Source organism: Arachis hypogaea, chromosome 6 (genome assembly GCF_003086295.3).
Source record: "Arachis hypogaea cultivar Tifrunner chromosome 6, arahy.Tifrunner.gnm2.J5K5, whole genome shotgun sequence".
NCBI lineage: Eukaryota > Viridiplantae > Streptophyta > Magnoliopsida > Fabales > Fabaceae > Arachis > Arachis hypogaea.
This window is the reverse complement of record NC_092041.1, coordinates 62,805,554-63,382,269: the sequence shown is the minus strand read 5'-3', so window position 1 is coordinate 63,382,269 and position 576,716 is coordinate 62,805,554. Positions and strand designations below refer to the sequence as shown.

At 38.1% G+C, this 576,716-nt stretch overlaps 3 protein-coding genes, 2 long non-coding RNA genes and 6 other non-coding genes across 26 annotated transcripts; 2 read left to right on the top strand and 9 right to left on the bottom strand.

Moving 5' to 3' along the window:
* Positions 1-82,307: 82,307 nt before the first annotated feature.
* On the bottom strand, positions 82,308-82,415 carry LOC112700496 (small nucleolar RNA R71). The gene has a single exon (XR_003153405.1). It is a non-coding gene; the product is annotated as a small nucleolar RNA R71 (small nucleolar RNA).
* Positions 82,416-124,772: 42,357 nt separating this feature from the next.
* On the bottom strand, positions 124,773-125,899 carry LOC112698184 (ethylene-responsive transcription factor ERF024). The gene has a single exon (XM_025751548.3). It carries the CDS (start codon positions 125,869-125,871, stop codon positions 125,269-125,271), a length of 603 nt encoding a protein of 200 aa, XP_025607333.1. The 5' UTR covers positions 125,872-125,899; the 3' UTR covers positions 124,773-125,268.
* Positions 125,900-130,322: 4,423 nt separating this feature from the next.
* Positions 130,323-134,673, bottom strand: LOC112698181 (uncharacterized). Of its 10 annotated transcripts, none has more exons than XM_072197029.1 (8): positions 134,314-134,655; positions 133,579-133,645; positions 133,417-133,459; positions 132,725-132,799; positions 131,718-131,873; positions 131,483-131,556; positions 130,977-131,059; positions 130,323-130,773 (listed from the first exon to the last, which is right to left on the bottom strand). In XM_072197029.1, exons 1-4 carry the CDS (start codon positions 134,647-134,649, stop codon positions 132,787-132,789), a joined length of 459 nt encoding a protein of 152 aa, XP_072053130.1. In that variant the 5' UTR covers positions 134,650-134,655; the 3' UTR covers positions 130,323-130,773; positions 130,977-131,059; positions 131,483-131,556; positions 131,718-131,873; positions 132,725-132,786. The 10 variants fall into 10 exon arrangements, 9 of the variants coding, with proteins under 9 accessions (XP_072053130.1, XP_072053129.1, XP_072053134.1 ...); XM_072197028.1 differs by having other exon boundaries at positions 130,977-131,066; positions 131,487-131,556; XM_072197033.1 differs by lacking the exon at positions 133,579-133,645 and adding an exon at positions 132,247-132,339 and having other exon boundaries at positions 130,977-131,066; positions 131,487-131,556.
* Positions 134,674-148,138: 13,465 nt separating this feature from the next.
* Positions 148,139-148,246, bottom strand: LOC112699851 (small nucleolar RNA R71). The gene has a single exon (XR_003152786.1). It is a non-coding gene; the product is annotated as a small nucleolar RNA R71 (small nucleolar RNA).
* A 7,744-nt stretch (positions 148,247-155,990) lies between these two features.
* On the top strand, positions 155,991-441,189 carry LOC112696655 (uncharacterized). Of its 7 annotated transcripts, XR_011862341.1 has the most exons (9): positions 156,086-156,327; positions 156,485-156,557; positions 157,260-157,307; positions 157,432-157,767; positions 158,074-158,165; positions 158,378-158,465; positions 159,366-159,510; positions 159,624-159,683; positions 160,087-160,762. It is a non-coding gene; the product is annotated as an uncharacterized lncRNA (long non-coding RNA). The 7 variants fall into 7 exon arrangements; XR_003150830.2 differs by having other exon boundaries at positions 155,991-156,557; XR_011862339.1 differs by having other exon boundaries at positions 156,084-156,327; positions 157,432-158,165.
* LOC112700028 (small nucleolar RNA R71) lies at positions 163,798-163,901 on the bottom strand. The gene has a single exon (XR_003152953.1). It is a non-coding gene; the product is annotated as a small nucleolar RNA R71 (small nucleolar RNA).
* Positions 236,010-237,510, top strand: LOC112696653 (uncharacterized). The gene has a single exon (XM_025749479.3). It carries the CDS (start codon positions 236,334-236,336, stop codon positions 237,261-237,263), a length of 930 nt encoding a protein of 309 aa, XP_025605264.1. The 5' UTR covers positions 236,010-236,333; the 3' UTR covers positions 237,264-237,510.
* Positions 253,010-253,433, bottom strand: LOC112698180 (uncharacterized). The gene is made up of 3 exons (XR_003151413.2): positions 253,388-253,433; positions 253,235-253,287; positions 253,010-253,121 (listed from the first exon to the last, which is right to left on the bottom strand). It is a non-coding gene; the product is annotated as an uncharacterized lncRNA (long non-coding RNA).
* Positions 435,971-436,074, bottom strand: LOC112700026 (small nucleolar RNA R71). The gene has a single exon (XR_003152951.1). It is a non-coding gene; the product is annotated as a small nucleolar RNA R71 (small nucleolar RNA).
* A 9,865-nt stretch (positions 441,190-451,054) lies between the features above and the next one.
* On the bottom strand, positions 451,055-451,161 carry LOC112700600 (small nucleolar RNA R71). Its single transcript, XR_003153504.1, has one exon. It is a non-coding gene; the product is annotated as a small nucleolar RNA R71 (small nucleolar RNA).
* A 74,066-nt stretch (positions 451,162-525,227) lies between these two features.
* LOC112699997 (small nucleolar RNA R71) lies at positions 525,228-525,331 on the bottom strand. The gene has a single exon (XR_003152925.1). It is a non-coding gene; the product is annotated as a small nucleolar RNA R71 (small nucleolar RNA).
* Between the last annotated feature and the right edge of the window lie 51,385 nt (positions 525,332-576,716).

The following is a 576,716-nucleotide window of genomic DNA, read 5'->3' as shown; positions in this document are numbered from 1 at the left end:
TTTTTGGGGAGATTAGGGTATCTGTGGTAGAGGCTAGAACCCAAAGAAGCAGCATTCTTTGGTCCGGAAGATTCGACCTTGTCTATGGCGTTTTGAGTCGGGTAGCTAAGAGAATGAACTGCTAGAGCTTCACCCTTGTTAAGATTAGATGATCACGGCCAATTGCGTTTGATTTGAAATAGAGGAGATTGATGACCATGGCCCACAGCATTGATCACATACATCCTGCCATAGAAGAAATTAGATCACAAGCAAAGAAGACAGTAATGCCAGAGTTATTTCAGAAAGACAAAGCAACTCCAATCCTTTACCTTATTCCTATTACTGATTTCATTTAATTTACAAAGTATTTTATATTACACCTTTTTCACTCTATAAATCCAACATCCTTTTGATTTCACCTGACTAAGACCTCCAGGATAACCATAGGTTGCTTCAAATCACAATCCTCGTGGGATCGACCCTAACTCACCCAAGTATTACTTGGATGACCTAGTGCACTTACTGGTATAGCTGCACAAAGAGTATGGGGATTCGTGCACCAGGTACATACTCATGCATTAGATGTTTAAACCATATGCATTGATGTTCTTGTATATACTTTAGTATGAAAAAAAAAATGAGAAAAAAGAGAAAAATAAAAAGGAAAAAATATACAAAAAAAAGAGAAAAAGAAAAGCAATAAAAAAGGGACAAAATGTCCCAAAGTAAAGTAATAATAACAATGCATATGTGTTGTGATTGAAAAGAATGTATGAGTGTGTGAAAAAGTGAAGAATGGGTAGTTAGGTTTACTTTGAATTGTATAGGTTATTGTATGTGTTAGGTGAGAGCTTAAGTTTATCAAAGATTCAAATTTCAAGCTCACTTGACCCTATGCATCCTTACCTTTACCCTAGCCCCATTACAACCTATGGAAAAGTCCTCATGATATTTGTATGCATGCATTGAATAATTATTGATTATTAGATAAAAAACAAATCTTAGAAAGCATGATTAGAAGGGAACTGAATGAATCAATCCTATACACTTGAGCGACTAGAGCAGATACACATCTGGTGAGGGTTTGATTGTTCAATTACATGTTTTAACTTATGATCATCTCTTATCTTGAAAGTTTATAATTCTTTTTAATAACTCAATTCAATTGTGGATTTAATTGGATTGTGATTGCTTTTGCCCTTATCTTTATACATGCTTTCTTGGGAATTGATTTATTTTGACCAAAGAGTTGTATTCATATAGATAGGTTGTATTTAGATAGTTTACATTGAATAAATGTTGATACACATTTCTTGTCTTTCTTGGTTTAGTATGAGGATATGCTATTGTTTAAGTATGGAGAGATTGATAAATTACAATTTTATGGTTTATCTTGTATTGAATTTGGTGGATTTTATCAACTTTTCCCACATTTATTCACTAAAACAGCATGGTTTTGTAATTCTCCCTAATTTGTGCTTAATGATTGAGAACATACTTTTTAAGCTTTTAAATTGATAAAATTAACTCACTTTTCTCCCATTCAATGCCTTGATATGTTTATTTGAGTGATTTAAGGCTTTGAAGACAACAATGGCTTGAAAGAAATGGAAGAAAAGCATGCAAAGTAGAGAATTCATGAAGAAATGAGGATTTGCAGAATTCAGGGCGACGCATATACGTGGCCCATGCGTACGCGTGGAGAGGAAATCTGCCAGGCGACGCGTATACGTGGTCTACATGTACGTGTGACAAGCAGCACATGACCTCATTAATGAAAGACGCTGGGAGCAATTGCTAGGGCTGCAAAAGCCCAATCCAACTCATTTCTGAAACTATTTAATGAAAAATTCAAGAGGGAACAAGGGAGAGCAATTAAGAATAGAGTAGGAACATGCTTTACATCATATTCTAGAGAGAGAAGCTCTCTCTTCTCTCTAGAATTAGGGTAGAATAGGTTAGATTTCTCTTAGGTTTATGCTTTAATTGTTGTTTTGATTTAGTTTCTTTGCATTTTATTGTTCCTACATCTTTGTTCTTCTAGCTTTACTTGCTATTTCATTTATTTTGCTTCCTTTATGTTCATGACTCTTGTTGATTTTAATTTCCTTTAATGTAATTTATGTTTTTCATGTTTATTGTTGCTTTCTTTAGTTTTTAGTTATTGATTCTTGCATTTGGTAGCTTTAGAATTTATTTTGCTTGCTATTTTACCATGCTTTCCTTTTTGTGCCTTTCAAGTGTTTGATAAAATGCTTGGTTGGTTTTTAGAATAGATTTTTGTATTCTTTGCTTGGGATGGTAACTTGGGTGACCTTGAGTTACTAATGTCAAAAAGATTGATAATTTATTTCTATTTGACTCTATTCTCTCACTAAATTAATTAGTGAGTTGGCTAGGACTTATGGACTAGGATTAAAGAAGCCCATTTGATTTTCCTCTAACATTGGGGATGATTAAGTGAGATTGATCTTTGTAATTATCATATTGTGGTTGGTGACAAGGATAGTGAACCTTAACCATCAATCCTTGCCAAGACCTTTTTATCATTTGAGTTTCCTTTATTTTCTTACAATTTATTTTCTTGTCTATCAAACCCAAAAACCCCAAAATATACCTTCATAGCCAATAATATGCACACTTCCCTACAATTTCTTTGAGAGACGACTCGAGGTTTAAATACTCCCAGTTTTTATTGGGTTTGACTTAAGTAACAAACAAATTAAACTTTGATTTAGGGTTGATTGTCGGTTTGAAACTATACTTCGATGGAATTATTTTTTATTGAGAAATTCCTAACTGACAATAATCCTCCATAAAAAAGATTTTAAGAAAAGAAAATAAGAAACACAAAAAAGAGAAACAGTAAAAAGTGCCTGATTTAAGCAGCAAGATAACCGTGAGTTTGTCAATCACAAAAACTCCCCGACAACAGCACCAAAAACTTGGTGCGCAAAAATGAAACTCACACAAATGAACTGGCAAGTATACCGGGTCATCAAAGTAATACCTCAAACGAGTGAGTGTAGAACCCCACGAGGATTGTTGGATTGAGCAAACTATGGTTATTCTGTAGATCTTAGTCAGGCGAATAGAAAGATAGTTGTTGTTTGGACACATAATCAGAACAATAACAAAAAGACATAGAAACAATTATAAGAAATCAGTTAAGGCCTTGGAGATATTTATTCTTCTGGATTATACTTCTTACTGACTACTTTAACAACAAAGGATTCATTCAATGGTAAGGCTGTAAGTGATTAAGCCAAGGGTCGTGGTCATTAATCTTCTTGGATCCAAACCAAACGCTTAAACAGGTCAGTCAATCTGGACAAGGGTGGAGCACACGTAATTCAGTCTCTGATGATCCTACTCAAAACGCCACAAACAAGGTCGGATCTTCCAAATCGGAGAATGACGCTCTATGATTATGGCCTTGGAGCCACAGGAACCTTAATTACCCCTGAGTAACGAGATTTCATGTCACGTATCCCAATTAGCCCAAGTAACTTGTTGGAACCTGTGATGTACTCTCAAGCTGTAGCTCAATACTATCCGAGTCATGACTCGTAAATAACTCATGTAGAATAAGGGGTCATACTGTCGTTCCACTCCAGATTCATAAAGATGAAGAATGAAAATACACCATAGAATGGAATCAAACATATATTAAAGTAGAAAGGTAATAATATTATTCCATAGTAATGAGTAGAGCTCCTATCCTTAACCTAGGAGGTTTAGCCACTCATAATTTATAGAAAAGATAGTTCTGAGAAGTTGAAGATAAAAAGGTTCCTAACAAAGGTGATCTTTCTTCTATAAATACTAATTTAATAATTAAAAATTACAAAAATGAGATAAACTATGCTAAAGGTGCGAAAATACACTTCTGGGCCCACATTGATGAGTGTTTTGGTTTGAGCTTGGTGTCCAACTTGGGGAATGGGCATTGAACACCCATTAGAGAGGTGTCCACACTGCCTTGTGCTCCCTTGGTGGTGTTGACTGCCAGTTTTGGGTGTTCAACGCTGGCCTTGGTCCTATTGGGGCGTTGAATGCCAGAAAGGGGATAGTTTGGGCGTTCAATGCCCGTTTTGGGCAGTCACTTCCAATGAAAAGTATAGATTAATATATATTTCTGGAAAGCCCTGAAAGGTAGCCTTCTAACGTCGTTGAGAACGTGTCTATTAGACCTTTGTAGCTCCAGAAATTCTCGTTCGAATACATGAAGGTCAGGATTTGACAACATCTACTATCCTTTCTTCGCTTCTGAATAAGACTTTGCCAAAACATGCCAAATTCACCCAAAATCACCTAAAATCATAAGAAAAACTCAAAAACTCAAAGTAGTATCCAAAATGTGAATTTTGCACTAAAACTTGATAAAATGTATTGAAAATACTAAGAAAATGAACCTAAAAGGAGTATAAAATATCCGCTCATCAACTCCAACCATCCTCTAGCTACTAGCTTGAGGTCATGCCTACCTAGTTTGTATGGCTTGTCTCTAGAATCCCTCCTCCATCGATCTCCGGGGAGCAAATATCAGCAAGAACTTGTTCCAGCCACTAGTCAATGTTGACCCTTTTGAGTGTATGAGTGAGGGTCCTCTCCGGATGGTGGTAACTGTAGCGCCACCCTCACACTCTCTGGGCTGAAATCCATGATGTGCCCTCGGACCATAGTGCGTCAATTCTTCGACTCTAGGTTCACGCCTCTTGCATGCTTGTATGTCACCTAAGCATTGGCATAGAACTCTCGCACCATCAATGCTCCAACCTCAGTCACGGGGTTGGTCAGAAATCCCCAACCCCTTCTCAGAATCTGATATAGGATCTCTGGGTATTAATCATCCTTCAGATCAAAAGGAACCTCAGGAATCATCTTCTTCCTGTGCACTGCGTCATAAATCGAATTTCTCCCAGCTTAACCGGCAAGTGCACTGGGTTATCCAAGTAATTCCTCAAGTGAGTGAAGGTTGATCCCAAAAGGATTGTCAGACTAAGCAAGCAATGGTTGTCTTGTTGGACTTAGTCAGGTGACTAAGAAAGGGTGTTGGTGAGTTTGCATAAAACAATAGGCAATAAAATAAAGAAAGCAATAAACAGTTTCCTGTGAAATCAATATGAGAAAACAGTTAAGGTCTTGGAGATGTTTATTTTTTCCAGATTAAAATGTCTTACCAACTATTTTAACAATGAATAATTCATTCTATGGCAAACCATAATTGTCTAAACCCTAATCTCTTTGTGATTTAGCCTCCACTAACCTTCATCAACCACCTCTCTAGTGGTCACTTAATTCCTATTAGAGGGTGAAGTTTAGAAAACTAGTTTAGCACCACAAACCCCTAATTACCTAAGACTAACAGGATTATATGTCACATATCCAAATTAGTTCATGCAATTAGTGGTTCAAGAGGAATTTGTTTTCAAGCTATAGTTCAAGCGAGATAACTCTCTCGAGAATCACAAGAACTCATGTAGAAAAAGTTCATACTCTCGTTCCACCCAGTTCATAAGATTAAGAACGAAAACAATCCTTAGAATTGAATCAAACATAAATTAAAATAGAAGAATAATAGTTTAATCCATAGAAATAGATAGAGCTCCTAACCTTAATCAAGGGAGGTTTAGTTGTCCATGCTTACAGAGAAAACACAATTGTCGTCTAATGATGCTTGATGCGAGCCCCCAGAAAGGGTGCATCTTATTCCTTATATACTAACCTAGTAATAAATGCTAGACCTAAAAAAAGATATTCTTTGTAAATAAAGATTACAAAAGGAAATTACTGAGAAGTGCTAAGTCTAATTGGAATCCCAAAGAAAAGGTGTCTTCAGCGTACTCTTGGCGTTTCATGCCAGTGATGGGCGTATAACGCCCCATGGGGAGTAGAGTTGTGCACGCCTGGGTCCCATGTTGTGCTAAATGCCAGCTGGGTGTTTTGCACCCAGGGAGGGTGCTACAGCATTTCTTCTTTTTGCTCCAAAAATCTACCAAATTGCTCCGAATTTTACCTAAAATCATAAAAACATCAAAACAACTCAAAGTAGTATCCAAAGTAGATTTTTGTACTAAAAACAAGTAAAACTAACTAAAATCTTACTAAAAACAACTAGAAAACGCTAGGAAAAAAGGTATAAGATGTTTACGCATCACAACACCAAACATAAACCATTGCTTGTCTTCAAGCAACCAAAACAATATAGGACTAAGAAGAGAAAATGCTTAAGAATTTAAGTTGTCAATGAAGCTCAAATCTAGTTAGTGAATGGAGCTTATGACACTCTATTTCTAAATAGTTTCGGCCTCTCACTATCCTTTGCAGCTCAGAAATGTTAGTATCCCTTGGAACTAGAACTCGGATGATATTATAGATTCTCTTCTTTTGGCTCTAATTGATTCTTAAGCACAACTTTTGTTTTTCCTTGGTGCTTTACACCTTGAGCCTAGACGTTTGTCTAAGTGTTTTGTTTTCAAGCTTAACTTGATACATAAACACCACAAGCACTTAATTAGAGAACTTCTTGAGTTCAAATTTTTCTTTTTGTTTTCCTCCCAGACAATCATGCTTAGAGCCTTAGGCATACTCTATAATAGCAATGGTTCACAACTTTAAGTGCTCAGTCTCAAGAGTTAATTGACACTTTCACGCCACAAGTATACAGTTAGGGAAAACCACTCTTTTGAGCTTTAGTTCAGTTTTGACCCTCCTAACCATTGACGTTCAAATCCTTGGACCTGTTCGTTTGATTTTTCTCTTCTTTTCAATTCTTTTTTGCTTCAAGAATCCATTTTTTTCTTGTTTTAATGAATCAATAATACTTCTCTAAGTTCTTGTTCCTCAAGAACCAATATACTCAACTCCAATATCAAATATGCACAATTAATTCATACATTCAAATTGGAGATACTGGCACCATATCAAAGTACTAGAATACGCAATATGTAACTCAAAATCTCATGCATTTTACTTCTTCTTTTTCTTTTTTTTTTAAGTTCAGAGCACAATATGTAAGACATCTTAAAATAAACATAAAATACTGAAAAAACAACTAAACTAGAAAGCAAGAAAATCCTAACAGTGATCATTCAAACTTTGAAAAGAAAACAGAGAATAAAATGAAATACTGAAAAATAGACATAAGATAAAAACAGGGAGAATAAAACTCAACCACCTCAGTGACGGTGGCTACTACTCCCTCTAGAAAATCCTCTGGAGCACTTAAGCTCCTCTATATCATGCCCCTACCTCCTCTGCTCTTCCATCATCTAATAGAGGAGTGCAGTGTGATCTTGATGCTCTAGCCTCGGCTAATCCACAGATGATGTCAACTCCCCTATAGATGTGGTCAACTGGTCCCAGTAGTCATAGGGAGGGAAGTAAACTCCCTGAGGCATCTCCAAAAGATCCTGTAGAGTCGGTGGAACTGGCTCCTGCTGTTGTCCATGCCCAAGCTCTCTATTCTGCTTCATACCCTTCTTTGTGATGAATGAGGGAAAGCCAGTCTTGCAGTGGTGGATGAGATGAGGGAAATCCAATCGCGCAGTGGTGGAAGACTTTTCAGCTATCTTGTAAAGCTCTTGAAGGATCACCTTGTGCACCTCCACTTCATTGCCGAGCATAATACAGTGAATCATCACCACTTACTTGACTGTAACCTCAGAACGATTACTAGTAGGGATGATAGAGCTTTAGATGAACTCCAACCATCCTCTAGCTACTAGCTTGAGGTCATGCCTACCTAGTGGGTATGACTTGCCTCTAGAATCCCTCCTCTACTGAGCTCTGGTGAGGCAAATATTAGCAAGAACTTGATCCAACCGCTGGTCAATGTTGACCCTTCGAGTGTATGAGAGAATGTCCTCTCCGGATGGTGTTAACTGTAGCGCCACCCTCATACTCTCTAGGCTGAAATCCATGATGTACCCTCTGACCATGGTGCACCAATTATTCAGCTTAGGGTTCACGCCACTTGCATGCTTGTATGTCATCCAAGCATTGGCATAGAACTCTCGCACAATCAATGCTCCAACCTTAGTCAGGGGATTAGCCTGAAATTCCCAACACCTTCTCAGAATCTAATATAGAAACTCCGGGTATTCATCATCCTTCAGATCGAAGGGGACCTCGGGAATCACCTTCTTCTTGTGAAAATAAAAAAACACTAAAACAACTCAAAGTAGCATCCAAAGAGGATTTTTTGCACTAAAAATAAATAAAATCTTACTAAAAGCAACTGAAAAATTCTAGGAAAAAAGGTATAAAATGATCACACATCCAAGAACAGGAGATATGAAAAACATCAAGCTGTAGAACAGAGAGTAGGACGCGATGATAGAAGAACTAGACACTTCTAATGAACTTTCTGAGGCTGAGATACAGGTAGTAGATGCTGAGATGTAGGTAGTTGACGTTGAGGTACCTCCATCTCCACAGCCTGAGGCAGCACCACCTAACCCTCCCATTGAGTTACACTTTCTGATAGCACGGAGGTCTGTGCTAAGTGTGGGTGGGACAATTTGCAACACTTTTGGGCCATAAATATCTACTTCCAAACACTTTGCATTATGTTTTGCTTTTAGTTATTAGAACTTTGTGGATATTTGCTAGTACTTTTGACTTTTACATTACACACTTTTATTTTGGTTGGTTATCTTAGTTTATCACTAGTTTCATTTCTAGTCTTGCATATTCTTTTATCTTAGTTGATATATATTACCTTTTTATTTTGGTTGGTATACATACTATGGATAGTGGTTGCCGTTGGATGTTGTGAATAGTTGATAGTACCTAGCTCGTGTTTACTTTCCTAAATATTCATGATTGATTTTTGGATAGTGAAAATTAGGAAAGAGCTAGGAATTTTGGATTGCCTCCAACACATCACATACACATACATAAGAAATAAATTTGGTAAAAATCTATGCAGTTGTGAATTTGCTGGATTATCCACTCCCACTTCTCGATCTGCAAAGGATGTCGTAGAAGGAGGGGACAAAGTTCACAATTTTTTCTTAGCAATATTTGTAGCTCCTCCATGCTCATTGCACTATGATAAAATATATTTGCAGCTGTAGATTTCTTGGCAAAAAATGGAGGTTCTACTATGCATGCTAAAAAAAGGAGAAATGTGAATATTGCATTAGTGAAAAATTACACTTTACAAATGTTGAAGGTGCAACCATATATAGCCAAAAAGAAAAAAAAGCATAACTAACTCTGTTACAAAATCTATACTAGCAAATATAATATATACACCATGTTGGATACCTCCTCATTATTCTTTCTTTCCCACTAACAACTTCAAGCATCACCTACTAAGGGCATGCAATACTCACAACCACCAGCCACCTTCATATAATTCATGCATTAATGACCACTATCAATCACCTGCCACTTTCATATATCATACATTAGTAATACTCATACATTAATACTTATCACCAATGACGAAGGTGTTGTTAGTGTTAATTTATTTTACCTACACCTCTGAGTTGTGGCTTGTATTTGTCAAAAACTACCAATGAAGATTTTTGCACTACAACAAATATGGGCTTTAGCAAGGCTAAAATCTGCAACGCCTTAAAACCGTTCTCTTAGATGGTTTTAGACAACGATTTTTCACATTGTTACTATTGAAGTTCAGTTTTTATTATTTTATGACAACAAAATAAAACCGTTCTCTTTGACTATTTTAAAGAATGGTTTTATAACCTTTACTAGAATTTATTTTTAAGCAACAATTTTTTAATGTTGTTTAAATAATTATATAAATGATACGCTTAAAAATCGTTGCCAAAGTTGCTACGTGATGTATGAAAACTTGTGTCTCAACAAATTTCCCTTCGGCAAGTATACCGAATTGTCGTCAAGTAATAACTCACAAAAGAGTGAGGTCGAATCCCACAGAGATTAACAGATTAAACAATCAATGGTTAATTGATTATTCTAATTAGACGAATCATATTGGAGTGATAAGTAACAAGAAAATGTAAATGGCATAAAAGTAAAGAAAGCAATAAAGTGCAGAAAAGTAAAATAGCAAGAAAAGTAAATATAAGAAATAAAAATAAAATGAACATTGGGATTAAGAGATATTGCAATCCTCCGGATCAAGTTCATTTTCATCTCTTCCTCAATCAATGCATTCATTGTTCTCCTTAACAGATTAAACAATCAATGGTTAATTGATTATTCTAGTTAGACGAATCATATTGGAGTGATAAGTAACAAGGAAATGTAAATGGCATAAAAGTAAAGAAAGTAATAAAGTGCAAAAAAGTAAAATGGCAAGAAAAGTAAATGTAAGAACTAAAAATAAAATGAACATTAGGATTAAGAGATATTGCAATCCTCCGGATCAAGTTCATTTTCATCTCTTCCTCAATCAATGCATTCATTGTTCTCCTTGGAAATCTTAAGTGATTGGATCCCAATTCCTTGGCAATCCAATCTCTCTAAGCTTGAACAATTTCCCAATTTCTTGATTTAATTGCTCATGGGAAGAGATAAAGTTTGGTCACTGATTATACCACACACATTCATAGATCAAAGTATTGGTAGGATTAAATGTCACAATATCCATCCAACCCTCAACCTAATCCAATGTGAGAGAGCATTTCTAGCATGATTTCCTCATTCCTCTTCCAAGGTTCCGAGGAAATCCAAGTATGAGCAATTTCTCTTCCAAGACAATTGGATGAAGATCGAAAGTTCTCTAGTAAAATCAAGAGAAAAGAAAGAAGAAGAAGAATAAGAACTACAATTGATCCATTGAATCACAATAGATCTCTCTAACCCAATGAAAGGAGTTAGTTGATCATTGCTCTACCAAAATAGAAAACAAAGAAAGTGCAGAAAAGTAAAGATGAAGATTAAAACTAACATTGAAACTTCCAAATTCATAAATGAAAAGTACAAAGAAAAGAAAGAGAAGGAAAAGTGTGTGGGGGGAGGGAGTCTGAATACCCCTCTTCAATCCCCATCTCCCAGCCTTTTTGAATGTACAAACTAAGGCATTTATATAGGCTCTCCTAAATTACAAAATGAAATTAAAAGCAAATTACAATTAAATGAAAATTCCTATTCTAGATGCTTCTTGTGGCCTTGATTGGTTGACACTTGTGGGCTTGCTTCCTTGAGGTTGGGTGGTCCTTGAAAGAGAAATGAATCAAGTTGAGGTCTAGGTGCTAAAGTTAGTGCTACCGTTAGCCACACTACCGCTACACGTGTGGCGTTAGTGCCAAAGTTATTGTGGCTAACGTTGCACTTGTTACCAATTGGTGTTTTTGGGGCTTAAAAGATGCCTCTTGTTTGTGCTCCAATTTCATGCCCACTATGGAGTATTATATATTTTTGGAATGCTCTGATTGTCAGCTTTCTAACGCAACTGGAATCATCTCAATTGGACTTCTGTAACTAAAGTTATGCTCCTTTGAAGTGGACATGGTCGCTGGCATAGTCACTAGCGTTAATGGAAAATATGAGTCACAATAATGCTAGCGATCAAGGGCTTAATATTGCCAGGTTCTAGAGCTCAAACTTAATTTCCACCCCATACTATTATATATTGTTGGAAAGCCCTGGATGTCTACTTTCCAACGCTTTTAGAAGCGCATCATTTAGAGCTCTACAGCTCGAGTTACATTTCTTGGAAGGTGAAGAGGTCAGCTGGCCTTACTACAGGTTGATACTATGTCCATCTTTGCACTTTCGGGGCAGGTTTTCTCCCTTAAATTCAGTGTCTACCATGTAGTGCCATATATTCTTGGAAAACTATGGAATTCAACTTTCCAATGCTATTGGAATCACCTCATTTGGAGCTTTATGGCTCACGTTATTCTTGTTTGAAGAAGGCATGGTCAAGCTGCCAGGTGAGACTTTTGCCCACGTTAACTACCACGTTAATGTAGTTAACGTGGCCGTTAACATGGGTCATTTTGCTTCGAAAACATTAGTGGAGATCACCTTTTCCACTAACGTTGGCATTTTCCTTTCCTTCCACATTAATTACCACGTTAATGTAGTTAACGTGGAAGCTAATGTAGGCCTTCTTTGCTTTGCAAACGTTAGTGGCGTTCACTTTTACCACTAATGTTCCATACTCTCCTTCTTCAAAGTTAATGCCACTAACTTTCTCACTAACGTTGGGGCTTCTCTTTTTCTTCCACGTTAATCGCCACGTTAGTGGCACTAACGTAACCACTAACGTGGCTCTTCTCTGCTTCTTGTTACCTGAAATCAATCAAACAAAGTGCATCAAAGTCTTGCTCTTAATCATGGGATCATGTATCATCCAATTTGTCATTCAATTCATGCATAATTCTCATGAAATCATTCAAAATTCACAATGTTTGCTTGAGTCATGGTATGATTGCATTTTCAACCAAATACTTGCTTATTTCCTAAGAAAATGCATGAAACCAACCTAAAGCATACAAAAAATGGCTACTAAAACTAGCCAAGATGCCCTGGCATCACAACACCAAACTTAAATCTTGCTTGTCCCCAAGCAAGAAAAGAATTATGCACAAAGAATTCTCTTAATTGGAATGCATTGAAGAATTGCCTATGATGCCTTAGTGGGTGAAGTGAATAAGTGACAGTGGGGTGAACTCTAATTTGTATGCTTATGCAAGGATTCCAGTGTTCATTAGTCCTTACATTTTGGAAGTCTTAGATCTTAGGACTTTCATTCAAATGATATTATGGAATCCTCTTTATAGATTGTCACCTTGAAGCAACACTTATTTTCTAACATTTTTCTTTTCTTTTTGGGATTTAGCCTCGACTCTAGGTGTCATGTATCAAAGCGGCTTTTTAAGATAAGCTTTCAATCAATACTCCCAAACCAGTTGGTCTAAGGTATTATGTATTGAAGCACCCCTTAGGATTTACTTGCTCAAGCCTCTTTCTTTGATACAAATCTACCACAAGCATTTAACTAGGATAATAACTCTTTGAGTTCTTGTTTCTTTCTTTTTCTTCCTAGTAATTAATGCTCAGAGCCTTGGGCTTGTTCTTTGTTTTTCTTTTTCTTTTGTTTTCTTTTGTTACTGCTTCTTGGATCAATAGATGTTTGAGAAATTCCATAATACTTCTCTAAACTTCATTTCCTGTCTATGAGCTCCCATGCAAGTTTTCACAAACATGCAACCTCAATACACAATCATACAATCAGAACATCCACTCCTCTTAATCTTTTGCTTGCCCCATGATTTATAAAATTCTTCAACATTTACCTTTCAAAAGAATGATTTCTTTGTTGCATTCTTAAAGATATTGGGTGCAAGTAAAATTCAAGATGATAATCATGATATCATAGCAACATGTTATAAATCAAATATCAAATTATGCTTATTCACACGGAGTAATCACACATGCATGCAAAGAAAATAGAAGATAATCATGCAATTTAAAGAGCTAGATAAGTAAGAGGAGAAAGGAACTTTACCACCTTGTAGTTTATCTTCATTGTTGTTGCCATTTTCCTCCTATTCTTTCCCTTCCCACACCAAACTTAGAATGCTTGCTTATACTCAAGCAACAATTAAAATAGTGGTGATAGGGTCTATGATGGATCATGAATGTCTTAGAATGAAGTGTGAGTATGCATGTGTTTCAGCAAGCCAGATTAAGGATACAATAAAGGCACAAGAGACATTTTGATTGCATTAATAAGTGGTGTGCTTGGTACCTTGCTTGAAAAATAAGTGGCAACACCAAACTTAGTATGACACTCTCAATTTAGAATGTTACAAGTACCCAATGAAGATTGAAAATGAAATTGTTGCATGGCAACACCAAACTTAGAATGCAATCATATGCCAAATTATTGAAAGTAAACTAAGCAAGAAAAGAAAATGTTACCTACGGTTGGGTTGCCTCCCAACAAGCGCTCTTTTAATGTCATTAGCTTGACATGTTGTTCATGACTTTCTTTCTCTTCTTCCAGTTTGTTAAGAGGAATGACCTCAAGACGAAAGAGGAGCCAGTTAATGCCCCTTGTTTAATGTGCCTCTCCCCAACAAGCTTTCTTTTGTTGTTAGCTTGAGTAAACTTGCTTGTTGGGGTAGGGGTGGGATGGCTTTTGGTTGACCTTTTCTTCTTCATGGATATTGTCCTTCTTTTCTTGGTTACCATCCTCTTTTTAGTGCTCGTGTTGATTGCCTTCACCACCTTGATTTCAGGACTTGGGTGTTGTATGATGGTTGGAGCATCTTCTTCATCAAGTGCTTCTTGAATTGGTGGTTCAATGAACTCACCATCTATGCAACTCTCTGTTTCATTGGAGTATGGGCTCCCTTGATTGATTTCCTCCCTTTCTTCTACATGATGTTGCATTAAGTCTTTTGGGATTGAGTTTGCATGTTCCTTTGTCACCACTAGTAACCTCTGTGGGTATGGAGCCTTAGGCTTATATATTCTCACAACCTCCTCCTTCATCATAGAAATTTCACTTGGTATGTATGCCTCCCTTTCTTGTTCTTCTGATTCCTCCCTTGGGTTTGCAATGGTACCACTGAGAGAATTATGGGTATGGATTTGCTTTGATAGATATCCTCGAGGGGAGGGTGTGCAGCTGGGTTGGAATTTGGAGGTTGAGGGTGGCTATTTTGTGAATAGAATTGGTTGTTTTGTGGTTGTATGTTCTGAGAGTGGTATGACTCTTGTGGGTAATAATGATTTTGTGGATTGTGAGATTGTGTGTAATAAAATGAATTGTGTGAGTGGTGAGATGAATTATATGGATGTGGGAAAGAATTTTGTGTTGAGACATATCCAAGTGGTGAAGGGTTTTGATGCGAAAAGCTAGGAGGTGAGGTTGAATAATTAAAGGATGATGGCTCTTGATGAATGGGCTGTGAATAAGTGAAATTTCTTTGGTTTTGATCTTCCCAGGCACAGCTTGAGTAGTGATCAAAGTCATCAAAATATGGACCATTTGTGACCCTGGGAAGCAACCCATTTCATGTTTTTGATACTTCCACCCACCATGAGCATAATAAAGTGGATCATTCTGTGGTGGTGGAGAGTTTCCCATGAAATTTGGTTGACTACCATATGATGGATGCTCTTTTCTTTCCTGCAGAAAGCTTTGTCTCAAACAATAATCACCAAAAGAAATTGGAATCTCCATTGCCACAGATGAGGAAATTACCAGTTAGGCAATATCACAAACAGTTAGTTAGCAAAAGAAAATAAAGAAACAAAAGAAAACAAAAACAAAAGAAAAGTGTCTAATCTATTAAATCAATCAACCGGTAGTTTGTTAATCACAATTAATCCCCGGCAATGGTGCCTGATGAGCGGATAATTTATACGCTTTCTGGCATTGTTTTTAGTATGTTTTTAGTATGTTTTTGTTAGTTTTTATTATATTTTTATTAGTTTTTAGTTAAAATTCACTTTTCTGGACTTTACTATGAGTTTGTGTGTTTTTCTGTGATTTCAGGTATTTTCTGGCTGAAATTGAGGGACCTGAGCAAAAATCTAATTCAGAGGCTAAAAAGGACTGCAGATGCTGTTGGATTCTGACCTCCCTGCACTCGAAGTGAATTTTTTGGAGCGCTCTCAATGGCGTTGGAAAGTAGACATCCTGGGCTTTACAGAAATATATAACAGTCCATACTTTTCCCGAGATTTGATGGCCCAAAGTGGCGTTCCAAATCAGCTCAAGAATGCCCGGCGTTAAACGCCGGAACTGGCACAAGAATGGGAGTTAAATGCCCAAACTGGCACAAAAGCTGGCGTTTAACTCCAAGAAAAGTCTCTACACATGAAAGCTTCAATGCTCAGCCCAAGCACACACCAAGTGGGCCCGGAAGTGGATTTTTATGTAATTTACTCATTTCTGTAAACCCTAAGCTACTAGTTCTCTACAAATAGGACCTTTTACTATTGTATTTTCATCTTTGGATCACTTTAGATCCTTTGATCATCTTTGGATGTCTAGTTCTTAGATCATGGGGGCTGGCCTCTCGGCCATGCCTAGACCTTGTTCTTATGTATTTTCAACGGTGGAGTTTCTACACACCAGAGATTAAGGTGTGGAGCTCTGCTGTACCTCGAGTATTAATGCAATTACTATTGTTCTTCTATTCAATTCAGCTTGTTCTTGTTCTAAGATATTCATTTGCACTCAAGAACATGATGAATGTGATGATTATGTGACACTCATCATCATTCTCACTTATGAACGAGTGCCTGACAACCACTTCTATTCTACTAGCAAACAAGGCTTGAATGTTTATCTCTTGGATCCCTTAATCGGAATCTTCGTGGTATAAGCTAGAATTGATGGCGGCATTCAAGAGAATCTGGAAGATCTAAACCTTGTCTGTGGTATTCTGAGTAGGATTCAAGGATTGAATGACTGTGACGAGCTTTAAACTCCTGAAGGCTGGGCGTTAGTGACAGATGCAAAAGAATCACTAGATTCTATTCCAACCTAATTGAGAACCGACAGATGATTAGCCGTGCCGTGACAGGGTGTGTTGAACATTTTCACTGAGAGGATGGGAGGTAGCCACTGACAACGGTGAAACCCTACATACAGCTTGCCATGGAAAGGAGTAAGAAGGATTGGATGAAGACAGTAGGAAAGCAGAGAGACGGAAGGGACAAAGCATCTCCATTCGCTTATCTGAAATTCTCACCAATGAATTACATAAGTATCTCTATCTTTATGTTTTATTCATAAATCATCTATAACCATTTGAATCTACCTGACTGAGATTTACAAGATGACCATAGCTTGCTTCATACCAACAATCTCCGTGGGATCGACCCTTACTCACGTAAGGTTTATTACTTGGACGACCCAGTGCACTTGCTGGTTAGTTGTGCGAAGTTGTGATAAAGAGTTGAGATTACAATTGTGCGTACCATGTTGATGGCGCCATTAATGATCACAATTTCGTGCACCAGTGCCATAAACTTGATGCATGGGAACTTGTCTCTCAACAAATTTTCCTTCGGTAAGTATACCGAATTGTCGTCAAGTAATAACTCACAAAAGAGTGAGGTCGAATCCCACAGAGATTAACGGATTAAGCAATCAATGGTTAATTGATTATTCTAGTTAGATGAATCATATTGGAGTGATAAGTAATAAGGAAATGTAAATGGCATAAAAGTAAAGAAAGCAATAAAGTGCAAAAAAGTAAAATGGCAAGAAAAGTAAATGTAAGAACTAAAAATAAAATGAACATTGGGATCAAGAGATATTGCAATCCTCCGGATCAAGTTCATTCTCATCTCTTCCTCAATCAATGAATTCATTGATCTCCTTGGCAATCTTAAGTGATTGGATCCCAATTCCTTGGCAATCCAATCTCTCTAAGCTTGAACAATTTCCCAATTCCTTGATTTAATTGCTCATGGGAAGAGATAAAGTTTGGTCACTGATTATACCACACACATTCATAGATCAAAGTATTGGTAGGTGATGAGCGGATAATTTATACACTTTTTGGCATTGTTTTTAGGTAGTTTTTAATATGATCTAGTTACTTTTAGGGATGTTTTCATTAGTTTTTATGCTAAATTCACATTTCTGTACTTTACTATGAGTTTGTGTGATTTTCTGTGATTTCAGGTATTTTATGGCTGAAATTGAGGGACCTGAGCAAAAATTTGATAGGAGGCTGACAAAGGACTGCTGATGCTGTTGGAATCTGACCTCCCTGCACTCGAAATGGATTTTCTGGAGCTATAGAAATCCAATGGTGTTGGAAAGTAGACATCCAGAGCTTTCCAGCAATATATAATAGTCCATACTTTATTCGTAATTAGACGACGTAAACTGGCGCTCAACGCCAGTTCCATGTTGCATTCTGGAGTCAAACGCTAGAAACATGTCACGAACCAGAGTTGAACGCCCAAAACATGTTACAACTTGGCGTTCAACTCCAAGAGAAGCCTCAACTCGTGGATAGATCAAGCTCAGCCCAACACATACCAAGTGGGCCCCGGAAGTGAATTTATGCATCAATTACTGACTTCTGTAAACCCTAGTAGCTAGTTTAGTATAAATAGAACTTTTTACTAGTTTATTAGATGTCTTGGACTATCTAGTTCTTTTTACCAAATCTTTGGATGTTTAGTTCTTAGATCTGGGGGCTGGCCATTCGGCCATGCCTGGACCTTTCACTTATGTATTTTCAACGGTGGTGTTTCTACACACCATAGATTAAGGGTGTGGAGCTCTACTGTACCTCAAGTTTTAATGCAATTACTACTATTTTCTATCCAATTTGATTTATTCCTGTTCTAAGATGTTTGTTGCACTTCAACTTGATGAATGTGATGATCCGTGACACTCATCATCATTCTCACCTTTGAACGCGCGTGACTGACAACCACTTCCGTTCTACCTTAGACCAGGCACATATCTCTTGGATTCCTTGATCAGAATCTTCGTGGTATGAGCTAGAATTGATGGCGGCATTTATGGGAATCCGGAAAGTCTAACCTTGTCTGTGGTATTCCGAGTAGGATTCCGGGATTGAATGATTGTGACGAGCTTCAAACTCCTGAAGGCTGGGCGTTAGTGACAGACGCAAACGAATCACGGATTCTATTCCAACCTGATTGAGAACCGACAGATGATTAGTCGTGCTGTGACAGAGCATTTAGACCATTTTCACTGAGAGGATGGGATGTAGCCATTGACAACGGTGATACCCTACATACAGCTTGCTAAAGAAAGGAGTGATAAAAAAATGGAAGGAAGAAGTAGAAAAGCAAAGACTCAGAAGGAACACAGCACCTCCATACACCTATCTGAAATTCCCACCATTGAATTACATGAGTAACTTTATCTTTATTTTCTATTTATTTTATTATCATTATTTAAACTACTAATCTCTTAATCCATTTAAATTCGCCTGAGTTGGATTTACAAGATGACCATAGCTTGCTTCATACCAACAATCTCGGTGGGATCGACCCTTACTCACGTAAGGTATTACTTGGACGACCCAGTATACTTGCTGGTTAGTTGTGCGGAGTTGTGACAAAGTGTAATACATGTTTAATAGCACCAAACCTTTGGAGCCATTGTTGATGATCACAATTTCATCCACCAAGTTTTTGGCACCGTTGCCGGGGATTGTTCGAGTATGGATAACTAACGGTTCATCTTGTTGCTCAGATTAGGTAATTTTCTTTTCAAAAAAAAAAGTTTTCAAAATTTTTTTTCAAAATTTTTCTTTGTTTTCATTTTTTCCCAAAAATTATTTTCGAAAAAAAATAAATAATAAAAATACAAAAAAATCATAAAATCATAAAAATCAAAAATATTTTTTGTTTCTTGTTTGAATTTTGAGTCAATTTTTAAGTTTGGTGTCAATTGCATGTTTTTAAAAATTTATGCATTTTTAAAAAATTCATGCATTCATGGTGTTTTTCATGATCTTCAAGTTGTTCTTGGTAAGTCTTCTTGTTTGATCCTGATTTTTTCTTGTTTTGTGTCTTTTGTTATTTTTCATGTGCATTTTTGCATTCATATTGTCTAAGCATTAAAGATCTCTAAGTTTGGTGTCTTGCATGTTTTCTTTGCATCAAAAATTTTTCAAAAATATGTTCTTGATGTTCATCATGATCTTCAAAGTGTTCTTGGTGTTCATCTTGACATTCATAGAGTTCTTGCATGCATCATATGTTTTGATTCATAATTTATATGTTTTGAGTCATTTTTATGTTTTTCTCTCTCATAATTAAAAGGTCAAAAATAAAAAAATATCTTTTCCTTAATTTTCTCATAATTTTCAAAAATTTGAGTTGACTTAGTCAAAAATTTTTAAAATTAGTTGTTTCTTACAAGTCAAGTCAAATTTTCAATTTTAAAATCCTATCTTTTCAAAACTTTTTCAAAAATCAAATCTTTTTCATTTTTATCTTATGATTTTTGAAAATTTAAAAATATTTTTCAAAAATCTTTTTCTTACTTTTATCTTTATTTTTGAAAATTATGCTAACAATTAATGTGATTGATTAAAAAATTTGAAGTTTGTTACTTTCTTGTTAAGAAAGGTTCAATCTTTAAATTCTAGAATCATATCTTTTAGTTTCTTGTTAGTCAAGTAATTAATTTTAATTTAAAAATTAAATCTATCTTATCTTATCTTTTATATCATATATTTTTCAAAATTTTATCTTTTTGAAAAATTTGATTTTAAAATATCTTATCTAACTTCTTATCTTCTTATCTTTTCAAATTTGATTTTAATATCTTTTTCAACTAACTATTTGACTTTTTGTTTGTTTCTTATGTTTTTCAAAACCACTTAACTACTTTTTCCTCTCTAATTTTCGAAAATATCTCACCCCTTTTTTTAAATTCTTTTTAAATTAACTAATTGTTTTAAATTTTAATTTTAATTCTATCTCATCTTTAATTTTCGAAAATCATTAACTCCTTTTCAAAATTAATTTTCAAATTCTCTCCCTCTTCTCTTCTTCTATTTATTTATTTACTAACACTTCTCTTCACCTCTCTTCATCTCTAATCACTGCCTCTATCCTCACCCTTGTGATTGGATTCTCCACTCTTATTCCTTTCTTCTTCTACTAATAATAAGGATCCTCTTTGTCCAGATATAGAGGATTCCTCTTCCTTTTTCTTTTTCTCTTATCTTTCATATGAGCAAGAATAAGGAAAAATGCATCTTTGTTGAAGCTGATCCAGAACCTGAAAGAACTTTAAAGAGGAAACTAAGAGAAGCTAAATTACAACAATCCAGAGGCAACCTTTCTGAAATTTTCGAACAAGAGAAGGAGATGGCAGCTGAACCAAACAACAATAATGCAAGGAGGATTCTTGGTGATTTCACTAAACCAACATCCAAGTTTGATGGAAGAAACATCTCAATTCCTGCCATTGGAGCAAACAATTTTGAGCTGAAACTTCAAATAGTTGCTTTGATGCAATAGAACTGCAAGTTTCATGGACTTCCATCTGAAGATCCTTATCAGTTTTTAACTGAGTTCTTACAGATTTATGAGACTGTTAAGACAAATGGAGTAGATCCTGAAGTCTACAGGCTCATGCTTTTCCCTTTTGCTGTAAGAGACAGAGCGAGAACATGGTTGGACTCACAACCTAAAGATAGCCTGGACTCCTGGGATAAGCTGGTCACGGCCTTCTTGGATAAATTCTTTCCTACTCAAAAGTTGAGCAAGCTTATAGTGGATGTTCAGACCTTCAAGCAAAAAGATGGTGAATCCCTCTATGAAGCTTGGGAAAGATACAAGCAGATGACCAAAAAGTGTCCTTCTGACATGTTTTCAGAATGGACCATATTAGATATATTCTATTATGGTCTATCTGAGTTTTCCAAAATGTCATTGGACCATTCTGCAGGTGGATCCATTCACTTAAAGAAAACGCCTGCAGAAGCTCAAGAACTTATTGATATGGTTACAAATAACCAATTGATGTACACTTCTGAGAGGAATTCCGTGAATAATGGGACGCCTCAGAGGGAGTTCTTGAAATTGATGCTTTGAATGCCATATTGGCTTAGAACAAAGTGTTGACTCAGCAAGTCAACATGATTTCTCAAAGTCTGAATGGATGGCAAAATGCATCCAACAGTACTAAAGAGGCAACTTCTGAAGAAGCTTATGATCCTGAGAACCCTACAATAGCAGAGGTAAATTACATTGGTGAACCTTATGGAAACATCTATAATTCATCATGGAGAAATCATCCAAATTTCTCATGGAAGGATCAACAAAAGCCTCAACAAGGCTTTAATAATGGTGGAAGAAACAGGCTAAGCAATAACAAGCCTTTTCCATCATCTTCTCAGCAACAGACAAAGAATTCTAAGCAGAGCCCCTCTAATTTAGTAAATTTAGTCTCTGATCTGTCTAAGGTCACTTTAATTTTCATGAGTGAAACAAGGTCCTCCATCAGAAATTTGGAGGCACAAGTGGGCCAGCTGAGTAAGAAAGTCACTGAAACTCCTTCCAGTATTCTCCCAAGCAATATAGAAGAAAATCCAAAAGGAGAGTGCAAGGCCATTGATGTAATCAATATGGCCGAATGCACAAGGGAGGAGAAGGATGAAAATCTTAGTGAGGAAGACCTCCTGGGATGTCTCTCAAACAAGAAGGAGTTCCCTATTGAGGACCTAAAGGAATCTGAGGCTCATATAGAGACCATAGAGATTCCACTAAATCTCCTTCTGCCATTCATGAGCTCTGAAGACTATTCTTCCTCAGAAGAGGATGTAGATGTGACTGGAGAGCAAGTTGCTCAATATCTAGGAGCCATCATGAAGCTGAATGCCAAGTTGTTTGGTAATGAGACTTGGGAAGGTGAACCTCCCTTGCTCATTAGTGAACTAGATACATGGGTTCAGAAAACTTTACCTCAAAAGAGACAAGATCCTGGTAAATTCTTAATACCCTGTACCATAGGCACCATGACCTTTAATAAGGCTCTATTTGACCTGGGGTCAGGTATAAATCTTATGCCACTCTCTGTAATGGAGAAACTAGGGATCATTGAGATACAGCCATCCTTATTCTCATTACAATTGGCAGACAAGTCAGTAAGACAAGCTTATGGATTAGTAGAGGACGTGTTAGTAAAGGTTGAAGGCCTTTACATCCCTACAGATTTCATAATCTTAGACACTAGGAAGGAAGAGGATGAATGCATCATCCTTGGAAGACCTTTTCTAGCCAGAGCAGAAGCTGTGACAGATGTTAACAGAGGAGAATTAGTCCTGCAATTGAATAAGAACTACCTTGTGTTAGGCACACGGCTATCCTTCTGTAACAAGGGAGAGTAAGCATGCAGAGTTTCTCTCAGTACAGAGTCAAACAGAGCCCCCACAGTCAAACTCTAAGTTTGGTGTTGGGAGGCCACAACCAAACTCTAAGTTTGGTGTTGAATCCCCACAACCAAACTCTAAGTTTGGTGTTGGGACTATACAACATTGACCTGATCACCTGTGTGGCTCCATGAGAGCCCACTGTTAAGCTATTGACATTAAAGAAGTGCTTGTTGGGAGGCAACCCAACTTTTATTTATCTAATTTTATTTTTATTTAATTGATATTTTGTGTTTTGGTAGGTTCATGATCATGTGGAGTCACGAAAAAAATATTAAAATTAAAAACAAAATCAAAAACAGCAAAAGAACAATCACACCCTGGAGGAAGGACTTACTGGCGTTTAAACGCGTAAGGAGCATCTGGCTGGCGTTCAACGCCAGAATAGAGCATGGATTTGGCGCTGAACGCCAGAAACAAGCAACATCCTGGTGTTTGAACGCCAGGAATATGCCCTGAGAAAAGCTGGCGCTGAACGCCAGTAACAAACATGGAACTGGCGTTCAACGCCAGAAACATGTTGCACACGGGCGTTGAACGCCCAGAACATGCATCACTTCGGCGTTTAAATGCCAGAATTACATGCAAAGGCATTTTACATGCCTAATTGGTGCAGGGGTGTAAATCCATGACACCTCAAGATCTGTGGACCCCACAGGATCCCCACCTAACATATTCCCACCTTACCTCCTAATAATCCTATAACACACTTTCCCAAAAACCCTTCACTAATCACTTCAATCTCTCTTCCCAATTACCCCCTTCACCACTCACATCCATCCACTCTTCCCCATAAACCCCACCTACCTTCAAAATTCAAAAATCTTTCCCACCCAAACCCACCCTAAATGGCAGAACCTACCCTCTCTCCCTTCCCTATATAAATCCCTCCATTCTACTTCATTTTCACACAACACAATCCCCTCTTCTATACCTTGGCCGAATACACCTCCCCCTCACTCTCCTCCATATTTTCTCTTCTTCTTCTTCTTCTTTTCTTTCTTCTCTTGCTCGAGGGCGAGCAATATTTTAAGTTTGGTGTGGTAAAAGCATAAGCTTTTTGTTTTTCCATTACCATTGATGGCACCTAAGGCCGGAGAAACCTCTAGAAAAGGAAAACGGAAGACAAAAGCTTCCACCTCCGAGTCATGGGAGATGGAAAGATTCATCTCCAAAGCCCATCAAGACCACTTCTATGATGTTGTGGTAAAGAAGAAGGTGATCCCCGAGGTCCCTTTCAAACTCAAGAAAAATGAGTATCCGGAGATACGACATGAGGTCCAAAGAAGAGGTTGGGAAGTTCTAACCAACCCCATTCAACAAGTCGGAATCTTAATGGTTCAAGAGTTCTATGCCAATGCATGGATCACTAGGAACCATGATCAAAGTAAGAACCTGAACCCAAAGAATTATCTTACAATGGTTCGGGGGAAATACTTAGATTTTAGTCCGGAAAATGTGAGGTTGGCATTCAACTTGCCCATGATGCAAGGAGATGCACGCCCCTACACTAGAAGGGTCAACTTTAATCAAAGGTTGGACCAAGTCTTTATGGACATATGTGTGGAAGGAGCTCAATGAAAAAGAGATTCCAAAGGCAAGCCGGTTCAACTAAGAAGGCTGGACCTCTAGCCACAGGAGTTCATCCAAGGCTCCCTCATCCCCACTAGCAACCGATATGAAGTTACTGTGGATCGGGCCATCATGATTCATAGCATCATGAATGGAGAGGAAGTAGAAGTTCATGAAGTCATCTCCCATGAATTTCTACAAAATAGCCGATAAGCCATCTACTTTGGCAAGGCTAGCTTTTCCTCATCTTATTTACAATCTATGTTACTTAGCTGGAGTTATCATAGAAGGAGACATCCTCATTGAGGAGGACAAGCCCATTACTAAGAAAAGGATGGAGCAAACAAGAGAGCCCACTCATGGAACCCAAGAAATGCATGAGGAAGCTCATCACCAAGAAATCCCAGAGATGCCTCAAGGGATGCACTTTCCTCCCAACAACTATTGGGAACAACTCAACACTTCCTTAGAAGATTTGAGTTACAATGTGAATCAATTAAGGGTGGAACATCAAGAGCACTCCATCATTCTCCATGAAATTAGAGAAGATCAAAGAGCAATGAGGGAGGAGCAACAAAGGCAAGGAAGGGACATAGAAGAGCTTAAAGACATCATTGGTCCTTCAAGAAGAAGACGCCACTAAGGTGGATTCATTCCTTGTTCTTAATTTTTCTGTTTTTCGTTTTTATCTATGTTTTGTGTCTCTACTTCATGATCATTAGTATGTAGTAACTATGTCTTAAAGCTATGAATAAATACCATAAATCCTTCACCTCTCTTAAATGAAAAATGTTTTTAATTCAAAAGAACAAGAAGTATATAAATTTTGAAAATTGTCCTTGAATTTGGTTTAATTATATTGATGTGGTGACAATACTTTTTGTTTTCTGAATGAATGCTTAAACATTGCATATTTTTGATCTTGTTGTTTATGAATGTTAAAATTGTTGGCTCTTAAAAGAATGATGAAAAAGAGAAATGCTATTGATGATCTAAAAATCATAAAATTGATTCTTGAAGCAAGAAAAAGCAGTGAATAGCAAAAGCTTGCGAAAAAAATTTTAAAAAGAAAAAGCAAGCAGAAAAAGCCAATAGCCCTTAAAACGAAAAGGCAAGGATAAAAAGGAGGCTTTGAGCATCAATGGATAGGAGGGCCCAAGGAAATAAAATCCAGGCCTAAGCGGCTAAATCAAGCTATCCCTAACCATGTGCTTGTGGCATGCAGGTCCAAGTGAAAAGCTTGAGACTGAGTGGTTAAAATTGTGATCCAAAGCAAAAATAGTGTGCTTAAGAGCTCTGGACACCTCTAACTGGGGACTCTAGCAAAGCTGAGTCACAATCTGAAAAGGTTCACCCAGTCATGTGTCTGTGGCATTTATGTATCCGGTGGTAATACTAGAAAACAAAATACTTAGGGCCACGGCCAAGACTCATAATAGTAGCTGTGTTCAAGAATCAACAAACTTAACTAGGAGAATCAATAACACTATCTGAAATTCTAAGTTCCTATAGATGCCAATCATTATAAACTTCAAAGGAGAAAGTGAGATGCCAAAACTGTTCAGAAGCAAAAAGCTACAAGTCCCGCTCATCTAATTAGAATTAATATTCATTGATATTTTAGAATTTATAATATATTCTCTTCTTTTTATCCTAATTGATTTTCAGTTGCTTGGGGACAAGCAACAATTTAAGTTTGGTGTTGTGATGAGCGGATAATTTATACGCTTTTTGGCATTGTTTTTAGCTAGTTTTTAGTATGATATAGTTACTTTTAGGGATGTTTTCATTAGTTTTTATGCTAAATTCACATTTCTGGACTTTACTATGAGTTTGTATGTTTTTCTATGATTTCAGGTATTTTCTGGCTGAAATTGAGGGACCTGAGCAAAACTCTTATAGGAGACTGACAAAGGACTGCTGATGCTGTTGGAATCTGACCTCCCTGCACTCGAAATGGATTTTCTGGAGCTACAGAACTCCAAATGGCGCGCTTTCAATGGCATTGGAAAGTAGACATCCGAGCTTTCCAGCAATATATAATAGTCTATACTTTATTCGTAATTAGACAATGTAAACTGGCGCTCAACGCCAGTTCCATGCTGCATTCTGGAGTCAAACGCCAGAAACATGTCACGAACCAGAGTTGAACGCCCAAAACACGTTACAACTTGGCGTTCAACTCCAAGAGAAGCCTCAGCTCGTGGATAGATCAAGCTCAGCCCAAGCACACACCAAGTGGGCCCCGGAAGTGAATTTATGCATCAATTACTTTCTTCTGTAAACCCTAGTAGCTAGTTTAGTATAAATAGAACTTTTTACTAGTTTATTAGATGTCTTGGACTATCTAGTTCTTTTGACCAAATCTTTAGACGTTTAGTTCGTAGATCTGGGGGCTGGCCATTCGGCCATGCCTGGACCTTTCACTTATGTATTTTCAACGGTGGAGTTTCTACACACTATAGATTAAGGGTGTGGAGCTCTGCTGTACCTCAAGTTTTAATGCAATTACTACTATTTTCTATCCAATTCGATTTATTCCTGTTCTAAGATATTCGTTGCACTTCAACTTGATGAATGTGATGATCCGTGATACTCATCATCATTCTCACCTATGAACGCGCGTGACTGACAACCACTTCCGTTCTACCTTAGACCGGGCGCATATCTCTTGGATTCCTTGATCAGAATCTTCGTGGTATAAGCTAGAATTGATGGCGGCATTCATGGAAATCCAGAAAGTCTAACCTTGTCTGTGGTATTCTGAGTAGGATTCCGGGATTGAATGACTGTGACGAGCTTTAAACTCCTGAAGGCTGGGCGTTAGTGACAGACACAAAAGAATCACGAGATTCTATTCCAACCTGATTGAGAACCGAAAAATGATTAGCCGTGCTGTGACAGAGCATTTGGACCATTTTCACTGAGAGGATGTGATGTAGCCATTGACAACGGTGATGCCTTACATACAGCTTGCCAAAGAAAGGAGTGATACAAAAACTGGAAGGAAGAAGTAGAAAAGTAAAGATTCAGAAGGAACACAGCACCTCCACACACCTATCTGAAATTCCCACTATTGAATTACATGAGTAAGTTTATCTTTATTTTCTATTTATTTTATTATCATTATTTAAACCAATAATCTCTTAATCCATTTAAATTTGCCTGACTGGGATTTACAAGATGACCATAGCTTGCTTCATACCAACAATCTCTGTGGGATCGACCATTACTCATGTAAGGTATTACTTGGACGACCCAATACACTTGCTGGTTAGTTGTGCGGAGTTGTGACAAAGTGTAATACATGTTTAAGAGCACCAAGTCTTTGGAGCCATTGTTGATGATCACAATTTCGTCCACCAGTAGGATTAAATGTCACAATATCCATCCAACCCCCAACCTAATCCAATGTGAGAGAGCATTTCTAGCATGATTTCCTCATTCCTCTTCCAAGGTTCCGAGGAAATCCAAGTATGAGCAATTTCTCTTCCAAGACAATTACCCAATTGGATGAAGATCGAAAGCTCTCTAGTAAAATCAAGAGAAAAGAAAGAAGAAGAAGAATAAGAACTACAATTGATCCAATGAATCACAATAGAGCTCTCTAACCCAATGAAAGGAGTTAGTTGATCATTGCTCTACCAAAATAGAAAAGAAAGAAAGTGCAGAAAAGTAAAGATGAAGATTAAAACTAACATTGAAACTTTCAAATTCATAAATGAAAAGTACAAAGAAAAGAAAGAGAAGGAAAAGTGTGTGAGGGGAGGGAGTCCGAAGACCCCTCTTCAATCCCCATCTCCCAGCCTTTTTGAATGTACAAACTAAGGCCTTTATATAGGCTCTCCTTTTTGACACTTGTGGGCTTGCTTCCTTGAGGTTGGGTGGTTCTTGAAAGAGAAGTGAATCAAGTTGAGGTCCAGGTGCTAAAGTTAGTGCTACCGTTAGCCACACTAACGCTACAAGTGTGGCGTTAGTGCCAAAGTTATTGTGGCTAACGTTGCACTTGTTACCAATTGGTGTTTTTGGGGCTTAAAAGATGCCTCTTGCTTATGCTCCAATTTCATGCCCACTATGGAGTATTATATATCTTTGGAAAGCTCTAAATGTTAGCTTCCTAACGTAACTAGAATCACCTCAATGGGACCTCTGTAACTAAAGTTATGCTCCTTTGAAGTGGACATGGTCGCTGGCATAGTCGCTAGCGTTACCTGAAAACGTGAGTCACAATAACGCTAGCGATTAGGGGATTAATATTGCCAGGTTCTGGAGCTCAAACTTAATGTCCACCCCGTACTATTATATATTGTTGGAAAGCCCTAGATGTCTACTTTCTAACGCTTTTAAAAGCGCATCATTTATAGCTCTACAACTCGATTTACACTTCTTGGAAGGTGAAGAGGTCAGCTGGCCTTACTATAGGTTGATACTATGTCCATCTTTGCACTTTCGGGGCAGGTTTTCTCCCTTAAATTCAGTGTCCACCATGTAGTGCCATATATGGTTGAATAGCTCAGGAATCCAACTTTCCAATACTATTGGAATCACCACATTTTGAGCTTTGTGGCTCAAGTTATTCTTGTTTGAAGAAGGCATGGTCAGGCTACCAAGTGAGACTTTTGCCCACGTTAACTACCACGTTAATGTAGTTAACGTGGCCGTTAACGTGGGTCTTTTTGCTTCGAAAACGTTAGTGGAGATCACCTTTTCCACTAACTCTGGCATTTCCCTTTCCTTCCACGTTAATTACCACGTTAATGTAGTTAACGTGGAAGCTAACGTAGGCCTTCTTTGCTTCGCAAACGTTAATGGCGTTCACTTTTACAACTAACGTTCCATGCTCTCCTTCTTCAAAGTTAATGCCACTATCTTTCTCACTAACGTTGGGGCTTCTCTTTTTCTTCCACGTTAATGGCCACGTTAGTGGCACTAACGTAACCACTAACGTGACTCTTCTCTGCTTCTTGTTACCTGAAATTAATCAAACAAAGTGCATCAAAGTCTTGCTATTAATCATGGGATCATGTATCATCCAATTATTCATTCAATTCATGCATAATTCTCATGAAATCATTCAAAATTCACAATGTTTGCTTGAATCATGGTATGATTGCATTTTCAACCAAATACTTGCTTATTTCCTAAGAAAATGCATGAAACCAACCTAAAGCATACAAAAAATGGCTAGTAAATCTAGCCAAGATGTCCTGGCATCACTACGCTTTAAAACCGTTCTCTTAGATGATCTTAAACAACAGTTTTTATAGTGTTACTGTTGAAGTTTAATTTTTCATTAAGTTATAGTAATAAAATAAAACTGTTCTCTTTAACTATTTTAAAGAGCAGTTTTATAACCATTACAATAATTTTTTATTATGCAATAATTTTCTAATACATAAATAATTATACAAATTAAAAAGATACATATAAAAATAGTTTTCTATAAATATTAAATTAGTAGAAGACTCAAAAATTATTATTATAAATAAATAACAAATATTATTTATAAAGAAGATAAATTTAAAATAAATTTATAAAAATATTATTTTTTATTTCATTCTCGTTTTAAAATTTAACATATTTTTTATTCTTGAACAAATTTTTGAGAAATTTCCTATAGAACAAAACACAGAGCTCTGGTATTTTCCCTCCTTTAGTAATTAAAAAATAAGAAAAGAGTTGTATATTTTAATTTAAGTGACTTTTATTATGAATAGGCTATAATTTATTATTAATTTGAACTCTCTATTTTATAAATTAATCTATTAAGAGTAATTAAATTAGTTTTATGAATATTAGGAGTTAAGTTAATTAATATTCTTGTGTAAATTTTTATAACTGGTAATTTGAAATTGAAATTCAGTAATAGAAGTATTATATAATTTAATTTAAGAAATTTGTATTATGATTGAATTATAGTTTATTTTATTAAATTGAGCTCTTAGAAATTAATTTGGTAGAAATGATTAAATTAATTTTTATAAATACTTTAAGTTTGAGACAATTAATATTTATGAACTATTTTTTTTATAATCGGTTATTTTATATAAATTAAAATTAAAGTATTGATGATAGAAAAATAATGAAAGGTCATGATTTAATTTAGATAATTAATATTTTGGGTTTAAATTGTATTTTATAGGATGTGATTAATATGTTCATTTTATAATTTAAATTAAAAATAATGATTTAAACTCATTGATAAATTGATAAATAAAATTATATGTGTGATGCACCACTATTTCGTGGTACATTTTGTGCTTAATTTAGGTGGATTCTATCCACTTTACCCACATTTATCCAATGAAATAGCATGATTTCATGATTTCTTCCTAAATTGTGCTTAAGTGTGAAAATATACTTCTTATGCCTTTAATTGATTAATTTTGATTCACCTTTGATTCTACTAGATGCCTTGATGTGTTTGTTAAGTGAATTCAGGTTGAAAAGGCTAGGCATGGATCAAAGGAATGAAGAGAAAAGCATGCAAAATAGAGAAATCATGGAAGAAACAAGGATTTGGGATGCTCAGATCGACGCGCAAGCGCAGCAGATGCGCACGCGTGAATTTGAAGTTGCATGGCGACGCGTATGCATACATGACGCGTATGCGTGGATGGAAAATTGCCAAGCGATGCGTACGCGTCGATGCTTGCAGGTGACTTCATTAAAGTGAAAATGCTGGGGCGAATTCTGGGCTTCCCAAGCCCAAATCCAACTCACTTCTAAGCCTACTTCAGGAAGAAATCAAGAGGAGTCAAGAGGGGAGAAAGTCATAATTGAATTTTGGAGGGAATGCTTTAGGATAGTTTCTAGAGAGAGAAGCTCTCTCTTCTCTTTAGAATTAGGTTAGAGGTAGATTCGGATTTCTTAGATCTAGGTTTAATTCTTTCTTTGATTTACTTTTCCTTTATCAATTCTTGTTCTTTTACCTTTCCTCTCTCTAGTTTTGTACTTTACTTCTTGTAATTCTCTACTTTGTTATTGATGCACTCTTGTTTCCCCTATCTTTCTTTAATGCAATTTGAGTTTGATTTCCTTTATTGTTGATTTGTTTTGTTCTTGTTAATTTCTTGCAATTAGTAGTTGTAGATCTATATTTCTTGCAATTTTATCTTGCTTTCCTTTTATGCCTTCCAAGTGTTTGATAGAATGCTTGGGAGGATGTTAGTGTAGATTTTTCTCCTCTTGTCTTTGGTTGAGTAATTGGAGACACTTGAGTTATCAAATCCTCTTTTATTGATTAATAATTGAAAGTTGCTAGTTGATTTGAATTCCACTAAAGCTAGTCTTTCCTTAGGAGTGACTAGGACTTGAGGAATCAAATTGATTATTTCCACTTGACTTTCCTTCATAGTTAGAGGTTGACTAAGTGGAGCAATGGACAATTCTTGTCACAATTGAGGAGGATAATGAGGATAGGACTTCTAATTCTCATTCCTTGCCAAGAGCTTTCTTAGCTACTAGTTTGATTCTTGCCATTTACTTTTCATGTCTCTTATTGATGAGCGGATAATTTATACGCTTTTTGGCATTATTTTTAGGTAGTTTTTAGCATGTTTTCGTTACTTTTTATTATATTTTTATTAGTTTTTATGCAAAAATCACAATTCTGGACTTTACTATGGGATCGACCCTTACTCGCGTAAGGTTTTATTACTTGGACGACCCAGTGCACTTGCTAATTATTTGTACCGGAGTTGTGAAAAGTGTGAATCACAATTCCGTGCACCAAGTATCCAAAGCCCCAAAATATGCATCACATAACCAATAACAAGAACACTTCCCTGCAATTCCTTTGAGAGACGACCCGCGGTTTGAATACTTCAGTTATTTTTATTGGGGTTTGTACTTTTGACAAACAATTTTTTGTATGAAAGGATTGTTTGTTGGTTTAGAAACTATACTTGCAACGAGATTTATTGTGAAATTCTAAACCATCAAAAATCCATTCATCAATGTGTTCCGAAATTAATTTTTATAGTATTATATTTGAATTCTAAAATATTATTCTATCATAAATATTTTATAAAATTATTATATTAGTCATATATTTTATCCTTCTACCCCAATAAAATCCTAATTTACCCTAATTCCCAATTTCATTCCTTTTTAAAACACACACATGCACGCTCATAGTAAAAAGAAAGGAAACATAATGGAAAAGGGGAAAACGGAGGAGAAGAGGAAGGAGAAGCGAGGGAGGAGGAAGGAACGACGTCAGCTGGGGGCCTTGCCACTGTCGCTGTCACCATCGAGCACATGGGGAAGATAGAGGTTCGCAGTTGAGTGAGAAAGAGAGAGAGACAGGCGTGACTGAGGGAAGCTCATGACAGAGATGAGAGGGACCGTCGCCATCGCAGCTGGAGTAGTCGGAGCCGCCGTCTCGATTCAAGGTGTTGTCTTCGTAGTGAAAGAAGCCCAAAGGGAGACATGAACGAGGCCCGAAGAGAATGAGCCTCACTCATTGATGAGCGGATAATTTATACGCTTTTTGGCATTGTTTTTAGTATGTTTTTGGTATGATCTAGTTAGTTTTTAGTATATTTTTATTAGTTTTTAGTTAAAATTCACTTTTCTGGACTTTACTATGAGTTTGTGTGTTTTTCTGTGATTTCAGGTATTTTCTGGCTGAAATTGAGGGTCCTGAGCAAAAATCTGATTCAGAGACTGAAAAGGACTGCAGATGCTGTTGGATTCTGACCTCCCTGCACTCGAAGTAAATTTTCTGGAGCTACAGAAGCTCAATTGGCGCGCTCTCAACGGCGTTGGAAAGTAGACATCCTGGGCTTTCCAGCAATATATGATAGTCCGTACTTTGCCCAAGATTTGATGGCCCAAATTGGCGTTCAAAGTCACCCTCAGAATTTCCAGCGTTAAACGCCGGAACTGGCATAAAACTTGGAGTTAAACGCCCAAACTAGCATAAAAGCTGGCGTTTAACTCCAGGAAAGGTCTCTACACGAAAATGCTTCATTGCTCAGCCCAAGCACACACTAAGTGGACCCAGAAGTGGATTTTTACGTCATTTACTCATTTCTGTATACCCTAGGCTACTAGTTCACTATTAATAGGATCTTTTGACATTGTATCTGTACCTCATGACATTTTTACACGTTTCTTTGTGTATCTTCCACGGCATGAGTCTCTAAACCCCATGGTTGGGGGTGAGGAGCTCTGCTGTGTCTTGATGGATTAATGCAATTACTACTGTTTCTTATTCAATCATGCTTGCTTCCATTCTAAGATATTACTTGTTCTTAAACCGGATGAATGTGATGATCCGTGACAATCATCATCATTCTCAACTATGAACGTGTGCCTGACAACCACCTCCGTTCTACCTTAGATTGAGTAGATATCTCTTGGATTCTTTAATCGGAATCTTCGTGGTATAAGCTAGAACTGATGGCGGCATTCAAGAGAATCCGGAAGGTCTAAACCTTGTCTGTGGTATTCTGAGTAGGATTCAATGATTGAATGACTGTGACGAGCTTCAAACTCCTGAAGGCCGGGCGTTAGTGATAGACGCAAAAGAATCACTGGATTCTATTCCAGCCTGATTGAGAACCGACAGATGGATAGTCGTGCCGTGACAGGGTGCGTTGAACATTTCCACTGAGAGGATGGGAGGTAGCCATTGACAACGGTGAAACCCTTGCATACAGCTTGCCATGGAAGGAGCCTTGTGTGCTTGAAGAAGAAGACAGTAGGAAAGCAGAGATTCAGAAGATGGAGCATCTCCAAAACCTCAACCTATTCTCTATCACTGCAAAACAAGTACTTATTTCATGTTCTTTTACTTTTCACAATCAATCCTGATAATTTCTGATATCCTGACTAAGATTTACAAGATAACCATAGCTTGCTTCAAGCCGACAATCTTCGTGGGATCGACCCTTACTCACGTAAGGTATTACTTGGACGACCCAGTGCACTTGCTGGTTAGTTGTGCGGGATTGCAAAAGTGTGATTGCAATTTCGTGCACCAAGTTTTTGGTGCCGTTGCCGGGGATTGTTCGAGTTTGGACAACTGACGGCTTATCTTGTTGCTTAGATTAGGACTGTTTATTTTTGTTGGTTTAGAGTCTTTTAGTTGAGTCTAGTTCATATTTTAAGTTTGGTGTCAATTGCATGCTTTTGTTTTCTTTTAGTTTTTTTTTTCGAATTTGCATGTCCTTAGTCTCTTTTTGATCTTTAAAAATTCTAAGTTTGGTGTCGTCTTTATGTTTTTCCCTTAAAAATTTTCGAAAATTTGTGTTTGATTTTCTAAAAATTTTAAGTTTGGTGTCATTTTGTTGTTTTTCTCTTTCCTCATTTCAAAAATCAAATCTTTTTCATAAAAATTTTTCAATCATATCTCTCTAATTGCTAGTCTCAAAATCCTTTTAATTAACTAATTGATTTAGTTCTCAATTTGCTTTGATCTTATTTTCTTTTTGATTTTCGAATTTTTTATTTTAATTTCCTTTTGTTTTATTTTATTTTTTTCGGTTATTCAAAAAAAAAAAAGAAAAAAATTATCTATTTGCAATCCATATCATTTCCCTTTATCCATTATGGACTTAAGTGGGATTGATCAGTCCAAAAGGACTCTGGGCTCATATGCTAACCCCATTACAGCTGCATATGGGAGTAGCATCTGTACACCTCCCATCAAAGCAAGCAGCTTTGAACTAAATCCTCAACTCATTATCATAGTGCAGCAAAATTGCCAGTATTCCGGTCTTCCACAAGAAGAGCCTACTGAGTTTCTGGCACAGTTCTTACAAATTGCTGACACAGTACATGATAAAGAGGTGGATCAGGATGTCTACAGACTATTACTGTTTCCATTTGCTGTAAAAGATCAAGCTAAAAGGTGGTTGAATAACCAACCTACAGCAAGCATAAAGACATGGAAATAGTTATCAGACAAATTCCTGAATCACTTTTACCCTCCAAAGAGGATGACACAGCTAAGGCTGGACATCCAAGGCTTTAAACAAGAGGATAATGAATCCCTTTATAATGCCTGGGAGAGGTATAGAGGTATGCTAAAAAAATGCCCCTCTGAAATGTTTTCAGAGTGGATACAGTTAGACATCTTCTACTATGGGCTTACAGAAAAAGCTCAGATGTCTTTAGACCACTCAGCTGGTGGATCTATCCACATGAGGAAGACAATTGATGAAGCTCAAGAACTTATAGACACTGTTGCTAGAAACCAATATTTGTACTCTAGCAATGAGTTCTCTCCAAAAGAGGAAGTCATGACAGTAGTCACTGATCCTAATCCTCAAGAACAGATGATTGAGCTTAATCAACAATTGCTCCTGATGACAGAACAGTTAGCAGAATTTAAAGAAATGCTCCATGAAACTAAAGTTGCTAACAAGAACATAGAACTGCAGTTGAATCAAGCAAAATAGCAAATATCTAAACAGATAACAGAGGAATGTCAAGCAGTTCAACTGAGGAGTGGGAAGACACTGAATAACACTGCTCAAAGTAGCAAAAAGCCAAACAAGGAACAATTAACAGGGGATAACCAAACCACTGTTCAAAATCCCTCTGAGGACAGTAAGAGCCCAGAGAGGAATGTTATTGGCGTTCAAACGCCAGAAAGGGAGGGAAAGCTGGCATTAAACGCCCATTCCCTGCCCAGTTCTGGCGTTCAAACGCCAGAAAAGGGGGAAAAGTTGGCGTTAAACGCCCATTTTCCACCCAATCCTGGCGTTCAGACGCCAAGGGAGGATCAGACACCTGAGAGTGCTGACAGTAATCCCTCTAACAAGGCTTCTTCAACCACTTCTGTAAGGAATAAACATGCAGCATCTAAGGTTGAAGAATATAAAGCCAAGATGCCTTATCCTCAAAAACTCCGCCAAGCGGAACAGGATAAGCAATTTGCCCGCTTTGCAGACTATCTAAGGACTCTTGAAATAAAGATTCCGTTTGCAGAGGCACTCGAGCAAATACCTTCTTATGCTAAATTCATGAAAGAAATCTTAAGTCATAAGAAGGATTGGAGAGAAACTGAAAAAGTGTTTCTCACTGAAGAATGCAGTGCAGTCATTCTAAAAAGCTTACCAGAAAAGCTTCAAGATCCAGGAAGCTTTATGATACCATGCACATTAGAAGGTGCTTGCACCAAGACAGCCCTATGTGATCTTGGAGCAAGCATCAATCTAATACCTGCATCCACTATCAGAAAGCTTGGGTTGACTGGAGAAGTCAAACCAACCCGGATATGCCTCCAACTTGCTGATGGCTCCATTAAATATCCATCAGGCATAATAGAGGATATGATTGTCAAGGTTGGGCCATTCGCCTTTCCAACTGACTTTGTAGTGCTGGAAATGGAGGAGCACAAGAGTGCAACTCTCATTCTAGGAAGACCTTTCCTAGCAACTGGACGAACTCTCATTGATGTACAAAAAGGGGAAGTGACCCTGAGAGTCAATGAGGATGAGTTCAAGTTGAATGCTGTAAAAGCTATGCAACATCCAGACACACCAAATGACTGCATGGGCGCTGACATTATTGACTTTCTGGTAGAAGAGGTCAATATGACTGAAAGCCTAGAATCAGAGCTTGAGGACATCTTCAAGGATGCTCAACCTGATCAAGAAGAATCAGTGGAAACAAAGGAATTTTCGAAAATTCCTCAGGAGGAGGATAAGCCCCCCAAACCTGAACTCAAACCACTACCACCATCCCTGAAGTATGCATTTCTGGGAGAAAGTGACACTTTTCCAGTGATTATAAGCTCTGCTTTAAATCCACAGGAAGAGGAAGCACTGATTCAAGTGCTAAGGACACACAAGACAGCTCTTGGGTGGTCCATAAGTGATCTTAAGGGCATTAGCCCAGCTAGATGCATGCACAAAATCCTGTTGGAGGATAATGCCAAACCAGTGGTCCAACCACAGAGGAGGCTAAATCCTGCCATGAAGGAGGTGGTGCAGAAAGAGGTCACTAAATTACTAGAGGCTGGGATTATTTATCCTATTTCTGATAGCCCCTGGGTGAGCCCTGTCCAAGTTGTCCCCAAAAAGGGAGGCATGACAGTGGTTCATAATGAAAAAAATGAACTGGTTCCTACAAGAATAGTCACAGGGTGGCGTATGTGTATTGACTACAGAAGGCTCAATACAGCCACCAGAAAGGATCATTTTCCTTTACCATTCATAGACCAAATGCTAGAAAGACTAGCTGGTCATGATTATTACTACTTTTTGGATGGCTATTCAGGTTACAACCAAATTGCAGTAGATCCTCAGGACCAAGAGAAAACAGCATTTACTTGCCCTTCTGGCGTGTTTGCCTACAGAAGGATGCCTTTTGGTCTGTGTAATGCTCCTACAACCTTTCAGAGATGCCTGCTATCCATCTTCTCTGATATGGTGGAGAAATTTCTTGAAGTCTTCATGGATGACTTCTCATTATATGGAGACTCATTCAGCTCCTGTCTTAACCACCTATCACTTGTCCTGAAAAGGTGCCAAGAGACTAACCTGGTTTTAAACTGGAAAAAATGTCACTTTATGGTGACTGAAGGAATTGTCCTTGGGCACAAAATTTCAAGCAGGGGAATAGAGGTGGATAAGGCGAAGGTAGAGTTAATTGAAAAATTACCACCAACTGCCAATGTTAAGGCAATCAGAAGCTTTCTGGGGCATGTAGGATTCTACAGAAGGTTTATAAAGGATTTTTCGAAAATTGCAAAACCTTTGAGTAACCTGCTAGCTGCTGACACACCATTTGTGTTTGACACACAGTGTCTGCAGGCATTTGAGACCCTGAAAGCTAAGCTGGTCACAGCACCAGTCATCTCTGCACCAGATTGGACATTACCATTTGAACTAATGTGTGATGCCAGTGGCCATGCCATTGGTGCAGTGTTGGGACAGAGGCATAACAAACTTCTGCACGTCATTTATTATGCCAGCCGTGTTCTAAATGACGCACAGAAGAATTACACAACCACAGAAAAAGAGTTACTTGCGGTGGTCTATGCCATTGACAAGTTTAGATCCTATCTAGTGGGATCCAAAGTGGTTGTGTACACTGACCATGCTGCTCTTAAATACTTACTCACAAAGCAGGATTCAAAACCCAGGCTTATAAGATGGGTGTTGCTTCTGCAAGAGTTTGATATAGAAATAAGAGACAGAAAAGGGACAGAGAACTAAGTAGCTGATCATCTGTCCCGAATAGAACCAGTAGCTGGGGCGTCCCTCCCTTCTACTGAGATCTCAGAGAGTTTCCCAGATGAGCAACTCTTTGCCATTCAGGAAGCTCCATGGTTTGCAGATATTGCAAATTATAAAGCTGTGAGGTTCATACCCCAGGAGTACAGCAGAATGCAAAGAAAGAAATTAATTTCAGATGCCAAGTACTACTGATGAGCAGATAATTTATACGCTTTTTGGCATTGTTTTTATATAGTTTTTAGTGAGTTTAAGCTACTTTTAGGGATGTTTTCATTAGTTTTTATGTTAAATTCAAATTTCTGGACTTTACTATGAGTTTGTGTGTTTTTCTGTGATTTCAGGTAAATTCTGACTGAAATTGAGGGATTTGAGCAAAACTCTGAAGAAGGCTGACAAAAGGACTGCTGATGCTGTTGGAATCTGACCTCCCTGCACTCGAAATGGATTTTCTGGAGCTACAGAACTCCAATTGGCGCGCTCTCAACGGCGTTAGAAAGTAGACATCCAGGGCTTTCCAGCAATATATAATAGTCCATACTTTATTCGAAGAATGAGGACGTAACTTGGCGTTAAACGCCAAGTTCATGCAGCTGTCTGGAGTTAAACGCCAGAAAAACGTCATTATCCGGAGTTGAACGCCCAAAACACGTCATAACCTGGAGTTTGACGCCAAGAAATGCCTTAGCTCGTGGAATGATCAAGCTCAGCCCAAGCATACACCAAGTGGGCCCCGGAAGTGGATTTATGCATCAATTACTTACTCATGTAAACCCTAGTAGCTAGTCTAGTATATATAGGACATTTATCTATTGTATTAGACATCCTGGAGTGTATTTTGAATCCTGTGATCACGTTAGAGAGGGCTGGCCATTCGGCCATGCCTGAACTCTTTGCTTATGTATTTTCAACGGTGGAGTTTCTGCACACCATAGATTAAGGGTGTGGAGCTCTGCTGTACCTCAAGTATCAATGCAATTCTATTATCTCTTATTCGGTTTCTATCTTATTCCTATTCCAAGATATTCATTCGTACCCAAGAACATGATGAATGTTATGAGTCAGATTACCCTCATTATCATTCTCACTTATGAATGCGTGTGATTGACAACCACTTCCGTTCTACATGCAACAGAGCTTGAATGCGTATCTCTTAGATTCCCCAACAGAATCTTCGTGGTATAAGCTAGATAGATGGCGGCATTTATGAGGATCCGGAAAGTCTCACCTTGTCTGTGGTATTCCGAGTAGGATCCTGGGAATCCGGAAAGTCTAACCTTGTCTGTGGTATTCCGAGTAGGATTCCGGTAATGAATGACTGTGACGTGCTTCAAACCTGTAACCTGTTGGGCGTTAGTGACAAACGCAAAAGAGGGATTCTATTCCAGTAGGGGAGGGAACCAACCGGTGATTAGCCGTACTGTGACAGAGTGCGTGAGCATTAGTTTTCACTGCGAGGATGGGATGTAGCCATCAGCCATGGGTGATGCCTCCAGACTGGTTAGCTGTGCGAGTGACAGCCGCACAGGATATTTCCCCGAGAGGAAGAAAGTAGCCACAGTTGATGGTGAACCCCTATACAAAGCTTGCCATGGAAGGAAGTAAGAAGGATTGAGTAGAAGCAGTAGGAAAGCAGGCGTCCCTGGGCTCTACAGCATCTCCATCCGCTTATCTGAAATTCCCACCAATGAATCTGCATAAGTGTTCTATCCCTTTTATCATTCCTTTTTATTATTAATTATTCTAAAAAATCATAAACCAATTTAATCTGCCTAACTGAGATTTGCAAGGTGACCATAGCTTGCTTCATACCAACAATCTCTGTGGATTCGACCCTTACTCACGTAAGGTTTATTACTTGGACGACCCAGTACACTTGCTGGTTAGTTGAACGGAGTTGTGAAAATAAACAGTGCCCTAAGAGTAAATATATGCTAAAGCTCAAAAGATAGAAATCACAATTTCGTCCACCAAGTTTTTGGCGCCGTTGCCGGGGATTGTTCGAGTATGGACAACTGACGGTTCATCTTGTTGCTCAGATTAGGTAATTTTCTTTTCAAAAACTTTTTCAAAATTTTTTTCTTTTCTTTTTCATTTTCTCCAACTTTATTTTCGAAAAAATTAATAAAAATACAAAAAAATTAGAAAATCATAAAAATCAAAAATACTTTGTGTTTCTTGTTTGAATCTTGTGTTAATTTTTAAGTTTGGTGTCAATTGCATGCTTTTAAAATTTTTCTTGCATTTTTTCAAAAATCCCATGCATTCATAGTGTTCTTCATGATCTTCAAGTTGTTCTTGACAAGTCTTCTTGTTTGATCTTGATGATTTCTTGTTTTGTGTCTTTTGTTGTTTTTCATGTGCATTTTTGCATTCATATTTTCCATGCATTAAAGATTTCTAAGTTTGGTGTCTTGCATGTTTTCTTTGCATCAAAAATTTTCAAAATTATGTTCTTGATGTTCATCATGATCTTCAAAGTGTTCTTGGTGTTCATCTTGACATTCATAGCATTCTTGCATGCATCTTGTGTCTTGATCCAAAATTTTCATGTTTTGGGTCATTTTTGTGTTTTTCTTTAAAAATTCAAAAATCAAAAAAATATTTTTTCCTTGCTTCCCTCTAAAATTTCGAAATTTTGGGTTGACTTGGTCAAAAATTTTCAAAATTAGTTATTTCTTACAAGTCAAGTCAAAATTTCAATTTTAAAAATCTTATCTTTTCAAAATCTTTTTCAAAAATCATATCTTTTTCATTTTTTTATAAATTTCGAAAATTTCAAAAATCTTTTTCAAAATATTTTCAAAATCTTTTTCTTATCTTTTTATCAAATTTTCGAAAATTAAGCTAACAATTAATGTGATTGGTTCAAAAATTTGAAGTTTGTTACTTTCTTGTTAAGAAAGGTTCAATCTTTAAATTCTAGAATCTTATCTTGTAGTTTCTTGTTAGTTAAGTAATTTTTTAAAATTAAATCTTTTTCAAAATATCTTTTTCAAATATATCTTTTTATCTTTTATCTTATCTTTTTCAAAAATTTTATCTTTTTCAAAATTTGATTTCAAAATATCTTGTCTAACCTCTTATCTTCTTATCTTTTTCAAAATTTGATTTCAAATCTTTTTCAATCAACTAACTAACTTGTTGTTTGTTCATTATCTTTTTCAAAACCACCTAACTACTTTTCCCTCTCTAATTTTCGAAAATTCTCCCTCTCTTTTTCAAAAATTCTTTTTGTTTTAAATTTTAATTTTAATTATATTTTGTCTTTAATTTTCGAAAATCACTAACCTGTTTTCAAAAATTATTTTCGAAAATCCTCTCCCTCTCCTCTCTTCTTCTATTTAATTATTTAATTACTAACACTTCTCTTCACCTCTCTTCATCTACGAATCCATCCTTCTTCTTTCTTATACCCCTATCTTCTTCTGCTAACAGAAAGGAATCTCTATACTGTGACATAGAGGATTCCTCTTTCTTTTCTTGTTTTCTTCTCTTTCATATGAGCAGGAACAAGGATAAAGGCACTCTTGTTGAAGCTGATCCAGAACCTGAAAGGACTCTGAAGAGAAAATTAAGAGAAGCTAAATTACAACAATCCAGAAATAACCTTTCAGAAATTTTCGAACAGGAGAAGGAGATGGCAGCCGAAAATAATAATAATAATAATGCAAGGAGAATGCTTGTTGACTTCACAAAGCCAACGTCCAAGTTTGATGGAAGAAGCATCTCCATTCCTGCCATTGGAGCCAATAACTTTGAGCTGAAACCTCAGCTAGTTGCTTTAATGCAACAAAACTGCAAGTTTTATGGACTTCCATCTGAAGATCCTTATCAGTTCTTAACTGAGTTCTTGCAGATCTGTGAGACTGTAAAGACGAATGGAGTTGATCCTGAAGTCTACAGACTCATGCTTTTCCCTTTTGCTGTAAGAGACAGAGCTAGAATATGGTTGGATTCACAACCTAAGGATAGCCTGGACTCCTGGGATAAGCTGGTCACTGCCTTCTTGGATAAATTCTTTCCTCCTCAAAAGCTGAGCAAGCTGAGAGTGGATGTTCAAACCTTCAAACAAAAAGATGGTGAATCCCTCTATGAAGCTTGGGAAAGATACAAGCAGCTGACCAAAAGATGTCCATCTGACATGTTTTCAGAATGGACCCTATTAGATATATTCTATTATGGTCTCTCTGAATTTTCGAAAATGTCACTAGACCATTCTGCAGGTGGATCTATTCACCTGAAGAAAACGCCTGAAGAGGCTCAAGAACTCATTGACATGGTTGCAAACAACCAGTTCATGTATACCTCTGAGAGGAATTCCGTGAACAATGGGATACCTCAGAAGAAAGGAGTTCTTGAAATTGATGCTCTGAATGCCATATTGGCTCAGAACAAAGTGTTGACTCAACAGGTCAACATGATCTCTCAAAATCTGAATGGATTGCAACATGCATCCAACAGTACTAGAGAGGCAGCTTCTGAAGAAGCTTATGATCCTGAGAACCCTGCCATGGCAGAGGTTAATTATATGGGTGAACCATATGGAAACACCTATAACCCATCATGGAGAAATCATCCAAATTTCTCCTGGAAGGATCAACAAAAGCCTCAACAAGGCTTTAACAATGGTGGACGCAATAGGCTGAATAATAGTAAGCCATATCCATCATCTTCTCAGCAACAGACAGAGAACTCTGATCAAAATAATTCTAATTTAGCCAATATAGTCTCTGATCTGTCAAAGGCCACTTTCAGTTTCATGAATGAAACCAGATCCTCCATTAGAAATTTGGAGGCACAAGTGGGCCAGCTGAGTAAGAAAGTTATTGAAACTCCTCCCAGTATTCTCCCAAGCAATACAGAAGAGAATCCAAAAGGAGAGTGCAAGGCCATTGATTTAATCAAAGTGGCCGAATGCACTAGGGAGGAGGAGGACGAAAATCCTAGTGAGGAAGACCTCCTGGGACGTCCATCAAGCAAGAAGGAGTTTCCTATTAAGGATCCAGAGGAATCTGAGGCTCATCTAGAGACCATAGAGATTCCATTAAATCTCCTTCTGCCATTCATGAGCTCTGAAGAGTATTCATCCTCTGAAGAGGATGAAGAAGTGACTGGAGAGCAAGTTGCTCAATATCTGGGAGCTATCATGAAGCTGAATGCCAAGCTATTTGGTAATGAGACTTGGGAAAGTGAACCTCCCTTGCTCATTAGTGACTTAGATACTTGGATTCAGGAAACTCTACCTCAAAAGAAACAAGATCCTGGCAAGTTCTTAATACCTTGCACCATTGGCACCATGAGCTTTGAAAAAGCTCTATGTGACCTTGGGTCAGGGATAAATCTGATGCCACTCTCTGTAATGGAGAAGCTGGGAATCATTGAGGTACAACCTGCCTTGTTCTCATTACAATTGGCAGACAAGTCAGTGAGGCAAGCCTATGGAACAGTAGAGGACGTGCTAGTGAAGGTTGAAGGCCTTTACATTCCTGCTGATTTCATAATCCTAGATACTAGGAAGGAAGATGATGAATGCATCATCCTAGGAAGACCTTTCCTAGCCACAGCAGAAGCTGTGATAGATGTCAACAGAGGAGAGTTAGTCCTTCAATTGAAAGGAGAATACCTTGTGTTTCAAGCACATGGCCATCCCTCTGTGACAAAAGAGAGTAAGCATGAAGAGCTTCTCTCAGTTCAAGGTCAAGAAGAGCCCACACAGTCAAACTCTAAGTTTGGTGTTGTGAGGCCACAACCAAACTCTAAGTTTGGTGTTCAAATTCCATATCCAAACTCTAAGTTTGGTGTGGAGACAACACACTAAATTGATCTGATCATCTTGTGGCCCCATGAGAGCCACTGTCAAGCTATTGACATTAAAGAAGCGCTTGTTGGGAGGCAACCCAATTTTATTTATCTAATTTTATTTTATTTTGTTTCTTTGTTATTTTTGTGTTTAATTAGGTACATGATCATGAGGAGTCACGAAAAAATCAAAAAAATTAAAAACAGAGTCAAAAACAGAAGAAAAAAATTTTTCACCCTGGAGGATGCATGGGCTGGCGTTCAACGCCCAGAAGGTGCATCTGGCCGGCGTTTAACGCCAGAACAGAGCACCATTCTGGCGCTGAACGCCCAAAACAAGCAACAACCTGGCGTTAAACGCCAGGATGGTGCACAGAGAGGACAAACTGGCGCTGAACGCCAGTAAAAAGCATGAAACTGGCGTTCAACGCCAGAAACATGCATTACATGGGCGTTGAACGCCCAGAACGTGCACCAATGGGCGTTTAAATGCCAGAATGATGCATGAAGGCAATTTACATGCCTATATGGTGAAGGAATGGTATTTCTTTTCACCTCAGGATCTGTGGACCTCACAGGATCCCCACCTACCATATTCCCACCTTACCTTCTAATCCTATTTTTGTGATTTGAATTCCCCATGTCACAATTCCCAATTTTCATTCACCACTCACTTCTATCCACTCTTCCCCACTCACCTTCAAAATTCAAAACTCTTTCCCACCCAAACCCACCCATATAGCCGAATACACACATCCCTCCCTATCTTCTTCTTCTTCATCATCTTTTCTTTCTTCTCTTGCTCGAGGGCGAGCAATATTTTAAGTTTGGTGTGGTAAAAGCATAGCTTTTTTTTTCCATTACCATTAATGGCACCTAAGGCCAGAGAAACCTCAAAGGGAAGACAAAAGCTTCCACCTCTGAGTCTTGGGAGATGAAAAAAAATATAAGCCGTCATAGCTCAGTGGTAGAACATGTGGCTGCAAATCAAGAGATCCCTGAGATACCTCAGGGGATAAGTTGTCCTCCACACAAATATTGGAAGCATTCAACAGAAGCAAGGAAGAGACATAGAGGAGCTCAAAAAGCACCATTGGACCTTCAAGAAGGCGCCACCCTCACTCAGGTGGATTCATTCCTTGTTCTTTATTTCTTTCTGTTTTCGGTTTTTAATTATTGTGTTTATCTATGTTTTGTGTCTCTACTTCATGATCATTAGTATGTAACCATGCCTTAAAGCTATGAATAAAATCCATTAATCCTTCACCTCTCTTAAATGAAAAATGTTTTAATTCAAAAGAACAAGAAGTACATGAATTTCGAATTTATCCTTGAATTTAATTTAATTATATTGATGTGGTGGCAATAATTTTTGTTTTCTGAATGAATGCTTGAACAGTGCATATTTTTGATCTTGTTGTTTATGAGTGTTAAAATTGTTGGCTCTTGAAAGAATGATGAACAAAGAGAAATGTTATTGATGATTTGAAAAATCATGAATTTGATTCTTGAAGCAAGAAAAAGCAGTGAAGAAGCAAAAGCTTGAAAAAAAAAATTGGCGAAAAAAAAATAGAAAGAAAAAGAAAAAGCAAGTAGAAAAAGCCAATAGCCCTTAAAACCAAAAGGCAAGGGTAAAAAGGATCTAAGGCTTTGACAATTAATGGATAGGAGGGCCCAAGGAAATTAAAATCCAGGCCTAAGCGGCTAAATCAAGCTGTCCCTAACCATGTGCTTGTGTCATGAAGGTCCAAGTGAAAAGCTTGAGACTGAATGGTTAAAGTCGTGATCCAAAGCTAAAGAGTGTGCTTAAGAGCTCTGGACACCACTAACTGGGGACTTTAGCAAAGCTAAGTCACAATCTGAAAAGGTTCACCCAGTTATGTGTCTGTGGCATTTGTGTATCCGGTGGTAATACTGGAAGACAAAGTGCTTAGGGCCACAGCCAAGACTCATAAAATAGCTGTGTTCAAGAATCAACATGCCTAACTAGGAAAGTCAATAACACTATCTGAAATTCTAAGTTCCTAGAGAAGCCAATCACTCTAAACTTCAAAGGAAAAAGTGGGATGCCAAAACTGTTCAGAAGCAAAAAGCTACAAGTCCCGCTCATCTAATTAAATTAATATTCATTGATATTTTGGACTTTATAGTATATTCTCTTCTTTTTATCCTATTTGATTTTCAGTTGCTTGGGGACAAGCAACAATTTAAGTTTGGTGTTGTGATGAGCGGATAATTTATACGCTTTTTGGCATTGTTTTTATATAGTTTTTAGTGAGTTTAAGCTACTTTTAGGGATGTTTTCATTAGTTTTTATGTTAAATTCACATTTCTGGACTTTACTATGAGTTTGTGTGTTTTTCTGTGATTTCAGGTAAATTCTGACTGAAATTGAGGGATTTGAGCAAAACTCTGAAGAAGGCTGACAAAAGGACTGCTGATGCTGTTGGAATCTGACCTCCCTGCACTCGAAAAGGATTTTCTGGAGCTACAGAACTCCAATTGGCGCGCTCTCAACGGAGTTGGAAAGTAGACATCCAGGGCTTTCCAGCAATATATAATAGTTCATACTTTATTCGAAGAATGACGACGTAACTTGGCGTTAAACGCCAAGTTCATGCAGCTGTCTGGAGTTAAACGCCAGAAAAACGTCATTATCCGGAGTTGAACGCCCAAAACACGTCATAACCTGGAGTTTGACGCCAAGAAATGCCTTAGCTCGTGGAATGATCAAGCTCAGCCCAAGCATACACCAAGTGGGCCCCGGAAGTGGATTTATGCATCAATTACTTACTCATGTAAACCCTAGTAGCTAGTCTAGTATATATAGGACATTTATCTATTGTATTAGACATCCTGGAGTGTATTTTGAATCCTGTGATCACGTTAGAGAGGGCTGGCCATTCGGCCATGCCTGAACTCTTTGCTTATGTATTTTCAACGGTGGAGTTTCTGCACACCATAGATTAAGGGTGTGGAGCTCTGCTGTACCTCAAGTATCAATGCAATTCTATTATCTCTTATTCGGTTTCTATCTTATTCCTATTCCAAGATATTCATTCGTACCCAAGAACATGATGAATGTTATGAGTCAGATTACCCTCATTATCATTCTCACTTATGAACGCGTGTGATTGACAACCACTTCCGTTCTACATGCAACAGAGCTTGAATGCGTATCTCTTAGATTCCCCAACAGAATCTTCGTGGTATAAGCTAGATAGATGGCGGCATTTATGAGGATCCGGAAAGTCTCACCTTGTCTGTGGTATTCCGAGTAGGATCCTGGGAATCCGGAAAGTCTAACCTTGTCTGTGGTATTCCGAGTAGGATTCCGGTAATGAATGACTGTGACGTGCTTCAAACCTGTAACCTGCTGGGCGTTAGTGACAGACGCAAAAGAGGGATTCTATTCCAGTAGGGGAGGGAACCAACCGGTGATTAGCCGTACTGTGACAGAGTGCGTGAGCATTAGTTTTCACTGCGAGGATGGGATGTAGCCATCAGCCATGGGTGATGCCTCCAGACTGGTTAGCTGTGCGAGTGACAGCCGCACAGGATATTTCCCCGAGAGGAAGAAAGTAGTCACAGTTGATGGTGAACCCCTATACAAAGCTTGCCATGGAAGGAAGTAAGAAGGATTGAGTAGAAGCAGTAGGAAAGCAGGCGTCCCTGGGCTCTACAGCATCTCCATCCGCTTATCTGAAATTCCCACCAATGAATCTGTATAAGTGTTCTATCCCTTTTATCATTCCTTTTTATTATTAATTATTCTAAAAAATCATAAACCAATTTAATCTGCCTAACTGAGATTTGCAAGGTGACCATAGCTTGCTTCATACCAACAATCTCTGTGGATTCGACCCTTACTCACGTAAGGTTTATTACTTGGACGACCCAGTACACTTGCTGGTTAGTTGAACGGAGTTGTGAAAATAAACAGTGCCCTAAGAGTAAATATATGCTAAAGCTCAAAAGATAGAAATCACAATTTCGTCCACCAACTACCTATGGGATGAACCATATCTCTTTAAGAGATGTGCAGACGGAATGATCCGCAGATGTATACCCAGAGAAGAAGCACAAAGGATCCTATGGCATTGCCATGGATCACAGTATGGAGGACATTTTGGAAGTGAGCGAACAGTCACTAAAGTCCTCCAATGTGGCTTCTACTGGCCTACTCTCTATAAAGATTCCCGAGAGTTTGTGCGTAACTGTGACAATTGCCAAAGAGCTGGTAACTTACCTCACGGATATGCCATGCCTCAACAAGGGATATTAGAGATAGAATTGTTTGATGTATGGGGAATTGACTTCATGGGTCCATTCCCACCATCATACTCAAACACTTACATTCTGGTGGCAGTGGACTATGTATCTAAGTGGGTAGAAGCAATTGCTACACCCACTAATGATACCAAGACCGTGCTGAAATTCCTCCAGAAATACATCTTCAGCAGATTTGGTGTTCCCAGAGTACTAATCAGTGACGGGGGCACTCATTTCTGCAATAGACAGCTATACTCTGCTATGGTTAGATATGGAATTAGCCACAAAGTGGCAACTCCGTATCATCCACAGACAAATGGGCAAGCTGAAGTCTCTAATAGAGAGCTAAAAAGAATCCTGGAACGGACTGTGATAGCCCGAAGAAAGGATTGGGCAAAGAGCTTGGATGATGCTCTGTGGGTATACAGAACAGCATTCAAGACTCCTATAGGAACCTCTCCATACCAACTGGTGTATGGGAAGGCCTGTCATCTGCCCGTGGAACTGGAACATAAAGCCTACTGGGCAACCAGATTCCTAAACATGGATGCTCAGTTAGCTGGTGAAAAAAGATTGCTCCAACTAAATGAGCTAGAAGAGTTCAGACTCAATGCCTTTGAAAATGCAAAAAATTATAAGGAAAAGGCAAAGAAGTGGCATGACAAGAAGTTGTCATCCAGAGTCTTTGAGCCGGGACAAAAAGTCCTGCTCTTCAACTCTAGGCTCAAATTGTTTCCAGGAAAACTCAAATCCCGGTGGAGGGGTCCGTATGTGATTACAGGAGTGTCACCATATGGATATGTTGAGCTTCACGATACTGATTCTGACAAAAAGTTCATTGTTAATGGATAGAGAGTCAAGCATTATCTTGAAGGCAATTTTGAGCAGGAATGCTCAAAACTGAGACTTGAGTGATTCTCAGTAAAAGTCCAGCTAAAGACAGTAAAGAAGCGCTTGCTGGGAGGCAACCCAGTCATTAGCAGGTTATATGTTTTGTTTTTACAAAGGCAAGTATCAAAAATGAAGGAATTCACAGAGTTACAGAAGGATTCAGCTCAAAAAGCAGAGAAAAAGAGCTTACTGGCGAAAAAATGCCAGTAAGGGGCATTTTGGGCGTTAAACGCCAGAATGGGCACCATTCTGGGCGTTTAACGCCAGTAAAGGTGCCATTTTGGGCGTTAAATGCCAGAATGGGCACCATTCTGGACGTTTAACGCCAGGTGTGCAGCATCCTGGGCGTTTTAGAGAAACGCCCAGTGATAAAGGAATTCTGGCGTTTAACGCCAGCCAGGGCACCTGGCTGGGCGTTAAACGCCCAAAAGGGGCAACAAATGGGCGTTAAACGCCAGAATGGGTGCCATTCTGGGCGTTTAACGCCAGAATGGGTGCCATTCTGGGCGTTTAACGCCAGAAAGGTGGGGGGACCAAGATTTTGTTTTCAAATCAAATTTTTTCAAACTTTCCTTTTCTTACCCATACTTTTCTACATAAATGCATCTCAACCTTTCATCATTCACTTTCAAATTTTCAAAAATCTAAAATCATTCTTCAAATCTCTCAAATCAATCCCAAATCTTGTTCAAAAACTCACCCTTCTCTCAAATTCTTTCCATATCTTCTCAAATCTTCTTTCAAATTTTTCTTTTTTTCGAAATCTCTCCTCCCCACTTTATAAATACACATTTGGCCCCCTAATTCCCCCACACCATTCGAATTTGCTCTTCTCTTCTCTCTCTTCTTTCCTTTCTTTTGCTTGAGGACAAGCAAACCTCTAAGTTTGGTGTGCTTTTCCGTGATCACTAAGCCAAGATTCATCAAGATCATGGCTCCTAAGGGAAAACAAACCAATTTAAGAGGAAAGAAAGAGAATAATCCAAAGAATCTTTGGAATCAAGAGAAGTTCTTAACCAAAGAACATGAAGACCATTATCACAAAATAATGGGTCTGAGGTCAGTGATCCCAGAAGTTAAATTTGATCTGAAAGAAGATGAATATCCGGAGATCCAAGAGCAAATTCAAAACAGAGGATGGGAAGTTCTAACCAACCCTGAGATAAAGGTTGGAAGGAATATGGTTCAGGAATTCTACTCAAATCTGTGGCTAACAGATAAGCAGAGAATGACTGGAACTGCTTACCATACCTACAGAACCATGGTCAGAGGGAAAGTTATGTACTTCCATCTGGACAAAATAAGAGAAATCTTCAAATTGCCTCAACTGCAAGATGATCCTGAATCCTTTAATAGGAGAATGGTGAGAGCAGATAAAGGGTTGGATCAAGTTCTAGAAGACATATGCCTCCCTGGAACTAAGTGGATAACCAATTCTAAGGGTGTCCCAAACCAACTCAAGAGGGGAGACCTCAAACTAATTGCAAGAGGTTGGCTAGACTTTATTGGGCGTTCCATATTGCCCACTAGCAACCGTTCTGAGGTCACTATCAAGAGAGCAGTGATGATTCATTGCATTATGCTTGGAAAAGAAGTGGAGGTTCATCATGTGATTGCTTGTGAGATCTACACAATTGCAAATAAAAATTCCACTGAAGCCAAATTGGCTGACCCAAGCTTGATTTTCTTGCTCTGTAAAGAGGCTGGGATAAAAATGGGAGTAGATGAATTCATACCCATTGAACATCCAATCACCAAGAAGTCAATGGAAGGACAAATGCAAGACAACTCTATCAAAAGGAGGGCACAGGAGTTCCTCCCTGAATTTCCTAAAATTGACTACTGGACCAGCCTAGAAGCATCTATCATCAAGTTACAAGAAACTATGGAGCAACTGAAGGAAGAACAGCAGAATCAAAACTGTATGCTCTGCAAATTGCTGAAGGAACAAGAGAAGCAGGGGCGTGAACTCCAAGAGTTGAAACGCCAAAAGCTCTCATCTCAAGTTAAGGGAGCATCAACTTCTCAAAATCAAGGTTGTTGAGTCCTAACTCTGTGAAAACCTCTATCATTAGGAGCCTATTTAAATTTTTTTTTTGTTTTCTATTTTTATTTTCTAGTCTAATCTTATATCTATTTTTGAGTCTTGTTCTTAATTCATAATTAATAAAATTCATGTCCTAAAGCTATGAATGTCCTATGAATCCATCACCTCTCTTAAATGAAAAATGCTTTAATCACAAAAGAACAAGAAGTACAGGATTTCGAAATTTATCCTTGAAACTAGTTGAATTAGTTTGATGTGGTGACAATACTTTTTGTTTTCTGAATGAATGCATGAACAGTGCATATGTCTCTTGAATTTGTTGTTTTGAGAATGTTAAAAAATTGTTGGCTCTTGAAAGGATAAGGAAAAAGAGAACTGTTATTGAGGATCTAAAAAAATCATTTAATTGATTCTTGAAGCAAGAAAAAGCAGTGGATACAAAAAATAAAATAAAATAAAATAAAATAAAATAAATTTTTCGAAAAAAAAGAGAGAGAAGAAAGAAAGAAAAAAGAAAAAGAAAGAAATAAAGTTGTGATCCAAGGCAAAAAGAGTGTGCTTAAGAACCCTGGACACCTCTAATTGGGGACTCTAGCAAAGCTGGGTCACAATCTGAAAAGGTTCACCCAATTATGTGTCTGTGGCATGTATGTATCCAGTGGTAATACTGGAAAACAGAGTGCTTTGGGCCACAACCAAGACTCATACACTAGCTATGTTCAAGAATCATTATACTTAACTAGGAGAATCAATAACACTATCTGAGTTCTGAGTTCCTATAGATGCTAATCATTCTGAACTTCAAAGGATAGAGTGAGATGCCAAAACTGTTCGGAGGCAAAAAGCTACTAGTCCCGCTCATCTAATTGGAGCTAAGTTTCCTTGATATTTTGGAGTCTATAGTATATTCTCTTCTTTTTATCCTATTTTGATTTTCAGTTGCTTGGGGACAAGCAACAATTTAAGTTTGGTGTTGTGATGAGCGGATAATTTATACGCTTTTTGGCATTGTTTTTAGTATGTTTTTGGTATGATCTAGTTAGTTTTTAGTATATTTTTATTAGTTTTTAGTTAAAATTCACTTTTCTGGACTTTACTATGAGTTTGTGTGTTTTTCTGTGATTTCAGGTATTTTCTGGCTGAAATTGAGGGTCCTGAGCAAAAATCTGATTCAGAGACTGAAAAGGACTGCAGATGCTGTTGGATTCTGACCTCCCTGCACTCGAAGTAAATTTTCTGGAGCTACAGAAGCCCAATTGGCGCGCTCTCAATGGCGTTGGAAAGTAGACATCCTGGGCTTTCCAGCAATATATGATAGTCCGTACTTTGCCCAAGATTTGATGGCCCAAATTGGCGTTCAAAGTCACCCTCAGAATTTCCAGCGTTAAACGCCGGAACTGGCATAAAACTTGGAGTTAAACGCCCAAACTAGCATAAAAGCTGGCGTTTAACTCCAGGAAAGGTCTCTACACGAAAATGCTTCATTGCTCAGCCCAAGCACACACTAAGTGGACCCAGAAGTGGATTTTTACGTCATTTACTCATTTCTGTATACCCTAGGCTACTAGTTCACTATTAATAGGATCTTTTGACATTGTATCTGTACCTCATGACATTTTTACACGTTTCTTTGTGTACCTTCCACGGCATGAGTCTCTAAACCCCATGGTTGGGGGTGAGGAGCTCTGCTGTGTCTTGATGGATTAATGCAATTACTACTGTTTCTTATTCAATCATGCTTGCTTCCATTCTAAGATATTACTTGTTCTTAAACCGGATGAATGTGATGATCCGTGACAATCATCATCATTCTCAACTATGAACGTGTGCCTGACAACCACCTCCATTCTACCTTAGATTGAGTAGATATCTCTTGGATTCTTTAATCGGAATCTTCGTGGTATAAGCTAGAACTGATGGCGGCATTCAAGAGAATCCGAAAGGTTTAAACCTTGTCTGTGGTATTCTGAGTAGGATTCAATGATTGAATGACTGTGACGAGCTTCAAACTCCTGAAGGCGGGGCGTTAGTGAATGACGCAAAAGAATCACTGGATTCTATTCCGGCCTGATTGAGAACCGACAGATGGATAGCTGTGCCGTGACAGGGTGCGTTGAACATTTCCACTGAGAGGATGGGAGGTAGCCATTGACAACGGTGAAACCCTTGCATACAGCTTGCCATGGAAGGAGCCTTGCGTGCTTGAAGAAGAAGACAGTAGGAAAGCAGAGATTCAGAAGATGGAGCATCTCCAAAACCTCAACCTATTCTCTATCACTGCAAAACAAGTACTTATTTCATGTTCTTTTACTTTTCACAATCAATCCTGATAATTTCTGATATCCTGACTAAGATTTACAAGATAACCATAGCTTGCTTCAAGCCGACAATCTCCGTGGGATCGACCCTTACTCACGTAAGGTATTACTTGGATGACCCAGTGCACTGGCTGGTTAGTTGTGCGGGATTGCAAAAGTGTGATTTCGGTATTGCCATCCTTGCTCAGAACTTCTGATGTTACTGTTATTCTAGTTAATGTTGCCGGCACTGTCCTCGTAGTGTTATTCATACGACATCGAGGAAGGGGTTCAATTTAAACGATTTCGATTTAAGAATGCCTATAAAGTTTATTGAATAGCTGCATATAGGTTTAATTATTGTGAGTAATTGATTGATTATATGGATGTTGAGTTGTGGCTGCAAATGTGATTTTGCTTGTTGATTTTGTGTAATTGGTTGGTTATGTTTGAATTATGAATTATTGATGAGTGATTGTTGAGAATGTCGAATCTTGATGGATTATATTGGTTGATTGCTGTTGAGCTAGTTATTAGATATATTGTAATGGTGGTGAACTTGGTGGGTGATTGTTTTGAAATTGATTTTGAGAGGTATTGAAGGTTGAATCTTGAAATATTAAACTTTTTGTTTAAAACCTGATTTTCTGCATTACTTTTAAACAAAGTTAGAAATTTGGAAAGTTATAACTAATTCTATAATGATCATAATTGCATGGGACTAAGTTTGGGTTAAACTAGGGAATAGATGGAGCTGGCTGGACTTGAAAATTTGTGTCTTTTTTGTTAAATATACAATTTATGGCGAATTTTTAAAGGCAGGTCGTTGAATTTGTCCTACTGTAGAAAAGTTCGAACAGGGCAGCAACTTGTTTGTCTAGCTGCATCTCCTACGAGTTGAGTTCTGGAGCAAAAATAATTTTTTTTAACATTTGATTAACTTGGTTTATTTCTCTAAAACTTTAGAATTTTAGGAGTTAAGGATTAGGGGTTGTGAGTTTTTGAAAATTGGTGATCAAAGTTGGAAAGAATCAGTTTTCAGTAAGTTATGCATCGATTTCCAATGCTTGTAACTCTTAGAATTGAATAGAAATTGGGTTGCACCCAAGACACACTTGTTGCTAGATAAGTTAGGAGTCTCCAAACAAAAATTTAGCTTAATTGAAGTTTTGTAGTAAAAGCTATGTAAGTTGAAAGATGTATATTATGTAACAGCAAACAATAACTTGGGTTGTCATTGTCTACATAAAAACTCCATAAATTAAGTTCTGCTACATGCCTAATAAGGATATAATTGCTTTTCTTGTTCATTTCATTTTCTCTTAGTTTTGATGCTTGCTTGGGGACAAGCAAGATTTAATTTTGGTGTTGTGATGACAAGTCATCATATACCCATTTTTTCAAGCTAATTTCACTTGTTTCACTAGTTTTTATGCACTTTCTTGCATCCTAAGTAAGTAATTTGGAATGAAAATGCATAACTTCTTTAAATCAAACAACCATTAAATTGATGCTAAATCATGAGGTTTGAGCTAAAATTAATTGATTTTTAATGATTTATAAACCTTATGAGTTTAGAGATACTTTGATTGGTTGTTTTGGTTTCTTGTAGGTGAAGAAAGGAAGAAAAGAAGAAAAACGTGGCTTAAGAAGTGTGACCATGGGAGGAGAAGTGTGGTGCAACATAGAAGGAGGAAGCAAACACTGCCCTCCAGGAGAGCAACATAATGAACCAAGCCTTGAAAAGCAACATTGCCCTGCCCACAACAAGGGTGGAGCACAATTTGATGCTAAGGATCAAAGAGAGCAAAAACTCTGCCCTGCCCTCCTCAAGAGCAATATCGGGCTTCACCAAAGAAAAATTCAAAAGGAATTGCTTCATAATGCTTCCTATGGGTTTCGAACCCAAGGACAAAGAAGAAGGGAGTAGCGCTCAAGCACAATAAAATCAAGCAAAAAGTGGCTTGCTTTCATTCTCCATGAATCGAACATGGCACCATGAGGAAGTAAGGAACTAGGCATGACTTTGGTGCCAAGAAAACCAAGGAAAAAGGAGCAACATATGCCTCCACCGAGTATTGAACATGGGACTTCACCTTTGGCACATTGCCCTGCCCTCCACAAGGGCAGGGCAGCATTTCTTGGTGCATGGCGCAGCATCTTGGCACGGCCAGGACTTGAACACTCGGCCAGCAGCAGCACGCACGGGCAGCAGGCTTGGTGCACCATGAAAACTCTGCCCTGCCCTCCACAAGGGCAGGGCAGCATCCTGCAGCACCACACGCACCAAACACGCACGCAACAAGGGCCGCACACACCATTTCCTGCCCTGCCCTCCACAAGGGCAGGGCAGCCTCATGGAAGCCACTTTCTCATGGGCTGAAAATTGGATTGAAAATCCAATTTAATTCATTTCTTCACCAAATCAAAAGCCCATCCAAATGCCAAAATCCAAGAATAGAAAGTGTATAAATAGGAGATAGTTTGATGTAATTAGGATCTTTGAGCTTTTCTTTACTTTTGACTTTTTAAACCTTCTTTTGATTTTGGAGATTTCATTGAGAGCTAGGAACTGAGATTTCAGAGAATTGGGGAGGAGAATTGATCTCTCTTCTTCCTCGTTCTTACTTGAGCATTTTCATTTTTCTTGTTTGAGTCTTGGGTGTGAAGAATTGAGGAATTTCTGTCTCAATCTCCATTCAAGATCTCTTTAATTTCTCTTCTACATAATTGAGTTCAATTACATTTCCTGTACTGCTTCTTCTTTAATTTCTTGTTGATTGCTTTGTGAACTTGGATCTGGGAAGGTAATTGAGATCTAGACTTTGCTCTCTAGTCTCTGGAGTCCTGAGATCCCATTTTCCTTTTTGGTTCTTCTGTGAACCCCTGCTGCAATTTAATTTCATTTCCTGTTTGAATTTTAGTTACTTCCAATTCATCTTTTGCTTTATTAATTGTTGCAATTTACTTTCCCTTGCTTAAATTCTGAATTCCCAGTCCTCAACTCCCTTTTTCCATTCAAGCAATTTATATTTCTTGCACTTTAAGTTACTGCAATTTACATTTCTTGCACTTTAAGTTTCAGTCATTTAATTTCTTGTTCTTTAAGATTCAGCACCTTTACTTTCCTGCTCTTTAATTTACTGCAATTCTCCCCTCTCTCTTTACATTCCAAGCAATTTAGTTTCTGTTAATGATAAACCACTCAACCAATACTTGATTCGCTTGACTAAATCAACCACTAAACTAAAATTGCTCAATCCTTCAATCCCTGTGGGATCGACCTCACTCCCGTGAGTTTTATTACTTGATGCGACCCGGTACACTTGCCGGTGAGTTTTGTGTTGGATCGTTTTCCACACATCAAGTTTTTGGCGCCGTTGGCGGGGATTGAAATAGATTGACAATGATTAAGTGAAGTGGTGGTCTAGATCAAGCACTTTTTCTTTATTTTTAACTAACACACTAACTGTTCGAGACTTTTCCTCTACTAACTCTAACTGCACTCAAGTTACAGAGTGCTTTGTTTTAGTTTCTGGCTCTGTTTGTGTTTCTGCTTGTGTGATAGGAGGAAAGAGCAATGAATCCACACCTTTTGATCCTGAAACACTTTGGAAGTTGAGCAAGAATAAGGAATGTCAAGCTAGTGACATTGGTGGACGAAATTGTGATCACTTGTATGTATTTATAAAAGATGTATACTCTGAGGGCATTGTTTATTTTCTTCACAATCTCGTTCAACTAACCAGCAAGTGTACTGGGTCGTCCAAGTAATAACCTTACGTGAGTAAGGGTCGAATCCACAGAGATTGTTGGTATGAAGCAAGCTATGGTCACCTTGTAAATCTCAGTCAGGCAAATTAAACATTATTTATGGGTTTGAGGATAGGAATAATAAAAAGAAATAAATAATAAAAGGGATAGAACACTTATGCAGATTCATTGGTGGGAATTTCAGATAAGCGGATGGAGATGCTGTAGAGCTCTTGGACGCCTGCTCTCCTACTCCTTCTACTCAATCCTTCTTACTCCTTTCCATGGCAAGCTTTGTATAGGGGTTCACCATCAACTGTGGCTACTTTCATTCCTCACGGGGAAATAACCTGTGCGGCTGTCACTCGCACAGCTAACCAGTCTGGAGGCATCACCCATGGCTGATAGCTACATCCCATCCTCGCAGTGAAAACTATGCTAACGCACTCTGTCACAGTACGGCTAATCACCGGTTGGTTCCCGCTCCTACTGGAATAGAATCCCTCTTTTGCGTCTGTCACCAACGCCCAGCAGGTTAAAGTTTGAAGCACGTCACGGTCATTCATGATCGGAATCCTACTCGGAACACCACAGACAAGGTTGGACTTTCCGGACTCCCAGGATCCTACTCGGAACACCATAGACAAGGTTGGACTTTCCGGATCCAGATGAATGCCGCCAACTATCTAACTTATACCACGAAGATTCTGTTGGGGAATCTAAGAGATACGCATTCAAGCTCTGTTGCATGTAGAACGGACATGGTTGTCAATCACGCACATTCATAATTGAGAATGATAATGAGGGTAATCTGACTCATCACATTCATCATGTTCTTGGGTACGAATGAATATCTTGGAATAAGAATAAAAGAGAATTGAATAAAAGATAATAGAATTGCATTAATACTTGAGGTATAGCAGAGCTCCACACCCTTAATCTATGTTGTGCAGAAACTCCACCGTTGAAAATACATAAGCAAAGAGTTCAGGCATGGCCGAATGGCCAGCCCTCTCTAACGTGATCAATGATCCCCTAAGATGAAGAATAAAACAAAACTGAGATCAAAGATGTCTAATACAATAGATAAATGTCCTATATATACTAGACTAGCTACTAGGGTTTACATGAGTAAGTAATTGATGCATAAATCCACTTCCGGGGCCCACTTGGTGTGTGCTTGGGCTGAGCTTGATGAATTCACGTGTAGAGGCATTTCTTAGCGTCAAACTTCAAGTTATGACGTGTTTTGGGCGTTTGACTCCGGATCATGACGTTTTTCTGGCGTTTAACTCCAGACAGCAGCTTGTACTTGGCGTTCAACGCCAAGTTACGTCGTCATTCTTCGAATAAAGTATGGACTATTATATATTGCTGGAAAGCCCTGGATGTCTACTTCCCAACGCCGTTGAGAGCGCGCCAATTGGAGTTCTGTAGCTCCAGAAAATCCATTTCGAGTGCAGGGAGGTCAGATTCCAACAGCATCAGCAGTCCTTTTGTTAGCCTTCTTCAGAGTTTTGCTCAAATCCCTCAATTTCAGTCAGAATTTACCTGAAATCACAGAAAAACACACAAACTCATAGTAAAGTCCAGAAATGTGAATTTAACATAAAAACTAATGAAAACATCCCTAAAAGTAGCTCAAACTTACTAAAAACTATATGAAAACAATGCCAAAAAGCGTATAAATTATCCGCTCATCACAACACCAAACTTAAATTGTTGCTTGTCCCCAAGCAACTGAAAATCAAATAGGATAAAAAGAAGAGAATATACTATAAAGTCCAAAATATCAATGAATATTAATTTAATTAGATGAGCGGGACTTGTAGCTTTTTGCTTCTGAACAGTTTTGGCATCTCACTTTTTCCTTTGAAGTTTAGAGTGATTGGCTTCTCTAGGAACTTAGAATTTCAGATAGTGTTATTGACTTTCCTAGTTAAGCATGTTGATTCTTGAACACAGCTACTTATGAGTCTTGGCCGTGGCCCTAAGCACTTTGTTTTCCAGTATTACCACCGGATACACAAATGCCACAGACACATAACTGGGTGAACCTTTTCAGATTGTGACTCAGCTTTGCTAAAGTCCCCAGTTAGTGGTGTCCAAAGCTCTTAAGCACACTCTTTTGCTTTGGATCACGACTTTAACCACTCAGTCTCAAGCTTTTCACTTGGACCTTCATGACACAAGCACATGGTTAGGGACAGCTTGATTTAGCCGCTTAGGCCTGGATTTTATTTCCTTGGGCCCTCCTATCCATTGATGCTCAAAGCCTTGGATCCTTGCTACCCTTGCCTTTTGGTTTTAAGGGCTATTGGCTTTTTCTGCTTGCTTTTTCTTTCTATTTTTTTTTTCGCCACTTTTTTTTTTCACTGCTTTTTCTTGCTTCAAGAATCAATTCATGAATTTTTCAGTTCATCAATAACATTTCTCTTTGTTCATCATTCTTTCAAGAGCCAACAATTTTAACACTCATAAACAACAAGATCAAAAATATGCACTGTTCAAGCATTCATTCAGAAAACAAAAATTATTGCCACCACATCAATATAATTAAATTAAATTCACTAATAATTTCGAAAATTATGTACTTCTTGTTCTTTTGAATTAAAACATTTTTCTTTTAAGAGAGGTGAAAGACTAATGGATTTTATTCATAGCTTTTAAGGCATGGTTACACACTAATGATCATGAAGTAGAAACACAAAAACATAGATAAACATAACACTTAAAAACAGAAAACAGAAAGAAAATAAAGAACAAGGAATGAATCCACCTCTTAGTGGCGTCTTCTTCTTGAAGGACCAATGATGTTCTTCAACTCTTCTATGTCCCTTCCTTGCCTTTGTTGCTCCTCCCTCATAGCTCTTTGATCTTCTCTTATTTCTTGGAGAGTGAGGGCGTGTTCATGGTGTTCCACCCTTAGTTGTTCCACATTATGGCTCAAGTCTTCTAAGGAGGTACTAAGTTGCTCCCAATAGTTGTTAGGAGGAAAGTGCATTCCATGAGGCATTTGTTGATGAACTTCCTCATGTTCTTCTTGAGGGCCGTGAGGAACTTCCCTTGTTTGCTCCATCCTTTTCTTGGTGATGGGCTTGTCTTCTTCAATGGAGACATCTCCATCTATTATAACTCCAGCTGAATAACATAGATGGCATATGAGGTGGGGGAAGGCTAGCCGTGCCATGTATGAAGGCTTGTCAGCTATTTTGTAGAGTTCATTGGCTATGACTTCATGAACCTCTACTTCCTCTCCAATCATGATGCTATGAATCATGATTGCCCGATCCACAGTAACTTCAGATCGGTTGCTTGTAGGGATGATGGATCTTTGGATGAACTCCAGCCATCCTCTAGCTACAGGCTTGAGGTCCAGTCTTCTTAGTTGGACTGGTTTGCCTTTGGAGTCTACTCTCCATTGGGCGCCTTCCACACAAATGTCCATTAGGACTTGGTCCAACCTTTGATTGAAGTTGACCCTCCTTATGTAGGGGCGTTCATCACCTTGCATCATGGGTAGATGAAACGCCAACGTCACATTTTCCGGACTGAAATCTAAGTATTTCCCCCGAACCATTGTGAGATAGTTCTTTGGATTCGGGTTCATACTTTGATCATGGTTCCTAGTGATCCATGCATTAGCATAGAACTCTTGAACCATCAGTAATCCGACTTGTTGCATGGGGTTGGTTATGACTTCCCACCCTCTTCTTTGGATCTCATGTCGGATTTCCGGATACTCATTCTTTTTGAGCTTGAAGGGGACCTCAGGGATCACCCTCTTCTTTGCCACAACATCATAGAAGTGGTCTTGGTGGCTCTTGGAGATGAATCTCTCCTTTTCCCATGATTCGGAAGTGGAAGCTTTTGCCTTCCCTTTTCCTTTTCTTGAGGAAACTCCGGTCTTGGGTGCCATTGATGGTGAATGAAAAATAAAAAGCTAGGCTTTTTACCACACCAAACTTAAATTTGCTCGTCCTCGAGCAAAAAGAAAAGAAGAGTAGAAGAAGAAGAAGAAAAAGAGAAAGTGGAAGAGAGGGAGAGAAGTGGTTTCGGCTAGATGAGAGAAGAATGGGTAGTGTTGTATGAAAATAAAGAAGAAAGGAGAGGTATTTATAGGAAGGGGGGGAGGGTTAGGTTTCGGCCATTTTGGGTGGGAATGGGTGGGAAATTGAATTTGAATGTAATGGGGGTAGGTGGGGTTTATGGGGAAAAGGAGGTTGATGTGAATGGTGCATGGGGTACTTGGGAAGAGAAATTGATGTGATTGGTGAAGGTTTTTTTTTTTGGGAAGGGTGACATTGAGAATGAGATTTGGATTAGGAGAGTGTGAATAGGATTAAAAGGAAAGGTGAGAATTGGGTAGGTGGGGATCCTGTGGGGTCCACAGGTCCTGAGGTGGGGATCCTGTGGGGTCCACAGGTCCTGAGGTGAAAAGAAATACCATTCCTTCACCCTATAGGCGTGTAAATTGCCTTCATGCACCATTCTGGCGTTCAAACGCCCATTGGTGCATGTTCTGGGCGTTAAACGCCCATGTGATGCTTGATTCTGGCGTTGAACGCCAGTTTCAAGCTTGTTTCTGGCGTTCAGCGCCAGATTGTCCTCTGCGTGCGCATCCTGGCGTTAAACGCCAGGATGTTGCTTGTTTTGGGCGTTCAGCGCCAGGAAGATGCTCTGTTCTGGCGTTGAACGCCCGCCAGATGCATCTTCTGGGCGCTGAACGCCGGCCCGTGCGTCCTCCAGGGTGAAAAATTTTTTTTTCTTCTGTTTTTGACTCTGTTTTTAATTTTTTTGATTTTTTCGTGACTCCTCATGATCATGTACCTAATTAAACACAAAAATAACAAAGAAACAAAATAAAATAAAATTAGATAAATAAAATTGGGTTGCCTCCCAACAAGCGCTTCTTTAATGTCAATAGCTTGACAGTGGCTCTCATGGAGCCACAGAGCAATCAAGTCAATGTTGTCTAGTCCCAACACCAAACTTAGAGTTTGGATATGGGGCTTGAACACCAAACTTAGAGTTTGGTTGTGGCTTCACAACACCAAACTTAGAGTTTGACTGTGTGGGTTCTTCTTGACCTTGAACTGAGAGAAGCTCTTCATGCTTACTCTCTTTTGTCACAGAGGGATGGCCATGTGCTTGAAACACAAGGTATTCCCCATTTAATTGAAGGACTAGCTCTCCTCTGTTGACATCTATCACAGCTTCTGCTGTGGCTAGGAAAGGTCTTCCTAGGATGATGCATTCATCATCTTTCTTCCTAGTATCTAGGACTATGAAATCAGTAGGGATGTAAAAGTTTTCAACTTTTATAAGCACGTCCTCTACTATCCCATGAGCTTGTCTCACTGACTTATCTGCCAATTGCAGTGAGAACAAAGCAGGTTGCACCTCAATGATCCCTAGCTTCTCCATTACAGAGAGTGGCATAAGGTTTATCCCTGACCCAAGATCACATAGAGCTTTCTCAAAGCTCATGGTGCCAATGGTGCAAGGTATCAAGAACTTGCCAGGATCTTGTCTCTTTTGAGGTAGAGTTGCCTGAATCCAAGTATCCAAATCACTAATGAGCAAGGGAGGTTCACTTTCCAAAGTCTCATTACCAAACAGCTTGGCATTCAGTTTCATGATAGCTCCTAGATATTGAGCAATTTGCTCACCAGTCACATCTTCATCCTCTTCAGAGGATGAATAATAGTCAGAGCTCATGAATGGCAGAAGGAGATTTAATGGAATCTCTAAGGTCTCTGTATGAGCCTCAGATTCCTCAGGATCCTTATTAGGAAGCTCCTTCTTGCTTGGAGGACGTCCCAGGAGGTCTTCCTCACTGGGATTTTCGTCCTCCTCCTCCTTGATGCATTCGGCCATGTTGACTAAGTCAATGGCTTTGCACTCTCCTTTTGGATTCTCTTCTGTATTACTTGGGAGAATACTGGGAGGGGTTTCAATAACTTTCTTACTCAGCTGGCCTACTTGTGCCTCCAAATTTCTAATGGAGGATCTTGTTTCATTCATGAAACTGAAGGTGGCCTTTGACAGATCAGAGACTATATTAGCTAAATTAGAATTATTTTGTTCAGAGTTCTCTGTCTGTTGCTGAGAAGATGATGGATATGGCTTACTATTATTCAGCCTATTGCGTCCACCATTGTTAAAACCTTGTTGAGGTTTTTGTTGATCCTTCCAGGAGAAATTTGGATGATTTCTCCATGATGGGTTATAGGTATTTCCATATGGTTCACCCAGATAATTAACCTCTGCCATGGCAGGGTTCTCAGGATCATAAGCTTCTTCAGAAGCTACCTCTCTAGTACTGTTGGATGCATGTTGCAATCCATTCAGATTTTGAGAGATCATGTTGACCTGTTGAGTCAACACTTTGTTCTGAGCCAGTATGGCATTCAGAGCATCAATTTCAAGAACTCCCTTCTTCTGAGGGACCCCATTATTCACGGAATTCCTCTCAGAGGTATACATGAACTGGTTGTTTGCAACCATGTCAATGAGTTCTTGAGCCTCTTCAGGCGTTTTCTTCAGGTGAATAGATCCACCTGCAAAATGGTCCAGTGACATTTTCGAAAATTCAGAGAGACCATAATAGAATATATCTAACATGGTCCATTCTGAAAACATGTCAGATGGACATCTTTTGGTCAACTGCTTGTATCTTTCCCAAGCTTCATAGAGGGATTCACCATCTTTTTGCTTGAAGGTTTGAACATCCACTCTTAGCTTGCTCAGCTTTTGAGGAGGAAAGAATTTATCCAAGAAGGCAGTGACCAGCTTATCCCAGGAGTCCAGGCTATCCTTAGGTTGTGAATCCAACCATATTCTAGCTCTGTCTCTTACAGCAAAAGGGAAAAGCATGAGCCTGTAGACTTCAGGATTAACTCCATTCGTCTTTACAGTATCACAGACTTGCAAGAATTCAGTTAAAAACTGATAAGGATCTTCAGATGGAAGTCCATAAAACTTGCAGTTTTGTTGCATCAAAGCAACTAGTTGAGGCTTAAGCTCAAAGTTATTGGCTCCAATGGCAGGAATGGAGATGCTTCTTCCATCAAATTTGGATGTTGGCTTTGTGAAGTCACCAAGCATTCTCCTTGCATTATTATTATTATTATTTTCGGCCATCTCCTTCTCTTGTTCGAAAATTTCTGAAAGGTTGCTTCTGGATTGTTGTAATTTAGCTTCTCTTAATTTTCTCTTCAGAGTCCTTTCAGGTTCTGGATCAACTTCAACAAGAGTGCCTTTATCCTTGTTCCTGCTCATAAGAGAGAGAAGAAAACAAGAAAAGAAAAAGGAATCTAGTATAGAGATTCCCTTATGTTAGTGGAAGAAGAAAGGGGTAGAAGAAGAGTATTAGTAATTAAATAATTAAATAGAATAAGAGAAGAGAAAGAAATTTTCGAAAGTAATTTTGAAAAAGAGGTTAGTAATTTTCGAAAATTAAAGATAAGATGAGATTAAAATTAAAATTTAAAACAAAAAGAATTTTTGAAAAAGAGAGGGAGAATTTTCGAAAATTAGAGAGGGAAGAGTAGTTAGGTGGTTTTGAAAAAGATAAGAAACAAACAAAAAGTTGGTTAGTTGATTGAAAAAGATTTTGAAATCAAATTTTGAAAAAGATAAGAAGATAAGAAGTTAGATAAGATATTTTGAAATCAAATTTTGAAAAAGATAAGATAAAAGATAAAAAGATATATTTGAAAAAGATATTTTGAAAAAGATTTAATTTTAAAATTGACTTAACTAACAAGAAACTACAAGATAAGATTCTAGAACTTAAAGATTGAACCTTTCTTAACAAGAAAGTAACAAACTTCAAATTTTTGAACCAATCACATTAATTGTTAGCTAATTTTTCGAAAATTGGATAAAAGGATAAGAAAAAGATTTTGAAAATATTTTGAAAAATATTTTTGAAATTTTCGAAAATGCTAAAAAAAATGAAAAAGATATGATTTTTGAAAAAGATTTTGAAAAGATAAGATTTTTAAAATTGAAATTTTGACTTGACTTGTAAGAAACAACTAATTTTTAAAAATTTTTGACCAAGTCAACCCAAAATTTCGAAATTTTGGAGGAAAATAAGGAAAAGATATTTTTGATTTTTAAATATTGAATGAAAAACACAAAAATGACCCAAAACATGAAAATTTTGGATCAAGACACAAGATGCATGCAAGAATGCTATGAATGTCAAGATGAACACCAAGAACACTTTGAAGATCATGATGAACATCAAGAACATAATTTTGAAAAATTTTGATGCAAAGAAAACATGCAAGACACCAAACTTAGAAATTTTTAATGCTTGGAAAATATGAATGCAAAAATGCACATGAAAAACAACAAACAACACAAAACAAGAAATCATCAAGATCAAACAAGAAGACTTATCAAGAACAACTTGAAGATCATGAAGAACACTATGAATGCATGGGATTTTCGAAAACAATGCAAGAAAAATTTTAAAAGCATGCAATTGACACCAAACTTAAAAATTAACACAAGACTCAAACAAGAAACACAAAATATTTTTGATTTTTATGATTTTCTAATTTTTTTTTTTGTATTTTTATTGATTTTTTTTTGAAAAACATTTTTGGAAAAACGAAAAATAAAAGAAAAATTTTGAAAAAGATTTTTGAAAAGAAAATTACCTAATCTGAGCAACAAGATGAACCGTCAGTTGTCCATACTCGAACAATCCCCGGCAACGGCGCCAAAAACTTGGTGGACGAAATTGTGATCACTTGTATGTATTTATAAAAGATGTATACTCTGAGGGCATTGTTTATTTTCTTCACAATCTCGTTCAACTAACCAGCAAGTGTACTGGGTCGTCCAAGTAATAACCTTACGTGAGTAAGGGTCGAATCCACAGAGATTGTTGGTATGAAGCAAGCTATGGTCACCTTGTAAATCTCAGTCAGGCAAATTAAACATTATTTATGGGTTTGAGGATAGGAATAATAAAAAGAAATAAATAATAAAAGGGATAGAACACTTATGCAGATTCATTGGTGGGAATTTCAGATAAGCGGATGGAGATGCTGTAGAGCTCTTGGACGCCTGCTCTCCTACTCCTTCTACTCAATCCTTCTTACTCCTTTCCATGGCAAGCTTTGTATAGGGGTTCACCATCAACTGTGGCTACTTTCATTCCTCACGGGGAAATAACCTGTGCGGCTGTCACTCGCACAGCTAACCAGTCTGGAGGCATCACCCATGGCTGATAGCTACATCCCATCCTCGCAGTGAAAACTATGCTAACGCACTCTGTCACAGTACGGCTAATCACCGGTTGGTTCCCGCTCCTACTGGAATAGAATCCCTCTTTTGCGTCTGTCACCAACGCCCAGCAGGTTAAAGTTTGAAGCACGTCACGGTCATTCATGATCGGAATCCTACTCGGAACACCACAGACAAGGTTGGACTTTCCGGACTCCCAGGATCCTACTCGGAACACCATAGACAAGGTTGGACTTTCCGGATCCAGATGAATGCCGCCAACTATCTAACTTATACCACGAAGATTCTGTTGGGGAATCTAAGAGATACGCATTCAAGCTCTGTTGCATGTAGAACGGACATGGTTGTCAATCACGCACATTCATAATTGAGAATGATAATGAGGGTAATCTGACTCATCACATTCATCATGTTCTTGGGTACGAATGAATATCTTGGAATAAGAATAAAAGAGAATTGAATAAAAGATAATAGAATTGCATTAATACTTGAGGTACAGCAGAGCTCCACACCCTTAATCTATGGTGTGCAGAAACTCCACCGTTGAAAATACATAAGCAAAGAGTTCAGGCATGGCCGAATGGCCAGCCCTCTCTAACGTGATCAATGATCCCCTAAGATGAAGAATAAAACAAAACTGAGATCAAAGATGTCTAATACAATAGATAAATGTCCTATATATACTAGACTAGCTACTAGGGTTTACATGAGTAAGTAATTGATGCATAAATCCACTTCCGGGGCCCACTTGGTGTGTGCTTGGGCTGAGCTTGATGAATTCACGTGTAGAGGCATTTCTTGGCGTCAAACTTCAGGTTATGACGTGTTTTGGGCGTTTGACTCCGGATCATGACGTTTTTCTGGCGTTTAACTCCAGACAGCAGCTTGTACTTGGCGTTCAACGCCAAGTTACGTCGTCATTCTTCGAATAAAGTATGGACTATTATATATTGCTGGAAAGCCCTGGATGTCTACTTTCCAACGCCGTTGAGAGCGCGCCAATTGGAGTTCTGTAGCTCCAGAAAATCCATTTCGAGTGCAGGGAGGTCAGATTCCAACAGCATCAGCAGTCCTTTTGTTAGCCTTCTTCAGAGTTTTGCTCAAATCCCTCAATTTCAGTCAGAATTTACCTGAAATCACAGAAAAATACACAAACTCATAGTAAAGTCCAGAAATGTGAATTTAACATAAAAACTAATGAAAACATCCCTAAAAGTAGCTCAAACTTACTAAAAACTATATGAAAACAATGCCAAAAAGCGTATAAATTATCCGCTCATCAGACATTAAAAGAGCGCTTGTTGGGAGGCAACCCAACCTGATGTAGTTTCTTTTCATAGCTATTTCAATAAAAAGGTTGAATAATTGGTCTGTATTGCAAGGAGCTAAGTTTGGTGTTGCACACCAAAACAATTTAAGGGAGAATGAAGGATTCTAAGTTTGGCGTTCCACCAAAATCTCATTTAAAAGAACATTCTTACTTCCTGCACAATGCTAGCTCCAAGCAATCAGACAAATTATTCAACTATTTAACTGCTTTTTAGCTTTAATTCCATAACCTTTAGCAAGGACACAAGGTTTCACGTATGGTTAATTTGTTGCATCAGAGGCGGTGGCAAACAATTAAGTTTGGTGTTCCCACACCAAAATAAATCCAAAAGACACACTCACTTTATGCATACTAACCATTCATCTAAGGGCTTGAGAAGCAAGCAACTTTTGAGAATTATGCAGGAAAGTAGTCAACCATTGAAGATATTGTGCATCTTAACTCAAAAGGGGTACAACAAGAGGAAGAATGAAAAGCTACAACCCAAAAGGTTGTATCTACACTTAATCCTTGTTGTTGTGAAATGTTTTAATTCAGGAATTCTTGTATGTCTTGCTAAAGTGTTTATTTAGTTGCAAGTGAAGTTGTTTGATTAAGTATGTTGATCTGCATAATGCTTGTCATTCATCACCTAGCTAAATTTTGTTTTGTTTCCCATTTGCTTGAATAAAAGAGAAATATTTGAATTAGAAAGTAAATATCCAATGTTGCATAAGTCAGAATGGAAGTTAATGGTGGTGTATGTGTTTGATTAAATGCATAACTCATGAAATAATTGCTGCATAGCATCATTTTCATTGAAGTGTGAGCTAGCTTGCTGTTATAAAGGTTCCTATCAATAAAGAAAAAAAAGCCCTTGAGAACAAAAGAAAATAAAACAGAAAGAAAAGGAAGAAGAAAAAGCCAATGTGGCAAGAAAAACAAAGAATAAAGGCTGGACACCAATAGCTTGGACCCTAGGACACATGCCTGTGGTGTTCTTGTACTAGGATATGCTTGGATAAGTAAATTCTGAGGGGTATTTCAAAACCCGGTCACTTAGATCAACTGATTTGGGATGGCCAATTGAAAGTCCACAATAAAGAGCAACTTAGATACAGAACATTTAGTTATCCAAAGAGATGCTGGGCATCAATGATCCTAGGAGGAAATAGTGAGCCATGTGTCTGTGGTGGAAAGATGTTGAGTAAAAATAAAGCCAAAGGCTACTACTGCAACATTAGACACCAAGCCTTCAAAGAATAATAAGCTTGTTAAGCAACATGAGAAAAGAAAAGTTAGCAAGGGAGCAAGTAAAGAGTAAACCTTATAACAGCAAGTTTAGTAAACCTTTGAGGAAAGATGTATATTATGTAACAGCAAACAATAACTTGGGTTGTCATTGTCTACATAAAAACTCCATAAATTAAGTTCTGCTACATGCCTAATAAGGATATAATTGCTTTTCTTGTTCATTTCATTTTCTCTTAGTTTTGATGCTTGCTTGGGGACAAGCAAGATTTAATTTTGGTGTTGTGATGACAAGTCATCATATACCCATTTTTTCAAGCTAATTTCACTTGTTTCACTAGTTTTTATGCACTTTCTTGCATCCTAAGTAAGTAATTTGGAATGAAAATGCATAACTTCTTTAAATCAAACAACCACCATTAAATTGATGCTAAATCATGAGGTTTTAGCTAAAATTAATTGATTTTTAATGATTTATAAACCTTATGAGTTTAGAGATACTTTGATTGGTTGTTTTGGTTTCTTGTAGGTGAAGAAAGGAAGAAAAGAAGAAAAACGTGGCTTAAGAAGTGTGACCATGGGAGGAGAAGTGTGGTGCAACATAGAAGGAGGAAGCAAACACTGCCCTCCAGGAGAGCAACATAATGAACCAAGCCTTGAAAAGCAACATTGCCCTGCCCACAACAAGGGCGGAGCACAATTTGATGCTAAGGATCAAAGAGAGCAAAAACTCTGCCCTACCCTCCTCAAGAGCAATATCGGGCTTCACCCAAGAAAAATCCAAAAGGAATTGCTTCATAATGCTTCCTATGGGTTTCGAACCCAAGGACAAAGAGGAAGGGAGTAGCGCTCAAGCACAATAAAATCAAGCAAAAAGTGGCTTACTTTCATTCTCCATGAATCGAACACAGCAACATGAGGAAGTAAGGAACTAGGCATGACTTTGGTGCCAAGAAAACCAAGGAAAAAGGAGCAACATGTGCCTCCACCGAGTATCGAACATGGGACTTCACCTTTGGCACATTGCCCTGCCCTCCACAAGGGCAGGGCAGCATTTCTTGGTGCATGGCGCAGCATCTTGGCACGGCCAGGACTTGTACACTCGGCCAGCAGCAGCACGCACGGGCAGCAGGCTTGGCGCACCATGAAAACTCTGCCCAGCCCTCCAAAAGGGTAGGGCAGCATTCTGTAGCACCACACGCACCAAACACGCACGCAACAAGGGCCGCACACACCATTTCCTGCCCCGCCCTCCACAAGGGCAGGGCAGCCTCCTGGAAGCCATTTTCTCATGGGCTGAAAACTGGATTAAAAATCCAATTTAATTCATTTCTTCACCAAATCAAAAGCCCATCCAAATGCCAAAATCCAAGAATAGAAAGTGTATAAATAGGAGATAGTTTGATGTAATTAGGATCTTTGAGCTTTTCTTTACTTTTGACTTTTTAAACCTTCTTTTGATTTTGGAGATTTCATTGAGAGCTAGGAACTGAGATTTCAGAGAATTGGGGAGGAGAATTGATCTCTCTTCTTCCTCGTTCTTGCTTGAGCATTTTGACTTTTCTTGTTTTGAGTCTTGGGTGTGAAGAATTGAGGAATTTCTGTCTCAATCTCCATTCAAGATCTTTTTAATTTCTCTTCTGCATAATTGAGTTCAATTACATTTCCTGTACTGCTTCTTCTTTAATTTCTTGTTGATTACTTTGTGAACTTGGATCTGGGAAGGTAATTGAGATCTAGACTTTGCTCTCTAGTCTCTGGAGTCCTGAGATCCCATTTTCATTTTTTGGTTCTTCTGTGAACCCCTGCTGCAATTTAATTTCATTTCCTGTTTGAATTTTAGTTACTTCCAATTCATCTTTTGCTTTATTAATTGTTGCAATTTACTTTCCCTTGCTTAAATTCTGAATTCCCAGTCCTCAACTTCCTTTTTCCATTCAAGCAATTTATATTTCTTGCACTTTAAGTTACTACAATTTACATTTCTTGCACTTTAAGTTTCAGTCATTTAATTTCTTGTTCTTTAAGATTCAGCACCTTTACTTTCCTGCTCTTTAATTTACTGCAATTCTCCCCTCTCTCTTTACATTCCAAGCAATTTAGTTTCTGTTAATGATAAACCACTCAACCAATACTTGATTCGCTTGACTAAATCAACCACTAAACTAAAATTGCTCAATCCTTCAATCCCTGTGGGATCGACTCACTCCCGTGAGTTTTATTACTTGATGCGACCCGGTACACTTGCCAGTGAGTTTTGTGTTGGATCGTTTTCCACACATCAACCTTGCATACAGGATTGATGCCAGGGCATCTTGGCCAGTTTCACTGACCTTTTCTTTACTATTTTAGGGTAGTCTCATGCATTTTCTTAGTAAATAAGCAAGTTTTGGGTAAAAATACACTTACATCTTGATTCAAGCAAACATTGTGAACTTTACATGATTTCATGAGAATTATGCAGGAATTGAATGATAAAATGGATGATGCATGATCTCATGACTTGGAACAGAGCTTTGATGCACCCTGTTTGTTTGATTTTAGGACAAAAAAAGCAAAGAAGAGCCACGTTAGCCTCACTAACGTGGAATGGGAGCAAGCTTGCAGCGTTAGTGGAAAAGTTATCATCAATAACACCTTTGAAAGCCATCATAACCCATGTTAGTTGCCGCGTTAGTTACATTAACGTGGAAACTAACATGGAAGAAAAGGGAAGCTCCAATGTTAGTGGTAAAAGTAAACACCACTAACGTTCCAAAAGGCCACACATAGCCATGTTAAGAGTCACGTTAATCCAATTAACGTGAACTCTAACGTAGAGTAAAGAAGAGATCACCAACATTAGTGACACTCACCTTTGTCACAAACGCTAGATCAGGCCAAGATTGCCTACGTTAGTGGTCACGTTAAGACCACTAACGTGAATGGTAACGTGGAGCAAGGGATGATAGGCCAAAGTTAATGGCACTCACCTTTGTCATTAACGTTGGAGATGGCAAGCACACCCACGTTAGTGGCCACGTTAATGCCATTAACGTGAAGCACTAACGTGGGAAGAAGGGGCATTTTGAAGCGTTAGTGACAAAGGTAAGTGTCACTAACGCTCTCGAACTTTGGCATGCCCACGTTAAGGACCACGTTATTTACACTAACGTGGATCATTAACGAGAGAAAGAGGGACAATGAGCAGCGTTATTGGTAAAAATGAGTGCCAATAACGTTTGCAAAGGGCCAAGAGGCTACGTTAGTGGTCACATTAGTACCACTAATGTTGAAGTTAACGTGGATCAATTGGTTTGGAACGTTAGTGACAAAGTTATCGTCGCTAACGCTTTCGAATCCAAGTTTACACCTAACGTTAATGGCACTAACGTCCTAACTAACGTCCTACCATGTGACGTGGGGGAAATTGGCAGATTAAGAATTATTAAGAAAAATGGCGTTGCAAGTACAGCTCTTAACCTACAAAAATCCACTTGTCAATTTAAAAAAGAGTTGTCACAAAATTAGAATTAAAATACTGGGAGTATGAGTCCCAGGTCGTCTCCCAACGAGTTGCAGAAAGATGTGCTATTTTATTAATTAGAGGTTTTCCAAAATGGTTTTGAGTTTGATAAACAGGAAATTAAATCAGAGAATTTATGTAATTTAGATAAAAATCTTGACCGGGAGAAGATTAATCGGAAGTTCTATCCTTGTTGGAATTTTCTCAAGATCAATTAATAATTAGTAGTTGTTTCTACTTAGTTAACCCTCAACGAATGAAGGAAAGTCAAGTTAAAAGTCAACTTCTATTCACAAGTCCTAATTAATCCTCTCCCTTGGGAAGGATTAAAGTTAGTGACTAACAAGCCAACTAACAACGAACCAATTACAATTGAACTCTTAAGTATTCCAACTCAAGGTTCTCCTTTTAATCAACTCCCAATCAAGTTGGAAAACTACTCCATTATCATAAATGTAAACTTCACAAAATTAAAAAGGGAAATAAAAAGAAACATGATAAACAATAATCAAAGAGATCAATTAAAAATGAAAATAGTCTTTGTATTAATAAACTCTAAAAATAATCCAATTGTAACTCTGGACAAATTAAGGATATGAACGAGTAAGTGAAAGGTAAGTAAACAAACTAGAATGACCAGTTCTGGAGGTAGACTCTTCTCAATAACCAAAGCAAAATCTTCAAATCCTAAAACTATGAATGTAAAGAAAAAACCTAGAGGAAGAGGTAGAATTCTCTCTCTAGATCCAAAAACTAAAAACTAGAAATTATGCAGAATGAGAGTTCCCCCAGTCTTTGCATGTTCCCTGGCTCTAATCTGCGTTTCTGGGCCGAAAGCTGGGTTAAAACGCGGCCCAGAATCCACGCCAGCGATTTTGTAAATTCTGTAGATCGCGCACGTCACGCGACCGCGTCGTGCACGTATTCGCATCACTCGTGCAGCTTCCAATCCACGTGTTCGCGTCAGGCACATGAGCACGTCGATGTGATTTTCTCCATTTTGCGCGGTCGCGTGAGCCATGCGCCCGCGTCACTTCTCGCTGGTCATCTCCTCAATTTCTTGTGTTCCTTTCATTTTTGCAAGCTTCCTCTCCATTCTCTAAGCCATTCCTGCCCTATGAAGCCTGAAACATTCAACACACAGATCACGGCATCGAATGGTATAAAGGAGAATAAAAATATACAATTAAAAAATCTTTAAGAAGCAAGTTTTTAATCATAGAACAATTTTGGGAAGGACTTGTAATATCATGCTAATCATATGAATAAGTGGGTGAAAGACTTGATAAAACCACTCAATTAAACACAATATAAATCATAAAATAATGGTTTATCAACCTCCCCACACTTAAACATTAGCATGTCCTCATGCTTAGTTGAAGGAGATAAATATGAATGAATAGGGACATGTAAGACTCATGAAATGTAATGTAACACACACATATGTATATATATATATATATATATATATATATATATATATATATATATATATGAATGCAACTATATGATTTTGTCTATCTGATTAAAAATAAATGAGTTCTCTAAGACAAAACATAGAGCAGATTCTACTAGTTTAAATCATACACTAAAAGCAAGTAGATTTGTAAGAAGACAGCTCGTGAAAGTAGGGGACATGGAATCAAGCATTGAACCCTCACTGATGGTGTGTGTGCACTCTAATCTTTCTAGTGTATAGAGTAATCACTCTATCTTTCTCTAATCATGCTTTCTAATTTTTGTTCTTCACCTAACCAATCAACAACATTTAATGTATTAATGCAAACATCATGAGGTATTTTCAAGGTCGTAATGGGGCTAAGGTAAGGGTAAGGGTGTATATATGGCCAAATGAGCTTATACATTGAATCTTTAATTAACCTAAGCTCTCACCTAACATATATATACTCTATATAACTTCAAATTTCATACCTAGCTATCCAGAATTTCCTTTTCAGATTCCATACTCATGCATCAACCCTATATTTTAATTTTATCACATGTGCATTGATTGTTGAACTTTAACTTATCATTGGGGTAATTTTGCCCCCTTATTTACTAAACTTTATTTTTCTCTCTTTTTATTTTTATTTTTTTCTAACATGAAAATAAACATAGCTTATCAATGCACATAGATTTTTAATTTTCTTTTATAGTTTCACAAGAGTAGGTACCCAAATTTCCATTATCTTATCATGACACATTCCTTTATTAACCTTTGTTCCCACAATCTTCCCATACTTAATTAACACACAATTTCTATCTTAAGCTAACCAAAGATTCAATTGGAATATTTAATTATTTTTCTGTTTAAGGCTAGTAATGTGGTAAAATTTAGAAAAAAAGGGATTAAAAAGCTCAAAGTGGCTAACAAAGGTAATTTAAAGGGTAGGGTTATTTGGGATAAGTGAGTTAAACAAATAATGACCTCAATCATATGCATGCATATAACACATTAACATTGGACATATAGGATAAAACAAAATTTAAATTACAATCATAGAGAAGTAAACACACAAGAATAAAATAGTTATGGTTAGATAATGTAACCATGTATTTAGGCTCAAAGTCTCACAGGTTGTGTGTTCTTTAGTTTGAAAACCATGTTCCAATTACAACTTCAAACAAATTTAACATAAAGGTTTTGATTTAAATTAGTGAAAACTTCAAGTCTTAGGAGAAACTTATTATCTTTTCAATCAAGTAGAACATGCATATAATTAACCTATTACTATGCAATCTATCCTATTCTAAAAAAAAAAGAAAAACTAACTATTTTATTGGTGTTAAGGGAGAGAAATTACTTCCGGAAATCAGGTACTGACCGACCTCCCCACACTTAAGGCTTTGCATCATCCTCGGTGCCATCTATCAGGAACAAAGGTGGGCTGGTAGCAGTATCTCCACAGTCGGGACCGTCATGGCTCCCTGTACTGGTAAATAAAGTGGAGTCTGGGGTGTCTGGGTCCTTGTCAGGTCTGCGGTTGCCTGTGAGTAGCTCCTTGAGGTATTTGAATCGGTGCTGGTTGTGGCGCTCTCGTAGCTTCGCTTTCTGGTCTTATCGGTCCAACCTCTCCAGTATTTGATGGAGCAGCTGACATGTTGAAAGTGCTTATGATGTTGAAGGAGGAATGTTTCCAGCTTGTTCTGCGGACTGGCTGGTAGTGGCTGTTGGTGGCCTGAGATATTTTCCGTTAGGGACGTACTGATCATCCCGTGGAAGCATGGCTTTGGTGTCCCCAGCTCTGTAGGAGACTCCGGCTGCAGAGACAAGATATGAGACCAAGGCGGGAAAAGGTAAGTTGCCCGCAATTTGTATGTGTCCCATGGCATTCCGGATGTGTCTTGGTAGGTTCAGAGGCTGGTCTATGAGGATGCGCCATAGTAGAACGGCCATGTCTGCAGTGAAGAAGGACCTATGAGTGCTCAGAAAGACGTAATGGGACATAATTTGGGCCCATATGCGAGCCTCCAAGGTAAGTGCGGAAGCCGATATTCCCTTAGGTCGGGAACGATGGTATCTGATGATTGGATTTTTGACGGTTTAGAATTTCACTAATGAATTCTCGTTGTAAAGTATAGTTTCTAAACCAAAAAATAATCCTTTCATACAAAAAGTTGTTTGTCACAAGTAACAAACCCCTAAAATTAATAACCGAAGTATTCAAACCTCGGGTCGTTCTCCCTAGGACTTACAATAAAGTGCTTTGTTATTGGTTGTGAGTTATTTTGGGGTTTTGATAAGAAATATGAAAGATAAATGGCAAGAAAGTAAACTAAGGCCTAAAAAGGTCTTGGCAAGGGTTGGTGGTCAAGGATCTCTATCCTAATCACTAACCACAATATGAGAATTGGCAAGAATTAATCTCATTAAATCATCCTCTAACTAGTAGTAAAGGAAAGTCAAATGAGCTATATGAATCCTAGTCCATAAGTCCTAACTCTCCACTAATTCAATTAGTGAGAACTAGAGTCAATGGATCCCAATCATCAATTACTTGGACATTAGTAACTCAAGAGTTCCTAAGTTACCTTTCCAAGCCAAGAACATAAAACTCTACTCTAAAATCCAACCAAGCATTTCATCAAACACATGGAAGGCATAAAAGAAAAGCATAGTAAATTGATAACAAGAATAGAATCTAACAACAATTATTGAAATGAACTAACAACAACAATCAAAAGAAACACATTTATTATGAATTACCTTGATTGAATTGAAAGAGAGTAGAAGAAACAAAAGTAGATCTACAACAAAACACAAGAACAACATAAGGAAATTACAACAAAAGAATAGAAGAAGGATGAATCTAACAACAAGGAATTGAAAGGTAGAAGTAGAAGAAGGCAAAGATTAAAACCTAGATCTAAGAACTAATCCTAATCCTAATTCTAGAGAGAAGAGAGAGCTTCTCTCTCGAGAAACTAACTAAAAGCTAAAATAAAACTAATTGGTAACTAACTTGTCCATCCCTCTTCAATCCTTGGCTTAAATAGGATCAGAAATGAGTTGGATTGGGCCCACAAGGCTTGTAAATTCGCTAGCCACGAGTTTGCATGAAGTGAATCACGTGCACCAACGGCACGTATGCGTATAGTGCGCGTACGCATCCTTATACGTATAGCAACTATGGCAAATCTTATATCGTTTCGAAGCCCCGGATGTTAGCTTTCCAACCCAACTGAAACCGCATCATTTGGACCTTTGCAGCTCATGTTATGGTCGATTAAGTGCGAAGAGGTCGGCTTGACAGCATTTGCGTTTCCTTTATTTCTTCATGAGTTCTCCATTTCTACATGCTTTTCCTTCATTCCCTTGGTCCAATCCTTGCCTCCTAAATCTGAAATCACTTAGCAAACATATCAAGGCATCTAATGGAATCAAGGAGAATTAGATTTAGCTATTTTAAGTCCTAAAAAGTATGTTTTCACTCTTAAGCACAATTAAAGGAGAAGTTATAAAACCATGCTATTTCAATGGATAAATGTGGGTAAAAGTTATAAAATTCCCTAAATCAAGCACAAGATAAATCCTACAAATGGGGTTTATCAACCTCCCCACACTTAAACCAAGCATGTCCTCATGATTAAACCAAGAATGAAGTAAAGGGTATGACATTTATTCAATGGAACTAACTAAATGCAATCTACCTATATGCAACTATCTAAATGAATGCAATTGCTTGGTCAAAATAAATCAATTCCCAAGAAGCATATATGCACAAGGGCTAAGGACTAGCAAGTCTAATCCATTTTTGAATTGAGTTATTAAATATTTTTACAAACTTGCATGAGAAGAGATGATCATAGGTGGAAACATGTAATTGAGTATCAAACCCTCACCGGATGGGTTTGCGCTCTATTCACTCAAGTGTTTAGGGTTGATTCTCTCAATTCTCCCCTAATCATGCTCTCCAAGATTTGTTCTTCTTCTAACAATCAACATATATTTTATGCATGCATACAAGTATCATGAGGTCTTTTCTTTGGTTGTAATGGGGCTAGGGTCAAGGTATGATGCATATATGGTTAAGTGATGAGCGGATAATTTGTACGCTTTTTGGCATTGTTTTTAGTATGTTTTTAGTATGATCTAGTTAGTTTTTAGTATATTTTTATTAGTTTTTAGTTAAAATTCACTTTTCTGGACTTTACTATGAGTTTGTGTGTTTTTCTGTGATTTCAGGTATTTTCTGGCTGAAATTGAGGGACCTGAGCAAAAATCTGATTCAGAGACTGAAAAGGACTGCAGATGCTGTTGGATTCTGACCTCCCTGCACTCGAAGTGGATTTTCTGGAGCTACAGAAGCCCAATTGGCGCGCTCTTAACGGCGTTGAAAAGTAGACATCCTGGGCTTTCCAGCAATATATGATAGTCTATACTTTGCCCAAGATTTGATGGCCCAAACCGGTGTTCAAAGTCACCTTCAGAAATCCCAGCGTTAAACGCCGGAACTGGCACCAAAATGGGAGTTAAACGCCCAAACTGGCATAAAAGCTAGCGTTTAACTCCAAGAAGAGTCTCTACACGAAAATGCTTCATTGCTCAGCCCAAGCACACACCAAGTGGGCCCGGAAGTGGAGTTTTATGTCTTTTACTCATCTCTGTACACCCTAGGCTACTAGTTTTCTATAAGTAGGACCTTTTACTATTGTATTGAGATATCTTGGTAGCTATCTTCATTTTTATGCTATCTTAGATCATTGGGAGGCTGGCCTCACGGCCATGCCTAGACCTTGTTCTTATGTATTTTCAACGGTGGAGTTTCTACACACCATAGATTAAGGTGTGGAGCTCTGCTGTACCTCGAGTATTAATGCAATTACTATTGTTCTTCTATTCAATTCCGCTTGTTCTTGTTCTAAGATATCACTTGTTCTTCAACTTGATGAATGTGATGATCCGTGACACTCGTCATCATTCTCACCTATGAACGTGTGACTGACAACCACCTCCGTTCTACCTTCGATTGGGTGAATATCTCTTGGATTCCTGATTGCACGATGCATGGTTGATCGCCTGACAATCGAGTGCTCGCCTGACAACCGAGCCAACCATTCCGTGAGATCAGAGTCTTCGTGGTATAGGCTAGAAATGATGGCGGCATTCAAGAGAATCCGGAAGGTCTAACCTTGTCTGTGGTATTCTGAGTAGGATTCAATGATTGAATGACTGTGACGTGCTTCAAACTCCTAGCAGGCGGGGCGTTAGTGACAGACGCAAAAGAATCACTGGATTCTATTCCGGCCTGACCGAGAACCGACAGATGATTAGCCATGCTGTGACAGAGCATAGGAACATTTTCACTGAGAGGATGGGAGGTAGCCACTGACAACGGTGAAAGCCTTGCATAAGCTTGCCATGGAAAAGAGTAAGAAGGATTGGATGAAGACAGTAGGAAAGCAGAGAGACGGAAGGGAAGGCATCTTCATACGCTTATCTGAAATTCCTACCAATGAATTACATAAGTATCTCTATCTTTATCTTTATGTTTTATGCGTTTATCACCATAGCCATTTGAGTTTGCCTGACTAAGATTTACAAGGTGACCATAGCTTGCTTCATACTAACAATCTCTGTGGGATCGACCCTTACTCGCGTAAGGTTTATTACTTGGACGACCCAGTACACTTGCTGGTTAGTTGTGCGAAGTTGTGTTTATGCCATGGTTTTGAACACCAAGTTTTTGGATTCATTACCGGGGATTATTTGATTTGTGAAAAGTATTGATCACAATTTCGTGCACCAAGTTTTTGGCGCCGTTGCCGGGGATTGTTGAGTTTGGACAACTGACGGTTCATCTTGTTGCTTAGATTAGGTATTTTTTTTTCTTCAGAGTTCTTAAGAATGAATTCTAGTGTTTCAAGGTGATGTTCTTATCATCACCAAAGCTGATTGATCTTCATCAATTTAGCTCTTGAATGCAATGTTCTACTGAAGCTTGGCTGACCATGTCTAATTCCTTTAGACTGAAGCTTTAGACTAACATTGCATGATTCCTGGAATTCTCATTAAGAATTTTGATACCTTTTTCCACTTTATTTTCGAAAATAGCACAAAAAAAATTACAAAATCATAAAACCCAAAAATTTCTTGTTTGAATCTAATGTGTCATTTTAAGTTTGGTGTCAATTGCATGCATTCATTCATGTGTCTTAAGGATCTTCAAGTAATTCTTGATGATTTCTTATTCTAACCTTTGAATTCTCTTGACTTGAGTGTTTTTGTGTGTCTCATATGCATTCTCATTAGTGTCAGTAGTATACAAACTGCTAAGTTTGGTGTCTTGCATGCATTGTTATTTGATTCTTGTTGCATTTTGATTTTTCCTTATTATTAAAAATCCAAAAATATTTTTTATTTGTGTCTTCTCAAGTCAATAATACAGAGAATTGAAGATTCAGAACATACAGCAGAGGAATTGCACAGAAAAAGCTGGGCGTTCAAAACGCCCAGTGACGAAGGACAGACTGGCGTTTAAACGCCAGCCAGGGTACCTGGTTTGGCGTTTAACGCCCAAAAAGGTATAGCTTTGGGCGTTAAATGCTAGAATGTGCACCATTCTGGGCGTTTAACGCCAGGATGGCACAAGGGGGAAGATTCTGTTTTCAATGCAATTTTTTTCAGGTTTTCAAAGTTTTTCAAAATCAAATCTTTTTCAAATCATATCTTTTCAATCATGTGTTTTCAAAATCAATTTCTTTCCTTTTTCAAAAATACTTGTTATCAATTAATGATTTGATTCAACATTTCAAGTATGTTGTCTTTTCTGTTGAGAGAGGTTTAATGTCTGAATCATATCTTTTCTTGATAGCCAAGTCATTAATTTTTAAGATCAAATCTTTTAAAATGTTTTTCAAATCATATCTTCTCAATCACATCTTTTTAAAACTAATCATATTTTCTTAACCACATCTTTTTCAAAATAATTTTCAATCAAATCCTTCTGATTTCTAATTTCAAAATCTTTTTCAAAAATCACTTGATCTCTTTCCCACTCTTGGTTTTCGAAAATTAATTAGTGTTTTTCAAAATGTTTTCAAAATTTGTTACTTAATTTTCGAAAACCACTTCCCTTCTTCTCACATCCTTCTATTTATGGACTAACACTATTCCTTAATGCAAAATTCGAACTCCATCTTCTTTGATAAGTTCGAATTTTCTATTTCTGTCTTCCATTTTTCTTCTCCTCTGACACCTAAAAGAATCTCTATACTGTGACATAGAGGATTCCATATTTTCTTGTTCTCTTCTCTCTCATATGAGCAGGAGCAAAGACAAAGGCATTCTTGTTGAGGCTGATCCTGAACCTGAAAGGACCTTGAAACGAAAACTAAGAGAAGCTAAGGCACAAATCTCTGTAGAGGACCTAACAGAAATCTTCAAAGAAGAAGAACATATGGCAGCCGAAAACAACAACAATGCCAACAATGCAAGGAAGGTGCTGGGTGACTTTACTGCACCTACTCCCGACTTCTATGGGAGAAGCATCTCTATCCCTGCCATTGGAGCAAACAACTTTGAGCTTAAGCCTCAATTAGTTTCTCTAATGCAACAGAATTGCAAGTTCCATGGACTTCCATTGGAAGATCCTCATCAGTTTTTAGCTGAATTCTTGCAAATCTGTGACACTGTCAAGACTAATGGGGTTGACCCTGAGGTCTACAGACTTATGCTATTCCCTTTTGCTGTAAGAGACAGAGCTAGGACATGGTTGGACTCACAACCTAAAGAAAGCCTGGACTCTTGGGAAAAGCTAGTCAATGCCTTCTTGGCAAAGTTCTTTCCACCTCAAAAATTGAGTAAGCTTAGAGTGGAAGTCCAAACCTTCAGACAGAAGGAAGGAGAATCCCTCTATGAAGCTTGGAAAAGATACAAACAATTAATCAGAAAGTGTCCTTCTGATATGCTTTCTAAATGGAGCATCATAGGTATTTTCTATGATGGTCTCTCTGAACTATCCAAGATGTCTTTGGATAGCTCTGCAGGAGGATCTCTTCATCTGAAAAAGAAGCCTACAGAAGCTCAAGAACTGATTGAAATGGTTGCAAATAACCAATTCATGTACACTTCTGAAAGAAATCCTGTGAACAATGGGAATGGTCAGAAGAAAGGAGTTCTTGAGATTGACACTCTGAATGCCATATTGGCTCAGAATAAAATATTGACTCAACAAGTCAATATGATTTCTCAAAGTCTGTCTGGAATGCAAAATGCACCAAGCAGTACTAAGGAGGCTTCATCTGAGGAAGAAGCCTATGATCCTGAGAACCCTTCAATGGAAGAGGTGAATTAAATGGGAGAATCCTATGGAAACACCTATAATCCTTCATGGAGAAATCATCCAAATTTCTCATGGAAGGATCAACAGAGACCTCAACAAGGTTTCAACAACAATAATGGTGGAAGAAACAGGTTTAGCAATAGCAAGCCTTTTCCATCATCTTCTCAGCAACAGACAGAGAGTTCTAAGCAGAATACCTCTGACTTAGCAACCATGGTCTCTGATCTAATCAAAACCACTCAAAGTTTCAAGACTGAAACAAGGTCCTCCATTAGAAATTTGGAAGGACAAGTGGGTCAGCTGAGCAAGAAAATTACTGAACTCCCTCCTAGTACTCTTCCAAGCAATACAGAAGAAAATCCAAAAGGAGAGTGCAAGGCCATCAACATGGCCGAATTTTGGGAGGAAGAAGAGGCAGTGAACGCCACTGAGGAAGGCCTCACTGGGCATCCACTGGCCTCCAATGAGTTCCCCAATGAGGAACCATGGGAATCTGAGGCTCAAACTGAGACCATAGAGATTCCATTGGACTTACTTCTGCCATTCATGAGCTCTGATGAGTATTCTTCTTCTGAAGAGGATGAGTATGTCACTGAAGAGCAAGTTGCTAAATACCTTAGAGCAATCATGAAGCTAAATGACAAGTTATTTGGAAATGAGACTTGGGAGGATGAACCCCCTTTGCTCACCAAAGAACTGGATGACTTGTCTAGGCAGAAATTACCTCAAAAGAGACAGGATCCTGGGAAGTTTTCAATACCTTGTACCATAGGCACCATGACCTTCAAGAAGGCCTTGTGTGACTTAGGGTCAAGTGTAAACCTCATGCCTCTCTCTGTAATGGAGAAGTTAGGGATCTCTGAGGTGCAAGCTGCAAAAATCTCACTAGAGATGGCAGACAATTCAAGAAAACAAGCCTATGGACTTGTAGAGGATGTTCTGGTTAAAGTTGAAGACCATTACATCCCTACTGATTTCATAGTCCTAGAGACTGGGAAGTGCATGGATGAATCCATCATCCTTGGCAGACCCTTCCTAGCCACAGCAAGGGCTGTGATTGATGTTGATAGAGGAGAGTTGATCATTCAAGTGAATGAAGAATCCTTGGTGTTTAAGGCTCAAGGATATCCCTCTGTCACCATGGAGAGGAAGCATGAAGAGCTTCTCTCAAAACAGAGCCAAACAGAGCCCCCACAGTCAAACTCTAAGTTTGGTGTTGGGAGGCCACAACCAAACTCTAAGTTTGGTGTTGAACCCCCACATTCAAACTCTAAGTTTGGTGTTGGGAGGTTCCAACATGGCTCTGAGCATTTCTGAGGCTCCATGAGAGTCCTCTGTCAAGCTAATGATATTAAAGAAGCGCTTGTTGGGAGGAACCCAATGTTTTATAATTAACTATTTTCCTTTGTTATTTTATGTCTTTTGTAGGTGGATGATCATAAGAAGTCACAAAATCAATGAAAAAAAGCAAAAACAGAATGAAAAACAGAAGGAAAAATAGCACACCCTGGAGGAAGAACCCACTGGCATTTAAACGCCAGTGAGGCTAGCTGTTGGGCGTTTAACGCCCAGTCTGGCACCATTCTGGGCGTTTAACGCCAGAAAGGGGCACCAGACTGGCGTTAAACGCCAGAAAAGGGCAAAGAGCTGGCGTTAAACGCCAGAAATGGGCACCAGCCCGGCGTTTAACGCCAGAATTGGCACAAAACGAGATTTTGCTTGCCATTTGGTGCAGAGATGACTTTTCCTTGACACCTCAGGATCTGTGGACCCCACAGGATCCCCACCTACCCCACCACTCTCTCTCTTCTTCTTCACCCATTCACCAATCACCTCAACACCTCTTCCCCAAAAACCCTTCACCTATCAAATCCCTTCTTTCTCTTCACCACTCACATCCATCCTTCATAAAACCCCACACATGACCGAACCCTCATCCCTTCCCCACTCCTATATATACCCTCCTTCACTCCTTCATCTTCACACAACATACACACCACTTCTCCCCTTCTTGGCCGAAAACAAAAGCCATTCCCTTTCCCCTCATTTCTTCTTCTTCTACTCTCTTCTTTCTTCTTTTGCTCGAGGACGAGCAAACCTTTTAAGTTTGGTGTGGTAAAAGCATTGCTTTTTGTTTTTCCATAACCATTTATGGCATCCAAGGCCGGAGAAACCTCTAGAAAGAGGAAAGGGAAGGCAAAAGCTTCCACCTCCGAGTCATGGGAGATGGAAAGATTCATCTCAAGGGTGCATCAAGACCACTTCTATGAAGTTGTGGCCTTGAAGAAGGTGATCCCCGAGGTCCCTTTTTCACTCAAAAAGAGTGAATATCCGGAGATCCGACATGAGATCCGAAGAAGAGGTTGGGAAGTTCTTACCAACCCCATTCAACAAGTTGGAATCTTGATGGTTCAAGAATTCTATGCCAATGCATGGATCACCAAGAACCATGATCAAAGTGTGAACCCGAATCCAAAGAATTATCTTACTATGGTTCGGGGGAAATACTTGGATTTTAGTCCGGAAAGTGTAAGGTTGGCATTCAATTTGCCCATGATGCAAGGAGATGAACATCCTTACACTAGAAGGGTCAACTTTGATCAAAGGTTGGACCAAGTCCTCACAGTTATTTGTGAAGAGGGCGCCCAATGGAAGAGAGATTCAAGAGGGAAGCCGGTTCAATTAAGAAGGCATGACCTCAAACCCGTGGCTAGAGGATGGTTGGAGTTTATCCAACGCTCAATCATTCCCACTAGCAACCGGTCCGAAGTCACCATAGACCGGGCTATCATGATTCATAGCATCATGATTGGAGAAGAAATAGAAGTTCATGAGGTTATAGCTCAAGAGCTTTATAAGTTGGAGTTGACATAGAGGGAGACATCCCCATTGATGAGGACAAGCCCATCACTAAGAAGAGGATGGAGCACACAAGAGATCCCACTCATCATGAGATCCCTGAGATGCCTCAAGGGATGCACTTTCCTCCACAAAACTATTGGGAGCAACTAAATACCTCCCTAGGAGAATTTAGTTCCAACATGGGACAACTAAGGGTGGAGCATCAAGAACACTCCATCATCCTCCATGAAATTAGAGAAGATCAAAGAATCATGAGGGAGGAGCAACAAAGACAAGGAAGAGACAATGAGGAGCTCAAGCACTCCATAGGGTCTTCAAGAGGAAGAAAGAGCCGCCATCACTAAGGTGGACCCGTTCCTTGATTTCCTTGTTCTTTATTCTTCTGTTTTTTTCGAATTTTAGTGTTTATGTTCATCCATGTTTGTGTCTTGTGATCATTAGTGTCTTAGTGTCTATGCCTTAAAGTTATGAATGTCCTATGAATCCATCACCTTTCTTGAATAAAAACGTGCTAAATTGAAAAAGGAAGAATTGCATGAATTTTGAATTTTATAACAGTTTAATTATTTTGATGTGGTGGCAATATTTTTGTTTTCTGAATGTATGCTTAAACAGTGCATATGTCTTTTGAATTTGTGGTTCATGAATGTTGGCTCTTGAAAGAATGATGAAAAAGGAGACATGTTACTGAGGATCTGAAAAATCATAAAAATGATTCTTGAAGCAAGAAAAAGCAATGAAAAAAAATTCGAAAAAAAAAGAGAAAGAAAAAGAAAGAAATAAAGTTAAAGTTGTGATCCAAGGCAAAAAGAGTGTGCTTAAGAACCTTGGATACCTCTAATTGGGGACTCTAGCAAAGCTGAGTCACAATCTGAAAAGGTTCACCCAATTATGTGTCTGTGGCATGTATGTATCCGGTGGTAATACTAGAAGACAGAGTGCTTTGGGCCACGGCCAAGACTCAATAAGTAGCTTTGTTCAAGAATCATCATACTTAACTAGGAGAATCAATAACACTATCTGAATTCTGAGTTCATAAAGAAGCCAATCATTCTGAATTTCAAAGGATAGAGTGAGATGCCAAAACTATTCAGAGGCAAAAAGCTAAAAGCCCCGCTCATCTAATTAATACTGATCTTTATGGATGTTTTTGGAATTCATTGCATATTCTCTTCTTTTTATCTTATTTGATTTTTAGTTACTTGAGGACAAGCAACAATTTAAGTTTGGTGTTGTGATGAGCGGATAATTTGTACGCTTTTTGGCATTGTTTTTAGTATGTTTTTAGTATGATCTAGTTAGTTTTTAGTATATTTTTATTAGTTTTTAGTTAAAATTCACTTTTCTGGACTTTACTATGAGTTTGTGTGTTTTTCTGTGATTTCAGGTATTTTCTGGCTGAAATTGAGGGACCTGAGCAAAAATCTGATTCAGAGACTGAAAAGGACTGCAGATGCTGTTGGATTCTGACCTCCTTGCACTCGAAGTGGATTTTCTGGAGCTACAGAAGCCCAATTGGCGCGCTCTTAATGGCGTTGAAAAGTAGACATCCTGGGCTTTCCAGCAATATATGATAGTCCATACTTTGCCCAAGATTTGATGGCCCAAACTGGCGTTCAAAGTCACCTTCAGAAATCCCAGCGTTAAACGCCGGAACTGGCACCAAAATGGGAGTTAAACGCCCAAACTGGCATAAAAGCTGGCGTTTAACTCCAAGAAGAGTCTCTACACGAAAATGCTTCATTGCTCAGCCCAAGCACACACCAAGTGGGCCCGGAAGTGGATTTTTATGTCTTTTACTCATCTCTGTACACCCTAGGCTACTAGTTTTCTATAAGTAGGACCTTTTACTATTGTATTGAGATATCTTGGTAGCTATCTTCATTTTTATGCTATCTTAGATCATTGGGAGGCTGGCCTCACGGCCATGCCTAGACCTTGTTCTTATGTATTTTCAACGGTGGAGTTTTTACACACCATAGATTAAGGTGTGGAGCTCTGCTGTACCTCGAGTATTAATGCAATTACTATTGTTCTTCTATTCAATTCTGCTTGTTCTTGTTCTAAGATATCACTTGTTCTTCAACTTGATGAATGTGATGATCCGTGACACTCATCATCATTCTCACCTATGAACGTGTGACTGACAACCACCTCCGTTCTACCTTCGATTGGGTGAATATCTCTTGGATTCCTGATTGCACGATGCATGGTTGATCGCCTGACAATCGAGTGCTCGCCTGACAACCGAGCCAACCATTCCGTGAGATCAGAGTCTTCGTGGTATAGGCTAGAAATGATGGCGGCATTCAAGAGAATCCGGAAGGTCTAACCTTGTCTGTGGTATTCTGAGTAGGATTCAATGATTGAATGACTGTGACGTGCTTCAAACTCCTAGCAGGCGGGGCGTTAGTGACAGACGCAAAAGAATCACTGGATTCTATTCCGGCCTGACCGAGAACCGACAGATGATTAGCCATGCTGTGACAGAGCATAGGAACATTTTCACTGAGAGGATGGGAGGTAGCCACTGACAACGGTGAAACCCTTGCATAAGCTTGCCATGGAAAAGAGTAAGAAGGATTGGATGAAGACAGTAGGAAAGCAGAGAGACGGAAGGGAAGGCATCTTCATACGCTTATCTGAAATTCCTACCAATGAATTACATAAGTATCTCTATCTTTATCTTTATGTTTTATGCGTTTATCACCATACCCATTTGAGTTTGCCTGACTAAGATTTACAAGGTGACCATAGCTTGCTTCATACTAACAATCTCTGTGGGATCGACCCTTACTCGCGTAAGGTTTATTACTTGGACGACCCAGTACACTTGCTGGTTAGTTGTGCGAAGTTGTGTTTATGCCATGGTTTTGAACACCAAGTTTTTGGATTCATTACCGGGGATTATTTGATTTGTGAAAAGTATTGATCACAATTTCGTGCACCATTAAGTGAGCTTGAAATTTGAATCTTTGATAAGCTTAAACTTCCCACCTAACCTATGACATCCTATACAATTTCAAAGCTAGCCTAACTACCCATTTTGCACTCTTCCACATACTCATGCAATTTCTTTTCATTTCACAACACATATGCATTGATTTTATTGGACCTTGCTTTGGGGCATTTTGTCCCCTTTTTATTACTTTCTTTTTCTTTTTTTTCTTTCTTTTTCTATTTTTTTCTTTTTCTTTTTCATATTATTTTTCTTTTTTTCTTTTTTTTTTCTTTTGTTTTTCTCATTTTTTTTTCTTTCTATATACAAGAGCATCAATGCATAAGGTCTATACATTTGATCAATACATGAGCATGTATCCAATTCCCAATATTTCTAATAAAAATACAAAATTACCCTTTTATTCACCCAATGTCCCAAGATTCCCACACTTGAATGATTCTCACACACACTTGCCTAAGCTAATCAAAGATCCAAATTAAGGACATTTATTATTTTCCACTTTAGGCTTGTAATGTGCTAAAATTAAGAACAAGTGGGTTAATCGTAGACTCAAAATTGGCTAACAAAGGTTGATAAAAGGTAAGGCTATTTGGGTAAGTGAGCTAAATGAAATGATGGCCTTAATCATATAAATGCATGAATACAAGAAATAAATGGACATATAGAATCAAGCAAATCAAGGATCACAATCATAGAAAGAGAACAATTGCACACAAGAATGGAAAATAAATGGTTATAAAATGTAACCACATCAATAGGCTCAAGTCTCACAAGCTTGTGTTCTTAGCTCAATACATGCTTCACAAAGTATGAATTCAAGCAAGTTAAATTTTTTTTCAATCAATTGGGTTGTGCTCTCTAGATGGGTTTCTTGAAAAATTCCATTATTTTGACTAAGCATTGTTCTGATTGAAAAATTCCAAAATTTCTTAGTTTTCCCTTTCTATTTCTAGTTAAAATAAATTTCATATGTAAAAGGGTTGACTACGTCTTAATATTTTCTAATCACAACTACAAGCTACTAAGAAGATAACTATATAGAGAAAAATCTACTAATATCTAACATCCAAAATAAAAGAGTATGCAACAACCAAAATGTGTCCAAAATATCTAACACAATGTTAGGAAAATATAACTAGGAAATGCGCCCAAAATGTGGTGCCAACGGCGACCTCCCCACACTTAAGATTAAGCATCGTCCCCGATGCTAATCCGGAAGGTCAGGGCGAGATCTAGAGGTTTGTGGAGCATATGCTTGAAGTGAGGCAAGAGTAGGTTCTGGTGTTCTCTTCCTCTTTCTTTTGTCCAACATCCTGAAAGTAGAATATGGTAGAAAATGAGCAATTAAACATGTAGTATGAAGCAAATAGGAGCATAGTCAGGATGCAAGATGAATGGCAAGTCATCATGATGTGAACTTGGAATCGAAAACTTGGTATGCAAGTAAGCCCAGAAAAATTGGAAACATAAACCAAGAATTCAGGATATCAATCAAAGTGTCACAATTCTCAGGGATTAGGCATATGCATCATCATACCTTAAGGGAATGGTTAAAGGATCAAGTGTAAGTAAAAGTGAAGTTAGCAGTTATAGAAATCAGTGAGTTAGAAAAGTGAAGTTGGTAATTAGTGGTATGATGGAGAATTTCCCAATGGGGAGAGGATTGCAAGTTATGCGCAACGGTCATGTTCACAAGCATGAATATATAGAAATGCCAAAATGGACTTCACAATAATTGGTGTTACAAACAATAAAATCTAATTGTGTAACTATGAGAAATTGAAAGTGATGTTAAGTTGTAACAAGTTACACAATCAAAGCGTACTAATTATTGCGAAAGAATGAACATCATGTAAGGAGGGTGCATATTATGGTTTAACAAGCATGTAGGCACTTCTTAGGGTTGTTCGGTTTTATTATTATTTTTTTGACGTGCGCACGCGCATGGTGCGCGTTCGCATGTAATGATGGATTTGGGGTTCGACGCGTACGTGCCTTAGGCGCTCACGTGTGGGTGGTGAAAGTCGGTAAGGATGCGTGCGCGTACGGTGCGCGTACGCGTGCAAGGAGTTGGGCTGGAGGTATGGTGCTGGCCCAGAGTAGGCGCTACTCTCTGGATTTGGCCTGAAAGTTGTGTCACTAGACCGGCGTGCACGCGGTATGTGTGCTAGCACACGCATTTTCTTATAAAAACATGTGGGCGCAAGCGCGCAGTGCGCGTCCGCGAGGTACGAGTTAGGCTAGAGGCACAACGTTTGCCCAAGATAGGCCTAACTCTCTGGAAGGTGTATGGTGGTGCATCCGCTCATGGACGCGTGCGTGTACAGCGTGCGCGCGCGCCCTCCCCCTTTCTTCTTTTTTTTTTTTGAGACGATGCCTAAAAGCTCTAAATTGCCCAAAGACTCCCCATGGTGCCTACAACTCCTTATTGAGTCAAAAACCACACACTTTATAAAATGCAAGCTGGTTTTGAGATTTATTCCATCACTACTAAGTACAACGTACATGTTAATATGCTAGCAACTAATGTACACAAACAAGCTAATTATGAGATGAAAACATACCTAAAATGGTAACTCAAATCACTTATTAAACAAAATTAAAAGAGAGTGGAAAGAGTTTACCATGGTGGGGTGTCTCCCACCTAGCACTTTTAGTTTAAGTCCTTAAGTTGGACATTTGGTGGAGTCCTTGCTTGGGTGGCTTATGCTTGAACTCTTCTTCGAATCCCCACCAGTGTTTGCTCTTCCAATAGCCTCCGGGATCCCAATTTAAACGTACAAGGCCTTCAAGGAGGCCTAAGCAAGTGACAAGGCCCCTAAGTTGATAGTGCTCTATGTATGTTCCGGGGTCCCATACTTTGTTTGTCAACCCCCTTTCTTCTTGATCTCCATGCTTCCATTTGGGTGACAAACTCATTGAATTCTCAATTAGGCCTCAAAAACATTCTCCTAGACCCATGCAATTTGGTTCTACACCACTCATTGCCGTTCAACCTTGAGCAAGCACCCATCATGAACTTAGAGTGATGTTTCCGACCACTACATGACTATCTCTTACCCCTCAATCCACAAAGTGCTCTAAGTTGCCCATCCGTCTCAAGCAAACCATATTCAAGTGGGAAAGTAAAGATTAGAGATAAGAATTTTACCCACTTGAATGTTATGTTGGATGGTGACTTAGGAAGGGGTGGTCCCAATGATCTTGCAAGCTCCACAACCTTGTACTCTTTCATTACCTTCACTTCTTCACAAGCTTCCTCAATTTCAACCTCATCCTCTTGGTATCTTCCTTCCAATTTATTCTCTTCTTCATTGCTTACCAACGGCATAGGAGGTTGTGCATCTTCCTCCTTGATCTCAATTTCAAGCCCAATGGGAGGGGATTCAATTGTAGATAAGAAATTCTCAATGATTGAATCCATCTCTTGATCAACCTCTTCCAATATTTCATTACTCATACTATGCTTTGGAGGTTGGGCATTATCCTCCCCAACATCATTTTCAAGTTTAATGGAAGAGACTTCAACAATTTCCACAAGATCATCAATAATATCACTTGGTGTGGAAGTGTTCTCAAGCTTGAAATCCACCTCTTGTTCAACTTCCTTTAACTCTTCAACCGTTTCTTCTTCTTCAATGATCTCTTCCTCCTCTACTTGTTACAAGACATATCCTGGCTCCTTGTCCTCATGTTGGGATCCTAAAATCTTCTTCATGCTCATTTCTTTGGTTGATTTCTCACATTCATCTGTGGAGATGCTTTGCTTGTTGTATGAATCCCAAGAGTCCATCTTTTAACGGATGGTTGCTTGAAGTCGATCCATTTCTTCCTTGAAACGATCCCTTGATTCTTGTTCCACCTTGCTAACATAAGTAGGATCGTATTGCTCTTGGATTGATGGATATTGATATGCTTCCATGGAGGTTTGTGGCGGAGAGGGGCAATCATGCATAGTTGGAAGGGAGGTTCATCAAAGCTTGGAGGTGGGAAGTTATCTTGGTTGTTGGTAGAAAGTGGAATTACACGGGACATAGATTCTTGGAGGGTAGAGGTGAAACTAGTGAGTGTGGTTTGGAGCTCTTCTTGCTCTTGAAGAATGACACCAAGTGTATCATCTATGGGGACTTGGTTTGGAGGGTAAGGATGTTGGAGTGGTGGTGATTCAAGGGTTGCTTGTTCATAATCTTCGCAAGGGTATGCATAGGGGAAATATAGATTTGGATCATATGTAGGCAATTGGTGGAAATAAGATGTGGGTTAAGAATATGGTGCATAGAATTATGGTGGTTGAGTGGTATAACCATGATAAGAATCATCATATCCATAGGAATGATATGCATTATACGAAGGATTACCATCATAGTAACTTAAAGGGGAAGGTTGCCATGATGATTGCTTATATGGATGTGGCTCCCTTCTTAAGAATTCATCTCTCCCATAATATGAGCCATCATTCAAGTTTTCATCGCCTACAACATAGTCATAGTCATATCCAAAACCACAAGGACGAGAGTTCATAGTGGCAAATAGGAACAAAACTAATGGAGGTCTAAAGCCAATGAAAACTAACAAACAAGAAAAAGACAAACATATTCACAATATTCACATATTTACATTAACCAAAAACATGGCAATCATGTGCATTCCCCGGCAATGGCGCCATTTTGATGACTTGATTTTTTAGCCGGTATAGAAATTATCAAGTAACCAATCGTAGTATAGTCTAAACCGACACAAAATTCATCATCAAACAATTCTACAATCTATGATCGAGAGTATTAATCCCGAGTCGTTCTTCCCTAGGAATGCTACAAGGATGCATGTTATTGGTTAAGTGGTCTTTTGTGGTTTAAAGAGTGTGGCATAAAAGTGCTAATAAAAGAAAACAACAATCAATCAATATTAAAAGCCTTGGCCAAGGTTGAACATTGGAAGTTCCATCACTATAGCTTCCTTCAATTGTGATAACAATGGAGTGTTGCTTCACTTAGTTAACCCCTAATCATAGAGGAAAGTCAAGCAAAAGTAACTAACTTGAGTCATAAGTCCTAGTCTTACCCTAGGGAAGTCTAGCTTTAGTGCACTCCAAGTCAATTAGCAATTCTCAATCCTCAATCAACAATTGACATCCATTATTCAAGTATCTCCAATGACTCAACCACTAGGCCAAGTGAGGAAATGCTACTCCATATCTAAAGTTGGCATTTTCTCAAACACTTGGGGAGCAAGAATAAAAGACATAGTAGAATTGAGAAGAATCAAAGTAATTCAATACAAGAGATTAACAACAATGAACAATGAATCAACAATGAAAATGAGATTTCCAATGCATTAATAGAATCCAAAACAACAAAGTTAAATCTAAGATCTATGAGAATTGAACAATTACAAGCACTAATTGAGATTAGAGAAGACGATCTACAACATGAACAAAGTAAATTGAGAGTTGCAATGGATCTCACCAAGGAATGGTTGAGAATTGAGAAGATGAAGATGAACCCTAGAGAGAGGTTGGAGTCTCTCCCTCTACAAATGTAACTAACTAAAATATCTAAGAAAACTTGTGGAATGAGTGTGTGGATGTGAATGTGTGTTAATCCCCTTCAATCCTTGGTTCTTATATGCAGTTTGGCGCCAAAGTTGGTTGCTGAAACCCTCCAAAATCACCAGGCACGTGTTGCAATAACAGAATCACGTGCAGACTACGACGCGTGCGTGCACGGTACGCATGCGCGTCCCTGGCTAATTCCGCAATGTGCGCACGAGCGCCTTGTGCGCGTTGGCGTGCCTGGCCGAGATCAATTCTTTGGCTTTTTGTGCTTCTCTCCATATGCATGCTTCCTTCCTTACTCCTTTGATCCATGCCTAGCCTATTTCAACCTGAGATTACTAGCAAACACATCAAGGCATCTTATGGAATCAAGGATGAATTAAAATTATCAAATTAAAGGCTTAAAAAAGCATGTTTTTACACTTAAGCACAAATACATGAGAGATAACAAAACCATGCTAATTCATAGGCTAAATGCGAGAAAAGGTCATCAAAATACTCTAAATTCAATACAAGATAAACCCTAAAAATGGGGTTTATCAACCTCCCCGGCAACGGCGCCATTTTGATGATTGGATTTTTTACAGTTTAGAATTTTACTAATGAATTCTCGTTGTAAAGTATAGTTTCTAAACCAAACAATAATCCTTTCATACAAAAAGTTGTTTGTCACAAGTAACAAACCCCTAAAATTAATAACTGAAGTATTCAAACCTCGGGTCGTTCTCCCTAGGACTTACAATAAAGTGTTTTGTTATTGGTTGTGAGTTATTTTGGGGTTTTGATAAGAAACATGAAAGATAAATGGCAAGAAAATAAACTAAGGCCTAAAAAGGTCTTGGCAAGGGTTGGTGGTCAAGGATCTCTATCCTAATTACTAACCACAATATGAGAATTGGCAAGGATTAATCTCATTAAATCATCCTCTAACTAATAGTAAATGAAAGTCAAGTGAGCTATATCAATCCTAGTCCATAAGTCCTAACTCTCCACTAATTCAATTAGTGAGAACTAGAGTCAATGGATCCCAATCATCAATTACTTGGACATTAGTAACTCAAGAGTTCCTAAGTTACCTTTCCAAGCCAAGAACATAAAACTCTACTCTAAAATCCAACCAAGCATTTCATCAAACACTTGGAAGGCATAAAAGGAAAGCATAGTAAATTGATAACAAGAATAGAATCTAACAACAATTATCGAAATGAACTAACAACAACAATCAAAAGAAACACATTTATTATGAATTACCTTGATTGAATTGAAAGAGAGTAGAAGAAATAAAAGTAGATCTACAACTAAACACAAGAACAACATAAAGGAAATTACAACAAAAGAATAGAAGAAGGATGAATCTAACAACAAGGAATTGAAAGGTAGAAGTAGAAGAAAGCAAAGATTAAAACCTAGATCTAAGAACTAATCCTAATCCTAATTCTAGAGAGAAGAGAGAGCTTCTCTCTCTAGAAACTAACTAAAAGCTAAACTAAAACTAATTGATAACTAACTTGTCCATCCCTCTTCAATCCTTGGCTTAAATAGGATCAGAAATGAGTTGGATTAGGCCCACAAGGCTTGTAAATTCGCTAGCCACGAGTTTGCATGAGGTGAATCACGTGCACCAACGGCGCGTACGCATATAGTGCGCGTACGCGTCCTTATACGTATAGCAACTATGGCAAATCTTATATCGTTTCGAAGCCCCAGATGTTACCTTTCCAACCCGACTAGAACCGCATCATTTGGATTTCTGTAGCTCAAGTTATGGTCGATTAAGTGCGAAGAGGTCGGCTTGATAGCTTTTGCGTTTCCTTTATTTCTTCATAAGTTCTCCATTTCTACATGCTTTTCCTTCATTCCCTTGGTCCAATCCTTGCCTCCTAAATCTAAAATCACTTAGCAAACATATCAAGGCATCTAATGGTATCAAGGAGAATTAGATTTAGCTATTTTAAGTCCTAAAAAGCATGTTTTCACTCTTAAGCACAATTAAAGGAGAAGTTATAAAACCATGCTATTTCAATGGATAAATGTGGGTAAAAGGTTATAAAATCCCCTAAATCAAGCACAAGATAAATCCTACAAATGGGGTTTATCAGTATCCATAAATCCATCTGCTGCCAGGTTGTGCGATAACTCTGAGAACAGTGTCCCAGTCAAAATGGTACGTCTGGCGCTTAAGATCTAAAGCTCGTTAAATGACCTCTTCTGTAATGAGGACATGCTACTAATGGACATAGATAGACTATAGGGTTGGCAAGTGGAAATTGGAGTAGAATTCAACTACCCATGAAAGATTAACCTGCCGTGGCTATCTCTGTAGGAATCCTCATTGTCGTCGCTCAATTCGCGGCTCTACAAATTCAGCAATACGGGTCGGGAGGATAAGAAGGTATTCATTCTTGTAACTCCTTTCTGCCAGGATGGGGAACATCTGCTCACAGTAGCGGTAAGGAAACCGCGCAGTGTCCTTTACTGTGAAGGCTTTCTCTTTTTCATCGACCTTTATAATCCTCTTAATTCTTTTTGTTGAGGGCTTAACTACAGTTGAAGATGGCTCTGCCACTAATGCTCTTTTTGTTCCTCTCCTTGCTGGTGGTTTGGGAGTAGCTTTCTCTTTTCCTTTCTTGGTGGCCATCCTGAAAGGGAAAGAGTAAGGACGTTAAAATTTCAAGGGTTAGAGCAAGGAAGAGAACGGGAAAGGTGGTAATCAATGCACATTAAAGAAGAATGATGTTAACACATGGTCATGAATACATGTGAAAAATCATCAATGGAAATATAGCAAGTGCATATGATGACCGTTAAATGCAAGGTGTTTATTGGCATGTCGGCAAAGGCATGAGTAGCATAGATCAAGCATTCAATGTCCATGTTAGATTACCAAGTCTGTCAAACTAACAATATGTTTGTAATAACAATTATATTTAATTAATAAAATATAAAAAGGGTTTTGTGAAAAGCAAGCATTTAGAGTAGTAGATTAAAAGAAATCTAAAAATAGTGCACAATGCCATATGGGCGTTTTCACAAACACATAGCATGCATGGTAAATAAGGTATTGAAAGTATTAAATTGAACATGCAAGAAACCCTATAAAAATAAAAATATAATTGTCAAACAATTCCTTAACAAATCCACAAGCAAAATATAAGAAATAATTACCCAAATAAATTTCCAACACCAATAAAAAGAAAAAAGAAAGAAAAAGAAAACATGGATAATGAAAGTAAAAAGAAAAAGAAGAAGAAAACATAAAAATAAGAAGAAGAATAGAAAAGTAAGGAGGGAAGAAGAAAAGGAAAGACCTTGATGATGGTGGTGAGAAAGAGGGAGTATAAAGTGAGAAAGAAGGAAGAAAGAAGAAGGAAGAAGGAGAGGGGAAGAAATAAGAAGGCAAAAGAAAAAGTAGGATTTGGGGAAGAAAAAGATAAGATATTTTGGCTGATCTGGATAAGTTGTCTGGCGCAGGCGACGCGGACGTGTGGGTCACGCGTTCGCGCGAACAGCCCTTATATGAAGCTACGCGGACGCATCGGTCACGTGGACGAGTGACATGATTTGTGCTAGTGGCGTGAGGGCAGCCTTGCATTTGCACAACTCTCTGTTCGAAACTCATTGTTGCCAAATTTCAGGGTGACGCGTTCATGTGGTAGACGCGATCGCGACAATGGCCATACTTTGAAAAACAACGCGGACCCATGGGGCACGCGTACGCGTGGTAGGGCTTGTGTGTCTACCACGAGTCCAGCCACGTTCCAGCCTAACATTCTGCCATACACCCTTTCTTACGTCAATTTTCAGGGCACGCGTTTGCGTGGTTGACGCGAACGCGTGGAAGACATTTTTCCCACATGACGCAGACGCGTTGGGGACGCCGTCGTGTGGATTAATTTGTGCCAAAGGCATGCCTCCAGCCGCGCTTGCGCGTGACTCTCTGTTCAATCGTATTTTCTTCCCAACGTACATACGACGCAGACGCGTCACCGACGCTAGCACGTCGCGTGCCTTTTTCTCATTTTTTTATGCAATATGCAAATGCAGATGCAAACTATAGGCACTAGTACTGAGAAGAGTTATTGAAAAAGGAAATTAAAGAGAAGGGAAAAAATGATCATACCATGGTGGGTTGTCTCCCACCCATCACTTTGCTTTAACGTCTTTAAGTTGGACACTCCACTAGCTCAGTCTTCTGCTGTGGGTGGATCTTCCAAGAGGAAGATCTCTAGCTCCATGTTTTTTTCCACCTTTTCGCCATGAAATAACTTCAAGCGATATCCATTGACCTTTATAAGCAGATCTTGAAGGATGGCTCAAGTGAAAGACTCCGTATGGCTCCGCCCTCTCTACTCGATAGGGACCGTCCCATCTGGATCTCAGCTTTTCTGGCATGAGCCGTATTTTGGAGTTGTAAAGGAGGACTAAGTTCCCAGGTTGGAACTCTCTTCTCTTGATGTTCTTATGATGCACAGCTTTCACCTTTTCTTTATACAGCCTGGAGTTTTCATAAGCTTCTAGGTGAAGGTTCTCTAATTCTTGCAGTTGCAACTTCCGTTCAGCTCTGGCTTTCTCATAGTCCATGTTGCATTCTTTTACCGCCCAGAAGGCTTTGTGTTCTAACTCAACTGGGAGATGACAGGCCTTTCCATAAACTAAGCGGAAAGGACTCATCCCGGTTGGTGTCTTGTATGCTGTCCGATATGCCCAAAGCGCATCTTAGAGCCTGGTGCTCAAGTCCTTCCTATAAGGCTTGACATCTTTTGCAGTATATGCTTTATGTCTCTGTTAGACACCTCGGTTTGCCCATTAGTCTAGGGGTGATAGGCTATTGATACTTTATGAATTATCATATGCCTCTTCAGTAATCCTTAGTCTCCTGTTACAAAAGTGAGTGCCTTGATCGATCACGATTGCTCGTGGTGATCCAAAGCGACAAATAATATGGTTTCTAACAAAGGAAACAACAGTGTTAGCATCATTAGTATGGGTTGGAATTGCTTCCACCCATTTAGAAACATAATCTACAGCTAACAGTATATAAAGGTGACCATTAGAGTTTAGAAATGGACACATGAAGTCAATGCCCCAAACATAAAAAATTTCACAGAAAATCATAAATTGTTGAGGAATTTCATCCCTCTTGGATATATTACCAAATCTTTGGCAAGGAGAACAAGATCTACAAAGGTTAGCAGCATCTTTAAAAAGAGTGGGCCACCAGAATCCACAGTCTAAAACTTTTCTAGCTGTTCGTTGAGGGCCAAAATGTCCTCCACTCTCAGATGAGTGGCAGGCCTCTAAAATGGATTGAAATTCTAATTGAGGTACACACCATCTAATAACCTGGTCAGCACCATACCTCCATAGATATGGATCATCCCATATATAATATTTGGACTCGCTTTTCAACTTGTCTCTCTGATGCTTAGTAAAATCGGGAGGAGAAGTGTGGCTAACTAGATAATTAGCTACAGGTGCATACCAAGGAACTACTTCAGATACTGCCTGTAGGCTATCAAATGGGAAAGTATCATTGATAGGAATGGAGTCATCTTTAATGTGCTCAAGGCGACTCAAGTGGTCTGCCACTAAATTTTGGTTACCACTCCTATCTTTAATTTCTAAATCAAATTCTTGTAGCAGTAGCATCCAACGTATTAGCCTTGGTTTAGATTTCTTTTTAGCTAATAAATATTTTAGAGCTGCATGGTCTGAGTACACTACTACCTTGGTACCAAGTAAATAGGCTCGAAATTTATCCAGAGCAAAAACAATAGCTAGAAGCTCTTTTTCAATAGTAGTGTAATTAGATTGAGCAGCATCTAAAGTCTTAGATGCATAAGCAATTACAAAATGATCGTTACCTTCATGCTGAGCTAGTGTTGCTCCTACTGCATGATTGGAGGCATCACACATGAGTTCAAATGGTTGACTCCAGTCTGGTCCCCTCACAATCGGAGCTTGAGTCAGGGCGGTCTTCAGCTTATCAAATGCTTGTTTGCAATCCTCACTGAACTTGAACTCAATATCTTTCTGCAATAGTCTGGATAAGGATAGTGCTACCTTACTGAAGTCCTTAATGAATCTCCTGTAAAAACCTGCATGGCCAAGGAATGAACAGACATCCCTCACAAAGGAGGGGTAAGGTAAACTAGAAATAACATCCAGCTTTGCTGGGTCTACAGAGATACCAGTATCAGACACAACATGTCCTAGAACAATTCCTTGTTTTACCATAAAATGACACTTTTCAAAATTTAAAACAAGGTTTGAACTAACACACCTATCCAATACTCTAGATAAACTATCCAAGCAAAGGCTAAATGAATCACCATATACAGTAATGTCATCCATAAAAACTTTCATACAGGTCTCAATGAGATCAGAGAAAAGACTCATCATACACCTTTGTAAAGTAGTTGGTGCATTGCATAAGCCAAAGGGCATTCTCTTATAAGCATAAGTCCCAAAAAGACATGTAAAAGTAGTCTTTTCCTGATCTTCAGGAGTTATATGGATTTGAAAATAACATGTATAACCATCTAAAACGCAGTAATGAGATTTACCGGATGATGAGCGGATAATTTATACGCTTTTTGGCATTGTTTTTATATAGTTTTTAGTAAGTTCAAGCTACTTTTAGGGATGTTTTCATTAGTTTTTATGTTAAATTCACATTTCTAGACTTTACTATGAGTTTGTGTGTTTTTCTGTGATTTCAGGTAAATTCTGACTGAAATTGAGGGACTTGAGCAAAACTCTGAAAAAGGCTGACAAAAGGACTGCTAATGCTGTTGGAATCTGACCTCCCTGCACTCGAAATGGATTTTCTGGAGCTACAGAACTCCAAATGGCGCGCTCTCAACGGCGTTGGAAAGTAGACATCCAGAGCTTTCCAGAAATATATAATAGTCCATACTTTATTCGGAGATTGATGACGTAACTTGGCGTTGAACGCCAAGTTCATGCTGCTGTCTGGAGTTAAACGCCAGAAAAACGTCATGATCCGGAGTTGAACGCCCAAAACACGTCATAACTCGGAGTTCAACTCCAAGAGAAGCCTCAGCTCGTGAATTTATCAAGCTCAGCCCAAACATACACCAAGTGGGCCCCGGAAGTGGATTTATGCATCAATTACTTACTCATGTAAACCCTAGGAGCTAGTTTATTATAAATAGAACATTTATCCATTGTATTAGAAATCTTTTTGATCACTTTGAATCTTTTGATCATTCGGTCACTTGATCATGGAGAGGGCTGGCCATTCGGCCATGCCTGAACCTTTTACTTATGTATTTTCAACGGTGGAGTTTCTGCACACCATAGATTAAGGGTGTGGAGCTCTGCTGTACCTCAAGTATTAATGCAATTCTATTGTCTTTTATTCAAATCCCTCTTATTCTTATTCCAAGATATTCATTCGTACCCAAGAACATGATGAATGTGATGATAAGTAACCCTTATTATCATTCTCACTTATGAACGCACGTGATTGACAACCACTTCCGTTCTACATGCAACAAGAGCTTGAATGTGTATCTCTTAGATTCCCCAACAGAATCTTCGTGGTATAAGTTAGATAGATGGCGGCATTCATGAGGATCCGGAAGGTCTAAACCTTGTCTGTGGTATTCCGAGTAGGACTCTATGATTGAATGACTGTGACGAGCTTCAAACTCCTGAAGGCTGGGCGTGATGACAAGCGCAAAAGAATCAAGGGATTCTATTCCAACCTGATTGAGAACCGACAGATGATTAGCCGTGCTGTGACAGAGCATAGGAACGTTTTCACTGAGAGGATGGGATGTAGCCATTGACAATGGTGATGCCCTACATACAGCTTGCCATGGAAAGGAGTAAGAAGGATTGAGTTGAAGCAGTGGGGAGAGCAGGCATCCTTGAGCCATACAGTATCTTCATTCGCTTATCTGAAATTCCCACCAATGAGGCTGCATGAGTACTCTATCCCTTTTATTATATATTTTCTTATTTCTATTTTCAAAAACCCATAAACCAATTTAATCTGCCTAACTGAGATTTACAAGGTGACCATAGCTTGCTTCATACCAACAATCTCTGTGGGATCGACCCTTACTCACGTAAGGTTTATTACTTGGACGACCCAGTACACTTGCTGGTTAGTTGAACGGAGTTGTGAGCTTCTCTAACAGTGCCTGAAATTCTTTTATCACAATTTCGTCCACCAAGTTTTTGGCGCCGTTGCCGGAGATTGTTCGAGTATGGACAACTGACGGTTCATCTTGTTGCTCAGATTAGGTAATTTTCTTTTCAAAAATCTTTTTCAAAAATTTTTCTTTTATTTTTCATTTTTCCAAAAATATTTTCGAAAAAAATAAAAATACAAAAAAATCATAAAATCATAAAAATCAAAAATATTTTGTGTTTCTTGTTTGAGTCTTGTGTTAATTTTTAAGTTTGGTGTCAATTGCATGCTTTTAAAATTTTTCTTGCATTTTTCCGAAAATCTCATGCATTCATAGTGTTCTTCATGATCTTCAAGTTGTTCTTGACAAGTCTTCTTGTTTGATCTTGATGATTTCTTGTTTTGTGTTGTTTGTTGTTTTTCATATGCATTTTTCGTTTGTTAGCGTCCATGCATTAAAGATTTCTAAGTTTGGTGTCTTGCATGTTTTCTTTGCATCAAAAATTTTTCAAAATTATGTTCTTGATGTTCATCATGATCTTCAAAGTGTTCTTGGTGTTCATCTTGACATTCATAGCATTCTTGCATGCATTCATTGTTTTGATCTAAAAATTTCATGCATTAAATATTTTTGTTGTTTTTCTCTCTCATAATTAAAAATTCAAAAAATCAAAAAAAATATCTTTTCCTTATTTTCTTCCTAATTTTCGAAATTTTGGGTTGACTTGGTCAAAAATTTTTAAAATTAGTTGTTTCTTACAAGTCAAGTCAAAATTTCAATTTTAAAAATCTTATCTTTTCAAAATATTTTTCAAAAATCATATCTTTTTCATTCTTTTTTATAAATTTCGAAAATTTCAAAAATCTTTTTCAAAATATTTTCAAAATCTTTTTCTTATCTTTATATCAAATTTTCAAAAATTAGCTAACAATTAATGTGATTGGTTCAAAAATTTGAAGTTTGTTACTTTCTTGTTAAGAAAGGTTCAATCTTTAAGTTCTAGAATCTTATCTTGTAGTTTCTTGTTAGTTGAGTCTTTTTAAAAATTAAATCTTTTTTAAAAAAATATCTTTTCATTAAAATTTTTATCTTATCTTTTTATCTTTTATCTTATCTTTTTCAAAAATTTTATCTTTTTCAAAATTTGATTTCAAAATATCTTATCTAACTTCTTATCCTCTTATCTTTTTCAAAATATGATTTCAAATCTTTTTCAATCAACTAACTAACTTTTTGTTTGTTTCTTATCTTTTTCAAAACCACCTAACTACTTTTCCCTCTCTAATTTTCGAAAATTCTCCCTCTCTTTTTCAAAAATTCTTTTTGTTTTAAATTTTAATTTTAATTATATTTTGTCTTTGATTTTTCGAAATTACTAACCTCTTCTTCAAAAATTATTTTCAAAATCTCCCTTCTCTTTTCTTCTTCTATTTAATTATTTAATTACTAACACTTCTTTTCACCTCTCTTCATCCAAAAATCCGAATCCCCATCTCCATTCTTCTAACCCCTTTCTTCTTCTACTAACATAAAGGAGTCTCTATACTGTGACATAGAGGATTCCTCTTTCTTTTCTTGTTTTCTTCTCTTTCATATGAGCAGGAACAGGAAAAAAGGCACTCTTGTTGAAGTTGATCCGGAACCTGAAAGGACTCTGAAGAGAAAATTAAGAGAAGCTAAATTACAACAATCTAGAAATAACCTTTCAGAAATTTTGGAACAAGAGAAGGAGATGGCAGCCGGAAATAATAATAATAATAATGCAAGGAGAATGCTTGGTGACTTCACAAAGCCAACGTCCAAGTTTGATGGAAGAAGCATCTCCATTCCTGCCATTGGAGCCAATAACTTTGAGCTTAAGCTTCAACTAGTTGCATTAATGCAACAAAACTGCAAGTTTTATGGACTTCCATCTGAAGATCCTTATCAGTTTTTAACTGAGTTCTTGCAGATCTGTGAGACTGTAAAGACGAATGGAGTTGATCCTGAAGTCTACAGACTCATGCTTTTTCCTTTTGCTGTAAGAGACAGAGCTAGAATATGGTTGGATTCACAACCTAAGGATAGCCTGGACTCCTGGGATAAGCTGGTCACTGCCTTCTTGGATAAATTCTTTCCTCCTCAAAAGCTGAGCAAGCTGAGAGTGGATGTTCAAACCTTCAAACAAAAAGATGGTGAATCCCTCTATGAAGCTTGGGAAAGATATAAGCAGCTGACCAAAAGATGTCCATCTGACATGTTTTCAGAATGGACCCTATTAGATATATTCTATTATGGTCTCTCTGAATTTTCGAAAATGTCATTGGACCATTCTGCAGCCGGATCTATTCACCTGAAGAAAACGCCTGAAGAGGCTCAAGAACTCATTGACATGGTTGCAAACAACCAGTTCATGTATACCTCTGAGAGGAATTCCGTTAATAATGGGATACCTCAGAAGAAAGGAGTTCTTGAAATTGATGCTCTGAATGCCATATTGGCACAAAACAGAGTGTTGACTCAACAGGTCAACATGATCTCTCAAAATCTGAATGGATTGCAACATGCATCCAACAGCACTAGAGAGGCTGCTTCTAAAGAAGAATATGATCTTGAGAACCCTGCCATGGCAGAGGTTAATTATATGGGTGAACCTTATGGAAACACCTATAACCCATCATGGAGAAATCATCCAAATTTCTCCTGGAAGGATCAACAAAAGCCTCAACAAGGCTTTAACAATGGTGGACGCAATAGGCTGAGCAATAGTAAGCCATATCCATCATCTTCTCAGCAACAGACAGAGAATTCAGAACAAAACACTTCTAATTTAGCCAATATTGTCTCTGATCTGTCAAAAGCCACTTTCAGTTTCATGAATGAAACAAGATCCTCCATTAGAAATTTGGAGGCACAAGTGGGCCAGCTGAGTAAGAAAGTCATTGAAACTCCTCCCAATATTCTCCCAAGCAATACAGAAGAGAATTCAAAAGGAGAGTGCAAGGCCATTGATTTGATCAAAGTGGCCGAATGCACTAGGGAGGAGGAGGACAAAAATCCTAGTGAGGAAGACCTCCTGGGACGTCCTTCAAGCAAGAAGGAGTTTCCTATTAAGGATCCAGAGGAATCTGAGGCTCATCTAGAGACCATAGAGATTCCATTAAATCTCCTTCTGCCATTCATGAGCTCTGAAGACTATTCTTCCTCTGAAGAGGATGAAGATGTGACTGGAGAGCAAGTTGCTCAATATTTAGGAGCTATCATGAAGCTGAATGCCAAGCTGTTTGGTAATGAGACTTGGGAAAGTGAACCTCCCTTGCTCATTAGTGAACTAGATACTTGGATTCAGAAAACTCTACCTCAAAAGAAACAAGATCCTGGCAAGTTCTTAATACCTTGTACCATTGGCACCATGAGCTTTGAAAAAGCTCTATGTGATCTGGGGTCAGGGATAAATCTTATGCCACTCTGCAATGGAGAAGTTGGGGATCATTGAGGTACAACCTGCCTTGTTCTCATTGCAATTGGCAGACAAGTCATTGAGACAAGCTTATGGAATAGTAGAAGACGTGTTAGTAAAGGTTGAAGGCCTTTACATCCCTGCTGATTTCATAATCCTAGACACTAGGAAGGAAGATGATGAATGCATCATCCTAGGAAGACCTTTCCTAGCCACAGCAGGAGCTGTGATAGATGTCAACAGAGGAGAATTAGTCCTTCAATTGAATGGGGACTACCTTGTGTTTAAGGCACATGGCCATCCCTCTGTGACAAAAGAGAGTAAGCAGGAAGAGCTTCTCTCAGTTCAGAGTCAAGAAGAGCCCACACAGTCAAACTCTAAGTTTGGTGTTGTGAGGCCACAACCAAACTCTAAGTTTGGTGTTCAGACCCCATATCCAAACTCTAAGTTTGGTGTTGGGACTACACTAACATTGACCTGATCACCTTGTGGCTCCATGAGAGCCACTGTCAAGCTATTGACATTAAAGAAGCGCTTGTTGGGAGGCAACCCAATTTTATTTATCTAATTTTTATTTTATTTTGTTCTATTGTTATTTTGTGTTTTATTAGGTACATGATCATGAGGAGTCACGAAAAAATCAAAATAATTAAAAACAGAGTCAAAAACAGAAGAAAAAATTTTTCACCCTGGAGGTAGCGCAGACTGGTGTTCAACGCTAGTAAGATGCATCTGGCTGGCGTTCAACGCCAGAATAGAGCACCATTCTGGCGCTGAACGCCAGAAACAAGCAACATCCTGGCGCTGAACGCCAGGAATGTGCCTGGAGGAGACAAGCTGGCGTTCAACGCCAGCAACAAGCATGAAACTGGCGTTCAACGCCAGAAACATGCATTACATGGGCGTTGAACGCCCAGAACATGCACCAATGGGCGTTTGAACGCCAGAATGATGCACGAAGGCATTTTACATGCCTATATGGTGAAGGAATGGTATTTCTTTTCACCTCAGGATCTGTGGTCCCCACAGGATCACCTCAGGATCTGTGGACCCCACAGGATCCCCACCTACCATATTCCCACCTTTTCTTTTAATCCTAATCACACTCTCCTAATCCTAATCTCATTTCACTCTTTCCCATGTCACACTTCCCAAAAACCTTCACCAATCACTTCAATTTCTCTTCCCCATACACCCCACCTACCTTCATAAAATTCAAATTCAATTTCCCACCCATTCCCACCCAATATGGCCGAACACCCACCCTCCCCTCTCCCTATAAATACCCTTCCATTCTACTTCATTTTCACACAACACAACCCTTCTTCTCCCCCATAGCCGAAACTACTTCTTTCCCTCTCTACCATATTCTCTTCTTCTTCTTCTTCTCTTCTTTTCTTTCTTGCTCGAGGGCGAGCAATATTTTAAGTTTGGTGTGGTAAAAGCATAAGCTTTTTGTTTTTCCATTACCATCAATGGCACCTAAGGCCGGAGCATCCTCTAAGAAAGGGAAAGGGAAGACAAAAGCTTCCACCTCCGAGTCATGGGAGATGGAAAGATTCATCTCCAAGAGCCATCAAGACCACTTCTATGATGTTGTGGCAAGGAAGAAGGTGATCCCCGAGGTCCCTTTCAAGCTCAAAAAGAATGAGTATCCGGAAATCCGACATGAAATCCAAAGAAGAGGTTGGGAAGTCATAACCAACCCCATGCAACAAGTTGGAATATTGATGGTTCAAGAGTTCTATGCCAATGCATGGATCACTAGGAACCATGATCAAAGTATGAACCCGAATCCAAAGAACTATCTTACAATGGTTCGGGGGAAATACTTAGATTTTAGTCCGGAAAATGTGAGGTTGGCGTTTCACTTGCCCATGATGCAAGAAGATGAACGCCCCTACACTAGAAGGGTCAACTTTAACCAAAGGTTGGACCAAGTCCTTATGGACATATGTGTGGAAGGAGCTCAGTGGAGAATAGACTCCAAAGGCAAGCCAGTCCAACTAAGAAGACTGGATCTCAAGCCTGTGGCTAGAGGATGGTTGGAGTTCATCCAAAGATCCATCATTCCTACTAGCAACCGATCTGAAGTTACTGTGGATCGGGCCATCATGATTCATAGCATCATGATTGGAGAGGAAGTAGAAATTCATGAGGTCATCTCCAATGAACTCTACAAAATAGCCGATAAGTCCTCTACCATGGCACGGCTAGCCTTCCCTCACCTTATTTGCCATCTATGTTACTCAGCTGGAGTTATCATAGAAGGAGATGTCTCCATTGAAGAAGACAAGCCCATCACCAAGAAAAGGATGGAGCAAGCAAGAGAAGCTCCTCACGGCCCTCAAGAAGTGCATGAGGAAGCTCATCATCAACAAATTCCTGAGATGCCTCAAGGAATGCACTTTCCTCCCAACAACTATTGGGAGCAACTCAATACCTCCTTAGAAGATTTGAGCCATAATGTGGAACAATTAAGGGTGGAACATCATGAGCGCTCCATCATTCTCCAAGAAATAAGAGAAGATCAAAGAGCAATGAGGGAGGAGCAACAAAGGCAAGGAAGGGACATAGAAGAGCTTAAGGACATTGTTGGACCTTCAAGAAGAAGACGCCACTAGAGGTGGATTCATTCCTTGTTCTTTATTTCTTTCTGTTTTCGGTTTTTAATGTTGTGTTTATCTATGTTTTGTGTCTCTACTTCATGATCATTAGTATGTAACCATGCCTTAAAGCTATGAATAAAATCCATTAATCCTTCACCTCTCTTAAATGAAAAATGTTTTAATTCAAAAGAACAAGAAGTACATGAATTTCGAATTTATCCTTGAATTTAATTTAATTATATTGATGTGGTGACAATACTTTTTGTTTTCTGAATGAATGATTGAACAGTGCATATGTCTTTTGATATTGTTGTTTATGAGTGTTAAAATTGTTGGCTCTTGAAAGAATGATGAACAAAGAGAAATGTTATTGATGATCTGAAAAATCATGAAATTGATTCTTGAAGCAAGAAAAAGCAGTGAAAAAGGAAGCTTGCGAAAAAAAAAAGTGGCGAAAAAAAAAAGAGAAAGAGCAGTAGAAAAAGCCAATAGCCCTTAAAACCAAAAGGCAAGGGTAAAAAAAGGATCCAAGGCTTTGAGCATCAATGGATAGGAGGGCACAAGGAAATTAAATCCAGGCCTAAGCGGCTGAATCAAGCTGTCCCTACTTGTGTCATGAAGGTCCAAGTGAAAAGCTTGAGACTGAGTGGTTAAAGTCGTGATCCAAGGCAAAAGAGTGTGCTTAAGAGCTCTGGACACCACTAACTGGGGACTCTAGCAAAGCTGAGTCACAATCTGAAAAGGTTCACCCAGTTATGTGTCTGTGGCATTTATGTATCCGGTGGTAATACTGGAAAACAAAGTGCTTAGGGCCACAGCCAAGACTCATAAGTAGCTGTGTTCAAGAATCAACATGCTTAACTAGGAAAGTCAATAACACTATCTGAAATTCTAAGTTCCTAGAGAAGCCAATCACTCTAAACTTCAAAGGAAAAAGTGAGATGCCAAAACTGTTCAGAAGCAAAAAGCTAAAAGACCCGCTCATCTAATTATAATTAATATTCATTGATATTCTGGAATTTATAGTATATTCTCTTCTTTTATCCTATTTGATTTTCAGTTGCTTGGGGACAAGCAACAATTTAAGTTTGGTGTTGTGATGAGCGGATAATTTATACGCTTTTTGGCATTGTTTTTATATAGTTTTTAGTAAGTTCAAGCTACTTTTAGGGATGTTTTCATTAGTTTTTATGTTAAATTCACATTTCTGGACTTTACTATGAGTTTGTGTGTTTTTCTGTAATTTCAGGTAAATTCTGACTGAAATTGAGGGACTTGAGCAAAACTCTGAAAAAGGCTGACAAAAGGACTGCTGATGCTGTTGGAATCTGACCTCCCTGCACTCGAAATGGATTTTCTGGAGCTACAGAACTCCAAATGGCGCGCTCTCAACGGCGTTGGAAAGTAGACATCCAGAGCTTTCCAGCAATATATAATAGTCCATACTTTATTCGGAGACTGATGACGTAACTTGGCGTTGAACGCCAAGTTCATGCTGCTGTCTGGAGTTAAACGCCAGAAAAACGTCATGATCCGGAGTTGAACGCCCAAAACACGTCATAACTCGGAGTTCAACTCCAAGAGAAGCCTCAGCTCGTGAATTGATCAAGCTCAGCCCAAACATACACCAAGTGGGCCCCGGAAGTGGATTTATGCATCAATTACTTACTCATGTAAACCCTAGGAGCTAGTTTATTATAAATAGAACATTTATCCATTGTATTAGAAATCTTTTTGATCACTTTGAATCTTTTGATCATTCGGTCACTTGATCATGGAGAGGGCTGGCCATTCGGCCATGCCTGAACCTTTTACTTATGTATTTTCAACGGTGGAGTTTCTGCACACCATAGATTAAGGGTGTGGAGCTCTGCTGTACCTCAAGTATTAATGCAATTCTATTGTCTTTTATTCAAATCCCTCTTATTCTTATTCCAAGATATTCATTCGTACCCAAGAACATGATGAATGTGATGATAAGTAACCCTCATTATCATTCTCACTTATGAACGCACGTGATTGACAACCACTTCCGTTCTACATGCAACAAGAGCTTGAATGTGTATCTCTTAGATTCCTCAACAGAATCTTCGTGGTATAAGTTAGATAGATGGCGGCATTCATGAGGATCCGGAAGGTCTAAACCTTGTCTGTGGTATTCCAAGTAGGACTCTATGATTGAATAACTGTGACGAGCTTCAAACTCCTGAAGGCTGGGCGTGATGACAAGCGCAAAAGAATCAAGGGATTCTATTCCAACCTGATTGAGAACCGACAGATGATTAGCCGTGCTGTGACAGAGCATAGGAACGTTTTCACTGAGAGGATGGGATGTAGCCATTGACAACGGTGATGCCCTACATACAGCTTGCCATGGAAAGGAGTAAGAAGGATTGAGTTGAAGCAGTGGGGAGAGCAGGCGTCCTTGAGCCATACAGTATCTTCATTCGCTTATCTGAAATTCCCACCAATGAGGCTGCATGAGTACTCTATCCCTTTTATTATATATTTTCTTATTTATATTTTCAAAAACCCATAAACCAATTTAATCTGCCTAACTGAGATTTACAAGGTGACCATAGCTTGCTTCATACCAACAATCTCTGTGGGATCGACCCTTACTCACGTAAGGTTTATTACTTGGACGACCCAGTACACTTGCTGGTTAGTTGAACAGAGTTGTGAGCTTCTCTAACAGTGCCTGAAATTCTTTTATCACAATTTCGTCCACCACCGGACAGGCTATCAAGCATATGATCAATGAATGGCAAGGGGTAATGATCCTTGCGAGTGACTTGGTTGAGACACCTGTAATCAATGCAAACTCTCCATGAGTTCTGTACTCTGTTGTCAGAAGTTCTCCCTGCTCATTTTTTATTATTGTTACTCCAGACTTCTTGGGCACCACTTGCACTGGACTGACCCATTCGCTATCTGAAATGGGGTAAATGATATCTGCTTCAAGTAGTCTGGTTACTTCCTTCTTGACAACTTCTAAGATGGTTGGATTCAATCTTGTCTGTGGTTGATGGACAGGCTTTGTTTCTTCTTCTAAAAATATTTTATGTTCACAAACTTGAGGGCTGATGCCTACTATATCTGCCAAGCTCCATCCAATTGCTTTCATATGTGTCCTCAATATACTAAGCAGTTGTTCTTCTTGTTGGGGAGTGAGCTCCCTCGCAATGATAACTGGAAACTTCTGTTTGTCCTCAAGGTAAGCATACTTGAGGTGTGGAGGAAGGGGATTTAATTCCATTTTCTGCTCATGGCTTGGCTCTGGATCATCTGGGGCTGGTGAAAATGGTAATGAATCTTCAGTATGTTCAGAGGGTGTCTCCACACTTGGATCTTGCTCCATGTGACTCTCTTCCATTTCTTCCTGGTGAGTTGCAGCTATAATTTCATCAATGATGTCACATTAGAATATGGAGTGATCTTCTGGGGGATGCTTCATAGCTTCATCCAGATTGAAGGTCACTGTTCTACCATCTACCTCAAAAGAATAGGTTCCCGAAAAGGCATCCAGCTTGAACTTCGAAGTCTTCAAAAATAGTCTTCCAAGCAGGATTGACGAAGGCTTTCCTGAGTCATTTTGGGGCATCTCCAAGATATAGAAGTCAATGGGAAACGTGAGCCCCTTAATGCTCACTAACACATCTTCAGCAATCCTAACCATTGTAATAATGCTTTTATCTGCTAACACAAAATGAGCTACCGACCTTTTTAAGGGAGGGAGCCTTAAAGCATTATATATAGACAAGGGCATAATACTCACGCACGCTCCTAAATCACACATATAGTCAGAAAATATCACACCTCCAATGGTACAGTTAACTATACATGGGCCTGGATCACTATATTTTTCAGGTATATTTCCCATTAAAGCAGATATAGAACTACCTAAATGAATAGTTTCTAATTCATTAATTTTATCTTTATGTATGCACAATTCTTTTAGAAACTTTGCGTATTTAGGTACTTGCTGAATAACATCAAAAAGGGGAATAGTTACCTCAACCTTTTTGAAGATCTCTACCATTTTGGGATCAAGTTCCATTTGCCTTCTGGCTTTCGTAGCAAGGTGTGGAAATGGGATAGGAGTGGCGTCTCTTATGGCTTTAGCCTGCTGGGGTTCTGCATTCCTTGGTTGGGTTGCTTCTGCTTTAGCCATGCCTTGTGCTTCATCTTCTTCTTCAACATCCTCTACCTCAACCATGTCCTCAGCTAGGGCGTGTTCTAGTGGGCTTGGCTCCTCAGGATTCCTCCCTTGTAACGTGGTTCCAGACCTCAAGGTAATGGCATTGATGCCACCCTTGGAGTTGGGTAATAGTTGAGAGGGGATTCCACTTGAGCTCAAAGGCTGGTTGTTGGAGTTATTTAGTAATCCAATCTGTGAGACAAGAGCTTGCAAGGTAGAGTTCAGACTATTTAGAGTATAAGTAAGGTTGTTTTTCATGGCCTGCTGTCTCCAATCAATAGATTGTAATAACTCATCATTAGAAGATGAAGAAGGATAAGTGATCTGAGGGGTTTGCTGAGATGCTTGAGGCTGCCTTAGATGAGGTGCTCTGTAGGCCTGATTCTGATTCTACTGTCTGATGTTGTTATTGTTATTCCACCTCTGATTTCCATTGTTATCTCTGCCTCCTCTGTTATGATTGTCCCTCTAACCCTGGTTAGAATTATCTCTCTATCCTTGGTTGGAATTTTCCTGCCATCCATGGTTGTAGCTGCCACCTTGATTGTATCCTTGATTGGGGCGGTCATAGAAGTTATGAGTGGCTGCCACAGTGTTATCTTCCTACTGGAACTACGAACATTCATCAGTATAATGACTATAATCAGCATAGATCCCACATACTCTTTGTGGAACCAACTATTGGCTTTGCTGTGGTAGAGAAGGCTGAGCTTGCTGAACTTATTGTTGACTCAATTGCATCTACTTCAGTAAGTTGGTCATTTCACATATACTCTGAGTTAGAACAGTAGTCTCCTTGCTAGAGGATACCTCTGCAATAGCTTTGGAGTTGCTTTGCCTTTACCTGTGATTCCTAGTAGATTCAGCTAAGTCGCTAATCAATTGCCATGCTTCATCAGTGGTCTTGTACTTTTTCATAGACCCATTGCTAGCACCTTCCAATGTGATCTCATATTGAGGTTTCATGCCCTGTTTGAAGTAGCCAAGCAATACTAACTTCTCAATCATGTGGTTGGGACATGCTTTTAGAAGATTGTTGAAGCGCTCCCAATATTCGTGGAGAGTCTCAGATTCGCTTTGAACAATCATGAAAATTTCGTTTCTCAATCTATCAGTAACTTCAGCTGGAAAGAATTTTTCCAAAAATTCCCTTCTAAGCATATCCCAGTTAGCAACAGACGCTCTAGGTTGGGCGTAGTACCACTCTCTCGCCTTTCCCTCAAGAGAGAACAGAAAGGCTTTTAATAAAATAGAAGTTTCATCTGCACCATCACGCCTGACAATAGAACAGGCTGCCAGTTTTTACTTGACGATAATTCGGTATACTTGCCGAAGGGAAATTTGTTGAGAGATAAGTTTTCGTGCATCAGGGATTTAAGACTAAATTTCTATATTATTATTATCAAATATTTTTGAGAATATATTGTTGTGGCAATTTCTGATAAAAGGCTGGTGAAATGTTGAGAAAGAGAGAACCCATAAGGGTGGCTAAATCCTATTTATAGATGAGAGTATGTCCAAATTTTTATAAAAGTATACAGATTTAACTAAAATGAATATTTAAGGCTTGTTTAATGGTGACAACTTCACTAATTTTTTTCCATGTAGGTAGGTTCTTTCAACCAAGGTACTTTAGCTTCTCAAGGAAAGAACATGGTCTCTGCTCCCATCCTTTTCATTCTTTCTTTTTCTTAATTCGTAATTAAGGAAGATACTAATATACTTCTGTTTTTTCTAACTTAGCCTTTGCTCATTGAGTTCAAATCAGAACTTTTATAGCATGAAGGATATATTGTCTTTAAATTTTCCAGTTAGTATATATGCATATAAAGAGTAGCTATGTATTTATTTGTTCTTTTTCTCGTAGCACAATTCTTGCTCCAGCTGTGGAAATTAATCTTGAAGACATGAAGTAAAATGGTATTCAAGTGGATAAGGGACTTGACTAGTAACCTAGGTAAATTCCATCAACCTAACTAATTGAATTGCTTATTGGTTATTGAGTTCACAAGGGACAAGCAAAGAAAGAATTTAGGGTTAAATTGGAAGCTGTAGGCCATGTTTGACATAAATATTTCATGCGGTTGCTTGGATATTGCATAGAAGGAGTACACAGGTAAAACTTTTTCTGAATAAGTTGCTTGGAAATTATTACAAGTTCCTATTCCCAATTGATGCTTCAACTCCATGATTTATATGATCCAGACAAGGTTGGTACATAACTTTATGTTTGTCTTTTTAATGTTTAGTATTCAGGTTTTCTAATCTGCTAAAAATTTTTATATAGATAAAGATCATAGTAAGATTCTTTCTAGTTCTTTTGGAGCAGTTGCCGTTGAAGCCAAGAGAGTCCACTCAAGCCGAGTTACCACACTAACTTTGTTGAAGAAAAAGGAAGAAATTGCCACCCTTAGGCTATAGTTATGATATTTTGAAAAATGATGATCATATAAGTAAAAGTAGTTATGACCTAGACTAGTATTATGTTATTTTGAAATGATGATATAATGTGATTGTGGGTCTTACAACAATTTTTATAAGACAAATTTAATGGTAAACGTTCAATTAGTTTTCTTTAGTAATTTGATTCAGAAAGTTTAGGTTATTTATTGACACTAAATAAAAAAAGCTGGAACGAATTTCATTCATGAGAAACCTATTGTAAATAAAGAATTATATATTATAAAAAACCATTGTCAAAAGTCACAAAAGGTAATGGTGTTAAAACCATTGTCAAAGACAACTATAAAATGGCAATTGTATTAAAACTGTTGCCAAAAAACGACACTAATGGCAATGCTTTAAAACTGTTGGCTTTGTGAATAATAAAATTACAACAGTTTAAAACTGTTGTCTATACCAATAACTTTGGCAATGGTTTTTTTGTTACCGTTGCCTTTGAGCATTGGCAATGGCCGCATATACCACAGGTCAAAAACCGTTGCCAAAGCGTTGCCTAAGGTTTTAGGAACGGTTTTTTGATCTGTAGCAACGATTTTTTACTGTTGCGAAAACCCTTATTTGTTGTAGTGTTTCCATGCTCTTTTCCCGATAGTTAGGTGGTTGATAAAAATGATTATCAACGCTTTGACTATTAGTAAAATTGTCCGTAATAATCAAGTTTCTTGTAGGGCTCCTAGAAATGCAATATCTCGAATAATATAGCTGTAATCATGCACGTATAAAATAGAGCATCTAATACTACAACAAATCAAGGTCTTCGCAACGGTCAAAAAGTATTGCCATAGATAAAAAAACCATTCCTAAAACTTTAGACAACGATTTTGACTTGTGGTATATGCGGCGTTACCAATGCTAATAGACAACGGTTTTTTACCTAATGCAACGACAACTAAAAAACCGTTGCCCTTGTTGTTGGTATAAAGAATGGGTTTGACAATAATTTTTAAAGAATGGTTTTTGAATCATTACTGGATAGGCAACAGTTTAGAACCATTGTCTGTCATGATGCAACGGTTTAAAACTAAAATTAGATGGGCAACGATTTTACACTGTTGTAGCATGGTTATTAATAAATACAATGGTTTTAAAACCATTGCCTTTGGTTGATGACTTTAAGAACAGTTTACGAACCGTTGCTTTTTATGTTATTGTTTGCAACGGTTTTAATACCTTGCTATTTTGTAGCTACCTTTGACAACGATTTTAACACTGTTGCCTTTTGTGGCTTTTGACAATGGTTTTTTGTAATTATATATTTCTTTATTTACAATAGTTTTAATGGGCGGATATTTTATACCTTTTTTGACATCATTTTCATATAGTTTTTAGCATATTTTGTTTAGTTTTTATTAAGTTTTCATAGGTTTTAGTGTTAAATTCACATTTTTGGATTTTACTTCGAGTTTGTGTGTTTTTGTGCAATTTCAGGTATTTTCTGACTTAAATTGAGAAGCTGGAGCAAAAGTCTGATTCAGAGACAGAGAAAGCACTGCAGATACTGTTCAGATCTGAGCTCCTTGCATTTAGAAGAGCTTGTCTAGAGCTACAGAAGTCTAAATGGAGCCTTTTCAACGGCTATGGAAACCTAACTTCCAAAGCTTTCCATCAATGTATAATAGTCCATATTTGCTTTAGATTAGAAGGCCTAAAACTGGCGTCCAACGCCAGCCTCCTGCCCCATTTCAAGCGTCCAACGCCCAAGGAAAAGAGACCAAAATCCAAACGCCCAAAGAGGACACCCAAGCCAGTGTTCAATTTCCTAGAGGCCTCCTAGCATGTGGATCTCATCAAAACTCAACCGAAGCACTCACCAAGTTGGCCCCATAAGTGGATTTTAGCACTAAAAAGACTGTTTTATCCTTACTTGTCATTAGTTTAGTACTTAAAGTAGAAGGTCACTCTTTGTTAAGGATCTTTTATGATATTCGCCCATCATTTACCATATTTTTGTTTTACACATTGTATTTTCTATCAGTATGTGTTTGTAAACCTCCTAGGTTGAGGGGGAGCCCTGCTGAGTTTTATGGATCAATAAAAGTATTACTATTTCTCTTTAATATGTGTTTGATTCTCTATTGTAAGATGTATCTTCGTTCTTCATCAATATGAATGTGTTGAACTGGCATAAGGTTATCACATTCTACATGGGTTCAGAGTGCGTCTTTTATCGGACAATGATGAACCACCAGCTTGATTATACATCTCTTAGACAGTTAATCCACCACTTCGTTGGGGACTTTTCGAGACACCAGTTCATCTGATTTACAGGAAGATTAGGGTCTCTATGGTAGAGGCTAGAACCAAACGTGCAACATCCTTTGATCCAGAACATTCAACTTTGTTTGCGGTGTTTTGAGTAGGATCACCAAAGAGAATGGACTGCAGGAGCTTTATCCTCAATCAAAATGGATCCGCACTAACCCTGGGGTTCAGATCTAGAAGGATATTGGTGGCTGCTCAAACCAGCGTCAATCACATACAGCCTGCCATAGATGGAATCATTCACAATTAAAGAAGACAGTAAGACCATAGTTAATTAAACTTCAATCCACCAATTCTTCTATCTGCATGACTAAGACCTATAAGATAACCATAGCTTGCTCCAAACAAAAATCCTCATGGGATCGACCCTGACTCGCTCAGGTATTACTTGGACAACCCAGTGCACTTGCTGGTTCAGTTGTACGAAGCGTGGGGATTCACACACCAAGTTTTCTCATGTTTTATTGAAATTAGTATTCCATATATATTTTAATTTAGTGTCAATAAATAACCTTAACTATTTGAATCAAATTACTAAAGAAAACTAATTAAACATTTATCATTAAAATTGATTTATAAGGTATTCTGTAAGTTCCACAATCACATTATAGCATCATTACAAAATACCATAATACTAGGCTAAATTATAACCACTTCTAATTATATCTTCATCATGTTTCAAAATGCCATAATACTAGCCTAAGTCATAACAACATCTAACTATATCATCTTTGCAAAATACTCAATAACAAAAGAGAGTTGAAGTAACTAAGTAGCAAGTAGGTTTATCATCATGTCCACAACTTCATGACTTTTACTCTCTAACATTTGATATTCAAAATTTGTGGCCTTAATTAAGTTTGTTTTCCCTGTAAACAAAACAAAAAATAGTAAATTAAATATAAAACTACATCTTTCTAATTCTAATAATGCTTACCAAGAAAATGTTTGAGAGAGAGAGAGAAAGGAGGACAAACATATAGAAACTTATAGAATCAACATCAATATAAATCAACCATTATTTAAGATATGGTAACTTATAAAAACTTTAACAACACATGATACTTCCTCATTAGCATCATTGTTTAGATTGCTCGAAGTGCTTCTTAGCTGAGCAACTAACATCTATAGGTTTACTCCTAAGCTTTTTGGTTGTAATAGCGTGTTAACAAGAGATTTTTGTTCATCTAATTCTTGTTGCATCAATGATTTCTCCAGGCTAACAAGGTCCACGAATGAGCAAGGGCATCATGACATACTCTGGTTTTATGCAACACCATGGAGGAAGATTGTATGCAACCAAAACTACCGGCCTTGTACCAAATGGATTAAATCCATCACTAGCTAGCCCTAGTCTTATGTAACGAGATTCTTTAGCAAAATCAGGATAGCCTATCAAAGTCTTTCCATGATTGGCCATCAGTAGGGTGTCTTAATTTTCCATCTTTTGAACGATGTTCACCATGCCATCTTAATAGTTCAACTATTTTTGAACACATTAATAGCTTCTTAAGCCTTGGAATCAAGCGAAAATGCCTCAAAAACTTTTGTAGGCATGGGTGTTTTCTTCAAATTCTTTATCTAACACAACATTTTCTATGTACCTGAAAGCTCCAAAAACTGAACAAAATTCATCATCTTCATACTTATCCCAAAACAAAATGCAATTGGGACAATCATAAATTTTATTATAACCAAATCCTATATCTTTTACTGTGACCTTGATTTTATTGAAAGAATAAAAAATATTCAAGTAAGGAGTTACTTCTTTCAATAATTTAAGTAGATTAGTAAAGGATGTGTTACTCCAACCATTTAAACATTTCAACATATACCTTCAGATAACGAACGATAACGTCAAAAATTGTTTACAACCAGGATACAACTCTTGTTTACCTTCCTCAAGCTACTTATAAAACTTTTTTGCATCTTTGTTTGGCCCATCACTATCTTTATCTCCTTTAAGCACATGCCTAAATATCTCGTTTAGAAACCTTTCAATGTCATCGACAAATTCTTATGGACTTCAACCTCCTCGGAATCAATATCCGTGTGACTTATCCTATTGCCATGATGAACCCACACAGTGTAACGGCTTTGAAATCTCTTACTTATTAGATGATCATAAACATCATCTATTCACCCCTAACTAAAGTTGTTACATATAGAACAAGGAGAGAGAATTTCATCTCCTTATGGTCAACCTTTAGAAAAGATAAAATCCAAAAATAAATTAACACCATGTTAGTGCCCCTCAATATGTCTTGGTAAACTAGTCCACCCTTTGCTCGTCACTTTTACAACTAAAATAAAAAATACGGACATGTATTTTAGACTAACGATAAGTAATTTTTCCAATGAAGAGCTTATTACTTCTCAAGGATTTCTAGAAGTCAACCACTAATGCTTAAAAGAAATATCTCAAAAAATCATAAAACTAACAATTCATATCCAACAAACTATGCAAAGAAGCTTAATCAATCAATCACTAAATATTCTTAATTAATAATTAAATCTTAAAAAAGAATTCAAAGAGATAACATGTTAAATAATTTACCTGTAATGTAGTTTAATATCTAAAAAGGTGGCAGTTATAAAGAGTGGTGTAGTTGAATGCTTAATACGATTCAATTCTCAATAGCTTTTATTTTGTCGTTACCTAGAAAGTGGTCAAGTTAGTAATTTGGAGCTACGACATGCATGCCTTAATAATTAGGTCGGAAAAACAAGAAAAAATTTAAAATTAATAGAAAAAATCAAGATAACTATAAACTATACAATATATAATCATTCAACCTCGGTATATATTAGAACTAAAAAGAGATTTGGAATGAATTGATACCGATGATTGATTTTGAGAGTGCCCCAATGATGTGCGTTAGTATAAACTGCCACCTCTACCAAGACTTCCAACTTATACCAACAAAATTCAAAACAAGAAAGCAAAGATAAAGACTAAGCTAATAGTGAAAAGAAAGTATAATTGGAAAAGGAGAAAAAATCACAAACGACATTTTTAGTTTCCACTTTTCAATTCCAATAGATATATAAAGTAAACATCACCGGGAGGAGTGAATTTAACGATAGAAAAATAAGTCTTTATCTTATTGTTCATTTTATATATATATCATACAGATTAAAGGATATATATACAAATACCTCCTGCTATCATTATTCTAATTTTGTGAACTTATTTTGTGACTATTTGATTGCAATACTCTGATTTTAAAGAGACGAACTACAATAGCAGCAAAGAATAAAAATATAAGCAATTCATAACAATAATCCTAATACTAATGTTACTATGACTTATGACTACACACTAGCACTAGCACCTATAAATCAAATAAAACCCCCAAAGACACTAGTTAACACATAACAAAAGCACCTTCGATATGCCTACTGACACAAGTCACTAAATTTCCTATCTCTTAACAAGTCCATCAAGAAATCAACAATTATATACTTAGTGAATGAAAAATTTTTTTTGGTCTATGACATCCAAAAATTAACAACAACAATTTTATTTGTATTGAACAGTTCCAGCCAAAACAAAATTAATATTTTTTTATTTTGAATTAATGACTAAAATAGAGCAGTGACCAAAGTAGAAAATGCATTTCCAGCTAAAAAACCAGTGACCAAAATAGAAAATGTATTTCCAGCTAGAGAACCAGTGACCAAACCAGAAAATGCACTTCTAGCTAGAGAACTGGTGACCAAAACTAGCAGCATTATACGAAATCAATATTCAAATCAAAACAGAAACCAAATCAATTAAAATCACGGATAAGAGACACTTGAATTACCTAAATAGAGGTTGAGCCATGGTTGTGGAATTCGAATATTCACAATTGAACCGGCAAGTGCACCGGATCGTACCAAGTAATACCTCAGTTAAGTGAGGGTCGATCCCACAAGGATTGATGAACTGAGCAACAATGGTCGAATGACTTCTTAGTCAGGTAGGCAGAAAATGGTGTTTTAGAGTTCAAAAGCATTAAACAGTACCTCGAAAAGTAATCAAGGAAATAGTATGATTGGTGTGAAATATATGGGAGAAAACAGTTCAGGTTTCAAAGTTATTTATTTGTCCGGATTAAGTTTTCTTACCAAATATTTTAATCATGCAAGACTTATTTCATGGCAACTTGTGAGTAACTGAACCCTAATTCCTTAGTGATGTAGCTTCCTCTAACCTAGTTAACCGCCAATGTCTTGGTCACTTAATTTCGATTAGAGGGTTTAGCTCAATTCTAGTTTATATCTACAAAAACCCTGATTACCCATATATATGAGGATTACATGTCATGTATCCCGTTAAGTCCAAGTAATTAGTAATTTAGGAAGAATTTACTTTCAAGCTAGTGTTCAAGTGAGATAACTCTTCCAAGAATCACAAGAACGCATATAGAATAAGGGCTATTCTTCTGATCTACCCAGATTCATAAGATGAAGAACAAAAATAATCCTTGAAACTGAATCAATACATCAATTAAAATAGAACAATAATAGTCTTAATCCGTAGAAAAAATAGTGCTCCTAACCTTAACTGAGGAGGTTTAGCTCATGACTTAGAGAGAAAACTAGGATTCAGAAAATGTGAAAGTGCAGAAAAGAGAAGATCCCCCCTAAAGGCTGAATCTTTTCCCTTTCACATCTAACCTAATTTTATTTTAAACTAAAATAAAATAATAAATTCTAAACCAAAAAGATTTTGTTTGTAATTAAAAATAACTAAAATAAAATAAAATAGAATAATTAAAAGCTAAATCCAACTAAAGATGCTATTTTAGAGAGAATGTGATCCGGATTGCTGGCGCTAAATGCCAGTTGCAGCGTTTAGCGCCCTTATGGACAAAAAGCTCTTATTCGTTTTTGGCTTGATGGTGCTGAATGCCAGACTTGGCATTTAGCGCCCTAGTAAGCAGAAAGCTCCCTAACGCTACTGAATTGTTGGCGCTAAAAGCGCATGTTCGCGTTTAATGCCAGCTTGGCAGATTCGAATTCTTCTTCTCTTCTTGCATATAAACTTTGCCAAACTAATCCGAACTTCATTTGAAATATTTAAAACACTAAAAAATCTCAAAGTAGCATCCAAAGAGATTTAAGACACTAGAATTAAATTAAAAATTAACAAATTTTAATTTAAAGTAAATAAAAAATATAGATAAAATGTTCACGCATCAAGCCACAACGAGGAGGCAGAGAACCAGTTATATGGCGCAATTCAGAAGCAGCGACGTCCAAAGGGGCAGACGACAGCTGACAGCAGAAGCAGCAAAGTAGAAGCAGAAGAGGTGACAACCCATAAACGATGAGGAGAAGCATCGATGGCCAGGGCAGCAACGACCACGGCGAGGAGAGGGTAGAAGCAGCGACGACACACCACGAATGGCTTCCTTCAACAGTGGGTTATGGATAGATGGTGGGAGCTGCGTGAAGCTGATTTTGTGCGATGATGGCCAGGCTCTGGTGATCAGTGGTGGGTTATGGTGGGTTAAGGCTAGTTGAGGGGGGAAGGGAGAGATCAGAGCTCTGTGTTTTGTTTTTACGAAATTTTCTCAAAAATTTGTTTAAGTGTAAAATATATAAATTTTTGAGCGGGAATGAAACAAAAATAATATTTATTATAAATTTATTTTCTCCATAAATAATATTCGTTATTTATTTATAACAATAATTTTTGAGTGTTAAACTTCCAACAGCAACATTATAAAAAATACTATCTAAGATCATCAAATAAAACGGTTTTAAAGTGTAATAACTTCGGCAACGATTTTGAGGTGTATCTTTTGTACAATTATTTAAATAACATTAAAAAATCATTACTTAAAAGTAAATTCTTGAAATGATTATAAAATCGTTTTTTAAAAGAGTTAAAGAAAACAGTTTTATTTTATTGATATAAAATAATAAAAAATTAAACTTCAATAGTAATATTATAAAAAATCGTTGTCTAAAACTATTTAAAGGAATAATTTTAAGGTGTTGTAGATTTTCAAATTGCTAAAATCCATATTTATTGTAGTGATATAACAAAAGTTAAAAATTGGTTATACCGTAGAAAATAAATTAGAAAGATAGAAAGAGGAGAAGAATATAACCTTAAGAGAAATGGTGCGCGTAGATGAAAGTTTGAGTTAGTGAGGAGATGAAGTGTTTCTTTCTTTTTTTGTTTTTTTGGGCCAGAGAAGCTCGTTTGTTGTGGAAGAAGAATCGTAAAGGGTTTTACTATTTTACCGATATGTCTGATTCTTTTTTATGGGTCTTGATGAGTTTAATTGTTAATTATTATATTTTCCTTATAATTTGTCATTTAAAAAATCATATGGCTTGCACTTGGATTTGTTTGTTTTATCTTTAATAACAACAACAATTACAACAACAATAATAGTAATAAATGAAAACAAAAACTCATATATTTACACTAAAATTACAACCCTAAAATTTAATTTAAAACTCATATTTATACTATAATTAAAAAGAGAGTCACTTAGATAAAGACAGTTAAAATGTCTTTTTTTAAATATTTTTAAATAATTAAAATTTAATACATATAATTGATTAAACTATGTTATTTTTATTAAAATTAGATCAGATAAATTGATTTGGCCAAAAAATTAATAAATTATATCTTAAACCGGTCTAAATTGATATTTTTTTATAAAAAATAATTACAATATTTCTATTGTAAAAAATGACTAAGATATTCTATATATATATATATATATATATTAAGAACCCTAAATTTTAACTCTATTTTTTTGTGTCATTATAGGATTAGAATTTAAAATTTTTAAAATTAAAAATATATATATAATAAAAATATTTTAGTTATTTTCTATAATATGATTATTGTAGTCATTTTCTATAAAAAAAATATTAATTTATATTAGTTCAGACTTAGTTTATTGATTTTTTGACTAAATCAATTTGTATGATATAATTTTAACAAAAATAATATAGTTTAACTAATTATATATATTAAATTTTAGTGAATAATAAACATTTTTAAAAAAAGACATTTCCATTCCGCGAATTAACATCATCAAACAAACTCAAAAATTGTTAACTCACTTATTATTAACAATGAAAAAAAAAATATCGAGTAAACAAAATCATACAATAATTTCTCTCTATCATCTATGTAAGGTTATAATGTTTCTTGATCTATAAAGCTAATTAAGTTTGTTGAGGCCAAATTCTTGTGTAATCTTTAGGTGGGATATAGCCCTCGTCATTTAGTTCAGCAAAGTAATAATCAATTCCCATTGACTAAGACGTTCCCACTTGTCTTTCCTCGGTCATTTCAAAAATCGGGGTTTTCTGCGATTGAACCAACAGCACCAGTAGCGGAGAGAATGTAGTAGAACACCATATCATATACACGAACCCTGATACGTTTTTAAGCAGCATATATTGTAAGATTATACGATAACCACCAAAGATATTATTCATCGTCAACACATTACATTAGGACAGTAAAAACATACAGGTGCAAGGTAATAAGAGCAGCACATATACCTCAACACAGAGGTAATGTACATAAGGGATCATAGAAAAATCCAAGAGGGGAAATATAAAGGAGAAGGAAGATACATACACTACTTCTTCACTTCCATACACATTATTATTATTAGTATATTTATTTAGTTTCCTCATGTCTAAGCAAAGCCTCATTATTGAGGTGATCACTCCTCCTAGCATAACTTAATTACTACGGTCATATTCCTTTCTTATTTACCTTATTAATTATAATACAGATACTTATTATTATGAGGTTATTTTTGGAGTTGAGCATATATTAATAATTATTATATATTTTTGCTTTAAAAATATCTGTCACTTTAATAATTTGGTATATTAATAACTTATTGTATTTAAATATAATATGTCAAATTTTAATAGCTACAGATATTTATACGAAGACGTGGGAAATATTATTTTGAAAAATATGTATGTCATGGGAAATAAGGGTAACTCCAGAGGTGTGGATCTTCCGGCACGTATTCTGGAGCAGTAGTGTAGTCATCGGCAACATGAAAACGAGGAGGGCTAAGAAGCATCCCTTCAGCCATATTGAGAAGAACATTAGGCATATCAAAAATCAAATCCTCATCCACAAACTCATTATTGTTGTCAATAGTGTTCCTGGCTTGGGAGAGCGGCAACTCTTGCTCCAGCGCAACGGCATTCCCTGCCACGGCTCCCCGGCTTCCCTCGATGGAGTCTTTGGCGGCTCCGAGAGCAGCAGCGGCACTGGCTGCGGCAACTTGAATATCGCGGGCAGAGGAAGAGGCAGGAACAGGGAGGGAAGAAGCGGAGTCGGGGAAGTTAAGGGCAGCATCGTTACCCTTAAGAGCAAGAGCGGCGACATCATAAGCAATAGCAGCCATTTCGGGGTTGGAGAAAGTGCCAAGCCAAATCCTGGTAGGTTTCTTTGGCTCCCTGATTTCGGAGACCCATTTGCCACTGCTCCTGCGCCTCACTCCTCGGTACAAAGGGTGCCGACCAGTGCCACTACTGCCTGAAGAAGAAGAAGAAGAAGTGTTGTTGGAACGCATGAGTTTTTGCGTGATTTGTTGTGTGTGGTTCTTGGTAGTTGATGAGGCAGTTGGCGGTTGGGGGAAGGCATTTTATTGGGAGGGAAAGTGCTGACCAGTTAGTTAGTTAGTTGTTGGGAGGGGGATGGAGGGTGCTTGCTAGCTATGGTGTGTCCAGGATTCAGGGTGTAAGCCAGCTTCGTCATGGATATCTCGGTTGGACATTAGCGAGCAATCGTGTGTGTAGTGTGTTTCTAAGAATTAAATTAAATTAAATTAAGTAAAGCTGCGCTGCCATTTAATTAATCAACACAACATTATCTACCTATTACTATCTCACCGTCACCAGTCATATTGCACTTTCTCTATATACATCATCACCATACACCAAGGCCCCCAATTTTCTTAGGGTTTTTTTTTATTATTATTATTTCAACATTGATTCTACTTTACATTGACGTGGAGCGCGAATACAAATTAATTGTACAAAAGATGGCTGATGTCGTCTAAATTTGATGCTTCAGATGTATTTATTGGACAACAATAATATGTGAGATCATACTGGACTTTATCATTTCTATTTTGTCATTCAAATTTATTATTAGTAAATGTCCGAAAGTGCCTAGTAATGACTTTTACAGAAAGAAGCATTAAAACACTTATGCTTATCGTCACACACAATAACACACCCAGTCCTCAACGAAAACACTGACACTCTAAAACATGATCTTATATCTTAGTAGTAAAGAAAATTAAAATATTCTCACTCCTATTATTCATCGCACAAAATTTTCGACTAGCTGTTTAAATAGTGCTAGCAAAATGTTAGATCCTATCAATTACTTAAAACACAATTCTCATCAATTGCAAATTTCGATTGTATCAATTCGTTCCCATGAATTAATGAGTATAAATCTAATTATATAAGCTTCAAGCTGTATCTTCCCTACTTACATCGTTGCATAGTTCTCCTAATTAATTAGCTTCGTCTACACTGATTAATGGGAATATATATATATCACTATACTCTCTGTCTTGCGTCTAATCAGAGAGTCGTTTTCGACAGGCCACAATGGACGATGGCATTGGCAATATAATATAATGAGGAGTAAGTGCATGCACTAAAAATACTCTCAAATCAGGTATTATCACTTCCTTGACCAACCCCCCACGAAGGAACCATCTTGAAACCTAATAACCATTGATATTTACTCGATAGAAAAATGTAGGAAGATTAGTAAAATTTATTATTTTTTATTAATAATTAATTATTAATATTTAAAATTATAAATAAAAATATATTATTAAATTGTTAGATTAAAAAAATAAAATTAATAATTAAAAAGAATTATTAAAAATAATAAATTTTGTTAGTCTTCTAACGTTCTTTTATTTTAATAAATAAGATTTATATTAATAGAAAGTTGTTTCAAAACCATTATATGTGTCATTATTACATAATTGATTTTTACTAACCTTTAAAAAATGTTATTAAATCATATTAAAATATTACCTCTATATATATATATATTAGTAATATTTTAATAAATGTTAAATATACCCTATCTTACTAAAGAGTTTTACTAACATTTTTTTAAAGATTTAATAATATTTAGTAAAAATATTACGATAGATCTTCTATAGTAATATTATGAGAAATGTTACAATAGACTTTTCTTGGTAATACTTAAAGAAATGTTACAATAGATATATTTTGTAACACTTAGAAAAATGTTACCATAGATAACTTTATGTAACACTTAAAAAATGTTACCATAGATATTTTATGTAACACTTAAAAAAATACTACCATAGATATTTTTTGTAACACTTAAAAAAATGTTACCACGGGTATTTTTTGTAACATTTAAAAAATGTTACAAAAGATCTATAGTAACATTTTTTTAGTTATATTATACTATTTTTTATTTTATATTATACACATATATAAATATACTAAAATTAATTACTACAACATGAAATATTTCATTAAATTTACAAATTCACAAAATAAAATTTTTATAACATCTTTCATTAATCAATAATCATTATACAAGTTTGCTTCGTGATGTAAATAAAAAGAGAAAAGAAAAAAAATACTTATAGCACTTAAATTTTATGAATATTCCATATAAAAAATCGGTGTTTTGTTGTGAATTAGATCAAAGATACATTGAACGATGAGAAAAAACTGAATGTAGTACATCTTCAACTTCAGCTAGCACAACTGAGGATGTTCCCAGTAGAAGGATAGGCATGTCAAATGGAAATTTGTCTAGCAAAGTCAGGAGAACAGCTCTGAGTTGTTCATGAGCCTACAGGATTACGAAACCAATCAAACTCAGGTAGCATTTGAAGTAGCCCCACAACATAAGTGAACACATGCGTACAAAATATAAATTTTGGACCGGGAGATCATTTCCATTTAACATGCAAATAATTAAAATATGAACTTATAGTTTCCCCCAAACATCAAATTGTGGTAAATAGATAATTGATGGTGTGGTTCTTCTAGCTTTACCAAATATGTATATCAATGCCTCCTCTGGTGTCTTAGCACAAGACACTAGGATCTGACAGCAGAAATAGAAGTCCTAATGAATGTTCTTGTTAAGGTATAGACAAGAAAAACATTCACTTATTAAGATATAGAGAATAATAAACCCAACCTTGCAAAGAAAATATATATTCTCCTTGCTGCAAATAAATCACAAGAAGAAAAAAATAATCATCATAAATTGATAGCAGAGCTGGAAGGACAGTTTCTCCATTATCAGAGAAAAGTCACACACCTTGCTAATATTGCTCAGATTTGAAGAACTCTTCAATAGAACACACTCAAAATAACAAATTGAAAATAATATCAATACCTTGAGTTTCAAAGCCATTAGACAACTAATTCCAACTGAAACAAGACATTCCTTTTTCTCTAATAATTCTTGCGTTTTTGAGCAGATTTTACTAAAGACACTACACAGTTTAAGTATTTAACAACCACTTCTTAGCAAATAGCAAGACACCACAAATTCCATTAATTAAGAAAATTACACATGAAAATGCAGAAAATCACAAGATAAAAATGCTAGCAGAACAAACCTTACCAGAATTGACAACAACCAACGATGGGTAGCACGCGGTGAGGGCAAGCAAGAGAAGAACGAGACTAGAACCGCTGAAATAGAGTGAGAGGAAGCAGAATCAAATAGAGATATAAGTATTTTAATTCAAGATTCGTGCATATGAATTCCCACAAGTCCATAAGTTATTCATTCGTATTATTGAATTTTAAACTAATTAAGTAGGTCTTACTAAAGTGATTTGCATAGAGCATGAAGAACAAGATTGGGATGATTATCAGATAACCATAACATGGAAGTGATGAAAAGTTCATCCATGGAGCTTATGAGACCAAGTTTAACGGCTTCAACAATGGCTTCTCCCAAAGCTTGTTCGGAGCCATATATAGAAGCAGTGTCGAAGTGTCTGTAACCGAGCTCGATGGCCTCCATCACCGCCAGTTTGTGGACGTCACCGTCATCAGTTTCGAAGGCAGTAGTTCCAAAGCTTATGACCAGCATGCTGAAGGATGATTGTAGGACAACATTTGGGATCGCTACTTACATTGTTGAAGACATTTAGAATATGAAGATCGGAACCAATTAATTAATAATAATAATAATAATCAGTTTGTTGATATATGGTGCTTGTAAATGAGAATTAATCATATATATATATATATATATATATATATATATATATGGTGCAAGATCTATATACACTACAAAAAAATGGTTAAAATGGCGGTTATGGTGCAAGATCTATATACACTACAAAAAAATGGTTAAAATGGCGGTTTTTTAAGGTAATTACGGCGGTTATAATCGCCATTATTATCGAAAATGGCGCCCCCAAGAAACGTCGGAATTTTGGGCGCTATTCTGGTTATTACGGCGGTTTTCTGAAAACCGCCACAATTCCTTGGGTTAAAACGGCGGTTTTTGAATAGGTTAAAACGGCGTTTCAAACCGCCGTTATTTCCAGGGTTAAAATGGCGGTTCTTGTATAGGTTAAAACGGCGGTTTGAACCGCCATTATTACCCTGACAGATTGACGTTTTGGTTGGTTAAAACGGCGGTTCATACCGCCGTTATTTCCAGGATTTAAATGGCAGTTTTTGGATAGGTTAAAATGGCGGTTTGAACCGCCATTATTACCCTAACAGAGTGGTATTTTGGTTGGTTAAAATGGCATTTTTTAACCGCCATTTTTACCCTGACAATAACATTTTGGTTGGTTAAAATGGCATTTTTGAACCACCGTTTTACCTTGACAGTGACATTTTTTATTGTTTAAAAAAATAATTTTTACCATCATTTTTATCGCGTTAAATAAATAATTTTGTGATTAAAATTTCACAATAGGAAAAAATCATAATCCACAAATGAAATATTATATAACTCATAAACAAAATATTAATATAATATATAATTTTTTATTATTGAAAATCAAAAGTAATAACTCCTATACAAAACTTTGCCTTACTAAATTTTCCAAAATACAAGCATTACAATAAACATTAATCAGTTAAATCTACCATCCAGTTTCCTAAACTATGTTAATATCTAATAATGTATTTAAACCATCTAATAAGTGGTGTTTTTACTACTTAGAATATGAATATACAAGACAAGTAGCTTAGCTAAGTGATGATGAATAAGATTTGGAGGCCAAAAGTTTCCTCCTTTTGTAATTAACTTTAAAACAAGCCTGCCTTAGTTTCTTGGTCTCTTGTGTGAGTTTCATCCCGAAAACTTGCTCCAACATCTTTGTTTCTTGCTCCAACACTCCATTTTCATTATCCAAACTCATCTCTTATAAAGATTTATAAGAACCTCTCCTGTCAGGAAATTTCTATCTAGCCGGCTGTTATAAATTGAAATTATAACAAAGAAAAGATGTCATTAGAAACAATATATAACTAGTCAAATAATACAAAGAGAAAAAATAAAATTAGATTGGTAGAGCTGTCGCATTTTCTTTTTACCCACAATACATTTGTTCATTATCTTCTATCAAGAAGAAAATTCTCTGGTCCGCATAACAAAAGTGAAAATGAAAGAGTAAACCTTATTGCAGTTTGGTATGAGATCTTGCAATGCACACGCATCTTCTCATTGATCCTGTCTCATCAAAAAAGGCATGGAGCTTCCTACCACCTGTAATGATCACTATTAGAATGTGCAACTTCTAATATATTCCTAAACTTTAAAAATATATATGTTCAAAACTTCAAAAAAGGCATTGGACTATATGGGTCTTATTTCCCATAATTATTTTAATGTTGGCTAATTCAAAACAATACTACTCACATTATTTGATTGGGGAATAATCATGAAATGGGGTATCTAGCAGAACATGCTTATCATGGTTCATTTAGATTTCTAATTATGCCACCCACTAATTATATAATTATCACAGCTTCTTCAACACTTTTCAATGCCTGATAAACGGCAGAGATAAGGCATAAATAAAAAAATGATATATTAAAACAAACTACCTATGCAGTTAAAGGGCTTTTGCCAAGTTAAATTAACTAATAAGCAAATCTGCCACATGTAGTGAATTTAAATACCAACCTCCACATACAATTGGAATGAACTAATGGATGAGAGCAAATCTGTCGTATGCTTGCACTTCTCAACGTTTCTTGGATTACCCGATGAAAATTAAAACATAAACATATATTAATAAATTGGTTTAATGCATTAAAAATTGGGATTGTCGTGCAAGTATTTGAGAAGCCAAGTAAGAGCAGTTGTAGTGGTGTCATGTGCAGTGAAGATAACACCAATGAGATTATAAGAAACCTGAGAATCAGAGAGTTGGTATTTTCCTTTCGCTTCCAGCAATTCTCCCAATAACCCTCCACCAAGCTCTCCGCTTTCTTTTCTTTTTATTAACCTCCCTACTACTCATCTACAAGCTTCCTTGCCTTCATTCATATTAATCACCAAGTAAAAATCCTGCTACCACAAGCAGTGTAAAAAGAAATAAATTTAGGCAACTTTTACAAATAAAGTGAAGGAATCCATAGCATTTCTATAAAGAGAATACTCAAATAACACTCCTAGTATAAAATAATCTCTAGGCGACAAGAGATTAGGGTTCATCATTCACATCACTCATACTTTCTCGTACACAGTAACACTAATCACTCTTTCATCTGGAGCATTCGATCTAAAACCTCTGCGTCGGGCTTCCATGCCACAACAGATCTAAAAATCTTGGAGAAGAAGATGCATTACTCAGAGAGAGAGAGAGAGAGGGAGAGAGAGAGAAGATGTAATTAGCGCATTCCAGAGAAAAAGAAAAGAAATGAGAATTTTGTATACAAACCTAGAAGTGAGAACGCAAATCCCATCAATGGAAGCTGTGAACTCTGAAGAGGCATCGCCGGAGGAGAAAACTCACTCTCGCACACTCTACTTGCTAAGATAGGTTTGCATAAATGAGGTCTTTCTTTAATTAATAAAAGAATATATCGGAGGTGGTTCTAACCGCCAAAATCACAAAAACTGCCATATTCAACATGAAAGTTACGACAACAACATGTACCGCCAAAAATAAAGAAAATTATGGCATTTATAAAGAACCGCCCTAACAACAATGTTGTTTTAAACCAGTTTTTTTGTAGTGGTCTTTGCTGACTGTACGTTGCAAGTTGTGATTTTGTTGGAAAAAGAAAAAAGAACAGAAGAGCAGCTTATACTATCTTCAGTTGTATCTAACTATCTATTATTGGGGAAAACATTGATGGTTCAACCCCAATCAGAGCTAAGAATGAATAAGTGACAGTCAAGATAATGGAGCTTACATGTATCCAGCCTAAAGGAAAGAGTGATAAGCTGTCCTGAACTTCAAATATTTTTTCTTCATTCAATGTTGAACACTGAACAAGAAATTAAATTAGACATAAATTGCTCAACTGAAAATAATTAAAATTACAACAAACAGTTAAAAAAATCATTAATGAATCATGAGAGAATTACAACATGTTAATCAAATCTAAGTGCAAGGATATGTTAATCAAATAATGAGCTGCACTACATGTTTGATGTTGATGACCTGAGACTGAAATGAAACAAGGACTACAACATACACTAATGTGTCTAAGTGCAAGGGTTAGAGGTGTTCTTGCACTTGCTAAAATAAGTTTGGCTCCTCTACCATGAATACGCAATACAAAAGGCACAAACCTCAATAAGTAAGATCATAGTGAAACATGACATGATCAGTCCCAATTATTAAGTTCCAATTTCTAACATGACTACTGCTGTACCGCATGTATAAAATATAAGTACTAGCCTTCAATAGAGTAACTCAGATTGCTAGCAAGAACGGATGACTCGAACTCATTTACAGAGCAAGGGCATATTTTGATTTCTAGAATTTATCCAAAAGATATAAATGAATAAAAAAAATAAATGTTCAGTTAATGCAAAAAACATTGAACAGAACAAGGGCAGCAGAGCTAAACAACTACAGAAATTACTCATTTATAACTACCTAGGTGAGCAGATCGTGTGGTCAAACCTAGTGGTGTTTCCTTCTGCAAACACAAAGCAGCTAACATTTAGTTTATTAAAATAGAAAGAAGCAAATTCAGGATGACTGCAATCATGTTGATGAATTATTAGAAGTTTAAAAACAAATTTAAATCAAAACTACCTGCTGTTAGTGTATTAAACAGTTTAGGCATTTGGCATTTGGCAATCACTGCTGCATCAGGAGCATTCTTAAAGTAATAAAATTACAATAAAACATGGTTACTAACTAATAAGATATATACTATTTATTGTTTTCAACAATTTTAATGTGCTAATTGTTACATATTTCTTGAGAACACTTAAGAAATTAAACATAATATTATAGATGAAATATCAATAATCATTCCTCTCTTTTTACAAAATCTTGAAAACAAGAGATACTACTTTGTTAAAAATCAAAGAAACCATGTTCAAGTAAATTTGATGTGTTGCACTTATTTAAGCCTAAACCTGTTTTAGATTCCAACTGTGAACCTTTCAGCAGATTTAGTCTTCAATAAAACAATTGAACGAGCTCATCAATTTAAACTTTGAAGTAAAATGTCTTGTAACATACAAATTAATTTATGATATTGAACTAACCTAACAATTTTTGGGGGAAGGCGACAAATAATTTTAGGTCTACAACATAAATCCCAATTCAAATATCCCCTGCGAGAATACTATCAACTAAATCTAAATGTTTTTGCTTATTCTTACAGCATTCTTCTTCCCATATTATCCTCTACGACATCATTAAATCAAATATAACCTCAAAAGGAAGTGCGAAGTGCGAAGTGCAGAAAAGGAAAATCAAAAGAAAAAAGAGATGTTAAGTGAAGATTCGTGAACATGCAGCATAAAACATTAGAATAACCTCAAAGAAGCTGAGTAGCAATGGCGAGGAAGAGCCGTTGGCGGCAACAACGAACTCGGCAGCGTGAAGGAGTGTAGTAAACTGGTGGCAATGAGCAACGTCGACGAAAGATCTGAGATCCGAAAGAAGGGAGGATGAAAGGTTGAAAGGTTGAGATCTGATATCTGAGATCAGAGATCTGAGGTGAGTGTAGCCTAGAACAAGGGATGGTGAAAGGTTGAAGAGGAAGCGACAGTGGAGGTTGAAGAGGAAGCGACGGTGGAGGTTGAAGAGGTAGCTACGGAGAGAGATGAAGGAGATCAGGGATAGAAGGGAAATTGTAAAGCGAGCCCTCATCTGTTTCAAGCTAGGGATACTGTAAATTTTTATATTATATACGTGTGAAAATGGCGGTTCAAAACCGCCATAATCACTTGAACCGCCACCAAACTCAAAGTTCATTATGGCAGCAACTAAAAATGACATAATAACCGGTTATTAAGGCGGTTCTAATATTAATGCCATTTTAAACTCTTTTTTTTGTAGTGATACGTCTCTACTTGTATCATCATTTGACAAGTTTATTAATTAGAATTAGGAAATGAATGCTTATTTTTTGCATGCTTAATTAAACAAATAAAAAGTTTCAAATAGCTAATTAAAAAGACTTGCAATCAGAAATTAAAAATAAATGTTTAACAATTGACTCACATTAAACTTTGAAGCATGAAAAATGATGGTGAGAGGGCATATGCAATCATAAAAAATTTGAAATTCAATTTAAAAAATATTTAAAACTTAAATTTAACAAAAATTTACGATCAATGGGCTTTGTATTTACTAAAATTAACAACTCACTATAATATTGGCTGAAATTAGCTGATATAGTAATGATTTCTTAATAATAATAACAATAATAAAGAAGATAATATGAAATTATAGAGGGAGGAGACTAGGGGAGTAACCAAAAGAAGCTTGAACAAATTCAGATCCTTTGAGTATATATTCTGCTCTTTCATCGGGGTGTATTATGTCATTAAGTGCCAAGTCACACCACACATAACCGCTCTTTTAGTTCCTAATAAACAAAATACAATGCTCAATTACTATATATCATTTTCCCATATTTATGTTTGTTTTGCAACAGAAGAAGCCAAGACAAAGTGGTTTTCTTTTTTAGTTTAATTAGTTACCTTTTACTGTAAGGGCATGGCATTGCCTCTCAGCGCTATGAGCCACTTGAACACATCTTTGTTTCACCAAGTAAAAGTAATAAATCAATCAATCAATCAATTAAAATTAATTACAAAAATTCAACTATGAGGAAATTAAAACAGCATTTCAGCATTCACATCATCAAAGAGTAGCACTTTCAATAAATAAACAGAAATTCAAACAGAAATAGAAGCATTAAATTTTCACCTATCAAATTCCATTAGTAACTGGCAAGACTAGACATCTTAACTTAATAACTGTAATTACTTGGTGCATAATCATTTTCTAAATCAAAAAAGGTTAAGCCAAATGCAAAGAATGAAAGGACAAAGTCTTTTCAAAATGCATGCCTCTTAGACCTTAGATTATTGGAGTGCATTTTCCATTTATATTGCTTGACTTATTAACTGTTCCTCGAGAGTAGTAAGAAACTAAGAATGCAAAGTATGTGTTTTGATGTGCAGTTGAAATTTTGAATATCATTGCTGTATTTTTAGTTTAAACTTTAAAGAAATATTCTATGTATCCGTCGTCGACGGAACTAACACATACTTCTCTGCTCTTATATTAGAATGGGTGTGAAGCTTATTCTACATAGACTTCATACCTAATTGAAGGAAAAAATCTTTTAAAATCAAGAGATTAGTAGAATGATAAAACAAAAGTCGTCATTGAATTTGTAATTTTTATTATATGTAATTCCTACTACCTTGAAGAGCTTAATGCCCACCTTTTTAATATATCAATTTCTTAGTTTGAAAGAGCTTGTTACCGAATTCAATCTTGTTTAATAAGATAGTAAGACATTGTTAGATGTATTGTTGGATATATGTATCATCTTCACCTTTTAGAACTAAGACTTAGCTGTTATAAAAACATGACACTTTCATGCAATAAGGAAGATCTCCAATTTATAGTAAAATTAGAATGAAAAAAGGAAGAGTTTGCCAAAGTACCAACTAAGGAAGAAAAAATTTATTTAATAAACAATTCTTCAAATTGGCAGTTAAAAAGAATCAACTTCTTCCAGACAAGAGTACAAGACAGTTCTCCAACTTCACGTTAAAGATTAAAAATAAGGCCTTGAAATTCAACTCAAGGAAATGGGTGTATTCAAAAATTACTATAATATTGTCACATTTTGCCATATGAGAATGGTGATTCTGTTATAACGGTAGAAGGTTTGTGAAGAACTGAAGATTGATGGTTTAGAAGTTATAATAAATTCTCGTTGTAAGTATAGTTTCTAAACCAAGCATTCAACCTTTTTTACAAACGTTTGGTTGTCACAAGTAACAAACTCAATAAAATTTATAAACTGAAGTATTCAAACCTCGGATCGTCTTCTCAAGGAATTGCAGGGAAGTATGAATTATTATTGGTTATGCAAAACAGTGTTTTTTGGGTTTTGAAAAGGTTTTGAACAAGAGAAATAAATTGCTGGAATTAATAAATTAATAACTAATAAAACTCTTGGCAAGGTATGAAAACTGGAAGTCCTATCCTAGTTATACTTCTGCTACCACTAAGTCAACTACTAACTATGAAGGTTAGTTAAGTGGATACATTAATTTAACACCTAAAGTCCTAATCAACTCCTTAAGGAAAGACTAGAGTTATAGGAATCTAAATTAATCAGCAAAGATAATAATTATCATTCACGATGAGTTTGACAACTCAAGAGTTACCAATTAATCAACCAAAGCCAAAAGGGAAAATAAATCATAAATAGAGCAAAACAATCATGAGTCTGAAATACCTCAATGTGTATTAATTAAGAAAATCAATCCCAACATGGAAAAGTTCATAAGGCAAATAGGCAACATAAGTAATACAAGCATTAAAGCATCTGGAAGTAAAAGAGAAATATAAAGTAAAAAGAATATTGAACCTGATAAAGAGTCGAAATAAATCATAATCCTAATAGAAATCCTAATCCTAAATCCTAAGAGAGAGGAGAGAGCCTCTCTTTCTAAAAACTACATCTAAATTATGAAAAGTGAATAACTGGAGATCTCCCCCTTGAGTCTCTGCATGTTCCCTGACTTTGATCTGTGTTTCTGGGCTTTGTTACAAACTTTAATGTGTCCAAAAATTTTTATAAGATGATATTTCATTCTATATATCTCCTCTCCATTGTAAGTATTCAAGAAGAAAATACATGTATATTGAGCCTTGTTATTTTTGTCATACTTTACTGTAAAATATTACCAAGCTGGATCAAATTTATCTCTATAAGAACCAGTTTGAGAATTTTGAACAGCATTATCTTGTAGCTGTGGGTTACTTGTGATTGTTCCATCTGTAACATACAAACAAAAAAATCCAGCAACCAAAATCATAAATAAATAACAATAACCTCAGCAGACAATTACCTCAAAAAATCAAAAATAAAAAATAACCTTAGAAAATCATGAACAAATAAATAACCTCAGAAAATAAAAAATCATGAATCCAAAATAACCTCAGAAAATCACAAATTCAGCAACCAAAATCATAAAGTCCAGCAAACAAATAAATCATGAACAAATAACCTCAGAAAATCAAAACTCAAAATCATGAATCCAGCAAACAAATACCAAAATTATGAATCCAGCAAATAAATAAATAAATCATGAACAAATAATAAATAAATCAAAATCATGAATCCAGCAAACAAATAAATCAAAAAATTAGGAACAAAAAATCAAAAGGCGGTGAGGAGGAATAGTAGAGTATTAGTTATCGGCAGCGAACAACGACGACGACAGAAGAGACGAGCTCTATGATGACAAGGACACGGTGGAGGCTGCGATGGTCAAACCCGTCGCTGCCGTGGTTGCGGGACGGGGTGGCTGCGGGATGCGGTGGCGGTGGGTTACTCGATTGTGGAGGTGGCTTCTATGTTTCTCAGAGAAGAGAGGAGAGATGAGTTGCTAGTTGCTACTGACTGAAAAATATGGGTTAACGAGAAGATTTAGGGTTCAGTACTTTGTTTAGCAACTACAAGAAATTGAAACATTTGTAACAAAAACTTTGTAACAAATTTAAAATTGTTACAAAAATTTTTTTTTTGTAACAAAAATTAGTAATTGTTACATAACAATAATGTTTTGTAAGAACAATACAATTTCTTACAAAACGTTTTGATATTTTGTAACGACTTAATTTTTTTTTTTTTACAAATTATATTGGCTTTTGTAACGAACCAGTGTTTTGTTGCAAAATTTTAAAATATTTTGTAACAAAAGATGAATTTGTTGCAAAAGTTTAAAATATTTTGTAACAAAATATCCATTTGTTTCAAAAACTCCAATTATTTGTAACAAAAAATTAATTTGTCACAAAATTCAATATTGTTTGTAACAAATTATTTTTTTGTCACAAAATACAAGAATTTTTGTGACTAAAAAAATTTATTTGAAAATGTTCAAATCTTTAAGATAATTTTATTTTATTTTAAAAATTTTATTTATTAAAATATTATTTGTGTTAATTAATTATTTTTTATAAAAAAAAAATTAAAGATTAAATGATTTATTTTTAAAAATGCTATATATTATTTTATATTTTTTTATAAAATTAATATATAATTTTCTTAATAATTAAGTCTTAAATGTTGATTAAAAATTAAATTTTTAAATTAAAAATTAATTATTAACCTTAAATAAAAATAGTTAAAATTTAAAAATAAAAATAAATATAAAAAGTAAAAATCTTAATTCTAACCCTCACTTTTATTTTTCATTTTGGTGTTTGTCATCCTCGTCTATTTAAATAAAATTTTAAAAAACTCCCTTAAGTATAAAACCCAACACTCATCATTAAGCTGGTAAAATCTCCGATTGTTAGAAAATAAATAATAAATTATTTGTATTGTGATTTATTATAGTTATTCATAGTTTTATTTTCAAAAAGTTATTTACCAAAAAGTAATTAAAACAAAGTTATGAGATTTTGGGTTTAAAATTAATTATAATTCATATAAAATTCATAAATATTTAGATATTTTTTTATTTAGAATTTAAAATTTTAGTAATTTGATTACTCCTAATTTTATTAAAAATACTTACTCTATACCCTAATTTATTAAAATTCTCAAATAAAAACCTAATTAGATACACTCTCCAAAATAATTTAAAATAAAAATAGTTTTTTTTTTGAAAAACTCGAAACGGCCTCATTTTAGGTAGGGGTGTACACGGTCCAATCTGACCCGAAAACTTGGTCCAGATCCGAAAAATTTTGGGACATATTGGTCCGGATTCGAAGTGGCCGGAGACCAACCCGAAAAAAAATAATGAAACCAAAAGGAGGCATGAAACCAGGATTGGGCTATAGCTCGGGTCACCCGGCTCGGTGAGCATCATTATGTGAACTTTTCATGCTAGCCTAGGGCACGCATTCAGTTCACGCAATACACAAGCTTCAGTGCCTTACTGCCTCTGACCTTCTGTGCCTTACAAGCCTTCTCCCTGACCCTGCCATAGTCCCACTCTTAGAGCTCAGTCTCCTCTCATCCTTTCCCCACAGGCCCTGACGACGGCGCTGCCAGTCTTTCCGGCGCATCCCTCTCTGTGCCTCTCATCAACCATCGCATTCTTTCCCTCTCAGTGCTCTCTCTGTCTCTCGACAGCACCATGACGGCACTAGTCACTACTCCCTATCCTCGGAGTAACAATGGTGGTGCATTGCTTCTCAGCTCCCAATGACGATGTCTCTCTCGACGACGACAACTACAAACAGCGACGGAGCTTCTCTGGCCCTTAAGGCCTGAACGACGACGGCGACAATGACTACTTCTGTTGCTGGTCTTCTTCTCTTCTCTAGCCCCTGCTCAAGTTCAGTTCAGGTAAATTATATGTTTTGAATTTCTGATTAGGGATTTGGTTATTATAATTTCTGATTAGGGATTTGAATATTGGAATTTATGATTAGGGATTTAGAGTTTTGATTATTGGAAATTCGGAATTTCTAATTAAGATTGCTTCTCTTCTGAAATTCGGGATTTAGTTATTAGAAGTTCTATTAGGTAAATTTGAAATTTGCTTCTCTTCTCTTCCTGTTAGTGAATGGTTCTGATTTTGTTCTTGTTGAGTTCCTGTTAGTGTTTTGATTAAGGCTTTATAATATTGATTGACTTTGTTCTTCTTAAGTGTCTGTTAGTGTCAATCATCTAAACTCCCTTTCATGTATATAAAAAAACGTTAAGTCATGTCCTAGACCAGACTTAGATGATGGTTAATCTGATGGATGGAATGATATATTGATTTATTATATATATAAAATTAAAATTGATGAGATACTATGTAAATAATAATATTTAAAGCCATCTGCATCCAAGTTATATAGCTGAATTAATAGAAAGAAGAAGATACATGTAAAAAATGTGAATATTCCTGTAAAGATATTTTCAAAGAAAAAATACTATGAATTGTTAAACTGTACTGATTATTGTGTTTGATTATTGAAATTTATGAATTTTTATTAGAACTTCTTATTAAGGATGGGTGCATAGTTTCTGTGATGAGGATATTGTTGCTTTGATAAGCATGTGCTTATGCCTTTGGTTGGTAATGCAATAGGGTTTTAAATTTCAGCAGATTATTGATATTGACAAAACTTTGATATGTTGTTAACTAGGGAAGTGCTAAATCTGAAGTATGCTTCCACTATTTTGTTTGAAGTCATTAACTGATTTGTATAACTATATATATTTCTATGTGTGGAGAATCTTAGTTTACATGTGATAGATAAGTTAATGTCATTGATAATGAACAAAAGGAAACAAAAAGAAAGTGTTGACTTTGTTTGTGTTGCAGCTATCTAAGGGTGTCTTTTAGCATTTCTTTATTCTTTTACTTTTCTTCCTCCTAAGAAGTAAGAACCTTATGTTAAAAGGGATTATTTCTTTTGGGAAATTGGGGAGGGGGCGGAGGGAGAAAAACAGCAATGAAGAGATAGCTTGAGAAGGTATTGTGTATGGGTGGGGAATGATAAAATGATATTAGTGTGAGGTTGGTGGAATTTTATCATGTTATGAAATTGAAAATTAATCATTGAGGTTGGGGGTAGTGGTGGTTGTCCCATGTTTGGGAGATTGATGCAAGTTTTTATATGGTTGAAGAATCCTTACAGTTCTTTGGCCTTGATCGTTATTTTTAATTTCTATAACTCCTTTAATTGTTCGCTATACTAGAGATCTTTTGAGCCATTCTATTATTTTTTGTTTTTACTTTTCTTCAAAGTATCTTATTATCTTCTTTCTATTTGTCTTTAGCATGTACTTTGTGTCAATATCTAAATGTGTTTGATGTAATATGCTTATATTCAATAGGTAAAGAAAATGTGTCCAAATGATCCTGTTGCAACAATGAAATTGAAGGAATATGAAAAGGCAGTTATGAAACTTAAATTTGAAGAAGCCATTACTGCACTAGAGTCTCAAAGGCGTTTAGTAGCTGAATCTATTCGTAGAATGCTTCTATGTTTCTTGATCATTACTGTCCTCTCTATTCTGCTGTGAAACTTCTTGATTGTGGTTCCATGTGAGCTTTTTGAAGTGGCTATTTTTGTTATTTTTTGCATGTTCTTTTTTGCTATTTTAACCTTTTTTTTGTATTGTTGGTTTCTATCTCAGAAACTGCTCCCATCATTTTATACATTACATTAAAGATTTTGATAGGCTTGTTCTACAATCACCAAGGTTATACAACTTGATACATAATGATTCACTGTTTTTGAAAATTGGTAGGCATTTATCCTTTTCTGTAAGGTCCCACATCGGTTGGGGAGGGGAACGAAGCATGCCTTATAAGGGTGTGGATACCTCTTCCCTAGCATGACACATTTTGACGAGTGAGTATGGGAGGTTTCTGCTATCATCCCTATCGTCAAAGGCAAAACCGTGAGGCCTTGTGTGCCAAAGCGGACAATATCATGCTAGCGGGTGACCTAGGCTGTTACATTTTCCGTGCTAGACAATGCCCAATTGCACGGGTTTGGATTTTCGCACTAAAAATGGGATTTGACACTGCAAGTATAGTCCAAACCCAACAATTGATCATCAATCAAATAATAAACTCAACACAAAATAACCGAGAGTAATTAAACCTTGGGTCGTCTTCCCTAGGAGTTGCAATTAAGTGTCTATTATTGGCTATGGGGAAGTGGGGATTGATGGCATGAGATTGCAAGAAATATAAAGTGCAATAAAATAAAAAGGCAAGAAAATGTAATTGGCAAGAAAGGTAAATAACAAGAAAGTAATTTAACATGAAAGTATAAACAATGCAAATAGAATTTAAGTGCCAAAAAGAGCTTTTGGTGAGAATTGGGTGATTAGAGATTCCTATCCTAGTTGTGGACCACAAACATGGCAATTGTGTATGGATTAATCCCAATTAGTCAACCCTACATCGAGAATAAGTCAAAAGGGCATAATTAATTTCAATCCACAAGTCCTAATCAACTCACTAATTAACTTAGTGAAAGACTAGCGTTAGTGGAAACCAAATTAATTAACAACCCTCACACAATGTGGAATGGACATCCACCACTCAAGTTCATCCAAACCACATAATTTCCTAACCAAGAGTATAGAAAACTAGGCTAAAATCCTACCAAATATTTTATCAAACACTTGGTAGGCATAGAAAGAAAGCATGATAAAATGACAATAAGTAATAAATGCTACAACTACCAAGCAAGGAAAATAAAGAGAGCAACTCAATAAAGCAATACAAGAGGCATGAAACATAAAATTGTATTAAATGTAAATTAAAGTAACAAGAGTGCAAATACATAAAAATGGCAAAAATAAAGAAAGTGACAAGATAAAGTGATGAAATTAAGACAATAGAACAAGGAGAGGTAGAAGAAACTAGATTAAAACAAGAATAGAAATTACAAAGAAAATAAACTAAGAACCCTAAATTCTAGAGAGAAAGGGGAGCTTCTCTCTCTAGGAAACAACTTACATAATGCTATGCTAGCCCTAATTGCTCCCCATTCACATGGAGTGAGGCCTCCTTTAATATAGGAAGAATCAGCTTCAGAAGGTCCAAAAATTGGGCTCTGGAGGCCCATAAGTCGCCCCCAGCGATTTGCATTAATGAGGTCACGCGCTGGTACCTGTGCATGCGTATGCACATATGCTGATTTTCTTCTTGTGCATACGCACAGATTGTCGTGCGTACGAACACATGGTTTTGTGCCTCTTGTGCGTACGCACAGCAGGTTGTGCGCACGCACACTCCAATGTGTGATTGTCCTTTGTTTTCTTCTTGTTTTCTCCCTTTGTACATGCTTCCTTCCATTTTTGGCTATCCATTCTTGCCTCCAAGGCCTGAAATCACTCAGCAAACATGTCATGGCATCAAATGGAATAAAAGTGGAATTAAACTGCTCTTTTCAAGCACAAAAACGCATATTTTCACATTTAGGATCAAATTGGGGACAAAACACAAAAGTATGCTATTTTGGTGCTTAAGTGTGAGTTCATGTGATGAAATCCATCCTAATTGAGTCAAAATATACCATCAAATATGGACTCATCAATTTCCCCACACTTAAACAATAGCATGTCGTCATGCTAAACCAACAAGGAGAATGATCAAGAAGGGATAATCAACTTTTTAAATGCAACTACCTATATGCATGCAAGTACGTATGTACTATCTATAGCTATATATCTATCTATAGTATCTATATAAAATTAGTGAAAACAAAGAATCAAATTCTCAAGCAAATATAGACAAGTAGGGCCAAGCAAAGAATTAATTCAATGCAAGCAAAATCTAAAGAATTGATTCAAGACATCAAAAATAAAGCAACTTGCAAGAATACATGATAAGAATTATGGAAACATAGAGTTGAGTAATTAAACCCTCATTAGGTGTGTATACACTCTAATCACTCGGTGTTTAGGGTCAAATCACTCAAATCTCCTTCTGATGAGCGGATAATTTGTACGCTTTTTGGCATTGTTTTTAGTATGTTTTTAGTATGATCTAGTTAGTTTTTAGTATATTTTTATTAGTTATTAGTTAAAATTCACTTTTCTGGACTTTACTATGAGTTTGTGTGTTTTTCTATGATTTCAGGTATTTTCTGGCTGAAATTGAGGGACCTGAGCAAAAATCTGATTCAGAGACTGAAAAGGACTGCAGATGCTGTTGGATTCTGACCTCCCTGAACTCGAAGTGGATTTTCTGGAGCTACAGAAGCCCAATTGGCGCGCTCTCAACGGCGTTGGAAAGTAGACATCCTGGGCTTTCCAGCAATATATGATAGTCCATACTTTGCCTAAGATTTGATGGCCCAAACCGGTGTTCAAAGTCACCCTCAGAAATCCCAGCGTTAAACGCCGGAACTGGCACCAAAATGGGAGTTAAACGACCAAACTGGCATAAAAGCTGGCGTTTAACTCCAAGAAGAGTCTCTACACGAAAATGCTTCATTGCTCAGCCCAAGCACACACCAAGTGGGCCCGGAAGTGGATTTTTATGTCATTTACTCATCTCTGTACACCCTAGGCTGCTAGTTTTCTATAAGTAGGACATTATACTATTGTATTTTAATCTTGGTTCTTCTGGTTCCCTCTCTGGGGCCGAAACCAATGATCACTCTTGTTCTTATGTATTTTCAATGGTGGAGTTTCTACACACATAGATTAAGGTGTGGAGCTCTGCTGTACCTCGAGTATTAATGCAATTACTATTGTTTTTCTATTCAATTCCGCTTGTTCTTATTCTAAGATATCACTTGTTCTTCAACTTGATGAATGTGATGATCCGTGACACTCATCATCATTCTCACCTATGAACGTGTGACTGACAACCACCTCCGTTCTACCTTCGATTGGGTGAATATCTCTTGGATTCTTTAACCGGAATCTTCGTGGTATAGGCTAGAACTGATGGCGGCATTCAAGAGAATCCGGAAGGTCTAACCTTGTCTGTGGTATTCTGAGTAGGATTCAATGATTGAATGACTGTGACGTGCTTCAAACTCCTGAGGGCGGGGCGTTAGTGACAGACGCAAAAGAATAACTGGATTCTATTCCGGCCTGATCGAGAACCGACAGATGGATAGCCGTGCCGTGACAGGGTGCGTTGAACATTTCCACTGAGAGGATGAGAGGTAGCCACTGACAACGGTGAAACCCTTGCTTAAGCTTGCCATGGAAAGGAGGAAGAAGGATTGGATGAAGACAGTAGGAAAGCATAGAGACGGAAGGGAAGGCATCTTCATACGCTTATCTGAAGTTCCTACCAATGAATTACATAAGTATCTCTATCTTTATCTTTATGTTTTATGCGTTTATCACCATACCCATTTGAGTTTGCCTGACTGAGATTTACAAGGTGACCATAGCTTGCTTCATACCAACAATCGCTGTGGGATCGACCCTTACTCGCATAAGGTTTATTACTTGGACGACCCAGTACACTTGCTGGTTAGTTGTGCGAAGTTGTAGTGATCACAATTTCGCGCTACCAAGTTTTTGGCGCCGTTGCCGGGGATTGTTCGAGTATGGACAACTGACGGTTCATCTTGTTGCTTAGATTAGGTATTTTTTTTTTCTTCAGAGTTCTTAAGAATGAATTCTAGAGTTTCATGATGATTTGTTGAAGTCTGGCTGGCTGTGAAGCCATGTCTAATTTCATTGGACCGAGGTTTCAACTTATCATCACAAGAGCTTATTGATTTCTATCAATCTTGCTTTTGGAGCAGTGATCTGCTAAGGCTTGGCTGGCCATTGGCCATGTCTAGTGTTTTGGACCGAAGCTCTCCTTGAAAGCTTGGCTGGCTGTGAAGCCATGTCTAATTCCTGGACCGGAGTCTTAGACTAGCATTGCACTGATTCCTGGAATTCTCATTAAGAACTTTGATATCTTTTTCCACTTAATTTTCGAAAAAAGCACAAAAAAAATTACAAAATCATAAAATCCAAAAATTTCTTGTTTGAGTCTAGTATCTCATGTTAAGTTTGGTGTTAATTGCATGCATTCATTCATGTGTCTTAGTGATCTTCAAGATGTTCTTGATGATTTCTTACTCTAATCTTTAAATTCTCTTGACTTGAGTGTTTTGTGTGTCTCATATGCATTAGTAGTATACAAACTGCTAAGTTTGGTGTCTTGCATGCATTGTTATTTGATTTTAGTTGCATTTTGATTATTAAAAATCCAAAAATATTTTTAATTTGTGTCTTCTCAAGTCAATAATACAGAGAATTGAAGATTCAGAACATACAGCAGAGGAATTGCACAGAAAAAGCTGGGCGTTCAAAACGCCCAGTGAAGAAGGACAGATTGGCGTTTAAACGCCAGCCAGGGTACCTGGTTGGGCGTTTAACGCCCAAAAGGGTATAGTTTTGGGCGTTAAACGCCAGAATGTGCACCATTCTGGGCGTTTAACGCCAGGATGGCACAAGGGGGAAGATTCTGTTTTTTAATGCAATTTTTTTCAGGTTTTTAAAGTTTTTCAAAATCAAATCTTTTTCAAATCATATCTTTTCAATCATATGTTTTCAAAATTGATTTCTTTCTATTTTCAAAAATACTTGCTATCAATTAATGATTTGATTCAACATTTCAAGTATGTTGCCTTTTCTGTTGAGAAAGGTTTAATGTTTGAATCATATCTTTTCTTGATAGCCAAGTCATTAATTTTCAAAATCAAATCTTTTAAAATGTTTTTCAAATCATATCTTCTCAATCACATCTTTTTAAAACTAATCATATCTTCTTAACCACATCTTTTTAAAATAGTTTTCAATCAAATCTTTTTGATTTCTAATTTCAAAATCTTTTTCAAAAATCACTTGATTTCTTGTCCACTTTCATTTTCGAAAATCAATTAGTGTTTTTCAAAAATATTTTCAAAATCTTTTACTCAATTTTCGAAAATTACTTCCCTTCTTCTCACATCCTTCTATTTATGGACTAACACTATTCCTTAATGCAAAATTCGAACTCCATCCTCTTTGGTAAGTTCGAATTTTCTACTTCTGTCTTCTACTTTTCTTTTCCTCTGACACCTAAAGGAATCTCTATACTGTGACATAGAGGATTCCACATTTTCTTGTTCCCTTCTCTTTCTTATGAGCAGGAGCAAGGACAAAAGCATTCTTGTTGAGGCTGATCCTGAACCTGAAAGGACCTTGAAGAGAAAGCTAAGAGAAGCCAAAGCACAACTCTCTGTAGAGGACCTAACAGAAATCTTCAAAGAAGAAGAACCTATGGCAGCCGAAAACAACAACAATGCCAACAATGCAAGGAAGGTGCTGGGTGACTTTAATGCACCTACTCCCGACTTTTATGGGAGAAGCATCTCTATCCCTGCCATTGGAGCAAACAACTTTGAGCTTAAGCCTCAATTAGTTTCTCTAATGCAACAGAATTGCAAGTTCCATGGACTTCCATTGGAAGATCCTCATCAGTTTTTAGCTGAGTTCTTGCAAATCTGTGACACTGTCAAGACTAATGGGGTTGACCCTGAGGTCTACAGACTTATGCTATTCCCTTTTGCTGTAAGAGACAGAGCTAGAATATGGTTGGACTCACAACCTAAAGAAAGCCTGAACTCTTGGGAAAAGCTAGTCAATGCCTTCTTGGCAAAGTTCTTTCCGCCTCAAAAATTGAGTAAGCTTAGAGTGGAAGTCCAAACCTTCAGACAGAAGGAAGGAGAATCCCTCTATGAAGCTTGGGAAAGATACAAACAATTAATCAGAAAGTGTCCTTCTGATATGCTTTCTGAATGGAGCATCATAGGTATTTTCTATGATGGTCTCTCTGAACTGTCCAAGATGTCTTTGGATAGCTCTGCTGGAGGATCTCTTCATCTGAAGAAGACGCCTACTGAAGCTCAAGAGCTAATTGAAATGGTTGCAAATAACCAATTCATGTACACTTCTGAAAGAAATCCTGTGAACAATGGGACTAGTCAGAAGAAAGGAGTTCTTGAGATTGACACTCTGAATGCCATATTGGCTCAGAACAAAATATTGACCCAACAAGTCAATATGATTTCTCAAAGTCTGTCTGGAATGCAAAATGCACCAAGCAGTACTAAGGAAGCTTCATCTAAGGAAGAAGCTTATGATCCTGAGAACCCTTCAATAGAAGAGGTGAATTACATGGGAGAACCCTATGGAAACACCTATAACCCTTCATGGAGAAATCATCCAAATCTCTCATGGAAGGATCAATAGAGACCTCAACAAGGTTTCAACAACAATAACGGTGGAAGAAACAGGTTTAGCAATAGCAAGCCTTTTCCATCATCTTCTCAGCAACAGACAGAGAGTTCTAAGCAGAATAACTCTGACTTAGCAACCATGGTCTCTGATCTAATCAAAACCACTCAAAGTTTCATGACTGAAACAAGGTCCTCCATTAGAAACTTGGAGGCACAAGTGGGACAGCTGAGCAAGAAAATTACTGAACTCCCTCCTAGTACTCTCCCAAGCAATACAGAAGAAAATCCAAAAGGAGAGTGCAAGGCCATCAACATGGCCGAATTTTGGGAGGAAGGAGAAACAGTGAACGCCACTGAGGAAGACCTCAACGGACGTCCACTGGCTTCCAATGAGTTCCCCAATGAGGAACCATGGGAATCTGAGGCTCAAAATGAGACCATAGAGATTCCCTTGGACTTACTTCTGCCATTCATGAGCTCTGATGAGTATTCCTCCTCTGAAGAGGATGAGTATGTCACTGAAGAGCAAGTTGCTAAATACCTTGAAGCAATCATGAAGCTAAATGACAAGTTATTTGGAAATGAGACTTGGGAGGATGAACCCCCTTTGCTCACCAAAGAACTGGATGACTTGTCTAGGCAGAAACTGCCTCAAAAGAGACAAGATCCTGGGAAGTTTTCAATACCTTGTACCATAGGCACCATGACCTTCAAGAAGGCCTTGTGTGACTTAGGGTCAAGTGTAAACCTCATGCCTCTCTCTGTGATGGAGAAGCTAGGGATCTTTGAGGTGCAAGCTTCAAAAATCTCACTAGAGATGGCAGACAACTCAAGAAAACAAGCCTATGGACTTGTAGAGGATGTTCTGGTAAAAGTAGAAGACCATTACATCCCTACTGATTTCATAGTCCTAGAGACTGGGAAGTGCATGGATGAATCCATCATCCTTGGCAGACCCTTCCTAGCCACAGCAAGGGCTGTGATTGATGTTGATAGAGGAGAGTTGATCATTCAAGTGAATGAAGAATCCTTGGTGTTTAAGGCTCAAGGATATCCCTCTGTCACCATGGAGAGGAAGCATGAAGAGCTTCTCTCAAAACAGAGCCAAACAGAGCCCCCACAGTCAAACTCTAAGTTTGGCATTGGGAGGCCACAACCAAACTCTAAGTTTGGTATTGAACCCCCACATTCAAACTCTAAGTTTGGTGTTGGGAGGTTCCAACATTGCTCTGAGCATCTCTGAGGCTCCATGAGAGCCCACTGTCAAGCTACTGACATTAAAGAAGCGCTTGTTGGGAGGCAACCCAATATTATATTTTGACTATTTTCTTTTGTTATTTTATATTTTTTGTAGGTTGATGATCATGAGAAGTCACAAAATCAATGAAAAAAGAAAAAAACAGAATGAAAAACAGAAAGAAAAATAGCACACCCTGGAGGAAGAACCCACTGGCGTTTAAACGCCAGTGAGGCTAGCTGTTGGGCGTTTAACGCCCAGTCTGGCACCATTCTGGGCGTTTAACGCCAGAAAGGGGCACCAGACTGGCGTTAAACGCCAGAAAAGGGCAAGAAGCTGGCGTTAAACGCCAGAAATGGGCACCAGCCCGGCGTTTAACGCCAGAATTGGCACAAAATGCGATTTTGCTTGCCATTTGGTGCAGGGATGACTTTTCCTTGACACCTCAGGATCTGTGGACCCCACAGGATCCCCACCTACCCTACCACACTCTCTCCCTTCTTCACCCATTCACCAATCACCTCAACACCTCTTTCCCAAAAACCCTTCACCTATCAAATCCCATCTTTCTCTTCACCACTCACATCCATCCTTCATAAAACCCCACCTACCTCACCATTCAAATTCAAACCACTTTTCCACCCAAACCCACCCTCACTTGACCGAACCTTACCCTTCCCCCTCTCCTATATAAACCCATCTTCACTCCTTCATTTTCACACAACCTAAACACCACTTCTTCCCCTTCTTGGCCGAAAACAAAAGCCATTCCCATCTCCTTCATTTCTTATTCTACTCTCTTCTTTCTTCTTTTGCTTGAGGATGAGCAAACATTTTAAGTTTGGTGTGGTAAAAGCATTGCTTTTTGTTTTTCCATAACCATTTATGGCATCCAAGGCCGGAGAAACCTCTAGAAAGAGGAAAGGGAAGGCAAAAGCTTCCACCTCCGAGTCATGGGAGATGGAAAGATTCATCTCAAGGGTGCATCAAGACCACTTCTATGAAGTTGTGGCCTTGAAGAAGGTGATCCTCGAGGTCCCTTTTTCACTCAAAAAGAGTGAATATCCGGAGATCCAACATGAGATCCGAAGAAGAGGTTGGAAAGTTCTTACCAACCCCATTCAACAAGTCGGAATCTTAATGGTTCAAGAGTTCTATACCAATGCATGGATCACCAAGAACCATGATCAAAGTGTGAACCCGGATCCAAAGAATTATCTTACTATGGTTCGGGGGAAATACTTGGATTTTAGTTCGGAAAGTGTAAGGTTGGTATTCAATTTGCCCATGATGCAAGGAGATGAACATCCTTACACTAGAAGGGTCAACTTTGATCAAAGGTTGGACCAAGTCCTCACAGTCATATGTGAAGAGGGCGCCCAATGGAAGAGAGATTCAAGAGGGAAGCCGGTTCAATTGAGAAGGCATGACCTCAAACCCATGGCTAGAGGATGGTTGGAGTTTATCCAACGCTCAATCATTCCCACTAGCAACTGGTCCGAAGTTACCATAGACCGGGCTATCATGATTCATAGCATCATGATTGGAGAAGGAATAGAAGTTCATGAGGTTATAGTTCATGAAGTCCTCTACCTTGGCAAGGTTAGCCTTCCCTCATCTCATTTGTCACCTCTGTTATTCAGTTGGAGTTGACATAGAGGGAGACACCCCTATTGATGAGGACAAGCCCATCACTAAGAAGAGGATGGAGCACACAAGAGACTCCACTCATAATGAGATCCCTGAGATGCCTCAAGGGATGCACTTTCCTCCACAAAATTATTGGGAGCAACTAAACACCTCCCTAGGAGAATTAAGTTCCAACATGGGACAACTAAGGGTGGAGCATCAAGAACACTCCATCATCCTCCATGAAATTAGAGAAGATCAAAGAACCATGAGAGAGGAGCAACAAAGACAAGGAAGAGACATTGAGGAGCTCAAGCACTCCATAGGATCTTCAAGAGGAAGAAAGAGCCGCCATCACTAAGGTGGACCCGTTCTTTAATCTCCTTGTTCTTTATTTTCTGTTTTTCGAATTTTAGTGCTTATGTTTATCTATGTTTGTGTCTTGTGATCATTAGTGTCTTAGTGTCTATACCTTAAAGTTATGAATGTCCTATGAATCCATCACCTTTCTTGAATAAAAAATGTGCTTAATTGAAAAAGATAAGAATTGCATGAATTTTGAATTTTATAACAGTTTAATTATTTTGATGTGGTGGCAATATTTTTGTTTTCTGAATGTATGCTTAAACAGTGCATATGTCTTTTGAATTTGTGGTTCATGAATGTTGGCTCTTGAAAGAATGATGAAAAAGGAGACATGTTACTGAGGATCTGAAAAATCATAAAAATGATTCTTGAAGCAAGAAAAAGCAATGAAAAAAAAATCGAAAAAAAAGAGAGAAAGAAAAAGAAAAAAGAGAAAAAGAGAAGAAAGAAAGAAATAAAGTTGTGTTCCAAGGCAAAAAGAGTGTGCTTAAGAACCCTGGACACCTCTAATTGGGGACTCTAGCAAAGCTGAGTCACAATCTGAAAAGGTTCACCCAATTATGTGTCTGTGGCATGTATGTATCCGGTGGTAATACTGGAAGACAGAGTGCTTTGGGCCACGGCCAAGACTCAATAAGTAGCTATGTTCAAGAATCATCATACTTTACTAGGAGAATCAATAACACTATCTGGATTCTAAGTTCCTAAAGAAGCCAATCATTCTGAATTTCAAAGGATAGAGTGAGATGCCAAAACTATTCAGAGGCAAAAAGCTAAAAACCCCGCTCATCTAATTAATACTGATCTTCATACATGTTTTTGGAATTCATTGCATATTCTCTTCTTTTTATCTTATTTGATTTTCAGTTGCTTGAGGACAAGCAACAATTTAAGTTTGGTGTTGTGATGAGCGGATAATTTGTACGCTTTTTGGCATTGTTTTTAGTATGTTTTTAGTATGATCTAGTTAGTTTTTAGTATATTTTTATTAGTTTTTAGTTAAAATTCACTTTTCTGGACTTTACTATGAGTTTGTGTGTTTTTCTGTGATTTCAGGTATTTTCTGGCTGAAATTGAGGGACCTGAGAAAAAATCTGATTCAGAGACTGAAAAGGACTGCAAATGCTGTTGGATCCTGACCTCCCTGCACTCGAAGTGGATTTTCTGGAGCTTCAGAAGCCCAATTGGCGCGCTCTCAACGGTGTTGGAAAGTAGACATCCTGGGCTTTCCAGCAATATATGATAGTCCATACTTTACCCAAGATTTGATGACCCAAACCGGCGTTCAAAGTCACCCTCAGAAATCCCAGCGTTAAACGCCGGAACTGGCACCAAAATGGGAGTTAAACGCCCAAACTGGCATAAAAGCTGGCGTTTAACTCCAAGAAGAGTCTCTACACGAAAATGCTTCATTGCTCAGCCCAAGCACACACCAAGTGGGCCCGGAAGTGGATTTTTATATCATTTACTCATCTCTGTACACCCTAGGCTGCTAGTTTTCTATAAGTAGGACATTATACTATTGTATTTTAATCTTGGTTCTTCTGGTTCCCTCTCTGGGGCCGAAACCAATGATCACTCTTGTTCTTATGTATTTTCAACGGTGGAGTTTCTACACACATAGATTAAGGTGTGGAGCTCTGCTGTACCTCGAGTATTAATGCAATTACTATTGTTCTTCTATTCAATTCCGCTTGTTCTTATTCTAAGATATCACTTGTTCTTCAACTTGATGAATGTGATGATCCGTGACACTCATCATCATTCTCACCTATGAACGTGTGACTGACAACCACCTCCGTTCTACCTTCGATTGGGTGAATATCTCTTGGATTCTTTAACCGGAATCTTCGTGGTATAGGCTAGAACTGATGGCGGCATTCAAGAGAATCCGGAAGGTCTAACCTTGTCTGTGGTATTCTGAGTAGGATTCAATGATTGAATGACTGTGACGTGCTTCAAACTCCTGAGGGCGGGGCGTTAGTGACGGACGCAAAAGAATCACTGGATTCTATTCCGGCCTGATCGAGAACCGACAGATGGATAGTCGTGCCGTGACAGGGTGCGTTGAACATTTCCACTGAGAGGATGGGAGGTAGCCACTGACAACGGTGAAACCCTTGCTTAAGCTTGCCATGGAAAGGAGGAAGAAGGATTGGATGAAGACAGTAGGAAAGCAGAGAGACGGAAGGGAAGGCATCTTCATACGCTTATCTGAAGTTCCTACCAATGAATTACATAAGTATCTCTATCTTTATCTTTATGTTTTATGCGTTTATCACCATACCCATTTGAGTTTGCTTGACTGAGATTTACAAGGTGACCATAGCTTGCTTCATACCAACAATCTCTGTGGGATCGACCCTTACTCGCGTAAGGTTTATTACTTGGACGACCCAGTACACTTGCTGGTTAGTTGTGCGAAGTTGTAGTGATCACAATTTCGCGCTACCACCTTCCAATCATGCTTTCAAGGAATTGATTTTCATCTAACAATCAACAAACAAGTGATGCATGAATGCAATTATCATGAGGACTTATTGGGATTGTAATGGAGTTAGGGTAAAGGTGAAATAGATATGGCCATGTAGACTAAAATGATTGAATCCTTGATTAGTTTAAGTTCTCACTCAACCTATATCAATCAAATCAAACACAAAATGCAACCTAACTTCCCATCACACTTTTTATACACATTCATGTATGCTTTTCTCACAAAACATCACATATGCAATTCTTTATTCATTTCTTTTCACTTTAGGGTGACTTTTGTACCCTTTCTATGATGAAGAGTTTTTTTTAGAACTGCATACGGTTAAGTAGTTCATACATGAATGTTCCCATTTTCCAAAATTTTCAATGAAATACCCAAATTAAACATTTTCTTTTACTACCACAGTTTTCCAAAATATTTCCCCACAGTTAAAGGTAACACACTCCTTCAACCTAAGCTAATCAAGGATACAATACAAAGTAAATCATGGTTTTCTGCTTAATGGTTGTGATGTGCTAGTATCAAGAACAATGGGGTAAACAAAGCTCAAAGGGGTTAACAATAGTAGATCCAAAAGGGTAGGCTATATGGGTAAAGTAAGCTTTTATCAAAGATGGCCTCAATCATGCTCAATGCAATTCAAAACATCAAACATTGGAAATAAAGAATCACGCAAAACCAAGATTACAATCATAGAAAGAGCATAGCACACAATGAACAAAAATAGTGGTTAAAATGTGTAACCACTTATTAAAGCTCAAAAGCTCACAAGGTATTTTGTTCTATCTCTGTTCTATGTTCCATAAAATCATTCAAGCAAGTATGAAAATAGTTTTCCAAATCAATTCAATAGAGTGCCCTTGAAACAAAATTCTTGGAAATCCTTGTTGTTTTTCACCAAAATTATTGCTATATGTATGTATGATGTGATGGATGCAATTTTCAAAAAATTTTCTAGTTCTATTCCTAATTGTCAACAACCAAAAACTAACATGAACAATTAGGACAAAATTGAACTAGGTGATATACTATCCACAACATCCAATCACACTTCTATCTACAAAATATATACTAAGAAAACGATGCAAAATGCAATGGCTAAAAGTACTAACAAATATCTACAAGAACATAAGAAAAGAAAACAAAAATGAAAGTGCAAAGTGTTCGAAAAAGAAAGTTTATGCCCCAAAATGATGAATCCTCCCCCATACTTAAGTGTTGCACGGTCCTCTATGCATGAACATGATCCAGGGAGAATGTCTCTCAAGAGCTTCCACCTTCAGTTGGTGGATGTGGGGCTCGGGTTATGTGAAAACCGCCAATGTCCAACGCATTCTTGGCGTCTCCATCCTCGGTGTCCTCCTCCTCTCCCGGCTCCTTGCCTTCATGTCTCATCCTCGAAAAGAATGAATAAAGTATAATTAGGACTCATAGGCAAGTAGCACAAAAAGGTAAAGGGGAGAGTAAATAAGCATCTAATTGAGGAAGTTTGCATACACTACAAAAAAAAGGTTTAAAATGGCATTAATAAAATGGCGGTTTTATAAATCTGCCATAATATTCGGATATAATGGCATAATCTGTTATTGCCGTAATGAGTTTGTGCAAAATGGCGGTTTTCAATGATTATGGCGGTTTAAAACCGCCCTTATCTGGGGCCATGATTTTAAAATACCCACACACTATCTGATTCCAACCCTAATTGAAGAAATAACGCGCTGCCGCATACACTGTTTCTGTAAGGATCTACTCCGGCGCGATCTGCTCCAGCGACAACTCTCTCCACCAAGGATCTCCTCAGCCGCGTTCTCCTCCGACTAGAATCTCCTCACCATTCACCGCCATTGTTCATCTCCTCGCCGCTGCCTTCAATGAGCTTCTACGATCTTGTTCTGGCTTCGATCTAAAGGTTAGCCATCGCCACTCATCTCCTTTGCTGCTTCTTTTATCACCTCGCCGCCGCAAGCAACATTGTTGCTGCTTTAGCGAGCTTCGACAAATCTCTTCACTTTTGTGATTACGTCCTTGCTCTCACCGTCGAGAACTTCCTCGAGCGCCACCTCCAGACTCTCGTCTTCAATCCCAGCATGGCCAAGTCAATCCACCACGCCAAGTTCTGATCCGCCAGCGCCATATTAGGTCTTCCTTTCTTCTGTTCACTTTTTTTCTGAAAGTTAGGGTTTTTAAATTCCTAATTTAATATCAATTGTTGTTTGCTTTTGCTTACTGTCAAATTAAGAATCTAATTTCCTTGATTTCTAGGCTTTTGATAAAATTTTCTAATGTTAGATTAACCTCTCTGTATAATTGCTCTTAGATATATAATATCAGTATTACTGAAGGCATAGGATCATCACAATTCCGGTTAGATCTTCTATAATTGCTCTTAGATTTTTTCACTCAAAAATCTAATCAGAATGCCTTATTAGCTTAAAAATATTTTGAAAATATTAAATTTTGTGATTATAGAAAATCTGTTCAATATAAAATTAGGCGGATAATTGCTTTTGAGCATTTTTGTTTGCTGAAGTAGGAGATCTAATGTTATGTTTTGATCTTTGATTTAGTAATTGAAAGTTGAAACACTTGCCTGATTTGCTTTCTATATGCATGTACTAATATAATTGCAAGAATGTAATTGGATCTTATGGAAAATCAATTCTACATAGCTAATAAAGTACATAAAAGATAATATAATACATTGTACAAAATCGGTACATAAGGACACTATTATAATTTGATCTTTTGATGTCTGTCAGCTATGATAATTCAGATGCGTTAGTATGTACAATAAATAATGAATTTGCTAAGGCTTTATTTTCATTGTTGTTTTGAACACAGAACTTGCTAAAAAAGTTTCACAAGGGTCATCCAAAAGTCAGAACTCAGGTTCATCTAGAAGTCCTTTGCACTGTTCTATCTTTTCTTACAGTTATTTTTATTATCATTTGAATATATTTAAATGGAAGTTTAGGGTAACCAAATGTATTCTTCAAATCTTTTTAATGTGTAGATTAGCATTGCTGTGGCTACATTGGCTGTGCATGTGCCTGCTGAAGATTGGGGAGATGGTGTATAGTGAAATGGCTTAGGGACGAGATGGATTCTCATCCGGAATATATACCAGGATTCTTGGAGTTACTAACAGTTTTGCCAGAGGTCATAGTATGATATGTGTGATTATGTGTCATCTCTTCATTTTATCAATGAGACAAATGCCTAAAGTTTGAGTTACTAAGTGACAAGTTGTTATAATTTTCAAAGTTGCTGCCTTGTCGGATAGTATTTTTTTCTTGGTTATCATTCAGGTTATTGAAGCGTTTGCTTTGTGGCTTCGCCTAAAGCATGGGTACTAATTTTTTTCTACCTCTTTGCATATTGGAGTGTTCGGCTAAGTTGTTTTTATTGAATGTATTAATATATTATTCTGATCAAGATTAATTATTCAAGAACTGTTTTGTATAAATGAATCATCTGAATTGTGTAGCATATTGGAGGAAGCTTGTCAGATGAGTGTGCTTTACTGTCAAGCATTTAGTTAATTTTTTTTGGGCGATCTATAGTGTTCTCAAGCTTGTCAGATGAATCATCTTGGTTTATGTGTTTCTTTTTCCATTGGCTTTACTGTTTCTCTTTAAATTTTTGTTCGTTTCAGGATTCCCGGATCTGTTCTCAGTACCCATCCATTAGTTCTTACAGCATTATCAAGCTTGAATTCTGAGTTTCTTTCTGAGGCATCTGTAAATGGTATGTATGATAGCATGGAAAAATACTAATAATTTTCTATTTTTCGTAAATATTCAATTACTTTACAATTATTTATATTTATCTTTTACTTTTACAATTATTTATACGTCTTCGTTAAGCAATTGGCACATGAGAGAATCAGTTTATGTAGATTATTACTTTGTAGTTCTGTACTGATGTTTTCAATTTATAATATGTCTTAAATCATGTAGCCAAAACAGGAAATTAAAGGGGATCTTGATCATGGTAAGAGGGTATTGCAGTGCTCTTAACAAAATCTAACCTGATGCCATACCCAAGGTATGTTTATTCTATTCTGTTTTCCATGGAATCAGCCATATTCTATGCTCATCTGATTTATATTATGATGATTCTGAGTGATTAAAACTAGATTCATATGCATCATGATACAGAGAAGTAGTAGTTGGTGCTTCTAAGAAAGTGCCAAAATATCGCATGTATAAAATCTTATTCTATTATATATGGAAAAATATAAAAATAAACGCTACAAGTCTCAGTATTAAATTAAAGTTCACTGATTAAATTTTGCTATTAAAAAAGAAGGGCTATATGATTGGTGGCACTTGTTTTATGGCATCTTTGTTAATTGTTTAAGTTGTTCGTAGATGAAACATATTATATAAAATTTAGATCAAAGAAAGGTACATGACTACTTAAGATTTAAGAAGATACTAAAGCTAAATGCTACATTATTATTAGTAGTACATTTGATTAGCCCCACTAAAATAGTCAAGCACCCTAGTTCGTACAATATAAAAATACTAAGTTAAATAATATCTCTAGATTATTTACTAACGGATTATATATTAGAAGTTATTAATAATCTAATTAACCAAGCTAATAATTAAGCCTTAGCTTGCATTTACAGTTTACCATCTTGATGTTCAGCGCATTTGCTATACTTGAAAGAGATTTCAAGTTCACGATATGAATTTGTTCAATACTAGTACTTAGTAAATACTATATGTATCTCATATGATGACTTGTTTCAGATTTTTTTTATTATTATAAAAGAAATAATAAATGAAAGTATTATAAAAGAGATTGGGGCTTCTCACTTTTTTTTTCATTATTACTTAGCTGGTGGAAGAGGCATGAATTCAATTAGCAGCTTGTGTTGAAATGATAAATGAAAGTATTACTGCATTTTCATTCCATTTTCTCCTTGTGTTGCTGCAGTCAAGGATGTGGTCTTGAAATTGAACCCGCTTCTCACAAAAGAACAAGCTATTGGTTTCCATTGCTGCTGGAGTCAAGCTCCATGATCTTCAGGTTTCTCAATGCATTAGTTGGTTTTGGACTATTTGACAGAGAATTCCTTGTGGTACATATAACACCAGCCCCACTTACTGCATTATTAATAGTGAAATTCACAATTATTTTCTCATCACTAATATAGTTTAGTATATTATTCTGACTCTGAACTATTTGTGTTAGGTTGGGAGCTAAGTTGAAATTGGAATTCCCATGCTAATACTGTTTACAGCCTTATCTCAGGTACACTTCAAAAATAGGCAATAATGGATTAGTATTCTCTTGTGTCTATCTTTCTTAAGGCATATAATTTTCTGTCAAAACAAGCATGATAATATCACAATCCAATAGTTTAACTTAGGCAATACACAATTGAATCAATATCAATCATTCACATTTAACTTTGTTTACACTTATACTCTGCCTTCTTCAAACCTAAACCAAAATCTATTTGATTTGTATTATGCTTCTTAGTTATAATTCACATTTTATATTGATGAGCGGATAATTTATACGCTTTTTGGCATTGTTTTTATATAGTTTTTAGTAAGTTTAAGCTACTTTTAGGGATGTTTTCATTAGTTTTTATGTTAAATTCACATTTCTGGACTTTACTATGAGTTTGTGTGTTTTTCTGTGATTTTAGGTAAATTCTGACTGAAATTGAGGGATTTGAGCAAAACTCTGAAGAAGGCTGACAAAAGGACTGCTGATGCTGTTGGAATCTGACCTCCCTGCACTCGAAATAAATTTTCTGGAGCTACAGAACTCCAATTGGCGCGTTCTCAACGGCGTTGGAAAGTAGACATCCAGGGCTTTCCAGCAATATATAATAGTCCATACTTTATTCGAAGAATGACGACGTAACTTAGCGTTGAACGCCAAGTACACGCTGCTGTCTGGAGTTAAACGCCAGAAAAACGTCATTATCCGGAGTTGAACGCCCAAAACACGTCATAACTCAGAGTTCAACTCCAAGAGATGCCTCAGCTCGTGGATTAATCAAGCTCAGCCCAAGCATACACCAAGTGGGCCCCAGAAGTGAATTTATGCATCAATTACTTACTCATGTAAACCCTAGTAGCTAGTCTAGTATATATAGAACATTTATCTATTGTATTAGACATCTTTGGTCTCAGTTTTGTTTTATTCTTCATCTTAGGAGATCATTGATCACGTTTTAGGGGGCTGGCCATTCGGCCATGCCTGACCTCTTTCACTTATGTATTTTCAACGGTGGAGTTTCTGCACACCATAGATTAAGGGTGTGGAGCTCTGCTGTACCTCAAGTATTAATGAAATTCTATTGTATTTTATTCAAATCTCTCTTATTCTTATTCCAAGATATTCATTCGTACCCAAGAACATGATGAATGTAATGAGTTAAATTACCCTCATTATCATTCTCACTTATGAACACGCGTGATTGACAACCACTTCCGTTCTACATGCAACAGAGCTTGAATGCGTATCTCTTAGATTCCCCAACAGAATCTTCGTGGTATAAGCTAGATAGATGGCGGCATTTATGAGGATCCGGAAAGTCTCACCTTGTCTGTGGTATTCCGAGTAGGATCCTGGGAATCCGGAAAGTCTAACCTTGTCTGTGGTATTCCGAGTAGGATTCCGGTAATGAATGACTGTGACGTGCTTCAAACCTATAACCTGCTGGGCGTTAGTGACAGACGCAAAAGAGGGATTCTATTCCAGTAGGAGCGGGAACCAACCGGTGATTAGCCGTACTGTGACAGAGTGCGTGAGCATTAGTTTTCACTGCGAGGATGGGATGTAACTATCAGCCATGGGTGATGCCTCCAGACTGGTTAGCTGTGCGAGTGACAGCCGCATAGGATATTTCCCCGAGAGGAAGAAAGTAGCCACAGTTGATGGTGAACCCCTATACAAAGCTTGCCATGGAAAGGAGTAAGAAGGATTAAGTAGAAGCAGTAGGAAGGCAGGCGTCCTTGAGCCATGCAGCATCTCCATCCGCTTATCTGAAATTTCCACCAATGAATCTGCATAAGTGTTCTATCCCTTTTATTATTCCTTTTTATTATTTATAATCACAATTCCTCTTTTTTCTGCCTAACTGAGATTTACAAGGTGACCATAGCTTGCTTCATACCAACAATCTCTGTGGGATCGACCCTTACTCACGTAAGGTTTATTACTTGGACGACCCAGTACACTTGCTGGTTAGTTGAACGGAGTTGTGTCCACTCGTGCCAATTTCTAAAATCCAATTACAATGAATATGATCACAATTTCGTCCACCAAGTTTTTGGCGCCGTTGCCGGGGATTGTTCGAGTATGGACAACTGACGGTTCATCTTGTTGCCCAGATTAGGTAATTTTCTTTTCAAAAACTTTTTCAAAAATTTTTCTTTTCTTTTTCGTTTTTCCAAAAATATTTTTCGAAAAATTTAAAATAAAAAGAAAAAAAAAATTTAGAAAATCATAAAAATCAAAAATATTTTGTGTTTCTTGTTTGAGTCTTGTGTTAATTTTTAAGTTTGGTGTCAATTGCATGCTTTTAAAATTTTTCTTGCATTTTTCGAAAATCTCATGCATTCATAGTTTTCTTCATGATCTTCAAGTTGTTCTTGACAAGTCTTCTTGTTTGATCTTGATGATTTCTTGTTTTGTGTCTTTCCTTGTTTTTCTTGTGCACTTTTGCATTCATATTTTCCATGCATTAAAGATTTCTAAGTTTGGTGTCTTGCATGTTTTCTTTGCATCAAAAATTTTTCAAAATAATGTTCTTGATGTTCATCATGATCTTCAAAGTGTTCTTGGTGTTCATCTTGACATTCATAGCATTCTTGCATGCATTCATTGTTTTGATCTAAAAATTTCATGCATTGAGTAATTTTGTTCTTTTTCTCTCTCATAATTAAATATTCAAAAATCAAAAAAATATCTTTTCCTTATTTCCCTCCAAATTTTCGAAATTTTGGGTTGACTTGGTCAAAAATTTTTAAAATTAGTTGTTTCTTACAAGTCAAGTCAAAATTTCAAATTTTAAAAATCTTATCTTTTCAACATCTTTTTCAAAAATCATATATTTTTCAATTTTTATATAATTTTCGAAAATTTCAAAATTATTTTTCAAAATATTTTCAAAAATCTTTTTCTTATCTTTATATCAAATTTTCAAAAATTAGCTAACAATTAATGTGATTGGTTCAAAAATTTGAAGTTTGTTACTTTCTTGTTAAGAAAGGTTCAATCTTTAAGTTCTAGAATCTTATCTTGTAATTTCTTGTTAGTTAAGTCAATTTTAAAATGAAATCTTTTTCAAAATATCCTTTTTCAAATATATCTTTTTATCTTTTATCTTATCTTTTTCAAAAATTTTATCTTTTTCAAAATTTGATTTCAAAATATCTTATCTTTTTCTTCTTATCTTTTTCAAAATTTGATTTCAAATCTTTTTCAATCAACTAACTAACTCTTTGTTTGTTTCTTATCTTTTTCAAAACCACCTAACTACTTTTCCCTCTCTAATTTTCAAAAATTCTCCCTCTCTTTTTCAAAAATTCTTTTTGTTTTAAATTTTAATTTTAATTATATTTTGTCTCTAATTTTCGAAAATCACTAACTCTTTTTCAAAAAAATTATTTTCGAATTTTTTTCTTCTCCTCTCTTCTTCTATTCAATTATTTAATTACTAACACTTCTCTTCACCTCTCTTCATCCAAAAAATCCGAATTCATCCTTCTTCATTCTTCTACCCTTTTTTTCTTCTACTAACATAAAGGAATCTCTATACTGTGACATAGAGGATTCCTCTTTCTTTTCTTGTTTTCTTCTCTTTCATATGAGCAGGAACAGGGAAAAGGGCACTCTTGTTGAAGTTGATCCAGAACCTGAAAGGACTCTGAAGAAAAAATTAAGAGAAGCTAAATTACAACAATCCAGAAACAACCTTTCAGAAATTTTCGAACAGGAGAAAGACATGGCAGCCGAAAATAATAATAATAATGCAAGGAGAATGCTTGGTGACTTCACAAAGCCAACGTCCAAGTTTGATGGAAGAAGCATCTCCATTCCTGCCATTGGAGCCAATAACTTTGAGCTTAAGCCTCAACTAGTTGCTTTAATGCAACAAAACTGCAAATTTTATGGACTTCCATCTGAAGATCCTTATCAGTTTTTAACTGAGTTCTTGCAGATCTGTGAGACTGTAAAGACGAATGGAGTTGATCCTGAAGTCTACAGACTCATGCTTTTCCCTTTTGCTGTAAGAGACAGAGCTAGAATATGGTTGGATTCACAACCTAAGGATAGCTTGGACTCCTGGGATAAGCTGGTCACTGCTTTCTTAGATAAGTTCTTTCCTCCTCAAAAGCTGAGCAAGCTGAGAGTGGATGTTCAAACCTTCAAACAAAAAGATGGTGAATCCCTCTATGAAGCTTGGGAAAGATACAAGCAGTTGACCAAAAGATGTCCATCTGACATGTTTTCAGAATGGACCATGTTAGATATATTCTATTATGGTCTCTCTGAATTTTCGAAAATGTCACTGGATCATTCTGCAGGTGGATCTATTCACCTGAAGAAAACGCCTGAAGAGGCTCAAGAACTCATTGACATGGTTGCAAACAACCAGTTCATGTACACCTCTGAGAGGAATTCCGTGAATAATGGGGTCCCTCAGAAGAAAGGAGTTCTTGAAATTGATGCTCTGAATGCCATATTGGCTCAGAACAAAATGTTGACTCAACAGGTCAACATAATCTCTCAGAATCTGAATAGATTGCAACATGCATCCAACAGTACTAGAGAGGCAGCTTCTGAAGAAGCTTATGATCCTGAGAACCCTGCCATGGCAGAGGTTAATTATCTGGGTGAACCTTATGGAAACACTTATAACCCATCATGGAGAAATCACCCAAATTTCTCCTGGAAGGATCAACAAAAGCCTCAACAAGGCTTTAATAATGGTGGACGCAATAGGCTAAATAATAGTAAGCCATATCCATCATCTTCTCAGCAACAGACAGAGAATGCTGAACAAAATAATTCTAATTTAGCTAATATAGTCTCTGATCTGTCAAAGGCCACTTTCAGTTTCATGAATGAAACCAGATCCTCCATTAGAAATTTGGAGGCACAAGTAGGCCAGCTGAGTAAGAAAGTTATTGAAACTCCTTCCAGTACTCTCCCAAGCAATACAGAAGAAAATCCAAAAGGAGAGTGCAAGGCCATTGATATAATCAAAGTGGCCGAATGCATAGGGGAGGAGGAGGACGCAAATCCTAGTGAGGAAGACCTCCTGGGACGTTCCTCAAGCAAGAAGGAGCTTCCTATTAAGGATCTTGAGGAATCTGAGGCTCACTTAGAGACCATAGAGATTCCATTAAATCTCCTTCTACCATTCATGAGCTCTGAAGAATATTCATCCTCTGAAGAGAATGAAGATGTGACTGGAGAGCAAGTTGCTCAATACTTAGGAGCTGTCATGAAGCTGAATGCCAAGCTGTTTGGTAATGAGACTTGGGAAAGTGAACCTCCCTTGCTCATTAGTGAATTAGATACTTGGATTCAGGAAACTCTACCTCAAAAGAAACAAGATCCTGGCAAGTTCTTAATACCTTGCACCATTGGCACCATGAGCTTTGAAAAAGCTCTATGTGATCTTTGGTCAGGGATAAACCTTATGCCACTCTTTGTAATGGAGAAGCTAGGGATCATTGAGGTACAACCTGCCTTGTTCTCATTACAATTGGCAGACAAGTCAGTGAGACAAGCTTATGGAATAGTAGAGGACGTGCTAGTAAAGGTTGAAGGCCTTTACATCCCTGCTGATTTCATAATCCTAGACACTAGGAAGGAAGATGATGAATCCATCATCCTAGGAAGACCTTTCCAAGCCACAGCAGAAGCTGTGATAGATGTCCACAGAGGAGAGTTAGTCCTCCAATTGAATGGGGAATACCTTGTGTTTCAGGCACATGGCCATCCCTCTGTGACAGAAGAGAGTAAGCATGAAGAGCTTCTCTCAGTTCAAGGTCAAGAAGAGCCCACACAGTCAAGCTCTAAGTTTGGTGTTGTGAGGCCACAACCAAACTCTAAGTTTGGTGTTCAAACTCCATGTCCAAACTCTAAGTTTGGTGTGGAGACAACACACTAAATTGATCTGATCATCTTGTGGCTCCATGAGAGCCACTGTCAAGCTATTGACATTAAAGAAGCGCTTGTTGGGAGGCAACCCAATTTTATTTATCTAATTTTATTTTATTTTGTTTTAGTGTTATTTTTGTGTTTAATTAGGTACATGATCATGAGGAGTCACGAAAAAATCAAAGAAATTAAAAACAGAGTCAAAAACAGAAGAAAAAAATTTTCACCCTGGAGGCAGCGCAGACTGGCGTTCAACGCCAGTAAGATGCATCTGGCTGGCGTTCAACGCCAGAACAGAGCACCTTTCTGGCGCTGAACGCCCAAAACAAGCTACATCCTGGCATTTAACGCCAGGATGTGCACACAGAGGACAATCTGGCGCTGAACGCCAGAAACAAGCATGAAACTGGCGTTCAACGCCAGAAACATGCATTACATGGGCGTTTAACGCCCAGAACATGCACCAATGGGCGTTTGAACGCCAGAATGGTGCATGAAGGCAATTTACACGCCTATATGGTGAAGGAATGGTATTTCTTTTCACCTCAGGATCTGTGGACCCCACAGGATCCCCACCTCAGGATCTGTGGACCCCACAGGATCCCCACCTACCATATTCCCACCTTACCTCTTAATCCTATTTTTGTGATTTGAATACCCCATGTCACAATTCCCAATATTCTTCATCAATCACCTCACTCCCTCTTCCCAATTACCCCATTCACCATTCACATCAACCCACTCTTCCCCAAAAAAAACCCCACCTACCTCCATTACATTCAAATTCAATTTCCCACCCTTTCCCACCCAAAATGGCCGAACTCCCACCCTCCCTCTCCCTATAAATACCTCTCCTTTCCTTTTCATTTTCACACAACACAAACCCCTTCTTCTCTCATATAGCCGAACCAATTCTCTCCCTCTCTTCCCAATTCTCTTCTTCTTCTTCTACTCTTCTTTTCTTTTTTTGCTCGAGGACGAGCAAATTTTAAGTTTGGTGTGGTAAAAAGCCTAAGCTTTTTATTTTTCATTCACCATCAATGGCACCCAAGACCGGAGTTTCCTCAAGAAAAGGAAAAGGGAAGGCAAAAGCTTCCACTTCTGAGTCATGGGAGAAGGAGAGATTCATCTCCAAGAGCCACCAAGACCACTTCTATGATGTTGTGGCAAAGAAGAAGGTGATCCCCGAGGTCCCTTTCAAGCTCAAAAAGAATGAGTATCCGGAAATCCAACATGAAATTCAAAGAAGAGGGTGGGAAGTCATAACCAACCCCATGCAACAAGTCGGAATATTGATGGTTCAAGAGTTCTATGCTAATGCATGGATCACTAGGAACCATGATCAAAGTATGAACCCGAATCCAAAGAACTATCTCACAATGGTTCGGGGGAAATACTTAGATTTCAGTCCGGAAAATGTGAGGTTGGCGTTTCACTTGCCTATGATGCAAGGTGATGAACGCCCCTACACAAGAAGGGTCAACTTCAATCAAAGGTTGGACCAAGTCCTAATGGACATTTGTGTGGAAGGCGCCCAATGGAGAATAGACTCCAAAGGCAAACCGGTCCAACTAAGAAGACTGGACCTCAAGCCTGTAGCTAGAGGATGGTTGGAGTTCATCCAAAGATCCATCATCCCTACAAGCAACCGATCTGAAGTTACTGTGGATCGGGCCATCATAATTCATAGCATCATGATTGGAGAGGAAGTGGAAGTTCATGAAGTCATCTCCAATGAACTCTACAAAATAGCTGACAAGCCTTCATACATGGCACGGCTAGCCTTCCCCCATCTTATATGCCATTTATGCTACTCAGCTGGAGTTATCATAGATGGAGATGTCTCCATTGAAGAAGACAAGCCCATCACAAAGAAGAGGATGGAGCAAACAAGGGAAATTCCTCACGGCCCCCAAGAAGAACATGAGGAAGTTCATCATCAACAAATGCCTCAAGGAATGCACTTCCCTCCCAACAACTATTGGGAGCAACTCAGTACCTCTTTAGAGGATTTGAGCCATAATGTTGAACAACTAAGGGTGGAACATCATGAACACGCCCTCACTCTCCAAGAAATAAGAGAAGATCAAAGAGCAATGAGGGAGGAGCAACAAAGGCAAGGAAGGGACATAGAAGAGTTGAAGAACATCATTGGTCCTTCAAGAAGACGACGCCACTAGAGGTGGATTCATTCCTTGTTCTTTATTTCTTTCTGTTTTCGGTTTTTAAGTATTATGTTTATCCATGTTTTGTGTCTCTACTTCATGATCATTAGTGTGTAACCATGCCTTAAAGCTATGAATAAAATCCATTAGTCCTTCACTTATCTTAAAAGAAAAAAATGTTTTAATTCAAAAGAACAAGAAGTACATAATTTTCGAAATTATTAGTGAATTTAATTTAATTATATTGATGTGGTGGCAATACTTTTTGTTTTTTGAATGAATGCTTGAACAGTGCATATTTTTGATCTTGTTGTTTATGAGTGTTAAAATTGTTGGTTCTTGAAAGAATGAGGAACAAAGAGAAATGTTATTGATGATCTGAAAAACACCATGAAATTGATTCTTGAAGCAAGAGAAAGCAGTGAAAAAAAAAATGGCGAAAATTTTAAAGCAAGGATCCAAGGCTTTGAGCATTAATGGATAGGAGGGCCCAAGGAAATTAAAATCCAGGCCTAAGCGGCTAAATCAAGCTGTCCCTAACCATGTGCTTGTGTCATGAAGGTCCAAGTGAAAAGCTTGAGACTGAATGGTTAAAGTCGTGATCCAAAGCAAAAGAGTGTGCTTAAGAGCTCTGGACACCACTAACTGGGGACTTTAGCAAAGCTGAGTCACAATCTGAAAAGGTTCACCCAGTTATGTGTCTGTGGCATTTGTGTATCCGGTGGTAATACTGGAAGACAAAGTGCTTAGGGCCAAGGCCAAGACTCATAAGTAGCTGTGTTCAAGAATCAACATGCTTAACTAGGAAAGTCAATAACACTATCCGAAATTCTAAGTTCCTAGAGAAGCCAATCACTCTAAACTTCAAAGGAAAAAGTGAGATGCCAAAACTGTTCAGAAGCAAAAAGCTACAAGTCCCGCTCATCTAATTAAATTAATATTCATTAATATTTTGGCATTTATAGTATATTCTCTTCTTTTATCCTATTTGATTTTCAGTTGCTTGGGGACAAGCAACAATTTAAGTTTGGTGTTGTGATGAGCGGATAATTTATACGCTTTTTGGCATTGTTTTTATATAGTTTTTAGTAAGTTTAAGCTACTTTTAGGGATGTTTTCATTAGTTTTTATGTTAAATTCACATTTCTGGACTTTACTATGAGTTTGTGTGTTTTTCTGTGATTTCAGATAAATTCTGACTGAAATTGAGGGATTTGAGCAAAACTCTGAAGAAGGCTGACAAAAGGACTGCTGATGCTGTTGGAATCTGACCTCCCTGCACTCGAAATGGATTTTCTGGAGCTACAGAACTCCAATTGGCGCGCTCTCAACGGCGTTGGAAAGTAGACATCCAGGGCTTTCCAGCAATATATAATAGTCCATACTTTATTCGAAGAATGACGACGTAACTTAGCGTTGAACGCCAAGTACACGCTGCTGTCTGGAGTTAAACGCCAGAAAAACGTCATTATCCGGAGTTGAACGCCCAAAACACGTCATAACTCAGAGTTCAACTCCAAGAGATGCCTCAGCTCGTGGATTAATCAAGCTCAGCCCAAGCATACACCAAGTGGGCCCCAGAAGTGAATTTATGCATCAATTACTTACTCATGTAAACCCTAGTAGCTAGTCTAGTATATATAGAACATTTATCTATTGTATTAGACATCTTTGGTCTCAGTTTTGTTTTATTCTTCATCTTAGGAGATCATTGATCACGTTTTAGGGGGCTGGCCATTCGGCCATGCCTGACCTCTTTCACTTATGTATTTTCAACGGTGGAGTTTCTGCACACCATAGATTAAGGGTGTGGAGCTCTGCTGTACCTCAAGTATTAATGAAATTCTATTGTATTTTATTCAAATCTCTCTTATTCTTATTCCAAGATATTCATTCGTACCCAAGAACATGATGAATGTAATGAGTTAAATTACCCTCATTATCATTCTCACTTATGAACACGCGTGATTGACAACCACTTCCGTTCTACATGCAACAGAGCTTGAATGCGTATCTCTTAGATTCCCCAACAGAATCTTCGTGGTATAAGCTAGATAGATGGCGGTATTTATGAGGATCCGGAAAGTCTCACCTTGTCTGTGGTATTCCGAGTAGGATCCTGGGAATCCGGAAAGTCTAACCTTGTCTGTGTAATTCCGAGTAGGATTCCGGTAATGAATGACTGTGACGTGCTTCAAACCTATAACCTGCTGGGCGTTAGTGACAGACGCAAAAGAGGGATTCTATTCCAGTAGGAGCGGGAACCAACCGGTGATTAGCCGTACTGTGACAGAGTGCGTGAGCATTAGTTTTCACTGCGAGGATAGGATGTAACTATCAGCCATGGGTGATGCCTCCAGACTGGTTAGCTGTGCGAGTGACAGCCGCATAGGATATTTCCCCGAGAGGAAGAAAGTAGCCACAGTTGATGGTGAACCCCTATACAAAGCTTGCCATGGAAAGGAGTAAGAAGGATTAAGTAGAAGCAGTAGGAAGGCAGGCGTCCTTGAGCCATGCAGCATCTCCATCCGCTTATCTGAAATTTCCACCAATGAATCTGCATAAGTGTTCTATCCCTTTTATTATTCCTTTTTATTATTTATAATCACAATTCCTCTTTTTTCTGCCTAACTGAGATTTACAAGGTGACCATAGCTTGCTTCATACCAACAATCTCTGTGGGATCGACCCTTACTCACGTAAGGTTTATTACTTGGACGACCCAGTACATTTGCTGGTTAGTTGAACGGAGTTGTGTCCACTCGTGCTAATTTCTAAAATCCAATTACAATGAATATGATCACAATTTCGTCCACCATATATATACTTATTAATTATTATATTTTCAACTATTATTTTGGTGTTCCTGCGAGATCAACTAATGTTAGTAGGTTACATATAGCAGTAGCGCCTATTAACAAAATTAAATTATTTGCTTGAAACGGCTTTAATCTATATGCACGACTTAATAAAAATATTACAACAATAATAGGTGTAACTTCAATTTAAAACCATGATTTCTGCATTAGCTTGTGCTCAGTAACAAAAAATTCTCAGTAATATTGATGCTTGTGGGGCATGAAAATATAGGGAGCAGTTTGCATGCATGGATGATGAGTTAGTTTGCTTATTTAATTGTTAATTAATGAATAAGGTTATCTCACAGTGATGAAGCATATGAATTTTCTTCAGAGATCAGAATTAATTAGCATATGAATTTTTTTAAATTTAATGTGTATGATGAGTGTTTGAAATCTTTCTCATATTTAATTTGCTCTTATATGTGAATTTTTTTAGATGAATTCAAATTCATAAATATCCACTTATTATTAATATATGTCTTTTTCTTGTATTTTTTGTGCTCATAATAATTATATTTTTGTTGTAGAGATTGGATCAGGAGATTGAGATTCCATCACCAAAAGAGTTAGGAAGTAGATTTTCTGGAGCAAGCAACAAGGAAGCATGACCTTGTTTCATATGTTTAGACGTATATTAAGGAGTATATTAAGGATTATCTGTTAAGACGTATTATTAAAAAATGTTACTTTGATACTTTATTTTTGGATTATGACTTTTGGATCATGTATGAATAAAAAATCATGTTATGATGTTTGATTTATGGCTATGCCTTTTGGTTATTACGAGATTTTTAAGTGAGTTTTGAAAATATCACTTTAAATTGGTGGTTTCGATCTTATTTTAAAAAGCATAAAATTGTCATCATAATTAGATATAAACGGCAGTTAGAAACCCCCTTATTTTAAATGAAAACGATGCCATTATACGCTAGTAAAAATGGTGGTTAAAAACTGCCATTTTTAAACGAAAATGATGCCATTATAACCGGGTAAAAACGGCGGTTAGAAACTGCCATTTTAAACCCAAAAGATGCCATTATAACTTGGTAAAAATGGCGGTTATAATGGTAAAAATGGCGGTTAAAAACCGCCATTTTAAATGGAAATGATGCCACAACATCCTGGTAAAAACGGCGGTTATAACCACCATTTTAAACAATTCAAAAACCGCCATTTTATACGGAAATAATGATGGTTACAAACCGCCATTTTAACCCTCAAAAAACCGCCGTATTAACCTCTGGTAATTGTGGCGATTTTCTGAAAATCGCCGTAATAACCAGAATGGCGCCCAGAATAACGGCGTTTCTTGGAGGCGCCATTTTCGGTAATAATGGCGGTTCTAACCGCCATAATTACCAAAAATAACCGCCGTTTTAACCCTGTTTTTTTGTAGTGATAGTGGTGTGGAGTACACACAATGGCCGGTTAAAGTGGCATCCTGATGAGCGGATAATTTGTATGCTTTTTGGCATTGTTTTTAGTATGTTTTTAGTATGATCTAGTTAGTTTTTAGTATATTTTTATTAGTTTTTAGCTAAAATTCACTTTTCTGGACTTTACTATGAGTTTGTGTGTTTTTCTGTGATTTCAGGTATTTTCTGGCTGAAATTTAGGGTCCTGAGCAAAAATCTGATTCAGAGACGGAAAAGGACTGCAGATGCTGTTGGACTCTGACCTCCCTGCACTCGAAGCGGATTTTCTGGAGCTACAGAATCCCAATTGGCGCCCTCTCAACGGCATTGGAAAGTAGACTTCCTGGGCTTTCCAGCAATATATGATAGTCCATACTTTGCCCAAGATTTGATGGCCCAAACCGGCGCTCAAAGTCTCCCTCAGAAATTCCAGCGTTAAACGCCGGAACTGGCATAAAACTTGGAGTTAAACGCCCGAACTGGCATGAAAGCTGGCGTTTAACTCCAGAAAAGGTCTCTACACGAAAATGCTTCATTGCTCAGCCCAAGCACACACCAAGTGGACCCAGAAGTGGATTTTTACGTCATTTACTCATTTCTGTACACCCTAGGCTACTAGTCTACTATTAATAGGATCTTTTGACATTGTATCTGTACCTCATGACACTTTACACGTTCTCTTTGTGTACTTTCCACGGCATGAGTCTCTAAACCCCATGGTTGGGGGTGAGGAGCTCTGCTGTGTCTTGATGGATTAATGCAACTACTACTGTTTCTCATTCAATCATGCTTGCTTCCATTCTAAGATAATACTTGTTCTTAACCCGGATGAATGTGATGATCCGTGACAATCATCATCATTCTCAACTATGAACGCGTGCTTGACAACCACCTCCGTTCTACCTTAGATTAAGTAGTTATCTCTTGGGTTCTTTAACCGGAATCTTCGTGGTATAAGCTAGAATTGATGGCGGCATTCAAGAGAATCCGGAAGGTCTAAACCTTGTCTGTGGTATTCTGAGTAGGATTCAATGATTGAATGACTGTGACGTGCTTCAAACTCCTAGCAGGCGGGGCGTTAGTGACAGACGCAAAAGAATCACTGGATTCTATTCCGGCTTGACCGAGAACCGACAGATGAATTCCGCGTGCTGTGACAGAGCATATGCAATCGTTTTCACTGAGAGGATGGGAGGTAGCCATTGACAACGGTGAAACCCTACATACAGCTTGCCATGGAAGGAGACTTGCGTGTTTGAAGAAGAAGACAGTAGGAAAGCAGAGATTCAGAAGATGGAGCATCTCCAAACCTCAACCTATTCTCCATTACTGCAAAACAAGTAATCATTTCATGTTCTTTAGCTTTTCACAATCAATCCTGATAGTTTCTGATATCCTGACTAAGATTTACAAGATAACCATAGCTTGCTCCAAGCCGACAATCTCTGTGGGATCGACCCTTGCTCACGCAAGATATTACTTGGACGACCCAGTGCACTTGCTGGTTAGTTGTGCGGGGTTGCAAAAGTGTGATTGCAATTTCGTGCACCAAGTTTTTGGCACCGTTGCCGGGGATTGTTGAGTTTGGACAACTGACGGCTTATCTTGTTGCTTAGATTAGGACTGTTTTATTTTTGTTGGTTTAGAGTCTTTTAGTTGAGTCTAGTTTCATATTCTAAGTTTGGTGTCAATTGCATGCCTTTGTTTTTCTTTTAATTTTTGATTTTTGCATGTTCTTAGTCCCTTTTTGATTTATAAAAATTCTAAGTTTGGTGTCCTCTTTGTGTTTTTCCCTTAAAAATTTTTGAAAACTGTGTGTTTGATTTTCTAAAAATTTTAAGTTTGGTGTCTTTTTGTGTTTTTCTCTTTCCTCTTTTCAAAATCAAATCTTTTTCATAAAAATTTTTCAATCATATCTTTTTAATTGCTGTTTTCAAAATCTTTTTGATTAACTCATTGATTCAGTTTTCAATTTGCTTTGATCTTATTTTCTTTTTGATTTTCGAATTTTTATTTTAATTTTATTTTGTTTTATTCAATTTTTTCGTAAATTCAAAAAAAAAAAAACAAAATTTATCCCCTTGCAATCATTATCATTTCCCTTTTGTCCATTATGGACCTAAGTGGGATTAATCAGTCCAAAAGGACTCTGGGGTCATATGCTAACCCATTACAGCTGCATATGGGAGTAGCATCTGTACACCTCCCATCAAAGCAAGCAGCTTTGAACTAAATCCTCAACTCATTATCATAGTGCAGCAAAACTGCCAGTATTCCGGTCTTCCACAGGAAGAACCTACTGAGTTTCTGGCACAGTTTTTACAAATTGCTAACATAGTACATGATAAAGAGGTAGATCAGGATGTCTACAGACTATTACTGTTTCCATTTGCTGTAAAAGATCAAGCTAAAAGGTGGTTGAATAACCAACCTACAGCAAGCATAAAGACATGGAAACAGTTGTTAGACAAATTCCTGAATCATTTTTACCCTCCAAAAAGGATGACACAGTTAAGACTGGACATCCAAGGCTTTAAACAAGAGGATAATGAATCCCTTTATAATGCCTGGGAGAGGTATAGAGGTATGCTAAGGAAATGTCCCTCTGAAATGTTTTCAGAGTGGGTACAGTTAGACATTTTCTACTATGGGCTTACAGAAAAAGCTCAGATGTCTTTAGACCACTCAGCTGGTGGATCTATACACATGAGGAAGACAATTGAAGAAGCTCAAGAGCTTATAGACACTGTTGCTAGAAACCAATATTTGTACTCTAGCAATGAGTTCTCTCCAAAAGAGGAAGCCATGGCAGTAGTCACTGACCCTAGTCCTCAAGAACAAATAATTGAGCTTAATCAACAATTGCTCCTGATGACAGAACAGTTAGCAGACTTTAAAGAGATGCTCCATGAAACTAAAGTTGCTAACAAGAGCATAGAACTGCAGTTAAATCAAGCAAAACAGCAAATATCTAAACAGATAACAGAGGAATGTCAAGCAGTTCAATTGAGGAGTGGAAAGACCCTGAATAACACTGCTCAAAAGAGTAAAAAGCCAAACAAGGAACAATTGACAGAGGACAACCAAACCACTGTTCAAAATCCCTCTGAGGACAGTAAGAGCCCAGAGAGGAATGTCATTGGCGTTCAGACGCCAGAAAGGGAAGGAAAGCTGGTGTTAAACGCCTATTCCTTGCCCAGTTCTGGCGTTCAAACGCCAGAAAAGGGGGAAAAGTTGGCGTTAAACGCCCAATTTCCACCCAATCCTGGCGTTCAGATGCCTGGGGAGAATCAGACACCTGAAAGTGCTGACAGTAATCCCTCTAACAAGGCTTCTTCAACCACTTCTGTAAGGAATAAACCTGCAGCATCTAAGGTTGAAGAATATAAAGCCAAGATGCCTTATCCTCAAAAACTCCGCCAAGCGGAACAGGATAAGCAATTTGCCCGCTTTGCAGACTATCTAAGGACTCTTGAAATAAAGATTCCGTTTGCAGAGGCACTTGAGCAAATACCTTCTTATGCTAAATTCATGAAAGAAATCTTAAGTCATAAGAAGGATTGGAGAGAAACTGAAAAAGTGTTTCTCACTGAAGAATGCAGTGCAGTCATATTAAAGAGCTTACCAGAAAAGCTTCAAGATCCAGGGAGCTTTATGATACCATGCACATTGGAAGGTGCTTGCACCAAGACAGCTCTATGTGATCTTGGAGCAAGCATCAATCTAATACCTGCATCCACTATCAGAAAGCTTGGGTTGACTGGAGAAGTCAAACCAACCCGGATATGCCTCCAACTTGCTGATGGCTCCATTAAATACCCATCAGGCATAATTGAGGACATGATTGTCAAGGTTGGGCCATTCGCCTTTCCCACTGACTTTGTAGTGCTGGAAATGGAGGAGCACAAGAGTGCAACCCTCATTCTAGGAAGACCTTTCCTAGCAACTGGACGAACTCTCATTGATGTACAAAAAGGGGAAGTAACCTTGAGAGTCAATGAGGATGAGTTCAAGTTGAATGCTGTAAAAGCTATGCAGCATCCAGACACACCAAATGACTGCATGGGCGCTGACATTATTGACTCTCTGGTAGAAGAGATCAATATGGCTAAAAGCCTAGAATCAGAGCTTGAGGACATCTTCAAGGATGCTCAACCTGATCAAGAAGAACTAGAGGAAGCAAAGGAATTTTTGAAAATTCCTCAGGAGGAGGATAAGCCTCCCAAGCCTGAACTCAAACCACTACCACCATCCCTGAAATATGCATTTCTGGGAAAGGGTGACACTTTTCCAGTGATTATAAGCTCTGCTTTAAATTCACAGGAAGAGGAAGCACTGATTCAAGTGCTAAGGACACACAAGACAGCTCTTGGGTGGTCCATAAGTGATCTTAAGGGCATTAGCCCAGCTAGATGCATGCACAAGATCCTATTGGAGGATAATGCCAAACCAGTGGTCCAACCACAGAGGAGGCTAAATCCTGCCATGAAGGAGGTGGTGCAGAAAGAAGTCACTAAATTACTAGAGGCTGGGATTATTTATCCTATTTCTGATAGCCCCTGGGTGAGCCCTGTCCAAGTTGTTCCCAAAAAGGGAGGCATGACAGTGGTTCATAATGAAAAAAATGAACTGGTTCCTACTAGGACAGTCACAGGGTGGCGCATGTGTATTGATTACAGAAGGCTCAATACAGCCACCAGAAAGGATCATTTCCCTTTACCATTCATAGACCATATGCTAGAAAGACTAGCTGGCCATGATTATTACTGCTTTTTGGATGGCTATTCAGGCTACAACCAAATTGCAGTAGATCCTCAGGACCAAGAGAAAACAGCATTCACTTGCCCTTCTGGCGTGTTTGCCTACAGGAGGATGCCTTTTGGTCTGTGCAATGCACCTGCAACCTTTCAGAGGTGCATGCTCTCTATCTTCTCAGATATGGTAGAGAAATTTCTGGAAGTCTTCATGGATGACTTTTCAGTATATGGAGACTCATTTAGCTCCTGTCTTAATCACCTAGCACTTGTCTTGAAAAGGTGCCAAGAGACTAACCTGGTTTTAAACTGGGAGAAATGTCACTTTATGGTGACTGAAGGAATTGTCCTTGGGCACAAAATTTCAAGCAGGGGAATAGAGGTGGATAAGGCAAAGGTAGAGGTAATTGAAAAATTACCACCACCTGCCAATGTTAAGGCAATCAGAAGTTTTCTGGGGCATGCAGGATTTTACAGAAGGTTTATAAAGGATTTTTCGAAAATTGCAAAACCTCTGAGTAACCTGTTAGCTGCAGACACACCATTTGTATTTGACACACAGTGTCTGCAAGCATTTGAGACCCTGAAAAGCTAAGCTGGTCACAGCACCAGTCATCTCTGCACCAGATTGGACATTACCATTTGAACTAATGTGTGATGCCAGTGACCATGCCATTGGTGCAGTATTGGGACAGAGGCATAACAAGCTTCTGCACGTCATTTACTATGCCAGCCGTGTTCTAAATGACGCACAAAAGAACTACACAACCACAGAAAAAGAGTTACTTGCAGTGGTCTATGCCATTGACAAGTTTAGATCCTATCTAGTGGGGTCCAAAGTGGTTGTGTACACTGACCATGCTGCTCTTAAATACTTACTCACAAAGCAGGATTCAAAACCCAGGCTTATAAGATGGGTGTTGCTTCTGCAAGAGTTTGATATAGAAATAAGAGACAGAAAAGGGACAGAGAACCAAGTAGCTGATCATCTGTCCCGAATAGAACCAGTAGCTGGGGCGTCCCTCCCTTCTACTGAGATTTCTGAGACTTTTCCAGATGAGCAACTCTTTGCCATTCAGGAAGCTCCATGGTTTGCAGATATTGCAAATTATAAAGCTGTGAGGTTCATTCCCAAGGAGTACAGCTACGTGCAAAGAAAGAAATTAATTTCAGATGCCAAGTACTACCTCTGGGATGAACCATATCTCTTTAAGAGATGTGCTGACGGAGTGATCCGCAGATGTGTACCCAGAGAAGAAGCACAAAGGATCCTATGGCACTGCCATGGATCACAATATGGAGGACATTTTGGAAGTGAGCGAACAACCACTAAAGTCCTCCAATGTGGCTTCTACTGGCCTACTCTCTATAAAGATTCCCGAGAGTTTGTGCGTAACTGTGACAGTTGCCAAAGAGCTGGTAACCTGCCTCATGGATATGCCATGCCTCAACAAGGGATATTAGAGATAGAATTGTTTGATGTATGGGGAATTGACTTCATGGGGCCATTCCCACCATCATACTCAAACACTTACATTCTGGTGGCAGTGGACTATGTATCTAAGTGGGTAGAAGCAATTGCTACACCCACTAATGATACCAAAACTGTGCTGAAATTCCTCCAGAAACACATCTTCAGCAGATTTGGTGTTCCCAGAGTGCTAATCAGTGACAGGGGCACTCATTTCTGCAACAAACAGCTATACTCTGCTATGGTTAGATATGGAATTAGCCACAAAGTGGCAACTCCGTACCATCCACAGACAAATGGGCAAGCTGAAGTCTCTAACAGAGAACTAAAGAGAATCCTGGAACGGACTGTGATAGCCCGAAGAAAGGATTGGGCAAAGAGCTTGGATGATGCTCTGTGGGCATACAGAACAGCATTCAAGACTCCTATAGGAACCTCTCCATACCAACTGGTGTATGGGAAGGCCTGTCATTTGCCTGTGGAACTGGAACATAAGGCCTACTGGGCAACCAGATTCCTAAACATGGATGCACAGTTAGCTGGTGAAAAAAGATTGCTCCAGCTAAATGAGCTAGAGGAGTTCAGACTCAATGCCTTTGAAAATGCAAAAATTTATAAGGAAAAGGCAAAGAAATGGCATGACAAGAAGTTGTCAACCAGAGTCTTTGAGCCAGGACAAAAAGTTCTGCTCTTCAACTCTAGGCTCAGACTGTTTCCAGAAAAACTCAAATCCCGGTGGAGGGGTCCGTATGTGATTACAGGAGTGTCACCATATGGATATGTTGAGCTTCAGGATACTGATTCCGACAAAAGGTTCATTGTTAATGGACAGAGAATCAAGCATTATCTTGAAGGAAACTTTGAGCAGGAATGCTCAAAACTGAGACTTGAGTGATTCTCAGTGAAGGTCCAGCTAAAGACAGTAAAGAAGCGCTTGCTGGGAGGCAACCCAGTCATTAGTAGGTTGTATGATTTGTTCTTACAGAGGCAAGTATCAAAAATGAAGGAATTCACAGAGTTACAGAAGGATTCAGCTCAAAAAGCAGAGAAAAAGAGCTTACTGGCGAAAAAATGCCAGTAAGAGGCATTTTGGGCGTTAAACGCCAGAATGGGTACCATTCTGGGCGTTTAATGCCAGGAATGGTGCCATTTTGGGCGTTAAACGCCAGAATGGGCACCATTCTGGGCGTTTAACGCCAGGTGTGCAGCATCCTGGGCGTTCAGAAAAACGCCCAGTGCTAAAGGATTTCTGGCGTTTAACGCCAGCCAGGGCACCTGGCTGGGCGTTAAACGCCCAAAAGGGGTGCCAATTGGGCGTTAAACGCCAGAATGAGTGCCATTCTGGGCGTTTAACGCCAGAAAGGTGGGGGGACCACAATTTTGTTTTCAAATCATATTTTTTCAAACTTTCCTTTTCTCACCCATATTTTTTCACAAAAATACATTTCAATCTCTCATCATTCACTTTCAAATTTTAAAAAATTTAAAATCATTCTTCAAATCATTCCCAAATTTTGTTCAAAAACTCACCCTTCTTTCAATTTCTTTCCATATCTCCTCAAATCTCCTTTCAAATTTTTCTTTTTTTTTCGAAAATCTCTCCCCCCACTCTATAAATAAACGTTTGCCACCCCTCATTCCCCACACCATTCGAATTTCCTCTTCCTCTCTCTCTCTCTTCTCTTCTTTCTTTTCTTTTTGCTTGAGGACAAGCAAACCTCTAAGTTTGGTGTGCTTTTCCGTGATCACTAAGCCAAGATTCATCAAGATCATGGCTCCTAAAGGAAAACAAACCAATTTAAGAGGAAAGAAAGAGAATAATCCAAAGAATCTTTGGAATCAAGAGAAGTTCTTAACCAAAGAACATGAAGACCATTATCACAAAATAATGGGTCTGAGGTCAGTGATCCCGGAAGTTAAATTTGATCTGAAAGAAGATGAATATCCGGGGATCCAAGAGCAAATTCGAAACAGAGGATGGGAAGTTCTGACCAATCCTGAAATAAAGGTTGGAAGGAACATGGTTCAGGAATTCTACTCTAATCTGTGGCTAACAGATAAGCAAAGAATGACTGGAACTGCTTACCATACCTACAGAACCATGGTCAGAGGGAAAGTTATGTACTTCCATCTAGACAAAATAAGAGAAATCTTCAAACTACCTCAACTGCAAGATGATCTTGAATCCTTTAATAGGAGGATGGTGAGAGCAGATAAAGGGTTGGATCAAGTTCTAGAGGACATATGCCTCCCTGGGACTAAGTGGATAACCAATTCAAAGGGTGTCCCAAACCAACTCAAGAGGGGAGACCTCAAACCAATTGCAAGAGGTTGGCTAGACTTTATTGGGCGTTCCATATTGCCCACTAGCAACCGTTCTGAGGTCACCATCAAGAGAGCAGTGATGATTCATTGCATTATGCTTGGAAAAGAAGTGGAGGTTCATCATGTGATTGCTTGTGAGATCTACAAAATTGCAAATAAGAATTCCACTGAAGCCAAATTGGCTTATCCAAGCCTGATCTCCTTGCTCTGTAAAGAGGCTGGGGTGAAGATGGGAGTAGATGAGTTCATACCCATTGAACACCCAATCACCAAGAAGTCAATGGAAGGACAAGTGCAAGACAACTCTATCAAGAGGAGGGTGCAGGAATTCCTCCCTGAATTCCCAAGAATTGACTACTGGACCAGCCTAGAAGCATCTATCACCAAGTTGCAAGAGACTATGGAGCAACTGAAGGAAGAACAGCAGAATCAGAACTGCATGCTCTGCAAATTGCTGAAGGAACAAGAGAAGCAGGGGCGTGAACTCCAAGAGTTGAAACGCCAAAAGCTCTCCTCTCAAGCTGAGGGAGCATCCACTTCTCAAAATCAAGGTTGTTGAGTCCTAACTCTGTGAAAATCTCTATCATTAGGAGCCTATGTTTTTGCGTTTTCTTTTTCTTTTATTTTGTTTTCTATTTTTATTTTTTTTAGTCTTAAATCTATTTTTGAGTCTTGTTCTTAATTCATAATTAATAAAATTGAAATTTTATGCCTTAAAGATATGAATGTCCTATGAGTCCATCACCTCTCTTAAATGAAAAATGCTTTAATCACAAAAGAACAAGAAGTACAGGATTTTGAAATTTATCATTGAAACTAGTTGAATTAGTTTGATGTGGTGACAATACTTTTTGCTTTCTGAATGAATGCTTGAACAGTGCATATGTCTCTTGAATTTGTTGTTTTGAGAATGTTAAAATTGTTGGCTCTTGAAAGAATGAGGAAAAAGAGAACTGTTATTGAGGATCTAAAATCATTAGACTGATTCTTGAAGCAAGAAAAAGCAGTGAATACAAAAAAAAATTTCGAAAAAAAAAGAGAAGAAGAAAAGAAAAAGAAAAAGAAAGAAATAAAGTTGTGATCCAAGGCAAAAAGAGTGTGCTTAAGAACCCTGGACACCTCTAATTGGGGACTCTAGCAAAGCTGGGTCACAATCTGAAAAGGTTCACCCAATTATGTGTCTGTGGCATGTATGTATCCGGTGGTAATACTGGAAGACAGAGTGCTTTGGGCCACAGCCAAGACTCATACACTAGCTGTGTTCAAGAATCATTATGCTCAACTAAGAGAATCAATAACACTATCTGAGTTCTGAGTTCTTATAGATGCCAATCATTCTGAACTTCAAGGGATAGAGTGAGATGCCAAAACTGTTCGGAGGCAAAAAGCTACTAGTCCCGCTCATCTAATTGGAGCTATGTTTCCTTGATATTTTGGAGTCTATAGTATATTCTCTTCTTTTTATCCTATTTTGATTTTTAGTTGCTTGGGGACAAGCAACAATTTAAGTTTGGTGTTGTGATGAGCGGATAATTTGTATGCTTTTTGGCATTGTTTTTAGTATGTTTTTAGTATGATCTAGTTAGTTTTTAGTATATTTTTATTAGTTTTTAGCTAAAATTCACTTTTCTGGACTTTACTATGAGTTTGTGTGTTTTTCTGTGATTTCAGGTATTTTCTGGCTGAAATTTAGGGTCCTGAGCAAAAATCTGATTCAGAGACCAAAAGGACTGCAGATGCTGTTGGACTCTGACCTCCCTGCACTCGAAGCGGATTTTCTGGAGCTACAGAATCCCAATTGGCGCCCTCTCAACGGCATTGGAAAGTAGACTTCCTGGGATTTCCATCAATATATGATAGTCCATACTTTGCCCAAGATTTGATGGCCCAAACCGGCGCTCAAAGTCTCCCTCAGAAATTCCAGCGTTAAACGCCGGAACTGGCATAAAACTTGGAGTTAAACGCCCGAACTGGCATGAAAGCTGGCGTTTAACTCCAGAAAAGGTCTCTACACGAAAATGCTTCATTGCTCAGCCCAAGCACACACCAAGTGGACCCAGAAGTGGATTTTTACGTCATTTACTCATTTCTGTACACCCTAGGCTACTAGTCTACTATTAATAGGATCTTTTGACATTGTATCTGTACCTCATGACACTTTACACGTTCTCTTTGTGTACTTTCCACGGCATGAGTCTCTAAACCCCATGGTTGGGGGTGAGGAGCTCTGCTGTGTCTTGATGGATTAATGCAACTACTACTGTTTCTCATTCAATCATGCTTGCTTCCATTCTAAGATAATACTTGTTCTTAACCCGGATGAATGTGATGATCCGTGACAATCATCATCATTCTCAACTATGAACGCGTGCTTGACAACCACCTCCGTTCTACCTTAGATTAAGTAGTTATCTCTTGGGTTCTTTAACCGGAATCTTCGTGGTATAAGCTAGAATTGATGGCGGCATTCAAGAGAATCCGGAAGGTCTAAACCTTGTCTGTGGTATTCTGAGTAGGATTCAATGATTGAATGACTGTGACGTGCTTCAAACTCCTAGCAGGCGGGGCGTTAGTGACAGACGCAAAAGAATCACTGGATTCTATTCCGGCCTGACCGAGAACCGATAGATGAATTCCGCGTGCTGTGACAGAGCATATGCAATCGTTTTCACTGAGAGGATGGGAGGTAGCCATTGACAACGGTGAAACCCTACATACAGCTTGCCATGGAAGGAGACTTGCGTGTTTGAAGAAGAAGACAGTAGGAAAGCAGAGATTCAGAAGATGGAGCATCTCCAAACCTCAACCTATTCTCCATTACTGCAAAACAAGTAATCATTTCATGTTCTTTAGCTTTTCACAATCAATCCTGATAGTTTCTGATATCCTGACTAAGATTTACAAGATAACCATAGCTTGCTCCAAGCCGACAATCTCCGTGGGATCGACCCTTGCTCACGCAAGGTATTACTTGGACGACCCAGTGCACTTGCTGGTTAGTTGTGCGGGGTTGCAAAAGTGTGATTGCAATTTCGTGCACCACATCCTCACAATGAAAAAGTAAGCATGAATTCCTCAATTAAATGGCCTAAGATGCAAGTAATAGATGAGCATCAATTAAGGACAAGCAAACTTAGGCAACTACCAACAAGAGTGAATTGAATGTAGGAGTTATTGGATATTGAAGTTGTTCAAGTGAAAGAGAAAAATTGACATAAAATAGCACAACAAACAATAACCAATGCAATAAAGAGGAGAAAGTACTTATTCATCCTTAAGAATAATCAAATAATCACATGGGAAGGTGCTTGCTACAAAAAGTGACAAGTCTTGATAAGAATCAAGTCAAGTCAACTCAAACAAATGTAAAGCATTAACAAGGAGCAAATGCCTTGTGATGTGATTATATTGACTTAAAAACCATAATGAACAAGGAATTCTATTCAATTCACTAAATTCAATATGTACTTGTTAAAAATTGTACCAAATAAGAGACAAAAAGTCAATTTCTAAATCAATTTGGTGCTAGCAACTCAAAGCATTAAATAGGTACATTATTGAAATTTCAATGAATTTAGGCAAATCACGCTTTAAAATGCTTGATTTATAAATAAATGGTTTTTGAATCTTTTAATAAAGTTTTAACCATGGACTCATTTAGATTGAACTTGTTTTAAAGGTTTTGACAAATATTACAAAATTGATATTTGGTTTAAGAAAAATTTTCGGATTCTTAATTACAATAATCAGAGTGATGCAGTGGAAGTTGTACGCTAAGTTGTCAAAGTGTGAGTTTGAGAAGGAGGAAGTAAAGTTCTTAGGTGACATGGTGAGCAAAGGAGGAATAACTGTAGATCCTTCTATGGTGGAAAAGGTGATGGAATGGGAAAGACCGACAACGGTGACGGAAGTCAGAAGCTTCTTGGGTTTAGCCGGGTATTATAGGAGGTTTATCGAAGGATTTTCCCGGATTGTATTATCGATGACAAAATTGACAAGGAAAGAAGTGCCACTCGTATGGATGTTGGAGTGCGAAGAGAGTTTATAGACTTTGAAGCAGAGGTTAACTTCAGCACCTATTTTAGTTTTACCGGAACCGCATGAACCGTTCAAAGTGTATCGTGATGCTTCTCTGATGGGTTTAGGTTGCGTGTTGATACAACACCGGAATGTGGTGGCATACGCATTGCGTCAGCTGAAACCGCATGAGGTGAACTACCCAACTCATGACTTGGAATTAGCAGCGATTGTGTTTGCACTGAAGATTTGGAAGCACCCCATGTATGGAAGGAAGTTTAGCGTCCTTTCTGATCATCAGGGTGTCAAGTACATCCTTGATTCGAAAGGGCTTAGTATGCGTCAGAGAAGATTGATGGAGTTGCTTAAAGGACTACAATTTTGAAAATGAGATATCACCCTAGAAAGGCGAAGGTGGTCGCATACGTTTTGTCGGAGATCTTTAACAATCGATTGCATGAGAATCAAGGAAGAGGAGCTAGTGGATAAGTTGTGGATCTTAAGCTGGACATTGGTGAGGTTGCCAAAAGAACTTGTTTGAACTAGTTGTAGATTCCAAGCGCATTTAAGACGGAGATTCAGAGGGCTCAGCAAGATGAACGGGAGCTTCAAAAATTGTTCCAACCAGTTGGTGATAAGGGGCGTGAGAATTTCACTAAGGATGGTGAAGAATTTCAGGGATACAGAGGGAGAATTTGCATACCAGTTGTCGGGAGGTTGAGGCAAGACTCGTTGTCGACGGCTAACTACAGTGGATTTCCTATACATCACGAAAGTGCGAAGATGCAATATGACTTGAAGAAGACGTTCTGGTGACCTGAGATGAAAAGTAATGTAGCTACAGTAGTATCCAAGTGTTTAACGTGTTAGAAGGCGAAGATAGGGCATCAGAAGCAGTCTGGAATGATGCAGTCTCTTGAGATTCCTCAATAGAGGTGGGAAGAAATCGTGATCGATTTTGCGACTGGTTTGCCGAGGACTAGGTCGGGATTTGATTTGGCTTGGGTGATCGTGGTTCGCTTAACCAAATCTGCTCCTTTTCTGCCTGTCCGAGTGAACTGTTTTATGGAGTAGTTAGCGAGAGAGAACGTAGACACAATAGGATGATGGTGAATGAGATGATTTGGCAACTTGTTGGGTTGGCAACATCGAAAGTAGGACGCTTTGTGGAGTTACATTGCGTGATTCGGATTTTCGAGGGCGAAAATCTTTTTAAGGAGGGAAGGATATAAGAACCTGAGTTTTCACAGATAAAATCATTTAAATGCCCAAATTAAATTCTGGAAAGTTAGGATTAGAATTTGGGGATTTAAATATGATTTTTGGACTCATTAGGTTTTTCTGAGTCAGGAAATGTGTTTTCTACGAAAAACTGTGAAAAATCACGAACCGGTTCAAGTCTACCCGGTACTACACAAGAAAAAGTGGAAACAGTCAAAAATCTTAGAAAAACATTAGAAATGGAAAATCGGGTGTTTGTGTTAAAGATTTGGCCCAAAGTTGGGCCGAACGGGCTAAAAATGCTAACGAGTTGGACCGGGCCCAAGTTGGGCCCAAGCCCAACATATAAAAGGGTTCATTAATGAACCAAATCAGCAACAACATTCAAACACATCCACACTCACGCTGAAATGAAGAGAGGAAGAAGAAACCCTCTTTTGGTACTATTCATCATTTTCTTCCCAAGCTCATATCTTGAGCTATAGAGCTCCGATCACCGCACCGTTTGCGGCTACGCGTTTCTTGTGAAGAGCTCTATAAAACCCATCCAAGAAACCCTAAAGGTAATCACGAAATCTTCTCAGTTCTGCTCTCCAAATTTTCGGATTTTATTAGGGTTTTGTGTTAAACGGATTTTTGTGATTTTGAATGTTTAGGTTTGCTCGAATCCATGCTTAGCTTTGGATTTGTGCTATCAAATCTGTTGGGAAAGGTAAGAGATCTTAAACCCTTGTGAGATTATATTTATGTTAAGCCCTAGGTTGATTTATGATGGTTAATGTACATATAGCTTGTTTATGGTGATGTTTGGAGCTTGTTGATGCTTGTTGGATATTCTTGGTGGCATAGATTGTGCTTGAAAGCTTGTCTTGGGCTCAATTTAGGGTTTTGGTACATATTGGAAATCGACAAAGGTATGGTTTCGGTTTCTTCAATGTAGTATATAATATTCATGGACACTTAGGCTAGTGACCCATAGGATAGGTTTGAATTAAAAATGGTTGATGAGTATTGAATGTGGTTGTATGTTGATTTATGACGAATTGATTGTTGTTGAGTTTGATTATGATGATTAATAATGATATGATAAGGATGAATGAATTGTGAGGTTGAGAAGTAGATTGTATTAGTATATATGATGATAATGTTGATAATTTGGTAAGGTAGTTGGAAAAGTATTAATGAGAATTGATTATAATGTGATTTATTGATGTAGAAGTTGAGGATGATGAATGGTAAAGGAAATTATGGTGTGCTCAGTATTATATGATATAAAGGGTTAATATTGATGAGAAATGAAGTCTGGAATGGTTTGGTGTGGTTTTGGTTGTGTTTTATAAGAATTTGAGGTAATGGTGAAATTAGGTAAAAGTTGGTTTTTAGTGAATTTTGTCTTATCATAACTTTTGCCTCGGTTTTCAAAATTGAGTGGTATTTATTTAAAATTAAAGATCTTTGAAAACTCTTTAAATCGACATAAAGTTTCTGAAATTTGGAATTTTGTAAAGGAAGTTATGATCATTCAAAGTTGGTGTTAGAAATCTGAAATTATGAAAGGTTGCAAAATGTCATGATTTCTAATATGTGCGGACGCACACCCTTGTGTGGGCGCATACCCTGCGAAAATTTTGACCTGTGCGGACACACATACCTGTGCACACGCACTGGTAGGGAAGTGCATTTTATCTTCCATGCTAGCACAGCTTGTGCACGCACATATCTAAGGGAAAATTTCAACCTGTGCGGACGCACAGGCTTGTGCAGACGTACACATTGGGAAGGCCAATCTATTGGGGGTGCTGGCACAGGTTATGCGAGTGAACAGATTCTGAAAGTTTTGTCACCTATGCGTACGGACACCGCTCTGCGTACGAACACATTTTAAAATTCCTGGGCGTGCACACGCACAGACCCCTGTGCGGCCGCACACATCCTGTTTCACAAATTTACTTATTTTCAACTATTCTACCTTCCCAACAAGCTTGTAAGCTTCTCTAACACCATTTTAGGACTCTTGGGCCTAGTTTTAGACACTTAAATTATTCAGAAAGATTTTAGAGGTTTTAGATGATATTATTTGGAAAATTTAGAAAACGGAGGCCTAGGTTTCTGGCATGCTGAGGATGGTTTGACGCTATGTGATGAATGGTTGCTGTATGAGATGAGAATTGAGGAACTAATGAGATCAGAACTAAGATGTGAATTTATAGTGATTGAGATGAGTGGAGGACTCTGAAAGAGATGTTGGATCCATGCATACTGAAAATGTTTTCTAAAAAACCACTGAATTATTGATTTGTACTAAGATTATGAGACGTTATGCGCCCGGTAGGGACGGTGGTTAATCCCATCTATCGAGGTAGCGGTGGCGGCGTAAGGGCGGTGGTTCATCCCGCTTGCGCTTAGATGTGAGGTCTGTGGCAAGAGTATCCCGCTCGCATCCCTTCCGATCAATAAGGCGTACAGGCGCCGGTACCTGGATAGTAATCCAGGCACTATATCTCAGGGGTTCCCATAAAATGATTCCGAAGGGCAACATCTCCATGGAGATGGGTCGGGTTGACAGTTGAACCGACAACGTGATATCACTGCCAGTAGGACAGGCATTCATTATATGCATTTTCTATCTACTTGTATGCTTTGTTTACTTGTAATGGCTTGCCTAATTGAATAACATGCTTACTTGTTGTCTGAATTATTTGCCTTATATGCTTCTACTTGTGCTTTACTTGCATTGTATATTACCTGTGTTTTCTACTGGGATTGAGGAGGTTCGGAAGGTGATGGCAATGGGATCGCATGGAGGATCGGTTGGTGAAGGCTGTGGGACACCGATGTTTGGTTAGAGTAGAAATCCCCTAAGATAGATGACCTGGTTTATTTAAGTTAATGTTGGTATATTTATGCTTATCTATTTTAAAATGCTTTAAGTTTAAATCTTGTGATGGATTTGGAGTTGAGGATTGCCTGTGGCATCCCGGGGTCTTATATTCTACATCACTAGGCACTGTTAACATACTGAGAACCTCCGGTTCTCATACCATATTTCTGTTGTGTTTTTCAGATGCAGGTCGCAACCCACCTCGGTGAGTTATTTTGGATAGTGATAGAAGCGGAGGATATTGGATTCTTCTGGAGTCTTTTGTTTATTTTGTTTATACATCTCTCACTTTTGTATTTTTTCCTTGCCTAGAGGCTTGTATTATGAGAGAAAAACTTGTATAAGCTATTTTCAAACTGTCAGGTTTCTTTATGGTTTGTATACGGCTAGCCGGCTTAAACTCCACAGGCTGTGGCTAGTTCCTTATGATATTACATTATTATACTATTATCCTGTTTATATTACATCTATATCTTGTGCCTTAAGTTAATAGCTTCGTTAGTACGTTTCGCGCTTTTCAAATTCTGTTTTTGAGCTGTATCTTTCATCGGGGTTCTAGTTTATACTATTCTTTCTATATATACATTGTGTAAGAGCTTAGAACTATCGTAATCTCTAATTAACCTTTACTTTACGATGCGAGGTAAGGCTTAGGCTAATTAGGGTGTACATTTAGTGGTATCAGAGCGGTTCGTCCTCGTGAGCCTGAGGGATGGACCGATTGTGCTTCATTGCATACTCTGTGTGTCTTTTCTTTGATGCTATTAGGTTATCTACTTGATATTTCATAGCAAGCTTGTTTGTGAGTGCCTGTTTGCGGTAATTGAAACATTAGGCTTTTAATATTAGGATTGATCACCTCGATATTGATTGTTTGGTGTAGATAGAAAACCCAATAGCCACTCGCGGACGAGGTCGAGTACGTTCACGAGAGAGTAGGAATGAGCAACCGGCCAAAAACAATGCCGAGTTCATGGCGGCGATGGCAAATCTGGCAAACACCATGGAGGCGAATGCTCCTGCGACTCTCCAAGCTGTGCAAAGGTTAGCCCAACCGGCCAGAAACAGAAATGAACATGGAGAAGGTGCTAAGGACAGCTTGAGTGGTGTCCCGAGAACTCTAGCTGCTTTTTGGAAGGCTAACCCGTCAGTTTTCAATGGATTGACCAACCATACTGAAGTAGACAACTGGTTTTGAGCTGTGGAGCTTGCTTTGCTAACTCAACATGTACCGTAAGTAAAGTTTGTAGAATATGCAACTTATCAACTAGTGGGAAAAGCTTACTAATGGTGGCAAGGAGAGCACCGACTGCGACACTAATAGAACGTAAACATTACCTACGCGTTATTCAAGGAAGCTTTCTACAGGAAATACTTTCATGAGTCATTAAGGGAGGCCAGAGAATTGGAGCTCTTGCAGCTGAAGCAAGGGTCCATGACTATAGCAAAATACACCAGCAAGTTTGAGGGACTCTGTAGGTTCTCGAGGATAAGTCAGGGTACTCTGAGTCTTGTGAGGAATAAAAATGCATCGGATATGAAGTGGGGTTGAGAGAGGATATCAGGCGTATTGTGGCTCCACGGAAGATTAGGAGATTTTCGGAATTGGTGGACACAGTGAGGTTTGTTGAGGAAAATGCAAGGACAGTAGCCCTATCAAGGAACAATCATGGAGGGAATTCTAGTAGGTAACTCGATGATCACCTCGGACTAAGGAGACAGAACTTCAAGAAAGATGGACATACTCCCCAGTATTTGCAAGGTCAAGGGAACTTCAGAAGGAGCAGCAAAGCTTAGTTTCATCAGGCGAAAGAAAAGGGTCAATGCTATAATTGTGGGAAACCTAGGCATATATCTAAGTTTTGTCGCAGCGGGAGGAACCAAGACAAGGATCAGAATCAAAAATCAGGCCGTGTGTATGCCGTGGATACACGTGATGCGACAGGGTCGAATCCTCCGACGAGAGGTAAGCATATGCTTTGAATATCATATATTGCTTGGAGATGAAGGTAGCTTGATTTTATATTTTGCAAAGTAGTCGTTAGGATTACAAGGGCTTAGAGTTGTGTTGAGAGTAAACCATGGGAAAAGAAGGATTCTAGTGGCGGTAGCCGAGGATTCCGTACTTGTGATGACGAACGACCAGAGTGGATGTGCCGGAATGGTTACCAGCATGACTAGTAGTCTTGGTGGTTCCCCGTATGGGCGATGGGTGCGGTTCAGCACTGGTGGCAATGGAAGTATCGACTAATGCCTTTGCAGTTCTTATATTACATATATATCTTTTGCCTTAAGTTAGTAGCTTCGTTAGTACGTTTCACGCTTTTCAAATCCTGTTTTTGAGCTGTATCTTTCATCGGGCTTCTAGTTTATACTATTCTTTCTATATATACATTGTGTAAGAGCTTAGAACTGTTGTAATCTCTAATTAACCTTTACTTTACGACGCGAGGTAAGGCTTAGGCTAATTAGGGTGTTACAAAATTAATTAACAACCCTCACACAATGTGGAATGGACATCCACCACTCAAGTTCATCCAAACCACACAATTTCCCAATCAAAAGTATAGAAAACTAGGCTAAAATTCTACCAAGTATTTTATCAAACACTTGGTAGGCACAGAAAGAAAGTATGATAAAATAACAAGAAATAATAAATGCTACAACTACTAAGCAAGGAAAATAAAGAGAGTAACTCAATAAAGCAATAAAAGAGGCATGAAACATGAAATTGGATTAAATGTAAATTAAGGTAACAAGAGTGCAAGTACATAAAAATGGCAAAAATAAAGAAAGTGACAAGATAAAGTGATGAAATTAAGACAATAGAACAAGGAGAGGTAGAAGAAACTAGATTAAAACAAGAATTAAAAATAGAAATTACAAAGAAAATAAACTAAGAACCCTAAATTCTAGAGAGAAGGGGGAGCTTCTCTCTTTAGAAAACAACCTACATAATGCTAAGCTAACCCTAATTGTCCCCCCTTCACATGGAGTGAGGCCTTCTCTAATATAGGAAGAATCAGCTTCAGAAGGTCCGAAAATTGGGCTCTAGAGGCCCAGAAAATGCCCCCAGCAATTTGCATTAATGAGGTCATGCGCAGGTACCTGTGCGTACGCACAGGTTGTTGTGCGTACACACACATGGTTTTGTGGCTCTTGTGCGTACACACAGCAGGTTGTGCGCACGCACACTCTAATGTGTGCTTCTTCTTTGTTTTCTTCATGTTTTCTCCCTTTGTACATGCTTCCTTCCCCTTTGGGCTATCCATTCTTGCCTCCAAGGCCTGAAATCACTCAGCAAACATGTCATGGCATCAAACGAAATAAAAATGGAATTAAACTGCTCTTTTCAAGCACAAAAATGCATATTTTCACATTTAGGATCAAATTGGGGACAAAACACAAAAGTATGCTATTTTGGTGCTTAAGTGTGAGTTCATGTGATGAAATCCATCCTAATTGAGTCAAAATATACCATCAAATATGGACTCATCAGTGCTGTTATAACAAAGAATCTAAGTTATAATTAGTGTTATATCTTATTTTTTATTTTTGTTTTGGTTTTTTATATCTTGTTTTTTATATCTTGTTTCTTATGTTAAACAGTGACAAGTGATTCGTGTAAAAATATTCTATCATAATCTGGAAACAGTTAGTATAAATAATAATAATTATTATAATTATTTAGGTTAATAATGTGAGATTATGCAGATTTTTTTAATCAATTGCTTTGTCAAGGTCTAAACTCTACTTTTTAATTGTTTCAACGATAGGTAGAAGCCATCAAAAGAATTATTGAGTATGTTGCTCAACTAAAAAAGAGTTGAAAAAGGACATGGTAAGCATTTTAGAGTTTGTATTCATTGTTGAATAATACGAGTATAGTTTCTTGTTTTTCCTGTACATTTTTAAAGGAAAAACAAATCTTGTTTTTTTAAGCTAGTATCTTTTGGTTGGTGGTCTTTTCAGGTGTGTGGCACTTATTATAAGCTTCTCCATGAGAAAGGAGCTATATGAATATGATAGAGTTTGTAATTTTAGTTTATATTTTGAAGATTTATAATTTCTTGTTTTTCTTGTCCTATGTATCTATCTACTTCATTAAGGTTCTTCAATGTATCTTGTTAGTTTGTACATTAAAGTTTATATATTGAAGATTTATAAAACAATCTTAATTAAATAAAAGATATTTAAACTATCTATGTTATTATATAAATGTTGACTTGTTGAGTAAATTAGTTAATATATTAATTAATTAAAAAAATAATATAATTTGATGCGTGTAATTTGTATTAAAAAAATATTATAAAAAATAGTGTTTTGTAACTAAAGAAAAAAAGTTACAAAATCAAGTTACATTTTGTAACAAAATTTTATGATAGGAAAAAATATATTGTCATCAAATATTTTGAAGATCAAAATTTGTTATCACTTTTGTAACGACTTTTGGTTTTTTGTATTAGAAAATTTTGTTACAAAATATTACTTTGAATTGTAACAGTTTTAGTTTTTGTTACAAAAACTTTTTGTAACAGGACATACTGCAATGGCCATTTTTTTTTGTTACAAAATCCTTTTGTTTCAAAATTTCGATTTTTTGCAACAATTTTTTTGTTACAAATATTACTTTTTCTTGTAGTAAGCCTTTCTTCTTTTTTTTTTTCAAGAACAAAACGACACCGTTTAGAGGGTTTATTTTTGAATCGGAAACTCTCTAAAAAATCGGACGGTTCTATCAGTTTACCAATTAACCATCGGTTTGACTGATTTTTCACTGAATTGTTGTCAGACAATTGACTTATTCGAATCGACTAGATGACCAATTTTTAATTAATTTGATTGAACCGGCTGATTTGGTTCAATTTTTAAAACTATGGTTCTTAACCTATCCGGCAGAGACTGTTAAAAACCGAAAAAAATAATAAGAACTAATACTTTTATTAATTTTAATTAATACTTTAAATTAATATCTTATTTTTATGTTATTTGGATTTAAAATTTATTATTTAAATTTAAATTGATTAAATATTAAAAAATAATAAATTTTTTAAATATATAATATTACTCTTGAATATCTATTATGTTTCTTTTAAAATATGATTTTTTTATATTTTTTCTCTAAAGTTACTGTTGAATTGTCAATTACATTAGAAATCACAACAACAAAATAAACTTTTTTTCCTCTACACTTGTTTATAATAAATATAAATATTCTTTGTATAAATCAGCAAATAAGTGTTAAGTAAAATAATAAACATATAAATAAATATGAATAATATAATTTAGTAAATCTCAAATTTGTTACACAAATACAAAATATAAAATAAAAAATATTTTATAAATAATGTTCAAAGCAAGCCGAAAGAGAGAGAAAAATGAAAAAACGTACCTTTACGGTGTATACGTAAAGTCTTTCGTAAAACACAATATGTATACACATACAATAAAAATGTTATAAAAATGTTATTTTTTGTTATCAATTAATTATTATTAATATTTAAAAATAACAAATAAAATATGTTGTTGAATTAATAAATTAACAAAATTAAATTGACGAATAAAAGTAACGATAAAAAAAAGACCTTTTAACATCTCTTAAAATATTATTTTCAAAAGCGGGAGGAATCATTAAATTGGGAAAACTAGAATTTTAATAGTTTAAAAATTTAATTAACCAAAGTTCAATCAGAATCAAATAAAATATAATAAAATGATATATTTATATGTAAAATATATTTATTTTTAAAAAAATAATTTTATGTGTTTATTACTTTAAATTAGTTAAACAATAAAAGCAAATCAATTTGACTAGTTTATTATTTTCTGACTAGTTTTTTCAATTTTTTACTTATCATTGACGATTGATTTTTATCTTAAACTAGACTGATTTTGTCATTTTTTATTTTTGATATTGAAGTAACAATAGTTTTTTTTTTTTTTAAATTGTAGACTGATGAGATTTATTCTCAAATGTGAAACCGTTTAATTAGAGAAGCAGAAATTAGACCATCCAATTTATGAGAAGTATACAAATCGAATTGTCCGATTTGTCACAGGTACAGAAATCGGACCATCTGATTTGTGAGAGGTGCAGAAATTGGATCGAGAGATTTCTGTTAAAAAAATTTAAAAATTTGAGGTATAGAAATCAAACCTTCTGATTTGTATCCCTTCCACAGTTTTAAAAAACACCAAAAATTACAATGTTAGAGTATATCACTACTTTTACTTCCATACGAAATAAAAAGCACCTAATTTTGTAGCCGATCTTTGGTTAACTTGATTGAACTAATTGATTCTATCCAATTCTAAGAAACATATATTTACTAGAGTATCCATTTTCGGTATGAACTCACTCATAATGGGTCTGGAGACTGTGCAGCCGCTAGAGGGGATTAGCTTAAGTGATGGAGGATTAGCTTCGGAGGGCTTGGTCATGGAACGGAAATCTCAAAGTAATTGACTTAACAGGTGAACTCTTCTTGGTGAGATTCATGGACGAAGGTGATTATCGACATGCTTTATTTGAAGGTCCATGGCAGATTGTAGACCATTATCTGTTTAGTGATCCACGTGTACGCGTGACACTTGTCACGTGACCAACTTAAAGGAACCCGCTGGGGTGATTTTTGAGCTCATTCAAGTTCAAATCTAACTCATTTCTGAAGTATTTGAAGCCAAATTCAAGAAGGAACAAGGGGAGCAATTAGATTAGGTTAGAAACATGTTTTAGAGTAGTTTTCTAGAGAGAGAAGTCCCCTCTTCTCTCTAGAATTAGGATTCTTAGTTTAAGTTTCCCTTTAATTTCACTTTTTAATACTTTTTTTAATATAGTTTCATTTATATTTACATTTTCATATTCTATTGTCTTTAGTCTCTTAGTTTCTTTTGTTAATTTCTCTTTTTGGTTACTTTTTATGTTGATGAACTCTTGTTAATTTCTATTTCATTTAATGCAATTTTATGTTTTCATATTTTTTGTTGCTTAATTGAGTTGTTATTATTGTTATCTTGTATTTGGTAGTCTTAGATTTTTTTATTATTACAATTTATTATGCTTTTTTTATGCACACCAATTATTTGATAAAATGCTTGGTTTAGTCTTAGAGTAGATTTTGAGCATTCTTGGCTTGGAAAGAGAAGCTCGGTAATCTTGAGTCATTAATACCCAACTTATGTTGGTGATTGATATGTAAGATTTGTGCCAGTTTAGAATTTCTCAAAACAAGAATCACCTCGTTGATAGAATAGTCCAAACCGGCAATTAAATCAAAACATCAAAGTTTAAAATAAAGATCAGTCACAATCCAAAACAAATATAAACCGGGAGTTTAAATTCCTGGGTCGTTCTACCTAGGAATTGCAATGAAGTGCTCATTTATTGGCTATGAGGAATTGGGGGTTGTGATAGCAATTGACAAGGAAATTAAAAGGTAAGAAATTAAATATGCATGCAAGGGAAATAAAACTCAAAGCAGGTAAAGCAAAATTGGAAATTCAAGTTTCAAAAAGGACTCTTGGCAAGGATTGGCGAATTCAGGATTCCTATCCTAGTCATGGATCACAAACATGGTAATTGCGTAGAATTAATCCCAATTAGTCTATCCTAACATCGAGGATAAGTCAAAAGGCCATAATTGATCTCAATCCATAAATCCTAGTCAACTCACTAATTACTTAGTGAAAGACTAGCGTCAATGAAAACCAAACCAATTAACAATCCTAACAGAATGTAGAATGGACATCCATAATTGAAGTTCACCTAATTACCCAATTCCTAACCAAGAAGGTGAAAAAACTAGACAAAAGCTAAAAGAGACATCTTATCAAACATCTAGCATGCGTAAAAGAGAAAATATCATAAATTGCATTAAAAATAAAATCTACACTACCAATGCAAGACAACAATAATAGAAACTCAAACAAGCATTAAAGAAAGATAAAATATCAAAATTGCATTAAATAAAATTAAAATTAAATAGTGTTCATAAACTAAAAGTGGCAAAATTGAGAAAATAACAAAAGAAATGAAGAGGATCAAGACAATAAAGAATGAAAACATAAATGAAACTATACTGAAACAAGAATTAAAGACTAAAATTAAAGAGAAATTAAGCTAGAATCCCTAAATTCTAGAGAGAAGGGGGAGCTTCTCTCTCTAGAAAACTACTTTAAAACATGATAAAACCTAAAACTATGTGCTCTCCCCTTCATCCTTCTACAATTTGGCTTGAAATAGCATCAGAAATGAGTTGGATTGGGCTCTGAAAGCCTAAAAATCACTACCAGCGAGTTGCAATTAATGAGGTCACGTGCCAGGAGTTGTGCGTATGCACAGGTGTGTACGTACGCAAACTTGCCGATGTCAGCTTAACAATGCCTCTAGAATCACCTATAAACATATGAATATCATTCTGAAGCCCCATATGTTAGTTTTCTAATACTGCTGGAACCACCTCATTTAGACCTCTGTAGCTCAAGTTATGATCACTTTAGTACCGAGAGGTCATGATTGACAACTTTACAAATCCTTCATTTCTTGAATTCTCTCATTTTGTATGCTTTCCTTCCTCACTTCTTCAATCCATATTTGCCTTCAAAATATTAAATCACTCAACAAACACATCAATGCATCAAATGGCATTAACGTGAATAAAGTTTAGCAATTTTAGGGCCTAAAAAGCATGTTCTCACTTTTAAGCACGATTTAGGAAGAAATCATGAAACTATACTATTTCAATGAATAAATAGTAGAAAAGTCAATGAAATCCACCCAATTAGAGCAAACAAATATCATGAAATGTGGATTCATCAGTGATCTAGAGTTGTTAGTTAATCTTGTTTCCATTAACATTACTTATGGATTAGGGTTAACTAGGCATATTTGACTTTCTTTCGATGTGGAGATAACATAATAGGCTTGACTCTTGTTAATTATTGTTTTATGATTAATGACTAGGATAGAAAATCTTGATTCTCAATCTTGCCATGAATGCCTCTCTAGTATTTGTTCTCTTTAGTTGTTTTCTTTATTTTATTGTCATTTAAATTCTTGTCTTCTCATATGCGAACCCCCTTGAACCTCATAACCGATAACACGCATACCTCACTGCAATTCCTTTGAGAGACAACCCAAGATCTAATACTTTTGGTATTTTTATTGGTTTGCATTATGACAAAAAAAATTAAACATTGATGGAGAATCCATTGTTGGTCTAGACTATGCTTGCAACGAAGTAATTCTTTTATTGTTAGTTTGTTTGGTTGGATTTATGCTTTAAATTGTAGGTTAGTTGTTTTGAATTTCATCTTTGTTTGAATTGAAATTTTGTTTTAATTTCATAATAGAGTATTTGAAATTTTTCAAACGGTAAAGATTTTATTAGATTTGAGTTTTGGTTGGTTTTAAGAATGTATATTGATAGGCAAAATTGTGGTTTACTCTTTTCATAACTCGAACAATTATTAGTAATGGCTCCAAAAACTTGGTGCACACTACTATGGTTCACTCACATTCTTCACAACTTCGCACAACTAACCAGCAAGTGCACTGGGTCGTCCAAGTAATAAACCTTACGTGAGTAAGGGTCGATCCCACGGAGATTGTTGGTATGAAGCAAGCTATGGTCATCTTGTAAATATCCGTTAGGCTGATTCAAATGGTTATAATGGTTTTCGAAAATAATAATAAATAAAACATAAAATAAAGATAGAGTTACTTATGTAAATAATTGGTGGGAGTTTCAGATAAGTGTATGGAGATGCTGTGTTCCTTCTGAATCTCTGCTTTCCTACTGCTTTCATCAAATCCTTCTCACTCCTTTCCATGGCAAGCTATATGCAGGGCATCACCGTTGTTAATGGCTACATCCCATCCTCTCAGTGAAAATGGTCCAAATGCTCTGTCACAGCACGGCTAATCATCTGTCGGTTCTCGATCTTGTCAGAATAGAATCCATTGATTCTTTTGCGTCTGTCACCACGCCCAACAATCGCAAGTTTGAAGCTCGTCACAGTCATTCAATCCCTGAATCTTACTCGGAATACCACAGACAAGGTTTAGACTTTCCGGATTCTCAAGATTGGCCACCAATAATTCTAGCTTATACCACGAAGATTCTGATCAAGGAATCCAAGAGATATACGCTCGATCTAAGGTAGAACGGAAGTGGTTGTCAAGCACGCGTTCATAAGGACGGATGATGATGAGTGTCACGGATCATCACATCCATCAGGTCGAAGGGCAGTGAATATCTTAGAATAAGAATAAGCATGAATCGAATAGAAAATAGTAGTACTTTGCATTAAAACTCGAGGTACAGCAGAGCTCCACACCTTAATATATGGTGTGTAGAAACTCCACCGTTGAAAATACATAAATGATCAAGGTCCAGGCATGGCCGAATGGCCAGCCCCCAAAGTCTAAGAACTGAACATCAAAGATAGATACCCAGATAAAAACGAGACCAAGATGTCTAATACAACAGTAAAATGTCCTATTTATACTAGACTAGTTACTAGGGTTTACATAAATAAGTCTTAATGCAGAAATCCACTTTTGGGGCCCACGTTGGTGTGTGCTTAGGCTGAGCTTGAGCTTTACACGTGTAGAGGCTTCTCTTGGGGTTAAACGCCAAGTTGTAACGTGTTTTTGGCGTTTAACTCTGGTTTGTGACGTGTTTCTGGCGTTTTACTCCAGAATGCAGCATGGAACTGGCGTTGAACGCCAGTTTGCGTCATCTAAACTTGAATAAAGTATAAACCATTATATATTTCTAGAAATCTCTGGATGTCTACTTTCCAACGCCGTTGAGAGCGCACCATTTGGAGTTCTGTAGCTCCAGAAAATCTATTTCAAGTGCAGGGAGGTCAGAATCCAACAGCATCAGTAGTCCTTTTTTAGCCTGAATCATATTTTTGCTCAGGTCCCTCAATTTCAACCAGAAAATACCTAAAATCACAGAAAAACACACAAACTCATAGTAAAGTCCAGAAATGTGAATTTTACATAAAAACTAATGAAAACATCCCTAAAAGTAGCTATATCCTACTAAAAACTACCTAAAAACAATGCCATAAAGCGTATAAATTATCCGCTCATCACAACACCAAACTTAAATTTTTGCTTGTCCCCAAGTAACTGAAAATCAAATAGGATAAAAAGAAGAGAATATACTATAAATTCCAAATTATCAATGAATATTAGTTCTAATTAGATGAGCGGGACTTGTAGCTTTTTGCTTCTGAACAGTTTTGGCATCTCACTTTATCCTTTGAAGTTCAGAATGATTGGCTTCTGATAGTGTTAATTGAGTCTGCTCGTTAAGTATGTTGATTCTTGAACACAGCTACTTTTATGAGTCTTGCCCATGGCCCTAAGCACTTTGTTTTCCAGTATTACCACCAGATACAATAATGCCACAGACACATGACTGAGTGAACCTTTTCAGATTGTGACTCAGCTTTGCTAAAGTCCCCAGTTAGAGGTGTCCAGAGCTCTTAAGCACACTCTTTTTGCTTTGGATCACGACTTTAACCACTCAGTCTCAAGCTTTTCACTTGGACCTGCATGCCACAAGCACATGGTTAGGGACAGCTTGATTTAGCCGCTTAGGCCTGGATTTTATTTCCTTGGGCCCTCCTATCTATTGATGCTCAAAGCCTTGGATCCTTTTTACCCTTGCCTTTTGGTTTTAAGGGCTATTGGCTTTTTCTGCTTGCTTTCCCTTTTTTTTCTTTTATATATTTTTTGCCAATTTTTTTCGCAAGCTTCTTTTTCACTGCTTTTTCTTGCTTCAAGAATCAATTTCATGATTTTTCAGATTATCAATAACATTTCTCTTTTTCATCATTATTTCAAGAGCCAACATATTTAACATTCATAAACAACAAGATAAAAAATATGCACTGTTCAAGCATTCATTCAGAAAACAAAAAGTATTGTCACCACATCAATATAATTAAACCAATTTCAAGGATGAATTCGAAACTCATGTACTTGTTGTTCTTTTGTATTAAAAACATTTTTCATTTAAGAAAGGTGAAGGATTCATGGAATTATTCATAGCCTTAGGACATAGTTACTAAATATTAATGATCATGTATGAAAGACACAAACATAGACAAACATATAGCATAAAACCAAAAAACAGAGAGATAAGAACAAGGAAGTTAGGGAATGAGTCCACCTTAGTAATGGTGGCGCCTTCTCCTTGAAGGACCAATGATGTCCTTGAGCTCCTCTATGTCTCTTCCTTGCCTTTGTTGCTCCTCCCTCATAGCTCTTTGATCTTCTCTAATCTCATGGAAAATGATGGAGTGCTCTTGGTGCTTCACCCTTAATTGGTCCATGTTATAACTCAAGTCTTCTAGAGAAATGTTGAGTTGTTCCCAATAGTTGTTAAGAGGAAAATGCATCCCTTGAGGCATCTCAGGGATTTCATGATGATGAGCTTCCTCATGCGTCTCTTGAGATCCACGAGTAGGCTCTCTTGTTTGCTCCATCCTCTTCTTAGTGATGGGCTTGTCCTCTTCAATGAGGATGTCTCCTTCTATGATAACTCCAGCTGAGTGCATAGATGGGAAATAAGACGAGGAAAAGCTAGCCTTGCCAAGGTGGAAGGCTTTTCGGCTACTTTTTAGAGTTCTAGAGAGATGACTTCATGAACTTCTACTTCCTCTCCAATCATGATGCTATGGATCATGATGGCCCAATCCACAATAACTTCGGATCGGTTGCTAGTGGGGATGATGGAACGTTGGATGAACTCCAACCATCCTCTAGCCACAGGCTTAAGGTCCAATCTTCTCAATTGAACCGGCTTGCCTTTTGAGTCTTTTTTCCGTTGAGCTCTTTCCACACATATGTCCATGAGGACTTGGTCCAACCTTTGATTAAATTTGACCCTTCTAGTGTAGGGGTGTACATTTTCTTGCATTATAGGCAAGTTGAACGCCAACCTTATATTTTCCATACTGAAATCTAAGCATTTCCCCCGAACCATTGTAAGATAATTATTTGGATTCGGGTTCATACTTTGATCATGGTTCCTAGTGATCCATGCATTGGCATAGAACTCTTGAACCATTAAGATTCTGACTTGTTGAATGGGGTTGGTTAAAACTTCCCAACCTCTTCTTTGGATCTCATGTCGGATCTCCGGATACTCATTTTTCTTGAGCACGAAAGGGACCTCAGGGATCACGTTCTTCTTGGCCACAACTTCATAGAAGTAGTCTTAATGGATCTTTGAGATGAATCTCTCCATCTCCCATGACTTGGAGGTGGAAGCTTTTGTCTTCCCTTTCCTCTTTTTAGAGGTTTATCCGGCCTTAGGTGCCATAAGTGGTTATGGAAATACAAAAAAGCTATGCTTTTACCACACCAAACTTAGAATATTGCTCGCCCTCGAGCAAAAGAAGAAAGAATAGAAGAAGAAGAAGAGAATATGGAGGAGAGGGGGAGAGATGTATATTCGGCTAAGGGGGAGAAGAGAGGGTTGTGTTGTGTGAGAATGAAGAAGGAGGGAGGGGTTTATATAGTGGAGGGAGAAGGGTTTGGTTTGGCCATTTAGGGTGGGAAAGAGATTTTGAATTTGAAGGTAGGTGGGGTTTATGGGGAAGAGAGATTGAGGTGATTGATGAAGAGTGTTTGGGGAAGAGTGTTATTGGGTTGTGTGAAAGAAGATAGAAGGTGAGTTGAGGTAGGTGGGGATCCTGTGGGGTCCACAGATCCTGAGGTGTCAAGGATTTATCATCCCTGCACCAATTAGGTGTGTAAAACGCCCTCTGCATGCAATCCTGGCGTTTAATGCCAGATTGATGCTTGTTTCTAGCGTTAAATGCCACTACCATGCTTGTTTTGGGCGTTCAATGCCAATCTGCAGCATGTTTCTGGCGTTGAACGCCACTTCCATGCTTTTTCCTGGCGTTAAATGCCAGCTTCATGCTCTGTTCTGGCGTTTAACGCCAGCTTTCCTCAGGGTGCAATTCTGGTGTTTAAACGCCAGACTACTGCTTGTTTCTGGCGTTCAACGCCAGATTCATGCTCTGTTCTGGCGTTGAACGCCAGCCAGATGCTCCTTACTAGCGTTTAAACGCCAGTAAGCTCTTCCTCCAGGGTGTGCTGTTTCGTTTGCTATTTTTTATTCTGTTTTAAATTTTAGTATTTGTTTTGTGACTCCACATGATCATGAACCTAATAAAACATAAAAGAACAATAAAAATATAGATAAATAAAAATTGGGTTGCCTCCCAATAAGCGCTTCTTTAATGTCAATAGCTTGACAGTGAGCTCTCATTGAGCTTCACAGATTTTCAGAGCATTATTGGGACCTCCCAACACCAAACTTAGAGTTTGAATGTGGGGGTTCGATACCAAACTTAGAGTTTGGTTGTGGCCTCCCAACACCAAACTTAGAGTTTGATTGTGGGGGCTTTGTTTGACTCTGTATTGAGAGAAGCTTATCGTGCCTCTTTTCTATGTTTACAGAAGGATAGCCTTGGGCCATAAACACAAGGTAGTCCCCATTCAATTGAAGGACTAATTCTCCTCTGTTAACATCAATTACAGCTCCTGCTGTGGCTAGGAATGGTCTTCCAAGGATGATACATTCATCCTTCTCCCTCCTAGTGTCTAAGATTATGAAATCAGCATGGATGTAAAGGCCTTTAACCTTCACTAACACGTCCTCTACCATTCCATAAGCTTATCTTATTGACTTGTCTGCCATCTCTAATGAGAATGTGGCAGCATGTACCTCAAAGATTCCTAGTTTTTCCATTACAGAGAGTGGCATAAGATTTATACCTGACCCCAGGTCACACAGAGCCTTCTCAAAAGTCATGGTGCCCATGGTACAGGATATTAAGAATTTATCAGGATCTTGTTTCTTTTGAGGTAAAGTTTGCTGAACCCATGTATCTAGTTCACTAATGAGCAAGGAGGTGCATCTTCCCAAGTCTCATTACCAAACAACTTGGTATTCAGCTTCATGATAGCTCCTAGATATTGAGCAACTTGCTCTCCAGTTACATCTTCATCCTCTTCAGAGAAAGAATAGTTTTTAGAGCTCATGAATGGCAGAAGGAGGTTTAATGGAATCTCTATGGTCTCTATGTGAGCCTCAGATTCCTCTAGGTCCTCAATAGGAAACTCCTTCTTATCCGGGAGATATTCCATGATGTCTTCCTCAATGGGATTCATGTCCTCCCCTTCCTCTCTAGGTTTGGCCATTTGATTATGTCAATGGCCTTGCACTCTCTTTTTGGATTCTCTTCAGTATTGCTTGGGAGAGTACTGGGAGGAGTTTCAGTGATTTTCTTACTCAGCTGGCCCACTTGTGCCTCCAAATTTTTAATGGAGGACCTTGTTTCACTCATGAAACTTAAAGTGGCCTTAGACAGATCAGAGACTATATTTGCTAAGCTAGAGAAGCTCTACTCAGAATTCTCTGTCTATTGCTGAGAAGATGATGGAAAAGGCTTGCTATTGCTAAGCCTGTTTCTTCCACCATTATTAAAGCCTTGTTGGGGCTTTTGTTGATCCTTCCATGAGAAGTTTGGATGATTTCTCCATGAAGAATTATAGGTGTTCCCGTAGGGTTCACCAATGTAATTAACCTCTGCCATTGTAGGGTTCTTAGGATCATAAGCTTCTTCTTCAGAAGATGCCTCTTTAGTACTGTTGGATGCATTTTGCCATCCATTCAGACTCTGAGAAATCATGTTGACTTACTATGTCAACATTTTGTTCTAAGCCAATATGGCATTCAGAGCATTAATTTTAAGAACTCCCTTCCTCTGAGGCGTCCCATTACTCACAGAAATCCTCTCAGAAGTGTACATGAATTGGTTATTTGAAACCATGTCAATAAGTTCTTGAGCTTCTACAGGCGTTTTCTTCAGGTAAATAGATCCACCTGCAGAATGGTCCAGTGACATCTTAGAGAACTCAGATAGACCATAATAGAATATATCCAAAATGGTCCATTCTGAAAGCATGTCAGAAGAACACCTTTTGGTCATCTGCTTATATCTTTCACAGGCTTCATAGAGGGATTCACCATCTTTTTTTTTTGAAGGTCTGAACATCCATTCTAAGCTTGCTCAGCTTTTGAGGAGGAAAGAACTTAGCCAAGAAGGTCATGACCAGCTTATCCCAAGAGTCCAGGCTATCTTTAGGTTGTGAGTCCAACCATGTTCTAGCTTTGTCTCTTACAGCAAAAGGGAAAAGCATGAACCTGTAGACTTCAGGATCTACTCCATTAGTCTTAACAATCTTATAGATCTGCAAGAACACAGTTAAAAACTGATAGGGATCTTCTGATGGAAGTCCATGAAACTTGCAGTTCTGTTGTATTAGAGCAACTAGTTGATATTTCAGCTCAAAATTGTTTGCTCCAATGGCAGGGATTGAGATGCTTCTTCCATCAAATTTGGAAGTAGGTGTAGTATAATCACCAAGCATCCTCCTTGCGCCTCCACCATTGTTATTGGGTTCGGCCATGTCTCTCTCTTTTTCGAGATTCTCTGTAAGGTTTTCTCTGAATTGTTGTGCTTTAGCTTCTCTTAGCTTCTTCTTCAGAGTCCTTTCAGGTCCTGGATCTACTTCAACAAGAAAGTTCTTGTCCCTGCTCCTGCTCATATGAAAAAGAAGAGAACAGAGAAAGAAGAGGAATCCTCTATATCACAGTATAGAGATTCCTTTATGTGAGTAGAAGAATAAGAGAATAAAAGAAGAAAAAGGTAAGAATCCAAACACAGGGGGGAAGAGTGGGTTCGAATTCTTGAGTAGAAGAGAGGTGTTAGTAGATAAATAAATAAATAGAAAAAGATGAGAGAGAGGAGTTTTCAAAAATTTTTGAAAACAGGTTAGTGATTTTCGAAAATTAGAAAGAGAAAAGTAGTTAGGTGGTTTTGAAAAAGATAAGAAATAAACAAAAAGTCAATTAGTTAGTTGAAAAAGATTTAAAAATCAATTTTGAAAAGATAAGACGTTAGAAAAAGATATTTTGAAATCAAATTTTTGAAAAAGATATAATTTTGAAAAAAAAATATGATAGAAAATATATGATTGAAATTTAATTTGAAAAAGATTTGATTTTTAAAATTAAAATTGATTACTTGACTAACAAGAAGCTAAAAGATATGATTCTAGAATTTAATGATTGAACCTTTATTAACAAGAAAGTAACAAACTTCAAATTTTTGAATCAATCACATTAATTGTTAGTAAAGTTTTCGAAAATCATGAAATAAAGATAAGAAACAAATTTTGAAAAATATTTTTAAATTTTCGAAAATCATAAAAGAAAAATGAAAAAGATTTGATTTTTGAAAAAGTTTGAAAAGATATGATTTTTAAAATTGAAAATTTGACTTGACTTATAAGAAATAGCTAATTTTAAAAATTTTTGACTAAGTCAACTCAAATTTTCGAAATTTTGAGAGAAATAAGGGAAATATATATTTTTTTTTATTTTTGAATTTTTAATGATGAGAGAGAAAAACACAAAAAATGACTCACAACATGAAAATTATGAATCAAAACACATGATGCTTGCAAGAACACTATGAATGTCAAGATGAACACCAAGAACACTTTGAAGATCAAGATGAGCATCAAGACTTATTTTTGAAAAATTTTCAAGAAAAGAAAAACATGCAAGACACCAAACTTAAAGATTTTTCATGTTTAGACACCATGAATGCAAAAATGCATATGAAAAACAACAAAAAACACAAAACAAGAAAATTTAAAGATCAAACAAGAAGACTTATCAAGAACAACTTGAACATCATGAAGAACACCATGCATGAATTTTCGAAAAATTCAAGAAAAAGAGAAACATGCAATTGACACCAAACTTAAAAATTGACACTAGACTCAAACAAGAAACACAAAAATATTTTCGTTTTTTATGATTTTATTAATTTTTTTGGTTTTTTTGGAAAATTAATTGTGGAAAAACAAAAATAAAGAAAAATTTTTGAAAAAGATTTTTGAAAACTTTTTGAAAAGAAAATTACCTAATCTGAGCAACAAGATGAACCGTCAGTTGTCCAAACTCGAACAATCCCCGGCAACGGCGCCAAAAACTTGATAGGCAAAATTGTGATTTACTCTTTTCATAACTCGAACAATTGTTAGTAATGGATCCAAAAACTTGGTGCACACTACTATGGTTCACTCACATTCTTCACAACTTCGCACAACTAACCAGCAAGTGCACTGGGTCGTCCAAGTAATCAACCTTACGTGAGTAAGGGTCGATCCCACGGAGATTGTTGGTATGAAGCAAGCTATGGTCATCTTGTAAATTTCAGTTAGGCTGATTCAAATGGTTATAATGGTTTTTGAAAATAATAATAAATAAAACATAAAATAAAGATAGAGTTACTTATGTAAATCATTGGTGGGAGTTTCAGATAAGTGTATGGAGATGCTTTGTTCCTTCTGAATCTCTGCTTTCCTACTGCTTTCATCCAATCCTTCTCACTCCTTTCCATGGCAAGCTGTATGTAGGGCATCACCGTTGTCAATGGCTACATCCCATCCTTTTCGTGAAAATGGTCCAAATGCTCTGTCATAGCATGGCTAATCATTTGTCGGTTCTCGATCATGTTGGAATAGAATCCATTGATTCTTTTGCGTCTCTCACCACGCCCAAAAATCGCGAGTTTGAAGCTCATCACAGTCATTCAATCCCTGAGTCCTACTTAGAATACCACAGACAAGGTTTAGACTTTCCGGATTCTCAAGAATGGCCACCAATTATTCTAGCTTATACCACGAAGATTCTGATCAAGGAATCCAAGAGATATGTGCTCGATCTAAGGTAGAATGGAAGTGGTTGTCAAGCACGCGTTCATAAGGACGGATGATAATGAGTGTCACGGATCATCACATCCATCAGGTTGAAGGGCAGCGAATATCTTAGAATAAGAATAAGCATGAATCGAATAGAAAATAGTAGTACTTTGCATTAAAACTTGAGGTACAACAGAGCTCCACACATTAATCTATGGTGTGTAGAAACTCCACCATTGAAAATACATAAGTGACCAAGGTTCGGGCATGGCCGAATGGCCAGCCCCAAAGTCTAAGAACTGAACGTCAAAGATAGATACCCAGATAAAAATGAGACCAAGATGTCTAATACAATAGTAAAATGTCCTATTTATACTAGACTTGTTATTAGGGTTTACAAAAATAAGTCTTAATGCAGAAATCTACTTCCGGGGCCCACTTTGGTGTGTGCTTGGGCTGAGCTTGAGTTTTACACATGCAGAGGCTTCTCTTGGGGTTAAACGCCAAGTTGTAACGTGTTTTTGGCGTTTAACTCTGGTTTGTGATGTCTTTCTGGTGTTTTACTCCAAAATGCAGCATGGAACTAGCGTTGAACGCCAGTTTGCATCATCTAAACTTGAATAAAGTATGGACTATTATATATTGCTGGAAAGCCCTAGAAATCTACCTTTAACGCCGTTGCGAGCGCGCTATTTAGAGTTCTGTAACTCCAGAAAATCCATTTCGAGTGCAGAGAGGTCAGAATCCAACAATATCAGCAGTCCTTTTTCAGCCTGAATCAGATTTTTGCTCAGGTTTCTCAATTTCAGCCAGAAAATATCCGAAATCACAAGAAAACACACAAACTCTTAGTAAAGACCAGAAATGTGAATTTTGCATAAAAACAACTGAAAAAATCCCTAAAAGTAGCTAGATCCTACTAAAAACTACCTAAAAACACTGCCAAAAAGCGTATAAATTATCCACTCATCATATATAGTGGTTGGGATAGTTTTGTTCTATTTTTATGCTTCTAAAAACATGGCACTATCATGCGTACGCTTGGCCCACGCATACGCGTAACAACCAGAATCTAAGCGTGCCAGGATCGTGCATGGACTGTGCCATCGCATGGTCTAAATAGAGAGTTGTGCACGTAGTGTGTGGGAATTGTGTGTCTAGCACAATTTTCTCGCACGCATACGCGTGACCTATGCGTACACGTCACCCCTTACTTTCTCTTCTCACGCCTACATGTGCCAGACAGGTACGCATCGGTCCCCAGTCGCCCAAGTCCCGCGTATGTGTGACCTCCTACCCTTCTTCACCCACTCTTCCTTTCTTCTCTTCTCTCTATTTCTTTTCTTCTTTTCTCTTCTCTTCCTTTCTTTCCCTCATTCAACCATTATCTACCACTATCAATCACCATCCACCAGCATCTCCCTTAGTTAGATAGTTAGTTAATTAGTTAATTAATTAATCAGTTTAATTTTCTATTTTTGGTGGTAAGCGTTGGATTATTAATTTGATTTTCTGTTTCTTGATGCTAAAATTATTCATTGTTGGATTCCTTTATTGAGGTTATAATATATTACATGGTTTTGAGTTCTTCATGCTTAACATTTATGAATACTAAGTGCATTTAAATTGCCTTCAAAGCGGCCTAAATATTTTGAATTACATGTTTTAGCAACTATGTGATTTAAATTCTCTAACCATGATGAGGCAATTGTATGTAGTTGATGCATTTTTTGTTAGGTGATGCTTGTTTATGATTGATTTTTATTTACGTCACCTAGTTCATGCATTGAGATTAAGAAATTGTGAACTTGGATCATAAGCTTACCTAGTGACATCTTTTGAGCTTTCTAATCTTTGTTGACCATGCTTGCTATGTAAGAGATTTCGACTTCTATCTCTATTTTTCTAAGTTGCATAACACCCATGTTCTATCTTCTATGTCAATTAGGTGATGCGAATTAAACTTCAAAGTGTATCATTGATTGATGTGTGAGTTCCATATTTTTTTTGTTGCATTGAATTCTCTGGCACGTCAACCAGTGTCCATTTATAACGCCCTACCACATAGAGCCTCATGCTTAAGTCATAAGACAGAGGTGGTGAGGTATTACGACTTATAAAGTAAAATTATATATATGATAAATAGTGAAAAAAGTTTTAACTTGGAGCCTTTGAAGAAAAATGTAAAGCAAAGTCGTAAAATGAAAAGCGCAGCACTCCTAAAGGCGATAACGTAACCGAAGCAGATAAGGATGAGTTGATACGGATATACAAACTGTTCATACCCTGACCGGGCTCCTCCAACTCGGCAAGTTCATGAAAGGTCCGACCTCGTCCTAAGGCCCACGCCTAAAGGTCGAACCTCGGACAATAAAACAAGGAAGGCCCATCAAAAGGAACGCAGCCCAAAACCTAAAGGCCGAAAAGGCCTAGAAGAGGCGGTTCCACAAAGATAGAGATAAAACTCCCAAAAGATAAGATAAGATAAGAATATCTTATCCAGGGAAGATCACGGCCAACTACTATAAATACACTGGAACACCCAGGTATGGCATTCATTCCACATTCTACACATATCTGCTTGGACCCATGCTAACTTAAGCATCGGAGTGTCATTGCAGGTACAACCACCAACCACTCAACATATCAAGCTCGGGTCCCAGAACCCCCACTTCGGGCCTTTCCAGACGACCGAGCTACACGTTTCAGGTAACCCTCGGAACATTGGCGCCGTTGCCGGGGACCTGGAAGTCATCCCTCTACCATGGCGGACAATCCTCACAACAATGATCGCGCTGCATCTGAACAAGAGGATGAAATTGACACCGGAGAACGACCGGACAGCCCTCTATCACCACGCACTCCAGGAGGAAACAAACAGAATCGCCCAAAGACATCACTCCCAAACAAAGATCCACAAATTTCCGAAAAAGAGAAGAGCTCGGAAATTCTAGAAGCAGTCCGGGCACAACAAAACCGGCTAAAACAACTCGAAGAGGACATAAAAAAGCAGAAAGAAACTGAACAAGATCTGAGAAGGGAGACTCGAAAGCGCAGAGAATTAGAAGAAAAGCTGCGGAAAATAGAGGCCAACCTGAAAGACCGGACAGAACGCGGCACCACCCCCGAAGATAACCATGATCCCTTCACGCAAGAGATCATGAAGGAGAAGGTACCGCGGAACTTCAAACCACCCGATATGGATCTCTACGACGGCACCACCGATCCAAGTCACCACCTCAGCAACTTCAGAAGCAGAATGTACCTAGTCGACGCCTCCGACGCGATTCGGTGCAAAGCCTTCCCCACCACTCTCACCAAGTCAGCCATGAAGTGGTTCGACAACCTGCCACCAATATCAATCACCAGCTTCGAAGACCTAACCAAAAAATTTCTGACAAGGTTCTCTATTCAAAAGGACAAGACAAAACATGCCCCCAGTCTACTCGGGATCAAACAAGGTAACCAAGAAACTCTCCGAGAATACATGGAGCGATTCAACAAAGCTTGCCTGGACATACAACACTTGCCCACTGAAGCAGCCATCATGGGACTAGCAAACGGCCTAAAAGAGGGACCGTTTAGCCAATCCCTATCCAAACGATACCCGACCTCCCTATACGAGGTGCAGGAGCGGGCAGAAAAATATATCAACATGGAGGAAACCTCCCAGCTAAGAGACTCTTCTAGGAAGGAATCAACCTACCCACCCCGAGATCGAGATCGGGAACAGAGGAAGAAAGAAGAACCCAACTCGGACAAGCCGCGGAAGTACCACAGCTACACCCCCCTCCGAGTCTCCCTGGTAGACATCTACAAAGAAGTATGCCACACCGAAAAGATCCCACCGCCCCGACCGCTAAAACACAAGAGGGCAGGGAGAGATCGGTCCGAATACTGTGAATATCACAAGCTCTACGGTCATTCTACTAACGACTGCTACGACCTAAAAAATGTTATAGAAAAACTAGCCAGAGAAGGAAAACTCGACAGATATATAGCAGAGAAAGGAGAAGAGACCAGGAAGAGAAGGCGGGGAGATAACGAAGATCGGGCCGAACAAACCCCGCGAACCCCTGAAAGACACGTTCACATGATAAATGGAGGTTTTGCAGGCAGAGGAACATCCAGATCCTCGCGAAAAAGACACCTCAAAGAAGTCTATCACGTCCGAGAAGACAGTCCCCTGCCCGAATTACCTACCATCTCATTTACCCGAGAAGATGCTCAAGGGATAATACCCGGGCACGACGATCCAATGGTAATCACCATTATCCTAGCAAACGCCAACCTACACCGAACCCTGATTGACCAGGGAAGCTCAGCAGATATCCTGTTCAAAACGGCCTTCGACAAGCTCGGACTTGAGGAAAAAGAACTAAAGGCCTATCCCACCGACCTATTTGGGCTAGGGGATACCCCGATCCATCCCTTAGGATACATCTCGCTACACACTACCTTTGGAAGAGGCGAGCAATCTAAAACATTAAGCATCAACTACATTATAGTCGACGTCACTTCAGCATACAATGCCCTCATTGGGCGACCAACCCTAAACAGACTGGCAGCTATAGTCTCGACCCCACACCTCTGTATGAAGTTCCCTACCACAAAAGGAATCGCTACCCTAAAAGGCGACCAAAAGCTAGCGCGGCGATGCTACAACGAAAGCCTGAACCTAAAAGGGAAAGAGGTCAACACAATAGAACTCGGACGAGTTCAATCCCGAGAAGATCTTCGGCCACAACCAGAGGGAGAAACCGAAAAAATCCAGATCGGGAACACACCCGAAAAAATAACAAACATAGGAGCAAACCTCGAAACGGGCCTAAAAGAGGAACTCACAACCCTCTTAAGGGAGAATTCCGACCTCTTCGCCTGGAAAGCCTCCGACATGCCAGGCATAAGTCCCGACCTGATGTGCCATAAGCTATCAGTTTACCCGGGATCCCGACCTATCCAACAAAGACGCCGAAAGCTCGGACCCGAGCGCATGCAAGCAATAGAAGAACAAGTACAAGCGCTGCTAGATGCAGGGTTCATTAGGGAAGTAAAATACCCCCTATGGCTCGCAAACGTGGTCCTGGTAAAAAAGCCCAACGGAAAATGGAGGATGTGCGTCGATTACACGGATCTCAACAAAGCCTGCCCCAAAGACCCATACCCTCTACCAAACATCGACGCCTTAGTAGACGCAGCCTCAGGCTATAGATATCTCTCCTTCATGGACGCATACTCGGGATACAATCAAATTCCGATGTACGGACCCGACCAAGAAAAGACCTCGTTCATAACCCCAAGGGCAAACTACTGCTACGTAGTAATGCCCTTCGGGCTGAAGAACGCAGGGGCAACCTACCAGAGGCTAATGAACAAAGTGTTCTCAGAACACATCGGACTACAGCTGGAGGTGTACGTCGACGACATGCTGGTAAAGACACAAGAAGACAGAAACTTGCTGACCGACCTCACCAGCGTCTTCGGCACCCTCAGAAAACACAACATGAGACTTAACCTGACAAAGTGCACCTTCGCCGCAGAAGCCGGAAAGTTCTTAGGCTTCATGCTGACCCAAAGGGGCATCGAAGCGAACCCGGACAAATGCCAAGCGATACTCAATATGAAGAGCCCGACGTGTGTCAAAGAAGTACAACAACTGAATGGAAGGCTAGCCGCCCTATCAAGATTCTTGGCAGGATCAGCAATAAAATCACTACCTCTCTACTCACTCCTAAAGAAAGGAAAACCCTTCTCATGGACCCTGGAGTGCGAAAAAGCCTTTCAAGAATTCAAGGAATTCCTCGGGCAGCCACCAATCCTAACCCGACCTTTAAAGGGAGAAGAACTCGTACTATACCTCTCGGTTGGACATCGAGCAGTCGCTTCAGCGTTAATACGAGAAAATGACCAAGAACAACACCCCATATACTTTGTAAGCAAGGCACTACAAGGGGCCGAATTAAATTATCAGAAGATAGAAAAATTCGCCTACGCCCTAGTGTTCACAGCTCGGAGGCTCCGTCCCTACTTTCAAGCCCACACCATCAAAGTCCGGACAAACCAATCCATGAGACACATCCTGCAAAAAACAGACCTGGCAGGACGAATACTACAATGGGCGGTGGAACTGTCCGAGTTCGACCTCCACTATGAAGCCCGAACTGCCATAAAATCTCAGTATCTAGCCGACTTCATCGCAGAATACACTGAGACCCCTGGAACCCCACTCTCATGGAACCTGTATGTCGACGGGTCCTCAAACAAGACTGGAAGCGGAGCCGGGGTTATACTCGAAAGCGACCAAGGAACGCGGATAGAACTATCCCTAAAATTCGAGTTCCAGGCTTCGAACAACCAAGCCGAATACGAGGCCCTACTAGCAGGTCTAAAGCTAGCCGAAGAGGTCGGAGCCCGGAAAATCATGATCTTTAGCGACTCCCAGGTCGTCACATCACAAGTAAATGGAAGCTACCAGGCCAAAGACCCCACCATGAAAAAATACCTGGACCAAACACAGGCACAACTACGCCACTTTTCAGAGATACAGATTCAGCACATACCTCGGGAACAAAACGCCCGGGCAGACGCCCTCTCAAAGCTCGCCAGCACCAAGCCCGGAGGCAACAACAGAAATCTCCTCCAGGAAACCTTACAATCTCCCTCCGTGCTAAGAGAGGAAGAAACGCTAAATATATCCAACCAACAGCAGGGATGGATGACCCCCATACTCAACTACCTGAAGTCGGGAACTCTCCCCGCCGAAAGAAAGGAAGCTAAAAGACTCACGAAAGACGCCCAGAATTATACACTAATTCACGACGTATTATACAGAAGAGGATTCTCAGACCCCCTCCTTAGGTGCGTCCCGACCTCAGAAACAAAGAGCGTCCTCGAAGAAGTCCACGGAGGCATGTGCGGAAACCATCTCGGAGCTCGGGCATTATCCAAGAAAGTAGTCCGAGCCGGGTTCTACTGGCCGACCTTGCAAAGAGACGCAACGGAATTTGTGAAAATATGCCCCCCTGCCAAAAACACGCCAATTTTCACAAGGCACCACCCGAAGACCTTATCAGCATCACCGCACCATGGCCCTTCGCCAAATGGGGACTTGACCTACTCGGCCCGTTCCCCCAAGGACCGGGGCAAGTCAAATACCTCATAGTAGGGGTCGACTACTTCACAAAGTGGATCGAAGCTGAACCCTTAGCCACCATTACGGCTCAGAAAAGCCGCAAATTCCTATACAAAAACATTGTCACAAGGTTCGGAGTCCCCTACTCCATCACAACGGACAATGGAACACAGTTCACGGACACAAGTTTTCAGAACTTGGTGGCCGAACTAAAAATCAAACAGCAATTCACCTCGGTCGAGCACCCACAAGCCAATGGACAAGCAGAGGCTGCAAATAAAGTCATCTTGGCCGGGTTAAAACGAAGACTCCAAGAGGCCAAAGGGGCATGGGCCGAGGAGCTCCCCCAGGTGCTATGGGCATATCGGACAACTCCGCACTCTACAACAAGAGAATCGCCATGGAGGCAATGATTCCTATTGAAATAGATGAAGGGTCACCTAGAACCATCTTCTATAACGAAAAAGGTAACCCGCAGGCACAAAGAGAAGAACTCGACCTCCTCCCCGAGGTCCGAGAAAGAGCTCGGATCCGAGAAGAAGCCTTAAAACGGCGAACGGCCCTCAGATACAATCAGAAAGTAATAAAACGAAGCTTCTCCATTCACGACCTGATTCTAATCCGAAACGACATTGGAACACAAAAGTCGGGAGAAGGAAAGCTAGCTGCAAATTGGAAAGGGCCCTACAAGGTAACAGAAGTCTTAGGAACAGGCTACTACAAAGTATCCGACCTAGAAGGCAACGAGTTGCCCAGGGCCTGGCACGCCTGCAATCTAAGACGATACTACAGCTAGAAAAAGATAACCCGAGGTGTACTCTTTTTCCCTACAAGGGTTTTTTAATGAGACACCCGGTCAAAAAGACACCCGACCTAGTCAAGGGTAAACACTCTGTAAATATTCTTTCTTTTTTTTAATACTAATCAAATTTTTCTATTTTCCTCGTGTTGAAACAAATCCTGAAAAGTACCCCCCCCAAGGCGCATTAATTTATGCTCGACAAAACGCAAAAAATCATTTGCCAAGAGACCACACAAGGTCGGCAAAGATAAAGCGACGAGGTTCAAATTAATGTGAGAAGTTATAAAGCAACTCTGAAAAGGCTCAAAAAGCCAAATAAAAAGAGATTACAAAAATAACTTAAAAGGCCGACCAACGACAAGGTCGGACCCAACAAAGGGAGGTACTCGAACGCCCGAGGTCCGAGAAAAAAGCCCGGATCCAAGAAAGAAGCCTTAAAACGGCGAAAGCAAAGATTTCGAAAACGCTTACTAAAAAGTTGCTATACAAAAACAACTAAAAAGTACAAGCGAAAAAACGAAATCAAAGGAAAGTTCAAAAAGCGCTAGCTAAAAGGTTGTTACCCAAAAACAACTAAAAAGCATAAAAGCGGAACAAAAAGGCAAAACGCGAGCAAAAACACCGCATAATAAGCTAAAAAGTTACTACAAGTAGCTAAAAGCAAAAAGGTGTCCAAAGCGTCCACAGAAACCATCCAAAAACAAAAAAGCCCACAGGCCGGGCAAAAACCAAAGATAAAAGGATTACAAAGATTCAAGGTCCTTTCCGGACTCCACATCAACAGAAGGCTGCGGAGGAAACATAGAAATCGGGACAGCATTGACGGCACCGTCATCTCGGTTCAAAACCTCCACACCAGACCCCTCCTCGGCCAAAAGTGAAGTCGGGTTCGCAACCAGAACTTTGGGGTCGGACACCGGAACCTCATCCTCGTTGGGAGCAGGAACAATCTTTCCCTCCACAACAACGTTATCCGTACTAAATAAGCTCAGATCCAGGTCAGGAGCAAGAACCCGGACCTGAGCCTTCAAATTTTCAAACATAGCATCCATACCCTTAGCCACATGACCTTCTAGCTCGTAAAAATCATCCTGAGCGGATTGCAACCTCTCCTTTGTCTCCACAAGCTCGGCATATATCCGAGTATAATTCTCCGTCGCCGCCTTCGCCATCTCCTCAGATGCTTTCGCCGCCGCCACAGCCGCGGTAGCTTTAGCTTTCTCTTTTTCCAAAGATGCCTCCAGCTCAGTAATCCTAGCAGCCTTCAGCTCACTAATCTTCTCAAACTCAGACTGAGCCTTCTCAAGTCGGGAGCTGGTCGCACCAATGGGGGATTTCTTGAACTCCTGGGCAATAGCGGCATGAAGACTAGCCATCCGGACACAACTCCGCGCCATATACTGAAAATGATGCTCCATAGATACATCATCAGTAGAAATAAAGGTCTGAGGGAGAATATGCTGTTCAATCCAACCAAGAGCATCAAAATCCTTGTCATTAAAACCCGCAAGCTCTTGAGAGGTCTTCTGTTTCTTGGGAGGAGGACCCGAGGACGAAGGCGGAGAAGAGGTAGCAGGCCCAGAGGTCGGGGGATCTTGATTTATAGCTCGGAACTGGGGAGTCGGAATAGTCTTCGACCGAGTAGTGACACCCACAGTAGTCTTCTTCGGAGAAGATCGGGCAGAAGCCTCCCCAGCCTCGATATTCCGAGCAGCCACAGACTTCTTCGTCCGACGAAGGAACTTCATGGAATCCGCCTGAGAAGACATCTCTGCAGAAATAAAAGAAAAAGGATTACCACAACAGAAATTCCACCAAAACAAGGAAAACCAAAAAACTAAAAAAGATGAATCTCTGAGAGGTCGGGAACTACCTAACTCGGAACGAAGAAGGCTTGGATCTCCCAACATTTTCTTCGTGTCCAAGTGAGGTGCCCGACCCCATAAACTGCTTACCACACCCACAAAAGCCTGCTCCACCTCATCTAGACTCTCAAAGGTATACTTAACAGACACTACATTCTCCTGCCAATAAAGAGGAAAAGAAGGCTCCCCGCTCTCGTCTAGAAAGAAAGGTCGGACGTCTCCAGTAGCCCGGACCTTGAAATAAAAGTTCTTAAAATCATGAAAGGACTCATCATACAAGGTACAAAACTTCCTCCCCTGGTTAGCTCTAAAAGAGACCCAAGATACCTTCCCTCCACCCGACCCCGGCTTCGTCAACACAAACAAATAGGAAAAAAGAGAAATAGAGGGAGAGACGCCCAAAAACTGACACAAAAGTTGAAACAGCTTTAAAAACGCCCAAGAATTTGGATGGAGCTGCGTAGGGGCAAGGTTACAAGACCATAACACCTCGGACTCCAGATCGGTAAAGGGAAGTCGGACACTCAGCTTAGAGAAAAAACAATCATAAGCATAAAAGAAGAGCTTCTCGGAACTATCTAAAGGCAGGAAGCACACTCTCTCCTCGGATTCCGGGGCCACTAGTTCGTAATCCCTCTCAGACTCCCTATTCTCACATATGCTACAGTGCCTACGGAACCTAGCTAAATACTCAGAATCTACCACAGAAGGGACTCTTAGAGGAAGAGGGTCTACCCAACCAAGACCACATGGAATCTTAGTCGACATCGCTTGAAGAACCTTTTGAGACATAAAATTTTTACCTACAAAGAAGAATACAGCAGCAAGCAAAAATCACATAAAGAAGACAGCAAAAACCCATTCAGCAAAGCAAGAACGCGGCAACCCGGAACAAAAATACCGGAGAACAAAAAAAGAGCCCCCCCATATGCAAACAACAAGCAATGGCGGCGCCTCTTTTCGGGGCAACCCAGGCATAAAGAAAAAAGAAAACAAACAAGAGCCACACGAAAGAACAGAAGCATATGCGCACAAGAAAAGAGAAACATGGGAACAAACCTGGAAGAAAGAAATGAAGACGACGAACTCCGAAGCAAAGAGAGCAAAATGACGGCGCAGAAGGAACCCCAGAAAGACACACGGAGAGATTCGGGGAAGCAGAGCAAAGAGAAAGAAGAAGCAGTGCTCGGGAAGGATAAAGAAAAACAAAAACGCAGAAAAAGGAGGAAAGGGTCAAATAAATAAAGCCTTCACAGAGCCCGAACGGAAATCGAGGAAAAACGGTAAAATGCAATAAATGCAGGAACGGCCACTTTTGAAAATTTGAAATACTACTATGCCCGAGCTCGACCTCCCAAAAAGAACGAACTCGGGCAGGGGCACTGTTCATACCCTGACCGGGCTCCTCCAACTCGGCAAGTTCATGAAAGGTCCGACCTCGTCCTAAGGCCCACGCCTAAAGGTCGGACCTCGGACAATAAAACAAGGAAGGCCTATCAAAAGGAACGCAGCCCAAAACCTAAAGGCCGAAAAGGCCTAGAAGAGGCGGTTCCACAAAGATAGAGATAAAACTCCCAAAAGATAAGATAAGATAAGAATATCTTATCCAGGGAAGATCACGGCCAACTACTATAAATACACTGGAACACCCAGGTATGGCATTCATTCCACATTCTACACATATCTGCTTGGACCCATGCTAACTTAAGCATCGGAGTGTCATTGCAGGTACAACCACCAACCACTCAACATATCAAGCTCGGGTCCCAGAACCCCCACCTCGGGCCTTTCCAGACGACCGAGCTACACGTTTCAGGTAACCCTCGGAACACAAACATATATACAGAAGAGTGACAAAATAGAGATAACAAAATAAGAGACTCGGATCACAAAGATAACCAGTCCGAGCATAAGTATACATACATATATACATAGGGCAACCTTAAATGAAACCCAAAAGATAGGATTATATAACCTGTTTCTCCATTTTAACCTCTATGAGGAGTTAATACAAAATATATATAAACAGTGGAGAATATAAGTGTCTATCTAAGTACAAATAGCCAAAAAAATAAAGTTCCGAGAGCTGAGGACCTTCGCTAAATCAGAAGCCTCCAGCATACCTCAGCGAGGGGCCTCACGTCCTGCATCTGAAAACTATAAAATATGCATGGGGTGAGAACCAGAGTTTCCCAACATAGTAACAGTGCCTGCATATCTAACGTATAATGTCCTGGGAAAGACGAAAGCGATCCTAGAACTCCTAGCATATAATCAAAGCTTTTAAACATACTAAACCATAGATGATATAGGCAGCTAGCTATGGTTCTTCGTACTATCTAATATTTGCTAATCTAGCTCCTCCGAACCTCCTAAACTGTCACCATGAACAGTTGATACAAACACACATAGTACATACAAGGAATTAACAGGTAAAAAGTATATACGATATACAAATAGCAATTAGTTATAAAATCAATTAGGCATTCCAAATAGAGCACACTAAACAAACATATAAATGCATATGATGCATGCCTGTCCTATGGCTGATGAGTCTCATCTGTCAGTTATCAAACCAACCCAACGTATCCGATAGCTAACCTGGGCACGGTCTCTCTATGGTGCACTAACATCATTAAAGGGTATACGTGCCCTGTCACCATTAGAGGGTATTTATGTCCTGTCACCATTAGAGGGTATCTATGCCCTGTCATCATACCCAACAACTCATACAATCATCATTACTTATCACTCATTGTTAATTCTCTCTATACTTCATCCACAAGCTACCACATTTCCTAGTTTCTTCTCACTACTAGGAATACAATTAATATCTAGGACTTAAAGGATGAAAATGGAGGTTTAGAAGTTTGAAATTCAGTTTTAAAAACACAAAAATCATATTTGCTAAAAAAAGAGTCACATCTATGCGTGGGCCACGTGTATGCGCGGGAGTGCATTTCTGAAAGGTCACGCGTATGCGTCGTCCAAGTGCACGCATGAAAAGTAGAGAAGGGAAAGTGATGCCTGTGCGTCAGACACGCATACATGTAGAGACATTTTATGCTTCGCGCACAAAACCTGTATGGAACCATCACAACTCTCTGGTTTTTGTACCATGCAACAGCAGCAATAAAACGATGTGTGTGCATCGGCCAAGCGCACGCGTGAGAAGGAAAAATTATGGGTGATGCATACGCGTCAGCCACGTGCACGCGTGGGCGTACGTTTCGTGAAAATTTTTAACTAAGTCTGAAGAAGCTACAGAATTTCCAATTAGGACCCTAAACTTCCAACATGCATAACTTTTCCATTTTAAATCATTTTTCCTCCGTTCTTGGAACAGCATAAACTTCAGGAACCCAACTTTCATTTAAAACATGTTTGAAACCGTTTTACACAAAAACCAATTTATAACTTGCCAAAGTTTGGCCAAAAACCAATTTTACATAAAAACCCTCAACCTCCATTTTCATTAAAACCAAATACAAATCTCGACATTCTACATATACAATTAGCACCAAAACATACCATAACACTCTAACACAATACCACATCCTTCCATTACCCACCTTTGTCACCTCACTTTCACAATATTTCCTTGCATAAACTTCACAATCATACCAACAACCATCATTTAGACATATTAGTATTACCATCTTATCAATCATCATCAAAGGATCACATTTATATCAAATTACACACATTACACATATAAGCTTCCATCTCAACCTCCACAATTCACTAACCACATACTTCATTTCCTATCTTAGGGACACTAGCCTATGTTTTTACAATACATTATATTTTAGATAAGAGGAACCGAAACCATACCTTGGCCAATTTTGACGTATTTCCTGAGATAACCCACCAAGCCAAACACAGTGATCCAAGATCCAAAGTCTCTCAAACAAAAGCACTCAACCTCCGCCAAGCTCCAAAGCTTACAATTCAAGCTCCAACATATACATATACACAGCTAATACATATATACAACACATATACACTCAAATTCAATACCTAATACACAAATGCAAGGAATTGACTAGAGTTCTAGTATCCTCACCTTACCCAAGTATCGTATAAGCAAGAGTGAATATTTTCCTCAAGCTAATCAGATCCTAATACATCAAAGGGGCAAAAACTCAACACTACTTACATAATTTCGAGAAATTCTTCCAATAGAATTGTAGTGCTTGACGCGCTAGACGCGTGGCCGCAAACGGTGCGGCAATCGGAGCTCGGAGCAAGAAGTTATGGTGGTTTGAATTATTGAGCGAGGGTTTGTATTCTTTGGAAGCTCTCTTCTATCCTTGGACATGCATCAGCGTGTTTCTCATTTGGGGAAGAGGAGGAAGGCTAAGCTTTTTTTTAATTTGATGGGTTGGATTGGTCTCTTGGGCCAAATTCTTTAAAGTTGGTGTCAAAATTCTTGTTTTATTTAACTCTATCACATTAAACTACAAAATTTCATTTTCTAAATCTCCTTATTAATAAATAATTTATTCGCTAATTATTTACTAATCTCGTGGGTTTTACACCATTCAATATCCATTTCACAATTGCTTGATTATTTACTTAAGTGCTTCTATGCTTCTATAATTTATTCGCTACTTTAACAATGAGTGATTCATTCAATGGCACGGCTGTAAGTGATTAAGCCATGGGTCATAGTAATTAATCTCCTTGGATCCAAACCAAATACCCAAACAGGTCAGTCAATTTGGTAGAGGGTGAATCTCACGCAATTCAATCACTGATGATCCTACTCAAAATGCCACGGACAAGGTCAGATCTTCCGAATCAGAGAATGAAGCTCTATGATTCTAGCCCTAGAGCCACAGGAACCTCAATTACCCCTGACTAACGAGATTTCATGCCACATATCCCAATTAGCCTAAGTAACTTGTTTGAACCTGTGATGTACTCTCAAACTGTAGCTTAATACTATCTGGGTCAGGACTTGTAAAGAACTCATGTATAATAAGGAGTCATACTGTTGTTCCACTCCATATTCATAAAGATAAAGAATGAAAATACACCACAGAATGGAATTAAGCATATATTAAAGTAAAAAAGTAATAATATTAATCCATACGAATGAGCAGAGCTCCTATCCTTAACCTAGGAGGTTTAGCCGCTCATAATTTACAGAAAAGATAAGTTTTGAGAAGCTAAAGATCAAAAGTCCCTAACAAAGGTGATCTTTCTTCTATTTATACTAATCACTAGACTAAAAAAAAGATGATCATAATAATTAAAAATTAAAAAAATGAAATAGACTAAGCTAAAGGTGCGAAAATCCTATTCTGGGCCCATTTGGTGAGCGATTGAGTTGAGCTTGGCATCCAACTTGGAGGAGCGGGCATTTATCCATGCTGCGTTGATGCTCCCTTGGTGGCGTTGAATGCCAGTCTTGGGCGTTCAACACTGGCTTAGGTCCTTCTGGGGCGTTGAACGCTAGAAAGGGGGTAAGTTGGGCGTTCAACGCCCATCTTGGGCAGTCCTTCCTAAAGAAAAGTATAGACTATTATATATTGCTGAAAACTTCTTGAAGTTAGCTTTCCAACTCCGTTGAGAGTGAATCAATTGGACTTTTGTACCTCCGGAAATGCTCGTTTGAATGCATGGAGGTCAGGATTTGACAACATCTGTTGTCCTTTCTTTGCCTCTGAATCAAACTTTGTCAAAACTTGCCATTTTCACCCAAAAATCACCTAAAATCATAAGGAAAATACAAAAACTCAAAGTAGCATTCAAATAAAGAATTTTGCACTAAAACCTACTAAAACACAATAAAACTTAACAAAATATACTAAAATCACTAAGAAAATGATACCAAAAAGTGTATAAAATATCTGCTCATCAGCTTCCTTGCTTTTCCTTCTACTTGTCTTACTATCCTGTTTTCTATCTTGCAGGATGATTCACCATAAGCAAAAAGGGAAGTAGAAGAAAGAACATGTAGTAGCCAGTTGATCTACCAGTTGAAGGTGGCAATCCGCGTAGTCGTCGTACCCTCTTGCTCATCTTTGAATGCACTGAGGACGGTGCAAACTTTTTGTAACGACCCAATTTTCAATATGTCTAGATCATACTGAAAACTGAGTGCTACCAATTTGTCTTCCTAATTATTATCTATTATTTATCATATGAGCCTGATTCGTTGTTAAAAGCGTAGTTAATTTGCGAGGTACTTTTTTTTTGAAAACGTTTGGATTAATAGACAGAATCATTCATAATCAATTCACAACTGATAATAGATAAAGCAGTTATAAAAATCACACATAAATACATCACAATCAGTGGACAACATTTAGTGATCCATCCTTTATTAGAGTACAGACTTTTAGTTAGAACACCCCTAGATATAGCTAGGTAATACATTCTAGGTCTTCAAAACTCGAGTCAGGTCGAATGTCATCAAAAAGGTAAAAGGTCATATACTACTCCTCTGCACGATCATACATTGCCATATGACGTCCCACTGGTACTCCATCAAGTAGCCACATAACAGGAGTCTCGTACACAGGATTTAGGCTAAAGTGCGCATACAAACGGGATGCAAATGTTAGCTGGTTTCGCTCACCCTAGACTCAGAAGACTACCTAGAGCGAAATTCTCTTTGCAAAACAGTCATCAGTAGATTACGAAAGGGTACTCCTGCTTTCATCTGAAGGGGGAAGGGAGATAGAAGGGGTAAGAACTGGGGAGTTCTTAGTAGGGTTGGGGTTATTAGTTAAGTTCATTAATTCTGTGTTGTTTAGCAGACAAATAGCAGAAATATAGAGAAGTAGTAAATAGGAGATAGAGATAAATAGAATAAGTAGAAAAACAAAAAGTAGAACACAAACAGAAGAATACAAGAAAATAAAACACAAACACAGATAATAGAATACAAACAAAGAAAGCATACATTCATACAACAATCATAACAGAGGAAATGCACAACCAAGTATGATGCATGTCTAGCCCTAGTGCAGGTAATGAGCTTATTTGTCGGTTCCTACCCGCTCCCGACGTAACCCGAAGCAGCTGAAACGGGTATGGTTTTCCAATCAGCATAGGTACAGTTCTCACTAACCGACGTATGCGTGATATCCTCTGTAGGCAGACTCTGCCTTACAGGTGGCGGCATTCTAGCCGTGTATGAAATCATATCCTCTGTAAGCAATCCTTGCCTTACAGGTGCAACATTCTACCCGTGTATGAATTAATATCCTCTGCAAGTGATCCCAGGTTATCAGTTGCAGGTACAGCTCTCAATAGCTGTGTAGCACTGGAAAATGTTCTGTGGTCGTACTACTATTTATCTGACTGCCTCAATGTAGCAGATGAACATACAAATAATTCTAGAGTTGCCTTAATACAACAAATGAATAAGCAAACATCTCTTGGGTTGTCTCAACCAACAAATGACCTTCAATAGGTCCTCTGCTTTTTTATCATACTACTCTTTTCTCTTAGTCTCTTTACTCTGCTCTGATTACTCTCTTCTCTTTGTTTCTCTTTACTCTGTTATGGTTTCTCTCACTCTTTACTCTGCTCTGGTTACTCTATTCTCTGTGTTTTTCTACTCTACTCCGATTTCTCTGTTTAATGTATGTATTTAAAGCTTATGTAAATTTTGGTATGAATAGTTAACCTGTCCCAAGTATAGGTTCATTATGTCTATATTAAAATAGTTTAACTTTTCATATAATACCTAACCTTCGGTGCAACTCAAGAACTAACTATGTTGCTCCTAGTTCGTTTGCTAATCTCTATTTGATTCTGTCATTAAAACCTTACTGACTTTTTCTTCGATTTTCATTTATTCTTTAACTTTTTATCTTTCCTTTATCTTTGCCTCACTATCATGTTATTACCACTCCCTAAGTGTTTTATGAAGGTTATTATGAGATTCTACGCTTAAAGTTGTCTTTCTGAAGCTTTTATAGAAAACTACCTTTTCCGTATTATTTTATTATTTTTATTAAAATTTTATTTTTAATTAAATATTATTATTTAATATTTTATTGTTATTTATTATTTTATTATTAAATTTTTGAAAATTACCCCACTTTAACTTTTAACCTTTAAAATTTACTTTTTACCTCCCGTAACTTTTAATATTTCTACTTTAACCACCCTAACTTTCAGAAATTACTAAAGGTGTTCTTCAATGTTCTTCATCACACTCAAAGTGTTCTTTGTGTTCTTCACAAATTCTTCGGATTCTTTCTCTATTTTCACCTATTTTTTTAGTCTTTTCAGCAACCGACTTTTATCATAATTCATAATAAATTCCCAGCCACTAAAACCCCATCTTTTCCACATGATTTTAACAAAAATTGAACCCCAATTTAGGACCTAGGGTTTCAGTTTCTAGCTACACTCAAGAACACAAATTCATAGCTTGAATTTCATCAAATTTCATCAAATTTTCATCAAATTTTCAACAAGAATCACTCATATAAATCATCAATTTCAAGCATATTCAAACCATATCAAAATTACACAACTCAAACACAATAAATCAAGATTAAATTCGTCAAACCCTACCTTGATTTTCCGCTCCAAATTTGGTTACTCCTTGAAGTGTTCTTAAAGCACTTTTTCCTCCTAAAATACATCAAGAACAACTTTGAATCCATAAAACCTCCACTGACCAAACCTTAATCAACATGTTAGTAAGGGATTCCTCACCTTAAGAAAAATGGGAATTGAAGATTCTTGGCTCACAAGTCAAGCTAAGAAAGATATCTAAGGAAGAACATCAAGAAAACACATGTTTAAGCATGTTTCCTTGAAAACCGAATTGAAGAAGGAGGGAGACAGCCATCTCACCTTATTTTTAGCTTTGATATGTTATATGGTTATGTAGAGGAAGAAGAGAGGATCATTTTGGTGTAATCGGAGTTTTGATTTGAGTTTTAGTTCAAAAGAAATCAAGCTTTGAACATTAAGTGTTCATGAAAGTTTCTCTCTTTTCTCTCTTGTTATTTTCGGCCAAAATGAAGAAATGAGACAGCCTTGGAGGTCTTGGGGGTGTAAGGTGAGTTGTGATTGGTTGGCTTAGAGGTGGATTAAAATAATATTAAAATATCTTAGGTGTATAACTACTAAAACTAGATGTATCAGAACACTTGTAAAAATATCTCTAAAAATTATTTTCTGAGCTACTAGCATAAATGACACTAGTAACATATTTATTATGAGAATAGAATATATATGATAAGGCCTTAGAATTGCTGAAGTCATCAGAGAGTGCTGGTGCTAAGCTGAACCAGTAAATTGTGAACCCGGTTAAACCGATTTTTTGTTTTCAACTAAAATAGACCAGGTAACTTTATAATATCATTCAAGTAGCTTCTAATACTAATATAATTATAATATTATACTATTATCTCTCTTCTCTCATGAATCAAGTCCGGTTTGTCAAATTGAGACTACTTACGAAAATCAGAATCAAAACTCCCAACTGATACGGTTCAAAAACTCGGTTCTTCGTGATTTGCATTATCAAGCTTGCCCCAAAAGAGGTTCTAGCTTAAATATAACATAATGAAAATGAATATTGAGATGCTTGATGATACATCAGAGGTGTTCCTTTTTCTGATCTTTCGGTGAAATCCGTGCCTTCAGAAAAGATCTCGCGTACTCGAAAAATGGGGTTGTTACACTTTCAAGTGTGGGGAGGTCGTCCGACCAATCGGCCATTTTTGGGTGAAAAATCCTAATCCTAACACTTTCACATTTCATTTTTTTCTTCTTCTTCTATCACTAGGTCTTTTAGAATTCTTAGTTACATTGTCTTGGTATACATATATATAATAAACTTAATCAAAATAATGAAAATTTTCAAGAAATTTATCTATAGGGCACCCCAATTTTCATTGAACTTGCTTGAATTATATATTGTGGAACATGTTTTTGAGCTAAGAACACATAAGGGTTTTGAGTTTTTTAGCCTAATTATATGGTTGCATCATATAACTATTATTTTCCTTCTTGTGTGCTATTCTCTTTCTATGATTGCAATCTTTGATTTGTTTGATTCTTTAAGTCCATTATTTTATGTATAAATGTATTTATATGATTGGGGACTTTATTTCTTTAACTCACTTATCCAAATAGCCTTACCTTTTATTTACCATTGTTAGCCAATTTTAAGCCTATGTTAATTGATGAGCGGATAATTTATACCCTTTTTGGCATTGTTTTTACATAATTCTTAGTATGATTTAGTTAGTTTTTAGTATATTTTTAGTAGTTTTTAAGAAAAATTCACATTTTGGACTTTACTATGAGTTTGTGTGTTTTTCTATGATTTCAGGTATTTTCTGGCTAAAAATTGAGTGACCTGAGCAAAAATCTGATTCAGAGGCTGACAAAGGACTGCAGATGCTGTTGGATTCTGACCTCTCTACACTCGAAATCTAATTTTTGGAGCTATAGAGGTCCAAATGGTGCGCTCTCAACTGCATTGGAAAGTTGACATCCAGGGCTTTCCAGAAATATATAATAGTCCATACTTTGCCCGCGTTTAGAGGACGCAAACTGGCGTTTAACGCCAGCTTTCTGCCCTATTCTGGCGTTAAACGCCAGAAACAAGTTGCAAAGCAGAGTTAAACGCCAGAAACAAGTTGCAAAGCAGAGTTAAACGCCAGAAACAAGTTACAAACTGGTGTTTAACTACAGTAAAGATCTCTACATGTGAAAGCTTCAATGCTCAGCCCAAGCACACACCAAGTGGGCCCGGAAGAGGATTTATGCATCATTTACCTATTTCTGTAAGCCTAGTAACTAGTTTAGTATAAATAGAACTTTTTACTAGTGTATTAGATGTATTTGACCAGATCTTTGATCAGTTTTATTCTATCTTAGACTTTTATGGGGGCTGGCCATTCGGCCATGCCTAGACCTTCATCACTTATGTATTTTCAACGGTGGAGTTTCTACACACCATAGATTAAGGTATAGAGCTCTACTATTTCTCGAGTATTAATGCAAAGTACTATTGTTCTTATATTCAATTCATACTTATTCTTATTCTAAGATATCCATTCGCACACAAGAACATAATGAATGTGATGATTATGTGACACTCATCACCATTCTCACTTATGAACGCATGATTGACAACCACTTCCGTTCTACATGAAGACAAGCTTGAATGTATATCTCTTGGATTTCTAATCAACGATTCACATCGACTCTCCTCTGATAATGGGGCATCTGAATCTGAGATTCGAGTCTCCGTGGTATAAGCTAGAATTCATTGGCAGCATTCTTGATATCTAGAAAGTCTAAACCTTGTCTGTGGTATTCCGAGTAGGATCTGGGATGGGATGACTGTGACGAGCTTCAAACTCGTGATTGTAGGGTATGGTGACAGACACAAAAGGATAGTAAATCCTATTCCTACACGATCGAGAACCAACAGCTGATTAGCCATACGATGTCTATGCATGGTATTTTTCATCCGAGACGAGCCATCCGACAGTTGATTAGCCATACAGAAACTGTAAAGGACCATTTTCACTGAGAGGACGGGAAGCAGCCATTGACAACGGTGACACCCAACATACAGCTTGCCATAGAAAGGAGTATGAAGGATTGGATGAAGGAAATAGGAAAGCAGATATTCAAAAGGAACAACGCATCTCCATACGCTTATCTGAAATTCTCACCAATGAATTACATAAGTATCTCTATCTTTATTTTATGTTTTACTTATATTTTAATTATTAAAACTCCATAACCATTTTAATCTGCCTGACTGAGATTTACAAGGTGATCATAGCTTGCTTCAAGCCGACAATCTCCGTGGGATCGATCCCTTACTCACGTAAGGTTTATTACTTGGACGACCCAGTGCACTTGCTGGTTAGTTGTGCGAAGTTGTGAAAAGGAGTGGAGATTACAATTGTGCGTACCAAGTTGTTGGCGCCATTGTGTATCACAATTTCGTGCACCATTAATCCCCTTTTGTTCTTAATTTTAGCACATTACTACCCCTAAGTGAAAAACAATAAATGTCCTTAATTTGGATTTTTGATTAGTTTAGACTAGTGAGAGTGTGTATCATTTGATTGTGGGAAGTTTGGGAACATTGGTTGAGATAAAGTATATTTTTTAGTTTTCATTTAAAAAAAATTCTTAGAAGTTGGGTAAATACTCATGCATTGAATGTTGGACTATATGCATTAATCTTTTTGTATATATTATGTTATTGAAAAAAATAATAATATAAAAATAAAAAAGGGAAAAAAAGAGAAAAATAAAAGCAATAAAAGGGGACAAAATACGCCAAAGAAGAGTATAATAATAACTGCATATGTGTTGTAATTGAAAAGAATGCACGAGTAGGTGAAAAAGTGAGATTATGGGTAGCTAGGTATTGTGTTAGAATTACACAAGTTGTTATATGTGTTTGGTGAGAGTTTAGATTAATCAAAGATGTAAATTTCAAGCTCACTTAGCCATATATATCCTTACCTTACCCAAATCCCATTACAACCTATAGATAAGTCCTCGTGATATTTGTATGCATACATTGAATAATTGCTGATTGTTAGATGAAAAACAAATCTTAGAAAGCATGATTAGAGGGGAATTGAGTGGATCAACCATAAACACTTGAGCGATTAGAGCGTATACACATCCGGTGAGGGGTTCAATTGCTCAATTACATGTTTTCACCTATGATCATCTCTTATCTTGCAAGTTTGTAAATTCTTTTCAATAACTCAATTCAATTGTAGATTTGATTTGATTGTGATTGCTTTAGCCCTTATGTTTATACATGCTTTCTTGGGAATTGATTTATTTTGACCAAGTAGTTAAATGCATGCATATATGTTACATTTAGATAGTTCATATTGAATAAATGTTGATACCCCTTTCTTGTCTTTCTTGGTTTAGCATGAGGACATGCTTGGTTTAATTGTGGGGAGGTTGATAAAACTCAATTTAAGGTTTATCTTGTGTTGAATTTAGTGAACTTTATCAACTTATCCCACATTTATTCAATGAAATAGCATAGTTTTGTGAATTTCTCCTAAATTGTGCTTAAGATTAAAAACATGCTTTTTAGGCTCTTAAATTGCTAAATTTAATTTCTTTGAATTCCATTTGATGCCTTGATGTGTTTGTTAAGTAATTTCAGGTTTATAAGGCAAAGATTAGGTTGAAGAAATGAAGAAAAAGCATGCAAAAATGGAGAATTCGTGAAGAAATGACGTTTTCGTAATCTGCCCAGTTCCGTGTACACGTGACCCACGCGTACGTGTGACACTTGTAACGTGACCAACTTAAAGGAACACACTGTGGGTGATTTCTGAGCTCATCCAAGGCCAAATTGATGCCAGGGCATCTTGGCCAGTTTCACTGACCTTTTCTTTACTGTTTTTAAGGTAGTTTCATGCATTTCTTTAGGAAATAAGCTAGTTTTGGGTAGATATTCACTTACACCTTGATTCAAGCATACATTGTGAATTTTACATGATTTCATGAGGATTTTGCATGAGTTTAGTAACAAATTGTATGTTGCATTACCCATGACTTGGACTAGAACTTTGATGCACTCTATTGCTTGATTTCAGGACCAAAGGAAGCAAGGAAGAACCACTTAGCAGTCACGTTAATCTAATTAACGTTACCACGAACGTGGAATGGGAGGTAACTTGCAAAGTTAATGAGAAAAGTAATTGCCAATAACGCTCTCGAAGCCATCATTGCCCACGTTAAGAGTCACGTTAACTAAGTTAACGTGAACTCTAACGTGAAGAAGGGACTTTGAGCCAACGTTAGTGACACTTAACATTATCACTAACGTTGGCCAATGATCATAAGTGGCCACGTTAGAGTCCACGTTAACTTAGTTAACGTGGCCTCTAACGTTAAAAGGGGGAAGGGAGCCAACGTTAGTGACACTCAACATTGTCACTAACATTGGCCTAAGGTGCAATGTAACACGTTAACTCCCACGTTAACTTGGTTAACGTGGGAGCTAATGTAAGAGGCAAGGGTGGTCGACAACGTTAGTGACACCCAACATTATCACTAACGTTGGAAGCAACCACAAAACCCCAAGGAGCCACGTTAACTTCCACGTTAACTTAGTTAACGTAAGTTAACGTGGAAAGCTAACGTTGGTGAGTGAAAGATGAGCCAACGTTAGTGACACTCAACATTGTCACTAACGTTGGGGATGGCTAAGAATGGCCATGTTAGAAGCCACGTTAACCTAGTTAACGTGGACTCTAACGTGAGACATAGGGGCACATTGGAACGTTAGTGACAATGTTGAGTGTCACTAACGTTCTCGAACTCATACTTTCACTAAAACGTTAACACCCCTAACGTCCTGAGCTAAAGTCTCTACCCACTTCACACTTTCTCTGTACAAGTAAAACCAAGCCCAAATGAAGAAGAGAACTGCTTCAAACTCAAGATCCAAAGGCCCAAGACTTGAAGAGCCAACTAGAAGTTGAGAAGAGTAGTATATATAGGAGTAGCTTTGAATTATTTAGGGAGTTCTGGAAGTGGGGAAAAGAGCACTACTCTTTGTATTTTACTCTGCTCTTCTAGTTCCATGATATATTCTCCATTTTTGTTTTCATTTTTTAGAGCTATGAACAACTAAACCCCTTTCATTGGGTTATGGAGCTCTGTTGTAAGTTGATGGATCAATACTAATTTTCATCATTCTTCTTCTATCTTTTCTCTTGATTTTACTTGAAAGCTTTCGATCTTCATCCCATTGGGTAGTTATCATGGAAAAGAAGCTATTCAAACTTGGATCTCTTCTGAGCCTTGAAAGAGGAATGAAGAGATCAAGCTAGAAATGCTTTCTCATGCTGGACCAAATTGGGTTTGGATGGATATGTGACTACAATCCTCTCAATACTTGATTTGGAAAATGCATGTGGTATAATCAGTGACCACACTTCATCTCTTCTCATGAGCAATTGACCAAGGAATTGGCTATTGATCAAGATTTGAGAGATTGAATTGCAAGAAATTGTAATTCAATCAATTAAGATTGCCAAGGAGATCAATGAGTGCATTGATTGAGGAAGAGATGAAAATGAACTTGATCCGGAGAATTGCAACATCTCCAGCGCCCAATGAACTCCCCAATTCTGATCTCACACATTCTCTTTAATTTCTGCGTTTACTTTCATGAGCAAACACCCCATTCCCATTTACAATTCTGCAATTTACTTTCAGTCATTTACTTTCATCCCTTTAATTCTAGCATTTACTTTTTCTGTTATTTACATTCCCGTCATTTTATTTTCTGCAAATCTCAACCCAAATTTTGAATTCGCTCAACTAGAACATTCTTCTAATTAAAGTTGTTTGATCAATCAATCCCTATGGGATTCGACCTCACTCTATTGTGAGTTTTTACTTGACAACAAATTCGGTACACTTGCCGAAGGAAATTTGTTGAGAGACAGTTTCCACCTGCATCACAAATTCAACACATTTCTGAAGTATTTGAAGCCAAATTCAAGAAGGAATAAGGAAGGAACAATTAGATTAGGTTAGAAACATGTTTTAGGGTATTTTTCTAGAGAGAGAAGCTCCCTCTTATCTCTAGAATTAGGGTTCTTAGTTTAAGTTTCTCTTTAATTTGACCTTTTCATACTTGTTTTAGTGTAGTTTTCATTTACATTTTCATGTTCAATTGTCTTTAGTCTCTTAGTTTCCTTTGTTAATTTCTCTTTTTTGTTACTTTTTATGTTGATGAACTCTTGTTAATTTCCATTTCATTTAATGTAATTTTATGTTTTCATGTTTTCATGTTTATTGTTGCTTAATTGAGTTTTTATTATTGTTATCTTGCATTTGATAGTCTTAGATTTTATTATTATTACAATTTATTAGAGTAGTTGAGCATTCTTAGCTTGGAAAGAGAAGTTCGGTAATCTTGAGTCATTAATTCTCAACTTATGTTAGTGATCTATAGTTGTTAGTTAATATTGTTTCCATTAACATTACTTATGGATTGGGGTTAACTAGGCATATTTGACTTTCTTCCGATGTGGAGATAACATAATAGGCTTGACTCATGTTAATTACTGTGTTAAGATTAACGACTAGGATAGAAAACCTTGATTTTCAATCCTTGCCATGAATGCCTCTTTAGTATTTGTTCTCTTTAGTTGTTTGCTTTATTTTATTGTCATTTAAATTCTTGTCTTCTCATATGCAAACCCCCTTGAACCTCATAACCGATAACACGCATACCTCACTGCAATTCTTTTGAGAGACGACCCGAGATCTAATACTCTCGGTATTTTTATTAGTTTACATTGTGAAAAATAAAATTAAACTTTGATTGAGAATCCGTTGTTGGTCTAAACTATGTTTGCAGCGAAGTAATTCTTTTATCAAGAGGAATTCAAGATTGGCATAAATTCTACCCATCACATACAGACCATGAAACTTCCTTTGAGTGTTTGTGATAGTATTGATAAAATTTGCAGGAACTTCTTATGAGGAAGTGCTAGCTCAGGGAGGAAACCTTACCACATGAGATGGGAGAAAGTTTGCCTCCCCAAAAGCCTGGGCAATTTGGGCTTCAAACCAGCTAGGGTGTTGAACAATGCGAATCTTATGAAGCTGGATTGGAAACTATTCCATAATAAGGATGCGCTATGGGTAAAGATAATCTGCAGCAAGTATGGATGTGGAGATGACTCCCTACCACTTATCACAAAACATTTATCTTTATCTAATACTTGGAAAGGTATCTTTCAAGTTTGGAAGAAGTTTGCAAATAGTTTTGTTTAGAGACTTGGTTCCGAAGAAAGTGTTAATTTCTGGAGAGATCATTGGATGCCAGGGGCACACCACCTGTTGGATTTTGCTTAGCCCGAGGTGTTTTCTGATATGTTGGAGAAACAATTGTGTGACTATGTGTCAGACGAGAGGTGGGAACTCAGTCGAATTGCAGTGGTTCTAGGCGAAGACTGGATTAGTTTTTAGTTCAATGAAAACACCTAAACCAGCGATGGGAGAGGATATATTAACCTAACTGTTGATATCAGATGGTACGTTTACTATCAAGTCAGCTTGCTCCCTCTACTTAAGTACTTCAGATAACTCTAAGGCTAAGCTTTTTTGAAAGATCTGGAAGCCTGAAACTCCCGAAAGGTTGCGTACTTTTTGTTGGCTTGTTGCAAATGAGGTCCTATTAACTAATGAGATTATAGTCGAAAGACATATAGCCCAAGATGGGTCCCGTGTAATTTGTGGTGAGGCAACCGAATTGATGGTCCATGTGATCCGAGACTGCAGAGTTGTGCGACAAACATGGATGAGAATTGATGCCCGATTGCGAATTGGTAATTTTTTCAATACCCCTTCCTCCCTTGGTTGTTGGAGAACTTATCATTCCAATCCCTCTTCTAAAGGGTTCACTGGCCCCTCCTTTTGGTGTGCACAATAAATGCTCTCTAGCATCGTCAGAATAAGGTGGTCTTTGATAGCGATGAGGCCGTAGCAGAGAATAGCATTCAGTCTTTGTCCTTTCACTTAGCAAAGGACTATTCTTTGGTGCAGTCCGAGCTAGCTCGGCGTAGGAAGAAGTTTGGCAACTTCATAGAAAGACAGATCAGATGAAAGCCACCAGATCACCCTTTTATTAAGCTCAACTCAGATGGCTCCATGTTAGATGGAGGAAAAGCAGCTTGTGGTGGGATCCTAAGGGACTCTGATAGAAGATTTCTAGCTTGCTTTAGTGCTAATTTGGATTGCGGAACAGTGACGATAGAAGAGCATTAGAGAATTTTGCTAAGCTTAGATCTAACTCTGAATATTGGTTGTTTTCATCTAATTATTGAAGCTGATTTTGTTGTTATGATGAAGTTTTGTCTTACATGCTACTTGATCTTCAGTCTTGGCTATCAGAAACAGATGCCGCAGATTTACTAACTGGAGTATTCATTATCAGTTTCAAAAAGCAAATACTTATGCCGATAGATTGACTCACTTTGACTACAGTCTTCAGTCCAGCTGTCATATTTTTTTCAATTTACCTTCTTGTTTTTCTTTAAATTTTTATGCTAATTTTATAGGTATTGTCCTCTCTAAAATAATTTCTATTTAGTTTCCTTGTTTTTTTTTTTGGGCGTCTCTCTGCCCTGATATTTATCAAAATATATATATATATATATATATATATATATATATATATATATATATATATATATATATATATATATATATATACTAGAAAAAGAGAATTACATAAATACATATTTAATTGGTCCATTTCAAATTTTACCAAATAATATTTATTATTACCCAATAGTTTTACATAGAAGTAAAGATAATTAATAGCATCATAATCTTAATTTTAGATAAATGGTCTCAATTTATCCTTATTAATTATTCTATTATTGTAATTTCATTTCCTTTTTGTAAAGCATATTTATTATTTGCTCTTTCTTCTCTGTCATCTAATAGAGCTATTAATGAAAAAGAATTTAATCTTATGTAATTTTATAAATAAAAGTTATTTTAGACCAAATTGAATTTTAAATAGGAAATTATTTGAAAGCATCGAGTATTATTACTGTAGGAATATTGTAAGTAGATAAGGTCAAAGCAGGGATTAATAGCAATAAAAAGAAACGTAATCGGTTTAGGATTGAATCATCACATGACTTTTCAATATCATAATAAAGTAAAATATTAATTAATTTTAATGCTTGGATTTAATTGTGGTGCCATTCAATGGAGGAGCCAAGGAACATGGTTTTCATTTTCTCTGTATTAGTCTTTGTCTTTACTCTTTCCACTTATGTTTCTCTCAACAGGCTACGCTAAAGATAACAGAAAGGACTTTAACACATAGAAAACTCCAGAAGCGGAAGTTGCCCTGTCTTTTGTCACCTTCAATCTCTCTCTCTCTATCTCTTTCTAGTTGCTAGCTAATTCTTTCTTCCATCTTGTGCAAACACAAGAGTAAGTAACCGTTGATCCATATCTTTTTATTTTTTAATAAAATTGGGGTTAATTATTATTCTTTTAATATTAATAATGAGAGGGTTAGCATCATGTTACAATGAACATGCGATTAGAGTGTCCGATTCGTATTGTTCTTCAAAGCCTTCAAGCGAAGCCTATCTCTGTCCAAAGATAACCCTTTCTTCCACCAAATACTATGTTACTTCAGTTTACAAAGTCAACTTTAATTCAACGCAAAAACCACAACTGCTCTTGATATCAATAACTTGGACCAAGAAACTCATAGGCCAAGGCTTCGTCATAACCGTTACCAATAATTCTGATCCTTCTTTCCACTCCATACCAAAGGAGCACCAATTAAGAAAAAGCAAAGGAAACGAAACCTTGGAGTCTCAGAACCTTCACGTGCAAGTCTCGTGGGATGTCACTGCCGCAAAATACAGCAGCGATCAAGGGCCAGAGCCTATTGGCGGGTTCTACGTTGATGTTTTGGTTAACGCAGAACCCTGCCTGCACCTCGGTGACAACAAGAACGCCGAGGCAAATGGTGGCTATGGAAGCTTCTCGTTGGTTTCTAGAATCGAGAGGTTCTTCGGCAATACTATGTTTTCGACGAAGACGAGGTTCTCCGATGCGGGAATCTCGCACGACATAGTGATAAATTTTCGTACGGTAGACGAAGAATGTTACAAGGGACACGGACATGATGAAGTAGTATTGTGTGTGCATATGGACGAGAAGAGAATTTTGCAGGTGAAGAAGCTGAAGTGGAACTTTCGCGGGAACCACACGGTTTTCGTGGACGGTTTAGTTGTGGATATGATGTGGGACATTCATGATTGGCTTTTCTTCGATCAAAACAACAGAGGCTCTGCTGTTTTCATGTTCCGTACGAGGAGTGGATTGGACAGTAGGTTGTGGTTGTTGGAAGAGAAGGATTTCCAGACAAGTGACAATGGATTCTCTTTGTTGATATGTGCTAACAGTAAGAATCCTGATTGATTCATTCACTTAGCTTCTATATATTATTATCTATCATTCAACTGGTTTTCCTTTCTCTCAAGATTTTGACGAAACTGAGACCTATTGAGATTTTCCCCTCTCAATCTATCTAGTCTTTAAGGTTTATATATTATCTTGTGCTCATGTATTTTTCATCTTGAAAGGATAGATCAACCATTTAGATTAAGGAAAATATTATATGTATAGTGGAATTAATTCTATATAATGTGGTGCTAATTTCGTCCCCTACAAGGCTACAATCATCAAGTTATAGATAATCTTTTCGTTGAATTTATTCAAATCGCACTCTCGTGCATTTATCAAAAGAAATTATAATTAGTAGTTCTGGATTCGAGTTTAACCATCGAGTAATCAATGTTGTAAATATTATCTTAACAATCGAGTTTAATATATTTTCTATCTATAAATTATAAATTTTTTATTATGTTTTACATTAAAATTATATATAAAAAATGACTATAAAATTTTAAATAATTAAGAACATTAATATATATATAAAATTATATATTACTATTATATATATATAATAGTAATATATAATTATTAATACGCATATACGATATGCATTTTATCTAACTTTTAATATTATATATATATAATCAATCCAGCTCATGAGTAAATTGACCAATCGACCAATTCAAATTGGTTATTTATTAATGTACTTTATTTAGGGACTCTTTGCCGTGAGAACTGGGCTCATCTAGGCTTTTGCTAAATCAAGCCTGACCCGTCTGATAAATATGTGGTCAAAATTTAATCCTATATATTATAAATACTAAGAAAAGTTGAATCCTGTTATTTTTGAATTTGAAATCTCTAAAATTTGAATTTTACTTTAGAGGGTAAAATGTAATCTCTCACCATTTATTTTATAGGTGAGACCAAGAAAAAATATGAGAGAGAAATCATTTAAAGGTGCACAACTAGAAAATGGATTAATACAGACAGATTTACAGACGAATTTAGTATTTATTACAAACGGATTTTTGGTTACCGACGGATTTTGTCCCTCTGTAAAAGTCTCGTCGGAAATTATTTACTGACGGATTTTTTTCCGTCAGAAAATTACAGACAGATTTTTACCAGTTATGAACGGATTTTTTCTCTGTAAATTTTCTATCCATTTCCCAAAGGTGACGAACTTTTCGACGGATTTTCTGTCTATAACTACTGACAGATTTTTCGACGGATTTTCCGTCTGTAATTATAGACGGATTTTCCGTATGTAATTTGAACCTTGGAAAATCATCTCACACTGTGATTACATACAGAAAGTTCGTCTGTAAATTCGTCGGTAAAGTAAAATAGAAATTTTTTTAAATTTTTCCATTGCAAAATGAATACTTTAGGTTTATTTTTTAAATTTCCTCCATCAAACACACTGTAAATTGAAAAAAAGAGACCAAAAACCATATAGATAAACATAATATTCATTACATGATGCCTATAAAATTGGAAGTTATTTTTCAAAATCATTGGCCAATATCTCACTATCTCAATAAAAAGATAGCCAAAAAAATAAACCATTGACAGAACTATAATTATTTACATTACTCATGGACACAACTAATTCCTTCATTTTCAACAATTTAAACAAACAAGATTTTATATTGATCCTATTCCTTTTAGATTGCATGATGGTGACTTGCTCAGAGCCATTGACAAATACACCTCCTGGATCTCCTTGTGGTTATGTGTGGCCACTTCAAGTTAAACTCCACATCAGCATTGCAATATACAAGTTCTTCCCTTTGGTTTTCAAGCTAGATGAGGAAATTGCAGCCAGTCTTTTGTTGAGTCGCAACCAGGTTCGCATTGTTGGAGCTAATGCAGCAAATCATTAACTAGAGAAAACCACTGTTCTCTTAAATTTCGTGCCTCAAGGAGTTAAGTTTGATGATACAACATCATTCTTGATATACAAAAAATTCTGGCACAAAGAAATTCTCACTGGTGCTTCCCTTTTTGGCATAAGAAATTCTGGCAAAAGAAAATCTAATGGCTTATTCAACCAGAAAAAGAATATATTTCAAGGTACCTAATTACTTTCATTGTTTATAAGGCAACACGTGAAATCTTAAAAACCAAATCCTTTTAACATTGATTAATGGAAATACTGAGATAATATTCTATATATTCTATTTTTTTATCAGCAATAGGAAGAAAACACAGTTTGTATTGACACAGCTCTCTTCTTTATTTATAGAGTTTGCTGATATAGAAGCTGTCACAAAGCAGAGTTTCAAAAATTCATCCTTCTAACTGGTCTTCACAGACACATCACAACTATACTAATATTTGGCAACTAAATTTTCCTTTCAATAGAAGGGCACAATATAGATTTACCTCAACAAGGACCTTTGCCTTCTTTGATTTAAGATCAACAGAATCCTTTTAAGAAGGTATATGATTATCAGTAACAAATATTGTTAGGCTATAAGAAAGAAATATTTATGTATAAACAACAGCAATTATAAACCATGACCATTTATTTCTACAGCTCCCTTTTGCAATTGATAAGCTACACCTGAATCCACTTAAGAGAATCCACTTAAGACTATGTAACTTTATTGATAACCTCAAAACGCCTATATATGAACACCTTTACACTTTTTTGCCGTTGAGCAAGATGAAGACCATCATAATATGTTCCTTATTATCACAATTTGCATATATAATATACAAGTAACTTCCCTAGTATTAACGTGTAGGAAATAATGGTTAGATTAAAACATGATCATTGATGGCATATTTGTAGTTAATCAAGCATTAAATCACTACAATGACAATACCTATTGAGTTGCTCTTTCCTGCAGATATCAAAATCATGTTAAGGGCTGACTATGATGCTCAACACTAACCTAAAAACTGGAAACTAAAAGCCCTTTATCACAGGTTGAAGCTTATCAAATCCATTTATGTTTTCCTTCAAATTTCAAAAAAATGAACCAACAAAAGGTAGAATAAAAATTTGAACCTCTATCTGAGCACCTAAGTTAGTGTCATAAATTTGGTATCGCTTTTTAACAAACTGAGCAAGGGAACCATCCTTTGGTCCAGTATAATATAATGGAAATTAAAAAGAAAAAATTAATATGATTTATGAGTGAAGTTTTGACATGGATTCTCTAGATCTAAATTAGAAAAATATTCATAAATAGGTGTAAGCAATGGTACCTCAATTAACTTAGCAGCATTCTTGAATCTACGAGCCATTGTGTCCATTCCAACAATGTGAGCTATGAACAAGTCTTCCAACATATGTGCTTTCTCTCCGCCTAAATTATTTGGAAGAGAAAAGGATTAAATTGGAACTATTCGGATTAGTATACACTATTTCATAGTTTGTATCTGTGCATAGATACTGTTTCATGACTTAATTGGAATGCTGCCACACTTCTGCACCTCAATGAAAAATTCTTTAGTATTTTATGACATTCCATAATCATAAGAAAATAAAAAGAAACAATCATAAAATTCTTTAGTATTTTATGACATTTCGTAATCATGCAGGTAAACCAATCCAATAAGATGTTTCTGGCTTTTATACCACATATAATTATCTTGCTTTGATTCAAAGCTTAAGCGAGTTTCCACCAATTTAAATTAATCAGTCTCAGCACAACTAACTAAGTTCACATGTTGGACAAGAGAGGCATTACCTGTAGCCATAATGCTACTAGACCCCAAACACTTGCAGCTATTTTTCACAACAGAACCAATTGTCATTCAAGTGAATTAAGTATATGTAGTTATAGTTTCTCTTGTGGTTTCTATAGTTCCTTCACCTATTCTTTCGCATAACGTATGAAATGACATAGATCCTATTACCACTTGTTAGGATTTGATTTGATTCAATGCGGACAAAAATTCTCGTATCAAATAAGGTCATGAAGTGTCAAACATGATAACAGAACTTTCCCATTTGTAACACTCTGTGTATATATTGTGAATATACTAATTGCGGAAAAATTAACTCCAGAATGAGCAAAAGCTTTTATTTCATTAGACAGGAATAAACTAACTAATGCATGTGTTAAAACTCATATGAAACTCATGCAGTGATCCATTTCTATAAAACTTATAGACTAAGAGGTGCTGCCCATACTTTGAACAATAACCAATATAAATGGATGAATAGACAAAAGAAAGAAAAAAATATATAACAAATACAATGAAGAAGAAAATAAAAAATAGAGAGAAGAGAATACCAATTTCAGCGGCTACGATGAATAAGAGAATCAAGCATGGAAGTAAGAAGGAAGATTTTGCCATTCTGAAAGTAATTATTTGTGGCTACGGTATGAGTTTGAGTGATGTGAAGAAAGATGAATGAGGATTGGGTAGTGTAAAGTGGATGGGATGGTGTTACTATATATATATATATATATATATAGTTCAGCAACGGTGAAGCTACTTTGTGGTTGTGGATACCCAACAACTAGATAGTGAATCACAACAAGCAATTTGTTTTAGTTTTTTATGTCCCAGCCTTAGATATTTATAAGGAAAGGAAAAATGGACCATAGTTCAAAAAGACTAACTATAGTTAGAAAATGTCAAAAAACTCACGATAATGAAGTCACAGTTACAGAAGACTACAAAAGCCCATGCACTAGTTTTTACATGGTGCTTCTTACTCTAAAGAACCACAAATTAAAATATTAGTAAATCTGTATATTATTAAGCGTACCAACATAAGCATTTATTATCATGGCATGCAATTGTGTCATTCAATCCATGTAGTTAAACCCCAATTAGTGAAGAAAACATGACTCACAAAAGAAGGATTTGATCCATTGTAAGCAAGAACAAGATTAACAACTCCTTCACCCCTGTAAACCCAGTTAGCTGCATCTTCCCTTAGAGTTTGCTCCATCAGTTTTCACCTCAAAAAATCTCATTTTTAGTTCAGGCATGTTATCAAACATCAAGAAGACACCTATTCCAAGGGTTACCTGAAACTGTAGGTCGATCTCAGATGAGATCTTCTGTATTGGTCAGAACAGTGGTATCCGATTTGTGGGACTTGATGGAGGTGCTGATTCCTTCGTCCCCGGAGGGTGGGGGGTACCTGCAAGGGACTCCGATGCTTAAGTTAGCAAGGGTATTAAGCAAGTATTGAGTAGAATCAGAGTATGAGTTATACCTGGGTGCTCCAGTGTATTTATAATGGTGTAGGGTGACCTTTGCAGATAAGATAAGTTAGTTATCTTATCTTATCTTCATCTTATCTTCAAGTGAGGTCATCTTATCTTTAGGGGAACCACCCTTCCCTTGGTAGGCTTGGGTTGCTTTAGGATTTGGGTCGTGTTCCTCTATTCTGGGCCCTTTACTGGGCTTTCCTGTGACTTGTCCGAGCTCTTTGAGAAGAAGTCGGTTTGTCCTGACCTGAAGAGGTCGGTCGCTTTGTCTGTAGAACATCCTGGGTCGGACAACTCGACCCAGGGTATGAACAGTGCCCCTGCTTGAGCTCGGTCTTCCTTTTGAGGTTGAATCTTTTGATCTTTTCGGGTGAAGCCGAACTCGAGCATTTCATCGATTTTGTCTTTTCCAGGGTTTCCTTTTTGAATGCAGAACGTTTTACTTCCTTTAAAAACGCGGGCTTTTGGATTAGCATCCTGGCCTTGGGAACGTGCGGGGGTTTTTAATGCCCCATTAACTGGTTTTTGATGCTTTGTTTCTTTGATCTTTTTGAACTTTTTCACCAAATGGTTTCTCTTCTTTATTTCGTAACTCCCCTTTTCTTTTTCATTTTCTGTTTTCCCTTGAAAGCTTACGTTTTTTGGTGTCTCAACATGGTTTTGGCAATCGCGAGTGCTTCCGACGGCGACTTCTGGCCTCTTCGTCTTCGACCTTCTTCTGCATTTTTCTCCTTTTTTTCAGGTTGGTTTTTCTTTTTCTTCCGTCATCTTATTTTTCTACTCTGTATTTGTTTTTTGAAGTTCTGACTGAGTGCATGTTGGAAAGCTTGAATCTTTGTATATTATTATGCTCGGTTTATCACTGTGATGCACGCCTTCTAGTCTTCTTTGTATGCTTCTGGGTGTTTTTCTCCTTATTTGATTTTTTAGGGCTTCGTATGCTACTCCTGTTTTGCTTTCCTTTGTTGTTTTGAGTAAGTTTGCTCCTTTTGATGTCTTTTTTGATCTTCTTTGTGTTTGTTTTTCTTGGAAAGAGTTTCTGCTAAGACATTAGTCTTGTGGATTTTCTTGAATATTTATTCCCTGATTGCCTCCAAAGGATGCCCCTGAACCTAGGGTTGTGTCCTGGGGTTTTTCTTTTTATCTGCTGTACCGCGCTGGATCGTGCTGTCCGAGTCATTTTGATTTTGTCTGGGATGTCTTTACCTTTTTAGTAATCCAATCTTGTTCTTGTTTGTAGGACTAGTTGGCCATGTCTTCCCAAAAAAATATTGTCGAGGCATTTCCTCTGGTTCCTGAAGGGATGTCTGATGGGCTGAACTCTCTTGTCTTGCTGTGTGTTTCTTTAGCCGATTCTGAATTTTGTGTGACGCTTTGAAGGCATCATCGTATCTGTAGCAGTGAGGATCAGGAGAGCAATTACGAGTTAGTGGCACTCGATTCTGGTGATAGAGTTTGCTTTCCGGTCCTATCCCAGGGGAGCGTCCCTTCTTCTATGCTTATGATTTCTTTTTTGGCCAAATGAACATCACCTTTCCTTTTACCTCTTTTGAAACTGACCTACTATGGTCTTGTAACGTTGCCCCTTCGCAGCTCCATCCGAATTCGTGGGGTTTCATCAAGATTTTTCAGCTTGTTTGTCAAGAATTTGGTGTTACACCTTCTCAAACTCTTTTTCTGTACCTTTTTGTGTTGACCAAGCCTGGGATTACCAAGAAGAAAGTTTTTTGGATTTCTTTTAGGTCTGCCTAGGGGCACAAGGTTTTTTCCATGTATGACGAATCTTTCTGGGATTTTAAGAATTACTTCTTTAAGGTTCGGGTTTTGTGGACCAGTAGATCCTATTGGTTTTGTGGACCAGCAGATCACTCTTTATGGTGCTCTTTCAATGGATGATGTATCTCTCCTTCATCACTTAGATTTTATAACTCGGAGTAGTGTTAAGATGGCTCATATGGGAGCTGCTTTGTATCGCACTGCCCAAAATCTGCCTCTACTTACTACCAAAGCTTTTATGGAGGAAGCTAAGCAAGAATTTGATCGAATGAAGGGTCTAAAGGAGGAGTTTGAAGCGGAGGTGACTAAACTGAAGAAGGAGCTGGAGGGGGAGAAGGCCAGCTCTCTTGCCCTGGCGGCCTCTGTGCGATTGGCTAAGGATGTGGCTTTGAAGCACAAAGAAAGCTACGTCACATCCTACCGAGAAGTGATGCGTCTTCGAGAGGAGCTAGAGTCGGTCCGGGTTGATTATTCCGAGCTCTAGGGTCATCTTGTGGGTAGCGTAACTGCTGCTTATGAGAACCTGAAAGAGCAGGTTCAGGTTATCGCCCCGGTAGCTGATCTTGCTTTATTTAGTTTGGATAATATTGTGAAGGATGGTAAGATTGTCCCTAACGATCCTGATGATGATGATGATGTCATCCCTCCTCCGGTTACTTTTGCCAAAGCCTCTATTGTCCCGCCTTCCTCTACCTCGGCAGTTGAAGCTACTCAGCCAGAATCTGATCCAGACGTCCATATTTTGAACTGGGATGACGGGACAGTGGACGCAGTTCCCCTTCAGACTCGCCCCCTTCTCCCCAAGATGCTGCTATTGGGAAGCCTTTGGATCCTCTATAACCTTTCTGATCTGTTTGTGTATAGCCCAGTTTTTGGGGGCATTTGAACTCTTTATTTTTGTAGGTTTGTGATCTCTGACTTTGCATACTCCAGTTGCTACTTTAGCAACTTTGTTTTGAAAAACAAAATAGTTTCTCTTGCTCTTGGGGTCGGCTTTAAGCGGCCTCTTGAGTCTTGTTTTATGGTAACTGCATTATTTCTTTGTGATATACTTGCCTGCAACTTTCTCTAGCACTTACCAGGAATCTTCAGAGTGTTTTTTGCCCGACCACTTTTGATTGCCTTTATGCTTTGTTTATTTCTTGCCTTAGTTGAAGTGTCCCTTTTAAAGCTAGTTTTTTGTTTGAGTATTCTTTGATAGAATACTTTGTAGATTGATTTTAGCGAGGTCGTGGTCTTTCGGGTCGAGTTATCTCCCTTTTGACGCGCGCCTTCTGTTGGTTGATTCTCTCAGTTGATCTTTTCTCGAGTTATTTCTAGTAACTCCTTGGGTTTACTTTTTATAACTCTGTCGCTTTTGGTCGCCCTGGGCTGGCCTCTTCATGTCGGTTCTTTTGGAAGTTATTTCTAGTAATCCGTTTTGTTTGGACCTTGTCAGGTCTCTTTTTTACGGATTACTTTTTATAACTTTTTGTAGCTTTAGTCCGACTTCTTCATGTCGGTCCCTGTTCCATTACTAGGTAATCCTTTTTCTTGGATCTTGTTCAGATCTCTTTTGGGGATTTACCTTTCGTGACTTTTATCTTTCTGGGCCGATTTCGTCATGTCGGGCCCTGTCGAGTTACTTGATAATCCTCTTTCTTGGACCTTGTTCAGGTCTCTTTCAAGGATTTATCTTTTGTAACTTTATCTTTCTGGGCCGACTTCATCATGTCGGGCCCTGTCGAGTTACTTGATAATCCTCTTTCTTGGACCTTGTTCAGGTCTTTTTCAGGTTATCTTTGTAACTTTTGTAGGAGTCCGACTTCATCATGTCGGGCTCTTCAAAGTTATAGTAATCCTCTTTTATATAGTTGGCCAGACCTCTTTCCAGGGCTTTACTTATAACTCGGATTGTTGTGGCTGGTCTGACTTTTTGTGCCAGCCGTCTTTTAAGTTATTTTATAGCAATCCTTTTTATTAGGACCTCGTCAGGTCCCTTCAATGGATCACTTTCTATAACTTCTTGCATTATTCTGTTTTCATCTTTGCCGATTTTATAGAATTTGGGTTTTAACCCTTGTTTTTATCGTGATCACGCAGTGAATTTTTGGTTTTCACTTTATGTCGATCTGTAGCTTTATAATTGGGCGATGAATGTTTCAGAATAATATGAATTGAGCATTTGTAGAGAATCTGAACAAATTTTATTGAAAAAGAACGCAAATATACATGGGGGATTAATTTCCTAAGTCGGGTGATTTATAGGTCTTGGCTGGGCGCCTCGTTAAAAAACCTTTTTCAGGAAAAAGAGTGCGCTTTGTCCAAGATCTTTTATCATCCCTAGCTATACTACCTTCTTAGGTTGCAGGCGTGCCATGACCTAGGGAGCTCTCGCCCATCGAGTTCAAAAAGCCTGTGGTAGCCCTTTCTTAGCTAGTACTTCTATGACACGAAAGGGTCCTTTCCAGTTTGCCGCCAGCTTTCCTTCTCAAGGTCGAGTTGTTCCTATGTCGTCTTCAGCAAAGGCCCGCTGTATTACTTTTCAGTTGTATCTGGAGGCCATTCGTCATTTCAACGCCTCTTCCCTTATCCGAGCTTTTTCTCGTATTTCCAGAAGTAAGTCGAGCTCTTCCCTTTGAAGTTGGGAATTGGCTTTTTCACTAAAATGGATTACTCACGGTGATCCTTCTTCGACCTCCATTGGGATCATTGCCTCCATTCCGTAAGCTAATCGGGAGGGTGATTCCTTTGTCGTGGAATGTAGAGTCATTCGATATGCCCATAGGACTTGCGGAAGCTCCTCAGCCCAGGCTCCCTTTGCATTCTGTAATCTTCGTTTTAACCCTGCTAATATGACTTTGTTAGCAGCTTTAGCTTGCCCATTGGCTTGGGGGTGCTCAACAAATGTGAATTGTTGTTTTATATTCAGGTCAGCCGCTAGTTTTCTGAAGCCTGTGTCTGTGAACTGGGTACTATTGTCTGTAGTGATGGAGTATGGAACTCCGAACCTTGTGACAATGTTTCTATATAGGAATTTCTAACTTTTTTGAGCTGTGGCATTGGCTAGGGATTTTGCCTCGATCCATTTTGTGAAGTAGTATATTCCTACTATGAGGAATTTGACTTGTCCTGATCCTTGAGGAAAAGGTCCGAGGAGATCGAGTCCTCATTTTACGAATGGCCAAGGTGAGGTTATACTGATGAGTTCCTTTGGCAGAGCGGTGTGAAAGTTGGCATGCTTTTGACATGGTGAGCATGTCCTTACGAATTCTGTAGCTTCTTTTTGTAGAGTTGGCCAATAAAATCCTACCCGAAGTACTTTTTTGGCAAGTGCCTGCGCTCCGAGGTGATTGCCACAGATGCCACTTTATACTTTTTCTAGGGCATCTTTTGTGTTGGAAGTCGATACACATTTTAGCAGTGGTATTGAAATCCCTCTTTTGTATAGAGTATTATTTATGATGGTGTAGTATTGTGCTTCTCGTTTTAACCTCTTTGCCTCTTTTTCATCTGTGGGGAGAGCTTCTGTTTTGAGGTAGTTAATTATGGGAGTCATCCATCCCTGATCGTGACCTGTTATGGCTAGGACCTTTTCTTCTTTTGAGATTGATGAATTCTGTAGAATTTCTTGTATGAGGCTTCTATTGTTGCCTCCTGGTTTGGTGCTGGCTAGTTTTGAGAGTGCATCGGCCCGGGCGTTTTGTTCTCGGGGTATGTGACGAATCTCATACTCTCCGAGTTGTCCAAGCTGTTCCCTGGTTTTGTCCAAGTACTTTTTCATAGTGGGATCTTTGGCTTGGTAGCTTCCTGCTATTTGTGAAGTAACTACCTGTGAATCGCTGAAGATGATAAGTTTTTGAGCTCCAGCCTCCCTAGCCAGCTTCAAGCGAGCTAGTAGTGCCTCATATTCCGCTTGATTATTTGAGGCAGGGAACCCGAATTTGAGGGAGAGTTCGATTAGTGTTCCCTGGTCACTTTCAATTATTACACCTGCGCCACTTCCCGTTTTATTTGAGGAGCCATCCACATATAGATTCCATTATGCGGGGATTTCTGGTGTGTCCGTAAATTCCGCAATAAAGTCAGCCAGATATTGAGATTTGATGGCCGTCCGAGCTTCGTATTGAAGGTCGAATTTGGACAACTCGACTGCCCATTGCAAGATTCTGCCTGCCAAGTCTGTTTTCTGTAAGATCCCTTTTATGGGCTGGTTGGTCCGAACTTTAATGGTGTGAGACTGGAAATATAGGCGAAGTCGTCGAGATGTTATTATGAGAGCGTAAGCGAAGTTTTCTATTTTTTGGTAGTTCAGCTCGGATCCTTGTAATGCTTTGCTGATAAAGTATATGGGTTGTTGCCCACTGTTGTCTTCTCAGACCAGTGTTGAGGCTATTGCCCGATTTCCCATCGTGAGGTACAATATGAGTGGTTCTTCTTCCCGTGGCCGACTTAATATAGGTGGCCATCCCAGGAATTTTTTGAAGTCTTGGAAGGCTTGCTCGCATTCTGCTGTCCATTCAAACTCCTTTCCCTTCCTTAGAGTGGTGTAGAAGGGGAGAGATCTTATTGCTGATACAGCCAGGAATTTGGACAAGGCTGCCAACCTCCCGTTGAGTTATTGTACCTCTTTGATACAAGTCAGACTTTTCATGTCGAGTACGGCCCTGCACTTGTCCGAGTTTGCCTCGATTCCTCTCTGTGTGATCATAAAACCCAAGAATTTACCAGCTTCTATTGCGAAGGTACATTTTGCGAGATTGAGTCACATGCCGTGTCGTCTTATGGTGTTGAATACTTGTGTCAGGTCGGATAATAACATCTCTTCATTTTGCATCTTCACTAGCATGTCGTCTACATAGACCTCCATGATCCTTCCGATGTGATCCGAAAAAACTTTGTTCATTAATCTTTGGTAAGTGGCTCCTGCGTTTTTAAGACCGAAGGGCATAACAATGTAGCAATAATTTGCCTTTGGGGTTAAGAATGAGGTTTTTTCTTGGTCGGGTGGGTACATTGGGATTTGGTTATTCTGAGTATGCATCCATAAAGGAAAAGTATTTATATCCGGAGGAGGCATCTACCAGAGCGTCGATGTTTGGGAGTGGATAAGGATATTTCGGGCAAGCTTTGTTGAGATCGGTATAGTCGATACACATTCTCCACTTCCCGTTTGACTTTTTTACCAATACGACATTAGCAAGCCATAGCGGATATTTGACTTCTGTTATGAAACCTGCCTCTAGTAGAGCTCATACCTGTTCTTCCACGGCTTGAGAGCATTCTGGTCCTAGCTTTCTGTGCCTTTGTTGTACTGGGCGAGATCCTGGGTAGACTGCTAGCTTGTGGCACATTAGTTTGGGATCTATGCCTGGCATGTCTGCGGCCTTCCATGCAAAGAGGTCGGCATTGTCTCGTAGAAACTGTATGAGTGATTCTTTTATGTCTCCTTTTAGGAGTGTGCCGATGTTGGTTGTTTGGCCCGGGGTGTCCCCGATCTGGATTTTCTCTATTTCTCCTTCAGGTTGTGGGTGGAGCTCCTTCCGCCTCTGAACTCCACCGTGCTCAATTGTGTAGAATTCTTCTCCTCTGCCTCTGAGGTTTAGACTTTCGTTGTAATAGCGGCATGCCATCTTCTGATCTGCCTTTATCGTGACTATTCCTCCCGCAGTTGAGAACTTCATGCATAGATGCGGAGTCGAGACTATTGCGCCGAGCTGATTTAACGTTGTCCGACCTATTAGGGCATTGCAGGCTGAGCTTACGTTGACTACGATGTAATCTACTTTGAGTGTTCTTGACTGACTTCCTTTTTCGAAAGTTGTGTGGAGCGAGATGTATCCCATCGGTTGAACTGGGGTATCTCCTAACTCGAACAGACTGTCTGGATATGCTCTGAGTTCTTATTCTTCCAAGCCGAGTTTGTCAAAAGTAGTTTTGAATAAGACATCAGCAGAGCTCCCCTGGTCTATCAACGTGCGGTGAAGATTTGCGTTTGCCAGTGTAATAGTGATGACCATGGGATCGTCATGCCCTGATGCGACGCTAAACGCGTCTTCCTTGGTAAAAGTGATCGCTGGGATGTCGGGTGCTTCCTCCTTTTCTGCGACATGATATACGTCTTTGAGATGTCTTTTGCGAGATGATTTGGAGATTACTCCCCCAGCGAATCCGTCATGTATCATGTGGACATGTCTTTCTGACGTTTGAGATGATCGCGCGGTTGGTCCGACATCTTCTCCTTTTTTTCTTTTTCTTTGTTCATCATCATGGGTGGCCAGATATCGATCTAGCTTTCCTTCTCGTACGAGTTTTTCTATGACATTTTTTAAGTCGAAACACTCATTGGTGGAGTTCCCGCGGATTCGATGGTATTCACAATATTTAGCCTGGTTTCCTCCTCCTTTTTTGCCTTTGAGTGGTCGAGCTAGTGGTATTTTTTCCGTGTTGCAAACCTCTCTATATACATCCACAAGAGACACCTGAAAAGGGGTGTAATTGTGGTACTTTTTTATTTTCTTTCCATGTCGATCTTCCTTCTTTCTGGAATCTTTGTCTCTATCCCAGGGGGTGAACCCGGCCTTCGAGGTCTCTCCTAATCGGGAGTTTTCCTCCATGTTGATGTACTTCTCCGCTCGTTCCTGCACCTCGTTCAGAGATGTGGGGTACTTCTTCGATATAGATTGACTAAAGGACCCTTCTCACAAGCCGTTAATGAGGCCCATAATAGTGGCTTCTGTTGGTAAGTTCTGTATATCCATACATATCTTGTTGAATCTTTCCATGTAGTTATGCAGGGTTTCCCGTTCTCCTTGCCTGATTCCCAATAAGCTCGGAGCATGTTTAGCTTTGTCCTTTTGGATGGAGAATCTGGCCAGGAATTTCTTAGCCATGTCGTCGAAACTTGAGATGGACCTAGGAGGGAGATTGTCAAACCATCTAATTGCTGTTTTTGTTAAAGTAGTTGGAAAGGCTTTGCAATGAACTGCATCTGAGGCGTCGGTGAGATATATTCTACTTCTGAAGTTGCTGAGGTGATGGCTGGGATCTGTAGTGCCGTCGTATAAGGTCATGTCTGAGAGTTTAAAGTCCTTTGTGATTTTCGTCTTCAGGATCTCTTTGGTGAATGGGTCTTGCTCCTTTCGTGCGTTATCTTCGAGAGTGGATCGGCTGGCTTTGGTCTCGACATTGGCTTCAAGTTTTAGGAGTTTGTTTTTCAATTCCCGGCGTCACCTTATTTCTCTTTGTAGATCCTTCTCGGCCTCTCGTTGACGTAGAGCATCTTCCTCGAGTTGTTTTAATCGATCTTGAAATGCATCCAGGGCTCCCTCGTTTAGGGAGTTCTTCTTATTATTGATTTGGGGAGTATCTTTTGGTGTGGTGTCCGTGTTTTTATGTGTCATTCTTTCTTCTAGATCTGAAGTGTGATCGTTGTTATGGTCGTCCGCCATGGTAATGGGATGACTTCCAGGTTCTCCGGCAACGGCATCAATGTTTCGAGGGTTACCTGAAATTATAGGTCAATCTCGGATGAGATCTTCTATACTGGTCGGAACGGTGGTATCTGATTTGTGGGACTTGATGGAGGTGCTGATTCCTTCATCCCCGGAGGGTGGGGGTACCTGCAAAGGACTCCGATGCTTAAGTTAGCAAGGGTATTAAGCAGGTATTGAGTAGAATCAGAGTATGAGTTATACCTGGGTGCTCCAATGTATTTATAATGGTGTAGGGTGACCTTCGCAGATAAGATAAGTTAGTTATCTTATCTTATCTTTATCTTATCTTCAAGTGAGGTCATCTTAACTTCAGGGGAACCGCCCTTCCCTTGGTAGGCTTGGGTTGCTTTAGGATTTGGGTCGTATTCCTCTATTTTGGGCCCTTTACTAGGCTTTCCTGTGACTTGTCCGAGCTCTTTGAGAAGAATTCTGTTTGTCCTGACCTGAAGAGGTCGGTCGCTTTGTCTGTAGAACATCCCGGGTCAGACAGCTCGACCCAAGGTATGAACAACACCCAATGAAAAGCTTCAAAAAAACCAAACTTGAGTTCAATTTGAAGAAGGAAACTTGTGAAAAAACAAAACGGTACCTCTGATTTGTCAGGAAAATATAGAGACAAATTCATACACATTTAACAATCAAAGCCTTTCTTAATGATGATGACGAAACTACTTTTTCCGAACAATCAAAGCCGGCATCCACTTCGTTCCAGACAGAAAACCCTTTCTTAATATCATAAAAGTCATAGTCTGCATGTATTTAAGGACAAGGTATAATATATATAGCTATAGTAATATAAGAATCTAATAAGCAAATAAAAACTTTAAGAAACTCATCAGTCATCATCATGATATATATACCTTTAATAGTTGAAATTGGTTCGATGGAGAGAGTTTCATAAAAAGGAAGTGAAGGGTAACACTCCCTGTCTTGTATTGAAAACTTGTGTGCCCAACATTCCAGTGGTGGATATTCCTTACTGTTTCCACTGAAATATAGATTGAACATAAATAATGCAGCACAGTGGCAAATAATTCACAAAAAAAGAAGTATATATAGAGTGTTGTAACAATTTAATCTAATTAGATTACCTGGAATAATAGTAATAATCATAATCATATAAGGAAAATTGAATGGGAAGTGGGAAAGGATATTCATCTATTTGTTGAAGGTTGAAGAAGTAGTTGCAACAAGCCATGGAGATGATGATGATTGATGAGGGAGAGAATTGATGAAGCGAGAGATATAGTAAGTGAGTGAGGGATACGAAGAGAAGTTGGCAATATATATACGGATAATGATGAACAGAGACAAATCCATACACATTTAACAAGAAAAGAGTTTATCACCTTGAGAAATGCTACAATTCATATCCAGAAAATTTGGAGAGGTAAGCTGTCTTCTCATAACTTTCTGTCTTCACATAAATTTGGAGAGGTAAGCTATCTTCACAAAACTACTAAATAATTAATAAAGGAGAGAACAATTAAGATAAATAAGGATACATAAATTGAACTAGGCAAAGCAATTACAACTAGATGCGAATACAATATACCTCTAGTACACATATCTGCGCAACATTATCAACAAACTGCCTAGAAACCAGAACTGCATCCAAAAGAAAGAAGCCCTTGTCAGTGCAACAGCAATTTCTAATCCATATTGATTTAGGCACCACCTAACTGAGCATCAATTCAAGACGTCTCACCTTTACCAGATTTGCCCACAATGGATGCAGCAAGTACAACCTATATAGGTGAAAAAAATTCAGAACATAAATTCAAAGTTGTATAAGATAATTCATCACCAATTTTGTAACCAAGGCCGACACTAAATTAATAACACAGAAATTGAAGCCCAAATTTGCCATATCTTCCATATTCACAATCAATTTTCATACCTACCATGAGTGGAAAACATGTTCTGCAGGAAATATAAACTTATTGTTTCTGTACCATTAATCAAAATATTGGAAATATAGCAAGAGAAAAGAAATTGAATGCAAGACAAACAAAATTGCCAAAAACAAAAAAAACAACCAATTAACGTGCATCCATATTCTAATAACAAAAACACAAAAAACTTGGTACCTTATCTTCAATCTTCGAAACTGCTTGCTGGTGTTACTGCCTAGCAGAACTGCTCAGGTAGATAATTTATTTGTTTCATTTTCTTTTTTAAATTATTTCTCAATCTTGTATGGTTGCATAACATGAGCATGGAAAATGTTAAAAGTTGAAGTCATTTTTCTAAGTTCTTACTTCTTAATAACACATAAAAATATCAACTACTCTTAAAAAGAAAAATCATATCAGACTTTTTGGATGCTTTATTAATTAATTGCACACTTCCTCAATTTCTCCAATTTTAAAAATAGGCACAGTAGGGGTAAAGACTAAAGACACTGACTCTGTTGGACTCTCAACCTTTTGTTAAAGGAATATCTCAAAAAATAGTCAGTTCGATCCCCTTGAAACTGTTAGTGAAAATTTCAGAACTAACTAGGATTTCATATATAGCACTTCCTCAACACTTTTCCCCAATTTTTAAGAGGATCCAAAAAGTCCAAAAAATGACCCTTGCTAATGATTTCCCAAGAACAATGCACCTAGTGTTTATTTCAAAAGCCAGTCGATACAATCACGATTTCATGCATTTTTGGATCAATTTACTTGGATATAATTTGTATCCAAAAATATTGATTCAAGGATGTACGAAAATGTGTGACCATGATCGATAAAAGAAAACAGATTAAATATGTCAAATAATTTGAAGTTTCATTATAGTGTGGTCTTGGAGATTTGTATACTAGGATTTGGATAATGGATGGGACCAAATTTGCATTTCAGTACTCATGATTAATGGCACATTATAGTAATAAATCTCCATACACCCCAAGCAGGGCTTTACCTTTTACAAGTGATTAAAATGTATTATCTTCATATAAAAGTAAATTCTTATATGACTGCTACCTGAAAAATTTGTGTCTTTTAAAGAAAATATCACATGATATAATCAAGAAAAGCATATATCTTGTTATTGACTACTTATACCTACATGACAGGACTAAGGATAAGGGATTTTTACTTTTTCAGGTTTACAAGTTAAGACGGATTTTGAGAATATGAATCATTCTGCATCCATGGAACAACTTTAAGCCTAGTAAAATAGACGTAGGTGTGGATTGTTGGTAATTGAAGTTGATGAAAAAGATGAAGTGCCTTCCAAAGTTACCATAGCTACAGCTTCCATGATACCTAAAGCTGTCACAATAAATGGATCTTTGATGTATGAGACATGCAAGGTATTGATTATTGAAAGATGGTGCTGCGGTCCTAGTTATATTGATTAACAAATAAAAGTACCACGAGAAGTTTTCTACTTGTGATATACTAACAAAATTGACCCATCTTGACAACTCACACAATTAACAATTAAAAAACTTGGAGGAAGAAAAACAACATCAAAAGAAATAGATAGTGGAATAGATCATAAATCACAGCACAGCTACTCAAAATTAAAGATCCAGACAAACAAATAAAGAAAAAAGGAGAAGAGCTTGTGGCAGTTAATAGCGACTCACAGTGAACTCAAGTCAGCTTTAGGCATAGCCTCCAAACCCTAGAAAAGATAGATTACTTGATTATTCCCATTAAAAAAAACTTAAGTACCAGAAAACAACTAACTAAATCAAATTCTGTAGGAACAAATTCTAATAGAAGAAATCAAAGAGATAAACCAAAAGGTTGATAAGAAAATAAGAAAAAATTAAAGGAAGCAGATATAAAATCACAAAATCAGAAATCAACTCACAAAATCAAAGGCAAAAACGGTGAGCAGCAGAGAATCAGAAACGACGCAAGGCGAGGAGGGGAGGAACCCTTCGCGACGGCGACGCCACCAGCTCAACTCAGAACTTGGTGCGACGGCGAGGAAAGGAAGAATAATGCGAAGAGGGCCGAGTAGAGCTTCCCCAGATGATGAAGGAACCCACAGTCTGTCCTCCCCGGCGGCGACAGCACCTTCTACCAGAGGAGAAGCGTTTGACGACAACTTTGAAGAGGGAGGGATAAGGGTGAAAATGAGTTCATAGGTCAGAAGGAGAATGCAGCTCGATAAGGGTGGTTATAAAATTAGGGTTAATTTAATATTTTCGATGGAAAATTTAAATTAATAATTTAATAAAACGCAGCGTTTTGTCTATTTTTAATCCGTCTGTAACCATTTTTCACGGCAAAAAATAATTTTTCCGACAGAATTATCAACGGATTCTCTTTTCCATCTGTAATTTATGCTAATCCTTTTTTTTGTTTTCTGACCAAAAATCCCTCTGAAATTCTCTCTGTATTTCCGTGGGATCAAATCCGTCGGAAATATCCGTCTGTAATAACTAGTTTTCTAGTAGTGGTGAGAAATCACACTTTTCCCTTTAAAATAAAAATTTAAAATTTAGAGAATCCAATTTCATTATTTTTTATAAGCTTTTTTAATTTTAGGTTCAAGTTTAATTTGTTAATTAAAAAGATATAATCCCACAAGCCTATCTAATCTGTTTCATGCATTATAATTCGAAATCATATACTTAAAAAAATCCAAACTAATATTAGATACATTTAAAAATTTATAATTTATAATTTATTGATATATAAACCATATTTACAACTCTACTTATAACTATAATCTATAAACATAAATTAAATTCAAATTATATTAAAGTAATATATAATCCACGTATAGTAAAACCAACCTAGTATTAAGTTTGGATATTTAAATTGTTCATAGAAAAAGAATACACTAATACCAAATTAATAACTTACATAATTTTATATTACTAATTTATCACCTACCAAGAAAATGCATGAAATTCTTTTATGATCCAAAATATTAAAAAAAATTAAGTAAATTATTATTTCTATCAAAGAAAATTTTAAATATTGATAAATCTACTCATGAAATTAGAAATGTACATACACTGGGTGAAATGGGGTTTGCCTTGACTCGAACGCGATCCTGAATAATGACTGGGTCAATTTTTTAGAGTCTTATCCGATCTTAGACCCAATAAAATTATACTACTTTTAAGTCACACTAAAATCGGGTTTAGACTGGTGAGGTTGAGTATTGATAAATTTTATGTCAAAAAATTATGATCACCTATTTATAAAGGAAAAAAAACATATTTATTACCGTGAAGTTAATATCTATATTTGAACTTGAATTTGTCCATAAATTCTAATTTCATGCTTCTTTGGTTTATTTTCTAATTCATCAAATGTGATTGAAAACAAAACAATAAGTTTATAATTAATATAACATAATATTGGAACTAATTTAAAACATATATACCTTTTAACCTTTAGTCTTCTTTGAATGTACATGGGCCTTGACCCGGACCCGACCCTAAAGAATGACCGGGACTATTTTTTAGACCCTTACCCGACCCTACACCTAGTGAAATTACACCAAATTAACCTCCAAAGTATTCGGGTCTGAACCAGATCTTCGGGTCGGGTCGAGTTATGTGCACCCCTACATGAAACAATGAAATTGAAGTTGTACCTATGAAAGATAGGATCCGTACGATAAAATTATCCAAACCTTAAAAATTCCAAATTACGCTTCTTATAACATTAATTTTCCTCATCCCTTATCCCCCTTTCTATCCCCATTACAAATCACAACTATAATTTAATTAAAAAAATCCAAAACAAGTATAACTTCGTTTTAGTCGTTTCTCGTAGGATCAACAATCAATTGTTTTTCATGCCTTAGTGAACATCACAATCGTATATCTGAACTAAGCTCAAACAAAATAATAATTGTTGCTCCTAGAGAGGGAGGGAAAGGTTAGAAAGTGATGAAGAGGAATAAGAGAGATGGAGGAGTGAGAGAAAAAAGGAATGACTACTGGATTAGAAAGTCCTACCACCACCATGGTGTACGGCAAAGAAAAGAGTAGCAACCAAAACTGTCATTGTCATCGCCGTTGTAGCTGGAGGCGCAGAAAATGAAGAGAGGGATAGCTCTAGTTAGCCAGAGAAAAAGAGAGAGGGATGCAATGGAGGAGGAGCCGTTCTGCCAGCGCCGCACCTGCAATCACTATCGTCGGAGCTCGCCACTGGAGGCACTGCCTTGCTAATGGCTCCAACCTCAACGGCTGTGATAAGAGAATTTATTGTATAGTTTGGAATCAATAAAAAACATGAACCACTTCCTTAGTAGCATAGTCCAAACTAACAATGAATTTTGTTAATCAAATGTTTACAAATTCTAATTAACCGAGAGTATTTAAACCTCGGGTCATTCTCCATAGGAGTTGCAATGAAATGTACGTTTATTGGCTATGAGAGAGAGCATGGGGTTGTGAATGAAAGCAAGAAAGGCAAGGAATGTAAATGGCAAGAAAGTAAATGATCATGCAAGGAATTAAAAGAAAGCAAGTAAAGGCAAAGAAAATGGAAATTAAGTGCTAAAAAGGGCTCTTGGTGAGAATTAGAGAATTTGGGATTCCTATCTTAGTTATGGACCACAAACATGGCAACTGTGTTGAGTCAATCCAAATTAGTCAATCCTCCTTGAGAATTAGTCAAAAGGGCATAATTGGTCTTAATCCATAAGTCCTAGTCAACTAACTAATTACTTAGTGAAAGACTAGCGTCATTGGAAACCAAACCAATTAGCCATTCCAACACAATGTGGAATGGACATCCACAACTCAATTTCACCCAAACACCCAATTTCTCAACCAAGAGCGTGAAAGCTAAACACGCAAGGAATTAAACATCAAAGCAATTAAATGCAAAGAAAGGAAACTTCAAATGCAAAAACCCTCTTGGCAAGTAATTGAGAGCTAAGGTTACCTATCCTAGACATTTACCACAAACATATGATGATTATAAAGAGTTAATCTTACTTAGTTAACCTTACATCGAAGATAAGTTAAATAGGCATAGTTGATTCCAATCCCTAAGTCCTATGTCAACACTAAGGGGTCACATAGTGTCAAGGAAGACCAAATCAACTAACTACTCTAATGTATCAAATAAGAATGGACATCAATGACTCAAGGATCACCAAAGTCACCAATTTCAAGCCAAGAGTGGAGAAAAATTATGTAAAAACTAAGTCAAGCATTTTATCAAACACTTGGTGCACATGAAAATAAAATAATGAAGAACTGAAGATTGATGGTTTAGAAGTTATAGTAAACTCTCGTTGTAAGTATAGTTACTAAACTAAGCAATCAACCTTTCTTACAAACGTTTTGGTTGTCACAAGTAACAAACCCCTAAATAAATTGATAACCGAAGTATTTAAACCTCGGGTCGTCTTCTCAAGGAATTGCAGGGAGGTATGTTCTTATTATTGGTTATGAAGATTGTAAATCGGGGTTTTAAAAATGAGGAACAAGTAATTTAAATGACAAATAAAATAAATAATTAACTATAAAATAAACTCTTGGCAAGCTATGAAAATTTGGAAGTCCTATCCTAGTTACTCCTATAAGACTGGAAATTAATCCCACTTAGTTAACCTTTGCGTAAGCAAGGAAAAGTCAAGTGAACCAATTGGTTGGATTTTTCAAGTTCTAGCCAAATCCTAAGGAAAGACTTGAGTTAGTGAAATTCCAGTTAATTAGCCGACAGAACAATCAATCATGAATAGTTGATAACTCAAGAGCTTCCAGTTAATCAATTAAAGCCAATAATATAAAAAGCTAAATAAGAATCTTAGATCTGAAATACCTCAATTGCATTAATTTAGAAAATCCCAACATGAATGGCTCATAAGCCAAATAGGCAACATTTGTAATACAAGCATTAAATTATCTGAGAGTAAAAGAGAAAATAAATAAGAATAGGAACATTGAACCTGATATGAAGATGAAATAATCCTGAAGTGAAGAAATCCTAATCCTAATCCTAATCCTAAGAAAGAGAAGAGAACCTCTCTCACTAAAAACTACATCTAAAACTAAAAATTATGAATTATGAAAGCATAATTATGAATGGATGCATTCCCCCACTTTATAGCCTCTAATCTGTGTTCTCTGGGCTGAAAACTGGGTCAGAAATAGCCCAGAAGTCACTTCCAGCGCTTTTTGGTCCGTACAGGTCGCAGCCAAGCGACGCGGAGGCGTCATCCACGCATCCGCGTGGATTGTAGTTCGCAGATGCGACGCGGGCGGGTCATTCACGCGTTCGCATCGCCTAACTTCGGGGCAGCTATGACAAATTATATATAAAATCGAAGCTCCAGACGTTAGCTTTCTAACGCAACTGGAACCGCATCATTTGAACCTCTGTAGCTAAAGTTATAGCCGTTTGAGTGCGAAGAGGTCAGGCTGGACAACTTAGCAATTCCTCCAACTTCTTGTATTCCTTCCACTTTTGCATGCTTCCTTTCCATCCTCTAAGCCATTCTTGCCCTGTAATCTCTGAAATCACTTAACACACATATCAAGGCATCTAATGGTAATAATAAAGGATTAAACATAGGGAACTTAAGGCCAAAGAAGCATGTTTTCAATCAAAGCACATAATTAAGAAGGCAAATGTAAAACCATTCAAATAGTATGAATAAGTAGGTAAAGAGTTGATAAAAACCACTCAATTGAGCACAAGATAAACCATAAAATAATGGTTTATCAACCTCCCCACACTTAAACATTAGCATGTTCTCATGCTAAGCTCAAGAGAAGCTATAAAGAAGTGAAGAGGAATGATAGAGAGTATGCAATGCAACCTATCTATGTGAATGCAACTACATGCAAAATGTTTCTACCTACTTGGTTAAAAGCAAACAAGTTATTCAAGACAAATATGAATCAAATGCCACTAATTCAAATTACACAATAAAAGACAAGTAAACTTGTAAGAAGATAGCTCATGAAAGCAGGGAACATAGATTTAAGCATTGAACCCTTATTGGTACTGTATATCACTCTAACTCTCAAGTGTCTAGGGTCAATCACTCTACTCTTCCCTATTCATGCTTTCTAAACATTGTTCTTCATCTAACCAATCAACAAATATTTAATGTACTAATGCACACATCATGAGGTCTTTTCAAGGTTGTAATGGGGCCAAGGCATGGGTGAGGATATACGTATGGCTAAGTGAGCTATAAATTGAATCTTTGAGTAACCTGAGCTATCACCTAACATACATACATTCTATATAACTTCTAAAATCATGCCTAGCTACCCATAATTCCCACTTTTGTATAATTCCCATACTCATGTACCAAAATTTTTTATATTTCTTTACTTTTATCACATGTGCATTGATCTTTATTAAAGCATAACATTGGTGTAATTTTATCCCCATATTCACTTACTTATTTATTGATTTTTTTTGTCTGTAACATAACTTATCAATACACATGGATTTTCCATTATTTTTTTTTCTATTTTGATTTTTCATGAGTAGGTTCCAAATTTCCAATATTCAAATAAATTAGAAACATGATACATTCCCTTATTAACCCATGTTCCTACAGATTTCCCACACTTAGTTGATACACAATCTCTATCTTAAGCCAACCAAAGATTCAATTGGGATATTTTAATTTGTTTTTCTACTTAAGGCTAGTGATGTGGTAAAATACAGAATAAATGGGATTAAAAAGCTCAAAGTGGCCAACAAGGGTGACATAAAAAGGGTAGGCTTATTTGGGATAAGTGAGCAAAAACAAGTAATGGCCTCAATCATATGCAAGCATGTAAATACACTAAATAATGGACATATAGAATGGAACAAAGCAAGGATTGCAATTTATAGAGAAGAAAATACACAAGAATAAAAATTTATGGTTAAATAATGTAACCATGTAATTAAGCTCAAGTCTCACAGGTTGTGTGTTTGAACTTTAAACCATGTTCCAAAATAAGATTTCTTCAAACAAGTTTTTTTTTTCAAAAAGTTTTATTCAAATTAGTGAAATACTATAAAAATTTCTTGAAAAAGAAAATATTACTTCAACCAAGTAGTGGCTAAATGCATAAAATCAAACAAACATGCAAATGCAACAATTAACAAATTAACATTGTTGTTGATAAGGGATTAACTAACCCGCGGAGATCGGTATCGACTTCCCCACACTTAAAGATTGCACCGTCCTTGGTGCATGCTGAGATGTACAGGTGGATGGGGGTTGTGGTTCCTCAGCTGGTGCTCTTTTTGTTCCTTTCCTTGCCGGTGGTTTGGGAGTAGCTTTCTCTCTTTACCCTTCTTGGTGGCCATCCTGAAAGGGGAAAAGGGAAGTAACAAGTAAAGCTAGGGGTTCCAGCAAGGAAGAGAACGGGAAAGGTGGTAATCAATGCACAGTAAAGAAGAATGACATTAACACATGGTCATGACTACATGTGAAAAGTCATCAATGAAAATATAGCAACTGCATGTAATAACAATTAAATGCAAGATGTTTATTGGCATGCTGGCAAAGGCATGAGTAGCATAGATCAAGCATTCAATGTCCAAGTTAGATTACCAAGTCTTTCAAACTAACATTATGTTTGTAATGACAATTATAAATAATTAATAAAATATAAAAAGGTTTTTGTGAAAAACAGGCATGAAAGTAGGATAACTGAAAAGTAGTGTGTGATGCCAAACGGGCTTTTTCACAAACACATATCATGCATGGTAAATAAGTTATTGAAAGTGTTAAATTGAACATGCAAGAAATCCTATAAAAATAATATATAATTGTCAAACAGTTCCTTTTAATAATTCACAAGCAAAATGTGGAAAATAATTATCCAAATAAATTTCCAACACCAACATAAAAATGCATGAAAAAAAAGGAGAAAGAAGGAAGAAGAAAGAAGAAAAGATAGAAGAGATTAGGATTAGAGAAGAAAAAAATAAGATAATTGGCGCTGATCTGGATAAGTTGTGCGGCGCAGGTGACGCGGACGCGTGGTGCACGCGAACGCGTGGGGTGTGATGAATTCAAGTGACGCGGACGCGTGGGGCACGCGGACCCCACGTGGACGCGTGACTCGAATTGTGCTAGTGGCGCGAGAGTAGCCTCGCTCACGTACAACACTTTGTTTAAATGCATTTTTGCCAAAAATCTAGGATGACGCGGTCGTGTGGTTGACGCGATCGCGTGGATGGCCTAAATTTGAAAACGGCGCGGACGCGTGGGGCACACGGACACATGGTAGGGCATGTGCTTCTAGCACGAGTCTAGCCCAATTCTAGCTCAACTTTCAGCCATACACCTTGTTTACGTTGATTTCAGGGCACGCATTCGCGTGGGTGATGCGGACGCGTGGGAGGCATTTGTCCCACATGATGCAGACGCGTCAGCGACGCGGTCGCGTGGATCAATTTGTGCCAAAGGCACGCCTCCAGCCGCGCTTTCGCGTGACTCTCTGTTCAATTTGTCTTCTTCCCAACGCACCTATGACGCGGACGCGTCGGCGATGCTGTCGCGTTGCGTGCGAAATTTTTTTTATGTAGTATGCAGAATGCAATGCTTAATATGAATGCTATGCATGATTCCAAGTTTAATAAAAATTCAAAAACAAACAAAACATATTAGAATTAAAACTGAAAAGGGACGATCATACCATGGTGGGTTGTCTCCCACCTAGCACTTTTAGTTAAAGTCCTTAAGTTGGACATTTGGCGAGTTCCTTGTCATGGTGGCTTATGCTTGTACTGATCCAGGAATCTCCACTAATGTTTGCAAATCCAATATCCTCCGGGATCCCAAATCTTGTTTCTACACCCGTCTTTAAGTTGATTATCATGATTCCATCTGGGTGGTTCAGCTTTAGAATTCTCACTGAAGCGTCCAAACAACTTCCTAGACCCATTCAGTTGAGCTTTACACCAACCTTTGCGTTTAAATTTTGAGCTTCCAACCATAATGAACCTTGCAGGGCAGATCTTACCACTGACCATTTTCTTCTTATTCTTAATGCCACAAAGAGCTCTAAGTTGACCATCCGTCTCCAGTAGCCCATATTTAAGTGGAATTAGAAAGCTAAGGGATATGAATTTTACCCACTTGAATATTGTGAAGGATGATGGCAACTTCGGGGGAGGTGTTTCTAATGAACATGCAAGCTCCACTTCCTTGTGCTCCTCTTCATCATCTGCCACCTCTTTGTAATCTTCAATATCAACCTCTTCCTTTTGGTGAATTTCTTCCAATTTAATCTCTTCTTCATTGTTCACCAAGGGCATGGGATGTTGTGTTTCTCCTTCTTTAATTTCTATGTCAAGTCCAATGGGAGAGGATTCAAATGTAGATAAGAATTCATTAATAATTGAATCCAACTCTTAATCGTCTCCTTCAAAGTCTTCAACTATGATATGCTTTGGAGGTTGTACACCCTCCTCAACATCAGCTTCAAACATCTTTGAAGGATGCTCTATAACTTGACTTTCCCATGGAGGTTCAGCATCTCCTAAGTCTTCAACCACTACTTCCTCTTCCTCTTCAATAATTCCGGCTTCCTCCAGTTGTTCCAATACCAAATCGTGCTGCTTACTATCCACCGGGGTGCCCAATTTCTCCTTCCTGCTACGTTCTTCAGTAGATTTCCCACATGAAGCCATGGGGGTTCCTTGAATGTCCGGACGTCGGAAAGGTAATCGATTTCTTTCTTGATCCAGGTATTTAAGTATGAAATCGTATTCATCCTTGATGATTTCTTGTTCAACTATTTCTTCACCTTCAAGTACAAAATCCTCCTTGTTGTCTTCTTTCACTAGTTCTTCAACCGCGCTGTCAACTTCAAGGGTCTCTACTACCTTCGCCTTTAGTGCCTCCTCTAGCTCCATATGAAGTACGGATTCGCGAAGATGATCCTCTCTCTTTTGTTCCATGTCAATATTATCAGTGGGATCATGTTGCTCTTGGATTGATGGATGTTGGCGCTCTTCCATGGATGGTAGTGATGGGATGGGTGGATTGTTTTGTGGTTGAGATAGAAGTGCAGTGGAGCTTGAGGGTTGAATATTGGGTGTAGAGGGTTGGCCCAAGTGGGATATAAGTGCTTGAAGAGTGGAGGTGAGACTGGTGATAGAGGCAAGTTTACTTTCCATGGAGGTTTGGGGTGGATAGGAGGGTTCATTTGTTGGGGGAAAAGGTTCATAACACGGAAGTGGTTCCTCTTGATAATGATAAGGAGATGGTGTATATTGAGGTGGTGGTTCTGTGTATGGTTCATTTGGCTCATAAGGTGGTTGGTATGGTGGGTATGGGTTAGGATCGTATGAGGGTGTTTGGTGGTAAGGGGCTTGTGAGTATGGTGGTCCAAAACTATTTTGAGAAGGGGGTTCATAGGCGTATGGTGGTGGTTGTTGATAATCAAAAGAATGCTCACCATAGCCATTGCCTTGATATGCATCACAGAACGGTTGTTGATAGTCCATTGGAGGTGGTTGTTGCCATGAGGGTTGATTAAATCCTTGTGGCTCCTCCCATCTTTGATTGTTCCAACCTTGATGCCTATTCTCATTATAATCTCCTCTTCCTGCAACATAGTTGTAACCAGACTCATAGCCAAAGGGGTGAGAATTCATAGTAGTAGAAGAAAATAAAAACAAAAACTAACAAAAAGAAAATATTTTGAAAAAGATATGATTTTTGAAAAAAAAAAGGGATAAGATAAGATTTTGAAAAAGATAAGATAAGATAAAAATTTTAAAATAAAAATCTGATTTTTTTTTATTGAAAAATATTTACAATAACCAATAATAAGGCACACGTTTGCAATTCTCCGGCAACGGCGCCATTTTGAAGAACTGAAGATTGATGGTTTAGAAGTTATAGTAAACTCTCGTTGTAAGTATAGTTACTAAACCAAGCAATCAACCTTTCTTACAAACGTTTTGGTTGTCACAAGTAACAAACCCCTAAATAAATTGATAACCGAAGTATTTAAACTTCGGGTCGTCTTCTCAAGGAATTGCAGGGAGGTATGTTCTTATTATTGGTTATGAAGATTGTAAATCGGGGTTTTAAAAATGAGGAACAAGTAATTTAAATGACAAATAAAATAAATAATTAACTATAAAATAAACTCTTGGCAAGATATGAAAATTCGGAAGTCCTATCCTAGTTACTCCTATAAGACTGGAAATTAATCCCACTTAGTTAACCTTTGCGTAAGCAAGGGAAAGTCAAGTGAACCAATTGGCTAGATTTCCCAAGTTCTAGCCAAATCCTAAGGAAAGACTAGAGTTAGTGGAATTCCAGTTAATTAGCCGACATAACAATCAATCATGAATAGTTGATAACTCAAGAGCTTCCAGTTAATCAATTAAAGCCAATAATATAAAGATAAATTCTAATGCTAATCCTAATCCTGAGAGAGAGGAGAGAACCTCTCTCACTAAAAACTACACTAAAACTAAAAATTATGAATTATGAAAGCATAATTATGAATGGATGCATTCCCCCACTTTATAGCCTCTAATCTGTGTTCTCTGGGCTGAAAACTGGGTCAGAAATAGCCCAGAAGTCACTTCCAGCGCTTTTTGGTCCGTACAGGTCGCAGCCAAGCGACGCGGAGGCGTCATCCACGCATCCGCGTGGATTGTAGTTCGCAGATGCGACGCGGGCGGGTCATTCACGCGTTCGCGTCACCTAACTTCGGGGCAGCTATAGCAAATTATATATCAAATCGAAGCTCCAGACGTTAGCTTTCTAACGCAACTAGAACCGCATCATTTGAACCTCTATAGCTAAAGTTATAGCCGTTTGAGTGCAAAGAGGTCAGGCTGGACAGCTTAGCAATTCCTCCAACTTCTTGTATTCCTTCCACTTTTGCATGCTTCCTTTCCATCCTCTAAGCCATTCCTACCCTGTAATCTCTGAAATCACTTAACACACATATCAAGGCATCTAAGGGTAATAAGAGAGGATTAAACATAGGGAACTTAAGGCCAAAGAAGCATGTTTTTAATCAAAGCACATAATTAGGAAGGCAAATGTAAAACCATGCAAATAGTATGAATAAGTGGGTAAAGAGTTGATAAAAACCACTCAATTGAGCACAAGATAAACCATAAAATAGTGGTTTATCAAATAACATTAAATTGTATTAAAAATAAAAAGCTAACTACCAAAAGCAAGAAAATGACATAACAATTAAAGAAAGCATTAAATGAGCATAAGACATAAATTGCATTAATTAAAAATTAAAATAACAAGAGTGTGCATAAACATGAAAATGACAAAATAAAGGAAAATAACAAGAGAAATGAAGAAGAATAAAAATGCAATAACAATAAATGACAAGGAAAAGTAAATGAAAACAAGAATTAAAAGTAGAAATTACAAGAAATTAAACTAAAGAACTCTAATTCTAGTGAGAAGGGGGAGCTTCTCTCTCTAGAAAACTACACTAAAACATGATAAAAGCTAAACCTAATGGCCCCCTTCATTCCTCTTCACTTTGGCCTTAAATGGCTTCAAAAATGAGTTGTATTGGGTTTTGGGGGCCCAGAAATCGCTGCCAGCGAGTTGTCATTAATGAGGTCACGTGCAGGGACTTGTGCGGACGCACAGATGTGTGTGTCCGCACACATGCTAAATCCTGACTTGTGCGTACGCACAAATACCTGTGCGTACGCATACTTAAACGTGTGTCCACTATAGCAAATTGCATATTATTTTGAAGCCCCGGACGTTAGCTTTCCAATGCCATTAGAATCGCCTCATTTGGACCTTTGTAGCTCAAGTTATGACCAATTTAGTACAGAGAGGTCAGGGCTGCCAGCTTTCCAAATCCTTCATTTCTTGAATTTTTCCATTTTGCATGCTTTTTTCCTCACTTTTTCAACCCATACTTGCCTTGAAAATCTCAAAATCACTTAACCAATACATCAAGGCACCAAATGGGATTAAAGTGAATAAAATTGAGTAAATTAAGCACAAAAGAACGTGTTTTCACTTTCAAGCACAATTTAGGAAGAAATCTCAAAAGCATGCTATTTAGACAAATAATTGTGGGTTCATATGATGAAATCCACTCAAATCAAATCAAAATATATCGTAAAATATGGATTCATCAATTCCCCCACACTTAAACAATAGCAAGTCCTCATGCTAAACATAACCAAAGGAGTTAAATGAAGGGAAATAATTTATTTAATGCAACTACTTATATGCATGCAACTATACTAAATGCTATTTACCTATATTTACAATATGATTCCTATTGATTTTGGCAAAAACAAGCAAAAGAATCTCAATCAATCCCAAGTAGAAACTTAGGGCGAAGACAAAGCAAATATAGCAATATGATCAATGTCCAAAGATTTGATTTGAAGTTTTCAAAATTAAGTTCAACAACTTGCAAGAAGATACAAGATAAGTAATGGAATCATAAAATTGAGCGATTGAACCCCTCACCGGATGTGTTTACACTCTAGTTGCTCAGTGTTTAGGGCTTAATCACTCAATTCTCCATTAATCATGTTTCTCAAAGATTTGCAGGTCATCTAACAATCAACTAATATTTGATGAATGAATGCAAATATCATGAGGACTTTTGTGGGTTGTAATGGGGCTTAGGTAAGGGTAGGATTAATATGGTTAAGTGAGCTAATAGATTGGATCTTTGATTAGCTCAAGTATCCCACCTAATCCTATATCATCCTATATACATAACAAAGCAACCTAACTACCCATTTATCCCTTTCTCACATTCACTCATGCATGCTTCTTTTCAATTCAAGCACATATGCATCTCTTATTTACATTCTTATTATTATTTCTTTTTTCCTTTTTCTTTTTATTTTTTTTCTTTTTCTTCTCTCTCTCTTTTTTTATCATACAAGAGAGATGCATATGTTCCAAGTAATGAATGCACAAGTGTTTTCGCACTTTTCCACATATTTTCAATGAACACCCAAATCACTAACTACCAAAGTTTTCCCACAAATTCCCCCATACTTGATTAACACACACACTCAAACCCAAGCTAATCAAATATACAATTCAAGGACATGATGGTTTTTCACTTAGGGTGAATGATGTGCTTATAATGAGAACAAAGGGGAATTAAAAGGCTCAAAAGATGTAAGGGTTGGCCATATAGGTTAATTGAGTTCAATTTCAAAAATGGCCTCAATCATACTAAATGCAATTCAAAACATCAAATATAGGACATACAGACTAAAGCAAATCTAAGATCACAATCATGAAAGGAGTTTTACACACAAGAAGAAAAATTGTGGTTGAAAATGTGCAACCACACAATCAAAGCTCAAATCTCACTTGGTATTTTTTCAAGCTCTTTTCTATGTTCCATAAAAGATACTTCAAGCAAGTTCAAAAATAAATTTTTCAAATCCAATTAAAGGAATGCCCAAAAAGGGATTTCTTGAGAATTCTTTGTAGTTTTAACCAAACTTTTTTTCTATACTAAGCAACATGTGCAAGCTAAGATATATACAAGAAAAACAAGCAAAAGCAAAATATAATAAAATACTTAACAAATAATGCAAGTGTCTGATAAAATAAATTTTACCTCCCTTGAAGTTAGTGATCCTCCCCCACACATAAATAATGCACGGTACTCCGTGCATGCACACAATCTGAGGGATGAAAGGCTTTGAGGCTCCACCTTTAGCGGGTGGGCTCCGGGGGCTCCGATTGCTCTGTATAGACAAATAAACAACAATTGAGGAGAAGTTAGATGTGTGTGGTATGATAAAAGACAATGCGTGTATTCTAAATGCGCCCATAATTTAGAACACAACACATTGATCGGGTAAAACAATAACCACAAAAGCAAAAGAAATAGGATGTTCCTCAATTAAGTGGTCTAGGTTGCAAATGATGAAAAAGCAAAACTTAACCACAAGCAACCCTGAATTGAGTGTTTGAAATATTAGATATTAAAATTATGCAAGGGAAAGCACAAAATTAATAGAAAATGGCATAATAAACAACAAGCAATTCAATGATGAAAAGCAAACTAATTATTCATCCCTAGAAATAATAAAATAATTATATGTATAAGGTGCTTGTTACAAAAAGTGACAAGTCTTGATAAAAATCAAGTCAAGTCAACTCAAAAAAATGCAAAGCATTAAAAAGAAACAAATACCTTGTTATGTAATTATATTCACTTAAGAACCATGATGACTAAGTAGTTCAACTCAATTCACTAAGGTAAAGTGCACAATTCATGACTGAGATGCCAAATAAGGGTATAGCCTAACACATATGGTCGTGACAACACATGCATCAAACTCACAACACATCTAGGCAATCAACAAATACTTGATACATAGTGCACATATTCATTAATTCAAAATTCAAACAAGAAGTCACCCAATAATCATCAAGCAAACACTTGCAATTTATTTAATTAACAAACAACTAAACAAGAACTAACATAATTACTAAAATAAAAATGAAATGCAAAAAGAACAAAGTAAAACAAGTAGAAAAAAAGGCAACAACAAGAGAAGATAGAGGTGGAAGAGAGAAAAAGACAATAAGTAGAGAGAAGAGGAGAAAAGAAGCATAAAAGTGAGAAAACAGGGGCATGCATACGCACAAGAATGTGTGCGTACGCACACTAGGTGGAAAATGCACTTGTGTGCACACACAACATTGTGTGGGCGCTGTGAACAGAAGGGGCAAAAGGGTTTGTGCGCACGCACAGGGGTTTTTGCGTACGCACCAACGGGAAAAGAGGGGGGTGTCCCCACGCACAAGTGGTGCATGTGCTGCAAGCAGAGGGGGTTCCAAGGGTTGTGCGTGCTGACGTGGCAGAAATTAGCCAGTTAAAAAATTAGTATAGAAATGACGTTGTGAGTACAGTTCCTAACCGACGAAAATTCACTTATCAATTTAGAAAGGGTTGTCAGAATTTTAGAATAAAAATACTGGGAATAGGAATCCCAGATCGTCTCCCAACGAGTTGACAAAAGATTTCTACTTTATTAGTCAGGGGTTTTCTGATAAATTTTTGAGAGTTGAGGAACAGAAAATTTAATGATGGTAAATTAAAGCAATGTGAATTAAAAGTGATTTATATATTCAAAGTAAAAGCCTTGACTAGGTGTAGATTAATTGGAAGTTCTATCCTTGTTGGATTTTCCCAAGTGGAATAGCAAGAGGTTATTGTTTTCACTTAGTTAACCCTTACTAAATAAAGGAAAGTCAAATGATTGAGCTAACTCTTATTCACAAGTCCTAATCCTCTCCCTTGGGAAGGGTTAGCGTTAGTGCCTAGAGAGTTAGCCAACAACTTCCAATTTAACAAATCACTTGAGTATTCCAACTAAAGGGTCTCGTTTTAATCAACCCCCAAGTCAAGTTGCCAGTCTACTCCGTTGACATGAATACAACGTTTACAAACTTATAAGAAGAAGACATGATAAATTAGATAAAATAGGAACTGAAAATTAATTAAAGGTAAAAGTAATTCTTTGCATTAATAAATTCCAAAATGCAACATACTTATCTGAACAGGATTAATGGGCAATTAAAAGAGTAAAGGAATAAGGAAACAAACTAGAATAGTAACTTCAACGGAGGTAGTGTCTCTTTTCAATATCCAAAGTAAAAGCATCAAAAGCATCAAAACTTGAAATATATGAACGTGAGGAAAACCTAGAGGAAGTAGTAATTTCTCTCTAAGATTCCATCTAAAACTAAAACTATGCGAATGAGAATATGTGTTGAGTCTTTGCTTGTCCTCTGACTCTAGTCTGTGTTTTTGGGCCAAAAACTAGTTCTAAACTCGGCCCAAAATTGCCGCCAGTATTTTCTGCTATTTCTACAGGAAGCGCATGTGACGCGTACGCGTCAGTCACGCGTACGCATCAGTTACGCACACGCATCGTTGGTCATCCTCGCGTGTCACGCGTACGCGTCAGGCACGCGCACGCGACAGGCACGCGCACGCGACAGGCACGCGCATGCGTCAGGCACGCGTACACATTGCCGTGCGAACTGCAATTCACGCGCATGCGTCAGGTACGCGCACACGTCACTCCTCACTGGCTATCTCCTTTAATTCTTGTGCTCCTTCCATTTATGCAAGCTTCCTCTCCATCCTCCAAGCCATTTCTTTCCTATAAAGCCTGAAAACACTTAACGCATAGATCACGGCATCAAATGGTATAAAGGGGAATTAAAACACACAATTTAAGAGCTTATGAAGCAAGTTTTCAATTGTAGAACAAAACTAGGAAAGAATTGTAAAACTATGCAAATTGTACGAATAAGTGTGCAGAGACTTGATAAAAACCACTCAATTGAGCACAAGATAAACCATAAAATAGTGGTTTATCAATCTCCCCACACTTAAACATTAGCATGTCCTCATGCTAAGCTCAAGGGGACAAAAAGAATGAATAGGGAAAAGTAAGACTCATGAAATGCAACATATATATGAATACAACTATATGCTAAGATGTTTCTATCTACTTGGTTGAAAATAAACAAGTTCTCCAAGACAAATATAAATCAGATTCCACTAATTCAAATCATACAGTAAAGACAAGTAAACTTGTAAGAAGATAGCTCATGAAAGCAGGGAACATAGAATCAAGCATTGAACCCTCACTGGTAGTGTATATCACTATAACTCTCTCAAGTGTCGAGGGTTAATTCACTCACATCTTCTCTAGTCATGCTTTCTAAAACTTTGTTATTCATCTAACCAATCATCCTGAGGTCTTTTCAAGGTTGTAATGGGGCTAAGGTAAGGGTGAGGATATATGTATGGCTAAGTGAGCTATAATATAAATCTTTGATTAGCCTAAGCTGTCACCTAACACACACTCTCTCTCTCTATGTAATTCCAAAATCATGCATAGCTACCAAAAATTACCACTTTTGCATTACATACTCATGCATCAACTTTTCTTAAATTTTATGACATATGCATTGATCTTTTATTAAACTTAACATTGGGGTAATTTTGTCCCCTTATTCATTTATTTACTTAATTATTTGAATATATATATATATATATATATATATATATATATATATATATATATATATATATATATATATATATATTAAAGCAAACATAACATATCAATGCACATGAGTTTTTGATTTTTTCTAGTCTCATATGAGTATGCACCCAAATTCCCAATACTTTTGTCACTAAAACACAACACACTTTCATCAACCCAAGTTCCCACAGTTTTCCACACTTAATTGATACACAATTTCTAACTTAAGCTAACCAAAGATTCACTTGGGGTAATTAATTGTTTTTCGCTTACGGATGGGGATTAAAAGGCTCAAGGTGGCTAACAAAGGTGATTGAAAGGGTAGGCTATTTAGGATGAGTGGGCTATAACAAATAATGGCCTCAATCATATGCAAGCATGTGAATACACTAAACAATGGACATATAGAATGGAACAAAATATAGATTACAGTCATAGAGAAAAAAATACACAAGAATAAAATATTATGGTTAAATAGTGTAAGCATGTAACTAAGCTCAAATCTCATAGGTTGTGTATTCTTAGCTATAATTCATGTTCCAGAGTACAATCCTCAAACATGTTTAACACAAATTTGAAATTTAAATTAGTGAAACATTGTAAAAAAGGTCTTGAAGAGAAACTCATTACTTCAACCAAGCAAAACATACATGCAAACAGTTATTATCATGTAATCTATCCTATCTAACAAAGAAAAAGTCAAATGTTGGTGTTAAGAGAGAGAACTTACCTCCGGAAGTCAAGGACTAAGCTCCCCACACTTAAGGCTTGGCACGGTCCTCCGTGCCATCAGTAAGGAGCAAGGGAGGGCTGGAAGTGTCGTCTCCAGTGTCTGGTTCACCTTGGCTTTCTGTGTTACTAGATGAAGGGGAGTCTGGGGTGTCCTTTGGTTCTGGAGGTGGGTGTGTACCAACTAGGAGGTCCTTCAAATAGTTGTATCGGCACTTGTTACGGCACTCCATTTGTTCCATCTGCCGGTCTTGCCGGTTGAACCACTCAAAGATCTGAAGGAACATCTGATGGATGGATGGTGCTTGTGGTGTTGATGATGGTGGAGTGGAGGAGGGAGGAGTATCCAAAGATGGACCTGCAGGCCGGCTAGCAAAGGGAACTAGCGGCCTGATGTACTTCTCGTTTGGGACATACTGGTTGGCTCTAGTGATCATGACCTTCGTGTCGCCTGCCCGAGAGGACACACCTGCTACGGAGACCAAATCTAAGGCCAAGGCGGGGAAAGGCAGATTACTTGCTATCTGTACGTGTCCCATGGCTTCCGAATGTGTCGGGGCAGGTTGAGGGGTTACTCTGTCAGGATGCACCAGATAAGGACAGCCATGTCTGTTGTGAAGGTCGACTCGTGAGTGCTTAGAAAGACATAGTGGGACATAATCTGTGCCCACACGCAAGCCTCCAAGGTAAGTGACTGGGCTGAGATGTTCTTGGGTTTTGACCATTGTGTCCTATAGATCCAGATGCCGCCAGGTTGGGCAATAACTCCAAGAACACTATCCCATTCGAACTAATACACTGGCACTTGTGGGATGCCTCTTGATATGCATCCCATCCCTCTGGACTAGGTGGAAGATCCAATGTTCTCTGTATGGCATTCTCGGAGACAGGGACCTGCTGCTAACAAATGAAGACAGTCTGCAGAGTAGGCGAGTAGAAGTTTGAGTAGAATTCAACTACCCATGATAAGTTGGCCTCTCGCGGCTATCTCCTCAAAAATCCCCATTGTCTCCTCTCAATTCGGAACTACACAAAATCAAAAAAGTGTGTTGGGACAATGAGCAGGTTCTCATTGTTGTAGTTCCTCTTGGCTAGGATGGGGAACATCTGTTTGCAATAACGGTTAGCAAACCGTATGGAGTCTCGGGCGGGAAAGGCTTTCTCTGATTCATCAACCTTAATGATCCTCTTCACCCGCTTTGTTGGTGGCTTTACACTGGTAGATGGAAGTGCTTTTGCCAGTGTTCTCTTGGTTCTTCTCCTTGCTGGTGTCTCGTTAGCTGCCTTCTCTTTTCCTTTCTTGGTACCCATGCCTAAAGAAGAAGAAAAAGGAAGAGTGTGAAATATAGATAACTAAGACCGGAAGGGAGAAAATTCCAGGTGATAATGAATGCCAAAGAAAAGATGATAGATCAAATACATGGTAGCTACAACATATAGGTAAGACATCAATTAAGATCAGGTAGGCAATTCAGAATAATAAGATGCAAGAGGGTAAAAACATGCAAGTAACAGGCATGAGAAGCGTAACTCAAGCATCAAGTAATAAATGTGCCAAATAAAAGAGCATTTGTAATGATGACAATTGTGAATGATAATTCCAATTACATTTAGAATGCAAGTGTTTTGAAAAAGAGGCATTCAAGTAAAAGAGGAGTAAAACGAAATAGAGTTCAAGATGCCATAGGCTTTTTCACAAACACTTAGTGAGCAAGTTAAAGTAGGAATGAAAATAATATAATCCAAATGTATATGAGAGCCAAATTAAAATATCAATTGTCAAATCACTCCTCATAATATCCACAAGCCTTAGTATAGTAAGGTAATACCCAAATAAAATTCCAATAACAACATAAGAATGTAAGAAAAAGAAACCATGGACAATGAAACTAAAAGAAAAAAATAGAGAAATTGTTTGCCCACCCTTCAGTGAACTCTTTTTGGCCAGCAGCTCCTTTATGTACTTGATGTAGGAAGGCATCTACTGGAGGGCCTTAATGAATGGTATGTTTACATGAAGAGATGCAAACATGTCGAGGAACCTTGAATACATTATCCTTGCTACACCACCCTTGAGCGTTTGGGGAAAGGGTGCACATGGGTTCAGGGTCTCCCCTTTCTTTAGCTCCTCCATGTGTTTGGGATGGGGTGCTTGATTTCTCCCTTCATGCTTTTCCTTTGGATTGTCTTGGAAGTGTTCTGTTTGTGTATGTACTTCTTCCACACTTCTCTCATCACTTGTAGTGATCATCTTGCATTCTTCCTACCTTACTTTCTTTGTTTCTCCTCTTGGGTTCTTCTCTGTGTCACTTGGGAAACTATTAGTAGGTTTGGGAAACTGTTGAGATAGATACCCCACTTGGGACTCTAGCCTCTTGATGGTGTCTCCCTGGTTTTTGATATTGGCTCACACTTCATCATTGAACACTCTATTATCTTGGACTTCTTTAAATATGTCTTCAAGTAGAGTCTTAATTCTGAAAAGTCTATCTTCGGTTGGTGATGGTAGGTTGAGGTTAGGTGGTTGAGAAAGGTGATTAGGTGGGTGTTGATAGGATCTCTGTGAGGGATGTTGGTGAGTTGCATTATTGTTGGGATTGTGGTTGTGGCGTCTCTGGTCTTGGCCTTGGTCTTGTTGGTTTCCCCACCCAAAATTAGGGTGGTTTTTCCAACCAAAATTGTAAGTTTTGGAGTATGGATCATGGGTCTGTCTGGGTGAGTTTCCAACATAATTAGCTTGTTCCCAGTTACCTTCTTCTCCTGCATTCACTCCTTTTTGAGCTGGTAATGAAGTGATGACTGCTGCCACTTGGTTTTCCTCCACCTTCTTGGTAAGATCCGCTAACTGCTTGGTGATCATCTTATTTTGAGCTAGCAGTGCATCCATGTGGTTCAGCTCCATCACTCCTCGAGTGTTACTTCTTTCAGAAGCATAGAAGTAATCATTCTCAGCGACAGTCTCAATGAGATCTATGGCTTCTTCAATGATTTTCTTCTTGTTCAAAAAGCCCCCTGATGAATGGTCTACGGCCTTCTTTGACTCGTAAGAAAGACCTTCATAGAAAATGTGCAGTTGAACCCATTCATTGAACATGTCTGGTGGGCACCTTCTTGTTAAATCCTTAAACCTCTCCCTGTTAATTCTTTGAGGAGGGTAGAATCTTGCCAAAAACTTGTTCACCACATCTTCCCAATTTGTCAAATTCTCTTTTGGGAAAGATTCCAACCATTTAGATGCTTTGTCCCTGAGTGAGAAAGGGAACAAGAGTAGTCTATAGACATCCGGATGAACACCATTAGACTTCACAGTGTCACATATTCTTAGGAAGGTAGTTAGATGTTGATTGGGGTCTTCTTGGGCACTTCCTCCAAATGAGCAGTTGTTCTGAACTAGGGTGATGAGCTGGGGTTTCAATTCAAAGTTATTGGCATGTATGGTTGGCTTTTGGATGCTACTTCCACAATTTCCTGGGTTTGGATTGATAAGAGCCTAGAACTCTTCTTTCTTGCCCAAGATGATGCACAGGGCCTTCTCTAGCATGGTTGTGAGCTTCTTCTTCATGGTTGTTTTCCAAGTTCTCCTCCATGCTTGTTCCAAAGTACTCTTCTTCTTCCTCAGCACCAACAACTATTTTCCCTCTTGCTTCCCTCCTTAATCTAAGAAAGGTCCTCTCAGGTTCGGAATCAAAGGAAGTTGAAGCTCCACTTCTTCTCCCTGTCATACAACTAACAAAACCCACAGCAAGAAATAAAATGAAGAGATTATTCTTGCTAGGGTAGCTGTTAGTGTGAGTGGTGCAAATTATCAAACAGTTAGTGGGTTAGTGAGCAGAATTGTAAGTAATAACAAAGAAAAAGGAAACAGAGAGGGTAAAGGGGATAAAGGAAGAAGGTAAATGAATTGAAGGTAAATGACTAGGTCAAATAAACAAACAAAAGAAAAATGCTCAATATAGTGATCTTCCAACTTAATCATTGTCGATAAAAAATCAATCCCCGACAACAGCGCCATAAACTTGATGCACAAAAACTTGTCTCTCAACAAATTTCCCTTCGGCAAGTAACCAAATTATCGTCAAGAAAAAACTCACAATAGAGTGAGGTCGAGAACGTTAGTGACGATCACCTTTTTCACTAACGTTCCTACCTAAAATGATCCACGTTAACTTCAATGTTAGTGGTACTAACGTGACCACTAATGTTGCCTCTTGGTCCTTCGCAAACGTTATTGGGACTCACCTTTTCCAATAACGTTCCTTTTTGCACCCCTTTCCCTACGTTAGAGTTCATGTTAGTATAACTAACGTGACCCTTAACGTGGGCATGCCTAAGCTTTGAGAGCGTTAGTGACACTTACCTTTGTCACTAACGCTCCCAACGGCCTTCCTTCCCACGTTAGAGTTCACGCTAATTGGATTAACGTGGCCACTAACGCGGTGGTGTTTGCCATCTCCAACGTTAGTGACAAAGGTGAGTGTCACTAACGTTGGCTTATCATGCTTAGCTCCATGTTACTCTTCACGTGACCACTAACGTGGGCACTCTTGGCTTAGTCCAACGTTAGTGACAAAGGTGAGTGTCACTAACGTTGGCAATTGCTTCCTCCTCCCATGTTAGAGTTCACATTAATTAGATTAACGTGACTCCTAACGTGGCTTAATTGTGCCTTTGTGGAACGTTAGTGGCATTCACTTTTACCACTAACGTTGGAGCTCCTCTTTTCCTCCACGTTTGCAACCACGTTAATGTACTTAACGTGACAACTAACGTGGGCTATGATGGCTTCGAAGGCGTTATTGGCGATCACTTTTTCCATTAACGCTACAAGCTTGTCCCCATTCCATGTTAGTGGTCACGTTAATTAGATTAACGTGGCTGCTAACGTGGCTCCTTCTTGCTTCCTTTGTCCTGAAATTAAGCAATTAAAGTGCATCAAGGCTCTGTTCCAAGTCATGAGATTATGCATCATAAATTATATCATTCAATTCCTGCCTAATCCTCATGAAATCATGTAAAGTTCACAATAATTGCTTGAATAAAAGTGTAAGTGTATTTTAGTCCAAAACTTGATTATTTACTAAGAAAATGCATGAAACTACCCTAAAACAGTAAATAAAAGGTCAGTGAAACTGGCCAAGATGCCCTGGAATCAGCAAAGTATGGACTATTATATATTGCTGGAAAGCTCTGGATGTCTACTTTCCAACGCAATTGAGACCGCGCCATTTGGGGTTCTGTAGCTCCAGAAAATCTACTTCAAGTACAGGTAGGTCAGAATCCAACAGCATCTGCAGTCTTTTGTCAGCCTCTGGATCAGATTTTTGCTCAGGTCCCTCAATTTCAGCCAGAAAATACCTGAAATCACAGAAAAACACACAAACTCATAGTAAAGTCTAGAAATGTGAATTTTTCTTAAAAACTAATAAAAATATACTAAAAACTAACTAAATCATAAAAACTATATAAATATAATGCCATAAAGCGTATAAATTATCTGCTCATCACAACCCCAAAGTTAGATTATTGCTTGTCCCCAAGCAACTGAAAAGAAAATAGGATAAAAAGAAGAGAATATACATTGGATCCCATAGTATCAATGAAACTTAGTCCTAATTAGATGAGCGGGGCTTGTAACTTTTTGCTTCTGAACAGTTTTGGCATCTCACTTTTTCCTTTGAAATTCAGAATGATTGGCATCTATAAGAACTTAGAATTTTAGATAGTGTTATTAACTCTCCTAGTTCAGTATGTTGATTCTTGAACACTTTATGAGTCTTTGCCGTGACCCTAAGCACTTTGTTTTCCAGTATTTCCATCGGATACATAAATCCCACAGACACATAACTGGGTGAACCTTTTCAGATTGTGACTCAGCTTTGCTAAAGTTCCCAATTAGTGGTGTCCAGAGTTCTTAAGCACACTCTTTTGCTTTGGATCATGATTTTAACCACTCAGTCTCAAGCTTTTCGCTTGGACCTGCATGCCACAAGCACATGGTTAGCGACAGCTTGATTTAGCCGCTTAGGCCTGGACTTTATTTCCTTGGGCCCTCTATCCATTAATGCTCAAAGCCTTGGATCCTTTTTACCCTTGCCTATTGGGTATAAAGGGTTATTGGCTTTTTCTGTTTGCTTTTTTTTTTCTCTTCTTTTTTTTCGCCCTTTTTTTCACTACTTTTTCTTGCTTCAAGAATCAATTTCATGATTTTTCAGATTATCAATAACATTTCTCTTTGTTCATCATTCTTTCAAGAGCCAACAACTTTAATATTCATAAACAACAAGATAAAAAATATGCACTATTCAAGCATTCACTTCAGAGAACAAAAAGTATTGCCACCACATCAAAATAATTAAACTAGTTTCAAGATAAAATTTGAAATCCAAGTACTTCTTGATCTTTTGTAATTAAGCACATTTTTCATTTAAGAGGGGTGAAGGATTCATGGGGTTATTCATAGCTTTAAGGCATAGACACTAGACACTAAAGATCATGTAGTGAAGACACCAACATAGATAGAACATACATCATAAAGCCGAAGACAGAAAATAAATAGACAAGGAGATTAAGGAATGAGTCCACCTTAGTGAGGGTGGCGTCTTCCTCCTCTTGAAGAACCAATGGTGATCTTGAGTTCCTCTATGTCTCTTCCTTGCCTTTGTTACTCCTCCCTCATAGCTCTTTGATCTTCTCTAATCTCATGGAGAATGATGGAGTGCTCTTGGTGTTCCACCCTTAATTGGTCCATGTTGTAACTCAAGCTTTCTAAAGAAGTGTTGAGTTGCTTGATAAACCCCATTTTGATGGTTTATCTTGTATTGATTTTAAGAGATTTTATCACCTTTTACCCATATTTATTCAATGAAATAGCATGGTTTTGTGATTGTCTCCTTATTTGTGCTTAGATGTGAAAACATGCTTTTTAGGCCTTTAACTTGATGATTTTGATTCACCTTTGATTCCACTAGATGCCTTGATGTGTTTATTAGTGATTTCAGATTGAAAAGGCTAGGAATGGATCAAAGGAGTGAAGAGGAAAGCATGCAAAGTAGAGAAATCATGAAAAGGCAAAGAAGTTGAACTCGCCCATGGACGCGCGCGCACTTGGCGCTTGCGCGCACCTTGCGAATCACCCCATGGACGCGTATGCATGCTGTGCGCGTAGGTGTCGGTGCTGATTTGTGATTTTTTAATGAAAACGTGACCAACGAATTCTCAAGGGTTGTAGGGCCCAATTCCAACCAACTTTGGCGCCTAAACTGCTATTTAAAGCCAAGGATTGAAGAGCAAAGGGACATAAGTTCATTTTCACTCATTAGGATTAGTTTAGAAGTAGTTTCTAGAGAGAGAAGCTTTCTCTTCTCTCTAGAATTAGGATTAGGATTAGGCTTAGTTCTTAGATCTAGGTTTTCATTCATTCATTCTTCTACTTCTACTTCTCAATTCCTTGTTGTTAGATTCATCTTCTTCTATTCTTTTGTTGAAATTTCCTTTATGTTGTTCTTATATTTTGTTGTAGATCTACTTTTGTTTCTTCTACATTCTCCCAATTCAATAAGAGGTAATTCATAATAAATGTGTCTTCTTTGCTTTTCTATTGTTGATCTCTTGTTTTTGTAGTTATAGATTCCTCTAATTCTTGCATTTAATAATGTTTACTTCTATTGCACTTTAAGGATAACTAGGATATGACTTCTAGTTCTCACACCTTACCAAGAGCCTTTTATAGTTGTTAGTTTACTTTCTTGCCATTTATCTTTCATGTCTCTTATCAAAATCCCAAAATAACTCACAACCAATAACAAGACACTTTATTGTAATTCCTAGGGAGAACGACCCGAGGTTTGAATACTTCGTTTTATAAAATTAGGGGTTTGTTACTTGTGACAAACAATCTTTTGTATGAAAGGATTTTTGATTGGTTTGGAAACTATACTTGCAACGAGAATTCATCTGTGAAATTCTATACCGTCAAAAATCTGGTCATCATTGCTCCCAATAATTGTGTGGAGGAAATTGCATCCCTTGAGGCATCTCAGGGATTTCTTGATGAGGGCCCTCCTCATGCTCTTGTTAAGTGCCATGAATGCGCTCTCTAGTTTGCTCTATCCTCTTCTTAGTGATGGACTTGTCCTCTTCAATAAGGATGTCTCCCTCTATGACAATCCCAACTGAATAGCAAAGGTGACATATGAGATGAGGAAAGGCTAATCTTGCCAAAGGTAAAGACTTGTCAGCCACCTTGTAGAGTTTTGGAGGAATGATTTCATGAACTTCTACTTCCTCTCCAATCATGATACTATGGATCATGATGGCCCAATCAACAGTTACCTCAGATCGGTTGCTAGTGGGAATGATAGAGCATTGGATGAACTCCAACCATCCTCTAGCCATAGGTTTAAGATCCTATCTTCTCAATTGAACCGGGTTGCCTTTTGAGTCTCTTTTCCATTGAGCTCCTTCTACACATATGTCCATGAGGACTTAGTCCAACCTTTGATCAAAGTTGACCCTTCTAGTGTAGGGGCATGCGTTTTCTTCCATCATTGGCAAGTTGAACGCTAGCCTCACATTTTCCGGACTGAAATCTAAGTATTTCCCCCAAACCATTGTAAGTCAATTTATTGGGTTTGGGTTCACACTTTGATCATGGTTCCTAGTGATCCATGCGTTTGCATAGAACTCTTGAACCATTAAGATTCCGACTTGTTGAATGAGGTTGGCGAGAACTTCCCAACCTATTCTTCGGATCTCTTGTCAGATCTCCGGGTATTTGCCCTTTCTGAGCCTAAAAGAGACCTTAGGGATCACCTTCTTTTTTGCCACAATTTCATAGAAGTGGTCTTGGTGGACCTTTGAGATGAATCTCTCCATCTTCCATGACTCAGAGGTGGAGGCAGTTGCCTTCCCTTTCCTCTTTCTAGAGGTTTCTTTGGCCTTAGGTGTCATAAATGGTTCTGGAAAAATAAAAAGCAATGCTTTTTACCACACCAAACTTAAAATATTTGCTCATCCTCGAGCAAAAGAAAAAGGAAAGATGTAGGAGTAGAAGAAAATGGAGGAGATGGAGAGTGTATAGGGTTTGACCAAGAGGGAAAGATGGTGTTTGTGATGTGTGAAAATGAAGGGGTGAAGGGGGTATTTGTAGGGAGAGTGGCCGAATAGTTTGGGTGGGTTTGAGAGGGAAATGGTTTTGAATTTTAAAAGTGGGTGGGGGTTTTTGGGGAAGAGATATGGAGGTGATTTGTGAAAGGTATTTGGGGAAGAGTGTTATGGAAAGGTGTGAAGAGGAGAGAGAGTGACTTGAGGTTGGTGGGGATCCCGTGGGGTCTGCAGATCCTGAAGGGTCAAGGAATTCCTCATCCCTGCTCCAATTGGGCGTTCACAACGCCTTAGAGTGCAATTATAGCATTTAAATGCCAGTCTGCTGCCCTGTTCTGGCTTTAAACGCCAGCTTTCCTTCTTGTTCTGGCGTCTAAACGCCAGTTTATTGCCCTATTTTGGCGTTTAAACGCCAATCTGGTGCCCAGATTCTGGCACCTAAACGCCAGTTTGTTGCCCTGTTTTCAATGCTATTTTTGATTTTTTTCTTTATTTTTTTTTTAATTGTCTTTGTGGCTTCACATGATCATCAACCTAAAAGAAAACAAAATAATATAGATAAAATTAAACTAAAATTGGGTTGCCTCCCAATAAGCGCTTCTTTAATGTCAATAGCTTGGAGCCTCGCAGATGGTCAGAGTATGGTTGAGATCTCTCAACACCAAACTTAGGGTTTGAATGTGGGACTCTGTATTGGGAGAAGCTCTTCATGCTTACTCTCCATGGTTACAGATGGAGAACTTTGAGTCTTTACTACAAGGCATTCTTCATTCACATGAAGGATCAACTCTCCTCTGTCAACATCAATTATAGCTCTTACTGTGGCTAGGAAGGGTCTTTCAAGGATGATGGATTCTTCCTCATCCCTTCTAGTGTCTAGGATTATGAAATTGACAGCGAAGTAAAGGTCTTCAACCTTCTCTAGCACGTCCTCTACTAGTCCATAAGCCTTTTTCATAGATTTATCTGCCATTTCCAATGATAATTTGGCAGCCTGTAGCTCATAGATTTCCAATTTCTCTATAACAAAGAGTGGCATCATGTTTATCCCTGACCCCAGGTCAAACAGAGCTTTTTCAAAGGTCATGGTGCCTATGATACAGGGTATTAAGAATTTACCAGGATCCTGTTTCTTTTGAGGTAAATTTTGCTGAACCAATGTATTCAGTTCATTAGTGAGCAAGGGAGGCTCTTCCTCCTAAGTCTCATTACCAAACAGTTTGGCATTCAGCTTCATGATTGCTCCTAAATATTGGGCAACTTGCCCTTCAATAATGTCTTCATCCTTTTCAGAAGATGAATAGTCATCAGAGCTTATGAATGGTAAAGGAGGTCCAGGGGAATCTCCATGGTCTCTGTATGAGCCTCAGATTCCTTTGGTTCCTCATTAGGGGATTCTGTACTGATCATTGAACATCCCCTGAGGTCTTCCTCATTGGGATCCATGTCCTCCTCCTCTTCTAAGCTTTTGGCCATATTGATTATATCAATGGCCTTGCACTCTCCCTAGGGATTCTCTTCTGTATTGCTTGGGAGAGTGCTAGGAGGAGTTTCAGTAACCCTTTTACTCAGCTGGCCCACTTGTGCCTCCATGTTTCTAATGGAGGATCTTGTTTCAGTCATGAAACTAAGAGTGGCCTTAGATAGATCAGAGACTATGTTTGCTAAGCTAGAAAGATTCTGCTCAGAATGCTCTGTCTATTGTTGGGATGATGATGGGAAAGGTTTGCTATTGCTAAACCTGTTTCTTCCACCATTGTTATTATTGAAGCCTTGCTTTTGTTGATCTTTTCATGAAAAATTTGGATGATTTTTCCATGTAGAATTATAGGTGATGCCAAAGGCTTCACCCATGTAATTCACCTCTGCCATTGCAGGGTTCTCATGATCATAAGCTTCTTCTTTAGAAGATGCTTCTTTAGTACTGTTGGATGCATTTTGCAATCCATTCAGACTCTAAGAGATCATATTGACTTGTTGGGTCAATATTTTATTTTGAGCCAATATGGCATTTAGAGCATCAATTTCAAGAACTCCTCTCTTATGAGGCGTCCCATTACTCACAGGTTTTCTCTCAAAGGTATACATGAACTGGTTATTTGCAACCATTTCAATAAGTTCCTATGCTTCTGCAGGCATTTTCTTTAGGTGAATGGATCCACCTACAGAATGGTCCAGTGACATCTTGGAAAATTCAGACAGACCATCATAGAATATATCTAATGTGGTCCATTCTGAAAGCATGTCGGAAGGACACTTTTTGGTCAACTGCTTGTATGTTTCCCAAGCTTCATAGAGGGACTCACCATCTTTTTTTCTGAGGGTCTAAACATCCACTCTAAGCTTCCTCAGCTTTTGAGGAAGAAAGAACTTGGCTAAGAAAGCCGTGACCAGCTTATCCCAAGAGTCCAGGCTATCTCTAGGTTGTGAGTCCAACCATGTTCTAACTCTGTCTCTCACAGCTGATGACAAGTCATCATATACCCATTTTTCAAGCTAATTTCACTTGTTTTATTAGTCTTTATGCACTTTCTTGCATCCTAAGTAAGTGATTTGGAATGAAAATGAACAACTTCTTTAAATCAAGCAACCACCATTAAACTGATGCTAAATCATAAGGTTTAAGCAAGAATTAATTGATTTTTAATGAATTATAAACCTTATGAGTTTAGAGATACTTTGATTGGTTGTTTTGGTTTCTTGTAGGTGAAGAAAGGAAGAAAAGAAGAAAAACGTGGCTTAAGAAGTGTGACCATGGGAGGAGAAGTGTGGTGCAACATAGAAGGAGGAAGCAAACACTGCCCTCCACAAGGGCACACTGCCCTCCAGGAGAGCAACATAATGAACCAAGCCTTGAAAAGCAACATTGCCCTACCCACAACAAGGGCGGAGCATAATTTGATGCTAAGGATCAAAGAGAGCAAAAACTTTGCCCTGCCCTCCTCAAGAGCAATATCGGGCTTCACCCAAGAAAAATTCAAAAGGGATTGCTTCATAATGCTTCGTATGGGTTTCAAACCCAAGGACAAAGAGGAAGGGAGTAGCGCTCAAGCACAATAAAATCAAGCAAAAAGTGGCTTGCTTTCATTCTCCATGAATCGAACACGGCACCATGAGGAAGTAAGGAACTAGGCATGACTTTGGTGCCAAGAAAACCAAGGAAAAAGGAGCAACATGTGCCTCCACCGAGTATCGAACATGGGACTTCACATTTGGCACATTGCCCTGCCCTCCACAAGGGCAGGGCAGCATTTCTTGGTGCATGGCGCAGCATCTTGGCACGGCCAGGACTTGAACACTCGGCCAGCAACAGCACGCACGGGCAGCAGGCTTGGCACACCATGAAAACTCTGCCCTGCCCTCCACAAGGGCAGGGCAGCATCCTGCAGCACCACACGCACCAAACACGCACGCAACAAGGGCCGCACACACCATTTCCTGCCCTGCCCTCCACAAGGGCAGGGCAGCCTCCTGGAAGCCACTTTCTCATGGGCTGAAAATTGGATTAAAAATCCAATTTAATTCATTTCTTCACCAAATCAAAAGCCCATCCAAATGCCAAAATCCAATAATAGAAAGTGTATAAATAGGAGATAGTTTGATGTAATTAGGATCTTTGAACCTTTTCTTTTACTTTTAACTTTTGAACCTTCTTTTGATTTTCGAATTTTGAGACTTCACTGAGAGCTAGGAACTGATATTTGGAAGAATTGGAGAGGAGAATTGATCTCTCTTCTTCCTCGTTCTTGTTTGAGAATTTTTATTTTTCTTGTTTGAGTATTGGGTGTGAAGAATTGAGGAATTTCTGTCTCAATCTCCATTCAAGATCTCTTTAATTTCTCTTCTGCATAATTGATTTCAATTACATTTCCTTTACTGCTTCTTTAATTTCTTGTTAATTGCTTTGTGAACTTGGATCTGGGAAGGCAATTGAGATCTAGACTTTGCTATCTAGTCTCTGGAGTCCTGAGATCCCATTTTCCTTTTTGGTTCTTCTGTGAACCCTTGCTGCAATTTAATTTCATTTCCTGTTTGAATTCTAGTTACTTCCAATTCATCTTCTGCTTTATTAATTGTTGCAATTTAATTTACCTTGCTTGAATTCTGAAATCCCAGTCCTCAAATCCCTTTTTCATTCAAGCAATTTATATTTCTTGCACTTTAAGTTACTGCAATTTATATTTCTTGCACTTTAAGTTTCAATCATTTAATTTCTTGTTCTTTAAGATTCAGCTCTTTTACTTTCAGTTCTTTTTAATTTATGCAATTCACCCCTCTCGCTTTACATTTTCTACTATTTACTTACTGTTGGATACAAAATCACTCAACCAATACTTGATTCGCTTGACTAAATCAACCACCGAACTAAAATTGCTCAATCCTTCAATCCCTGTGGGATCGACCTCACTCCCGTGAGTTTTATTACTTGATGCGACCCGGTACACTTACCGGTGAGTTTTGTGTTGGATCGTTTTCCACACATCAACAGCAAAAAGGAAAAGCATAAGCGTGTAGACTTCAGGATCAACTCCATTGGTCTTAATAGTATCACAGATCTGCAAGAATTCAATTAAAAACTGATAAGGGTCTTCTGATGGAAGTCCATGAAGCTTGCAGTTCTGTTGCAGTAGAGAAACTAATTGAGGCTTTAGCTCAAAATTGTTTCTCTTATGGCAGGGATTGAGATCCTTCTTCCATAAAAGTTGGAAGTTGGTATAGTAAAATCACCAAGCATCTTCCTTGCATTGTTGTTTGGTTCAGCCATAATTGTTTCTTTTGCTGCCTCCTTTTCGAAAATTTTAGTGAGGTCCTCTTCAGAGCTTTGTGCTCTAGCTGCTCTTAGGTTCCTCTTCAGAGTCATTTCAGGTTCAGGATCAGCTTCAACAAGTATGCCTTTATCATTGTTCCTGCTCATATGAAAGAGAAAAAAACAAAGAAAATATGGAATCCTCTATGTCACAGTATAGAGATTCCTTGAGGTGTCAGAGGAAAACAAGAATGGAAGGATGATTTAGGTAAGGAAGAATTCGAACACACAAAGAGAGATGGAGTTCAAATTGACAATGGAGGAGGAATGTTAGTGTTAAAATAGAAAAAAGATAAGAAATGGGGGAAAGAATTTTCGAAAATTTTAATTAAAATTCAAAACAATTAGTTAAATAAAAAAGAATTTTGAAAAAAGGTTAATGTTTTTCGAAAATTAAAAGTGAAAAAGGTGGTTAGGTGGTTCTGAAAAAGATAAGAAATAAATTTGAAAAAGATAAGACGTTAAAAAGATTTTGAAATCATGGATTTTTTTTAAAAAAGATATGATTTGAAAGAGATATGATTTAAAAGATATGATTGAAAAGATAAAAATTAAAAAGATTTGATTTTAAAAACTAATGACTTGATTATCAAGAAATTAAAAGATATGATTCTAAATTTTAAATATTGAACTCTTCTTAACAAGAAAGTAACAAACTTGAAATTTTTGAATCAAGATATTTTTTTTTTGAAAATATAAGGAAAAGATTTGATTTTTGAAAAAGATATGTTTAAAAAGATATGATTTTGAAAAAGATATGATTGAAAATATTTGATTTGAAAAAGATTTGATTTTGAAAAATTATGAAGATTTGAAAAAGATTTAATTTGAAAACAAAATTCCTCTACTTGTGTCATCCTGGCGTTAAACGCCCAGGAGCTGCATGTTTTGGGCATTTATCGCCCAATTGCTGCATGGTTTGGGCATTTAAACACCCAGCCAGGTACCCTTACTGGCGTTTAAACGCCAGTTTTCTTTCTTCAATGGGCGTTTTGAACACCCAGCTTTTTCTCTGTAATTCCTCTGCTTTACGTTTATGGATCTTCATTTTGCTAAATCCTTTATTCAAGAAGATATGTTTTCAATTTTGAAAAACAACAAAATGAGTCAAAACATATAATTATTGGATCAAAACACAAGATATATGCACGAACATTATGAACGTCAAGATGAACACCAAGAACAATCTTGAAGATCAAGATGAACATCAAGAACTCAGTTTTTTTAATGAAAGAAAACATAGAGGACTCCAAACTTAGAACTTTCTCATGTTTGGGCCATATGAATGCAAGAATGCATATGTATAACATCATGCAGTGCAAATTAATAAATCATGAAGATCAAACAAGGCAATTCATCAAGAACGACTTGAAGATCATCAAGAACACAATGCATGTGTTTCGAAAATTGAAAGACAATTAAAATCATGCAATTGACACCAGACATAAAGTTTGGTCCTAGATTCAAACAAGAACTATGAAATATTTTTGAGTTTTTATGATTTTATGAATTTTTTGTATTTTTCGAAAATTATATTTGGAAAAACAAAAAAAAAAGAAAATTTTTGTGAAAGATTTTTGGAAAACTTTTTGAAAATAAAATAAGGATCAAAACAAAAAGAAAATTACCTAATCTGAGCAACAAGATGAACCGTCAGTTGTCCAAACTCGAACAATCCTCGGCAAAGGCGCCAAAAACTTGGTACACGAAATTGTGATCTCTAATAATGGCGCTCAACTTGGTATGCGCGTTCATAATCTCAGTAATTTCTTCACAACTTTGCACAACTAACCAGCAAGTGCACTGGGTCGTCTAAGTAATAAACCTTACGTGAGTAAGGGTCGATCCCACGGAGATTGTCCACTTGAAGCAAGCTATGGTCACCTTGTAAATCTCAGTCAGGCGGATTAAAATGGTTATGGAGTTTGATAATTAAAATATAAACAAACATAAAGTAAAGATATAGATACTTATGTAATTCATTGGTGAAAATTTCAGATAAGCGTATGGAGATGCTTCATCCTTGTGGAATCTCTGCTTTCCTACTACCTTCATCCAGTCCTTCATACTCCTTTCCATGGCAAGCTATATGTTGGGCATCACCATTGTCAATGGCTACTTCCCATCCTCTCAGTGAAAATGGTCCATGTGCGCTGTCACCGCACGGCTAATCATCTGTCGGTTCTCGATCATGTTGGAATAGAATCCAGTGATCCTTTTGTGTCTGTCACTACGCCCAACACTCGCGAGTTTGAAGCTCGTCACAGTCATCCCTTCCCAGATCCTACTCAGAATACCACAGACAAGGTTTAGACTTTCCGGATCTCAGGAATGGCCGCCAATAATTCTAGCTTATACCACGAAGACTCCGATCTTTCGGAATGGAGGCTAAGAGATACATACTCAATCTTAAGTAGAACGGAGGTGGTTGTCAGTCACACGTTCATAGGTGAGAATGATGATGAGTGTCACGGATCATCACATTCATCATGTTGAAGTGCGAGTGAATATCTTAGAACAAGAATAAGCTTGAATTGAATAGAAAATAGTAGTAATTGCATTAATACTCGAGGAACAGCAGAGCTCCACACCTTAATCTATGGTGCATAGAAATTCCACCGTTGAAAATACATAAGTGAAAATAGGGTATTCATGGCCAAATGGCCAGCCGCCCCAATGTCCAAGGAAAATGTTCCAAAGATGTCAAATTCCAAAAGTCTCTAAATACAATAGTAAAAGGTCCTATTTATAATGAAATTAGCTACTAGGGTTTACAGAAATAGGTAAATGATGCAAAAATCCACTTTCGAGCCCACTTGGTGTGTGCTTGGGCTGAGCATTGAAGCTTTCACGTGTAGAAGTCTTCCTTGGAGTTAAACACCAGCTTTGGTGCCAGTTCTGGCATTTTGATGCTAGAAAAGGGTAGAGAGCTAGCGTTTTGACACCATTTTACGTCGTCAAAACTTGCGCAAATGATGCACGAAAACTTGTCTCTCAACAAATTTCCCTTTGGCAAGTATACCGAATTGTCTCTCAACAAACTTGTCTCTCAACAAATTTTGAGCTAAACAGAAATTTAGTTGAGATTTGCAGAAAATTAAATGGCGGAAAAGTAAATTGCAGAAAATAAATTGCAGAAACATAAATGGGGATTTAGGGAGATGAGCATAAAGATAAATGGCAGAAAGTAAAGAGAATGGTTAAGATCAGAGATGGGGGATTCATTGTGCTTGGGAGATGTTGCATTCTCCGGATCAAGTTCATTCTCATCTCTTCCTCAATCAATGCATTCATTGATCTCCATGGCAATCTTAGATGATTGGATCCCAATTCCTTGGCAACCCAATCTCTCTAAGCTTGAACAATTGCCCAATTCCTTGATTTAATTGCTCATGGAAAGAGATGAAGTATGGTCACTAATTATACCACATGTATTTCCAAATCAAAGAGTTGGGAGGATTACATGTCACTATATCCGCCCAAACCCTAATTTGGTCCAACATGAGAAAGAATTTCTAGCATGATCTCCTCATCCCTTTTCCAAGGCTCAGAGGAGATCCAATTATGGAGAGTTTCTTTTCCAAGACAACTAACCAATTGAATTAAGATCGAAAGCTTTCTAGTAAATCAAGAGAAAAGAAAGAGGAAGAAGAATGAAAACTATAATTGATCCATCAAATTACAACAGAGCTCCCTAACCCAATGAAAGGGGGTTTAGTTATTCATAGCTCTGAAAATCGAAAATGGTAGAAAAGCATACATTCTTCTCAAAACTAGAAAATGCAGAAAGTAAATATACAGAGTGTAGTTCTCCAAAAGTGCCAAGCTTCTCTCTAGTTCAAAACTACTCCTATATATACTACTCTTCTTGATCTTCTAGTCAGATCTCCAAGTCTTCGATACGGGCCTTTGATATTGAGTTGAAGCAGTTACAATCTTCAGTGGGCTCAGCTTTGTTTGCAAAAAAGTGTGAATTAGGCAGGGACGTTAGTTAGGACGTTAGTGGTGTTAACGTTAAGTGAAAATGTGGGTTCGAGAATGTTAGTGATGATCACCTTTTTCACTAACGTTCCTACCCAAATTGATCCACGTTAACTTCAACGTTAGTGGTACTAACGTGACCACTACCGTTGCCTCTTAGTCCTTCGCAAACATTATTGGGACTCACCTTTTCCAATAACGTTGTTTTTTGCCCCCTTTCCATACGTTAGTGTTCACGTTAGTATAACTAACATGACCCTTAATGTGGGCATGCCTAAGCTTCGAGAGCATTAGTGACACTTAACTTTGTCACTAATGCTCCCAACGCCCCTCCTTCCCACGTTAGAGTTCACAATAACGTGGTGGTGTTTGCCATCTCCAACGTTAGTGACAAAGGTGAGTGTCACTAACGTTGGCTTATCATGCTTAGCTCCACGTTACTCTTCATGTTAGTGGTCTTAACGTGACCACTAACGTGGGCACTCTAGGCTTAGTCCAACGTTAATGACAAAGGTAAGTGTCACTAACGTAGGCAATTGCTTCCTCCTCCCACGTTAGAGTTCACGTTAATTAGATTAACATGACTCTTAACGTGGCTTAATTGTGCCTTTGTGGAACTGATAAACCCTATTTGTAGGGTTTATCTTGTATTTATTTGAAGAGATTTAATGACCTTTTACCCACATTTATTCAATGGAATGGCATGGTTTTGTGATTATCTCCCAATTTGTACTTAAGTGTGAAAACATGCTTTCTAGACCTTAAATTAGCAATTCACCTTTGATTCCACTAGATGCCTTGATTTGTTCGTTAAGTGATTTCAGGTTGAAAAGGGCTAGGGAAGGATCAAATGAGTGAAAGGAAAGCATACAAAGAGGAGAAGATCATGAAAAGCCAAAGAATTGAACTCGCCCATGGACGCGCGCGCACACTTGGCGCTTACGCGCACCTTGTGAAATGGCCCATGGACGCGTACGCGTGTTGTGCGTGTACGCGTCGATGCTGATACTTGATTTTTAAGTGAATTCGCGCCCAGCGAATTCTCATGAGCAGTGGGGCCAATCCCAACCAAATTTGGCGCCAAATATGCTATTTAAAGCCAAGGATTGAAGAGCAAAGGGACTTTTGATCATTTTTACTCATTAGGATTAGTTTAGAAGTAGTTTTAGAGAGAGAAGCTCTCATTTCTCTCTAGGATTAGGATTAGGATATGGTTTAGTTCTTAGATCTAGGTTTTAATCTTTGCTTTCATCTGTAACAACCCTGATTTTCGTGTACGCGAGATCTTTTCTAAAGGCACGGAATCCTCCGGAAGATTAGTAAAGGGAACACCTCTGTTATATCATCAAGCATCTCAATCCTCGTTATCATTATGTCATCCTTAAGCTAGAACCTCCTCTGAGGCAATCTCGATAATGCAATCGCGAAGAACCTAGTTTTTGAACCGTATCGGTTGGCAGCTTTGATTCTGACTTTCGTAAATAGTCTCTGTTTGACGAACCGGACTCGATTCATGAGAGGATAGAGATAATAGTATAGTATTATCATTATATTAGTATTAGAAAATGCTTGAATGATATTATAAGGTTACCTGGTCTGTTTTAGTTAAAAACAGAAAATCGGTTTAACTGGGTTTACGGTTTACTGGTGCAGCTTAGCACCAGCACTCTCTGATGACTTTAGCAATGCTAAGACCTCATTATTCATGTTCTATTCTCATAATAAATATGTTACTAGTGTCATTTATGCTAGTAGCTCAGAAAATAATTTTTAGAGATGTTTTTACGAGTGTTCCGATACACCTAGTTTTAGTAGTTGTACACCAGAGATATTTTAATATTATTTTAATCCACCTCCAAGCCAACCAATCACAACTCACCCTACACCCCCAAAACCCCCAAGGCTGCCTCATTTGCTCATTGTGGCCGAAAATCACCAAGAGAAAAAGGAGAGAAAGTTCTTGGTTCATAAATCTTCAAAGCTTGATTTCTTCTGAACTAAAACTCAAATCAAAACTCCGATTTCACCAAAATGATCCTCTCTTCTTCCTCTACATAACCATATAACATATCAAGGCTGGAAATAAGGTGAGATGGCTGTCTCCCTCCCTCTTCAATTCGGTTTTCAAGGAAAACCATGCAAACATGTGTTTTCTTGATGTTTTTCCTTAGGAATCATGCTTAACTTGACTTGAGGGCCAAGAAACGTGAATTTCCAGCAACTCTAAGGTGATATATCTCTTCCTAACATGCTGAGTGATATTTGGTCAGTTGAGAGTTTTTGGATTTAAAGTTGTTCTTGATGTGATTTAGGAAGAAAAAGTGCTAAAGGACCACCTGAAAGCCTAACTGAATTAGGAGCAGCAAAACCAGGTAGGGTTTGATGAATTTAATCTTGATTGATTGTGTTTTAGTTGTTTAATTATGATATGGTTTGGCTGTGCTTGAAAATGATTGTTTATATGAGTGATTCTTGTTGAAAGTTTGTTGAAAATTTGATGAAATTTGATGATATTTAAGCTATGAATGTTGTTCTTGAGGGCTGCTGGAAAACGAAACCCTAGGCCTTAAATTGGGGTTCAATTTGTGTTAAAATCATGTAGAAAAGATGGGGTTTTGGTGGCTGGGAATTTATTTTGAATTTTGGTAAAAATCGGTTGCTGAAAAGACTGAAAAACGGGTAAAAACAGAGAAAGAATCTGAAGAATTTATGAAGAACACGAAGAACACCTTGAGTGTGATGAAGAACAATGAAGAACACCTTTTAGATCTTAGAAAGGGCAAGGAAGTAATTATTTTGGTGTTTGAAGGGTTATTTGGTAATTTTTGAAAGTTAGGGTGGTTAAAGTAGAAATATTAAAAGTTACCAGGGTAAAAAGTTAATTTTAAAGGTTAAAAGGTAAAGGCAAGGTAATTTTCGAAAATTTAATAATAAAATAATAAATAATAATAAAATATTAAATAATAATATTTAATTAAAAATAATATTTAATTAAAAATAATAAAATAATGCGAAAAAGGCAGTTTTCTGTAAAAGCTTTAGAAAGACAACTTTAAGTGCAGAATCTCATAATTACCTTCATAAAACACTTAGGGAGTGATAAGAACATATTAGTGAGGCAAAGATAAATGAAAGATAAAAAGTTGAAGAAGAGATAAGAATCGAAGAAAAAGTCTATAAAGTTTTAATAACAGAAGAACAGACAGAGACTAGCGAACGAACTAGGGCAACATAGTTAGTCCTTGAGTTGCGACTAGGGTTAGGTATTATATGAAAAGTTAAACTGTTTCAGTATAGACTTAATGAACCTATACTTGGGACAGGCTAACTATTCATACCGAAATTTACATAAGCTTTAAATACATACGTTAAGCAGAGAAATCAGAGCAGAGTAGAGAAACATAGAGAACAGAGTAATCAGAGTAAATTAAAGAGATAAAGAGAAAAAGAGTAATACAGATACAGAGGAAAGAGTAATCAGAGAAAAGTAAAGAGATACAGAGAAAAGAGAAACCAGAACAGAGTAAAGAGATATAAGGTTAAAAGAGTAATATGATACAGAGAATAGAGAACAAGTAAAGGGCCTATTGAAAGGTCATTTGTTGCGTCAAGGCAACCCTAGAGATATCTATGTGTTCATCTGCTGCATTGTGGCAGTCAGATAGATGGTGGTACGACCACTGAGAACGCTTTCCTGGGATACCTTGCTATAATGCTTTGCTGTAAGACAGAGGTTTCTTACAGAGGTATCAAGATGAATGTGCTCCTATAAGACAGAGGTTGCTTATAGTGAGTGTGTTGTGCTCCTGTAAGACAGAGGTTGCTTACGGTGAGTGTGTTGTTACACCTGTAAGACAGAGGTTGCTTACAGTGTGTTGGGCGTATATTGGCTAATAAGTGCCGCCCTGCAAGACAAAGGTTGCTTGCAGTGGATACCCTGCAAGACAAAGGTTGCTCGCAGTGGTTATTGCCAACAGGAAAGCCTTATCCAGACAAAGGTTGCTGGGTAACGTCGGGAGCGGGTATGTAACCGACAAATGAGCTCATTACCTGCACTAGGGCTAGACATGCATCATACTTGGTTGTGCATTTTCTCTATTATGATTGTTGCATGAATGTATGCTTTCTCTGTTTGTATTCTATTCTCTGTGTTTGTGTCTGTGATTTACTTTCTTGTATTCTTCTGTTTGTGATCTTTTTCTGTTTTCTTTATTCTCTCTATTTATCTGTCTTCTGTTTACTACTTCTCTATATTCTGCTATTGGTCTGCTAAACAACAAAAAAATTAATGAACGTAACTAATAACCCCGACCCTACTAAGAACTCCCCAGTTCTTACCCCTTCTCTCTCCCTTCCCCTTCAGATGGAAGTAAGAGTACCTTAACGTAGTTCGTTGATGATGGTTCTGCGAAGAGGATCCTGCTCTAGATAGTCTTCTGAGTCTAGGGTGAATATCGTTCTCTGATTATGCGTATATACTGTAAGACCAGCCAACGTCTGCACCCCGTTCGTATGCGCACTTTAACCTAAATCCAGTGTACGAGACTCCCGTTGTGTGGCTACTTGATGAGGTACCAGAGGGACATCCTATGGCAATGTCTGATCGTGTAGAGGAATAGCAGATGATGTCCTACCTTTGGTGACGTTCACTTGACTTGAGTTTTGAAGACTTAGAACGTACTTTCCCTCGCTTTAGTAGTTTAGAGGGATTAGGTGAGTATAGGGTCTAGTCTAGCCTGGGTGCCAGCTTAGGGATCTCTTGAATAGGTCAGGACTTGGGATGTTGTATGTATATATATGTATACAGTTATTATCTAGCTATATCTAGGGGTGTTCTAACTAAAAGTCTATACTTAAATAAAAGTTGGATCACTGAATGTTGTTGACTGCTTGTGATGTATTTATGTGTAGTTGTTTATAACTGTTTTATCTGTTATTACTTGTGAATTGATTATGAGTGATTCCGTCTATTAATTCAAACGTTTAAAAAAAAATACCCCGCAAATTAACTACGTTTTTAACAACGAATCAGGCTCATATGATAAATAATAGATAATAATTAGGAAGACAAATTAGTAGCGCTCAGTTTTCGGTATGATCTAGACGTATTGAAAATTGGGTCGTTACAATTTGGTATCAGAGCAGTTCGTTCCCAATAGAGCCTGGGGAGTGGACTGACTATGCTTCGTTGCATACTCTGCTTGTGTGTTTCATGCTGTTAGGGTATCTTTAAGATACATTTGGCATGAATGTCTATGAGTGCTCATTTTGGAAATGTTCGTGCCTTACTTGAGATATTAAGACTGATCACCTTAATGTTGATTGTTTAGTGCGGATAGGACCTTAATGACTGCGAATAGGCATAGTTTAATCGAGCTTCGAACGATGAATCGATGCGAGGCACAGCTATCCTCATAGCTGTTATGATCTCCATGGCCATAGCTATGTTAGATTTGGATGCTGTAAGGAACGAATGCTTGTTTCACTTGTGGGGAAGTTGGACACTTGGCGAGGAATTGCCCAAAAGAATTTGCTTGGAATCCAGTGCGAACCCAGCAACAATGCCGAGTGTTTGCCATGACTGCTGATGATGCTATGCAACCAAACGCCCTGATCCAAGGTCAGTGTTATGTCAAAAATCGATTTCTAACTGTACTGTATGACTCGGGTGTATCACATTCCTTTATTTCTTTAACTGTTGCTCGTGAGTTGGGACTAGATTTTTCTGAGTTGAACTTTGATCTAATTGTCCATACACTTGCATCTCAAAATGTTTTGACTGGTTTAGTGTGCCTGCAAGTACCGTTCACTATTAGGAACAGAACTTTTATACATGATCTAATCTGTTTTCCTCTATGTGGTTTAGAAGTTGTTCGAGGATTAGATTTGTTGTCCAAGTATCATGTTTTCCTTGATTTCCTTGAAAGAACAGCTGTTATTCCGTCTGATAGTTTAGATATTAAACCATTTCTGTCTCATACTTTATATCTGAATTCCGTAAGAGTTACCTTAGATGGGAGTGATTGTGAGGGGTACGTTCTGTTAGCGGCTAGCTCGAATGACAGTGAATTCAGCTTAGAACGAATCCGAGTGGCGAAGGAATTTCCCGATGTTTTCCCAGACGACATACCTGAATTTCCTCCTCAGACAGTATTGAACTAGTACCTGGAACCGGACCAATTTCCATAGCACCGTACCGGATGTCACCACTTGAACGTGCAGAGTTGAGGAAGCAGTTGGATGAGCTACTTGGAACAAAATTTATTTGTCCCAGTACATCACCTTGGGGAGCTCCAGTATTGCTAGTAACGAAGAAGGATGGTGGAATGAGACTCTGCATAGATTACCGACAGTTAAATAAAGTCACTATCAAGAACAAGTATCCATTTCCACGGATAGATGATTTGATGGATCAGTTGAAAGGTGCAACTGTGTTCTCGAAGATTAATTTGTGATCGGGCTATCACCATATTCGAGTAAAAGAATCAGATATACCAAAGACTGCATTTAGAACTCGATATGGTCACTATGAGTATACGGTTATGTCGTTTGGACTAACTAATGCTCCTGCGATTTTCATGGATTACATGAATCATATTTTTCGTCCGTACCTTGATCGGTTCGTAGTAGTTTTCATAGACGATATTCTCATCTATTCGAAGATAGAAAAAGAGCATGAAGAGTATCTAACGACTGTATTGCAGAATTTGAGGACCTTAAGTTGGCTATGACTGAGACGTCAAGTGGAGTCCGTCTGGCCCAATTGCATATAACACCAGATTTTAAGATTAGTATTCAGCAAGCACAAACACAGGATCCAGAAATGGTGAAGATGCTGAGACGGATGAAAGTAGACGAACCAGAAGCTGAAAAAACAAGATCATAGCAGTCTCTGGAGGTACAAGAACAGGATTTGTGTGCCTAGCTTTGGGGATTTGCGACGGAGGACTCTTGTAGAAGCTCATCAAAGTAGATTCTCCATGCATCCTGGAGTGACGAAGATGTATCGAGATTTGAAACAAATGTTCTGGTCGCCGAACTTAAAGAAAGAAGTAGCTAATTATGTCTCAAAATGTTTAACCTGCTAGAAGGTGAAGGTGGAACATCAGAAGCCGTCAGGAACCCTACAACCCTTAGAAATACCACAATGGAAATAGGAGCAGATTACTATGGATTTTATCACGAGATTGCCAAGAACCTCAACAGAACGTAGTGCCATTTGGGTGATTGTTGACAGGTTGCCAAAGTCGGCGTGCTTCTTTTCGATTCTAGTTTACTATACTTTAGAAAGGCTGGAACGAATATATATTCAAGGAATCGTATGACTACATGGGATACCTTCGTAAATTGTCTCAGATCGAGTTTCGAGGTTTACTACTAGATTTTGGGGAGCTTTTCAGAAAGCGTTGGAAACAGAATTGCACACGAGTATAGCATACCATCCTCAGATAGACGGACAATTAGAGCAGATAATCCAGATGTTAGAAGACATGTTACGATCATGTATGATAGACAACCAAAGCAGCTGTGATAAGTATTTGCGGTCGAATTTGTCTATAACAACAGTTGCCAATAAAGTATTGGGATGGCACTATATGAAGCTCTCTACGAAAGAAGATGTCGGACACCATTGTGTTGGGATGATGATGGAGAAGCTAGTGTCTTAGGTCCAAACTTAGTGTAAGAAACTACTAAGAAGATAAAGGAGATTCATCGGAAGATCCAGACAGCACAAAGCCGTCAAAAGAGCTATGCCGATAATAGACGTAGACCCTTAGAGTTTAGTGACGGAAACCGTGTCTTTCTAGAAGTAACCTCAATTACTGGAATGGGTAGAGCCCTTAAGACTAAAAAGCTTAACCCTCGAAACATAGGACCTTCCAAATACTTAAAAGAGACGGTCTAGTAGCGTATCAAATAGTCCTTCCTCCTTATTTATCAAACCTTCATGATGTTTTTCATGTCTCACAACTTCAGAAATATATTCCCGATGAGAGTCACATTTTACAACCAGAAATAGTACAGTTATGAAATCATTTGACATATCAAGCATCAGCGGTTCAGATCGTAGAAAGAAGTGATACGCAGCTAAGAGGCAATACTGTTCGCTTAGTCAAAGTAACATGAGCACCAAGGGGAGAAGAAGAGCACACTTGGGGACTGGAAGATAAGATGAAAGCTAATTACCCGCATCTATTCCTAGGTAACTGAAATTTTGAGGGCAAAATTTTCTTTTAGGAGGGTAGAATGTAACAACCCTGATTTTCGTGTACGCGAGATCTTTTCTAAAGGCACGGAATCCTCCGGAAGATTAGTAAAGGGAACACCTCTGTTATATCATCAAGCATCTCAATCCTCGTTATCATTATGTCATCCTTAAGCTAGAACCTCCTCTGAGGCAATCTCGATAATGCAATCGCGAAGAACCTAGTTTTTGAACCGTATCGGTTGGCAGCTTTGATTCTGACTTTCGTAAATAGTCTCTGTTTGACGAACCGGACTCGATTCATGAGAGGATAGAGATAATAGTATAGTATTATCATTATATTAGTATTAGAAAATGCTTGAATGATATTATAAGGTTACCTGGTCTGTTTTAGTTAAAAACAGAAAATCGGTTTAACCGGGTTTACGGTTTACTGGTGCAGCTTAGCACCAGCACTCTCTGATGACTTTAGCAATGCTAAGGCCTCATTATTCATGTTCTATTCTCATAATAAATATGTTACTAGTGTCATTTATGCTAGTAGCTCAGAAAATAATTTTTAGAGATGTTTTTACGAGTGTTCCGATACACCTAGTTTTAGTAGTTGTACACCAGAGATATTTTAATATTATTTTAATCCACCTCCAAGCCAACCAATCACAACTCACCCTACACCCCCAAAACCCCCAAGGCTGCCTCATTTGCTCATTGTGGCCGAAAATCACCAAGAGAAAAAGGAGAGAAAGTTCTTGGTTCATAAATCTTCAAAGCTTGATTTCTTCTGAACTAAAACTCAAATCAAAACTCCGATTTCACCAAAATGATCCTCTCTTCTTCCTCTACATAACCATATAACATATCAAGGCTGGAAATAAGGTGAGATGGCTGTCTCCCTCCCTCTTCAATTCGGTTTTCAAGGAAAACCATGCAAACATGTGTTTTCTTGATGTTTTTCCTTAGGAATCATGCTTAACTTGACTTGAGGGCCAAGAAACGTGAATTTCCAGCAACTCTAAGGTGATATATCTCTTCCTAACATGCTGAGTGAGATTTGGTCAGTTGAGAGTTTTTGGATTTAAAGTTGTTCTTGATGTGATTTAGGAAGAAAAAGTGCTAAAGGACCACCTGAAAGCCTAACTGAATTAGGAGCAGCAAAACCAGGTAGGGTTTGATGAATTTAATCTTGATTGATTGTGTTTGAGTTGTTTAATTATGATATGGTTTGGCTGTGCTTGAAAATGATTGTTTATATGAGTGATTCTTGTTGAAAGTTTGTTGAAAATTTGATGAAATTTGATGATATTTAAGCTATGAATGTTGTTCTTGAGGGCTGCTGGAAAACGAAACCCTAGGCCTTAAATTGGGGTTCAATTTGTGTTAAAATCATGTAGAAAAGATGGGGTTTTGGTGGCTGGGAATTTATTTTGAATTTTGGTAAAAATCGGTTGCTGAAAAGACTGAAAAACGGGTAAAAACAGAGAAAGAATCTGAAGAATTTATGAAGAACACGAAGAACACCTTGAGTGTGATGAAGAACAATGAAGAACACCTTTTAGATCTTAGAAAGGGCAAGGAAGTAATTATTTTGGTGTTTGAAGGGTTATTTGGTAATTTTTGAAAGTTAGGGTGGTTAAAGTAGAAATATTAAAAGTTACCAGGGTAAAAAGTTAATTTTAAAGGTTAAAAGGTAAAGGCAAGGTAATTTTCGAAAATTTAATAATAAAATAATAAATAATAATAAAATATTAAATAATAATATTTAATTAAAAATAATATTTAATTAAAAATAATAAAATAATGCGAAAAAGGCAGTTTTCTGTAAAAGCTTTAGAAAGACAACTTTAAGTGCAGAATCTCATAATTACCTTCATAAAACACTTAGGGAGTGATAAGAACATATTAGTGAGGCAAAGATAAATGAAAGATAAAAAGTTGAAGAAGAGATAAGAATCGAAGAAAAAGTCTATAAAGTTTTAATAACAGAAGAACAGACAGAGACTAGCGAACGAACTAGGGCAACATAGTTAGTCCTTGAGTTGCGACTAGGGTTAGGTATTATATGAAAAGTTAAACTGTTTCAGTATAGACTTAACGAACCTATACTTGGGACAGGATAACTATTCATACCGAAATTTACATAAGCTTTAAATACATACGTTAAGCAGAGAAATCAGAGCAGAGTAGAGAAACATAGAGAACAGAGTAATCAGAGTAAATTAAAGAGATAAAGAGAAAAAGAGTAATACAGATACAGAGGAAAGAGTAATCAGAGAAAAGTAAAGAGATACAGAGAAAAGAGAAACCAGAACAGAGTAAAGAGATATAAGGTTAAAAGAGTAATATGATACAGAGAATAGAGAACAAGTAAAGGGCCTATTGAAAGGTCATTTGTTGCGTCAAGGCAACCCCAGAGATATCTATGTGTTCATCTGCTGCATTGTGGCAGTCAGATAGATGGTGGTACGACCACTGAGAACGCTTTCCTGGGATACCTTGCTATAATGCTTTGCTGTAAGACAGAGGTTGCTTACAGAGGTATCAAGATGAATGTGCTCCTATAAGACAGAGGTTGCTTATAGTGAGTGTGTTGTGCTCCTGTAAGACAGAGGTTGCTTACAGTGAGTGTGTTGTTACACCTGTAAGACAGAGGTTGCTTACAGTGTGTTGGGCGTATATTGGCTAATAAGTGCCGCCCTGCAAGACAAAGGTTGCTTGCAGTGGATACCCTGCAAGACAAAGGTTGCTCGCAGTGGTTATTGCCAACAGGAAAGCCTTATCCAGACAAAGGTTGCTGGGTAACGTCGGGAGCGGGTATGTAACCGACAAATGAGCTCATTACCTGCACTAGGGCTAGACATGCATCATACTTGGTTGTGCATTTTCTCTATTATGATTGTTGCATGAATGTATGCTTTCTCTGTTTGTATTCTATTCTCTGTGTTTGTGTCTGTGATTTACTTTCTTGTATTCTTCTGTTTGTGATCTTTTTCTGTTTTCTTTATTCTCTCTATTTATCTGTCTTCTGTTTACTACTTCTCTATATTCTGCTATTGGTCTGCTAAACAACACAAAAATTAATGAACGTAACTAATAACCCCGACCCTACTAAGAACTCCCCAGTTCTTACCCCTTCTCTCTCCCTTCCCCTTCAGATGGAAGTAAGAGTACCTTAACGTAGTTCGTTGATGATGGTTCTGCGAAGAGGATCCTGCTCTAGATAGTCTTCTGAGTCTAGGGTGAATATCGTTCTCTGATTATGCGTATATACTGTAAGACCAGCCAACGTCTGCACCCCGTTCGTATGCGCACTTTAACCTAAATCCAGTGTACGAGACTCCCGTTGTGTGGCTACTTGATGAGGTACCAGAGGGACATCCTATGGCAATGTCTGATCGTGCAGAGGAATAGCAGATGATGTCCTACCTTTGGTGACGTTCACTTGACTTGAGTTTTGAAGACTTAGAACGTACTTTCCCTCGCTTTAGTAGTTTAGAGGGATTAGGTGAGTATAGAGTCTAGTCTAGCCTGGGTGCCAGCTTAGGGATCTCTTGAATAGGTCAGGACCTGGGATGTTGTATGTATATATATGTATACAGTTATTATCTAGCTATATCTAGGGGTGTTCTAACTAAAAGTCTATACTTAAATAAAAGTTGGATCACTGAATGTTGTTGACTGCTTGTGATGTATTTATGTGTAGTTGTTTATAACTGTTTTATCTGTTATTACTTGTGAATTGATTATGAGTGATTCCGTCTATTAATTCAAACGTTTAAAAAAAAAAATACCCCGCAAATTAACTACGTTTTTAACAACGAATCAGGCTCATATGATAAATAATAGATAATAATTAGGAAGACAAATTAGTAGCGCTCAGTTTTCGGTATGATCTAGACGTATTGAAAATTGGGTCGTTACATCATCTATTTCTACCTTTCAATTCCTTGTTGTTACATTCATTCTTCTTCTATTCTTTTGTTGTAATCTCCTTTATGTTGCTTCTATATTTTGTTGTAGATCTACTTTTGTCTCTTCTCTTTTCTTTCAATTCAATTAGATGTAATTCATTTTGATGAGTGGTTTTTAGCCGGTATAGAAATTATCAAGTAACCAATCGTAGTATAGTCTAAACCGACACAAAATCCATCATCAAACAAATCAAATCAATAACCGAGAGTATTAGTCCTGAGTCGTTCTTCCCTAGGAATGCTACAAGGATGCATGTTATTGGTTAAGAGGTCTCTTGTGGTTTGAAGAGTGTGGCATAAAAGTGCTAACAAAGGTGAACAGCAATCAATCAATATTGAAGGCCTTGGCCAAGGTTGGACATTGGAAGTTCTATCACTATAGTTTCCTTCAATTTTGATAACAATTAAGTCTTGCTCCACTTAGTTTACCTCTAATTATAGAGGAGATTCAAGTGAAAGTAACTATCTTGAGTCACAAGTCCTAGCTTCACCCTAAGGGATTCTAGCTTTAGTGCACTCCAAACCAATTAGTAATTCTTAATTCTCAATCAACAATTGACATCCATTATTCAAGTGTCTCCAATGACTGAACCACTAGGCCAAGTGAGGGAATGCTACTCCATATCTAAAGTTGGCATTTTCTCGAACATTTGGGAAGCAAGAATGAAAGACATAGTAGAATGGAGAAGGGACTTAGAACCAAAGTAATTCAATACAAGAGATTAACAACAATCAACAATGAACAACAATGAAAATGAGATCTCCAAGGCATTAATAGAATCCAAAACAACAAAGTTAAATCTAAGATCTATGAGGATTGAACAATTACAAGCACTAATTGAGATTAGAGAAGAGGATCTATAACATGAACAAAGTAAATTGAAAGTTGCAATGGATCTCACCAAGGAATGGTTGAAAATTGAGAAAATAAAGATGAACCCTAGAGAGAGGTTGGAGTCTCTCCCTCTACAAATGTAACTAACTAAAAATATCTAAGAAAGTGTCCAAAAATGAGTGTATGGATGTGAATGTGTGTCAATCCCCTTCAATCCTTGGTTCTTATATGCAGTTTGACACCAAAATTGGTTGCAGAAGCCCTCCAAAATCGCCAGGTACGTGTTGCAGTAACAGAATCACGTGCGAACTGTGACGTGTACACGCACGGTACGCGTACGCGTCCTTGGCCGATTTAGCGATGTGCGCGCGAGCACCTTGTGTGTGTGTGTGTCTGATGAGCGGATATTTTATACGCTTTTTGGGGGTAATTTCATGTAGATTTTAGTATGTTTTAATTAGTTTTTAGTAGAATAATATTAGTTTTTAGGCAAAAATCATATTTCTGGACTTTACTATGAGTATGTGTATTTTTCTGTGATTTCAGGTATTTTCTGGCTGAAATTGAGGGAGTTGAGCAAAAATCTGACTTAGGCTGAAAAAGGACTGCTGATGTTGTTGGATCCTGACCTCCCTGCACTCGGAATGGATTTTCTGGAGCTACAGGAGTCCAATTGGCGCGCTCTCAACGGCGTTGAAAAGTAGACATCCAGGGCTTTCCAGAAATATATAATAGTCCATACTTTGCGCGAAGATAGACGACGTAACTTGGCGTTGAACGCCAAGTTCATGCTGCTGTCTAGAGTTAAACGCCAGAAAAACGTCATGATCCGGAGTTGAACGCCCAAAACACGTCATAACCTGGAGTTTAACGCCAAGAAAGGCCTCTACTCGTGGATAGCTTTAGTCTCAGCCCCAGTACACACCAAGTGGGCCCCAGAAGTGGATTTCTGCACCAATTATCTTAGTTTACTCATTTTTCTGTAAACCTAGGTTACTAGTTTACTATTTAAATAACTTTTAGAGACTTATCTTGTACCTCATGACATTTTCAGATCTGAATTACATACTTTTTGACGGCATGAGTCTCTAAACTCCATTGTTGGGGGTGAGGAGCTCTGCAGCGTCTCGATGATTTAATACAATTCCTTTGCTTTCCATTCAAACACGCTTGTTCTTATCTAAGATGTTTATTCGCGCTTAACTGTGGAAAAGGTGATGATCCGTGACAATCATCACCTTCCTCAATCCATGAACGTGTGCTTGACAACCACCTCCGTTCTACATCCGATTGAATGAATATCTCTTAGATTCCTTAATCAGAATCTTCGTGGTATAAGCCGGATCGATGGCGGCATTCATGAGAATCCGGAAAGTCTAAACCTTGTCTGTGGTATTCCGAGTAGGATTCCGGGATTGAATGACTGTGACGTGCTTCAAACTCCTGAGGGCTGGGCGTTAGTGACAGACGCAAAAGAATCAATGGATTCTATTCCAACCTGATTGAGAACCGACAGATGATTAGCCGTGCTGTGACAGAGCATAGGAACGTTTTCACTGAGAGGATGGGAAGTAGCCACTGACAACGGTGACACCCTACATAGAGCTTGCCATGGAAGGAGCCTTGCGTGTGTTGAAGGATTTCAAGGAAGAGTTGAATTTCAAAAAAGGACAAAGCATCTCCAAAACTCCAACATATTCCCCATTACTGCACAACAAGTAACGCTATTATTCTCTATTATTTTAACTTACAATTTTAAATACTTTGACTTCTTACAATTAAATCCAAATTACTTTATTGACCTCCTGACTAAGATCAAAAAAATAAACATTGATTGCTTCAAACCAATAATCTCCGTGGGATCGACCCTTACTCACGTAAGGTATTACTTGGACGACCCAGTGCACTTGCTGGTTAGTTGTGCGAATCACAAATTCGTGCACCAAGTTTTTGGCGCCGTTGCTGGGGAATTATTGAGTTTGAACAATTGAAGGCATATTTTATTTCTTAGATTAGGAATAATTTGTTTTTATAGAGTCATTAAATTCTGATAGGATAGTTTCTTTTCAAAAATTTCTTTTCAAAAAAAAATTTATTTTTCTTAATTAATTGTTAATTTTTCGTGAGTTTAGTGTCTTATTTTAAGTTTGGTGTTAATTGCATATTTGATATTTTTCTTTAGATTTTCGAACTTGTGTTCTCTGTTCTTCATTGATCTTCAAGTTGTTCTTGGTTATTTTTCTTGTTTGATCTTGAGTTTTTCTTGTTTTGTGTCTTTTCTTGTTTTTCTTGTGCTTTTTTTCAAAACATTAACTTTCAAAAATTATACTTTTATCCACAAAAATAATACATCTTTAAAATACATTACATTTTTAACTCAGTTGGTTATAGCGTTGGCTTATGTTCTTGGCAATTGGGCACCAGTTCTTTTGAAAATCTTTTTCAAAAATAATTTTTCTTGATTTAATCTGTGCCAAACTTTAAGTTTGGTGTTTTCTTGTTAATCTTTTTATAATTTTCGAAAATTTTATTAAAGTTTCCTAAAAATTTTAAGTTTGGTATTCCTTGTTTAGTTCTTGGTGTTCTTGTGAATCTTCAAGGTGTTCTTGAGTTTTCTTGTGTCTTGATCTTAAAATTTTTAAGTTTGGTGTTCCTTGGTGTTTTCCCTCCAAAAATTTTCGAAAATAAGGAGCACTAGATCTAAAAATTTTAAGTCTTGTGTCTTTTGTGTGTTTTTCTCTTTCATCAATAAATTCAAAATTCAAAAAAAAAATTTCAAAAAAAAATTTTCTATTTTCTAATTAATTTTGAACTACTTTTTCGAAATTTTTTTTTTTTTACAAAATTCAGATTTCAATTTCAAATTATTTTTCAATTGCTTTTGTTTCGTTTTTATTTTATTTTATAAAAATTAATTTTTTTTTAGACAATAGCAACATACATACCATCTCTTTTATTCCATTATGGAATTAAGGGGGAATGATCAGTCCAGGAGGACTTTGGGGTCATATGCTAACCCCACTACTGCTTCATATGGGGGTAGTATCTGTATACCCTCCATTGGAGTTAGTAGCTTTGAGTTGAATCCTCAGCTCATTATCATGGTGCAGCAAAACTGCCAGTATTCTGGTCTTCCACATGAAGAACCTACAGAGTTTCTGGCACAATTTTTACAATTTGCTGACACAGTACATGATAAAGAAGTGGATCAGGATGTCTACAGATTACTACTGTTTCCATTTGCTGTGAAAGATCAAGCTAAAAGGTGGTTAAATAACCAGCCTAAGAACAGCATAAAAACATGGAAACAGCTGTCAGAAAAATTCCTGAATCATTATTTCCCTCCAAAACGGATGACACAGCTAAGGCTAAGCATCCAAGGCTTCAAACAAGGAGATAATGAATCCCTTTATGATGCCTGGGAGAGATACAGAGAGATGCTAAGAAAATGCCCCTCTGAAATGTTTTCAGAGTGGGTGCAATTAGACATCTTCTACTATGGGCTTACAGAAAAAGCTCAGATTTCTCTAGACCACTCAGCTGGTGGATCTATACATATGAGAAAAACAATTGAAGAAGCCCAAGAGCTTATTGATACAGTTGCCAGAAATCAACATCTGTACCTAAGCAGTGAATCTTCCATGAAAGAAGAAGCTAAAACAGTAACTGCAGAACTCAGTCCGATGGATCAGGCTAATGAATTTAATCAGCAATTAGACTTTCTAACTCAGCAGCTAGCCGAATTCAAGGAAATATTACAGGAAACAAGAATGGCTAACAGGAATATGGAAGTGCAATTAAAGCAGACAGAAAAGCAACTGTCAAAACAAATAGCAGAAGAATGCCAAGCAGTTCAAATAAGAAGTGGGAAAACATTAAATACCTCACTTCAAAGCAGCAGGAAGCCAAGAAATGAACAGATGTCTACTCAAAATCCCTCTGAGGACAATCAGAGCCCAGAGAGGAATGGTGCTGGCACTGAACGCCCAGACCATGCTCATTCCTGGCGTTCAACGCCAGAAACAAGCATGAATCCGGCGTTGAACGCCCAAAGGGAACATGGTTCTGGCGTTCAAACGCCAGTAACAAATAAGGAAGTGGCGTCTAACGCCACTCCAGCTTCTACCCCTGGCATTCAAATGCCAGTGGGTGATCAGTCACATACAAGTGCTGATAACAACCCTTCTAAAAAGGCTTCCCAACCCACTTCTGTAGGTAATAAACCTGCAACAACTAAGGTTGAGGAATACAAAGCCAAAATGCCTTATCCTCAAAAACTCCGCCAAGCAGAGCAGGATAAGTAATTTGCCCGCTTTGCAGACTATCTCAGGACTCTTGAAATAAAGATTCCGTTTGCAGAAGCACTTGAGCAAATACCCTCTTATGCTAAGTTCATGAAAGAAATCTTAAGTCATAAGAAGGACTGGAGGGAAACTGAAAAAGTTTACCTCACTGAAGAATGCAGTGCAGTCATTCTGAAAAGCTTACCTGAGAAGCTTAAAGATCCTGGGAGCTTTATGATACCATGCACATTAGAGGGTACTTGTGCCAAGCAAGCTTTATGTGATCTTGGGGCAAGTATCAACCTAATACCTGCATCTACTATCAGAAAGCTTGGTTTAACTGAAGAAATCAAACCAACCAGGATATGTCTTCAACATGCTGATGGCTCCATTAAATACGCATCAGGAGTGATTGAAGACATGATTGTCAAGGTTGGGCCATTCGCCTTTCCTACTGACTTTGTGGTGCTGGAAATGGAGGAGCACAAGTGTGTAACTCTCATTCTAGGAAGACCTTTCCTAGCAACTGGCCGAACCCTCATTGATGTCCAAAAAGGGGAAGTAACCTTGAGAGTCAATGAGGAGGAGTTTAAGTTGAATGTTGTCAAAGCCATGCAACATCCAGACACCCCAAATGACTGCATGAGTGTTGATATTATTGACTCTCTGGTAAGAGAGGTCAATATGGCTGAGAGTCTCGAATCAGAGCTAGAAGACATCTTTAAAGATGTTCAGCCTGATTTGGAGGAATCAGAGAAGATAATAGAACCTCTGAAAATCCCTCAAGAAGAGGAGAAACCTCCAAAACCCGAGCTCAAACCATTACCACCATCCCTGAAATATGCATTTCTGGGAGAAGGTGATACCTTCCCTGTAATTATAAGCTCTACCTTAGAGCCACAGGAAGAGGAAGCACTAATTCAAGTGCTAAGGACACACAAGACAGCTCTTGGGTGGTCCATCAGTGATCTTAAGGGCATTAGCCCAGCCAGATGCATGCACAAGATCTTACTGGAGGATGACGCCAAGCCAGTGGTTCAACCACAAAGGCGGCTAAATCCAGCTATGAAAGAAGTGGTGCAGAAGGAGGTCACTAAATTACTAGAGGCTGGGATTATTTATCCTATTTCTGACAGCCCCTGGGTGAGCCCTGTCCAAGTTGTCCCTAAGAAAGGTGGCATGACAGTGGTTCATAATGAAAAAAATGAACTGGTTCCTACAAGAACAGTTACAGGGTGGCGTATGTGTATTGATTATAGAAGGCTCAATACAGCCACCAGAAAGGATCATTTTCCTTTACCATTCATAGACCAGATGCTAGAAAGACTAGCAGGTCATGAATACTACTGCTTCCTGGATGGATATTCAGGTTATAATCAAATTGCAGTAGATCCCCAGGATCAGGAGAAAACGGCATTCACATGCCCATCTGGAGTATTTGCATACAGAAGGATGCCATTTGACCTGTGCAATGCACCTGCAACCTTTCAGAGGTGCATGCTCTCAATTTTCTCTGATATGGTGGAAAAATTCCTGGAAGTCTTCATGGATGACTTTTCAGTATTTGGAGACTCATTCAGCTCCTGCCTTAACCATTTAGCACTTGTTCTGAAAAGATGCCAAGAGACTAACCTGGTTTTAAACTGGGAAAAATGTCACTTTATGGTGACTGAAGGAATTGTCCTTGGGCACAAAATTTCGAACAAGGGAATAGAGGTGGACCAAGCTAAGGTAGAAGTAATTGAAAAATTACCACCACCTGCTAATGTTAAAGCAATCAGAAGCTTTCTGGGGCATGCAGGATTCTATAGGAGGTTTATAAAGGATTTTTCAAAAATTGCCAAACCTCTGAGCAACCTGCTAGCTGCTGACACGCCATTTATCTTTGATAAAGAGTGTCCGCAGGCATTTGAGACTCTGAAAGCTAAATTGGTTACAGCACCAATCATCTCTGCACCAGACTGGACATTACCATTTGAATTGATGTGTGATGCCAGTGATCATGCCATTGGTGCAGTGTTGGGACAAAGGCATGACAAGCTTCTGCACGTCATTTACTATGCCAGCCGTGTTCTAAATGATGCACAGAAGAATTACACAACCACAGAAAAAGAGCTACTTGCAGTGGTTTACGCCATTGACAAATTCAGATCCTATTTAGTAGGATCAAAAGTGATTGTGTACACTGATCATGCTGCTCTTAAATATCTACTCACAAAGCAGGACTCAAAACCCAGACTCAGCAGATGGGTGTTGCTTCTGCAAGAGTTTGATATAGAAATAAGAGACAGAAAAGGGACAGAGAATCAAGTAGCAGATCACCTGTCCCGAATAGAACCAGTAGAAGGGGCGTCCCTCCCTCTCACTGAGATCTCTGAAACCTTTCCGGATGAGCAACTGTTTGCCATCCAGGAAGTGCCATGGTTTGCAGACATTGCAAACTACAAGGCAGTGAGATTCATACCCAAAGAGTACAGTAGGGTGCAATCAAAGAAATTAATCACAGATGCAAAGTACTATCTTTGGGATGAACCATATCTCTTCAAGAGATGTGCAGACGGAGTAATCCGTAGATGTGTGCCTAAAGAGGAAGCACAGAAGATCCTTTGGCATTGCCATGGATCACAGTATGGAGGACATTTTGGAAGTGAGCGAACAGCCACAAGAGTCCTCCAAAGTGGCTTCTACTGGCCTACTCTCTATAAAGATTCCCGAGCGTTTGTGCTTAATTGTGACAGTTGCCAAAGATCAGGCAACTTACCTCACAGTTATGCCATGCCTCAACAAGGAATCTTGGAGATTGAGTTGTTTGCTGTATGGGGCATTGACTTCATGGGACCTTTCCCACCATCATACTCAAACACTTATATTCTGGTGGCAGTGGATTATGTATCCAAATGGGTGGAGGCTATTGCAACACCCACTAATGACACTAAAACAGTGTTAAAATTCCTCCAGAAACATATTTTCAGCAGATTTGGTATCCCTAGAGTGTTAATCAGTGATGGGGGCACTCATTTCTGTAATAAACAGCTTTACTCTGCTCTGGTACGTTATGGAGTTAACCACAGGGTAGCTACTCCATATCATCCACAAACTAATGGGCAAGCTGAAGTCTCAAATAGAGAACTTAAAAGAATCCTGGAACGGACTGTAATTAACCGTAGAAAGGACTGGGCAAGAAGCTTGGATGATGCTCTGTGGGCATACAGAACAGCATTCAAAACCCCCATAGGGACCTCTCCATACCAGCTTGTGTATGGAAAGGCGTGTCACTTACCAGTGGAACTGGAACACAAGGCCTACTGGGCAACTAGATTCCTGAACCTTGATGCCAAGTTAGCTGGAGAAAGATGATTGCTCCAGTTAAATGAGCTAGAGGAATTTAGACTCAATGCTTTCGAGAATGCAAAAATCTACAAAGAGAAAGCAAAAAGGTGGCATGATAAGAAATTGTCATCCAGAGTCTTTGAGCCAGGACAGAAAGTTCTGCTGTTTAATTCAAGGCTCAAATTATTCCCTGGGAAATTAAAATCCCGGTGGAGAGGTCCATATGTAATCACAAGCGTATCACCATATGGATACATAGAACTTCAGGATAGTGACTCTAACAAAAAGTTCATTATTAATGGACAAAGAGTTAAACACTATCTTGAAGGTAATTTCGAGCAAGAATGCTCAAGACTGAGACTTAATTGAAGATCAGTGATAGTCCAGCTAATGACATTTAAGAAGCGCTTGCTGGGAGGCAACCCAGCCATTTACAAAGTTTATTTACTAATTAAATAAATTTTCTTTTCTTTACAGGTTTGAGTCCAAGTATCTTCAAAGGTGAAATAGCAATTGGTTGAAGTCACAGAGTTACAGGGAAATTTGAAAGCTCACTGGCGTGAGAAAGCCAGTAAGAAACACTTTGGGCGTTAAACGCCCAAAAGAAGCACCCACTGGGCGTTTAACGCCAGTAAGGGTAGCCTTCTGGGCGTTAAACGCCAGAAAGGAGCATCTTCTGGGCGTTAAACGCCAGGAAGATGCACCTTCTGGGCGTTTAACGCCAGTCTGCTAGCATCCTGGGCGTTCAGAAAAACGCCCAGTGACAAAGGACTTCCTGGCGTTCAACGCTAGAAAGAAGCACCAGATGGGCGTTGAACGCCCAGGAGAAGCAACTATTGGGCGTTAAACGCCCAAAACATGCATCGTTTGGGCGTTTAACGCCAGGATGGTGGGAGGAGAAATATCAAATATATCTTAATTCATAAACCCAAATCTTTTTCAACTCATCATATCTTTTGGATTTCGAAATTGCCTCTCCCTCTATTCCTCTCCTGTCCTTTCTTTTGCTTGAGGACAAGCAAACCTCTAAGTTTGGTGTGAGTTGCCATGATCACTGAGCTAAAACTCATCAAGATCATGGCACCTAAGGGAACAAGAAGAGCAAGGATGTAAACTTAAGGGAGCTGAAGCGTCAGAAAGTAATTCTTAAAGGCACCCTACAGACTAGAGGAACATCCACTTCCCAAAATACAGGTTGTTAAGTTCTAATTCTAGCTTTAACTCTGTGATAGTATTATTATAGGATTTTACCTTAGAAGTTATATAGGAGTAGTAGTAATTAGCATATCTATTTTGGTTTTATTTCCAATTAAGTTATAATTTATTTTTCCCATCATCATCAAACATGAATAAAATAGTAGATTTGTAGAATAAAGAGGCAATTTAATTTTTTTCGAGTTCTTAATAAGGAAAATTCTAATTATTTATATGTGGTGGCAATACTTTTTGTCCTCTGAATGAATGCTTGAACAGTGCATATTTTTGATCTTGTTGTTTATGAATGTTAAAATTGTTGGCTCTTGAAAGAATGATGAACAAAGAGAAATGTTATTGATGATCTGAAAAATCATGAAATTGATTCTTGAAGCAAGAAAAAGCAGTGAAAAAGCAAAAGCTTGAAAAAAAAAGTGGCGAAAAAAAAAATAGAAAGAAAAAGAAAAAGCAAGCAGAAAAAGCCAATAGCCCTTAAAACCAAAAGGCAAGGGTAAAAAGGATCCAAAGCAAAAAGAGTGTGCTTAAGAGCTCTGGACACCTCTAACTGGGGACTCTAGCAAAGCTGAGTCACAATCTGAAAAAGTTCACCCAGTTATGTGTCTGTGGCATTTGTGTATCCGGTGGTAATACTGGAAAACAAAGTGCTTAGGGCCACGGCCAAGACTCATAAAAGTAGCTGTGTTCAAGAATCAACATACTTAACTAGGAAAATCAATAATACTATCTGACTTCTGAGTTCCTATGGATGCCAATCATTCTGAATTTCAAAGGATAAAGTGAGATGCCAAAACTGTTTGGAAGCAAAAAGCTACTAGCCCCGCTCATCTAATTAGAATCTGAGCTTCACTTAAAACTCTGAGATATTATTGCTTCTTGATTTCTTTTTATCCTCTTTTATTCATCTAGTTGCTTGAGGACAAGCAACAGTTTAAGTTTGGTGTTGTGATGAGCGGATATTTTATACGCTTTTTGGGGGTAATTTCATGTAGATTTTAGTATGTTTTAATTAGTTTTTAGTAGAATAATATTAGTTTTTAGGCAAAAATCATATTTCTGGACTTTACTATGAGTATGTGTATTTTTCTGTGATTTCAGGTATTTTCTGGCTGAAATTGAGGGAGTTGAGCAAAAATCTGACTTAGGCTGAAAAAGGACTGCTGATGCTGTTGGATCCTGACCTCCCTGCACTCGGAATGGATTTTCTGGAGCTACAGGAGTCCAATTGGCGCGCTCTCAACGGCGTTGAAAAGTAGACATCCAGGGCTTTCCAGCAATATATAATAGTCCATACTTTGCGCGAAGATAGACGACGTAACTTGGCGTTGAACGCCAAGTTCATGCTGCTGTCTAGAGTTAAACGCCAGAAAAACGTCATGATCCGGAGTTGAACGCCCAAAACACGTCATAACCTGGAGTTTAACGCCAAGAAAGGCCTCTACTCGTGGATAGCTTTAGTCTCAGCCCCAGTACACACCAAGTGGGCCCCAGAAGTGGATTTCTGCACCAATTATCTTAGTTTACTCATTTTTCTGTAAACCTAGGTTACTAGTTTACTATTTAAACAACTTTTAGAGACTTATCTTGTACCTCATGACATTTTCAGATCTGAATTACATACTTTTTGACGGCATGAGTCTCTAAACTCCATTGTTGGGGGTGAGGAGCTCTGCAGCGTCTCGATGATTTAATACAATTCCTTTGCTTTCCATTCAAACACGCTTGTTCTTATCTAAGATGTTTATTCGCGTTTAACTGTGGAGAAGGTGATGATCCGTGACAATCATCACCTTCCTCAATCCATGAACGTGTGCTTGACAACCACCTCCGTTCTACATCCGATTGAATGAATATCTCTTAGATTCCTTAATCAGAATCTTCGTGGTATAAGCCGGATCGATGGCGGCATTCATGAGAATCCGGAAAGTCTAAACCTTGTCTGTGGTATTCCGAGTAGGATTCCGGGATTGAATGACTGTGACGTGCTTCAAACTCCTGAGGGCTGGGCGTTAGTGACAGACGCAAAAGAATCAATGGATTCTATTCCAACCTGATTGAGAACCGACAGATGATTAGCCGTGCTGTGACAGAGCATAGGAACGTTTTCACTGAGAGGATGGGAAGTAGCCACTGACAACGGTGACACCCTACATAGAGCTTGCCATGGAAGGAGCCTTGCGTGTGTTGAAGGATTTCAAGGAAGAGTTGAATTTCAAAAAAGGACAAAGCATCTCCAAAACTCCAACATATTCCCCATTACTGCACAACAAGTAACGCTATTATTCTCTATTATTTTAACTTACAATTTTAAATACTTTGACTTCTTACAATTAAATCCAAATCACTTTATTGACCTCCTGACTAAGATCAATAAAATAAACATTGATTGCTTCAAACCAATAATCTCCGTGGGATCGACCCTTACTCACGTAAGGTATTACTTGGACGACCCAGTGCACTTGCTGGTTAGTTGTGCGAATCACAAATTCGTGCACCAGTGTCCTTGGCTGAAATCAATTCTTTTGCTTTTTGTGCTTCTCTCCACTTGCATGCTTCCTTCCTTGCTCCTTTGATCCATGCCTAGCCTATTTTAACCTGAGATTATTAGCAAACACATCAAGGCATCTTATGGAATCAAGAATGAATTAAAATTATCAAATTAAATGCTTAAAAAGCATGTTTTTACATTTAAGCACAAATACGGAAGAGATTACAAAATCATGCTAATTCATTGGTTAAACGTGACAAAAGGTTGATAAAATGCTCTAAATCCAACACAAGATAAACCTTAAAAATGGGGTTTATCAACCTCCCCACACTTAAACCTGAGCATGTCCTCATGCTAAATTAAGAAGGAAACAAGGGGTATGATCTTTATTTGATGCAACTAAACCATATGAGTCCTATCTAAATGCAACTACCTAAAGTGAATGCAAATGCTTGGTCAACATAATTCAACTTCCAAGAGAACATGTATAAGCATGAGAGCTAGATCAATATGAATCAAGTCCAAACCACAATTGTATTGAATTATCAAAAGAAATTCAAGCTTGCAAGAATATAGATAATATGGGTGAACACATGTAATTGAACTTTTGAACCCTCACCGGATGTGTATCCGCTCTATTCACTCAAGTCTTTAAGGGTTAATTCACTCAATTCTCTTCTAAGTGGACTAGAGTTTAGATCTTTGATTAGTATAGACTTTACACCTAACCTATGCAATGACCTATAAAAATTCAAACTATTCTAACTACCCATTCTTTATTTTCTTACATATTCATGCATTGTCTTTTCTTGGTTCACAACACCTATGCATTGATTCCTTCATTGAGCTTCACTTTGGGGAATTTTGTCCCCTTTGGTTGCTTTCTTTTCATTTTCTTTCTTTTTCTTCACTTTTTTTTCTTTTCTATATTTCTTTTCTTTTTGTTTTTTTTTCATTTCATTTTTTTCTTTCATACTTTGTACAAGAACATCAATTGCATAAGGTCTTATACATTTAATCAATACATGAGTATGTATTCCCAATTCCTAAATATGGAAGTGTAACTACCCCTTTTATCCCATCCAATGTTCCCAAGCCTCACCAACTTTGAATAATGAACACCCTCACTAGCCTAGGCTAATCAAAGATCCAAGTAAGGGACTTTCATTGGTTTTCCGCCTTGGGCTTGTAATGTGCTAAAATGAGAATAAGTTGGTTAAGCATAGGCTCAAAATTGGCTACAATGGGGAGTAAAAGGTACGCTATTTGGGTAGGTAAGCTAATGAAATAATGGCCACAATCATACAAATGCATGAATACAAGGAATAAATGGACATATAGAATCAAGCAAATCAAGGATCACAATCATAGAAAGGGAACAATTGCACACAAGAATGGAAAATAAGTGGTTATAAGATGTAACCACATCATTAGGCTCAAGTCTCACAAGCTTGTGTTCTTAGCTCAATACATGCTTCACAAAGTATGAATTCAAGCAAGCTACAAAAATTTTTCAATCAATTGGGTTGTGCTCTCTAGATGGGTTCCTTGAAAAGTTCCATTATTTTGACCAAGCATTGTTGTGATTGAAAAGTTCAAAAATTTCTTATTTTACCCTTTCTATTTCCCATCAAAACAAATTTCATATGTAAAAGGGTTGACTAAGTCTTAACGTTAGTGGTACGGCGCCATTTTGATGATTGGATTTTTGACGGTTTAGAATTCACAAATGAATTCTCATTGCAAGTATACTTTCTAAACCAACAAAGAATCCTTTCATACAAAAATTTGTTTGTCACTAAAACAAACCCCTAAAATTATAAACCGAAGTATTCAAACCTCAGGTCATTCTCCCTAGGAATTACAATAAAGTGTCTTGTTATTGGTTATGAGTTATTTTTGGGGTTTTGATAAGAAACATGGAAGATAAATGGTAAGAAAGTAAACTAATGGCTAAAAAGGTCTTGGTAAGATTTGGTGGTCAAGGATCTCTATCCTAATCACTAACCATAATATGAGAATTGGCAAGGATTAATCCCATTAAGTCATCCTCTAACTAGTAAAGGAAAGTCAAATGAGCTATATCAATCCTAGTCCATAAGTCTTAACTCTCCACTAATTCAATTAGTGAGAACAAGAGTCAATGGATCCCAATCATCAATTACTTGGACATTAGCAACTCAAGAAGTCCTAAGTTACCTTTCTAATCCAAGAGCATAAAATTCTACTTTAAAATCCAAGCAAGCATTTCATCAAACACTTGGAAGGCATAAAAGGAAAGCATAGTAATTCAACAACAAGAACAAAATCTAACAATTAATTTCAAAGAATTATCAACAACAAATCAAATGAACAATAAAGGAACATGAAAACACAAATTGCATTAAAGGAAAATGGAAGAATAAAAGTGTATGAACATAAAAATAGAGAATTACAAGAATTAAATTCTAAACTAGAGAGAAGAGATGTAGAGGAAGAAGAATTACAAAAGGAAAAGTAAATCCAAGCATGAATTAAACCTAGATCTAAGAACTAAACTTAATCCTAATCCTAATCCTAGAGAGAAGTGAGAGCTTCTCTCTCTAAAACTACTTCTAAACTAATCCTAATGAGTAAAAAAGATCAAAAGTCCCTTTGCTCTTCATTCCTTGGCTTTAAATAGCATCTTTGGCGTCAAAGTTGGTTGGGATTGGGCCCCACAGCTCCTGAGAATTCGCTGGGCACAAATTCACTTAAAAATCAAGTATCAGCATCGACGCGTACGCGCACAGGACGCGTACGCGCCCATGGGCCATTTCGCAAGGTGCGCGTAAGCGCCAAGTGCGTGCGCGCGTCCATGGGCGAGTTCAATTCTTTGGCTTTTCATGATCTTCTCCCCTTTGTATGCTTTCCTTTCACTCCTTTGATCCTTCCCTAGCCCTTTTGAACCTGAAATCACTTAACAAACAAATCAAGGCATCTAGTGGAATCAAAGGTGAATTGCTAATATAAGGTCTAGAAAGCATGTTTTCATACTTAAGCACAAATTGGGAGACAATCACAAAACCATGGCATTCCATTGAATAAATGTGGGTAAAAGGTTATAAAATCCCTTAAAATCAATACAAGATAAACCCTACAAATGGCGTTTATCAACCTCCCCACACTTAGACCAATCATATCCTCAAGCTTAAACCAAGAATGAAGTAAAAGGCATGGCGTTTATTCAATGGAGACTAACTAAATGCAATCTATCTATATGCAACTATCTACATGAATGCAATTACTTGGTCAAAATAAATCTAATTCCCAAGAAGCATATATGCACAAGGGCCAAAGGTATTAACAACCATGCCAAACCACAATTGAATTGAGCTATTAAATATTTTTACAAGCTTGCATGAAAGGAGATGATCATAGGTGGAAACATGTAACTGAGCATCAAACCCTTACCAGTAGTGTTTGCACTCTATTCGCTCAAGTGTTTAGGGTTGATTCACTCAATTCTCCCCTAATCATGCTTTCCAAGATTTGTTTTTCTTCTAACAATTGACATATATTTCATGCATGCATACAAGTATCATGAGGTCTTTTCTTTGGTTGTAATGGGGCTAGGGTCAAGGTAGGATGCATATATGGTTAAATGAGATCGGAATTTGAATCTTTGATAAGCTTAAACTTCCCACCTAGCCTATGACATTCTATACAATTAAGTTCTAACCTAACTACCCATTTTTCACTTTTTCGGATACTCATGTATTTTCTTTCCATTTCACAACACATATGCATTGATTTCATTGAGCTTTACTTTGCTTTGGGGCATTTTGTCCCCTTTTTATTTCTTTCTTTTTCTTTTTTTTCTTTTTCTTTCTTCTATATTTTTCCTTTTCTTTTCTATATTATTTTTTTCTTTCCTTTTCTTTTTCTTTTGTTTTTATCATCTTTTTTTCTTTCTATATACAAGAACCTCAATGCATAAGGTTTTACATTTGATCAACACATGAGTATGTACCTAATTCCCAATATTTCCAACAAATAATACAAAACTACCCTTTTATTCACCCAATATCCCAAGTTTTCCCACACTTGAATGATACACACACTAGCCTAAGCTAATCAAAGATACATATAAGGACAAGTTGGTTAAGCGTAGGATCAAATTTGCTAACAAAGGAGAGTAAAAGGTAAGGCTATTTGGGTAAGTGAGCTAAATGAAATGATGACCTCAATCATATAAATGCATGAATACACAAAATAATGGACATTAAGAATCAAACAAATCAAAAATTACAATCATAGAAAGAGAAAAATGTACACAAGAAGGGAAAATAAGTGGTTATAAGATGTAACCACACCATTAGGCTCAAATCTCACAAGCTTGTGTTCTTAGCTCAAAAACATGATCCACAAGATATATAATTCAAGCAAGTTCTATGAAAAATTTTTTCACTCAAATCAATTGAGGTACCCTATAGATAGAATTTATGAAAAATCTCATTATTTTGACTAAGCTTATTTTGTACATGTATGCAAAATTAAGAAAATGCAACAAAAATCCTAAAATCCTAAAATGAAATGCAAAAGTGTTGGGATTAGAAATTCGTCACCCAAAATCACCGATTGGTCAGACGACCTCCCCACACTTAAAAAGTTTACACCGTCCTCGATGCACTCAAAGATGAGCAAGGGGGTACGGCGACTCTCCGGGTTGCTACCTTCAGCTGGTAGGTCAACCGGTTGCTGCGTGTTCTTTCTTCCTCTTCCATTTTTTTGCTTGCGGTGCATCATTCATGAAAAACAAAAATATAACACCATAAGATGAGAAAACAAAAGCAAGGAAGTATACATTGTTGGAATGAGGTAAATCACTAGAAATGAGTGAGTGAATTAGTGTGACATTAAGAAATATTAGGTGTGTGAATTCTAAATTAGGCGCCTTTTAGAACACACATTAGCATAAAAGGGCAATGTCACAAAAGAAGCATGCACTTCACTTATCCTAGTGTGCTTGAGATGCTCTAAGTGAACCTGTAAGGTAAAACAAGCAATAAAGAAGCATGAAAGCATTCAAGCTAAAGCATATGGATGAATATGATCATAACACAAGGCATTAAGGTAAATGCACAACATCATCCATCAAGAGGTTGCCTAATCACGAAATAAGGCTCAAATCACATAGTGGCCAAATCATGTAATTCAAGAAGAGTTACAAGCTCGAAGGCAATTCTCATCACTTGGTATTTTTCAAAAGGTAAGCATGAAAAACTCAAAACCAAGTAGTAAACTATAACCTCAACAATAGAACCCAACAAAGATTATAAACATAATGATGTTAAGATAACATCCCTTTTTAATACTCAGCAACAATTAATGGTAAACAAGAATAGCAATCCAACACCTACAATGAAAAAGAGAAAACTAAATGAAAATTAAACTAACTAACTAATCAACTAACTAACTAACTAATTAGTTAACTAAAATAAATGGTTATTAATGGTGTTTGGGAGTGTTGGATGAGGGGTAGAAGGAGGGAAGAGGAAATGAGAAGGAAAGAAATGGAAAGAGGAGAAGAAAAGAAATGTAGTGAAGGGAGGACATCCGCGTGTATGCACGCATGCCGCGCGTGCACGTATGGTTTTTTTTTAGAGTGGCATTCACTTTTATCACTAACCTTGGAGCTCCTCTTTTCCTCCACGTTAGCTACCACGTTAATGTACTTAACGTGACAACTAACGTGGGCTATGATGGCTTCGAAGGCGTTATTGGCAATCACTTTTTCCATCAACGCTACAAGCTTGTCCCCATTTCACGTTAGTGGTCACGTTAATTAGATTAACGTGGCTGCTAACATGGCTCCTTCATGCTTCCTTTGTCCTGAAATCAAGCAATTAAAGTGCATCAAAGCTCTGTTCCAAGTCATGAGATTATGCATTATCAATTATATCATTCAATTCATGCCTAATCCTCATGAAATCATGTAAAGTTCACAATAATTGCTTGAATCAAGGTGTAAGTGTATTTTAGTCCAAAACTTGCTTATTTACTAAGAAAATGCATGAAACTACACTAAAACAGTAAAGAAAAGGTCAGTGAAACTGGCCAAGATGCCTGGAAAGCCCTAGATGTCTACTTTCCAACTCAATTGAGAGCACGCCATTTGGAGCTCTGTAGCTCCAGAAAATCCACTTCAAGTGCAGAGAGGTCAGAATCCAACAGCATCTGCAGTCCTTTGTCAGCCTCTGGATCAGATTTTTGCTCAGGTCCCTCAATTTCAGCCAAAAAATACCTGAAATCATAGAAAAAACACAAACTCATAGTAAAGTCTAGAAATGTAAATTTTGCTTAAAAACTAATAAAAATATACTAAAAACTAACAAAATCATACTAAAAACTATATAAAAAAATGCCAAAAAGCGTATAAATTATCCCCTCATCACAACACCAAACTTAGATTGTTGCTTGTCCCCAAGCAACTGAAAAAAAATAGGATAAAAAGAAGAGAATATACAATGAATCCCACAGTATCAATGAAACTTAGTCCTAATTAGATGAGCGGGGCTTGTAGCTTTTTGCTTCTGAATAGTTTTGGCATCTCCCTTTTTCCTTTGAAATTCAGAATGATTGGCATCTATAAGAACTTAGAATTTTAGATAGTGTTATTGATTCTCCTAGTTCAGTATGTTGATTCTTGAACACAGCTACTTTATGAGTATTAGTCGTGACCCTAAGCACTTTGTTTTTCAGTATTACCACCGGATACATCAATGCCATAGACACATAACTGGGTGAACTTTTTCAGACTGTGACTCAGCTTTGCTAAAGTCCCTAATTAGAGGTGTCCAGAGTTCTTAAGCACACTCTTTTGCTTTGGATCACAACTTTAACCACTCAGTCTCAAGCTTTTTGCTTGGACCTGCATGCCACAAGCACATGGTTAGGGGCAGCTTGATTTAGCCACTTAGGCCTGTATTTTATTTCCTTGGGCCCTCCTATCCATTAATGCTCAAAGCCTTAGATCCTTTTTACCCTTGCCTTTTGGGTTTAAAGAGTTATTGGCTTTTTCTGCTTACTTTTTTTTCTTTTTCTCATTTTTTTCCGCCCTTTTTTTCACTGCTTTTTCTTGTTTCAAGAATCAATTTCATGATTTTTCAGGTTATCAATAACATTTCTCTTTGTTTATCATTCTTTCAAGATAATTAATATGCACTGTTCAAGCATTTATTCAGAGAACAAAAAGTATTGCCACCACATCAAAATAATTAAACTAGTTTTAAGATAAAAATTTGAAATCCAAGTACTTCTTGATCTTTTGTAATTAAGCACATTTTTCATTTAAGAGAGGTAAAGGATTCATGGGGTTATTCATAGCTTTAAGGAATAGACACTAGACACTAATGATCATTTAGTAAAGACATAAACATAGATAGAACATACAGCATAAAGCCAAAAACAGAAAATAAATAGACAAGGAGATTAAGGAATGATTCCAACTTAGTGAGGGTGGCGTCTTCCTCCTCTTGAAGAACCAATGGTGCTCTTGAGCTCGTCTATGTCTCTTCCTTGCCTTTGTTGCTCCTCCCTCATAGCTCTTTGATCTTCTCTAATCTCATGGAGAATGATGGAATGCTCTTGGTGTTCCACCCTTAATTGGTCCATATTGTAACTCAAGCTTTCCAAAGAAGTGTTGAGTTACCCCTAATAATTGTGTAGAGGAAATTGCATCCCTTGAGACATCTCAGGGATTTCTTGATGAGGGCCCTCCTTATGCTCTTGTTGAGTGCCATGAATGGGCTCTCTAGTTTGCTCCATCCTCTTCTTAGTGATGGGCTTGGCCTCTTCAATGAGGATGTTTCCCTCTATGACAATCCCAGCTGAATAGCAAAGGTGACATATGAGATGAGGAAAGGCTAATCTTGCCAAAGGTGAGGACTTGTCAGCCACCTTGTAGAGTTCTAGAGGTATGACTTCATGAACTTCTACTTCCTCTTCAATGATGATACTATGCATCATGATGGCCCGATCCACAGTTACCTCAAATCGGTTGCTAGTGGGAATAATAGATCGTTGGATGAACTCCAACCATCCTCTAGCCACAGGCTTAAGATCCGGTCTTCTCAATTGAACCGGGTTGCCTTTTGAGTCTCTTTTCCATTGAGCTCCTTCTACACATATATCCATGAGGACTTGGTCCAACCTTTGATCAAAGTTGACCCTTCTAGTGTAGGGGCATGCATTTTCTTCCATCATTGGCAAGTTGAACGCTAACCTCACATTTTCCGGACTGAAATCTAAGTATTTCCCCCGAGCCATTGTAAGCCAATTCTTTGGGTTTGGGTTCACACTTTGATCATGGTTCCTAGTGATCCATGCATTTTCATAGAACTCTTGAACCATTAAGATTCTGACTTGTTGAATGGGGTTGGTGAGAACTTCCCAACGTCTTCTTCGGATCTCTTGTTGGATCTCCGGGTATTTGCCCTTTTTGAGCCTAAAAGGGACCTCAGGTATCACCTTCTTTTTGGCCACAACTTCATAGAAGTGGTCTTGGTGGACCTTTGAGATGAATCTCTCCATCTCCCATGACTTAGAGGTGGAGGCAGTTGCCTTCTCTTTCCTCTTTCTAGAGGTTTCTCTGGCCTTAGGTGCCATAAATGGTTGTGGAAAAACAAAAAGCAATGCTTTTACCACACCAAACTTAAAATATTTGCTCGTCCTCGAGCAAAAGAAAAATGAGATATGTAGGAGAAAAAGAAAATGGAGGAGATGGAGGGTATATAGGGTTCAACTAAGCGGGGAAGAAGGTGTTTGTGATGTGTGAAAATGAAGGGGTGAAGGGGGATATTTGTAGGGAGAGTGGCCGAAAGGTTTGGGTGGGTCTGGGAGGGAAATGGTTTTGAATTTTAAAGGTGGGTGGTGGTTTTTTGGGGAAGAGATATGGAGGTGATTGGTGAAAGGTATTTGGGAAAGAGTGTTGTGGAAAGGTGTGAAGAGGAGAGAGAATGACTTGAGGTTGGTGGGGTTCCTGTGGGGTCCACAGATCGTGAAGGGTCAAGGAATTCCTCATCCCTGCTCTAATTGGGCGTTCACAACGCATTAGAATGCAATTATGGCGTTTAAACATGATGTGCACGCGGGAACCATATTGGAAGAGATTCTCTCAATGAAAGTTGCGTTGTAAGTATAGTTCTACCAACAACAATTCTCACAGATTAAATTTAGAATGGAATTGGTTGTCACAAGTTCAACCCCAATGAAAATAACCGAAGTATTTAAACCTCGGGTCATCTCATGAAGAATGGGCAAACATGTGCTTCAACATTGGTTAGAAATCCGGGGTTGTGATTCACTGACAAGAAAAAAAATTGAGAATCTTAACAAGCAAGCAATTGAAAATGTAAAGAACTAATCCAAACAATGAGCAAGATGTGAATGATTTAAAACTAAGGAAACAATATTCAATCTAATTCTATTCTTAACTAAACAATAGCTACAATTAAGCTAGACAATTGAGAAATTGGTTTTCAAATATGACTGATAAAAGCAACTCTTGGTTAGGCATGGGAATTGGGGTCACTATCCTTGTCTAACAACTATATGTTGACAATTATGAGGAGCCGAACTCATTAAGTCTACTTCCAAACTTGAAGTACGTCAAATGGTTTGGTCAACATCAACCCATAAGGCCTCATCTCACTACTAATTAACCTAATAGTAGGATAGTGTTAATGAGTATTAAATTGACCACTAAGGACTCTCAAATCATCAAATCCATTAGACCCAATGACTCAAGTTTACCCAATTTTCTTGGCCTAAGCCAAGAGTAAAAAGAACTACTCCATAATCAAAGTAAACAATTCATCAAACACTTGGTAAGCATTAACAAAAGACATGTTCAACTTGCAATTAAATCGAAATTAACAATTACCCACTAACAATTATCAACTTACAATAGCTCAAGCAACACAATGTAGCATAAAAATCATCAATCAAACATCAACAAGTCAAGATTCACAACATTCATGAATTGGATATAAAGTAACAATTGACAAAATTCATAAACTAACACAAGATATGAGTGAAAATATACTAAGAAATTCAAATTAAGCAACCAAAGGTAGTAATTAAGAAAAGCCAATTCAGAATTGACAAGGGAAATCAAATCAAAGCTACATCTACAGAAGAACAAGGGTTTATTCCTCTAGAGAACAAAGAACCTAAGAAAAACTAGAAAAATTGTGTCTTAGTGCAAAATGATTGATTCCCCCTTTCCCCTAGCATCCTTGGGTCTTTTCCATGCAGAAGCTGCCTGAATTTGGGCCCATTGAGCCTCAAAAATTGCCAGGCACGATTTCTTTTAATGAGGTCACGTGCAGCTTCCCGCGCGTGTGCGCCATGCGTGCGCTCACGCCGATTACTTCTGAGATCCACGCTAGCGCTCCAGTTGCACGTTAGTGGAAAAAGTGAATGCTACTAACGTTCTCGCACCCAAAAATGTGACTCAACGTTAATCTCACTAAATGCCCAAGCTTAACTCATATTTCTCTGCAAGCTGGGCCCACTAAAGATGAGAACTGCTTCAACTCAAGGTCCAGAGCCCACATCCAAGACTTGAAGAACTGACTAGAAGATCATGAGGAGTAGTATATATAGGAGTAGTTTTGAACTAGAGAGGAGCTTGGCACTTCTGGGCACTACTCTCTATAGATTTACTTTTTCTGCACTTTAGCATGGATTCTTCTTTTCTGCTATTTTTCATCTCTAGAGCTATGAACAACTAAACCCTTTTCATTGGGTTAGGGAGCTCTGTTGTAATTTGATGGATCAATTATAGTTTTCATTCTTCTTCTTCTTTCTTTTTTCTTGATCTTACTAGAAAGCTTTCAATCTTAATTCAATTGGTTAGTTGTCTTGGAAAAAAAACTCTCCATAATTGGATCTCCTTTGAGCCTTGGAAAAGGGATGAGGAGATCATGCTAGAAATGCTTTCTCATATTGGACCAAATTGGGGTTTGGATGGATATTGTGACATGTAATCCTACCAACACTTTGATTTGGAAATACGTGTGGTATAATCAGTGACCACACTTCATCTCTTCCCATGAGCAATTAAATCAAAAAATTGGGCAATTGTTCAAGCTTAGAGAGATTGGATTACCAAGGAATTGGGATCCAATCACTTAAGATTGCCAAGGAGATCAATGAATGCATTGATTGAGGAAGAGATGAGAATGAACTTGATTCGGAGAATGCAACATCTCCTGAACCCAATGATTTCCCCATATCCTATCTTACCCATTCTCTTTACTTTCTACCATTTAATTTCATGCTTATTACCCTAACTCCCCATTTAAGATTCTGCACTTTAATTCCTGCTATTTACTTTCCAGTCATTTAATTTTCTACAAATTCCAAATCCAATTTCTGCTCAGCTCAACTAGCACTTTCTTCTAACTAAAATTTCTTGACCAATTAATCCCTGTGGGATTTGACCTTACTCTACTGTGAGTTTACTTGATGACAATTTGTTATACTTGTCGAAGGGAAATTTGTTGAGAGACAAGTTTTCACGTATCAGGAGTTGAGCATCAAACCCTTACCGGATGTGTATCTGCTCTATGCGCTCAACTGTATAGGGTTCATCACTCAATTCTCTCCTATTCATGCTTTCCAAGATTTGTCTTTCATCTAACAATCAACAATGACTTAATGCATGCTTACAAGTATCATGAGGTCTTATCTGTGGGTTGTAACATGGCTAGGGTGAGGGTAAGGATGCATATGGTCAAGTGTGCTTAAAATTTGAGTCCTTGATCAACCTAGAATCTCACTAGACATATAAAACAACCTATACAACTATGATGCATTACCTAACTACCCTTGAGTCCCAATTTTTGCACACTCATGTGTTCCTTTCAATTCGTGTCCCATATGCATTGTTTTCACTATTTTATCTCAGGGCATTTTGTCCCTTTTTATTGTCTTTCTTCTTCTTTTTTTTCTTCTTCATATGTATATATATTATTTCTTTTCTTTTCTTTTTCATTTACTTTCACATATACACATATGGAATTTTCCTTCTCTTTTTTTTCTGTCCCCTTTTCCTTGGGGTTCATGTATGAAAAGTTCAATGCATATGGCTTAATCATGCACTACATGAGTATGTTCCTAAATCCCCAAATTCTTAATTACGATACACCTTTATATCTACCCAAGTCCCCATGCATACCCTCCCAATTACATGACACACATCCTAACTCTCCTAAGCTAATCAAGGATCCAAATATAAGGACATTCATTATTTTTCACTTAGGGTTGTTGGTGTATAGCCTCTTCTGACACCAAGACTTGCTTCCGGGGTACATAAACCGATTAAAGAGAGGGAAGATGATAGTTAGTGTAGAATTCTACCACCCATGAGAGGTTGACCTCTTTTGGTTTTCTCAGAAGAAACTCCCATCCTCGTTGTTCAATGCGGGGTAGAATATAAGGAGCAACCTTGTCCGGCGGAGCGAGTAGATGCTCAGCATAATAGTTCCTCTCAACCATGAAGGGGAACATAAGTTCACAGAAGTGGTTGGGGAACCTTGAAGTATCTTTTGCTGGTTTGCTCTTTTCATTATCATCAATAGGAGCGGGCACTTTCGCCTTTTTAGATAAAGGTTTGGCTCCTAATGAAGAGTGCACCTTAGAGCGTATCTTTGGGGGTGCCTTCTTTGCGGCTGGTTTCCTTGAAGGTTCTTCCTTGCTTTTCTTGGTGACCATCCTGAAAGGAAAAGGAAAGAAGGAAATTGTCAAATCCAAAACATCAATTTGATAAACATGCAAGTGAAATGTGTGCCCAAAAGATAAGTGTAACAAAGTAATCATAGAAGTATGAGTCACAACACTTGGCATGGGATGCATGAGGGACTAAGGCATGCGATATGGCATGAGAGGAATAATCTCAAGCATCCAAAACAAAGAGCAAGTCATCTTCAATGGGTGTCTAATTGGCAAGTGTTCCGAGGGTTACCTGAAACTGTAGGTCGATCTCGGATGAGATCTTTTGTGTTGGTCAGAGCCGACGTGTCCGGCATGTGTACGGCGGCCGGAGCTGGTGTGTCCGACTTGTTGGATTTGGTGGTGGTGCTGATCCTTCGTTGCCGGAGGGTGGGGGGTACCTGCAAGGGACTCCAATGCTTAAGTTAGCAAGGGTATTGAGCAGGTATTGAGTAGAATCAGAGTATGAGTTATACCTGGGTGCTCCAGTGTATTTATAATGGTGAGATGTGGCCTCCTGCGGATAAGATAAGTTAGTTATCTTATCTTATCTTTAAGTGAGGTCATCTTATCTTCAAGGGAACCGCCTTTATCTTTCTGGGTTTTAGCTGCCTTTAGATTGGGCTGTGTTCCTTCGTTTTGGGTCTGCTTTGGGCTCCTTTGGCGAGTTGGCCGAGCTCTTTGAGAAGAGGTCGGATAGTCTGACATGAAGAGGTCGGTCGGCTTGTCACTAAACATCCCGGGTCGGACAGTTTGACCCAGGGTATGAACAGCAAGTAATAGGCAAAATGTGTTCAATGCACTTAGAAGAGAACAAGTGAATGAGAAGGAAGCACTAAATTGAAGATACATGATGAGAATAACCCAAGATGGCATATGTGCATTTCCTCGAACACTTGGCGTGCAATTATCAAGCAATGAACATTTGAAGAGATACTCCACCAATTAGAAGTCCAAAATGAAGTAGCAATCATCACACAACATCATAACAAAGATAATAATAACAATCAAGAAGATCCATCAAGTAGTCAAAGTTCAACTCAACATCCATGGTAAAACAAAAAAAAAAGAAGAAAAGGTAAACAAGTGAAAGGAAAAGCAAGTAGAATAATCAGGCAACTAGAAAAGAAAGTGAGCAAGTCAACAGAAAAATCTAACTAGAAAAAGAAATTATGCAAAGAAAGATGATAGATGAGATTAGGGAGGAAGTAGAACCTTGAAAGATGTAGAAGAACAATGTTAAGGTTCTTGTGAAGATAAGAAAGAGATGGAAGAGATGTAGTGCCACCGGAGAAGGTGGTGGTTGCCAGTGAGTAACCGGAGACAATGGTAGTGGAGAATGAGAGAGGAGAGTAAGAGAGGTGATGGAGAAAGAAGAAAAAGGAATGAAGAAAGAAAAATAAGAGGGGGAGAAGAAGCAGGGCGAGCAGCTTTAAAACTAGCTCGCGCAACCTGCGCGTGCGCGCGCAGTGCGTTGACGCGCAGATAAAGAGAGATCAAGGGACGCGAGCGCGTCCCTGGCGCGTTCGCGCAGGCACAAATGTGCCACTGGCATAGAGTAGGCATAACTCTTTGGTTTTTATACCAGAGTTGGCGTGCAGCTTAGGCGCACGGACGCGCACACTGCGCTGATGCATGCATGATGGTGTTGGTGACTGGCGCAGACGCGCAAAGTGCGCGGATGCGCCAGTGTGAGCACAGGTTGGGCACAAACATGGCACAATTCTCTGGATTTTATACCAGAGAGATCAGGTCACACCATCGGTGCGCACGCGCGCAGGGGTTGACAAGAGTCGGGCAAGAAATGGGCACGAGTCACGGGTTTTGGCCCAAGGGTAGAAATGCGCCACCGGCGCAGACGCGCGCAGTGCGCTGACGCGCCGGTACCCAAAACTGGCTTTTCTCTTCTCTTTCTTTTTTTTTTGTTTTGGTAGGTGTTTTGGCTAGCATGCAAGAGAACACTTCACAAATTCATGCATCATTCAAAACATAGCATTCTCTCTATTCCAACAAACCATCCATACTAAAAATGATGAAGTTTATCTAAACATCCTAGTTAACCAACAAAAATGACAACAACTAGAATTCCTATGCAATCAACAACATCAAGAAATCACAAAATTCTCAAAAATCCAAACAAAAAAGCAAATGGTATATACAAGGAAGATCTTACCACGGTTGGGTGCCTCCCACCAAGCACTTTTCTTTAATGTCCTTAAGTTTGACGGTCAGTCGCTAAAACTTTTCCTTCTTTAGGTGCATCCTCCAGTAGGAACACCTCTAGCTCCCTTTGGAGCTTGTAGCCATGGTACTTCTTCACTCTATGTCCATTCATCTTGAAGGTTGCTTCACTTTTAGGATCAAACAAACTCCACCACTCCATAAGGCTTTATCTCTTTTTCCTTGAAAGGTCCTTCCCATCTAGAATGGAGCTTGCCAGGCATGAAACGAAGCCTCGAATTGTAGAGGAGCACCTCATACCTCGAAATGCTTTGGTTTTCTCCTTGTAGATCCGGGCATTCTCATATGCCTCGTTCCTCAAACATTCGAGCTCCTCTAGCTGTAATTTTCTGGCTACTCCTGCTTGTGTCAAATCTATGTTACATTGTTTTACCGCCCAGTAGGCTCTATGCTCAATTTCCACTAGAAGGTGACATGCCTTCTCATAGACAATCTGGAAGGGACTCATCCATAATGGAGCCTTGTAGGCCGTCCTATACGCCCATAGTGCATCTCCTAACCAGATGCTCCAATCCTTCCCTTGTGGATTGACTACTTTCTCCAAAATTCTTTTAATTTCCCGGTTGGACACTTTCGCTTGTCTGTTGGTTTGCGGATGATAAGCGGTGGCAACCTTATGCACCACTCCATAGCGCTTGAGCAATGCCTCTACCTTCTTGTTACAAAAGTGAGATCCTTGGTCGCTCACGATTGCTCGTGGCGACCCATAACGGCATACAATGTTATTCCTAACGAAAGAAATGACGGTATTGGCATCGTCAAGGCGGGTAGGTATTACTTCTACCCACTTTGACATGTAGTCAACCGCTAACAGAATGTATAGATACCACTTGAGTTAGGAAATGGTCCCATAAAGTCAATGCCCCATACATCAAATATCTCACAAAATAACATAGGTTGTTGAGGCATTTCATCCCTTTGGGATGTGTTTCCTGACTTTTGACACTGATGGCAAGACATGCATAATCGGTTAGCATCCTTGAATAAGGTCAACCACCAGAATCCATAATCCAACACCTTTTTTGCGGTCCTTTGTGGGCTAAAGTGGCCACCACACTTGGACAAATGACAAGCTTCAAGAATAGGTTAGATTTTGGACTCCGAGACACATCTTCGAATTACTTGGTCTACTCCCCTCTTCCACAAGTGAGGGTGATCCCAAATATAATATTTGGAATCACTCCTCAACTTATCCCTTTGGTGTTTGGAAAAATTGGGTGGAAAAAGCTTTGCAACCAAGTAGTTCGCCATTGGGGCAAACCAAGAAAAACTACTCGACACAGCATGCAAACTATCCAATAGGAATGAGTCATTGATCAGAAATGGAACAGATTTTAAATTCTCAAGGCGGCTTAGATGATCCGCAACCAAGTTTTGAGATCCACTCCGGTTCCTAATCTCAATGTCGAATTCTTGCAAAAGCAAGATCCAACGTATGAGCATAGGTTTTGACTCATTCTAACAACAAGTATTTTAAAGCTGCATGATCCGTGTATACCACTATCTTTGATCCTAGCAAATAAGATCTAAATTTATCTAAAGCATGAACAATAGCTAGGAGTTCCTTTTCAGTAGTGGTATAGTTGGATTGTGCTGCATCAAGTGTTTTAGAAGAGTATGCAATGACATAAGGGAGTTTACCATCGCGCTGTGCAAGCGCGGCACCTACAACTTGGTTTGACGCATCGCACATTATCTCAAATGGCAACGTTCAGTTGGGGCCTCACACAATCGGTCCTGTGGTAAGAGCTCTCCTTAACTCTTCAAAAGCTTTGGCACATTTATCATCAAATTCAAAATCCACATCTTTTTGGAGTAGGCGCGACAATGGTAAAGTAATCTTGCTGAAATCTTTGATAAAGTGCCTATAAAATCCTGCATGTCCTAAAAACGAGTGGACCTCCCTCACAGATGAGGGGTGAGATAAAGTGGTGATAACATCGACCTTGGCCGGGTCTACAAAAATTCTTTCATGAGATACTACGTGTCCTAACACTATACCTTGTCTTACCATAAAGTGGCATTTTTCAAAATTTAAGACAAGGTTGGTGTCAACACATCTCTAGCTAAGACCTTGGCCAAGTTCTCCAAGCAACAATCAAAAGAAGTTCCATAAACACTGAAGTCGTCCATAAAGACTTCCAGACAATTTTCCATTAGATCGGAAAAGACACTAGTCATGCACCGCTGAAAAGTAGCGGGTGCATTACATAGTCCAAACGGAATCCTTTTGTAGGCAAAGGTGCCAAAAGGGCAAGTAAATGTGGTCTTTTCCTGATCCTTAGGAGCAATGTGAATCTGGAAGTAACCAGTAAATCCATCAAGAAAACAATCATGGGATTTACCTGCCAAACGGTCCAGCATCTGATCAATAAAGGGCAAAGGGTAGTGGTCCTTTCTTGTAGCGGCGTTAAAACTCCTATAGTCGATGCACACTCGCCATGCATTTTGTACTCTCTTGGTGACCACTCCACCATCATCCTTTGTGACCGCAGTGATGCTTGATTTCTTTGGAATAACCTGGACCGGGCTTACCCACTCACTGTCAGAAATTGGGTATATGATACCCGCATCAAGTAGCCTAGTGACCTCTTTCTTTACCATATCAAGGATGGTTGGATTGAGTCTTCTTTGCGGTTGTTGAACCGGCCTAGCTCTTTGTTAGAGAAATATACGATGCATGCATTTGCGATGGTCAATCCCCACAATATCGGCTAGGCTCCAACCAATCGCTTTCTTATACTTTCTGAAAACATCTAGGAGCTTCTCTTCTTCCTCACTAGAGAGCTCACTACCAATAATGACTGGAAACTTTTCGTTATCCTCTAAGAAAGAATATTTCAAATGAGATGGAAGAGGCTTCAATTCACTCTTTGCCTCAAGCTGTGGTTCTTTTTTATAAAGATCACGAGCTTCATCCTCGATAACTTCCTCATGTTCATCCTCTTCGTCATTCGTCTCTTCAATGGCTTGGTAGCACAACTTGTTATGGTCTTCCTCTTGCACTTCCGCTATCACATCATCAATTACATCACATCGGACAACGAAATGCTCTTCGGGAGGATGTTTCATGGCTTCTTCCAAATTGAACTTGATAGTCTTATCTCTAACGTCGAAGGAATATGTACCGGTGAAGGCGCTAACTTGAATTTAGAGGTTTTAAGGAAAGGTCTACCAAGTAGAACGGAGGATGAGCTTCTATTCTCTGTTGAGGGCATTTCAAGGATATAAAAGTCAACCGAAAAGATCAACTCCTTGATTCCCACAAGTACATCTTCGGCTATTCCTGTTACCGTGATCACACATTTATCGGCGAAGGCAAATCTCGCCGCCGACCTCTTTAATGGAGCTAAATTCAACCGCACAAAAGTAAAAAGCGGCATGATGCTTACACAAGCCCCTAGATCACACATACAATCATGAAAAGTGTGTCCACCAATACAACAAGATACCAAACAAGGCCCCGGATCACCAGATTTCTTGTTTGGTATCTTGTTGGAGAAATCTGGTGATCCGAGGCCTTGTTTGGTATCTTGTTGTATTGGTGGACACACTTTTCAAAGAAGTTTCAATCTCTTCACCACATTATCCTTGGGTTCCATCAAAGAAGAGATTGAACTTCCCAAGGATAATGTCTCCAATTTCCCTATCCTATCCTTCTGTGTACACAAGTCTTTCAAGAATTTTGCATACTTTGGAATTTGTTGAATAGCATCAAGAAGTGGTATGGTTACCTCAACCTTTTTGAACACTTGAAGCATGTTCATGTCAAATTCCGGTGTCTTCTTTGCTTTCTTCACCATGGAAGGGAATGGAATTGGGATGGACTCATCCACTAGAGCTTTCCTCTTGGGTTCCTTGAGGTTTACTCCTTCCTCTTCATGCTTCTTGCCTACCTCCTCCTCTTCATGTGGAGCTTCAACAACTACCTCTTCCTCATTTAAGATCCTTGGAGGTATCTCCTCCAATGTAGTTCCTGACCATAGAGTAATGGCGTTGAGACCGCCCTTTGGGTTTAGTTGGGGTTGGGATGGAAGGTTAGAAGAACTTGAGGGTTGATTGATATTGTTGGAAGATGACATGGACATCTTTGAGATCATTTCAGCAAGATTGGCTACTTGAGCATTCATAGCCTTAAATTGAGTCTTATAGCTTTCATCTCTTTTATCCACAGCAACTTTAAGCTCTTCAATTTGGTTGGTGGGAGGTGGAGAGGTGTGGTTGGATTGTTGTCTTTGGTGTGGTGCTTGGTACTTAGTGTAGTTATTTTGGTTTTGGTTGTGGTGGTTTTGGTTGGCTTGGTAATTGTTATTGTGGTGAGAAGAAGAGTTGTTCCATCTTTGGATTTGGTTGTTCCCTTGTGCATTGTCTCTCCACCCTTGGTGTTGATTACCACCATGAGAGTAGTGGTTTTGGCTTTGAGAGGGATAGGGTGGACGATTGTTGTAATTCACATTGGCCATTACAAGGGCATGCTCCTCTTGAATTTGATGGCATTGATCGGTGTAATGAGTGGTGCTAGAGCACAAACCACAAATCCTAGGAGGGCCTTCAAGTTGGGCAACGGGAGGTGGGGCTTGGACGGCTTGGATGGAGTAGAACTCCTTTTGATCCTTTTATATTTGGGTGAGAATGGTGGTCATATTCCCAAGTGCTTTAGTTAAGCTTGCTTCGGAGGGGGACAGTTCTACCACACCCTTGAGAGGGTTACTTCTCACTCTTGTGTGTTGCGTAGCTTCGGCAACATCCTCTGTCAAACTCCAAGCTTCTCCCTCCGTCTTGTTTTTCAAAAGGGAACCACCGCTAGAAGCGGTGAGCAATCTTCTATTTTCCACACAAAGACCTCCGATGAAGTAGCTAATGAGAAAGTGAGTGTTCATTCCATGGTGTGGACAAGACTCTAGTAACCTCTTGAATCTAGAAAAATACTCATACAAACTCTCTTTATCTCTTTGCATTATGCCCGAAATCTCTTTTCTGATGTAGTCAGTCTTCTCTAGTGGAAAGAACTTGTTTAAGAACTCTCTTCTCAAGAAATCCCAATTGGTAGCAATTTCATCTGGTAGCGAATAGAACCATGTCTTTGCTTGCACCTCAAGGGAGAAAGGAAAAGCAAAGACCATGATAGCCACTTCATCGGCTCCATGCCTTCTAGTAGTAGAACAGGCAACTTGAAAATCCTTTAGATGTCAGATGGGGTCTTGACCCGGCAACCCATGATACTTAGGTAGTAGATTTATCAAGCTACTCTTCAATTCAAAGTTCGGATCAAGGTTGGGATACCTCGCTTGCAATGGTTGAAGCACAATATCCGGAGCTCCTTGTTCATGTAAAGTGATCCGGCGTGGCTCCGACATGTGTGGTTCACCTGTAGAATGCAAAGATGTATCAGTAATGTCAACAGAAGAATAGGAAGTAGAGGACTCCAAGTCACTCTCGGTACCGTCTAATGATTCGGTATGTTCCTCAAGGGGGACCGAAGTACTAGGCATGTAATCCAACCGTTGTCTAGCTTGCCGAGTGTGTAACAAAGTCCTTTCGATTTCAAGATCAAAATTGGCTAAGCTAGAATTCGGTTGGGAACGAGTCATCACACTTGAGAGTCATAGCACAAAAATAAAAGAAGCTAAACTATAACTAAGTATTGAAAACAAACAAAACAAAAAAGCTATCTACACTATTCACATATTCACACAACCAATGTTAAGGCATATGTTGCAACAACTCCCCGGCAACGGTGCCAAATATTTGATGTGCACGCGGGAACCATATTGGAAGAGATTCTCTCAATGAAAGTTGCGTTGCAAGTATAGCTCTACCAACAACAATTCTCACAGATCAAATTTAGAATGGAATTGGTTGTCACAAGTTCAACCCCAATGAAAATACCCGAAGTATTTAAACATCGGGTCGTTTCACGAAGAATGGGCAAACATGTGCTTTAACATTGGTTAGAAATCCGGGGTTGTGATTCATTGACAAGAAAATGAATTGAGAATCTTAACAAACAAGCAATTGAAAATGTAAAGAACTAATCCAAACAATGAGCAAGATGTGAATGATTTAAAACTAAGGAAACAATATTCAATCTAATTCTACTCTTAACTAAACAATAGCTACAATTAAGCAAGACAATTGAGAAATTGGTTTTCAAATATGAATGATAAAAGCAACTCTTGGTTAGGCATGGGAATTGGGGTCACTATCCTTGTCTAACAACCATATCTTGATAATTATGAGGAGCCGAACTTGAAGTACGTCAAATGGTTTGGTCAACATCAACGCATAAGGCCTCACCTCACTACTAATTAACCTAGTAGTAGGGTAGTGTTAACGAGTATTTAATTGACCACTAAGGACTCTCAAATCATCAAATCCATTAAACCCAATGACTCAAGTTTACCCAATTCCCTTGGCCTAAGCCAAGAGTAAAAAGAACTACTCCATAATCAAAGTAAACAATTCATCAAATACTTGGTAAGCATTAACAAAAGACATGTTCAACTTGCAATTAAATCGAAATTAACAATTACCCACTAATAATTATCAACTTACAATAGCTCAAGCAATACAATGTCGTATAAAAATCATCAATCAAACATCAACAAGTCAAGATTCACAACATTCATGAATTGGGTATAAAGTAACAATTGACAAAATTCATAAACTAACACAAGATATAAGTGAAAATATACTAAGAAATTCAAATTAAGCAACCAAAGGTAGCAATTAACAAAACCCAATTCAGAATTGACAAGGGAAATCAAATCAAAGCTACATCTACAGAACAACAAGGGTTTCTTCCTTTAGAGAACAAAGAACCTAAGAAAAACTAGAAAAATTGTGTCTTAGTGCAAAAAGATTGATCTCCCCTTTCCCCTAGCATCCTTGGGTCTTTTCCATGCAGAAGCAGCCTGAATTTTGGCCCATTGAGCCTCAGAAATTGCCAGGCACGATTTTTTTTAATGAGGTCACGTGTAGCTTCCCGCGCATCCGCGCCATGCGTGCGCTCGCGCTGATTACTTCTGAGATCCACGCTAGCACGCCAGTTGCGCGTGCGCGTTGATGATTGGATTTTTGACGGTTTAGAATTTCACTAATGAAATCTCGTTGTAAAGTATAGTTTCTAAACCAAACAATAATCCTTTCATACAAAAAGTTGTTTGTCACTAGTACAAACCCCTAAAATTTATAAACCGAAGTATTGGACATCGGGTCGTTCTCCCTAGGAATTGTAATGAAGTGTCTTGTTATTGGTTGTGCGTTATATTTGGGGTTTTTAAGATTTTAGACAAGAAATATAAATGGCAAAGAAAATAAACTAACAACTAGCAAAGCTCTTGGCAAGATATGAGAACTAGAAGTCCTATCCTAGTTATCCTCCTCAATTGTGATGACAAATTGTCCATTACTCCCACTTAGTTAATCTCTAACCATGGAGGAAAGTCAAGTGGATGAATCAATTTAATTCCTCAAGTCCTAATTAACTCCTAAAGGAAATACTAGCTTTAGAGGCATTCAAATCAATTAGCAACTTCTAATTATCAATCAACAAAGGAATAGATAACTCAAGAGTCACTAATTACTCTACCTAGGCCAAGAGGAACAAAACCCACACTAAAATCCAACCAAGCATTTCATCAAACACTTGGAAGGCACAAAAGGAAAGCATAGTAAATCAACAACAAGAATGAAATCTAACAACAATTATTGAAAAGAAATTAACAACAACAAATCAAAAGGAACACAATTATTATGATTTACCTTGAATTGAATTGAAAGAGAAAGGAAGGAACAATAGTAGATCTACAACAAAATGTAAGAACAACATAAAGGAAATTACAATAAAAGAATAGAAGAAGAATGAATCTAACAACAAGGAATTGAGAAGTAGAAGTAGAAGAATGAATGAATGAAAACCTAGATCTAAGAACTAAGCTTAATCCTAATCCTAATTCTAGAGAGAAGTGAGAGCTTCTCTCTCTAGAAACTACTTCTAAACTAATCCTAATGAGTGAAAATGAACTCCTTTTTCTTGCTCTTCAATCCTTGGCTTTAAATAGCAGTTTAGGCGCCAAAGCTGGTTGGAATTGGGCCCCACAACCCTTGAGAATTCATTGGTCACGTTTTCATTAAAAAAATCATAAACCAGCACCGACGCGTACGCGGACAGCACGCGTACGCGTCCATGGGGTGATTCGCAAGGTGCGCGCAAGCGCCAGGTGCGTGCGCGTGTCCATGGGCGAGTTCAACTTCTTTGACTTTTCATGATTTCTCCACTTTGCATGCTTTCCCTCTTCACTCCTTTGATCCATTCCTAGCCTTTTCAATCTGAAATCACTAACAAACATATCAAGGCATCTAATGGAATCAAGGGGAATTAGATTTAGCTATTTTAAGTCCTAAAAAGCATGTTTTCACATCTAAGCACAAATAAGGAGACAATCATAAAACTATGCTAATTCAATGGATAAATATGGGTAAAAGGTGATAAAATCTCTTAAAATCAATACAAGATAAACCATCAAAACGGGGTTTATCAACCTCCCCACACTTAAACCAAGCATGTCCTCATGCTTAAACCAAGAATGAAGTAAAGGGCATGACATTTCTTCAATGGAAACTAACTAAATGCAATCTACCTATATGCAACTATCTACATGAATACAATTGCTTGGTCAAAATAAATCAATTTCCAAGAAGCATATATGCACAAGGGCTAGGGACTAGCAAGTCTAATCCAAAATTAAATTGAGTTATTAAATATTTTTACAAACTTGCATGAAAAGTGATGATTGTAGGTGGAAACATGTAATTGAGCATCAAACCCTCACCGGATGTGTTTGCACTCTATTTGCTCAAGTGTTTAGGGTTGATTCACTCAATTCTCTCTTAATCATGCTTTCTAAGATTTGTTCTTCTTCTAACAATTAACAAATATTTCATGCATGCATACAAGTATCATGAGGTCTTTTCTTTGGTTGTAATGGGGCTAGGGTCAAGGTATGATGCATATATGGTTAAGTGAGCTTGAAATTTGAATCTCTGATAAGCTTAAACTTCACACCTAACCTATGACATCCTATACAATTAAGTTCTAACCTAACTACCCATTTTTCACTTTTTCACATACTCATGTATCCCTTTTTCATTTCACAACACTTATGCATTGATTTTATTGAGCTACACTTTGCTTTAGGGCATTTTGTCCCCTTTTTATTTCTTTCTTTTTCTTCTTTTTCTTTCTTTTTCTATTTTTTTCTTTTTCTTTATTTTTCTCTCTTTTTTATCTTTTCCTTTTTCTCATTTTTCTTTTTATATACAAGAACCTCAATGCATAAGGTTTTACATTTGATCAATACATGAGCATGTACCTAATTCCCAATATTTTCAATAAAAATACAAAACTACCCTTTTATTCGCCCAATGTCCCAAGGTTCCCACAGTTGAATGATACTCACACACACTAGCCTAAGATAATCAAAGATCCAAATAAGGACTTTTATTGTTTTCCGCTTTAAGGCTTGTAATGTGCTAAATTAAGAATAAAGTGGGTTAATCGTAGGCTCAAATTTGGCTAATAAAGGAAGATAAAAGGTAAGGCCATTTAGGTAAGTGAGCTAATGAAATGATGGCCTCAATCATATAAATGCATGAATACACAAAATAATGGACATAAAGAATCAAACAAATCAAAGATTACAATCATAGAAAAAGAATAATACACACAAGAAGGAAAAATAAGTGGTTATAAGATGTAACCACACCATTAGGCTCAAAACTCACTTGCTTGTGTTTTTAGCTCAAAAAAATGATCCACAAGATATATAATTCAAACAAGTTTAATGAAAAGTTTTAACTCAAATCAATTGGTGCCCTATAGATAGAAATCCTTGAAAAATTTCATTATTTTGACTAAGCTTATTGTGTATACATATGCAAAAATTAAGAAAATGCAAGTAAAAATCCTAAAATCTTAAAATGAAATGCAAAAGTGTTGGGATTAGAATTTTGTCACCCAAAATCGCCGACCGGTCGGACGACCTCCCCACACTTAAAAGTTTGCACCGTCCTCGGTGCACTCAAAGATGAGTAAGGGGGTACGGTGACTCTCCGAGTTGCTGTGTGTTCTTAGTATTGCTTCCATGTTTGTTTGTGGTGCATTGTTCATGAAAAACAAAAATATAACACCATAATATGAGAAGATATAAAAACAAGGAAGCATACATTGTTGGAATGAGGAACTAATCACTAGAAATGAGTGAGTGGATTAGTGTGACATGAATGACAAATAAGTGTGTGAATTCTAAATTGCGCGGTTTAGAACACACATTAGCCTAAAAGTTATGTCATAAAAGAAGCATGCACTTCACTTATCCTAGTGTGCTTGAGATGCTTTAAGTAAGCTTGTAAGGTAAAACAAGCATTAGAGAAGCATGGAAGCATTCAAGTCAAACATATATGGATGCATATGATCATGAAATACAATGCATTAAGGTAAATGCACATCATCATCTATCAAGAAATTGCCTAATCACAGAATAAGGCTCAAATCACATGGTGGCTAGCTACAACATGCAATTCAAAAGAGTTACAAGCTCAAAGGCAATTCTCATCACTTGGTATTCTTAAAAGGTAAGCATGAAAAACTCAAAACCAAGTAGCAAAATATAACCTCAATCATAGAATCCAACAAAGGTTATAAACATAATGATGTTAAGAAAACATCCCTTTTCAATACTCAATAGCAATTAGTGGTAAACAAGAATAACAATCCAACACTTACAATGAAAAAGAGGCAATGAAATGAGAACTAATTAAAACTAACTAACTAATCAACTAACTAACTAACTAATTAACTAACTAAAATACATGGTTATCAATGGTGTTTGGAAGTGTTGGATGAGGGTTAGAAGAAGGGAAAAAGAAAGGAAAAGGAAAGAAATGGAAAGAGGAGAAGAAGAGAAATGGATGGAAGAAAGGACATACACGCGTATGCACGCATGGCGCGCACGCGAGTGGTGCAACAGAGAGGGAAGCGCGGATGCGTACAATGCGCTAACGCTTAGATGTGGATGTGGGCATAGGCGCAGACGCGTACAGTGCGCGTCTGCGTGGGTGGCTGGGCAGGCCAGTGGCTCATCGTTGGCCCAGAGTTAGCACAACTCTCTGGTAAAAGTACCAGGAGTGCAGGTGGCATAATCGATGCGCGCACGGCATGTGAGCTTGCGCGTGCATAGCGAATTCAGCATAATGGGCGCGTACGCGCCAGGTGTGCGTACGCGCGCATGATGTTGGACCTGGGGCTCAACATTCGCATAGTGAAGTCCTAACCCTCAGGTTTGTTGGCTGGGAGTGGAACTTTTGCATCTACGCGCGCGCGCCATGTACGCGTGCGCATAAGTGGTCGAAAATGCTTAAAGTGCACATACGCACCATGTACGTGTGCGCGTGAATGGTGCTCTGTTTTTCAAAATTTTCCTATATTTTTGCACCAATCTAAGCATTCTAAACCTCTAGACAGCTACCAAAATACCATAAAACCTTATTTAACATACTAAACTACCAATTAATCTCAACTATCTAAACAAAAACATGAATTTAAACTAATTATATCAATATGTACAAAAGAGAAAATGAAAGGATTTTACCATGGTGGGGTGTCTCCCACCTTGCACTTTTGTTTATTGTCTTTAAGTTGGACTTATGGGGAGCTCCTCATCAAGGTGGCTTGTGCTTGTACTCATCTTGGAACTTCCACCAATGCTTGGTTCTCCATTGTGTCCCAAGATTCTTCCTGGATTGAGCCAAGTGTTGATGGAGTTCTTCACAAGCTTGGGGCTCCCAAAGTTGATCCTCTTCTTGTAATCCGGGATCGCAAACTTTATATCACACCCGTCTTGAGGTTGATTGATGAGCGGATAATTTGTACGCTTTTTGGCATTGTTTTTAGTATGTTTTTAGTATAATCTAGTTAGTTTTTAGTATATTTTTATTAGTTTTTAGTTAAAATTCACTTTTCTGGACTTTAATATGAGTTTGTGTGTTTTTCTGTGATTTCAGGTATTTTCTGGCTGAAATTGAGGGACCTGAGCAAAAATCTGATTCAGAGACTGAAAAGGACTGCAGATGCTGTTGGATTCTGACCTCCCTGCACTCGAAGTGAATTTTCTGGAGCTACAGAAGCCCAATTGGCTCGCTCTCAACGGCGTTGGAAAGTAGACATCCTGGGCTTTCCAGCAATATATGATAGTCTATACTTTGCTCAAGATTTGATGGCCCAAACCGGCGTTCAAAGTCACCCTCAGAAATCCCAGCGTTAAACGCCGGAACTGGCACCCAAATGGGAGTTAAACGCCCAAACTGGCACTAAAGCTGGCGTTTAACTCCAAGTAGAGTCTCTACACGAAAATGCTTCATTGCTCAGCCCAAGCACACACCAAGTGGGCCCGGAAGTGGATTTTTATGTCATTTACTCATTTCTGTACACCCTAGGCTACTAGTTTTCTATAAGTAGGACATTATACTATTGTATTTTCATCTTGGTTCTTCTGGTTCCCTCTCTGGGGCCGAAACCAATGATCACTCTTGTTCTTATGTATTTTCAATGGTGGAGTTTCTACACACCATAGATTAAGGTGTGGAGCTCTGCTGTACCTCGAGTATTAATGCAATTACTATTGTTCTTCCATTCAATTCCGCTTGTTCTTGTTCTAAGATATCACTTGTTCTTCAACTTGATGAATGTGATGATCCGTGACACTCATCATCATTCTCACTTATGAACGTGTGACTGACAACCACCTCCGTTCTACCTTCGATTGAGTGAATATCTCTTGGATTCCTGATTGCACGATGCATGGTTGATCGCCTGACAACCGAGTGCTCGTCTGACAAACGAGCCGGCCATTCTGTGAGATCAGAGTCTTTGTGGTATAGGCGAGAACTGATGGCGGCATTCAAGAGAATCCGGAAGGTCTAACCTTGTCTGTGGTATTCTGAGTAGGATTCAATGATTGAATGACTGTGACGTGCTTCAAACTCCTAGCAGGCGGGGCGTTAGTGACAGACGCAAAAGAATCAATGGATTCTATTCCGGCCTGACCGAGAACCGACAGATGATTACCCATGCTGTGACAGAGCATAGGCGACGTTTTCACTGAGAGGATGGGAGGTAGCCACTGACAACGGTGAAACCCTACATAAGCTTGCCATGGAAAGGAGTAAGAAGGATTGGATGAAGACAGTAGGAAAGCAGAGAGACGGAAGGGAAGGCATCTTCATGCGCTTATCTGAAGTTCCTACCAATGAATTACATAAGTACCTCTATCTTTACCTTTATGTTTATTTCGTTCATCACCATATCCATCTGAGTTTGCCTGACTAAGATTTACAAGATGACCATAGCTTGCTTCATACTAACAATCTCCGTGGGATCGACCCTTACTCGCGTAAGGTTTATTACTTGGACGACCCAGTGCACTTGTTCGTTAGTTGTGCGAAGTTGTGTAATGCCATGGTATTGAACACCAAGTTTTTGGGGTTCATGACCGGGGATTATGAGAGTTGTGAAAAGTATTGTTCACAATTTCGCGCACCAAGTTTTTGGCGCCGTTGCCGGGGATTGTTCAAGTTTTGAGCAAGCTTTTGGTGACATCAGTGCCAAGGATTGTTGAGTTTGGACAACTGACGGTTCATCTTGTTGCTTAGATTAGGTATTTTTTTTTTCGAAATTCTTGAAGATGAATTCTAGAGTTTTATGATGATTTGTTGAATTCTGGCTGGCTGAGAAGCCATGTCTAATCTCATTGGACCGAGGTTTCAACTTATCACCACAAGAGCTTGTTGATCTTTCGTCAATCTTGCTTTTGGAGCAGTGATCTGCTAAGGCTTGGCTGGCCTTTGGCCATGTCTAGTGTTTTGGACCGAAGCTTTCTTTGAAAGCTTGGCTGGCTGTGAAGCCATGTCTAATTCCTGGACCGGAGTCTTAGACTAGCATTGCACTGATTCCTGGAATTCTCATTAAGAATTTTGATATCTTTTTCCACTTAATTTTCAAAAAAAACAAAAAAATCAAAAAAATCATAAAATCCAAAAATTTCTTGTTTGAGTCTAGTGTCTCATCTTAAGTTTGGTGTCAATTGCATGCATTCATTCATGTGTCTTAAGGATCTTCAAATAATTCTTGATGATTTCTTACTCTAATCTTTGAATTCTCTTGACTTGAGTGTTTTGTGTGTCTCATATGCATTCTGATTAGTGTCAGTAGTATACAAACTGCTAAGTTTGGTGCCTTGCATGCATTGTTATTTGATTCCTGTTGCATTTTGATTTTTCCTTATTATTAAAAATCCAAAAATATTTTTAATTTGTGTCTTCTCAAGTCAATAATACAGAGAATTGAAGATTCAGAACATATAGCAGAGGAATTATGCAGAAAAAGCTGGGCGTTCAAAACGCCCAGTGAAGAAGGACAGACTGGTGTTTAAACGCCAGCCAGGGTACCTGGTTGGGCGTTTAACGCCCAAAAAGGTATAGTTTTGGGCGTTAAACGCCCAGAATGGTGCACCATTCTGGGCGTTTAACGCCAGGATGGCACAAGGGGGAAGATTTTGTTTTCAAATCAGATTTTTTTCAAGTTTTCAAACTTTTTCAAAATCAAATCTTTTTCAAATCAATTTTTCAATCAAATCTTTTTCAAAAATCAATTTCTTTCCATTTTCAAAGATACTTACTATCAATTAATGATTTGATTCAACATTTCAAGTATGTTACCTTTTCTGTTGAGAAAGGTTTAATGTTTGAATCATATCTTTTCTTGTTAGCCAAGTCATTAATTTTCAAAATCAAATCTTTTTAAAATGTTTTTCAAATCATATCTTCTCAATCACATCTTTTTAAAACTAATCATATCTTCTAAACCACATCTTTTTCAAAATAATTTTCAATCAAATCTCTTTGATTTCTAATTTCAAAATATTTTTCAAAAATCACTTTATTTCTTTCCCACTTTCATTTTCGAAAATTAAGTAATGTTTTTCAAAAATGTTTTCAAAATTTTTACTTAATTTTCGAAAATCACTTCCCTCCTTCTCACATCCTTCTATTTATGGACTAACACTATTCCTTAATGCAAAATTCGAACTCCATCTCCTGTGATAAGTTCGAATTTTCTACTTCTGTCTTCTACTCTTCTTTTCATCTGACACTTCAAGGAATCTCTATACTGTGACATAGAGGATTCCACATTTCTTGTTCTCTTCTCTCTCATATGAGCAGGAGCAAAGACAAAGGCATTCTTGTTGAGGCTGATCCTGAACCTGAAAGGACTTTGAAGAGAAAGCTGAGAGAAGCCAAAGCACAACTCTCTTTAGAGGACCTGACCGAATTCTTCAAAGAAGAAGAACACATGGCAGCCGAAAACAACAATGCCAACAATGCAAGGAAGGTGCTGGGTGACTTTACTGCACCTACTCCTGACTTCTATGGGAGAAGCATCTCTATCCCTGCCATTGGAGCAAACAACTTTGAGCTTAAGCCTCAATTAGTTTCTCTAATGCAACAGAATTGCAAGTTCCATGGACTTCCACTGGAAGATCCTCATCAGTTTTTAGCTGAGTTCTTGCAAATCTGTGACACAGTCAAGACTAATGGGGTTGACCCTGAGGTCTACAGATTTATGCTATTCCCTTTTGCTGTAAGAGACAGAGCTAGGACATGGTTGGACTCACAACCTAAAGAAAGCCTGGACTCTTGGGAAAAGCTAGTCAATGCCTTCTTGGCAAAGTTCTTTCCACCTCAAAAATTGAGTAAGCTTAGAGTAGAAGTTCAAACCTTCAGACAGAAGGAAGGAGAATCCCTCTATGAAGCTTGGGAAAGATACAAACAATTAATCAGAAAGTGTCCCTCTGACATGCTTTCTGAATGGAGCATCATAGGTATTTTCTATGATGGTCTCTCTGAACTATCCAAAATGTCTTTGGATAGCTCTGCTAGAGGATCTCTTCATCTGAAGAAGACGCCTACAGAAGCTCAAGAGCTAATTGAAATGGTTGCAAATAACCAATTCATGTACACTTCTGAAAGAAATCCTGTGAACAATGGGACTAGTCATAAGAAAGGAGTTCTTGAGATTGACACTCTGAATGCCATATTGGCTCAGAACAAAATATTGACCCAACAAGTCAATATGATTTCTCAAAGTCTGTCTGGAATGCAAAATGCACCAAGCAGTACTAAGAAAGCTTCATCTGAGGAAGAAGCTTATGATCCTGAGAACCCTTTAATGGAAAAGGTGAATTACATGGGAGAACCCTATGGAAACACCTATAACCCTTCATGGAGAAATCATCCAAATTTCTCATGGAAGGATCAACAGAGACCTCAACAAGGTTTCAACAACAATAATGGTGGAAGAAACAGGTTTAGCAACAGCAAGCCTTTTCCATCATCTTCTCAGCAACAGACAGAGAGCTCTAAGCAGAATACCTCTGACTTAGCAACCATGGTCTCTGATCTAATCAAAACCACTCAAAGTTTCATGACTGAAACAAGGTCCTCCATTAGAAATTTGGAAGGACAAGTGGGTCAGCTGAGCAAGAAAATTACTGAGCTCCCTCCTAGTACTCTTCCAAGCAATACAGAAGAAAATCCAAAAGGAGAGTGCAAGGCCATCAACATGGCCGGATTTTGGGAGGAAGAAGAGGCAGTGAATGCCACTAAGGAAGGCCTCACTGGGTGTCCACTGGCCTCCAATGAGTTCCCCAATGAGGAACCATGGGAATCTGAGGCTCAAACTGAGACCATAGAGATTCCATTGGACTTACTTCTGCCATTCATGAGCTCTGATGAGTATTCTTCCTCTGAAGAGGATGAGTATGTCACTGAAGAGCAAGTTGCTAAATACCTTAGAGCAATCATGAAGCTAAATGACAAGTTATTTGGAAATGAGACTTGGGAGGATGAACCCCCTTTGCTCACCAAAGAACTGGATGACTTGTCTAGGCAGAAACTGCCTCAAAAGAGACAGGATCCTGGGAAGTTTTCAATACCTTATACCATAGGCACCATAACCTTCAAGAAGGCCTTGTGTGACTTAGGGTCAAGTGTAAACCTCATGCCCCTCTCTGTAATGGAGAAGTTAGGGATCTCTGAGGTGCAAGCTGCAAAAATCTCACTAGAGATGGCAGACAATTCAAGAAAACAAGCCCATGGACTTGTAGAGGATGTTCTGGTTAAAGTTGAAGACCATTACATCCCTACTGATTTCATAGTCCTAGAGAGTGGGAAGTGCATGGATGAGTCCATCATCCTTGGCAGACCCTTCCTAGCCACTGCAAAGGCTGTGATTGATGTTGATAGAGGAGAGTTGATCATTCAAGTGAATGAAGAATCCTTGGTGTTTAAGGCTCAAGGATATCCATCTATCACCATGGAGAGGAAGCATGAAGAGCTTCCCTCAAAACAGAGCCAAACAAAGCCCCCACAGTCAAACTCTAAGTTTGGTGTTGGGAGGCCACAACCAAACTCTAAGTTTGGTGTTGAACCCCCACACTCAAACTCTAAGTTTGGTGTTGGGAGGTTCCAACATTGCTCTGAGCATTTCTGAGGCTCCATGAGAGTCCTCTGTCAAGCTAATGACATTAAAGAAGCGCTTGTTGGGAGGCAACCCAATGTTTTCTAATTAACTATTTTCTTTTGTTATTTTATATTTTTTGTAGGTTGATGATCATAAGAAGTCACAAAATCAATGAAAAAAGCAAAAACAGAATGAAAAACAGGAAGAAAAACAGCACACCCTGGAGGACGCACCCACTGGCGTTTAAACGCCAGTGAGGTTAGCTGTTGGGCGTTTAACGCCCAGTCTGGCACCATTCTGGGCATTTAACGCCAGAAAGGGGCACCAGACTGGCGTTAAACGCCAGAAATGGGCAAGAAGCTGGCGTTAAACGCCAGAAATGGGCACCAGCCCGGCGTTTAACGCCAGAAATGGCTAAAAACGTGATTTTGTTTGCCATTTGGTGCAGGGATGACTTTTCCTTGACACCTCAGGATCTATGGACCCCACAGGATCCCCACCTACCCTACTACTCTCTCTCTCCTTCACCCATTCACCAATCACCTCAACACCTCTTCCCCAAAAACCCTTCACCTATCAAATCCCATCTTTCTCTTCACCACTCACATCCATCCTTCATAAAACCCCACCTACCTCACCATTCAAATTCAAACCACTTTCCCACCCAAACCCACCCTCAAATGGCCGAACACAAAGCCATTCCCTTCTTCCTCTTTTCTTCTTCTTCTTCTACTCTCTTCTTTCTTCTTTTGCTCGAGGACGAGCAAACCTTTTAAGTTTGGTGTGGTAAAAGCATTGCTTTTTGTTTTTCCATAACCATTTATGGCATCCAAGGCCGGAGAAACCTCTAGAAAGAGGAAAGGGAAGGCAAAAGCTTCCACCTCCGAGTCATGGGAGATGGAAAGATTCATCTCAAGGGTGCATCAAGACCACTTCTATGAAGTTGTGGTCTTGAAGAAGGTGATCCCCGAGGTCCCTTTTTCACTCAAAAAGGGTGAATATCCGGAGATCCGACATGAGATCCGAAGAAGAGGTTGGGAAGTTCTTACCAACCCCATTCAACAAGTCAGAATCTTGATGGTTCAAGAGTTCTATGCCAATGCATGGATCACCAAGAACCATGACCAAAGTTTGAACCCGAATCCAAAGAATTATCTTACTATGGTTCGGGGGAAATACTTGGATTTTAGTCCGGAAAGTGTAAGGTTGGCATTCAATTTGCCTATGATGCAAGGAGATGAACATCCTTACACTAGAAGGGTCAACTTTGATCAAAGGTTGGACCAAGTCCTCACAGTCATATGTGAAGAGGGCGCCCAATGGAAGAGAGATTCAAGAGGGAAGCCGGTTCAATTGAGAAGGCATGACCTCAAACCCATGGCTAGAGGATGGTTAGAGTTTATACAACGCTCAATCATTCCCACTAGCAACCGGTCCGAAGTTACCATAGACCGGGCTATCATGATCCATAGCATCATGATTGGAGAAGAAATAGAGGTCCATGAGGTTATAGCCCAAGAACTCTATAAGGTGGCGGACAAGTCCTCTACCTTGGCAAGGTTAGCCTTTCCTCATCTCATTTGTCACCTCTGTTATTCAGTTGGAGTTGACATAGAGGGAGACACCCCCATTGATGAGGACAAGCCCATCACTAAGAAGAGGATGGAGCACACAAGAGACCCCACTCATCATGAGATCCCTGAGATTCCTCAAGGGATGCACTTTCCTCCACAAAAGTATTGGGAACAACTAAACACCTCCCTAGGAGAATTGAGTTCCAACATGGGACAACTAAGGGTGGAGCATCAAGAACACTCCATCATCCTCCATGAAATTAGAGAAGATCAAAAAATCATGAGAGAGGAGCAACAAAGACAAGGAAGAGACATTGAGGAGCTCAAGCACTCCATAGGATCTTCAAGAGGAAGAAAGAGCCGCCATCACTAAGGTGGACCCGTTCCTTGATTTCCTTGTTATTTATTCTTCTGTTTTTCGAATTCTAGTGCTTATGTTTATCTATGTTTGTGTCTTGTGATCATTAGTGTCTTAGTGTCTATGCCTTAAAGTTATGAATGTCCTATGAATCCATCACCATTCTTGAAAAAAAAAAACATGCTTAATTGAAAAGGAAAGAATTGCATGAATTTTGAATTTTACAACAGTTTAATTATTTTGATGTGGTGGCAATATTTTTGTTTTCTGAATGTATGCTTAAACAGTGCATATGTATCTTGAATTTCTGGTTCATGAATGTTGGCTCTTGAAAGAATGATGAAAAAGGAGACATGTTACTGAGGATCTGAAAAATCATTAATATGATTCTTGAAGCAAGAAAAAGCATTTCTATTCAAAAAAAAAATCGGAAAAAAAAGAGAAAAAGAAAAGAAAACGAAAAAAAGGGAGAGAAAGAAATAAAGTTGTGATCCAAGGCAATAAGAGTGTGCTTAAGAACCCTGGACACCTCTAGTTGGGGACTCTAGCAAAGCTGAGTCACAATCTGAAAAGGTTCACCCAATTATGTGTCTGTGGCATGTATGTATCCGGTGGTAATACTGGAAGATAGAGTGCTTTGGGCCACGGCCAAGACTCAAAAAGTAGCTATGTTCAAGAATCATCATACTTTACTAGGAGAATCATTAACACTATCTGGATTCTAAGTTCCTAAAGAAGCCAATCATTCTGAATTTCAAAGGATAGAGTGAGATGCCAAAACTGTTCAGAGGCAAAAAGCTAAAAGCCCCGCTCATCTAATTGATACTGATCTTCATAGATGTTTTTGGAATTCATTGCATATTCTCTTCTTTTTATCTTATTTGATTTTCAGTAGCTTGAGGACAAGCAACAATTTAAGTTTGGTGTTGTGATGAGCGGATAATTTGTACGCTTTTTGGCATTGTTTTTAGTATGTTTTTAGTATAATCTAGTTAGTTTTTAGTATATTTTTATTAGTTTTTAGTTAAAATTCTCTTTTCTGGACTTTACTATGAGTTTGTGTGTTTTTCTGTGATTTCAGGTATTTTCTGGCTGAAATTGAGGGACCTGAGCAAAAATCTGATTCAGAGACTGAAAAGGACTGCAGATGCTGTTGGATTCTGACCTCCCTGCACTCGAAGTGGATTTTCTGGAGTTACAGAAGCCCAATTGGCGCGCTCTCAACGGCGTTGGAAAGTAGACATCCTGGGCTTTCCAGCAATATATGATAGTCTATACTTTGCTCAAGATTTGATGGCCCAAACCGGCGTTCAAAGTCACCCTCAGAAATCCCAGCGTTAAACGCCGGAACTGGCACCCAAATGGGAGTTAAACGCCCAAACTGGCACTAAAGCTGGCGTTTAACTCCAAGTAGAGTCTCTACACGAAAATGCTTCATTGCTCAGCCCAAGCACACACCAAGTGGGCCCGGAAGTGGATTTTTATGTCATTTACTCATTTCTGTACACCCTAGGCTACTAGTTTTCTATAAGTAGGACATTATACTATTGTATTTTCATCTTGGTTCTTCTGGTTCCCTCTCTGGGGCCGAAACCAATGATCACTCTTGTTCTTATGTATTTTTAATGGTGGAGTTTCTACACACCATAGATTAAGGTGTGGAGCTCTGCTGTACCTCGAGTATTAATGCAATTACTATTGTTCTTCCATTCAATTCCGCTTGTTCTTGTTCTAAGATATCACTTGTTCTTCAACTTGATGAATGTGATGATCCGTGACACTCATCATCATTCTCACTTATGAACGTGTGACTGACAACCACCTCCGTTCTACCTTCGATTGAGTGAATATCTCTTGGATTCCTGATTGCACGATGCATGGTTGATCGCCTGACAACCGAGTGCTCGTCTGACAAACGAGCCAGCCATTCCGTGAGATCAGAGTCTTTGTGGTATAGGCGAGAACTGATGGCGGCATTCAAGAGAATCCGGAAGGTCTAACCTTGTCTATGGTATTCTGAGTAGGATTCAATGATTGAATGACTGTGACGTGCTTCAAACTCCTAGCAGGCGGGGCGTTAGTGACAGACGCAAAAGAATCGATGGATTCTATTCCGGCCTGACTGAGAACCGACAGATGATTACCCATGCTGTGACAGAGCATAGGCGACGTTTTCACTGAGAGGATGGGAGGTAGCCACTGACAACGGTGAAACCCTACATAAGCTTGCCATGGAAAGGAGTAAGAAGGATTGGATGAAGACAGTAGGAAAGCAGAGAGACGGAAGGGAAGGCATCTTCATGCGCTTATCTGAAGTTCCTACCAATGAATTACATAAGTACCTCTATCTTTACCTTTATGTTTATTTCGTTCATCACCATATCCATTTGAGTTTGCCTGACTAAGATTTACAAGATGACCATAGCTTGCTTCATACTAACAATCTCCGTGGGATCGACCCTTACTCGCGTAAGGTTTATTACTTGGATGACCCAGTGCACTTGCTGGTTAGTTGTGCGAAGTTGTGTAATGCCATGGTATTGAACACCAAGTTTTTGGGGTTCATGACCGGGGATTATGAGAGTTGTGAAAAGTATTGTTCACAATTTCGCGCACCATTGATCATCATTATTAGTCCATCCGGGTGGTGAACAAGGATAATTCTCTATGAAATGCCCAACAATCCTCCTAGACCCATCTATTTGAGCACTACTCCAACCTTTATATCTCATGTTTGATGCATCAACCATAATGAGACTTGATTTGCAACGCCGACCACGAAACATCTTTCGCTTACGCTTCATCCCACAAAGCATCCTAAGTTGACCATCCGTTTCAAGCAAGCCATACTCAAGTGGGACAATAAAGCTAATAGAAACGAATTTTACCCACTCAAGTGAAGGAGTAGATGACAGCCTAGGCAAAGATGCTTCCAACGATCTTGACAAAGCATATTCCACTCCCATCCTTCTATTTCTAAGGACTTCCACCTCTTCACAAGATTTCTCTAATTCAATCCTTTGTTCATTAATACTATCTAAGCCTTTTCCCTTAATCAAACTATAATTGGGAGGGTGAAAGAAGTTTACCTCCACAATATTTCCAAATGCACCGGGAGAGGGTTCTTCAAGTTCAAAGGATTCTCCACCACTAGGACTTGATGCTTGCTCTTCATTGCCATGGGAACTCAAATCTTGCTCTATCCCATCCAAGTCTTCATATGGAATATGCCTTGGAAGGTGTGCACTTTCCTCCCTAGCATCAATTTCAATCATCTTGGAGGGGTTTTCTTCAACTCTATGTTCCCATGGAAGCTCCGCATCTCCCAAGTCTTCTACCACTTCTTCCTTGTCTTCAACAATTAAAGCTTCCCCCAATTGTTCCAATACAAAGCAACTTCCTTCATTTCCCACCGGAGTTTCCAATCTCTCCTTCATGCTATGTTCTTTATTCGATTCTCCACATGTAGCCATAGGAGTTCCTTGAGTGTTCAAGCATTGGGATGCTAATTGATTTGTTACCGCATCCAAGGCAGCCATGAAATTTTGCACATCCCTTTTCATCTCTTCTTGCCCTTGAACAAGAACACCAAGGGTTTCATCCATTAGAGAATGGGGTGGATGGAAGGATTCATCATTTTGGGGAAAAGGTTCATAATAGAAAGGTGGTTCTTCTTGGTAGAGTTGTGTTGGTTCAATGTTTTCCATTCTTTCCACCTGTTGCACAACACACTCCATGGTTGCTTGAAATTGATCCAATGCTTCCTTGAGATGATCCCTTGACTCTTGTTCCTCTTGGATAATATGATTAGGGTCATGTGTCTCTTGGATCAATGGATATGAGTATTCTTCCATGGGAGGTTGTGGTGGAAAGTAGTATTCATCTTGTGGTTGAAAATTTTCATATATTGGAGGTGGTTCATCTTGGTAATAATGTGGGGGGGTGGCTCTTGAAAGTATTGATGTTGGAGTGGTGGTGGCTCTATGTGTGGTTCATATGGCTCATAAGGTTATTGGTAGGATGGATATGGATTAGGGTCATATAAAGGTGGTTGGTAAGAAAGGGCTTGTGAGTATGGTTGAGAGTTATGTTGAGGATATGGATCATAGGCATATGGTGGTTGTTCTTGAAAGTCACAAAGAGATTCACCATATCCATTGGATTGATATGCATCATAGAATGGCTCTTCTTCATAGTGCATTGGTGGAGGTTGTTGCCATGAAGATTGATCATATGCATATGGCTCCTCCCACCTTTGAGTGTTCCATCCTTGATAAACATTCTCATTGAAGTTCTCATCACCTACAACATAGTTGTAATCACACTCATAGCCAAAGTGAGAATTCATGATAGCAAGAGAGGGCAAAAACAAAAAAATAGTAACAAATAAAAAGAACAAACTAAAAACTAACAAAGAAGCAAAAAGCAAACATATTCACAATATTCACATACATACAATAACCAATAACACAACACCATTGCAATTCCCCGGCAACGGCGCCATTTTTTATGATTGGATTTTTGACGGTTTAGAATTTCACTAATGAAATCTCGTTGTAAAGTATAGTTTCTAAACCAAACAATAATCCTTTCATACAAAAAGTTGTTTGTCACTAGTACAAACCCCTAAAATTTATAAACCGAAGTATTGGACCTCGGGTCGTTCTCTCTAGGAATTGTAATGAAGTGTCTTGTTATTGGTTGTGCGTTATATTTGGGGTTTTTAAGATTTTAGACAAGTAATATAAATGGCAAAGAAAATAAACTAACAACTAGCAAAGCTCTTGGCAAGATATGAGAACTAGAAGTCCTATCCTAGTTATCCTCCTTAATTGTGATGACAAATTGTCCATTACTCCCACTTAGTTAACCTCTAACCATGGAGGAAAGTCAAGTGAATGAATCAATTTAATTCCTCAAGTCCTAATCAACTCCTAAAGGAAAGACTAGCTTTAGAGGCATTCAAATCAATTAGCAACTTCTAATTATCAATCAACAAAGGAATTAGATAACTCAAGAGTCACTAATTACTCTACCTAGGCCAAGAGGAACAAAACCCACACTAAAATCCAACCAAGCATTTCATCAAACACTTGGAAGGCACAAAAGTAAAGCATAGTAAATCAACAACAAGAATGAAATCTAACAACAATTATTGAAAAGAAATTAACAACAACAAATCAAAAAGAACACAATTATCATGATTTACCTTGAATTGAATTGAAAGAGAAAGGAAGGAACAATAGTAGATCTACAACAAAATGCAAGAACAACATAAAGAAAATTACAATAAAAGAATAGAAGAAGAATGAATCTAACAACAAGGAATTGGGAAGTATAAGTAGAAGAATGAATGAATGAAAACCTAGATCTAAGAACTAAGCCTAATCCTAATCCTAATCCTAGAGAGAAGTGAGAGCTTTTCTCTCTAGAAACTACTTCTAAACTAATCCTAATGAGTGAAAATGAACTCTTTTTTCTTGCTCTTCAATCCTTGGCTTTAAATAGCAGTTTAGGCACCAAAGTTGGTTGGAATTGGGCCCCACAACCCTTGAGAATTCATTGGTCACGTTTTCATTAAAAAAATCATAAACCAGCACTGACGCGTACGCGCACAGCACGCGTACGCGTCCATGGGGTGATTCGCAAGGTGTGCGCAAGCGCTAGGTGCGCGCGCGCGTCCATGGGCGAATTCAACTTCTTTGACTTTTCATGATTTCTCCACTTTGCATGCTTTCCCTCTTCACTCCTTTGATCCATTCCTAGCCTTTTCAATCTAAAATCACTAACAAACATATCAAGGTATCTAATGGAATCAAGGAGAATTAGATTTAGCTATTTTAAGTCCTAAAAAGCATGTTTTCACATCTAAGCACAAATAAGGAGACAATCACAAAACTATGCTAATTCAATGGATAAATATGGGTAAAAGGTGATAAAATCTCTTAAAATCAATACAAGATAAACCGTCAAAACGGGGTTTATCACGCGTCGGTAGAAATTCTTCGGCCTACGCGGATGCGTCCATCCTTGCGCGCTGCTTCCAGCTATCCTCATCCACGCGTGCGGGTGATTTTTGCGTGAGCGCCGATGCTGCAATTCCCAAAATCCAGTTCTTCATGTTCCTTCCTCTAGTGCATGGTTTCCTTCTCCCTTCTAGGCCATTCCTACCATACTAATTCTGAAATCACTCAAACAAATACGTCACGGCATCGGATAGCAATAAAGAAAATCAAAATATAGCAATTCTAAGGTAAAACAAGCATGTTTTCTACAATGGAGAAATATTGGGAAGTTAACACAAAACCATGCATTTCTTGTGAATAAGTGTGAGAAATATTGATAAAAACACCCAAAATAAGCACAAAATAAACCACAAAATTGGGGTTTATCAAATCGCCAGTCTGCTGCCCTATTCTGGTGGTTAAACGCCAGCTTTCCTTCCTGTTCTAGCGTCTAAACGCCAATTTGTTGCCCTGTTTTGGCATTTAAACGCCAGTCAGGTGCCCTATTTTGGCATTTAAACTCCCAGAAAGGTGCCAGATTGGGCGTTTAAACGCCTATTTTACTACCCTTACTGGCGTTTAAACACCAGTAAGTCCTTCCTCTTGGGGGTGCTGTTTTCAATGTTGTTTTTGATTTTTTCGTTATTTTTTTGTAATTGTCTTTGTGGCTTCACATGATCATCAACCTAAAAGAAAACAAAATAATATAGATAAAATTAAACTAAAATTTGGTTACCTCCCAATGAGTGCTTCTTTAATGTCAATAGCTTGACAGTGAGCTCTCATCGAGCCTCACAGATGATCAGATTATGGTTGAGATCTCTCAACACCAAACTTAGAGTTTGGCTGTGGCCTCCTAACACCAAACTTAGAGTTTGAATGTAGGGGCTCTGTTTGACTGTATTAGGAGAAGTTCTTCATGCTTACTCTCCATGGTTACAGATGGAGAACCTTGAGTCTTTACTACAAGGCATTCTTCATTCACATGAAGGATCAACTCTCCTCTGTCAACATCAATTACAGCTCTTGCTGTGGCTAGGAAGGGTCTTCCAAGGATGATAGATTCATCCCCATCCCTCCTAGTGTCTAGGATTATGAAATCAACAGGGAAGTAAAGGTCTTCAACCTTATCTAGCACGTCCTCTACTAGTCCATAAGCCTTTTTCATAGATTTATCTGCCATCTCCAATGAGAATTTGGCAGCCTGTACCTCATAGATTTTCAGTTTCTCCATCACAGAGAGTGGCATCATGTTGATCCCTGGCCCCAGGTCACACAGAGCTTTTTCAAAGGTCATGGTGCCTATGGTACAGGGTATTAAGAATTTACCAGGATCCTGTTTCTTTTGAGGTAAATTTTGCTGAACCAATGTATTCAATTCATTAGTGAGCAAGGGAGGCTCTTCCTCCCAAGTCTCATTACCAAACAGCTTGGAATTCAGCTTCATGATTGCTCCTAAATATTGGGCAACTTGCCCTTCAACAATGTCTTCATCCTCTTCAGAAGATTATTAGTCATCAGAGCTCATGAATGGAAAAAGGAGGTCCAAGGGAATCTCCATGATCTCTGTATGAGCCTCAGATTCCTTGGGTTCCTCATTAGGGGATTCCGTACTGACCATTGGACGTCCCCTGAGGTCTTCCTCATTGGGATCCATGTCCTCCTCCTCCTCTAAGGTTTTGGCCATATTGATTATATCAATGGCCTTGCACTCTCCCTTGGGATTCTCTTCTGTATTGCTTAGGAGAGTGCTATGAGGAGTTTCAGTAACCCTTTTACTCAGCTGGCCCACTTGTGTCTCCAAATTTCTAATGGAAGATCTTGTTTCAGTCATGAAACTAAGAGTGGCCTTAGATAGATCAAAGACTATGCTTGCTAAGCTAGAAGGATTCTACTCAGAATGCTCTGTCTGTTGCTAGGATGATGATGGGAAAGGTTTGCTATTGCTAAACCTGTTTCTTCCACCATTGTTATTATTGAAGCTTTGCTTCTGTTGATCTTTCCATGATAAATTTGGATGATTTTTCCATGAAGGATTATAGGTGTTGCCAAAGGCGTCACCCATGTAATTCACCTCGGCCATTGCAGGGTTCTCAAGATTATAAGGTTCTTCTTCAGAAGATGCTTCTTTAGTACTGTTGGATGCATTTTGCAATCCATTAAGACTCTGAAAGATCATATTGACTTGTTAGGTCAATATTTTATTCTGAGCCAATATGGCATTCAGAGCATCAATTTCAAGAACTCCTCTCTTTTGAGGCGTCCCATTACTCACAGGAGTCCTCTAGAGGTATACATGAACTGGTTATTTGCAACCATTTCAATAAGTTCCTGACCTTCTACATGCATTTTCTTTATGTGAATGGATCCACCTGCAGAATGGTCCAGTGACATCTTGGAAAATTCAGATAGACCATCATAGAATATATCTAATGTGGTCCATTTTGAAAGCATGTCGAAATTTGGTCAACTGCTTGTATCTTTCCCAAGCTTCATAGAGGGACTCACCATCTTTTTATCTGAGGGTCTGAACATCCACTCTAAGCTTGCTTAGCTTTTGAGGAGGAAAGAACTTTGGTTAAGAAAGCCGTGACCAGCTTATCCCAAGAGTCCAGGCTATCTCTAGGTTGTGAGTCCAACCATGTTCTCGCTTTGTCTCTCACAAATAAACTCCATTGTTCTTAACAGTATCACATATCTGCAAGAACTCAGTTAAAAACTGATAAGGGTCTTTTGATGGAAGTCCATGAAACTGGCAGTTCTGTTGCAGTAGACAAACTAATTGAGGCTTTAGCTCAAAATTGTTTGCTCCTATGGCAGGGATTGAGATGCTTCATCCATAAAAGTTGGAAGTTGGTGTAGTAAAATCACCAAGCATCTTCCTTGCATTGTTGTTTGGTTCGGCCATAATTGTTTCTTTTGTTGCCTCCTTTTCAAAAATTTTAATGAGGTCCTCTTCAGAGTTTTGTGCTCTAGCTGCTCCTAGCTTCCTCTTCAGAGTCCTTTCAGGTTCAGGATCAGCTTCAACAAGTTTGCCTTTATCTTTGTTCCTGCTCATATGAAAGAGAAGAAAACAAAGAAAATATGGAATCCTTTATGTCACAGTATAGAGATTCTTTGAGGTATCAGAGGAAAACAAGAATGGAAGGATGATGTAGGTAAGGAAGAATTTGAACACACAAAGAGAGATAGAGTTCGAATTGACAATGTAGGAGGAATGTTAGTGTTTAAATAGAAAAAGATAAGAGAGGGGGGAAAGAATTTTTGAAAATTTTAATTTAAATTCAAAACAATTAGTTAAATAAAAAAATAATTTTGAAAAAAGGTTAATGTTTTTCGAAAATTAAAAGTGAAAAAGGTGGTTAGGTGGTTCTGAAAAAGATGAGAAATAAATTTGAAAAAGATAAGAAGTTAAAAAGATTTTGAAATCATGGATTTTTTTAAAAAGATATGATTTGAAAGAGATATGATTTAAAAGATATGATTGAAAAGATAAAAATTAAAAAGATTTGATTTTAAAAAATAATGACTTGATTATCAAGAAACTAAAAGATATGATTTTAAATTTTAAATATTGAACTCTTCTTAAGAAGAAAGTAACAAACTTGAAATTTTTTAATCAATATTGTTTTTTGAAAATATGAGGAAAAGATTTGATTTTTGAAAAAGATATGTTTGAAAAGATATGATTTTAAAAAATATATGATTGAAAATATTTGATTTGAAAAATATTTGATTTTGAAAAATTATGAAGATTTGAAAAAGATTTGATTTGAAAATAAAATTCCTCTCCTTGTGTCATCCTGGCATTAAATGCCCAAGAGCTGCATGTTTTGAGCGTTTAACGCCCAATTGCTGCATGGTTTAGGGGTTTAAACGCCCAGCCAATTACCCTGACTGGCGTTTAAACACCAGTTTTCCTTCTTCACTGGGCGTTTTGAACGCCCAGCTTTTTCTCTATAATTTCTCTGCTTTATGTTTTTGGATCTTCATTTTGCTAAATCCTTTATTCAAGAAGATATGTTTTCAATTTTGAAAAACAACAAAATGAGTCGAAACATATAATTCTTGGATCAAAACACAAGATATATGCAAGAACATTATGAACGTCAAGATGAACACCAAGAACAATCTTGAAGATCAAGATGAACATCAAGAACTCAGTTTTCTTAATGAAAGAAAACATGGAGGACACCAAACTTAGAACTTTCTCATGTTTGGGCCATATGAATGCAAGAATTCATATGTAGAACATCACGCAGTGCAAATAAATATATCATGAAGATCAAACAAGGCAATTCATCAAGAACGACTTGAAAAGATCATCAAGAACACAATGCATGTGTTTTGAAAATTGCAAGATAATTAAAATCATGCAATTGACACCAAACTTAAAGTTTGGCCCTAGATTCAAACAAGAACCATGAAATATTTTTGAGTTTTTATGATTTTATGAATTTTTTGTATTTTTCAAAAATTATATTTGAAAAATTTTTTTGAAAGATTTTTGGAGAACTTTTTTAAAATAAAATAAGGATCAAAAGAAAAAGAAAATTACCTAATCTGAGCAACAAGATGAACCGTCAGTTGTCCAAACTTGAACAATCCTCGGCAACGGTGCCAAAAACTTGGTGCACGAAATTATGATCTCTAACAATGGCGCTCAACTTGGTATGCGCGTTCATAATCTCAGTACTTTCTTCACAACTCCGCACAACTAACTAGCAAGTGCACTGGGTCGTCCAAGTAATAAACCTTATGTGAGTAAGGGTCGATCCCACGGAGATTGTCGGCTTGAAGCAAGCTATGGTCACCTTATAAATCTCAGTCAGGCGGATTAAAATGGTTATGAAGTTTGATAATTAAAATATAAACAAACATAAAGTAAAGATGGAGATACTTATGTAATTCATTGGTGGGAATTTCAGATAAGCGTATGGAGATGCTTCATCCCTCTTGAATCTCTGCTTTCCTACTGCCTTCATCCAATCCTTCATACTCCTTTTCATGGCAAGCTGTATGTTGGGCATCACCGTTGTCAATGGCTACTTCCCGTCCTCTCAGTGAAAATGGTCCATGTGCGTTGTCACCGCACGGCTAATCATCTGTCGGTTCTCGATCATGTTGGAATAGAATCCAGTTATCCTTTTGGTCTGTCACTACGCCCAACACTCGCGAGTTTGAAGCTCGTCACAGTCATCTCTTCCCAGATCCTACTCGGAATACCACAGAAAAGGTTTAGACTTTTTGGAACTCAGGAATGGCCGCCAATAATTCTAGCTTATACCACGAAGACTCCGATCTTTCAGAATGGAGGCTTAGAGATACATGCTCAATCTTAAGTAGAACATAGGTGGTTGTCAGTCACGCGTTCATGGGTGAGAATAATGATGAGTGTCACGGATCATCACATTCATCAGGTTGAAGTGTGAGTGAACATCTTAGAACAAGAATAAGCTTGAATTAAATAGAAAATAGTAGTAATTGCATTAATACTCGAGGAACAGTAGAGCTCCACACCTTAATCTATGGTGTGTAGAAACTCTACCATTGAAAATACATAAGTGAAAATAGGGTAGGCATGGCCGAATGGCCAGCCGCCCCAATGTCTAAGGAAACCGTTCCAAAGATGTCAAATTCCAAAAGTCTCTAAATGCAATAGTAAAAGGTCATATTTATAATGAAATTAGCTACTAGGGTTTACAGAAATAGGCAAATGATGTAGAAATCCACATCCGGGCCCACTTGGTGTGTGCTTGGGCTGAGCATTGAAGCTTTCACGTGAAGAAGTCTTCCTTGGAGTTAAACACTAGCTTTGGTGCCAGTTTGGGCATTTAACTCCAACTTTTATGCCAGTTCTGGCATTTTGACGCCAGAAAAGGGCAGAGAGTTGGCGTTTTGATGCCATTTAATGTCGTCAAAACTTGCGCAAAGTATGGACTATTATATATTGACGGAAAGCCCTGGATGTCTAGTTTCTAACGCAACTAAAAGCACACCATTTGGAGGTCTGTAGATCCAGAAAATCCACTTAGAGTGTAGCAAGTTTAGAATCCAACAGCATCTGCAGACCTTTGTCAGCCTCTGGATAAGATTTTTGCTCAGGTCCCTCAATTTCAGCCAGAAAATACCTGAAATCACAGAAAAACATAAAAACTCATAGTAAAGTCCAGAAATATAAAAATCTCTTAAAAAATAATAAAAATATACTAAAAACTAACTAAATCATACTAAAAACTATATAAAAACAATGCCAAAAAGCGTATAAATTATCCACTCATCACTCTCTTTTTGGATTCTCTTCTGTATTGCTTGGGAGAGTACTAGGAGGAGTTTCAGTAACTCTTTTACTCAGCTGACCCACTTGTGCCTCCAGATTTCTGAAAGAGGAACGTGCCTCATTCATGAAACTCATAGTGGCCTTAGACAGATCAGAGACTGTGTTTGCTAAGCTAGAGTGATTCTGCTCAGAATTCTCTGTCTGTTGCTGAGAGGATGATGGAAAAGGCTTGCTATTGCTAAACCTGTTTCTTCCACCATTATTAAAGCCTTGTTGAGGCTTTTGTTCATCATTCCATGAGAAATTTGGATGATTTCTCCATGAAGGGTTATAGGTGTTTCCATAGGCTTCACCCATGTAATTCACCTCTGCCATTGCAGGGTTCTCAAGATCATAAGCTTCTTCTTCAGAAGATGCTTCTTTAGTACTGTTGGATGCATTTTGCAATCCATTCAAACTCTGAGAAATCATGTTGACTTGCTGAGTCAAGATTTTGTTCTGAGCCAATATGGCATTCAGAGCATCAATTTCAAGAACACCCTTCTTCTGAGGCATCCCATTATTCACATGATTCCTCTTAGAGGTGTATATGAACTGGTTATTTGCAACCATTTCAATAAGTTCCTGAGCTTCTGCAGACATTTTCTTTACGTGAATGGATCCACCTGCAGAATGGTCCAATGACATCTTATACAATTCAGACAGACCATCATAGAATATATCCATGATAGTCCATTTTGAAAGCATGTCAGAAGGATAATTTTTGGTCAGTTTCTTGTATCTTTCCCAAGCTTTATAGAGGGATTCACCATCTTTTTGCCTGAAGGTTTGAACATCCACTCTAAGCTTGCTCAGCTTTTGAGGAGGAAAGAATTTGGCTAAGAAAGACGTGACTAGCTTATCCCAAGAGTTCAACCATGTTCTAGCTCTGTCTCATACAGCAAAAGGGAAAAGCATAAGCTTGTAGACCTCGGGATCAACTCCATTGGTCTTAACAGTATCATAGATCTGCAAGAATTCAGTTAAAAACTGAAAAGGATCTTCTGATAGAAGTCCATAAAACTTGCAATTCTGTTGCATCAGAGAAACTAATTGAGGCTTTAGCTCAAAATTGTTTGCTCCAATGGCAGGGATTGAGATGCTTCTTCCATGGAAGTTGGAATTTGGTGAAGTAAAGTCACCAAGCATCTTCCTTCCATTGTTGTTGGGTTCGGCTATTACTTCTTTTTTGAGATTCTCTGTAAGGTTTTTTCTGGATTGTTTTGCTTTAGATTCTCTTAGCTTCTTCTTCAGAGTCCTTTCAGGTTCAGGATCAACTTCAACAATAATGTTCTTATCCTTGCTCCTGCTCATGTGAAAAAGAAGAGACCAGAAAAGAAGAGGAATCCTCTATGTCACAATATAGAGATTCCTTTATATTAGTAGAAGAGAAGAAGAATAAGAATGAGGAAAGAAAGAGAAAGAATTCGAACATAGAGAGGGAGAGAAGGTTTGAATTATAAGAAGAAGAGAAGAGTGTTAGTGATTAAATAAATAAATAGAAAAAGATGAGAGAGGGAGTTTTCGAAAATAATTAAAAAGAAAAGGAAAATATTTTTGTTTTTATTTTAATTATTAGTTAAAATTCGAATTTATAAAAATGAATAAAATAAAAATTTAAAACAATTAGTTACTTAAAAGGAATTTTGAAAAAGAAGTTAATGATTTTCGAAAATTAGAGAGAAAAAAGTAGTTAGGTAGTTTTGAAAAAGATAAGAAATAGTAAAACAAACAAAAAGTCAATTAGTTAATTGAAAAAGATTTGAAAATCAATTTTGAAAAAGATATGATTTGAAAAGATATGTTTGAAAAGATATGATTAAAAAGATATGATTGAAATTTTTTGAGAAATATTTAATTTTTTAAAATCAGAATTAGTGACTTGACTCACAAGAAATCAAAAGATATGATTTTAAAATTTAAAGTTTGAATCTTTCTTAACAAGAAAGTAACAAACTTGAAATTTTTGAATCAAAATATTAATTGTTAGTATTAATTTCGAAAATTAAAGATAAAATTAAGAAAAAGATTTTTGACAATCAATTTTCAAGAATTTTCGAAAATAACAAAAGGAAAAAGAAAATATTTGATTTTGAAAAAGATTTTGAAAAGATAAATTTTTGAAATTGAAATCTTGACCTAACTAACAAGAAACAACTAATTTTAAAATTTTTTTGACTAAGTCAACCCAAAAATTTTGAAATTTATGAGAGAATTAAAGAAAAGATATTTTTTATTTTTGAATTTATTGAGGAAAGAGAAAAATAACAAAATGACTCAAGACATAAAAATTTTGGATTAAAACAAATGATGCAAGCAAGAATACTATGAATATCAAGATGAACACCAAGAACACTTTGAAGATCAAGATGAACATCAAGACTTATTTTTGAAAAATTTTCAAGAAAAGAAAAACATGCAAGACACCAAACTTAGAATTTTTTTAATGCCTGGACACTATGAATTCAAAAATGCATATGAAAAACAACAAAAGGCACAAAACAAGAAAATATGAAGATCACACAAGAACACTTACCAAGAACAACTTGAAGATCATGAATAATACCATGCATGAGTTTTAGAAAATTTTTTTTGAGAAAAATAAAAACATGCAATTGACACCAACCTTAAAAATTGACTCTAGACTCAAACAAGAAGCACAAAATATTTTTGATTTTATGATTTTATTAATTTTTTGGATTTTTTTCAAAAATTTTTTGGAAAAGCGAAAAAGAAGAATTTTTTTTTGAAAGTTTTTTGAAAACTTTTTGAAAATAAAATAGAAGTTGAAACAAGAAGAAAATTACCTAATCTGAGCAATAAGATGAACCGTCAGTTGTCCAAACTCAAACAATCCCCGACAACGGCGCCAAAAACTTGGTGCACGAAATTGTGATCTCAATGGCGCCAACAACTTGGTACGCACAATTGTAATCTCAACTCTGCTTTCCTACTGTCTTCATTCAATCCTTCATACTCCTTTCCATGGCAAGCTATATGTTGGGTGTCACCATTGTCAATGGCTACTTCCCATCCTCTCAGTGAAAATGGTCCTCTACGGTTTCTGTACGGCTAATCAACTGTCGGATTGCTCATCTCGGATGAAAAATACCATGCACAGATATCGTATGGCTAATCAGCTGTTGGTTCTCGATCGTGTAGGAATAGGATTTACTATCCTTTTGCGTCTGTCCCCACGCCCTACAGTCACGAGTTTGAAGCTCGTCACAGTCATCCCTTCCCAGATCCTATTCGGAATACCACAGACAAGGTTTAGACATTTCGAATCTCAAGAATGCTGCCAATTGATTCTAGCTTATACCATGAAGATTCTGATCTCAGATTCAGATGCCCCATTGTCAGAGGGGAGTCGATGTGAATCGTTGATTAGAAACCCAAGAGATATACATTCAAGCTTGTCTTCATGTAGAACGGAAGTGGTTGTCAATCACGCGTTCATAAGTGAGAATGGTAATGAGTGTCACATAATCATAACATTCATCATGTTCTTGTGTGTGAATGGATATCTCAGAATAAGAATAAGCATGAATTGAATAGAAAACAATAGTACTTTGCATTAATACTCGAGGAACAGCAGAGCTCCACACCTTAATCTATGGTGTGTAGAAACTCCACCGTTGAAAATACATAAGAACAAGGTCTAGGCATGGCCGAATGGCCAGCCTCCCCAAATGACATATGAATTCAAAATTAGGGAAAAAGACCCCTAGTATAATAGTAAAAAGTTCTATTTATACTAAATTAGTTACTAGGGTTACAGAAATAAGTAAATGATGCAGAAATTCACTTCCGAGCCCACTTGGTGTGTGCTTGGGCTGAGCATTAAAGCTTTCATGTGTAGAGGCCTTCTTTGGAGTTAAACGCCAGTTTATAACTTGTTTCTGGCGTTTAATACCAGAATAGGGCAGAAAGCTGGCGTTGAACGCCAGTTTGCATCATCTAAACTCGAGCAAAGTATGGACAATTATATATTGCTGGAAATCCCTGGATGTCTAGTTTCCAATGCAATTAAGGGCGTGCCATTTGGACTTCTGTAGCTCCAAAAAATCTATTTCGAGTACAGGGAGGTCAGAATCCAACAGCATTAGCAGTCCTTTTTCAGCCTTTGAATCAGATTCTTGCTCAAGTCCCTCAATTTCAGCCAGAAAATACATGAAATCACACAAAAACACACAAACTCATAGTAAAGTCCAGAAATGTGAATTTTGCTTAAAAACTAATAAAATATACTAAAAACTAACTAAATCATACTAAAAACTATGTAGAAACAATGCCAAAAAGCGTATAAATTATCCACTCATCAAAGGGTGTGGTTTGAATGGTGGGAAAAGAAGGGAATTTAATGTTTTCCACTTAGGGAGTGGCACCTAGCGTGAGAAGAGACGCCAACCCTTATCCCACTGCGCCCTCTGAATATGTTGAGTTCCAAAGTGTAAGTACACTTTGACCTCCTTATTATCTATCAATTGGGTCCCATTCAATCTCTTGAAAAAAAGAAACCGAAAACCCCATTAGTCATGACAAAATGATCCTCCACATTCCTCTTCAATGCTAGTGAATGGAGTTGCAACTGATGGGTGTCGCTTGGGATGCCAAACTTAATTCATTTGCATCTCAATAAATTGGGTTCATCATTGGGTTTTTAATGTGTTCATGGGGAAGAAGTAATTCCAATCCTTTCACATTCTTTGCTTCTAATCTCCCCCAAACACATTAAAATTCTCATTCAAGCTTCCACCAATATATTAAATGCTTCTAAATTGAGTGGTATTGGGCTTGCTGATTGATTCTCGTATGGTGGTGACCACACCAAACTTAATCTCTAGGCTTACTCCTTAAAAATTTAATTTATCCAAATGGTTGTAAACCTAGATCAAGTTCGTGAGTGGCCACACCAAACTTAGCTTTTTAGCTAGTTCTTAGCCCAATCACTCATCATCATTAGTAAATGCTTTCATCCAGCTGCACTTCCGAAAATAGAAGACAAATTAACTCATAAAGCTATCTTAACTATCAAAACTGAAATTCACTTCCTAAGCTAATATTCACAATCTACTTCTAATAAAGCAATAAATCAAAAGGATATAAAGTGTTGGGTTGCCTCCCAACTAGTGCTTCTTTATCGTCACTAGCTTGACATTCTTCCTTTTTTCAGTTGAGGTGGTAGCTCACTCTCCTTTCATCTAGTGAGTCACCCAGGTAATGTTTGAGTCTATGGCCATTTGCAGTGAAGGTTCTCTATGTTTTGTCCTCCGTGAGCTCCACTTGACCATAGGGGTACACTTTGATGATGGTGAAGGGTCCAGACCATCTAGACTTAAGCTTCCCAGGGAAGAACCTAAGTCTAGAATTGTACAATAACACCTTTTGTCCTTCAGTGGACTCCCTCCTTGCTATCTTTTGATCATGCCATCTTTTTGTTCTCTTTGTAGATCTTTGTATTTTCATATGCTTGGTTCCTAAATTCTTCCAACTCGTTGAGTTACCTTAGCCTCTTTTCTCCAACAGCTTGCTCATCAAAGTTCAGTAGTTTTAGAGCCTAGAAGGCTCTATGCTCCAGTTCAACTGGCAAGTGGCAAGCCTTGCCAAATACCAGTTGGTATGGTGACATCCCAATGGGGGTCTTGAAGGCTGTCCTGTAGGCCCATAAAGCATCATCTAGCTTCTTAGACCAGTCCTTCCTTGAGCTTCCAACAGTTTTTTCAAGAATCCTTTTTAGCTCCCTGTTGGAAATCTCTGCTTTCCCGTTGGTTTGTGGATGATAAGGGGTTGCCACCTTGTGTTTGACTCCATATCTGAGAAAGAGTGCTTCCAATTGTTTATTGCAAAAATTTGTCCCTCCATCACTAATGAGTGCTCTGGGAACTCCAAACCTGCTGAAAATGTTCTTTCTTAAGAAGCTCATTACAACCTTGTTGTCATTTGTGGTGGTTGCAATAGCCTCCACCCACTTTGACACATAATCTACAGCCACAAGTATATAACTATTTGAGTAGGAGGATGGAAAAGACCCCATGAAATCAATCCCCCATACATCGAATAGTTCTAGCTCCATTATAAATCTCTGTGGCATCTCATTATTCCTGGGTAGATTGCCAACCCTTTGGCATTCATCACACCTTGACACCAAGTCCTTTGCACCATTGAAAATGCTTGGCCAGTAGAATCCACATTGGAGCACCTTGGCTGCTGTTCTTTCTCCTCTAAAATGGCCTCCATATGCAGATCCATGACATTGCCAATGCACCTCTTGTCCTTCTCCATGGGATATACACCTCCTCAAGATCCCATCAGCGCACTTTTTGAACAGATATGGCTCATCCCAGATATAGTATTTGGCATCTTTGATGAGCTTTCTCCTCATGTGTTTGTTGATGTTGGTTGGTAGTTCCCCAATGGCCTTGAAATTGGCTATGTCAGCAAACCAATGGGTCTCTTGTATTATCATCAATTGCTCATCCGGGAAGCTTTCATTCACTGCAAGATGGTGTGCTCCTTCTTCTTCTTGTAGGATCTTTGAGAGGTGGTCAGCAACTTTGTTCTCTGCTCCACTCCTATCCTTAATTTTGATGTCAAACTCTTGGAGTAGCAGGATCCATTTTATTAGCCTTGGCTTGGATTCTTGTTTGGTAAGCAAGTATTTGAGTGCTGCATGATCAGTGAATACAATTACTTTAGAACCAACTAGATATGATCTAAATTTATCAAAAGCAAAGACAATGGCAAGTAATTCCTTCTCTGTAGTGGTGTAGTTCCTTTGATTCTCATTAAGGACCTTGCTGGCATAATAAATGACATGCACCAATTTATCCTTTCTTTGTCCTAAAATAGCACCCACAGCAAAATTTGATGCATCACACATCAACTCAAAGGGTAGATCCCAACATGGTGGTGCTATGATAGGTGCAGAGGAAAGTTTGTTCTTAAGTTCCTCAAAGGCTAAGATGCATTCATTATCAGAAATGAAAGGCACATTAGAGACAAGTAGGTTGCTCAATGGCTTGGCAACCTTAGAGAAGTCTCTAATAAACCTCCTATAGAAACCAGCATGTCCCAAAGAGCTTCTAATTGCTTTGACATTGCAAGGTGGAGGTAACTTTTCAATCACCTCTACTTTTGCCCTGTCCACTTCTATGCCCTTCTTTGAGATTTTATGACCAAGGACCACTCCTTCCGTAACCATGAAATGGCATTTTTCCCAGTTTAAAACAAGGTTGGTCTCTTGGCATCTCTTTAGCACCAGGGCTAAATGATGAAAGCAATCAGAATATGTGTTACTAAATACAGAGAAGTCATCCATAAACACCTCAATAAACCCTCAATCATGTTTGAAAATATAGAGAGCTGCACCTTTGGAATGTTGCAGGTGCATTGCAGAGTCCAAAAGGCATCCTCCTATAAGCAAAAACACCATATGGACAAGTAAATGAAGTTTTCTCCTGGTCCATTGGGTCTACAACTATTTGGTTGTAACCCAAATAACCGTCAAGAAAGCAGTAGTATTCATGTCCAGCCAGCCTCTCAACCATTTCGTCCATGAATGGTAGGGGGAAGTGGTCCTTCCTAGTGGCTTCATTGAGCTTTCTGTAGTCGATGCACATGCACTAACCAGTCACTGTTCTTGTTGTATCAGCTCATTCTTCTCATTTGGTACAACAGTAATTCCTCCTTTCTTTGGAACCACTTGTATTGGGCTCATCCAATGGCTGTCTGAGATTGGGTATGTAACGACCCAACTTCCAAAACGTCATGATCGTACCGAAAGTAAGGTGTTACCAACCTGCTTTCCTTTATTAACTATTTACTATTGAGCCTTTAGTTCGATATCGCTATTCAGTTTCAGTAAAAATACTAGAAAATTTTGTTTTTATTTATCAAATCATATAGCAAGCATCACCAAGTAATAATAATCACATAATTATTAATAATAATATCTGTCATACAAAAGATTTCAAATAAAACTCACATACAAATCCTAACCCCTCTTTATAAAATAAAAATTAAAGTAACAAGGGCAAGGGAAATTTTATGAAAATAACTCAAGTCATAAATTTAACTCATAAATAAGATCTATAATCTTCCGCAGCTTCAAACTGGGTCTTTAAACCTGTGTCACTGAAAGGGTGGAAGATTTTGGGGTGAGAACAAACCACACGTTCTCAGTAGGGAATAGGAACGCCGTAAAAGTAATGAAATAGAATGCAAATAATTAATATACTCAAGGAAACTATAGTTTTGTCAAACTCTTTTTGGAAATACTACTCTTTTGGTTTTACTTTACTAATTATTTACCTATTTCAAAAATCTAAGCTCAAAACAAATTCCAAAATATAAAACTGGTCACTTTAAGCATTTTTCAACCTCATAGATAATTTTCAATCACAACATCAATTCTTAATCATCATCATACATTCACCAACTAATAGCACTAACAAAAGATTCAATTCAGCACACAAACAAGTCACAACAAGGCAAACAACACAATCACAGAGAAGTACAACGAGCAAACCCAATCAAATGCAAATGCACACACAAGGATGATGCATGTCTATCCCTAGTGCAGGTAATGAGCTCATTTGTCGGTTACATACCCGCTCCCGACGTTACCCAGCAACCTTTGTCTGGATAAGGCTTTCCTGTTGGCAATAACCACTGCGAGCAACCTTTGTCTTGCAGGGTATCCACTGCAAGCAACCTTTGTCTTGCAGGGCGGCACTTATTAGCCAATATACGCCCAACACACTGTAAGCAACCTTTGTCTTACAGGTGCAACAACACACTCACTGTAAGAAACCTCTGTCTTACAGGAGCACTCTAATCTTGATACCTCTGTAACCAACCTCTGTCTTACAGCAAAGCATTATAGCAAGGTATCCCAGGAAAGCGTTCTCAGTGGTCGTACCACCATCTATCTGACTGCCTTCACGCAGCAGATCATCACATAAACATTTCAGGAGTTGCCTCAAGCAACAAATCAATATCTCTTGGGTTGCCTCAAGCAACAAATGACCTTTCAACAGGTCCTCTGCTTTTTATTCTCTTTTATAATCATAAATACGCAAGCAGGACAAAACCCACGTCCTTGCCAACCATTCCATAAACTGAATACCTTTCTTCAAAAGAATCAGTGTAATTATCATCATAAGTTATCATTCTTATTATTCATCTCTAGTTACATATTCTTATACAATATCTTTCTCTTTCTTTATTCAATCATGCTGTACAAACCTTATGACTTCCACTTTTGCAACCTCTTAACTCAACCCAATTTTAAAATCATTTTCTAGTTTAATTTTCTTTCAAAAGACTCAAAAAAAATCATTTATTTTAAATTCGCTAAATACTTTTCAAAACATCACCCTCTTACTAAAAGTAACCATATAAAACTCTTTTTCAAGTTTACTAACTTCCCAAAGACTCAAAAACCGTCTCTCTTTACCATTCAAATTCAAATATTATATATATTCATTAACCTTCTAAAAAATAATCCTTTATTTTAAACCCCAAGCATAACTCTCTTCATATTGAATAAATCTCAAAACATAACCTCTTTTATAAATAATTCAAACTTGAACATAAACCTTGGTAATTCAAATTCAAAATAGTATAATTCTTTCCTTACCTAAATAAAATTGTTTTCATAATAAATTCAGCCCATACATAATACTTTAATCAATACTTTAATCAATAGATAAACTTAAATAACATAACTTTCTAAATTCAAACCTTCTAAAATAACTTTTTCAAGTAAAACCTCAGATTTTACAAAATTCCGGCAGCACCTCCCCTAAAACTCGGGCTTAGCCACCCTTACGGGTTCCCTCTTTCTCAACAATTCAACAATCCTTTCTCAACAATTATCAAATACAAGATTCTCAAGCAATCAGAAAATCCACAATTCATAATATTTAACAAATCAATCATACTCCGCAATTTCTGCTAATCCATCAATCCAATCTCACCATTTCATATTTACTTTTCACTTATCATAAAATCCTTTCAAAATTAACCACAACCAATTCTCCATCCATTTATCAGCAATTTCCATAACAGATTTTCAATAATCATCTCTTCATAATTCAGTTTAAGAACTAACATACTTTCATCAATTAAAATCAGAATTTCATTCAGTCATCATTTTTCTAAAAGTAAACCAGTCTAACTTTAAAAACTCATAACTAATCTCCCAAACCAATCTTCAATCAGTCACCAACCGAGTCCACTACCATCACAATATATCAAATAACCAGCACATCATTCAATTCAATATAAATTCGTCAAAGATCAGAATTTTAGTCAATTTGCAACCGTCAAGCAAACCGGCCTATAGCAACCAGCTCAACATAATTAAATAACAGGATTCTCAGTAATTCCAAACAATCAGGAAATCAGTAACAGTTACAGCCTCAAATCAAAATCAACCTCATCAATTAATCACTTACAACAACGAAACCAGCCACAATCACAGCCCAGTCAAAATCAATAAATCATGACACAGAAAATTAGTCTAACCATTACAAAATTACTTATATACTCTTAAAGTTTACTACATCATTTCAGAAAATCACAGGTTCTCAAAACAGTTTAATCCCTTAAGTTCCAATCTTTCAATAACCACCAAAACCAATCTCAACTAATCGCAAGTAAACTTCACAACCATTCCCATACATCAAATATCCAATTCAACATCAAACAAGACAATAATTCATTCAAAATCGAAATCTCAACCAATTCATCGCAGAGTCAATAATTCAGTCACATTCCACAACCGCATCTAATTTCAGTCACAGCTCAGAATAATCACAACAACCAACCAATTTCAAATGCATTTCAAATTATTCATGTCAATTAAGAAATTCTTAACCATTATTAACCATTTGCACTTATCCAATAACTTTGTAGGCATTCTAAATTAAAAACGTTAAATCCCCTACCTCGACTAGCCAAAATTCGATAATCAAACGCAACAAAGCCTTCTTTTATTTTTAATTCGCAGTGGCAACAACAACCTTGAACCGAACCAACAGCAGCGGCATTTTTGATCACTTCTCAGCAGCAGCAGTGGTATGAACTAATCGATTCAGAACCAGAATAGTACTATTGACAAGCACCGGCGACCTCCGTGGCAGCTGCGGCGGTGTAGAGTAAATTAAAGTGACAATTTTGTTTAATACAAACAATCTCAACAACAGGCTTCACAATAGAGACAAATTGGGCGACAAGGAAGAATCAAAAACAAGGTGAAGCTTACCAAAATAGTAGTGGTTCTAAATTCTAATGGTGGTTTCCTGGGTAGCTCGAATGTTGTTTCCCGGTGGCAGAAAGCTCTGGCAACTTGCAGAATTCTGAGGCAGAGGCAGAACAGGAGCTAAAGATGAGTAGTGACATGGATAAATTGCTTCAGAATCAGAACAGTATCTTCGGCAAGCTCCAACAACCTTCCCGGCGATAGCTAGGCGGCGCGGTGGTTCGGCGACGGCGCTACTGCCCTTCTCGAGCTTTGGCGTCATCAACGGTGATGCCTCTCAGCACCATCGCGTTCTGTTCGGCGACGGCCAAGCCTCCTTCCCAGCGACAGCGTTCGGGTTCCCTTCCTAACCGGCGGCTCTGATGGCAATAGCAAGGCAGAGCAACGGCGGTAAACCCTAGTGGCAGCAGCGATGGTCAGCCGCGCTCCTTGGATGACTACACGTGTGATGGGTCCAACGGCGGTGGGGACAGCCGAGACGACGGCGACCGTAGCGGCTCAACGACCCCTCGGGAGCTCAGCCTCCTTTCTCGCGCGATGACGGCAACTGCTCAGGGGAGACGACGACGCAGGCAAGACGCGGCGGTGGCGGCGAGCTGGACAGCGCAGAGTGCGGCAGTCCGGTGGTCACGTCACGGCGGTAGCGGGGCAGCATCTCTTCCCTCTGTCTGTTTCTTTCTCAGTTGTGTGTGATGTTTACGTTTAGGAAAGGAAAGGGGGTGGGGGTGCGGCTGCGTGTGGTGAGGGATGGGGTCTCTAGGGTTAGGGTTTCTCAATTAATTTGGGAATTAGGGTTAGAAATTAGGGATTTTATAAAGAAATATGGATAGATATGAACAGATATTTTGATAAAATTGGAGGATAGGATAATTTTAAAATCAAATGTACTCTATTAAAAATATTTAGAAACATTATTTATCAACATATTGCTAAGTTTAATCAATTATTTCTAATTTACATTATAAAATGAACAAGTTAATTATATTTTGTAAAATACAATTTAAATTCAAATATCAATTTTCTAGATTAAATCATACAAATCTCTATTATTTTTCTATCTCTGAAACTTTAATTTCAATTTATAAAGTAATTAATCATAATAAAAATTGTACATAAATATTAATTGGCGTAAACTTAAAGTATTTATAAAAATTAATCTAATCATTTCTAATAAATTAATTTCTAGGAGTTCAAATTAATAACATAGTTCATTCAAAATAGAATTTATTTAAATTAAATTATACAATTCTTCTTATTTTTCAATTATCAAAATTATAATTTCAATTATACCAAATATCTAATAAAGATTATATAAGAATTCTAATTAATTTAAACTCCAATTATGATGAAACTCCATTTAATTACCTTTAGTAAAATAATTTTCTTAAAATAAATCACAAATAACTAATTATTTGATTTTCAAAAACTAGGGTTGTTACATTCTACCCACCTTAGAAAAATTTTCGTCCTCGAAATTTGTTAGAATAAAATAAGTTAAAACTGAAATAAAAGAAAACAAAATATACGAACCGAAGTATAGGCATTGTCAAAGATGGATATTCAAGGAGTTACATAAGCAATCAGATTCATAGGCAAGCAAAGGTATACAAGAATGACAAGGTATGGTTGGGAAACAATCAAATCACATTCTATCAAGGAAATTCAAACAAGAGAATTCCAATGAAAGCAATAAAGAAAAAGATGGCACGAGTTCATGTGGCACGAATAAAGATTATACGTCGAATCGAAGCTAACTTCATAACCTCTAACGCTCCCAAACCCCATGAATCGCATTACCTATTCTTCTATTTCGTCTATGATAACCCATTAGTGTTCCCATACACATAAATCATTAGTATTAAGTTGGCCAGACCTAATACCATGAGGAATGCGATGGTAAACCAACAGTGTTAATCATCAGACAGTCATGCAAATAAAACACAAACTCTTGTTATCAGAACAAGTCACAAAGCATGACAGACACTCAGAGTATGCAGTGAAGCATAGTCAGTCCATTCCCAAGGCTCTAACAGGAACGAACTGCTCTGATACCATATTGTAACGACCCAACTTCCAGAACGTCATGATCGTACCGAAAGTAAGGTGTTACCAACCTGCTTTCCTTTATTAACTATTTACTATTGAGCCTTTAGTTCGATATCGCTATTCAGTTTCAGTAAAAATACTAGAAATTTTTGTTTTTATTTATCAAATCATATAGCAAGCATCACCAAGTAATAATAATCACATAATTATTAATAATAATATCTGTCATACAAAAGATTTCAAATAAAACTCACATACAAATCCTATCCCTCTTTATAAAATAAAAATTAAAGTAACAAGGGCGAGGGAAATTTTATGAAAATAACTCGAGTCATAAACTTAACTCATAAATAAGATCTATAATCTCCCGCAGCTTCAAACTGGGTCTTCAAACCTGTGTCACTGAAAGGGTGGAAGATTTTGGGGTGAGAACAAACCACACGTTCTCAGTAGGGAATGGGAATGCCGTAAAAGTAATGAAATAGAATGCAAATAATTAATATACTCAAGGAAACTATAGTTTTGTCAAACTCTTTTTGGAAATACTACTCTTTTGGTTTTACTTTACTAATTATTTACCTATTTCAAAAATCTAAGCTCAAAACAAATTCCAAAATATAAAACTGGTCACTTTAAGCATTTTTCAACCTCATAGATAATTTTCAATCACAACATCAATTCTTAATCATCATCATACATTCACCAACTAATAGCACTAACAAAAGATTCAATTCAGCACACAAACAAGTCACAACAAGGCAAACAGCACAATCACAGAGAAGTACAACGAGCAAACCCAATAAAATGCAAATGCACACACAAAGATGATGCATGTCTATCCCTAGTGCAGGTAATGAGCTCATTTGTCGGTTACATACCCGCTCCCGACGTTACCCAGCAACCTTTGTCTGGATAAGGCTTTCCTGTTGGCAATAACCACTGCGAGCAACCTTTGTCTTGCAGGGTATCCACTGCAAGCAACCTTTGTCTTGCAGGGCGGCACTTATTAGCCAATATACGCCCAACACACTGTAAGCAACCTTTGTCTTACAGGTGCAACAACACACTCACTGTAAGAAACCTCTGTCTTACAGGAGCACTCTAATCTTGATACCTCTGTAAGCAACCTCTGTCTTACAGCAAAGCATTATAGCAAGGTATCCCAGGAAAGCGTTCTCAGTGGTCGTACCACCATCTATCTGACTGCCTTCACGCAGCAGATCATCACATAAACATCTCAGGAGTTGCCTCAAGCAACAAATCAATATCTCTTGGGTTGCCTCAAGCAACAAATGACCTTTCAACAGGTCCACTGCTTTTTATTCTCTTTTATAATCATAAATACGCAAGCGGGACAAAACCCACGTCCTTGCCAACCATTCCATAAACTGAATACCTTTCCTCAAAAGAATCAGTGTAATTATCATCATAAGTTATCATTCTTATTATTCATCTCTAGTTACATATTCTTATACAATATCTTTCTCTTTCTTTATTCAATCATGCTGTACAAACCTTATGACTTCCACTTTTGCAACCTCTTAACTCAACCCAATTTTAAAATCATTTTCTAGTTTAATTTTCTTTCAAAAGACTCAAAAAAAAATCATTTATTTTAAATTCGCTAAATACTTTTCAAAACATCACCCTCTTACTAAAAGTAACCATATAAAACTCTTTTTCAAGTTTACTAACTTCCCAAAGACTCAAAAACCGTCTCTCTTTACCATTCAAATTCAAATATTATATATATTCATTAACCTTCTAAAAAGTAATCCTTTATTTCAAACCCCAAGCATAACTCTCTTCATATTGAATAAATCTCAATACATAACCTCTTTTATAAATAATTCAAACTTGAACATAAACCTTGGTAATTCAAATTCAAAATAGTATAATTCTTTCCTTACCTAAATAAAATTGTTTTCATAATAAATTCAGCCCATACATATTACTTTAATCAATAGATAAACTTAAATAACATAACTTTCTAAATTCAAACCTTCTAAAATAACTTTTTCAAGTAAAACCTCAGATTTTACAAAATTCCAGCAGCACCTCCCCTAAAACTCGGGCTTAGCCACCCTTACGGGTTCCCTCTTTCTCAACAATTCAACAATCCTTTCTCAACAATTATCAAATACAAGATTCTCAAGCAATCAGAAAATCCACAATTCATAATATTTAACAAATCAATCATACTCCGCAATTTCTGCTAATCCATCAATCCAATCTCACCATTTCATATTTACTTTTCACTTATCATAAAATCCTTTCAAAATTAACCACAACCAATTCTCCATCCATTTATCAGCAATTTCCATAACAGATTTTCAATAATCATCTCTTCATAATTCAGTTTAAGAACTAACATACTTTCATCAATTAAAATCAGAATTTCATTCAGTCATCATTTTTCTAAAAGTAAACCAGTCTAACTTTAAAAACTCATAACTAATCTCCCAAACCAATCTTCAATCAGTCACCAACCGAGTCCACTACCATCACAATATATCAAATAACCAGCACATCATTCAATTCAATATAAATTCGTCAAAGATCAGAATTTTAGTCAATTTGCAACCGTCAAGCAAACCGGCCTATAGCAACCAGCTCAACATAATTAAATAACAGGATTCTCAGTAATTCCAAACAATCAGGAAATCAGTAACAGTTACAGCCTCAAATCAAAATCAACCTCATCAATTAATCATTTACAACAATGAAACCAGCCACAATCACAGCCCAGTCAAAATCAATAAATCATGACACAGAAAATTAGTCTAACCATTACAAAATTACTTATATACTCTTAAAGTTTACTACATCATTTCAGAAAATCACAGGTTCTCAAAACAATTTAATCCCTTAAGTTCCAATCTTTCAATAACCACCAAAACCAATCTCAACTAATCGCAAGTAAACTTCACAACCATTCCCATACATCAAATATCCAATTCAACATCAAACAAGACAATAATTCATTCAAAATCGAAATCTCAACCAATTCATCGCAGAGTCAATAATTCAGTCACATTCCACAACCGCATCTAATTTCAGTCACAGCTCAGAATAATCACAACAACCAACCAATTTCAAATGCATTTCAAATTATTCATGTCAATTAAGAAATTCTTAACCATCATTAACCATTTGCACTTATCCAATAACTTTGTAGGCATTCTAAATTAAAAAAGTTAAATCCCCTACCTCGACTAGCCAAAATTCGATAATCAAACGCAACAAAGCCTTCTTTTATTTTTAATTCGCAGTGGCAACAACAACCTTGAACCGAACCAACAGCAGCGGCATTTTTGATCACTTCTCAGCAGCAGCAGTGGTATGAACTAATCGATTCAGAACCAGAATAGTACTATTGACAAGCACCGGCGACCTCCGTGGCAGCTGCGGCGGTGTAGAGTAAGTTAAAGTGACAATTTTGTTTAATACAAACAATCCCAACGACAGGCTTCACAATAGAGACAAATTGGGCGACAAGGAAGAATCAAAAACAAGGTGAAGCTTACCAAAATAGTAGTGGTTCTAAATTCTAATGGTGGTTTCCTGGGTAGCTCGAATGTTGTTTCCCGATGGCAGAAAGCTCTGGCAACTTGCAGAATTCTGAGGCAGAGGCAGAACAGGAGCTAAAGATGAGTAGTGACATGGATAAATTGCTTCAGAATCAGAACAGTATCTTCGGCAAGCTCCAACAAACTTCCCGGCGATGGCTAGGTGGCGCGGTGGTTCGGCGACGGTGCTACAGCCCTTCTCGAGCTTTGGCGTCATCAACGGTGATGCCTCTCAGCACCATCGCGTTCTGTTCGGCGACGGCCAAGTCTCCTTCCCAGCGACGGCGTTCGGGTTCCCTTCCTAACCGGCGGCTCTGATGGCAATAGCAAGGCAGAGCAACGGCGGTAAACCCTAGTGGCAGCAGCGATGGTCAGCCGCGCTCCTTGGATGACTACGCGTGTGATGGGTCCAACGGCGGTGGGGACAGCCGAGACGACGGCGACCGTAGCGGCTCAACGACCCCTCGGGAGCTCAGCCTCCTTTCTCGCGCGATGACGGCAACTGCTCAGGGGAGACGACGACGCAGGCAAGACGCGGCGGTGGCGGCGAGCTGGACAGCGCAGAGTGCGGCGGTCCGGTGGTCACGTCACGGCGGCAGCGGGGCAGCATCTCTTCCCTCTGTCTGTTTCTTTCTCAGTTGTGTGTGATGTTTACGTTTAGGAAAGGAAAGGGGGTGGGGGTGCGGCTGCGTGTGGTGAGGGATGGGGTCTCTAGGGTTAGGGTTTCTCAATTAATTTGGGAATTAGGGTTAGAAATTAGGGATTTTATAAAGAAATATGGATAGATATGAATAGATATTTTGATAAAATTGGAGGATAGGATAATTTTAAAATCAAATATACTCTATTAAAAATATTTAGAAACATTATTTATCAACATATTGCTAAGTTTAATCAATTATTTCTAATTTACATTATAAAATAAACAAGTTAATTATATTTTGTAAAATACAATTTAAATTCAAATATCAATTTTCTAGATTAAATCATACAAATCTCTATTATTTTTCTATCTCTGAAACTTTCATTTCAATTTATAAAGTAATTAATCATAATAAAAATTGTACATAAATATTAATTGGCGTAAACTTAAAGTATTTATAAAAATTAATCTAATCATTTCTAATAAATTAATTTCTAGGAGTTCAAATTAATAACATAGTTCATTCAAAATAGAATTTATTTAAATTAAATTATACAATTCTTCTTATTTTTCAATTATCAAAATTATAATTTCAATTATACCAAATATCTAATAAAGATTATATAAGAATTCTAATTAATTTAAACTCCAATTATGATGAAACTCCATTTAATTACCTTTAGTAAAATAATTTTCTTAAAATAAATCACAAATAACTAATTATTTGATTTTCAAAAACTAGGGTTGTTACAGGATAGATCACCCCAGCTTGCCACAACTTTAACACTTCTTTCTGGACTACCTCATTCATGGTTGGATTCAACCTTCTTTGTTTTTGCCTTGATGGCTTAGCACCCTCTTCAAGTAGGATCTTGTGCATACACATTGAAGGGCTGATCCCTTTCAAGTCTTTGAGTGTCCAGCCTATATTATCCTTGTGTTGTTTCAGCACTTGGATGAGCTCCTCTTCTTGCTCCTTACTCAAGCTTGAGTTGATGATCACTGGGTAGGTGCTGTTGTCAGCTAGATAGGTTCAAGCTTGGAGGTAGGGTTTTTAACTCTAGTTTTGGTGCCTCTTCTCCATTGTTGTCTTTATGGTTTATCATGATTGAATTTTCCATGGTTTCTTGTGGTGGTTCTTCATGTGATGCTTGTTGCTCCAATTCCATACTTCCTTCATATTGCTCTTCTTCCAAAACTCCTTGGACTATTTGTTCTATGGTGTCCACCATCATGCATTCTCCTATTGCTTCCTTGGGATAACTCATTACCTTGAAGACATTGAAGACTATCTTTTCCTCATGTAATCTCAAAACTAGTTATCCTTTTTGCACATCAATGATGGCTCCAGCAGTAGCTAGGAATGGCCTTCCTAGGATAATTGAAGTATTTGCCTCTTCTTTCATATCCAGCACAACAAAGTCTGCTGGGAAGATGAATTCCTCCACCTTCACTAATAGATCTTCCACCACTCCATGTGGAAACTTGAATGTCTTGTCAGCTAGTTGGAGTGCCATTCTTGTTGGTTTGGCTTCCTCAATTCTCATCCTTCTCATCATGTTCAAGGACATGAGATTGATGCTAGTCCCCAAGTCACATAAAGCCTTTTCGATAGTGATATCCCCTATGATGTAGGGGATTTGGAAACTTCCTAGGTCCTTCATTTTCTGGGGAAGTTTCTTTTGTATGATGGCACTACATTCCTCAGTTAGGACTACAGTCTCCTTTTCTCCCTAGTTTCTTTTTCTTGTCATGAGCTCCTTCAGGAACTTTGCATAGAGGGGCATTTGATCCAGTGCTTCAACAAATGGTATGTTGATTTAGAGCTTTTTGAAGATTTCCAAAAATTTGGAAAACTGGCTGTCCTCTCCATCCTTCCTTAGCCTTTGTTGGTATGGTGCCTTTGGCATATAAGGCTTCAAGATTGGCTTTGGTGAAGATGGGCTAGGGACCTCTTCTTTCTTCCTGTTTTCAGGCTTTTCTGCAGCTTCTTCTTCGTGGTTCTCCTAGTTTGAGGTGGCCTCTTCTACCACTTTTCCACTTCTATGTGTGATGGCCTTGCACTCCCCTCTTGGGTTGGCCATGGTGTCACTTGGAAATGTATGTGTAGGCATTGGGATTTGCTTGGATAAGAACCCCACTTATGCTTCTAGTTTTGAGATTGATGCACCTTGGTTCTTTAAATTCGACCTGTATTCTTCTTGGTTGTCATCTATCTTCTTTTCAGCTCGTGCTTGCCTTTCCAAAAGGGTGGAAATGGCCCCTGTGAGCTTTGATGATAGCTGTAAAGGCGAGCTTGGACAACTGCAACTTGATTGTTTTCCATTTCTTGGTTAAGGCTGTAAAGTGTGTTGTAATTGTCTTGTTTTGTGCCAACAGGGCATCCATAGAATTGAGTTCCAGCACCCCCTTCTTTTGACCTCTTTCTGAAGCATAGAAGTAGTCATTCTCATCTACAGTTTCAATGACATCTATGGCTTCCTCAATGGTCTTCTTCTTGTTGAGTGAACCCCCTGAAGAGTGGTCCACAGCCTTCTTCAATTCATAGGTTAATCCTTCATAGAAAATGTGGAGCTGTACTCACTCATTAAACATATCTGGTGGACATTTTCTTGTTAGATCTTTGAACCTTTCCCAGGCCTCATAGAGTGTTTCACCATCTAGCTGTCTGAAGGTTTGCACCTCAGCTCTTAGCCTGTTGATCCTCTGTGGAGGGTAAAATCTTGCTAGAAATTTGTTCATAACATCCTCACATGCGGTTAGGCTCTCCTTGGGGAATGATTCTAACCACATTGTTGCCTTATCTCTGAGCGAGAAAGGGAACAGAAGTAGTTTGTAGGTGTCAGGGTGTACACCATTGGACTTTACAGTATCGCATATCCTCAAGAATGTGTTGAGATGTTGATTTGGATCTTCTTGAGCACCTCCTCCATATGAGTAGATATTCTGGACTAGTGTGATGAGTTGAGGTTTCAACTCAAAATTGTTGGCATGGATTGTTGGCTTGAGGATTCTGTTGCCATAGTTTCCTGGATTTTGGTTGATGTAGGAGCCCAAGACTCTCCTCTCTTGCCCAGCTTGATTTCCAGCTCCTCCTCCAACATCTTCATGCACTTCATCTTCCATGGTGGTTGTTAAATCTTCTTCTACTAGTTCTTCTCCAACTATACCCTTGCCTCTTGCCTAACTCCTCAATCTAAGGAAGGTTCTCTCAGGTTCACTATCAAAAGAGGATAAAGTCTCTCCTCTTCTACCTATCATACAGTCAACACACAGCAAGAAAAGAGCAAGTGAAGGAATTTCCTTAGTTAAAATTAGTGATTAGCTTGAGTGATGCAATTAATCAAACAGTTAGAAGAGTGAAAGTATAAACAATGAATAGCTAAAGAAATCTCAGAAAGACAAGAAAGAAAAACAGAGATTAGAAAGGAATTTAACGGTTATACTAGGAAATGAATAAGAAAATAATTAAGGAGAAAAAATAAAAATAAAAAAATGCTTAATCTAGCTCCCCAATCAGTTTAATCATTGACAAATTCAAACCAATTCCCGGTAACGGTGCCATAAAACTTGATGGGCAAATTTCACCACCATTTCCCAATAATATTGATGAATCTGCTCTTGGCAAGCGCACCAAAATTATCGTCAAGTATTAACCCACAGTGGAGTGGGATTGTATCCACAGAGATTGGTAGATTTGAGCAATTTTAATTAATTGGTGAATTAGTCAAGCTCAACAGAATAAGTTGTAAGTGCAGATTTATAGATGGCAGAAACATAAATGGCAAAGGAATAAAAGAAAGCAATAAAATGCAGAAATGGGAATAACAGGAATGTAAAGGGGAATGGGATTTTGCAGAATGTAAGTAAAGCTATAAAAGAATGCGAGAGATAAGAATGGGGAAATTCATTTAGATCAGGAGATATTGTTTCTTTGGATTAAATCCAACTCATATCCTCTTCAATCATGCAACTCATTGACCTCTTGGCAATCATGATTGATTGAGCCCAATCCCTTGGTGACTCAATCTCTCAGATCTTGATCAATAGCCAATTCCTTGGTCTAATTGCTCATGAAGAGAGATATGCTTGGTCCTGATTATACCACACATCATGATAGGTCCAGGTAGATGGAGGATTGTATGTCACCATATCCAAACACCAAAACTGATATTCTACTCAAGTGTGAGAAGGGATTTCTAGCATGGTTTCATGTTTCCTTTTCCAAGATTCCCATGAAACCCATTTTGCATTCAATCTCTTTTCCAAGTTAATTGAACACTAAGCATGAAAATCAAAATTTCTTCTAGCAAATCAAAGAGAAGATGAAGAGAAGAAGAAATTCACTATCATTAATCCATCAAGTACAATAGAGCTCCCTCTCTCAATAAGAGGGAATTTAGCTACTCATAGCTCAAAGAGAAAGTACAAAAGATGGAAGAGATGAAGTGTGAAAACTAAAAAGTGAAATCCCCAAAACTAAACTCTGTGACTTGCTAACTCTTTTTCCAATACTTCCAAGGGTATTTATACTACTCCTAGATCTAGAAAATAAAAGAAATTTACAAAAGTGAAAAGAAAATTATAATTTGGAGAGAAAAGAAACTCAACAAACGTGATCTTCCAGCTGGCGTGTGACTGGCGCTTCTCTGGCGTGTCACGCTCCTTCTGTTTCTGATTTGGCGTGCCACGCCTCTCCATTCAAGTGGCACGCCATCCTCTGTTTAACCCGTGGCATGCCACACCTTCGAACCTAAGTGGCACGCCCAGGACATTTTAAATGGCCAAGTAACCTGGCGTGCCACGCCTTCGAGCCAAAGTGGCACGCCCAATGTCATCTTCCTTATCTCTATGCTTCTGGAAATTTATACCAGCGTGGCACGCCCAGGGTCTGGCGTGCCACGCCCTTCTTAAAGCTTCACCCACTTACCGGCGTGCCACGCCTCGTCATCCAAGTGGCACGCCTAAGTTCATTGGCTCCTCTTCTTCTTCCTCTCTGGAAATACTACCAGCGTGCCACGCCATGAGACTGGTGTGTCACGCCCTTCATTTGCTTGATCTTCTTCCTGGCGTGCCACGCCTCATCCCCCAAGTGGCACGCCTGAGTTCACTGGCCCTTTAATTCCTCCTCTGGAAAATACTACCAGCGTGCCACGCCATGAGACTGGCGTGTCACGCCCTTTATTTCCCATGGTCCCAGAGGTTGGCGTGCCATGCCTGGATGTTCAAGTGGCACGCCAAAGTGAGATGATTGAGCTGGCGTGCCACACCTTCGATATAAAGTGGCACGCCCAGCTTTATTTGGTCTCCTTAGGTGCTGGCGTGCCATGCCTCATCACTCAAGTGGCACGCCTTAGTGGGACTTCTTGAGCTTGCGTGCCACGCCTTCGATACCAAGTGGCACGCCCAGCTTTTGCATTGTCTCCTTGTTCACTGGTGTGCCACGTCTTGTTGCTCAAGTGGCATGCCCATTCAATTGTGGGTCGTATAGGCTTGGCGTGCCACACCTTGGTCCTCAAGTGGCATGCCCTAGTGAACTCTGGGGTTGGCGTGCCACGCCTTCAACACAAAGTGGCATGCCATAGTGATGGTTCTTCTAGTAACGAATTCGCGTGCCATGCCCTGCTTCTAGCGTGCCACGCCCAGCTTCTGGCGTGCCACGCCAATACAACTTTGTGGGGTCTGTTCCAAGTGGCATGCCTGCTTCACACGCCCCACTTGTTTTGTTGTTTTCTTTCCCATTTTTGATGTCTTCTCCACCTGAAATCCAGCACAAACTCATTTCAAAGCAATGTACTATGATATTCATCAATTAAGGCATGAATTGCAATGATCAAATGAGATAATGCCTCTTTTATGGTCCTTTTTATGCAAGAAAAAGTAATGATGTAAGGCATTAGCACTCATCATCGTTGAACTGAAATGCAAGCTCTGGCAATATTTTCTTGTGTTATACTCATCCGAATTGGAGCTCATGGAACGTGGTTTTGAACTTCCCTTCATCAAAAGGAATGCTTTCCACTGGTTTTTTGCCTTTTCGCCTCTTAGAGCTCGATGATGCCTTGAGTGATCTCTATTTTAGGAAGTGTATAGGTATGGACAGTTCTGACATTGAAAGGTGTAGCTAGAGGAGTGGGCGAGAGTGCTTTTGACGGAGGAAGAAGTGTTGACTGCGTGTTCCGAGAGTAAGAAGTGTGAAGGGAAAGGATTTAGAATATGGAGAGGTATGGAAATATAGCCCCTTATATGGAAGAGTGATGGGTAAATGAAGGGTGTGGATCGATCTTATAAGCTAAGAATGGAGGGTTGGGGTTTGAAATGGGATGGGCACAAGGATCACCAATTTGATGATGTGGTTGGTTCGGTCTCCAAGGGCATTCTCCCTTCAATATTGCATGGCAATAATTCCTAAGGCACTCTATTCGAAGACATGTGTCTAGTCCCCTTTTTGAAGTGACTGAACCTCTCTTCTTGGTTTGTCCCATCAATTCCATCCAATCCCTTCTTCATTTCCTATGCAAGATAATAAAAGAAGAGCAAAAGTCAAGTCTCATTGTGGCGGCAAAAAAAAATTAGGACTAACTACTTTTTCAATTTTTGTTTTAGACAAACTAAGTGTTATTCATGAATTTAAACCAATGGACTTCCTAGGATTTATATATGCAATGTTAGTGACACCAAACTTAGTTTGTGACCATGTAGTGCAAGGAGAGTTGATCAAGGCTCCTAAGATAGGCATGACATAATTTTTTTTGTATATATCCTCTTAGTGTGCCTTGAACACCAAACTTGTTGTTCACTATATGTTACATACAATGATTCACTTAAGTGTCTGTCAAAATTGAGTTGAAGTTCATGAGCCGTGCTTTATTAACTATTGTTAAAGACATAAACAAAATAAAAGAAAGGATATAAAACATGGGTTGCCTCCCATGAAGCGCTTCTTTAACATCATTAGCTTGACGGTTGGTCTTTGTCAGGGTGGTTGGTAATGCCTCAAGTCTTTCCCTCTCACAGTAAATCTGTCTCTAGTGGCTTCCTTGAGAATCTCCACATGTTCTAAAGAGAGGATTCTACTGATGGTATATACCTGAGGTAGCTGAGATGGAATGGTAGGGAGATGAGGTGGGATCAGTGGGTGATGAACAGATATCACTTTATCTCCTAGAAAGAAGTTCTCTGTAGGTATCTTTTTGTTCCTCCACCCTTTTGGCATCTTTTTTCTCCCTTCCTCTGGTGATGCCTTACTCCTAATGACTTCTCTTCTAAGGGACATCTCGTTGCTGATCTTATATAGCTTCTGTGGTTTTAGCTCCTCCTGGGTTTTCCTTGGCCGTTTTACCATTTGACTATTTTGTTTTTCAACCAAAGGGGTTCCCAGGTGTCCTGTTTGTGATTCCCTGCTTGTTTCTTCCAGGAGTGTCCTATTGCGATCATCCCTTAGTTCCTTGTCTTCTTGCTCTGATTCTTATGAGGGTCTGAAGACATGAAAGGTGATTTGTTCATCGTGTATCCTTAGTATTAACTCTCCTTGCTCAACATCTATGAGTGCTCTGGCTGTGGCTAAGAGTGGTCTCCCTAGGATGATTTGATGGAGATTGATTTCCTCCATTTCAAGGACAACAAAGTCTGTGGGAAGGAAATAATTCCCAACCTTTACCAGCACATTTTTTACCACTCCTATTGCTTGTTTTTTAGTTTTGTCAGCCAATTACAGGATCACATCTGTGGGTTTTAGCTCATTAATTTGTAGCTTCTTCATAAGGGATAGAGGCATTAAGTTGATGCTTGCTCCCAAGTCACAAAGCCCCCTATCAATCATTGTTTCTCCTATAGCACAAGGGATGTGAAAACTCCCTGGGTCCTTCTTCTTTGTAGGCAATTCCTTTTGAATGAGGGCACTGCATTCTTTGTTCATCACTATTGTTTGTCCACCCTTCAGTTAATTCTTCTTGGTCAACAACTCCTTCATGCACTTGATATATGAAGGCATCTGTTAGAGAGTCTCGATGAATGGTATGTTTACATGGAGAGATGCAATAATGTCTAGGAACCTTGAATATGATTTCTCCTTTGCACCACCCCTGAGTCTCTGGGGGAATGGTGCCCTAGGTATATATGGTTGCAAAGTCGCCTTCTCCCTTGGCTCTTTTCTTTGTATAGCATCAGTTTCTTGGTCATTCTCTTCTTAATTCTCTTTTAGAACGCCTTGAGAGTGCCCTGATGGTTTGTTCACTTCTTCCAGACTCTCCTCATCTCTTATAGTGATCACCCTGTACTCTTCCCATCTTACCTTCTTTGTTTCTCCTCTAGGATTCTTCTCAGTATCAATTGGGAAGCCGTCAGTAGGCTTAGGAATCTGCTGAGAAAGATATCCTACTTGGGATTCAAGCTTCTTGATCGTGTCATCCTGATTTTTTATATTAGCTCGTACTTCATCCTTGAACACTCTATTGTCCTGAGCGTCCTTGCATATGCCTTCAAGTAGAGTCTCAATCCTGGAGAGTCTATCTTCAGATGACGATGGTGAGTTGAGGTTAGAGGGTTGAGAATGGCCATTTTGGGTTTGATATGGATTTTGAGAAGAGTTGTTGGGTGGGTGTTGATATGTCCTTTGAGTTGAATGTTGATAGGCTGCATTGTTGTTTTGGTTGGGGTTGTGACGCCTCTACTCCTGGCCTTGGTCTTGTTGGTTTTCCCACCCAAAATTTGGGTGGTTCTTCTAACCAGGATTGTAAGTCTTGGAATATGGATCGTAGGACTGTCTGGATGAGTTTTCAACATAATTTGCTTGTTCCCAGTTACCTCCTTCCTCTGTATTCACTCCTTCTTGAGCTGGTGGTTGAGTGGTGATTGCTGCAACTTGATTCCTTTCCATCTGCTTGGTAAGGTCAGCCAATTGCTTGGTAATCATCTTGTTTTGAGCTAGCAATGCATCCATATAATTTAGCTCCATTACTCCTCGGTTGTTACTCCTTTCAGAGGCATAGAAAAACTCATTGTTAGCCACAGTTTCCATGATGTTTATGGCTTCTTCAATGGTCTTTTTCTTGTTTAGAGATCCCCCTGAAGAGTGATCCAATAACTTCTTTGATTCATATGACAAGCCTTCATAGAAAATGTGTAGCTGCACCCATTCATTGAACATGTCTGGTGGGCACCTTCTTGTCAAGTCTTTGTACCTCTCTCATGCTTCAAAGAGAGTCTCACCATTTTGTTGCCTAAATTTTTTGACCTTAGCCCTCAATCTATTGACTCATTGAGAAGGATAGAATCTCGCTAAGAACTTGTTCACCACATCTTCCTAAGTCGTCAGACTCTCCCTTGGAAAGAATTCTAGCCATTTAGATGATTTGTCCCTAAGCGAGAAGGGGAACAAGAGCAATCTATAGGTGTCAGGATGAACACCATTAGACTTCACAGTATCACATATCCTCAGGAAGGTGGTTAAGTGTTGATTAGGGTCTTCTTGGGAACCTCCTCCAAATGAGCAATTGTTCTGAACAAGGGTGATGAATTGAGGTTTCAATTCAAAGTTATTGGCATGTATGGTTGATTTTTGGATGCTACTTCCACAATTTCCTTGATTTGGATTAATGTAAGAGCCTATAACTCTTCTCTCCTACCCAACATGGTTTGCTACACCTTCTCTGGCATGGTTATGTATCTCCTCCTTATGTTGGTTCTCCATGTTTTCCTCCATGTCTATCTCTAAGTTCTCCTCTTCTTCCTCTGCACCAACAACCACCTTCCCTCTTGCTACCCTCCTTAATCTAAGGAAGGTCCTCTCAGGTTCAGATTCAAAAGAGGTTGAAGCTCCTCTTCTTCTACATGTCATACAATCAGCAGATCACACAAGCAAGAGAAAAGTGAAGAAATCACTCTTGTTAAAATTACTATTAGTGTGACTGACGCAATTTATCAAACAGTTAGTGGATTAGTGGAACAGACATGTAAATAACTAAGGAAATAAAGCAAAAGGAAATAATAAAAGAAAATTGCTAATACTGGAAGTAAATAACAGAAATGAAATAAACAAAACAAAATAAAATTGCTCAATCTAGTTATCCTCTAATTTACTCATTGTCGATACAAAATCAATTCCCGGCAACGGTGGTGCATGAAATTGTGATCATCAACAATGGCGCCAAAAACTTGGTAGCGCTCTCAAACGTGTATCACACTTTGTCACAACTCTGCACAACTAACCAGCAAGTGCACTGGGTCGTCCAAGTAATACCTTACGTGAGTAAGGGTTGATCCCACGGAGATTGTTGGTATGAAGCAAGTTATGGTCATCTTGTAAATCTCAGTTAGGCGGATTTAAATGATTATAATGGTTTTCGAAAATAATAATAAATAAAGCATTAAAATAAAGATAAAAATACTTATGTAATTCAATGGTGGGAATTTCAGATAAGTGCATAGAGATGCTTGTTCCTGTTGAATCTCTGCTTTCCTACTGCTTTCATCTAATTCTTCATATTCCTTTCCATGGCAAGCTATATGTAGGGCATCACCGTTGTTAATGGCTACATCCCATCCTCTCAGTGAAAATGGTCCAAATGCTCTGTCACAGCACGGCTAATCATTTGTCGGTTCTCGATCATGTTGGAATAGAATCTATTGATTCTTTTGCGTCTGTCACCACGCCCAACAATCGTGAGTTTGAAGCTCGTCACAGTCATTCAATCCCTGAATGCTACTCGGAATACCACATACAAGGTTTAGACATTCTGGATTCTCAAGAATGGCCGCCAATAATTCTAGCTTATACCACGAAGATTCTGATCAAGGAATCCAAGAGATATGCACTCGGTCTAAGGTAGAACGGAAGTGGTTGTCAATTACGCGTTCATAAGGACGGATGATGATGAGTGTCAGGGATCATCACATCCATCAGGTTTGAAGGGCAGCAAATATCTTAGAATAAGAATAAGCATGAACTGGATAGAAAATAGTAGTACTTTGCATTAAAACTCGAGGTACAGCAGAGCTCCACACCTTAATCTATGGTGTGTAGAAATTCTACCGTTGAAAATACATAAGTGATGGTCCAGGCATGGCCGAATGGCCAGCCCCAAGATGTGATATGAATTCGAATAATAGGGAAAAGGACCTGGTCTAAGGACTAGACGTCCGAAGATAGGTACCAAGATGAAAATACAATAGTAAAAAGTCATATTTATACTATACTAGCTACTAGGGTTTACAAAAATAAGTAATTGATGCAGAAATCCACTTCCGGGGCCCACTTGGTGTGTTCTTGGTCTGAGCTTGAGCTTTACACGTGCAGAGGCTTCTCTTGGAGTTAAACGCCAAGTTGTAACGTGTTTTTGGTGTTTAACTCTGGTTCGTGACGTGTTTCTGGCATTTGACTCCAGAATGCAGCATGGAACTGTCGTTGAACATCAGTTTACGTCATCTAAGCTTGAGTAAAGTATGGACTATTATATATTGATAGAAAGCTCTGGATGTCTACTTTCCAACGCCGTTGAGAGAACGCCATTTAAAGTTTTGTTGCTCCAGAAATTTCATTTCCAGTGTAGGGAGGTCAGAATCCAACAACATCAGTAGTCCTTTGTCAACCTCCTTATCAGACTTTTGCTCAGGTCCCCAATTTCAGCTAGAAAATACCTGAAATCACAAAAAAACACACAAACTTATAGTAAAGTCCAGAAATGTGAATTCACCATAAAAACTAATAAAAACATCCCTAAAATTAGCTAGATCCTACTATAAACTACCTAAAAACAATGCCAAAAAACGTGTAAATTATCCGCTCATCACAACACCAAACTTAAATTGTTGCTTGTCCCCAAGCCACTAAAAATCAAATAGGATAAAAAGAAGAGAATATAGTATAAATCCCAAAATACCAATGAATATTAGTTCTAATTAGATGAGCGGGACTTGTAGCTTTTTTGCTTCTGAACAGTTTTGGCATCTCACTTTTTCCTTTGAAGTTTAGAATGATTGGCATCTATAGGAAGTTAGAATTTTAGATAGTGTTATTGATTCTCCTAGTTAAGTATGTTGATTCTTGAACACGGCTACTTTTATGTGTCTTGGCCGTGGCCCTAAGCACTTTGTTTTCCAATATTACCACCGGATACATAAATGCCACAGACACATAACTGGGTGAACATTTTCAGATTGTGACTTAGCTTTGCTAAAGTCCCCAATTAGAGGCGTCCAGAGCTCTTAAGCACACTCTTTTGCTTTGGATCACGACTTTAACCACTCAGTCTCAAGCTTTTCACTTGGACCTACATGCCACAAGCACATGGTTAGGGACAGCTTGATTAGCCGCTTAGGCCTGGATTTTATTTCCTTAGGCCCTTCTATCCATTGATTCTCAAAGCCTTGGATCCTTTTTATCCTTGCCTTTTGGTTTTAAGGGCTATTGGCTTTTTCTGCTTGCTTTTTCTTTTTCTTTCTATTTTTTTTGCCACTTTTTTTTCGCAAGCTTTTGCTTTTTCACTGCTTTTTCTTGCTTCAAGAATCAATTTCATGATTTTTCAGATTATCAATAACATTTCTCTTTGTTCATCATTCTTTCAAGAGCCAACAATTTTAACAGTCATAAATAACAAGATAAAAAATATGCACTATTCAAGCATTCATTTAGAAAACAAAAAGTATTGTCACTACATCAATATAATTAAACTAATTTCAAGGATGAATTCAAAATTAATGTACTTCTTGTTCTTTTAAATTAGAAATATTTTTTATTGAAGAGAGGTGAAGGATTCATGGAATTATTCATAGCTTTAGGACATAGTTACTAAATACTAATGATCATGTAGTAAAGACTCAAAACATAGACAAACATATAGGATAAAATCGAAAAATAGAGAAATAAGAACAAGGAAGTTAAGGAATGAGTCCACCTTAGTGATGGAGGCGCCTTCTTCTTGAAGGACCAATGGTGTCCTTGAGATCCTCTATGCTTCTTCCTTGCTTTTGTTGCTTGATCCCTAGTGATTTTGGTGCTCCTATCCTTAGTTGCTTCCAATAGTTGTCTGGAGGAAAATGTATCCCTTGAGGCATCTCAGGGATTTCTTGATGAGGGAATTCCTCCTGCTCTTGTTGAGGTCCATGAGTGGGCTCTCTTGATGTTTAGTCAAATGCTCTATCACTGAGCTTTGGACCCTTGAGATGAATCTCTCAATCTCCCATGACTCTGAGGTGGAAGCAATTGTCTTCCTTTTCCTTTTTTTTGAGGTTTCTCTGGCCTTAGGTGCCATCAATGGTTATGAAAAAACAAAAAAGCTATGCTTTTACCATACCAAACTTAGAACGTTACTCACCCTCAAGCAAAAGAAGAAAGAATAGAAGAGGAAAAAGAAGATATGGAGGAGAGGGAGAGGGTATTGGTTCGGCCATTTAGGGTGGGAAAGAGATTTTGAATTTTGAAGGTAGGTGGGGTTTATGGGGAAGAGAGGATGGATGTGAGTGGTGAAGAGGTGATGGGGAAGAGAGATTGAGGTGATTGGTGAAGGGTTTTTGGGGAAGAGTGTTATTGGGTTGTGTGACAGAAGAGAGAAGGTGAGTTGAGGTAGGTGGGGATCCTGTGGGGTCCACAAATCCTGAGGTGATCCTGTGGGGTCCACATATCCTGAGGTGTCAAGGATTTATCATCCCTGCACCAATTAGGCGTGTAAAATGCCCTCTGCATGCAATCCTGGCATTTAACGCCAGATTGATGCTTGTTTCTGGCGTTAAACACCAGTACTATGCTTGTTTTGGGCGTTCAACGCCAGTCTGCAGCGTGTTTCTGGCGTTGAATGCCAGCTCTCCTCAGGGTGTAATCCTGGCATTTAAACGCCAGGATGCTGCTTGTTTCTGGTGTTCAACGCCAGATTCATGCTCTGTTCTGGTGTTGAACGCTAGCCAAATACTCCTTACGGGCGTTTAAACACCAGTAAGCTCTTCCTCTAGGGTGTGCTGTTTCTTTTGCCCGTTTTTTATTCTATTTTTAATTTTAGTATTTTTTTTGTGACTCCACATGATCATGAACCTAATAAAATATAAAAGAACAATAAAAATATAGATAAATAAAAATTGGGTTGCCTCCCAATAAGCGCTTCTTTAATGTCAATAGCTTGACAGTGAGCTCTCATGGAGCTTCATAGGTGATCAGGTCAATGTTGTGGACTCCCAACACCAAACCTAGAGTTTGAATGTGGGGGTTTCTCAACACCAAACTTAGAGTTTGGTACACCAAACTTAGAGTTTGGGTGTGGCCTCCCAACACCAAAATTAGAGTTTGATTGTGGGGGCTCTATTTGACTCTGTATTGAGAGAAGCTTATCGTGCCTTTTTTCCATTTTATGGAAGGATACCCTTGGGCTTTAAACACAAGGTAGTCCCCATTCAATTGATGGACTAATTCTCCTCTGTTAACATCAATCACAGCTCCTGCTGTGGCTAGGAAGGGTCTTCCAAGGATGATGCATTTATCCTCCTCCTTCCTAGTGTCTAAGATTATGAAATCAGCAGGGATGTAATGGCCTTTAACCTTTACTAACACATCCTCTACCAATCCATAAGCTTGTCTTACCGACTTGTCTGCCATCTGTAATGAGAATGTGGGAGCCTGTACCGCAAAGATCCCTAGTTTTTCCATTACAGAGAGTGGCATAAGATTTATACCTGACCCTAGGTCACACAGAGCCTTCTCAAAGGTCATGGTGTCCATGGTATAGGGTATTAAGAATTTACCAGGATCTTGTTTCTTCTGAGGTAAAGTTTGCTGAACCCATGTATCTAGTTCACTAATGAGTAAGGGAGGTGCATCTTCCCAAGTCTCATTACCAAACAACTTGGCATTCAGCTTCATGATAGCTCCTAGATATTGAGCAACTTGCTCTCTAGTTACATCTTCATCCTCTTCATAGGAAGAATAGTTTTCAGAGCTCATGAATGGTAGAAGGAGGTTTAATGGAATCTCTATGGTCTCTATATAAGCCTCAAATTCCTTTAGGTCCTATCTAGGGAACTCCTTCTTGTCTGGGAGACGTCCCATGAGGTCTTCCTCATTGGGATTCACGTCCTCCCCTTCCTCTCTAGGTTCGGCCATTTTGATTATGTTCATGGGCTTGCACTCTTTTTTCAGATTCTCTTCAGTATTGCTTGGGAGAGTACTAGGAGAAGTTTCAGTGATTTTCTTACTCAACTGGCCCACTTGTGCCTCCAAATTTTGAATGGAGAACCTTGTTTCACTCATGAAACTTAAAGTGGCCTTAGTCAGATTAGAGACTATATGTGCTAAGCTAGAGGAGCTCTGCTCATAATTCTCTGTCTGTTGCTGAGAAGATGATGGAAAAGGCTTGCTATTGCTAAGCCTGTTTTTTCCACCATTATTAAAGCCTTGTTGGGGCTTTTGTTGATCCTTCCATGAGAAATTTGGATGATTTCTCCATGAGGAATTATAGGTGTTTCTATAAGGTTCACCCATGTAATTCACCTCTGCTATTGCAGGGTTCTCAGGATCATAAGCTTCTTCTTCAGAAGATGCCTCTTTAGTACTGTTGGATGCATTTTGCCATCCATTCAGACTCTGAGAAATCAGCTTGGCTTGTTGAGTCAACATTTTGTTCTGAGCCAATATGGCATTCAGAGCATAAATTTCAAAAACCCCCCTTCCTCTGAGGTGTCCCATTATTCACAGAATTCCTCTCAGAAGTGTACATGAATTGGTTATTTGCAACCATGTTAATAATTTCTTGAGCTTCTGCAGCCATTTTCTTTAGGTGAATGGATCCACCTGCAGAATGGTCCAGTGACATCTTGGAGAACTCAGATAGACCATAATAGAATATATCCAGAATGGTCCACTCTGAAAGCATGTCAGAAGGACACCTTTTGGTCATTTGCTTGTATCTTTCTCAAGCTTCATAGAGGGACTCACCATCTTTTTGTTTGAAGGTCTGAACATCCACTCTAAGCTTGCTCAGCTTTTGAGGAGGAAAGAACTTAGCCAAGAATGCCGTGACCAGCTTGTCCCAATAGTCCAGGCTATCTTTAGGTTGTGAGTCCAACCATGTTCTAGTTCTGTCTCTTACAACAAAAGGGAAAAGCATGAGCCTGTAGACTTCAGGATCTACTCCACTAGTCTTAACAGTCTCACAGATCTGCAAGAACTCAGTTAAAAACTGATAGGGATCTTCTGATGGAAGTCCATGGAACCTGCAGTTCTGTTGCATTAGAGCAACTAGTTGAGGTTTCAGCTCAAAATTGTTTGCTCCAATAGCAGGAATTGAGATGCTTCTTCCATCAAACTTGGAAGTAGGTGTAGTATAGTCACCAAGCATCCTCCTTGCATTATTGTTGTTGGGTTCGGCTGCCACATCCTTTTCTTGTTCAAAAATTTCAGTAAAGTTGTCTCTGGATTGTTGTATTTTAGCTTCTCTTAGTTTCCTCTTCAGAGTCCTTTCAGGTTCAGGGTCAGCTTCAACAAGAATGTCTTTTTCCTTGTTCCTGCTCATATGAAAAAGAAGAGAACAGAAAAGGAAGAGAAATCCTCTATGTCACAGTATAGAGATTTCTTTATGTTAGTAGAAGAAGGAAGGAATAGAAGAAGGAAAAGGTAAGAATCCAAACACAAGGGGGAGGATAGGTTCAAATTCTTGAGTAGAAGAGAAGTGTTAGTAGATAAATAAATAAATAGAAGAAGATGAGAGGGAGAGAATTTCAAAAATTAATTTTGAAAAAGGGTTAGTGATTTTCGAAAATTAAGAGAAGAAATGAAATTAAAATTAAAATTTGAAACAATTAGTTGATTAAAAAAATTTTTTTTGAAAAAAAGGGAAGTGATTTTCGAAAATTAGAAAGAGAAAAGTAGTTAGGTGGTTTTGAAAAATATAAGAAATAAACAAAAAGTTAATTAGTTAGTTGAAAACAAAGATTTAAAAATCAATTGAAAAGATAAGAAGATAGAAAAGATTTTTAAAATTGAATTTTTTTTTTTGAAAAAGATATTATTTGAAAAGAAATGATTAAAAAGATATAGTTAAAAAAGATTTGACTTTTTAAAATTAAAATAGATTACTTAACTAACAAGAAACTAAAAGATATGATTCTAGAATTTAAAGATTGAACCTTTCTTAACAAGAAAGTAACAAACTTCAAATTTTTGAATCAATCACATTAATTGTTAGTAAAATTTTCGAAAAATTGAAATAAAGATAAGAAAAAGATTTTGAAGATCATTTAAAAAATTTTCGAAAATAATAAAAAAATGAAAAAGATTTGATTTTTGAAAAAGTTTTGAAAAGATAAGATTTTTAAAATTGAAATCTTGACTTGACTAACAAGAAACAACTTATTTTTGAAAATTTTTTAGAGAAATAAGGAAAAGATATTTTTTATTTTTGAATTTTTTTAATGAGGAGAGAGAAAAACACAAATATGACCCAAAACATGAAAAGTTTGGATCAAAACCAAAGATGCATGCAAGAACACTATGAATGTTAAGATAAGCACTAAGAACACCTTGAAGATCAAGATGAACATCAAGACTTATTTTTGCAAAATTTTCAAGAAAAGAAAAACATGCAAGACACCAAACTTTGAAATTTTTCATGCTTAAACACTATGAATGCAAAAATGCATATGAAAAATAACAAAAGACACAAAACAAGAAAATATGAAGATCAAACAAGAAGACTTACCAAGAACAACTTGAAGATCATGAAGAACACATGCATGAATTTTCGAAAAATGCAAAAATTTTTAAAACATGCAATTGACACCAAACTTAAAAATTGACACTAGACTCAAACAAGAAAAACAAAATATTTTTTATTTTTATGATTTTCTAAGTTTTTTGTATTTTTTTCGAAAATTATATTTTTGAAAAACGAAAATAAAGAAAAAACTTTTGAAAGAAAAAATTTTTTGAAAAGTTTTTGAAAACAAAATAAAATAAAATTACCTAATCTGAGCAACAAGATGAACCGTCAGTTGTCCAAACTCGAAAAACTTGGTAGCGCTCTCAAACGTGAATCACACTTTGTCACAACTCCGCACAACTAACCAGCACGTGCACTGGTTCGTCCAAGTAATACCTTACGTAAGTAAGGGTCGATCCCACAGAGATTGTTGGTATGAAGCAAGCTATGGTCATCTTGTAAATCTCAGTTAGGCGGATTTAAATGATTATAATGGTTTTCAAAAATAATAATAAATAAAGCATTAAAATAAAGATAAAAATACTTATGTAATTCAATTGTGGGAATTTCAGATTAGTGCATAGAGATGCTTGTTCCTGTTGAATCTCTGCTTTCCTACTGCTTTCATCCAATTCTTCATATTCCTTTCCATGGCAAGCTGTATGTAGGGCATTACCATTATCAATGGCTACATCCCATCCTCTCAGGGAAAATTGTCCAAATGCTCTGTCACAGCACGGCTAATCATCTGTCGGTTCTCGATCATGTCGGAATAGAATCCATTGATTATTTTGCGTCTGTCACCACACCCAACAATCGCGAGTTTGAATCTCGTCATAGTCATTCAATCCCTGAATCCTACTCGGAATACCACAGATAAGGTTTAGACTTTTTGGATTCTCAAGAATGGCCACCAATAATTCTAGCTTATACCACGAAGATTCTGATAAAGGAATCCAAGAGATATGCACTCGGTCTAAGGTAGAATGGATGTGGTTGTCAATCACGCGTTCATAAGGACGGATGATGATGAGTGTCACGGATCATCACATCCATCAGGTTTGAAGGGCAGCGAATATCTTAGAATAAGAATAAGCATGAATTGAATAGAAAATAGTAGTACTTTGCATTAAAACTTGAGGTACAGCAGAGCTCCACACCTTAATCTATGGTGTGTAGAAACTCCACCGTTAAAAATACATAAGTGATGGTCCAGGCATGGCCGAATGGCCAGCCCCCAAAATGTGATATGAATTCGAATAATAGGGAAAAGGACCCTGTCTAAGGACTAGATGTCCGAAGATAGGTACCAAGATGAAAATACAATAGTAAAAAGTCCTATTTATACTAGACTAGCTACTAGGGTTTATAGAAATAAGTAATTGATGCAGAAATCCACTTTCGGGGCCCACTTGGTGTGTGCTTGGACTGAGCTTGAGCTTTACACGTGCAGAGGCTTCTATTGGAGTTAAACGCCAAGTTGTAACGTGTTTTTGTGTTTAACTCTGGTTCGTGACGTGTTTCTGGCGTTTGAACTTCAGTTTACGTCATCTAAGCTTGAATAATTTATGAACTATTATATATTTCTGGAAAGCTCTGGATGTCTAATTTCTAAAGCCGTTGAGAGCGCGCCATTTGGAGTTTTGTATCTCCAAAAAATTCATTTCGAGTGCAGGGAGGTCAGAATCCAACAGCATCAATAGTCCTTTGTCAGCCTCCTTATCAGACTTTTGTTCATGTCCCTCAATTTCAGCCAAAAAATACCTGAAATCACAGAAAAACACACAAACTCATAGTAAAGTCCAGAAATATGAATTTTGCATAAAGCCCAATAAAAACATCCTTAAAAGTAGCTAGATCCTACTAAAAACTACCTAAAAACAATGCCAAAAAGCGTATAAATTATCCGCTCATCAAACGGCGCCATAAACTTGATGCTCGAAAACTTGTATCGCTACAAATTTCCTTTGGCAAGTATACCAAATTGTCATCAAGTAAAAACTCACAATAGAGTGAGGTCGAATCCCACAGGGATTGATTGGTCGGGCAACTTTAATTAAAGGAGTGTTCTAGTTGAGCTAAGCAAAGTTACGTTGAGAATTGCAGAAAATTAAATGGCAGCAAAGATAAATGACAGGGAATGTAAGTGGTGAAAGTAAATGGCGGAATATAAATTGCAGAAAAGTAAATTACAGAATCTTAAATGGGAATTTGGGGAAATGGGCATCAAAGTAAATAGTATAAATTAAAGAGAATGGGTAAGATTAGAATTGGTGAGTTCATTGGGCGTAGGAGATGTTGCATTCTCCGGATCAAGTTCATTTTCATATCTTCCTCAATCAATGCATTCATTGATCTCATTGGTAATCTGAAGTGATTGGATCCCAATTCCTTGGCAACCCAATCTCTCTAAGCTTGAACAATTGCCTAATTCCTTGATTTAATTGCTCATGGGAAGAGATAAAGTATGGTCACTGATTATACCATATGCATTTCCGAATCAAAGTGTTGGTAGGATTGTATGTCACCATATCCATCCAAACCACACTCTGGTCCAGCATGAGAAAGCATTTCTAGCATGATCTCCTCATTCCTCTTCCAAGGTTTCGAGGAGATCCAATTATGGAGAGTCTCTTTTCCAAGATAACTAACCAGTTGAATGAAGATCGAAAGCTTTCTAGTAAAATCAAGAGAAAAGAAAGAGGAAGAAGAATGAAAACTACAATTGATCCATCAAATTAGAACAGAGCTCACTAACCCAATGAAAAGGGGTTTAGTTGTTCATAGCTCTAAAAATGGAAAGTAGAAATGAAGAGTGCATTGTAAAGTAAACTAAAATTTTGCATAGAAAGTAAATATACAGAGTGTTCAAAACTACTCCTATATATACTACTCCTCTAAGCTTCTATTAGCTCTGCAAGTCTTGGATCTGGGCGTTTATTCTTTAGTTGAAGCAGTTACAATCTTCAGTGGGCTTAGCTTTACTTGCAAAAAGAAGTTGAGTCAGGCATGGTTCGCATTTAGTCAAGGCATTAGTGATGTTAACGTTAAGTATAAAGTCTGGCTCGAAGACTTTAGTGACACTAACTTCGTCACTAACGTCCCAGCCCATTTGAGCTACATTAACTCACACGTTAGTGGCACTAACGTGGCCACTAACGTAGCCTTTCCTAACCTTTGATAGTGTCATTGGTGCTAACTTCGCCAATAACGTTACAAGCTTGCTTTTCTCCCACGTTAATGGTCCACGTTAGTGTAACTAACGTGGCCATCAACGTAGGCATGCCATGACACGAAGATGTTAGTGACACTAACTTTGTCACTAACATTACAAAACTCCTTCCCTTCCATGTTAGTGCTCACATTAATGGCATTAACGTGGCCACTAACGTGGGCATATTGGCCATCTCCAGCATTAGTGACAAAGTTAGTGTCACCAACGTTGGCTTCTTATACTCCTTACTTCATGTTACCTCCTACGTTAGTGGCACTAACGTGGGTAAACTTGGCCTGATCATGATGACAAGTCATCATATACCCATTTTTTTAAGCTAATTTCACTTGCTTTACTAGTCTTTATGCACTTTCTTGCATCCTAAGTAAGTGATTTGGAATGAAAATGCATAACTTCTTTAAATCAAGCAACTACCATTAAATTGATGCTAACTCATGAGGTTTAAGCTAAATTTAATTGATTTTTAATTGATTTATAAGCCTTGTGAATTTAGTGATACTTTGAGTGGTTGTTTTGGTTTATTGTAGGTGAAGAAAAGAAGAAAAGAGGAAGCGTGGCTTAAGAAAGCGTGGCCCAAGAGAGAAGAAGTGTGGCGCCTAAAAGGAGGAAGCAAGCATTGCCCTCCACAAGGGCACACTGCCCTCTAGGAGGGCAACATAAGGAAACAAGCCTTGAGAGGCAACATTGCCCTGCCCACGACAAGGGCAGAGCACAAATTGGTGCCATGGATCAAGGAGAGCAAAAACATTGCCCTGCCCTCCTCAAGGGCAATATCGGGCTCATCAAAGGAAGAAATCCAAAGAAAAAGCTCACCAATGCTTGCCACAAGGATCGAACACAGCACCATAAGGAAGCAAGGAACTAGGCCTAATTTTGGTGCCAAGAAAACCAAGAAAAATAAGCAGCGTGTACATTGCCCGAGTTTCGAACACGGGGCTTCAACTTTGGAAACATTGCCCTGCCCTCTGCAAGGGCAGGGCAGCATCTTGTGGTGCACGGCCAGCACACCAGATTGGCGCACCAAGGAAGCTTCGGCAGCATCAGCACGCACGCACGGGCATCATTCTGGCGCACCAAAAAACTCTGCCCTGCCCTCCACAAGGGTAGGGTAGCATCCGGCAGCACCAACTCACACCATACGCACGCACCACGGGCCAGACGCATCATTTTCTGCCCTGCCCTCCACAAGGGCAGGGCAGCCTCCTGGAAGCAAATTGTTTTGGGCTAAAAATTGAATTAAAAATCCAATTTAATTCATTTCTTCACCCAATCAAAAGCCCATCCAAATCCTAAGATCCAAGAATAGAAAGTGTATAAATAGGATATAGTTTGATGTAATTTGGACCTTTTCCTTTACTTTTGAACTTTGATCTTTCTTTTGAGCTTTGAATCTTTACTTTTATTTTTGAAATTTTGAATTTTCTCTTGGAGACTTCACTGAGATTTCAGAGAATTGGGGAGGAGAATTGATCTCTCTTCTTCCTCGTTCTTGCTTGAGCATTTTTATTTTTTTTCTTGTTTGAGTTTTGGGTGTGAAGAATTGAGGAAATTCCGTCTCAATCTCCATTCAAAATCTCTTTAATTCCTCTTCTGCATAATTGAGTTCAATTTCATTTCCTTTACTGCTTCTTCTTTAAATTCTGGTTAATTGCTTTGTGAACTTGGATAGGGGAAGGCAATTGAGATCTAGACTTTGCTATCTAGTCTCTGGAATCCTGAGATCCCATTTTCCTTTTTGGTTCTTCTGTGAACCTCTGCTGCAAGTTAATTTCCATTTCTGTTTGGATTCTAGTTGCTTCAAATTCATCTTCTGCTTTCCCTTGCTGAAATTCTGAATTCCCAATCCTCAAATCCCTTTTCCATTCAAGCAATTTATATTTCTTGCACTTTAAGTTACTGCAATTTACATTTCTTGCACTTTAAGTTTCAGTCATTTAATTTCTTGTTCTTTAAGATTCAGCATCTTTTACTTTCCTGCTCTTTAATTTACTGCAATTCTCCCCTCTCCCTTTACATTCCAAGTAATTTAGCTTCTGTTAATGTTAAACCACTCATCCAATACTTGATTCGCTTGACTAAATCAACCACTAAACTAAAATTACTCAATCCTTCAATCCCTGTGGGATCGACCTCACTCACGTGAGTTTTATTACTTGATGCGACCCAGTACACTTGCCGGTGAGTTTTGTGTTGGATCGTTTTCCACACATCAAGTTTTTGGGGCCGTTGCCGGGGATTGTAATAGATTGACAATGATTAAGTGAAGTGGAGATCTAGATCAAGCACTTTTTCTTTTCTGTTTCTTTAATTTTTGACTAACACACTAACTGTTTGAAAATTTGCCTCTATCAACTCACTAACTGTTTGATAGTTTGTCTCAAATAACTACACTCAATTCTCAAGAATGCTGTTGTTTGTTCCTCCTGATTGTTTACAGGCCACAGGAAAATAGGGAAATCAGAAGAAAGACTATCATTGGAAAAGAAGTCTCTGCAGATGAAGAATAGCATGACATGAAGCCACCACTCATTACACTAATCAAGAACAATTATTCCTACGATGGAAATCCATTGGAGGATCCTCAACAGCACATATCCATTTTTCTGAAGACTTGTAGTGCTATCAAAACTGATGGTCTAGATCGTGACACTTATAAGATCTTGTTATTCCCTTTCTCACTAAGGGGTGAAGCTGCACAATGGCTTGAAACTTTTCCTCAAGGAAGTATCACCAGTTGGGACGATTTGGTCACCAAATTTCTGGCCAAATTCTCCTCATCCCAACAGATCATCAAGCTGGAAGAGGGGGGATATTCATTCACACAAGGAGAAGAAGAACCACTCTTCAAGGCATGGGAAAGATACAAGAAAGCAACTGATAAAGTGGGCTTCCGAGCGTTCTATGAAGGATTAACCCCAGAAATAAGAAAAGCAGTGGACTACTTCTCAGATGGCCTACTTAAAGCAACAACAACTGCCCAAGGAATTGCAAATCTCAATGACAAAGGAGTCAACAACCAACATTCATTTGAGAAACCACAGAATGCAATCTCAGAAAAAGAAGTGATGAATATTGAAGGGGTGAATGCGTTCAAGGATCTAAACAAACAAATGCACCATCAAACACAGCAACACATGGAGCTGAGAGATAGAAAAGTTGAATGCTTGCAGTCTGGTGCAGTGAATGCCCAATTTCCACCATGGAGACCTCATTCTTATCTGAGAATGAGGGAATCTCAACATCAAGAACAAGGAAGTTTCAACCAGGGCAACTCCATGACCACAAACAACCAACATCACTCACCCACTAATACCAATCAAAGCCAATACTCACAACATAGACACCCCCAGACTCATCCCAACTGGAGAAGGAACGAGTACCAAAATCACAAACCAAGGGACTTCAATTATAACAACCCCAGCTTCACAAACCAACAAAAACACTATTATAGTAACAACAACCACTACATGCCACCACAACACCCACCTTTCCAACCTTTAACATCCCACAGCCAACAAATATCACAAGACTCTCAGAGGATCATTAACTTGGAGATCTTAATGGAGAGAATGATGAAACACCAAGAGAAGATAACAAAGAACCAAGAGATTTCAATCAGAGGAATTGAGGGGCAAATAGCTCAACTGGTGAAGCACTTTGCAGAAATGGGTGAGAAGAGGGCAAATACTCTCCCCAGAGCCATTGAAGACAAACCAACTAACAATGAAGATGCTGCAAAGAAGGAGGGATGGAAAAAGATCATAGAGGAAAGTAAGAAAACCTTGGACAAAGAAAATACCAGCCAAGAAAAACACAACAAGGAATTCTTACAAGGAAAGACAGATGATAGAGTTAAAGAAAAGCAGAAAATCCACACTGGAAGATTTTCACTAGGGAATGGAGTAATGATAAACAGTCAAACCATGAAGGTGTCCCCACAGCTGTTTGATCACTACATTGTAACTAAGATCCTTCCACAGGAATTCATAGAGGTCACCAAAGAGGAAACCGGAAGGAAGTTCACCGTGAAGAAAGACAAGCTAAGGCACTGTGATTTTCAATCTTCATGATCAGCAGAATGGAAGATGTCAAGCTAGTGACAATAAAAGAGCGCTTGCTGGGAGGCAACCCAACCTGAGGTAGTTTTCTTTTCATAGCTTTTTCAATAAAAATGTTGAATAATTGGTATGGATTGCAAGGAGCTAAGTTTGGTGTTGCACACCAAAACAATTTAAGGGAGAATGAAAGATTCTAAGTTTGGTGTTCCACCAAAAATATCATTTAAAAACACATTCTCACCTCTTGCATAAAGCTAGCTCTAAGCAATCAAACAAATTACCCAACTATTTAACTGCTTTCTAGCTTTAATTTCAGTAACCTTTAGCAAGGACACAAGGTTTCACATATGGTTAACTTGTTGCATCAGAGACAGTGGCAAACACTTAAGTTTGGTGTCCCCAACACCTAATTAAATCTAAGAGCCACACTCAATTTATGCATACTAACCATGCAATTAAGGGCTTGAGAAGCAAGCAACTTTGAGAATTATGCAGGACATGAGTCAACAATTGAAGATATTGAGCATCTTAACTCAAAGAAAACACAACAGAAGGAAGAATCAAAGGGCTGCAACTTCAAAGGTTGTATCTAAACTTAATCCTTGCTGCTGTGAAGTGTTTTGAATCTGGAAACTATTGTATGTCCTGCTAAAGTGTTTATCTAGTTGCAAGTGGAAGTGTTTGTTAAGAATGCTAAATCTGCATAATGCTTGTTATCCATCACTTAGCTAAATTTTGTTTTGTTTTCCCATAAGCTTGAATAAAAGAGAATTATTTGAATTGAAAAGTAAATATCCAATGTTGCATAAATAGAGTGGAAGTTAATGGTGGTATATGTGTTGGATTAAATGCATAACTCAGGAAATAATTGCTACATAATATCATTTTCATTAAAGTGTGAGCTAGCTTGCTGTTATAAAGGTTCTTATCAATAAAGAAAAAGCCCTTGAGAATAAAAATAAAGAAAAGGAAGAAGAAAAAGCCAATGTGGCAAGAAAAACAAAGAATAAAGGTTGGACACCAATAGCTTGGACCCTAGGACATATGCCTGTGGTGTTCTTATACTAAGATATGCTTGGATAAGTAAATTCTAAGGGGTATTTTAAAACCCGGTCACTTAGATCAACTGATTTGGGATGGCCAATTGAAAGTCCACAATAAAGAGCAACTTAGATACAGAACATTTAGTTATAGAAAAGAGATGCTAGGCATCAATGATCCTAGGAAGAAATAGTGAGCCATGTGTCTGTGGTGGAAAGATGTTGGGTAAAAATAAAGCCAAAGGCTACTACTGCAACATTAGACACCAAACCTCCAAAAGAATAATAAGCTTGTTAAGCATTATAAGAAAAGAAAAGTTAGTAAGGGAATAATTAAAAAGTAAGTCTTATAACAGCAAGTTTAGCAAGCCTTTGAGGAAAAATGTATAATATGTAACAGCAACAATAATTGAGTTATCATTGTCTGCATAAAGACTCCATAAATCAAGTTCTGCTATATGCCTAATAAGGATATGTGTTCTTTTCTTGTTCATTTCATTTTCTCTTAGTTTTGATGCTTGCTTGGGGACAAGCAAGATTTAAGTTTGGTGTTGTGATGACAAGTCATCATATACCCATTTTTTTTAAGCTAATTTCACTTGCTTTACTAGTCTTTATGCACTTTCTTGCATCCTAAGTAAGTGATTTGGAATGAAAATGCATAACTTCTTTAAATCAAGCAACTACCATTAAATTGATGCTAACTCATGAGGTTTAAGCTAAATTTAATTGATTTTTAATTGATTTATAAGCCTTGTGAATTTAGTGATACTTTGAGTGGTTGTTTTGGTTTATTGTAGGTGAAGAAAAGAAGAAAAGAGGAAGCGTGGCTTAAGAAAGCGTGGCCCAAGAGAGAAGAAGTGTGGCGCATAAAAGGAGGAAGCAAGCATTGCCCTCCACAAGGGCACACTGCCCTCTAGGAGGGCAACATAAGGAAACAAGCCTTGAGAGGCAACACTGCCCTGCCCACGACAAGGGCAGAGCACAAATTGGTGCCATGGATCAAGGAGAGCAAAAACGTTGTCCTGCCCTCCTCAAGGGCAATATCGGGCTCATTAAAGGAAGAAATCCAAAGAAAAAGCTCACCAATGCTTGCCACAAAGATCGAACACAGCACCATGAAGAAGCAAGCAACTAGGCCTAATTTTGGTGCCAAGAAAACCAAGAAAAATAAGCAGCGTGTGCATTGCCTGAGTTTCGAACACGGGACTTCAACTTTGGAAACATTGCCCTGCCCTCCGCAAGGGCAGGGCAGCATCTTGTGGTGCACGGCCAGCACACCAGATTGGCGCACCAAGGAAGCTTTGTGTAACGACCCAATTTTCAATATGTCTAGATCATACCAGAAACTGAGCGCTACCAATTTGTCTTCCTAATTATTATCTATTATTTATCATATGAGCCTGATTCGTTGTTAAAAACATAGTTAATTTGCGAGGTATACTTTTTTTTTGTTTGAAAACATTTGGGTTAATAGACAGAATCAGTCATAATCAATTCACAAGTAATAACAGATAAAACAGTTATAAACAACCACACATAAATACATCACGAGTAGCTAAATAATATCTATATACTTATATATATATATATATATATATATACAACATCCCAGGTCCTGACCTGTTCAAGAAGTCCCTAAGCTGGCACCCAGGCTAGCCTAGACTCTCTACTTGCCTAGTCCCTCTAAACTACTAAAGCGAGGGAAAGTACGTTCTAAGTCTTCAAAACTCAAGTCAGGTGGAACATCATCAGAAGATAGAACATCATCTGCTACTCCTCTGCACAATCAGACTTTTCCACAGAATGCCTCTCTGGTACCTCATGAAGTAGCCACACAATAGGAATCTTGTACACAGGATTTAGGTTAAAGTGCGCATTCGAACGGGGTGCAGACGTTGGCTGGTCTCACAGTATATACGTATAATCAGAGAACGATATTCACCCTAGACTCAGAAGACTATCTAGAGCAGGATCCTCTTCGCAGAACCATCATCAACGAACTACGTTAAGGTACTCTTACTTCCATCTGAAGGGGAAAGGAGAGAGAAGGGATAAGAACTGGGGAGTTCTTAGTAGGGTCGGGGTTATTAGTTATATTCATTTATTTGGGGTCGATTAGCAGGCAAATAGTAGAATATAGCGAAGCAGTAAACAAAGGACAAAGACAGAAAGAGAAAGTAAAGACAATAGAAAGCAGAACACAAACAAAAGAATACAAGCAAATAAAACATAGAAATAGCATACAAGCAGACAAACACAAGGAAATAGATCACACAAAGAAAGGAATGCAACAGAGAATGATGCGCAGACAAGAATGATGCATGTCTAGTCCTAGTACAGGCCATGAGCTCATGTGTCGGTTAGCACCTGCATTCCCGACATTTATCCGGTCACGAGTTCCCGATTTTCCCGGATACGATTTTCCGTTCAAATAAATGCGCATGTAATTATTAGCAGCTCTATTGAGACCGCCTCTGCGTTCTACTCGCAGGAAATATACTCTTGGGAACGGAAACTTGCTGTAGGTATCCTAGTTTCCCTACAGAAGCTCTTGTGAACGGAAAATTGCTGTAGGTATCCTAGTTTCCCTACAGAAGCTTTTGGGTTGCCTCAAGCAACAGATCATCACATAATCATTCTCATTATCATCATTCATCATCATTCTCATTAATCATCATCATTTTCACATTCTTATGCAGTACCTCTTTCTTTCTCTGTTCAATCATTCTGTACAAACTTTACATCTTTCACTTTTACAACATCTTAATTCAAACCATCTTTATCAAATTACTCTTTTCTCGTGATCTCTTTTCTCTGTTCTGGTTACTCTGTTCTCTGTATCTCTTTATTCTGCTCTGGTTACTCTTTTCTCTGCTTAACGTACGTATTTAAAGCTTATGTAAATTTCGGTATGAATAGTTAGCTTGTCCCAAGTATAGGTTCATTACGTCTATACTGAAACAGTTTAACTTTTCATATTATACCTAACCCTAGTCGCAACTCAAGGACTAACTATGTTGCCCTAGTTCGTTCACTAATGTCTGTCTGTTTTTCTGTCATTAAAACTTTACAGACTTTTTCTTCGATTTTTATCTTTTCTTTAACTTTTATCTTTTCTTTATCTTTTCCTCACTAACATGTTATTACCACTCCCTAAGTGTTTTATGAAGGTAATTATGAGATTCTGCACTTAAAGTTGTCTTTCTAAAGCTTTTACAGAAAACTGCCTTTTCTGCATTATTTTATTATTTTTATTAAAATATTATTTTTAATTAAATATTATTATTTAATATTTTATTATTATTTATTATTTTATTAATATATTTTCGAAAATTAACTTTACTTTAACCTTTAACCTTTAAAATTCACTTTTTACCACCCGTAACTTTTAATATTTCTACTTTTACCACCCTAACTTTCAGAAATTACAAAATAACCCCTCAAACACCAAAATAATTACTTCATTGCCCTTTTATGAATCAAAAAGGTGTTCTTCATTGTTCTTCACCACACTCAAAGTGTTCTTTGTGTTCTTCATAAATTCTTCAGATTCCTTCTCTGTTTTTACCCGTTTTTCAATCTTTTCAGCAACCGATTTTTACCAAAATTCATAATAAATTCCCAGCCACTAAAACCCCATCTTTTCCACATGATTTCAACACAAATTGAACCTCAATTTAAGGCCTAGGTTTCGTTTTCCAGCAGCCCTCAAGAACAACATTCATAGCTTAAATATCATCAAATTTCATCAAATTTTCAACAAACTTTCAACAAGAATCACTCATATAAACAATCAATTTCAAGCACAGCCAAACCATATCATAATTACACAACTCAAACACAATCAATCAAGATTAAATTCATCAAACCCTACCTTGATTTGCTGCTCCAAATCCGATTACTCTTTGAAGTGTTCTTAAAGCAATTTTTCCTCCTAAAACACATCAAGAACAACTTTAAATCCAAAAACTCTCAACTGACCAAATCTCACTCAGCATGTTAGGAAGAGATATATCACCTTAGAGTTGCTGGAAATTCACGTTTCTTGGCCCTCAAGTCAAGTTAAGCATGATTCCTAAGGAAAAACATCAAGAAAACACATGTTTACATGGTTTTCCTTGAAAACCGAATTGAAGAGGGAGGGAGACAGCCATCTCACCTTATTTCCAGCCTTGATAAGTCACATGGTTATGTAGAGGAAGAAGAGAGGATCATTTTGGTGAAATCGGAGTTTTGATTTGAGTTTTAGTTCAGAAGAAGTCAAGCTTTGAAGATTTATGAACCAAGAACTTTCTCTCCTTTTTCTCTTGGTGATTTTCGGCCACAATGAGCAAATGAGGCAGCCTTGGGGGTTTTGGGGGTGTAGGGTGAGCTGTTATTGGTTGGCTTGGAGGTGGATTAAAATAATATTAAAATATCTCTGGTATACAACTACTAAAACTAGGTGTATCGGAACACTCGTAAAAACATCTCTAAAAATTATTTTCTGAGCTACTAGCATAAATGACACTAGTAACATATTTAATATGAGAATAAAACATGTATAATGAGGCCTTAGCATTGCTAAAGTCATCAGAGAGTGCTGGTGCTAAGCTGCACCAGTAAACCGTAAACCCGGTTAATCTGATTTTCTGTTTTTAACTAAAATAGACTAGGTAACCTTATAATATCATTCAATCATCTTCTAATACTAATATAATACTAATATTATACTATTATCTCTCTTCTATCATTAATCGAGTCTGGTTTGTCAAACTGAGACTATTTATGAAAACTAGAATCAAAACTGCCAACCGAGACAGTTCAAAAACTAGGTTCTTCGCGATTGCATTATCGAGCTTGCCTCAAAGGAGGTTCTAGCTTAAGGATGACATAATGATAATGAGGATTGAGATGCTTGATGATATAACAGAGGTGTTTCATTTACTGATCTTCCGGAGGATTCCGTGCCTTTAGAAAAGATCTCGCGTACACGAAAATCAGGGTTGTTACATTCTACCCTCCTAAAAGAAAATTTTGCCCTCAAAATTTCAGTTACCTAGGAATAGATGCGGGTAATTAGCTTTCATCTTATCTTCCAGTTCCCAAGTGTGCTCTTCTTCTTCTCTTTGTCCCTAAGCTACTTTGACTAAGCGAACAGTCTTGCCTCTCAGCTGCTTATCACTTCTTTCTACGATCTGAACTGGTGATGCTTGATATGTCAAATCATTTCGTAACTGTACTGTCTCTGGTTGTAAAACGTGACTCTTGTCGGGAATATATTTCTTAAGTTGCGAGACATAAAAAAAAAACATCATGAAGGTTTGATAAATAAGGAGGAAGGACTATTTGATAAGCTACTTAGACCGACTCTTTTAAGTATTTGGAAAGGTTCCATGTATTGCGGGTTAAGCCTTTTTAGTCTTAAGGACTCTACCTATTCCAGTAATCGAAGTTACTTCTAGAAAGACATGATCTCCCTCACTAAACTTTAAGGGTCTACGTCTATTATCGGCATAGCTCTTTTGACGGCTCTGTGCGGTCTGGATCTTCTGGCGAATACCCTTTATCTTCTCAGTAGTTTCTTGCACTAAGTCTGGACCTAAGACACTAACTTCTCCATCGTCATTCCAACACAATGGTGTCCGACATCTTTTTCCATAGAGAGCTTCATATGGTGCCATCCCGATACTTTGTTAGAAACTGTTGTTGTAGACGAACTCGACCAATGGCAAACACTTATCCCAACTGCCCTGGTTATCCATCCCACAAGATCTTAACATGTATTCCAATGTCTGGATTGTTCGCTCTGATTGTCCGTCTGTCTGAGGATGGTATGATGTACTCATATGCAATTCTGTTCCTAAAGCTTTCTGGAAAACTCCACAGAATCTGGAAGTAAACCTCGGATCTCAATCTGAAACAATTTACGAAGGTATCCCATGTAGTCGTACGATTTCTTGAATATATATATTCATTCCAGCCTTTCTGAAGTACAGTCAACTCGAATCGAAAAGAAGCACGCCGACTTTGGCAGCCTGTCCACAATCACCAAATGGCACTACGTCCTGTTGAGGTTCTTGGAAATCTCGTGATAAAATCCATAGTAATCTGCTCCCATTTCCATTGTGGTATTTCTAAGGGTTGCAGGGTTCCTGACGGCTTCTGGTGTTCCACCTTCACCTTCCAGCAGGTTAAACATCTTGAGACATAATCAGCTACTTTTCTCTTTAAGCCCGGCCACCAGAACATTTGTTTCAAGTCTCAATACATCTTCGTCACTCCAGGGTGCATAGAAAGTCTGCTTCGATGAGCTTCTGTAAGAATCTTTTGTTGCAATTCTCCAAAGTTAGGCACACAAATTTTGTTCTTGTACCTCCATAGGCCACTACGATCCTATCTCATAGCTTCTTCAGCTCTGCAAGCAATGGTGACATCCGGTACGGTGCTATGAAAATCGGTCCGGTTCCAGGTACTAGATCAATGCTGAATTTTATCTCTTGCTGAGGAAGAAACTCAGGTATGTCATCCAAGAAAACATCAAGAAATTCTTTCACCATGTGGATTCGTTCTAAGCTTGATTCACTATCATTCGAGCTAGCCGCTAACAGAACGTATCCCTCACAATCACTCCCGCCTAAGGTAACTCTTATAGAATTCAGATATAAGGTGTAGGACAGAAATGGTTTAGTACATAGACTATCAGATGGGATAACAGCAGTTCTTTTAAAATAATCAAGGAAAACATGATACTTAGATAACCAATCTAATCCTAAAATAACTTCTAAACCAGATGGAGATAAACAGATTAGATCATGTATAAAAGTTCTGTTCCTAATAGTGAACGGTACTTACAGGCACACTAAACCAGTCAAAACATTTTGGGATGCAGGTGTATGGAAAATCAAGTAAAAATTCAATTTAAAGAAATATAATCCTAACTCGTGAGCAATAATTAGAGAAATAAAGAATGCGATGAACCAGAATCATACAGTACAGTTAGAAATCGATTCTTGACATAGCCTGACCTTGAATGAGGGTGTTCGATTGCACAACATTGTCAATAGTGATAGCAAACACTCGTCCTTGTTGTTGAGTGCTAACTAGATTTCGAGTAAATCCCTTTGGACAATCCTTGGCAATATGTCCAAGTTCTCTACAAGCATAGCAGTTAGGTGATCCAAACTGGCAAGACCTACTATCATGCTCTTTTTCGCATTACTTACATGCAGTGTTTATGTAAGCCTAATGGGCTCGTTTACCATTACCCTGCCTTACTTTACCTCCATTCTTACCCATACGGCGATCAGTAATGTTACCAACTTGTAGGTTCTTACACTGTCGTATGCCACGTGCTTTAAAATGCACACTTCTCCCAGCTGTCTGATGATTGCTAAGACGCCTTGGTGGAAATCCTTGGCGACTCACTTTAGCCACATTCACTTTCTTAATACATTCTTCCACTAACTTGCTCTTGTTGACTAATTCGGCAAAATTACGTATCTCCAGCGAAACTATTGAACTCATCAGATCAACACAAATGCCTCCTTCAAACTTCAAGCACTTCCATTCTTCAAGGTCAGCAGGATCCCCTTGACAAATCTTGGAGAAACAACACAAGTCATCAAACTTACGGGCATACTCAGCAATAGTCATATCCCCTTGTTTCAACTGCGTAAGCTCCATCTTCCTAGCATCACGAGCTGCCCTCGGAAAATACTTCTTATAAAATTCATCCTTAAAAGTATTCCAAGGAATATCGCCTTCATCTTGTTGCAGCAGTCGTTGTATCCCCTGCCACCAATGCTCAGCTTCTCCTTCCAGCATATAAGTAGCAAACTCCACGTGCTGGCCTTCCGGAACATGTTGCGCTCGCAGTGATCGTTCAATAGCTTGAAACCAATTGTCAGCATCAGTCGCAACAAGTGTACCTTTAAACTTAGGCGGTTTAACTTTCAGAAAAGTCGCAAGGGTCATAGGTCTTTCAGGATGCCCTAAATTATTCTCATCATTTCCATTATCTTCTCCGTATCCATTCTCGTTCCCATTTCTCACTCCAAGACGTTCAACAGCCCTAGCCGCTCCTACAGCAGCTTCATGCACTACTTCAGCCACATCGTTCATGGTAGCCATAAACGTTTCCTGTTCCCTCTCGTAGTTAACATTAGGAATTCCTTCCCGTACGCCTTGTCTCTGTGAACCCATCGTGGTCCCGTTCACACCAAACAATCATTATTAAGGTGATCAGTCTTAACACTTCAAGTCAAGTGTGAACATTCCCAGAATGAAAACACAGAAACAATCATGCAACATATATCACTGGGATATCCTATACGCATGAGATACACAACAGAGTATGCAATGAAGCATAGTCAGTCCACTCCCCAGGCTCTACTGGGAATGAACTGCTCTGATACCAAATTGTAACGACCCAATTTTCAATAAGTCTAGATCATACCAGAAACTGAGCGCTACCAATTTGTCTACCTAATTATTATCTATTATTTATCATATGAGCCTGATTTGTTGTTAAAAACATAGTTAATTTGCGAGGTATACTTTTTTTTTGTTTGAAAACATTTGGGTTAATAGACAGAATCAGTCATAATCAATTCACAAGTAATAACAGATAAAACAGTTATAAACAACCACACATAAATACATCACGAGTAGCTAAATAATATCTATATACTTATATATATATATATATATATATATACAACATCCCAGGTCCTGACCTGTTCAAGAAGTCCCTAAGCTGGCACCCAGGCTAGCCTAGACTCTCTACTTGCCTAGTCCCTCTAAACTACTAAAGCGAGGGAAAGTACGTTCTAAGTCTTCAAAACTCAAGTCAGGTGGAACGTCATCAGAAGATAGAACATCATCTGCTACTCCTCTGCACGATCAGACTTTTCCACAGGATGCCTCTCTGGTACCTCATGAAGTAGCCACACAATAGGAATCTTGTACACAGGATTTAGGTTAAAGTGCGCATTCGAACGGGGTGCAGACGTTGGATGGTCTCACAGTATATACGTATAATCAGAGAACGATATTCACCCTAGACTCAGAAGACTATCTAGAGCAGGATCCTCTTCGTAGAACCATCATCAACGAACTACGTTAAGGTACTCTTACTTCCATCTGAAGTGGAAGGGAGAGAGAAGGGATAAGAACTGGGGAGTTCTTAGTAGGGTCGGGGTTATTAGTTATATTCATTTATTTGGGGTCGATTAGCAGGCAAATAGTAGAATATAGCGAAGCAGTAAACAAAGGACAAAGACAGAAAGAGAAAGTAAAGACAATAGAAAGCAGAACACAAACAAAAGAATACAAGCAAATAAAACATAGAAATAGCATACAAGCAGACAAACACAAGGAAATAGATCACACAAAGAAAGGAATGCAACAGAGAATGATGCGCAGACAAGAATGATGCATGTCTAGTCCTAGTACAGGCCATGAGCTCATGTGTCGGTTAGCACCTGCATTCCCGACATTTATCCGGTCACGAGTTCCCGATTTTCCCGGATACGATTTTCCGTTCAAATAAATGCGCATGTAATTATTAGCAGCTCTATTGAGACCGCCTCTGCGTTCTACTCGCAGGAAATATACTCTTGGGAACGGAAACTTGCTGTAGGTATCCTAGTTTCCCTACAGAAGCTCTTGTGAACGGAAAATTGCTGTAGGTATCCTAGTTTCCCTACAGAAGCTCTTGGGTTGCCTCAAGCAACAGATCATCACATAATCATTCTCATTATCATCATTCATCATCATTCTCATTAATCATCATCATTTTCACATTCTTATGCAGTACCTCTTTCTTTCTCTGTTCAATCATTCTGTACAAACTTTACATCTTTCACTTTTACAACATCTTAATTCAAACCATCTTTATCAAATTACTCTTTTCTCGTGATCTCTTTTCTCTGTTCTGGTTACTCTGTTCTCTGTATCTCTTTATTCTGCTCTGGTTACTCTTTTCTCTGCTTAACGTACGTATTTAAAGCTTATGTAAATTTCGGTATGAATAGTTAGCTTGTCCCAAGTATAGGTTCATTAAGTCTATACTGAAACAGTTTAACTTTTCATATTATACCTAACCCTAGTCGCAACTCAAGGACTAACTATGTTGCCCTAGTTCATTCACTAATGTCTGTCTGTTTTTCTGTCATTAAAATTTTACAGACTTTTTCTTCGATTTTTATCTTTTCTTTAACTTTTATCTTTTCTTTATCTTTTCCTCACTAACATGTTATTACCACTCCCTAAGTGTTTTATGAAGGTAATTATGAGATTCTGCACTTAAAGTTGTCTTTCTAAAGCTTTTACAGAAAACTGCCTTTTCTGCATTATTTTATTATTTTTATTAAAATATTATTTTTAATTAAATATTATTATTTAATATTTTATTATTATTTATTATTTTATTAATATATTTTCGAAAATTAACTTTACTTTAACCTTTAACCTTTAAAATTCACTTTTTACCACCCGTAACTTTTATATTTCTACTTTTACCACCCTAACTTTCAGAAATTACAAAATAACCCCTCAAACACCAAAATAATTACTTCTTTGCCCTTTTATGAATCAAAAAGGTGTTCTTCATTGTTCTTCACCACACTCAAAGTGTTCTTCGTGTTCTTCATAAATTCTTCAGATTCCTTCTCTGTTTTTACCCGTTTTTCAATCTTTTCAGCAACCGATTTTTACCAAAATTCATAATAAATTCCCAGCCACTAAAACCCCATCTTTTCCACATGATTTCAACACAAATTGAACCTCACTTTAAGGCCTAGGGTTTCATTTTCCAGCAGCCCTCAAGAACAACATTCATAGCTTAAATATCATCAAATTTCATCAAATTTTCAACAAACTTTCAACAAGAATCACTCATATAAACAATCAATTTCAAGCACAGCCAAACCATATCATAATTACACAACTCAAACACAATCAAACAAGATTAAATTCATCAAACCCTACCTTGATTTGCTGCTCCAAATCCGATTACTCTTTGAAGTGTTCTTAAAGCAATTTTTCCTCCTAAAACACATCAAGAACAACTTTAAATCCAAAAACTCTCAACTGACCAAATCTCACTCAGCATGTTAGGAAGAGATATATCACCTTAGAGTTGCTGGAAATTCACGTTTCTTGGCCCTCAAGTCAAGTTAAGCATGATTCCTAAGGAAAAACATCAAGAAAACACATGTTTACATGGTTTTCCTTGAAAACCGAATTGAAGAGGGAGGGAGACAGCCATCTCACCTTATTTCCAGCCTTGATAAGTCACCTGGTTATGTAGAGGAAGAAGAGAGGATCATTTTGGTGAAATCGGAGTTTTGATTTGAGTTTTAGTTCAGAAGAAGTCAAGCTTTGAAGATTTATGAACCAAGAACTTTCTCTCCTTTTTCTCTTGGTGATTTTCGGCCACAATGAGCAAATGAGGCAGCCTTGGGGGTTTTGGGGGTGTAGGGTGAGCTGTGATTGGTTGGCTTGGAGGTGGATTAAAATAATATTAAAATATCTCTGGTATACAACTACTAAAACTAGGTGTATCGGAACACTCGTAAAAACATCTCTAAAAATTATTTTCTGAGCTACTAGCATAAATGACACTAGTAACATATTTAATATGAGAATAAAACATGTATAATGAGGCCTTAGCATTGCTAAAGTCATCAGAGAGTGCTGGTGCTAAGCTGCACCAGTAAACCGTAAACCCGGTTAAACTGATTTTCTGTTTTTAACTAAAATAGACTAGGTAACCTTATAATATCATTCAATCATCTTCTAATACTAATATAATACTAATATTATACTATTATCTCTCTTCTATCATTAATCGAGTCTGGTTTGTCAAACTGAGACTATTTACGAAAACTAAAATCAAAACTGCCAACCGATACAGTTCAAAAACTAGGTTCTTCGCGATTGCATTATCGAGCTTGCCTCAAAGGAGGTTCTAGCTTAAGGATGACATAATCATAATGAGGATTGAGATGCTTGATGATATAACAGAGGTGTTTCCTTTACTGATCTTCCGGAGGATTCCGTGCCTTTAGAAAAGATCTCGCGTACACGAAAATCAGGGTTGTTACACTTCGGCAGCACCAACTCGCACCATACGCACGCACCACGGGCCAGACGCATCATTTTCTTCAGGGCAGGGCAGCCTCCTGGAAGCAAATTGTTTTGGGCTAAAAATTGAATTAAAAATCCAATTTAATTCATTTCTTCACCCAATCAAAAGCCCATCCAAATCCTAAGATCCAAGAATAGAAAGTGTATAAAAAGGATATAGTTTGATGTAATTAGGACCTTTTCCTTTACTTTTGAACTTTGATCTTTCTTTTGAGCTTTGAATCTTTACTTTTATTTTTGAACTTTTGAACTTTCTCTTGCAGACTTCACTGAGATTTTAGAGAATTGGGGAGGAGAATTGATCTCTCTTCTTCCTCGTTCTTGCTTGAGCATTTTTATTTTTTTCTTGTTTGTGTTTTGGGTGTGAAGAATTGAGGAAATTCTGTCTCAATCTCCATTCAAAATCTCTTTAATTCCTCTTCTGCATAATTGAGTTCAATTTCATTTCCTTTACTGCTTCTTCTTTAAATTCTGGTTAATTGCTTTGTGAACTTGGATCGGGGAAGGCAATTGAGATCTAGACTTTGCTATCTAGTCTCTGGAATCCTGAGATCCCATTTTCCTTTTTGGTTCTTCTGTGAACCTCTGCTGCAAGTTAATTTCCATTTCTGTTTGGATTCTAGTTGCTTCCAATTCATCTTCTGCTGTATTAATCGTTGCAATTTAATTTCCCTTGCTGAAATTCTGAATTCCCAATCCTCAAATCCCTTTTCCATTCAAGCAATTTATATTTCTTGCACTTTAAGTTACTGCAATTTACATTTCTTGCACTTTAAGTTTTAGTCATTTAATTTCTTGTTCTTTAAGATTCAGCATCTTTTACTTTCCTGCTCTTTAATTTACTACAATTATCCCCTCTCCCTTTACATTCCAAGTAATTTAGCTTCTGTTAATGTTAAACCACTCATCCAATACTTGATTCGCTTGACTAAATCAACCACTAAACTAAAATTGCTCAATCCTTCAATCCCTGTGGGATCGACCTCACTCCTGTGAGTTTTATTACTTGATGCGACCCGGTACACTTGCCGGTGAGTTTTGTGTTGGATCGTTTTCCACACATCAGATCCAACGTTAATGACAAAGTTAGTCTCACTAAAGTTGGCGATCCTTTTTGCTCCACGTTAGAGCAGACGTTAATGGCATTAACGTGGCTCTTAACGTGGTTGTTTGTGGCCTTTGCAAAGTTAGTGGTATTAACTTTACCACTAACATTAGAGCTTCTTCTTTCTTCCATGTTAGTTCCTACATTAGTACAACTAACGTGGCAACTAACGTGGGTTAAGATGGCCTTCAAAGACATTGGTGGTGTTAACTTTACCACTTACGTTGCAAGCTTGCTCCCTTTCCACGTTAGTGGTACTAACGTGGCTACTAACGTGGCTCTTCTATGCTTCATTTGGCCTGAAATCAAACAAACAATGTGCATCAAAGCTTTGTTCTAGATTATGAGATCCTGCATCATCTAAATTGGCATTCAATTCATGCATTATTCTCATGAAATCATGTAAAGTTCACAATGTTTGCTTGAATCAATATATAAGTGCATATTCACCCGAAAACTTGCTTATTACCTAAGAAAATGCATGAAACTACCTAAAATATATAAAGAAAAGGCTAGGGAAACTGTCCAAGATGCCCTGGCATCAATTCCACACGATGAGATTACTTGGGTGACTAATGCATGAATACCTAATGGCCATGCAACCATTATCAGTACCAATCACTTTGAATTGGACCTAAGAGTTCCTAAAGAATGGGATGTGCAGGTGTTCATTCTCCCTGGTATCCACATTAAATCTAAAAATCCAACTCCTCAAAGATCTTTGTCCCATGACACCAAAGTGAACATAAATGGAAGTTGGCCTCTTCTTAGTAGCATGCAGATGCTTGAAGATAAACTCCTCGGTCTCCAGTTCCTAGTTCCAATAGCTACACAGGGTTCTACTTTGACAAACCGTATTAATATCGGCTCTAGAAAAAATCTCCAATTTGAGGCCGTCTAGCAGCATTGTCTGAGGTTTGGATGGTGGATTAGCCATTCTAAAATTTGGTTTGCTTGAATGAAGAAAAGAAGATAATTACCACGGTCAATTATATGTATAACTCTAATATAGTAGAATGTATATGGCTACTTGTCAAATTAAGAAAAAGACGCTAACCTTATATAAACTACATAAGTGGTATGTCACAAAGGGCCATAATTACTTGGGGTTATGCTTTCCAGTTTTTTTTCCAATTGTTCAAGTTTAGTTATAGTAGTACTAACCCAGTTTGGTTATTTCAACTTAGTACATATATTTAATAAAGAGATTGAGAAGTGTATATATATATATATATATATATATATATATATATATATATATATATATATATATATATATATATATATATATATATATATACAATTACTTCCCAAAAACCATAAGTAATCAGGTTCACTTAATTGGTATTAATCAAAATGGTAGTTCTTTCATTCAGTTTGGGTTTTGATTGGCTTAAAATTAGTCAGGCAATGCAATGACAAAAGGCACTTCTGGTAAACTACTACGGCTTTTTTATTGGATAAAAAAGCTTCTCATATCTGATAACAATAAACACACACATAGGAAATGCTGCTCCCTATTTATTAGACAGAAAGAGTTATCCTATCCCATTTGTTGGAGTTGAATATCACATACATAAATACTTCCCAATTTAAGAGCAAGCAACTTCTTTTTTCCCATCAAATCATAAACAAAGATGCTATATATCTATCTTTTCGCCTTTTGTCTTAATTCAGTCATAAATTAAAGATTTGGGCTATTTGATTTTTAAGAACTTGATCTCATCCCTTGTAATTAAGATTTGCTTGGTTCGACCGAAATAAATCTTCCCGAAAGTGACCGTAATTCCGAACTAACTTAGCTGAAATTCTAATGTAGTTTAGTACGTAAAAATTATGTTTTCATATACGATAAACCCCATTTTGACGGTTTATCTTGTATTGATTTTAAGAGATTTTATCACCTTTTACCCACATTTATCCATTGAATTAGCATAGTTTTGTGGTTGTCTCCTTATTTGTGCTTAGATGTGAAAACATGCTTTTTAGGACTTAAAATAGCTAAATCTAATTCTCTTTGATTCCATTAGATGCCTTGATATGTTTGTTAGTGATTTCAGATTGAAAAGGCTAGGAATGGATCAAAGGAGTGAAGAGGAAAGCATGCAAAGTGGAGAAATCATGAAAAGTCAAAGAAGTTGAACTCGCCCATGGACGCGAGCGCATACCTGGCGCTTGCGCGCACCTTGCGAATCACTCCCATGGACGCGTACGTGTGCTGTGCACGTACGCGTCGGTGCTGGTTTATGATTTTTTAATGAAAACGTGACCAACGAATTCTCAAGTGTGGTGGGGCCCAATCCCAACCAACTTTGGCGCCAAAGATGCTATTTAAAGCCAAGGATTGAAGAGCAAAGGGAAATTAATTCATTTTCACTCATTAGGATTAGTTTAGAAGTAGTTTCTAGAGAGAGAAACTCTCACTTCTCTCTAGGATTAGGATTAAGATTAGGTTTAGTTCTTAGATCTAGATTTTAATTCATCTTCTTCTATTTCTATCTTCTCAATTCCTTATTGTTACATTCATTCTTCTTCCATTCTTTTGTTGTAATTTCCTTTATGTTGTTCTTGTGTTTTGTTGTAGATCTACTTTTGTTTCTTCTACTCTCTTTCAATTCAATCAAGGTAATTCATAATAAATGTGTTTCTTTTGATTGTTGTTGTTAATTCTTTTCAATAATTGTTGTTAGATTTCATTCTTGTTGTTAAATTACTATGCTTTTCTTTTGTGCCTTCCAAGTGTTTGAGAAAATGCTTGGTTGGATTCTAGAGTAGAGTTTTATGTTCTTAGCTTGGAAAGGTAACTTAGGAACTCTTGAGTTACTAATGTCCAAGTAATTGATGATTGGGATCCATTGACTCTAGTTCTCACAATTTGAATTAGTGGAGAGTTAGGACTTATGGATTAGGATTGATATAGCTCATTTGACTTTCCTTTACTACTAGTTAGAGGATGATTTAATGAGATTAATCCTTGCCAATTCTCATATTGTGGTTAGTGATTAGGATAGAGATCCTTGACCACCAACCCTTGCCAAGACCTTTGTAGCCATTAGTTTACTTTTTAGCATTTAACTTCCATGTTTCTTATCAAAACCCCAAAAATAACTCACAACCAATAACAAGACACTTTATTGTAATTCCTAGGGAGAACGACCCGAGGTTTGAATACTTTGGTTATTAATTTTAGGAGTTTGTTACTTGTGACAAACAATCTTTTGTATGAAAGGATTATTGTTGGTTTAGAAACTATACTTGCAACGAGAATTCATTTGTGAAATTCTAAACCGTCAAAAATCCAATCATCAAAATGGCGCCGTTGCTGGGGAATTGCAATGGTGTTGTGTTATTGGTTATTGTATATATGTGAATATTGTGAATATGTTTGCTTTTTGCTTCTTTGTTAGTTTTTAGTTTGTTCTCTTTATTTGTTACTATTTTTTTTTTTTGCCCTCTCTTGCTATCATGAATTCTCACTTTGGCTAAGAGTGTAGTTACAACTATGTTGTAGGTGAGGAAAACTATAATGAGAATGTGTATCAAGGAGGGGATAACCAAAGGTGGGAGGAGCCATATGCATATGATCAATCCTCATGGCAACAACCTCCACCAATGCACTATGAAGAAGAGCCATTCTATGATGCATATCAATCCAATGGATATGGTGAATCTCCTTGTGACTTTCAAGAACCACCACCATATGCCTATGATCCATATCCTCAACATAACTCTCAACCATACTCACAAGCCCCTTCTTACGAACCACCTTCATATGACCCTAATCCATATCCATCACACCAACCAACTTTTGAGCCATATGAGCCATATATGGAACCACCACAATATCAATCCTTTCAAGAGCCACCCCCTCCATGTTATTACCAAGATGAACCACCTCCAATATATGAAAATTTCCAACCACAAGATGAATACTACTTTCCACCACAACCTCCCATGGAAGAATACTCATGTCCTTCAATCCAAGAGCCCTATGGTCCTACTCATGATATCCAAGAGGAACAAGAGTCAAGGGATCATCTCAAGGAAGCATTGGATCAATTTCAAGCAACCGTGGAGTGTGTTGTGCAACAAGTGGAAAGAGTGGAGAATATTGAACCACCACAACTCTACTAAGAAGAACCATCTTTCTACTATGAACCCTTCCCCCAAAATGATGAATCCTTCCATCCACCCCAACCTCCAACGGATGACATCCTTGGTGTTCTTGTTCAAGGGCAAGAAGAGATGAAAAGGGATGTGCAAAATTTCATGGCCGCCTTGGATACGGTAACAAATCAATTAGCCTCTCAATGCTTGAACACTCAAGGAACTCCCATGGATACATGCGGAGAATCGAATGAAGAACATAGCATGAAGGAGAGATTGGAAACTCCAGTGGGAAATGAAGGAAGTTGCTTTGTATTGGAACAATTGGAGGAAGCTTTAATTGTTGAAGACAAGGAAGAAGCGGTAGAAGACTTGGGAGATGCGGAGCCTCCATGGGAACATAGAGTTGAAGAAAACCCCTCCAAGATGATTGAAATTGATGCTAGGGAGGAAAGTGCACACCTTCCAAGGCATATTCCATATGAAGACTTGGATGGGATAGAGCAAGATTTGAGTTCCCATGGCAATGAAGAGCAAGCATCAAGTCCTAGCGGTGGAGAATCCTTTGAACTTGAAGAACCCTCTCTCGGTGCATTTGGAAATGTTGTGGACGTAAATTTCTTTCACCCTCCCAATTATAGTTTGATTAAGGGAAAAGGCTTAGATAGTATTAATGAACAAAGGATTGAATTAGAGAAATCTTGTGAAGAGGTGGGAGTCCTTAGAAATAGAAGGATGGGGGTGGAATATGCTTTGTCAAGATCGTTGAAAGCATCTTTGCCTAGGTTGTCATCTACTCCTTCACTTGAGTGGGTAAAATTCATTTCTATTAGCTTTATTTTCCCACTTGAGTATGGCTTGCTTGAAACGGATGGTCAACTTAGGATGCTTTGTGGGATGAAGAGTAAGCGAAAGATGTTTCGTGGTTGGCGTTGCAAATCAAGGTTCATTTTGGTTGATACTTCAAGAGTTGAATACAAAGGTGGGAATAGTGCTCAAATAGATAGGTCTAGGAGGTTTGTTGGGCACTTCATAGAGAATTCATCTTGTTCACCACCCGGATGGATTAATGATAATCAACTTGGAAATGGGTGTGAAGATAAAATATGGGATCCCGAATTAGAAAAAGAGGATCAACTTTGGGAGCCCCAAGCTTGTGAAGAACTCCATCAACACTTGGCTCAATCCATAAGAAATCTTGGGGCACAATGGAGAACCAAGCATTGGTGGGAGTTCCAAGATGAATTTAAGCACAAGCCACCTTGATAAGGAGCTCCCGATAAGTCCAACTTAAGGACAACAAACAAAAGTACTAGGTGGGAGACACCCCACCATGGTAATATCTTTTCATTTTTTCTTTTGTACATATTGGTAGAACTAGTTTAATTTCATGTTTAGATTAGTTGGTTGAGTTTAATTAGTATTTTATCATGTTAAATAAGGTTTTAGGGTGTTTTGGTAGTTGCTTGGAGGTTTAGAATGCTTGGATTGGTGCAAAAACATAGAGAAAAATTTGTAAAAAAAAAATAGAGCACCATCCAAGCGTATGTGCACTTCACGCGTACGCGCACTTCAAGTATTCTCGACCACTTACGCGCACGCGTACATGGTGCGAGCGCGTAGATGAAGAGGTTCCACGCCCAACCAACAAATTCGGGAGTTAGGCCTTCACTGTGCGAATGTTGAGCCCCAGGCCCAATACCATCCGCACGTACGCGCACCTGGCGCGTATGCGCCCATCATGCTGAATTCGCAATGCACGCGCAAGCGCACTTGCCGTGCGCGCGCCAATTATGCCACCTGCACTCCTGGTACTTTTACCAGAGAGTTGTGCCAACTCTGGGCCAACATTGAGCCGCCGGCCAGACTAACCACCCACGCAGCCGCGCACTTTACGCGTCCGCGCCTCCTTCTCTGTTCCATCATCCACGCATACGCGCCATGCGTGCGTACGCGTGGATGCCCTTTCTTCCATTCACTCCTTTTCTTTTCTTCTCCTCTTTCCATTTCTTTCCTTCTCCTTTCTTCTTCCCTTCTCCTACCCCTCATCCAACACTTCCAAATACCATCGATAACCATTTATTTTAGTTAGTTGTTAGTTAGTTAGTTAGTTAATTAGTTAGTTAGTCAGTCGATTAGTTAGTTTTAGTTTAGTTTTCATTTTATTTTCTCTCTTTTCATCAAAAGTGTTGGATTATTTACTTTGTTTATTATACATTGTTGCCCCTTATTGCTTAAATGCTAATTTAGCATTAATGTTTTTAGATAATCTTTGTTGGATTCTATGATTGAGGTTATATTTTGTTACTTGGTTTTGAGTTTTTCATGCTTACCTTTTGAAAAATACCAAGTGATGAGAATTGCCTTTGAGCTTGTAACTCTTTTGAATTGCATGTTGTAGCTAGCCACCATGTGATTTGAACTCTCTCTTTGAGTGGGCAATTTCTTGATGGAGGATGATGTGCATTTATCTTAATGCATTGTGTTCATGACTATATGCATCCATATGTATAAGCTTGAATGCTTCCATGCTTCTCTAATGCTTGTTTTACCTTACAAGCTTACTCAAAGCATCTCAAGTACACTAGGATAAGTGAAGTGCATGCTTCTTTTGTGACATAGCTTTTTATGCTAATGTGTGTTCTAAAAACTGCGCAATTTAGAACTCACACACACACTTATTTTTCATTAATGTCACAATAATTCACTCACTCATTTCTAGTGATTTACCTCATTCCAACAATGTATGCTTCCTTGCTTTTATATCTTCTCATCTTATGGTGTTATATTTTTGTTTTTTATGATGAATGCACCACAAGCAAACATGGAAGCAAGACTAAGAACACACAGCAATCCGGAGAGTCGCCGTACCCCCTTGCTCATCTTTGAGTGCACCGAGGATAGTGCAAACTTTTAAGTGTAGGGAGGTCGTCCGACCGGTCGGCGATTTTGGGTGACAAATTTCTAATCCCAACACTTTTGCATTTCATTCTAGGATTTTAGATTTTTTTTACTTGCATTTTCTTAATTTTTGCATATGTATACACAATAAGCTTAGTCAAAATAATGAAATTTTTCAAGGATTTCTATCTATAGGGAACCAATTGATTTGAGTGAAAACTTTTCATAGAACTTGCTTGAATTATATATATTGTGAAACATGGTTTTTGAGCTAAGAACACAAGCAAGTGAGTTTTGAGCCTAATGGTGTGGTTACATCTTATAACCACTTATTTTCCTTCTTGTGTGCATTATTCTCTTTCTATGAATGTAATCTTTGATTTGTTTGATCCTTTATATCCATTATTTTGTGTATTTATGCATTTATATGATTGAGGCCATCATTTCATTTAGCTCACTTACCCAAAAAATCTTACCTTTTATCTTCCATTGTTAGCAAAATTTGAACCTACGATTAACCCACTTGTTCTTAATTTTAGCACATTACAAGCCTAAAGCGGAAAACAATAAATGTCCTTAATTTGGATCTTTGATTAGCTTAGGCAAGTGTGTGTAAGTATCATTCAAGTGTGGGAATCTTGGGACATTGGGTGAATAAAAGGGTAGTTTTGTATTTTTATTGAAAATATTGGGAATTGGGTACATGCTCATGTATTGATCAAATGTATAGACCTTATGCATTGATGCTCTTGTATATAGAAAGAAAAAAATGAGAAAAAAAAGAAAAAAAGAAAAGAAAAAGAAAAATAATATGGAAAAGAAAAAAGAAAAAAATAGAAAACAGAAAGAAAAAGAAGAAAAAGAAAGAGATAAAAAGGGGACAAAATGCCCCAAAGCAAAGTGTAGCTCAATAAAATTAATGCATGAGTGTTGTGAAATGAAAAGGGATAGATGAGTATGTGAAAAAGTGAAAAATGGGTAGTTAGGTTAGAACTTAATTGTATAGGATGTCATAGGTTAGGTGGGAAATTTAAGCTTATCAAAGATTCAAATTTCAAGCTCACTTAACCATATATGCATCCTACCTTGACCTTAACCCCATTACAACCTAAAGAAAAGACCTCATGATAGATGTATGCATGCATGAAATATATGTTGATTGTTAGAAGAAGAACAAATCTTGGAAAGCATGATCAGGGGAGAATTGAGATAATCAACCCTAAACACTTGAGTGAATAGAGCGCAAACACATCCGGTGAGGGTTTGATGCTCAATTACATGTTTCCAACTATGATCATCTCTTCTCATGCAAGTTTGTAAAAATATTTAATAACTAAATTCAATTTTGGATTAGGCTTGCTAGTCCTTAGCCCTTGTGCATATATGCTTCTTGGGAATTGATTTATTTTGACCAAACAATTGCATTCATTTAGATAGTTGCATATAGGTAGATTGCATTTAGTTAGTTCCATTGAATAAATGCCATACCCTTTACTTCATTCTTGGTTTAAGCATGAGGACATGCTTGGTTTAAGTGTGGGGAGGTTGATAAACCCCGTTTTGACGGTTTATCTTGTATTGATTTTAAGAGATTTTATCACCTTTTACCCACATTTATCCATTGAATTAGCATAGTTTTGTGATTGTCTCCTTATTTGTGCTTAGATGTGAAAAAATGCTTTTTAGGACTTAAAATAGCTAAATCTAATTCTCCTGGATTCCATTAGAAGCCTTGATATGTTTGTTAATGATTTCAGATTGAAAAAGCTAGGAATAGATCAAAGGAGTGAAGAGGAAAGCATGCAAAGTGGAGAAATCATGAAAAGTCAAAGAAGTTGAACTCGCCCATGGACGCGCGCGCATACCTGGCGCTTGCGCGCACCTTGCGAATGACCCCCATGGACGCGTACGCGTGCTGTGCGCGTACGCGTTGGTGCTGGTTTATGATTTTTTAATGAAAACGTGACCAACAAATTCTCAAGGGTGGTGAGGCCCAATCCCAACCAAGTTTGGCGCCAAAGATGCTATTTAAAGCCAAGGATTGAAGAGCAAAGAAAAATTAATTCATTTTCACTCATTAGGATTAGTTTATAAGTAGTTTCTAGAGAGAGAAACTCTCACTTCTCTCTAGGATTAGGATTAAGATTAGGTTTAGTTCTTAGATCTAGATTTTAATTCATCTTCTTCAACTTCTATCTTCTCAATTCCTTATTGTTACATTCATTCTTCTTCCATTATTTTGTTGTAATATCCTTTATGTTGTTCTTGTGTTTTGTTGTAGATCTACTTTTGTTTCTTCTACTCTCTTTCAATTCAATCAAGGTAATTCATAATAAATGTGTTTCTTTTGATTGTTGTTGTTAATTCCTTTCAATAATTGTTGTTAGATTTCATTCTTGTTGTCAAATTACTATGCTTTTCTTTTGTGTCTTCCAAGTGTTTGAGAAAATGCTTGGTTGGATTCTAGAGTAGAGTTTTATGTTCTTGGCTTGGAAAGGTAACTTAGGAACTCTTGAGTTACTAATGTCCAAGTAATTGATGATTGGGATCCATTGACTCTAGTTCTCACTAATTGAATTAGTGGAGAGTTAGGACTTATGGACTAGGATTGATATAGCTCATTTGACTTTCCTTTACTACTAGTTAGAGGATCATTTAATGAGATTAATCCTTGCCAATTCTCATACTATGGTTAGTGATTAAGATAGAGATCCTTGACCACCAACCCTTGCCAAGACCTTTGTAACCATTAGTTTACTTTTTAGCATTTAACTTCCATGTTTCTTATCAAAACCCCAAAAATAACTCACAACCAATAACAAGACACTTTATTGTAATTCCTAGGGAGAATGACCCGATGTTTGAATACTTCGGTTATTAATTTTAGGGGTTTGTTACTTGTGACAAACAATCTTTTGTATGAAAGGATTATTGTTGGTTTAGAAACTATACTTGCAACGAGAATTCATTTGTGAAATTCTAAACCGTCAAAAATCCAATCATCAATATATATAAGAGAGTTGAATATAAGAAGGTACTTTAAAGAAAACCGAGTAAAAAGAATTAAACACTTATTAATAAAGAATCATAAAAAATGCTCACAATAAATATTGAATAATAATTTTTTTGTATAAATTATATATTCTTTTATAAATGTATTCAAATTTGTTTTTTATCAAATAATAGACCAATTAGCCCAAGATTCATTAATATTTCTATACACCTCACTCCATGAAAGAATTCTTACTGCAAATCTTACTTTTCCTAATTATCAATGTAGTGTAATTAGAAAGGGTGTGTAATTTATAGTGATGATATTATTTTGTTACAGAGTTCTATTTATTTTTAAGGAAAAATACTAAATGGATAAAATTCAGGGTATATATAAGGGTTTTCTAAATCCCTTATTCTTTTATATAAAGGTTTATGTATGTGTTTTCAACAACCCTTTTTCTTATCAAATAGCAAATAGCAGAGCAATTATCCAGATATTCACCACATTTTTATATAGCTTAATAACGTATTATGTCTCAAAAGTCTATACAAATTTGGTTGAAATGTATTCGAAATTTGCTTTTCTTATCGAATAATAGACCAATTAGCTTAATATTTCTGTACACCTAATGTTATGATCTAAAGCTGCACTTTATATTTTGTAATTTAAAAAAATAGCTTATTTTGTATATTTCTTGTTTAGCAAACATAAATAATTGAGTAAGAAATATTTTTTTTAAAAGGTGAATAAAGAATTTTTTTCATGTATTGTTGATAATGTTTATAAAAAATTTGGTTAAATAATATTATGTGAAAAAATAAAAAAATATTAAATTTTTTTATGTTTATGAGATTTGGTATACATAATTTAACTCCATACATTACCAAAAAAGATTAAAAACTTAAAATCAAGCTACATAATAATAGTAGTTCAATTAGTGTGCACTTTAAAAAAGTAGCTGATTTTGTATATTTTGTTGACAATAAACATAAATAATTGAGTACAAAATAAATTGAACTTTAAAAACTGAATGACTAAACTTATTTTTGTTTTCATGTATTATTTGTAATATTTCTAAAAGGTTTGACTAAGAAATATTAAATTTAGGAGTCAAACAAAATGACTTTTTTCAATTTGTGAGATTTGGAATACAAAAGTTAACTAAAAAAATTAATAAAAATCATTAAACACTGAAAATAAAGCATCATGTCAATATTAGTTGGCACTTCTTAATCCAACTGAACAAAAGTTACATAGTAACAATTTTTTATCTAATCTGTGTATAATTTTTCATGTAAGTAGTTTCAAAATCCTTTTTTCTTATCAAACTGCAAAACCATAAACTCAAGATTCATAACATTTCTATTTTAATTTTCCTTTTTACTTCAACTTGACTCCAAATTGCAGGTTTTATAATGTGCATAACCATTTGTAAAAGGCACAAGCAAATAACATAATATTAACATAGGATAAAAAAAAGGTGAAGTGACATCTAGTATAAGAGGTGAAAGCTTAGTTCTGATCAGCAAGTGATGAGCGGATATTTTATACGCTTTTTGACATCACTTTCATATACTTTTTAGTAGTTTTTATTTAGTTTTTATTAAGTTTTTATAGGTTTTAATGTTAAAATCACATTTTTTGATTCTACTATGAGTTTTTGTCTATTTGGGCGATTTCAGGTATTTTCTGGCTGAAATTGACGAGCTAGAGCAGAAGTCTGATTCAGAGACAGAAAAAGCACTGCAGATGCTATCTAGATCTGACCCGTCTGCATTCGGAAGTGCTTTTTTGGGGCGATAGAAGTCTGAATAGAGCGCTCTCAACGCCTATGGAAAGCTGACTTTTAGAGTTTTCCAGCAATATATAACAGTCTATATTTTGCTTCGGATTAGAAGGCCTAAAACTGGCATTCAATGCAAGCTTCCTGCCCTTTCCAGGCGTCCAGCGCCCAAAGAGCAGAGCCCAGCATCCAAAGTCCTAGAGAGGACCCCCTAGTTGGCATTCCACGCCCAAGAAATCTCAATGCATGTGGATATCATCAAACCTCAGTCCAAACACTTACCAGGTGGGCCTAGAAGTGGATTTTAGCACTAAAAAGGCTGTTTTACCCTTACTACTCATTAGTTTAGTATTTAAGGAATTAAATTCATGTTATTCACACACTTTACAACATTCATCACTTTTTTCATTATTTTGATTTTACATTATCTTCTACCTCAGTATAAGTTTCTAAACATCCTAGGTTGAGGGGAGGAGCCCTACTGAGTCCTATGAATTAATAAAAGTACTATTTCTTCTTCTTCGATCCATTTCTAATCTATCTCTAAGTGTATATTCTAATCTTCATCTTGATGAACAGGATGATCTAACCAATTAGCTTTGTTCATCAGATTAAGAGGAACGTGCCTGACAAACACTCGTGTCTACTTGGATTCGTGTGAGTACCTGGAAAAAAAGCACGAATCAACAGCTATGTTTATGCATCTCTCAGACAGTTAATCCATGATTTCGTTAGGGACTTCTCGAGATACCAGTTTAGCCGATCTCCGGGGAGATTAAGGTCTCCGTGGTATAAGCTAGATTCCAAAGATGCAGCGTTCTCTGATCCGGAAGATTCGACTTTCTCTGTGGTGTTTTGAGTAGGATCGCCAGGAGAATGACTTGCTAAGCACTTCACCCTCCATTGGATTACTAAAGGGATTACTACCTCTTGGAGAATAGTATAAATCTTCCTTTGCCCTTGGAGATATGAAATGAGAAAATCATTCTTTAATGTTTGAGGTGGAGAGGAAGGCTCATTGTTTGTGAGAAAGGGTTCATAATAGGAAGGTGGTTCTTCTTGGTGAAAATATGGAGGTGGTGTATATTGAGGTGGTTCTTGGGAGTAATTGGGTTGGAATTATGGTGGCTCTAAGGATTTTCTTACATAATTGTCACAAGGATGAGGTAAGGGTGATTGGTAAGTGATGAGCAGATAATTTATACGCTTTTTGGCATTGTTTTTATATGGTTTTTAGTAAGTTTAAGCTACTTTTAGGGATGTTTTCATTAGTTTTTATGATAAATTCACATTTCTGGACTTTACTATGAGTTTGTGTGTTTTTCTGTGATTTCAGGTAAATTCTGACTGAAATTGAGGGATTTGAGCAAAACTCTGAAGAAGGCTGACAAAAGGACTGCTCATGCTGTTGGAATCTGACCTCCCTGCACTCGAAATGTATTTTCTGGAGCTACAGAACTCCAATTGGCGCGCTCTCAACGGCGTTGGAAAGTAGACATCCAGGGCTTTCCAGCAATATATAATAGTCCATACTTTATTCGAAGAATGACGACGTAACTTGGCGTTGAACGCCAAGTACATGCTGCTGTCTGAAGTTAAACGCCAGAAAAACGTCATTATCCGGAGTTGAACGCCCAAAACACGTCATAACCTGGAGTTTGACGCCAAGAAATGCCTCTACTCGTGGATTGATCAAGCTCAGCCCAGGCATACACCAAGTGGGCCCCGGAAGTGGATTTATGCATCAATTACTTACTCATGTAAACCCTAGTAGCTAGTCTAGTATATATAGGACATTTATCTATTGTATTAGACATCCTGAATTGTATTTTGAATCCTGTGATCACGTTAGAGAGGGCTGGCCATTCGGCCATGCCTGAACTCCTTGCTTATGTATTTTCAACGGTGGAGTTTCTGCACACCATAGATAAAGGGTGTGGAGCTCTGCTGTACCTCAAGTATTAATGAAATTCTATTTTCTTTTATTCAAATCTCTCTTATTCTTATTCCAAGATATTCATTCGTACCCAAGAACATGATGAATGTGATGAGTCAGATTACCCTCATTATCATTCTCACTTATGAATGTACGTGATTGACAACCACTTCCGTTCTACATGCAACAGAGCTTGAATGCGTATCTCTTAGATTCCTCAACAGAATCTTCGTGGTATAAGCTAGATAGATGGCGGCATTTATGAGGATCCGGAAAGTCTCACCTTGTCTGTGGTATTCCGAGTAGGATCCTGGGAATCCGGAAAGTCTCACCTTGTCTGTAGTATTCCGAGTAGGATTCCGGTAATGAATGACTGTGACGTGCTTCAAACCTGTAACCTGCTGGGCGTTAGTGACAGACGCAAAAGAGGGATTCTATTCCAGTAGGGGAGGGAACCAACCGGTGATTAGCCGTACTGTGACAGAGTGCGTGAGCATTAGTTTTCACTGCGAGGATGGGATGTAGCCATCAGCCATGGGTGATGCCTCCAGACTGGTTAGCTGTGCGAGTGACAGCCGCACAGGATATTTTCCCGAGAGGAAGAAAGTAGCCACAGTTGATGGTGAAACCCTATACAAAGCTTGCCATGGAAAGGAGTAAGAAGGACTGAGTAGAAGCAATAGGAGAGCAGGCGTCCTTGGGCTCTACAGCATCTCCATCCGCTTATCTGAAATTCCCACCAATGAATCTGCATAAGTATTCTATCCCTTTTATTATTCCTTTTTATTAATTATTCCAAAATATCATAAACCAATTTAATCTGCCTGAGTGAGACTTACAAGGTGACCATAGCTTGCTTCATACCAACAATCTCTGTGGATTCGACCCTTACTCACGTAAGGTTTATTACTTGGACGACCCAGTACACTTGCTGGTTAGTTGAATGGAGTTGTGAAAATAAACAGTGCCATAAGAGTAAATATATGCTAAAGCTCAAAAGATAGTAATCACAATTTCGTCCACCAAGTTTTTGGCGCCGTTGCCGGGGATTGTTCGAGTATGGACAACTGACGGTTCATCTTGTTGCTCAGATTAGGTAATTTTCTTTTCAAAAATCTTTTTCAAAAATTTTTCTTTTATTTTTCGTTTTTCAAAAAAATGTTTTTCGAAAAAAAAATAAATAAAAATACAAAAAAATTAGAAAATCATAAAAAATCAAAAATATTTTGTGTTTCTTGTTTGAATCTTGTGTTAATTTTTAAGTTTGGTGTCAATTGCATGCTTTTAAAATTTTTCTTGCATTTTTTTCGAAAATCTCATGCATTCATAGTGTTCTTCATGATCTTCAAGTTGTTCTTGATATTCTTCTTGTTTGATCTTGATGATTTCTTGTTTTGTGTCTTTTGTTGTTTTTCATGTGCATTTTTGAATTCATATTTTTTATGCATTAAAGATTTCTAAGTTTGGTGTCTTGCATGTTTTCTTTGCATAAAAATTTTTTCAAAATTATGTTCTTGATGTTCATCATGATCTTCAAAGTGTTCTTGGTGTTCATCATGACATTCATAGCATTCTTGCATGCATTCATTGTTTTGATCTAAAAATTTCATGCATTGAGTATTTTTGTTGTTTTTCTCTTTCATAATTCAATATTCAAAAATAAAAAAAATCTCTTTTCCTTATTTCCCTCCAAAATTTCGAAATTTTGGGTTGACTTGGTCAAAAATTTTTAAAATTAGTTGTTTCTTACAAGTCAAGTCAAAATTTCAATTTTAAAAAAATCTTATCTTTTCAAAATCTTTTTCAAAAATCATATCTTTTTCATTTTTTATAATTTTCGAAAATTTCAAAAATTATTTTTCAAAATATTTTCAAAAATCTTTTTCTTATCTTTTTATAAAATTTTCGAAAATTAGCTAATAATTAATGTGATTGGTTCAAAAAATTTGAAGTTTGTTACTTTCTTGTTAAGAAAGGTTCAATCTTTAAGTTCTAGAATCTTATCCTGTAGTTTCTTGTTAGTTAAGTAATTTTTAAAATTAAATCTTTTTCAAAACATCTTTTTATTAAAACTTTTTTTTATCTTATCTTTTTATCTTTTATCTTATCTTTTTCAAAAAAAAAAATTTATCTTTTTCAAAATTTGATTTCAAATCTTTTTCAATCAACTAACTAACTTTTTGTTTGCTTCTTATCTTTTTCAAAACCACCTAACTACTTTTCCCTCTCTAATTTTCGAAAATTCTCCCTCTCTTTTTCAAAAATTTCTTTTTGTTTTAAATTTTAATTTCAATTATATTTTATCTCTAATTTTCGAAAATCACTAACTCTTTTTTCAAAAATTAATTTCGAATTTCTCTTCTCTTCTTATTCTATTTAATTATTTAATTACTAACACTTCTCTTCACCTTTCTTCATCCAAAAATCCGAATCCTTCCCTCTTCTTCCTTATACCCCTATCTTCTTTTACTAACATAAAGGAATCTCTATACTGTGACATAGAGGATTCCTCTTTCTTTTCTTGTTTTCTTCTCTTTCATATGAGCAGGAACAGGGAAAAAGGCACTCTTGTTGAAATTGATCCAGAACCTGAAAGGACTCTGAAGAGAAAATTAAGAGAAGCTAAATTACAACAATCCAGAAACAACCTTTCAGAAATTTTCGAACAAGAGAAGGACATGGCAGCCGAAAATAATAATAATAATGCAAGGAGAATGCTTGGTGACTTCACAAAGCCAACATCCAAGTTTAATGGAAGAAGCATCTCCATTCCTGCCATTAGAGCCAATAACTTTGAGCTTAAGCCTCAACTAGTTGCTTTAATGCAACAAAACTGCAAGTTTTATGGACTTCCATCTGAAGATCCTTATCAGTTTTTAACTGAATTCTTGCAGATCTGTGAGACTGTAAAGACGAATGGAGTTGATCCTGAAGTCTACAGACTCATGCTTTTCCCTTTTGCAGTAAGAGACAGAGCTAGAATATGGTTGGATTCACAACCTAAGGATAGCCTGGACTCCTGGGATAAGCTGGTCACTGCCTTCTTGGATAAATTCTTTCCTCCTCAAAAGCTGAGCAAGCTGAGAGTGGATGTTCAAACCTTCAAACAAAAAGATGGTGAATCCCTCTATGAAGCTTGGGAAAGATACAAGCAGTTGACCAAAAGATGTCCATCTGACATGTTTTCAGAATGGACCATGTTAGATATATTCTATTATGGTCTCTCTGAATTTTCGAAAATGTCACTGGACCATTCTGCAGGTGGATCTATTCACCTGAAGAAAACGCCTGAAGAGGCTCAAGAACTCATTGACATGGTTGCAAACAACCAGTTCATGTATACCTCTGAGAGGAATTCCGTGAATAATGGGGTCCCTCAGAAGAAAGGAGTTCTTGAAATTGATGCTCTGAATGCCATATTGGCTCAGAACAAAATGTTGACCCAACAGGTCAACATAATCTCTCAAAATCTAAATGGATTGCAACATGCATCCAACGGTACTAGAGAGGCAGCTTCTGAAGAAGCTTATGATCCTGAGAACCCTGCCATGGCAGAGGTTAATTACATGGGTGAACCATATGGAAACACCTATAACCCATCATGGAGAAATCACCCAAATTTCTCCTGGAAGGATCAACAAAAGCCTCAACAAGGCTTTAACAATGGTGGACGCAATAGGCTGAACAATAGTAAGCCATATCCATCATCTTCTCAGCAACAGACAGAGAACTCTGAACAAAACAACTCCAATTTAGCTAATATAGTCTCTGATCTGTCAAAAGCCACTTTCAGTTTCATGAATGAAACAAGATCCTCCATTAGAAATTTGGAGGCACAAGTAGGCCAGCTGAGTAAGAAAGTTATTGAAACTCCTCCCAGTATTCTCCCAAGTAATACAGAAGAGAATCCAAAAGGAGAGTGCAAAGCCATTGATTTAATCAAAGTGGCCGAATGCACAAAGGAGGAGGAGGACGAAAATCCTAGTGAGGAAGACCTCCTGGGACGTTCCTCAAACAAGAAGGAGTTTCCTATTAAGGACCCTGAGGAATCTGAGGCTCATACAGAGACCATAGAGATTCCATTAAATCTCCTTCTGCCATTCATGAGCTCTGAAGACTATTCTTCCTCTGAAGAGGATGAAGATGTGACTGGTGAGCAAGTTGCTCAATATCTAGGAGCTATCATGAAGCTGAATGCCAAGCTATTTGGTAATGAGACTTGGGAAAGTGAACCTCCCTTGCTCATTAGTGACTTAGATACTTGGATTCAGGAAACTCTACCTCAAAAGAAACAAGATCCTGGCAAGTTCTTAATACCTTGCACCATTGGCACCATGAGCTTTGAAAAAGCTCTATGTGATCTTGGGTCAGGAATAAACCTTATGCCACTCTCTGTAATGGAGAAGCTGGGGATCATTGAGGTACAACCTGCCTTGTTCTCATTACAATTGGCAGACAAGTCAATGAGACAAGCTTATGGAATGGTAGAGGACATACTAGTAAAGGTTGAAGGCTTTTACATCCCTGCTGATTTCATAATCCTAGATACTAGGAAGGAAGATGATGAATGCATCATCCTAGGAAGACCTTTCCTAGCCACAGCAGAAGCTGTGATAGATGTCAACAGAGGAGAGTTAGTCCTTCAATTGGATGGGGAATACCTTGTGTTTCAAGCACATGGCCATCCCTCTGTGACAAAAGAGAGTAAGCATGAAGAACTTCTCTCAGTTCAAGGTCAAGAAGAGCCCACACAGTCAAACTCTAAGTTTGGTGTTGTGAGGCCACAACCAAACTCTAAGTTTGGTGTTCAAATTCCATATCCAAACTCTAAAGTTTGGTGTGGAGACAACACACTAAATTGACCTGATCATCTTGTGGCTCCATGAGAGCCACTGTCAAGCTATTGACATTAAAGAAGCGCTTGTTGGGAGGCAACCCAATTTTATTTATCTAATTTTATTTTATTTTGTTATTTTTGTGTTGAATTAGGTACATGATCATGAGGAGTCACGAAAAAATCAAAAGAATTAAAAACAGAGTCAAAAACAGAAGAAAAAAATTTTTCACCCTGGAGGCAGCGCAGACTGGTGTTCAACGCCAGTAAGATGCATCTGGCTGGCGTTCAACGCCAGAACAGAGCATCTTTCTGGCGCTGAACGCCCAAAACAAGCTACATCCTGGCGTTTAACGCCAGGATACGCACACAGAGGACAATCTGGCGCTGAACGCCAGAAACAAGCATGAAACTGGCGTTCAACGCCAGAAACATGCATTACATGGGCGTTTAACGCCCAGAACATGCACCAATGGGCGTTTGAACGCCAGAATGATGCATAAAGGCAATTTACACGCCTATATGGTGAAGGAATGGTATTTCTTTTCACCTCAGGATCTGTGGACCCCACAGGATCCCCACCTCAGGATCTGTGGACCCCACAGGACCCCCACCTACCTTTTCTTTAATCCTAATCACACTCTCCTAATCCAAATCTCATTTTCAATGTCACACTTCCCAAAAACCTTCACCAATCACCTCAATTCCTCTTCCCAATTACCTCATGCACCATTCACATCAACCTCCTCTTCCCCATAAACCCCACCTACCTCCATAAAATTCAAATTCAATTGCCCACCCATTCCCACCCAAAATGGCCGAAACCAAACCCTCCCCTCTCCCTATAAATACCTCTCCTTTCTTCTTCATTTTCACACAACACAAACCCCTTCTTCTCTCATATAGCCGAACCCCCTCCTCTCTTTCTCTACCAAAATTCTCTTCTTCTTCTTCTTCTACTCTTCTTTTCTTTTTTTTTTGCGCGGGACGAGCAAATTTTAAGTTTGGTGTGGTAAAAAGCCTAAGCTTTTTATTTTTCATTCACCATCAATGGCACCCAAGACCGGAGTTTCCTCAAGAAAAGGAAAAGGGAAGGCAAAAGCTTCTACTTCCGAGTCATGGGAGAAGGAGAGATTCATCTCCAAGAGCCACCAAGACCACTTCTATGATGTTGTGGCAAAGAAGAAGGTGATCCCCGAGGTCCCTTTCAAGCTCAAAAAGAATGAGTATCCGGAAATCCAACATGAGATCCAAAGAAGAGGGTGGGAAGTCATAACCAACCCCATGCAACAAGTTGGAATATTGATGGTTCAAGAGTTCTATGCTAATGCATGGATCACTAGGAACCATGATCAAAGTATGAACCCAAATCCAAAGAACTATATCACAATGGTTCGGGGGAAATACTTAGATTTCAGTCCGGAAAATGTGAGGTTGGCATTCCATCTACCCATGATGCAAGGTGATGAACGCCCCTACACAAGAAGGGTCAACTTTAATCAAAGGTTGGACCAAGTCCTAAGGGACATTTGTGTGGAAGGCGCCCAATGGAGAGTAGACTCCAAAGGCAAACCAGTCCAACTAAGAAGACTGGATCTCAAGCCTGTAGCTAGAGGATGGTTGGAGTTCATCCAAAGATCCATCATTCCTACAAGCAACCGATCTGAAGTTACTATGGATCGGGCCATCATGATCCATAGCATCATGATTGGAGAGGAAGTAGAGGTTCATGAAGTCATCTCCAATGAACTCTACAAAATAGCCGACAAGCCTTCATACATGGCACGGCTAGCCTTCCCCCACCTCATATGCCATCTATGTTATTCAGCCGGAGTTATCATAGATGGAGATGTCTCCATTGAAGAAGACAAGCCCATCACCAAGAAAAGGATGGAGCAAACAAGAGAAGTTCCTCACGGCCCTCAAGAAGAACATGAGGAAGTTCATCATCAACAAATGCCTCAAGGAATGCACTTTCCTCCCAACAACTATTGGGAGCAACTTAGTACCTCTTTGGAAGACTTGAGCCATAATGTTGAACAACTAAGGGTGGAATATCATGAACACGCCCTCACTCTCCAAGAAATAAGAGAAGATCAAAGAGCAATGAGAGAGGAGCAACAAAGGCAAGGAAGGGACATAGAAGAGTTGAAGAACATCATTGGTCCTTCAAGAAGAAGACGCCACTAGAGGTGGATTCATTCCTTGTTCTTTATTTTCTTTATGTTTTCGGTTTTTAAGTATTGTGTTTATCTATGTTTTTGTGTCTCTACTTCATGATCATTAGTGTGTAACCATGCCTTAAAGCTATGAATAAAATCCATTAGTCCTTCACCTCTCTTAAAAGAAAAATGTTTTAATTCAAAAGAACAAGAAGTACATAAATTTTGAAATTATTATTGAATTTAATTTAATTATATTGATGTGGTGGCAATAATTTTTGTTTTCTGAATGAATGCTTGAACAGTGCATATTTTTGATCTTGTTGTTTATGAGTGTTAAAATTGTTGGCTCTTGAAAGAATGATGAACAAAGAGAAATGTTATTGATGAACTGAAAAATTCATGAATTGATTCTTGAAGCAAGAGAAAGCAGTGAAAAAGTAAGCTTGCGAAAAAAAAAATGGCGAAAATTTTAAAGCAAGGATCCAAGGCTTTGAGCATTAATGGATAGGAGGGCCCAAGGAAATTAAAATCCAGGCCTAAGCGGCTAAATCAAGCTGTCCCTAACCATGTGCTTGTGTCATGAAGGTCCAAGTGAAAAGCTTGAGACTGAATGGTTAAAGTCGTGATCCAAAGCAAAAGAGTGTGCTTAAGAGCTCTGGACACCACTAACTGGGGACTTTAGCAAAGCTGAGTCACAATCTGAAAAGGTTCACCCAGTTATGTGTCTGTGGCATTTGTGTATCCGGTGGTAATACTGGAAGACAAAGTGCTTAGGGCCACAGCCAAGACTCATAAGCAGCTGTGTTCAAGAATCAACATACCTAACTAGGAAAGTCAATAACACTATCTGAAATTCTAAGTTCCTAGAGATACCAATCACTCTGAACTTCAAAGGAAAAAGTGAGATGCCAAAACTGTTCAGAAGCAAAAAGCTACAAGTCCCGCTCATCTAATTAAATTAATATTCATTGATGTTTTGGACTTTATAGTATATTCTCTTCTTTTTATCCTAATTGATTTTCAGTTGCTTGGGGACAAGCAACAATTTAAGTTTGGTGTTGTGATGAGCGGATAATTTATACGCTTTTTGGCATTGTTTTTATATAGTTTTTAGTAAGTTTAAGCTACTTTTAGGGATGTTTTCATTAGTTTTTATGATAAATTCACATTTCTGGACTTTACTATGAGTTTGTGTGTTTTTCTGTAATTTCAGGTAAATTCTGACTGAAATTGAGGGATTTGAGCAAAACTCTGAAGAAGGCTGACAAAAGGACTGCTGATGCTGTTGGAATCTGACCTCCCTGCACTCGAAATGTATTTTCCAGAAATATATAATAGTCCATACTTTATTCGAAGAATGACGACGTAACTTGGCGTTGAACGCCAAGTACATGCTGCTGTCTGAAGTTTAACGCCAGAAAAACGTCATTATCCGGAGTTGAACGCCCAAAACACGTCATAACCTGGAGTTTGACGCCAAGAAATGCCTCTACTCGTGGATTGATCAAGCTCAGCCCAAGCATACACCAAGTGGGCCCCGGAAGTGGATTTATGCATCAATTACTTACTCATGTAAACCCTAGTAGCTAGTCTAGTATATATAGGACATTTATCTATTGTATTAGACATCCTGGATTGTATTTTGAATCCTGTGATCACGTTAGAGAGGGCTGGCCATTCGGCCATGCCTGAACTCCTTGCTTATGTATTTTCAACGGTGGAGTTTCTGCACACCATAGATAAAGGGTGTGGAGCTCTGCTGTACCTCAAGTATTAATGAAATTCTATTTTCTTTTATTCAAATCTCTCTTATTCTTATTCCAAGATATTCATTCGTACCCAAGAACATGATGAATGTGATGAGTCAGATTACCCTCATTATCATTCTCACTTTTGAATGTACGTGATTGACAACCACTTCCGTTCTACATGCAACAGAGCTTGAATGCGTATCTCTTAGATTCCTCAACAGAATCTTCGTGGTATAAGCTAGATAGATGGCGGCATTTATGAGGATCCGGAAAGTCTCACCTTGTCTGTGGTATTCCGAGTAGGATCCTGGGAATCCGGAAAGTCTCACCTTGTCTGTGGTATTCCGAGTAGGATTCCGGTAATGAATGACTGTGACGTGCTTCAAACCTGTAACCTGCTGGGCGTTAGTGACAGACGCAAAAGAGGGATTCTATTCCAGTAGGGGAGGGAACCAACCGGTGATTAGCCGTACTATGACAGAGTGCGTGAGCATTAGTTTTCACTGCGAGGATGGGATGTAGCCATCAGCCATGGGTGATGCCTCCAGACTGGTTAGCTGTGCGAGTGACAGCTGCACAGGATATTTCCCCGAGAGGAAGAAAGTAGCCACAGTTGATGGTGAACCCCTATACAAAGCTTGCCATGGAAAGGAGTAAGAAGGACTGAGTAGAAGCAATAGGAGAGCAGGCGTCCTTGGGCTCTACAGCATCTCCATCCGCTTATCTGAAATTCCCACCAATGAATCTGCATAAGTATTCTGTCCCTTTTATTATTCCTTTTTATTAATTATTCCAAAAAATCATAAACCAATTTAATCTGCCTGACTGAGACTTACAAGGTGACCATAGCTTGCTTCATACCAACAATCTCTGTGGATTCGACCCTTACTCATGTAAGGTTTATTACTTGGACGACCCAGTACACTTGCTGGTTAGTTGAACGGAGTTGTGAAAATAAACAGTGCCATAAGAATATATGCTAAAGCTCAAAAGATAGTAATCACAATTTCATCCACCAGTAAGATGATGGAGGTGGATCATAGGAAGGTGTTTGGTGGTAAGGGACTTGCGAGTAAGATGGCTTAAAACTAGGTTAAGAAGGTGGTTCATAGGCATATGGTGGTGGTTGTTCACAACCACAATGAGGATCACCACATCCGTTAGATAGATATACATTAGGAGCGGAATTATACATATAAGAGACCGGAGGGGGTTATTGCCACGAAGAGTGATCAATTCCTTGAGGCTCCTCCCATCTTTGATTGTTCCATCCTTGATGCATGTTATCAATATAGTTCCCATTTCCTACAACATAATTTGAACCAAACTCATAGCCAAAAGGGTGAGAATTCATAATGGAAAGAGAAAATAAAAACAAAACTAATAAGAAACAAAGAGAGACAAAGGCCTACAACTAGCAAAACAACCAAAAATCAAGATATATATAATATTAACATTTGTACAATAACCAATAACAAGACACACATTTGCAATTCCCTGGCAACGGCACCAAAAATTTGATAGAAGGAAATTGTCGGTAAAGAATTTCTCAATGAAATCTCGTTGCAAGTATAGTTCTAAACTAACAAACAATCCTCACATCAAAGTTTAATTTGTTTGTCACAAGTACAAACCCTAATAAAAATAACAGAAGTATTTAAACCTCGGGTTGTCTCTCAAGGAATTGCAGGGAAATGTGGTCAATTATTGGTTATGGGAAAAGTATTTTGGGGTTTTTGGAATAAGAGACAAGAAATGTAAATTGCGAAAATGTAAAGGAAACTCAAATGATAAAAAGGTCTTGGCAAAGGTTGATCGTTAAGGATCTTTATCCTTGTCACTAACCACAATATGACAATTTGAAGGATCAATCTCATTAAATCATCCTTTAACAAGTGAAAGAAAGTCAAATGTGCTACATCAATCATAGTCCATAAGTCCTAGCCACCACACTAATTAACTTAATGGAAGCTAGAGTCAATGGACACCAATCATCAATCACTTGGACATTAGCAACTCAAGTTCACCTAAGTTACCATCCCAAGCTAAGAACATAAAAATCTACTCTAACATCCTTCCAAGCATTTTATCAAACACTTGGAAGGCATAAAAGGAAAGCAAGATTAAATTGCAAGAAATATAAATCTACAACTACCCTATTGCAAAGAAATAATAATAACAACTCAATTAAATAATAAAGGGACATAAAACATAAATTGTATTAAATGAAAAGAAAAATTGATAAGAGTGCTCATAAACATAAAAGAGGCTCAAAAGGGAAAATTAACAAGGAAACTAAGAAGAACAAAGATATAAGAACAAGGAATTGTAAAGGATATAAGATAAAAACAAGAAATTAAACCTAGATCTAAGAGAGTTTAACCTAATCCTAACCTAATTCTAGAGAGAAGAGAGAGCTTCTCTCTCTAGAAATTAAATAAAGCATGGTGAAAACTAAACTAATTGCTTTCCCTTGACCCATCTTGAATTCTGTATGAAATAATCTCATAAATGAGTTGGATTTGGGCCTGGGAGGCTCAGAAATCACCCCCAGCATTTTCACTTTAATGAGGTCATGTGCCTGCTGCGATGCATACGCATGGGCCACACGTACGCATCGTCTGGTGTTTTGCTTTCTCACGCGTACGCATAATGTAACGCGTACGCATCGCCATGCGACTTCATATTCACGTGTGTGCGTCTGCCACGCGTGCCCGTCGATGTATGCATTCCAAATCCTTGTTTTTCCATGAATTCTCCACTTTCCATGCTTTTCTCTTTACTCATTTGATCTATTCCCAACCTTTTCAACCTGAATTCACTAACAAACACATCAAGACATCTGGTGGAATCAAATTGGAATTAAAATTTGCAAATTAAAGGCCTAAAAAGTATGTTTTTACACTTAAGCACAAATTAAGGGAGAATTACAAAACCATGCTATTTCATTGAATAAATGTGAGAAAAGTTGATAAGATCCCCTAAATTAAGCACAAGATAAGCCACAAAATTGGGGTTTATCACCCATGCAAGGGAGGTCAGTCGTTTATTGATAATAACTCTCCTAAGCAAGCTAGTAACCCCCCTTCCAACAAACATGGCATTCGGCCTCCTTCAACCAAGGTTGATAAGTACAAGGCTAAGATGCCATTTCCTTAGAAACTCTGTCAAAAGGAAAGGGATAAACAGTTTGCCCGCTTTGTGGAGTATCTCAGAACACTAGAGATAAAGATGCCTTTTGCAGAAGCTCTTGAATAGATACCTTCTTATGCAAAGATCATGAAGGACATTCTAAGTCATAAGAAGGATTGGAGAGAGACACAAACAGGTATCTTCACTAAGGAATGTAGTGCAATCATTCAGAACAGCTTACTAGAGAAGCTTAAAGACCCTGGGAGCTTTATGATACCATGCACTCTAGGTGATGCATGTACAAGGATAGCTCTATGCGACCTTGGAGCAAGCATCAACCTAATACCTGCTTCGTTAATAAAGAAGCTCTGTTTGACTGAGGAAGTCAAACCAACTCGCATGTGTCTTCAACTTGCTGATGGGTCCATTAAGATACCATCAAGAGTAAAAGAGGACATAATTGTCAAGATTGGACTTTTTGCCTTTCCCATTAACTTTGTGGTATTGGACATAGAGGGACACAAGAGTGCATCTCTCATCCTAGGAAGACGACGAACCCTCAACGATGTTGAAAAAGAGGAAGTAACCCTAAGAGTTAATGAGGAGAAGTTCGTACTGAATGCTGTGAAGGCTATGCAGCATCCAGACATTCCTAAGGAATGCCTAAGCATTGATTTCGTTGATTCCCTGGTGGAAGAAGTTAATATGGCCGAAATCTCCAAGGACAGGCTTGATGATATCCTCAATGATACTCAGCCTAATTCAGAGGAACCTCTAGAAACCTCTGAGGAAAAGGAGAAGCCTCCTAAGCTTGAGCTTAAGCCATTACCCCCTCCTTGAAATATGCATTTCTGGGAGAGGGTGACACCTATCCTGTGATCATAAGCTCTACACTAGAGCCACGGGAAGAAGAAGTACTAATCCAAGTGCTTAAAACACATAGGACCGCCCTTCGGTGGACTATCAATGACCTTAAAGATATTAGCCCTTCCCGATGCATGCACAAAATCCTACTGGAATATAATGCCAAACCAGTGGTACAACCACAGAGGCGATTGAATCCAACCATGAAAGAAGTAGTCCAGAAGCAGGTCACTAAACTCTATGAGGCTGGGATTATTTATCCCATTTCTGATAGCCCATAGGCGAGCCCTGTCCAGGTTGTTCCTAAGAAGGGAGGAATGACAGTGGTTCATGATGAAAAGAATGAACTGATCCCGAAAAGGACAGTTACAGGGTGGCGTATGTGCATTGATTATAGAAAACTCAATGACGCCACCAGGAAAGACTACTTTTCTTTACCCTTCATTGATGAAATGCCTGAAAGACTAGCAGGTCATGCTTTTTATTGTTTCCTGGATGGTTATTCTGTGTAATCAAACAGCAGTAGATCTGGAGGATCAAGAGAAGAGGGCATTCACATGTCCTTCGAGTGTATTCGCCTATAGACGAATGCCATTTGGCCTATGCAATGCACCTGGCACTTTTCAAAGATGTATGTTATCCATCTTCTCTAACATGGTAGAGAAGTTCCTTGAAGTATTCATGGATGACTTCTCTATTTATGGAGACTCATTTGACTCTTATCTTGATCATCTGACCCTGGTCCTGAAAAGATGCCAAGAAACAAACCTAGTTCTAAACTGGGAAAAATGCCACTTCATGGTAAAAGAGGGCATTGTTCTTGGGCATCAAATCTCAAACAAAGGGATAGAAGTGGATCAAGCTAAGGTGGAAGTGATCGAACGCTTACCTCCACCTACTAGTGTTAAGGCTATCAGAACCTTCCTCGGACATGCAAGCTTCTACAAGCGGTTCATAAAAGATTTTTCTAAAATCGCCAAACCCCTGTGCAATCTCTTGGCCACCTGATGTTCCATTGGTCTTTGACCAAGAATGCCTGCATGCCTTTGAAACTCTGAATGCCAAGCTTGTTAGCACTCTCATTATCTCTGTACCCAACTGGGACATGCCATTTGAGCTAATGTGTGATGCAAGTGATCATGCAATTGGCACAGTCTTACGTCAGAGACATGACATGCTTTTCCATGTCATTTATTATGCTGGTCGCATATTAAATGATGCGCAGAAAAATTACACTACTACAGAAAAGGAGCTATTTATAGTGGTTTATGCCATTGACAAGTTTAGATCCAACTAAGTAGGATCTAAGGTCATTGTTTACACTGACCATGCTGCTCTAAAATATCTGCTCACTAAGCAGAATACTAAACCCAGGCTTATAAGATGGGTACTGCTCTTGCAGAAGTTTGATATAGAAATTAGAAACAGAAAAGGGACAGAGAATCAGGTAGCTGATCACTTGTCTCGGATTGAGCCGGTAGCAGGCACTCCTTATCCCTCTACTGACATATCCGAATATTTTCCAGATGAGCAACTCTATGCCATTGGAACAGTAGCTTGGTTTGCAGACATTGCGAACTACAAGGCTATACGATTCATTCCCAAAGAGTTTTCTAGGCAGCAAGCCCGAAAACTCATGCATGATGCGAAATACTACCTATGGGATGAGCCGTATCTCTTTAAGAGATACTTGATGAGCGAATAACTTATACGCTTTTTGGCATTGTTTTTAGGTAGTTTTTAGTAAGATGCAGCTACTTTTAAGGATGTTTTTATTAGTTTTTATGCAAAATTCACATTTCTAGACTTTACTATGAGTTTGTGTGTTTTTCTATGATTTCATATATTTTCTGGCTGAAATTGAGGGACCTAAGCAAAAATCTTATCAGAGGCTGAAAAAAGGACTACAGATGTTGTTGGATTCTGACCTCCTTGCACTCGAAATGGATTTCCTAGAGCTACATAACTCCAAATGGCGTGTTCTTAACTGCATTGGAAAGTAGACATCCAGGATTTTCTAGCAATATATAATAGTCTATACTTTATTCGAGTTTAGATGACCCAAATTGGTGTTCAACACCAGTTCCAAGCTGCATTCTGGAGTAAAACGCCAGAAACACGTCACAAACCAGAGTTTAACCCCAAGAGAAGCCTCTGCACGTGTAAAGCTTAAGCTCAGCCCAAGCACACACCAAAGCGGGCCCTAAAAGTGGATTTTAGCACTTAGACTTATTTCTGTAAACCCTAGTAGCTAGTTTAGTATAAATAGAACTTTTTAATATTGTACTAAGGGTCTTTGACCAAATTTTTGGATTAGCTTTTGGAACATCTTTCATTATTGTTAGTCCTTAGACACTGGGGGCTGGCCTCACGGCCATGTCTACCTTAATTTCACTTATGTATTTTCAACGGTGGAGTTTCTACACACCATAGATTAAAGTGTGGAGCTCTGCTGTACCTCGAGTATTAATGCAAAGTACTATTGTTCTTCTATTCAATTCACGCTTATTCTTATTCTAAGATATTCGCTGCTCTTCAACATGATGAATGTGATGATCCGTGACACTCATCATTATTCTCACCTATGAATGCGTGCCTGACAACCAGTTCCATTCTACCTTAGATTGAGCGCGTATCTCTTAGCCTCCATTCCGAAAGATCGTAGTCTTCGTGGTATAAGCTAGAATTATTGGCGGCCATTCCTAAGATCTGAAAAGTCTAAACCTTGTCTGTGGTATTCCGAGTAGGATCTGAGATGGGATGATTGTGACGAGCTTCAAACTCGCGAGTGTTGGGCGTAGTGACAGACGCAAAAGAATCACTGGATTCTATTCCAACATGATCGAGAACCGACAGATGATTAGCCATGCAGTGACAGAGCATTTGGACCATTTTCACTGAGAGTATGGGAAGTAGCCATTGACAACAGTGACGCCCTACATACAGCTTGCCATGGAAAGGAGTAAGAATGATTGGATGAAAGCAGTAGGAAAGCAGAGATTCAGAAGGAACAGAGTATCTTCATGCGCTTATCTGAAATTCCCACCAATAAATTACATAAGTATCTCTATCTTTATTTTATGTTTTATTTATCTTTATATTCGAAAACCATTATAACTAATTGAATCCGGCTGACTGAGATTTACAAGATGACCATAGCTTGCTTCAAGCCGACAATCTCCGTGGGATCGACCCTTACTCACGTAAGGTTTATTACTTGGACGACCCAGTGCACTTGCTGGTTAGTTGTGCGAAGTTGTGAAGAATGTGTATGAACCATAGTATTGTGCACCAAGTTTTTGGAGCCATTGCTAGGAAATTGTTCGAGTTGTGAAAAATATGAGTCACAATTTCGCCTATCAAGTTTTTGGCGCCGTTGTCGGGGATTGTTTTAGTTTGGACAACTGACGGTTCATCTTGTTGCTCAGATTAGGTAGTTTTCTTTTTAAAAAGTTTTCAAAAATCTTTCAAAAAATTTTTTCTTCTTTTTTGTTTTTCCGAATAATTTTCGAAAAAAAATTAATTAATAAAATCATAAAAACCAAAATATTTTGTGTTTCTTGTTTGGGTCTAGTGTCAATTTTTAAGTTTGGTGTCAATTGCATTTTTTTTTAAATTTGTGCATTTTTCGAAAAACCCATGCATGGTGCTCTTCATGATCTTCAAGTTGTTCTTGACAAGTCTTCTTGTTTGATCTATAAATTTTCTTGTTTTGTGTTTTTTGTTGTTTTTCATATGCATTTTTGCATTCATAGTGTCTAAGCATTGAAAATTTCTAAGTTTGGCGTCTTGCATGTTTTTCTTTTCTTGAAAATTTTTCAAAAATAAGTCTTGATGTTCATCTTGATCTTTAAAGTGTTCTTGGTGTTCATCTTGACATTCATAGTGTTCTTGCATGTTTTCTTTGTTTTGATCTTAATTTTTCATGTTGTGAATCATTTTTGTGTTTTTCTCTCTCCTCATTAAAAATTCAAAAATAAAAAAATATCTTTCCCTTATTTCTCTCAAAAATTTCGAAATCTTTGGGTTGTCTTAGTCAAAAATTTTTAAAATAAGTTGTTTCTTGTTAGTCAAGTCAAGATTTCAATTTTAAAAATCTTATCTTTCCAAAACTTTTTTAAAAACCAAATCTTTTTAATTTTTCTTTTATATTTTCGAAAATACTTTTAATATTGATTTTCAAAATATTTTTCTTAATTTCATTTCAAATTTTCAAAAACTTTACTAACAATTAATGTGATTGATTCAAAATTTTGAAGTTTGTTACTTTCTTGTTAAGAAAGGTTCAATCTTTAATTTCTAGAATCATATCTTTTAGTTTCTTGTTAGTCAAGTCATCAATTTTAAAAATCAAATCTTTTTCAACCATATCTTTTCAATCATATCTTTTTCAAAATCAATTTCAAAATCTTTTCTAACTTCTTATCTTTTCAAAATTGATTTTCAAATATTTTTCAACTAACTAATTAACTTTTTATTTGTTTCTTATCTTTTTCAAAACCACCTAACTACTTTCCTTTCTCTCTAATTTTCGAAAATCACTTCCGTCTTTTTCAAAAACCTTTTTAATTAACTAATTATTTTTAATTTCAATTTTATTTCTTCTCTTAATTTTTGAATTCTAACTTAAAATTAAAATAAAAACAAAAATAATTTCCTTTTCTTAAAAATAATTTTCGAAAACTCCTCTCTCTCACCTCCTTCTATTTATTTTATTTATTTACTAACACTTCTCTTCATCTAAAAATTCGAACCCTCTCTTCTCCTTTGTGTTCGAATTTTTCTTCTCCTTCTTCTATTATTTTCTTCTTCTACTCACATAAAGAAATCTCTATACTGTGACATAGAAGATTTCTCTTCCTTTTCTATTCTCTTCTTTTTCATATGAGCAGGAGCAAGGACAAGCACATTCTTGTTGAAGCAGATCCTGAACCTGAAAGGACTCTGAAGAAGAAGCTAAGAGAAGCTAAAGCACAACAATCCAAAGAAAAACTTACAGAGAATCTCGAAAAAGAAAGAGACATGGCTGAACCCAACAACAATGCAAGGAGGATGCTTGGTGATTATACTACACCTACTTCAAATTTTTATGGAAGAAGCATCTCAATCCCTGCCATTGGAGCAAACAATTTTGAGCTAAAGCCTCAACTAGTTGCTCTAATGCAACATAACAGCAAGTTTCATGGACTTCCATCAGAAGATCCCTATCAATTTTTAACTGAATTCTTGTAGATATGTGATACTGTTAAGACTAATGGAGTAGATCCTGAAGTTTACAGGCTCATGCTTTTCCCTTTTGCTGTAAGAGACAGAGCTAGAACATGGTTGGACTCACAACCTAAAGATAGCCTGGCTTCTTGGGATAAGCTGGTCACGGCCTTCTTGGCTAAGTTCTTTCCTCCTCAAAAGCTGAGCAAGCTTAGACTAGATGTTCAGACCTTCAAGCAAAAAGATGGTGAATCCCTCTATGAAGCTTGGGAAAGATACAAGCAGTTGACCAAAAATGTCCTTCTGACATGCTTTTAGAATGGACCATTTTGGATTTATTCTATGATGGTCTATCTGAATTTTCTAAGATGTCACTGGACCATTCTGCAGATGGATCCATTCACCTAAAGAAAATGCCTGCAGAAGCTCAAGAACTCATTAACATGGTTGTAAATAACCAATTCATGTACACCTCTGATAGGAATCCTGTGAGCAATAGGACGCCTCAGAAGATGGGAGTTCTTGAAATTGATGTTCTGAATGCCATATTGGCTCAGAATAAAATATTGACTCAGCAAGTCAACATGATTTTTTAGAGTCTGAATGGATTACAAAACGCATCCAATAGTACTAAAGAAGCATCTTCTAAAGAAGAAGCTTATGATCCTAAGAACCCTGCAATGGCAGAGGTGAATTACATAGGTGAAGCCTATGAAAACACCTATAATCCCTCATGGAGAAATCATCCAAATTTCTTATGGAAGGATCAACAAAAGCCTCAACAAGGCTTTAATAATGGTGGAAGAAACAGGTTTAGCAATAGCAAACCTTTTCCAGCATCTTCTCAGCAATAGACAGAGAATTCTGAACAGAGCCCCTCTAGCTTAGCAAGCATAGTCTCTGATCTATCTAAGGCCACTTTAAGTTTCATGAATGAAACAAGGTCCTCCATTAGAAACTTGGAGGCACAAGTGGGCCAGCTGAGTAAAAGAGTCACTGAAACTCCTCCTAGTACTCTCCCAAGCAATAAAGAAGAGAATCCAAAAAGAGATTGCAAGGCCATTGATATTATCAAAATGGCTGAATCCAAAGAGGAAGGGGGGACATGAATCCCAATGAGAAAGACCTCATGGGATGTCCTCCAGATAGAAAGGAGTTCTCTATTGAGGACCTAAAGGAATCTGAGGCTCATATAGAGACCATAGAGATTCCATTAAACTTCCTTCTACCATGAGCTCTGAGAACTATTCTTCCTCTGAAGAGGATGAAAATGTAACTGAAGAGCAAGTTCCTTGGAAAGATGAACCTCAGATATCTAGGAGCCATCATGAAGCTGAATGCCAAGTTGTTTGGTAATGAGACTTGGAAAGATGAACCTCCCTTGCTCATTAGTGAACTAAATACATGGGTTCAGCAAACTTTACCTCAAAAGAAACAAGATCCTGGTAAATTCTTAATACCCTGTACCATAGGCACCATGACCTTTGAGAAGGCTCTGTGTGACCTGGGGTCAGGCATAAATCTTACACCACTCTCTGTAATGGAAAAACTGGGGATCTTTGAGGTACAAGTTGCAAGAATCTCATTAGAGATGGCAGACAAGTCAATAAAACAAGCTTATGGATTGGTAGAGGACGTGTTAGTGAAGCTTAAAGACCCTTACATCCCTGCTAAATTCATAATCTTAGATGCTGGGAAGGATGAGGAAGAATGCATCATCCTTGGAAGACCCTTCCTAGCCACAGCAGGAGCTGTGATTGATGTTGACAGAAGAAAGCTAGTCCTTCAATTGATTGGGGACTACCTTGTGTTTAAAGCTCAAGGATCTTCCTCTGCAACCATGGAGAGGAAGCATGAAAGGCTTCTCTCAATACAGAGTCAAACAAAGCCCCCATAATCAAACTCTAAGTTTGGTGTTGGGAGGCCACAACCAAACTCTAAGTTTGGTGTTGAGAAGCCCCCACATTCAAACTCTAAGTTTGGTGTTGGGAGGACCCAACAATGCTCTGAACATCTGTGAAGCTCCATGAGAGCTCACTGTCAAGCTATTGACATTAAAAAAGCCCTTATTGGGAGGCAACCCAATTTTTATTTATCTATATTTCTATTGTTCTTTTATGTTTAATTAGGTTTATGATCATGTGGAGTCATAAAACAATTCCAAAAATTAAAAACAGAACAAAAAACAGCAGAAGAAAAAGCACACTATGGAGGAAGAGCAGTCTGGCTTTTAAACGCCAGAAACAAGCACCAAGCTGGTATTTAACGCCAGAAACAAGCATCAGGCTGGCGTTAAACGCCAGAAATAGGCTACATCTGGGCGTTTAACGCCAGAAACAAGTACCAAGCTGGCGTTTAACGCCAGAAACAAGCATCAAGCTGGCGTTTAATGCCAGAAACAAGCGTCAGGCTGGCGTTAAACGCCAGAAACAGGCTACATTTGGGCATTTAACGCCAGAAACAAGCATCAGTCTGGCGTTAAATGCCAGGATTGCATACAGAGTGCGTTTTACACACTTAAAAGGTGCAGGGATGAGAAATTCTTGACACCTCAAGATCTGTGGACCCCACAGGATCAGGTTAGGATCAGTGGACCCCACAGGATCCCCACCTACCCCCACTTTTCTCTTCTTCACACAATCCAATAACATTATATATCTTCTTCCCCTTAGCCGAAATCCACACCTCTCTCCCTCTCCTCCATATCTTCTTCTTCTTCTTCTTCTATTCTTTCTTCTTTTGCTCGAGGGCTAGCAACATTCTAAGTTTGGTGTGGTAAAAGCATTGCTTTTTGTTTTTCCATAACCATTTATGGCACCTAAGGCCGGAGAAACCTCTAAAAAGAAGAAAGGGAAGACAAAAGCTTCCACATCCGAGTCATGGGAGATGGAGAGATTCATCTCAAGGGTCCATAGCTCAGTAGTAGAGCATTTCGCAGCAAACAAGAGAGCCCACTCATGGACCTCAACAAGAGCATGAGGAATTCCCTCATCAAGAAACCCCTGAGATACATCAAGGGATACATTTTCTTCCACACAACTATTGGGAGCAACTAAGGATAGGAGCACCAAAAGCACTAAGGATCAATAATAAACCACTATTTTATGATTTATCTTGTGCTTAATTGAGTGGATTTTATCAACTCTTTACCCACTTATTCATATGATTTGCATGTTTTATATTTTCCTTCCTGATTCTGTGCTATGATTGAAAACATGCTTCTTTGGCTTTTATTTCCTTTTATTTTAATCCTCTCTTATTACCATTAGATGCCTTGATATGTGTGTTAAGTGATTTCAGGAATTACAGGGCAGGAATGACTTAGAGGATGGAAATGAAGCATGCGAAAGTGGAAGGAATACAAGAAGTTGAAGGAACTGAAAAGCTGTCAACCTGACCATCTTGCAGTAAAACGATCATAACTTGAGCTACAGAGATCCAAATGATGCGGTTCCACTTGCATTGAAAAGCTAACGTCTGGGGCTTCGATTTGATATATAATTAGCTATAGTGGCCATAAAGATAGGTGACGAAAACGCGCGCTCCACGCGGACACGTCGCATCTGCGAACTTCAATCCGCGCCGACACGTGGACGACGCCTCCGCGTCACTTTGCCCCGACCTGTACTGACCAAATTTCACAATCAGCGACTTCTGGGCTATTTCTGACCCAGTTTTTGGCCCAGAGAACACAGATTAGAGGCTATAAAGTGGGGGAATGCATCCATTCGTAATGAGGTTTTTCATAATTCACTTTTCCTAGTTTTAGATGTAGTTTTTAGAGAGAGTGGCTCTCTCCTCTCTCTTAGGATTTAGGATTATGATTTTTAGAAATTAGGAATTTATCTCATCTTCATATCAAGTTCAATATTCCTTTATTTTGACTTCTCTTCTACTTTGAGATACTTTAATACTTTTATTTTATGTTTGATTTATGTTGCCCAATTGGCTTATGAATATTTTCCATGTTAGATTTTATTCCTTTGAACGTATGTTATTTGAGGTATTTCAGATCTAAGATTCTTATTTAGCTTTTTATGTTGTTGGCTTTAATCGAAGATTCTTCTTGTGTCATGAAGGTCCAAGTGAAAAGCTTGAGACTGAGTGGTTAAAGTTGTGATCCAAAGCAAAAAGAGTGTGCTTAAGAGCTTTGGACACCTCTAATTGGGGACTTTAGCAAAGCTGAGTCACAATCTGAAAAGGTTCACCCAGTCATGTGTCTGTGGCATTTATGTTTCCGGTGGTAATACTGGAAAACAAAGTGCTTAGGGCCACGACCAAGATTTATAAAGTAGCTGTGTTCAAGAATCAACATACCAAACTAGGAGAATCAATAACACTATCTGAACTCTGAGTTCCTATGGATGCCAATCATTCTAAACTTCTAAGGATAGAGTGAGATGCCAAAACTGTTCAGAAGCAAAAAGCTACAAGTCCCGTTCATCTAATTAGAACTAATATTCATTGATATTTTGAGATTTATAGTATATTCTCTTCTTTTTATCTTATTTGATTTTCAGTTGCTTGGGGACAAGCAACAATTTAAGTTTGGTGTTGTGATGAGTGGATAATTTATACACTTTTTGGCATTGTTTTTAGGTAGTTTTTAGTAAGATCTAGTAGGGGTGTGCATGGTTCAGTTTTTCCCTAAACTGCACTAAACCATTTTAAATGGTTTAGAAACTGAACCAAACTGTTTTGTCACATAAGAAACTGGTTTTAAACCAGTTTATAATACAGTGCACCAGTTTAAACCAGTTCATAAAAATAAAACTGGTTTTAATTAAAAAAACTAGTTTAAACTGGTTTATAGGCTAAAACTAGTTTTTAAACCCTCTATCTCCCTCAAAAAAACCAGTTTAAACTAGTTTATAGGCTAAAACTAGTTTTCACACCCTCTTTCTCCCTCTCTCCCCTTCCTCTCTCTCTCCTTCCACTCTCTCTCCCCTTTTCTCTTCCTTCCCCTCTCTCTCTCTCCTCTCTCTCTCCCTCCCTTCCCTTCTCTCTCTCCTCTCTCTCCCCCTCCATTTCCCTCTCTCTCTCTCCTCTCTCTTTCTCCATTCCCCTCTCTCCCTCCTCTTTCTCTCCCCTTTCCCTCTCTCTCCCCCTCTTTCTCCCCTTCCTTTCTCTCTCTCCCCCTTTCCCACTCAATCTCCCTTCTCCCCCCTCTCTCTCTCCTCTCTCCCTCCTCTTTCTCTCCCCTTCCCCCTCTCTCTCTCTCCCCCTCCTTCTCCCCCTTCCTTTCTCTCTCTTTCCCTCCTCTTTCTCTCCCCTTCCCCTCTCTCCTCCTTCATTTCTCTCTCTCTCCCCCCTTTTTCCCCTTTATCTCCACTTTCCTCTCTCTCTCTCTCTCTCCCTTCCACTTTCTCTCTCCTCCTCTCTCTCTCCTCTTTCTCTCCCCTTCCCCTCTTTCTCTCCCCCTCTTTCTCCCCCTTTCTCTCTCTCTCCCTCCTCTTTCTCTCCTCTTCCCCTCTCTCACCCCCTTCCTTTCTCTCTCTCTCCCTTTCACTCTCTCTCTCTCTCTCTCTCTCTCTCTCTCTCTCTCTCCCCCCTTTCCCCCTTTTCTCTCCTCTTTTCTCTCTCTCTCTCTCCTCTCTCTCTCTCTTCCACTTTCTCTCTCCTCTTTCCCTCTTTCTCTCTCTCTCTCCCCTCTCTCTCTCTAAATCAAAAGTTGAAAGAATCATAAAATATTTACATACTAGTAAACTAAAGCATAGTCTTACCTTTTGTTCAATGACAATATTCAAAATATGATATAATATGACACTAACCTAAATGAAGTTAAAATAAACTAATTCAAATCTAACACAAATACACAATATTGGCCCATTACAATATTCTAATCATCTTCAAGAGAAACAAGTGTGCCAACATTTCTTGAAGAATTTCTCCCTAATAAACTAAAGCATAGTCTTACTTTTTGTTCAATGACAACATTCAAAATATGATATAATATGACACTAACCTAAATGAAGTTAAAATAAACTAATTCAAATCTAACACAAATACACAATATTGGCCCATTACAATATTCTAATCATCTTCAAGAGAAACAAGTGTGCCAACATTTATTGAAGAATTTCTCCCTAATAAACAAAAGCATTGTCTTACTTTTTGTTCAATGACAACATTCAAAATATGATATAATATGACACTAACCTAAATGAAGTTAAAATAAACTAATTCAAATCTAACACAAATACACAATATTGGCCCATTACAATATTCTAATCATCTTCAAGAGAAACAAGTGTGCCAACATTTCTTGAAGAATTTCTCCCTACATGAAAAAATATCTCATTAATTATAGAAAACTAACAATTTGTAACAAACAAGCAATAAGAAAAAAAAGTATATTACCTTGTTCAGCTTTTTCAATCTCTTCAAAATTTTCAATTAGTCCAAAAGGGTCATCTATTACCCAATGTTGAGTGCATACAAGAGCTTCCACCATATATGGTGTCAAGGAGCTCCGATAAGGATCAATAATACTTCCTCCTGTACTAAACGCACTCTCAGAAGCAACTGTAGAAACCGGTATGGCTAAAACTTCTCGAGCCATACGTGCAAGAATAGGAAATCGGGTTGAATTTCCCTTCCACCAACCCAAAATATCCAACTCTGCCGACTTATTTCTAGGCTCACAATCTTCTTTCAGATATTTGTCAAGTTCAGATTTAGCATCTGAATCACGTCTAGTTGATTGTAAATAAATATTCAGGATATCATCTTCATCCTCTTCATTGATCATTGCATCTTGATTACTTTGAGATTCATCTTCTTTGCCTTGGTAGTGATTATAAAGGGAATTCAAGCAAGTAAACAATTTTGACTTGAGTTCTCCTCCCTTTTCAACACCAAATGGCTCATTCAAAATCCAATTTACAAAATCCAACTTGTGACATGTATTAAGCACAATTGCAATTAACAACAACATGTTAATGACATTTGGAGTTCCCCAATACTTATCATATTTTCTTTGCATCTTGGACACCATTAATCTTATGCTCAAATCAGTATTTTCACAATGCAACTTGATTTTTCTTCCGATGCTAAAGACTTATTTCATATATTTATTACTAGTGACATACAAACTCCCTGAAATGCGCAATGTAGCATCATAGAATATTTTCAAGAATGGTAAAATTGATTCTGCATAGTCCAATCATCATCTGTAGGCACACCATAAGATTTGCTCATCTCATTAATATATTTATCATCTTGCAACTCAAGCAAATCAAACGCTGCTCGAAGTTTCAATGCTACCTCCAACATTAAATATGTCGAATTCCACCGAGTTTTGACATCCAAAGAAACAAGCCCTTTATAATTGATGCTCTCCCGCTCAATGGATGCTTTGAAGCTTTAACATCTCATAGGATATGACTTGACATATTTGACTGCATTGCGAATTCTTGTAATTGAATCATCAATCTCTTTCAAGCCATCTTTCACTATCAAATTTAGGATATGAGCACAACAACGCATATGAAGATAGTCCCCCTTTAAAACAAGACTATTCCATGCATTTAATCTCTTTTTCAAATATAAAATTGCACCATCATTAGAAGTTGCGTTATCAACTGTTACAGTAAAAACTTAATGCAATTTCCAAGCATCCAAACAACCTTCAATAGCTCTACCAAGTACCTCTCCTGAATGACCCTAAACCCGACAAAAATTCAATATCCTCTTTTGCAACTTCCAATCATTGTCAATAAAGTGTGCCGTTAGAGACATATAAGTCAAATTTTGACTCTATGTCGTCCAAGTGCAGTTGTATGGCACACTTTTTGACAATGATGAGAGAGATAACTTTGTAACTTCATTTTTTCTGTTTCATAAAAAGAAAGTATATCACAGGCCAATGTAGTACGCGAAGGGATTTTAAACTTAGGTTGCAAGCTATGCAAGAGCCTTCGAAACACATTTCTTTCTACAAATCGGAAAGCTAGCTCTTCAGTCACAAACATCTCAGTGAGAATACTTCGAGTTACTGCTTGGTGAAACTTTGTAACACTTGGTGAGGATATAGGACCACTTGTTCCCCCTCCTATCTTTTGTCTCTTGCTCTGTTCGTTGTTCAATTCAAAACATCACTTCCAATGTTGCCGCATAGCACTTGTTCCCCCTGTATATTTTATTTGACCGTTGCAGTTTTTACATCTCGCATACTTCTCTATCCATTCGATTGGAATGAAATGTTCCCATATCTCTGATCGATTCTTACGCCCAGAAGATCCACTAGGTTGAGGAGGTAATGAGGGATGAGCAGGAAGAACAGCAGGATTTGAATGCTCCTCTCTCTTAGACATCATTGGCAGCCCAATGTGTTGAATAATAAATTTGTTGTATGTATTCCTATCCGTTGAACATAATTAAGATTCTCAATTTAATAATAAAATTCATTTTCATTTTGTAGTTACTACATACCCTATATATATTTGTTTTACAATAACTACATCTAGCATATAGTTTTACCATGGTACCTTAGGCAAAAATACAAAGACAGAAAATTCCTTTCTTTACTTCTTGAAAATTGCTACAAAAGAGAAACGAAACAAACTATGGCTGGTTCTTTATTTTTCAACAAAGTATATAGGATAGTTGCATATTAGAAACAAAAGAACCATGTATCTAACTAAAGCTGCAAGTGTCTGAAATGCTAAAGTTAATGATACCCTGCATCTAAGTATCTAACACCGCAATTATATTTGCCTCAGGAACACACGAAATAATACAGCACTAGAAAGTGTTACACTAATCATAACTCATAAGCAACTCATCACACACATTAGGAGAAATACTTGAATATGATCAGCATATGTCACCTCCAAAAATATAACATGCAGAATACACATTATAGATACATTTTATTTAAGGTCAAAATGTAACAAAGCAATGCTGCCATAAAAGAAATAAAAAGGAAAAAAGCCTCAAGAGTTGCTAGCCTGAAAACAACATGATAATGCAAATTAAAGCAATACCATCAAAAAATAGGCAAACATACCTAACAATGAGCAAAATGCAACATATTCAATTCGTTAAAGATGAACTGGAATTTCATTTGTAATATCATGATGTATGATTGGAAAAAATGGTGGCCAATTCTTCTCCTCAATTACAATTCCAGCTGCAAAACAAAATGTAATGGAAGATTATTCTCCAAGCAAGAAACATGAGTTTAAGCTTCATAGAATTCTGAAGTGGCAATATTGCAACAATCAGATACAAGGACAAGGAAACTTATCTCCACCCCCCAAAAAAAAAAAACTACAACGTTTACAATTAGACAAGATACATATATACATGCATAGAAGACGTCATCTACCAATCACAAAAGACAAAACTACCAGAAGAGACAAAGATTAAATGTTGCATTTATGCTAAGAATTGGTGGCAGGGGAAACATGATGGTGTTTTTGCGGAAAACGAATTTTCCAACACACAAATCCAACCGGCAAGTATACCGGGTCGCATCAAGTAGTAATAACTCACAAGAGTGAGGTCGATCCCATAGGGATTGATGGATCAAGCAACTTTAGTGGGTGATTAGTTTAGTCAAGCTAACATTGAGTGAATTGTGTGAAGTGTAGCCAACAGAAAGTAAATGGCAGAAATCTTAAAGATGCACAAAGTAAATTGGTAAGTAACTTAAAGAGTAAGAAATGTAAACTGCAAGAATCTTAAATGACAAGAAATATAAATTGCATTAAATGTAAAGGGGAGTGGGTGCTGGAAATTAAAGGAAGCAATAAATCAAGCAACTGAAAATTTAAATTGCAGGAAGAATAAAAGGATTTTGGGAGCTGGGATTCAAGAAATCAAACAAGAAATTGTAAATGGCAATCAAACAGAGAAGTAAAAGATGTAGTAACTTGCAACCGATCTCAAACAGAAAGCAAAATTGCTTGAAGAAGCAAATAGAAATTAAATTCAACTCAATTGGAAAATTAAAATGAAGATCTCAGGAAATCAAAGAGACTAGAAAACAAGTCTAGATCTCAAGTCCTTCCTTAATCAAAGTAGAAAGCAGATTGAAGAAGAAAGAAAGATGGAAGCAGTAAATGAGAACGCAGATTCAACTTTCAATTCTTAGAAATTATGCAGAAGATGAACAAAGATGGATTTCAGATTAAAGATTGAAACAGAATTCCTCCAACCTCAATCCAAAATTTCAAAACAGAAATGAAAACTAAGAGAGAGAGCTCTCAAATCCTAATACTCCCTAGTGGAGCAAGCCTCCTCCCTAATCGAGCTCTTTGATGCCTTTATATAGGCTTTACAAAATGAAAAAATGAAAATGAAATTAAAACAAATTACAAAAATAAAAATCCTAATTTAATTGATCCATGTGCCTTTGAGTGATGATGTGGGCTTTGCTTGCTTTGGATTTGAGGAGAAATGGGTTTGCTTGTCCTTGATTCAATTTGGAGAGGAATTGAATTTAAATGAGATTTTGGTTGAATTTTGGCCCATGATTGTTTGCTCCCAGGAGGCTGCCCTGCCCTTGTGGAGGCAGAGCAGGAAATGGTGCATGCGGCCTCGTGCGTGTGATAGGCGTTCAAGATGCTGCAGGATGCTGCCCTGCCCTTGTGGAGGGCAGGGCAGAGTTGCCATGGTGCGCCAAGCTGCCCGTGCGTGCGTGCTTGCTGGCCGAAACTCCCTTGGTGCGTGCCAATTTTGTGCGCTGGCCATGCACCACAAAATGCTGCCCTGCCCTTGTGGAGGGCAGGGCAATGTTGCCAATGGTGAAGTCCCACGTTCGAAACTCGCTGTAAACATTTGGGGAGCAATTTTCCTTGATTTTCCATGAAGAGAGCACGACATTGCCCTGCTCTCCAAGAGGGCAGAGCAAAAAAATGAGCGCTACTTTGCTTTGGGGTGAGGCTCCAGCTTCGAACCTTGGTGGAAGCACATTGGTTTATTTTCGCTTATTTTTGGCCCTTAAAGATGCCTTTCATTCATGCAACAATTGTACGCCAAATATAGATTGCTATATATCGTTGGAAAGCTCTGAATGTCAGCTTTCCAACGCAACTGAAAGCACATCAATTGGACATCTGTAGCTCAAGTTATAGCCCTTTGAAGGAGGCATGGTCATGCTATGAGTGCCCAGATTTTACCTTAGCGAAAATTCTTGCTTCCAACCTCACTTTGCATCACGATTCTGCCCTGCCCTTGGCAAGAGCAGGGCAGTGTGTGCTGATTGCCTATTCTCCTTTAATTTAGTCATGGGTCACGCTTTTAAAAGCGTGGCCTAAGGCTCCAAAGTGTGCTCCAACTTCCAAGTGTGTACCAAAGCCCTTTTTTTCTCCTTTTTTTGTGCTTCTTTGCTTCTTTTTCTTCTTATTTCCTACAAGATTTATAAAATTAAAAGATCAAGAAAATATACCATTTAAGCACAAAAGTATTCAATATTTAAGCACAAATCATCAATTTCTTGTATGAAAAAGCATAGAAAAATAGGTATATGATGACATGTCATCACAACACCAAACTTAAACCTTGCTTGTCCCCAAGCAAGAAAAGAATCATGCAATAAAGATTGACAATCCAAGGTAAGAAGAATAGCAACTCAATGTTCATGGTTAGCTAGTTTTCTATGCATGCTTCAATCACAAAAGAAATGTAAATGATTGATGCTTCTATCTAGCTCGTTTTATGAAATCTTTTTCTTATAATTCTTCCTTGAAACAAGCTTTTGATTTTTTTTTTAGCTTCTCCTTTTGGGTTCTTTGCCCCATCAGTTGATAACAAAGCTACGACTTCTAAATGCTTTATTTTCAAGTATTACCACTTGATACATAAGCACCACAAGCATTTAATTAGAGGACTTCATTAAGCTCATTTTTCTTTTCTTTTCTTGACTCTCTAATCATTGATGCTCAGAGCCTTGAGCTTTGAGGGAGTGCTTTTGCACTTGAGCCTAGCCTTGACTTCTAAGTGTTTTGTTTTCAAGCATTTGGCTTGATACATAAACACCACAAGCACTTAGCAAATAAATTGCCATTGGTACTCAGAGCCTTCAGCTTTCTCATTCTTTCCCTTTTTCTTTTCTTGCTTTAATTGTATTTGCTTCTTCAAGGTTTTCATGATTTCAAAAGATTTCATAAAATGTACAAGATGAAAAACTTCAATTAAATAAAATCCAATGCAATTGAGCAACAATCAATCATACTAGCTTTCCAATACTTGTATGCACATGCTAAATTCTTCTTTAATTCCTTGTTTGTTTATGATCATGATGCTTTACTGCTTTTGAACTGACAAAACTCAAGTTGGTAGTCATAATGGTACAGCACCATGTTGTAAATCAAATTCAAGCTATGCTTAGTCATACCACACATGCATACAGAAAATATAAAGATAATCATGCAATTTAAAGTGCTGGAAATAAATGAGAGGAAAAGGAACTTTACAACCTTGCAATTCATCTTCTCTATTGTTGTCATTTTCCTCCCATTCTTCTCCTTCCCATACCAACTCAGAATGCTTGCTTATCCTCAAGCAACAATTAGAACAATGGCTATGCGGCTAAGATGGATCATGAATGTCTTACACAATGAAATGTTAGTAGCACATGTGTTTTAAGCAAGCAAAATGAAAGATAACAATCAAGGCATCAGAGACAAAGACATTTTGATTGCAAACCTAAGAAGGTGAGCACAATACATTGCATAAAAGATAAGTGGCACACCAAACTTAGCGTGACACTTTCACTTGAAATTAATGCAAGTATCTAGTAAGAATTAGAACCAAATTTTGTTGCATAGCAACACCAAACTTAGAATGCAACCATATGTCAATTTTATTTGAAATAAAACTAAACAAAAGAAACTGTTATTTGTTGAATACAATCACCAAGCCAAAAATCTGTCATGAATGAGGATCTCTTGATGTTGTATTAACAAAAACAGTTGATAAAAGAAAAATTAAAAATAAAGAGGTGACTAAAACAAAGAGAATGCAAACGAACTGTCAAAACAAAGAAAAATAACAATGTAAAAGCAATATGATTATGCAGACAAGTGATGTTGCTGGATGAGTTGCATAGAAAATAAGTGGCACACCAAGCTTAGAATCTTGGTGTGTCACTTTCATTTTTGATTTGATGCAATCATCCAAAAAGATTGAAAATAATTTGTTGCAAGGCAACACCAAACTTAGAATGTAATCATATGCCAATTTATTGAAATTTAAACAAAGCATGGAGAAGAAATGTACCTACTGTCTACCTGTTCTTTACTTTCTTCCTCTTCTTCCAATTTGTTAAGAGGAATAACCTCAAAGGGGGAGAAGATTCAGCTACTGTCCCTTGCCTTGGCCTTTCCTCAGCAAGCTTCCTTTTGCAAATGGCTTGATTGATCTTGCTTGCTGGATTAGGGACAGAATTGGTGCTCTTGTTAGTTGCCTTCACTTCTTTGAATTCAAGACTTGGTTGCTGTGTGATTATTGGAGTTTTGTATTCATCCAGGGCCTTTTGCATTGGTGGTTCCATGAGCTTTTCTTCTATGTACTTCTCTGCTTCACTTGAGTTTGTCTTCTCTTGAGTCTCTTCCTCACTTTCTTGATCTTCTACTTCCTCTCTTGCACTCAACATTTGACTTAATAGCTTTTTCATTGAGGAGGTTTGTTGATCTTCCCAACATTTCTTCATATCCTCTTCATATCTTTTAATCTCAGATTCAATTGTTGAGACTTTTTAGTCCAGGGGAGTTTGAGGAGGTTGTGAGTGTTCAGGTTCTCTTGTCATCTCAAGTGCAGTTTCAGGTTCAAATATTTCCACCACCTCTTTTTTCATTGAAATTTTACTTGACACAGAGGCTTCCTCATCTTGCCCTTCCTCTTTCCTTGTTGCACTCACCACTTGAGCTAACATTATTTCCATGTTTTTGAATGAATTTTCTTGCTCGTTCTAGGATATCTGTGCCTCCCTCTCATATTTTTCAAACATGGTCTCAAGCTTTGAGAGGCTTTGGTTCATGGAAGGTTGTGTGGGTGGTGAATTTTGATAGAGGCTTTCTGTTGAAGAATGGTCAAGTGATGATATCTTTGGATGAATATCATATGGAGCATTAGAATTTCCTTCCCAGCCACCATTAGAATCATGACTAGCATCATTTTGTGGTGGAAGAAAATATCCCATATGGTTTTTGTTCCGAGGGTTACCTGAAACTGGAGGTCGATCTCGGACGAGATCTTCTGTACTGGTTGGTGCTAACGTGTCCGGCTGGTGGGAGACGGCCGGAGCTGTCGTGCCCGACTTGTTGGACTGGCTGCGCTGCTGATCCTTCGTCACCGGAGGGTGGGGGTACCTGCAAGAGACTCCGATGCTTAAGTTAGCATGGGTATTAAACAGGTATTTAGTAGAATCAGAGTATGAGTTATACCTGGGTGCTCCAGTGTATTTATAATGGTGAGATGTGGCCTCCTGTTGATAAGATAAGTTAGTTATCTTATCTTATCTTTTATCTTATCTTTAAGTGAGGTCATCTTATCTTCAAGGGGACCGCCTTTATCTTTCTGGGCTTTGGCTGCCTTTAGATTGGGCCGTGTCCCTTCGTTTTGGGCCTGCTTTGGGCTCCTTTGGCGAGTTGGCCGAGCTCTTTGAGAAGAGGTCTGGCATTTGGCCGAGCCCTTAAAGAAGAGGTCGGGCATTTGGCCGAGCCCTTTGAGAAGAGGTCGGGCATTTGGCCGAGCCCTTAAAGAAGAGGTCGGGCATTTGGCCGAGCCCTTTGAGAAGAGGTCGGGCATTCTGACCTGAAGAGGTCGGTCGGCTCGTCGCTAAACATCCCGGGTCGGGCAGCTTGACCCAGGGTATGAACAGTTTTCTTGCTCATCTTGTGTCTGTGAAGCAAATCTCCATGGATTGGAGTGCTCAGAATCTGTGATTTCTTGGTGACATTCCCAACCACCATTAGAGATTGGTGATGATGGGTAATATCCCATAAAATTTTTTTGATCATAAGATGAGTTGAACTCCATTTAAATTTTGGAAAACACAACACCAAGGAAAATTGAAATTACTCATATCAGAGATGAGAATTTCTTAGTGAGGCAAAAACTCAAACACCTTGGTTTCACTTTAAAACAGAGAACAAAAACAAAAAAAATGCTTGATCTAGACTTCTCACCCACTTAATCATTGTTGATCTAATCAATCCCCGGCAACGGCGCCAAAAACTTGATGGTGTTTTTGCGGAAAACAAATTTTCCAACACACAAATCCAACCGGCAAGTATACCGGGTCGCATCAAGTAGTAATAACTCACAAGAGTGAGGTCGATCCCACAGGGATTGATGGATCAAGCAACTTTGGTAGGTGATTAGTTTAGTCAAGCTAACATTGAGTGAATTGTGTGAAGTGTAGCCAACAGAAAGTAAATGGCAGAAATCTTAAAGATGCACAAAGTAAATTGGTAAGTAACTTAAAGAGCAAGAAATGTAAATTGCAAGAATCTTAAATGACAAGAAATGTAAATTGCATTAAATGTAAAGGGGAGTGGGTGCTGGAAATTAAAGGAAGCAATAAATCAAGAAACTGAAAATTTAAATTGCAGGAAGAATAAAAGGATTTTGGGAGCTGGGATTCAAGAAATCAAACAAGAAATTCTAAATGGCAATCAAACAGAGAAGTAAAAGATGTAGTAACTTGCAACCGATCTCAAACAGAAAGCAGAATTGCTTGAAGAAGCAAATAGAAATTAAATTCAACTCAATTGGAAAATTAAAATGAAGATCACAGGAAATCAAAGAGACTAGAAAACAAGTCTAGATCTCAATTCCTTCCTTGATCAAAGTAGAAAGCATATTGAAGAAGAAAGAAAGATAGAAGCAGTAAATGAGAACGCAGATTCAACTTTCAATTCTTAGAAATTATGCAGAAGATGAACAAAAATGGATTTCAGATTAAAGATTGAAACAGAATTCCTCCAACCTCAATCCAAAATTTCAAAACAGAAACGAAAACTAAGAGAGAGAGCTCTCAAATCCTAATACTCCCTAGTGGAGCAAGCCTCCTCCCTAATCAAGCTCTTTGATGCCTTTATATAGGCTTTACAAAATGAAAAAATGAAAATGAAATTAAAACAAATTACAAAAATGAAAATCCTAATTTAATTGATCCATGTGCCTTTGAGTGATGATGTGGGCTTTGCTAGCTTTGGATTTGAGGAGAAATGGGTTTGCTTGTCCTTGATTCAATTTGGAGAGGAATTGAATTTAAATGAGATTTTGGTTGAATTTTGGCCCATGATTGTTTGCTCCCAGGAGTTGTGAAGAATGTGTGTGAACCATAGTGTTGTGCACCAAGTTTTTGGAGCCATTGCTAGGAAATTGTTCGAGTTGTGAAAAGTTTGAGTCACAATTTTGCCTATCAATGCTTGGATGGAATAATCTGATGCTGTGTGTCTGAAGAAGAGGCACAGAGATTCTATGGTATTGCCATAGCTCTGACTATGGAGGACACTTTGGAGGTGAGCGGACAGCCACTAAAGTGCTCCAAAGTGGCTTTTACTGGCCTACTATCTTTAAAGATTATAGAGAGTTTGTCCGTAACTGTGATAGTTGCCAGAGGGCTGGAAATCTTCCTCATGGTCACAGAATGCCTCAACAAGGAATCCTAGAGATTGAGTTGTTTGACGTGTGGGGGATAGATTTCATGGGACCATTGCCGTCTTCATACTCAAAAACCTATATCCTTGTGGTAGTAGACTACGTGTCTAAATGGTTTGAACTAATAGCAACACCCACTAATGACACTAAAGTAGTAATGAAGTTCCTCAAAAAGAACATTTCAGCAGGTTTGGTGTCCCCAAGAAACTAATCAGTGATGGGGGAACTCATTTCTGCAACAGAAAGCTGGGTTCTGTCTTAAGCTGATACGGAGTTTGCCATAAAGTAGCAACACCGTTTCATCCCCAAACTAATGGGCAAGCTGAAGTCTCAAATAGAGAACTAAAGTGAATCTTATAGAGGACAGTAAGTGCCTCTAGAAAGGATTGGGCTAGAAAGCTTGATGATGTTTTGTGGGCATACAGAACAGCTTTCAAAACCCCCATTGGAACTTCACCATATCAGTTAGTATATGGGAAGTCCTGTCATTTGCCAGTGGAACTAGAAAACAAAGCCTATTGGGCTACTAGATTTCTCAACCTTGATGCCTAAGCAGCAGAGGAGAAACGGCTGCTCCAACTAGATGAGTTGGATGAATTCTGCTTAGAGGCATTTGAAAATACAAAAAATCTATAAGGAAAAATCAAAGAGGTGGCATGACAGGAAACTAGCTTCCAGAATATTTGAAGCAGGACAAAATGTCCTGCTCTTCAATTCAAGACTCAAACTATTCCCTGGGAAACTTAAATCCCGGTGGATAGGACCGTTTGTGATTACCAAGGTATCACCTTACAGACACATAGAACTTCAAGGTAAAGAAACCAGATTCACTGTCAATGGAAAGAGGGTTAAGCATTATCTTGAAGGAGATATAGAGCCAGGAGGCTCAACACTGCTACTAAGTTAAGTACAGTGAAGTCTAGCTAAAGACATTAAAGAAACGCTTATTGGGAGACAACCCAACTTTACTCAACCATTTATTTATTTTGTTTTCTTTCAGTTGTCAAAGTCATGATCATATGCATCAGTCAAAAGACAGAATTCACAGCAGTGTAAACAGAATAATACAAGTGGAGTGTTGATGCCAGGGCATTTTGGCCAGTTTCACTGACCGTTTCTTTACTATTTTTAGGGTAGTTTCATGCATTTTCTTAGGAAATAAGCAAGTATTCGGTTGAAAATGCAATCATACCATGATTCAAACAAACATTGTGAATTTTGAATGATTTCATGAGAATTATGCACGAATTATATGATAAATTGGATGATGCATGATCCCATGATTAAGAGCAAGACTTTGATGCACTTTGTTTGATTGACTTCAGACCAAAAGAAGAAGAGAAGAGCCACGTTAGTGGCTACGTTAGTTACACTAACGTGGGCACTAACGTGGAAGGAAGGAAAGCCCCAACGTTAGTGAGAAAAGTTAGTGGCATTAACTTTGAAGAAAGGAAATGGAGCCAACGTTAGTGACACTTAACATTATCACTAACGTTGGACCAAGCTCATAAGTGGCCACGTTAGTTGCCACGTTAACTTAGTTAACGTGGCCTCTAACGTTAAGAAGAAAAGGGGAGGCCAACGTTAGTGACATTCAACTTTATCACTAACGTTGGCCAAGTCACAAGAAGCCACGTTAACTCCCACGTTAACCTAGTTAACGTGGAAGCTAACGTGAAGAAACAAGGTTGTCGACAACGTTAGTGACACCAAACATTGTCACTAACGTTGGAAGAAACCCACACTATCCCCAAGAAGCCACGTTAACTCCCATGTTAACTTAGTTAACGTGGTAGTTAACGTGAAGAAGAAAGGTGATCGCCAATGTTAGTGACACCCAACATTGTCACTAATGTTGGAAGGAGCCCACACAAGCCAGAATGAGCCACGTTAACTCCCACGTTAACTTAGTTAACGTGGTAGTTAACGTGGGCAAAAATTCCCACCTGGCAGCCTGACCATGCCTTCTTCAAGAAAGAATAACTTGAGACACAAAACTCCAAATGAAGTGATTTCAGTGGCATTGGAAAGTAGGATTCCAGAGCTTTCCAAGCATATATGGCAATACATGGTGGACACTAAATTTGAGGGAGAAAACTTACGCCGAAAGTGCAAAGATGAACATGGTATCAACCTGTAGTAAGGCCAGCTGACCTCTTCACCTTCCAAGAAATATAACTCGAGCTGTAGAGCTACAAATGATGCGCTTCCAAAGGCGTTGGAAAGTAGCCATCCAGGGCTTTCCAACAATATATAATAGTATGGGGTGGACATTAAGTTTGATCTCCATAAACTGGCAATAATGAAGCCCTGGTCGCTAGCGTTATTGGCACTCAAGTTTTCCATTAACGCTAGCGACCATGCCAGCGACCATGTCCACTTCAAAGGAGCATAACTTGAGTTATAGAGATCTAATTGAGGTGATTCTAGTTGCGTTAGAAAGCTAACATTCAGAGCTTTCCAACGATATATAATACTTTATAGTGGGCATGAAATTGGAGCACAAACAAGAGGCATCTTTTAGGCCCCAAAAACACCAACTGGGCAGCAAGTGCAACGTTAGCCACAATAACTTTAGCACTAACGCCACACTTGTAGCGTTAGTGTGGCTAACTTTAGCACTAACTTTAGCACATGGGCTTCAATTTGATCACTTCTCTTTCAAGGACCACCAAACCTCAAGGAAGCAAGCCCACAAGTGTCAACCAATCAAGGCCACAAGAAGCATCTAGAATAGGAATTTTCTTTTAATTGTAATTTGCTTTTAATTTCAATTTGTAATTTAGGAGAGCCTATATAAAGGCCTTAGTTTTTACATTGAGGGGTGCTAGACTAATTCTGGAATGGGGGATTGACGAGGGGTCTTCGGACTCCCTCCCCTCACACACCTTTCTTTCTCTTTCTTTTCTTTGTACTTTTCATTTTTATGAATTTTGAAGTTTTAATTTCAGTTTTAATCTTCATCTTTACTTTTATACACTTTCTTTCTTTTCTATTTTGTTAGAGCAATGACCAACTAACTCTTTTCATTGGGTTAGAGAGCTCTATTGTGATTCAACGGATTAAGTGTAGTTCTTATTCTTCTTCTTCTATCTTTTCTCTTGATTTTGCTTGAAAGCTTTCGATCTTCATCCAATTGGGTAGTTATCTTGGAAAAGAGCTATTCATACTTGGATCTCTTCTGAACCTTGGAAGAGGAATGAAGAGATCATGCTAGAAATGCTTTCTCATGTTGTACCAAATTGGGTTGGAAGGATATGTGACTATAATCCTCCAACACTTGATTTGGGAATGCATGTGGTATAATCAGTGACCATACTTCATCTCTTCTCATGAGCAACTGACCAAGGAATTGGCTATTGATCAAGATTTGAGAGATTGAATTACAAGTAATTGTAATTTGATCACTTAAGATTACCAAGGAGATCAATGAATAATTGAGGAAGAGATGAGAATGAACTTAATCCGGAGGATTGCAATATCTCTTGATCCCAATGTTCATTTTATTTTTAGTTCTTACATTTACTTTTCTTGCCATTTTACTCCTCTTCAATTTATTGATTTCTTTACTTTTTCTGCCATTTACATTTCCTTGTTACCTATCACTCCAATATGATTCGTCTAACTAGGATAATCAATTAACCATTGATTGCTTAATCTGTTAATCTCTATGGGATTCGACCTCACTCTATTGTGAGTTTTACTTGACGACAATTCGGTACACTTGCCGAAGGGAGATTTGTTGAGAGACAGTTTCCACCTGCATCAAGTTTATGACGCCGTTGCCGGGGATTGATTGTGCATCAACAATGATTAAATTAGGAGATCACTAGATTGAGCATTTTTGTTTTGTTGATTTAATTTTCTGTTTGAGTAATTGACTTTCTGTCTTAGTTAACCTCTACCCTTCCCCCTCTACTCTTTCGTGTTCTTTGTTATTTACCATTCAGTTTGCTAACCCACTAACTGTTTAATATATTGCATCACTCACAACTAACAGTAATTCTAACAGCAATACGATCTTCACATATTGTTACTTGCTTGTACTTGTTGGTTGTATGACAGGGAGAAGAAGCGGGGCTTCAACTTCCTTCGATTCTGAACCATAGAGGACCCTCCTTAGATTAAGGAGGGAAGCAAGAGAAAAATGTGCAATCGGTGCTGAAGAGGAGGAGGAACACTTTGAACTAAACATGGAAGGCAACATGGAAAACCAACATGAAGAAGAGGCTAATAACCATGGGGGAGGAGGTAGAGCAAATCATGATGGGGAGGATATAAGAGTGTTAGGCTCTTACATCAATCCAAACCCAAGCAACTGTGGAAGTAGCATTCAGAAGCCCACCATACATGCCAACAATTTCGAGCTAAAACTTCAGCTCATCACTCTTGTGCAGAATAATTGCTCATTTGGAGGAGGTGCTCAAGAAGATCCGAATCAACACTTGACCACCTTCTTGAGGATTTGTGACACAGTGAAGTCCAATGGAGTCCACCCGGATGTCTATAGGCTGCTCTTGTTCCCTTTTTCACTCAGGGACAAGGCATCCAAATGGCTTGAATCCTTCCCAAAAGAAAGCCTGACAAATTGGGAGGAGGTAATGAATAAGTTTTTGGCAAGGTTTTACCCCCCTCAAAGGATCAATAGGCTGAGAACTGAAGTGCAGACGTTCAAACAGCATGATGGGGAGACACTTTGTGAAGCTTGGGAAAGGTTCAAAGACCTAACAAGGAGGTGTCCACCAAATATGTTCAATGAATAGGTGCAGTTGCACATCTTCTATGAAGGCTTGTCATATGAATCAAAGAAGGCAGTAGACCATTCCTCTGGAGGATCATTGAACAAGAAGAAGACCATTGAAGAAGCCATAGATGTAATTGAGACTGTAGCTGAGAATGACTATTTCTATGCTTCCGAAAGAGAGAACACTAGAGGAGTGATAGAGCTAAACAATGTAGATGCTCTGCTGGCTCAAAACAAGCTCATTACCAAGCAGCTAGCTAACCTCACCAAGAAGATGGAGAGGAACCAAGTGGTAGCCATCACCACCTCCTCAACAACCCAAGAAGGAGTTGAAGAAGAAGCAGAGGGTAACCTTGAGCAAGCCCTACATTGGGAATTCACTTAGACAGAACCATGATCCATACTCCAAGATATACAACCTTGGATGGAGGAACCACCCAAACTTTGGGTGGGGGAATCAGCAAGATCAAAGCCAGGACCAGAGACGTTACAACTCCAACAACAATGCAGCTCATCACCCTAAACTTCACACAGAGGACATATCAACACCCCCACAACAACACTTCTCCACACCCATATCAAAACCACAACAACACCTCTCATCATTCCACCTCTAATCCCAATCTACCATCAATTGATGACAGACTCTCTAAGCTTGAAACCTTACTTGAAGGAATATGCCAAGAGATTCAAGAAAACAAGGTGTTCAAAAAGGAGGTGTGAGCCAATATTAAGAACCAGTGAGAGACCATCAAGAAGCTGGAATTCCAAGTGGGATGCTTAGCTCAGAAGATTCCCAAACCTACTGATAGCTTCCCAAGTGACACGGAGAAAAACCCAAGAGGAGAAGCAAAGAAAGTAAGATGGGAAGATTGCAAAATGGTCACTACAAGTGATCAAGAGGCGGAAGACAAGCAAGGCAAACTCTCCAAACAGCCTGAAGACAACTCAACAGAGGAGGAGGATAGAGATCACCAAGAACCAGAAATCTCACAACAAGAGTTGCTTAAGCTCTATGCACCATTTCCCCAATTGCTCAATGGTGCTGTGGGGAAGAGAATATACTCAAGGTTCCTAGACTTGTTTGCATCTCTGCATGTGAACATACCATTCATCAGGGCCATCCAACAAATGCCTGCATTCATCAAGTATATGAAGGAACTTCTTCCCAGGAAAAGCTCACTCAAAGGAGGCCAGACTATAGTGTTGAACAAGGAATGTAGTGCCCTTATTCAACCTGAGTTGCCTGCAAAAAGAAAAGACCCAGGGAGTTTTCACATTCCCTGTGCCATAGGAGAAAAAATGTTCGATAGAGCACTCTGTGATTTGGGGGCAAGCATCAACTTACTGCCATTATCCTTGGTAAAGAGGCTGCAGATCAATGAGATAATGCCCACAGATGTGGTCATCAGACTGGCTGACAAGACTCAAAAGCAAGCAATAGGAGTGGTGGAAAATGTGTTGCTAAAAGTTGGGAAATACTTTCTCCCAACAGACTTTGTCATTCTGGACATGGAAGAGAATCACACTCACCCAATCATATTGGGAAGACCATTCCTAGCTACAGCTAGAGCACTCATAGATGTGGAGAAAGGGGAGCTAATATTGAGGATCCATGATGAACGACTCAGCTTTAATGTCTTCAAACTCTCACAAGAAGTAAACCAAGAGCACAAGGAACCAAGCAAAGATCACAATGAGATGTTGAAGGAGGAAGCAAGCATTGAAGCACACCCAACCCATCTAGTGAAACCCATGCATGAGGAACAAGGAAATAGGCAGTTGTCACAACTCAAGGAAAAATTGGAGGAACCTAAACCACCAGAGATATGTGAAGGAAGTAACAAAACCACCTTAGAGGAAGGAGTCATCAAGAGCAAGGCAATGTCAAAAGACACAAGGAAGAAGGTACCAAGGAAGTGGAGGAACAAAAAGATCCCTACGGAAGACTTCTCTCCAGGGGATAGAGTGATCTCAGCTTACTTCCCAGATATTCCCCCTAATCTCCCCACTATACCATCTCAGTTACCTAAGGTCTTCACTATCAATAGAGTTCTCTCCCTGGAACATGTCGAGATAATTGATACAACCAATGGATACAAGTCCACAGCAAGAAGGGAAGACTTCAAGCATTACCAACCACCCTGATGAGGGAGAAACGTCAAGCTAGTGACGCTAAAGAAGCGCTTCATGGGAGGCAACCCATGTTTTATATGCTTTTAGAAAAGTAAATAAGTCAATGTTTATGAAGTCCAACCCAAACTTGACAAACACTTGGTAAAATCCTTATTGTTCAGTGTATAGTGAGGAACAAGTTTGGTGTTCAAAGCAAACCAAGGTGCATGCTAGTCTTGGAGCTTTGAACAGAACTCTTCACCACAATGCTCCACATTAAGTTTGGTGTCACCCCATGGTGCCACCAATATGCATATAAGGACCCACAGTTAGTTAGTTAGTTGGAATTCATAAATAAACAATCTAATCTTTTCTTATTTTAATTCTAGCCGTAAAGTTCATATTGTCATTTTGATATCTTTTCTTACTTTTCTTATTTTATCTTTATAGGGAAAAGAAAAGGAACATTGATGAGGATTGATTGGACAACTAAATGGGGGGATTCGGCCACTTCATGAAGAGAACTACACACTTGTCTCAAGAAGGAACGCATGGGGAAACGTTGCCATGCAACATTGAAGAAAGTAGACCCTTGAAGACCGAACCATTCACTCTCATTAAGTGATGATCCTTGTCCTTCCTTCATGCACAACCCCAATCGTCCATCAAGCAACCATTCTTGCAATCCACACCTTCCGTTCTCTCATGATCTCCCTATATAAGGGAACCTTAGTGCATGCTCACTCCTCACATTCAAACCCCCACTCTCACACTTCACACTTTCGGCTTACTAAAACCCTTCATCATACTTTGTCCTAGCCAACCCACTCTTCATCTATCCGTATCCTCCAACCCCCTCAAAAACAGCAACCCAAGTTCATGGCATCACCAAGCTCAAAGAGGCAAAAGAAGAAGGAACCCATGGAGAGTGTTCCCTTCGATGATAAGAGATTCAAAACTGCCTTTCATGAGCGTGAATTTGAGCAGATAAGGGCCAGAAAGATATTGCCAGAGTTAATATTCCAAATCAATGCAAACGAATCACCATAGATTCGGGTGAAAATTGAACAGAGAGTGTGGCAATTGCTCACAAGTCCAGAAGGGAAGATCAATGGAAACCTCATCAAAGAATTCTATGCAAATGTAGTTAGAGAAGACAAGACCAAGGCCTCAACCTTCAAAAGCTATGTGAGAGGGAAGGAGGTGGACTTCAGCCCAAGTGTCATAACAAGAGCTCTTCACCTGAAATCACCTCATTTTGATGAGGCCAGTTATCAGGCAAAGATAAGTAGAAGCCCTGATAATGATGAGCTCTCAGAGATAGTGTTAGACATCTGTGTTATAGCAGCTGATTGGGAGAGGTACGCAGATGGGAGGCCTAAGTTCATCAAGAGGGGAGACCTTAGCCCTGAAGCCAAGGGGTGGTTTGAACTTGTAAGAAGGTCCATCCTACCAGCTGCAAATAATTCAGAAGTTAACATCAATCGAGCTACTATGGTGCATTGCTTGGTACAGGGTAGGGAAATCAATGTGCATGAGCTCATCGCCGAGGGGATTCAAGATTCAGCTGAGAAGGTTGATTCAGGTGCCAGGCTTTGGTACCCCAGCACCATTCTCCACCTGTGCATCAAGGCAAAGGTGGTATTTGAGGACAGCAATCCAGACTGGGTTAACCCAGGGAGGCCAGTTACACTCGAGCGATTGGTCTATACCACACCTGCTCAGCAACAAAAAAGGCCACATATAGGAAAGCAAAAAGCCAAGGAAGGAATACATCAAGAGGAATATCATCAGGAAGAATAAGCATCATGACCCAGCCAACCTAAATATGACTCACCTTCTAAGAGCCATTGAGGATTTGGGAATGAGACAAATGGAGGGACAAGAGCAAATACTTCACATTCAGTCCAACTGGATGAGACAACAAGAAGAGTGGCAGAAACAACACATGGAGCAGCAACAGGAGCAATACTCCCAACTCACTCAAGCCATCCACCAAGTTACTGAGAGGAAAGAGCGTCAAGATAAACGCCTTCAAGAACTCAACCAGCGGCAACTAGCTCAAATGAAATCATTCAATGAGTTCAATATGCTGAATGAAGGAAGGCAGTTACATAGGGAGGAGTTCAACGTAAACACTTAGGCCAGGTTAAACTACATGTCCAGCAATATGCATCATCTATATTATGCCATTCCCACATTTGATGAGGTCCAAAAAGAGTTTGTTGAACAAGAAGAAAGGAAGGTGAAACAGTAGAAGGACACACTAAAGAAGAAGATGGAAGATGCTGGCTTCTGGAAGAAACTGCTTGGGAAAGGCAAAGGAAGTGGGAGCACAAGCACTCAAGAAAAGCACCAAGAGGATAAGCAAGAAGGAGAGCATGGGCAACAACATGAGTAAAAGGTGGTGAAGCTCCTTCTTTGGTCTCTCTTTTTCCATTTTGAAATAAGGAAGATCTTGCATGAAATAGAACATGCTTCCATACTAGTTTGAACAACTTTCAATTATGCATTTTAAGTTTTCTGTTGAAAAAGTCTATGCTTGATAGTCTTTATGTTACTGCATCATATCTTTACTTATTGTATGCTTGTCTTGTAAAATCAAATGAAAAAGAGAATGATTTTTCTTCAAAAGACCAGAGTGGAGTTCATGATATGGAGTAAGTTTCTGAGTTTGTGGTGTAGTCATAAGTTAGCTAAGTGGGTTCAACCATAAGGTGGGGATGACAACTATCTGGCCTGAATACTATACTTTGAATATACCCATGAGAAAGGGAAAGAACACTTAAAGTGAAAAATAAAAGAAAAAGAGTAAGCAATAAGGCTAGGCACCAATGGTTTTAATCTCGAGGCATGTGTTTGTGGTGTTCCTGTGTGAGGGATTTACTTGGATGAATAAGCTCTTAGGGGTGCCTTATCACTTGGTAACTTGGGTTAACTAACTTGGGATTATCAGCTGAAAGTCCACTATCAAGAGTAACCCTCACTACAGAGCATTTAGTAACCCAAAGAGGTGCTGGACACCAAGGTCTCAAGAAGGAAAATAAATGAACCAGATGCCTGTGGTGTGTATGTATGGGGGAGAGACTTGAGGGAGTAAGTCCTTAGGGGTGCCTCAACACCTAGCACCTTGAACCAACTGGTTCGGGAGTGTTGGTTGAAAGCTTATCTTAAAGAGTTGCCCCCTTACAGAGCACTTAGCTCGAAGAACACAAATAAGCCTTGGAATGACAATAAAAGGATCAATAAAAGTCTCATGGGATGTAAGCAGAGTCAGTGTTTTAGGACATGATAAAGGTCTGAAAGCCAATAATGGAATGAACCTAAGTTGCTATGCATGAAACCACCATAAAATTAGTGACATGACTTCCACAAGAATGACTCATTTCTCTTGGCATTCCATTCATCATTCTCTTGTTCCAGTATTTGGTTAGGGACAAGCAAGCTTTAAGTTTGGTGTTGTGATGCCAGGGCATCTTGGCCAGTTTCACTGACCTTTTCTTTACTATTTTTATGGTAGTTTCATGCATTTCCTTAGGAAATAAGCTAGTTTTGGGTAGATATTCACTTACACCTTGATTCAAGCATACATTGTGAATTTTACATGATTTCATGAGGATTTTGCATGAGTTTAATAACAAATTGTATGTTGCATTACCCATGACTTGGACTAGAACTTTGATGCACTCTATTGCTTGATTTCAGGACCAAAGAAAGCAAGGAAGAACCACTTAGCAGTCACGTTAATCTAATTAACATTACCACTAACGTGAAATGGTAGGTAACTTGAAAAGTTAATGAGAAAAGTGATTGCCAATAACGCTCTCGAAGCCATCATTGCCCACGTTAAGAGTCACGTTAACTAAGTTAACGTGAACTCTAACGTGAAGAAGGGACTTTGACCCAACGTTAGTGACACTTAACATTATCACTAACGTTGGCCAATGAACATAAGTGGCTATGTTAGAGTCCACGTTAACTTAGTTAACGTGGCCTCTAACGTTAAAAGGGGGAAGGAAGCCAATGTTAGTGACACTCAACATTGCCACTAACGTTGGCCTAAGGTGCAATGTACCACGTTAACTCCCACGTTAACTTGGTTAACGTGGGAGCTAACGTAAGAGGCAAGGGAGGTCGACAACGTTAGTGATACCCAACATTGTCACTAACGTTGGAAGCACCCACAAAACCCCCAAGGAGCCACGTTAACTTTCACGTTAACTTAGTTAACGTGGAAAGCTAACGTTGATGAGTGATAGATGAGCCAACGTTAGTGACACTCAACATTGTCACTAACATTGGGGATGGCTAAGAATGGCCACGTTAGAAGCGACGTTAACCTAGTTAACGTGGACTCTAACGTGAGACATTGGGCACATTGGAATGTTAGTGACAATGTTGAATGTCACTAACGTTCTCGAAGGTTGGCAAGGCCACGTTAGAAGCCACGTTAACCTAGTTAACGTGGGCTCTAACGTGAGGCAAAGGGGTACATTGGAACGTTAGTGACAATGTTGAGTGTCACTAACGTTCTCGAACTCATACTTTCACTAAAACGTTAACACCCCTAACGTCCTGAGCTAAAGTCTCTGCCCACTTCACACTTTCTCTCTGCAAGTAAAACCAAGCCCAAATGAAGAAGAGAACGGCTTCAATCTCAAGATCCAAAGGCCCAAGACTTGAAGAGCCAACTAGAAGCTAAGAAGAGTAGTATATATAGGAGTAGCTTTGAATTATTTAGGGAGTTCTGGAAGTGGGAAAAAGAGCATTACTCTCTGTATTTTACTCTGCTCTTCTAGTTCCATGATGTATTCTCCATCTTTATTTTCATTTTTTAGAGCTATAAACAACTAAACCCCTTTCATTGGGTTAGGGAGCTTTGTTGTAAGTTGATGGATCAATACTAATTTTCATTATTCTTCTTCTATCTTTTCTCTTGATTTTACTTGAAAGCTTTCGATCTTCATCTCATTGGGTAGTTATCTTGGAAAAGAAGCTATTCAAACTTGGATCTCTTCTGAGCCTTGAAAGAGGAATGAAGAGATCAAGCTAGAAATGCTTTCTCATGCTGGACCAAATCGGGTTTGGATGGATATGTGACTATAATCCTCTCAATACTTGATTTGGGAAATGCATGTGGTATAATCAGTGACCACACTTCATCTCTTCTCATGAGCAATTGACCAAGGAATTGGCTATTGATCAAAATTTGAGAGATTGAATTGCAAGAAATTGTAATTCAATCAATTAAGATTTCTAAGGAGATCAATGAGTGCATTGATTGAGGAAGAGATGAAAATGAACTTGATCCGGAGAATTGCAACATCTCCTGCGCCCAATGAACTCCCCGATTCTGATATCACCCATTCTCTTTAATTTCTGCGTTTACTTTCATGAGCAAACACCCCATTCCCATTTACAATTCTGCAATTTACTTTCAGTCATTTACTTTCAGCCCTTTAATTCTAGCATTTACTTTTTCTGTTATTTACATTCCCGCCATTTTATTTTCTGCAAATCTCAACCCAAATTCTGAATTTGCTCAACTAGAACATTCTTCTAATTAAAGTTGTTTGATCAATCAATCCCTGCGGGATTCGACCTCACTCTATTGTGAGTTTTTACTTGATGACAAATTCGGTACACTTGCCGAAGGAAATTTGTTGAGAGACAGTTTCCACCTGTATAAAGTGTCAAAGTTAAACACCAATACAGAGAAGCAAGGAATCTGGAATTCCTAACCTCTTAGGACCAGTGGGTCCTACAGAAGCTCCACCTACCCCACCATCTTCTTCCCTATTAATCATATTTGCTCAAGGACAAGCAAAACTCTTAAGTTTGGTGTTGTGCAAAAGCTTTGATTTTGTGACTTCTACCACTCTTAAGTATAGAAGAAGATGATGGAGCAAACCAGGGAGCATGCACATGAGCCTGTGCAGCCACCTCAACAAAGACAAAGGAGTGACATTGAAGAGAGCAAGAGTTACATGGGATCCTGATGATTAGATTTTTGACAGTTTAAAATTTCACTACTGAAATATCGTTGTAAAGTATAGTCTCTAAACCAACAATAATCCTTTCATACAAAAATTTGTTTGTCACAAGTACAAACCCCTAAAATCTATAAACCGAAGTATTTAAACCTCGGGTCGTCTCTCAAAGGACATGTAGGGTAGTGTTCTTGTTATTGGTTATGAACTTGTTTATTTTGGGGTTTTAGATGAGAAATATGAAAAGTAAATAGAAATGAAATTTTATTAACAAAATGGTCTTGGCAAGGTTTGATGATCAAGGACCAATATCATTATCACTAATCACAATCACGATAGTAGCAATGATCAATCTCACTAAGTCATTCTCTAGCTAATAGCAAAGGAAAGTTAAGTGAGTTATATCAATCCAAGTCCATAAATCCTAGTTCACTAATTGAATTAATGAAAGCTAGAGTCAATGGCTTTCAACTATCAATCACTTGGATATTAGTAACTCAAGAGTTCCTAAGTTATCTTCCCAAGCCAAGAACATAAAATTCTATTCTAACATTCTCCCAAGAATTTCATCAAACACTTGTAAGGTGCAAAAGAAAAGAATAGTAAATCACAACAAAAATGAATTCTAACTACAATTGAATGTAAAGAATTAACAACAACAACCAAGGAAATCACAATTATCATGAATTACCTCAAATTGCATTATTAAAAGAAAACAAAAGAATAACATTAGATCCATAACAAAATGAAGAATTGCTAGAATCAAAGTACATAACTAGAGAGAGGATGAAGAGAAGAGTAAGAATTGATAAAGGACAAGTAAATCAAAGTATGAATTAATCCTAGACCTAAGAAGAGAGATTAACCTAAACCTAATTCTAATTCTAGAGAGAAGTGAGAGCTTCTCTATCTAGAAACTATCTCTAAACTAATCCTAATGTGAATGTATGAACTATTGATGAAAGATGATGAAAGATGATGAAAGATGATGCCTTCCCCTTCAATCCTTGGTCCTTTTAATGCATTTTGGCGCCAAAGTTAGTTGCACTGGGCCCCATAGCTTCCCAAAAATTGTTGGGCACGAGTTTCATTTAAAAATCACGTACGGCCTTCGGCGCAGACGCGCATAGTACACGTACGCGTCCCTGGTCGATATTGCAATGTGCGCGCGAGCGCCTTGTGTGCGTGCGCGTCCTTGGACGAGATCAGTTCTTTGGCTTTTTGCGCTTCTCTCTACTTGCATGCTTCCTTCCTTGTTCCTTTGATCCATGCCTAGCCTATTTTAACCTGAGATTACTAGCAAACACATCAAGGCATCTTATGGAATCAAGGAAGAATTAAATTTATCAAAGTAAAGGCTTAAAAAGCATGTTTTTACACTCAAGCACAAACATGGGAGAGATAACAAAACCATGCTTGATGTGTGGAAAACGATCCAACACAAAACTCACCGGCAAGTGTACCGGGTCGCATCAAGTAATAATAACTCACATGAGTGAGGTCGATCCCACAGGGATTGAAGGATTGAGCAATTTTAGTTTAGTGGGTGATTTAGTCAAGCGAATCAAGTTTTGGTTGAGTGATTTGTGTTTAACAGAAATTAAATAACAGTAAATGTAAATGGGGAAGGGAAAAGTGCAGTAAATTGAAGAACAGAATTGTAAAATTGCAGAATCTTAAAGAGCAAGAAAGTAAATGACTGAAACTTAAAGTGCAAGAAACTTAAATTGCAGTAACTTAAATGGCAAGGAAAATAAATTGCTAGAAAGTAAAAGGGAATTGAGGAATGGGATTGTAAGATCTAAACAAAGAAGATGTAAATTGCAGTAAATGGTTGAGCAGAAAGTAAATCAGAAACAAGTAGCATTCAAGCAGAATTCAAATGAAATGTAGCAGAGGTTCACAGAAGAACCAAAAGTGGAATTGTGATCTCAGGATTCCAAGGGCTTAGGTAGCAGATCCTAAAACCCAATTTCCTTCCCAGATCTGAATTAACTAAGCAATTAACAGAAAATTAAAGATGAAGCAGTAGAAGAACAGAATTGGAATTCAATTATGCAGAAAATAAAATGCAAAGAGCTTGAATGGGAATTGGGACAGAATTTCCCCAATTTCACACACCCAATGCTCAGAAAACAGAAGAGTAGAATTGCCCAAGAGAAGTGAGGAAGGAGATCAATCAATTCTCCTTTGATCCTCTTGGCACTCGGACAAATTCTCTCAAGGACAATTACAAAAGCTTAAAAGAAAGGTGAAAGTAGAATTTCAAAGCCAAGGTAAAAGTAAGAATTCAAAAATGAGCATAAAGGCCCTAATTACATCAAACTAACTCCTATTTATACACTTTCTATTCTTGGATTTTGGGATTTGGATGGGCTTTTGGATTGGTGAAGAAATGAGTTCAAATTAATTTTTAATTTGAATTTTGGCCCAAAAACCACTCCCAGGAGGCTGCCCTGCCCTTGTGGAGGGCAGGGCAGAAAATTGATGCTTGGTGCTTGGAGTTGGTGCGGCCATGTTGCGTCTTGGTGCTGCGTGGTGCGCGTCGTGGTGCGCCAGAGGCTGCCCTGCCCGCGCCAAGGGCAGGGCGGGAATGTTGGTGCTGCCAGATGCGAAGGTTGGTGCGCCAGGAAAGGAAATTGGCGCGCCAGAGTGAGTTGGTGCGTGGGACGCTGCCCTGCCCGCGCCAAGGGCAGGGCAGGAAAGCTTTGGTGCGCCAGGGGGCGTTGTGCGCTCGGTTGGTGCTGCCAGGGGGTGTTGTGCGCGCGGATCGTGCTGCCAAGGGAAATTTGGTGCGCCAAGTCCATGCACCATTTCAAATGCTACCCTGCCCGCGCCAAGGGCAGGGCAAGGTTCCCAATCTTCATGACCCGTGTTCGAACCTGGTGGCTTGCAAACACGCTACTTTTTCTTTTGATTTCTTGGCACGCTAGTGGGTCTTAGAGCTTGGCTTCCTCATGGTTCATTGTTCGAACCTTGTGGCTTGCATAGTTGACATTTTTACCTTGATTTTCTTCCTCATGGAGCCCGATCCTGCTCTCCACAAGGGCAGGGCAGAGTTTGCTTCTCCTTGCTCCAAGGCACCATTTTGTGCTCTGCCCTTGGAGTGGGCAGGGCAGAGTTGCCTAAGCTTGCTTGGTCACTTAATGCTGCCCTCCTAGAGGGCATTCTGCCCTTGTGGAGGGCAATGTTGCTTCTCCATTGTGATGCGGCACGCTTCTCTCCTTTTTGGCCACGCTTTCCTTTTCTTGTGTCACGCTTCTTAGGCCACGCTTTTCATTTTCTTTTCTTTTCTTCACCTATAATAAACCAAACAACCACTCAAAGTATCACTAAATTCAAGAGGCTTATAAATCAATTAAAATGCAATCAAAATTAGCTTAAACCTCATGTTTTAACATTAAATTCATGGTGGTTACTTGATTTAAAGAAGTTATGCATTTTCACTCCAAACCACTTACTTAGGATGCAAGAAAGTGCATAAATGCTAACTAAACAAGTGAAATTAGCTTGGAAAATGGGTATATGATGACTTGTCATCACAACACCAAACTTAAACCTTGCTTGTCCCCAAGCAAGCATCAAAACTAAGAGTAAATGAAATGAATAAGAAAAGAATGCATATCCTTATTATGCAGATAGCAGAACTTGATCTATGGGGCTTTTATGCAGACAATGACACTCATTTATTGTTGCTGCTGCATAATACACATTTTGCATCAAAGGTTTGCTAAGCTTGCTGTTATAAGACTCTTCTTTTGATTACTCCCTTGGTAACTCTTTTTATAATGCTTTAACAAGCTTATTACTTTCTTATAGGTTGGGTGTCAAATGCTGCAGCATAGCCTTTGGCTTTATTTTCTTTTCTTTTGCTCAACATCTTTCCACCACAGACACTTAGCTCATTAATTCTTCCTAGGATCATTGATGCCCAGCATCTCTTTGGATCACTAAGTGCTTTGTATCTGAGTTGCTCTTTATTGTGGATTTTCAATTGGCCATCCCAAATCAGTTGATCTAAGTGACCGGGTTTCAAAATACCCCTTAGAATTTACTCATCCAAGCAGATCTCAGTACAAGAACACCACAGACATTTGTCCTAAGGTTCAAGCCATTGGTGTCCAACCTTTATTCTTTGTTTTTCTTGCCGTTTTGGCTTTTTCTTTCCCTTTTCTTTCTGTTTTTGTTACCAAGGGTATTTCATTCTTGATATGAGTTTTCATAACAGCAAGCTAACTCACAATTGGATGAAAATGATATTATGCAACATTTATTTCATGAGTTATGCATTTAATCAAACACATATGCCACCACCAACTTCCATTCATACTCATGCAACATTGGACATTTTACTTTTCAATTCAAACCAAACTCTTTTATTTAAGCATATGGGAAACAAAGCAATATTTAAAGCTAAGTGATGGATACAAGCATTATGCAGACTTGGCATTTTTCACAAACAATTTCACTTGCAACTATATAAACACTTTAGCAAGGCATACAATGATTTCCATGTTTGAAATAATACACAGCAGCAAGGATTAAGTTCAGGTACAACCTTTGAAGTTGCAGCCCTTTGATTTTTTTTTCTTTCTGCTATGTCCTCTTTGAGTCAAAATGCATAATGTCTTCAATTGTTGATTCATGTCCTGCATAATCCTCAAAGTTGCTTGTTTCTCAAGCCCTTGATTATATGGTTAGTAAGCATAAATTGAGTGTGGCTTTTAGGATTTATTTTGGTGTGTGAACACCAAACTTAATTGTTTTGCCACTGTCTCAGATGTGCCAAGTTAACCATATTTGAAACCATGTATCCTTGCTAAAAGTTGAATGAAATAAAAGCTAGAAAACAATTCAACAGTTGAATAATGTGTTTGATTGCTTGGAGCTAGAGTCATGCAGGAGGTGAGAATGTGTTTTCAATTGATATTTTTGGTGGAACACCAAACTTAGAAGTTTTCATTCTCCCTCAAATTGTTTTTGGTGTGCAACACCAAACTTAGCTCCTTGCAATGCACAACAATTACTCAACATTTTTATTGAAAAGCTATGAAAAGAAACTACCTCAGGTTGGGTTGCCTCCCAACAAGCGCTCTTTTATTGTCATTAGCTTGACATCTTCATTTTTGCTTCAAGAGGAATTCAGGTTCTGGACCTCCTTCTCTTTGTTCCATTGCCCTCCTAGGTACAATTTTGCTCTATGACCATTTGCTGTAAATTGATTCTTTGTTGCTTCTTGGTTACCATCTGTCAACACCCTTCCACTTCTTAGTTGCACAACCTTGCATTCTTCCTTTGGGTTGGGAATGGTGTCACTAGGTAGTGAACTTGATGGCTTCTCAACAGAGATCTTCTTAGAGATTTGTCCAATCTGCCTCTCTAGGTTCTTCATGGAGGCTTCTTGATTTTTGTTTGTCAATTCTTGGCTCTTCATTAGTTTTTCCATGAGTAGCTCTAGGTTGGTGATTCTCTGTGAATCTTGTGTGATGGGTTGGTTCCGGGGTGTTGATGGATGAAGATAAGTGGTTTGGTTAGTTGGGTGGTTATTGGGTGGGTATTGGTTAGAATTTGGGTAGTTGTTTTGTGGTTTTCTGTATGAATTTTGGTTAGTGTTTGGCTGGGGATTATGGTTTGTGTTTTTCCAATTATTTTGGCTTGTGTTTCTTTGCCATGGTTGTTGGTTTTGGGTATGATTGTCTCCCCATCTAAGGTTGGGATGGTTCTTCCAGGATGGGTTGTAGGTATCACCATAGACTTCATTTGTTCCAGGATTTTGGTTGTGCATGTATTGGACTTGCTCTTGTTGTTGCTCCTCTTGAGTTTCTTCATTTTGCACCCAAGTGGTTGGAGGTTGGCTTGTGGTGTTCACTGCTGCCACTTGCAAGCCATTTGCTCAAATTGTTGTTGAATCTGTTGCTGCATCATCTTGTTTTGAGCTAAGATTGAATCAACTCCTTCCAACTCCATGACTCCTCTTCTCTGTGATGGTTGGCGTTGCCTTTGATGAGCAAAGAAATATTGGTTGTTGGCCACCATCTCAATAAGGTTTTGAGCTTCCTCTGTGGTCTTCATGAGTTGTAAAGAGCCTCCGGCAGAGTGATCAAGAGCTTCTTGAGCTTTAAGAGTGAGTCCCTCATAGAAGTTTTGCAACTTATCCCACTCAGTGAACATCTCTGGTGGACACTTCCTCAATAGAGCCTTATATCTCTCCCATGCTTCATATAAGTTCTCGGCTTCCATTTGAGTGAATGTTTGAACCTCTGTCTTCAACCTTAGGACTCTTTGAGGGGGGTAGAATTTGGCAAGAAACTTGCTCACTAAGTCATCCCAAGTGTTGATACTTTCTTTTGGAAAAGTCTCTAGCCATTGAGTTGCTTTATCTCTGAGAGAGAATGGGAAGAGTAGCAACTTGTAGCTATCAGGGGGCACACCATTTGTTTTCACTGTGTCACAGATTCTCAGGAAAGTAGACAAATGTTGGTTTGGATCCTCCAAAGGGCCTCCTCCAAAAGAACAATTGTTTTGAACCAGAGTTATGAGTTGTGGCTTGAGTTCAAAGTTGTTTGCATTGACATTGGGAGGAAGAATGCTACTCTTTCAATGCTTGGCATTTGCAAATGTGTATGAAGCCAAGACTCTTCTCTGTTGTTGATTATTGTTGGCTCCTTCTCCTCCTGGTTGATTGGTATCTCCTTCCATATCTTGGAATTCCTCCTCAGATTCTTCTTCTTCTCCAACAATGTACTTCCCTCTTTCAGCTCTTCTTATTCTCCGAAGAGTCCTTGGATCAATTTCAGTGATGATAGGAGAGGATCTCCCTATACCTGACATACAAACACACAGCAATAAACACACAAACCCAGAAAGCCAATGAAACTTCAATCTATAGCTAGAATGAAGGTTCAGTTAGTTTAAGCAAAAACTCAAACAGTTAGTGTGTTAGTGAGAGTTAGAACAACAGAAAAGAAAAATGCTTAATCTAGACCTCCACTTCACTTAATCATTGTCAATCTATTTCAATCCCCGGCAACGGCGCCAAAAACTTGATGTGTGGAAAACGATCCAACACAAAACTCACCGGCAAGTGTACCGGGTCGCATCAAGTAATAATAACTCACAAGAGTGAGGTCGATCCCACAGGGATTGAAGGATCAAGCAATTTTAGTGGGTGATTAGTTTAGTCAAGCTAACATTGAAGTGAATTGTGTGAAACTGTAGCCAACAGAATGTAAATTTGCAGGAATTATAAAGTGCAGAAAGTAACTTGCATAGAAACTTAAAGAGCAAGAAAATAAAATAGCTAAAACTTAAATTGCAAGAAAAGTAAATTGCATGAAAAGTAAAGGGGGTTGGGTGTTGGAAATTAAAGAAGGCAATAGATTAAGCAACTAGAAGTTTAAATTGCAGAAATTGTAAATGTGCAGGAAATTAAATCAAGCTCAATGTGGACAGAAATGTGAAAGTGTAGAATGCAAGAAAGGAAATTGCAGAAAAGTGAACGTAGCAGAAGACTGAGATCAATTCTCAAATCTCAAAGAGCATTTGTTAATTTCAATGAAACAGTAAAAAAAAGAAGATTAGCAAAGAGCTCAGCTAAATTGCAAAATAAAATTGATCTCAGGGAATCAAAGAGACTAGAAAACAAGTCTAGATCTCAATCCCTTCCTTGATCCAACAGCAAACAAGATGCAGGAAAATTAAAGATGAAAGCAGTAAGAGAACTTTGATTCAAATTTCAATTCACTTGAAAGTTGCAGAAGAAGAAGAACAAGAGAAATCTTAGACCAAGAGGGAAACAGAATTTCTTCACTCTCAATCCAGATTCAAAATAGAAATGAAAACTAAAAGAGAGAGCTATCAAATCCTAATGGAGCCGGCCTCCTTTCAAAGATGGAAATGATGCCTTATATAGGCGTTACAAGATAAAATGAAAATGAAATTAAAACAAATTACAAAAATGAAAATCCTAAATTACTTGATCCATGTGCCTTTGAGTGATGATTTGGGCTTTGCTTGCTTTGGATTTGAGGAGAAATGGGTTTGGTTGGCCTTGATTCAATTTGGAGAGAAATTGAATTTAAATGAAAATTTGGTTGAATTTTGGCCCATGTTGCTCCCAGGAGGCTGCCCTGCCCTTGTGGAGGGCAGGGCAGAAAATTGAAGCTTGGTGCATGGATTTGGTGCGGCGTGGTCGAGGATTCGTGCGCCATTGGTGCGAGTCTGGCACGGCGTGGTGCTTGAGAGGCTGCCCTGCCCGCGCCAAGGGCAGGGCAGAAAAGTTGATGCGCCAGATTTGAGTTGGTGCGCGCGCTTGGTGCTGCCAGGGGAGGAAATTGGTGCGCCAGGATCGAAATTGGTGCGTGCATGGTGCTGCCACACACACGATGCTGCCCTGCCCGCGCCAAGGGCAGGGCAGTGTTCCAACTCTCTAGTCCCGTGTTCGAACCACAGAGGACGCACACGCTTCATTAATTTCCTTGGCTTAGTTTTGCTTATTTTTGGCCCTTAAAGATGCCTTTCGTTCCTGCCTCAATTGGACGCCAAATATGGATTTCTATATATCGTTGGAAAGCTCTGAATGTCAGCTTTCCAACGCAACTGGAAGCACATCAATCGGACGTCTGTAGCTCAAGTTATAGCCCTTTGAAGTAGGCATGGTCATGCTGTTTGCGCCCAGATTTTACCTTAGCGAAATTCTTGCTTCCAATCCTCAATGTGCATCACGATTCTGCCCTTGCCAAGGGCAGGGCAGTGTGCGTGCTGGCTGCTTCCTTCCTTGATTTGGTCATGTGCCACGCTTTTAAAAGCGTGGCCTAAGGCTCCAAAGTGTACCCCAACTTCAAAGTGTACCCCAAAGCTCTTTTTTTTCTCTTTTTTTGTGCTTCTTTGCTTCTTTTTCTTCTTATTTTCTACAAGATTTATAAAATTAAAATATCAAGAAAATATATCATTTAAGTACAAAAAGCATTCAATATTTAAGCACAAATCATCAATTTCTTGTATGAAAAAGCATAGAAAATGGGTATATGATGACTTGTCATCAATGCTAATTCATTGGTTAAATGTGAGAAAATGTTATCAAAATACTCTAAATTCAACACAAGCTAAACCCTAAAAATGGGGTTTATCAACCTCCCCACACTTAAACCTTAGCATGTCCTCATGCTAAAATAAGAAGGAACTAAGGGGTATGGCATTTATTAAATGCAACTAAACCACATGCAATCTACCTAAATGCAACTATCTAAAGTGAATGAAAATGCTTGGTCCAAACAAATCAATTCTCAAGAGAACATGTATAAGCACAAGAGCTAGGGCAATAGGAATCGAGTCCAAACCACAATTGCATTGGATTATCAAAAGAATCATAGACGTGCATGAATATAGATGATAGTGGTGAAAACATGTAATTGAGCTTTTGAACCCTCACCGGATGTGTATCCGCTCTTTTCATTCAAGTGTTTAAGGGTTAATTCACTCAATTCTCTTTTAATCATGTTTTTCCAAGATTTGATCTTCTTCTAACAAACAACACTTAATCCATGCATGCATACATTCATCACGAGGTCTTTCATAGGTTGTAATGGGGTTAGGGTCAATGTAGGATCATATATGGATAAGTGGACTAGAGTTTGGACCTTTGATAAGCCTAAACTTTCCCACCTAACCTACATAGTGACCTATACGATTGAATTCTAACCTAACTACCCATCTTTCACTTTTCACATACTCATGCATTTTCTTTTCATTTTACAACACTTATGCATTGATTTTATTTGAACTTTACTCTGGGGTATTTGTCCCCTTTTATTGCTTTTCATTTCCTTTCTTTCCTACATATTTTTTTCTTTTCTTTTCTTTTCTTTTCTTTTTCTTTTGTTTTTTTTTTATTTTCTCATTATTTTTCTTTCTTTTCTTTCAAGAATATCAATGCATAAGGTTTTACATTTAACCAATACATGAGCATACACCAATTTCCAAGTATAAAAATACAAAACATCCCTTTTATCCCAACTAATGTTCCCAATCCTCACTAATCTTGAAAATAAACACTCTCACTAGCCTAAGCCAATCAAAGATCCAAACAAGGGACTTTCATTATTTTCCACTTTAGGGCTTGTAATGTGCTAAAATGAAGAATAATTGGGTTAAGCATAGGCTCAAAATTGGTTACAATGGATGATAAAAGGTAGGCTATTTGGTTAAGTGAGCTAATGAAATAATGGCCTCAATCATATAAATGCATGAATACAAGGATAAATGGACATATAGAATCAAGCAAATCAAGGATCACAATCATAGAAAGAAAATAATTGCACACAAGAAGGAAGAATAAGTGGTTATAAAATGTAACCACATCAATAGGCTCAAAACTCACTTGCTTGTGCTCTTAGCTCAAAACATGCTTCACAAAATAAAATTCAAGCAAGTTCCACAAATTTTTTTCAATCAATTGGAGTGGTGCCCTATAGTTAAATTCCTTGGAAAATCTCAATATTTGACTAAACATTGTTGTGATTGAGAAATTCTAAAAATTCTCTAGTTTACCTTTTCCTTTTTCAATCAAAACAATTTTCTTATGCAAAAAGGGCTAACTAGGTTTTAACAATTCCAAAATAGTTTCTAATCACAACCACAAACTAAAAAGCAAAAGTATATAAAGAAAAACCCAACTAAAAATATGAGATCTAGCATCCAAAACATCTAACATCCAAAATAGCAAAGTATGCAACTACTAAGGCAAAAGTATTTGAAATATCCAAAATGATAAATATATACAAAAGTGCACAAAATAAGATAGTTAGGTAGCATAACTAGGAAATAGCTAAAATGTTCACCGGTCCTCTAATGGTTCCACCGGCAACCTCCCCACACTTAAGATCAAGCATCATCCTCGATGCTAATCCTGAGGATCAGGGATAGGTACACCGGTAGGCTCTGGCTCTGGCTGTGGTACCGGCTGAGGTTGAGTCTCCTGAGTCTGAGGTGGTATCTCCATGTGAACTGGCTCCTCCTCATGGGTCTCCTCATCTGAGCCGGAAGACTCTGGTAGAGGGGGTAGCTCAAGGCCCTGGGCCGCAAACATCTGATCAATCCGACCCAGTCGATGCATGATCTGGCGCTTGCTGCGCTTCATGTACCGGAAGAGACGCTGAACCAGTAAGTAAGTCGGCTGAGGTGCTGGTGGTGGTGGTACATGGGCTTCGGCTGAAGAATGGGCTGTAGAAGAGGATGGGGCTGCTGCTGTGGCGGGTGAAGGTCTAGCTGCCCTAGCCCGAGAACGGCGTCTAGCCGGGGGCTTCTCGTGCACCCAGCCACCCCAAGGAATAGTAACCTCCTTGTCATCGTCATCTGGGGGTGATGGTGTCATATCATCGTCCAGCCAAGGAACCACGGCTAATGCGGCCATGCTGGTGACCAGTGTGGAAAATGGGAGTAGGCCACGGATATGTGCTCACTACATACTCTGTCGGATCAATCAGGGAAAGTAAACCTCCTTACCTTCCATAACATAGCCAATCAGAAGTAACATCTCCATGGGGATCTCAGAAAAGTGGGTAGTGGGTAAGACATAGTGGCAAATATCATCTAGCAAGTCTTGGCCTCTCTAGTCAAATGAGCAAAAAGCATCCCTTTGGGCTTTGTGTTGCCCGAATCCATGACCCAAGGGGCATCGGGTATGGCAATCACGCGCTTAAGCGCCTCATAGTCGAAGGTCATGCACTGGATAGCTGTCTCTGCCTGCTGATGAGCGCAGGTACCATCAGTAAGGTGTCGGCACTGCAATGCCTCCTCAATAGCAGTCTCAGTAATCATGATCTCTCTATCCCTTAGCTGTACTGAATCTAGAATAGGACAGAAGAAGTTGCAATAGAACTCATTGACCCATGAGACGTTGATGTTTCCCAAATCCCTATCAACAAATTCCAAACCCAACTCTAGGATACGGGTGTTGATTGCGCGTCTCACATCATTGGGAAGGACGAGCTTCTTCTCAATATTCAAGTTCTTCTTCCGATACTTGGGAAGGCGAAGCTCACAGAAAAGGTTGAAAATTTTTTCTGGATCAGTGGAAGGTAGCAACTGATTTTCCTTATCCATTTCATTCAGCGGATTCTTAGCATAATTCGCGTAGGGAGAAGGAGTAGAAATCTTAGAGTGTTTCCTTTTCTTGGAGGTAGTGGCTATGGCATTTCCTTTGTCTGACATCGTAAAAATAAGGATAGAATAGAATATAAGCGACTAAGCAAATAGCACGAAGCAAGTAAGACATGTTCAGGATGTAAGATGAACGACAAAGATGCATGTGGTGAACTAAAATTGAAAACTTGGATAGCAAGTAAGCATAGAAAACATAGCCATAAACCAAGAATTCAACATTTCAATCAATGTAGCACAATGCTCAAAGAGTAGGCATATTCATCAATTATACCCTAAAAGAGTTGTTAAAGGGTTAAGTGTAATTAAAAAGTGAAGTTAGTAAGTTAGAGAAGTTAGAGAGTTAAGAAAATGAAATTAGAGGATCAGTGGTATAATGAAGAATTGCCTAATGAAAATAAATATGTAAATTGTGCACAACAATTATGTTCACCATCATGAGAGTATGGAATTCTCAAAAATAGATGAGTTCACTTGGGTGATGCCAATTGCGGGAACTAACATAAGAACAGAAAAGCTGTCCCAAAAGTCCCGGGTATTAAACTTTGTAAGTTATGCAAAGCTTAGTTTGAAAGTGCCAAGTTCAATTTCGAAACCGATATCTAAAAGTGAAACAGTTTTATCAAAAAAATTGGGTAGCATTTCGGCTTAAAATTGGATGTTCCTGGATAGCAAAAGCGAACAAGAAATAGCTCAACAGTACCATTCAAATACCAATCACAGAATCGAGCAAGCATAGCAATAGGATAGGTACATCATGGAAAAGTATAATCAAACCACTCAGCAGCAAATAATATGTACATAAGCAGGTAAACAAATACGGCGCACTTATCAGGCCTGGAATCATATATCCAGAACCTAGCTACCTAACAGCAGATATCTCTAGCTAACTTAACATGCGAAAATCAAGTTCTAACTAACTAAAACTAACAGTAACTAAGAGTAAAATTAAGAAATACGAAAGCAAGGTTAAGGCGAAAGCAGGTAACTTGGAAGCTGGGCAGAATCAGAAATGGGTAGGCAGGCAGTTGACAAGGGGTTAACAGGGGGTCGAGGCAGAAACAGAGAGAGAGTTGCCGCCTCAGATTGTGGCGGCGGTGATCCTGTGGCGGCGCCTGGTTGCAGCGCCGGTGGTGGCAGTGAGCGAGAGAGGATGAGAGGGGATGAGAGTGTGTGTGTAAACGAGAGAGTGAGGATGAGCGGGAGAGGGAGGGGTAGGGACGGCGGTCGCCGCCGGCGTGGTGGTCGGAGCGTGGCAGGGAGGAAGAGAGTAGGAGATGGTAGGAGACGTTGGAGAAGATGAGAGTAGGGGGTGAGGTGCGCGACTGCGCAACTTTCCTCACGTCCTAGGGTTATCCTATTTTCAAATCGACGCGGGTGCGCACATGGCGCCTTCGCGTGCATTGATGATTTGGGAACCGACGCGTGAGCTTCTTGTGCACTTACACGTGCTAGACGAGAATTGGAAAAAGTGCGTGTGCGTATGGTGCGCGCAAGCATCCTTGAGGTTGGGATGGAGGCCTAAGGTTGGCCCAGGGCAGGCGTAACTCTCTGGATTATGGCTTAGAAGTTGCATCACCAGATCGGCGTGGACACGGCAGATGCGGGCGCGCGGATTCTCTTATAGACTCATGGGCGTGGAGGCACGTAATGCGCGTCCGCTTCAATCTGGTGATGTAACTTCTAAGCCATAATCCAGAGAGTTACGCCTGCCCTGGGCCATTTTGATGATTAGATTTTTGACGGTTTAGAATTTCACTAATGAAATCTCGATGTAAAGTATAGTCTCTAAACCAACAATAATCCTTTCATACAAAAATTTCTTTGTCACAAGTACAAACCCCTAAAATCTATAAACCGAAGTATTTAAACCTCGGGTCATCTCTCAAAGGACTTGCAGGGTAGTGTTCTTGTTATTGGTTATTAACTTGTTTATTTTGGGGTTTTAGATGAGAAATATGAAAAGTAAATGGAAATGAAATTTTATTAACAAAATGGTCTTGGCAAGGTTTGATGATCAAGGACCTATATCATTATCACTAATCACAATCATGATAGTAGCAATGATCAATCTCACTAAGTCATCCTCTAGCTAATAGCAAAGGAAAGTCAAGTGAGTTATATCAATCCAAGTCCATAAATCCTAGTTCACTAATTGAATTAATGAAAGCTAGAGTCATTGGCTTTCAACTATCAATCACTTGGTTATTAGTAACTCAAGAGTTCCTAAGTTATCTTCCCAAGCCAAGAACATAAAATTCTATTCTAACATTTTCCCAAGCATTTCATCAAACACTTGGAAGGTGCAAAATAAAAGTATAGTAAATCACAACAAGAATGAATTCTAACTACAATTGAATGTAAAGAATTAACAACAACTGTTGAGTTAAGAAATTAACAAAATTAATTAATGATGACAAACATTATTTTTGGCAAAATAAATAATTAGAGTTGTTAAAATTAATAAGTATACATTGCTAATTATTTATGTTATGTTGCAGGCCATAACTCAATTTTGGAAGCCCAAGTTGAATGAATAACAAAACAAAGCTAATGGGCTGAATGAAAAGTGTGATTAAAGACAAACCCAAGTCATTCATATCAAACAAGTTCCATAGAAGCACAGCAAGGCACCACGGGCCAAAAAGAGAAGAACCCGATCCAAGCTTGAAATTGTTTTCAATTTCCCACCATCTTGCTCCAACCAAAGCAACGTTCCTCACCTCTCTAATCACGTCATATCAAGACTTCAGTAAAGTAAGAAAGAGAAAGAGAAGAAAAGCTTCCTCTATAAGCCAGTAACCAAAGAAGCAAGAAAGAGAAAATCTTAGCTTGAATCACAGAAGCTAAAGCAGAAAATCTAATCCAAATCAAGCGTAAGAAAGGTATTCCATCTCATCTTGCATGCATCATATCTTCATCCTTTCTTCCCTACTCTTTGTTCTATCTAAAAATGGCATTAAAAGAAAAAGTTGATCTCTGTTCTTCACGGCTACAAATCCACGGTCACAAGAGATTCTTGGGGACTAAGTTGTATCTCTATGGTTCAGATTTGGTTGACCATTGGAAAACAATTTCGGTTACTCCTTCATGGATTTCGGTCAAGTTGGAAAAGTCAGAAGGAAAGGTTCCACTTTGATGATTGAGAAGAAAAAGTGAGCTTGTGGGTTGGTGAAGCTCAAGGCTCAAGATATTGACCTTGGAAGAAGAACCAAGGAACATGCAAGGAGATAAAAAGAAGCTTGTTGTTCATTCTGAAGCAAGGAGAGATAACCAGTGAACTTGAGGTGTTTGTTCTGAGAAAGCTCTTTGAAGAAGTTCAACTAACTGGACAGTGTAACCTAATCAAAGGTGCATTCCACCAGTATGAAGAACTGAATCAGAGGCTTGCTAATCTGGTTTTTCGCATAGCACAGAGGCTGTTGATGAAGTCAATCTCCTTCATGTTTTTACTGATTGTGATGTATTTTTCTAAGCTTATCTTTCTGTAATTTCTTGAGAGAAAAGACATTGTGAGAAAGCTTGAGAAAAATCCAAGAGTTGAAAAAGGCTGAGAGATACACTTTAGAGAAAAGCCTAGAGTTATTTTCAGATTTCTATAGGTTGATTAAGTGTCTTGTATCTTGTACCTGTTTAGTACCCCTTTCTTAGTTGGGATAGCACTAAGAGTGAATAGTTGAGTGTTAGCATAGCCAATGTCAAGTTAGGTTAGAACTTGAGTGTGAAATTGGTGTATGTAATACTGTTAACTATAGTGAAATTCTTCCATAGTTGTGGAGGAGACTGGATGTAGGTTGCATAGCACAAAGCAACCGAACCAGGATATATGCTGGTGTTAGCTTTTTCTTCTCTGTCATGTTCTGTTTTCTGATATTCATGAGACAAAAATAATTTGTCTCATAAATTTCCGCTGCTGAGTTCAAACAGAATCAGATTTGAAACTTTGCTTAAAAAAGGGGTGAAAACAGCAACTTAAAAGGAAGGCATAGATTCAACCCCCCCTTCTCTAAGCCTACCACAACCTTCAATTGGTATCAGGAGCTAAGGTCTCAAGAATCAAGCTTAACCGCTTGGAGCAAAGATCCAATGGCGAACAACTTGAGCACAACCACAGTTGCTTACACCCTCACTGAAGGCCAGTCAAACAACCGGCCACCTTTCTTCAACGGGAAGAACTATTCCTACTGGAAAGAAAGGATAAGGATCTTCATCCAATCCATTGACTACAACTTATGGAAGATCGTTGTGAGCGGTCCAAAGATCCCAACAAAAATAAGTGCTGATGGAGTGGTGACTCCAAAAGAAGAAGCTGAATGGAATGAAGATGATAAGAAGAAGATAGAGCTGAACGCTAAAGCAATCAACCTTCTTCACTGTGCTATCAGCTTTGAAGAGTACCGGAAGGTGTCTAGATGCAAGACAGCCAAAGAAATCTGGGAAAAACTCCAGGTTACACATGAAGGCACCAAACAAGTCAAAGAAACGAGGATTGATATGCTGCGAAAATAGTATGAGATGTTTAGCATGAAGGATGGAGAAAGCATTGATGAAGCCTTTGAGAGATTCTCAATAATAATCAACAACCTTGATGCTATGGGTACAAACTATGTAGAACAAACCTTGGTGAGAAAACTCCTTAGAAGCCTCACAAAAGAGTAGGAAAACACTACCACTGTCCTAACCGAGAGTAACAACATAAGTCCCATAACCTATGATGAGCTGAGAGGAAAACTCCTTGCCTATGAAGCCACACACGCAAACACATACTCAAAGAAAAAGGGAATAGCCCTCAAGTCACAAATAGAACCAAAAGAGAGTGAGTCTAGTGATGGTATTTCAGATGACGAGCTTTTGTTTTTTGCTAGGAGATTTAGAAGAATGATGAAGAGCAAGGGCAAATACAAAGGTTCAAGTTCAAAGGAGCACAAAATAGACTTGAGCAAGGTGACGTGTCATCATTGCAAGGAGGCTGGACACTTCAAATCAAACTGTCCAAAGCTCAAAAAGGAAGACAAAGGAAATAAGGAAAGGAAGAGAGTACTCATGGCATCTTGGGAAGATCTTGAGAATGACTCAAATGAAGAAGAAGGATCTGAAGGAGATGACAAAGACTGTTTCATGGCTGTAAACAACAATCTTGATGAGGTAAATTATTATGATTTGACCATTGAGGACTTGCATGCTATTATTGATGATCTTACTTTAAACACATCAAAACTGCTTGATAAATACAATGAATGTAAATCTGAAAGAGATGTGTTAAGAGCTGAAAATGATTTTTTAAAAGAAAAAGTAAAGGAAACTGAATGTGCTTTGGACATCATTGAAGAAAACAGATTTCTAAAATCTGAACTTGAAAAATTAAAAGGAAAGCACTTTGTGGATCCTTCTCATGAGTTAATTGCTGAAAATGAAAGATTAAATGATATGATTAAAAAGCTGAATGGTGACTTGGCAAAATTTGCTCAAGGTTCTAGTAACTTGGACAAATTACTTGCAAGTCAAAGACCATTGTTTGAAAAATCTGGTTTAGGCTACATAGCCAAGGAAAATGCTGTTTCCAACACTTCCTCTATGAAATTTGTGGCCTCTTCATCAAATACTAAATCCATACCAAATAAATCAGGTATCAGATGTGTTTCAACTTGTGAAAAAAATTCTGATGAAGAATACACAAATGAAGCTGAATTTTCACCAAGAACTGGTCCGAGTTCAAGCCGGCCAGGTTTGGGTTATATTTCGAAAAATGAGGCTGCTTTTGAGAAACCTATTTTCTATAACAAAACCTCATTTTCGAAAAATCCAAAGAGCTCTAAAAAATCTGGTGAAAACAGTTTTGCAAAGAGGAACAATTATAACAAAAATCAATTTGTTAAAGGAAATGTGTCTCCCCCAAAAACCAGAAAATTTCAACCATTGAATCACTTCAAGCAATTGAACTCACCCAAGTTTCAGCGACACATACCAGAAAATCATTGTGTTAATTGCAAAAAATTTGGTCACTCATATGCACAATGCTTCATTGAAAAGAGAGTTGTAGGAAACAAGGTCTACAATGTTGTTTGTAATTTCAATGCACTTGGGCAACCAAGATGGATTAACTTCAAAGGATCCAAATTAATTTGGATACCTAAGGCTACTTGAAACTCATCATGCAGATTTGCCTAGCATCCAAGAACAAAAAGGACATGTGGTACATGGATAGTGGATGTTCAAGGCACATGATTGGAAGGTCAACCTACTTCATCAAACTAAATAAGTATGACGGAGGTTTTGTGACCTTTGGAGATGATGGCAAAGGTAAAATCATTGCAGTTGGAAAAGTAGGTAATGAGCAATCTACTTTCATTGATTATGTGCTTTTAGTTTGTGGTTTAAAGCACAATCTTTTGAGTATTAGCTAGCTGTGTGATTTAGAATTTTTAGTTGTTTTCAAAAGACTTGAATGCTGTGTTGTAAATGAAAAAACAAATGAAGTGATGTTTGTTGCCAAGCGTTTCAATAATATGTATGGACTTACTCTTGATGAACTAAAGGATCAAAATGTAGCTTGTCTCCACTCCAAAGAATCTGAAAAGTGGTTGTGGCACAAGAGATTGGGCCATGCAAGTATGTTTCAAATAAACAAACTTGTAAAGAAAGAGTTAGTAAGAGGTCTTCCTTTGATAAAGTTTGACAAAGACATCACTTGTGATGCTTGCCAAATGGGAAAACAAACAAAAAGTTCTTTTAAACCAAAGGAAGACATCTCTACTAAAAGACCACTTGAGTTGCTACACATTGATTTATTTGGTCCTACAAGAACTCAAAGCCTAGGTGGTAAACATTATGGTTTAGTAATTGTGGATGACTACACTAGGTTTGGCTGGGTTTTATTTCGCACACAAAAATGAAGCCTTTTCGGCCTTTGAACCTTTTTGCAAGAAAATTCAAAATGAAAAGGATTTGAAAATCTCTTCTATAAAAAGCGATCATGGAACTGAATTTGAAAATAATTTGTTTGAATCCTTTTGTGAGGAATTTGAAATATCTCACAACTTCTCTTGTCCAAGAACACCACAACAAAATGGTGTTGTGGAAAGAAGAAATAGAAGCATACAAGAGATGACAAGAGCCATGCTTTGTGAGAGTAATATTCCAAAATTCCTTTGGGCTGAAGCGGTTAACACAGCTTGCTACATTTTAAATAGAACAATCATAAGGAAATTTTTGAAGAAAACCCCTTATGAACTTTGGAAACGCTACCCACCAAACTTAGATTATTTGCACATCTTTGGATGCAAATGTTTTTGTTTTAAATAACAAAGAAAGTTTGGGAAAATTCGATCCAAAGGCTTATGAGTGCTTGTTTGTAGGATATTCCACAACTAGTAAAGCATATAGGGTTTATCATCAAGATGCTAGAATTATTGAAGAGTCCATACATGTTACATTCTGTGATACTAACTTGGTGCAAAGCATTTTGGAAGATGGTGATGCAGGAAATCAAGCTCAAAAGGAGGATGAAACTGCTCAGAATCATGGAAAGGAAAATTCTGGACAAGCTGAACCAGAAACAGCAAATGCTGAAAATTCAAGAGACAATTCCATTTTGTCTCATGAATCTGAAGGAAATTCTGCAGACAGCAGCACACAGAATACCTTGGTAACTGAATCTGCACCCAAATCCACCAGACCTCGTGAATGGAGATTCTTGAAGAATTATCCTGAGGAATTTGTCATTGGGGATGTCTCTCATGGAGTGCAAACTAGGTCTTCCACTAGAAAGGCAAATGAAGGTTCAAACATTGCCCTTCTTTCACAAATAGAGCCTCAAAACGCCAAGGAAGCCCTTAGTGACCCCTCTTGGATTAAAGCTATGGAGGATGAGCTTCTTGAGTTTGAAAAGAACAAAGTGTGGACGTTGGTTCCAAGGCCAAGTGGAAAGAAAGTGACCGGCACCAAGTGGATATTCCGGAACAAGTTGGGAGAAGATGGTAGCATTGCAAGAAACAAGGCAAGGCTGGTGGCACAAGGATATGACCAAGAAGAAGGAATAGACTTTGATGAATTCTTTGCCCCTGTTGCCCGAATGGAAGCCATAAGACTTCTCTTAGCTTATGCTGCATTTTGTGGTTTTAAATTATACCAAATGGATGTGAAATGTGCATTTTTGAATGGTGTGATAGATAGAGAAGTATATGTGGAGCAGCCTCCTGGTTTTGAAAATAAAGAGCATTCTAACCATGTTTTTAAATTGTCTAAAGCTCTCTATGGTTTAAGACAAGCTCCTAGAGCTTGGTATGAGAGACTTAGCTCTTTTCTTTTGAAAAATTGTTTTCAAAGAGGCACCACTGATACAACTCTATTTATCAAGAATTCTAATGATTCCTTTATCTTAGTCCAAATATATGTTGATGACATTATTTTTGGATCAGCTAATGAATCCCTTTGTTCTGAATTTGGAAAACTCATGACAAGTGAATTTGACATGAGTATGATGGGTGAACTTAACTTTTTCCTTGGGCTGCAAATTAAACAAACTGAAAATGGTATTTTCATTCATCAAGAAATGTATGCCAAGGAATTAGTCAAGAAATTTGGCCTTGAAAATGCCAAACCCATGGGAACTCCCATGCACCCGAATTCTAAATTAGATAAAGGAGAAACTGAGAAAGATGTTGATGAGACTAGGTATAGAGGGATGATCGGTTCTCTTATGTATCTAACTTCCTCTAGACCCGATATTGTGCAAAGTGTTGGATTGTGTTCTAGGTTCCAATCCAAACCTAAAGAGTCACATCTTTCTGCAGTTAAAAGGATCATTAGATATGTTCACGGCACATCCAATTTTGGTCTTTGGTATCCTAAGACTGATGATTTTTCTGCAGTTGGTTATTGTGATGCAGATTTTGCTGGTGATAGAGTTGACAGAAAGAGCACATCAGGTTTATGCTGCTTCCTTGGAAAGTCCTTAAATGTTTGGTCAAGTAAGAAGCAACCAACAGTGGCCTTATCCACTGTAGAGGCTGAGTATATAGCTGCTTCTTCTTGTTGTTCTCAGCTTTTATGGTTAAAAACACAGCTTGCTGATTACAAGTTAAATGCTGAAAATATTCCCTTAATGTGTGATAATATGAGTGCCATCAATATTTCTAAAAATCCAGTTTTGCACTCTAGGACTAAGCATATTGAAGTGAAATTTCACTCAATAAGAGAACATGTCCAAAAGGGGGATATTAGCATTCAATTTGTTAAATCTGAGGAGCAATTAGCAGATATTTTTACAAAACCATTAGCTGAGGATAGATTCTGCATACTTAGGACTTGTCTAGGCATTTTGAGCTATGATTTTCTGTTTGAAAAATGCTGATATATTTGCTGGAGCTTTTTGTCTCATAAACAGGTATGAGACAATTCTGGGCAAATGATGAATGTTTCCTTCAAGACAGCGTGTTCTGGACTTGCTTAAAGAGAAAATCAATCTGGGCCAACTTCAAGACTCAGATCAAGAGTGGTCCAAATGTGTTTCATTAAATCCAAATCACTTCAAGGCCCAAACATGAATGTTACAATTTTTGTGTGGCCTGTGTGTTTATTTTCTGTCTAAAAAGGATTTTCAATGTGATTTGATTTTTAAAGTTTTTTTGAAAATTTAATATTTTAAATCAAATCAAATCTTTCTCTTATGATGTCATGTCTTTTCAAATCTTTTCAATTGATGATGCAGTTGCATGGTTTTGGAAACTTGCTTTTGGGTTCGGTTACCAACACTCCCTCTCTTCCCTCTATAACTTCTCCTCAACCCTTCGGTTTCTTCCCTCTCACACCACTATCTCTCTTCCATCAAAAGTATAAATTTAACCAAAATGAGGAAGAAAGTCATTGCCAAAAGAGCATCTCGTGAGAAAATCCATAAACTTCCAGGTTTTCCTAGGCCATCAACCCGTTCTCAAGACACCACCTTCACTCCCTCACCTTCTCCTCCTACCTCTCCTCCTCGCTGTGACCCCATGGCTCGGACCAAGAACACTCCAAGGTATCCTGCTCCTGCCAAACCGATGCCACCTTCAAAGGCAATGCCATCCAAGCCAAGCTCCACAAAACCTAGTTCATCCAAGGGTAAGCGTCTTGCTGTTGAAGAACCTGCTCCTGAGACTGCAAAACCTAAGTCAAGGTATGTTCCTGTGCGTTCACAAAGAGGTAACCGTCACCCTCTCAAATCTGTTAGCGAACCAGACATTGATCCCTTTGCTCACAAATCACACTTCATGACATCTCACTCAGACTATAACCCCCATCGTTTCAAATCTGCCATGAACCATGACTTTTATGAGGGAGTTATTCAGTACCGTCATCTATGTCCCTCTTTTCTTGCTGATTTACCTGATTTGAAAAAGAAAGGATTTCCTTTTGTTGAAAATCTAGAATTTTTAGACTGGAATCACCTTTTCAAAATCAAAAAACCAGTATATCCTAAGTTAGTCAAAGAATTTTATGCAAACATGACTTACCATGAAGGAAGTGTGCATTCTTATGTAAAGGGCAGAGACATTATCTTGAATAATGAGACAATCAGTGACTCCTTGAAGTACACTGATGTAGGGCCGTGTGCTTATACATCTGTGAAGTGGGATGAAGGTGTTGGTATCTCTTACCATGATGCTCTTTCTCACATTTGTGAACATGTTTCTTTAATTGATGGCATCACACCCACTCACAAAGCCCTAGGATATGAACGTGCTCAGTTGCATCGTATTATCAACCACATTTTAATTCCTCAAAGTGGTTCATATCAAAGGGTTTCTTACACGGACACACTTGTTTTGTATGCCCTAATCACTAAAACAGAAATCTCTTTTGCCTATTTGATGACTAGATACATGTTTGATTCTGTTAGAAGTGTGAAGGATAAAGCAATACCTTATGGCATGTTTTTGACTTGCATATTTGAGACTTTTGGTGTTGACTTGTCAAATGAGGCTTATGAAAATAAACATTCATACCTAAAAGGGGGTGGTTCAGTGAAACAGCAAAAAGGGCCAACTAGATCTGAGAGAGTGGTCTTAGATGATAATGAAGAAGAGTACATACCAGATGACTCTTCTCCTCCTTCCACTGAGGATACTTCCATTTCCACTGGGAAGAAATCAGCTCTGCTGAATGTAGTCAAAGATGTTGCTCAAGAGTTTGTCTCCCAATCAAATCATTTGATTGCCATGAGTAAGGAACAAAGAAAGCTAGCTAGCAAGAATGAGAACTTCCTGAAGAAATCAAGAGATAGGGTGGCTGTGCTTATGAAATTCATTGATAACATGAATGAGGATGAAGATCAGACCATTGAAGATGAAGAGGAAGCTGGATCAGAAGGGGATAATTCTGATGCCTAGAATTTGTCTCATGAAAACTGCTGCTGCTGATCTATTTTTGTCTCATGATTTCTGTTTCTTTCGTTACTTTTGCACTGTTTCATTTTGGATGACTATAATAACTTTTAATTTTATTGCACTTTTGACAGTTTATTTAGTGCTTTGTTATGTGCTCTAACTCTTTTCTACAGGGTACAAGACTTCCTTTTGTTGTTCTTTTTATCATCTGCCCTTGATGACAAAAGGGGGAGTAATAGGAGCAATAGCAATAACTGTTTGATTATTTTTTGTGAACTTTGTTTAATATTGTGAACTGTTGTGAATGAGGCTGGAAACTTGCTTTATGATATGTTGCTATCTGACTCTGATCCTGATGTATTAAAACATTTTGGCAATTTAAACTGTGAATGTTTGCTATACTTTTGGTTGGTACATAAGCATCTGTTTAAATTCCATAAGAAGCATATGTAAACAGGAAAGAAGAGAAGAGCATAAATCCAGGGGGAGCAACATAAAAACAAATCAAAGGGAGTTTCTAAACCTTACTCAAACTCATCTCTTTTACTTATTGCTTAGATCATGTTTGTCATCACGGGGGAGATTGTTGAGTTAAAAAATTAACAAAATTAATTAATGATGACAAACATTATTTTTGGCAAAATAAATAATTAGAGTTGTTAAAATTAATAAGCATGCATTGCTAATTATTTATGTTATGTTGCAGGCCATAACTCAATTTTGGAAGACCAAGTTGAATGAATAACAAAACAAAGCTAATGGGCTGAATGAAAAGTGTGATTAAAGACAAACCCAAGTCATTCATATCAAACAAGTTCCATAGAAGCACAGCAAGGCACCACAGGCCAAAAAGAGAAGAACCCGATCCAAGCTTGAAATTGTTTTCAATTTCCCACCATCTTGCTCCAACCAAAGCAACGTTCCTCACCTCTCTAATCATGTCACATCAAGACTTCAGTAAAGTAAGAAAGAGAAAGAGAAGAAAAGCTTCCTCCATAAACCAGTAACCAAAGAAGCAAAAAAGAAAAAATCTAAGCTTGAATCACAGAAGCTAAAGCAGAAAATCTAATCCAAATCAAGCTTAAGAAAGGTATTCCATCGCATCTTGCATGCATCATATCTTCATCCTTTCTTCCCTACTATCTGTTCTATCCGAAAATGGAATTCAAAGAAAAAGTTGATCTCTGTTCTTCACTGCTACAAATCCACGGTCACAAGAGATTCTTGGGGACCAAGTTGCATCTCTATGGTTCAGATTTGGTTGACCATTGGAAAACAATTTCGGTTACTCCTTCATGGCTTTCGGTCAAGTTGGAAAAGTCAGAAGGAAAAGTTCCACTTTGATGATTGAGAAGAAAAAGTGAGCTTGTGGGTTGGTGAAGCTCAAGGCTCAAGATGTTGACCTTGGAAGAAGAACCAAGGAACATGCAAGGAGATAAAAATAAGCTTGTTGTTCATTCTGAAGCAAGGAGAGATAACCAGTGAACTTGAGGTGTTTGTTCTGAGAAAGCTCTTTGAAGAAGTTCAACTAACTGGACAGTGTAACCTAATCAAAGGTGCATTCCGCCAGTATGAAGAACTGCATCAGAGGCTTGCTAATCTGGTTTTTCGCATAGCACAGAGGCTGTTGGTGAAGTCAATCTCCTTCATGTTTTTACTGATTGTGATGTATTTTTCTAAGCTTATCTTTCTGTAATTTCTTGAGAGAAAAGGCATTGTGAGAAAGCTTGAGAAAAAGCCAAGTGTTGAAAAAGGCTGAGAGATACACTTTAGAGAAAAGCCTAGAGTTATTTTCAGATTTCTATAGGTTGATTAAGTGTCTTGTATCTTGTACCTATTTGGTACCCTTTCTTAGTTGGGATAGCACTAAGAGTGAATAGTTGAGTGTTAGCATAGCCAATGTCAAGTTAGGTTAGAACTTGAGTGTGAAATTGGTGTATGTAATACTGTTAACTATAGTGAAATTCTTCCATATTTGTGGAGGAGACAGGATGTAGGTTGCATAGCACAAAGCAACCGAACCAGGATATATGCTGGTGTTAGCTTTTTCTTCTCTGTCATGTTCTGTTTTCTGATATTCATGAGACAAAAATAATTTGTCTCATAAATTTCCGCTGCTGAGTTCAAACAGAATCAGATTTGTAACTTTGCTTAAAAAAGGGGTGAAAACAGCAACTTAAAAGGAAGGCATAGATTCAACCCCCCCTTCTCTAAGCCTACCACAACCTTCAACAACAATCAAGGAAATCACAATTATCATGAATTACCTCAAATTGCATTATTAAAAGAAAACAAAAGAACAACATTAGATCCACAACAAAATGAAGAATTGCAAGAATTAAAGTACATAACTAGAGAGAGGAAGAAGAGAAGAGTAAGAATTGATAAAGGACAAGTAAATCAAAGTATGAATTAATCCTAGATCTAAGAAGAGAGATTAACCTAAACCTAATCCTAATTCTAGAGAGAAGTGAGTGCTTCTCTCTCTAGAAACTATCTCTAAACTAATCTTAATCTGAATGTATGAACTATTGATGAAAGATGATGCCTTCCCCTTCAATCCTTGGTCCTTTTAATGCATTTTGGCGCCAAAGTTGGTTGTACTGGGCCCCATAGCTTCCCAGAAATCACTGGGCATGAGTTTCATTTAAAAATCACGAGTGGCCTTCGGCACAGACAGGCATAGTATGCGTACGCGTCCCTGGTCGATATTGCAATGTGCGCGCGAGCGCCTTATGCGCGTGCGCGTCCTTGGACGAGATCAGTTCTTTGGCTTTTTGTGCTTCTCTCTACTTGCATGCTTACTTCCTTGTTCCTTTGATCCATGCCTAGCCTATTTTAACCTGAGATTACTAGCAAACACATCAAGGCATCTTATGGAAACAAGGATGAATTAAAATTATCAAAGTAAAGGCTTAAAAAGCATGTTTTTACACTCAAGCACAAACACGGGATAGATAACAAGACCATGCTAATTCATTGGTTAAATGTGAGAAAATGTTATCAAAATACTCTAAATTCAACATAAGATAAACCCTAAAAATGGGGTTTATCAGATCCTCAAGGAGGAGAACTAGCCACCATTATTTAGGTGGATTCATTCTCTTTACACCCCTTTTTTGTTTTATTTTTTGTTGTCTGTCTATTTATTTATTTATTCTCTTGTTCTAGTTGCATGATCATTTTCATATGATGTCTCAAAGATGTAAAATATTCCATATATCTCTCACCATGCTTAAAATAAAATTTTTGTTGAAAAGAATTTAGAGATGCATGAATTTCTAGTTTTTAAATAAGATTAGTTTAATTATGTTGATGTGGTATCATTTGCTTTTGTTTTCTGAATGTATGAAATAAACAGTGCATATTTGAAGTTGAAATTTATGAATCTTGGCTCTTGAAAGAATAAGGAAAAAGGAAAAGTTTTTATTGATAATCTGTAAAATCTAAAAATTGTTTCTTGAAGCAAGAAAAAGTAGCAAAAAGAAAAAGAAAAGCTTGCATGAGAAAAAAATTGGCGAAAAAATAAAACGAAAGAAAAAAACAAAAAGCAAGCAAAAAAAGCCAATAGCCCTTAAAACCAAAGGGAAAGGATAAAAGGGCCCAAGGCTTTGAGCATCAGTGGTTAGGAGGGTCCAAAGGAATAAAATCCTGGCCTAAGCAGCTAAACCAAGCTGTCCCTAACCATGTGCTTGTGGTGTAAAGGTGTTAAGTGAAAAGTTTGAGACTGAGTGGTTAAAGTCATGGTCCAAAGCAAAAAGAGTGTGCTTAAGAACTCTATACACCTCTATCTGGGGACTCTATCAAAGCTGAGTCACAATCTGAAAAGGTACACCCAGGTAAAGTGTCTGTGGCATGAATGTATCCGGTGGTAATACTAGAAAACAGAACGCTTAGGGTCACAGCCAAGACTTAAAAAGATGTGTTCAAGACTCAAAATAAGCTTAACTAGGAAAGTCAATAGTATCATCTGGATTCTATGTTCCTAAAGATGCCAACATCTCTGAGTTTCAATGGATAGTGAGATGCCAAAACTATTCAGAAGGAAAAGGCTACTAAGTCCAGCTCATTTGATTTTTACTAAGTGTAACGACCCAATTTTCAATATGTCTAGATCATACCAGAAACTGAGCGCTACCAATTTGTCTTCCTAATTATTATCTATTATTTATCATATGAGCCTGATTCGTTGTTAAAAACGTGGTTAATTTGCGAGGTATATTTTTTTTTTTTAAAACATTTGGGTTAATAGACAGAATCAGTCATAATCAATTCACAAGTAATAACAGATAAAACAGTTATAAACAACCACACATAAATACATCACGAGTAGCTAGAAACATTCATTTATCCAGCCTTTGTTAGAGTATAGACCTTTAGTTAGAACACCCCTAGATATAGCTAAATAATATCTATATATACATATATATATACAACATCCCAGGTCCTGACCTGTTCAAGAAGTCCCTAAGCTGGCACCCAGGCTAGCCTAGACTCTATACTTGCCTAGTCCCTCTAAACTACTAAAGCGAGGGAAAGTACGTTCTAAGTCTTCAAAACTCAAGTCAGGTGGAACGTCACCAAAAGGTAGAACATCATCTGCTACTCCTCTGCACGATCAGACTTTTCCAGAGGACGTCTCTCTGGTACCTCATGAAGTAGCCACATAATAGGAGTCTCGTACACAGGATTTAGATTAAAGAGCGCATACGAACGGGGTGTAGACGTTGGCTGGTTTCACAATATATACATATAAATAGAGAACGATATTCACCCTAGATTCAGAAAACTATCTAGAGCAGAATCCTCTTCTTGCGAACGGTCATCAGCGAACTACGGTAGGGTACTCTTACTTCCATCTGAAGGGGGAACGGAGAGAGAAGGGGTAAGAACTGGGGAGTTCTTAGTATGGTCGGGGTTATTAGTTATATTCATTTATTTGGGGTCGATTAGCAGGCAAATAGTAGAATATAGCGAAGCAGTAACCAAAAGGTAAAGATAGAAAGAGAAAGTAGAGGCAATAGAAAGCAGAACAAAAACAAAAGAATACAAGAAAATAAAACATAGAAATAGCATACAAGCAGACAAACACAAAGAAATAGATCACACATAGAAAGGAATGCAACAGAGAATGATGCAATCAGACAAGAATGATGCATGTCTAGTCCTAGTACAGGCCATGAGCTCATGTGTCGGTTGGCTGCCCGCAATCCCGACATTTATCCAGTCACGAGTAATCCCGATTTCCCAGATACGATTTTCCGTTCAAATAAATGCGCATGTAATTATTAGCAGCTCTATTGAGACCGCCTCTGTGTTCTACTCGTAGGAAATATACTCTTGGGAACGGAAACTTGCTGTAGGTATCCTAGTTTCCCTACAGAAGCTCTTGTGAACGGAAAATTGCTGTAGGTATCCTAGTTTCCCTACAGAAGCTCTTGGGTTGCCTCAAGCAACAGATCATCACATAATCATTCTCATTATCATCATTCATCATCATTCTCATTAATCATCATCATTTTCACATTCTTATGCAGTACCTCTTTCTTTCTATGTTCAATCATTCTGTACAAACTTTACATCTTTCACTTTTACAACATCTTAATTCAAACCATCTTTATCAAATTACTCTTTTCTCTTGATCTCTTTTCTCTGTTCTGGTTACTCTGTTCTCTGTATCTCTTTATTCTGCTCTGGTTACTCTTTTCTCTGCTTAACGTACGTATTTAAAGCTTATGTAAATTTCGGTATGAATAGTTAGCTTGTCCCAAGTATAGGTTCATTAAGTCTATACTGAAACAGTTTAACTTTTCATATTATACCTAACCCTAGTCGCAACTCAAGGACTAACTATGTTGCCCTAGTTCGTTCACTAATGTCTGTCTGTTTTTCTGTCATTAAAACTTTACAGACTTTTTCTTCGATTTTTATCTTTTCTTTAACTTTTATCTTTTCTTTATCTTTTCCTCACTAACATGTTATTACCACTCCCTAAGTGTTTTATGAAGGTAATTATGAGATTCTGCACTTAAAGTTGTCTTTCTAAAGCTTTTACAGAAAACTGCCTTTTCTGCATTATTTTATTATTTTTATTAAAATATTATTTTTAATTAAATATTATTATTTAATATTTTATTATTATTTATTATTTTATTAATATATTTTCGAAAATTAACTTTACTTTAACCTTTAACCTTTAAAATTCACTTTTTACCACCCGTAACTTTTAATATTTCTACTTTAACCACCCTAACTTTCAGAAATTACAAAATAACCCCTCAAACACCAAAATAATTACTTCCTTGCCCTTTTATGAATCAAAAAGGTGTTCTTCATTGTTCTTCACCACACTCAAAGTGTTCTTCATGTTCTTCATATATTCTTCAAATTCTTTCTCTGTTTTTACTCGTTTTTCAATCTTTTCAGCAACCGATTTTTACCAAAATTCAAAATAAATTCCCAGCCACTAAAACTCCATCTTTTCCACATGATTTCAACACAAATTGAGCCTCAATTTAGGGCCTAGGGTTTCGTTTTCCAGCAGCCACAAGAACACACATTCATAGCTTGAATCTCATCAAATTTCATCAAAATTTCACCAAAATTTCAACAAGAATTACTCATACAAACAATCAATTTCAAGCACAGCCAAACCATATCATAATCACACAACTCAAACACAATCAATCAAGATTAAATTCGTCAAACCCTACCTGGTTTTGCTGCTCCTAATTCAGTTAGACTTTCAGGTGGTCCTTTAGCACTTTTTCCTCCTAAATCACATCAAGAACAACTTTAAATCCAAAAACTCTCAACTGACCAAATCTCACTCAGCATGTTAGGAAGAGATATATCACCTTAGAGTTGCTGGAAATTCACGTTTCTTGGCCCTCAAGTCAAGTTAAGCATGATTCCTAAGGAAAAACATCAAGAAAACACATGTTTACATGGTTTTCCTTGAAAACCGAATTGAAGAGGGAGGGAGACAGCCATCTCACCTTATTTCCAGCCTTGATAAGTCACATGGTTATGTAGAGGAAGAAGAGAGGATCATTTTGGTGAAATCGGAGTTTTGATTTGAGTTTTAGTTCAGAAGAAATCAAGCTTTGAAGATTAAAGGGTCATGAAAGTTTCTCTCTTTTCTCTCTTCACATTTTCGGCCAAAGGGAGTAAATGACCAGCCTTGGAGTGTCTTGGGGGTGTAAGGAGAGTTGTGATTGGTTGGCTTGAAGGTGGATTAAAATAATATTAAAATATCTCTGGTGTACAACTATTAAAACTAGGTGTATCGGAACACTCGTAAAAACATCTCTAAAATTTATTTTCTGAGCTACTAGCATAAATGACACTAGTAACATATTTATTATGATAATAGAACATGTATAATGAGGCCTTAGCATTGCTAAATTCATCAGAGAGTGCTGGTGCTAAGCTGCACCAGTAAACCGTAAACCCGGTTAAACTGATTTTCTGTTTTTAACAAAAACAGACCAGGTAACCTTATAATATCATTCAAGCATTTTCTAATACTAATATAATGATAATATTATACTATTATCTCTCTCCTCTCATGAATCGAGTCCGGTTCGTCAAACAAAGACTATTTACGAGAATCAGAATCAAAACTGCCAACCGATACGGTTCAAAAACTAGGTTCTTCGCGATTGCATTATCGAGCTTGCCTCAAAGGAGGTTCTAGCTTAAGGATGACATAATGATAATGAGGATTGAGATGCTTGATGATATAACAGAGGTGTTCCCTTTACTGATCTTCCGGAGAATTCCGTGCCTTTAGAAAAGATCTCGCGTACTCGAAAATTAGGGTTGTTACATTCTACCCTCCTAAAAGAAAATTTTGCCCTCAAAATTTCAATTACTTGAGAATAGATGCAGGTAATTAGCTTTCATCTTATCTTCCAGTTCCCAAGTGTGCTCTTCTTCTTCTCTTTGTCCCTAAGCTACTTTGACTAAGCGAAGAGTCTTGCCTCTCAGCTGCTTATCACTTCTTTCTATGATCTGAACTGGTGATGCTTGATATGTCAAATCATTTCGTAACTGTACTGTCTCTGGTTGTAAAACGTGACTCTTGTCGGGAATATATTTCTTAAGTTGCGAGACATAAAAAAAACATCATGAAGGTTTGATAAATAAGGAGGAAGGACTATTTGATAAGCTACTTAGACCGACTCTTTTAAGTATTTGGAAAGGTTCCATGTATTGCGGGTTAAGCCTTTTTAGTCTTAAGGACTCTACCTATTCCAGTAATCGAAGTTACTTCTAGAAAGACATGATCTCCCTCACTAAACTCTAAGGGTCTACGTCTATTATCGGCATAGCTCTTTTGACGGCTCTGTGCGGTCTGGATCTTCTGGCGAATACCCTTTATCTTCTCAGTAGTTTCTTGCACTAAGTCTGGACCTAAGACACTAGCTTCTCCATCTTCATTCCAACACAATGGTGTCCGACATCTTTTTCCATAGAGAGCTTCATATGGTGCCATCCCGATACTTTATTGGAAACTGTCGTTGTAGATGAATTTGACCAAAAGCAAATACTTATCCCAGCTGTTTTGGTTGTCTATCATACATGATCGTAACATCTCTTCTAACATCTGGATTATATGCTCTGATTGTCCGTCTATCTGAGGATGGTATGATGTACTCATATGCAATTCTGTTCCTAAAGCTTTCTGGAAAACTCCACAGAATCTGGAAGTAAATCTCGGATCTCAATCTGAAACAATTTACGAAGGTATCCTATGTAGTCGTACGATTTCTTGAATATATATATTCATTCCAGCCTTTCTGAAGTACAGTCAACTCGAATCGAAAAGAAGCACGCCGACTTTGGCAGCCTGTCCACAATCACCCAAATGGCACTACGTCCTGTTGAGGTTCTTGGAAATCTCGTGATAAAATCTATAGTAATCTGCTCCCATTTCCATTGTGGTATTTCTAAGGGTTGCAGGGTTCCTGGCGGCTTCTGGTGTTCCACCTTCACCTTCCAGCAGGTTAAACATCTTGAGACATAATCAGCTACTTTTCTCTTTAAGCCCGGCCACCAGAACATTTGTTTCAAGTCTCAATACATCTTCGTCACTCCAGGGTGCATAGAAAGTCTGCTTCGATGAGCTTCTGTAAGAATCTTTTGTTGCAATTCTCCAAAGTTAGACACACAAATTCTGTTCTTGTACCTCCATAGGCCACTACGATCCTATCTCATAGCTTCTTCAGCTCTGCAAGCAATGGTGACATCCGGTACGGTGCTATGAAAATCGGTCCGGTTCCAGGTACTAGATCAATGCTGAATTTTATCTCTTGCTGAGGAAGAAACTCAGGTATGTCGTCCAAGAAAACATCAGGAAATTCTTTCACCATTTGGATTCGTTCCAAGCTTAATTCACTATCATTCGAGCTAGCCGCTAACAGAACGTACCCCTCACAATCACTCCCACCTAAGGTAACTCTTACAGAATTCAGATATAAGGTATATGACAAAAATGGTTTAATATCTAAACTACCAGACGGAATAACAGCAGTTCTTTCAAAGCAATCAAGGAAAACATGATACTTAGATAACCAATCTAACCCGAGAATAACTTCTAAACCACATAGAGGCAAACAGATTAGATCATGTATAAAAGTTCTGTTCCTAATAGTGAATGGTACTTGCAGGCACACTAAACTAGTCAAAACATTTTGGGATGCAGGTGTATGGACAATCAGATCAAAGTTCAACTCAGAGAAATCTAGTCCCAACTCACGAACAACAGTTAAAGAAACAAAGGAATGCGATGCACCCGAGTCATACAGTACAGTTAGAAATCGATCTTTGACAATACACTGACCTTGGATCAGGGCGTCTGATTGCATAGCATCATCAGCAGTCATAACAAACACTCGACCTTGTTGCTGGGTTCGCGCTGGATTCTGGGTAAACCTCTTTGGGCAGTTCTTAGCCATATGCCCTGGTTCGTTACAAATATAACACTTGAATGTTCCAAACAAACAGGATCTATTACCATGATCCTTCCCACACTGCCTACATGTAGTATTCACCTGTGCCTGCTGGGGTCGTTTACCATTATCCTGCCTTAGTCTACCTCCGTTTCCACTCGTAGGGCGAGCAGGAGCGTTACCAGCTTGTGGGTTCCTTCGTTGTGGCACACCAGGGGACTTGAAGTTTGTCCTTCGTGGTTGCCAACTATAGCTATTGTAGTTCCTTGGTGGAAATCCTTGACGACTTGCTTTAGAGGCAGTTACCTTCTTAGCACATTCTCCCACTAACTTGCACTTATTAACCAGCTCAGCAAAATTTCGTATCTCCAATGGGACTACTAAACTTATCAGATCCTCATGAAGGCCCCCTTCGAACTTCAAGCACTTCCATTCTTTAAAGTCAGCAGGATTCCCTTGGCAGATTTTGGAGAAACGGCACAAGTCATCAAATTTACGGGCATATTCTGCAATAGTTGTATTACCCTGTTTCAGCTGCATAAGTTCCATCTCCTTAGCATCACGAGCTGCCCTCGGAAAATACTTCTTATAAAATTCGTCCTTAAAAGTATTCCAAGGAATATCGCCTTCATCTTGTTGCAACAGTCGCTGTACCCCCTGCCACCAGTACTCAGCTTCTCCCTCGAGCATATAAGTAGCAAACTCCACGTGTTGTCCTTCCGGAACATGCTGCGCCCTCAGTGATCGTTCAATACCTCGAAACCAGTTATCAGCGTCAGTCGCAACGAGTGTACTCTTGAACTTAGGCGAATTAACCTTCAGAAAGGTCGCAAGGGTCATAGGTCTTTCAGGATGCCCTAAATTATTCTCATCATTTCCATTATCTTCTCCGCATCCATTCTCGTTCCCATTTCTCACTCCGAGACGTTCAACAGCCCTAGCCGCTCCTACAGCAGCTTCACGCACTACTTCAGCCACGTCGTTCATGGTAGCCATAAACGTTTCCTGTTCCCTCTCGTAGTTAACATTAGAAATTCCTTCCCGTACTCCTTGTCTCCGTGAACCCATCGTGGTCCCGTTCACACCAAACCATCATTATTAAGGTGATCAGTCTTAACACTTCAAGTCAAGTGTGAACATTCCCAGAATGAAAACACAGAAACAATCATGCAACATATATCACTGGGATATCCTATACGCATGAGACACACAACAGAGTATGCAATGAAGCATAGTCAGTCCACTCCCCAGGCTCTACTGGGAACGAACTGCTCTGATACCAAATTGTAACGACCCAATTTTCAATATGTCTAGATCATACCAGAAACTGAGCGCTACCAATTTTTCTTCCTAATTATTATCTATTATTTATCATATGAGCCTGATTCGTTGTTAAAAACGTGGTTAATTTGTGAGGTATATTTTTTTTTTAAAACATTTGGGTTAATAGACGGAATCAGTCATAATCAATTCACAAGTAATAATAGATAAAACAGTTATAAACAACCACACATAAATACATCACGAGTAGCTAGAAACATTCATTTATCCAGCCTTTGTTAGAGTATAGACCTTTAGTTAGAACACCCCTAGATATAGCTAAATAATATCTATATATACATATATATATACAACATCCCAGGTCCTGACCTGTTCAAGAAGTCCCTAAGCTGGCACCCAGGCTAGCCTAGACTCTATACTTGCCTAGTCCCTCTAAACTACTAAAGCGAGGGAAAGTACGTTCTAAGTCTTCAAAACTCAAGTCAGGTGGAACGTCACCAAAAGGTAGAACATCATCTGCTACTCCTCTGCACGATCAGACTTTTCCAGAGGACGTCTCTCTGGTACCTCATGAAGTAGCCACACAATAGGAGTCTCGTACACAGGATTTAGATTAAAGAGCGCATACGAACGGGGTGTAGACGTTGGCTGGTTTCACAGTATATACATATAAATAGAGAACGATATTCACCCTAGATTCAGAAAACTATCTAGAGCAGAATCCTCTTCTTGCGAACGGTCATCAGCGAACTACGGTAGGGTACTCTTACTTCCATCTGAAGGGGGAACGGAGAGAGAAGGGGTAAGAACTGGGGAGTTCTTAGTAGGGTCGGGGTTATTAGTTATATTCATTTATTTGGGGTCGATTAGCAGGCAAATAGTAGAATATAGCGAAGCAGTAACCAAAAGGTAAAGATAGAAAGAGAAAGTAGAGGCAATAGAAAGCAGAACACAAACAAAAGAATACAAGAAAATAAAACATAGAAATAGCATACAAGCAGACAAACACAAAGAAATAGATCACACACAGAAAGGAATGCAACAGAGAATGATGCAATCAGACAAGAATGATGCATGTCTAGTCCTAGTACAGGCCATGAGCTCATGTGTCGGTTGGCTGCCCGCAATCCCGACATTTATCCGGTCACGAGTAATCCCGATTTCCCAGATACGATTCTCCGTTCAAATAAATGCGCATGTAATTATTAGCAGCTCTATTGAGACCGCCTCTGCATTCTACTCGCAGGAAATATACTCTTGGGAACGGAAACTTGCTGTAGGTATCCTAGTTTCCCTACAGAAGCTCTTGTGAACGGAAAATTGCTGTAGGTATCCTAGTTTCCCTACAGAAGCTCTTGGGTTGCCTCAAGCAACAGATCATCACATAATCATTCTCATTATCATCATTCATCATCATTCTCATTAATCATCATCATTTTCACATTCTTATGCAGTACCTCTTTCTTTCTCTGTTCAATCATTCTGTACAAACTTTACATCTATCACTTTTACAACATCTTAATTCAAACCATCTTTATCAAATTACTCTTTTCTCTTGATCTCTTTTCTCTATTCTGGTTACTCTGTTCTCTGTATCTCTTTATTCTGCTCTGGTTACTCTTTTCTCTGCTTAACGTACGTATTTAAAGCTTATGTAAATTTCGGTATGAATAGTTAGCTTGTCCCAAGTATAGGTTCATTAAGTCTATACTGAAACAGTTTAACTTTTCATATTATACCTAACCCTAGTCGCAACTCAAGGACTAACTATGTTGCCCTAGTTCGTTCACTAATGTCTGTCTGTTTTTCTGTCATTAAAACTTTACAGACTTTTTCTTCGATTTTTATCTTTTCTTTAACTTTTATCTTTTCTTTATCTTTTCCTCACTAACATGTTATTACCACTCCCTAAGTGTTTTATGAAGGTAATTATGAGATTCTGCACTTAAAGTTGTCTTTCTAAAGCTTTTACAGAAAACTGCCTTTTCTGCATTATTTTATTATTTTTATTAAAATATTATTTTTAATTAAATATTATTATTTAATATTTTATTATTATTTATTATTTTATTAATATATTTTCGAAAATTAACTTTACTTTAACCTTTAACCTTTAAAATTCACTTTTTACCACCCGTAACTTTTAATATTTCTACTTTAACCACCCTAACTTTCAGAAATTACAAAATAACCCCTCAAACACCAAAATAATTACTTCCTTGCCCTTTTATGAATCAAAAAGGTGTTCTTCATTGTTCTTCACCACACTCAAAGTGTTCTTCATGTTCTTCATATATTCTTCAAATTCTTTCTCTGTTTTTACTCGTTTTTCAATCTTTTCAGCAACCAATTTTTACCAAAATTCAAAATAAATTCCCAGCCACTAAAACCCCATCTTTTCCACATGATTTCAACACAAATTGAGCCTCAATTTAGGGCCTAGGGTTTCGTTTTCCAGCAGCCACAAGAACACACATTCATAGCTTGAATCTCATCAAATTTCATCAAAATTTCACCAAAATTTCAACAAGAATTACTCATACAAACAATCAATTTCAAGCACAGCCAAACCATATCATAATCACACAACTCAAATACAATCAATCAAGATTAAATTCGTCAAACCCTACCTGGTTTTGCTGCTCCTAATTCAGTTAGACTTTCAGGTGGTCCTTTAGCACTTTTTCCTCCTAAATCACATCAAGAACAACTTTAAATCCAAAAACTCTCAACTGACCAAATCTCACTCAGCATGTTAGGAAGAGATATATCACCTTAGAGTTGCTGGAAATTCACGTTTCTTGGCCCTCAAGTCAAGTTAAGCATGATTCCTAAGGAAAAACATCAAGAAAACACATGTTTACATGGTTTTCCTTGAAAACCGAATTGAAGAGGGAGGGAGACAGCCATCTCACCTTATTTCCAGCCTTGATAAGTCACATGGTTATGTAGAGGAAGAAGAGAGGATCATTTTGGTGAAATCGGAGTTTTGATTTGAGTTTTAGTTCAGAAGAAATCAAGCTTTGAAGATTAAAGGGTCATGAAAGTTTCTCTCTTTTCTCTCTTCACATTTTCGGCCAAAGGGAGTAAATGACCAGCCTTGGAGTGTCTTGGGGGTGTAAGGAGAGTTGTGATTGGTTGGCTTGAAGGTGGATTAAAATAATATTAAAATATCTCTGGTGTACAACTACTAAAACTAGGTGTATCGGAACACTCGTAAAAACATCTCTAAAATTTATTTTCTGAGCTACTAGCATAAATGACACTAGTAACATATTTATTATGATAATAGAACATGTATAATGAGGCCTTAGCATTGCTAAATTCATCAGAGAGTGCTGGTGCTAAGCTGCACCAGTAAACCGTAAACCCGGTTAAACTGATTTTCTGTTTTTAACAAAAACAGACCAGGTAACCTTATAATATCATTCAAGCATTTTCTAATACTAATATAATGATAATATTATACTATTATCTCTCTCCTCTCATGAATCGAGTCCGGTTCGTCAAACAAAGACTATTTACGAGAATCAGAATCAAAACTGCCAACCGATACGGTTCAAAAACTAGGTTCTTCGCGATTGCATTATCGAGCTTGCCTCAAAGGAGGTTCTAGCTTAAGGATGACATAATGATAATGAGGATTGAGATGCTTGATGATATAACAGAGGTGTTCCCTTTACTGATCTTCCGGAGAATTCCGTGCCTTTAGAAAAGATCTCGCGTACTCGAAAATTAGGGTTGTTACACTAAGCTTCATTTGAAACTTACAAATTTATTGTATCTTAATTTTCATTTTATCCTATTGTGTTTTTAGTTGCTTGGAGACAAGCAACGGTTTAAGTTTGGTGTTGTGATGAGCGGATATTTTATACGCTTTTTGACATCACTTTCATATAGTTTTTAGTAGTTTTTATTTAGTTTTTATTAAGTTTTTATAGTTTTAGTGTTAAAATCAAATTTGTGGATTCTACTATAGGTTTTTGTGTTTTTTGAGCAATCTCAGGTATTTTGGCTAAAATTGAGGAGCTAGAGCAGAAGTCTAATTCTAGAGCTATAGATGTCTAAATGGAACGTTCTCAACGACTATGGAAAGATCACTTCCAGAGCTTTCCAGCAATATATAATAGTTTATAGTTTGCTTCGAATTAAAAGGCCCAAAATCGGCGTTCAACGCCAGCTTCCTGCCCCATTCCAGGCGTCCAGCGCCCAAAGAGCAGAGCCCAGCGTCCAAAGGCCTAGAGAGGACCCCCTAGCTGGCATTCCACGCCCAAGAAACCTCAATGCAGGTGGATATCATCAAAGCTCAGCCCAAACACTTACCAAGTAGACCCTAGAAGTCGATTTTAGCACTAAAAAGACTGTTGTACCCTTACTAGTCATTAGTTTAGGATTTAAGGGATTAAATTCATGTTATTCACACACTTTACAACATTCATCACTTTTTCTAATTATTTTTGTTTTACATTGTCTTCTACCACAATATGAGTTTCTAAACCTCCTAGGTTGAGGGGAAGAGCCTTGCTGAGTCCTATGAATTAATAAAAGAACTATTTCTTCTTCTTTGATCTGTTTCTATTCTATCTCTAAGATGTATATTCCGATCTTCATCATGATGAACAGGATGATCTAATCAATTAGCCCTGTTCATCACATTAAGACGAACGTGCCTGATAAACACCCGTGTCTACTTGCATTCGTGTGAGTACCTAAAAGAAAAGCACAAATCAACAACTATGTTTATGCATCTCTCAGACGGTTAATCTACGATTTCGTTTGGGACTTCTCAAGATGCCAGTTTAGATGATCTCTGGGGAGATTAAGGTTTGCTTGGTATAGGCTAGATTTCAAAGAAGCAGCATTTTCTCCAGAAGATTCGACCTTGTCTGTGGCGTTTTGAGTTTGGTCGCTAGGAGAATGACTTGCTAAGCACTTCACCCTCCATTGGATTGAATGATCAAGGTACCTGACATTTGATAGATGAAAACTTGTCTCGCTACAAATTTCCTACCGGCAAGTAGACTGCAAAATTAAAAGAATGGGTAAGATCAGAAGTGGGAAAGCTCATTGGGGTCTGGAGATGTGATAGTCCTATGGATCGAATTCATGTTCATCTCTTCCTCAATCAATGCATTCATTGATCTCCTTGGCAATCTTTGGTGATTAGATCCCAATTCCTTGGCAATCTAATCTCTCTAAGCATGAACAATTGCCCAATTTCTTGATTTAAGTGCTCATGGGAAGAGATGAAGTTTGGTCACTAATTATACCACACACATTCATAGATCAAAGTATTTGTAGGATTACATGTCACTATATCCGTCCAAACCCCAAATCTAATCCAATATGAGAAAGATTTCAAGCAAAATTATGTGATTTCTCTTCCAAGCTAATCACAGAACCCAATTACGTTCAATTTTTCTTCCAAGACAATTGAATGATTGACTGAAGAATGAAATCTCTCTAGTAAGATCAAGAGAAAAGACAGAAGAAGAAGAATGAAAACTAATATTGATCCATTGAATTACACAGAGCTCCCTAACCCAATGAAAAGAGGGTTTAGTTCATTATAGCTCAATTCAAATTACAAAGAAAAGAAAAATGCAGAAGAGTAGAGGAAAGTACAGAGAAGAATATGGAAATTCCCAATTGGGTTTCTTGCTGTCTAACCCCCAAGGAAAAAGAAAAAGAAAATACATAAAGCTAAATGAAAAGTGTAGAGAAAGTGAAATCAGGAGTCTGAACTCCCAGAGCCCCCCTGAAGGCCTCCCGACAGCTCCTCTCAATCTTCAACAATTCTTCTATTTATAACCCTCTTTCGATCTTCAATTGGATCTTCAAATACTTAGATGTGGGCCTTGGCCTTGATTGAAGCAGCTAGGATTGATTCCGTGATGATGAACGTTGGTGACCACATTTGTATAAAATCATTGGGTCAAACGTTACTTGGAAAAAATGAAGTCTGGATGTTTCCAGAAACGTTTGATTCAATGTTAGTGCACCAACGTTTGCGAAACCACGCGTGCGCGTGGCCCACGCATACGTGTGCATGGTCAATTTCGCCAATCCATGCGTGCATGTCGACCACGCGTACGCGTCGAACACGTTTTCACACGTATGCGTCGCTCAGGCATTTGTGTGCAAGGCCAGAATGTGCATCCATGCATACGCGTCATTTCAAATTTTCCCAATTCCAGATTTAACATTCTTATCGCAAGCATTGTACTTAACATTGGCTTGCCAACACTCCCTCCAACGTTGACCTATCCACGCGTGCGCGTCACCTATGCAAACATGTGGATTGTTATATTTCCACGCCCATGCGTATGTGTACCCCACACGTACGCATCGAAGATAAATCCTCAAATTTCCAAAAAGTAACTGATGAGCGGATAATTTATACGCTTGTTGGCATTGTTTTTAGGTTGTTTTTAGCAGAATCTAGCTACTTTTAAGGATGTTTTTATTAGTTTTTATGCAAAATTCACATTTCTGGACTTTACTATGAGTTTGTGTGTTTCCCCATGATTTCAGGTATTTCTGGCTGAAATTGAGGGACCTGAGCAAAAATCTGATAGGAGGCTGAAAAAGGACTACAGATGCTGTTGGATTCTGACCTCCCTGTACTCGAAATGTATTTTCTGGAGCTACAGAACTCCAATTTGCGCGCTCTCAATTGCATTGAAAAGTGGACATCCAGGGCTTTCTAGAAATATATAATAGTCCATAGTTTATTCGAGTTTAGATGATGCAAACTGGCGTTCAACGCCAGTTCCATGCTGCATTCTAGAGTAAAACGCCAGAAACACGTCTCAAACGAGAGTTAAACGCCAAAAACACGTTACAACTTGGCGTTTAACTCCAAGAGAAGCCTCTGCACGTGTCAAGCTCATGCTCAGCCCAAGCACACACCAAGTGGGCCTCGGAAGTGGATTTCTACATCAATTACTTATCTTTGTAACCCTAGTACCTAGTTTAGTATAAATAGAACTTTTTACTATTATATTGGGGTCTTATTCCCTATTTTGGTATTCACATGCTATTTGGGGAGGCTGGCCATTCGGCCATCCCTAGACCTTGTTCTTATGTATTTTCAACGGTGGAGTTTCTACACACCATAGATTAAGGTGTGGAGCTCTACCGTTCCTCAAGTATTAATGCAAATTACTATTGTTCTTCTATTCAATTCACGCTTATTCTTATTCTAAGATATCCATTCGCACCCAAGAACCTGATGAATGTGATGATTATGTAACGCTTATCACCATTCTCACTTATGAACATGTGCCTGACAACCACTTTCGTTCTACATGCAAATAAGCTTGAATGAATATCTCTTGGATTCCTTAATCAGAATCTTCGTGGTATTCCACTGGCAGCATTCTTGAGAATCCAGAAAGTCTAAACCTTGTCTGTGGTATTCCGATAGGATTCAGGGATTGAATTACTGTGACGAGCTTCAAACTCGCGATCGTAAGGCGTGGTGACAACGCAAAAGGATAGTAAATCCTATTCTTACATGATCGAGAACCGACAGATGATTAGCCGTGCGGTGACAGCGCACCTGGACCATTTTCACTGAGAGGACGGATGGTAGCTATTGACAACGGTGATCCCCAACATACAGCTTGTCATGGAAAGGAGTAAGAATGATTGGATGAAAGCAGTAGGAAAGCAGAGATTCATAAGGAACACAGTATCTTCATGCGCTTATCTGAAATTCCCACCAATGAATTACATAAGTATCTCTATCTTTATTTTATGTTTTATTTATCTTTATATTCAAAAACCATTATAACCATTAGAATCTACCTGACTGAGATGTACAAGATGAACATAGCTTGCTTTATACCAACAATCTCCGTGGGATCGACCCTTACTCACGTAAGGTTTATTACTTGGACGACCCAGTGCACTTGTTGGTTAGTTGTGCGAAGTTGTGAAGAGTGTGCGTGAACCATAGTATTGTGCACCAAGTTTTTGGAGCCATTGCTAGGATTTGTTCGAGTTGTAAAAAGTATGAGTCACAATTTTGCCTATCAAGTTTTTGGCGCCGTTGCCGGGGATTGTTTGCGTTTGGACAACTGATGGTTCATCTTGTTGCTCAGATTAGATAATTTTCTTTTCAAAAAGTTTTCAAAAATTTTTCAAAAATTTTTTATTTGTTTGCGTTTTTCAAAAAATAATTTTCAAAAAAAATCTAAAAAAATTTGTGTTTCTTGTTTGAGTCTTGAGTCAATTTTTAAGTTTGGTGTCAATTGCATGTTTTTAAAATATATGCATTTTTTCGAAAAATTAATGCATTGCATTCTTCATGATCTTAAAGTTGTTCTTGGTAAGTCTTCTTGTTTGATCTTCATATTTTCTTGTTTTGTGTCTTTTATTATTTTTCATATGCATTTTTTAATTCATAGTGTCTAAACATGAAAAATTTCTTAGTTTGGTGTCTTGCATGTTTTTCTTTTCTTGAAAATTTTTCCAAAATAAGTTCTTGATGTTCATTATGACCTTCATAATGTTCTTGGTGTTCATCTTGACATTCATAGTGTTCTTGCATGCATCATTGGTTTTGATCCAAGATTTTCATGTTTTGGGTCATATTTGCGTTTTTCTCTCTCCTCATTAAAAATTCAAAAATAAAAAATATATATATATCTTTTCCTCAATTTACTCATAAATTTCGAAATATTTGGGTTGACTTAGTCAAAAAATTTTAAAATAAGTTGTTTCTTCTTAGTTAAGTCAAGATTTCAATTTTAAAAATCTTATCTTTTCAAAACTTTTTCATTTTTCTTTTGTATTTTTGAAATTTTTTTAAAATTGATTTTCAAAATCTTTTTCTTAATTTTATTTCATAATTTTCAAAAAAAAAAACTTTACTAACAATTAATGTGATTGATTCAAAAATTTGAAGTATGTTACTTTCTTGTTAAGAAAGGTTCAATCTTTAAATTCTAGAATCATATATTTTAGTTTCTTGTTAGGCAAGTAATCAATTTTTATTTTAAAAATCAAATATTTCAAAATTTCCTTTTCAAATCTATCTCAAAATAATTTTTATCATATCTTTTCAATCATATCTTTTCAAACATATATTTTTCAATCATATCTTTTTTCAAAATCAATTTCAAAAAAAAAATATTTTCTAACTCCTTATCTTTTCAAAATTGATTTTCAAATCTTTTTCAACTAACTAATTGACTTTTTTTTGTTTTACTATTTCTTATCTTTTTCAAAACCACCTAACTACTTTCCTCTCTCTAATTTTCGAAAATCACCTCCCTCTTTTCCAAAAATCTTTTTATTTAACTAATTATTTTTTTATTTTAATTTTATTTCGTTTTTAAATTCATATTTTAACTTTAATTTAACATAAAAACAAAAATATTTTTCTTTTATTTTAGTTAATTTTCGAAAACTCTTCTCTCTCATCTTCTTCTATTTATTTATTTATCTACTAGCACTTCTCTTCTACTCAAAATTCGAACCCTCTTCTCCCCTCTACCTGTGTTCGGATTTTCTTCTTGTTTTCTTATACTCACATAAAGGAATCTCTCTATTGTGGTAAAGAGGATCCCTATTATTATTTTTTGTTCCCTTCTTTTTCATATGAACAGGAGCAAGGACAAGAACATTCTTGTTGAAGCAGATCCTAAACCTGAAAGGACTCTGAAGAAGAAACTAAAAGAAGCTAAAATACAACAATCCAGAGAAAACCTTACAGAAATTTTCGAAAAAGAAGAGGAGATGGCAGCCAAAAATAATGACAACAACAATAATGCAAGGAGGATGCTTGGTGATTATACTACACCTACTTCCAATTTTCATGGAAGAAGCATCTCAATCCCTGCCATTAGAGCAAACAATTTTGAGTTGAAACCTCAACTAGTTGCTCTAATGCAACAGAACTGCAAGTTTCATGGAGTTCCATTAGAAGATCCCTATCAGTTTTTAACTGAGTTCTTGCAGATCTGTGATACTATTAAGGCTAATGGAGTAGATCCTGACGTCTACAGGCTCATGCTTTTCCCTTTTACTGTGAGAGACAGAGCTAGAACATGGTTGGACTCACAACCTAAAGATAGCCTCGACTCTAGGGATAAGCTGGTCACGACCTTCTTGTCCAAGTTCTTTCCTCCTCAAAAGTTGAGCAAGCTTAGAGTGGATGTTCAGACCTTCAGGCAAAAAGATGGTGAAACCCTCTATGAAGCTTGGGAAAGATACAAGCAGTTGACCAAAAAGTGTCCTTCTGACATACTTTCAGAGTGGACCATTTTGGATATATTCTATGATGGTCTATCTGAGTTCTCTAAGATGTCACTGGACCATTCTGCAGGTGCATCCATTCACCTAAAGAAAATGCCTGCAGAAGCTCAAGAACTCATTGACATGGTTGCAAATAACCAATTCATGTACACCTCTGAGAGAAATCCTATGAGTAATGGGACGCCTCAGAAGAAGGGAGTTCTTGAAATTGATGCTCTGAATGCCATACTGGCCCAGAACAAAATATTGACCCAACAAGTCAATATGATATCTCAGAGTCTGAATGGATTGCAAAATGCATCCAACAGTACTTAAAAGGCAGCTTCTGCAGAAGAAGCTTATGATCCTGAGATCCCTGCAATGGCAGAGGTAAATTACATGGGTGAACCCTATGGAAACACGTATAATCCCTCATGGAGAAATCATCCAAATTTCTCATGGAAGGATCAGCAAAAGCCTCAACAAGGCTTTAATAATGGTGGAAGAAACAGGTTTAGCAATAGCAAGCCTTTTCCATCATCTTCTCAGCAACAGACAGAGAAGTCTGAGCAGAGCCCCTCTAGCTTAGCAAACATAGTCTCTGATCTATCTAAGGCCACTTTAAGTTTCATGAATGAAATAAGGTCTTCCATTAGAAATTTGGAGGCACAAGTAGGTCAGCTGAGTAAGAAAATCACTGAAATTCCTCCTAGTACTCTCCTAAGCAATACAGAAGAGAATCCAAAAAGAGAGTGCAAGGCCGTTGATATAATCAAAATGGCCGAATCCAAAGAGGAAGGGGAGGATGTGAAGCCCAATGAGGAAGACCTCATGGGACATCCTCCAGACAGAAAAGAGTTCTCTATTGAGGACCTAAAGGAATCTGAGGCTCATATAGAGACCATAGAGATTCCATTAAACTTTCTTCTGCCATTCATGAGCTCTGAGAACTACTCTTCCTCTGAAGAGGATGAAGATGTAACTGAAGAGCAAGTTGCTCAATATCTAAGATCCAACATGAAGCTGAATGCCAAGTTGTTTGGTAACGAGACTTGGGAAGATGAACCTCCCTTCCTCATTAGTGAACTAAATACATGGGTTCAGCAAACTTTACCTCAAAAGAAACAAGATCCTGGTAAATTCTTAATACCATGTACCATAGGCACCATGACCTTTGGGAAGGCTTTGTGTGACCTGGGGTCAGGTATAAATCTTATGCCACTCTCTGTAATAGAGAAACTGGGGATCTTTGAGGTACAAGCTGCAAGAATCTCATTAAAGATGGCAGACAAGTCAATAAAACAAGCTTATGGATTGGTAGAGGACGTGTTAATGAAGGTTAAAGGCCTTTACATCCCTGCTGATTTCATAATCCTAGACACTGGAAAGGATGAGGATGAATGCATCATCCTTGGAAGATCCTTCCTAGCCACAGCAAGAGCTGTGATTGATGTTGACAGAGGAGAGCTAGTCCTTCAATTAAATGGGGACTACCTTGTGTTTAAAGCTCAAGGATCTTCCTCTGCAACCATGGAAAGGAAGCATGAAAAGCTTATCTCAATACAGAGTCAAACAAAGCCCCCACAATCAAACTCTAAATTTGGTGTTGGGAGGCCATAACCAAACTCTAAGTTTGGTGTTGAACTCCCACATTCAAACTCTAGGTTTGGTGTCGGGAGGTCCCAACAATGCTCTGAACATCTGTGAAGTTCCATGAGAGCTTATTGTCAAGCTATTGACATTAAAGAAGCACTTATTGGGAGGCAACCCAATTTTTATTTATCTATATTTCTATTGTTCTTTTATGTTTTATTAGGTTTATGATCATGTGGAGTCACAAAACAATTTCAAAAATTAAAAACAAAATAAAAAACATCAGAAGAAAAAGCGCACCCTGGAGGAAGACCTGTCTGGCCTTTAAACGCCAGAAACAAGCATCTGTCTGGCATTTAACGCCAGAAACAAGCACCAAGCTGGTGTTTAACACCAGAAACAAGTATCAGGCTGGCGTTAAACGCCAGAAACAGGCTACATTTGGGCGTTTAACGCAAGAAACAAGCTGCAGTCTAGCGTTAAACGCTAGGATTGCATACAGAGGGCGTTTTACACGCCTAAAAGGTGCAGGGATGAGAAATCCTTGACACCTCAAGATCTGTGGATCCCACAGCATCACCTCAGGATCTGTGGACCCCACAGGATCACCTCAGGATCTGTGGACCCCACATGATCCCCACCTACCCCACTTCTCTCTTCTTCACACAATCCAATAACACTATACCCTTCACCAATCACCTCAATCTCTCTTCCCCATTACCCCTTCACCAATCACATCCATCCATTCTTCCCCATAAACCCCACCTACCTTCAAATTCAAAATCTCTTTCCCACCCAAACCCACCATAAATGACCGAACCTAAAGCCCTCTCCCTCCACTATATAAACCCCTCCATGCTTCTTCATTTTCACACAACACTACCCTCTCTTCTCCCCCTTGGCCAAAACCCACGCCTCTCTCCCTCTCCTCCATATCTTCTTCTACTTCTTCCATTCTTTCTTCTTTTGCTCGAGGGCGAGCAACATTCTAAGTTTGGTGTAGTAAAAGCATAGCTTTTTTATTTTTCCATAACCATTGATGGCACCTAAGGCCAGAGAAACCTCAAGAAAGAGGAAAGGGAAGGCAATAACTTCCAACTCTAAGTCATGGGAGATGGAGAGATTCATCTCAAAAGCCCATCAAGACCACTTCTATGAAGTTGTGGCCAAGAAAAAGGTGATCCCTGAGGTCCCTTTTAAGCTAAAAAAGGGCGAATATCCAGAGATCCGACAAGAGATTAGAAGAAGAGGATGAGAAGCTCTCTCCAATCCCATTCAACAAGTCAGAATCTTAACGATTCAAGAGTTCTATGCAAACGCATAGATCACTAGAAACCATGATCAAAGCATGAACCCAAACCCAAAGAATTGGCTTACAATGGTTCGGGGAAAATGCTTAGATTTCAGTCCAGAAAATATAAGGTTGGCGTTCAACTTGCCTATGATGCAAGAAGACACACGCTCCTACACTAGAAGGGTCAACTTTGATCAAAGGTTAGACTAAGTCCTCATGGACATATGTGTGGAAAGAGCTCAATGGAAAAGAGACTCAAAAGGCAGGCCGGTTCAATTGAGAAGACTGGACCTTAAGCATGTGGCTAGAGGATGGTTGGAGTTCATCCACCGCTCCATCATCCCCACTAGCAACCGATCCGAAGTAACTGTGGATCGGGCCATCATGATCCATAGCATCATGATTGGAGAGGAAGTAGAAGTTCATGAAGTCATCTCTCTAGAACTCTACAAAGTAGTCGAAAAGCCCTCCACCTTGGCAAGGCTAGCTTTTCCTTATCTCATTTGCCATCTATGCAACTTACCTGGAGTTGTCATAGAAGGAGACATCCTCATTGAAGAGGACAAGTCCATCACTAAGAAGAGGATGGAGCAAACAAGAGAGCCCATTCATGGATCTCAAGAGACGCATGAGGAAGCTCATCATCAAGAAATCCCTGAGATGCCTCAAGGGATGTATTTTCCTGCAAATAACTATTGGAAACAACTCAACACTTCTCTAGAAGGATTGAGTCATAACATTAACCAATTAAGGGTGGAACACCAAGAGCACTCCATCATTTTCAATGAGATTAGAGAAGATCAAAGAGCTATGAGGGAGGAACAACAAAGGCAAGAAAGAGACATAGAAGAGCTCAAGAACAACATTGGTCCTTCAAGAAGAAGGCGCCACCCTCACTAAGGTGGACTCATTCCTTAACTTCCTTGTTCTTATCTCTCTGTTTTTTAGTTTTATGCTATATGTTTGTTTATATTTGAGTCTTTACTACATGATCATCAGTATTTAGTAACTATGTCTTAAGGCTATGAATAATTCCATGAATCCTTCACCTTTCTTAAATGAAAAATGTTTTTAATACAAAAGAACAAGAAGTACATGAGTTTCGAATTCATCCTTGAAATTGGTTTAATTATATTGATGTGGTGACAATACTTTTTGTTTTCTGAATGAATACTTGAATAGTGCATATTTTTTATCTTGTTGTTTATGAATGTTAAAATTGTGGGCTCTTTAAAGAATGATGAAAAAGAGAAATGTTATTGATGATCTGAAAAATCATAAATTGATTCTTGAAGCAAGAAAAAGCAATGAAGAACAAAGCTTGCGAAAAAAAAACTTAAAGAAAGAAAAAGAAAAAGCAAGCAGAAAAAGCCAATAGCCCTTAAAACCAAAAGGCAAGGGTAAAAAGGATCCAAGGCTTTGAGCATCAATGGATAGGAGGGCCCAAGGAAATAAAATCCAGGCCTAAGCGGCTAAATCAAGCTGTCCCTAACCATGTGCTTGTGTCATGAAGGTCCAAGTGAAAAGCTTGAGACTGAGTGGTTAAAGTCGTGATCCAAAGCAAAAAGAGTGTGCTTAAGAGCTCTGGACACCTCTAACTGGGGACTTTAGCAAAGCTGAGTCACAATCTGAAAAGGTTCACCCAGTCATGTGTCTGTGGCATTTATGTATCCGGTGGTAATATTAGAAATCAAAGTGCTTAGGACCACGGTCAAGACTCATAAAAGTAGCTGTGTTCAAGAATCAACATACTTAACTAGGAGAATCAATAACACTATCTGAACTCTGAGTTCCTATGGATGCCAATCATTCTAAACTTCTAAGGATAAAGTGAGATGCCAAAACTGTTCAGAAGCAAAAAGCTATAAGTCCCGCTCATCTAATTAGAACTAATATTCATTGATATTTTGGGATTTATAGTATATTCTCTTCTTTTTATCCTATTAGATTTTCAGTTGCTTAGGGACAAGCAACAATTTATGTTTGGTGTTGTGATGAGCGGATAATTTATATGCTTTTTGGCATTGTTTTTAGGTAGTTTTTAGTAGAATCTAGCTACTTTTAGGGATGTTTTTATTAGTTTTTATGCAAAATTCACATTTCTGGACTTTACTATGAGTTTGTGTATTTTTCTGTGATTTCAGGTATTTTCTGGCTAAAATTGAGGGACCTGCGCAAAAATCTGATAGGAGGCTGAAAAAGGACTACAGATGCTGTTGGATTCTCACCTCCATGCACTCGAAATGGATTTTCTGGAGCTACAGAACTCCATATGGCGCTCTCTCAATTGCGTTGAAAAGTGGACATCTAGGACTTTTCAGCAATATATAATAGTCCATACTTTATTTGAGTTTAGATGATGCAAACTGGCGTTCAACGCCAGTTCCATGCTGCATTCTGGAGTAAAACGCCAGAAACACATCACAAACAAGAGTTAAACGCCAAAAACTTGTTACAACTTGGCGTTTAACTCCAAGAGAAGCCTCTACACGTCTAAAGCTCAAGCTCAGCCCAAGCACGCACCAAGTGGGCCGCAGAAGTGGATTTTTACATCAATTACTTATCTCTGTAACCCTAGTAGCTAGTTTTGTATAAATAGAAAATTTTTACTATTGTATTGGGGGTCTTATTCCCTATTTTCGTATTCACATGCTATTTGGGAAGGCTGGCCATTCGGCCATGTCTAGACCTTGTTCTTGTGTATTTTTAACAGTGGAGTTTCTACACACCATAAATTAAGGTGTGGAGCTCTGCTGTTCTTCGAGTATTAATGCAAATTACTTTTGTTCTTCTATTAAATTCACGCTTATTCTTATTCTAAGATATCCATTCGCATCCAAGAACCTGATGAATGTGATGATTTTGTGATTCTCATCACCATTCTCACTTATGAACGTGTGCCTAACAACCACTTTCGTTCTACATGCAAATAAGCTTGAATGAATATCTTTTGGATTCCTTAATCAGAATCTTCGTGGTATAAGCTAGAATCCACTGGCAGCATTCTTGAGAATCTGGAAAGTCTAAACCTTATCTGTTGTATTTCGAGTAGGATTCAAGGATTGAATAACTGTGACGAGCTTCAAACTTGCGACTGTAAGGCGTGGTGACAACGCAAAAGGATAGTAAATCCTATTCTTACATGATCGAGAACCGACAGCTGATTAGTCGTGCAGTGATAGTGCACCTGGACCATTTTCACTGAGAGGATGGACGGTAGCCATTGACAATGGTGATCCCCAACATACATCTTGCCATGGAAAGGAGTAAGAATGATTGGATGAAAGCAGTAGGAAAGCAAAGATTCAGAAGGAACACCGTATCTTCATGCGCTTATCTGAAGTTCCCACCAGTGAATTACATAAGTATCTCTATCTTTATTTTATGCCTTATTTATCTTTATATTCGAAAACCATTATAACCATTAGAATCCTCCTGACTGAGATTTACAAGATGACCATAGCTTGCTTCATACCAACAATCTCCGTGGGATTGACCCTTACTCACGTTAGGTTTATTACTTGGATGACCCAGTGCACATGCTGGTTAGTTGTGCGAAGTTGTGAAGAGAGTGTGTGAACCATAGTATTGTGTACCAAGTTTTTGGAGCCATTGCTAGGAATTGTTCGAGTTGTAAAAAGTATGAGTCACAATTTTGCCTATCAGTAAGCTGTATTGAAAAACATTGGAGGTAACGTTGGTTTACCAACGTTTCCTCCAACATTGGCACCAGATTCTTGCAGAACGTTGCCTTGCCTAATTTCCTTGCCCTTCCTCTTCTTCTTTTCACCTATCATCAACCAAGACACATGCATCAAAGCTTTGCTAAATTCACAAGATTTTGCATTAATCATAATAAAGAATAAATCTAGCATAAATCTCATGAAAATGCACAAAAGTAGCAATGTTTGATTGAATCAAGGAATGCATAATATTCTCATCCAAATACTTACTTATTGCCTAAGAAATGCATGAAACCTAATGAAAACAATTGAAAATGGCTAGTGAAACTAGCCTAAGATGCCTTGACATCACAATACCAAACTTAAATCTTTCTTGTCCCCAAGCAAGCAGTAAAACAAGAGAAGAAATGAATGAAAAAAGGAAGAGCAATTGTCCTTATCAGCAGATAATGAAATTGGTTCATAGGGTTTCATGCAGAAAGTAGTTGAAGCTCAACTTTTATTAGTTTTGAGGTTGAAATTTCCTTTTAAGTACTAACTAGTGTTGCTGTTGTGAACCTTGTTATTCATCCATCCTTGATGAATTTTTTCTACTTTTCTTTTGCTTCAGAAACTTATTCTTCAATTGTAGCTTAGTGTCATTTGTTGTATAAGCTTTTTAGCTTATTTTCAATCAACACATATTCACCACAGACACTTAGCTAACAATTCTTCTTAAGGACATTGATGCCCAGCACCTCTTTGGGTTACTAAATGCCTTGTACTAGATTGCTCTTGATAGTGGACTTTTGGTTGAAAATCTCGGGTTAGTTAACCCAAGTTACCAAGTGTTGAAACACTCCTTAGAACCTAATCTTCCAAGCAGATCCTAGTACAAAGATACCATAGCATATGTCTTAAGGTCCAAGTTATTGGTGTCTAGCTTTATTCTTTGTTTCTTTCTTTTTTGTTGCCAAATTTTGGCTTTTCTTTCTTTCCTTCTTATTTGTTTTCTTTCTTCTAAGGATATTTATTCACTGAGGTTTCACAACAGAACTAAGTTCATACTTAAAAAGGAACATTCTACCCTTTAGCTTTTATTATTGAACTTACCAACTAATTAAACATATGCCACCAATGATCCTTATTCTAATTCCAATCAAATTGGACTTTAACAGCTTCCTACTTCAAAACATTTTTTTCTTTTATTCAATTAAAAGGGACAAAGCATATACCTAAGTAGATGAAAATGAATACAAACACTTAGACTAGCACACTTAATATGAAAATTAAAGAAACACACAAACAGAATTTAAATGCATGAAGCTTATAAGCACGGGAACATTCAGACTTCCAAACATTTCAAAGTAAACAGTTAAGTAACAATACAACTTCTTGGCATCTTCTTGCTTAAATTTTCATCACCCTCTTTAACTTCTGCATTTTCTTTGATGATGATGCGTAGTTCTTTCAAGAGATTGATTATCTTCCTGCAATGTCATTGGAAGTTGCTTGTTTCCCAAGCACTTGAGAAATAGCTAACATGCATGTATGCTTGTGATTTTCTGAACTTAAGTTGGTGTGTAAGCACCAAACTTAGTTCTTTGCCTAATGCAGCAGATTGAATACATGCAGGGGATCTCATGTGCTTTTATTAAGAAAACAACTATGAACTAGAAATAAAAACAATTGTTAAGTGGTTTCCCTGATTATTTGGAGTCAGTGACTATTAATACTGAGGGTTAAAGTGTGCTTTTAATGAAATCTTTGGTGGAACACCAAACTTAGAATTACACATTCACCCCTGAATTACTTTGGTGTGCAACACCAAACTTAGCTCCTTGCAATACAGAGAAATTTACTTAACTCTTTTTATTGAACTAACTAGGAAAAGAAAATTACCTTTGGTTGGGTTGCCTCCCAACAAGCGCTCTTTTAATGCCATTAGCTTGACATTTTGTTTATGAATTTCTTCCACTTCTTCCAGCAAGCTTTCTCTTGTGATTGGATTTAGTGAACTTGATTGTTGGATCAGGAGTTGGATTGTTCTTTGACCTTATCTTTTTCACGGATATGATCATTTGTTCCTTGGTCACAATCCTCATTTTGGTGTTTGTATTTACTGCCTTCACATCTTTCATGTTATGTGATGAGCGGATAATTTATACACTTTTTGGCATTATTTTTAGGTAGTTTTTAGTAGGATCAAGCTACTTTTAGGGATGTTTTTATTAGTTTTTATGCAAAATTCACATTTCTGGACTTTACTATGAGTTTGTGTGTTTTTTTGTGATTTTAGGTAATTTCTAGCTGAAATTGAGAGACCTGAGCAAAAATCTTATCAGAGGCTGAAAAAGGACTGCAGATGCTGTTGCATTCTGACCTCCTTGCACTCGAAATGGACTATCTGGAGCTCCCAGAATCCAAATGGCACGCTTACAATTGCGTTGGAAAGTAGAAATCCAGGGATTTCCAGCAATATATAATAGTCTATCCTTTATTCAAGTTTAGATGATGCAAACTGGCGTTCAACGCCAGTTTCATGCTGCATTATGGAGTAAAACGCCAGAAACAAGTTACAAACCAGAGTTAAACGCCAAAAACATGTTACAACTTGGCGTTTAACTCCAAAAGAAGTCTCTACATGTGAAAGCTCAAGGCTCAGCCCAAGGACACACCAAAGTGGGCCCCGGAAGTGGATTTTTGCACTTAAAATTATTTCTGTAAACCCTAGTAACTAGTTTAGTATAAATAGAACTTTTTACTATTGTGTTTTCATCTTGGAATTAGTCTTTTGATTAATCTCTTAGAATTTTTTTTGGCCATGCCTGGACCTTTATCACTTATGTATTTCCAACGGTGGAGTTTCTACACACCATAGATTAAGGGTGTGGAGCTCTGCTGTTCCTCGAATATTAAAGCAAAGTACTATTGTTCTTTTATTCAATTCACGCTTATTCTTATTCTAAGATATCCATTCGCACCCAAGAACCTGATGAATGTGATGATTATGTGACGCTCATCACCATTCTCACTTATGAACGTGTGCTTAACAACCACTTTCGTTCTACATGCAAATAAGCTTGAATGAATATCTCTTGGACTCCTTAATCAGAATCTTCATGGTATAAGCTAGAATCCACTGGCAGCATTCTTGAGAATCCAAAAAGTCTAAACCTTGTCTGTGGTATTCCTAGTAGGATTCAGGGATTGAATGACTATGACGAGCTTCAAACTCGGGACTGTAAGGCGTGGTGACAACGCAAAAGGATAGTAAATCCTATTCTTACATGATCGAGAACCGACAGATGATTAGCCGTGCGGTGACAGCGCAACTGGACCATTTTCACGGAGAGGACGGACGGTAGCCATTGACAACGGTGATCCCCCAACATATAGCTTGCCATGGAAAGGAGTAAGAATGATAGGATAAAAGCAGTAGGAAAGCAGAGATTCAGAAGGAACACAGTATCTTCATGTGCTTATTTGAAATTCCCACCAATGAATTACATAAGTATCTCTATCTTTATTTTATGCTTTATTTATCTTTATATTCGAAAACCATTATAACCATTAGAATTTTCCTGACTGAGATTTACAAGATGACCATAGCTTGCTTCATACCAACAATCTCTGTGGGATCGACCCTTACTCATGTAAGGTTTATTACTTGGACGACCCAGTGCACTTGTTGGTTAGTTGTGCGAAGTTGTCAAGAATATGTGTGAACCATAGTATTGTGTACCAAGTTTTTAGAGCCATTGCTAGGAATTGTACGAGTTGTGAAAAGTATGAGTCACAATTTTGCCTATCAACAACCACAAGTTTGCTTCAAGCCACAATCTTCATGGGATCGACCTTGACTCACTCAGGTATTACTTGGATGACCCAGTGCACTTGCTGGTACTGCTGCTGTACGGAAAGTGTAGGGGATTGCGTATGCACACACCAGCAAGGTAGATATTCACTAAACCGAAAATAATATTTGGAGAGTTGATGTTTTAGAATATAAGCCACAAAAAGTTATATAAACAAATGAGTCCAACTGCAAATTTGACTTAGAGCAAGGAGTTACATTTTGTTTACTGCGTTATGAAACTCAATTAAAAAAAGAAAAATTAGGGTAAAAGTAAACTACAAAATGTTAAAACTTTGATATGTATCGTTCAAGGACACCCAAGGTCATTATAGCAATATACATAAGTTCTTAACACCGAGTTTGATAAGGGTAAGTACCCATAGCAACTAAACTAAAGCCAACAAATGTGTAAAATCACATTACATATCCCAAATTGAGTGAATTACTCAATTTTCCACTTGGTAGAACCACGTTTGAAAGTCTTGTTACTGGATCCCTGGCCTTCTGGATTGGTAAGTCCACTAACACCCAAGCTTGGAGTAGAATTTGCTATAACACATTTACCAGGAGTATCTAAGCTGCTCTCAAAAATGCTCTCAGTACTAGAATCCTACATGAGTGCAATAGAGTTTGCAATATCAAATATTGGGTTCTACAATGCAACAGAATTTGCAATATCAATTATTGGGTTCTAATGGAATCATGACCTTTGATAGTAAAACAATCGCCATTCCTTTCCCATCTGAGTCGAGGTAATTATTTTCAGTTGTAGGCACTACATTTGAAAGGCCTTGTTCAACACTCCACACCACATGAATTCCAATTTTAGTTATGAATACACCCTTTAAGAGTATGGAAACTGTAATGGAAAGTTTAATAATGAGCCATAATTTAAATACGAACTCCAATATCTATGGAAGAACTGCGGGATGAATAGAGACCAATCAATGCCCCATCATCACTAATCTTAACAGCATTATAAGCTTGGTCCACAGAAGTCATATTTTTGTGTGAAATAGAAAATTTAAAAAGGAACTTCCTATCAATTATAGGTTCAAAAGCTTTTAAACCGGCATTCTCATTAGCATCTTTCTTCACATGAAAAAAAAGGCTTCATTAGTTGGTTAACACACCAACAGTACATATATTGATAAATAACCAAATACGCACCGTAAAATACGTAATAGTTTAGCATTAGATCTCTTATATCATTAGCAGTTTTTCTGAGAATGATTTTTACCTCTTGATTCCATAGCATTATATTAATGCATCCAGTCCCATCTGTGATTACAACATTAAGTCGATACCTGGGGAAACGTAAACTAAACTGAATTGAAAGTGTTCACCGAGGGAGAGATAAGTATGGATACAAAACTTATAGTGTAAATAAAACTTGAAATTAACGCATTAACAAATGTTACATTTAGAGCATTTACTCCATTCCAATAGCCAAGGAAACACACTTTGAAAGAATATGTGTATACGTTAGTTAGCCACATGACTTATTTGACATAGATAAAGGAATTCAATTAGAGGAAAACTTATTCAAGTTCTATTATTGGCATGAATACAAAGTGCTGAATAGTAACCTAAGTCAAATACCCTTACTCATGTAGTATACCTTGAGTTTTTGCCATTTAGTTCTTTTTCCTCAAAATATAGTTAGTTAAGTAGACTGACTCATGTTTATAGTTGTGTGTGAAATTTAGATAAAAGTATAAATGCAAAGCTTTTATTTATATGGTATACCCAGTGTTTTGGCCATTAGTGTTTTTCCTTAAAAATAGAATAGAACTTTGTAACAAAATAATAACATCACCACAAATTACACACCCTTTCTAATCACACCTCATTGCTTCACATTTAGTAAAACCCAATTGAACTTTTTGCTATAAGATCACCCTAATGACTGAAACTTCATCTGCTCTAAGAGTTGAAGTGTTATTTGTAATCAGCAAGGTGTAAGAAATCAAAATTCAAAAAATTGAGATTTTAGCATTGAGCGCAGAAAACATGGTCACATAAAGAAGTATGCTGTTAAAAGTTATAGAGAATTCATCACAAAGAAATTATGACCTCAATAGAGTATTAAATCCCACTTTTTAACAATGATAACAGAAATATCAACCCATATTCTTCACAACTTTTAGGGTATATTTATATGGTATACCATGAATTTTATCAATTTAGTATTTTTCCTTAAAAATAGAATACAACTTATAACAACATAATAACATCACAACAAATTACACACCCTTTCTAATTACACTACATTACTTCACATTTAGTAAAACCCGACAGAACGTTTTGGCATAGGATCTGATATGAGGATTTATACCGGTTTAAAATTTAACAAAATAATTTCATTATGAGCATAGCCTAAACCGACAATCGATCCTCAAATCAAAGTTTAATTTTTAGTTGTTACAAGTCTAACCCAATAAAAATAACCGAGAGTATTAGTCCCGGGTCGTTCTCCCTTGGAACTGCAATCAAAAGCCAATTATTGGTTATGAGGTTCAAGGGGGTTTGGTTGATAAAATAAGAAATTAAAAAGGCAACAAAAGTAAAGCAAGCAACTAAAGGAAGCGAGTAATAAAGAGAGACATTCCTGGCAAGAATTGAGAATCTAAGCTTTCTATCCTAGTCATTAATGATCATACAACAATACTTAACAAGAGTTAATTCTATTAAGTGATTTTCAACATAGGAAGAAGGTATAATATTATCTTCACATTAAGAGAAAGCCAAATAAGACTAGTTAATCTCAATCCAAAAGTCCTAATCAACTCACTAATTGAATTAGCAAGAGATTAAAGTCAATGGAAACAATATTAACTAACAACCCTAGATCACCAGCATAAGTTGGGTATTAATAACTCAAGATTGCCTAATTTCTTTTACATGTCAAGAATGCTAAAAAGGCTACTATAAAATCCAACCAAGCATTTTGTCAAACACTTGGAAGGTATAAAGTGAAAAAGCATGGTAATTTGCAAGAAATATAAATTCTACAACTACCTAATGCAAGGAAATAACAACAATAGCTCAATTAAACATCAATAACATGAAAACATAAAATTGCATTAAATGAAAACTAAATCCAACAAGAGTGCATAAACATAAAAGTGACATAAAAGGGAAATTAACAAGAGAACTAAGAAGAACAAAGATGTAGGAACAATAAATTGCAAAGAAAATAAGATGAAAACAAGAATTAAAGACTAAACCTAGAAGAGATCTACCCTAAATCTACCCTAATTCTAGAGAGAAGAAAGAGCTTCTCTCTCTAGAAACTACCTAAAGCATGGTCATAAGCTAATCTAATTGCTCCCCCTTTGTCCAATCTTCAAATCTGCATGAAATAGCCTCAAAAATGAGTTAGATTTGGGCCTGGGAAGATCAGAAATCACCCCCAGCGTATTCAATTTAATGAGGTCACGTGATGAACGTCACACATGCACGTGGACGATGCGTGTGCATCACTGGCAGATTTCCTCATCACGCGTACGCGTGGGTGATGCGTGTGCGTGGCCATGAATGCCCTTATCACGCGTACGTGTGGATGACACGTGCACGTGGCCCGGAATTCTCCAAATGCTCATTTATTCCTGAATTCTCCACTTTGCATGCTTTTCTCTTCACTTCTTCCATCGAATACTTACCTTATGAACCTGAAATCACTCTACAAACAAATCAAGGCATCGAATGGAATTAAAGTGAATTAAAATTGGCAAATTAAAGACCTAAAAAGCATGTTTTCACTCTTAAGCACAAATATAGGGAGAATTACAAAACCATGCTATTTCATTGAATAAATGTGAGATAAGTCGATAAAGTCCCGTAACCTAAGCTGTAGCAACCCATTCAATTCTAATGCAAACCTAACTACTCATTCTTCACTTCTTCACATACTCGTGCATTTTCTTTTTTATCACAACCCATATGCATTGTTATTATTACTTTACTTTGGGACATTTTTGTCCCCTTTTTATTGCTTTTCTTATTTTCTTTCTTTTTTTCTATTTTTTTCTTTTTATTTGTCCTTTTTGTTTTTCTCATTTTTTTTTCTTCAACTAAAATATATACAAGAATGTCAATGCATATGGTTTAACATTTAATGCATGAGTGTGTATCCAATTCCCAAGATTTTTAACAAAATTACAAAATACACTTTTATCTCAGCCAATGTTCCCAACTCTCCCAAAATTAAATGATAAACACTCTCACTAGCGTAAGCTAATCAAAGGTCCAAACAAGGGACATTTATTGTTTTTTTCTTTAAGGCTTGTATTGTGCTAAAATTAAGAACAAGAGGGGTTTAGCATAGGCTCAAAGTTGGCTAACAATGGAAGATAAAAGGTAGGCTATTTGGGTAAGTGAGCTAAATAAAATGATGGCCTTAGTCATATAAATGCATTCATACATAAAATAATGGACATAAAGAATCAAACGAATCAAAGTTTACAATCATACAAAGAGAATAATACACACAAGAATAAAAATAGTGATTATTTGATGTAACCACACAATTAGGCTCAAAACTCATATGCTTATATATTCTTAACTCAAAAACATGTTCCACAATATATAATTCAAGCAAGTTCTAAAAAAAATTTTTTACTCAAATCAATTGAGGTGCCCTATAGATAAAATCCTTGGAAAATTTCACTACTTTGACTAAGCTTATTATATATATGCAAAATAAGAAAATGCAACAAAAAGTTATAAATGACCTAAAAATGAAATGCAAAAGTGCTGGGATTAGAAATTTGTCACCCAAAACGGCCGATGAGTCAGACGACCTCCCCACACTTAAAAGTTTGCACCGTCCTTGGTGCATTTAGAGATAAGGAAGGGGGTATGGCGAATACGCGAGTTGCCACCTTCAGCTAGTAGGTCAACCGGCTGCTGCATGTTCTTTCTTCCATTTCTATTTTTGCTTATGGTGAATCATCCTGAGCACTAGGAAATAGGATATAATAAGACAAGTGAATGCACAAGCAAGAAAACATAGCTTGTTAGAATGAGGTAATAATCACTAGAATTGAGTGAGTGAATTAATGTGAGATTGATGAAAAATAGGTGTGTGAGTTCTAAGATTGCGCACGGTTTAGAAATCACACCCTAATATTTAAAAGCCATGTCACAATTATACAAAAGAAAGGTGCACTTAACTCATTCTAGTGTGCTTAAAATATTTAAAAGAAAACTTCTAGGTTAAGATAAACAAACAAGTAATAAAGAAGCATGAAAGTACTCAAGCAAATAATCAAATTGTGAATTGGATAATGAATGGACATTGATTGGTGTGTACGTAAACTTAGTAAACCAAATAAAATATAGAACTCATACATCAAACAATGACACATATTGAAGTTTATTTGCAACACCTAAGTGATATAGAGGTGGAACACATGGGTGCCATGGAACTTAGAAAAAAGAAGATAGAAATTAAACTCAATCACAAAGCAAGCATGGTCCACAAAGCTTTACAAAGCTCAAAAATATCTCACTAAGTAAGCTTTTGATCCAATTTCACAATTCCACAATCTCAATGCATGAAATAGGTGATGTAAATAAGGATCAATCATAAACAAGCATCACCTAATAAAAAATAAATCAAAGAAAAATAATTGCCTCATCATGGGGAATGAAATCAAATTACATGTTGGCCAAAACATGTAATTCAAAAGACTTAAAATGCTTTGAAGACAGTGTCACATGTACTTGGTATTCACAAATGTTAAGCATGAAAAATTCAAAATCATGTAACAACTTGTAACCTCAATAAAGAAATCCAACAATGAAAATTAACACCAATGATGTTAAAATAACATCTTACAGTAATCAGCAGCAATAATCAGCAAACAAAATTAATAATCCAACACTTATCATGAAAAATAAAAAACTAAATAGAAATTAAACTAACTAAATAAATAACTAACTAACTAGCTAAAAGAGATGGTCATAGATGGTGATTGGTAGTGTTGGATGATGGTTGAGGGAGGGAAAGAAAAGAAGAGAAGAGAGAATAAGGAAAGAAATGGAAAGAAAAGAAGAAAAGAAGGTGGGTAAAACAAGGCAGGGGTCACACGTACGCTTCATGTTACGCGCACGTGTGAGTGTAGAGAGAGATAAGTGATGCGTACGTGTGGGTCAAAATTGTGCTAGAGGCACAATTTCAGCACACTACGATCGCAACTCTCTGGTTTTCGTATTGCACCTGAAAATTTTGAATGTCACGCGTACGCGTGAGGGGTTGAAATTCTTGGAATTACGCATACTCGTGGGTGACACGTACGCGTGGCTGGGTGCTCTGTTTTTCAAAATTTTTCAATTTTTTGCACCAAACCAAGCATTCCAAACCATCAAACATCTACCAAAACACCATTAAACTTTATTTAACATACAATACTGGTAACTAAACTCAACAAACAAAACTAAACATGAAATTAAACTTATTTTACCAATATTTACAAAAGAGAAAAATGAAAAGATGTTACCATGGTGGGGTGTCTCCCACCTAGCACTTTTATTTATTATCCTTAAGTTGGATTTATGGGAAGCTCTAATCAAGGTGACCTGTGCTTGAATCCATCCTTGAACATCCACCAATTCTTGAATCTCCAATAAGCTCCATCATACAAAATTAATAGCTCCAAGCTTTGATGGAGTTCTTCACAAACCATGAGCTCCCAAAATTGATTCTCTTTGTGTGATCCGGGATCCCACACTTTGTTTTCACACCCATCTTCAAGTTAATCATCATTGTTCCATTTAGGTGGTAGGCACGTAGAATTCTCACTTAAGCTTCCAACCAACTTCCTAGACTCATTCAATGTAGCATGACTCCAACCCTTGTAATTCAACTTTGAGCATGCAACCATATTGAACATAGAATGATGTTTCTAACCACTAACCATCTTCCTTTTGCTCTTTAAGCCATAAAAAGCTCTAAGTTGCCTATCCGTCTCAAACAAACCATATTCAAGTGGAATCATAAAGCTTAGAGATAAGAGATTTACCAACTTGAATAAAAGGATGGATGGTGATGGCTTAGGAAGAGGTGTCTCCAATGTCTTTGAAAGCTCCACACCCTTGCGTTCTTCCTTGACAACTTCCACCTCTTTGCAAGCTTATTCAATTTCAACCTCTTCCTCTTGGTAGCTTTCTTCCAATTCAGTCTCTTCTTCATTGCTTACCAAGGGTATGGGAGGTTGTGCACATTCTTCTACGACCTTAATTTTAAGTCCAATGGGTGAGGATTCAATTGTAGATAAAAACTCATCAATGATTGAATCCATCTCTTGATCAACCTCTTCAACCTTTGAGGGCTCTTTAACATTTGGTTTCCATGGACTTTCAACATCTCCTAGGTTTTCGACCACTTCTTCCTCTTTAACAAATATGGCTTCGTCTAATTGTTCTAATTCTTACTTTAACTCATCTTCTTCACCTTGAAGCTCCAAGTTCACTCCTCACTATGCTCCTTGGTTGATCCTCCACATTCGTCAATGGGAGTACTTGGGATGCATAAGCTTGGGTGGGAGGTCATGTGGTTAATGGCTTCTGCCATGGTAACAACCATGACTTCTAGCTTCTTTAGCTCCTTTTGCTTCTCTTCTTGCCTTTGGATATAAGAGCTAATATCTCTTTGTTGTTCTAGCATGAAGGCATGGAGAGCTTCATCCATTGGAGGAGATGGTGGAAGAGAGGGTTCATAATTAGAACGTGGTTCATCTTGGTAAGGTTATGGAGATGGTGTATATCGAGGTGGTTCCTGGGAGTAATTATATTGGTATTGTTGTGGTTTTACGTATGGTTCATATGGCTCATAAGGTAGTTTGTATGGTGGATACGGATTAGGGTCATATGGAGGTGTTTAGTGGTAGGGGGCTTGTAAGTATGGTGGTTCAAAACTATGTTGAGGAGGTGGTTGATAGGCAAATGATGGTGGTTGTTGATAATCATAAGGTGGTCCACCATAGCCATTGGATTGGTATGCATCATGGTATGGTTCTTGCTCATAATACATTTTTGGAGGTTGTTGCCATGAAGATTGATCATATGCTTGAGGCTCTTCCCACCTTTGATTGTTCCATCCTTGATGCATATCTTCATTGTAGCTTCCATTCCCTACAACATAGTTAGAACCAAACTCATAGCCAAAGGGATGAGAATTCATAGTAGAGAAACAAAAAAAAGCATAAAAACAATGATATAAAATCTAACTACTAACTCAAATAAGCAAACCAACAAAAGAGCAAACTATTCACAATATTAACATATGCACAATAACCAATAACAAGCACATATTGCAATTCCTCAGCAACGGCACTGTTCCGAGGGTTACCTGAAACGTGTAGCTCGGTCGTCTGGCAAGACCCGAGGTGAGGGTGCTGTGACCCGAGCTTGATGTGCCGAGCGGCTGGTGGTTGTACCTGCAATGACACTCCGATGCTTAAGTTAGCATGGGTCCAAGCAGATATCGAGTAGAATTAGAGTATGAGTTATACCTGGGTGCTCCAGTGTATTTATAGTAGTTGGCTGTGATCTTCCCTGGATAAGATATTTTTATCTTATCTTATCTTTTGGGAGTTTTATCCCTATCTTTGCGGAACCGCCTTTCCTAGGCCTTTTCGGCCTTTAGGTTTTGGGCTTCGTTCCTTTTGATGGGCCTTCTTTAGCTAATTTGTCCGAGGTCCGACCTCAGGCGTGGGCCTTGGGACGAGGTCGGACCTTCTATGAACTTCCCGAGTTTGGGAGCTCGGTCAGGGTATGAACAGTGCCCCTGCCCGAGTTCGTCCTTTTTGAGAGGTCGAGCTCGGGCATAGTAGTTTTTTCAAAATTTGAAAACGGCCGTTTCAGCATTTATTGCTTTTTACCGTTTCTCCTCGATTTCCGTTCGGGCTTTGTGAAGGCGTTATTTATTTGCCCCTTTCCTCATTCTCTTCGTTTATTCTGTTCCCTTTCCATTTTTCTGAGTTTTCGCCATCTCTCCTTCGAGCGCCGCTCCTTTTTTGTTCTTCTTCTCCGATTCTTTCTGTGCGTTTTTCCGGGGTTTCCTCCTCGCCGCCGTTTCCGTTTTCCTTGCATCGGAGCTCGTCGTCTTCTTCCTTTCTTCCAGGTTTGTTCTTGTCTTCATTTTCTTTGCGCATATATGCTTCTGTTTTCTTTTTCTTCTATGCCTGGGTTGCCCCGAAAAGAGGCGCCGCCATCGCTTTGGTTGCTTGTATGTGGGGGGGCTCTTTTCTTTTGGTACTTTGTTTTCGGGTTGCTGCATTTTCTTTCTAAAAGAACTTTGTTTTCTCGTTTTGCTGAATGGGTTTTTGCTGTCTGCCCTTACGTGATTTTTGCCTTGCTTGTTGTATTCTTCTTTGTAGGCAAGATTTTTATGTCTCGAAAGGTTCTTCAAGCAATGTCGACCAAGATTCCGAGTGGTCTTGGTTGGGTAGATCCTGTTCCTTTAAGAGTCCCTTCCGTGGTAGATTCTGAGTATTTAGCTAGGTTTCGTAGGCAATGTAGCATATGTGAGGATAGGGAGTCTGAGAGGGATTATCAGTTAGTAGCCCCGGATTCCGAGGAGAGAGTTTGCTTCCCGCCTTTAGACAGTTCCGAGAAGCTCTTCTTTTACGCCTATGATTGTTTTTTCTCTAAGCTGGGTGTCCGACTTCCTTTTACCGACCTGGAGTCCGAGGTGTTGTGGTCCTGTAACCTTGCCCCTACGCAGCTCCATCCAAATTCCTGGGCATTTTTAAAGCTGTTCCAACTTTTGTGCCAGTTTTTGGGTGTCCCTCCCTCTATTTCTCTTTTTTCCTATTTGTTTGTGTTGACGAAGCCGGGTTCGAGTGGGGGGAAGGTGTCTTGGGTCTCTTTTAGGGCAAACCAGGGGAGGAAGTTCTGTACCCTGTATGATGAGTCTTTTCACGATTTTAAGAACTATTATTTCAAGGTCCGGGCTACTGGGGACGTCCGACCTTTCTTTCTAGATGAGAGTGGGGAGCCTTCTTTTCCTCTTTGTTGGCAGGAGAATGTAGTGTCTGTTAAGTATACGTTCGAGAGTCTAGATGAGGTGGAGCAGGCTTTTGTGGGTGTGGTAAGCAGTTTATGGGGTCGGGCACCTCAGTTGGACACGAAGAAAATGTTGGGAGATCCAAGCCTTCTCCGTTCCGAGTTAGGTAGTTCCCGACCTCTTTGAGATTCCGACCTATCCTTTGTGTTTTGCTTTATTTTTGGTGGAATTTCTGTTGTGGTAATCCCTTTTATTTCTTGCAGAGATGTCTTCTCAGGCGGATTCCATGAAATTTCTTCGTCGGACGAAGAAGTCGGTGGCTGCTCGAAATCTCGAGGCCGGGGATGCTTCTGTCCGATCCTCTCCGCAGAAGACTACCGTGGGTGTTCAGACTCGGTCGAAGACTATTCCGACTCCTCAGTTCCGAGCTGTAAGCCAGGATCCTCCGACCTCTGCTACTTCTTCTCCTCCTCCGTTCTCGGGTCCTCCTCCTAAGAAGCAGAAGACCTCTCAGGAGCTTGCCAGTTTCAATGATAAGGACTTTGATGCTCTAGGTTGGATTGAGCAGCATATCCTTCCTCAGACCTTTATTTCTACTGATGATGCGTCTATGGAGCATCATTTTCAGTATATGGCGCGGAGCTGTGTCCGGATGGCCAGTCTTCATGCTGCTATTGCCCGGGAGTTCAAGAAGTCCCCCATTGGTGCGACCAGCTCCCGACTTGAGAAGGCTCAGTCCGAGCTTGATAAGATTAGTCAACTGAAGGCTGCCAGGATTACTGAGCTGGAGGCCTCTTTGGAGAAAGAGAAAGCTAGGGCTACTGCGGCTGTGGCGTCAGCGAAGACATCTGAGGAGATGGCGAAGGCGGCTACAGAGAATTATACTCGGCTATATGCCGAGCTTGTGGAGACAAAGGAGGAGCTGCAATCTGCGCAGGACAAATTTTATGAGCTGGAAGGTCACGTGGCCAAGGGTATGGATGCCATGTTTGAAAATCTGAAGGCTCAGGTCCGGGTTCTTGCTCCCGACCTAGATCTGAGCTTGTTCAGTACGGATAACGTCGTTGTGGAGGGAAAAATTGTTCCTGCTCCAAACGAGGATGAGGTTCCGGCCACCGACCTCGAAGTTCCTGTTGAGAACCCGACTTCCTCTTTGGCCGGGGATGGATCTGGCGTGGGGGTTTCAAACCCGGGTGACGTTGCTGTCGATGCAGTCCCGATTTCTATGTTTGCCCCGCAGCCTTCTGTTGATGTGGAGTCCGGAAAGGACCTTGACCCTCTGTAATTTTTGGTGTTTTGCCCGACCTGTGGGCTCTTTTTGTTTTTAGATGGTTACTGTGAACGCTTTTGGACACCTTTTTGCTTTTTAGCTACTTGTAGTAACTTTTTAGCTTTATTTATGTGGTGTTCGCGTTTTGACTTTTTGTCCCGCTTTTATGCTTTTTAGTTGTTTTTTGAATAACAACTTTTTTAGCTAGCGTTTTGAGACTTCCTTTGGTTTCGTTCTTGCGCTTGTACTTTTTAGTTGCTTTTGTAAAGCAACTTTTTAGTAAGCGTTTCTCGAAATCTTGGTTCTTGCCGTTTTAAGGCTTCTTTCTTGGGTCCGAGCTTCTTCTCGGGCGTCGGGTGCTCGAGTACCTCCTTTTTGTTAGGTCCGACTTTGTCGTTGGTCGGTTCTTTTGAGTTATTTCTGTAATCTCTTTGGCTTTTCGAGCCATTTCAGAGTTACTTTATAACTTTCCCTTTGTTGGGTCCGACTTCGTCGTTTGGTCGGCCTTTTTAAGTTATTTTTGTAACCTCTTTTTTATTTGGCCTTTTGAGCCATTTCAGAGTTACTTTATAACTTCTCACATTAATTTGAACCTCGTCGCTTTATCTTTGCCGACCTTGTATGGTCTCTTGGCAAATGATTTTTTGCGTTTTGCCGAGCATAAATTAATGCGCCTTGGTGGGGTACTTTCTAGGATTTGCTTCATCATGAGGAAGAGAAAATAGAGAAATTTGATTAGTATTAAAAAAGAAAGAATATTTACAAAGTATTTACCCTTTAGGTCGGGTATCCTACTTAACCGGGTGTCTCATTAAAAAACCCTTGTAGGGAAAAAGAGTACACCTCGGGTTAAGTTTTTCTAGCTGTAGTACCGTCTTAGATTACAGGCGTGCCAGGCCCTGGGCAGTTCATTGCCTTCTAGGTCGGATATTTTGTAGTAGCCTGTCCCTAAGACTTCTGTTACCTTGTAGGGCCCTTTCCAATTTGCGGCTAGCTTTCCTTCTCCCGACTTTTGTGTTCCGATGTCATTTCGGATTAGAATCAGGTCGTGGATGGAGAAACTTCCCTTTATTACCTTTTGATTGTATCTGAGGGCCGTTCGCCGTTTTAAGGCTTCCTCGCGGATTCGGGCTCTTTCTCGGACCTCGGGGAGGAGGTCGAGTTCTTCCCTTTGTGCCTGAGGGTTGCCTCCTTCGTTGTAGAAGATGACTCTGGGCGACCCTTCATCTATTTCGATAGGAATCATTGCCTCCATCCCGTAAGCTAGTCGGAATGGGGATTCTCCCGTTGTGGAGTGCGGGGTTGTCCGATATGCCCATAGTACCTGGGGGAGTTCTTCGGCCCATGCCCCTTTGGCCTCTTGGAGTCTTCTTTTTAACCCGGCCAAGATGACTTTATTTGCAGCCTCTGCTTGTCCATTGGCTTGTGGGTGCTCGACCGATGTGAATTGCTGTTTGATTTTTAGTTCGGCCACCAAGTTCTGAAAACTTGTGTCCGTGAACTGTGTTCCATTGTCTGTTGTGATGGAGTAGGGGACTCCGAACCTCGTGACAATGTTTTTGTATAGGAATTTACGGCTTTTCTGAGCCGTAATAGTGGCTAAGGGTTCAGCTTCGATCCACTTTGTGAAGTAGTCGACCCCTATAATGAGGTATTTGACTTGCCCCGGCCCTTGTGGAAACGGGCCGAGTAGGTCGAGTCCCCATTTTGCGAAGGGCCATGGCGCAGTGATGCTGATAAGGTCCTCGGGCGGTGCCTTGTGAAAATTGGCGTGTTTTTGGCAGGGGGGCATATTTTCACAAACTCCGCTGCGTCTCTTTGCAAGGTCGGCCAGTAGAACCCGGCTCTTACTACTTTTTTGGATAGTGCCCGAGCTCCGAGATGGTTCCCACACATGCCTTCGTGGACTTCTTCGAGGACGCTCTTTGTTTCTGAGGTCGGAACGCACCTAAGGAGGGGGTTTGAGAATCCTCTTCTGTATAATACGTCGTGGATTAATGTATAATTCTGGGCGTCCTTTGTAAGCCTTTTAGCTTCTTTTCTTTCGGCGGGGAGAGTTCCCGACTTCAGGTAGTTGAGTATGGGGGTCATCCATCCTTGTTGTTGGTCGGATATATTTAGTATTTCTTCCTCTCTTAACACGGAGGGAGATTGTAAGGTTTCTTGGAGGAGACTTCTGTTGTTGCCTCCGGGCTTGGTGCTAGCAAGTTTTGAGAGGGCGTCAGCCCGGGCATTTTGCTCCCGAGGTATGTGCTGGATTTGTATTTCTGAAAAGTGGCGTAATTGTGCCTGTGTTTGATCCAGGTATTTTTTCATAGTTGGGTCTTTGGCCTGGTAGCTTCCATTTACTTGAGATGTGACGACCTGGGAGTCGCTGAAGATCGTGATTCTCTGGGCTCCGACCTCTTCGGCTAGCTTTAGACCTGCTAGTAGGGCCTCGTATTCGGCTTGGTTGTTCGAGGCCTGGAACTCGAATTTTAGGGATAGTTCTATCCGTGTTCCTTGGTCGCTTTCGAGTATAACCCTGGCTCCGCTTCCTGTTTTGTTTGAGGACCCGTCGACATACAGATTCCACGAGAGTGGGGTTCCAGGGGTCTCAGTATATTCTGCGATGAAGTCGGCTAGGTACTGAGATTTTATGGCAGTCCGGGCTTCATAGTGGAGGTCGAACTCGGACAGTTCCACCGCCCATTGTAGTATTCGTCCTGCCAGGTCTGTTTTTTGCAGGATGTGTCTCATGGGTTGGTTTGTCCGGACTTTGATGGTGTGGGCTTGAAAGTAGGGACGGAGCCTCCGAGCTGTGAATATTAGGGCGTAGGCGAATTTTTCTATTTTCTGATAGTTTAATTCGGCCCCTTGCAGTGCCTTGCTCACAAAGTATACGGGGTGTTGTCCTTGGTCATTTTCCCGTATTAATGCTGAAGCGACTGCCCGATGTCCGACCGAGAGGTATAATACGAGCTCTTCCCCTTTTAAAGGTCGGGTTAGGATTGGTGGCTGCCCGAGGAATTCCTTGAATTCTTGAAAGGCTTTTTCGCACTCCGGGGTCCATGAGAAGGGTTTCCCTTTCTTTAGGAGTGAGTAGAGAGGTAGTGATTTTATCGCTGATCCTGCCAAAAATCTTGATAGGGCGGCCAGCCTTCCATTCAACTGTTGTACTTCTTTGACACAGGTCGGGTTTTTCATATTGAGTATCGCTTGGCATTTGTCCGGGTTTGCTTCGATGCCCCTTTGAGTCAACATGAAGCCTAAGAATTTTCCGGCTTCTGCGGCGAAGGTGCACTTTGTCGGGTTGAGTCTCATGTTGTGTTTTCTGAGGGTGCCGAAGACACTGGTGAGGTCGGTCAGCAAGTTTCCGTCTTCTTGTGTCTTTACCAGCATGTCGTCGACGTACACCTCTAGTTGTAGTCCGATGTGCTCTGAGAACACTTTGTTCATTAGCCTCTGGTAGGTTGCCCCTGCGTTCTTCAGCCCGAAGGGCATTACTACGTAGCAGTAGTTTGCCCTTGGGGTTATGAACGAGGTCTTTTCTTGGTCGGGTCCGTACATCGGGATTTGATTGTATCCCGAGTATGCGTCCATGAAGGAGAGATATCTATAGCCTGAGGCTGCGTCTACTAAGGCGTCGATGTTTGGTAGTGGATATGGGTCCTTGGGGCAGGCTTTGTTGAGATCCGTGTAATCGACGCACATTCTCCATTTTCCGTTGGGCTTTTTTACCAGGACCACGTTTGCGAGCCATAGGGGGTATTTTACTTCTCGAATGAACCCTGCATCTAGTAATGCTTGTACTTGTTCTTCTATTGCTTGCACGCGCTCAGGCCCGAGTTTCCGGCGTCTTTGTTGGACAGGTCTGGACCCCGGATATACTGATAGCTTATGGCACATCAGGTCGGGGCTTATGCCTGGCATGTCGGAGGCTTTCCAGGCGAAGAGGTCGGAATTCTTTTTTAAGAGGGTTATGAGTTCCTCTTTTAGGCCTGCTTCGAGGTTTGCCCCTATATTTGTTACTTTGTCAGATGTGTTCCCGATCTGGATTCTTTCGGTTTCTCCCTCTGGTTGTGGCCGAAGGTCTTCTCGGGCTTGAACTCGCCCGAGTTCTATTGTGTTGATCTCCTTTCCTTTTAAGCTCAGGCTTTCGTTGTAGCATCGCCGCGCCAGTTTTTGGTCGCCTTTTAGGGTAGCGATTCCTTTTGCGGTAGGGAACTTCATACAGAGGTGTGGGGTCGAGACTACAGCTGCCAGTCTGTTTAGGGTTGGTCGCCCAATGAGGGCGTTGTACGCTGAGGTAACGTCGACTATAATGTAGTCGATGCTTAATGTTTTAGATTGCTCGCCTCTTCCAAAGGTAGTGTGTAGTGAGATGTATCCTAAGGGATGGATCGGGGTGTCCCCTAGTCCAAATAGGTCGGTGGGATAGGCCTTTAGCTCTTTTTCTTCAAGTCCGAGCTTGTCGAAGGCCGCTTTGAACAGGATATCTGCTGAGCTTCCCTGGTCAATCAGGGTTCGATGTAGGTTGGCGTTTGCTAGGATAATGGTGACCACCATTGGATCGTCGTGCCCGGGTATTATCCCTTGAGCATCTTCTCGGGTAAATGAGATGGTAGGCAACTCGGGCAGGGGACTGTCTTCTCGGACATGATAGACTTCTTTGAGGTGTCTTTTTCGCGAGGATCTGGATGTTCCTCCGCTTGCAAAACCTCCATTTATCATGTGCACGTGCCTTTCAGGGGTTCGCGGGGTTTGCTCAGCCCGATCTTCGTTATCTCCCCTCCTTCTCTTTTTCGTCTCTTCTCCCTTCTCTGCTATGTATCTGTCGAGTTTTCCTTCTCTGGCTAGCTTTTCTATGACATTTTTTAGGTCGTGGCAGTCGTTAGTAGAATGACCGTAGAGCTTGTGGTATTCACAGTATTCGGACCGATCTCTCCCTGCTCTCTTGTGTTTTAGAGGTCGGGGCGGTGGGATTTTTTCGGTGTGGCATACTTCTCTGTAGACGTCTACCAGGGAAACTCGGAGGGGAGTGTAGCTATGATACTTCCGTGGCTTGTCCGAGTTGGATTCTTCTTTCTTCTTCTGTTCCCGATCTCGATCTCGGAACGGGTAGGTTGATTCCTTCCTAGAAGAGTCTCTTAGCTGGGAGGTTTCCTCCATGTTGATATATTTTTCTGCCCGTTCCTGCACCTCGTATAGGGAGGTCGGGTATCGCTTGGATAGGGATTGGCTAAACGGTCCCTCCTTTAGGCCGTTTGCTAGTCCCATGATGGCTGCTTCAGTGGGCAGGTGTTGTATGTCCAGGCAGGCTCTGTTGAATCGCTCCATGTATTCTCGGAGAGTTTCTTGGTTACCCTGTTTGATCCCGAGTAGACTGGGGGCATGTTTGGCTTTGTCCTTTTGAATAGAGAACCTTGTTAGGAATTTTTTGGTTAAGTCTTCGAAGCTGGAGATTGATCCTGGTGGCAGGTTGTCAAACCACTTCATGGCCGACTTGGTGAGAGTGGTGGGGAAGGCTTTGCACCTAATCGCGTCGGAGGCGTCGACCAGGTACATTCTGCTTCTGAAGTTGCTGAGGTGGTGACTTGGATCGGTGGTGCCGTCGTAGAGATCCATATCGGGCGGTTTGAAGTTTCGCGGTACTTTCTCCTTCATGATCTCTTGCGTGAAGGGATCATGATCGTTTTCGGGGGTGGTGCTGCGTTTCGTCCGGTCTTTCATGTTGGCCTCTATTCTCCGCAATTTTTCTTCTAATTCTCTGCGCTTGCGAGCTTCCCTTCTCAGATCTTGTTCAGTTTCTTTCTGCTTCTTTATGTCCTCTTCGAGTTGTTTCAGCCGGTTTTGCTGTGCCCGAACTGCTTCTAGAATTTCCGAGTTCTTTTCCTTCTCGGGATTTAGTGGATCTTTGTTTGGGAGTGATGTCTTTGGGCGATTCTGTTTGTTTCCTCCTGGAGTGCGTGGTGATAGAGGGCTGTCCGGTCGTTCGCCGGTGTCAACTTCCTCTTCTTGTTCTGATGTAGCGTGGTTATTGTTGGGAGGGTCGTTCGCCATGGCAAAGGGATGACTTCCAGGTCCCCGGCAACGGCGCCAATGTTCCGAGGGTTACCTGAAACGTGTAGCTCGGTCGTCTGGCAAGACCCGAGGTGAGGGTGCTGTGACCCGAGCTTGATGTGCCGAGCGGCTGGTGGTTGTACCTGCAATGACACTCCGATGCTTAAGTTAGCATGGGTCCAAGCAGATATCGAGTAGAATTAGAGTATGAGTTATACCTGGGTGCTCCAGTGTATTTATAGTAGTTGGCTGTGATCTTCCCTGGATAAGATATTTTTATCTTATCTTATCTTTTGGGAGTTTTATCCCTATCTTTGCGGAACCGCCTTTCCTAGGCCTTTTCGGCCTTTAGGTTTTGGGCTTCGTTCCTTTTGATGGGCCTTCTTTAGCTAATTTGTCCGAGGTCCGACCTCAGGCGTGGGCCTTGGGACGAGGTCGGACCTTCTATGAACTTCCCGAGTTTGGGAGCTCGGTCAGGGTATGAACAGGCACCAAAAACTTGATATCAGGGGAGTGGTCCTAGAAATCCCAATAATGATCCATATTCTAAGACATACAATCAAGGGTGGAGGAATCACCCAAATTTTGGGTGGAGAGACCAACCTCAGAGACCTCAGAATTTCAACAATAATTCTCAGGGCGGCTTCCAACAGAATAATTACAATAACCGCCAATTTCAGTCTCAGTAGCAACAACCACCTCAGCAGGCAAACTCTAAATCCCAAGAAGATTCTAATTGGGAGATGATTAGGAATTTTATGCAAGAAACCAGAGCCTCCATTAGAAACTTGGAAGTGCAAATGGGCCAAATGAGCAAGCAATCACCTGAGAGGTCTACAAGTACATTTCCAGGTGATACAGTAGTGAACCCAAGAGAAGACTGTAAGGTTATTCAGTTAAAAAGTGGTAAAGTAGCTGGCTCTGAGACCAAAGCCAATGAAGCGTTAGTTGAAAAAGAAGCTCCAGAGGAGAAGAAGGAAGAAGCAGAGCGCGCCCCTCCTAAGTGTGCAGACAACCCATTCCCCGATTCTCTTGCACTTATCCTACCTTTCCAAAGGCTACTGAATACAAGCCAAGAATGCCATATCCTCAGAGGCTTCAGAAGGTTTCCAAAGAAAAGCAGTTTTTAATTTTTTAGATGTCTTCAAGAAGCTACAGATCAACATCCCTTTTTCAGAGGCTCTTGAGCAAATGCCTCTCTATGCTAAATTTATAAAATAATTGTTGACCCACAAGAGGAATTGGAAAGAACAAGAAACAGTAGTGTTAACCAAGGAATGCAGTGCAATTATTCAACACAACCTTCCTGAGAAGATGCCAGACCCAGGGAGCTTTGTCATTCCTTGCACCATTGGAGATGTCACCATTCAGAGAGCTTTATGTGACCTTGGAGCTAGTATCAATCTAATGCCACTTTCAGTGATGAAAAAGATTAAAATTTAGAAAGTAAAACCCACTCGTATTTCTCTTCAACTTGCTGATATTTCTATCAAATTACCTGTGGGTGTTGTTGAGGATTTACTTGTTAAAGTAGGACCATTTATTTTTTCCTGTTGATTTTGTTATATTAGACATGGAAGAGGAGGTAAAATCCTCTATTATACTTGGTAGACCCTTTTTAGCTACAGGTAGAGCTCTGATTGATGTGCAAAAGGGTGAATTAACACTGAGGGTCAATAAAGAACAGGTGGTCCTCAATATCTTTGAAGCTCTAAAGCATCCTAATGATTTTGAAGGGTGTATGAAAATAGATGTTATTGAACCACTTGTTCAAGAGGTACTGAAAGCTGAGGTACTTGATGACATTCTGGATCCTATTTCTGAGTATGAATTAGTGGAAGTTCACGATTCGCCGCCCCAGAAGGTTATGAGTCACACGCCTAAAGCAGAGGAGGAAGCCCCCAAGTTTGAGCTCAAACCTTTACCTCCTTCTCTGAAATATGTATTCTTGGATGAAAATGATTCCTATACGGTAATTATTAGCTCTTCCCTAAAGCCTGAAGAGGAAGAGGCACTTGTTTCAGTGCTCAAGAGCCGTAAAACAGCTCTTGGATGGACCATTAGTGACCTGAAGGGGATTAGTCCAACCAAGTGTATGCACAAGATCCTTCTTGAAGATGAAGCTAAACCAGTTGTTCAACCACAAAAGAGACTCAATCCAACAATGAAAGAGGTGGTCCAAAAAGAGGTAATGAAATTATGGGAAGTAGGTATTATTTACCCTATTTCTGACAGTCCTTGGGTAAGTCCTCTGCAGGTAGTTGCCAAGAAATGAGGGATGACAGTGATCAAGAATGAAAAGAATGAGCTTATTCCTACAAGGACAGTCACAGGATGGAGAATGTGTATAGATTACAGGAGGCTCAACACTGCTACAAGGAAGGATCACTTCCCCCTGCCTTTCATTGATCAAATGCTTGAGAGGTTAGCTGGTCATGCTTTTTATTGTTTTCTAGATGGATATTCTGGATATAATCAAATTGTAGTGGACTCTCAAGATCAATAGAAGACAGCATTCACATGCCCCTTTGGAGTGTTTGCCTATAGGAGAATGCCATTCGGACTTTGTAATGCTCTAGCAACTTTTCAGAGGTGTATGCTTTCAATTTTTTCTGACATGGTTGAAAAGTTCATTGAGGTATTTATGGATGACTTTTCCGTTTTTGGTAATTCTTTTGAATCTTGCCTTAAGCATTTCTCTCTTGTCTTGAAACGGTGTCAAGAATCAAACCTTGTATTAAATTGGGAAAAATGCTATTTCATGGTTACAGAAGGTATTATTCTTGGACACCAGATTTCAAGTAAGGGGATTGTGGTTGATAGAGCAAAGGTGAAGGTAATTGAAAAATTACCACCACTAGCTAATGTTAAGGCAGTCAGGAGTTTCTTGGACCATGCAGGCTTTTATAGGATATTTATAAAAGATTTTTCTAAAATTGCTAAACCATTGAGCAACCTATTGGTTGTTGATGTTCCTTTTGTCTTTGATTCTGATTGTCTGCATGCTTTTGAAACTCTAAAAGCAAACCTTGCCTCTGCTCCCATTTTAGCTCCCCCTGACTGGGATTTACCATTTAAATTGATGTGTGATGCCAGTGATTTTACTATTGGAGCTATTTTAGGGCAGAGGCAAGGTAAGCTTGTACATGTTATTTAATATTCCAGTCGTGTGTTAAATGATGCATAAAAGAATTACACAACTACAGAAAAGGAATTATTAGCTGTTGTGTATGCTGTTGATAAGTTTAGGTCTTATTTACTTGGTTCTAAGGTTATTATTTATACTGATCATGCTACTTTGAAGTACCTTCTAACCAAACAGGACTCTAAACCAAGATTAATCAAATAGGTGTTACTCCTCTAGGAGTTTGACATTGAGATAAAAGACAGGAAATGGTCAGAAAATCAAGTAGCTGACCATCTCTCCAGAATTGAGTCTGATGTAGGAGCACAACAACCCACAGCTGTAACTGAAACATTTCCTGATGAGCAATTGTTCCTCATTCAGCAGGTTCCATGGTTTGCAGACATTGTAAATTACAAAGCTGTGAATTTTATTCCAAAGGAGTATAGTAGGCAACAAGTAAAGAAGCTATTGATTGGTGCAAAGTACTACATTTAGGTGGAACCATACCTTTTTAAAAGGTGCTCAAATGGTATAATCCAAAGATATGTCCTGGATGAGGAAAAGCAGCAAATTCTTTGGCACTATCTTGGGTCTGATTATGGAGGCCACTTTGGTGGTGAAAGGATAGCTACAAAGGTCCTTCAGAGCAGGTTTTACTAGCCGACTCTCTTCAGAGACTCGAGAGCATTTGTGAAGCACTGTGACAGATGTGAAAAGGCCATGAATCTTCCTGCCAACCATGAAATGCCACAGCATGGAATTTTTGAGGTTGAGTTGTTTGATGTGTGGGGTATTAACTTCGTGGGACCTTTCCCACCCTCATATTCAAACAACTATATTTTAGTGGCAGTTGATTATGTGTCCAAGTGGGTGGAAGCTGTGGCTCTACCTACCAATGATGCCAAGGTGGTGATGAGTTTTCCGCAGAGATATATCTTTAGCCAATTTGGTGTTCCAAGGACACTCATTAGTGAAGGAGGAAGCCACTTCTATAACATACAACTGGACTCTCTTCTGCAGAGATATGGAGTACGTCATAAAGTGGCAACCCCCTATCACCCTCAGACAAGTGGACAGTTTGAAGTTTCCAACAGGGAACTCAAATAGATTCTAGAGAAGATTGTCAGTGTTTCAAGAAAGGACTGGTCTAGGAAGCTTGATGATGCTCTCTGGGCATACCAGACAGCTTACAAGACTCCTATTGGCATGTCCCCTTATCAATTGGTCTATGGCAAAGCCTGTCACTTGCCAGTGGAGCTAGAGCATAAAGCCAATTGGGCAATCAGGTATTTAAATCTTGACTCAGAAACTGCAGGAATTAAGCGAATGCTTCAGTTGAATGAGCTTGATGAATTTAGATACTCAGCCTATGAGAATGCCAAGCTTTATAAGGAGAGAACTAAGCTATTGCATGACAAGAAGATAGCCATCAGAGTCTTTGAGCCAGGACAGAGAGTGCTTCTGTATAATTCAAGGCTCAAACTCTTTCCCGGGAAGCTGAAATCCCGATGGTCAGGACCGTTTGTGGTTACCAGAGCTTCACCATATGGTCATGTAGAAATACAGGAAGAGAATTCTGACAAAAAATTTACAGTAAATGGCTAGAGGTTGAAGCACTATCATGGAGGCGAGATTGATCGACAGAGGTCCGCTCATCTACTGAATTAGCAGCGCTGACCGTCAAGCTAGTGACGTTAAAGAAGCGCTTGTCAGGAGGCAACCCGATGATTTCATCATGTAGCTATTTTAGAACAGGAACATAATATTTCAAAAAAAAGCATCCCACACGCGCGCACCTAGTGCGCGTCCGCATCCGTAATGAATGCGAATTGAGTATGATTGAACAGAAAGTTGTGTTGGAGTTGTGCAGCAACCATGCCTCGCGCATCAGCTCACCCCTGAGTATGCGTACGCGTCCCTTTGGTTCTCGGCAATCTACAAGGGAGCGCACATGACGCGCACGCGTGCCTTGAAAAATCGACGTCAATGGGTGCATGGCCGAACGTTGTGCTGGTCTCGCGCTGGTACTGTGCTAGAAGCACAAATTGACCCACGCGTACGCGTACATGCCGCGCACGCGTCGATGGAAATTTTGCCCCACTGTCACGCGCAGGCGCACTGGACGCATCCGCGTCCCTTCCCTTTTTTGCAACCCGCGCGAACGCACGCAGTGCACGTCCGCGTCTGTTGCGCCGCATCAATTACTCAGCACGCCGCCCTGTTTGCATTCTCTCTCCCTCCCAAATCCTAATTCTCTCTTGTTCTTCTATCCTTTTATTCTTCTTTTCTCATACTAATTATTTTTCTTCTCTGTTTTCAGTTCTTCTTTGCTTGAGGACAAGCAAACCTTTATGTTTGGTGTTGACGCTTCGCTTATGGCTTTTCTATTTTGCACCAAAGGGAAATGAATGTCCTTCATGGAAGAATGAGATGGCCACTAGCATAATTGAGGTGGTTGGGTTACTTTCATTCTATTTCTCTTCCGTTCTTATTGTGTTGTCTTCTGTTCTCCGTTGCTTTGATTGCCTGCATGATCTTTAGTACTTTATATATAAAAAAATAAAAATAAAAAAAATAAAATAAAATATTGTCTCATGTATTCCTCACTAAGATTGAATTCAAAAGAAAAAGAAGTGATGTATTGCATGAGAGATTGAGTTTAATTGTTAGAGTAGTCTTATTTACTTAAATGTGGTGGTATTATTTGTGATTTTGAATGCATGACATGAACAGTGCATATTTGAATTTGAAACAAAGGATGTTGAGGTATAAGGAATAGGAATATAGAAAATTATCATGACTTCTCTGAGATAAACAAAAAAATTTAATTCTTGAAGCAAAAAAAAATAGCAAAAAAAAAGAAACTATAAAAGCAAGGTCCAAGGCTCTGAGCATCAATGACTAGGGAGGTCAGACATGATTAAAAGCTCAAAGAGTTGTTTCCCTAGTCATATACTTGTGGTGTGATTGTGTCAAGTAATCCTTGAGATAGAACACTTAGAGTGCAGACCAAGTGCGTTTAACAGAGTATGCCAAAGGCTTTGAGCACCACTGTCTGGGAGTAATTGAAAGAAAAATCAGAACTTAAAGAGAGTTCCCCAGTTAAGTGCTTGTGGTGTTTCTGTGTCAAGTAACCTTGAGACAAAACATTTAAAGTCACGGCTAGGCTCAAGGTACAAAGCACCAAAGAAAAATAAATTAAACAAAATTATGATGTGTTCAAGGATTAAAATGGAGTATAAAGATCAGAGAATTCATAATATGATCCGGATTCTAATTCCGAATGACACTGACGTTCCTCTGATTCAAAGGAGAGTGAGATACCAAAATTGTTCAAAATTACAATGAATAAATCCCATTTTAAGAATATACCTGAGCTTAATCGAACTTTCATTCTCATGCAAATTCACATCCTAAGCCTATATTAGTTTTGGTTGCTTGAGGACAAGCAACAATTCAAGTTTGGTGTTGTGATGCGTGAGCATCTTTCCTATCTTTTCCAATTGAATTTGCATTTAAATTGATAAGTTTAAGCAAGAATTAATTATCTTTTAGCCACTATAGATACTACTTTGAATCTTGTGCAATTCTGTTTATTTTAGGTAGCATTTGGCTGGATTTGATGGAAAGGAAGCATACAAAAATGGAAGGAATCGCAAAACTATCAAGCCTGACCTCTTTGCAGTCAATCAATAATAACTTAAGCTACAGATGTTCAAATGAGGTGGTTTTAGTTGCATTGGAAAGCTAACATCCGGGGCTTTGCAACAATATACAATTTGCCATATTTGATCTGCCGTTCAGGGGCGCGCATGCGCACATTGGCGAAAAGTCCATCAGCGCGCACGCGCACCTGGCGCGTACGCGCGACATGCGCGACGTACTGCAAACTCAGAATTCGCCTCCAGCGATTTTTGGGTTGTTTTTGACCCGGTTTTCAACCTAGAAAACACATATTAGAGGCTGCATAATGGAGGACTCAAGGGAACACTTCCTGATACTTCCTAAGTTAGGCGTGGGTCCTACAAAGCAAGTGGTCCCCATCCATCACTTGAAGAATTGTTGATTGCAATAATTAATTCTGATTTAGATTTAATCTTTATTTTAAAATAGAAAAGGATATTTTTTTAGTTTTAAAAATTAGGATTAGATATAAGAGGACACAACATTAATTAGTTAACTATTCATTCTACTAGAGGACAATTTACCTGAATCCTTATTTTCCCTCTCAAATTATGAGCAACTAAACCTCCACTGTTAAGGTTAGGAGCTCTGTCTATTGTATGGATTGATACTATTATTTTTCTATTTTAATTCATGTTTTAATTTATATTTCAAGAATTATTTTTGTTCTTTATTTTATGAATTTGGGTGGAACGGAAGTATGACCCATGTTCTAATTGAGTTATTGTATAACTTGAAAAAGCTCTTTACTTGAACAACAGCTTGAAAACAATTTCTCCTAAATTCTAATTATCTGGATTTAACGGGATACGTGACATATAATCCTCTTATCTTTGGGTAATTAGGATTTTTGTGGCGTACAAACTGGAATTTGATCATCACCCTCTAACTGGAATTAATTGATCAAGGAATTGGTAATTAATGAATTTTAGAGGAGACTAGAAAGGTCTAAGGAATCAGGGTCTAGTCACATATAGTTTGCGATGAATTAAATCTTGCATGATTAAAATAGTTAATAAGAAAAGTCAATCCGAAAAATAGATAACTCTGAAGCCTTAACTGTTTTCCCATATATATTTCACAACTTCTTTACTGCTTGCATTCTGATATTCTTGATTACTGTTTAATGCCTTTGAACTCTCAAACACTATTTTCTGCTTGTCTAACTAAGTAAATTAATTAACCATTGGTGCTCGATCCATCAATCCTCGTGGGATCAACCCTCACTCACCTATGGTATTACTTGGTACGACCCGGTGCACTTGCTGGTTAGTTTGTGGGTTGTAAATTATCACAACACTATGTCGGGCATGTTCGTTGCTTTCCATGCGAAGAGGTCGGAATTATCCTTTAGGAACTTTATCAGTAGCTCCTTTAGGTCTCCGTTTAGGTTCACACCTATGTTTGTCGTTTTATCTTGAGTATCTCCGACTTGGACCTCTATGGTCTCGCCTTCTGGTTAAGAGCGAAATTCTTCGCGGGCTTGGGCTCCCCAGAGTTCTATATGTTGGTCTCCTTTCCTCTCGAATCGCCTTTAAGATTCATACTTTTGTTGTAACAGTGTTGCGCGAGCTTTTGGTCTCCTTTTATGGTTGCTATCCCTTCTAGGGTTGGGAATTTCATGTATAGGTGTGGAGTGGAGACTATTGTGGTGAGCTGGTTTAGTGTGGTCTGACCTATGAGGGCGTTGTACGCATAGCTCACGTTGACTACGATGTAATCGATGCTCAGTGTTCTAGAGCAGGTTCCCTTTCCAAAGGTTGTGTGTAGCGAGATGTAACCTAGGGGCTGGATTGGGGCATCTTCGAGCCCGAATAGGCTATTAGGATATGCTTTGAGCTCTTTTTCTTGTAGACCGAGCTTGTCGAAGGCAGATTTAAATAGGATATCCGCAGAGCTTCCTTGGTCGACTAGTGTTCGGTGAAGGTTGGCGTTGTTGAGTATGATGGTAATGACTACGCGGTCATCATGCCCGGGGATGATTGATGAGCGGATAATTTATACGCTTTTTGGCATTGTTTTTACATAGTTTTTAGTATGATTTAGTCATTTTTAGTATATTTTTATTATTTTTTAAGCAAAATTCACATTTCAGGACTTTACTATGAGTTTGTGTGTTTTTTTATGATTTCAGGTATTTTCTGGTTGAAATTGAGGGATCTGAGCAAAAATCTGATTCAGAGGCTGACAAAGGATTGCAGATGCTGTTGGATTCTAACCTCCCTGCACTCAAAATGAGATTTTTGGAGCTATGGAAGTCCAAATGGTGCATTCCCAACTGCGTTGGAAATTAAACATCCAGGACTTTCCAACAATATATAATAGTCCACACTTTGCCCGAGTTTAGATGACGCAAACTGGCGTTTAACGTCAGCTTTCTGCCCTATTCTGGCGTTAAACGCCAGAAACAAGTTGCAAAGCAGAGTTAAATGCCAGAAACAAGTTACAAACTGGTGTTTAACTCCAAGGAAGACCTCTACACGTGAAAGCTTCAATGCTCAGTCCAAGCACACACCAAGTGGGCCCGGAAGTGGATTTCTGCATCATTTACTTGTTTTTGTAACCCTAGTAACTAGTTTAGTATAAATAGAACTTTTTACTAGTGTATTAGATATCTTGGATCTTACATTTTTGATCAGTTTTATGATATCTTAGACTTTTATGGAGGCTGGCCTCACGGCCATGCCTGGACCATTATCACTTATGTATTTTCAACGGTGGAGCTTCTACACACCATAGATTAAGGTGTGGAGCTCTGCTGTTTCTCGAGTATTAGTGCAAAGTACTATTGTTTTCTATTCAATTCATGCTTATTCTTATTCTAAGATATTCATTCGCACACAAGAACATGATATTCATTCTCACTTATGAACGCATGATTGACAACCACTTCCATTATACATGAAGACAAGCTTGAATGTATATCTCTTGGATTTCTAATCAATGATTCACATCGACTCCCCTCTGACAATGGGGCATCTGAATCCGAGATTAGAATCTGTGTGGTATAGGCTAGAATCAATTGGCAGCATTCTTGAGATCCAGAAAGTCTAAACCTTGTCTGTGGTATTTCGAGTAGGATCTGGGATGGGATGACTGTGACGAGCTTTAAACTCGCGACTGTAGGGCGTGGTGACAGACGTAAAAGGATAGTAAATCCTATTCTTACATGATCAAGAACCAACATCTGATTAACCATACGATATCTGTGCATGGTATTTTTCATCTGAGACGAGCAATCCGACAGTTGATTAGCCGTACAGAAACCATAGAGGACCATTTTCACTGAGAGGACAGGAAGTAGCCATTGACAACAGTGACACCCAACATACAGCTTGCCATGGAAAGGAGTATGAAGGATTGGATGAAGGCAGTAGGAAAGCAGAGATTCAGAAGGAATAATGCATCTCCATATGCTTATCTGAAATTCCCACCAATGAATTACATAAATATCTCTATCTTTATTTTATGTTTTATTTATCTTTTAATTATTAAAACTCCATAACCATTTGAATCCGCCTGACTGAGATTTACAAGGTGACCATAGCTTGCTCCAAGCCGACAATCTTCGTGGGATCGACCCTTACTCACGTAAGGTTTATTACTTGGACGACCCAGTGCACTTGCTGGTTAGTTGTGCGAAGTTGTGAAAAAGAGTTGAGATTACAATTGTGCATACCAAGTTGTTGGTGCCATTGTGTATCACAATTTCGTGCACCAATGATACCCGCGGTGTCTTATTTAATGAAGGTGATAGTGGGGAGGTCGGTTGACCTATCCCCTTCCCCGAGATGGTATACCTCTTTGAGGTATCTTTTTTGGGATGATTTGGAGATTCCTCCTCCTGCAAATCCTCTGTTGATCATTTGAACGTGCCTTTCTGGGGTGTGAGGAGGTCATTCGGTTAGCACGTCCTCTTCATCCATTCTTCTCTTTTTTGGCTCGTCGGTCCTGTTGGCCAGGAATCGGTCTAGTCTTCCTTCTCGAGCCAATTTTTCTATGACATTCTTCAAGTCGTAGCACTCATTGGTGGTGTGTCCGTAGATCTTGTGGTATTCACAGTATTCGGTCCAACTTCCTACCCTTTTGTGTTTAATCGGGCGAGGAGGTAGGATTTTTTCTGTGTTGCATATCTCCTGATAGACATCCACACGGGATACCCGAAGAGGAGTGTAATTATGGTATTTCCTGGGCTTCTCTGTGGATTGGTCTTCTTTTTTCCTGGAATCATTATCCTTATCCTTATGTGGGTAGGAAAATCCGACTTTGGAGTTTTCTCCTAATCGGGAGTTCTCCTCCATGTTGATATACTTTTTGGCCTGTTCTTATACCTCGTTCAGAGATGTCAGATGCTTCTTAGATATGGAGTGGCTAAAGGGCCCTTCTCTAAGGCCGTTGATGAGTCCTATAATGGCCGTTTCTGTGGGGAGATTTTGTATGTCAAGGCATGATTTATTGAATCTTTCCATGTAACTGTGGAGGCTTTTCCGATCTCCTTGCTTAATCCCTAGCAAGCTTGGAGCGTGTTTGGTTTTGTCTTTCTAAATAGAGAATCTGGTGAGGAACTTCTTGGCGAGGTCATCGAAGCTTGTGATCGACCTTGGCGGCAGGCTGTCGAACGACTTTATCACCATTTTGGTCAGAGTGGTCGGGAAGGCCTTGCAACGGGTTCCATCTGAAGCATCCGTGAGGTACATCTGACTCCTAAAGTTGTTGAGGTGGTGGCTCAGGTCAGATGTGCCATCATACAAGGTCATGTCAGGGGCTTTGAAGTCCTTTGGGATTTTAGCTTTCATGATTTCCTTCGTAAATGGGTCTTGGTCCTTCTTGGGGCTATCTTCACGGTTGGATCGAGTGGTTTTAGTTTTCAAGTCGGCTTCAAGTTTTAAGAGCTTGTCTTCCAGTTCTTGATGTCGTCTTATTTCTCGTCGGAGATCTCGCTCGGCTTCTCGCTAACGTTTGGCTTCTTGTTCGAGCTGTTTGAGGCTCACCATCATCCTTATTGATAAACAAGAGTTAACTTGCCAATCATTTTACCAAATATAATGCAGTTAATCTTGCTTTTCCTACGATATTATAAAACTTACAACAATAAGGATAGCCACAACTGAAACAACTACTTAATGACATACCAATGAAAACAGCCAAATGACTTACTCAAGATCCTCCAGGTATAGTGCCATGCATTTACTTTCTTGACCTGATTTTGTAACCATTGGTCTAGCATCCTCCTTTCTAACAACGTGACCAATGCATTCTATAACACAGTGGAGATAAAAACCAACAAAGACAGCATCAGTTATCCACAAACAAAATAACAAAACTAAATAAACCGCCAAATGATTTTATGAATCATTTGATCAATATATTACCTAGGAGGATATTCAAATTGACAACATCAATTGCTTCAATTTCCGTAAAGGAGACGAATCAGAAAAGATTCAGTTGAAAGGTCTTACTGGAGAGAGCACTGACATAAGTTTTCATATAAAAACTCAGCTTGAATTTGTGTGAAGTTGTCCTCACACCATTCGAATTTGGTTGAATAATGAAATTTCCCATTGAGTAAATTCCAAGCTCATGAACAACTGTCTTAAAGACCACCACGTTTGCTTCGGAATGGAGCAATGTATACGATCACCCTAAACAGGCACACATATAAACACAGACAAAAATTAACATGCATAAACTCCACAAATTAATATGACCATTCTTAAAATAAATAGTTGGATACACACCTTTTCATTCTGGAGCACCAACTCTAAGCTACATACATCTGTGGAATTCCATGAGCTAGGAATTTTGTACAAACAAACAACTCCAACAACTAAATTCCAGATCAGTTTCGTTGCATTGATGTCTGCAACACGATCAACCTTTTGAGTAAAAGCATTTGTTAGAGTCATACGGAGGAGACGAATTAATCTAAGCAATGTGCATGGTGGGATACCGGCTTCCAATATATAAAGACTATGTCATTAAAAAAGTTGTTGTACTGGTTTTAAATTTCACAAAGTAGCACCAAAATTAAATCATTGTTTAAACTAACGTACTAAATTTTTCAATCGACTAAAACACGTTGGGTATTGAGATTAAGCCCAATCAACCAATCAAAGCAAACTATCAGTGGTTAATCCCATTGTTTTGGGTTTGTTGACGCTCTAACATACGCTAAGCACAATAGATAAAAGTAGTACCTTACAATTTCAAGGAAATATTGCTGCCTCTTTTCCTTTTTTTCATTAGACACAATGAGTTCTCAATTCATTGTTTACCCTAATCATCCAATTAGAAAGTAGCATTTCCGTTTTCTTTTCCTAAATGGTGATTTTGGGATTGCTGCTCCATTCACTTTCTACAACCCACTGGACAAACGATTTCTCTGAGAATTTTTTACCAAATAAGAATTCTCGCTAAGATTGGAGATTGCTAAACCCACTCCTGTATTGTGTAGGCCAAAAAAAAGAGCTTGCAACAATAAAAAAAAGAGAGAATTTGTAATAACCAATTTATATATAGGATAGGATTGTAATTTTTATAATAATAAGGACAAGTGTTAATTGGAGAAGAGCAAAAAATAGTTAAAAGATGGACAGGTGTTAGAATATGTTGTACGGTGTTACTATGTTGCAACTCTTCTTTTATATAATAAATAGAATATAGTTTAGGATTTAGAATTAAACTCAAGAAGTAAAATATAGAATCCATAATAGTGCATATAACAAAGTGTGTGTCGTGAAAAATAGAAAAAAGGAGTTGCAAAAGTCAATTGGTCAAGAGAGCTTAGTTGCCATCAACCAAGCCTAACTATTACGGACTTACAAAGTTTACTATCCTTTTTTTTTTTAAACCACTAAAATATATTTGAATTATTTTGGCGTTGATAAAAATATTCTTGAATTTTATTATTAATAAAAATGTCTTCAAACTATTTAAAAATGCTATGAAAATTTTCAAAAAGAATATTTTTTATAAATGGCAAACAATTTTTTTTATTTCACAAATCGTTTATGTATTTAATCCAAAATTTTATAAAATATTTAAATAACTATTTAAAAAATACACACGAAAAATCGAATAAAAAATTAATTTTTAGATTTTTTATTTCTTAAAAATATTATTGACTATTGAAAATAAATCACAAAAAATATATTCTTAGTAAAAAAATTATCAAATTTTAAGGATAAAAATATTTTATTTTTAATTATACTTACAAAACAATCACATCAAAATTTAATCTCTAAATATTTTTTAAAAATATATATTTAATGTTAAACATTTTTATTGTAATTTTAAATAATTTAAAAATATTTTTGCCAATAATAAATTTTAAAAGTATTTTTGTCTGTGTCGAAATAATTCGAATGTATTTTTGATAATTTATCTTTTTTGACGATTAAAGTTTTCTGTCCCCATTAGAGCATAATGAACACTGATGTTAACCAATTAATAACTTGATAACACATGTTCAAAATAAAAATTAATAACAAAAATAGGATCCGTCATTCCATTCAGGATTACTCACTTTTGACAAAAAAAAAGAAAGAAGAAAAACTCTTAGGATATTTTTTAGACCTTACGTTGAATGCAATCAAACCTTCGTATAATTAAGGAATAAGTATTGTTTTGGTCTCTAACGTTGAGGGTCAGAATCGAAACCGTCTCCAATGTAATTTTTTATTTAGAATTATCTTAATGTTTTTTTTTTCGTATTAAAATCGTCCTTTTAATTTTTTTAGACAAAAATACCCTCACCACTACCAGTACAATTACCTCATCCACCACCACTACCACCAATACCAACACCACCATACCACCACCACCACGACCAGCACCAACACCAACAACACCAACACCAACACCAACACCAACACCAACACCACCACCACCACCAACACCAACACCAACACCAATAGCAAAATAAAAAATAGAAAAATCAGAAACAGAGGCAGAAAAAGAAGCAAATTCAAGAGCAAAATTCAACAGATGGAGAAGAAGAAGAAGAAGCAAAATCAGATGCAACAACAAACAGCAAAACCAGATGTAGAAACAACAAAAACAGCAAATTCAGCAGCAAAATTCGACAGCAAAAACAGTAAATTTAATAGCAAAAACAGCAAAAACAGTAATTTCAAGCCAAAGCAGAAGAAGAAGCCGAGGAAGAAGCAGATGCAGAAGCAGAATCAGAAATAGGAGCCACCCAAACCCATCAACATCACCATCACCATCTCCATCATGCTCCTCTTCATTTTCTTCCTCTTCTTCTCTGGCTTCTTCCACTTCCCTTCTTCCCTCTCCACCAACACCAACACCAACACCAACACTAACACCAACAGAATAAACAGAAGAGAAAAAAATTGAGATCTAGAAAGTAGAAGATTGGAGCAGGGAAGGAGAAGGAAACGTGGTGGTGAGGAATGGGCGGAGCAACTCAGCTAGCCTGGCGGTGGCGACAAAGGGGAGGGGCCTGGACGCCGCGGCGGTGCTGGGTTGGGTCGCCATGGCTCGTCGATGGTGGAGGCTACGGGTAAGAGGTTCGGCCATGGGGAGGTTGGTTCGCGATGGTGGTTCGACACTAAGAGGAGACGCGAGGAGGAGAAGAGGGTAGAGGGTCGCGGGGGGTGGTTGGCTGGGTTAGGGTTCGGACAGGGGGTGGTGACAGGATGGGACGCCAGTAAAGGCACAGTGGCGAAGGTTGGGTGGCAACACCGTCACTGTGACAGGCGCGGCGGCTGTTCGGTGGCAGAGGAGAGGAGAGTGGGGCAAGGGAGAAGAGATGAGAGAAGAGGAAGAAGAAAGGGGAGAGGGGGAAAGGTGGTCGCGGTGGCTCGCTGGCGATTAGGGTTGTTGGGGGCACTGTGGTGGTGGGTTTGGTTCGGTGGTTTTATTAAAGTAGGGGTAGTTTAGGAATAAAATTAAAAATTTTATTAAAAAGGACGATTTTATTACAAAAAAAAACGTTAAGGATGATTCTAAATCGGAAATTACGTTGGGGACGGTTTCAATTCTGACCCTCAACATTAGGGACCAAACAATACTTATCCCTATAATTAATTTATGGAAAAGTATAGATAACTAACAATATTTTTGAACAATGTGTGAACAATGTAAATTAATAGGATTAAAAGAGTAAATTAATCTTAAATTTAATTAATAGCATTAAATTAGGGTGTAGTGTATTTTAATTTGATAGGTGATTGTTGATGTTGTTTAAGATAGTCATTGTTTACCTAACACTCCCCTTTATTTATTTATTGATATTTTTGGGCTGTGTTTAGGAGAGAACACTAAAATTAAAAGGCTGAAACTTAATATTATATTTAGTGGTTAGAAATTAAAACTAAAAATGCAATTCTAAATTACAATTTTAATTCTTATAATACCTTTAAAAAATAAGAACACATAAATTAAAATTCATAAAAACCAAAATTAAAATTTTATTAACTTTTTTTTCTAAAATACACTCGTTCTAAACATAAAATTTTTAGGTCTATCCCACCTTTAAAACTGATCAAGCTTCTTCTCCTTGATTGTTTTTCTTCTCAGACTGGAGCACAACCTTGTTGCAGACCTTGCTGAAGCCCATGTCATCATCATCGCCACTAGAACCACCTTCTCATCATTGTCGGAGCCGCTGTGACATAGGTAATTTGCCGTCGCATCTTCTTCTCTGTTCTGGTTTTTGCGTTTGTTGTATTTCTATTCACGTTTCTCTTCAAACACTAATTATAATATCTGTGTAGTTTGGAGAGAGATATGTCTGATTATAGGACAATGGATTCTTTTCTAAAATTCACTCACGATGGAGATAAAGTGGCCGGTGAGTCACTGCCGTTAATGTAATTTCATCTTTTTAAAGAAAGAAAAATATATTTTTTTATTATAAAGTTAAAGGGTTTGTGCGTTTTGTTAGAATGAAGAATAGGATTTTCAATTCCATGTTAGTTTGTAAATAACTAAATAATGAGTTCATTACACGTAAATTTAAGTGACATATAAGTGAAAATCTAATTTGATGCAATCAATTTCCTGAAATTGTGTACTCTCATTTCTAGTTTTTTTAAGGGGGAAGGGGAGAGGGAAAATTAAAGGGGGCCAAAGTATTATTTAAGTTTTTTTATTAGGTATTTTAGTAATTTCATATATTTCAGTATTTATTTTTATCTTAAATTAAATAGGTATTGGGTTGTATATTTTATACTAAATACAATATAAAAAATTAATTTAGTCTTTATCTTTCAATTTCTATCTCTTAATCTTTGTCTCTTAGTATCCAGCCTTTCTTTTAAGCACAGCCTTAAAAGTTAATCTTTTTTTAATCAATAATTGACTAAAAAAATAGTAAATGATTAAAAATGAAAAAAAAAATATTAATTGATTGTTGCTAAAAAAATGTTAATTCATAGACTTTTTTTTATTTATCTATTTAACTTTTTTTGCACTTCTTTATTTTTGGTTGTCTACAGTATTGATGATTGGATTTTTTGACAATTTAGAATTTTATTAATGAAATCTTGTTGTAAGTATAGTTTCTAAATCAACAATTATCCTTTCATACAAAAATTTTGTTTGTCACCAAAACAAACCCCTAAAATTATAAACCAAAGTATTGGAACCTCGGGTCGTTCTCCCTAGGAATTGCAATAAAGTGTCGTGCTATTGGTTATTAGGTATGTTTGGGGTTTTTTTGAGAAAATAGGCAAGAAATATAAATGGCAAAGGAACTAATTAACAACTAACAAAGCTCTTGGCAAGATATGAGAACTATAAGTCTTATCCTAGTTATCAACCTCAATTGTGACAACAAATTGTCTATTGCTCCTATTTATTTAACCTCTAACCACGGAGGAAAGTCAAGTGGATGAATCGAATTGATTCCTCAAGTCCTAATCAACTCTTAAAGGAAAGACTAGCTTTAGATGCATTCAAATTAATTAGCAACTTCTAATTATCAATCAACAAAGGAATTAGATAACTCAAGAGTCACTAATTACTCTGCCAAAGCCAAGAAGGGAAAAATCTATACTAAAATCTAACCGAACATTTCATCAAACACTTGGAAGGCACAAAAGAAAAGTATAGCAAATTGACAACAAGAATAGAATCTAACAATAATTATTACAAGGAATTAACAACAACAATCAAAAGAAGCACAATTATTATGAATTACCTCTAATTGAGTTGAAAGAGAATAGAAGGAACAAGAATAGATCTACAACAAAGTATAGGAACAACATAAAGAAAATTACAACAAAGAATAGAAGAGTGATGATTGCAACAACAAAGAATTTGAGAAGAAGAAGTAGAAGAAAGCATGAATTGAAACCTAGATCTAAGAACTAATCCTAATCCTATTCCTAATTCTAGAGAGAAGTAAGAGCTTCTTTTTCTAGAAACTAACTACTCTAATCCTAATATGAATGAATGAACCAAAGATGTCAATTCCCTTCACTCCTTGGTCCTTTAAAGCACTTCTGGTGCCAAAGTTGATTGCAACTGGGCCCCACAGCTTCTTAGAAATCGCTGGGTACGTTTTCTATTTAAAAATCACGTGTGGCCACCGACGCATGCACGTACAGTGCGCGTGCACGTCTCTTGAGTTTTCACGATCCACGCGTGCGCGTCTAGTGCGCGTGCGCATGGATGAGTGTGTCCAAATCTTTGACTTTTTCATATGTTCTCCACTTTACATGCTTTCCTCTCTATCCCTTTGTCCCATTCCTACCCCTATTCAATCTGAAATCACTAACAAACACATCAAGGCATCCAGTGGAATCAAATGTGAATTAAAATCATCAATTTGAAGATCTAAAGGCATGTTTTCACCTTTAAGCACTAATTGAGGGAGAATCACGAAATCATGCTATTTCATTGAATGAATGTGAGGAAAGGTTAACAAAATGCTCTAAATTCAACACAAGATAAACCCTATAAATGGGGTTTATCAACTATCTCCTAATCCGACAGGCTAAAGATTAATCTATCGCGGATCTAAACTCCATTTAAGGGTCTGCAAACTCTCGACACTTGTTTAAGCGAACGAATGAGTTGATCACTCGACTAACCAAGTTGATTTTTGTAACTTCTTATTTAAACAATGGGCTTTGCAAACAAGAATACAAAAGAAGAGCTATTTTAATATTTAACTAGAAGTGTCTTAAGGACATTGATTATCAGATTAAAAATAAAATAAAATTAGTGAGTTAATTTTTCTATATTTGTAAGACACATAATAACATATATAATTTACTGTTTTATATTTTTTAAAAAAAAAGTAAAACCCTTCTCTGCATTATTTGCATGGACCCCTTAATATATACTCTATTATTAGGATTTAGATTTTTTAAAGTAAAAAAATTAATAAAATAATAAGATAAGAGTTAATCACTATTTAAAAAGCACATACAAACAAATTTAATAAAAATTGAATCTATAAATATTTTTATTTTTTAAAACTATTATTAATCGTTGACTCAAAAATAAAAAAAAAATCTACATAGCATAAGTAATCAAATTTTAAAAATAAAAATATTTTATTTTAATAATCATATTTGTAAAATACTACATGTTTAAAGTAGTTTTTTAGAATATGTTTAAAGTTGAATGTTTTTATCATATTTTAAAAATATTTTTATCGTTAATAAATATAAAAATATTTTTATCAGTATAATTCAAAAAGGGCATAAAAGAGTTGAACATATATACATGGAGAAGGCGTGAATTGTTATGTCAGGCAGATAGAGAAAGGAAGGTCCTACTTTCTTTCTTTTTTATTATTACTTTGAAATGAAAGCCAAAACCTTAACCTAACCCCATGCGCTGGGCGATACCATAGTATTTTTAGTATTTTCCCTTCTATTCAATAATGTCAAACTCCTAAATCAAACACCCACACCAGACCCCACAGCATCTCCAATGGCCGTCTTTGTTTATTCTTTTCAGAAAATAATAATGTTTAGTTTTTGTTCAATTTCTTATTGCATCAAGTGGACCTTTGAGACTTCGATAATTCACAATCGCCATCCATGTCTCCGTTTTTTCAACTTTTCAACCTATAGAAGCCTCCATGCATCCGCATGTCTTTTTCCATATTTTCTTAGTTAACAATAAGACGTTGTTGTTTGCTTTTCATTAGTCTGCACTTGTAGTCACCGTAACTTGCCTTGTCATCACTGTTGGAGCCACACAATTATACATGCATTTAATTCATATATTCACCTATTTCAAAATTCATATACATGCTTATATTATTAAGATTTGTTTTAGTGGAGTTTATTTTTTTAAATAATTTATTAAAATTGATTTTTGAAAAATAACTTTTTAAAAGTTATATTTTTAAGATTGTTAAATCAAACTAAAAATAACAATGAATAAGTATAAGCAAAAAAAGTATAGTTGAAAAAATAATTTTTAAAATTTAAAAATATCATAATAGACATAAATATAATAATTAATTTAAATATTTATTAATATTGAGATAATATTAGATTTTTAAAATTTTAAAAGCACAAGCCAATCTTAAAAAAAATTATTTTTAAGTGTTTTTGAAAGCATATTTAATTTTTAAAAATTATAAATATAAGTACATGTCTTTTTTATTTACGAACCCAAAATGAGATAATTATACTTTTTAAATTATAAACACCTACATTTTTTAAAAAACTTTACTAGTTTAAATAACATAGAAGTTTCATATATATATATATATATATATATATATATATATATATATATATATATATATTGACCTTCAAGAAATAAATATCATTGTATGATATTCTCAAAGGGTTAAATAATGTATGTTTCAACAAATGCATAACTTAGCTAGCACCAAATAACATGTTATATTAACTTAACAGCTAGAAGTCTCATGTATGAATTAATTACTCGAAAACGAAAGTTTTAGTGTAGATAGACTTATACATTGGTTTCAAAACAACACTAGTTATTTTTTTAATTTTTAAAAGATATCCATAATTTTGATTAAAAAAAGCTATAAAGGGGGAGGAGGGGCAGCGAGCTAGTTTAATTATCACCCCTTTTGCGCGAAATTAAAACTTGTACAACTTAACCAGTAAGTGCACCAGGTCATCTAAGTAATATCTCAGGTAAATGAGGGTCGATTCCACAAGAATTGTCGAAATGAGCAAGCAATAGTTATCCTATTGGACTTAGTTAGGAAAATAGTAAAAAGAGTTGTGTTGTTGTAAACGCATAAACAGGTGAACAAGAAAATAAAGAAAGTAATAAAAGGGTTTGGTGTAAAACAATGATGAGAAAACAGTTATGGTCATGGAGATGTTTACTTTTCCGGATTAAAACGTCTTACCAACTATTTTAATAATGAATGATTCATTCTATGGCGAACCATAAGTGATTAAACCCTAATCTCTTAGTGATTCAATCTCCTCTAATCCTCATCAAATGCCACTCTCATGGTCACTCAATTCCGATTAGAGAGTTAAGTTCAGAAAACTAGTTTAGCGCCACAAAAACCCTGATTACCAAAGCTAACAGGATTATATGTCACATATCTCAATTAGTTCATGTAAATAGCAATTCAGGAGGAATGTTTTTCAAGCTGTAGTTTAAGCGAGATAACTCTGTCGAGAATCATAAGAACTCATGTAGAAAAGGATCATACTCTCGTTCTACCCAGTTCATAAGATTAAGAACGAAAACAACACCTTAGAATTGAATCAAACATAAATTAAAATAGAAGAATAATAGTTCTAATCCATAGAAATAAACAGAGCTCCTAACCTTAACTAGGAGGTTTAGTTGCTCATAACTTGTAGAGAAAATAGGGTTCTAGAAAATGCGGAAGGAAGAAGATCCTAAACTTAATTGATCTTTTCCTTTAACCTAATAATTGATCAGCGGATATTTATACGCTTTTTGACATGATTTTCATATAGTTTTTAGCATGTTTTGTTTAAGTTTTATTATGTTTTCATAGGTTTTGGTGTAAAATTCACATTTTTGGTTTCTACTATGGGTTGTTGTGTTTTATGGAAATTTTAGATATTTTCTGGCTGAAATCTGAGAGTTTTGACAAAGTTTGATTCAGATTTAAGGAAAGCGTAGCAGATGTTGTCAAGATCTGACCTCTGTGCATTCAAGCAAGCATTTCTGGAGCTACAAATATTCAAATAGAGCGTTCTTAACGGCTTTGGAAAGCTAACATCAAGAGCTTTCCAGAAATATATAATAGTTCATACATGTCTTTAGAGATGAAGGCCCAAAACTGGCGTTCAACGTTAGCTTTCTACCTCCTTCCTGGCATTGGATGCCCAAAAGGGAACAGCTGGCATCCAACACCCAAAGGGGAGTCCAAAAGGGGCGTTCGACGCATAAGAGCCATGCTAGCACATGGAGACACCCTTAGCTCATCCCAAGTAGATTTTTGCACTAAAAAACTAAGCCTATCATATTTTTGTAATCGTTAGTTATTAGATTAGTATATATAGGAGAAGATCACTCTTATTTTAGGATCTTCGACGACCATAGAACATTATTTCCTATTTTCAAGTTTCATTGTATAGTATGAGCCACTAAACCTTCTAGGTTAAGGTTAGGAGCTCTGCTGAGTTTTATGGATTAATAAAAGCACTACTATTCTATTTCAATTCGTGTTTGATTCTCTCCTAAGATGTATCTTCGTTCTTCAACCTTATGAATGAGTTGAACCATCACAAGTTATCTCTATTCTACATGGGTTCAGCGAGCGCCTTTCATCGGATATCAATGACCACTAGCTTGAGGATACATCTCTTAGACGGCTAATCCACGACTTCGTTGGGGACTTCTCGAGACATTAGCTCAGCCAAGGTATGGGGAGATTAGGGTCTTTGTGGTAAAGGCTAGAATCAAAGCACAGCATTCTCTGATCCGAAAGATTTGACCTTGTCTATGGCATTTTAAGTAGGATCACCAAGGGAATGCACTGTAGGAGCTTCGCCCTCATTCAGACTGGATGCGCACTAAACCTGGTGTTCAGCTTAGAGGAAGATTGGTAGCCTATCAACTAGCGTTGATCACATACAACTTGCTATAGAAGAAATTATTCATAGTTGGAGTAGACAATAAGAAAGTATTGATCCAGAAGGACAAAGCATCTCCGAAGCCTTAACCATCTTCTTATAATTGAATTCACAATTACTGAGTAACGTTATCTTTATTTTAATTTTATGCGTTTAAACAACTACATAACTTTTCTATCCGCCTGACTAAGATTTACAAGATAACCTCTATTTAATCCAAGCTGACAATCCTCGTGGGATTGACCCTGACTCACCTCAGGTGTTACTTGGACGACCCAATGCATTTGCTGGTTCAATTGTGCGAAGTTAAATTCCACGCACCAAGTTTTTTGCGTCGTTGTCGGGGATTGTTCGAGTGTGAACAAATGAACGGATTATCTTGTTGCTTATATTAGGTATTGTTTTTAATTTTATTTGAGTCTTTTATTTTATTTTCCGAAAAAAATCAAAAAATAAAAAATATTTCAAAAATCTTTTCCTTTCTTTATTAATCTTTATCTTTTGTTTGAGTCTTTTGTCTTGTTCTTGTTAGAGTTCGAACTTTCTTGAGCCTTTTTCTAAAAATTTTCAAAAATAGTGTCTTTTATTTGAGTCTAGTATCAAATCTTAAGTTTGATGTCCATTGTGTGTTCTTTAATTACTTTGAATTTTTCGAGTTTGTTCTTGGTGTTCTTCTTAGTCTTCAAGTTATTCTTGTTTTTCTTCTTGTTTTGATCTTTAAAATTTTTAAGTTTGGTGCCTTTAGGTGTTTTTCTTTAAGATTTTTGAAACTTAGTGTCTTTAGATCTAAATATTTTAAGTTTTGTG

Coding starts and splice junctions, on each gene's coding strand:
- LOC112698184 (XM_025751548.3), bottom strand. CDS start 125,871: ATGCGTTCCAACAACACTTCTTCTTCTTCTTCTTCAGGCAGTAGTGGC.
- LOC112698181 (XM_072197029.1), bottom strand. CDS start 134,649: ATGAGGGCTCGCTTTACAATTTCCCTTCTATCCCTGATCTCCTTCATC. Junction 133,646..134,313: donor TGCTACTCAGCTTCTTTGAG/GTTATTCTAATG, acceptor TATTACTTTAAG/AATGCTCCTGATGCAGCAGT. Junction 133,460..133,578: donor GTTTAATACACTAACAGCAG/GTAGTTTTGATT, acceptor TTGTGTTTGCAG/AAGGAAACACCACTAGGTTT.
- LOC112696653 (XM_025749479.3), top strand. CDS start 236,334: ATGAGAGGGTTAGCATCATGTTACAATGAACATGCGATTAGAGTGTCC.